At 37.8% G+C, this 473,359-nt stretch overlaps 7 protein-coding genes across 25 annotated transcripts; 4 read left to right on the forward strand and 3 right to left on the reverse strand.

Moving 5' to 3' along the window:
- Positions 1-212: 212 nt before the first annotated feature.
- Rbcn-3B (WD repeat-containing protein Rbcn-3B) lies at positions 213-142,901 on the reverse strand. Of its 11 annotated transcripts, none has more exons than XM_083143021.1 (31): positions 142,731-142,901; positions 139,276-139,462; positions 137,872-137,978; positions 132,750-132,828; positions 131,806-131,974; positions 129,154-129,344; positions 127,932-128,077; positions 127,553-127,576; positions 110,022-110,112; positions 103,915-104,086; positions 98,131-98,213; positions 96,582-96,741; positions 94,732-94,952; positions 93,089-93,284; positions 92,085-92,254; positions 87,398-87,557; positions 79,744-79,881; positions 76,705-76,773; positions 68,049-68,129; positions 58,768-58,878; positions 29,264-29,473; positions 21,005-21,287; positions 17,404-17,623; positions 14,837-15,083; positions 12,497-12,697; positions 10,310-10,496; positions 8,577-8,694; positions 6,308-6,460; positions 5,369-5,551; positions 3,858-3,962; positions 213-2,311 (listed from the first exon to the last, which is right to left on the reverse strand). In XM_083143021.1, the coding sequence occupies exons 2-31, from the start codon at positions 139,438-139,440 to the stop codon at positions 2,129-2,131; spliced, it is 4,623 nt and encodes a 1,540-aa protein (XP_082999147.1). In that variant the 5' UTR covers positions 139,441-139,462; positions 142,731-142,901; the 3' UTR covers positions 213-2,128. The 11 variants fall into 11 exon arrangements, with proteins under 11 accessions (XP_082999147.1, XP_082999145.1, XP_082999144.1 ...); XM_083143019.1 differs by having other exon boundaries at positions 142,621-142,901; XM_083143018.1 differs by having other exon boundaries at positions 142,582-142,901.
- LOC146004299 (uncharacterized) lies at positions 39,659-55,955 on the forward strand. Its single transcript, XM_083143030.1, has 2 exons — positions 39,659-39,781; positions 55,100-55,955. Exons 1-2 carry the CDS (start codon positions 39,770-39,772, stop codon positions 55,862-55,864), a joined length of 777 nt encoding a protein of 258 aa, XP_082999156.1. The 5' UTR covers positions 39,659-39,769; the 3' UTR covers positions 55,865-55,955.
- Positions 142,902-159,052: 16,151 nt separating the features above from the next.
- LOC146004329 (carcinine transporter-like) lies at positions 159,053-214,228 on the forward strand. 2 transcript variants are annotated; one of them, XM_083143097.1, is made up of 11 exons: positions 159,053-159,336; positions 181,817-182,105; positions 182,954-183,058; positions 185,605-185,863; positions 187,539-187,710; positions 188,594-188,720; positions 199,494-199,606; positions 201,203-201,417; positions 209,631-209,812; positions 210,458-210,630; positions 213,384-214,227. In XM_083143097.1, exons 2-11 carry the CDS (start codon positions 181,836-181,838, stop codon positions 213,478-213,480), a joined length of 1,713 nt encoding a protein of 570 aa, XP_082999223.1. In that variant the 5' UTR covers positions 159,053-159,336; positions 181,817-181,835; the 3' UTR covers positions 213,481-214,227. The 2 variants fall into 2 exon arrangements, with proteins under 2 accessions (XP_082999223.1, XP_082999224.1); XM_083143098.1 differs by lacking the exon at positions 159,053-159,336 and adding an exon at positions 169,903-169,969 and having other exon boundaries at positions 213,384-214,228.
- Positions 214,229-215,237: 1,009 nt separating this feature from the next.
- On the reverse strand, positions 215,238-268,272 carry MetRS (methionyl-tRNA synthetase 1). Of its 3 annotated transcripts, none has more exons than XM_083143093.1 (18): positions 267,865-268,272; positions 261,093-261,253; positions 260,060-260,185; positions 259,467-259,610; positions 253,706-253,870; positions 250,224-250,333; positions 249,541-249,657; positions 247,844-248,047; positions 246,270-246,359; positions 242,495-242,681; positions 238,632-238,796; positions 236,845-237,058; positions 235,403-235,616; positions 233,109-233,345; positions 228,711-228,894; positions 227,055-227,252; positions 219,458-219,625; positions 215,238-216,788 (listed from the first exon to the last, which is right to left on the reverse strand). In XM_083143093.1, the coding sequence occupies exons 1-17, from the start codon at positions 267,971-267,973 to the stop codon at positions 219,464-219,466; spliced, it is 2,787 nt and encodes a 928-aa protein (XP_082999219.1). In that variant the 5' UTR covers positions 267,974-268,272; the 3' UTR covers positions 215,238-216,788; positions 219,458-219,463. The 3 variants fall into 3 exon arrangements, with proteins under 3 accessions (XP_082999219.1, XP_082999220.1, XP_082999221.1); XM_083143094.1 differs by having other exon boundaries at positions 215,240-216,598; XM_083143095.1 differs by lacking the exon at positions 215,238-216,788 and adding an exon at positions 217,450-217,780.
- A 269-nt stretch (positions 268,273-268,541) lies between these two features.
- Positions 268,542-291,060, forward strand: Lnpk (zinc-ribbon metal-binding protein lunapark). The gene is made up of 9 exons (XM_083142581.1): positions 268,542-268,639; positions 270,413-270,454; positions 270,660-270,847; positions 272,192-272,378; positions 280,645-280,846; positions 281,433-281,603; positions 283,998-284,150; positions 287,615-287,710; positions 289,217-291,060. The coding sequence occupies exons 1-9, from the start codon at positions 268,613-268,615 to the stop codon at positions 289,345-289,347; spliced, it is 1,197 nt and encodes a 398-aa protein (XP_082998707.1). The 5' UTR covers positions 268,542-268,612; the 3' UTR covers positions 289,348-291,060.
- Positions 291,061-295,503: 4,443 nt separating this feature from the next.
- LOC146004497 (3-hydroxyisobutyrate dehydrogenase, mitochondrial) lies at positions 295,504-317,468 on the reverse strand. Of its 2 annotated transcripts, none has more exons than XM_083143360.1 (7): positions 317,333-317,468; positions 311,720-311,808; positions 309,720-309,898; positions 304,679-304,800; positions 299,986-300,196; positions 298,490-298,616; positions 295,504-297,676 (listed from the first exon to the last, which is right to left on the reverse strand). In XM_083143360.1, exons 1-7 carry the CDS (start codon positions 317,400-317,402, stop codon positions 297,479-297,481), a joined length of 996 nt encoding a protein of 331 aa, XP_082999486.1. In that variant the 5' UTR covers positions 317,403-317,468; the 3' UTR covers positions 295,504-297,478. The 2 variants fall into 2 exon arrangements, with proteins under 2 accessions (XP_082999486.1, XP_082999487.1); XM_083143361.1 differs by lacking the exon at positions 317,333-317,468 and adding an exon at positions 317,118-317,223.
- Positions 317,469-318,838: 1,370 nt separating this feature from the next.
- Positions 318,839-464,430, forward strand: LOC146004407 (uncharacterized). 5 transcript variants are annotated; one of them, XR_014443927.1, is made up of 20 exons: positions 318,839-319,030; positions 327,026-327,258; positions 331,666-331,931; positions 332,975-333,213; positions 340,822-340,983; positions 347,222-347,420; positions 351,737-351,840; positions 354,689-354,933; positions 424,470-424,611; positions 433,031-433,208; positions 435,658-435,756; positions 437,817-437,906; positions 440,347-441,225; positions 444,303-444,521; positions 445,798-445,940; positions 447,988-448,109; positions 449,513-449,731; positions 450,192-450,290; positions 453,270-453,357; positions 455,288-455,368. XR_014443927.1 is itself a non-coding variant. In XM_083143246.1 (20 exons), the coding sequence occupies exons 1-19, from the start codon at positions 318,995-318,997 to the stop codon at positions 453,283-453,285; spliced, it is 3,690 nt and encodes a 1,229-aa protein (XP_082999372.1). In that variant the 5' UTR covers positions 318,839-318,994; the 3' UTR covers positions 453,286-453,324; positions 462,892-464,430. The 5 variants fall into 5 exon arrangements, 4 of the variants coding, with proteins under 4 accessions (XP_082999372.1, XP_082999371.1, XP_082999370.1 ...); XM_083143246.1 differs by lacking the exon at positions 455,288-455,368 and adding an exon at positions 462,892-464,430 and having other exon boundaries at positions 453,270-453,324; XM_083143245.1 differs by lacking the exons at positions 453,270-453,357; positions 455,288-455,368 and adding exons at positions 455,385-455,444; positions 462,892-464,430.
- Positions 464,431-473,359: the final 8,929 nt, after the last annotated feature.

Here is a 473,359-nt window from a genome sequence, read left to right on the forward strand (position 1 = left end):
CAGCAGGCAAGAGCGTATTCTAGTCCTTCAGATGTATACTTCCTTCGGACTCATTGATCAATTAGATGATTTCCCCAGATATTTCCATGAGATTTTAATTTTTCCAAATTCCCTGATATTTCCAGGTTTACCAGATGTGTGGAACTATGTTTTTTCAGGCTACTTCATGGAATTTTGTTTCACATGCTTGAATGAAAGACCACATATGGGTATGTTTATTTATTATTTTTACAAGGAATGTTGTAAAGTGTTTAATATCACATACGCAGATATGTGCACACACTTGCAGATTATAACAATATTCACACACATATTCCAACACAACAATCAAGCAATCTCTACTAATTTCCAATCAAGAGCTAACTGCTGCTCATACACATGCTTCTCAAGTCAAATTTACATGTAAAGCTTTCACAAAACCACCATTGAAAGGAATACACAATTCTTTTTTAGTTATTGTCTTAGGTTCTTGCTGACATCTATAAATACTTCATGTACACAAGACGTGAAAATATACACTGTACATAATGAACTATACAAATACATATACACATTTAGATAAATTAAATAACTGGATAAATTGGTACGGGAAGAAAGTGGACATCAATGCAGATTTATTGCAGCACATGTTTTTCATAATCTAGTAAATATTAACTTTTCTTCCCTTCCTTCACCATTTTAACATTTTTCTCTGACACATTCACATACAAGTTGTCTATGTTCATGGAACTGTACAAAATAAGCAATGAATTGACAATAATCATTCTCTTTATCTTGATGTAAGTAAATTTGTACAGGAACATTTATATTTAAAGCTTGCTTACTTGTATTGTGCAGCAATGATCTGTTACAAAAGTTGTGATTATTTCAATGCGTGTGGATACAAATGTCTGCTATTATGTCACAAGTGGAAAAAATATTAGCTTGTTTCTGTATAATATGTTCTGAGTCCTCTCTGTATCATAAAGTAAATTTCCAAGGTGCTTTACAGTAATCCAGGAGCTTTGAATTCAATTTGTTTCATCATGATTTCTTGATATTGCACAATCATTTATACTTTGATTGCCTGCAAGATTTTCCTTACAATGATTCAACTAAGGTTGGTTCACAAATGATAAAATCATTGATAGTTTCTGTAATACCTCAAGTCAAGGCTACATACAAATAAATAACAACAAAATATTGTATGCAGATTGCCAGAGAAATGAAATAATTTTTTTTTCTCTCCTTATGCTAGAACTGAATTTCTCAATGCTGTGGATTTTACATGGACATGGTCATCAACACAAGTTAGATTTCTAACAAAACCTGGATCATTGGAATTAGTTGTGAAATCCATAACTGAGGTAAATATTTTGACACGATTTGTCTTAATTTTTCAGATATCACATACAGTGTAAATAAATACCATCATGCTGCTCATTGTAACAAAATTAAAATTTAACTTGTGTTTATTTTGAGCAACCTTCCCCCATTATTATAATTAACAAAATATTATTACACTGTATGGTTGCTATGTAATTTTGCCATGGAAATCTGCAACTCATATGAAATTATGATGGATACCAAAAGGACCAATATGAATATATACATGTATTGATAACACATAATGAACTGACTTTATATGTAAATAATAATATGTATGTTGACAAAGGAGAGTCTAGTAGAGTTTGCAGTAGAAAGGACACTGTGTATTTCAATAATTGTTATGATTGAAGTGAAAATTAAATTTGCTTTTATTTTTGTAAGAGGCATAACAAAATGACAAATTTCAGACTATGTATATGTATAAAAAATTTCCAATGGAAAAAATTATGAAGTTATCAGCACCAACTAATTAGTTTGCCCCCCCAAAAAAGACAATGATTTTCTTGAAATGAATACAGAAATATTTACATAGGAACTATTACTACACTGGACTAACTCCCATGCAAACAGAAAATAAAATATATATGCTCTGGATATATACTGAGATCATTACTAAACAATACTGAGCTAGATAGAAGAGGGGCATTTTTCCCATTTAGAACTTAACAAATAACAATAGAATATTTACATAAAATACATAAATTTGGTAACTTCACATAAACATGGTAGTTCCTTATTTTTGGACTTGCAAACAGAATATTTACACATTAAACCGAGTCTCTGTGCCATCTGCAAGCATTAGCGTGACCGTCTTGTTGTTGATCCAGATGAGTCTGGCCAGTCGCATGGGGTTCAGGCGAACAATGTCCACTATGGGGGCGGTGCTGTATGTCTTCACACAGCGAGTCTGGGCATTACCTAAGCCAAACATACCGGTGGAAGTCTAGGGAGGTAAAAATATAATCTGAATTGTTATCAAAATACTAATTCTATTTCTGTTTGCATTCTTGCACATTATGTTTTCAAAATTTCCTTGTACTGAATTTCAGTATTGGATACTATGACAACATTGTCCCAATGCCAATCAAGCACTAATTTGAACTATTTTGAGTATAACATAAAGATATTTAACTTCCTTAATAAATAAAAGTGGGCCAAAATGTTACTTGCACTTTCATTATTTAATGTCTATTTTTGTACCTTTGAAGATGACTGACAATTAGACGAAAGAGCAAACGCAATAAAATACAGTGTCCTGTCCAGGACTTGATCCCACAACCTTCAGTCAAGACTGTGTATTTGTTGATTTGGTGATTCTGGATTCTTGTATTGCCAACTTTTAAGATCTCGCTATCCTATATACAGGGTGTCCACGATAGAGGGATCGAGAAATAAGTGATAATTTCTAGTGAACAGAATGTATTGGTAACATAAACTTTTACTTTTACTTGATACAAAACTCACCGCGTTTCAGATGATGTTCAATGCAACTCGATATGTGCACCTTTCGTGGCTCTGCACACATCTAAATGGTATTCAACTTCCCACCAAGTGTTCTCTAGCATTTGGGGAGTCACAAGCGCTACTGCATTTGTGATGCGGCCCCTCAGTTCCACATTCCACGTACGACGAACACGGCGTTGAACCCGAGTAACAGATTTCTCTTCTACTAGCCATAACACGCACTGAACTTTCTGTTGCGGTGTCCACATGTTTTCCACTGCGCGATCGACTAGTGAATGGCACCTGGTTTCCTTTCGAGACAAAAGCTATTGACGCGCATGTGCGACCGTGTAGCTGTCTGAAAACAGTGTTGCACAATCTCGGAGAGTTTCCCTTTCCTGTCATATGAAAAATACAGCAATATCATTATCTGGTTTTAAATGGCGAGCATTTATTTCTCGATCCCTCTAGCATGGACACGCAATACACCCTGTATCCTTTTATTAACTAAGTCCCTTCTGTTATTAAGGTAAAATAAATGCACAAAATTATTGTCGATTTATGATTTGTAAAGGATTTGGAATCATTCTTTACGGTTCAAAGTGCACTAGTTATTTATATTATAACTGCTTTCAGCAGCAACATTGCGTCTGTTCATGACATACTCATCAGAAGGAATTTAAATATTCTTCAGAGACATTATATTACTCAAATTTGAAAGAAAGGGCATTTCTTGCCAATCTAACATGTCTGGTCTCTAAATAAAAGGTCGAGCGAGTGATCTGATAGCTGAAACCTTATTTTATATCACAATTGCATGATTACTTCATTTACTGGAAAATTGATTATTTGATTTGCCTTACTTTACTTTTGTTTTCTGCTACTTTTGGCTAATCGCAACTATGAGAATGAGTGACGATATGATGAATTGATGAAGAGACACTCACAAAGAACACTAAGCCAGGAATTCGAACGTGGGACCCCTGGCATAGTAGCATGTTGTGCTAACCACTCCACCACCATTGTATAAAGGCTGCAGAACCTACCTGCCAGAAGGACAGCCTGTTTTCTCCACAAGCATAAGATGCAAGGAACTTCCCATCAGGAGAGAAAGCACATGCAGTTATGGCAATTCCATGGGCAGGAATCATCTGTTAAATCAGAAAACATTATTACTATCTTCATATCTTACATAAAGATAAAATAAATATTTGCATCAGCAATGACAGTACATTTAAAAGAAATTGTTTGATTGGAAACAACTTTTTTAAAGTGGGTTTTCACTTCAGTTGTTTAAAACTTCTCACTTCAATCAGTCAATAATTGTTACTTTCAATGCATATTAGTTTTACTGATTGTGTATAACCACTAGTGTATGCAGGATTTTCTTTTTTTTTTTTATGGAGGTGGCTGGAATTGTAAAAGGTGGCTACTACATAGCTGTGTTATAGACTATAAATATTTTGTAATTACCATCTTTAACCTTCATTTCAAAATATCTCCACAGGCAAAAATGGTAATCAGAGGTCATTTTAAGAGTGGTTTGCATTTACCATTGGATCCTCCCCCTTCCCCAAGTTATATACTGCTTTCACTTGAAAATTTTGAGAGGGAGTGTAGCCCCAATCAGCTCCCCCCACCCAATGCCAGTGTGTTTAACCACCTATCTTTAAAAAGATAGGTTCAAGTAGGCCCTGGGGTACCACCTATCTTTTAAAAGATACCTTGTCATGTTCATACTTTTTACGTCATAATGTTGTTATTTTTCACTGAAATTGCGATTTTCTTCTTTTATATTATTGTTAACACATATTCTGCACCGTAAAGACTCTTGCACGTCTTGTTCTTCCATAAAAAGGGTGGGAAATGGCTGGAAAATGGCAGCTTCCTTTTAAACTGAGTCAGTGGCGCATAGACATGTCGTTTGGGGAGTACAAGCCGTGTTCTATTGCTTGTATGATAATAGTGCAATTATTTTCTTGTTCCAGACATGCCAGCAGCAATCATTTCCATGTGTATTTTGACTATGTCCTGTCCTAGCCTTCCTATACAGGGTGTCCATATGGGGTTCACATTGTAACAAGAAAATACCCCATCTTTACAGGAATTATATATTCGAGGCTTGTCAAAAAAGTTAAATTTCTGGATTTACAAAAGTTTAGTTACCATTTTCATTTTTCTTTTATCTAAATATTGTTTAAGTTTAATTGTACGGATTTTACATATCAATTTCCTCATCTGTGGTACTCCAATCATAGCTACTAACACTGTAGACAAGATGCACAAAGGGTACTTTTGCATAATAAGTAATTTTTGATTGCGCAGGAAGGAGTTTGTAAAAAGAGTTTGGGGGTCTTTTGTGACGCCAGTAGTGTGATGTCTCAACAATAATACATATCTATATCTTACCCTCCCCAAACTGCAAATTTATGAATGGAGACAAATGTGTCACTGAAATCGATACCAGCATAACATATTTTCACAATTAACTTCAAATGAATGTATTGTCCTTAAATTTCCTAGCATAAAAAAAAAGTCACTGGACAACTGAACTTACCTGGCACTTGTTTGATCGGAGTTCATAGAGGGCAAAGTGGCCGTTCTTAGCTCCAACTGCTATGCGGCGGGTGTTGGGGCAATGGCTCACTTGGTTGAATCTGCACACAGCAGGGAAAACTTCCCTCAATGGACGAACTTTTAGATGACCAGGATCCAGGCAATGCAAGATTATATCCATCACCTATTAGAACCAGAGAATTATAAGTCATGGAATGTGTACACTGATTAAAAATTTGTAGGTCTACAGATGAACAACAGTTCTGTTAAAGCTCAAATGCACACACACACTCATTCACTCTCTTTCTCTCACACTCACTTCATGTGCCTTGAAAATCTCAAAATTTACATACTATGAAATGTATGGATTACATGACTTAGTGTTTCTCATTGTGATGTTTTGATTGTATGAACAGTTATCAACAGGTGATCGGAATAACATATGATTCAAAATACCTGACGACTAAAGTCTGACAGTGAAAATATTGTGATGGAAAACAATATACTATACACTAGACATATTTTTTTAGGATGTCAGCATTTTGATTTTCTATATTTTTGTTGCACTGGAACATTACCAATTGCAAAAGTCCCATGGAGGAAATGTTGACAGAGAACAATAAACATCACAGACAGGCACATACAAACTTTTATCTGTACAAAAAATAAATAAATTAGGAAGTATACTTGTAGACAAACTTGCTCTTTATCACAATCTAGTCCAAAGACAATGAGGAACATGCAAACACTTATGAGTTTACTATTAACAAATTTCATATGAAATCACCTCCGGATATCTGCAAAATCCAATGTAGTTTAAGATTTACACTCTTACTCCTTAAAATCACAACGGCAGATTACTTATTACACACATATGTATCTTAATGTATGTGTAATATTGTTATGCTTTTGTATACATAAGACAAGAAAAACTACAAACCTCCACCAACAAATCTGACATTTCATTCTGCATCTTATCAATAAGAAGCTCCACCCCTCGCAAGATCTCTGCCTTGGCTCGGTGGAGAACAGAGTTGCTGAGATTCACGTTGAGCGTCTGTGCATTCTGCTGCAATGTGTTGTATCTTGCCACCTGCACAAAGAAAGGCAAGAGTTATATCAATCATGATGAACTCGCTGCATCTCTAGCATACTAGCTTTGGATCCCACTTGATCATGCTAATAATTTACGTGAACAAAAAAAAAAAAAATCATTTCCTAAACATATACGAGGGTGAATCAAATATGAATGAGCCCTGATTGGCTAAGCGTCGGAATGGGTAGCAGGTGTGATTGGGCATGTGCGGCCGGTAGGTGGGGCTGTCGTGAGTCAGGAACCAGAACAGCCGGCGTGTCGCATGCTTCATTTAGTAGCTTTCACGATGAGTGAGCAGAGTGTGCCAGTGTCTGTTGCGCAACGCATAATCATCAAGTTCCTCACCCAGAAAAACGTCAAACTGGCCGAAATTTACTGGAGACTGCAGGCTCAGTTTGGGAATGGTACTCTCTCATGGGCCTACTACGGCGGCCTCCTGGATCAAGTTACGGTGCAGTATCGATGCAAACGACAAGGCTGTCGCATCCGCCAGGTCTTGTTCCTCCACGACAACGCCAGACCCCATACAGCAGGTGTTACGTGGCAGAAACTGGTGGAAATGCACTGGGAACCGCTTCCGCATCCACCATACAGCCCAGACCTTTCACCATGTGATTTTCACCTGTTCGGACCCCTTAAAGAAGCACTTGGGGGCGAGCGATTTGCGACCAACGATAAGGTGGAAACCTTTGTGCGCAACTGGTTGGCTACGCGCCCAGCTTCATTCTATGAGAACGGCATGAAGAACCTACCACAACAAAAATGTATCACTAAGGCGGAGACTATGTAGAAAAATAGGATGTGGCAATGTCTCTGTTTCCTTCAATAAATTTTGTTTTTCCGCACAAGGCTCGTTCATATTGATTCACCCTCATAGTACGACACGTAAATATTGATGGGGAACAGAGCAAATGTAATATTGTAGAAATAGCCAATAAGATTCACAGGAAGGTACACTCCTGGTGTCATATTTGTTGATAAGTATTGGCTGGTTGTGTTGTTCTGAATGCCTTTTATGCTGTAAGTGTGATGCAGGACCAATATTTGGAATCTAGGATTAAAGTGTTGTTAAAAGGGTTTGCTGTAGAAACAACTTGCAGAGATAAATAAGAACAAATGTGTTATAGAAAAAAGTGGTTATAATGAAAAGTCAGTGGCTGTGGGAAATGGATCTGGCATCTCTCATTGTAAGAGATAGAAGTCTGCTGTTACTGATAAATGTTGTACACATTTCTTGAGCTGAAGAACATGTCTGCCTTAATTTGAGAATAAATGAGATAACAAGTATTGAAGAACTTGGATGATATACATAGTTATATTGGTAACGGTGTAATGTAAAATACTGAAAGGAAGTCTGAAAGTGAGGCTGAAGCCCAGAAGAAAAAACGGAATGAGTAGATTTTAAATAATAATAATAATACTAATAATAAAACAGCAGTTTGATCATGTTCTCGACATGAGAACTTCATATTCCATGCTGGTGCAAAAACCTCCGATCTCGTCGCATTATCCACATCTTAGGTTTCCTTTAAGATCTAATCATTATGCAACCTCTCTGAGTACAAGGCATTACTATTCTTAGTGTCACACAGCATGGGATAGTCACAACATACATACACCTATCCTCTAGGACAGTAGGACAGTGGTTCCCAAAGTGTGCGCCTGGCACCCTGAGGCACAGTGTCTGGCTTACAGGGGTGCCACGAAATGTTCCAATATTTTCAGTGAAATGATATGATTTTTCCAAATATGTGCTTATTTAGTACTTTTTACACACAAAATGTTTCTGAATTTGAAATATGTGTTTATTTTTTAACTTCAAGCAAGCAACCTAACATCACTAACTGAGGGTTTCAAGAATTAGACAGGCATACATTCTGACTTGGGCACCATGGAAATGTCTTGAAACACTAAGGGCACCGTGAAACGAAAAAGTTTGGGAACTCCAGCTCTAGGAGACAGAAATTGTAGTCAAGTCTAGTTTTTAATGCTGATGCGCTGAAAACTATCTTTTAATTCCAAAAGCTTGAACACACATGTGCAAATTTGCCTGAAGCAAAATAAAACTCAAAATCTTTTATGCCACTAACTACATATCTTGAAATCTACTTACCTCCCTGGCCATTGTTGTGATGAAGGCTGCTGGTCTAGCTGTGGCAATTAATGTCAGAGCATGGCGAGCTGTTCTACATGAGTCTGCTGCAGGGGTTAGAGGAAGGCCGTACGTCATGCTGGAACATAAAAGAACAGACATGAGCACACATGGCACACAATAACTCAATCCAGATCACCTACATGCCAAAATAACAAATCCAAAATTCTTAACTTTTTGATGACTTTCTCTTGACCTTCTTTACTTTTTTAACATTTATTTAATCGCCCATACTTAGATATATAGTTGGAAATAAAGAACTTCATGCATACAAGAATATAATTCTTAAGAAACAAACTGAAAAATCCTAACCACAATTCAATACAATCTTAGATTTCCAAATATTCAATTATATCAAATCCCTGTCTACATAAATAACAATGTAAATTCACTATACTGTAAAAATAACAAACATTCTTGAGCACAACCATAATTTCTTGACTTTCTTGACCTACCTATTAATTTCTTGACTTTTTTTTACTATCTTTCTTGACCTACCTGTTAATTTCTTTACCTGTTTTTTTTTCTATCTTTCTATTCTTGACTGTTGGACACCCTGATTTATGACTTGATGTGCTAAATATTTGTAGGTAAACACTAGTGCTAAATATATATCTTTAACGAGACGTATAAGTGGGACAGCAGCCTGAAGTTTATTATTAATATTAGTGTTTCTAATGAAACTATAAAGTACATACTATTTCTTGGTTACACCCTGTGTTAGACTTGAAGAGGGAAAGGCTAGGGAATTTACACCTACTGTATTTCTGTAGTCATTTCCAATTTTGAAAAGAAAATTATCTACCCTGGACCCCTCTGACAATATACAGGTGGTGGACATATTAATATGAACACCCATATGAAAAGGGGTCGTAATTCATCCTTGCAGTACAGACATGCCAGCTGGTACAGAACTCTGTCATCTAGTGGCCGTGAAGGCGAAGATATCAATTTATAAGCAGCAGCTGTGCTGGGTTGTATGTGAACATTCTGCTACTAGTCAAATGCCGTTATGTCAGTCTTCCAAAATGACATGATAATTGGAGCATGCCTAGTTAAAACCTCAGTGACAAAAACAAATTTGTGATTGATTGATTTTTATGCCAGTTTTGGCTAATTTTCGAAGATGGGGATGACTGATATGATGAAATTGATGAATGGACACTCACAAACATCTATGCCCAGGCTGAAATTTGAACCCGGAACCCCTGGCATTGTAGCATGATGCGTTAACTACTCCACCACGGAGGTCAGCGAAAACAAATTTCTGAGAAGATGACTTCTATTAGGTAGGTCACAGCAGTTAAAATAAATATCTAAATATAGAAGAAAGAAATTTTGAAAGCCCTTCCCCCTTCCTACATTTTGTTCAATTCAAACACTTGTAGCAGACCATCTAAGCATAGTAATTTTTTATAGTATTTTCAAAATAATTAGAGAAATAAACTTCCATGAGGGGAGGCGAATAGGTCACTAAAGGAATAAGAATAAATAAAGAACAAATATTACCCTGACGAAAGTATTGTGAGTGAAGCCAAAAAGCTGCAGTTCATAAACAGTATTTGTTTGTTTCACTTGCAACTAGACTGAAATGTATCACAATTATAGTATTTCACTTCACTGTCCCTTGCTGTTATATTAGTCCTGGAAATTGAAGGAAGTGCAAACTCAACACAAGCACGACGTAACCTTACCTTGGAACGAGCTTATCGGCCTCGCAGCACAGTTCAAGAAGACCCAGAAGTACTTTGGAAACATCCAGGTAAGGCTCCCACACTGTGAAGCCTCGGCCAATCAAATCGATGGCAGCACGGCGGAGTGGTGTGTGCAGGGGCAGTTTGGGGGAAGAAGGAGCCAGAAGCAAGTACGTGAGGGCCATGCCTAAAAATATACAAACTCCACTGTCACAAATATTGGTATAAATATAAATATTGTAAAGGGGGGAGGAGTTACTAATCACGTGTTTGTGGAGGAGGTTGGCAAATAACAACGTCAAATGTTCTTTCAGATTCCTAGTAATTTCAATATGTTGCCTTATAGGTATTTAAACTGTTCAGAAAAGTTACGAATGTGTATCCTATTACAAATACGTCATATCCATCTGCCAGAGCTTCGTTTAAAAAAAAAATCAAAAATAAACGATTGGACAAATAAATTGGTACATTCTCAGTGTACCAAGAAAATGCAGATAATTTTTACTGATTCAATATGTAATAAATATACATTGTGATTTAGTACAAAATTCTGCCACTTTAATGAATACAGGGTGGCACAAAGTCGCTTTCCCCAATAAATGCCAGCCCTGTATTATGGGGGCATTCCATGTCAAAGTGACCCTGAACCTCAATTCTTTAAATTAAATGCTGTAACTTTATTCTATCTTGCGAGCCAACAATCTAGACTTGTCATTTGGTTTGCTTTTGTTTTGTATTGTATCCCACCCATGACACAAAAAAAAAATCTCCTTTAACTGTTACATTCCCCCCCTGAACTCCACTAGAATATTAAAAGGTCAATTACCTTTTCTCCTTGTTTTAAATAATTTATTTTCCATAATTTGAAAAGTCACAGATATTAAAATGAATTTCTTATTAATCTCTTGAATCCCAGCCTGTAGATAGAGAGCAGAATCCCACGACCAATAAACTGTCAATATCGGATGATCCGATTTAGCGTACTCCATGTCGGCTCTCTTGTTAGTCCATGCACACAAATATTTTACAACATGCGAAAAAAATGCTTCACAATACTTGCCAGGTGTTGACAGTTCTTCAGCCACGACGGCAGGATGAAAATCATAGTCATTTTCAAACTTACAACACGGATTCTTACGTGCATCACTGAAAGGATTGTTCACGTATGCCCAATCTCAGACAGACTTTGCCTCGTCTTCCACATCGGATATATCTGAATATGCAGACTCATTACAGTCACTCTCCTCTTCTTCCGGAACATAATCCGACAAACTATTATCCTCGTCCTCCATATTTTTCTGCTTTTGTTTTACAAAATATGCAACAAAACAAAAATTCACAGGTCTCCTCAATGGCACGGTTACGTACTTTCAGCAACAGATGGCGTAACGAGCGTGCTTTGCTCATTGCTTGCGATAGTCACGTGCTCAAATGACGTCACAGCAACAAGTAGACTTTGGTCCTTCCCAACCAGAGGTATTCGTACGTTTTCTTACCCATTAACATGCAAGAATATTTCCTTTTCAGCCAATAGTGCCAGCTACGTACGGGCCATACGTAGTGGTAGTCAAAAGGTTAAGTGAAGAGTCAGTGTTTTATCTGTCCCACCCATGACACAAAATTGTTCACTTATAGCTATAAATCTGGGAAAGTATTTTAAGAGTAATTATGTTCAATGAACAGTGTTTCACAGAAGCTGTAAGAAATATGTTGCTTAACTACGGTATAAGAAGAATCGTTACTTTAATGTTAAAAATGCAGTCTGGGTGTCCCCCTGTGACAATGGTATGCCCCTATGGTATAATTCATATTTATATCCTTAAATACACAGTTGCAGTCACCTGTGTGTATGTATACACATTAATTAAGGAGGTAAATGAATTGTTCTGTTTCTTCATTGAATGTTTTCTGCTTGATATTATATAAGCAGAATATCAGTTATTAGTCCATCCCTAATAAATTCACTTATCAGATAATGAGAAAATTAAAATAGGCCTCATTCAATTGCTAAATCTACTTTTGCCACACACTATTTAATGTGTAATTAATCAAAATTCTTCAGTTTGCATATTTTTGGGTTAATTTTAAAGAATGTTTACTCTCCTGGGTACTAAAATCCAAACTCACTACCTATGCACGTCTACACCACTCAAAAATCTAATGTGATTGATAATTAGCATTGCTTACTGGTAAGGCGAGCCAAGTTATTGTTTCCAATTCCGAAGCCTTCGACAACGGAGCCTCTCTTCCTCTGGTCCTCGGCTGCCTTTCTCTTGTTGGCCTCAATGTCCTGGCCGAACTCGGCTCCAATCACCCCCAGCAATACGATGGCTGTCGTCTGCTTCCTCTTTGCCTCAGCTGCACTTGAAGGCTTTCTGGGAAACATTTCTGCAAAGTAACAATAAAAAGCAACATTAAAGGTTCGCAGAGAGAAAATGAAAATCAAATTGTGTTCTGTTTATACTACACTTATACCAATAAATCTAACAACAAATGTGTACTTTAACTCTTAAAACTCCAAATCTTTTCACGTACAGAAATGACCAAGGTGCAATCACTGGTGCCGAGCTTAGGCTTGGGATTTATATATATATGGAAGCCTGGAGCTAACAACACTGACAGTCCCCTCCACACAGTAGATATATACAGCTTTTGTTGTCAGTTGTCAGATGTTTGATTGAGTTTGAGTTGGTGTTTTAAGTCCACTTTATGCACAGTAAGGCTAATCGGGACTGGGCCTACAGTTTAAAGTGGGATCCGAACCACTATGTGCCTCCACCGTGTATTCTGGGACCCCTTGATTACAAAGCAACAACACTACCACTGTGCCATCAGGGAGGCCTCAGTTGTCAATTGTGTTTCTAATATTTGTTCCATTTTTAAATACATTTGGAATATCTCAATTTTTCTCCACTTTGTGGCCCTTTTCAAACCAATTATTTGGCCACTGAAGGCCAAAGGCTGTAACAACTCCCCCCCAAGTCCAGATCTGAGTAGACCCCTTCTTCTTTCATATTGGGTTTTAATGCCAATCATTTCCTATCACTTTTACTCCTGACAAATAGTCATAAGTAAAATGTTAAGAATCAAGCCAAAGAAGGCCAAATTACATGAATATTGTCACACAGAACCAACAAAGCAGCTCCTGGCCTCAATGGTTAGCACAGCATGTTACAATGCCAGGGATCCCAGGTTCAAATCCCAGCCTGGGCAAGGGTGTTCTTTGTGAGTGTCCCTTTATAAATTTCATCACATCACCATGCATCGTCATCTTCTCTATTAGCCAAAAAGTGGCAGAAATGTGAAGTAACATAAACCAAATAAATCCATCAACCAACCAACATAGCAGCCCAGAACTTGTAGTCACAATAAAGAGTACTGAGAAAAGACATGCAATTTCCCTCACAGCTTTCATAGACTTGGCAATTCTTGGAGATAATTTTTCTCCAGCTTAAGTAGTTCTATTTGAGAAATTGATAGTTTACATGGATAAATTGATATGATATTTAACTTTTTCCAGATCTGTAGAGCAGTAACCTAAAAATCAGGGTATGAGCAGTACATATCCCAAACAAATCAACAATTCCTTCCCACACAGAGAAGGGTACTAAGCAATCCTAGTTGGTGGGGGTTGTATTGTGATCTAAAGGTCATCCTTCACATTTTTTCAATTTCTTCATCTTTCTCTGTTTCCACTATGACTATGTTCCTTATCTCCCTCCACTATGCAACTGTACATCACACTGAATATATAGTTCATAGGGTACACAAAGGATGAGAAGAGTTTTATCCAATTTAAAAATTGAATTTCAAGTCCTCAAGGACTAGAACTGGATTTACATAATATTATACAGCATGTTTCAAAATGATTTGAAAGATAAGAAATTGTTCCATGAGCGTTAAAACACTATCAATGATTAAAATTGTATTGAAATACTTTCGATCACATCCTCGAGTTTTGTTTGGCACGGTCGTAGTAGTTCGAAGTTATTTCGCCAGGTGACAGAGTGACAAGTTGCAAGATGGCTGCCTGTGGTGCAGAAAAAGCATTTTGCATCCTACAATTTCACGTTAGTCAGTCTGTTGTGAGTGTTCAACGTGAGCTTCGTACCAAATTTCGTAAAGAACCACCATCAAAGAACTCCATTTGCATACATTGGAAGAATTTAAAAGGGCACAAATTAACTTCTTACGGTATTATTTCACTTCAAATAACCTGATACAAACTCATTAACACATTTTTAAACCAAATTTCCTACAAAACAAAAAAATAATCAAAATCAAGAGCTTTAAAAATATTGACATTGAAGCAGCATTCTTAATCTCAATGACTCCCTGCTAATTTATAAGCATATACCCAATAGAAAGAAAGTGAATACTTGTTATTTTTGAGTGTAAAAGACAGTCACAACTACTTGCTTTTTCCACCTATACTTTGGGCTTTTTTCATATTCCTTGTGCAAAGAACCTGATCCCAACAGAAAATAAATAAGCATAGAGCAATAATAAATTAACAACAATCCTTACCTTCCACCCCCTCCTCCTCCTCTTCTTCTTCATCCTCATGTGGTTGATGTAAAACATCTCCCCGGGAAATGGGTGAGCCCCAGTCTGCAGGCTGTGCTGGTTGAGCTGTCTGGGGACCAGTTGAGCCAGGATAGGGATCGGAGTATGAGGGAAGGAACGTTGCCCAGCTGTCAACCAACGCTTTCCGACCTTTTGTTCCAAGGCGGCCGAGCTCTGCTAACAACAGGGCTTGAGCTGCTTCCCGTACCTGTTGAGTATGTAACAACTATTAGCAGAAATATGCATTTTCCTAGTCTTATATTGAATTTTATTAACATATTTTCCTCCGTTGACAGAACCCGATGAAAAATTTAAATCTGCTAAGTTTCAAAGAATCTGGGTGTTCTATTATTGTTCACTGGGGTTATATTTTTATTAGGGATGGGACAGATTAATCACTACTCTATCGGTATCAGCCGATATAGGCATATCGATGTACCAGTTTGTCGGTAAAATTACAGATTATTTTACCGATCCAATATATCTATAAATATCTTACAATTTAGAGCCATTTTGTTATAATTTTTATGGATAATCTCTATGCCGTACTTTATAAGAAAGAAAATGTCTAAATATGCAACTTCTCTTGCACTGCAGTCACCTCAAAACATGCATTTATTAAAGAGGTCAATGTTCCATTCAGGTTCTTCAAGGACCATTTGGAATTCTATATCAGATAGGTAGAATATCGGTTATCGGTAAATTTTATATTGAAACTTTATCGGTTTCAGCCAAAATTTCATGTCGGCCCATCCCTAATTTCTATCATAACATTTTGTGTAACTAATTACATCAAGATGATTATGTAAATGCTGGTGAAAATAAGAACAATAAGGGCCTCCCTGATGGCACAGTGGTAATGTCATTGCCTTGTAATCAAGAGATCCCAGGTTCAATACATGGTAGAGGCAGTTAGTGGTTCAGATCCTACAGTACTTTAAACTGTAGGTCCAATTCTGATTAGCTTATCGGTGCATAAAGTGGACTTAAAACGAAAACTCAAACAAAGAAAAATACAGACGTGGAACTTGGACAAGTCATCCTTGGTCTGCAACGAAGATTTGGGGAATTGGGAAATGGGAATATATATTAACAGATGTTATCCACGGATATTTTTCGAAGTTGAATCGACTTATGGTAGCAATGTGCAGTATGATGTTCCCTCAAAAGATGTCATTGATCCGTGAATGTTAGATTCACCATGCAACCAACAAGACAGTACAGCAAAATGGCAGAAGCGTGGTTGTTCAAGGAGCACAATAACATTTTGAAGTTGAGAATGTGTGAAAAGTACGACTATGGAGGTGTGAGTTTGCAGCAGAAGGATGTGGTGTATCATAAATTGGCAAGAAATTGAAATGTTGTTCAGTGGACACTTGGGCAATGTTGTTTGAGCAGCAGGTTGCTGAAATCAGAAATGTCTGGACTTCTTTGAGCAACTATTGTAATTGTAGAAGTCAAACTTGACTTCTAGTCATCTCTTAACCCCTTCCCTGTGTTCCGCGTAATATTACGCCTTTGGTTACTATAGCTTATTCTGTGTTGGGCGTAATATTACACCCGCGAACATCTGTGACTGAAGTAACCTGTGTTGAACGGAATAATATGTTTTTGTTGGTGAAACATATGTTTTGCTATTGAAGAAACAATGACCTTATATTTGGTCACGATTTTCAGTGCGGCGGCGGCAGCTGCTGCTGCTGCTGATGATGATGATGCTGATGATGATGATGATGATGAAGAAGAAGTAGTAGTAGTAGTAGTAGTTCAGAGAGGAAAGTAAACTAATTTTGTGTTATGCTGACACTGTGCAAACGTGAGTTCGTTTGTGTGCCACATTTAGTCAGTTGCTTTATGTACATTTTTTTGGTGTTGCGTTATTTGGACTGTTGATTTATTTTTGGTTTTTGGGTTTGTGAGTTTCTAAGAGTATCTAATAGTATTGTCAAACAGGATTGCAAAATATTTTTTCCCCTCATACCTATTGAAGATATTGCAACGAAACTTGGTGGACTAATTACGTATATACCATAGTATTTTTCAAGGTAGATTATAATCGGGTACCTATATCCAGGGCCGGTCCAGAGGGCCCCAAAGTTACCAAAAGGGATTTTTCGGAGGGAAATTTCCTGAATTATCCCCAATTTCCCTTTCCTCATACATGATGTACACATGTGCGTGGTACCATTTGAAAGCCTGTTCTATTCTGAAGAGAAAGACATATAAACCATGATACTCGGATGAATTGTGCTGAAGCAGTAGCTACTTAAAAATATTACTATGCAAACTCAGAAAAAAAATACACAGAACGGGAAACCTTTTTGTCAGAAAATTTCACAGGGAAGAGGTTATTGTCTGTGTAAATTTAGTTTTAAAGCCTCTATACAGTTTTTGTTGTTTGTTGAAATGCCTACGCATTCTTTGCCACCCTCATTCTGTATTCATTATTCTTATGTAGAGGTGTAAATTGCATAGAAAAGTACACATTTAGCATTTATGTCTCCTTGTCACAAAAGACCGAATACTACCTCTAAGCAACGATCCTGCCAGCGACGAGCCATCATTTCCACTTGGGGCCGCTTGAAAGCTCTTGAGCCAGCCTGAGCTACCTTGTCAGGGAGTAGAACGCAGTGGAGGGTTGCCAGGAGGCTCCAGCCTTGCTTGATCTGTGCTTGCTGGGCTGTGAAGGCATCTTCATTCTCCTCCTCTGTGCGGTTGGGCCAGTTGATTGCAGTCTTTGTGCTCTGCCTAGGAAAGTAAACCAGCAATCATGCATCCATCTTAAAAATTTAATACCTCACACCATTATTGCCACTAAAGAAAAGCACTAACAAAACACAGAAAAAAATCCAGAATAAATATTTCATGTTGAGGAATAATACCTAGTGTCACCATCAGTAGGTGGAACCTAACTATAAAACAAGTTAATACAGCAACTAAAGAATTCCTGATGGAAGTGAAGGGATGCAGTGAGAGGCAGGGTGGGGGAATGCACCCTGTGTCAAAAATACATGCAGGTCTCACCGCTAACAGGTTCAGTGTGTTTCTTTAAAATATTTTGAATACAGGCTACCACATTTCACCGCATAATGGTTGCACTCTGTTCTTTCAGTCCAAAAATTAGTTTGTAACCTTTCATCGCGTAGTCATAGCATCGGTGTGTCAGATAATAAAGCCAATGATAGTGGTGCAGGATCTTCGGACACAGAAGATTCAATTTCTAAGTTTGTACTTCTCAACACTAATAAATTTTCTCAAGTGTAATATTTCGACTATAATGCAGAAATCAATAACAACTAACATGTTAACTCATTTCTTCACAAAATGGTTGCACCCCTACTTTTTAAAGAAAAAAGGCATAAAATCTGTGATGATTATGCTGTGAAATACAGTAATTAATGCACAGGATAAGCAACACAAAAATATTCTGTACATTGGAAAGGATGAAATAAATTCATAATTCCAAATTTAATACACAAGAGAAAAAAATGGCTTAACATCCTGCATTTATGATAGAAAATGATAGATCATCATTCTCTTCACTGCAGCGTGTTGTGCTTTTAGATGAACTGTTGCTGTCCTCGGCTCCTAATTTTTCCATCAACCCATCCCTTTTCCAGTTTTCCTACATATGTGCAATACTTTTTCCAGTCCTCTTGGTTGCAAAAAAAAAGCCTTGTACAGTAAGTTTATGGAGTTGGAATACTGATAGTGATCTCAATATGTTACGATCCTGTACATACTTTTCAACTTTGGACCATGCCAGCTTGATGGCATTAAGATCACATGCATACAATGGTCAACAGAGTACTATGTGGCCATACTGCTGCAATGTCTTTTCACTTGGAAGGTTTCTTTTTCGTGACTTATTAGTTTGTATTAATTCGTGCAGTTCTACTCTCCTCATATTTTTCGTTAAACGAGACGTCATGATTTGTCAGCTGCATAGCGTATTTATATTCAGGCTATCGCTTGAGGGGACCTTTTTCCCCTATACAGTGCTGTGAAGAGTACAGTGCTGACAACAGACGGATGAGGTACACTTGGCACCTGCCTCACTTTCAGTCACTTTTCAGAGTTTGAACTGTTCATTTGCTCATGGTAATCTCTTGTGAAGCACCCTGCTTTATCAATCAGGCTTGCATTGGGAATGAACCCTTTACTGCATCCTGTGTGAACCACAATGAACTGATGTCATTCTGATACTTCGGTATCACACCCAAAATATCACAGGATTGTCAAAATTTCTTCGAAATAATATTGCTGTCTACAGATTTTTCGTCAATATACAAATGTGTGATTCTCTTCACAAAATTGTTTTGTGGTTGGTAAATATTTAGTCCACCATGCCATACTGTTGGGTCTTTCCATTTCTGCAGATCTTTCATTCAAAACCAGCCCTTCTCATTAACCAACAGACAGTTCTTCTTCAATGGAAAATGAATTGCTGTATGGTTGACAAAAGTTTACGACATGTTGACAGAGTGATGCCGAGCCAACTGACACATTTCCAATTTGAATATCACACCTGCGGGATACCTTGTCGTGGTTGGCGGGAAGGGGAACGGTAGAAGAGAGGATGCCATTTCGTATAGTCAGTTGCAATGGAGCCTTGGAAAATGCAACAATGTGCTACCTGTGTAATTACGAAACGAAGTTTGTGACAGGAGTGCAGCGTGTCTTAAGATAACAGTTCGACGTTGGTCGACATGGACACGTACAGTCTTGAAATACCATATTGGCTTGAGTGAAGTAATTTGAAAAACGTCATGACTATTAAAAACTAAAACAATCGACTGTTGATGAAGGCTATTGATGAAGACCTACGGAGACGCATGTATGGAAACTTCCAGGCACGCTTACAAAAGCATTGATTTAAACGGAAGCGATCTGCTGATGCAATATTAAAAAAAATAAGGTTTTATGGACGGTTTCGCTGCACCTGCATTGTTGTTTTATTTATATTATATCTAATTAATATATAATAAATAAGAATTGTTGCGGTAAACCAGATCAAGCTTTCAGAATATGCCACTGGCAAGACTATAAATAGATCCTGAATTCTACCCTAAATTCCTGCTTTTGTTCCCATGAACAGATATGTAGACTTTCAGCACAGATTTTTCCTTTTTTATGGTATTATGACTATGTGTAAATTCTAATGCACCTACAATGTTTTAAACCAGGAACAGGAATAATTCAATAAGTTCTTTTTAGGATTTCCTAAGGGCGGCTTGACAAGCTTTCAGATCAAAGCAACATTTCATACTGGAGTGATAGGACAAGCTGCACATGTCACTTGTCACTTGTTGTCACTTGACCTGGGCCATTTTTCTCAATAGCATGCATCATGTCACTTCCGCCTGTTGGTCCTGCATGCATAGTGAATGCTTCCCTACAGATTGGAGGGGAAAGTGACTACCGTGCATGTAGTTTGTGGCCACGTTGTTTGTTGCTTCTCACTTAAGTCTTTAAGTACCATAAGGGGTAGGAGAAGGCAAACATTTTGAAGTTTCAGTAAGTTTCAGAATAGCTTAGATTTTTAGCAAGTAGTGAACCAACTTTAGAGTTCTGTATAAATTGATATATCGCCTATTAATATTTAGTAGATTGAGTTGAGTTGTTGTCTTAAGTTCACTGTATGCAGAGATAGACTAATCAGGACTGGACCTACAGTTTACAATGGGATCTGAACAACTATGTGCCTCCACCGGGGATCGAACCCGGGACACCTTGACTGCAAGGCAATGATGCCATTGGGTAGGCATTTAGAAGTATGGAGTGTGTATTATATACAATACAGCTAAACAACAACAACTGCTGTACAAAAATGATTTTAGAAAACCAATAAATAATGTAGGAATATACAATAGTAATTGTTTATTAATGTAAAACATTGTAAAACCTTTTGTCTTCTTACAAAATTACAACTGTTACTGTCATTACATTTTGAATGGAAGATTTTGAATCTTAAGCTCTTCATTATGCCTATGCCTATGTTTTTAAAAGTCTTTATTACCTATTATCATGGCTATTTACCAAACAGTGTATTTTTGTCTGCACATCTGGGCAGTTTTAAGTGCCTGGAAATTCAGCCTCCAACTACAATGATACAGAAATCATTCTTACCGATGCAGCTTCCTCTTCCTCTCTTGCTCAGGAACGAAGGTAGCATTATTCATGGACATCAGAGTGTTTGACAAGGCAATGATGGAGAGCAAGTGGTTGGTGGTCATTGTGGTAGACAGCTCCCAGTGCTCCCTTGACGTGAACAGCCGCGTCTTCTGCTCCAACTGGACCAGCTCCGGAGGAAGATCATCCTCCAGCGCAGACTTCCTGTCAAAGGGGCGCTCGGGTGCTGGGAGGTTGGCTGTCTTTGGCTGCCACGTTGGTAGCAGAAGACTCAAGTAGCCTGTCGACGGAAAAGAAAATGGAAGAATCAGTGTTTTCAATCGCAATGCAGAAGCAAACTTCTTTACTTAATCCTTGTTAAGTCCAAACTACACTCTGTTTTGGGAATCTGTGAAGCAAGGCCATGCATAACGGTAGCAAAGAGGAGAAAGCGAGTGGGCAGAGCAAAGTGGTGCATGCTGCTGCAAACGGCTGGTAGCTGTAGCCACATTTTCCCCTCCATGTACTCACTTTCCTTCTAATACGTTCATTGGTCACTACTTGCACAGACTTGTTTTTGTTAAATTTCTCCAAAGATTCCTGGGACAGGTTTACAACTCTCTGCACCAAGCGAAAATTCCAGAACTTTTCTAAGTCCTTTGCAATAACTTTCCAGGCAACTCTATAATGATTTAACATACTAATGAATATGTATGTCTTTAACTTTGCATATTAATTAAACAAATGAACTTTATTCAACAATTTTAGCCATAAATGACAAAAAAAAAAAAAAATTACATGAAATCTTCCCACAAAGAAACCAACTGGGAGGGAAAAGTGAAATTGTCACTGTTTCTAATCCTGGTCACTAAAGAACATTTGATTTCCACGAATTTTCCAAGTTTTGAAAGTTTTTAGAAAATTCTCTGACTCTTCCATGAACTTTTCTCCTTAGTTCATTTCCCGGTCTTTTCGAAGATTTTCAGGCCAATGGGAAACTTTTATTGTATAACAGGACAATATTAGTATATTTCCACAGTGCAAAACAAATTACCCATAGTATGATTTGTGGTAAGTCAATAGAGCAAGATACCCATGCAATAGGGCAATTAGTACAGTTATGAGAGGCTATACTTTAGGGTTAAAACAATACCAATATCGGTGAGAATGTAATATCACTGTACCCAGCAGATACTTTCTTGGAGTCCCAGTACCCTAAAAGATAACACTATTAAGCCTTGTTTCCATTATTATGAAAAAATATAAATATGCTGACCAAGGCAATAATTTATTTTATTAAAAACATAAACTAAACGTAACGTTTCAACCTTCTAGCAAGGTCTTCATCAGACTCTGTATCAAGTACAAAAGTAACAAGATACCAAAAACAGGGCATTATATATACACACAAAACATTACTCCCTCCAGACTATTAGAAAGTTGTTTTGGAACTTTCTAGCAGGTGGCTTTCACTATTGAACTGTACTTTCACCTAAAAGGCGAAAAATATATACTTTCATATAGAATGTGGATTGGGCTTTATATCTCACGCTCTTTTTCCTTCATTTTCTTCCTTCTCCTCTCCTCTTTCTCTCTTGTCCTTTCCACTCTTTCTAACACTTTCTTCCATTCTTTGTTTAACTTCAGTCCCCCATTCCAGTTCATTGTGTCTTCTTCACCTTTCTTCTCTATTTCCTTGGCTTCCTTCCATTTCCTCACTAGCATTCTCTTCTCCCTTCCCATCTGCTTAGCCTCATCCCACTCTATGTCATGTCCTGTTTCTCTCGTGTGTTTAAATATCGCATTTCTCTCTCTCTTAAGTCGTACATCATCCCTATGTTGTTTCAACCTATCTTTCAGTCTCTTTTTTGTTTCTCCTATGTACACACTCTGACATTCTTTACATTTTACTTCGTAGATAATCCCTTCCTCTTCCTCTTCTCTGTTTTCCTTTTTCTTGTTTGCATTCTTCGCTATTCCTAAGATGCTTCTCCCTCCCTTCCAGTAAGTTTTAATGAGCGCTTTCCTAAGCACTTTGCATATCTTTTCTGTGGTCTCCCCCATACTCCTTATTCCAAACCACCTCTCTTTTTCTTTCTCTTCATCTTTTTCTTTCTCTTCCAATTCTCCCCTTCCTCTTTTCTTCCTTCTTCTGTTTATGTCTAGTCTATCCTGCTTCTCATAGCCATTCTTTTCCAGCTGTTTCCATAGGCTATTTATTTTGCCTTCTTTTTCACATTCCTTCGTGCATACTTTCGTTATTCTGTCCTCCATATTCTTTATGAAATTTCTTTTTGTCACCTCACTTACATCACTTCTTTTGTGGCAGAATACCCCTGCTGCACACTTCTTCTGATGCCAAGCGGTTTCAATTTCTTCTCCTCTCTTCTTTTTCATCAATATATCAAGGTAGCTTAACTTGCCTTCTTCTTCTATTTCAAGTTCCAATAAAATCCCTCTTTCTTCATCAGGTATTTCTTTGGCAAAAATGTCAAGCTGCCTCTTTGTTCCCTTCCATATGCCAAAACAATCGTCCACATATCTGCAAAACAAAATTATTTTGTCACCTCCTTTTTCTATCACTTTCTTTTCCCATTCATTCATAACCAATTCAGCCAATGCTGGGCTTAGGCTAGAACCTATATTCAGTCCTTCACTCATTAACATTATTTTATCTCCCATTATACTGTAACCATTATTCCAAATGGTTTCCAGCACCTTCACTACCCTTTCACTATCCCATTCTCCTATAATTTCTTTTCCCATTCTCTTTTTAATAATGTCCAAAACGTGTCTCCTCTTGATGCTTGGGAACATGCTTTTTACATCTAAGCTAAACATTGTCGTCTTCATCTCATTTAACTTAAGTCCTTTTATGAGGTCTACTACTTGCTCACTGTTCTTAACCGCTCTGCTTTCTTGCTGTGTTACTAACACTTCAATAACTTTCTTTAATTTCTTTTCCAAGGGTTCCAAAATATTGTTTCTGCAATTCATTACTGGTCTTAACTTTATCTCCTCTTTGTGTATCTTTGGAAAGCCCTTCAAACTTGGTAGTCTTCCTGTCTCCTTTATGCATTTCTTGAATCCACTCCTCCTACAGTCTTGTATGACCCTTTCTTTTATAGTTTGTTCTTCTTCTGTTCCACAAATCTCCTCATATCCATTTTCTTTTAGGTCTTCAAACTTCCTCTCGTACCATTCTCTTTCCATCACCACAATTGCTCCTCCTTTATCTGCCTGCTCTATCACCACATCATTTCTTTTCTTGATTTTCTTCATCCCTTCCCTTTCTTTCTGACTCAAATTATCTACTTTTCTTTGTTTTCCCATTTCTTTCTTTAGTATGGCTGCTGTTCTTCTTCTAATCTTGTCTCTAGCTGGTTCTTCTTTTATATGGAGTACTGCTTCTTCAATGTCATATATAACTTCCTCATAATCTACATTTCTTTCTTTAACTTTGAAACCTCTTCCTAGTTTTAAAAAAGCTTCCTCTTCTTTTGATAGGTCTACATTTCCTATTACCACAACTCTTCTTCTGGTATCCTCTTCTTCTTCCTCTTCTCCCCTTTCTTCTTTCCATCCTAGTATCTCTCCTTTCTTCTTCAACTTTATTTTTATTTTCTCTCTAAATTTCTCCTGCCAGCTTTTCATTTCGTAAAAGGTATATTCTCTCGTAAAAATGGTGAGACCATCTTCAATAGCTTTTTCAATTCTTTTAAGGTTCTCCTTTATTATTTTTATCTCCTTTCTTCTTGCCCTTATTTCATTCCATATCAGTTCTTTTTCCATTTTCCGAACCAATATCTTCCATCTCCTGGTATTGCAAACCACTCCCTTCTTACTTATTTTTAATCCTTTAGGCGCTGTGCCTCTCTCCAAACATTTTCTCAGAAACTTCTCTTGTTCGTCTTTGTGTATTTATTTCCTCTTCAAGTCCTTCCAGTTGTTAATTTTCCTCATCAGAGAGGCACAGCGCCTAAAGGATTAAAAATAAGTATATATTGCAAACCACTCCCTTCTTACTTAAGAGAGAGAGAAATGCGATATTTAAACACACGAGAGAAACAGGACATGACATAGAGTGGGATGAGGCTAAGCAGATGGGAAGGGAGAAGAGAATGCTAGTGAGGAAATGGAAGGAAGCCAAGGAAATAGAGAAGAAAGGTGAAGAAGACACAATGAACTGGAATGGGGGACTGAAGTTAAACAAAGAATGGAAGAAAGTGTTAGAAAGAGTGGAAAGGACAAGAGAGAAAGAGGAGAGGAGAAGGAAGAAAATGAAGGAAAAAGAGCGTGAGATATAAAGCCCAATCCACATTCTATATGAAAGTATATATTTTTCGCCTTTTAGGTGAAAGTACAGTTCAATAGTGAAAGCCACCTGCTAGAAAGTTCCAAAACAACTTTCTAATAGTCTGGAGGGAGTAATGTTTTGTGTATATATAATGCCCTGTTTTTGGTATCTTGTTACTTTTGTACTTGATACAGAGTCTGATGAAGACCTTGCTAGAAGGTTGAAACATTACGTTTAGTTTATGTTTTTAATAAAATAAATTACTGCCTTGGTCAGCATATTTATATTTTTTCCTAAATGATAGGTAAAATGATAACCAATAGTTTTGCAGAGTTTAAAAGTACTGGAAGTCATGTAAAATTGACATTATTTCTTTATTTTTCACCAAAGTAGAAAATTGTATAATTAAACCTATTTTAACTCTTTATCGACTGATGGGACTTTAAACCCACATCCTACAAACGCTTGCCACATAACACATTTGGTTTCTGTCTTGGCGTGATTTGTGTCTCCCTCTTATGTGTAGTGTTTACTACTCACAACAAAAAGCAGGCGCTGCTGGAAGTATATGCAAGGGAGCAGTAAGCAATTTCTTAGGCCTAAGTGTCAGTAACGGAGCCATACTGACCTCATAAAAAAGCAGTAGTCTTAGATTTATGAAAATTAGATATTACAATAACTGTAAGTACCCCAGAAATTTTCATAACATATTCTTAGCTTACATAAATATAATAATAAAACAATTTTGATCAAATATGATCAGAAAGTTGTTTTATGAACAAAACATCACTTCGAACTGTGCAGTCCCGACAGGCTTCTGATGTCTACTTTGCTCGAAACAATATTAATATATTTTCCGTACTTCTAAACTAGAGGTATGCCCCAGAATTTCAAAACTGGTGGTATATATACAGTTTTTCTTAGCAGTCAGCGGTCATTTTGCCATTTTTCCTAATTTTGAGATTATTTTTTCAAGAATACTAGGCCAAATGGGAATATGATCCCCTCCAACTCCCCTTGCACACCCCAATGTCCTAGACAGCTCTTTTTGGTGCTGTAGGGCTATGGCACAAATATCGATATTGATGAGGATATTGATGGGCGACTTGCAGAAAAATCTCTGATGTAGAGACACCATTTGAACATAATAGCAATGAATATAAGGTAGTGAGTGGCATGCCCAAGGGGGTGTAGGCGGGGGTAAAAACACCCATCCCCCTGCCCCTTGGCCTAGTGTTTTTTTAAAAAGACCGTCAAAAAGGGCGGAAAGACAGAAAATAAGGGCTGGCTAATAAAAAAGTATATATAACTTACCCCTTTGCCAAAATCCAGGCAACGCCACTGTTGGGAGGTCAAGAGTGATGACTTTTTTTTATTATTTACTCTTTCTTGCTCGTTTGTCTTTTAATTTATATATTTGTTTTCAGAGGAGTTTATTCTAAAATGTGTACAGGTAGGGTGTAGATATTTTGCATGTAAATGTTGAAGGGAGTATATATTTCATAACTAAGCACCATATGATATACATAATTTCTCTGTTTATACACAAAACGTTAGTGGCCTGTTGGGACTTTCAGGTCCCATTAATTGTAATTAGTATTATTACAATGTCAGAAAAAGATTTGTTGTCAATCCTGCCAAAGGAAGTCTCACCCATACAAATAAATGTTTCAAACTTCTATTTTGTTCCATAACAAAAATTCAGGTTATAAAGGGTTAACATTCTGATTGTTTCATAAGCAAATCAATGAATATTTTAAATAAAATTTTGACCTGGCATCTGAATTTTCAAATTCAGTTCTAAAAAATATTATTTAAATATTTCAAGTTCACTTATGGAAATTTCCATTCGAGTCCAGCACAGATATTTCTGCCGTGCAATGCGCGACAGAACTAAAGAAGCAGTGTTGCTAATGGAGCAGACAGAAAAATCGCTGCAGTGCGCCGATGCACAGCTGTTACGTACAAGAAGGAAATTAGAGAATTCAGGTCTATCTAACGTTGAGTTTTAAACGTCATGCATTATACCAGGACTAGGATTAATATGTACTAACAAGTGGCTTTGTATGTAGCTACATACATATGGACTAAAAATTCGCAAAATATGAACTAACACATACGATGCCGGCTTCCACAACAATAACAAGTACATATACAGCCACTAGACGATAAGCTGCGCTGCTTTTTCTTTTGCTATGAACCAGGGCTGGCGCTAGTCATTTTGCCTCCCTGGGCGGTGGCGGTAGATGCCGCTCCATTTCGACCCCCTCCCCCCCCCCCGCCATTACGCAGCAAAGGGAAATTGAAAATTAATATATTCCTAAGTAAAACATCAAAATATAAAATAAATAATGAGACTTCTTATGCTATTTCAATACTATTAAGCGCAAAAGAATATCTCGCTCGACCACAGTTTTCAATACGCTTATTTTTTTCTTCTCTTCAAATTTTGCCACCCTGGCAGGTGGCACGGTTCGCCCTCCCCTTCTGCCGGCCCTGCTATGAACTTGGTCACCCATCAAAGCATGGCAATTTTAACACAGAAAACAATATGCATCGCATTAAGCAGCAAAAATGACAGCCTCCTCTTCCTCCACCTAAATCCCATCTTTCTCAGCAAACGTCGCAAACTCTCTTGACTTCCCGCAAAATGTATGTCCGCCTGTAATTTGACATGCAATTTTTTCAATGTCGGCACTTCATTTTCACGCAGAGCGTAGTCGTATATGCACCTACGGATAGGATAACGTTTTCATCGAAAGCGTCCACTGACGATTTGGTCGCTGGTCTTTGTCGTTCTTTCCCGGGAGTGTGGAATGATGTGGAGGGGCCTTCTGACATCTCAAGCGATTGTCTTTCGTTCATGATAGCTCTGATTGTTCGTTCAGGAACTCCAGTCGCAGCCGCTGCTCTCTTGCCAAAATGCTGTATTGGGATGCTAACACCTTCACTGGCTTCCTCCTTCATGAACTCGTGCACGTTGCTTAGAATTTCCCGAGCTTGGCTATGCAAGGTTTTTTGATTTCAACTTTGACAGAACTGGAGGCATTATGGAATTTAACGTTCATTAACAAACACACACTTTCACATACACACACGCAATACACGTACACAACGTCAAACCGGTAAAATACTTAGTATAAAATAAAAATATGGTGCTTCCAATCCAACAAAACTCACCGTCATTTTACCTGCCTTTCCCCTTCCGTGACAGAAATAGTGCTTCATTATTACAGTTGGCAACACTAGTTACTATCTAGCCAATGAACATGCACTGCATAAAAGAAGCAACCACTATGCCGTGCTATATTGCCACATTACCGTCCCTGCCGAACGGTGTGAACCGCGAGCTGGAGCGCTATTCAATTGTTTTCAATGATGTTTGCGCAACTGTGTCCAAGAATGGAATGACAATATGGCAACAATAGCGAAGGTTTTCGAGCAGGGTAGAACACGTGATACTAAGAGAGAGGGAGACGAAACGAAAATTGGTATCTACGCAACGGCAAATTTATGTGTGTTGTACTTTACCTTTTTTAAAAATTAACGAGCATGTGTTTTTAAATGTGTTTGTATTTTCGTTTCACGTGCATAATTAAATCAGACTAATAAGCATGTTTTTAAATTTTTTGCAATGTTGATAGCCGAATATTAAAATCTGTGTTGATATGGTAAGGAAGGCCACTCCGGTGCAAGAATTAATTACATTTAATTCAATCTTGTAATTAATTAATGAATTAAATGTTTTAAGATTATATTTCATAATGTGTAGGTCTTTCTTATTGGATTCATGGCTTTCTTCCATTGAATTTAAAAAAAAAAAAAAAACCTTCAGGCTGGCACCTGAATTATTTTAAGTTTTTCCTACCCCTGGTCTCGAATATAAGCAGCACCTCATTTTTTCATCCAATTCTGGGTAAAAAAAATAAATAACATCCTATATGTGCATAAATACAGTGCATAACAGCACAGAACCTCACCTCCTTTTGAAAGCACCCCAAACGAAACAGGGACCATAGGTCTGAGCAGCCCAAGCTTCCCCTCGCACACCCTGTCGAGATCAGGGTCCATTCCCCAGGCATGGAGGAGGGACAGAAGCAGCTGGGCAATCTCCATGGTGATATTCGTTTCCAGCATCAGAGCTCTTGGCTTCTTCGGGATCTTCTCTGAATCTGATCCTGATTCAGAGCCTGCAAATCAAATAAATTATGTTAATTCTTTATGATTGATAATAACAAATGTGAATTGTGAAAAAATTATTTTAATCAACTACAGATTTCGGCGATTCATTGCCACCATCCACAAATTGTTGTTCATTTTCGGACCTAGGGTGCAGATATAGAACTGTGGCCCAGCTAACATTAAAGTCTAATATCAGGTTTTCACAGCAAAAGGTAAGTGCCACAATAATTCAAACACCGTTTTCCATGTTAAGCTGTGAAATGTGCCATGCTTTATAATGTGGTAAACGTGAAATGTGGCTGGTAGCCCTCTAAGTAGTTCAAAGGGCATGTAAAGAGGTCACTAGTGTGCACGTTCTCACGGGCAGTGTGCAGAACGAAGCGATTACCCAACGCTTTCGCTTTTGGCACTTACAACATTTACCACTTTTAGTCCTCAATTGTTGTAACAAAAACAATGTATATTATCATTTTACACTAAACCTTTAGCACAAGTTCCTAATAGGTAGGTAAATAATTTATGGTCCTTCTCTTTCCTCGTGACGTCAAAAATTAACAAATAGCACAAGAGTACATATGACTCTCCCCTTTCAGTTGTAGAAAGGTCATATTTTTCCTTATTTCGTTGACATAACAAATTATGTAATTACCTCACACGGAGTTGTCTAAAACTAACAAAAAAGAGTCAATTAATGTAAGTGTCAATGCCAATAAAGTTTAAAAAGGCAATCTCTTTCCCTTTTGAAATCTAGAATTAACCAAGTAATAATAAATCATTCATTAAAGGAAGAGTAAATAGCGATTACCCATTCTTTTCTCTGTTGTCATCAGAAATAAAGTGATCCCACCGACACTATCTCTGAAGTATATGAAGTCATATTTTAAGCTTCAATGAAACTCATAGGTAACAACTAAAGAAAAACAGGGTGGTCACTCTAGGGCTACGATAAAATTCAGGTATAATTCCCAGTTTTCAAGGTGAACTTTTCAAAAATTCAGGGATACAAGCAGATATTTTCTCTCTTTCACCTTTTGTATTCCGGGAACTTTTCTAACATTGGAAGCAGCCCCGCCGCCCACCCAGCATCGAATGACATAGGTACCTGGGGGAAACCTGGGGGGTAAAGGTGGTCAGGGGAGTGATGCTGATCACATCACCCCCACTCACGACCGGATCAAGAAAGTGTGGGGTGTTACCCCCACACCCCCTATACACCTTCATGGCATGGTGCTAAGCACAGGGGAACACTGTACTTTAATTTACTTCACCTTATGTATTACCACCTTTCACCACACACACACAAATAAATAACAATATAAAGGTTCTGTGTGATTCCAATGTATCCAAAATTCTATGTATTAAAAATACAGTAAAAACTGCATATCCCGGAACCTCTATAAGAAGGAAACCTGTAAATACGGAAAAAAAAGTCCCCAGAACGGACCGATTTTATACCTGAGAATGACCTGCTTAAGGTGGAAACCTCCTTAACGTGGAAACGGAACACCATTTAAAGACCAACGAGATGTTTTTATTCTCAGTTAGATGGAAATTTCTTCCTTTATTTTTTTCGCTCGCAAGAAAACAATGCAATACTGTAAGTGGAACATGCCTCTCTTGCCACTCGGTTATTGGTAACATTCTCAATACGAAAGAATGCGCTACAATTCTCATAGCTGTTATGATACCGTTTCTTTCTTTCATCACTTAACCTCTTTCTCCACCTTCCTTTGTCTATTTTTCCTCTGTTCTTTCGTCATCTTTCTATTTTTCTTGTTATCTCTCTTTGATTCTTTCTTTTTTTCTTCACTTTTATCTCAATCTTTCTTCACCTCCCTTATTCCATCTTTCAATGCACATCGCGCTACGACGACAGGGGTCCCGGGTTCGAAAAGATACATAAGTACGTTCTGTACGTTCTTACAATATTGTAAAAAAGTGTACCAACATGTTGTGTAGTTACATAATTGTAATCTCTGCTATGCTTATTGCGACTGTTAGGCATTTTTATTCATGTACGTACATGCATTAGTACTCTACATTGTAAGTAATGTGAAATGTAAATCTGTCTTTCCATTATTTCCTGCAGCGCTCTATACTGTATTTAAAGTCAACCCTGTATAAGAAGGAAAACTGTTAAGACGGAAAATTCTGCTCGGAACCATCATGTTACGGAATAAACAGGTTTTACTGTATAATTTTAGGTGTGAAGTTTACATTTGCCATTTCACATATTCAGACTCGAAATACATCTACAAACACAAGTCACAAATGTTTCAGGATATACTAATCTATGAAAAATTGATATCTGTATGAGAATTTGAAACTCAAATTTAACTAATCAACTTCAAGATATCTTATCTTGTAATAGTCTTCTGTCTGCAAAGCACACTAACAATGTAAATGGAGCAGGCCCCCATGGCAGAGTGGTTAGCACATCGTGGTACGATGCCAGGGGTCCCGGGTTCAAATCCTGGCCTGGGCATGGATGTTTGTGAGTGTTCATTTATCAATTTCATCATATCATCACTCATCCCCATCTTCACAAATTAGCCAAAAGTGGCACAAGAAGTGAAGTAAAGTAAAGCTAATCAATTAATCAATGTAAATGGATTGAGAGAATTGTTTTATTTTCCATGCAGCGTTGTTTTCCTTCCTCGATAAAAATAAAACCTAAACTGTGAAAAACATGCCTCATGGGCATTTATAAATATGTAAAAATTAAATGGGTTTTGGATTAATAAAAGTTTCAAATTTTTAATGTCTATGGAAAAAAATTTCACGTAGATTTCACAGATAATTCCTGGAGCCAATAATTCACACATAATTCTTGGAATTCAAGGAATTCCATGTTGATAAACACCCTGAGATAAACTTGCGTATGGTGGAAGTTAGCAGAGATGGGAAAGTTACTCAATAAAAACAAAGCATTACAAATTTACTTTATGTTCCTTGTAACATGTTACCATTGCATTATCCCAAAAGTTATTAATTCACTTTCCATTGAAAGTAATGTTAGTAAAACATGAGTTTTCATACAGCAATGGCAGATAAGAAATTTTAATTGAGAGAAAGGGAGGGGAGGGGAGGAGAAAGAGAGGAAGAGGAAGAGAAATGGTCGCACCATATTGGTTTCTGAGAAAACTATAACTGACATTCTTGAACCGTGACACAATCACCAGAATATCTAGCAACAGGCTTTGAAATGATAAATTTAGTGTCAATGGTTTCTCCACTTAGTATGGATATTTGCCAAGGCAAAACATAGCCTACATCAATCCACCATTCAGGTGATATTGTGTCAATGTTAAAAATATATTGGCTCTAGCAGACTGCAAGTATCAACTGGTTGGTGATTCCAAGGTATTCCTAATGAGAGGAGAGACGAGGAAGAGCACCTACTGACCTTGTAAAGCAAGAAGCTGAACTGATACACAAACGGAACACGCCCTGATACAACACAGTTTGCATTCCTGAAGTTGACATAATGTATGGGAGGCACAGCTCAAGTCCAGACGATTGTCAGAGCACTTGAACTGAAAACTAATCTATTAGTTCTTTGACCTGTGCGACGACCGACGGCTCCTCCTAGCCTAACTCTGCCACGCCCTTGTAAAACTCCTTTTCTACATTACATCCAGCACGGATGGATATATTTGTATGCATACTTACTTATTTTTTAATGGTAGTTGTCCCGATTAACAGGGTAGACGATCTCAGTTAAACATATTGTCATGGTTATTGTCTGCTCTGGGACTCACCTATTCTCTCATCTGGATACGAGTGGGAGTGTGTGGCGGAGAATGATGCTGGCCACACCACCGAAAAAATGACCGATATTAAAAATGTGTGGAGCAGAACCTGTTCGCAGTGATTTATCCACAAACCCCTAACATCCTCTCGAAAATTTCCCAAATACCCAATATATGGTCATATTGGCTTCAAATTTCCCTTTACAGCCCTCTAAAAAAAAAGTCACACCCCCATGTGGAAAATTTTGGATAAACCTCTGCCTCCTACCTTCCCAAGCAATGCACAAGGGATAACTTTACTTTTTAAGTGGTTTCTTTAACTGTGAAATATGAAAAAAATAAACATTAGTGCAAAAAAATAGCTTCTTATGCGTTAATAAGGGAAGATGTGTGATTACTTTCTTATATTTTAACGCACACATCTTTTTTGTTTCATGAACGCCAGGCAATGGCCCATCCACATCCCCCCCCCCCCCAGAGCACGTCACGGGCTAAAGCAACTGCGGTGCCTGTTACTATGGCAACGTGAATCCACACCCAATCTTCCTTTCTTCTTTAGGAGTACGATTGACCTTGAGGCCCTCTTTAATTTATTCATGTCGTTCTTCTACCGCCCCATTTATCCCCCTCCCTGGCACAGGAAAGCGAGAACATGTACTACGGTGCGATTCATAACTTTCAATTGATAAGAACTATTGTTAAGGTTTCTGCTCTCCTATAGTTTAAAAGTCTTCGATATACTTTTCTCTGTTTATTGCGTACATTCATATCACTGGTTTTATCTGGCTTTGCGCATCAGAATTGCGTAATTCTCCACGTCGAGGTCGGGATTAGCGTATGGCAATATTTTTTTTCTTCTTTAACTTTCACCCTTTGAGTACAGAGCATAACAGGGACTAGATTTACAATTTAAGATGGGGCCCGATTTGTAAACTTAGAAACAAAAATATTGTTATGAAGACGCATTCTTGTTTTAATTATACACAGAGTGATCCACAATTGCACAACCTTAAATTTGGTTGCTTTTATTTTACGTCCCTTTCCTTATACTTCTGGCTAACTGCGGCGATGAGGATGAGTGGTGACGTAGATGAAATTGGTGAAGGGGCATTCACAAAGAACACTCATTCATGCCCTAACGACCAGAGAGAGTATGAATTTCTCTCCATGTTGCAAGTGAAAGCGGTTTTCCAATGTTTTAAAGATATGATGAATAAATATTCTAGAATCCCACACATTCCTTATGGGAATAAAAACGCAATAACTTTAACTTTAAGTTACGGCTAATCAAATGGGAGTTCTCGACTTTTCCGACGACATATAAAATCTTCAACGTGTCCTTTTCCATTCATGATATTCCAACGAGAACGAGTAAAATAATGCTCCCAGAAGTGTAATGCTAAGTTTTCTCCCCCTCCTACAACTATCCAGCGAACAGACCTCTCCTCCAGCTCGCCGATGTTTAGAAACTCGCATCTGGCTGGACACAAACTGTTCCGCGTGGTTTAACCCGTACCACAGACCATAGGCGTGTGCAGACCCTCTGATTAGAGGGCGGTTCAAAAGCTTTGATGAAAGTTCAGTCGGGAAAGAAAAATCTCATTTTATCTCTCTTTTAGTTTTATTACGTAATCACTTCATCCGCCCCATAGCAAACCAAATGCAAAAATGATATAAATTGTCTTTGAAATGTGCGCGCTCCTTTCCCTCCAAACCAAACTGTTATAGTAGCAACTGTCTGAAGTACTTAGTTGTTCTTACTTGTCCCTCTGGTCATTCGCCCCCCCCCCAAAAAGCGAACGAAGCGAGCAAGGACATTTTTCGATCGATCCAAATTTATATAAATTGAAAACAGTATTGATTTAATAGCGCGCAAAATAATTCATGGGATGCCGCATTCTCGTTTACAATTTTTCTCATTCAATCATTCGGCGTAGTCAACCTAAAAGTATATATTTTACACGTATAATTTGATTTCAGTCATAGTAATTCACATTGCTAAAATTTCAAATTCAAGTGGTGTTTTTTGAGATGGCAACACTATTACGGAAAAATACATTGTTTGTCACGTCGTGGAAAAAAAATATGCGAACGTCCGTCATTAGGGGGGGCAACTGCCCCCTTACGCCCCCCCTCCCGTGCGCACGCCTATGCCACAGACGCCTTATCAGGCTTAACCATGACGTAATCGCTTGGAAACGGCCTGCAGATCTGGTGCGGTGAGGCTTATGCATGGAAATGGTGTCGTCGTCTGCTTTGACATTTTGTTCTAATGTCGATTTTGTTGCACCGAGGGCGAATAAACTGAACGTAAACATATACTATCGACATTTTAAATAGTAAAATGAGATATCGCTATGTGAGAAGACATGATATTCTTGAAATAACGTTTTAAGATTTCGTCACTGGATTTTCCTAATTAACGCTTTTAATTTGCTTCAGGAAGAAGCTTTCCAGTGCGAGTTTTGGAAACGCGGTAAAAGTTATAATTTTATTGTTTATTACCCATCCCCCCAAGACTGCGGCAATTCGAAATCGAGAATAATTTGAATTTTGTTATTTATCGTCGTTTTTTGCCACTTTTCGCTAATCGCGACGATGATGATGAGTGATGATATTATGGCATGCATGAAGCAACGAGGAACCATGCCCAGGCCGGAATTCGAACCCGGGAACCCGATGTGATAACCACTCCGCCACGGAGGTTGGCGAGATCGAAAAAAAGACAAGATATACGACAACCAGATCTTTATGCAAGCGGACACAAGCTAACAACCAATAGCAGAATCCCACGATATCGAATGGATTAATGACACACCAGCAGCGGAAAAGGTGCTTCGGATCAGAGGAACAAAAACCGAGGAAGCGGCGGCCTTGAGAAGCTTCTCTCGGGAAGTTCAAGGACGGCGAAAGGCGTGGTCGCCGGCCGGTGCCCCTGGCAAGGCCGATCTCTGTCATCCACGCTTCTGTCCGAACGGGAATTACCGTTACAAGATCCAAGGAAACAAACGGGCAACTGAAGAGAAGCACAAGAAATCACGTGTCAGGTTTCCCAAAGGGAGGGTTGGTGGGTGTCATGTCATACCCCCATTTGGCCTAGGATGTACTTGGGTTTGGTTTGAGTTGGTGTTTTAAGTCCACTTTATGCACAGTAAGGCTAATCGGGACTGGACCTACAGTTTAAAGTGGGATCCGAACCACTTGAGCCTCCACCGGGTATCGAACCCGGAAACTCTCGATTACAAGGCAATGACGCTACCACTGCGCCATCGGGGAGGCCCAGGATGTACTTGGGGAGTAACGAGTTACTTCATGTCTGATGAAGGGAGCGTGTGTTCTCCTGAAACGTCACAACGAAAAACTGTTGTCTTACGCTTGTAATAACCGTAAACTACAGGAAAATAACCACTATTAAAATTGTATTTTTCGTCTGTCCGGTGGGCATATTATCTTCTTAATAAAATAACTTCATATTTGCTTCTGTCACTGCTGTTCATTCTCCACTTTCTTTTACAAAACAAGGAGATACGACTTCCTTCGTCGTCCTCGCCGGAGCTCAACAACTACTCGTTTTGAGAGAGAGAAACGATACCAAATTCATTTAAATTCCATCATGAAATTTGCTATTACATTTTGACAGGGTGGGCAAAGACCCACTTCGGGCCACCCTTGACGCCACTCCGGTTCAATACTTTACTTGCGTTATATTGATAAATTAAGAACCGTAGGACTTATTTGGCAGGACGAAACATGTTGCTTCACACTACAGCGCCTTGAATAACGTAGTGTGGAAAACGACCCAAGAAACTGGTTCCCCGAGATGATGACAAGTAGATGGCAGTGCGATCGACCCAGGTGCTAATTTTGTTATGAAAGTAATGCGGCTTAGTTAGTTTTTGAAATATATTGTGTAGATTTGTTTCTCTAGAAAGGCTGTAAGTGAATTGATGGAAACAGTTACATTTGTGGAGTGATTTTCAGTCACGAAATGGCATTAATTTACACAGAAAAGTAACATAAATACGTTTTATGTGCAACGCAACACGAGCATCAACATATCGCACGTGAGGCTGGACGTCAAACGTTGGATTGTGCACACAAGTTTATTTTTGTACACTAATAAAATTGAAATAGTGTCATGAAGGAGGAAAAATGCAATAATATCAGCACAATTTTCAAATACATGCAATCCCAAAATTCTGTGGGTACCGTGAGGTTTTCTTTAAGCGAGGGAATGGACAAACTTTCATTAAATGTCAAACTGTTCTTTGGCTTTTTTTCACTTGATCCACACATTTCTCTGCATTTTCTCTTTCTAGGAACAGTTTTTGTGAAATAATTTGGCAGATTTGGAAACTTCGTAGGCACTGTATCCTTTGTTAATAATACCCTCCCCCTTGGCAACCTTACCATTTATTACGTGAGTATCCCCGCGTTGCCGCATGTGTAACTTCCCTCCCTTACTTCGTTATCAAAGATAGTAATGGCCACAAAATGCGAATAATGGATATCCTGATTTCAAATTATCTGATATCAGTTTCGGATATCCGAATATCTGGTTAATTCGGATAGAACATATATGATTAACGATTTCTAGAAAATCCGTACAGTGAAATATGAACACGACGAATAAAATAATACGTGGAGAGCCCGTAAAATAGATAAACGACAAATTTGTCCGGATAATGTACACATCCGTTATCCAGATAATACGGATATAGGACAATTTGGATAATCCGAATATCCGGATAATTCGTAGTCACCTCTAGTTAAAACAAACCTACAACAACGTTAAATATTATGCCTCTACTTTCGCTGTGTAGTTTTCCACTTCATGATAAAACACTAAATGTGACGACCATGTGTTCAAGAATGGCGCACATTTTGGCAACGCAAGGGCAGGATTACACGACAAGCATCTGATTGCATTCCCCACGCCCCCTCTCCTCCCCTGTGGTTAAAAATATGGCGGCAGTCATGGACGTCCGCAGGATTCTTTCCAGGAGGGGCAAGGAAGGTATTTTTTTAGGGGGGCAAACAAGGCACATTTTCTCCAAAAATAGTGCTGTTCCCTAAAAAAACATTGCTTAAATTTGAATTTATGGTGATCATGCAATAATTAACACATATTAATGTGGCTAAAATGTTTTGGTTGACTTTCATTTTCCAGGGGGCCATGGACCCCCTTGCCCCCCCCCCCCTTCCGGACGCTAATGGCGGCAGTGCTACAAGGGTTTTCTCATCTTGGTCAATCTGTAAAAAGTTAAATGTCAATATTGTATGACAAAGTAGCGGTAGCATTTTAGTTTGGAAGTAACTTAACGGCAACTATAACGCAGGAAATTTAGAATAGTCGCGTATAAGTTTTCTCGGCTAGAAGTCTTGTAAACAGTAGCATTTACTCCAGAAATGCGAGAACAACCCACTTCAACGAGGTACAGTGTGTAGAATTCGAGATTTTGTCAGTTCCGTAAAATGTTGAACATTTCTGGATTTTTAACTTTTTCGATATCGACCAAAATATTTCCATTCCGCACAACCCTAGTGACTCCCCTCCCCCCTTTTAAGGGCATAACACTGCTTACGATTAAACCTCTTTCTAGAATTCACGAGAACGACACTGGTCCCAAAGAAATACTGATAAATTTACGTGATCTTTCGAAAAACAATAGAAAGAAAAAAAAGATAATCTCGTTGTTCTGTAAAAAGTAGGCAGGTATAAACGACCATTATTTGAAGAGTAATGGCATCATGTTATTTTCTTTGAAAAAAAGAAGGGGTTTGGGCAAGTGGCACTACGCACGTAATTTCTATAGCCAAGATGCATTCCAGAAGTACTGCCTATGCATGATAATCGGAACTGCGATTTGTTTGTATTTGGTTACTATAGGTGGGGTTTTCATGTGACGTCACGATGCGCACAACTGCCATATTTGCGGCCAATTTTATTTGCAGTTTTCCCACCACATAGCGTTCATTACATCTGCACCAACTGCACGTTTGTTTTAAATCACAAACGTCTGTGTTAGGATCTCCCACCCGCCCACAAGAACTTGCCTCAATCATGGCTGCTCGAAGCCACAATGCAACAGTTTGTGACGTAGGTCAAACACACTTATACGTAACTTTTCTTCCACTTTTGACTGATCGCGGCGATGAGGGTGAATGGTGATTATATTTCTAGCAGTAAGTCCTATGAATGAGAATCTTCCAAAAGAATGGTACCATTTGTAAAAGCTATTGCCAGTAATGGATTGGAATCAACTAAAGTTTGGCAAATCAAATTATTTTCGTATCCCTGCAGTTGCAGCATGCGAGATGTCTTGACTGACTGTCTTCTTTTGTGTCTTCCGAAAACTGCCACCGTCAAACAGAAAGGGAAAAAAGAGATGAAGGGAGGCAGTGGATAGACGCATAAACTATTCTCGCAACCTTGAGAACTGGGCGTGGGTCTCTGGAAGAGAAGATTCCCCCTGGTCCTCTCTGCCGTCAAAATATCCACTATAAAAGACTCCCGGCGTCCCCAAACGTCACTTTTGCACAGAAATCAACATGAAGGTCCTGGTGAGTACGGTTCTTATAGTTCCACAGAGCGAAAGAACAAACTGATCGAAGGGTTTTTTGTTTTGTGCGTATTTTGGTTAGCCAACCCCTGTGTGGAGAGGGATACCTAGGTTTTACTAGGTAAATTGTCCATCACCATGTTAATTCTCTTTGTTTTCTGCAATACGAGGTTCAAGAATGCCATGAAACAGGAGACAAATCTCTATACTTTATCGATAAAATGTCATTTCTCAGAAACAGAAGAATAATGATGGACAGTTTTACTGGTAATTTTTATGCATCTCACTGTACAATCACTCGCGTATACAGGTTCGGGCTCATCTCGAAATTTTGCGAAATTACGCTGCCCCATGATGAAATTCTTGTAGATCTTGGAGTACTGAATTCCAAAATGACATTAATTATTGTTGATTAGGCTCACGTTTTTATATTATGCATGAAAATGTAAGAAAACCACCACACTCAAATGTATCGCGTAGAGGCAATCAATCGAGTAGAAATGTTTAATTTATACAGCGTAATTTTGATGCAGCCATTTTAAGATATTGTGAAAGGTAGTGTCTGCTGCCATATTCTTTTTCTGCTGGAACCTCAAAAAAGAAGCGCATGGCAGCAGACTCGGTCTTTGTTTTATCGTGATTTCATCATGCTATGTATGCAATTACGTCTGTAAGTTTTAGCGATTACTTACACACAAATATTTTAAGATTAGGTCCCTTAGCATACTTCTAATAATAAACCTAAATGCTCTCGTAGTTAGGTTAGGTTCTGTTAGCATTAAAATAATATCGCTAAATGCTTTCTAAAGAAAAAGGTTCTAAATTACCTGTACATTCATTCCCACTAATAATAAACTTGCATTTATCTCGTCTTAATCTCTTCTTAAGATTTGTAACATCCTCTTAGCAGACGAATTACGTGACAGAAGCAAATTTGACGATTATTCTTACTGCTGACACGCGCGTGGCAGCAGACTCGGCCATTGTGAAAATAATTGCCGTTAACACTTAAAAAAACGAACTTTGCCCAAAATTGCTTATAGATGGATACAATGTCATGCTAAATATATTTTATGCACACTCGTATATGACGAAATAATGGAAACGAAGTAGTTTACGTGATTTTTATGGGTTATTAGCAAATGTCATCATCATCACATTTGGTACGTATTTTGTAAAGAACACCACAAAAATAGCAAATTTTCTGCAATGCAAGAGTTGATTCACTGGTTTTATTTTACTTCCCCTTTCTGCCACTCTTGGCTAATCCCGAAGGTGAAGATGAATAGTGGTAATGAAAGGACAATCACACACAGAACTCGAAGTGATCCGCCGTTCGAATCCCGGCTTGGGCATGGGTGTTCTTTGTGAGTGTTCCTTCATCAATTTCATATCACCACTCATCCTCATCGTCGCGATTAGCCAACAGTGTCAGAAAAAGCAAAGTAAAATAACCAAATCAATCAATATGACCAGAATATAACATAAGCCGCACAGAGAATATATTGATTGGGAGTACAAACGCCAGTCTCTCGCTAGTGAGCAAAATGCAGTCCAAGGTGTACCACGTGGAAATTTGTGAGGGTGTAATGTTTCAGATGACATTCTGGAAACGGTATTAATATTGTAAGAACACGATAGTCATATTTGCTATACAAAGTAGCCAGGCACGTATCCAGAGGGGGGGCTTAGGGGGCTCTAGCCCCCCCCGAAAGTTTTAGGTTTACATTAGATAAAAAGAGGTTTTTGGTTTCTTGTGGTGTGAAATAAAATAATGTGACAATAATTTAAGGAGAGAAATAATTATCGAGGCAAGACAGAGAATGTTCCGTAACCCTGTTATTGATAATAACACGTATCCAAGATGGGGCACAGGGGGCTAGACCCTCTACCCAGGAAATTTTTCAGTTTACGTTAGATAAAATTAGGTTTGGCTTCTTAAATAATGTGAAAATAATGTAAGGAGAGAAATAATTATCGAGGCAAGACAGAGCATGTTTTATACCCCTGTTATAGTTAAAGACTCGAGCCCCCCACCTCCCTCAGAAAATTTTTTCAATTTACACTAGAAAAAATTAGATTTTTGGCGTCTTGAATAATGTGAAGATAATAAATTTATAAATCTGAGAGAAATAATTATCCAGACAAAACGGAGAGTGTTCTATAACCCTATTATTGTCAATAGCACGTATCCAAGGTGGGAATCAGGAGGCTCGAGCCCCCCTTCAGGATTTTTTTCTGTTTAAGCTAGATAAAACTAGGATTTTTTCTTCTTGAATAATGTGATGATAATTTGGGAGAAATAATTATCGAGACAAGATGGAGAATGTTCTATAACCCTGTTATTGTTAATAGCACGTATCCAAGCTGGGGCTGAGGTGGCTCGAGCCCCCCCCCCAGGAATTTTTTTATTTTAAACTAGATAAAATCAATTTTTTGGCTTTTTGAATAATGTGACGATGATTTAAGGAGATAGACAATTATCGAGGCAAGACGGAGAATGTTCTATAACCCTGTTGTTGATAATATTGCACGTACACTTTTCTTGTGCTTTCGGTGTTCTCGCAGCGTACTTGAGCACAATGTAGATACTTGTCAGCATTTGGAAGCTGCACAACAAAGGTAGCGCCACACTTAGGGCGATTCGTTGTAATTTCTAATCTCTGGGAGGCGGGAGGGGGTACGTTCTTGAATGAGAGAAGGAGTCAACTACTGGCGATATTAACGAATCGTTTTATCTGCAGAACGTTCTAGAATATAATGAGGATATAAATACGCAGATTCAATTTTTCGGTTGATCTGTACAAAGCACCGGTTAATGAGATGTCAGAGGTAAGTGTGACAATTCATACAGTCGTTGGTGATCAGATCAGTCAGCACCCTCTGATTGCTTTATAAGATATAGTGATTCGAAAATGAAGACATTGACGACAGCAGAATTTCCGGGGCCTCAGTGTAGTGCAAGTTCGGTTCGAGGGCCGAAGAGGTCCAAGGTCTCTCTCTAAAGTGAATATTTCAGCAGTTCCGGATATTGGAGTGGTTTATTAAAACAGAAATAAACTGCATAGATCAACTGAAAAGCAAAGTTTTGAGTGATGATTTAGTTTTGCCAGAACTTAATTTCGTATATGCAGTCCGAGAATTTCATGGTATAAAAAATACTTTTGTTTAAGCCTACTGGGTTCGAAACACATTCAAGCACTTAACTACCATAAAGAGACAGCCGAAAATTTTATGAATGTCGAGAAGAGAAAGCAAGAAGATGTTGCATATGTAGACATTTTAGGCGGAAATTGCAGGCTCTACCAACTGAGCCATCCTTGACTTCAACCGATTTTTCGTTAAAATGTCTACATAGTACATGTCCTGTGTATATCAAATCGTAAGGTGTTGCCTGTATAGTGAACAAGCACAGAAAATATAGGAGAGAGAAGAAAACTGAGGAGCATTATCACCGGTTGAGGATAATTTTTTCTGTGGTCAACAAGAGCTACTACTTCGAGGTGACAATGACAGTGGCCTAATAAGGGAGATTTCACACCTTGTCGCTTGAGGATTTCACAAATCGAAATTAGGTTTGTGCGGCCTTTTGTGTCGCTACGGTGTGAAACGTTGCTGTTGATTGGCCCATTCCAATCGACATATATCGCGTGTCCCTTCGGTCTGAAACCTTCCTAAGTCTTGAAAATCCAAGTCACAAGGATGGAAAATTAGGGTCTTGTTAAGGTTAGGTGTGAAGGCAGGCAGACGACAGCACCCTAAAGGATCATATCCAAACCTGCAGGAAGAACGCATCTTACTTCAATCTCCAATACGGAATGATAAAAACTTCTGGTGAGTTGATTTTAAAAATGTCCGAGATAAAGAGAGGCATGCCCAGGATTTTCGGAAGGGAGAGGGGGAATACTGGGTCAAATGGGGTTATTACCTCACCAAACCTCCCTTGGGCACGTCACTGGAGATAAATGAGTAAGCATTTCATCATACTGGGAGACGAAACGTTAGATGTGTTGGGAACGGAAGGGTTTTCACTGTGCATTAATTGTTTCGTGATCCACCTGTATTCGAGAAGACTTCCTTTGTTTCGTGCCGATATATGACAAGACAGCGGAAGCTGTAACAGGCATTTTTGAACACTTGTGAGTGCTAAGGCCTGAATCTGAACAATTTGGTGGGTTTCGGCTTTTATAAGAGCTGAAAAATGGGAGGACAAGACACGTTAGTGGTGTTCAGGCTCAAATCAGAGAGAATTTGAGAGCTGTCTGCGTCCAGTTCGCAGCCCACAATTTGAATCTCGCGTTGTCGAGTGGATTGTCCATCCCGTGCATGTGTAACAGCTTCGTAAAAACACTCAAAGACACCATAGATGTTTTTATGTCTGATGAGATGAAATGGACAAAAACACATACTGAGATGGTTCCGGCACACAATATTAATGCATGGAAACAGAGGAGTCGAGTAGTAAAAAATGTTCCGATTTCACGTTCTGATTAAAATCACAGCCTTATAGTGGCAACGATTTAAGAGATAGATGTTCCCCATTTTTTCATTTTTTTGCCTCAACATTATGACCTCTTAATGTTGAGCCTAGGCTACCAAGAGAAAGTAAACTTTCCTTGCAACGTCCTCCGCACCCCCCCCCCCCCCCACCCGTTCTGGAACCCAATTGCCACCTCTGGTCTTAAACACACAATTGTGAGGTTCTTACTATACCCCTTAAAAAATTGGTGTTGAGCCCCCCCCGAAAGGAATTCCTGGATACGTGCCTGAAAGTAGCAGTTACTGTATATTACAAGTTGTTATTTCTCTAGCAAGTTTCCCCACGCAGTTTTCATTTATCGAAGGCTGACCCTAGAAAAATCCTTGCTACGCCCCTGTATATGGACGTAGGTTAGAACCTATGGAGAAGGAATGGATGTTTCCTTGATCCATTCATCCCCATCGTCGCGATTCACATAAATTGATGCGATTAGCATGGCGAAGCCATTGTGCCTGGGTTCGAATCCACAGGGCATGACTTTTTGTTTTTCTACGAACCCACTTCATATCAACACTTGTCATGAAAATCGACACAGGAAAGTGACGTATATTGTATATTTACGCCCCTTCCTTGCCTCTTTACGTTTAATCGCGACGAGGAACAACAACAACACAGACAAACTTTCAAACGCTGTATAGGAGGTCAATAGGAACAGCTTTCCTTGACAAGGCAATGCTCGTTTCGACGCTACGAATCCTCGAAAATGGCACTTCCTATCCCGTGTGCATGCAGCCATGCAGCACAGATCAGGGTTGCCACTGTCATTTACAGTTTTGTCGGAAAACAAACATATTGCAAGTTAAGTTTGAGTTGTTTTTACGTCCACTTTATTCACAAATAGGCTAATCGGGACTGGACCTACAGTTTAAAGTGGGGCCCGAACCTTTATGTGCCTCTATATTATTGCAAGTCGATAATGAGGTATGGATAGGGTGACCAGACACATACATTCAAAAAAGAGGACAGAGCACGGCGAAAAAGGAGGACAAAGTCATAAAAAAGAGGACACTGTAAAATATTACAACACATTTGCTATTACTCATAATTTAAGCAATATAAAAAAATCTTACCAACATTTTGCTCTCAGATAATTTTCAGGTGATCTCTTTCAATAACTTCCTCTTACCTTTAAGCAACGAAAGCAATCTCCTAATCAGTTATTTAACAAATGACAAATAATATGTAACAATTAAGATTTTCATTAACTCATTTCCTAAAACCGAATCAAAATTTAAGGTAGTTTAGATTGGGTAGTGAAATGTGATTTTAATGCCACGAACATTTCTAGCACTCTTTCAACGGCAGGGAACAGTGACAGCCACTTTACACTTTACCTCATATTCATTTCTGGATATTTTCTTCCAAGATCATTGTTGATTTTACACTTTCGCTTCGTTATTTCATGAAAGTAAATATTACATAATAATCAAAATTCTCGCTACCAGTTTCTGTATCGCCTATGTATAACTCGAAAAGGAACTGACCAACCTCCGTGGTGGAGTGGTTAGCACACCGCGTCACAACACCAGCGGTCCCGGATTCGAATCCCGGCTTGGGCATGGGTGTTCTTTGTGAGTGTCCCTTCATCAAAAGCATCATATCATCGCTCATACCCATCTTCGCGATTAGCCAAAAGTGGCAGAAAAGCGAAGTAAACTAAACCAAATCAATCAATCGAAAAGGAACTGCACAGACAACATGCGTTCCAGCAGTCTCAGAGGGTGCAGCAACGAGTTAGAACTTAGAATAATACTAATGATTAGGGTGTGGAAGTTTGCCTATTTGCCTTTTTAATTCCTTTGTAGTAAAACTTAGGCTTTAATGTTTAAAGTTTGTTTCATGGTATTTCTAGTCCAAAAATGCATTTTTATAGTGCCTATAAATGCCTATTTTGCTTAATCATGCCAAAAAATGGTTATTCTGCAATTTTTGCATACTTCAGCTTTTCTTACGTGCCTTTGGCTTTCCCTACATTGAAGAAGGCTTTGTTGATGTTGTATTGACTGGTATCTGGTATTCGCCAAATTTGAGGGTCTCAATTGGAATATTGATTTTTTTTTTTTTTTTTTTTGTTACAATGGTGCAAATTGTTTTCATGATTTGATCAAATTCGCACAGTCGTTAGCACAAGCTCTTTTTGTGAGAATTAATTAACTGACGATTCCCAGCAAATATGAATTTTGATCAAAAGAGTATTGATAGTTTATTAATCATTAGCGCACTTTTATGTATAAACTGAAGTGGTACTATGGTATAACTGTGCATTGTAAGAAGAAAATTCAAATAAGTTCACATTCAGTGCCTATTTTAATGCCTTTTTCAAAATTTCAGGGTGCCTTTTTAAGTGTCTATTTTCATCATTTTGGTGCCTATTTCAGAGGTTTTTAGTGCCTATAAATCCGCACCCTACAAATGACTCAGTCGGGAAAGTGATCGTGTTCAGCTCTCAGATGCTAGGTGACCATTGCTCGAATACTAACGTGCCCCAAGTGATATGCCTTAAATAATGATCGTTTTATGTGGAAGCATTCTCTATGCAGCACATTTGGTATGGTCGATGCTATACTCCTTCCAAACAAGGAGGACATTTACCGATTTCTAAAAAATCCGCACGGACACCGGACAGACACCTAAAAAGGAGGACATGTCCGGATAAAAGAGGACATCTGGTCACCCTAGGTATGGAACATTACCATATCATCAGACAGGGGTGCCCACAAGGAGGGGGGCAGAAGAGGCAGTTGCTCCCTATGATATATGTGGGGGAAAGTTCATGTAATCTGAATAGTGAAATTGTAGCGATATTTTATAACAATAAATGTTGCTTTCTGTTATTAAAGGCTGTAAGTTACAGCAATTAACTACCATATCCAACAAAATGACGAGATAACTTTTTTATCAGACATTATAATCATGTTGACATCAGTAACTATTGATGTGTGAGACGGGATTGGGAAGGGACATTTTATAATTCCGACTTGCGGGACTGAAATAATTTGTCTGGAATTAGGTTGGGAAAAATGTCGAGACCAGAAATTTCCTAAATTTGCAGACGTGGTGAAAATCTCGAATTCTACACACTGTTTCCGCACTCAAGTTATTATTTTTGCACTTCTGGAATAAAAACTGTTACTTTCAAGACATTTCAGACATTTATAGTGCAGACACATCCGCTTTTAAATTTGACTGACCCTTTGGAATTTCTCAATTGTTTGATCCCTAGAAGTCGGGAAATCAATTCGGAATCTGACCATGACAATTCACGCACCATGATTTTTAAATTACTTTTTCTCTTTTTGCAGTACCTTTCGGCCCGACTTGTAAAGAAGAGCACATTAAGTGGTGTCTGATATCTGTGCATTGTGAAAAAGTACAGAGAGACACATAACTATCATAAACAATTTATAGATGTTTATAGGAAGGAACCAGTTTCTATTTAAATAGTGGACTCAAAAGTTTTTTAAAATTCAATTTCAATTTTATGATTTGTAAAATAATAATAAGACATATGTGTAATATAAGTTTCTATGACTGAAGGGCAAGATTTTATTTATTGAAATTTCCAGTACAGCAGAAGCCATTTTAAACCAGAAAGAAAAAACAGTAAAACAATAGACTAAGATTAAAAACACAAAAGAATAATAACATACAATAAATAAAAATAAACAAGCCAAAACAGTACCAAGGTAAACAGACAGATCAGTTTCACAAAAGCATTAATTATGTATAATTTTTTCTATGTTGTTGATAAAAATGAATATGAAGTGAATATATCTATTTGGTTTGAGATGATATTGAAATGATTCGGTAGCCTATGGAATAGTGATCGTTGTATGAGTGAGAGCCGCCTGGGAGTTGTAGTGTGGAAAGTTTCCTTGCTACGTGTTTTATATCTAGGCACTCTGAGTGTGAGTTCGTGGAGTGGGATGCTGCATCTTAAGTTTCCATTTATGATCTTGTATAGCAACTTCATATCTGCAACGTATCTACGAGTTTCTGGAGTATTAATGTGCAGATTTATAAGCAGATAGATATCTCTATTAGGCAGGTGTCTCAGGGCAGGCACTCTATATCGAACGATGGAGGTATGAGAATGGGCAGCCATATTCCAGATTGGTGAACAATATTCTAGAATGGGGGACACAAATGTTTTGAAGTAAATGGAAATTGCTTTCGGGTTATTGATTTCGGTGAATCTGTAAAGTAGGCCTAGCATACCCATTGGCTTTTTTGTGATGGTTGATATGTGATTATCGAAATTTAGTTTTGAATCTATGAGGATACCTAGATCTCGGTGTTGTGCTTCTTTTGCTAGAGGTAGGTAGGTGAGTGTATAATACCTTCAAGAATGTTTTGTTTCAATGAAATTGTTATTGAAGAGCATTTAGAAGGGTTTGTGGACAGTTTCCATCACTTACACCATTCACAGAATCTAATCTGTTAATGTCATTTTGGAGAATTTGCATGCCTGATGGCTGTTTTATTTCTCTCATAATCTTGCAATCATCCGCAAACATCAGAATTGTGCTTGAGATGGGGGAATTAAAGAGGTCTGTGATATCATCCAGATATAATACAAATAACAGAGAGCCAAGAACGCTTCCTTGCGACACACCAGATATAACAGGAAGCCAGTTAGAATGAGTTGCAGGAAGTATAACGAGTTGTTGTCTATTTCTTAGATAGCCTTTCACTAATTTTAACGTGTTACCAGTGATGTTGAATCTGTTGGATAATTCATGCAGGAAATAATGGTGATCCACTGAATAAACGCTTTGGACAGATCAAAGTAAAGAACATCTAACTGATTACGATTAGTAATTGCGTTTATAACATAGGATTGCATAGAAGACAGATTGGCAAGGCAAAAAAGAATTTGGAAGAAAGCCGTGTTGTGCTGGGTTAATGTAAGGGGATGTGAATTTCAGAAGTCTATTTTTCAGAATTTTTTCACAGACAATAGCAAGTGTGGAAAGAAGAGAAATGGGCCTATAACATGTAGCAATGTTAGCATTTCCAGATTTAAAAAGAGGAATGATATTTGCTTTCTTCCATTGAGTGGGAAAGCAGCCTTCAGAGAAGCACCTATTGTATGACATTGCAAGAGGAGTAGCTAGTGAGCGAGCTGTTTTTTGAAGGAAAATAGTAGGAATATTGTCTGGTCCAGATGCTCGGTGAGAAGAAAAGGAGGTAAGGAAGTGCGATACTCCACCTGGTTCTGTAAAGACGGTAGAAAGAGAGTGAGAGCAAATAGATTTGATAGGCGGGTGATCTAAAACATCATTTGAAACACAATTCTTTTGAAATGTTAGATTGAATAGTTCAACTCTATCATTACCAACAGCTGAAATGTCATTGTGTGTTACTTCTAAAGGGATGCGTTTGGCTTGTCTCCATGAATTTATTAATGTCCAGAATTTCTTTGAATTAGTATTCTGTTTCATAAGGTCTTTACTATGCTTTCGAAGTGCTTTGAAAGTGTTGTGTGTGTGGGGATGGGGAAACTTTTCCACAGTTGCCATGCTCTCTTTTTGTTGTGTAACAGATGTTGCAACTCTTTATCAAACCAGGGAGGGGGGGGGGGGCTTTTACTTTTCATTGTTTTATGTGGCATATAGTCCTGAGTTAGGGCATGAATCACATCCATAAACAGTTCAACAGCATCGGTCATGGTCCCTTCGGAGAGCAGGTTCCAATTAAAAAGGTCAATTACTCGACCGACAGTGTCCCATGGCGTTTTCTTCCACAACGGAGTCTTATGCCTGGGGGGTGCAGAAGGGGAGCTTCACCCTTTGACTGGAATTTCGAAAATAGCACAATGCGACTCGTGGTCTGACTGAACGAGATTTAACGAGGGTGTGACCTCACAGTTTTCAAAAGAGGAGAGAATGTAATCAAGGCTTTTGTCCTTCCTTGTGTTGTGCATATTGTGTTGAAGAAGACCTAGTTCATGAATAAAATTGTCTATGAAACAGTCTTCGTCTCCAGTGGTTGGTATGCCATTTACAGGATTATTCCACTCTATATGCATATTAACATCCCCACACAAAATAACTTCATGGCTGGATAGAGATGCCAGAGTAGATTCTAGATTCATAGCAACACTCATAAGAGTTCTTTAGGACTCCGCCTATGAGGGCGATAGAAACAACCTATAAGTATTTTTCTACGGTGGTGTGTACTTACTTCTACCCAGAGTAATTTGCAGTCTCATTGTAAATCCAGTCGTATCTTGCTGGGCCACTTCTTGTTCACACACACCATAACACCACCACCCACACGCATTTCACGATCTTTGCGATAAACATTGAACTGCTCATATAGTGGAATTTCAGCACATGAGATATTGGAATTGAGCCATGACTCACTAAAGACCACACAGTCGTATGTGATATATGACTCTGCCCTCCCCCCTCCGAGAAAAAATCCTGCGGGTGCTCTTGCCATCAGAGACGCAGGTAGGAAGATGTCGCAGGGTTTAAACCCTTCCCCTTAAACCGTTAAAACAGATGTTGCACATCCTATTTTATGCTTTGCATTAAAGTAGGGCTTCCTAATTTTTGTCTTCAGGTATTCACACGCGTGAGGGTAGCCCTAGTTTTTATTGGTTTTGACTGGGTTGGTGTTTTTTAAGTCCACTTTATGCACAATAAGGCAAACTGGGACTGGGCCTACAGTTTAAAGTGGTATCCGAACCACTATGTGCCTCCACCAGAAATCAAACCCGGGACCCCTTGATTACAAGGTGATGAAGCTACCACTGCACCATCGAGGAGGCATCTAGCTTTTATTAGTTACACACTCTAGTGTACTTTTTTTTTCTCTCATTTTTTCTCTTTGAAAATATAACTGGCAGTGGGAACTGTGAAGCTGTGCTGCATAACTGCATACCTACAGGATAGAAAGTCTTGTAGTACCAAGCAAAAAGTTGCTAAGAAGAGTTGCTTGTCTTGACGTTCTCTACAACTATGAACGTTTGCTCGTGTTGGACGACCACACCTTGTATACATAAAAGTCTATATTCTGTTTATAGAGACTACAAAGTCAATTTCCCAGTTCGGGGGCTGACCATGTTAAACTCTCAACGTTCGATCTTCACACCAAAGTTCGTGGTTTTGAATCCTCGCTAGGGCACAGGTGTTCTTCACGAGTGTACCTTCATCTATTTCATCTAATTATCCTCATCGTCGTGAGTAGCGAGTGGCAGCAGTGACGTACAGTAAAATAATACAATGTAAATACACAGCCAATCCATCAGTTGCAGTCATGAGCCTGTGTTGCATGGTTGTATATACATACAGGATTAACCTTTTGCCGCCCAAGCGTCTCGAACGAGATACTCAAATGTAACCCTCACTGTCCCAAGCATCTCGATCGAGACGCTGTGTCAAGGTCGTAGTTTTTATGTTATAACTTTTCTATTTTTGGCTAGAATTTCGATTTTATTGTTTTATATTGTTCCTAACACATGTATTTAACAGAAATGGTTTTTTGCATTTTTTTTTTGTCTTCATGAAAATGGAGGGGAAAAGGCAGGAACAGGTACTTCTCTTTTGCGGCTCTTTTCAACTTCACATTTTTGCCGACAAAGGAAGACCGGCTTTGTTGTTCTAAAGCAATGCTTTTCACTCCCTCCTGCTAAGTGCATTCAAAGGAAGCTTGTTTATTAGTATCCGATGTCAAAATGAAAGTTTTCCGTGAGGGCGCAAGCAGGGGGTGGGGGATGGGGAGGGGGAAGACTGGTTGTTGAATCTGTGTTGTGAGAATGGAATTTCGAAGCACACTGAAGGAAACCTTTGTTCTTTTTTAGCACAAGTGTCCACAAGTGGCAACAGGGGTTACCCAGCATTGTCTAAAAATAGAATTTCAAGCAGCTGCAAGAATTGGCGCTCATTTTTCACTACGTTGTAGCTTTTCGTCCGTGAATGTTGTGCGTAGGTGTCGTTTTGTGCCCAAGTGCAAGGACATTTTTTGGGTGAAGTGACAATTTTTTAAAATAATTTTTGGGGGTTTTCTCCCTTCCCCCTCCATATATACGCCAAATTTGCATAAATTTTGCATTTTGACATTTTTTTCGGGGGGGGGAGGGAAGCACCATTTTTTTTAAAGAAAAGTATTTTTGAGGGGATTTCCCCCCTTTCCCCCTCCATATGTACTCCGAATGTGCATAAATTATATATCGTCTGAATCTGTGATTCATTCTGCGTACAACGGTATATCGTTCATATCTCCAGGGCAAATAGTCTCTGAGCTAAAGTCATTTCAAGGTACCGCTGCATTTTGAAGCTTGAATCAGTGGCGTGCCGACAATTCCTTTTGGGGGTATAACGCAAGTTACATTGGTCATATGATGATAATGCAAATATTTTTGTGTTCCTTACATGTTAGCGATCATTTCCATGTGCATGTCGACACTGTCATGTACTTTTTGCTTGAGGAAAGGGTGGGGGAACAAAATTTTTTTTCCCGAAATTTTGGAATTTTGAGAGTTAGCCCCCCCCCCACCACATATACGCCGAATTTGCAAAAATTTCATATAGTCTGAATCTCTGGTTCATTCCGCGTACAACGGTATATCACTCATCTCTCTAGGGCAATTAGCCTCCGATCTACACTCATTTAATTGAAACTCTGCATTTTGCTCAAAATCGGCTCGGGACAGAGGCGCTTACATGTGAAAAAGGCCTTGGGCGGCAAAAGGTTAAAATGTTTTTTTTCGAGGGTCCGAATAGTCTAAACTAGGCATCAAACAGAAAACAAACGTTATGAAGGAAAGTAGTCTCCCTTAATTACCTCTATATGCTGTGAAAGTCTGTGCACTGACAAGTTGTATGTATGTTGATTACAATATATATACGAGGGTTGGAAAGCAAGTAGTGGCAACACTGTCATCACATCGCGTATGATCAAGAGATCATGTAGATGTTCCCAGTTCGTCTAGAGGGAAGGCATTGCTGTTCAAAGTACTCATTGCCTCTAGTGCAGTGTGTGCAGATGGAAGAATACAGAGCTGTGAAGTGGTGGTGTGAAATTAGACCACTCGAGATCGGGACTGGAACCACTTCAGGGGAAGTGACAAATTTTATTTTGATTATTTAACGACACTATCTGCAAAGGTTTATTTTTCAGGACCATTTCCCATGGAGGGCGGCTACACTTTCTCTCCCTCTGGTTCTTTTAGAAAGTCAGGGAAATTTAATCTCTGTTTTAGATCTCGTTGCTAGTCACTGAGAGTTTAGTGTTAGTTTAGACATCATCTCCAGAGTAATCGCTAAATTTAGATGCCAAACACGGAATCAAGTCTATGTTAAATGACTGTCCAATACTAGTTTTTCTCCCACCTTAGTGGGACAATCATTTAATTTTAGATGTCAATGGAAGGCAATTGACTTTCTTCTAGACATCAATGAGACAATCGTAATTTACTCTTGTTAACTTGACAACTTAAGCTACTGTTAATTCTTCATGTCTTAGGATGATCGCTTTACTATTTGCACAACTAGAGGTGATTATTTAACTTTGGATGTCAAGGTATTAGTCTTTTCTCATTTAGCATTGCTTATCTACCACCTTTGGGTGATCGTAACGATGAGGATAAAATTTGATTAGATGAAGAGACACTCGCAAAGAAACGCCTGGGCTCGAACCTGAGACTGCTAGTTCCATGATGATGACATAATCTTATTATTTGGCACACACAAGAGATGTACTATATAGAAATTTAAGCTAACAAAGCAGGCTCTACCAGGACTTGAACCCAGATCTCTAGCATATTGTGCTACTGCTCTAGCAACTGAACCAGCCCTGGTTTCACTTGATTTTACACTTTCACTGTTTTACTTGTGTGAAATTTTTCGTTTAAGTTTTTCACTCTGTAAGTGTAGCCTGAACTTGTTTACAAAAAACTTAATTTTTGTATCATTTTTTCTGCTATGTTTGTCCTTACACCAGTTTCATCAATTCACCATTTATCTTCATCATCATTACGACAAATGTGGACAAACAGAGGGATGAAAATATATTTTGTTTCGTAACTACAGTAGACTCTCGCTAATCCAGTTTCAGCAAGCAGGGTTACTGATACTGGCATTGATCTTGTTTCAAAATTAACAAACTGAGATGAGTAAATGAGATAGTATGATACTGTGTGTTTTTTTAATGAAAATTTTAATTTGTCTTGTACTTTACGGATGTTACAAGCTTATAATCACAATTTGTGTTGTAACGTTTCAGGAGAACACACACTCCCTTCATCAAACTAAAAATAAATATCTAAGGGATGTTTGCGAGTTCACCATAAAAATTGTGATTATATGATTGTAACTTGATTGATTGATTGATTTAGTTTATTTTACTTCGCGTTTTGTGCCTCTTGGCTAATTTGCAAAGATGGGGATGAGTGATGAAATGATGAAATTGATGAATGGACATTCACAAACAACCAAGCCCGACCGGGATTCGAACCAGGGACCCTTGGCGTCACAGCGCGATGTGCTAACCATTCGGCCACAGGGTCGGGCTATATGATTGTAACAACCATAAACTACAAGAGAAATAATTATACAATGCAAGCAATACATTCAAATACAAGAAAATGTTCATGTTTGTCTTATTTATGTTTTAATACACTACATAGTACACTAAATTTGTAACGTTAATAAAGAATTACACTAAAGTCTTTTGTGCACTCTCAGTACTTCAGCATCCTTCTGGATAAGGAATGGCTAAATTAATGAGTCTACCATGACCCTTTCTAAAAGAATATCCTCTTTATTTCAGGTTGTCTTGGCTGCCGTCGTAGCATGCACCCTGGCTGAGCCAGGTCTCCTTTCATATGGCCTGTTCAACCAACTAGCTCTCACCACTCCATACACAGTCTCTTCTCCAGTGGCCATTTCTGCACCTGCCATCACCTCCACTCAGTACCACGCACAGAACGAGCTTGGAGAGGCCAAGTACGGCTATGCTCAGCCAGGACAAGCGCACAATGCTGCAAGGGATGCCTTCGGCAACGTTGCCGGCAGCTACTCTTACGTTGCTCCCAACGGCCAGCTCTTTACCACCAACTATATCGCCGACACTTTGGGTTACAGAGTTGCCTCCAATGCCCTGCCCGTGGGACCATCCAACATCGCTGCTGCATCCGTGGTCCAGGATACCCCTGAAGTGCAGGCTGCACGTGCTGCTCACCTTGCTGCTGTAGCTCAGGTCAGGTCCCGTTCCAAGAGACAGGTTCTTGCCTACCCTGGAACTTCCACAGTCGCCTACTCCAACCCAGCTGCTGTTGCCTACTCCAGTCCTGCTGCAGTGGCCTACTCCAACCCAGCTGCTGTTGCCTACTCTAGCCCTGCTGCAGTGGCCTACTCCAACCCAGCTGCTGTTGCCTACTCCAGCCCTGCTGCCTACTCCACCTACGCTGCTCCAGCTGTGAGCTACTCTGCACTCCCCTACTCGGCTGTGACACCAGTGTCATCTGGAATCCCAGCCACTCTCACCACCTTGGTCAACAACCCAGGACACGCTGTCTCCTACAGAGTCGACTAAGCTCTTTGCTTCTATGTACATAACCGAGTGGACCACATTGCACAACCTTTTGCAATTCCCACTTGGATCTTCTAATAAATCATCAATCAGCTATATGATGTTATTTTTCATACCTACTCTATTTTGGTAATTCGACAAGATGTCTTAAATGCTGTGCTGGAAATACATCTATTATTTAAAAATAGGGACAGGGCAGATTAATTGATCTGACCTTATACTCCAGGCTGATATAGAAGTATCGATGTATTGGTTTACTGGTAGAGTCAATGTGTTAGTTGTGACCATTGATGCAAGTGTGAATGCAATAACTGGATGACTGTCATGGAAACTGAGGTGAAACAGTACATGTGGATCAAATGTGAAAACCATATTTTTCAGAGAGAACATTCAAATTTCAAATACAGTAATGTTGTGGTAGTAAAAACAGAGCTCTATATATAATAAAAAAAGCGAACCCTTATGTATGTTTTTGCCTATGTTCCCAGTTGCATTTAGATTCATCCAGTCAAGCTAGGCATGTTTTCCACCATTGAACAGTAATTTTATCAATCCAAGGTTTCTATAAATAGTCTGTAATTTAGTGAAAAACTCTATATTTCTTGTTATATATTTACGATAAAGGTATAATAACCTGATACTCTAGTTTCGTCAGGCGAATTTTGTTTTCTGAGGCAAAACCCAATAAGATCACCATTAAGGAGGCGAATGAATCGTCCAAGTTCTTTGCCTCCAACATTTGCAATCTTATTACTTTGGTAGAATATTGATTACAGTTATTGATAATTTTTTTGTAATTTTTCCAGCACAAATTTCATGTTGGTCCATCTCTATTTGAAAGTATAAGGATCAAATTCTACAAATCACAAATGGTGACATTAGACCCAACAGTGTCATAAGAAGTAGCCAATAAGTCTAACTCCATCTTGTAATGAGTTACATATTTGTAAAGGAGGGAGGGGGAATTCCCCACTTTGGATTCTGCATCCCCCTATCTGGTTGCATATTTTTAGCCTATGTGAGTATTAGGATACTGTACACAATATCCTCATTTTTTTACAAAAATTGCTGGATTGTCCCCTCCCCAACTGTAAAATTTTCAAATACCACACTGCACATAAAGATAAAAGCATGTCATGTCTTAGATGTTAGATCTTGTTACCTTGGATTATTATTGGTTACTTGGTTACTTCTGTAAATGTTTCTGCAATGTCACAATTTCTGATTTGTAAACTAGGCTCCTTGATTATGTCACATTTCAAAATAGTGAATGTTCACGAGAGAGTAATGTGTCTGTACTTTGATACTCCAAAACAAAGTTCACTTTTACAATGCCACATCACAAGATGAATGATGATTAGATGAAACTGATGAAGAGGCAATCAAACGTTCCCAGCAATACTTGAATGAAGGGATATAGTTTGTTAAGTTCATTTGGATGGATTTTTTATACTGCAAATTGCTTTCCAAGAATTTCCATGCTTAAGGACTTTCAGTCAGTACAAACACTACACAATACTTGTATAAATGCAATATTGAAAACTACAAAACATACCAATTTGACCACAGCCACCACCAACAATAATAATAATAAACATGCATGCCAATATCATGAACTTACAAGATCAGGCAAATCCAATCTGAAAATGTTTTACCATGTCACTTTGGTTTGTCTGAGATTACTCACAATATTTTTGGAATTCAAATCCCTCGATAGTGTTTCAAAATCATATATAATTTAGTGTTTTCTTTTTCTGGAATGCCACAATGTTATCAGTATATAAAAAAAGATGAAAAGCGTAGGTTAATTGCTCGACTAATTTTTCATATTTCCTTAGTCATGAATGTATGAATAAAAAAATATCATACCATGTTTCATATTTTCTGCTTATGTCTCAATTTTGCAACACCATCTAGCATAATTTGCCCAATCTTGTGTATGAAGATTGATTGATTTAGTTTATTTTACTCCCTGTTTTGTGCCTCTTGGCTAATTTGCGAAGATGGGGATGAGTAAGGAAATGATGAAATTGATGAATGGACATTCACAAACAACTAAGCCCGAGCGGGATTCGAACCCGGGACCCTTGGCATCGCAGCACGATGTGCTAACCACTCGGCCACAGGGTCCGGCTTGTGTATGAAGAGTATCCATAGCTTGCAGAACACATTTCAAACTGTTACCTAATGGTAAACACAAAAAGAAACGATGAGGAGTATATTGCTGTCAGAAAGCTGATCGAAAACAAGTTTCTTTCATAGCTGGAAGAATGCATTAGTGTTTCTTTGCAAATTTTCTTCTTTTTGGGGAATGTGTGGGTGGGTAGGGGGCAAAGCTTGTCCACTTTCTGCTCAGATAGGTTAATGGGTAGAGCACTTACAGTTTAAAGTGGGATCAAACTACTGTGCAATGTGCCTACACCAGGGATCAAACACAGTCTCTAATGATTGCAAGGCGACAGTGTTGTATTTGTATTTCATTTGTTGCTATTTAGCACTTTTCTGCCACTAATCACAGTGATAAGGATGAATGATGTTTGGATGAAATTGACGAAAGGATTTGCACTCAGGAACTTCATTGGTGAGATCGAAAGTCATCACTTAACACTCTCAGCCATAAAGCTTGAAGGCTACAGTGTTAGCCACTACGCTATTCAGGAGATATTTGGAGATCAGGAATTGAACACTAACCCACGATGGCATTCTCATTAAATTTCTCCATTCTTGCCCAATCAGTTGCAAGTACTTTTTCTACCAGTACTTTCCAGTACATTCCAAACCTATGTAGTCTCTCCTTCTAAGAAAAAAACAAGATAAGCTGTTTGCCAGTATCTACCATCATGTACCAATGCGTAATGTGGTCATTAAATTCTGGACACAGTTTTTTAAAAAATGCAGGTACTTACTCTTTCGTTCTCTTCCATCTGGATGGATTGGCTTAAACCCGACACTTTCCGCCTTGGCTTGTAGTTTTGTCTGTACGTTTTCTGCCCCCTCCTTCATCTTTGCAATGAGACCTGTGAAAAATTATCCATTAATAAAGAGAAGGGTCAAAATATATATTTTTTAAGCATGCAAACAAATAGCATTCCTTTTCATTCCGTTCCATGCTACTGCATTCTCCTTTATAATACTATTATCATAGCAATGCCTATATTATTATTATATTGTATAGTTGTGATATTTATATACATGTATGTGTGTATGCTCGTCACAACAAAAAGGATTCGTAACAAACTTATGACACTGATGACAAAAAATACAAGGAAATATCCGCATCTTTTGCATCTGGGATCCCTGATTTAGCAGCATGCAACACTAATCGATAGACAATTTCATATTTTGGATCGGTCTTCTGCCATTTAGTCCTGCACCGTGCCTGTGTGATCTAAGGCAACATGCTTTGGGCTCCAGCTATGGGATGTGTACAGGCTCGAGTCTCCTGCAAGAAGCAAAACTTTTCTCCTGAGATTTTGGCTTGTGTTTGGGACCGGTGGTCACCCACCATCATGAGGACATTGGGAAACTATGAATGAGTAGCATAAACCAGTCACAGAAACCGACGACGACGACTGGGGGGTTCGTCATGCTGACCACACATCACCCTGTAACTTGTTGGATGATCTCGCATCTCAGCAGGTGGAAGTCAGGCCGGTAGGCAGGCCCTAGCCCTCATGGGCTGTGGCACCATGGTTTATTTCTATTTATTATTTTTCTGCCGCTTATGGCTAATCACAATGATGAGAATGAATGATAGATTAAATGTATTACGCTACATACACAGAAATGCATATGTAGGCCAGGACTAGAACCTTCTATGGTGAGATTGAGAGTCAACCATTATAATGCCTTGTCCTTTCATATCCTCTCAACAGACAGCTGATTACACCATAAAGAATGGTGCAATGAACACATACTTGCACCTTTTGTTTCAATGCAAAATCTATTGTTGTAAGTCAAGTCACATTCTATATCTTAATTCGTTTTCAATTCTTTAATTTTTCTGTTTGTAAATACAATGTATGCAATCTGTTTCCAATTGTGAAGTATTTCTGCATTACGATGCCTTATTCTTTATATATTACAGAATTTCAGTTGCCATGCAGGGAACTCTAGAAATTAATTATGGGGGTAATTATGAAAATATGTTCAAGAATGACACAATGATAGATTGTAGTTTGTTACTAAAAGGGAGTTACAGGTGCTGTTATAAAGATTATGGATCTTGTCATTTTAGGGGCATATTGTCTCAGCAATGCTGTGTGCATCCTCTGGCAGCATACACTGCTAACACATCTGCATGAAGTTGAGCTTCCGAGATAAACAGCATTTGTAACTGGTAATACCGAACAGGCTATACAGTCAGAGTTGCACTATCTTTAACATTAGGCTCCACAGTTATGTGAAAGAACAAAACTTACCTTAGAGGCAAAATTAGTTGATACTGATGCTGATGTATCTGTATTGACCAATACTAGTGCTATCAGTATGGGAAAGTATAAGTTGAATTTTATTTACCGATAACCCTTAATATTTTTCTGGCATCTGCAAAAATGCTATGCAACATTCATCTAAACTCCATACCAGCTAACTGTAGACCAGGCGAACGAGAACAAGTCTCTGCGGAAGTAATGACGCGAGACAGCTCCACCAATGAACAGTCAGAGAAACAGGATTGTGCAATGGGCGAGGAAATCTGTAAGTGTTGCAAACTTTTGAAAAGGACAATACCGAATGCACATGACAAACAGACCGTATTTTTGTCTCCAGGTCCATACAATTTGTTTACGAATTTCTTAGGGAAATATTAGGGATAAACTGCAAAAGCAAATTTTGACAAGCCATGCATTTAGCTTACAGACTAAGGTCTGGACCGTACAGTTTGCAACGCTGAACTTTCACCACTCGATTTTCCTCCTCCTCCTCTACCGATATGCATGGCCCTGCTCTACAGTTAGCTGGGAGAGGGTATAATATCCTGGAAGTTATGCAAACTTTCAGTTTTCATCCATTTTGCCAAAAATTGCGTGAAAAACTGTATTTCGTGGTTCTTAACAAGTATTTTACTATTCTGATGTAATTCTTGAATATTTTGAATGAAAACCCTAGTAAATTGATGCTTGCAATTAGAGTGGAACACTCACCTACTAATATTAATAAATATTTTAAATGACTTCTGTTTTGGTATGTGGGAATCAGTAAGAATATCATCAATGGCATGGGTATCGGTTCAGCCCTAAAAATTATGATTTGCAATTACGCAAAATTTCCATAATTTTCACCAATCTCTGAAAATGACTTCACAAAATATCACTACAAAGAGTTGCAAAAACTATTTGCGAGTATGAACTCTCTATCATCTTGTGATAATTTGACAATGGTTGTGTAGAATTTATATATAAAAAAAATGACCCTAATACAGTAAAACCTCATTAATCCAGACCCCAATAAGCCGGACTTAGCTTAATCCGGACAGGCAAAAGGCTGCCCCCCCAAAAGCAGAATGCAAGGTTTAAAATGTGGTTAGAAGTCAACAATAGCATTCATCATAATGCTCCCTAACAGACTCCCCTTGCTTTAAGCCAACACACAAATTTTTGAAGGCCTATGCCCTTTAAATACACCATAATAAATGTGTTTTGCTGCTATAAACGGAGTTTTAATGCACTTTCTACTGTTATTTTAGGTTATTTCAGTTAATCTGGACTTTCGTTAAACCGGTCAACTTATCCTCCCCAAAAGTCCAGATTAACGAGGTTTTACTGTATTCCCAAATCTTGCCTATAATCCATCCCAACTTCTCTTGGGATGGTGTAGTGGTAACGTCATCCCCTTGTAATCAAGGGGTACCGGGTTCAATACCTGATGGAGGCACATTGCACAGTGGTTTCGATCCCACTTTAAACTGTAAGTCCAGTACCGATTAGCCTGTCTGTGCATAAAGTGGACTTAAAACAACAACAATTCTAATCAAACAGTTCAGTCAATAATCTTAACCATGATTCTTATTAAAAGAATGAAGAATACAGCAGGCAGAAGTATTGCTTGTTAGATGGGAAATGTTTTTCTGTGCACACTATTTGGGCAAATAAAAAAATAAAATTTTCTCCTTATTGGTCTTCTACCTGCAAAGAAATATATAGAAACAGTGTGTCTTCATACAACAAAAAGGATTTCAAGATGAAGAACTTTTCTTAATATGCTTTGCTCACCAAAGCCCACTTTGAGTCTATGAGCCCTTGAAGACGTGCATGTTATTCTGTACGTATGCAATGATGCAACACAAATTCACACTGGCATTCATTTTTGTCAGAAAATGTACTGAGCATGAAAATAGAATCATGCCATCAGACACATTCAGGGTTGTCACAAGCACACATATATCACTATACTCACATATGTTGCTTACCTAATTAAAAAAATGATCTAATATTAAAGATAGAATCCATACCTTTTGTCGAGAGCTATACACATATCCTAGGGTGGACCTTATCTTGCTTGGTTGCGAAATTTGCCTGTACCAAACTACACCTCCTAGTAAATGGTTCAACAAAAAAGTGTATGCCAGTGGCAAACATGAGTGTGTTATGTGGTTGGATACACACAGGATAAATTGTTTCATGAAGGCTTGTAGTAAGTAATTGGGCCTGAAGGAGCAAGAAAAGTTGTTTGCCTTGAAGTTCTCTACCCACTGTGAACATCTGTTGGTATTTTATGGCAACACCCTGTGTATATATGCTCTAGTACCAATCAGCATACTAAGTAAGAAAGAACTAAAAACTGATAGTATACTAGTTAAATTATTTGATTATTTAAATTATGTTATTAGAAGAAAGCAGTAAATGCCATCAATTGTTTAAATGCTAACAGCTACATGCTACTAAGCAATTGCACTACACCATGCAAGAATTTCATAATAATATTCTTATGTGAATATATTTTTCTACGTATGCACTATTGAAAATAAGTATCGCATCAATATTTTAAAAAAGATGACAGAGTTTCTGAAAGAGAAAAAACTCAAATGCCATGACTGAGGTCTGTTCTTGCTAACATATTTAGGAAAGAAATTTAGTTTATTTCATGTAAAAAAAAATCCCTTTGTAGATTTTTGAACTAATTATTCCATAGCAAGAATGGTCAGGAACAGTATGAATTGTTGCATATATTTATCGAACTACATCAAAACAATAAATTCTCCTAATATATTTTTAATGTACTTCAACATGTTTTGTATTTTTTATGTTGCTTTTCTATTAGAATTATGCATCTTGCATTTTTAATTTCCTTATACTAAAGTGCACTTTATCACAACTAAATAAATGGGGATTATGCACTATATGTGGTACCCTTTTTTCTAAGGACAATTTATACATTTCCAACCCATATACCATGGGATCTTATGGTTTTTTAGTTCACTACACAAGAAAGTAAAGATATTAACATTTGAATTGGTTTGTGGTTAGTATATGGAATTCATTATTATGATTTTCAATACATTTACAACGTATTAATTTGTTATATTTCTGATGATTTGTGGAGGGGTTAAAGATTGTTTGATTGATTGAGTTGGTGTTTGAAGTCCACTTTATGGACAGTAAATCTAATTGGGACTGGACCTACAGTTTAAAGTGGGATCCAAACCACTACGTCTCTCCACCAGGTATCGAACCCCTTAACCCCTTCATTACAAGGCAACCACACTACCAGTATGCCATCGGGGAGGCCTGGAGGGGTTAAAGATCTAACAGTTCTCTGGCTGTTGGGAAGAAGAAAAGACATATGACATACCTCATCAAAAATTCCAACATTAGTTGCTGCGAATGTTAACCATCTCACTGCATGTACCCATTATTTTTCTGATGTATATATTGGTGTGTATCACAGCAGAAGATTAATGGTGAGTGGTGGTGATTTCTTCGAATCAGTAAAGTATGACAATGCTGTCAGCATAAGTTCCACAGTGTATTCTTAAGTTCAGATAGACTTTAGTTTGTAACTTTTAGTGCAAATTGCTCTGGGTTGGATTACTGGTAGTATCCATATGTTCCATGTTGGACAATTCAGGAACTAAGAAAATGCCAAGTCCCATAACCAATTTCTTTTTCAGTCTCAGAGTTCACACAACTTTTTCTTTTCAAATTATTTTTTCTTATAAAACTGGGTGAAGACTGAAAATCTGAGTATGGACAGGTCAATTAACCTTGAATTGCTCACAACTAGGGTGAGGATTTATAGGCCTAAAAGCTCGTAAAATAGGCAGTTCAAAACATACCAAAAATTAAGAAAATAGGAACTCAAAAAAGGACTATAATATAAAAAAAGGAACCCAAATAGGCATTGAACATGAACTTGTTATTAACTTTTGTGTTCAGTTGCAAGATTATTGGCTTGAATTTTATAAATTCTATTTTTCTTACTTTTATGTTACTTTTGGCTAATGATGATGAATGGTGGTTGGATGAAATTGCTGAAGAGATACTCCCAAAACAAGAAATTACCTTATACGGTGGACTGTGAAAAGATGTAAAGTAGCAAAAGAAAGCAAAAGCCATTTTTAGGCAAGATTAGGCAAAATAGGCACTAAACTTCAAACCAGGCATTTCTAGTCACTATTAAATGTATTATCAGGATTGAAACATGATGGAAAAAATTTAAAACATTACAGCATATGTTTTAACAAAGGAATAAAAGAACGCAAGAAAATAGATAAAAATCGAAACATTTAGCAATTCAAAGACCAAGGGCATATGAACCAATAATGCACCTGGTGGTCACAAAGATTGAATTATTTTATAAAATTTCTACACAGAAATCAGGCAAAATGGCTCAGAGTTCGATTTTTCTCTTTCTTGCGATATCATTTTGATTCACTGAAAGCTCACACTATTCCTTCTAACATGTCACTAAAAGGCAGGAGCTCACTACATGAAGGCAGGTGCCTACAACTCACTTAAACCACACTTACCAGAATAGACTTGCATTAATACAATCTTATAGCATAGTTGAATTTCTGCAAAAGACACTTGACAGGTATTTATTTTAGCTTTTAGGAATGGCAGACCCAGGTATGTATCTCTAAAAGTTCGGAATCTTTTCACACATTCTTCGAAAGATGAAAATGAGCTACAGTTAAGGAAAAGGCATCAGAATGCCTGGTTACAAATCAGTTGCTTACACTAGAGGAGATGTATTAAATGGAGTTTAGATTTCATGAAGACCAGATACATTTTATAGAAACAAAAAAATATTACTTTCTTTTAAAAAAAGAAAGGATAGGAGCAAAAAAAGTGGGATAAATAAGTGCTTTGTCCAATATATTTTCGTTCTGTGATACAACCATATTTTATAGTCATTTTTGAGAAAGGGAAAAATGACTTCGGTAACATGTGATGCAAGGTACTACTGCTTACAAGAAAAGAACTGTGCATGTCTGAAAAACCGTGATGGTGTAGCTTTTGTTGAAGATCTTTCTATTGTGTTTTCATTGCTTTTAGCACTGTGTACTTCGAGAAAAATAATTAAAATTTTCTTTACAGCATAGTGCATCTCAAAATAATGCAGCATACTTTGATTGCAATTTTGTACATTGTAATTTAAATGCAATTTACCTTAGAAGGGAGTGCTGAAATATCTATATCTATCTATTTCATTTATTTTATACTGCTTTGGGTTATTTGTGATGAAAAGTAAAATTAGCAAAACACATGCACAATGAAGAAAACTTCACAGGAATAATAGGCATTTTTAGATTTTAAGTACAAACTTATAGAAAACTGTATGCACAGTCAGGATAAATTTGGCGTTGTTTGGAACTGTTTTACAACATATACTGTAATTTCTATTATTTATACCCTATACTGAACCACAACTTTGCATGGCTGTTTACACATTGTATTTCATCATGATTTATTTTGTTTTCCAGCATAGGATATAAACAATAACAATATCAGTGTATTTTTCAGCAATGCCTTATAAACATTAATTTTTTCCTGACTTTACCTTGCTGCAATAGTCATTCTGTGTCAGCATTTGAACCCACTATACATGGACGTCTGCAGGATTTTTTCCAGGGAGGGGCAAGGAAGGTATTTTTTTCCAGGGGGGGGGCCAAACACAGCACATTTTCTCCAAAAAGTGTTGTTCTCTAAAAAAAACATTGCTTAAATTTGAATTTATGATGTTCATGCAATAATTAACACATATTATTGTGGCTAAAATGAAATTATATGTGTGAAATACATCATTTTTGGTTGACTTTCATTTTCCAGGGGGGGGGGCCACGGCCCCCCCCCTGCCCCCCCTTCCGGACGCCCATGCCACTATATATGCTCAACTATACTGTGAATTAAATAGAGTCCTGTATAGCTGAATGGTTAGCACTCTTATATTTGGTGCGAGAGGTCCCAGGATACTTTCCCTGGTGACCTAGCATAATGAGGACAGGTAGGAAAGAAATAGCAGGTCCTGGCAAGAGCAGCAATGAAATTTCATGCACTGAAAAGTTGCTTGGCAGGCTCTGATCATCAATGACAATTATGCCACGCTTTTGTTTTAGTTATGTTTGAATCTGTCCTTTTCAACTTTTTAATCCAAATTATGTACACACTTGAACATGAAGAAAATTATTAAATATATCAAAGGGATTTTTTTTGCAACAGATGTTACAGTATCTGGCATCTGGGTTCAATCTCCAGTTGGGATCGTAATTTTTTGGATTGGCCCAATATTAAGTACCATTGCAGAGCTACTGGGTACATGATACAAGTATCTATGCCTTAACTGTGGATGAAGCAACCTTTCTCAATAAATTCACACACATTTGATATCTACAAAAGACATGAACAGTGTTCGAAGGGGAGGCAAATTTATACATAGCATAACCCCCAACCTGTCCCTCCCTGTCTAAATGCTCAAGCAAAACTCTCCCCAGGTAACAATTTCCACTTTCAGCATTGGACATGAATGTGAAAATAATCATGAAACAGATGACGAAAGTACTTGGGTTCAAAAGAAAGTAATTGCAACACTGTTGTCTATCAGGAGAAGGCATTGCTGTTCCCAGTACATCTAGAAGGAAGGCATAGCTGTTTAACGCACCTATTGTCACTGGTGTAGTGCATGCAGACAGAGCTGAGAAGCTGTTGTGTGAAATTGGACACAATCCTGCAAGCAATATGGTGCTTCTTCATGGACATGAATACAAACAGAACTGCTACTGGTGTTCAGTGCCTTCCAACAGTGTGGCAGAGGCCAAGGATTACATTGAGGGAAATGTAAAATTCTGCAGGTTCTGCAATAAATGTTTGTCATGTATGGATGTGTCCACTACTTTCTTTCCAACCTTCATGGTTCCAAAATTCTACTCCGATACATTATAATCATTCTTTGAACAATCTTCTTGGTTGCCATTTACTACATGCTCTGTTCTATGAAGCACGATAAAAGTAACAATGTGAATTTTGCATTTTCCTAGCAGGTTTGGTCTTTGAAGGACATAAAGGTAAAAGGTAAAGTGTTCCCCTGTGCTTGGCACCACACCATGAAGGGATAGGGGGTGTGGGGGTAACGCCTTACAATTTCATGATCCGGTTGTGAGTGGGGAAGATGTGATCAGCACCACGCCCCCGACTGCCTTTACCCCCCAGGGTTTCCCCCAAGTACCCATATTATTCGACACTGGGTGGGTACCGGGGCTGCTTCCAACGTTAGAAAAGTTCCCGGATTTGAACCGGCCGGGGATCGAACCAGGGACCTTTGGCATGGTAGTCAGACACGTTACCAAATGAGCCACAGCAGCCACCCCTTTGACGGACATTAGTGTACGATTACTTCCATGGATTTACTTCATGTGACAACAGCAGTATCGATACCCGGTGGAGGCACATAGTGGTTCGGATCACACTTTAAACTGTAGGTCCAGTCCCGATTAGCCTTACTGTGCATAAAGTGGACTTAAAACACCAACTCAATCAATAAAACTGCAGTATCGAGTCAAAACGTTGCCAGGAAAAAAGAACCATCACAGTGAAATATGTGCAACGTATCATTTACCACCGTCATTGAATGGTGAGAATACATACACATAGGTCTACCATATTGAAACAGTTAATATTTTGCTGCAAAAAGCAATGTGTTTTGTGAGCTGCAGGCACCTAGGGAGGATGCAAGAAATATAATGCGATACCACTCTTATCAGCCTTTTCCCTCAGCTGAAGTTTCAAGGTCTCGCTTTGATCCTTGAGCTCCTTCATCCTTTGCACGTAACCTAGTGAATACAAAAGGCACGTTCACTCACACACAAGGCCCTCCTACCCTTCACAACAAAACAGATTTATTACAGACAGTCCCACCAAATCCATTAGCAAATATTTGAAGCGAAATGGAAAAAGCCCTATATTCACAACAAAGAAAAGTCAAACAGCATTACATTCACCTGTGAAAAGGATCATCGAGGGCAGCATTATCCAATCGCATCCACGTGGAAATTTACTAACTGAAGATGGCAGTTGTGTCTCACTGTTAGCACAAGTTGTTGTATCATCTGCTTTCTGAAGGATAAAGCTGCTCTCATGTGAAAAGTTGCTTTAGAACAGACACCAATGTACACAATTTTGCCAAGTATATGCATGTGGAAGAAATCAAATGAATTAAAGAAGTACCCATTACGTAAGTATAGTTTTATGTTGGTGCTTAATAAAAAGTTTCCTTCGTAGATACAAATGAGCTTGCAGTCATGTATGTAATGGAAATTGTGTTTAGTACCTTAAGGGCAAAATTTTACATTTTTCAGGGGAGTAGTCTGAAAAACTTCCAATGCAGGGAAATGTAAAATTGAAGAAAATTTTATAACATTTTGCTACGTCGGAACCAGTGTTGTCCGCATTGGAACCACATTTTACCTCAAAAAAAGTTCCGAAAGATCAGTTTTCCCTCTAACAACCATATGTCAAGTCCACGTGGAATCCAGAATATCCTCCCTTTTCCCCCCAATAACATCCGTTTTAGGAACTGACAGCTCTTGTCATGTCCACGTGGAGTCAATTAGATGTTGCAAATTCTGTTTCTTTAGAGATTTCTTAATGCAAGGTTGCGTTATCTTTGCTAGGTTGTGTTATTGTGTTGTGCTATTTTTTTATACAATATAAGAACCTTGGGAGTATAACGTCGCAGTGAATGAATGGATGTCTAAACACTGCACAGAAAAGTGACTACGGGGCTGTTCCAAAAAACAAGTGCCGGCTTGAAACCAGATACATGTCCCGTCGGCTTCCTCTGGGGTTGTGTCAAAGATACAGAACTGCAGTTCTGTTTAAGACTTAAGCTATAAGATTGAATGTAAAATGCGGGGAAGTGAAAAATGTGGGAATGTAAAATTGGGGTTGCACTGCATATTATTGATGTCTATGAAAAATGTTCTCATCCACGACTGAGATCTGACCTAGCACTATTCAGTCTAGATAGAGAAGGGAATGAAAGGAATTTGAGCTTAGGGACCTCATCCTCTTCAAGGAAGACCTATTCTGAACTCCAGTGCATGTTCCGACAGTCCTTCTATTAAGAAAAGCAATTTTTGAACTCCCTGTTTGAGACTATTAACAGGGGCTTTGTGTTATGATTCTGAACCCCTCTTTCACCTCTTCAGATCACAAACCCTTTACTAGCTTGAACAGATGATTGGCCATTAAGCTGCTGATGGGAGAAATACATAGAGAATGGTACAAAAAATTATGCTGCAGTTCAACAATGCAGACACAGTTCACAATTACCAATTTTATGCTCCACACGATGTATACTTGCAGTGTAATTAGGGTAACCAACTTTCGGCCATGAATTTAAGGGAGATTTCCAACCTTCGGCATTGAATCTACAGGAGATTTAGTCACGACAAAATTTGCACATTTTTAGTGGCACAACATCACTCCAGCAAATGTTTATGGAATGAATAATATTAAACAAAATAATTAATTTACATCTTATGTAATATACAGATCAAAATAGAGTATGTCAGGGGTCCCAGGTTCAATTCCCAGCCTTTGTATGGATGTTTGTGAGTGTCCGTTCATCAATTTCATCATATTATCACTCATCCCAATCTCCGCAAATTAGCCAAAAGTGGTGCAAAAAGCAAAGTAAAATAAAGCAAATCAATAACCAATCAATCAGGAATGCTTCTTAGTTCTAACCCATATGTATTTGTCCACTGCTGTTGCAGAAGTAAGCATCAATGAACTACTACAAGATAAGACGTCGCTCCCGCCCACCAAAAGTTAAAAATGCAAGATTTTGCAGTCCACTTGAAGTTTAGTACAGCTCGTCGAACTAGGAATGAGTTGAAATTTCACGATCTTGGTTGTTAATGAAATATACGGGGGGGGGGGGGGGGGGGTCAATATGGGAGCCGGGAGGATAAAAAAAAAATAGCTGTGATATGGGAGATCTCGGGAAATACGGGAGAGTTGGTCACCCTAACTGTAATTATGGTTGTCTGTTAATAGGAGTGATGAGACTGAGGAAGTTATTTCTCTTTTGATGAAGTATGGAGAAGAGAAATGAATTTAGGATAGCGTTTGGATCTCCATCTACTAGCGTTGCATACTGGTGGGATTGTATGCTGTTATATGCTCATGATACTTTTCTTGGTCATATAAAATCCTGCAAGACTTTTCTTTGTTGAATGTGCCTATTACCTTTCACCTGTATGACAACACATATTTCATACTACATGCATAATGCACATTACATGTTCCATGATATGGTAAAAACCAGTGTGCTAATTTATGTTTTCTATGGTAAATAATTTCCAAACTCTTCTCTTTCAGATGTTAAAATGTTTCACATTAGAGGAGTTTATATTTTCTATTAAATTATATAGAATTTGCATGAAAGATAGAACTTAAAGCTGGTATCATGGCTACCAAAATAAAAAAAAACATTAATTTTTAGTTCTTCAAATACAAGGGTTGATCAAATGAAAAGGTACGAAACGTCATAACAACGGAATCGTTTATATAATACCGATGCCGCGATGGGAGAACGTAGCGTGATATGTAGGGGTGCGATTGGAGTCACCATGCGGCATCGGAGCATGCATCGAATGCGCATGCGCAGGAGAGAGCAGAGGCTCCGATACAGAGCGCCATCCAAGTGACGCGGCAGTGCATGTTCAGACAGGATGGCGTTAACATTGGCAAATTCAACTGTTGAGGAGCAGCGAGGCGTTATCCGTTTTCTGACAGCGGAAGGTGTTAAACCGACCGATATTCATCGCCGGATGGTGAACGTTTACGGGGAAGGCGAACGACCGGGGCTGCTCACGGAGGGTGTGGTTCTGCTCCATGATAACGCACATCCACACGTCTCCAGGGTCACACACGCGGAACTGGCCAGTTTCAAGTGGGAGCAGCTAGACCATCCACCCTACAGTCCGGACTTATCCCCCTGTGACTTCCATGTGTTTGGTCCCCTGAAAAAGCATCTCAAAGGAAGGCGCTTCACCTCGGACGATGAACTCAAGGACGCTGTGAAGGACTGGGTCACGTCACGGCCAAAGGAATTCTGGGAAAAAGGAATCATTCGGCTCGTTCATTTTGTTTCGTTTCATTTGATCAACCCTTGTAACAAACACCACTAAAAACATTATAAAGGTTGTTTGATTTTCACAGGATTTTCACTCCCATCCCTAGTGATTCAAATGTAACGTTAGTGAAACACTAGACAAGTTTCCTATAATGTTTCTCGCCACTGAATATTACATGAAGGAATAAAAAAAAAATATTATTTCCAGTACATAGTATCTTAAAATGGGTCAAATTAATTTCTCCTTTAAAATATCGTAAATTCATCTGAAAAACATAAATTCAAAATTAAACAATTCAGATGCACAAGCTTTTATGAATTGTTCCCATTTTTAAAAAGTTGTAAACACACAAAGCATTCTGTCGTTTACCATATCATCATAAATTATAACAATACAACTACATAATTACCTTCCCTTTTCAACATTTGCTACATCACTGTTTTACCTACTTTCAGAAACCATCCAAATAGCACGGTATTATAAGAATAATCACATTCATACCTATACACAAGAGAATTAAAATATCAGTAAAAAAAACACAATTGAGTACAACAATAAATAACACTGGTATAAAAATGTTGGTGTCAACTTGCCAAAATTATTATTACCAAATTTATCCACGATCTTCTATTATCAATTAATATGAATATGATTATTCTTGAATACAGCATAGCATATAAACCACTACCGATGTAACAAATGGACTTGCTACCAAATTTGTATGTTAATATGCATGCAGTCATCTCAATAATAGCAGCAACACTAATATCTACTCTGGTACAAATTCACAAAACTACTTTTCCTCTGCAATAATGTTTAGTATCTTTTCCACACATATTGCTTACTGAACACTACCTGTTCACAAACAAAAAAAAAAACAACTTGTCACTCTAAGGCTCCTATAAAAGACAAATGTATATACAAATTCACTGCTATCAAGTAGTTCTTGCATAAGAAGTAATTTATAAGCAAGGCACGAACTGACCTTGCATCCATGTTTGTTAAATATGGCATGCACACTGCTACATCTCTGGTCTACACACCAAACATGCAGCTGACGCAGTTCAACATAATCTTGTATCGCTCATTTCCATCACTACTAGATGCATAGCAGCCCTTCTAGCTCCGTTTTCCATTTTGGAGTGGCCCAATTCAAAATAGTTAATGATTACATTTTACAAAAAAGAATGAATCATGAATGACCAGTGGTGTATCTTGAAAATTTTACATGGTTTACTGTAACAATTCTTATTTATTATACACCTCTCCAATCTAGATTAATTAGATATAACAGAAGTAAAGCACCAATGCAGGCGTGCAAGTGAAAGAAAAACAGAAGTCCAATAACTTCAATTTTTCCAGCAATTTCAGATATTTTTCATAAATTTTCCTGGATTTTCCATGCACCAAGGGAAAATTTCCCTTCATGTAGCACCAACATTGCCTCTGCTGAGCATGGTGCAGAAAGCAGCAAGGAATTCTCCCACCAACGTTGTTTGCTAGCGGTGGAACTGATCATGCATGTTGCATTTCTTTAAATGGCCACTCGCCCATTTGTCCTTCGGCTACCTTACACTCACCGCATACAAACCAGGTAACAGTTTGCATTTGAAAACAATCAGTGGTGGACATAGTTTGCATAATATATAATGAGCGATTTCCCATATATTAAAGCTCAATTTATAAAAAATATGTGAGAAAAGTTGGTTTACCGCCGGTAGATGCGGTAACATGGAGAATATGCTATTGCATATGACTATGAAACCCAATGGGCCAAGTTGATAGCAGCACATCCCTTCTCACATATGACTGATCCCAGTAAGTGTTCACAGAGTAGATGTGCCTTTGTTGAAATTCTTTAAGAGGAAAGAGAGTCGAGTGATGCTTTGTATAGATCTCAATTTCATGACTTCTACACAAACATATTTTTTAACGTGGACCACCCTGAAAATTGTTAACAGGAAAGATGATCAAAGACACCTTCGACACATCAACCAACCAGTGGCGGCTGGCCAAGTGCAACAAGTGCAGATGTTTTCACCTAATTTTCAAATTAATATTGACATTTTTCATTTGCTTGTTAAATTAAACTATTTCCCAGCAGAACGCACACGATAACACTCAAATAACACGCCGCTCGGCGCTACGCACGTATTGAGTTCGTCCCAACCCAAGAGCAAACACCGCTAGGTTGCGGAAAACTTAGCCGGTTGTCATGGCAACGGTGACGTCACCTAGCGTTGGCCTTGAACGGGTGTCGCCTTCTAGATGAAGCAGTTCTCTCGTCGGATAAAACATCGCATCCAGTGCTTGTGGCAAAATCTTCGCGTTCTCACGAGATCTTGTTCCGCGTGTGTGTTTCGTGTTTCCTATCGTGTGTTGTGTTCATGTGTTGAGCTGTGGTTTCTACAATGAACCCAGTAAATGACTTAGTGTGTAATTTGTTGCAGACACCATTTTCCAGATGGACGGATGAAGACAAAAAAGACGTTTTAAATTGGGGGGCACTGGCACTTACTATTTGTTTTCATTGCCTATAAATATACTTCTTCACCTGTTATTTTAGGCACGAGCCGCTACTGCAACCAACATGTGTACATGTACACAGTACTTTTGATATGGACCAACATTTTCGACTGTCTACCAAAAATATTCTTTTAAGCCCAACCCTCTTCCCCCATATCCTGCTTATAATGACCAACGGCTGATCTGCAAGTTTACTAAGGATCATAATAGAAATCACCCTTTTCCACAACTTCTAACCATACACAATTTCCATGGTCAGGATATCATCCTCCTATCAATTTGACAGATAATATATGCTTTCAGCAAAAAAGTAAAGGTAAAGTGTTCCCTTGTGCTTAGCACCACGCCATAAAGGCGTATAGGGGTGCGGGGGTAACGCCCCACACTTTCTTGATCCGGTCGTGAGTGGGAGCAAGACAAGTATTTAAGAATATCACCATTAAGAAATAAACATAGAGTCAATGACACAAATTTAAGTTATGCTACAAGATTCAATATAAAAAAGTGAGTGATAAGGGATAATGCAAGTCTTCACAACTCTATTAATCAACTCAAAGTAAAGACATGAAAAATATTGTCAATGTCTAATGTGTACATACACACACACCACATTGAATTTATCTAAATTACACAATGAAGAGCACTAACCTCTTAATAGAGATGTCAGGAAAGAATTCTGCTTAACAAACTCATGTTTCTAATTGATTTTTCCCTTATTATTTTCTGTTTACAATAGTTGTTCTGTGTATAGAATAGAAATGTTGGTGAGAGAGAGGCCATTCATGTTGTCGACAGAATCAAAACAAATCCCTACCTATGGGTTGGTCCAAGGTGAAAATGATTGGTAACTAATAAATGAACGAAGGCACACGGATAAGATCCACATGACCTTCATTGACCAGAAAATTTCGCAAGAAATCAAAAACATTGAATATAATATCAATTCTACCAAAAAATTGTATTTTGGTTATTTTGCCTTGGTTTTCTACATCATAATATTCAAACTTGCTATTCTGAAGAAAATCTTCACAAGCAAATGTAGGACACCAAAATTTCCACCCTTTCGTTGCTTACCGGTCATATAATCTGCCTGCCTCGAGACTATTACCCGTGTCCTAAGTTCCTAGAAACTAGAGATTAGAACCCTTTGTTGCAAATGACTCTTCCCTTACAAATATAATCAAAGTCTCTGCCCAAGGGGTCCTGGGTTCGATACCCGGTCAAGGCACATGAGGTTCGGATCCCACTTTAAACTGTAGGTCCAGTCCCGATTAGCCTTACTGTGCATAAAATGGACTTAAAACAACAAATGAAATGAAATCAAAGTCTCTGGCAAGCGGTCATCGATAGAGGGTCGAGATACATGGAGTTCTCCAATAATTTATAATGTTCTGAGATTTAAAATTTCTCCTTTCTGCCTGCTTCAACTTCAGAGCTTTGTGTTCTTGCAAGTATCTTGTATCGAGTTGTTGCAGTCATTGTGTATTTGTTCGTGTGTGGGAAGAGTTCTAAAGGGTTGTAGTGCATTTCCATTTGAAATGGATAAATTCCTATTTTTGTGATAATTATTACATAAGAATTAATTAACTTGGACCTGGCAAAAATAAATCATACTAACACCTATGATTTTGTATATTAATATAGCATAATTATATCTTTATGTATACATATATATATAATACATATAATGAAACATATATACAGTATATACAGTGTTTCTGGTAATCGTGTCATAGGAACAAATTTCACATTTGGCCCCGTCCATGCTTTCCTGCCACCTATGGCTACTTGCAACAATAAGGATGATGATGATTAGATGAAATTGATGAAGAGATATACTAACAAAGAAGCACCTATGCCCAGACCAGGACTCGACCATAGAGCATTTTTTGGCAAGATCATGAGTTCATGATTCAACATGCTCAGCCACCAAGATGGCAAACTCATTATATTCATCACAACGATTAGGATAAAATAAATGAAAGGACAATTGTAATGAAGCAACCAATGCCCTGGTCTGGTTTCCAACCCAGAATGATGAATAGATTGTGAGTTAACAACTCAATGCAATCAGTCACTGAGATTGCTTGGATAGCGATACAAAATAGTGTCACTCTAACCATACAGCCTGGATGTCATGGTCAGATTACAGTAATTTAGGCCTGGAAGGGAATTAAGAATAAAACCAATCTCTGCAGCCTTTAAACCAAAAAGTTAAGTGCCAATCTGAAAAATTCAAACCTTAGACGGGTTACTGGAAAACTGTTGTATAAATTTATGTATATGATCTCATTAATAAGACATACATCAATATCTAATAACTAGTAACAACATTCATTAAGTACTACAAAATATATATGTATACACAACTAAACTAAATTAATTCAACGTACACAGATTGAATATTCAGAAATTACCACTCAAAAAACACATCAAAATCTCATTACACTTGTGTAAGTGAATCTTTCCACACAGCAAAGTTTAACTTCAACCGTGTATACAGCTAGCAACATGACCACACATAAAAAAATTACATCTGAAAGCAAAAATGATTTAATGTACACAAAAACTACACACAACCAACCACACACCAACAAATACTTTGGGAAAAAAAAAGGTTATATTTATCTGTACCCCAAAAACAAAAAGTTACAAGGCAGTGTCAATGTGTGTAGTTCATGCATGTAAGTGTTCTTCTCATGCACTAGTGTGGGACAATCAACGTGTAAGTGTATACCGTGTTTATCCTTCTCCTTGAGTTTCCGTTCCATGTCCCCGGCTTTGTCCTTCACACGGCCAAAGAAGTCTACAATGTTGAGTGAGGAAAGGACAAAGTGTTAGTAAAGCCACGACCATGCGGACATTATTAGTACTGTTAAAGTTACTGTTCCACTAATTCTTAATCGTGTGCAATGCTTGTAAACTTTATTAGACTTAAAGATTAATGCCACAGTACTGAGAGAAGAACAAGCAAAACTTTTACATCTCGCCACGACTACTGAAAAGCCACAGTGTCACCAGTTAACATATAAAAGTTCTACTTATTCTGTGGATACCTGTGGATTAATTTTGGAACCTAATGTTGTTGCACTATTTACAAACAAAAATATAGACAAAAATATTTTTTTTCTACTTCACAAAAATAGCTGCAATATACCACAAAGATCTACATGTAATAATGTCTAAAAAATGAACATGCATCCAAGTGGTATTTTGTGTAAAAACATTGAATAATTAATTCCCCCTCGACAAAACTATTTGTCATTAACTAAAAATAAGTAAAGTTTTGGTCAAGCACAAATTTATAATGCAATTATTGCATTTTATATTTTTTTCACAAAATATTTTGCTGTAGTAAAACTGTATTCTTTGTATCCACCGCAAAATTATGGTTGTCAGTAAAAAGATCTTTATGGTATACCCATCAATCTATAAATATATATATATATATATATTGAATCAGATGTTATTACACAAATAGTTAAGTATTTTGTCAATGTCAAGAGGTTATTAATAGTGCATTTTTGCAAAAAATAGAAAAGTGACAAAAATATTCCATTAAAAATGTATGCTTTATTAAAAAAAAATGTGTGCATAGTTTATGGATTAAGCTTGGCAACAAAAGCTGTTTAGTAAGGGAAAGCATCAAAGAGGAATGGCAATCTGTAACTTAAACTGCTACCCCAAGCAGTGGGTTCCTGGTTCAATCCCTAGTTGGGATCTCACAGCATAGGGTTCAATTGGAATCTACTTGAATAATGTCTAGTAGGCAGTGAAAGATGCAATCACATCTCTCAGTGGTAAACTTCCTTCCAGGTCTTGGAGCTCAATGAAATTGTTGTGCCACGGGCAGTTCATTTTCTTTCTCACACTGAAAACGCAGTGTTGCCAGTCCATTGTTTATCTACCAACAATCTGGTAGAATTTTGTCAATTGAGCAGTTGTTTGCAGATATGACACTGAGAAAAATTCAAAATGCTCTCAACCGAATCCACTTGGTAAAATGATCTTGCTGTGCAGAAATATTTATATTGCTTTATCTTTCATGACCTAAACGTGTGGTTGTTCACTTAAATTCTGAGAGACTACGGCTATTATTCGGGATGTATAGGATAAAAGGAAAGGAATACATGAACTTAACCAATAATTTAAAAAAAATAGAGTTTGTCCATATGATGGTCACACAAAATTCTATACCAACATTTTTTATTAATATAATTATGTATTGCATATTCCAGTGTAATATAAAGTTGGTTATTTGATTCTATATAAATACAATTTAGGCAGGAAATGGACAAAAGGATCTAGTGAAAATCACTAATATGCTACTGGCAACACTTCAGTCAGGTCACTGTGCTCAGAGGGGGGTAGAAAGAAGGGAACCAGAGTAAGGGATAGACACTTGTCCTTGATGTCCCTCTACTTGCATTACAGACTCTACTTGGGCTTGATAACTAAAGGAAATTATGTATTTGATGTTGAATCTTGCATATACTTACTTTATATACACAAAAATAATCATGCCTCACCTGCAGGGTTGCCACATGTTTGAAATTCCCTGACATTTCCAGGTTTTCCAGTTCAAAAATGAAATTTCTCCAGACATGTTTATCATCATGATTTTTGCTTTTGAACCTTGTGTTTTTCAATTAAATATAAAATCCGTTAATTATTAGGAATATTCACTTTCACAACTTTTCTTTAGCAAATTTCATTCTACACAGACAAGAACACTTGCAAATTTAAAGAATAAAATTTTAAATACACTGGGATCAAATGTATTGGGTTCTACAATCACGTGCATCTAGCCTTCAGTCTAAGGTAACCGAGGTACATTATTTCACCGTAACAGATCTCCACAATATAGAAACAACAGAAAAAGTTCATAAATCATACACACTTTTCCATTCTCTGGCGGATTTATAGTGTTGTAGAAAATGCTGCTTTTTTGCTTACATTTATAAGTACACAGCATCTGGAGAAATTTTTGTTGCATATAGGAATTCTATAGGAAATGCCAACAAGACTAAGATCTATAAAATAATAGACGATAACCTCATCTTCACCAACCTTTCCGATAATTATGATCATATTGTCAATGTACTTTAGTTATCAATCAGATATCTGGACTGCAAGTTTTACTTTGATATTCTTTCTAATATCTAGTATTATACAAGTGAAAATTTATTACAGAAATTCGAAGGAACCATAATTTTGCACAAGACTAAGAATCATAAGAATGAAAGAAACAAGTTTCTAAACTGAATCTATTTTGGGAGTGGAATCACAAGAACCGAATTCGGAAGTGGAAGTGAACTGCTTGTTCATTTTGCAACTTTTTCTCTTGCAGACTCCAAAATGCATGTAAATTCCAGACGATCTGCAAAATTCCCTGACATATCCCTGTTTTCCAGGTTTTCCAGATGCGTAGGAACCCTGACCTGTGATTTAAACCCAGCACCCCTGGCTTTGTAGTACATTGCTATTAGCAGACTTCTAGAGGGTGGCTTGAAACTTATAAAGCATCCATTGTAATGTATTATAACAGTTCCCTATCCATGCTTACGGTAGTCGTTAAATCACAAATTGCCTTTACTATTTCACTCTCCCTTCTATTGTAAAGTGAAAAATTGTTACAGCAAAAAACTGCTACTTTTTAAACAAAAACTGAGCTGTGTTTGAACATTCGATTAGCACATTTAGACTCCTCGACCTGAAATGAATCTCACATCGACCATTCACCTCCAAATGAGCCGAAAGCGACACTGACACGTACCTGCAATCTTCTTGTGGGCATCGGGAGATGCTGACTGGGTGAGGGCTGCCACCTTCTGGTACTCGGACTGGTTGATGAGGCCCTGGGCCTCCAGGGTCCTAGGAGACATGGTGCTGTACTCCTCTGTCAAAAGCTGCACTGCAGGCCAGACAACAACAGTGCACAACATCACACATCAACATGTGCAGGGTTACTCACACATGAATAATGAAAGCATTACGTACACCAGGCATGCTACAACAGGTAACAATGAATTATATGCACAGATCTCATTGTTAGTTGTTGTTTTTATGGTTTGGGACTGTTACGAAATGCAGGTTTTGTACAAGGAAGGAGTTTGCATGTATCTATTCCATGTATTATGCACGGACAATGGCACACACAGACCACAAGAATATGTAGAATGCAAACATATTCTGGGGACAGTATCGAACAGTCAGTTGAAAATGGGCAGAAAGACAGTTAATAAGTGTCCCATGGTACTGATAAAGCAGAAAGAAATGCTTACACTTAACAGGCAATAGTTCCATTGTTCAAAGGAGATTTATTAACTAATTATTTTCAATTTTCTAAAGGTAAAACCGGAGGTGTCTTACCACGATATTCTCTACATCAGCCTGAAACCAAAGTACATGTGTCAAAGCTAATATTCAAAACCAGTTTTAGGAATGGACAAAAATTAAATTTTTCATGATACCAAATAAAATATCAATACAAAATTTACTGATATCAATAACCAATATTCTAATATTGGTTTTGCCTTAGAAAAATAAACTATTCATGAAAATTTTAAAAAATGGCAGAATTTTGTACTAAGTTCCAGGTTAATCTTACAAATATGGGATAAGTTAAAAAGTATCAACACCAATGAGATACACCAATATGCCTACATTCACTGATACCAATAGGGTACCCATTAATCCGTCTCATTCTTAATGTGATTGGTAAATCATTAGGTTTGCTGGTACACCTATTTTTAAAAGCTTGAGATCCAATGCTCTACAATTCCTGTAGTCCACATGTGCCAATTTCACAAAGCCCTGTTTTGTATGCCGATATTTGTCACATATAGAGAAACTACAGTGTTATTCGAACCCTGGTCTCCAACTTCCTAGTACAGCTTAACCAAGATAAAAATGTCCACAGCAAACTTACAAACAAAAGTCAACAGTCATTTGTTTTCTCTTCTCACTGCCCCTTCTCTTGTACCTTTGAGTCCTAAAACTACAGCACCAGAAGGGCATTCTTATCTTGGTCAAGCTGGACAGTATCCTAACTATTAGATCACTGGGAAAAATCACCGTGGGATACGATTTTTAACATGGCCACCACTACTTGAAATTATATTTCTTTCAACATGTCTGAATTTCATTTTGTGTTGCAGTACAAGTTTTAAAAGAAAAAATGTTATCGAATGTTTATGTTGTCCATGGTAACAATGGCAGAAATAATAATGTGTTTATGTATTGAAGGCAATGAATTAGAAGTTAATGCAAGGGACATTTAAAAAGTTCAGTGCAACAGAATTCAGGATGATGCAGTCGCTCAGATTGTTGTGTGGGTTGTAAGCCAGAGTTAGTTTAGAACAATGAGTGCATATTTACTGGAAAACCTAGCCTTGTTGTCAAAAACTCTTAGAATGGAAGAAGAAAATAAAATGAATGGGGTTAGTATGTCCTCATTTTGCAAAGTACCTCGAATCCACATGTTTCCCGCACAGTACGAGACATTGTGGAAAAGTGTGAATGGAAACTGCTTCTTCACCCACCATACAGTCCTGACATAGCCCATCAGATTTTGACTACAGCCAAAGAAATCGCTCTGTGGGGAAATAAATCAGTATTTTGGTTGGTTTTCAATTAGATGAAGCAAGTAATCAAATGTGTGGACAAAAGAACTTTGCCTGTTTGGTTGGTTTATTTTACTTTGCTTTTCTGCCGCTTTTGGCTAATCGAGAAGATGAACATGAGTAATGATATGATGAAATTGATGAAGGGACAGTTACAAAGAACACCCATGCCCAGATCAGGATTTGAACCAAGGACCCCTGGAATCCTAGCATGCTGTGATAACCACTCTGGAAGCTTGCCTGATGAGAACATAAGACTTGATCAAATGTTGGGTTTGTGTGATAAACTAAAGACGAGAATTCTTGGACAGTTTGCAAAACTTTTGAAATGAGCCTTGTAGTAGCTTCCCAGATGTCCCACAAAAACTAGTGGTTTGGACAATCACGCAGTCAGTGATAGACTTGTGTTCAAATCTAAACATGATATTGCACTATAACAACCATAACCATAAATTTTACTTCACAGAAGTTTAGTTGAAACATAAATTGATTCGGTACTAGCCAATCTGGCACAAGTCCTGTTTGCAAATGCACCTTAATTCTCTGAAACATTCCCCAGTGGAAACTTACTTTTCCACCCAAGTAATCTTTGAAGTTCCAAATCAATATGTAACAAAATAAGTCAATTATTCTCTCTTTTGTAGTGTGACAGTGAATTAATTTGCTATTTAAAAGGCAGTAGAGATACAGTCAAACCCCGATTTTACGTTCTTCAGGGGCCCGTTAATAAAAAACGTAAAATGCGGGAAGCGTAAAAAGCGAGAAAGCATAAGGGAGGGGTGAAACTCAAGTGTCAGTAAGAAATGACTACACAATCGACTTTTTAGGGGGTATATTGTATCAAAAATTATTTAACAACAGGAAAGAAGTATGACAATGAATTTCTAAGGACAAAAGAAAGATGTGCTGTTAAAGTCAATGACGGATTAGCGGGACTCACTTTCGAGGGTAGGGACGGTGGATGACTGCTTCTAACTGCCGCCTATGAGGTGCAGTTTATGCATCTGATCGTGTAAGATCTCCCTTCACTCTGTACTCTGCTATTTTTAGAAGTCCTTGGTAATTGGAGGGGAAAGGGTGATCATTTATAGCTGGATGCCAAGCATCTTTATATACTGTAATCAAAGTGTCCTGAAGACGTGCAGAATGGTTCACATTCCACTTTGAGCTGCATATGTATCCAGTCCCGATCAGCCCAACAGCATGAAGTGCACAAAACAAGCTTTGTCAAACTTACGCATTTTTAGACGTCATAATAAATTATCCTGACGCACACAGGATTTTCGAAAGGGGGAATGGGGTTACTTATACTTTTTATAGTAGTCAGCTCTCACTTTGTCATCTTTTCCTGCCTTTGACGTTCTTTTTCCTTTTTTTTTAAGAAATACTGACTAGAGGGAGAGGGCTTATGACCCCCATCACCTCCCTTTGGGTACGCCACTGATTGTTATTTACATCCATGTTAATTAACGATTTATAATTGGATTTAGAAGTCTTGCGGAGGGCAAACACCCCTTCCACCAATAGTGTCCCTGTAAATAACGTGTTTCCTATATTTTTCTTCCTGTCAACGTTTAATATTCCGCGATTTATTTTCAGCACTTGAATCGTTCCGAAGAAAAGTGGCGATTATATTATTCTTAGGTTCGTGTGCATTTCCTTCCTGCACTGCTGTGTGTGTTCAAGCTATTTATCAGAAGGCAGAACAAGAAAAAACAAATAGCTTTTCTTTTTCTAACTCCTCGCTTTGTGTCTGATACTGGTGTTTCCTAATCGTCAAAACAAAACAACCTTCGGAGAGGAGATTCAAAACAATGCTTTTTTTCTTCCCTTTGGATGAGTCATAGCTCTGGAGCCACGAGACGAAACATTTGGTGCTGGTTGCCAGGTGACTATTGCTCGCTGACACCCCTCCCACCAGTTTGTAATGGAAGGGAGGGGAAGGGGGAGACGAACAGGTGGTTGAGCGGCGCTGAACAAGTCTTATCAGAAGTGTGCTTATTCTCGGCCAAGTTGCAGGAAGAAAGAAGGAGGAGGGGAGGAGAGAAGGATCACTGCTTGAAGCTCTCCAATGTTGTCATGTCAATACTTCAGACATACGAGCAAGATTTCAATGTGGGGCATTAAAAAATGAGAAAGGGGCCGAATCCTTCAATTACTGCATAGCTCTGCACAGTGCCAGAGTAATGGGCTCATGTTGGGGAAGATGGGCATCTTTCTTTTCACTTGCAGTATGCTATGTTCGTTGAATGCGCGTATTCAGGTTGAAGAGCAACTGCGTAATTTTAGATGCCAGAGGAAAGTCTTTTCGCCTTTATGTTAATTGGTTAAGTTGTCTCGGGTAAGATGCTCACTTCCACAGAAGCAAGAAAATCGGGGCAGAAATTCTTGGCACTTTTCAGTAATTACAAGGCTGGTGATTAGGGATGGACAATATCGGAAATTTGATATTGCGATATATCATCAAGAAAATATCGTCACAGATGATACGATACTATATTTTTTCCATATCGTGATATATTGTCTCCATGATATATATATATTGCTGACATGATATATATCACTAAAATATCATGACAATATATTGCTAAATATGACAATATATTGCTGACACGATATATATTGCCAAAATATCATTACGATATATTGCCAACATGATATATAACGCTAAAATTTTGTGACAATACATTGCCGACACGATATATATTGCTGAAATATTGTGATAATGTATCACCAACACGATATATATCGCCAAAATATCCTGACGATATATTGTCCAGTTGATATAGCCTGGATGATATTTTTTTCAATATAGCGATATATCATCTGGATGATATATCGCCCAAGACTACTAGTGATGATACCATAGGGAGCATAACAAAGCAAATGCCCCCCCCCCCCCCTTGCAAATGAGAAAAAGGTGAAGGTAAAGTTTCCCATGCACTTTGAACCATGCCGTGACGCATATTTGGGGGGATGTGGGAGATGGTGTAATCAGCACCATACTCTGGCTGTCTTTACCCCACATATTCTTCGATTTTTTGCCAATTTGAAGGTGATGTGATAATCACCATGCTTGGGCAGCCCCCTTGCTCTTTTGGCTCAAATACCCATTTTAATGACATTTAGATGTGCACTAAATTTGGCTGCTCTCAGAAAATATTGCCGCACATCTCGTTTATTCACTCATTTCTCCTGGCCCCATCCCATTACAACATACGAGTCATGCAATATGCAAAGAGAAAACATTCTCTGCCTCACGTAGGAGAATCATTTATCCCAACCTCACCCCACACAATTGATTTGACACGAATATTTTTCCGTCAGTGAGTAAAATATCGCACTATCTGCCCTTGAAAAAAATATCACTTTAGCTTGTGCGTTTTCAGCTTCATTGTGATAACCAAATGATATAGCGTTTGTTCGTGAAAAAACTTCAGATTAAAAATAATCGAACTACATCCAATCATATTTCCTTAGGAATCTAAACGAATTTCCATTGAAGAAAAAGTGCAGTTGTTATCCGGTATGGCAAATCTTTAATTTTTTCCATTTTCAACATTACAAACAAGAAGAAAGGAAAAGTTTTTACAAACAAGTCCTCCCTCTTTTTTTTTCGTTCCCGTCAACTAGGAAGGATTCAGTAAATGTGTGGTCAAAGAAGCGAATGGTGATCGAGTCTCATTGTCAATTTTCCATGTGCGTTTTTGTGGAGGGGAAGGGCGAACAAAGACACCTCAGTCACACACATTGTGTCCAAACTCTAGGGAAGGCAGCATTTAGAGAGAATCAGTTTGGCAACAGTGCGCTTGTTGTCTGAACCTGCGGCAGAAGGATTGGCCCATTTCGTCTTCACGGGGAATGCAAGAAGTGCCATTTTCCCTTCCTGTCCTTCAAGGGAGGTATGACAAATGCAAGTTGTCCCCTGCCTCCCCCCCTCCCACCTTCCACTGACCATGCCTCTTCGCTCCCTCCTCTCTCACACGAAAACCTAACAAGGTCGCGTGGTGAATGAAACAGCTGCAAAAGCAAGAAAAAGGAGGGAGAAGTCGTGTAGTCAACAGAACAGGTTTCTGCCAAATTTTAAGACATCGTCATGGCTCGGAAAACATATAAAGTGGGAAACTGGAGTTAGAGTGAACGCAAAATCGAGGTGAACGTCCTATTATTTAACATGGCCTTTTGCCGGGGCCTGACTGGATGAACATATTAAGCGGGAAAACATATAATGTGGGAACGTAAAATCGGGGTTTCATTGTATTACACTTGTGGTGAACCTCATTTAGCTTAATTCCTTGTCAGAATAAATGGTTGCATCATTCAGTAAATAGAAAAGAAGTCATGGACGGTAGAGGATAAATTAATTCTGAGAACATTACCAATGTCCTCAAAAGTATTTCATGTGCTGAGATGGCAACATGAGGCTATTATTTCTAATCCTTAAAAACCACAGATACAGTCCAGTCCCTTGACTATCACACATGGCTAGGCTAAGCCCATAACAAGATATCTGGGGCTGTTCTGGTCGTTTTCCATTTACTGAATCTAGCATCTTATGTTTCACACTTCACGTGCTTTTCCAACAAAATGTTAAATGTAAAATAATGTAGATGATAGAGCAAGAATGACTTAAACCACAATCCTTGCTCAGCGATGATAGATGTCAGTAGGGGTGTGCGGGACAGAATTTTTTTTGGTCGAGACGGGATCGGGATGGGAAATATTTTAAATCCTGACATTCGGGATGGGAAAAATTTGCTATTTCCCGACAAAGTTGGGAAATTTTCAGGATGGGAAATGTTCGAAATTTTCCGAAGCTCTGAAAATCTCGAATTCTACACGTCATTTTCAACTTAAGTGATTGTTTTTGCATTGCTGGATTAAAAACAAACAATTTCTGATAAGTTCCAGACATTTGCAATGCAGAAAATGTTGAGAATTAAAAACTTTTTAAAATGACCAAGTCATTTTCCAAAGTCGGGATCAGGACGGGAAATTTTTTCCTGATCCCGGTCCTGACTTTTCGGGATCTAGAACACCCCTAGATGTCAGCTCCACTTCAGCAGGACAGTGTATCAACTCATGGGTCTTTCATCGGCAATGGACATACCAGGGAACTACAAAGTGAAGCTTGGGGGTTGCTCTACATATCAATATAGTTCACTGGAATGTCCACTGCTGATGAATAAGCATTAAAAAGGATAAATGAGACATTGCACCTTTGGCATGTATACCTGGTGGTGTGTGACCATAGGTCGACGCATTGTCCTGCCAAGGTGGATCTGATGTATATTGGGCCTGAGCAAGGATTGCGATTTACTCCACTCCTGCCTTTCCATCTACAATAAGGTATACAGAAGTGGGTAATCATTGGTATTTTACAACTACGAATAATAAAATTCTTTTGTCAACAACTCCACTAAAACAACAATATCAGCGCATCCTTATTGCTGAGATATTTTGTCAGGAAGCTCTCCTAACTGTACTGAAATAATTGTATTATTGCATATTTACATGTTAGTCAAGAAAATCAGGCCAAGAATTTCAATGCAGCAAAGATTTGACATGCAACCCAAAAAAAGTATATAATGTAGTTAGAGGTAATGCTTTGTTAGACCAAGTACTCATTTCCAGTTAAAAATCTTGTACCAAATTGTCACTATCACCCCTCCAGCCAACCAAACTGCATGCTTTTCACCATCCCTCATGCAGGCATTGAAAACTGCACAGGAATTATTTTAATTGCAATTAAAATGTATGATGTCATTGTACACAGCATCAAGACCCAGTGTGACTCTTACTTACCTATGAGGGCTTCTATATCGAAGAACAAAATGTGACCTTCTGGGTCTTTGGGGTTTGTGCGCAGGCCCTGGATCATTAGAGGGAACGCCCTGTTCTTCTGTTGGTCATTCTCATCCTGATTGGCTTGATGGTGCATGTGCTGGAGCTGGTGCAGTCCCCTCTGCAACAAAGAATTCATGCTCCCCTTGAAATATATTTATCCAGTGACCTCAAGGATAAAACATGTGAAGGGTACAGGGAAAAATCAAAGTCCACTTTTTAACTTTTTACAGGAACCTCAAGTTTGAAAATGCCAGTGAATGAAGAGGAAAAACATGTAGGTGTGATTTTGTGTGGTTACATCTGCAGTATTTCTGTAACAGAATATTTGTGTCACATTAAGAATATACATTGCTAAATTCTACAAAGTAAAGATAAAGTGCACTGTTTGACTGAAATACAATCTTTATCCACTTCCTGCACACTTTGTAGAAAAGACATGTTATAATGAGAGACATTAGTTCTACAAATTAACGGTCAACTCACAAAATGCATAATTTTACGGTTTGAGTTGTTCTTTTAAGTCCACTTTATGCACAGTAAGGCCCAACAGTTTAAAGTGGGATCCGAACCACTATGTGCCTCCACCGGGTATCAAACCCAGGACCCCATGATTACAAAGTGATGTTACCACTATGCCATTGGTGAAACCCCACAATTTTAAGGAAAAGGAGTATTTTTCCACTGTTCATCCACATGATAAAAGTCAAGTTGCAATTTCTCTTTGATCTACTTCGACGAAGTGTAACTTTTTGTCACTGAAACAATTAGAATCACTCATTTTTTCGCACTAAAACCCACAATCCTCTTTCCAGATTCCTTGTCTCAATAGCACTGGAGTTGCTGCTACAAAAAAGAAAGGAAGATGCATCCACAATTATAAATATAACAAGTAGGCTTACCAACATTTTCCTACTCAACTGATTTGATTTCTTTCTTAAAGAACATTCAGACATTGATTGTTTTTTTCATTTCTAGGAGGGCTTTGATTGTTTCTTCCCAAGAATTAATATGTTGGAATACAGTGCAACACCTCCATAAGGGCATAGTATCAAAATCCTGATTTTCACCAAAAGTGGACTTTGTCTTTCCCATGCACCCTTCATTTGCAACTACAGTGGCTGTAATACAGTCTAATTACAGATGGATTGAACAAAAATTACTTTAAAAAGGGACTTTTCAATTTTACTCATGAAGTTTGTCACATTACATAATTTTACAATTTTTTATTTCACAAAAGGACACATACATAATGAATGCAATGATAAACTACTGTAGAAATAAAGTATCTGTCATTGTCAATTGCACAGAGATAGCATAAGTTGTTCCATGTCCAAAAGTAGCCAGAGTGGAATGGACAGAGAGGGCTAACTAGTGAAATTTGGACTGAAATCAGATTGGTTTGGTAGCCTAATTATGACCAATCAAGGATTGGCCATACATTCCCAAATACAAACAAAGCACCACACTATTCCATTCAAGAGCAAGGCTCAAGGCTACCATGCCAAAATGACATGGGAAGCCATTTTCTGTAGGATCGATATTAGCAGAAATTAAGAGTAATGCCCAAAAACCCTAATATACAGCTTAAAATCATGTTAAAGCCACAATCCAGAACAAAATAAGTTGTTACCAACATGCCCAAGCCATTTTGCATACAAAGCACCATGTGCCATAACTTGTTTATCATATTTGGTCTAGGAATTAATTCGTGCGCCTGGACAAGAGATCCACAGTTCCGTGTAGCCACACATGCGTTGAAAACTCCTGTCAGGGTGCATCGTTCGTAGTATAGGGCAGTTGATTGACGCGTCAACAACAGCATTTTGTAGTCAACTGAACATGGCGCAGTTCGTGCTAGATAAAGTGTTTTTGAGGGGTGTTCTGCTTCATTACTTTAACATGCAGAAAAGTTCTACCGAAAGTCATCATATTTTGGTGGAAGTGTATGGTGACCATGCGCTAGCTGAGCAAACGTGTCAGAAGTGGTTTACACGGTTTAGAAGTGGTGATTTCGGCCTGGAAGACCAAGAGCGACCTGGACAGCCAAAAAAATTTGAAGACGAAGAATTGAGAGCATTGCTCGATCAGGATTCGTGTCAAACGCAGGAAGAACTTGCAGAAGCATTAGGCGTTGATCAAACAACAGTTTCCAAACGCCTGAAAGCCATGGGAATGATTCAAAAGATGTCACATTGGGTTCCACATGAATTGAAAGACAGAGACGTTGAAAGACAAAAAACCATTTGCGAATTGCTGCTTCAAAGACAGAAAAGAAAGGGTTTTTTGCATCGCATTGTTACTGGCGATGAGAAGTGGATCCATTACGAGAACCCAAAACGAAAAAAGGCCTGGGTGAAGCCAGGTGAACCAGGTCCATCACAACCGAAACGAGATATTCACTGTGCAAAGGTTATGCTGTGCATATGGTGGGATATGAAAGGTGTGGTGTACTATGAGCTGCTGCAACCGGGTGAAACTATTAATGGAGAACGTTATCAACGACAATTAATGCGTTTGAAGCAAGCTCTGGCCAGGAAACGACCAGAATGGGAGAACAGACATGATAAACTTATTTTTTAACATGATAACACTCACCCACATGTCGCAAAACTGGTCAAAACCTATTTAGAAAATGTCGGATGGGAAGTTTTACCCCACCTGCCCTATTCACCAGACGTTGCTCCTTCGGACTACTACTTGTTCGATTGCATGAATAACGATTTGATTGGACAGCGGTTCACTTCTTTAGAAGATATCGAAAAATGGGTCTCTGACTGGATCGCTTCAAAGGATGAGGACTTCTTTCGCCACGGAATCCGTAACTTGCCTCACAGATGGGTGAAAGTGGTGGCTAACGATGGACAATATTTTTCTTAAGGTATTTATGTATTTTGTGTTTGAACTACAGCTTCAATGTGTGCGTAACAACCGCACAAATTAATTCCTAGACCAAATACAAAACTTTTATTTACTCACGTATTTTCAAGCTAACATTTGTGTAGGTTCAGAATAAACCCCTTTCCTTGAAAATACCATTCATTTACCCCACTTATAATAACTGTGCTTAAGAAACCCCAAAAATCGATGTTTTTTTGGAGTAAAACAATCAAACAGTTGAAGAATTCCTTCCTAGTCTGACACCTGGTGGTCAGACTTGGAACTGCTTGAACCAAGCTACCACCTGGCCTGGATGGAAAACTCCTTTATTATGAGTGTAGGAAGCCATCTTAGCTTCTATTCTGTAATAGCTTTCAAGGAGTATGTAGAAGCATAGTGAGTGAACACAATGGCCCTGAAATCACAGGGAACTGCCGATATAGTGATTCAGAGTCCCTCAAAAGCCTAGTATGGGCTCAAATGGCAGATAGCCAGAAAAGTTATCCATGCCAATAGACGGGATTCGGGCATGCTAAAAAGTTATAAAAACGGAAAATGCTGATTTTCCTTGTCACGAACATTTCGCGCGTGGCCACGTGGCTGCATAAGATGAACAATCAGATACATGGAGACAGGAATCCATCTCAATCGAAGAGTGGGATACCCATCCATCATCACCAGTACCCTCAATAGCTTGGAGAGGCTACAGGAAGCATGGGATTGTGTGTTTTTGAGCCAAAAATTAGGTTTCCACCCAAGAAATAGAGCAATTATAGTTCAAAAGTGTGTATGTGTAACAAAGGGCTCCAAGTCTACTAAAATGTGCTTGTGTCCAAGCCAAAGATGAGTTCCAGAGATTGTAAGTAGAATGTTATCTTATCTAAGTGCTGTGAGTGTAAACATGTACATAAATGTTTGTTTTTGCCTGTGATAATTCAAGATGCTTGTTCTAAGGCCAAATTAACAATAAATTTGTCATTACAACGAGTTGTATCTAATTTCATCCCTGGGTGTGAAATACTGTGAGTGCTCCTCTAGTAACCGTTTAATTTTAGGCTGAAAGTTACTATAGATACCAACGAGTCTTCTTCCGAACACTCAATGCTAACTAGGAACACCACACATCGCACATGGGAGATATGTGGCTGCGTAGAGTAGCTTAGGGAGATATATTTCTAGGTTCAGTTGTACCCTTCTGGATATTGAAGATGAGTAGATAACCAAATTTCAAAACCTAGAAGTATAGCTCCCGAACCCATTGTATAATGGTACTAGCAAGGAATGCCAAAGACCCAGGTTTGATCTCTGATTGAGCCACAAATATTCACTTTTAAAAATGATATATTTATTTGATGTCTTTCAATTCACCAGATATATCAACCCTGTAACTGGATTAATATTTTTCAAATACTGGTACTTTGCTCAGCAGCTACTTAACTTTGGTAGTGGTATCTTCAATTGCTGGGATCGATTGTATTTTTTTTTTTTTTTTCATGTCACATTTCTGCCACCTTTTCCTAATCGTAAGGGTGTGGATGAATAATTATTAAAATAAATTGATAAAGAAATACAAAGAAACACACATGGCCAGGTCAGGACTCGAACCCAGAACCTTTGATGGTGAGACTTTTGAGTTGAGCCCTCAATGCACACAGCCACCATGGTGCTATTATTCCTTGCTGTAGCATAATCATTTATATTGTGGTCATTAAATTAGATAACCTGAACAACAAAATAATAATAACAGTAAAGCTTGTCAGGCATTTACCTGAGCTGCATGACGAATGGCTGAAAGGTTCCTGTGCCTTAGACCTCGGAAGAAATGCACAGCGGGATTTGCCATCCCCATTTCCCCTGCGCTTGCAGCAACAACATGCTCATCACAGGCGCAGAGAACCTCCTCTGCACTCATCCCATGCAGAACTCTGTCAAGGTGACCTGTAAACAGGAGGGGAACACTTTGTAGTCAGTAGGAAATTTCCCAATTAATAAGTACAACAGCAACAGAAAATAAGATGCACCATACATGATTCCCGGTAATATGAACATATTTCCTAATGAGTCTTTGCTAAAAAGGTGGAATAGTACTGAAGTTAAAGTAGTAGTGGATGCATCAGCACAGTGGTAATTTGAGTTTGTATAAAGCATGCACAGATAGACTAATTGGGACTGGCCCTACAGTTTAAAGAGGAATCAAAAGTACTATATGCCTCAAATGGACACTGAACTTAGGAACTCTTGATTACAAGGCAATTGCTTTACCATTATGCGATCTGAGAGAGGTGCCAATTTAAACCATGCTAAAACAGGGGGTATTTTAATCAAAACCTGTGATTCAAAAATGTCATACAAGGTCTCCTGAAGGGAAATTGACAGAAAAAGGTACTTTACGGGCCTGCATATGGTAGACACACACATAGATTAAGGTAAAAACACATCGTCAGATATGTGTGCAATATTTCTGTCCCCATAATTTATTTATTTATTTATTTTTAGGGAAAACATTGCACACCTAAGAAAAAACGTGTCTGCTGTAGCAACAACATATTGAAGTCTTCCTGCACTTACAACAAGCACTTCACCACTTAAATGAATTAATGCTTTGCATTGAATATCATCTGACCTAATACTATGTATTACCAATTCCAATTCTGATGTTGATAGTGATAACCTTACCAATTCCTGCCAATATAGATTTTGGTACATATTAATTTCATCAATTTTGAGTGATTGCACTCTCATGCAGTTCATAATTTACACAATAAAGCATACCTGTTTCCATCTGCCATACGTAGACAGTTCCATCAGAGCATCCCACTATCATAAAATCATCCAGGGGGCGCCACTTGATAGTGACAACAGGGAAGAGATGGCGTGAGGCCAGTACTACGCACTTCCTTTCCTTCAACCCCAAAAGTGTTACTGAATGATCACTGGCAACACTGCAGACACACTGTTGGATTCGAGGCTGAAAGACACATGTGGAAAATACTTCTATAGTATATTCACAATTTTTAAGAAAGAGAAAACAATAAAATGTGCTAAATAATAATCCGTGGTGCGACAGCCCTTGGCCTATCTCCCGACTGCCAGTCTCCCTCCCACTATCCTACCTAGAGGTGTGGAGTTCTTCAACCGGTAATGGGGGTGACGTGGGGTCAGCACGTCAAACCCCCAGCCGTTATAGGAGATTTTCGAGAAAGAATTTCGCTACTCACTCGTAGCTCCCCAATTTCCTCATGATGGTGGGTTGCCACCGGCCCTATACAAAGGCCGAAAATTCCCCGAGACTGAACCTGGGATCGAACCCATGCCGTCCCGCAGCCGCCGTCCAAAGCAAGGTGCCTTAGACTGCACGGCCACGGAGGACAAAATGTGCCAAAAGTGTAATTAAATACATGTTCAAGTGCATATTAAATTTTTGTGTTTCGGTAGTTCAGATTAAACTTTAAACTGCAGGTTCAATATTATTATTATTATTTATTTATTTATATTATATTATTATATGTGAATAAAATGAAGTTATAACAAACTCGAGACACACAACAAAGTTGAAATGTACCTAGTCTGCATAACTTAAAGAAAGTTCCACTTATCAATTATTAAAGGTGAATATGATATTGAGTTTTGACGATGGATACATATCATTGTGCCAAGCTGAATGAAATTTTCATATTTATTTAGTTGAAATAATGTGAAAAAATAAGTGTAAAAATGTGATTCAGGAGGTATTAAATATGGATACAAGAAAATAACAATTTAACCCTTAAATGACAAGGAAGAAAGGAAGTTGGCAGAAGATCATGAAAGATGGTGAGCTCTCTGTAAAACCTTGACACAAATTGGCAAAAGAGGATCAGAAGTAAGCAAGCAAGCAACTTTCTGACCATAAAATGGGAAGAGAGGGGTGGAAAGTAGGGAAAACTTTATTTTTCTGGAAAAGAAAAGGTTTTCTTTAATTTTCTCCTCCTACTAACACATACATAATTTTTGTTAGGATGACATTATAGTCCAAACTGAACAAAATGAGTAATTTCAAATTTCTGGCTGAAAACGGTCTGTGTGTTCAGACTAATATCGCAGAAAACAAGCTGGAATCTAAGAGTTAATTAGCAACATTCAGAAGACAATAATATTAGTATTACAGGTGATGCATGAGTGTACAGATTTTGAGTGACAAATGCAGCTGAACTAGGATTTAAACTTGCAATGTTAGCAATCCAGGCAAGTGCTGTATCAACTGAGCTACCTAGAAAATAATGAATGAAGTCACTGGATCCAGAGCGAAAAAATCAACTGATGGAGAAATTACTTTGAATGCCAAGGTTCCAGGTTTGAGTTGCAATCAAATTAAAAATTTCTGTCCGAATTCTATTACACAACCCTATATTTTATTGTGCAACATTGGTACTTACGCTACAGTTGTTGGGTGGGACCAACAGTTGCGTGATTTCACCAGCATGCACGCAGAAACGATGCAGCAGTGTTCCTGAGTAAAAGTCCCACAGGCAGACAGCAAAGTCTATCCCACCGGACACAAGATGAGACACTTCGTAGCGAGAATGGATATGGTGGGGGTAGAGCAAGCAGTTCACACGGCCTGCATGACCCAGCAGCAACTGATGAGGAGGCCAGTCTATAAAAAGAGAGCATCATGACTTTAGCGAAGCAAGGGGTGACAATGTAAAGCTACAAATATAGAAACAACAGACCACTTCAAAATTTGTTATTGTTAAGTATGGGATCACCCAACTCTCAGTGCCAATGAGTTACTACCTAAATCTGGAAAATGATTGCTTCTCGAAATTTTGACCAGGCTCTCCACCTCCTATGGTGAGGTGTAATCAAATATGTGAGATTCCAAAAGTTTTCCTTCAAGATCGTGCCATGACCTGTATTGTGTGACCAAGCATTTATGAGTTACTGAATATACCTCTGTGAGTTACCGGAAGTTCACGAGCCGGAAGTTCACGATCCACGGTTTGGCAATCAACAAGGAGGCTATGAAGGATTGCTGTAGTTAGTTATACATACTGTGGTGACCAGTGGCGACATGTGGCTTTTTCTGAGTGTAGGAAGAAGTTATGGTAAACCGAGGAAGGTTTGAAAAATGTGTTCAACTACATTCAAATGTATTGCTTGTACCATCATTTGCATTTAGAATGTTAGCTGCGGGACCATGCACAAGGTAGGGCAAGGGGCCCTTGTTCCTCACTTTGAACTAAAAAATATTAAAATGTGAACCTATAAAAACCGACGAAAATAACACTGACGATACTTAAGATTTTGCAAGAATTTCTCTGTCATTGTATGGATTGACAATAATATAAAGCGCTGCTTAAATTCTGAAATTATGCTAAATGCTTCTAAATTGTGCTAGGATTCATTATTAATTATTTTTTCGGATAACTGTAATTCTGCATCTACTTTTCTAGAGTTTTGAACTTGCGTTACTTATTATTAACAGTTATGTAATAGTGTAAATTTTCCCACAAAATTGTTTAAAATGGTGCAAAAAATGAAATGGGTTCAACATAGAACATAAAAATGTTTGAGAAAATTGTTTACCCCCAACTTTCTAACAATTTCCTACTATAAAATCTCCTGACAAACTAAATCGGGCAGGATGAACAAAATATAGAGGATCGATCGTAGTATGGTTGTAAAAAAGCTTGCTGCTTGTGCTTCAACTTGCAGAACCATTATCAATGCAAATAAAATTGCGTAATTAACGATAACCATTATATTTAAAATAAATACAACACAGGCGCAGAAAATCTCACTACTTCCCTCACCATTTTTAGAAATTATTATTTCTCGTTGCTTGGTTACAGCAATTTGATTTCTTGTATTTTATACAGCGTGATAAGATGATTATAACAATATATATATAGAACAAACATGCATAAGTTAAAAACAACATCAATAACATAAATGATATTAGCTTTGAACATGACAGTTTGAGAATAGGACAGTCTCACACTGCCCCTTCCACTCCTCACCCATCTGTCCATAGTATGAAGGCCAATGTTCCTCAGTGATCGACAGAAAAGTCCGAACCATCGTCCTTGGGCTGCTGTTGAAGGGAGCGACAGCAGTTAACTCTTGAACTAGGCAATTGTACACACATTGTGCTCATAATTTTATAACACACATTAAAATCCTAACAAGCAGAGAACTGGAAAGAAGTACAAATGAACTGTAGGGAGTTCCTCACTTCCTACATTGAGGAATTGTCCCTGGTGGTGACATGGAAAACACTTACCATCATACTGCTGGTGCCTTCCATGCAGTAGCTGGAGCATGACTGTCTGTGTGGCTGGCACAATCACAATGGAGCCATCCTCCCTCCCGCACACAAGGCGACCTTGTTGGGGCAGGTAAATGCTGGCTGTCAGGCGGACACCAGGCATGTCTGCTGTATCCTGCACACAAAACATACAAAATAATTAATAATAGACCCTTGGCAGGGACATACAATTGTCAATAGAGGTTGTTAAGTGTACATGCAAGAAACTAGAAATGGGGCACATTATATTGACAAAATATTACTGATTTGATGTGTCTAAAAATCGACTGTGACTGAGTGCACAATTCTACTATTTTGTTATTGATTTTTATGTATGTAAAAGTACAAATCATGTACTGTTGATTTGTACAGCACTTAGATCAGTGAATCTCTTGCGTATTTCAAGCTGTTTCATGCTGTCACTTGGCTTATTTCGCACAAATATGTGAGTATTCTGACTTATTATTTTTACTGCTTCTCTAAAATATATAAAATGCAATATTCTTATTATTTTGCTTGGTCATCGGCGCAACTCCCGATGACCGGATGCCTCGCCTCGCCTCTGATCTGGCCTTCAGGCTAAGGTAATAGACACATTATTTCACCATAACAGTTCTCCAGAATATAAAAACAACAGAAAAAGTTCATAAATCATACACAATTTTCCATTCTCTGGCGGATTTATAGTGTTGTAGAAAATGCTGCTTTTTTGCTTACATTTATAAGTACACAGCATCTGGAGAAATTTTTGTTGCATATAGGAATTCTATAGGAAATGCCAACAAGACTAAGATCTATAAAATAATAGACGATAACCTCATCTTCACCAACCTTTCCGATAATTATGATCATATTGTCAATGTACTTTAGTTATCAATCAGATATCTGGACTGCAAGTTTCACTTTGATATTCTTTCTGATATCTAGCATTTCTGATATCTAGCATTATAAAAGTGAAAATTTATTACAGAAATTCGAAGGAACCATAATTTTGTTGCACAAGACTGAGAATCATAAGAATTAAAGAAACAAGTTTCTAAACTGAATCTTTTTTGGGAGTGGAATCACAAGAACCAAATGTGGAAGTGAACTGCTTGTTCATTTTGCAACTTTTTCTCTTGCAAACTCCAAAATGCACGTAAATTCCAGACGATCTGCTAAATTCCCAGACATTTCCCTGTTTTCCAGATGCGTAGCAACCCTGCTGACTGCCATGCAGGAGACCTGGGTTTGATTCCCAGGGTGGCTGATCTAAGGTCGGAATTTTCCAACCTTGTCCCTGCATAAAGTGGCTCCAGAGCTCACCCAGCCTCAACTGAAGGGTACCTGGAGGCAACCCTGGAGAGTAAAGGCAGTCAGAGGGTGGTGCTGACAAATCATCTCCAACATGGCTGAGACTGATAGAATGTGTGGGGCCCTACCATCCCCCACTCCCCTATATATGCCTCATAGCATGGTGAAAAGTGCAAGGGGAACTTTACCTTTTTACCAAGACAAGCAATAGAAGAAAAGGTTACATATTTACCAACTGGTCTAATATCCCAACAGGCGATGGTTTCATTTCGGCCCAAGCTTCCACAAGACTTGTCTTAACTGTTGGAGGCATTCCTGTATTGTGTTAGATAAGGCACATAAGAAGATCTGATACTGCTATAAGTACATAGAATTACTAGCAAACACATAACGGGAGGTACAATCATATTTATCATAACATAGCTGGTATAGTGTTAACAAATTATTGCAATTCATTCTACCTAGGTACACTTATATGAGGCACATGTCAAAAAAAGGGCCGATAATTTTTTACACATGGTTGGCAACACTGATGAAGTTGAGCATGCGCAGGAGCATTCCCTAGTATTCGTGCTTGCAACAGATATAGAATCGTCAGAGTCGGGTTGCGTACATGTGAGTAGCAGTAAGGTGAAATGCCTGCCGTAATACAAAATCCCGCCAAATGTGAAGTGAGATCTTTCATAAGATTTCTGAACGCCAAAGGACAGAATGCAGCTGACATCCATCAGAAATTGTGTGCCATTTATGGACAGACAGTGATGAGTGAAGAGAAGGTCAGGCAATGGTGCAGAGAGTTTCAGGAAGGGCGTTCAAATGTCCATGACGATGAGGGTAGCGGAAGGCCTAGTGTTCAGACGGACGATCTGGTGGAACATGTTAACGAGAAAGTGTGTTCCAATCGCGGGTTCACAATATCTAACTCGCCAAAGAGTTTCCAGAAGTGTCTGTAAAAACAGTGCATCGAATTGTGACTGACAACCTGGGGTATCACAAACTGTGTGCGAGGTGGGTACCAAAAATGCTGACAGACACTCACAAAGAGCAAAGAAGGACAGCTGCATGTGATATTTTGGCCCGCTGGGGGAAGGATGGGGATGACCTCTTTTCGCACATAGTGACGGGGGATGAAACATGGATATTGTACGCCACTGGGGAGTCAAAGCAGCAATCAATGCAATGGCAGCACTCTGGTTCTCCTAAAGCGAAGAAATTCAAACACCATCAGTTCACAAAATTATGGCAACCGTGTTTTGGGACCAAAAGGGTGTGATTTTTGTGGAATTCTTGGGACCAGGACGAACAATTACAGCAGAGGTGTATTGCAAAACACTTAATAATCTGCGACATGCCATCCAAAATCGGCAGAGAGGAATGCTACGCTCTGGAATTTTTCTGACCCATGACAATGCCTGCCCACACACAGCTGCTCGTACTGTTGAGACAATTGAAAGATTTTGATGGGAACTATTCAATCATCCCTCTTACAGCCCCGACCTTGCCCCCAGTGATTTCTTTCTTTTTCTTCACCTGAAAAAGTGGCTTGCATCTAAGCGTTTCAACGACAGTGACGTGCTCAAGACATCAGTTCTGGACTTGCTGCAATCTCAGGCGGCAGTTTTTTATGCAGAGGGTATACGGAAGCTTGTGCCATGCTATCAGAAATGTCTGGAGGTTAATGGTGACTACGTCGAAAAATAGCCAAGGTATGTACTTGTTTATCAATCACAATAAATTTCTTCTCCTATCATTTTCTTGTTTTTTAAAAAAATATCGGCCCTTTTTTTTTTTTTACATATTTATATAAAATTGCAAAGCACTTGGTTTATTTCCATTTTAAAGACTAAAAAAAAGAATTAATTACACTTGGGGCCATGACATTAGGCACATAGTATAATTTACATTGAAGACAACTGACAATGTATGTTCTCATTACACAATTTGTCTTTGTAATGTGATGCAAAAATTACATGACAACATTCTTAGGTGAGGAAACCAGCATTTCTTGGCCTTTACTTGGTTTGCCTTTTCCATGTGTGACACCAGCACACTTCTCCTGTCACCTAACATCATGGTGTTTACAGGGTGTTTCATCATTCCCTCTGGGATTTCGGAAGTTGGTTGCTAAGGCCAACTCGACCACAGGGACGAGAGAATGTCAGTGAAGAGTAAGTATCCAAGTTTTTAGCCCACCTTACAAATGTTTGATATGTCCTCCCTTGGTGACTCGACAGCATCAATTCTGTAATCTTTGCTCATATTCGGTCCACAGTCTCAGGCAAAGATCCCAGCCTACCTGTCCATTTTAAGTCTGTCGAGTCACCAAGGGAGGACAGTCAAAAACTTGGATATTTACTCTCTTCACTCACATGCTCTCATCCCTGTGAGTGAATTTGCCTCAGAGCAACTGGCTTCTGAAATCCCAGAAAGAATTATGAAACTGTATTAAACTGTTGGTTTGATGGGGTATATGCTTAAGATATACATGGAAGTCTGAGAAAAGAGAGAGACCGAGGCATAAAAACAAAACAAGGCAACACTGCATGTGTGTATTTTTGATTTGGTGCTAATCACCCAAGGCTTGTTAGAGTGAAACCTTTACAGAAGAGAATAGGATGATAATAGCATATTGCTTTACTGATCAATTTCCAGAATCCAATAATTCTGTAGATAAGCATAATTTCCTCTGAATGATTTGGACGAATATGATATATAATATTCTATCTCCATATACACAATACTTTGTTTTTCCCTTGGATTTTTAAGGTGGGGGTGCATCTCCCTATCCACCTGCTAATGATGCGAGATTCTATAAATAACACTGACTTCATTACTATGTTTTAGTAACTATTGTCTTGTTGTATTGCATTGTAGTTACTTAACATAGTATTTTTACCTCTTTATATTAATTTGAGCAATGAAAAAAGATGATTAGATAAAATAGATGACAGAATAAAGACAATGGAAAGTTTGACACAATCAGTCACCAAGGGATTATCATTACAGAGTTACTTTTCTAAAGAAAGTAAAAGTAAAATTAGCGGTCATTGTTTTTAAATTTGTAGTTTCCTTATCTAAGACAAAGCTCTTGAGGACTGTCCGGTTACTGAGGAGGTGATTGTGAATGTACCTTTCAGATTCTGAACCAAATGTTATTTTATATCAGAGTAGTGTTATAGCCCTTTCGTTCTTGCTCTAGTTCGGATTTAATATATAACAATTTGTTTTAATTGGGATTAAAGATACCATTCCATTTAACCGATGAAAGATAACTACGAACCTGCATACTGGACCCCCATAGCTACGTGGTACACCTTACATCAAGTATTTTAATTAATTACTAGAATATAAAATTCACTGGATAGGAATGGATGACAGTTTATTTAATAAAATTTAAATTTGGTATTAGAACAATAATATATACCACGTGAGGCACCTAAAAGTACCACCTGAAATAGCGAAGAAACCAGAAACAGTAGCGATGTGAGGTTTGCGGGAATGGGGCTCGTAAATCAGAGGTATGGGGTGGGTCGAAAAATATCGACAAATGGGGCACCTGGAGCAAAGTCATATTTTTTTAAATGGAACGATATACAATAACATGCATAATATAAAAGAGCACACGCAGAGAAACACAACGCCACTGGTCTCATACATCTACTGCACATAGGAACGAAGATATGGCCATGTGAAAATATGTAAACAAACTAACAAGTGGCCCACTTGACCGTCAGTACCACAGCATGTAAGACTTCTCAGGTGCCTGACAGAACTGCCTTTACACAGAGCAAGTTTTGATAGCAGGTCCACAAGATCGTGTTAGTTCATAACAAGCAGTCGTAGTGGTAAGAGCGAAGATTATGGTGTTCACAAACATAGAAAAAGCGGACATGATCCTGATTTATGGGAATGCCGAAAGAATGCCTCAGAAGCCTACCGTGTGTACGCAGAGAGATATCCGGACAGACGACAGCCATCTCGACGTCTGTTTGGTAAGTTATTTATTAAATTAAGAGACACCGAAAGTGTAACACCACGAGCACGTGTGCGGAACAAGCCAACTACAGGTGAGGCAGGTGCAACAAATGTTCTCGCCGCTGTTGCTGTGAATCCGCACGTTAGCTCCCGTGAAATTGCCAGGGATGCTGGGATGAGTCAGCGAAGTGTATTGCGCATTCTGCACGCACACAAGTTTCACCCATATCATATCTCCCTCCATCAGGAACTTCACGGGAATGATTTTGGTGACCGTGTTCGGTTTTGCACATGGTTGTTACGACACGATACACCTGATTTGTCACGTACCCTCTTCACTGACGAGGCAACTTTTACCAATCATGGAAATGTCAACCTAAGGAACATGCACTATTGGTCGGTGACAAATCCACATTGGCTTCGCCAAGTGGAACGCCAACGCCCATGGAGTGTGAACGTGTGGTGTGGTATAGTGGGTGAACATCTCATTGGCCCTTTTTTATACAAGGGACACTGAATGCTGACCAATACATACAGTTTTTACAACATGAACTGCCTTGGATTGGACGTGGAGGGCCTGTCAAATGGCCAGCTCGTTCCCCAGATTTGACACCGTTAGACTTTTTCCTGTGGGGAAAGCTGAAGGACATTGTCTACCGGGATGTGCCAACAACTCCAGAGGATATGCAACACCGCATTACTGCGGCCTGTAGGGACATTCCCTACGAGATGCTACATTCTGTGCAACGATCTTTGCATGGGTGCCTCGTTGCCTGTATCGCAGCTGACGGCCACCACTTTGAACACACACTTTGACAGGTTTTCGTTTCTTACGCAGTGGTTCTTCGACATACTGTCATGGTCATTTTCATTATGCTGTAACACTGTCAAATACATGGTGCTGATGATGTCTACTGTATTTTTCTTCCTTTAACACGTTCTGTCTTCATCTTGTCCAATGGCTTCCGACATCTCATACTTGTACATGCCGTGGTACTGACGGTCAAGTGGGCCACTTGTTAGTTTGTTTACATATTTTCACATGGCCATATCTTCGTTCCTATGTGCAGTAGATGCATGAGACCAACGGCGTTGAGTTTCTCTGCGTGTGCTCTTTTATATTATGCATGTTATTGTATATCGTTCCATTTAAAAAAATATGACTTTGCTCCAGATGCCTCATTCGTCGATATTTTTCGACCCACCCCATACCTCTGATTTACGAGCCCCATTTGATATTATTGTTTCCCGCAAACTTTACATCGCTACTGTTTCTGGTTTCTTCGCTATTTCAGGTGGTACTTTTAGGTGCCTCACGCGGTATATATATATATAAACTGTCGTTAACAATTATGACCAACTACAACATTAATATATATAACAAGATAATTTTAATAGTTGTCTTTAACTAATAATTGAATTTCTCTCCTTTTGCTGATTATTTAATTAATATCATTATTCATCCATGCTGTATCTGATTGCCCAAAATAATATTTCTATGTTAAATCCCCCCATCCTTTTCTACTTGTCTGTAATGACAATCACTTGGTAAAGATCAACAAGCAAATTAATATAATACTACAAACTCTACAAATAAAATAAAATAATATTAAACTAATTATCTACAAAATAAAATAAATTAAACCATCATTACTATGTGCGTCTAAGTCCTCTGTTGACCTCTCCCGTCACATCGAGTGCCCTGTTGGATTAAATTTTGAACGTATGCCAGCTGGAAGGGGAGTGTCTCGGTTCAGGATTCTTACATCCCACCAGCAAACTGAATGACGTAATATGTAATCAGTGCCATCTATTGGCTTTTACCTTAACCATACCTTTCTTTCCTTCAGAGGGAGAGAAACCAAAATCTTACACAGGCTATAGTGTATTATCAGTTATCACCAAAATTTTAACAGAAACTTTTCAGTGTTGAGGAGCACTCAGCATGGAAGATGTTGACACTTACGTGCTTGTAAAACAAACACATGTTTGCATAATATTCATTAAGAATATGAAACAGCAGTACACAATCTTCACTCACCAGGAGGTTTCGCAAATTCCTCTTGCTTGATTTGTGCCACCTGGCTATTTGTAACCTCAGGGATATTCCAGATAACCACATTTCCTTCTGAATCTCCGCGTAACAGAAACTTTTCCAATTTCCCTTGCCTAGACACCACATGGTACCTCATTGCAGGTGGACAAGACAATGGCTGAAAAAAAATAAATGCATATATATATATATAAATACGGAGAAACTAGTACTCACTTTTATCCGCGAAGCTGTTTTTTCTTCTTTTTCGATTAATTTCAGTGGCCACTGCCACCATCCTCATTGGAACTTGCTGCGCTGTTGCTTGGCGTGCATCTTTTGTTCGTAGTTCTCTGGCTGCCGTTAGGTGCGCTGTGCATCTTGGTGCGTCGTCTGCTATTTCCGGGCGATAACTGCTGCAGTAGTGGAATCCAAGTGTGGTGCGCTTCCCCAGTATCGATGTTTAGTTCGTGCCGGAAATGCATTATGGCGTGCATTTCCTTGATTTTGGTGTCTATGAGCGTGTGGGCAGTGTGTTTGACTCGAACCTTTTGAATTTTATGGCTATTGTATTTGATATGTCTAGCAAGACCAGTAGTGGGTTGGGCTTTTTTTGCATCTGCTAGGTGCTGTTGGATTCTTTCATTGACAGATCTGATGGACCTGCCGATGTAATGAGCCTTGCATTCACACTCTGCATCATATACACCTGGGTTGTCAAGGGGGGAGAGGAAGTACCGTTTGTGCTTGTTCAGTTTATCAGTTATTTTGGAGTTGGGTTTGTGCGCTACTTTGATGCCAAATGGGAGAAGGGCTTTGGCTATGCGGTTGGAAGTGGTGGGATGGTAGGGGAAGGCAAACCATTTATATTGGTCGCTGGGGGTTGGTTGTGGCTGGGCTGCTTGTGGATGGGTTGATTGTGGTAGGTTAGGGTGTCTGACCTGTATTTCCGCCTTACTGCACCAAGTGGAAAGTTGTGATTCCGTGTAGCCATGTTTCAGGGCTATTTCTGTGATGGTGGCGATCTCCTCTCGTAGATCCTCTTCTTTGCCACAGTAGGAGAAGGCTCTTCGATAAAAGTTTAGCCACACATTGGCTTTTTGCTTAGGGGGATGGCTAGAGAGAGCATGTATGTACTGGTTGCCTGCATCCGGTTTTCTGTAGACGGTGGTTGTGAATTTGTTAAGTGCACGGCTGATGGTGATGTCCAGGAAGTTGATTTTACCAAGTTTTTCATGCTCTACGGTGAAGTTGAGCCTGGGGTGGATGCTATGTAGTTTGTTCACTAGGAGGTTGAGTTCTTCTGCCTTTTTGTATACAACTATTGTGTCGTCCGCGAACCTTCCATATCGGATGTGTTGTAGTTCTGGAGTGCGGAGTTTCTCTTTTTCAGCCAGGTGCATGACGATGTTTGCTAAAGGAGCTGGTAGCGGGATGCAGAGTGTGAATGCAAGGCTCATTACATCGGCAGGTCCATCAGATCTGTCAATGAAAGAATCCAACAGCACCTAGCAGATGTAAAAAAAGCCCAACCCACTACTGGTCTTGCTAGACATATCAAATACAATAGCCATAAAATTCAAAAGGTTCGAGTCAAACACACTGCCCACACGCTCATAGACACCAAAATCAAGGAAACGCACGCCATAATGCATTTCCCGCACGAACTAAACATCGATAGCGGGCAAGCGCACCACACTTGGATTCCACTACTGCAGCAGTTATCGCCCGGAAATAGCAGACGACGCACCAAGATGCACAGCGCACCTAGCAGCGCACCTAACGGCAGCCAGAGAACTACGAACAAAAGACGCACGCCAAGCAACAGCGCAGCAAGTTCCAACGAGGATGGTGGCAGTGGCCACTGAAATTAATCGAAAAAGAAGAAAAAACAGCTTCGTGGATAAAAGTGAGTACTAGTTTCTCCGTATTTATATACTACCGCGTCTCTCTTTTCCCAATCATGAATATATATATATATTTAAAATTTCCAGTGTTAAGGTCAATTTATACTCAGAATGCCAATCGCAGATGGATCTAGAATTTAAAATGAGTTTTGATCACTGTGTATGTGATTACAAGGCAAGTGTTGGTCGCTACACTACCAGGAAGGCCCATTTAAACTTTCACTTAAACAACGCAAGTTACATAACAGGACTATTACTTATAGTGGTTATGGTAATGCAGAAAAGACATTGTGATTCTTGCATGTTTTTTTGTACTTTAGTACATATTTCAGGAATTAAAAAACATAATGATGAAGGAATTGGGAGCAGCACAAAATTCAAGATCTTCATTTATTGAATAATCCTCCAAAGCTCAGCAGCTGAAAGCTCGTTCACCTTCCACTGCATGCAGACCTACTGGACAACAAATTTCTACTCGGTTCTGCAGAGTCAGCTAGACAATGGCCCTTGCCAGCAGTGAATGCACCTCCACCAAGGGATATCCCAGGTGAACAGCTGGAGGTGCAAAGGCCACCACATCAGGAGAAAAACCGGAACCCCTGGAAATGTGAAATCAACACGCATCACCTTTGAGGAGGCTTGCAGAGAACATTGTTGCAGTTTGCAGACGTGCCGAGAGATCATGATATTACAAGGAATCATCTGGTTCTTGACACTTCCACAGCAGTTCCAATCCGACACAACCAAAGACCCAACCCAAGATCCGGAGAATCAGTCCAACGCAACTGTCTGCCGCCTCCATTACCAGTTGCCACCTGACATCAAGGTCTCCGGTGTCTCCTGCCACCTCCAGGGTGCCAGTTTCCTTCATAACCACCACCAACAACCACAGCAGCCAGAGCCAAGGGCAACAAGCAAGGGGTGAATTCGAAGTCCCTATTTTCATATCACTAAGCTATGTCCTGGCATGACTCGAACCCTGTGCCTAAACCCATAATCATGCTACAATAAATGTTTTTTTTCTCTTACTGATTAAATTATGTCTACCAGGGTGACAGGCATCCAAAGAGACATTAAAATGTGGAGAACAATGCAACAGATACTGTTCATAATCACGCCATGTATCTATCGTATCAGACAGGTATCCACATTCTGTGGCAAACAAGCATGTGGGCTTATCAGTAGATAAAAATGTTTGAGAAGAAAATTGTTGCTTGTGTGCTCCTATGACATTACCAGCAAAAGGGACCCAGTGCGACAGCTGCAGCAAAGAAAGTCTGTAGCACAGGAGTAGAAGAGACCACATCCTGTACAAGAGAAGTGTTCCAATCCTTCTGGTGTGGAGACAGTGCCGGATCTGCAAATCTTGCCCCCCCCCCCCCCCCCCGCAAGATATTAGCAAAGCCCCTCCACCTCTACCTACCTACCTTTACACACACACACACATGTATGTGTATATATTATATGTTTATTTATTTATAAATATATGTATACAAATACACATATATAATTTATGTGTGTGTGTGTGTGTGTGTGTGTAATTCTGGATCTCATGTTGACCAAGTCCAAGTCACATATAAAGGGAATAGAGGGTGATTCGAAAGTCCCTTAACACCCTCTATAACAAGTAAAGGAGTTAGGCTGGGTACAATTAATCATGATAGAAAGAGGTTAGGCTTAGGGGGAACCACATTGGTGTGTTCCAAGCGGACGCCCGCGATATTGGTGACCACCATATTTAATTAAACTCAGTTTTTTTTAAATGGGGCATTTGGAAAATGATATATTTGTTACAATCATGCAGTCGTTACTTTTACCTGATTAAAGATAGGTTGAAGAAACCTTTACCAGTGCATTTCTCGTGAAACTGATTTGATTCTAGTCTGACTAGCATGCGGGAAAGCTGGGGTGGATGGTCTAAGGTTGGAATTTTTCCGACTCTGTCCCCGCATAAAGCGGCTGTAGGGCCCATCCAGATTCGAATCAAATAGTACCCAAGAGGTGGGGGTAAAGGCAGCCGTAGCATGGCGCTTATCACATCACCTCCAAGATGGCTGATATCGAAAAAATGTGGGGCCCACATACCCTAAATGCTAAATGTGCCTTCATAGCATGGTGCTATATGCACAGGGAACTTTATCTTTACCTGTATATATTGTATTCCTTTCTGTACCCCTGTGTAACTATGCTTATTTTTTACATACGCATATACGAACCCTCTACTATGTCAATGGCTGAGGGTCCCCTAAATGCTTACTTGCCTCCGGGCCCCCCGCACTGCAGGGTTTTGCGGCTTGTAGATCTGGCACTGCGTGTGTGTAATTCTTGATCTCATGTTGACAAGTCACATATGTGTAAGAGCCTAGATGTTGATTCAAAAGTCCCTTACTTCCCTCTATGGAGTTAGGCTGGGTACAATTGGTCATGATAGAAACAGGATAGGCTTAGGGGGAACTGCATTGGTATGTTCCAAGCAGACGTCCGCCATATTGAATTCAACTCAAAATTTTTAAATGATTGATTGATTTGGTGTTTAAGTCCACTTTATGCACAGTAAGGCTAGTCGGGACTGGACCTACAGTTTAGAGTGGGATCCGAACCACTATGTGCCTCCACCGGGGATCGAACCCGGGATCCCTTGATTACAAGGCGACAACGCAACCACTCAATTTTTTTTTAAAATGAGAAGGAGGTGATGTGTATACATGACACTGTTTTCTCACACCTGGAAAATGATACATTTGTTACAATCATGCAGTCGTAACGTTTACCTGATTAATGATAGGTTGAAGAAACCTTCACCACACTGCATTTCTTGTGAAATTCTAGCCTGATTTGATTCTAGTCTCACTGTCATGCAGGAAACCTGGGGTGGGTAATCTAAGGGTGGAATTTTCTGGCCTTTTTCCTCGCATAAAGCGGCTCTTGGGCCCACCCAGCCTCAAATCAATGGTACCCGGGGGAGGAGGTAGAGGCGACCGCAGCTTAGTGCTGATGACATCAGCACCAAGATGGCCGACATCGGAAATAGATAGGGCCCACATACCCTAAATGTGCCTTCATGGCACGGTGCTATATGCACACGGAGAGCGAACTTTACCTTTACCTGAGTAACTACATTTATTTTTTACATACACATATACGAACCCTCTACTATGCCAATGGCTGAGGGCCCCCCCAAAGGGTTACTTGCTTCCGGGCCCCCCGCACTGCGGGGTTTTGCAGCTTGTAGATCCGGCACTGTCTGGAGACACCAATCTTGCTGAACTTGCTATGCAGGCAACTAAAGGATTCCTCATGGGTTGACCCCAGAGCAAATGCATTAGTGAATCTCTGTTGAAAACTGCTGTCAAATCCACATGACACCAGAACAATTACAGAAGTTACAGCTATGTAAAAGTGAAGGACTAACATTACAGATGACACACTATGAAGCTGGATAAAGAACTCACCTGCTCAAAATATACAGTAGAAAGTACATCATGGTAAATATTTTAAGTGTTACTTTTTAATAATGATATAAGTATGGTATTCTGAACATATCATGTACAGGGAGTAGAAAAAAGTACTCATAGAAAACAAACTAGTATCATTTTCCATGACATTAGAGGGACTGGTTCCGAACTTCATGGAAACAGCACCACACTGTGGAATATAGTTTGCATATTCATCAGCTCTCACAGAGCAGTATTGTGTGTCATGCAAAAGGATCTTCCTGGGGAAAGAATAGTACAGAAACAACAGCAGCCCGGAAAAGATCCAAAGTGGGATGAACACAGCAACAAATTGCCAATTTGATAGCAAAGTTTTAATGAACTGAAAGTGTAGCTTCTGTTGTAGCTAATTTTGTATGAAGACTAAATAATGTGATTACCTCACAGGACACTTCATTTCATAAATTCCACAAGTTCTTATCTAATTTCCATTTTGAATTAACTGAATATCTGCTTTAGGTGGAGAATTCTGATTATTTCTTTTCGTTAAGTCCATTTTTTGGTTGACTGGCTGATTTGGTGTTTTAAGTCCACTTTATGCACAGTAAGGCTAATCGGGACTGGACCTAGAGTTTAAACTAGGATCCGAACCACTTGTGCCTCCACCGGGTATCGAATCTGGAAGTACTATTTCTTAACACCCTGTATGTATACTCTATAAAAGAGAGAGTTGTTAGGTTATTTAACAGATGATTGTTTTCATTCAATGGTTTACCTTGTCCCCTGGTACAGCCAAAAGACAGTAGAGAAAAGGAATATCCCCATCCACAGCTTTGTTATGGAAGTCCTTGCTATCTGCAATACAGCTGAAAAACAGATATTAAACTTCTGAACATTCATTTCATAACAATTTAGAAATTAAATTTCCATAAATCTTCAATAATATTTACACTTTTATTGAATACAGCTCACTAACTATAATGATATATTATAAAATAAACAAAGCCATCCTTATATCATACTGAAAAGTTGTGAATCAATCAGGGATCAACCCTGGTTAATTTTCATAGAACTCTTCAGTTCAATTTCATACAGCTAGGTAACTGGGAAAGTAGTGTTGTTTAATCATATGATAGGCTTTCTTTGATATCGCTGGAAAATTGTGATTTTTCTTAATGGGAAATCAACAGAACAATTCCTAATAGCCCAGTCAATAAAGGTTTCATGTTGAGATTAATTCCGTAAAAGCTGAATTTTGGTCAGTTGTTAGAACACTATTACTAGTGGAAAATTCCATAAGTTCCCGACCCTCCTCGTGGTGCTTCCTCCCCCCCCCCCCCCCGCAACATCAATTTTGCAGACTCTCAGTTATTGGCTTATATCTCCGTAACCAATGGTCGTAGATAGGTCATCTTTTTTTCTAATTCTCATTAGATGGGCTTCAAAAAAGTTTCTGTTCACTTTTTCAATAATGTTGGTGGTTTTGCCATAATTTAAAAAATAACCTTTAAAAAGTAAATTTCTTCTAGTACTTTCTAAAGTTTTTGCCTTGTAACTTTTGAACAAATTAAATTACAAGAAATTGTTTCCAATAAAAGTTGTAGCCTAATTTATAAGCTTTAAAACGATATAAGTTTTTGTGTATTTTAATGAAAGATACACCATAAAATGTGTCTCCAAATGGAGAACAGTACCAAACAAATGTGTCATCACAGCCCGGCGGTTAACTCTGGAATAACTGACTGCTTCATAAATGCAAAAGACTTGGAGGAATTAATTATTAGCTATACCACTTAAGACACGTTCAGTGGATTAGCCAATCGCCATCTTCGTGCTGACGGCCACCATTTTGAAAGGAGTCCACCATATTGGATATTTTTGATTTGATATATCTCAGAAACGGTGGCACCTGTCAACTTACATTTTTTTTTCAGAAATGCTCTAAGTAGTGTAAGCTTTCAAAAAATATCAACAAATTTATTTCTGAAGAACAAAAATAGTAATTTTGTAGAAAACTCACTATTTACATATAATATTTTATGTGAATAACTGCTAGTTGAAAGTTGTGACTGACCCAAAGATGTTAATTTATTTCATTCATTATTTATTGTTTAATTTTGTGTTTAATATGCATTATGATATTTTATGTTGTTATCAATTACTATTTTGTTATGTTCCAAAACGTTGTTGAATTAATAAGATGTATAATTAATTATTGATAATGTGAAATTGTGATGTATAAATTTCTATACACATGTTGAGCATAGCAACGAAAAAAAAGAAAGAAAAAAAAGACGATCAATAAATGAAAAAAATATATTGAAAATTTATATAGTGATCTCAGAGTTTTCTTTGAATTTAGCAAACAGTAAGTAGATTTGGATAAAGGTAAATATTAGGATGTTTCGTTGAAGTGTGTGCAAAAGACTTGCTTCAATAATTTGGTGCCTACAGCCAGGATTGAACAAAGAAAGGACAATCTTCTGATGCATGGTGTGAAGTTTGCGCAATGGTAGTTATAGACTTTTAAATTTTATTTTGTCTTGGATTTGCAATTTGTTGAACATGTTGCGAAGATAAAATTGGCGACCCTAAATATTGTACTTAAGATTATTATTATTTATCATGGCAGATAAAACTAAAGAAACGAAGCCTAGACATTCACATAGGCTAAAATCTAATGTTGCATATGAAAGAACCTACTTAAATAGTACGAGGCGCATCCAGAAAGTAAGTTTCCCTATTTTTTTTCCCGTGAAAGTAAACATAATGAGCCGTGTAAATTGCACATGCGCAACAGAGCTAAGACGTATCAATCATATGCCAGGCGGACAGATCCCGCCCGGCGCCAGTAGCGAGGCAGCAGTGGTCCGAAGTGGAAGCTCGTATTCCTTCTCCCGCCGCATGCCAGTAGCGAGGCAGCAGTGGTCCGAAATGGAAGCTCGTATTCCTTCTCCCGCCGCATGCGAGGTTCGTTCGGTGATAAAAGTTCCTGAATGCACAAAGCATTGCGCCAATTGACATTCATCGTCAGCTCTGTGAGGTCTATGGGCCGAACATTATGAGTAAGCAGATGGTGCGTCGCTGGTGTCGGCAGTTTTCGGAATGTCGTCAAAGTGTCCATGATGAAGAGCGCAGTGGGCGTCCGTCCCTCGATCTGGTTGAGCTGGTGTGGCAGCGCATCGTAGAGAACCGTCGCTTCACGATTACGGAGTTGAGTAGCCTTTTTCCGCAGATATCGCGATCCGTGTTGCATGAGATTGTCACGCAGCACCTGCTGTTCAAAAAATTGTGTGCCAGGTGGGTGCCGAAAAACCTGACACCCGAACACAAAATGAAACGTTCAGGAGCAGCACTGACATTCCTGAAAGGTACCATGATGACGACGATGATTTCCTCGACAGGATCGTCACGGGCGATGAGACGTGGATTTCGCACTTCACCCCGGAAACCAAGCAGCAGTCAATGCATTGGCGGCATAGTGGATCTCCGGTCAAGAAGAAATTCAAACAGACGATGTCGGTACAGAAAGTGATGTGCACAGTGTTTTGGGACAGGAAGGGCATTTTGCTCATTGACTTCCTCCCCAGAGGTGAAACGGTGAACGCTGACCATTACTGTGAAACACTAAGGAAATTGTGACGTGCCATTCAAAACAAGAGGCGTGGCATGCTTACTGCAGGTGTTGTGCTCCTCCATGACAATGCTCGTCCACATACGGCTCGGTGCACAGCAGCTGTTTTGATGGAATTTGGCTGGGAGTTGTTTGATCATCCACCTTACAGTCCTGATCTGGCTCCCAGCGATTTTCACGTTTTCTTGCACCTCAAGAAATTCCTGTCCTCCGGTGAGCATTTTGGCAACAACGAAGAGCTGAAGACGTCTGTCACACGCTGGTTCCATTCACAGGCAGCAGAGTTCTACGACAGTGGGATCCAAAAGTTGATACCACAATACGACAAGTGTCTCAATTCTGGTGGTTGCTATGTTGAAAAATAGCTGAACCTTTGCTGTACCTGTTGCCAATAAATGGTTTCCTGAAACTGTGTTGGTTTTTTTTTTTAAAAAAATAGGGAAACTTACTTTCTGGAAGCGCCTCGTAGTAATTCTCAAGATGGTGACATTTGTGATGTACAGTCAGGTAAGACTGAAGGAGTGGCTTGTTGTGATAAACTCGATAATGACCTGAGGCATGAGCAATGTTTTGATTATCATTTGTGGTATCATGTATCATGTTTGAAGCTTTCCCTTACACATTGGACAATTTATTCTACCTTGAAGGAAATATACTGTTGTAACAAATGTGATCCCAGTTATGATCCTTATCTATTGCCGGCTTATTTGGTAAGCATAAATCCTAATTTAAATGACATACAAAACAGGATTAGAAGCATACAATTAGCTGTTGTAAGTTCTAACCGAGAACTTAAGCAGTCTAATCAAGAACTTAGGACTCAGTTTGAACAGTCTAACCAAGAACTTAAGTCTCAGTTTGAACAGTCTAATCAGGAACTTAGATCAGAATTAAATATGTCTAATGAAAATATTCAGGTTAAACTTGACGTTATATCTTTAAAACAAGCTGAATTATCTAGTGCACATACACAGTTATCTTCACAGCTTGATGTTAAATTTGAAGCTGTTAGGGAGAATTCACACCGAAGAAACACGCAACATGCGACACGAGTGTATCACACCGAAGAGACAAGATGCGTGCGGCAAGCGACACTTGGTTTCTTTGCTCAGTTTGCATGATGGTACCGATATAATTGCATTAATCAGTTTATTAGTCACCCGAAAATAACGTAACAAGAGACATTGTTACATGTAAACTGCGTTGTAAAATTTGTGCAAGTTATTGAAACTTGGGAGAGGCATGTTGTGCACGAGAAAACTGAGAAATAATATGCACTGAAATCAAACTGTATACGTTAGACTTTTCAGCCTGAATAAAGCGAATACCTAAACACTAGAGAAATGGTTCTCAACCTTCTTGAAACCATGTCACGGTATTCTTTTTAAGTCAATGCCCTTAGCCGAAGAATTTTCGTCATAAATCTTTACAGTATTGAAGATTTCATGCATGAATTAACATGTACCTATGAAATTAAATATTGATAAATAAATTCTAGCATAATCATAAGAGTAATAATAGTTTGATTATGTGTGCATATTTGTTGACGAATATAAAAATATGGAAGACTAAGTGGTAACGTCGTCTCCTTCTAATTAAGTGATCCCGGGTTCGATAACCGGGGAGGCACTGGGCAGATCCAGTTCTGGTTAGTCTTTTTTGTGCATAAAATGGACTTAAAAAACGAAAACTCACAACTCAAATATGATATTGGGATTATGATAGTTGTCAACCAGTTTCAGCAGAACATTTCACAGCTCAGTATAGTTGATACGAGGGCACGGTATCGGGTCGCGGCCCGATGGTTGAAAAACAATGCACTAGAGTACTTTACCATGTTAACTAATATAGTTTGGACTAAAGTGCCTCCATAAGCTGACTTTTTCAAATAAAAGCAGTCAGGTAAATGGCCAAAGCACGGCCTCTTTTCACGATGCTGAAGGCAAATTACAGCCAATAGATAACTGCATCAAAAAACTTGATAAAGCAAAATGAACGTTGTGTTTAAATCTTAAAACATTGTTAAAACATTGTACATATCGATACTTTATTATATCAACAAATTAGAGGATCAAACATAATGCCGGTTGGGCTCTCTTCTAGAGTCTAAATACAGCTCGTTGGAATGAAGCATTCGCTGCGCATGTGCGAACAAGAAACTGAAGCAACACGATGCACAGTATTGAGAAAACGGCTCAGTCCGAGAGGCACGTAAGCGACATGCGACACGTGCATCTTGCCGTGTTTCTTCGGTTCGAAAGGTTGCATTGATTACTGAGTGTTGGCTTCCAAGCGACACGTGTTTTGTGTTGCATGTTGCGTGTTGCGTGTTGCGTGTTTCTTCGGTGTGAATTCTCCCTTAATCATGATATTACTCATGTTAACAATCGGCTCAATATTTTAATGTCTGAATTTAAGGGCAAAATAGATGCGGTTAGTACAGCGTGTTTACAATCAAATACATGTCTTGAATCTGTATTTGATAATAAATGTCGTAATGTTGATGACAAACTATCTTAATTTGAAAATGTACAAGGATTATGAAAGAACATGTTCTTGATTGTGATGAACGTCTAAAGGATGTTAGTAACAAGTTTAATGATTATGATCAAAGATTAGATAATATCAAATCAAATTATAATGACTGCTCTTCTAACATTGTTGATCTTATGTCTAGAGTCACTATTTTAGAAAATGAAAGCAATGTTAATGCTGATGTACATAAGCATATTTCTGATTAAACAGTTTAATTCCCGAATTGAAGGTATGGAACAAGGTAGCCAAAACCTTCAATCTGATGGCAAATATTTAACAGCCAAAGTTAATTCTAATGCTCGTAATTCTGTTGTTACAAAGCTTACACTACTTGGAGCATTTATAAAAAAAATGGAAGTTGACAGTTGCCACCGTTCCCAGAGATATATCAAATCAAAAAAATATGGCAGACTCTTTTCAAGATGGCGGCCGTCAACACGGAGATGGTGATTGGCTAATCCACTGAACGTGTTTTAAATGGTATAACAATTAATTCTTCCAAGTCTTTTGCATTTATCAAGCAGTCAATGATTCCAGACTTAACCGCCAGGCTGTGATAATGACACACTTGTTTGGTACTGTTTTCCATTTGGAGATGCATTTTATGGTGTATCTTTCATTAAAATACATAAAAACTTATATCGTTTTAAAGTTTATAAATTAGGCTACAACTTTTATTGGAAACAATTTCTTGTCATTTAATTTGTTCAAAAGTTACAAGGCAAAAGCTTTTAGAAAGTATTAGAAAAAATTTGCTTATTTAAAGATTATTTTTTAAATTACGGCAAAACTACCAACATCGTTGAAAAATTGAACAGAATTGTTTTTGAAGCCCATCTAATGAGAATTATGACTAAAAATGAATGACCTGTCTGTGGCCATTGGTTATGGAGATATAAGCCAATAACTGAGTCTGCGAAATTGATGTTTGGGGGGAGCTGGGGGGGGGGGAGCACCATGAGGAGGGTCGGGGACTTTTGGGATTTTCCACTACTAGTAGTGTTCTAACAACTGACCAAAATTCAGCTTTTACGGAATTATTACCAACATTAGCCCTTTTTTGTCCTTCATTGACTGGGCTATAATTTACACATACTAATTATAGAAGTTTTTCATAGTTCTGAAAAAAAAAAAGATTGAAGTTGTTCAATACGAAGTCATTCCCTCTTAACAAGAGTATATTCCCTGCACAGGTTATCACACTGTAGACAGGAGCATCAAAACAGAACGCGACAGTGATTTGATAAAAGAAGATAACCAATGATTTGATAAAAGAGCCTGTTCTGGCTGGGACTTGATTCTAGAACCTTCAGAGGAGAAATTTTGGTTATCACTTCTTGGTGGTAGAACCAAAATGAAAGAACGATAACATTCCTTACCTTAGAACACAACACAATCTTGCTACTTTGACAAGGAATGCAAAAACAAATGATAATAAGTAACAAGTAAGTATTTAATTTTGTAGCTTTTAGATTTAGTATCATGATAATTTTCAAATTATAACCAAAATTCACTAAAAAATTTCTGTTATTGATAAATCTCACAAAATTCTAATGTGGTAGAAACTGACAAAATATATTAAGGCACTAGCAATGATCATTAGTATTCATTAGCAACTTGAAATGTCTGCCCACATAATATATATTTGCTTCATATATAATAAACATTACAAAATGGCATAATTGTTTATTTTCTATACTTCATACCTTTCACAGAAGACTGAACCATTTACAAAGTTCCCACATGAATTCTACATGTATTCATGTACTTTCTCTGTTTTCTAGAATCTTGGCGTTTTTTTTTTTCCAGAGTACAATTCTGTTTTAAATGTATTTTACAATGGTATCATTCATTTCCCCTGATGACCATATCATCCTCACTACTATTACAGATGGGACAGATTAATCGGTACTCGGTAATAGATTATATATGCAGTAATAACAACAGTAATATTATCGAGCTGGTTCGGTAAATTTTGGTAGATTGTATGGTATGTATGGTTGACTGGTGTAAAGAGATATTTTAATGATTATGTGGGTGCAAGTTCTAAGCTATTTATATGTTTACAAGATGGTAAAAGTTGAGAAAATTTCTCTGTAAATCTATTAGGCATTATTAACTGACAAATTTATCCAATGAAATATATACACTTTCAAACTTAATAAAACTATCAATACAGATATGTAACTATGGTGTAATGTGATATATACTGTTTTATGCCTTGAGCTGTAAAATTGTTTTTGTTCATTATTTAACATCTTAAATATCATATTCTTTCTTATCACAAGAAACAATCACAACGATATGTACTTCATTGTACTGTTTTTCTTTCAAGGTCACTGGGTATAATGATGCAAACAAAAGGCTAATGAAATACCATTACTTGTAACAAGATAGAAGAATGTGCTGTTTAACATATTGCACAGTGAATAAAATATATGATGTAATGATTCAAATAAAAAAAAATATAATTTCCATGAATTTTACAATTGTTAAAAGTAGGGCTTAGCTGATACCACTTTCAATCAATACTTCGAAACTCTTTATCAATATTGATAGTTTAAAATTGTAAGAATAAAATGTTGTTAAAAATATTAATATTTTTAAAATTCAATGTTATATTAATATTTTTAACAGTATTCCACTGTAAATATATGTACCCTAAAGTTTAAATTTAAAATAATAAAAATTACATTGAAATACTAAAACAGCTATCATTTAATCACAAAATCCACTTTTTCCCACACTACTGGTGAAAAATAAATTAAAATTTTGAATTTTGCACAATTTTCAGGATAATTAGACTGCGAAAGTGTTGTATGGCATTTTTGCAAACCTGGCAAAATATCCAAATTGCAGAAAAGTATCGGTTGGTTTTGGTGAATAAATTTCAAACAATATTTCCTGATACATTAACACTGGTATCTGCTCAGCCCTAGTTAAAAGTAAAAATTAGCAAATATATTTTATTTACATAAAATTAAAACTAAAAAAAAAACTATGAAAAAAACAAGCTTCAGTGAACTACTGAAAATTTACAAGCCTCAAAAAAGCTGCTGTCAAACTATGCATAGGGTGTTGCAGGATGGACATGTCCAGGATATGAATGAATGACAATTGTAGATTTATTTGAAACTGTAACCTTTCCATTTTGTGTCACTCTAGCCAAGTGAGCAACTGAGCCAACTTTTGGGTTCATCATAGTTGGATACACTGTGTTGAATTTTATATATATATATATATATATATATATATATATATATATATATATATATATATATAAGACGGAACCGGAAGTTGGGGTCCTGCAGAGTTGCCAGGTCCCCATTGAAGAAGAAGCGGTGCGTAGAACGAAAAAACACTGTTTCGTCACCAGGCTCGTCGTAAACTGTGAGTGTGTAGGATGAGTTGGGAGGGAGGGCGGGAGGGTGGGTGAGGGTTGGGCATTACTGGGTGGCCTTGTTCAGGCCAGGTGGAGTGGTTGCACTCATGGCCGATATATAGGCCCTCTCCCATCTTTTGCGAACAGAGGTGTTGGCTGGTTGGGGTAGGAGGTGGATGATCGCTACCCGGAAGCAGTCGTTGAAACTGATGTTGTGGTAGTTGGTGTGGACGGCGACAGTGAAGTCCAGGTTGTGGGTGGAGGAGCGGTGGTTATTGATGCGGAGGTTGAGGGCCGTTGATGTTTCCCCCAGGTAAAAATCACCACAGATGTTGCAGGTGAGGATGTAGATAAGGTTTGAGGCATGGCAGGTCCCTTTGGGATGGAGGGTAAATTTGCCAGTGGCCGTGTGCACCTGGAGGGTGTGAGAAGTGATGAGGATGGGACAGGTCTTGCACCTGGGTCGGTTGCATTTATGGGCAGGGGGGTGTTGGATGTGTGGTGAAGGAGTGTTGTGGACCAGGATGTTTTGGAGGTTAGGGGGGTGTTTGAAAACCACCCTGGGTTTGTCGGGAAATATGTTTTTGGTTTCGGGATCACTGTGGAGGATTGGGAGAAGAGAGTGCAGTGTGTGCCTGATTTTGTTGAGGTGGGGATGATATTGGGTGATGAGTGCAGGTGGGTTGGTGGCAGCAGGTTTCTTGGTGGTAGTGGTATGTGAGGCAGCTCGTGATATTTGCTTGGTGACCAGGATGGAGGGATATCCACGGTTAACCAGGGCCTGGTGTAGGCGGAGGTTATAATTCTGGCGGGAGGTGGGTGAAGTGTTCAGGTGCTGTCCCCTGAGGGCCAGAGAGAATGAAATTGCTTTTTTGGTGTGGAACGGGTGGGAGCTGGAGAAGTGTAGGTATTGCATGTGGTTGGTGGGTTTTATGTGGATGGAGGTAGTCAGGTGTCCTCCCTCGATGTGCACGTCCACATCCAGGAAGGTGATCTGGTTGGGGGAGTGTGTCCAGGTGAATTTTAGGGAACGGAAGTGGTTAAGTTGGTCCAGGAAGGCTGACAAGGATGGTTCTCCATGTGTCCAGAGCATGAAGATGTCGTCGATGAAGCGGAGCCAGAGGAGGGGTTGGAGGGGTTGGGTAGCCAAAAACTCTTGCTCAAGTTGGCCCATGAAGAGGTTTGCATAGGATGGGGCCATTCTGGTACCCATGGCTGTACCTCGGATCTGTAGGAAATTTTGGTTTTCAAAGGTGAAGTTGTTACAAGTGAGGACAAGGTGGGCTAGGTGGGTCAGGAAGTTGGTGCTGGGGTTGTGAGGTTTGGGTCTGCTATTGAGATAGAATTCTATGGAGCGGAGGCCATGGGAGTGAGGTATGTTGGTGTAGAGGGAAGTGACATCAATGGTGGCAAGGATGGTATTTGGGGGCAATGGTGGGAGGGTGCTGATTTTCTGGAGGAAGTGGTTGGTGTCACGGAGGTAGGAGGGCAGAGCTTTCACAAGAGGCTGGAGATGGGAGTCAACAAAGGCTGAGATTCGTTCTGTAGGTGAGTTATAGCTGGACACAATGGGTCTGCCAGGGTTGCCAGGTTTGTGGATTTTGGGCAATAGATAGAAGGTGGGGGTGTGGGGATTGTCGGGTATTAACATGGCGGTGGTACGAGCTGTTAGGCCTTCAGGTGGGCCGCGGGTGTGGATGATATATATATAAACACACAGCTATTTTGATAGTGAATCTGTATTTTTCCTATTTTATGTTGCTTTTCTGCCTCTTTAGGCTAATTGCAACAATGATGATAGATGATGAGTCAATGAAATCAATGCAGGGACGCACACCAATTCCCACACCAGGACTTGATTATGTGAATACACACACACCTAACTTGCAGATATAACTTGTGCATTATCACTCCTGAAATTATCCATCACAATATTTGAAACACCCTGTGCATATCACGCTCCACTTTTTCCTTGCAGTCTACTGCCTAACCCAATTATTCCTTTCTACTTATATAAAGCAATGCAGAAGCAACATTTCTAATGATATACATACAATCACTACAACCTGTAACAAAACCAAAAGTTAGTCAAGGTTAAATTACTACTGCCAGTTAGATGTAAATTGGATTAAAAATTAAATGCACTATAATGTAGGGTTCAGACTCATTTTTTTAATATGAAATATTCCTGAAAAAAAAAAGAGACCAGTTGGTAAAAAAGTTAAAAGTGATTCAGTTTCCAATACTGGCAAGTAAAAAAATAAAGCATTTAATTGCCCTGGCATTTCCATTCTTGGAACATTTTTTACAAAATTACTTGGCTTTTCCAGGACTCCTTTCCACTCCTAAACAAATTTCTCTGGCATTTCCAAGCTGTCTTAAGTCAGTGGGAACCTTAGATGTGGCATTAGAAATTTTCATTAGCACAAAAAAAGTATTGGTGATGATAAATTCACACTGATTCTTTCCAATATCATTACATAGCCCAGGATCAGGGCTGTAATTGAGGGTATACAATGGTGTACGCCATATAGCCTCTGGTTAACCTTACTCATTAGAGTACACCTTCTGCTACAATGCATATATCTCTCTCAAGCAGGGTGTCTACTAAAATAACAAATGCAAAATTCTTTACTTTTTCATGACTTATTCTTAATCTTTCATTCCATTTCTTGACCATTTCTCTCCTTTTTCTTAATATTTATTTAATCGCCCCCTACATAGGTATAGTTCCAAAATTAAGAAAATATATATTTTTATCCCATGAAAAACTTACCCCACAAGGCTGGTTAAGATGAAAACTGAAGCTGTATTTTAACATGATATTTAGACTTGCTTTAATTATTAAAGCATGTAAAAATTAATGCTTCAGACTTCATCCTGGATGAGGAATGGCCACATTACTTCATTTAATATTTTTACAAAACTTCATGCATACAAGAATGTAATTCACGAAACGAAGTGCATAAATCTTAACCACAAATCAATGCAATGTTAGATTTCCAAATATTCAATTTTAGCAACTACCAGTAAAGGTATATAGCAATGTAAATTCACTGCACTGTCAAAAATAGCAAAAACGCTTGACCTTTTCTTGTCTTTCTTGAACTACAGACACCCTGTCAAGACATTCAATCCTGGACTGCATTGTTGCAGACTAATGAGACTCTGGCCTCTGGATCCCATGGTCAGTATAATCCTATATGGGACTTGTGTACTGTCCATATGTGTTTGCAATTGTCTCTTCATCTATTCCATCTTATCATTATTCATCCTCATCTTTCCAATTAGCCTAAAGTGGCACAGACACAAAATAAAATAAAATAAATAAATCAATCATATCATATATTATTAGCACTAGCAAAAACAGAATTTCTTCCCCATCTTTTTCTAACATATCGGAAATGTTCTGAAACTCACTCTTATCCAGAATGCTTGGTTTGTCCAATGTTTTTAAGTTTGCAACATTATATATCCCATATGTACACATGCACACATACAAACAAATATACATAGTAAAACTTATACAACTGCTGCTTATTATAACTCCATTGGGTGTGAATATATGAATCAAAAGCTTATGATGTAGGGTGTGTCGTTAATCTGAGGAATAAAATGGATTTTCTTGTGTCCAGATATCGGATTTCTTGGTCATCCCCAGCAAAAGCATATGCATTCACCACAAGTACTGCTTCACAAATACCAACATTACTGTGCATACAGAATATACATTGGTGCACAAAATATGCCTGTACAATTCTGTTATGCATTACCAACATACAATTTGATACAGGCACCACATGCAGATTATTTAAATGTTAATTTAAGTTGTGCTCAAGTACATTGATTATGGTTGCATTACACCAATGACTCCAGTAACTCATCTTCAATATTAGCAATGCCATTACAGTACACAATGAAACACATTTTGAAGAACCATTTTTGCCATGAACTTACATTGGGTTTCCTGAAATGGAATGGGCTGCAAAGAATATTTTGGAAATAAATGGGTTTTTTGAAGCCCACAAGTGTCCATGACTCTACCTTCAATCTAGATCTGAATTTACAAACTGACCTGGGTTCTTCATGAAGGGCACGAAAGGCATAGGGACACATATTTATGGTGACTAAAAGATAAACATTTCAGTACAAAAACTGGATACATGTTAGGATCAAAAGTGGTACATAAAAGAGCATTTCAGTGTTAAAATGGCAAATATAATCCTAAATTTCACATAAAACTATACTTATTGATAGAGCCACATATTTATGGTCAATAAAATATCAAGATTTCGGTACAAAAATAGCATATTTCGGGATCAAATGTGGTATCATTAAAATGGTAAATCAGAGTGCTAAGTTTATTCCTGTGTAAAGGAGTTCATTTTTGCTTCTCAAATATTTACAGCAGAATTAATATATTTTCTGTGATTTGCATAACTCACAGGATAGTGCAAGCCTCAGATGGGGCCATGTTGGTAAAAAAACAACTAAATTTTGCGTTTAAGTTTATTTCGCATTTTGCAGTTCATTTCGCATCATTTCGTGACAAAACATGGTAGGAAAATGAACCTCACATGTTTCAGAAACATGAAAATTAACTTTACAATGTGTTATTTCACATTTCAAGTTTATGTCAAAAACGAAATATGCAAGCATCTTACTGAACCAAAAAAAGACACAAAAAAACATTTCCTTTTCAGTGGCGTATTTATGTAGTTATCACAATATTAAGTTCATTCCTGTGTAAAAAAAAGTCAATCCTTGCTTCTCAAGTTTTTACAGCAGATTGAGTCAATTTTTGGTGGTTTTTCCTAACTCAAAGTTCGTGTTTAAGTCACATTTCAGTTCATTTTGTATCATTTTGTGACAAACGTGGTAGGAAAATACTCGTCACACCTTTCAAAAAGATAAAAAATGAACATTACAATGTGTTATTTCCCATTTCGTGTTTCCATAAAAAAGAAAATAAGCATGTCTTGAGGCATAAGCATTATATATGGGTTAAAATTGGTGTGCGGTTAAAAAGTTGGTTACAACATTAAAAACCCTATGGTATCAGGAGGTCATAGCTGTTTTCCCCTACATGTCACTTATATGTAACACTTATTCCTTTCTTACTCCTAACGAAAAACCCAAGTAGGTTTGAAAATTCAGGTCTAACTTGAAAGTATATGTCTGGACATTAGTTTTTTTTACTATTTATAATGTCAATAACACTTGGCATGAGGTTCAGCCTTTTTATTTGTCAAAATAACAGTCATTGATCATGTAGGATACTTTTGTTACACAATGCTGGTGCAATATTAATGAAAAATGCATAAATTCCAGAGTAGTCAGATTTCATACAAGCACTGCCTGCCAAAAATCAGGCAAAAAGGGTACATTTGAGGAAAATAAAAATAAAATTCTGAGTAGGATCACCTCACACCAAGTGCCTCTGACAGTTGCATTCTTGGCTCATCTGTGCCAAGTTTCAAGAGTATACACTAGATTTTATAGTATGATACACTGCATGACACTGGATGGTGGCTCTACTAAGTGGCATGTTTGTGGAGCATTCGTCAAGCCACTCACACTCCATGGGTAGTCAATGAATGATGCATAAATGTGGCACCTTGAATGAACTAACTCCAGGTGTGAAGACCATTATAATAATTCTAAATCTAGTGTACTCTCATGAAATGTGTCACCAAGTGAACCCACTTGAAGGGATCTTTAGTGGAACACAAACTTAGTTGTTGTTTTTTTTTTATGGAAACCCCATTTTGTTTTTAGCTCATTCTCACGTGTGTCATAACAAACATATCCCCCATTTGACGCCATTCGTGTATTGTAACAAACATGTTACTCTTCTGCATACTATGTGTTGTGCTTAGGAAAGTTGTTAGATTCCAACAACTGCAGGTTACAATAAAATGTGTAGTTTGTACATAAGTAAGATTTGGCAAATTATCTAAAAGGTTCTGATACATCTTTCTGAGTTAAGAAATATTTGATAATTAAAAAGTATAAATTTTAAACATTCTGCCATCAGTTACATACATAAATGTTAGTACATTAACATCTTTCTAATTTTTAATTGGCATTCATCTACGTCATAATTTTTAGTATATCAGAACAATCAACTCTTCTCATTTGGTCATGACAAATCTTTTAGTTTTCAACTATTAAACTTTGCACCTTATACATTTTTTCTTTCCTTTTTGATTTACCAAATTTATCAAATAAAACAAGGGTGTAACAATGTACACTGATTAACCAGACATTTGTGATAATGTACTGACGTCACAACTGTTGCTGTGATAATAGTATTTTGAAAATCTGAAAAAGGCCGAGATGATACTTATCTATGGCGAGTGTAGGGAAAATGCAGCACAAGCGGGTGGGCTGTATGAACGACGGCATTTACGCTCAGCTCTGCCGACAGGCATAATGGGGATATGCCTTCACGCTCAACTTCACGTTACGATTACTTGAGAACTACTTGACGTATTACAATGTAACAAATGCCATTCTTAATGAATTTTTTGTGTACTTTTAAATGAGTTAAAAATAAAATGGGGTTTCCATTAAAAAAAACAAGTTTGTGTTGAAAATCGTACTTCCTTACTTCGTTGAACGTATTGTGTCCACCAATTTCATGAGCCCCTCTCATACCTACATATCTACGAAAACAGTTTTTCAATATTTCTTTTTGTTCACAAAATATTTCCGGTGGTAATTTTAGGTGACTCACCCCGTATATTAAAGTAGAAGTGAGATGAGGTGTAAATTTTACCCTAAGTTCTATTTTTGCTTCTCTACCAAAGTTTCCATGCATCTTTAGCTAATTGCAAAATTATTCGTCTCACACTTAATAAAAACACAGTAACAACATAACAAAATGGAAAATAACATTAGATACAAGGTTCCAACACTTTCTCAAGACACCTAAAGTCAACCTCATTTCCACGCAGAACACACTGAACTGCATTTTGCATACTAACGAGGCTCTGGCATCTGGACCCATAAAAAAAGGTAAAGGTAAAGTGCTCCCCTGTGCATAGCACCATGCCATGAAGGCATATAGGGGGTGTGGGGGTAACGCCCCACACTTTCTTGATCCGGTACCATGGCCACTAAAATCCTCTATGGGACTTGTGTGTGTTCGATTGTACCTTCATCAATTAACATTGTCAAAAATTCATCCTCATCTTTGCAATTAGCCAAAAGTGACAAAGTAAAATAAATCAATGCAATCAATCAAGAGGAATTAGAAGAAGCACTTTTCTGAGCTTCATTTGAGATTGGGTTGTCCATGCCAGTCTTTACTAATTACAAAGTTTACCTGTTAGCTGAACCTCATTATCATAATTGCTTGTGTATATTAAACAGTAACTTTATTGTATTGTTCCATGGTAAGTATCCTCATTTAAGCTATAATTACATTTAATAATACATGGACTTTCTTAATGTATCATTTGATTTTCTTTAACTGAGTTGAGTTTGTTTTAAGTTCACCGTTTTGAACAGATAGGCTAATTGGGACTAGACCTACAGTTTAAAGTGGAATCCGAGCTACCATGAGCCTCCTCCGGGTATCAAACTCGGGACCCTTTGATTACAAGGCAATGACGTTACCACTACGCCATCAGGGAGTAATGATTTCCTTTAGCATGTTTAAAAAAAGGAAGCATGCATTGAGAGGACAATATTTAACACCACACTCGAATAATTTAAGAGCACACGGCAAAAATGGTCCTTCTGTGTTTGTTTAGAGAATGTCACAAAAATGACCCTTCACACTAAAACACATAATGCATAGAGAAAGGGAACATGATCACTTTTGCTTTGAAATCTCTCCACTGAAATTTCCATCAAGAAGGTACAGCATTCTTAAGAAGGCAAACAATTATTACACAAATGGCAAACAATTATATGGTGCACTGTTACTGGCATAAAAACTACACAAAAACTACTTTTCCACACCACTAAAAAAAACTGAGAGGGAGGCAGTTGAAAAACCATGCAAACATAGATTTTAAGACCAAATCTTCAAATCTACAATAGGATATTAGAAGGAAGATAAGAACTTGAAAATACAATTCCCACGTACCATTTACATAGAAAAGGCAGAAAGTTTCCTTTTATAGGGATGGACCGATATAAAAATTTAAAATATAAAGTGAAGATAAAAATATATGGATACTGATGCACACATATTTGGTGCAAAACTTGAATAACACTTTCCCTTTATCCATGCATGTGCTGGCTGCCTACAAGAAGAATCTGCATATGGAATAGAAAAGTCTGTTTTGTTATTAATTCATGAATAAATATTTTGCAAATTTTAAAAAATAAAACTCTGTTTATTCACTTTCAAAATAGATAAAATATTGTGTTTGATAAATTGTCTTGATAATAAGCTGTCATAAACGATTCTTAACAGTTTTTTTGATATAAGAGCATTTCCAACATGACAGAATTGTGCAATTCCTATCAACAGTGGCAGGTTATGGCCGACGTTTGAAATTACTAGACTTCACAAATAAATGCAATCGGTCCCATCCCTACATTTTTTATGAAAAAATAAGTGAGAATTAAAATGTTAATCTACTTGAAATCTCAACTGTTACATCACACAACATACAAATTTGCAATTTGCAACAATGTCCATTCTTATTGCAGAGCTGATAATGCATAAGGGCTCCGGAGAGGAGCTAAGCATCAGCAATTACAACAAGCTCAAAATTGGAAAATTTGTCCTACCAACCTAATGGCCTTCCCTTTCAGCTTACTATCATTTCACAGAGGGGGAAAAAGAAAAAAAGGCAAAAAGAAATTAGTCAATCATATCTGAACAATCACAGAAATCAATACACAAAAAAATGTTTACTTTCAAAGAAAAATCTACTTGTATAAACTTTGCTATTTTGTGAATATAAAGTGACCAATAATTCTAGGTGATGTGCACTACTCAAAAAAGTTTCCTCTAAACATTACTATTGCTGTGTTTAAAATAAAACTCAACTCAAGCATCTAAGACTGGTTTCAACTTGTAATAATTAAACCAAATGGATAAAACGTGAAAATAAAAGTGCACACCTAGCATTACAAGAGATGAAGCAGGTGGATGAATACTCCGCACTTACTTGGCTGGCAGTTTATACACGTAGCCTTTTCCTTCGTCACTCCAGATGACGACCCTATCTGCTGTGAGGAAGTCTCCACCCAGCCACCGTTCGCCTCTTGGAGAAATCACAGAACTCAACACTGAGAAGTCGCCTGCATCGTAAATCTACAACAGTTTGGAAAACAATTGGAATCTCTGAAACATTATTTTTTCAAACTAGAAAGAAGAATTAAATGATAACGAACAAACAAAAATGTTAAAGGTATGGGTTAAGGGTGTCAACTTAGGATGTTCTGCATACTTGATAACCACAAAGAAACACAGACACTAAACTAAAAATCTAAAAATGGTACTTACTTTCCATGGTTATGTACACTACAGATGAACTGTTTTAAATTTTCCCGATACTAACAAGTACAGATATAATTCTACTTGTATGTACATTTTGCTTGCATTGTAGAGTTCATCTTGTACTTCATGGTTGTTCCTAGCATTTAAACATTCTTTTGAAACATCAACATGTTCATCAGACATTTATGAGCAAATGTTCTCCAAAAATATTACATCAAAAAATGTGTTCATATACTTCTATCAACCGTAAACTAGAAGATAACACAGATATAGAATTTACTGATGCCAATAATGTTGCCTAAATAATGATGATGGCTTTCAAGTAGCAGAATGGTTACCACTCTCCCCCTTGGTGTGATCACTCCAAGATTCTATCGTCGTTTCGAGCCACAAAATTTTAGTGCTGGCCTAGCACTATGGGGACAGTTGGGGAGTTATTTCAATAGGAATAGCAGCACTCTGATCTGGAAATTAAATTTTATGACACATAATCTTGCATATTTACTAAGTGTATTTCATACATCTCTAGTTCTACAAAGCCTTTACACCACTGTATATGAATTGATAAAATGGGTTAACAGAACAAATTTAAATGTTTATCTTTTGGCCAGGAATTGAACCTAAGACCCTGAAGTCATTAAAATGCACCCTAAATTCATATAATTGATGTTTCTTTTTGGGAGACAGGCTAGGTAGTGGCAATGCTTTCCAGGTGAGGATGCAAGTTGTAGGAATTTCAACACATTTCTTCAATCGAACGATAACTTTCCCCTAACTGTCCCATACACAAATTGACAGACCGCAGTGACCCGCCATTGATTACAACTGCATCAACACTCCCAGGCAACTCTCATTCTTAGTACTATGACATTTTCTTAAGACTTATTTACCTGCCAATATTTAGAACACACAATGAGGACTGTGCGCTGGTTGTACGCACAGCAATTCATGGTGAGAGCATTGAGGCATCTTATCTGCTTGCTCTCATTCTCATAAATGGGCTCCGAAGCCTTAGTCTCTTGGCCTGTCAACGTCCACACCTTCACTGTCCCTGTGGTAGTGAGAGCCAGAACCACATCATCTGCAAGAAGAAGAAATAATAATAATAACAACAACATCAACAACAACACTCACTGTAAATATCATGTCTTATTTGCCACTAAATTTTAGAGATGTGATAGATTAATCAGTAAATTAATATTCGTATATAGTCACACACACACACACATATATACATACTAATTATGCAATTTATTTTCCAAAGGCATAACCTCTGCAGTCATCTGGATACACACATTAATTAAAGAGGTTAATTATTGCTCTTTGACGAACATTTACAACTTTATTTTGGATTGGTAGTGTGTCAATTATTTAGTATCAATATATGCAAAACTTTCATGCAGATCCATCCCTACTCAATTTAGAAGACTAACAGGAATTTTCATAATTGTCTTGTGACGAATGAAAAAGAAAATTCAATTTGTGTTCATTCTACAATATAAATTTTGTTTTTGCATTTTTATGAATTTGTTGTGCCATCTTTCTCTACAAATACAATGAACTTAACAAGATTCAATATGTTCACTGCCAGTGACACACAAGTGCATCATACTTACTTACTTCTTTTGTCACTACAAATTTCCTACATCCATAAAAGAGAATGAGCTTGTGTGTCAAATGGCAAAGTGTAACAAAAATTTATAATCAATGCAGGTGATACACAAACATGCACGTCTTTGTAAAATGTACACAAAAATTGCAAATTTACAATATACTTCATACAGACAAATTCATTTTATGCAACTATTAGGTAGAATCAAGTATTAGGAGCCATTGGTTCCTGACATTAATCTCCAGTATTTGCGTTAAAGGATGAAGAAATCATTATTTCTATATCATTGGTCATGAGATACGCACTGTGGTAAAATGTGGAACAATGCAGTATTTGAATATTTGCAAGTCATTTCAATAAATGAAGAAAAGTTTTTAACCACCACCAATAGCAATCAAATCCAATCTTATATGAACACACAAGAAATAACTTATGCAAATACACTTGATACATTCATAATGAGTTGTTTACTTTTCCAACATTCATCTGTTCTCCTTCACATTCTGAATGAGAATAACAATTCAACATTCAACTCACTGACAAAACCAAATTTCAACATTTGATACATTTTTAAAATACAGGCATGCCTTTTCAACATCACAGTATAAATTGATAAGTTTTGTACTATATATTACACTTTAAAATGCACACAACACTGTTGAAACTTAGCCAAGACATTTAAATTGGTGGAAATGTTACTAGCTGACAAGATGTACTTTGTTTTCCTCCTGATGCTCAGTAGCAATTGCACATTTCACTGTAAATGCTACCATTTCCAATAGTTGCTCATTGCTTGAGAGATAAGACATGGAATTCATTGCAATAGCAACATATCTCAAAGTGATTCTAAGGCCTAGTTGCTCGTCTATTTGCTCCACTTCCTTTGGATCAAATAGAAAAGTTGTTATATAATTGCATTATGGGAAGGAATGTTAAAAAAAAACTAACCTTTGAAAGCTCTGAATAACATGAAATATTTTTGGAATTTTCAAAAAATCTCAGGTAAAACAGGGGAAAGAATCCAGAAAAATTGAGCATATGGCAACCTTAATTTTCTATATATATATAAAAATGTATGTATGTGTGTTTGTTCCGGCATAACTCTTCAATGCCTTGAGGCGATTTTAACCAAACTTGGTACACGTATCACTTGCAATCTTGAAAGAAATACTGTGGGGGTAAGACACCCCCGGCACCTCTAGGGGTGGGGATGGGAAGGGAACATAAAATAGCATTCTGTTGTGTGGCATTTTCGTGTCATATACTGCAAGTTATGCTTCCTGCAACACAGCACGGTGAAGTGGTTGCCTACACAGAAGATGCGTAATTGCTATCCTCGAGCAATTTCAACACATATCACTTACAATCTGGAAAGAAATACTGTGGGGGTAAGACACCTCTAGGGATTGGGGTGGGAATGGGGGGTGACATGTAAAAATAATCTAAAATGACCGATATTAGTGTGGAATCAATAGTTTTTGGGGTCACTAAGATGAATAGTGACACTCCCAATTCAGTTCAACTCCAAGTTAATTTTACACTATAGTTACAATTCATTATTTTCCTGTCTAATAGAAGATTGGGATAAATGAACACAAGGGCAATCAGCTAGTACATAATATATCAACCAGATTTTACTGATATACACTGTTGTCCAGATATCAATAATTTAATAGACTTACATAGCGACAAAATTACTGATAATATCCAATCAAAATCAAACCACATGAAAATTGATGTTAATGCTCTACAAGGAATTCAAAGCATTTGTAATTTTTCAGACTTTGGAATGCATAACAGTTTTTCGAAAGGAGAATAAAATTTGAAAATAGATAGCCTGGCATCGACCAAAGGTCCAGCCGTAAGGTCCAGATGAGTAAGAGCTCATCTTTGGATGCCCCTGCATTAACAGGAAATTTCTAATACTCACCTTTCCTCTTTGCCGGTCTCAGAACATGCAGGGCACTGATCCAGTCAGGGTTAACGCGTGATGCTAAGGTGAAGATAATCTCCAGGCTGAACGGATCCATCACCAGGATCTCTGCATAGTAGCCATTGCAGAACAGACGGACGTCGTCTGTTCCTGCCATGTGATAAGCCTTCGATTGGGGAAAGAAAGAATCGTTAATGATTAATTTGGTTTCAAATAAACTTGCCGATTACATGTGACAAAAAGCAATTCCAAGTCAACCTCACAATACTCTAAACTTTGATAACTTGCATGAATTTCAGCACAATATGCAGGCTCAACCAGGACTCAAACTTAAGTCTCTGACATATTATGCTATTGCTTTATGAACTAAGTTACCAATATCTTGCAAGATATTTTTCTTAGGCGTTCATTTCTTTTACACTCATTCACTCACTCACTCTCTCTCACACACACACACACAATAATAGAAACTTGTGATTAACTGGGATATGAGGATATTTGACTTTATTTTCTAATTGCTCTTTTACATCAGAGATTGTTTTGATCTATACATTTTTCAGAAATTTGATTTTAGAATGTCTGATAATCAACACCACCTCATGTTTTCACACAAAAGTGTATGTTTAAGTAAACAATCTGAACTACCCTATAAAATATGGAAATAGAAATTCCACATGTTATTTCAAAACTGTTTAAATGCATAATTTCTGCAAGGTTTGAATCATTTATCTGCCACAAATAGTAAATTCACACTCAATAAAAACCATTTTCATTAATTTTAACATTGTATTTTTAAAAGGTGCTACCTCCTATGATTTTGAATCATTGTTTGGCTCTGGTGGTTGCAAAATTAGAAGTGAAATGTTCAAAGGAATACAAAGTGGCAGTCTTCCTTTGAATCATAATCATTGGATTACAATAAGTTCTGAATATACACCTACCTGCATGTATGTGTGTACATAGGGTAACTTAACAAGTTCCCTGCATTTTCCATCAACCAGATCCCACGTACACATTTCACTGGGAAATTAAAGAATGAAAAAAAAATTAGTACACAAGATTATATTCTATTCAATGTATCACTTTTTGTGATGTTGCCAAAAGATTTTCTTGATATTCTTGGTGAGATATAAAATCTAATTTTCTTCATTGGGCATGTAAAAGATTGGTTATTGTTGATTCAACTAATTATGTTGCATTTGATTAATATGAGGTGAGAAGGAAATTGAAGAAGTGCCAAAGAAGTGTCCACACACTGCAAGGTACCATTCTAGCATTTGCCTAGAACCTCAATCAGGATGGTCAGCCATGGGATTTGAGTCTGTGACCTCCTGAATGTGTGCATATGAGTCTTATTTTATTAATCATGACATATATTCAGCTAATCATACGTATCTGAATAAAGCTGATAACAACTTTATCAATTCAATACTTTTATTATAATTTATACGTAAAATACAACTCTATCAATTTGAACTTCCTTTAACCCTTAACTACGATGGACCATCTCTCAGAACAGACTGAATTCATCTTTTACTTTATTTGTCGCACCCCTTCAACAACAAGTGGACCCTTCTCCATACCTTTCAGTTGGGGTGCTGGCTACATGTTGTGAAGGTCACAAAGCCTTGCCTTTGCCTTTTAAAATCTTATTGAATTCTATTTTCGACAAGCAGTCTGACATTGTGCTTCAAATGGCTCACAACTCATTTTTCAATTTCAGCAAAATATTATGTATTACTTTGAACTACCTTTCTTCTGATAACACAAAAATGTAGAAATTTTAAGAATTTGGAATTTCAAAAAACTACGTGGGGGAACCCAAAAGAAACCGGAATTTTGCAATAAAAAATTGTGTATTTATTTCTAGGTGTTACAAATTTAATCTCCACCAAAGTACTGTCCATTCGATGCAATACACCTGTCTAAACGTCGTATTTTCCACGTTTCGAAGCAGTCCTGAAACTCTTGCAAGGTGATGCCTTTTAATGCCTCAGTCGTATTTTCTTCACTTCTTCCACGTCCACAATACGTCTTTCTTTGAAGACCTTTTTTTCATTTGGGGGAATAAAAAGAAGTCGCATGGAGCGAGATCGGGTGAATATGGTGGGTGGATAAGCTGGGTCATGCTGTTTTTGGTTAAAAATTGTCACACTCAAGTCTTTGTACGCTGGCACGTTTTCATGGTGAAGCCACCCCTCCTCACTTTGCCACAACTCAGGGTGTTTTCATATCATTGCGTCAAGCAAACATTTCAGAACTTGTAGGTAAAACGCCGTTGACCATTAGGAACGAATTCTGCGTGAACAATGCCGTTTGCATAAAAAAAAAAAGAATCAGCATCGTCTTGACATGTCACCCTGAGCGAGGTTGGTCTGCACGTGACAATTCACCATTCCTGAAGTGGGAAAAACACTCATAAACTTGTCTCTTCCACAGAGCTGCTTCCTTGTAAGCTATTTCAAGCATTACAACCACTGTTGGATTCCGGTCGCCCGCTTCCTCTAAAATGCCTGGTCATTCTCGCCGAATTTCATTGTCCAGAGTATATACGGGTAGGGGCAAATTCTGCCGTTAGAAGGCAGCACAAGACCCCTATGGTTAGGCAGTGGATAGCATTGTAAACAATGGGAAGCAAGTCGCAAGAAAACATTGTAAACAATGAGAAGCAAGTCGCAAGAAGTTTTGTTCTATTAATTTATAGTGCTGAAAATGGTATATTGTTGTGTGCCTTCGGGCGGGGCACAGCATGGAGCACCAGACTACAGTGTATATATAGTTTCACAAACACCATTGAACATTGAAGTTTGTAAAAAAATGGTTGTTGAAAGTCAAATCCAGAGAATGAAGAAAGAGAGGAACAGAATGGATTCCTTTTGATCACTCTGTCATTTTCAGCTTGCATTTCACCAGTGGAGACTTTAGGCAAGATTATAAAATAAAGAAACCCAAGGCTGGTTCTCTGCCAAGTGTTCCCCTCAATATCCATCATACAAGCAACATCCGAGGAAGAAATCCAGAAGAGAATTGGCAAATACATAAATTTAAAATGTATTGGCTATTATTTAAAATACAGGACTCTTCCGTAATTTCTATCTTACTTCTTATACTCACGAAATACGTAGTCTCGATGAAGTATCTGAGGTTAACATGTGGGGGTGACGTGTTGAAATTGTTAATTGACGTTAAGTTGTAAAATAAGCTTTTCAATTACCTTGATAGTTCTCCGTATACAAGAATGTAAACCATGTTTGTTCAATGTAGCGTTCACTTGTTCAGTAATCTGCATGTGTGAGGAAGATGGCATCTTTGAAGGTAGGAAATAAAGTACTTTCTTTCATAAGTTTCTTTTAGTAACTTTTAGTTGGGTACATATTAATAATACAGGGCATTTGTTTATATTTCGCATAGTCAATAATTTAGGACACTTGATCACGATTGTGTAGTTAAAATTTGTCGCTCAAGTGCTACAAAACTGACATTTTTTCAGTGCCCCACAAACCATTCACCCATAGCCCCAAAAACCATTCATTGTAAGGTTAGGTTAGGTTAGGTTAGGTTAGGCAAACAGTAAAACATAAAATATTGAAATAACCATTGTTTTTGTGGAGAAATCCAGGGTTTCTGTTCCGATTGCGGACCACTCAATTTAGTTTATTTTGCAATTTCTACATGTGACCCCCAAATTTTAACTTCAAATTTGTGATTAGGAGGCCTTAATTAGTGAGTATGCGAAATATTACAAAAATCGGGGAGGGGTCCGGTATTGTAAATTTGCTCCAATGTATTTTATACAATTCTAGTGTAAATTAAATTAATATATGATATAATTCACTTATAACTTGTTTCTAAACCATGTTGGATTCCAACCTTACTTATATACATGTTTCATTATTATCTTACATTGTTCTTTCATCTATCTAATAAGTTCGTGGCTTCTATTTCTATTTTAGTTATTTTATGCTGATTTCGGGCTAATCACAACAATGAGGATGGATGATGGAGCAATGAAGTAGATGAAGAGTGAACAGAAATCCGTGCACTAACCAGGATTCGAACTTAGGACCCCTGGCGTTGTAGAACATTACAATCTCCACTCGGACACAGAGGCCGGCGTAATTTGGTCATAATCGATGGAATTAACAAAGTGGAAGATCCCGTATTCATTTCATGGAACACGCATGCATGTTCCTTGTGATTCTTTCATCCATAAGAGTAGTTCATTATGTATTGCAGTCCACAAAATGAAATGAAAAACCCACAGAAAATTTTAAAAAAAATGATTTTGATGATTTCTGTTACCTTATTTCAAGCCACTCTCCTGCAATTTTGTCAAATTGCGACAATGAAGTGAATGATGATTACATGAAATTGTTAAAGGAGCATTAGACGTATTCGGAAACCGGTGAGGAAAGAAACCTTGAAACAGCACAGCTATATCTCTCATTACAATCATAACTACATGATTACATCCACACACGGACTTGCCATTTCAAGTCTGGTTATTGGAAACTTTCATGATCAGGGTACATATCAAGTAATATATATCGAGAGGAATTTGAACCAAGTGTCTCACATATAATAATAATAATAAAGTTTATAACTATAGCTTAAGAAGATTAATATTCTATTAATAATATTATTGTTATCATTAATCAGGCCAATTAATAACAATAATTATTACTGTTATCTGTGTGTTTTTCTACGAAGAAAGGTTCTGATAATCTTGAAGTTTACTACTTATTATTATTGTGTTCATTATATGTGGTATGTTCATAAATGATCGTGCATTCATGTACACACACACATACTTTTCTCGTTAAATTAAAATATTTTTTGTGAAAATTTGTGGGTGCGGCATTCTGTTGTGTGTTGCCAGAAAAAAAGCACTGATTGTTATTATCATCATCACTGCATGAAAAGGTACATTCATTATCTAGCTGATATCTAAGATCGCTAAAGTTTCTATAAAGCTAAACACTACAAAAGAAAATAATATAAAAAAGAATTTGATATTTACTATTATAATTTTATTGAAGTTTAATTCATACCTCTTAAGCTTATTTATTGTGAATAACCAGCATGCAAGTTTTGTAAACAAAGATAAGAATATTCATGAATGGCATACTGTGATGCATAATTGTTTAAAATACTCAAAGCATATGAACTGTGGGCTCCCTACTGCAAAATCTTGAGGTAATTTTATTCTTGAATTGATCATTGTTTGCCTTTCTATTGAAATGAAAGAAGTATTTCATTTCACATATACTATTACTACTTCTGTAAAATCGACATTTTTAGTGTTCAAAGTGCAATTACCCTTCAAATTACTATGTCTCAAACTTTAAGCTGCCGGGTGGGGATATTGGGTACGGCCTGCCATCTAGTGGCAAAACCTTGCAACGCTGCATATGCAATTTCCACCTGAATGGCCAGGCATGAAAGAGAGCGACGAGCGAACGGGATCCAGCAGGCGGTGATTACAACTGTTCCCCTTGCCTGCCGTTTCCCTAACAGAAAACAGAATTTCACAGCTGCACGTTGTTCAAACTTTTCAGCAATCACAAAAATCGACAAACAAGCGAGAGGCGCTTAACAAAAAAAAATTTACTACATGGCACCACGTCTTCACTTGACAACACCAGTCGGCAGACTGATGTAGAAGACATCTAGTGGCGGAAGCATGCTACAGTGGGCCTACCCACCAGAGAAAGATTCCGGTTTTTTTGGGTCAATCCACGTAAAGGAGCCATTGTTGCAATTCTTGAATTATTTTCTTCCTCTTTGCATAATTTACATTATGTTTCTTTAAGTAAGCAATAAAAATTAAAAACTGCTTTACAACATTCTTATATAACCATGTCAAGTCACATACACACATCAGAAATTGAAAATAGCAAAAGAGCTAGTTCACAGTTCAAAATCAAAGCACCAGTCTGACAGATTATCAACATCCACATTTTTTTTGCTTTAGAGTTTTGAATAGCCACCATTTCTAACCTTTGAGAACTTCCTGCATTTTTCTAGTTCTTGATCATAACCAGACTTAGAAGTAATACTTACCCACTTTCAGATGAGCTAACAATGAAGTTATTATCCAGCACAATACTTGCTTTCGATAAACAAAGGATAGGTGCTGTATGCCCAACCAACAAGCAGCGGGGGGTCATCTGTAATAATAATAATAATAACAACAAATATATAAATTATTATGACAGTAGAAAACTTCTTATGTCATGTGCCGGCAACATATTTGTTAAAAACACTAAAAAACACACAAACAGCACGATAAAAAACACTAGGAGTTCTTCCGAGCTTTCGATTCCATCTCGGAATCTCCATCAGGGCTAAAGCAATCAAATAGAAAGCACGGAAGAACTCCGAAAGTGTTTTCTTTTTATCGTGTTGTTTGTGTGTTTTTAACAAATATAAATTATTGCTATACTGAGTTAGAAAACCAAGACAAAATGAAATTATGGATTGAATCAAGTGTTTAATTAATTGAATCAAACTGTTTAGTTCAAGTGACAGGGGCTGACAGTAAGGAACACTGTAGTAGGGTAGAGAAGATCAAGGGTGAAACCCTGGTCTTCCAACTCATTTTTACATTTTTCTTTCTGTTTTCAAATATTATGCTTCACTCTCTCAACACCTGACACAAATACAGTTGAAAAAATGCATAGTCTAGGAGGGCAGGGGGAGGGGAGGCTCAACCTCTGTCAAAAAAATAATGTTAGCCTAAAATTATATATTTCACACATATAATAATTCAATTTCAGACACAGTAATTTGTGTTAATTATCATAAACAACTGATGATTACAAGTAAGTCTGGTACATGTCTTTGCAGAAACATGATAACTTCATGATAACTTTTGAGGGAAAATGCTTTGGCTCCCCCTTGCTTTCCTCCCTTGAAAAATCCTCCACATGGCCGTTGCTCTTATAACCAAAATTTCACAATTCACAAGATATGCGATACATATGTCACAGCAGTCAGGTATGGATTTTGTATTTGCATTTTGGTTGCTGCCACTTTTCTACCTCTCATGGTTAATCATGATGACGGGGATGCACAGATGCATACATATGAACTTGCATATGTGGAGGACAGGTTAAAATTAAATTTGCCTAACTATTATCTCCATGCGACCCCAATACCTATAGGACCCTTTTCATAATAATGGCAATAGTGTTAACTACAATGTTCTTGATGATGCGAGCACATTTCTGTGTAGTTATGAGCATTGTTAAACATAGCAAACCCTATTTTTTAAATTTTATTCGTAAGTATATGTTCCATACAATATACATCCTAGGATTTAAGCTCTATTTACAAAATTATAAAAAATCTAAAAAATGCAACTGGCAACATCTGGCACTCATCAACTCAACAATCAATAATATAACCTACAACATAAGACAAAGAGAGAAATTCTTACTATCAAATAAGAAATTAGTAACCAACCTTCAAAGTATCAGGATCCACTTGCCAAAGACAGATTTGTCCATCGTAGCATCCTGTCACTAGAGTTGTTTGGTCTCTAGATAAGTTGATGCAGGAAATGCAATGTGTTGGAGGGGCCTTCCCCCACAGCACAACAGGCACAACAAGATTTGTTGTCACTGCCATGTTTCAATATTCAATTGCCATCCTGGAAGACAATCATACTTCAGTATATCAACCAACTGCCTCTCATACAGAAACACACAGAATAATATATCCAAGCCTTGATTTAGTGTATGTATAAAGAACAGAGGGAACTTCAAAATGGGAGTGAAAGAAGGAAATTTGAGCAGTATGCGATAAATGAAAAACATGAAGTCATAAAGAGGGGGAAAGGAATTAACAATTATGAAGAAAATTAATAAAAAAAATTACAAGAGCAGTAAGTACTAAAAGTAACAAATATATGCAGGGAACAGATTTATATGCAAATACATGTCTTCACACAATGCTAAAATCAATGTTATTGTGTATTATCTTTGTGAATCTTTGAATGTAAGCTCCAAAAATGCTGTTTTTATTATCCATATTTTTATATGTATTGGCACCTAGCACATATTTTACATATTTATTACTTTTACATATAATGTACATATTTTCAAACATTTTCCAGCATATATTCCATTTTCATGCTAATACTACATTTGTGTTAAATACCAAACATTTACAATTCATCTATATTTTGTTCGCTTTGTACTCTGTTTATCTTAAATCTTGACAATAGGCAATGATTTGTCATTGTAACATTCTCGTCAACAACCAAACCCTTTCCAGATGACCTATCACAGACATGAAGCATGCAAGCTCAAGCATTCAAGTGAAAGTCATTGGATATTTTTAATACACTCACATTGCATCATGTCATATTGAACGCATTTTCAGACAATATAAATCTGTCGGGTGTTCAAGGACAATAGGAGATTTACGATTCAGCACTTAAAAGAAAGTTTGGTAATCTATTTCTTGTGTTAGAATCTTGCATTACAGTTTATGTCATGTAAGGCTAATATATTTCATTCATCTAGGTGTGCAATCTATTTAATGAAAATTACCATTTTTGACAATTGTAAGTTAATATTTAATTCCATATTTTGATTACAATAACTAAATATATATTTACACATCTTACATGTTTTAAACACACATAAATCCGTTCCCTGAATATATGTAACAACATATAAAATGGGAATAAACCATCATGGAGAATGTAAAACTGGTGTTTCTGGTATACGTGATGCTGAACTGTAAGCAAAAGATAAGGCTAAGGTCACAGGGACACATTATTTCACCATAACAGATCTCCACAATATCAAAACAACAGCAAATGTTCATAAAAAACATAATCTTCATTTTCTAGAAGATTTATAATGTTGTAGAAAATGCTGGTTTTCTGCACGTATAAGTATACAGCATCTGGAGAAATTTCTGTTGCATATAGGAATTCTATAGGAAAAACCAACAAGACTAAGATCTATAAAATAATAGACAATAATCCCATCTTCACCTACCTTTCCGATAATTATGATCATATTGTCAACTACTTTAGTTATCAATCAGATATCTGGACTGCAAGTTTTACTTTGATATTCTTTCTAAAATCTAGTATTATAAAAGTGAAAAATTATTACAGAAATTCGAAGGAACCATAAATTTCCAGAAGACTGAGAATCATAAGAATGAAAGAAACAAATTTCTGAACTGAATCTTTATTGGGAGTGGAATCACAACAATCAAATCCAGAAGTGGAAGTGAACTGCTTGTTCATTTTGCAACTTTTTCTCTTGCAGACTTCCAAAATGCACATACATTTCAGACGATCTGCACAATTCTGACATTTCTCTGTTTTCCGTAGAAACCCTGCAAAAGGCACCTAGCATTATCACAAGCAAGTTCGTCATGTTTTCATAATTGTTTCAGAATTTGTGACCATAAAAATTATAAATGTGTTACAGGAGATGACTGCTCAACCAATGATACATATCTACCTCCAATAGAAGCAACACCAAAGCAATACCATGGCTTTCCCTCGCCAGTGTTCAAATGTGAGCAATGTGGTGGAGGCACATAGTTGTTTGGATTCCACTTTAAAATTAAGGTAATGCTAAATTACCTTAGGCACTTCTCATGGACAAGATATTCTCCGTCGACAAGCGACAGTAAATATCGTAGAAGTAAATCAGAACCTTAGTAGAATGCATTTAGGGACTTTATTTTAATGCTAAGGGTACCAAACCTAACCTGCCTAACCTATCCACGAAAGCATATTTTGAACAAAACCTTAAGTAATCACTAAAACTCGCAGTATGTGTTAACAGATGTACATCGAAATCAAACCATGTAAAAATTGCATTCGTAGCATGATGAAATCGCAATAAAACAAAAGGAACTTGGGCCGTAGGTAAAGTCCCGATTAACCTTACTGTGCATAAAGTGATGCTTTTTTCAGTGAAAAACATAATCCCAAGTTGAAAAATGTTCCGCTATGCATATAAGGTAAGTACAAATGTAAATAATGCAGAAATAAACGAGTTAAATGTGTTTTCACTATATCTAACTGGTACCATGGAATTGAAACACAAACTCAAATATGAGCAATGCAAAACAAGTAACAATATTTTTTGTTCATTTTGCAACTTTTTCTCTTGCAGACTCCCAAAGTGCACATACATTTCAGACTATCTGCACAATTCTCTTCTCTCACATTTTCTTGTTTTCCAGATGTGTACAAACCCTGCAAAAGGCACCTAACATTATCACAAGCAAGTTCGTCATGTTTCCATAATTGTTTCAGAATTTGTGATCATAAAAATTATAAATGTGTTACAGGTGTGCTCAACCAATGATACATATCTACCTCCAATAGAAGCAATACCATGGCTTTCTTTTGCCAATTTTCAAATGTGCGATCAATGTGGTGGAGGCACATAGTGGTTTGGATTACACTTTAAACTGTAGGTCCAGTCCCGATTAACCTTACTGTGGATAAAGTGGACTTAAAACACAAACTCAAATGTGAACAATGCAAAAGTCAGTAATAATATTACTTTTAAATAATCCTAAAATGTACGGACAAAATCCGAATCAAGTATCAATCATGAAAACACACACATTATTGGAACTTTCCATTCTGTCAAGAGTAATTATGTTCAATACGAGATACTTAGGAGTAAAAAATGTTAAAATTAGGAACACAAATGTTTGACGTTATTGACAATAATGACATGCAGACGACCTACTGTTCTAATAAGCTACGGCGAGGCGACATACCATTATCTAATGAAAAGGAATATAAACGAACACAATAACATCAGATTTCTACAAATAACTAGATGTGAGCAGCCAACAACTACAAACAAAAAAAAATACACTTCTCAAAAACTCGCAATTCGTTCCTCAATCCTTCGTCGTTACATCACCTGCCGTCTGCTGACAATCATAAGATGTTACTCTTCAAGTAAGATCCTGGATTGAAATCACATGTATCTTTGTGTACAGCACTTCAATTTAGCAAATAAAAGTTGGAAACCTTTAGTTTTGTTTTGTTAAGGCAAGTAGTTTAATTTAATGACTGTCTATAAACCAAAACAAAAATTTACAAGTACAATTATGTTGTATAAACTAGATTTTGTAAATTCCCTAACACTCTCAAATCGATATGAAAACAAACGACACACTAAAACCGAACTTTGCCAAAGACGTTTGAGGCCGTGTCCGAAAGGTGCAAGACCATACTTGAAGCGAGCATCTTCCGAGTATGGTCTTGGAGTGCGGTCTTCAAGTCGTGGACTAAGTGTTGTCTTTCGAATTGCACTTAGACTGCATCGCCAAATACGATCATTAGATAAAACTGAGTACTCGTTGTTTTCTTCGCCATTTAAACACATTGTTTTTCCAAAGCAGATGAGGTTCAGGATGTTCAAGAGGAATGTACACAGATTTTGGAGGATATGTTGATAACATGTAAAAATGAGCGCATTATGAGGTAAGTGCTGATCAGTCTAATGAGGCAAGTGCTGATCAGTCTAATGAGGCAAGTGCTGATCAGTATAATGATGCAAGTGCTGATCAGTGTAATGAGGCAAGTGCTGACCAGTCAAATGAAACTGGTGCTGATCAGTCACAAATGAAACCAGTGCTGACCAGTCAAATGAAGCCAGTGCGGATCAGTCAAATGAAGCCAGTGCAGATCAGTCTAATGAGGCAAGTGCTGATCAGTCAGATGGGACAACAATTGGGCAACAGTCAATCACGACAGCTTCACATTCATCAGAAACTTGTTCTTTTTGCATTGGGGAAGCTAGAGCTGGTACAAGTGATGGTTTAAGTGCCAGTGCAACTGGGCCTCCAGCTGCATGGAATGCTTGGTCAAGTCCAGATGTAGCAAGCGATGATGTCAAGCTCAGCAGAAGAACCCTTTACCAAAGACAACTTGTAAGCAGTATGACCCAAACTGATGATGATATGGAGGAGGAAGATGAGCAAGCAGAAATAGCAAATATGCAAGATGAGCATCAAGAAAAAATTGAAAAATTATTATCACTTCAAGACACTTACGCTACTATGCTGGGTGAAGTTTTAATTGAATCTAGTAAATCTAGAAGCAGCAAAAACACTATACTAGGGCATCATTCACTCTGTATTACGATACGGCATCATTTTCTTGGGGAACATGAACAAAAGCATTACATTATTCAGACTACAAAAAAGAGCTGTTAGAATTCTGGCAAATGCTCCAACAGATGCACCATGCAAACCATTATTTCAAGAATTACAGATATTGCCAGTATCATACCTATATACGTATTGCCAGTACCTATACAAGGGGTAACATATAATGCTATACGCTTATTTAACATGCTACCAAATGCATTCAAGAACATAAAGTCATTGCCAGTATACAAGTTACATCTAAAAAGATTCCTAAAGGTACATTGTTTTTACACAGTGCAAGAGTACATTGACGCCCTAAGTGGAAGGAATAACAACAATAATTTAACAAAGTAGAACTGCCCTATCATTAGTTTTTTTTATTTTTCCTTTGCTGTTTGATTCCATTTATCTAGATGTAAGTATAGGTGACTATGTAATGCTCAATATATGTTTGTGTGTGTATATATATGTGTGTGTGTGTGTGTGTGTGTGTGCATAATGTCATAGCAGATGAAGCGAACATTGAATATAGTTAACAAATTTTTAGCCAATTTGTCTCAAGAAAATAACATACATTTATTTTATTTTATTTATATGATATCTTGTATCTCATACTATGTATTGTATTTTATATTATGACTATAATTTTATAGATGTATTCTAAATGTACATGTACAATGTGACAATTCCAAACTTTTGTAAAGTTGAATGGATGCTAATAAATCAATCAATCAATCATAGAAATCACATAGCATTTTCAAATGCTCGTACAGTGGGATCCATGAGTATTACCTTGCAAATTGTCCATCACCATGTTCGTGCACTTTATTTGACCCAATAACAGCTTCAAGAATTAAAAGAAAACTCAAAACAAGCTGTTGATAACTTCTTCACCAGCATACATAAAAATCCATCACTTAAAATCGCATAGGATGTAAGAGAAAAATTAATGAAAATAGTCATGGACAATTTGCACGGTAATACTCATGGATCCCACTGTACACATACATTTCCACACATTAGAAGAACTATAATCAAATACTTGCTGGCCCATAACGTATATCTATCTACCTGTTAGTGTTGCCCACGGGACGAGACGGGGCTGGCTTTTAAAAATTCGAGACGAGACGAGATTGACCATGTGTCATAAGACAAACTAATATTTTCGAGACGAGACAGCATTTCCACGAGACGAGACAGGCCAAAGTCTCGTCTCGTGGGCAACACTACTACCTGTGCTGCTCGCTTTCTACCTCCGTGATTTTAAACAAATGAACAACGAGAGCGGAAACCAAGTGACCTAGTCACCAACCATCTGTACTGCGAGCTGTGTACTTGCGTACTTCTGTTCTTGGGGCTTTCGAACTGTACTGGGTGACGTCACTTCCGCCTAGACCATACTTCAAGTATGTACTTTGTAGCTTTCGGACAGAGCCTATGGCTGTGTCCGAAAGCTGCAAGACCATACTTGAAGCGAGCATACTTCGAGAGCATACTCGCAGTGCGGTCGTGAAGCCTGGAAGCGGAAAGCTTTCGAACTGCACTTCGACTGCAGCGCCAGCACAAGTGAGGAATGCAACAAAAGTTGCTTCGAAACTAAAATTATCAAACATCGACTGTATGTGCCACTCTTGTTTTCCGTGAACAACACACACGACTCGGCGTGCAGTTTATATAACACAGCACATTATTAATTATAGAAATATGAAATAAATTTGCTCTTTGAAATTAATTTTCACACATTCTGCAACATGGTTTACGATCGCGGAAAAAGAAATTGTTTTCTCACTTTTAAACACTTCTCACTAAAGAAGAAAGAAACCACGCACATATGAATAAAACCAATAAATAAAATTACATAGTATTTTAAAAACTTGTTTACTTACATTTCCAAACAATGGAAGAACCACAACTACCAGCTGATTGACTTCCGACGTCCATTTTTTTAACAAATGAAAAGCAAGCACAGATCGCAAGTGTGCACCGCTCGTGTGCTGCGTGCTCTGGTCTTGTACACTCGTTTGCTTGGCGCTTTCGAACTGCACTAGGTGACGTCACTTCCGTCAAGACTGTACTTCAAGTATGTACTTTGTACCTTTTGGACACAGCCTTAGTTTCTAGTTTTTTCACGTTGTAAAAAAAAGGACCAGCCGCACGCCCCACCCACTCCCCAGCAAACAATGAATACTATACCCTGTCCCAGGCACGTATCCAGAAATTCTTTTCGGGGGTGGCTAAACATCTTCTTTTTTTTTTTTAGAACATCGCAAGGTTTAAGGTCGATGGCGGCGATTCAGTTCCAAAAACGGTGCGGGGGACGAGCAAGAAAAGTTTACTTTCTCTTGGTAGACAAGGTTAGCATTAAAAAGCCATAGTGCAGGGCCAAATATGGAGAGCAACTGTCTCCTAAATCTGCCACTCTTTAAGCTGCTGTTTTTTTCTTCTTTCAGAACGTGATATCGGGACATTTTTTATCACTCGACTCCTCTGTTGCAATGTACGAACGTTGTGTTTGTGCTGAAAAGATCTGAGTATGCGTATGTGTGTCCGTTTAACGAAGCTGTTATGCAATGGACAATCCATTCGCATCTGTTCTTCCAGGTTTGGATATGATCCTTTATGGTGTTGTCGCCTGCCTTCGAAACGTTACCTTAACAAAAATCTTAATTTTCCATCCTTGTGACTTGGAGCTTCAAGATTTAGGAAGAATTCAGACCGAAGGCACACACACGTCGTTTGCAATGAGTGACCCAATCAACAGAAACTTTTCACACCGTAGCGGCACGAAAGGCTGCAGAAGCCTGTGTTCGATTTGTGAAATCCTCAAGCGACACGTAAAGCTTGTAGCTTCGGTGTGAAACCTGGTGCGTCAATCTCATTGTCACCTTGAAACGGCAGCTTGTGTTGACCACAGAAGAAAAATATCTTGTTAACCAGTGGGAATGTCCCTTAGTTTTATATGGCTTCATTCTATCTCCTTTTTCTGTGCTTGTTAATTAAACAGGCCACATCTTACGGTTGGGTATACACAAGAGATGTGCTATGCAGAAATTTTAGCGGAAAATGCTGACTCCACCAGGCATACCGTGCCATTGCTCTACAGCGACAGCAAAAGATCAAGCGAAGCCAAGGGTGACTCGGTAGCTCACTTGGTAGAACAAAGAATGGCACGGTATATGCCATAGACCCTGGTTTTCGATTCATGGTCGAGCTTGCTTTTTCCGCTAAAATTTCCACATATGCAACATCATCTTGCTTTCTCTTCTCGACATTAATGACATTTTCGGCCTTCATGGCTGCCCCTTTGTGGTAGATAGTGTTTGAGTGTTTTTCCAAAACAGTTGACTTAAAAGTCCTTTTTTAACCCACGAAACTCTCGGTCTGCATACACGAAACTTGGTCCGGTCACTAATAAATCGTCACTCAAAACTTAGATTTTCAGTCGATCTGTGCAGCTTATTTCCTTTTTTTAAAAAAATGATGCTCCAATGCCCATTACTGCTGAAATATTTACTTTAGAGACCTTCGATCTCTTCGGCTCATGGCTCGAAACTAGCCAAGGAATATAGAGATTACTAGCACTACACTGTCGGCAATGTTTTCAGCTTTGGACCCGAACTTCATGGCCGTATTTAGAGGGGGGGGTTTCTAGGGTTCAAACCCCTCCCGAAACTTCCGACATGTTGGATTAATGGAAGTTCAGAAACCAAAATGTGTAACAAATTTTCAATATTTTTTTTCGTAACATCACAAAAATACAAGGAGACAATATTGAAACGATCGAGCTAGAATTTTGATACATTTGGAATTCTGAAAGTTGAGTGAAACAGGATTTATTCTCAGAATCGTAGCCCACCCGCGATTCCTCCATTTTCACTTCTGCTGTTATCTTTCCAGTGTTGCTCCTGCGTCACAAGGAATATAGACTGAAGATTCCCTTATGATTGTCCCAAAATTCCCTTTCCAGCTTTTAAATTCCCTATCCGAAAAAGTCGAAAATCCCCCTTGATAGGAGTTCAAACCTAGGATCTCCAGTTTCTTAGCGCATTACGTTCGCGATTGAGGTTACAATCCATGCACCAGGCTGTTTTTAAAAAGAATAACTGGTTCCACACTTTTCAAAATTCCAAAAATTTAATTTTAAAGTCAAACAACAAAAACTTTATCATTAAAATTTCCATCTAACATTTAAAGCTTTTTCTTGAAGGTATCTAAAGTTTAATGACGAAGTATAATAATTGTGCATTTCAGTACACACTATATGAAACGTAAAAAAAAAAAAAAAAAAAAAAAAGGAAACTTGTGCTGGATATTCACTCATCTGCTGGATTGAGTAAGCCCCCTCAAAGATATGACAATAATATAATAATAATTATTATTAGTATTATTATTATGAAATTTTAATAATTATTGTACAATTATTATTATTATTTCTATTATTCAAATTTCTGGCGACGCCCATGGGAACAATTATGATTGAACCCCCTCGAAAATTTTTCCTGCCCACGGCCATGCCGAACTTGTACTAATAGTGGTAGACTTCAGCACTTTCCAGGAAAATGCGTCACTAGTCCTCTTCCACCCCCCCCCCCACCCGAATCTCTACATCTTATAAAACTGTCAATGGACACTGACTGATCACTAATCGACTGTCACACTTATTCGTGAAGTCTTATTGAATTATTCTGTTGTACAGACCAACTGTGAAATTGAATCCGTGTATTTATATCCATATTATATTCTGGAATGTTCCGCACTTTTTTTGTAGTAATGCAACGAATCGCCCGACTCATGGCGCTACCCAGCGGCGGCTCGTGACTTTTCAAAGATGCGTGCTACAACTGATGCTGTTTTTCATGTACTTATAATGCCCCTGCCCCCCCCCCCCCGCCCCTACCCACACCCGCTCTGTGGTCGACTTTCGGTCTCGCCATCGAAGTTCCGGTTTGAAGTCTCGGCCCGGATATGGGTATTCTTTGTGAATGCCCCTTCATTAATTTCATTATTACAAAGTATTACAAAGAATACCCATAGCCGGGCCAAGACTCCAACCCGGAACTTGGATGGCGAGATCGAGTACCTTTAAATACAGTGCTGTTGTCAAGATGTTCTTTAACAGCATTGTCTAAACTGCTGACAAAATCAAGGAGCCCTAAAAATACCCCAGGGTTTGCGGATGAATCTGTTTCATCGTGGCCGGCCACGCAGGGCCAACGCAAAAGCTCCACAGAACTTGATGCAGTCTATGATTTTTGACAAGACGTGGCGATTTTTTTCAACTTGCTCATTATAAGATTCTAGATAAGCGTGGCTTAACTGCGTTGCTATGTTGACAGTTCCGAGAGAGAGAAAATTTAACTCATTAGTCATGTGCTTTTTGCTTTCACTATACTTTTCATATATTCACATAAATGTCCTAGATCTTTTACCCCTCCTTTAGACCACGAATCATTACTTCCAAAAAGTATGCAAGGAAAACAGAATAATGCATTTCGAATTTGACACCCACAAAGCCATGGTTCAGTATCGTACAGTTTTCTATTAAATCGCCTTTTATGCGTAGCGTTCTTACCTCCCTTTGCATTTTGCGATAGATCCAAATCTGGCAACGGCCGTCCTAACGCTTTTATTTCCAACTTTTCTTCAAGTATTCTTGAAGAGAAAGGTCGCTGCAACAAAGAATCCACCGAATTCATCGTACACTAACATACAATCACTTTCACTTCTAACAACAACAACAAAAAGCTAATCCTTCACAACAATGACCACCACTTCACGCGCCGCGCGATTTTAACACAATGAACAGCGCGGAAAATTTTCGGGTCTGGAAGCCGGGGGAAAATAACGGTACTCTGTAAGTTTGTTTTTTGACTATTGAAGTGCTACATAAACACAAGGAAATATATTTGTAGCATTTAAAAACAGGCAATTTAGATAAAATATACAATTAAAATTTCCTAGACATAAATTACAAAACAGAATCCACTTTCGGAAGCAAAAAATGCACGGACAATAGTTTCAGAGTTGCAATCTTTACAACTTACCTCCGAAATAGATAAAAGGCTAAGGGGTAGTGTCAATTCGCGTTCCAACTTTTTGCAGCTGCTGATGTATACAACTTGTTACAAACATTACGCTGATAACGTACAGAACGTTTGAAAATGACATTAAAAAACGTTGTTCTGACAGAGACAATAGGTTGTCGTAGACTTTCTTCTTATCCTGAGATGGCACACTTACCGTGCTGAGTCTTCCTGTAGCACGCTAGCAGACGATTTTTCTCGAGCCGAGACCCTATCACCCGTACAAATCGAGGAGTGGGGGTGTACAGTATTCATGAGCGGAGTGATGAAAAAGGGGCGAAAACGTGCAATTGAGATTTTAGCACGGTACGCTATTCCTTATACCCCCAATAGCGTGAGGAAAATACCTGGCGCCGCTGGTAAATGTTGAAGTTCTTAACATGAGAAGTTTCATTTCACTTTGCGGCCTCATTAAACTTCTTGCATCTGTGAGATTTGCTTTTTTCTTCATTTTAACAAATTTAGCAACGTGCTATAGCACGGTAGCACGTATTAAGCAGCCGCCACTGGCACTACCTTCAACAGAGCTTTGTTGTGCATCTTCCAGTGACGTGCACTGAGGAGTAGCTAGTCTAGCAGAGATAGAGTAATCAATCTCACGTCTCTAATTATTTTCAAATCACAATATTTATTGTCTTGTTAAAGCCACAGTTCATAGGCAACACTTTCTTTTTCACGCGCTTCTCGTCCCTCGGTGTGATCCGCGGACAAAACTGGCCTACTCTTCTTCCGCCTTAGCAGTTCCAGGTAGAAACGGCCGCCCGAAGGAAAAGGGAAGATTTCTGTCTCTACCTCCCTTGCCCCTCGCCCCCCGCTGCAATGGTTGAAAGCTGAAAGTCCGTGCTTTCAGGTCCCCCAGTATATCTCCTATAGGACAGATAGTGGAATGGTTTCCATTCGATTCCTTTGTAAATCTTCTAAAGAACTCAAGAGAAAATTTTCTACCGTACTTATGTTCTCTGTATTTACACAACCTTTTACACGTTGTACAATATGTATTTATAATATGGGATGTAGTTTTATTATTTATGAAATGGGAACGTGTTATGTGCAGACAATAATGTTATGCTTTCTTTATTATTATTATTATTATTTTTAATTTTTTTTTCAAATATGGAATATATAATGATTGAATTACAAATATTTGCTCAGGCTCTCTCTCTCGCTCTCGTTTTAGTAGTGTTTCTTTTTAAATATACTAATCTCTTGGCCTCCAACGGATGTATTTATTTGGGCAAGAGATCGTACATTCATATTGTTGTTGGTTTGGTTTATTTTACTTCGCTTTTCTGCCACATTTGGTTATCGCGAAAATGAGGATGATGTGATGAAATTAATGAAGGAACCTCGAACAATCCAGTTGGCCTCCCCGATGGCGCAGTGGTAGCGTCGTTGCCTTGTAATCAAGGGGTCCCGGGTTCGATACCCGGTGGAGGCATATAGTGGTTCAGATCCCACTTTAAACTGTAGGTACAGTCCCGATTAGCCTTACGGTGCATAAAGTGGACTTAAAACACCAAACCAAACCAAACCAATCGAACAATCCAGGCCGGGATTCGAACCCGTGATGAGCGTGCATTCTTGTTCCTGTGTTGTACTTTGCAGTGAATAATGAAATAATTTGAAATGAAAAATGTATCTTAGAACTCTAGAAGCTGAATGAATATTATTGAAGAAACTACCAAAAAATGTGTTTTGTTAGCTACCTGTTTTGTTCTGTGCATAAAGTTGACTTTAAAACACCAAATCAACCAACAGTGGTTATCACAGCGCGCTACGACGTCAGGAGTTCCGGGTTCGAACCCCGACCTTGGCATGGGTGTTCTTTGTGTTTGTCCCTTCATTAATTTATCGTATCATCTTCGCAATTAACCAAATGTGAGAAAAAAGCGAAGCTAAGTAACAAAAATTATTGATTGATTGCTTGATTTGGTTTATTTTACTTCGCTTTTACGCCACTTTTGGCTAATCGCGAAGATGATACAATATATAATTAATGAAGGGACACACTCAAAGAATACCCATGGCTAAACGAGATTCGAACCCAGGATCTCTGGCTTAGTAGTCAAATCAAATATTTTTTTTATTTTCAAATGGGGGTGAGGGTAACGTGTACTTTTTTTAGTACTCATTCATCATTTTGCAATTTTTTCCTGTTATTGACTTTCTATTTTTAGGAATACTGGCCCCTCTCCCTCTCATCTCTAAGGGTGTGCGGGATCCCGAAAAGTTGGGACCCAGGCCCCAGGAAACTGTTCTTTCTTTGCTGAAAATTTTACTTTGATGACAAATATTGCAAAATAATTATTCAGTTTGAAACACTTCTTCAATTTTCAGTAGCACGAACCCAAGCAAGGCATTTCTTTCTTATTTCCCTATTTCTTGCTTGTTGAACACAAACAGATGTATTGGGGATGCAGTTAATGGTTTTGTGGTCCACCCCGGTCAGGAAAGTCTGAGACCTATTGAAAATATACTTTTCCTCCCTGCTGCACACCAGATCCAGGATCCCCCCAAAACCCGCACTTTCTCTTCATCTGGCCCTACACTGGCACCATGGGCGCCGAAAGGACGACACAAACAGGAAGATTTAGCTACGGGTGGCTAGAACTTTCTGGGTTAATTATTTTATGGTTCAGAAAAAATATCCCCATGCGTTTCAAATTCCAAGAACAGAATTCTATTGCTTGTCGCTTTTTCGGCGCGGGAATGAATGACATAGCGGTTCTTTTCACATGCACTCAACCCTCCTGCTAATGACCTGCCCTGCAAGGAGGGAGAGGCCACTTTCTGAAAATTCGGAGAAACATCGAAGCGGTCGGTTCACCTGTTGATTTGGTGGACAGTTGATATCTGTCATTTTGAAGTAGGATTTGTTGTCCGTGCGGTGGTAAACTTCTGTTAACGCGAGAAGATAGCATCACGAAGTGTTTGTGATCTCGTTTTCCTACATTGCGAGTAAAATGTCGAATGAGAAGCTGCCAGATTGTCTTCCTCTGGAAACAATGGATCAGGATTGACTGATCGACCAAATATCCAACATATTGGCATTCTAAAAGAGAGTGTGACTATCACACAAGATCCTTGGTTCGACTCCCAGGGTGGTTGATCTCATGTATAATGAAGAATAAACCACGTTTCAATTAAGGAAGGAAACTAAGCATGTAGCAATTGTTTTTACAGCCGTCTGCATGCTCTATAAGCATTATATCACAAAATTTGTATATATTTCTGACTTTCTGTGATTTTCTTCATTTAGCCTTCACCTGCAAATGCGGAACCTGCTGCTACTGCTTAGGTGGCAAGGTTGGCTAGACATAATTAATCCCTAGTCATACAGCGAATAATAGGCTACTTATAATATAATCATAAGTTATGGAGAAGCAAATAACTTATCAAGCATTTTCTGTTTCTATTTGTTGTGCAGTGGTTAACAAGGTGCATTACGATGCCAGAGATCCTGGGTTCGAATCCCGGCTTAGGCGTGTGTGTTCTTTATGATGGTCCTCTCATCAATTTCACATCATTCACTGTCATCTTCATCTTCACGATTAGCCAAAAAGTGTCAGAAAAGCGAAGTAAAATAAACCAAATCAATCATTTAAATATTTCTATATTACGCCGCTTTTCTACCTCTCGGGTTAAATGCGACGATGAGGATGAATGATGAGCCGCAGGAATGGCGATGGGACAGACATGATACAACCATACCTGTCTAATGTCCGAAACTTGGACCTCTGGTTTCGTAGCGTGTTATACTCAGTGGAATTCTTAGGAAGAAAAACTGTAAAAGTAGGGTGAAAAGAAGCAAAGTTGAACGATGCATAAAAGCCATGTTTATTTTTTCTAAAACCTTCCAATTATCGAGTTCGTGTTTTAAGTCCAATGCATGCACAGTAAGGCTAATCGGAGATCCGAACCACTATGTGCCTCCACCGGGTATCGAACCCGGGACCCCTTGATTGCAAGGCGGCGACGCTACCACTGTGTCATCGAGGAGGCCAAGAAAAGCTTACAATTAGTCAGTAGAATTAATATTGAGGGACAAGGCCTGCGATGAGTTCTTTCATTCGGTTGCGCGTGGTCATCATATCGAGTCCCATAGTTTCGAGAGCAGAATTTGCTTCCATATCGTTTTCAAGTACTTCCCAAATTGTCCTCACGATGTTGAAACAGCATAGAAATTTTGGAACTAATACAAGCAGGCACATACCCAGGGAAGGGGCTCGGGGTCTGCAGTTCTTTCCCGAAATCCTACAAATATCTGATTTTAATAATGTGTAGTAATAATTAAATTTACTTCATTAACAGGATTAAACATCTTGTATATGGTAAGTTGCAATATACCAAGAAATTCAACTTCAGCGCATTTGCTTCTCCCCCCCAACCTTTTCGTCTTTAGATGGCGGCTGCCGATAAGGGATAAGCCACTTCCGAAATCAAATTCTGGCTACCGCCCTGACCACCAGGGATCAAACCTTGAACCTTTCGATTGGTTGATTAATTGAACTGGTATTTTAAGTCCACTTTATGCACAGTAAGGCTAATCGGGACTGGACCTAAAGTTTAAAGTGAGATCCGAACAACTATGTGCCTCCATCGGGAATCGAACCCGGGCAGGTTGTTGAACCTGCCGAACCAAAGACGAGAGCGTAATTATTTGAGCGTGTGGGAACTTTGTTTTATCCAGTGCCATCATATATTCAGTTTTCCACACACAAATAAGATTAATTTTAAGAAATTAGACGTGTGCATATAATTTCTTATCGTCATCATTTCCCAAGTGAACAATCAGATGCCATAGAAGACTCGGGCCCGCCCTTTAGAATAGTTCTTAAGGCGGTCGCCTTGAACTAAGTGATACCGGATTTGATTCCGGTATGAACTGTATACATGAGATGCCTAGCTTGAACTCATTACGCACACATTTCATTTTTGCACTGTTGCCAATACTTGTAAACCTGGTTCCAGGACTTTATATCTATAAAACCAGGGAAAAGGATTTTATCTACTTCTCAATTTTCTTCCGGAGCAAGGGAAGAATCTATACTGACGGCCCTCCCCGTCTTATTTTGGTTGAGGGGGGCTGGAAAGACGCTTGGCAACTCGGAATTAGCATCTCTGTATCGGTGTGTAATACACCCCTAGATTTATGACTGTGGTCTTCTCTCCAATTGGGGAAACGGAAGACGTTTAAGAAGATCGAATACAGTAAATAGACCATTTTGCAAACTATTGCGTGCATTGTTATAATTGTATTATATATTTTATTGGTCAGAATCATTATTATTCGACACTTGACAAACAAATAGGAACCCTTCCCCGCCCATCATGAGGTTTTTCTACAACATATACCAATTCTGCCAGTCACAGAATGGCTTAGGATTAATGAATATATATAGGAGAATCAATGTCTGGTCTCCAGTTGCCATCTTGAAGTCCGCCAACTTGAATTCAACTTCAGAATTTTAAATGGGAAGGGGGTGATATGATATATCAAATCAGGCTAGAATTTCACGAGAAATGCAACGGTGAAGGTTTTTTCGACATATCATCAACCAGTAAAGAGTTATGACTGAATTCTTGTACCAATTTGCTCCATTTCGAGGTGTCAGAAATTAACATTAAAATATCTTTAGCGCGTTCGTAATTCGCAGCTCTTCAAGGATGTATCTGATTAAAATCGTGTGCAATAGCATGCGAACTTCTCTCCCTAGACGTCACTTTGATCTCGATTCGTTACTGGCGCGCTAAATTCTGACACCTCGAAAACGAGAAAATTGGTACAAGAATTCAGTCATAACTTTTTACTGGTTGAATATACATAAAAAAACCTTCACCATTGCATTTCTCGTGAAATTCTAGCCTGATTTGATATATCATATTACCCCCTTTCCATTTAAAATTCTGAAGTTGAATTCAAGATGGCGGACATCAAGATGGCCGCTGACCACGCGAGTGGCGTCAATGTGGTTCCCCCTTGGCCTGGCAACGATTGGTCATCACCATTTCCACGTTGCGCGTTGCAGTGGTCTTGTACTGGGGGTGTTAAGCGACTTATTGAGCCATAACTTTGTGGTATTGTTAACTCTGCAACAATTAAAGTTAGGTGAAAAAAATTTCACAGTTGTTTTCCTGGTGAAATTCTAGTCCATTTTGATATGTCGCACAACCCCCTTCCCATTTAAATATCTGAAGTTGATTTCAAGATGGGCCTACATCAAGATGGCTGCCGACCATGCGGGTGACGTCAATGTAGTTCCCCCATGGCCAGGCAACGATTGGTCATCGCCATTTTCACGTTCCATGCCGCAGTGGCCTTGAACTGGGGGTGTTAAGTGACTTATTGAGCCACCCTATATATATATATGCGCATCGTAATGTGGGCGTAAGAAAATAAGCAGAATATAATTTAAAATATTTTTGACAATCGGAACTCATTTTTCTGCGACTTTACGCTACTTGTTTTCTGCTTGAACATAATTACACAGGGTGTTGCTATGCGCCACTAACAACTTTCACATCATAGCGAACAACGTTTCTTCGAGCTATAATTCCAATTCTATGAACAGTCAAATTATAGCATTTTCTATCCAGAATGTATGCAATACCGTGGATAGCATCGTGGTTGCCATTGGTATTAATGTCTACTGTCGGACAAGATTCTAAAGTGGATAGTCTGCCATGGGAACCATGTGATGCCAGCAGAGACGCTCTAGGGGAGAAGTTACTGATCTTACTCTTTTGTTTCAGATAATACATTTATCATTGCATACATTTATTCCTTATCGTATTTGATACGTTTGCACAAAGAAAATAATTCTTAACATTTGTGAGATATATTTACACTTCATAGGATGCCTTGTCTATCTCGTATCGTACTACAAATTTGACAGGACGGCACATAGTCAAAGGCGAGGCGTCCGGTCATCGGGAGATGTGGCGATGACCAAGCAAAATATTAACAATATTGCATTTTAAATATTTTATAGAAGAAGTAAAAAATAAGTCAGGATATTCGCATATTTGTGCGTAATAAGCCAAGTGACAGCATGAAACAGCTCGAAATACGCAAGAGTTTAGCGCATCGAAATAAGTGCCCGATACTACCCCTCACACCGAACCCTCCCGCCAAGTTTCCTATTGAAGGCAATGGTGTTGGACGGCTCAGCTCATAGCAGAATGGTGCGAATCCCTCTGGTTTCTGCTGGTGCCGAGAACAGCCGAACGCTTCCGAACAGGCAGACCCTACGACAAGGCCCAACAAATACTTTCCCCCACTCTTGAAGATCTGGGTCATAACAGGCCTCTTTTCAGCCCCCATCCCCGTGTTTATTGCCACGGCAGGGTTTCTCTGGAGTCATCAAGATTCTTCCGAGTGTCCAGTGGCGTACTCAAGAGGGGTTCGTGAGGGTCATAATCCCTGCTTAGGCTCAATATTATTTGAAAAAAGAAGAAAAGAACGTCAAAGGCAGAAAAGGATGGCAAAATGAGGAATGATTACTAAAAAAGTACACGTAACCCCCCCTTTTAAAATCCTGGGCGCGCCACTGCGAATGCCCGCTCTTTACACTTGTTAAGAGGAAAAACACATAATGAACGATATAGTAATCATATTTAATAATTCTCATCGTATTGGATAGAATTGTGTGTCTTTTGTAGTTGTAAGGTCTGTGGTATGAGCTGTTACATTGAATTGGCAAATGACCTTGGTGTTTATCCCAGAGAAATATTGTGCCGCCTCCCCCCTTCACCCCTTCCCCTTCGTTGAAAGATCGACCCTGACGTTTGGCAAATCTTGCGATGACTACATACGTGAAGATGTCACGCTTCGCCACTGCACATAGTGGTTCGGATCCCACTTTAAACTGTAGGCCCAGTCCCGGTTAGCCTTTCTGCGCATAAAGTGGAATTAAAAACGAAACTCAAGAATCAAAACACAGATCGGCATTGGCCTCATTAGAGTATATTTGAAGTCAGAACACAGAACTAATCCCTTATCATTTGTTAAATTTTGAACTCTCCTCCCCGGAAAAGAATTTACTTTAGGGATTTTTTTTAGGAGAATATCGTTGGTGGGGGAAAGGCCATCCCGGAATTTCGCACCCTGGATCTAGCACTGTTATGCTTGCATAGGCGTAACTTGGCGGGGGCAAAGGGGTGCACTTTTGCGATGGGTAGATACTTTTGTCAACCTTCTTGGACCTGAGGGAGCAAAGTAATAAAGAACAATTTTTGTTATTTCGCAAATGTAACAGTTGTTTAGTAAATAATCCTTTACTTTAAGCTATTTTTGTGGAATGGTAACCTTTTCGATTCTCCATAATCCCCAAGTTAAACTTCAAGTTACGCCCCTGCTCATGAGACTGTGTGAAAACTTGTTGATTAATTGATTGAAAATTAACTGATATGGTTTATTTTACTTCGCATTTCTGTCACTTTTGGCTAATTGCGAAGATGAGTATGAGTGATGATATGATGAAAGGACACTCAGAAAGAACACCCATGTCCAGGCCGGGATTCGAACTCGGAGCCATTGGAGTTGTAGCGCGCTGTGCTAACCATTCCGCCACGAAGGTCGGCGTGTGAATATTTGCCCTTTCTAACGGATGGATCAAGGTTCAGCTACTATTTTAAAATTATCATGGGAACTTATGGTTTTAAATTTTGAAAATTTTTATTTTAGCAATTAATTAATACAATTGAAGCTTCGCTACTACTTCTGCCTAAACTTTACTTGCAGGTCTACTTTCGAAAAAAAATAAATAAAGTGAGAACTTATTGTCTTTTCACCTTGAAGTCTACAAAGCAATAAAATAGAACCTGTCGGCGATGAAGTACATTTTCGCAATCAGTTCTTCGATATCTGTTTGTCACAGCAAACAAGACCTGCTGGCTACTCTCAAAGTCATAAAACAGCTGCTGGCGCAATTTTGTCGCTTGCACAAACAGTGCAGAACAAACTTCTGGGTAACCCTGTATCTGCGAATACCTGTTGGCAGGCGTGGTGTTTATATTAGGACCACCAATTTGCAATTTCTTCTTCGTTGACCTAAGCTGCCTACACACTGTGGAACAAGATTGGAGCAGGATCCGCTGACGTCACTGTTTGCACCACGTGGGAAAGTAAAGAAATCGATCGCTTTGCAGTGCAAGCCAGCTGACTGTGGAACCAAGACGGCCTCGTTTTATGTGAGAGCAGGGGAAAAAGGGTGCCAAACACGTGATCACGAATATGGCAAGGACCAGGTGTTGTTGTTGTTCCAACGTCTGAAAGAAGTGAATAATCGTAAGTATAATTTTTATGAACGAACATGTACTAGAGTCGCAGAAACTTTAAATATTTCTGTAGCAGTGTTTGTATATTGTCTGACACGGGATTTCTTTTTTTACGCTTCGACTCGAGCAGCTTTGTATTTGCTTTACGTGCCGGAACATCGTCTTGCTTTAATTTATTCAATAGATTCTGACAAGCAAGAATGACAGGTTTTTCTACAGCTAATTCTATTCCATATAGTTATAATTTTAATAAAACATGTTTGTTGACGCCAACATTTGTCCAAAATCGATCTAAATTGTTGTCGCATTCGATCCAACATACTTTATTCCAATTGTTCATCGTATTGACAAATTACACGCAAGAATAGGCAGCGACAGGGCACCAGTATCCCCGGTCAATACGCAGAAATTGTTTTTGTTGGCATTTGGATTTCCAAGTAGTGTTGGAAATAAATGCATATATGCCACGAATTTCACGACGGGATATGAAAATATAGTAGATTATTATTATTACTATTATTAAAGATTTTCATTTCTATAGTTTTCCACTTTCCAACTATCTTTTCAGAAGCAATAACGGGGATATAGCCCCATCATTTCCCAGAGTACGCAACGTATTGCACATTGATACGCATTTTCATGTAATGTCCACAAGATATTGACAATTGTGCAGTGTAGCGAAGGTGGGCTTTGATTGGCCACTCAAAGTTCGTCACATTATAGTTTTTGCCGTGGTACCTCTCTCAGTGTTTCAATCTGCAAATAAATTTCACCTTCAGTCGTTATTCGTTGCAGACCACGAGAGTAGTGCGTTATAATTAGTCTAAAGATGAATATTTTCATTTCTTTGGATTTCATATTTATTTGTTCAGTATTATAACTCTATATTCAGAAGAGAAATGTATTAGTCTGTTATTGGCATGTCAATGTTTGCTGACAAAGAATAGTCATGGAATTGTAAACTGTTTGTCGAACCTGGACAAGTGTGTGTGTGTGGGGGGGGGGGGGTCCTATAAACAAATCCGATAAATTGAAGGGATCTGGAGAAATTAGAAATTTTAGTATTTTTGACTTGTAGTATTAGTGTAGGCAACTTCATACTCAGAAAAATTGTTGTTTTAAGCCCACTTTATGCACAGATACAGTTTAAAGTGGGACCCGAACCACTATGCAATAGTCCCTCCACCGGATATCGAACCCGGGACCAGGCTCGTAGCTAGAATTGATCTCCAGGGGGGGGCACACGGGTTATCAGGGGGCTTTGTAAACCAAGTCCAATTTTCAAAAGTTTAACACTATTAAATGAAGGTAAATTATGTGTGTGGGGGTCATTAAGTTATATGAATTTTAGAAATATCATACAAATACATTTTTTTCTATATCTTTTAAAACATCATATTTTTTTTTTTTTTTTTTGAAGTGTTGACTGCTACTGACATGATCCCTCACTACACACCCCATACTACTTTTGATGATACAGATATTTATATCACACAAGAAAAAATGCACAATATTCAATCATAGTGCCTACCGTACATTCCACCCCCGGCGGAAGCAATGAAACTCCTCTTCGTTTCCAAAACGTGCGAGCTGTTGACCTTGGACGCAGATGTGGAGGGAATTTGCATGATGAGATCAAAGTCACAGATTTCTGTCTAAACGGGAGTTCGCAACAGGGGGCAGCGAACATACAGATAAAGAAGCTGCCCTATGAAAGAACCTTCTAGAGTCTAGAGAAGAGAATCTTCTAAATACTTGCCGCCACCTATACTTCTTCTTATAAATAAGATGGACAAATATATTAGCTGTTGTTCATGTTCTGTGAATTTATCCTTCACGAAAGTTGTGAGCAAAATAATATCTGCTGTATATATTTTTACTCTTCACTGCAAACAAATTACAGAAAATAGTTTTGCCTAATATCAAGGGGGGCGGAAGGCTGTGAGCCCCCCCCCCCTCCCCGGCTTCTGCCTGGTTACGGGCCTGCCCGGGAGTGCGATGATCAATAAAATAATAAGTACATCTTGTTTCGAAAACCGAAAAACAATGCGGAGATGGAAGTCTTAGCGCTGATCGCACGTCACGGAATGAAAAGCCAATGGAAAGGGCTGTTGCACCACGAAATTTGGTTTTGTTGTTTGAACCTTATTTATTATTGCGCACTGAAATAAACAGAAAATGCTGATGTTACCAAAGCATTTTTATTTTCGAGTGCCTCCCCGATAGCGTAGTGGTAACGTCGCCGCCTTGTAAGCAAGGAGTCCCGGGTTCGATACCCGGTGGAGGCACATAGTGGTTCGAATCGCAGTCGAAAATGTAGGCCCAGTCCCGGTTAGCCTATCTGTGCATATAGTGAACTTAAGAACAAACAAACACATTTTCTGATCGTCGTGCAATTCTGTAAATCAAAATGATTAGTGCATAAGAACTAATTCCTTACTTCAGTATGAAACACGTGGTTGTAGCGTTTATCATCCATGTTTGGAGATGACAGTGTTTTAAGAAATGTTTTTAGCTTTTTTAGGAACACGGGCCTTTTACGCTGTCTCGGAGGAAGTTTTTAGCATCTTCTTATACCTTTTTTTAATGTGTTGCCCAGTGTAGCTAATCTTTACAACCTTGCACTTTTAAGCATTCTCAAGGGGCTTTTTACACCCCCTTCTTTTTTAACTCTCTGGTAAGGTAAGGGTTTTAGATAAGGGGATTTCCCCCGTATTCTTTGAAGTGTGCAAAGTGCCATATGTGCCGACAACCCCCCCCCCCAATTTAAACTCATTAATAATTTATTTGTAGCGTTTGCGTATAATGTGATTTCAGTAATTCTCGTTCATAAAAGTATGTCAGACCAGGGGCGCCGACTTGTCAAAATTATTGGGGGGGCTCTAATCACTGAAATAGATTAATGAATGACTCACTCCCTCCGTTTTTTAAGTTTTGGCCTCAGTGTTCGGAATCCCGTAAAATCCCATGAATTCCTCAAAATATTAATTTTTTTATTCACAGTTCGAATGCAAAATGTCAATTCTTCACGGATGGATATGTCACAAGTTTCGTTAACCATAACAGCAAAATATTCCCGACTTTTAATATCTGCTACCACGGAGCGCAAAACAGATCTCTATAATATATCAATTATCTCGTTCTGAATGTCATGTGAGAGCCATTTGTAGTCCGAACGTCCCATCCACTCTCCTAGTTCATGCACATCTTCTTTTGAAACTCTTTTTAGTAAAAATATTAACAAAACTCATAAATATATACTTAGTATAAGTCATGTGTTTTGCTGTCTCTGGTCATAGCTCCCCCCCCCCCAAGTTGATGGTTTAGCGGTCTCAGCCCCCGAAAGTTGATGGTCTATAACATTTCAAATGTGTATTTAAAGTTAAGTTCATGGGGCACAATTCAGAGTAAACTTTACAAGAGAAGCAAAATAATACATTAGATCCTCTTAAGCTAAATTATTTGGGGGGCTCTGCCCCCACATCCCCAAGCCCCATGGAGTCGGCGCCTATGTGTCAGACAATCTTGTCATGTAACTTTGAACATAAGGCGCTAAATATAAATATTATAGTGGAACCACAGGCAAAAGAGTCTTCGCAGACCCGCAATGTCTGCCCCTCCCCCTTTTTTTGTAAACAGTTCCCTTCGCGACAAGAGAGTCTAGACCTTTATGCAAGTTGGCTTACAACACAAGCAGATAGATGACAATTGATTTCTATTACCCAACCTCACAGGAAGAAGCGAACTTTGGACTCTTTCAGTTCCTGCTCAATTCATATCATTATTGGAGGGAATGTTCATGACGCAAGTGCGATACGCTTCCCCAACATGTTCCATAATGAGACACGATAGGGTTCAAGGATAAAACAAAAAAAGGCGCAATGTTACATTCTGCGTTTGAGATACCATTTTCCAGTTAAATAAGCATTGTCGCGTGCCTCTTCGGGACATTTTAAGATAACTCTTTGGAGCTAGCACTGCAGTTAGGTAGTTGACTCATGCGAACAGATTGCAGCGTTTTTCATTGACGTTCTTAGGATATTTTATACCTTATACACTTCTTTAATAACAACAGCAATAAATAAATATTAGTGTTGCTCACGGGACGAGACTTTGGCCTGTCTCGTCTCGTGGAAATGCTGTGAAATACTGTCTCGTCTCGAAAATATTCGTTTGTCAAAGGGACACATGATCAATCTCGTCTCGTCTCGAATTTTTAAAAGCCTGTCCCGTCTCGTCCCGTGGGCAACACTAATAAATATATGGTATATAAGTAACATATACCGGCGTGTCACCGCAAAAATTTTCACAGCGTATAGAGGTCATTAAGGCAAAAAAAAAATCGTAATATTTTGTTGTTGTTTGGTACCTCATTTCGAGGCTACAAGCACTCGAAAAATGAATTTTATCCTGAATATATGCAACCACGCAGTGCAGGTGTACAATTTCCACTAATTGACTGACACTTCAATTACTATAAACAAAATAGGTATATGCCTTGCCTATTCTTAAACAGGTAGCTGTCCGTTAAGTATGTCTGAAGAAGCCGCATAGTAAATCAAATTTGCTTTAGGTAAAATTTTCAATATCGTACCGAAGTCTCGGTCCCATCTCGATTTTACAGAGATCTCTCTCGTTCTCTTCATGTTTTGCACACGCCCGCCTCAGTCTCGGCAGTTGGTACGATTCCTGATCACTCAGCTTCCGGCTTCGAATCCTGGCCTAGCCAGTAGCCATGTTCGTTCCTCTGTGACTGATAATCATCATTCATTCTCATCGTCACGATTAGCCGGCAGAATAGCAACATGCAATAAGAAAAAATATAATAATAAAAGAGAAGATGACGGAGAGTCGGAATTTCGCAAAGAAGGGGCAAAATGGCAATTTACAACTAACACAGGCTTTTACAGCAATTTACTACTAGGCTTTAAACGATCAGAAAGTAGGCATCGGTACAAATTCAATCACAATATCGACCGATACTCTCCCACCCCATACCCGAGTTTAAATATGCTGCAAATTATGCAAAATGCACGATTCTTAATTAACTTTTAGTAACATTGTGTGATTATGTCAAATACGAAATTGATTGATTGATTTAGTTTATTTTACTTCGCGTTTTGTGCCTCTTGGCTAATTTGCGAAGATGGGGATGAGTGATGAAATTGATGAATGGACATTCACAAACAACCAAGCCCGAGCGGGATTCGAACCCGGGACCCTTGACGTCGCAGCGCGATGTGTTAACCACTCGCCCACAGGGCCCGGCTGTATTTTAAATCAAAACTCTGGTGTACTGAAAAAGCATAGTTCCAAAATTGTGAACATCTATAAATTGTAACAGTGTTCAAGCATCGATATCGGTGGAAATCTTTTACAGCTGATTCATTTGAACAACGAAGAACTAGCGACAGCCTTAGCAACTTGAAAATACGTACATGCTAACAGCAACAAACCTGATCTGCCTGCCTAACCTACTCATGTATGCACATAATTGCTTAAATAAACAAAACTTAACCTGCCTAACATGTTTACGAGGGCCACTATTTATATTTTGAGCCTTGGCAACACTGATTGAAGTTAAACACGATTTGACGTTTGCACGGAATCGTCTGGCATTATTGACCATAACGTACTTCAAATGTTTTGTCAATAGCTTGATTTGTGTTGTTTATGTTGCCTTGGAGATTGCGCGACAACAATAAAATGGAATTAACTCGTGAACATTTTCGTGCGATGATTTTTTACGATTTTCGACGTGGATTATCAAGACAAGAGTGCATCGATCAACTTACTTCCACATTTGGCGATGAAGCCCCATCCTTGGGCACTGTGAAACGTTGGTATAACGAATTTAATCGTGGCCGCCATTCGCTCACCGACGAGATTCGCGAAGGTCGTCCAAAATCAGTTGTTGTTCAAGAAAACATTGATGCTGTGCAAAACCTAATACTGCAAGATCGTCATGTGACATACTGTGAGATTGAGGCAACCATAGGCATTAGTTCCACCAGCATATATAAAATATTACATGATCATTTAGCTGTGAGAAATGTATGTTCTCGTTGGATCCCACACAATTTGACAAAAACTCAAAAAGACGCTCGCGTCAATTGGTGCAAACAAATGCTCAATAAATACAATCGTGGTGCTTCAAAAGACGTATATAAGATGTAACAGGTGACGAATCATGGATATATGCATGTGAGCCGGAACGTAAACAGCAGTCGACTGTATGGGTGTTTCAAGATGAACCCAATCCAACAAAAGTTGTTCGCGCTCGAAGCACATCGAAACAAATGGTCGCCTGTTTTTTTTTTTTTTTTTTTAGGAAAACTGGTCATGTGGCAACTGTGCCTTTAGAGGAACGTAGAACGGTCAACTCTGAATGGTACACAATAATTTGTTTGCCAGAGGTCTTCGGTCAAATACGGAAAACAAACAAACGCCGTCGGATCATTCTTCATCAAGACAATGCCAGCTGTCACACATCTCGTCTAACAACCGACTTTATGACCAGTCAAAAAATCGAATTGATGGGTCATCCGCCGTACAGTCCTGATTTGGCACCCAACGACTTCTTCTTGTTCCCGAATGTCAAGAATAAATTGCGTGGACAACGATTTTCGTCGGCGAAAGACGCCGTTGATGCGTTCAAAAACCATATTATGGAGGTGTCTCAAGAAGATTGGAAAAACTGCTTTCACAAATGGTTCGAACGAATGCAAAAGTGTATTGACCATAAAGGAGAATACTTCGAAAAACAATAAAGCAGTTTTCAATGCCAAATTCCTGTTTTTTCATTGTTAGGCTCATAATATAAATAGTGACCCTCGTACATGCTTATTTCTGCTATTATATGCCTACGTCGATAGGTTAGGCAGGTCAGGTTTCGTGCTGTTAGCATACCCAAGTTGCTAAGGCTGTCGCTAGCCGCTCATATTTGAACGTTGCGAATTTTCCAGCAGTGGCAGTAGATGGCAGCACTACAGATGCACTGCACAAGTGTAGTGTAGTCCAACCATTCATTTCGAAAATATTCAGGGTGTGACAAACTCCTCGAATATTTATACTTCTCGCCAAAAGTTGTAAGATCAACCAAGTAGTATGTCAGAAGAAGAGTTTGCGAATAGATTATTATGGATAGGTTTGTGTACCACGTTCGCTTCCAAAGTGTAAAAAACAAACTCCAAATATAGACTCACCCCAAATATCAAAACCTGTCCCACAGACCAAGCCTTCTTTTGCTGACTCCTCCATCAGACTAGACCTAATGTATCATACATCTGAATCACGAAGTAACTCCCGATCTACTTCACTGTCTTGCATTAGTGTTATTTTTCGACTCATTGTACATACAACAATTACATCGAAGAGAACATGTAAACACAGCTCTACAAACATTTCATGTTAAGCAACAAGACAACTACTGAATGTCTTAGCTAAATCGACAATGTTGCTAAAATTAGCCTGGAAAAAGCAGTGTGGCAACTGCAAATATTTTTTTGATTCCAGGACCAAGCGTCGCATATATGTGACGGACATTCCCACAGCCCACAATATTTATTTCAAACCCCTGAAATAGAGTACGGTCTTCTGAGAAGCAATTGCATGTTGTTCTACCACCGTCTCAAATATGCGATGCCAGACGACCATGAGAAACCAGGTGTCTCATATGTGAGACGTCGAGTCTATTTTGAAAGTCCAAGCGTCTCATATGTGAGACGCTTGGTAGCGAACGTGGTACTATTATTGTGAAACGTATATATCCATTAGCTTTTCCCTGTGAATTCTGGTTGGTTGATTGATTGAGTTGCGGTTTTAAGTCCACTTTATGTACAGTAAGGCTAATTGGGACTGGACTTACAGTTTAAAGTGGGATCCGAACCAGTATGTGCCTCCACCGGGTATCGAACCCGGGGCCCCTTGATTCTGTGAATTATGGATTTGACTGTCATGGTCCTATGGGACATTTTGGACAATGATGAAAGCTCCCCATACGTTCATCATAAGAATAATAACTAAAGAATTTCACACGATTTTAATTGGCGAAACTAATCATTATGTAATTCTTGTATTCTGGCGAAAGGACTGTTTGAAAGTATGCAAATAAGCGGAACAAGCCTGCAATATCTGACGCAACTCTCAATGAAGCAATAACAAATGTAAATGAAGGGAAACAGGCCCGTACCAGGATTTTTTTCAGGGGGGCAAGCCCGAAACCGTGGTGATGATTATATATTATTGTCATATGACAATTATTAAATAATTAATTAATAGCATTGATTAATCAATTTATTTATATATATTTATATTTATAAACAAATAAATTTGCTACATTTATAAACTAGCAAATTAATTCCTTTAAAATCTGGTTCAAAATGTCAAGAAATTAAAATATAAGTGAAATGTTTTTAATAAGTGTTAGATTTTATTTAATTATTGCTCTTTATTAATAATAATTCATTTTTCATACTTTTATTGTGTTATGTTTCTATAATGGTGTAAATCTATTAATGGTCTCTAGAAAGGAAACATTTCCTTGTCAGAGTTGAAGCTAGAGATTTCAGCACCCAGGACGAGAATAGATTATCGCACCCCCTACACCGAATTTGCATCCCCCCCCCTCTATAGGTAACTGGCATACTTAGACATTGAATAAATTTTATATACCTACTCTTTTCCGTTGAATCCGACAATAAGAAAACTTAGGATTCAAGAAATGTGGCTAATAAAAGGGTAGTCGGTTCGTTGTACATCCCATATCATCTTCATTCAAGCAGTGTGTGTTATTGTTCAAATCTTGAAACTCGATTGCAAATTAAAGATTACAAAAATGGGGGAACCAAAAATGAGATACTTTAGTTTCCTATTAAATTAGCATGTAAGTGCTATGTTTTATTCTCGACGAAAGTAGGCGAGAAACGGAGGAGAAATAATAGGGTCGGTCTAATTTCTGTGTTTCAAGGGCCTAGGGTGACAATGGCAACCATCTTCGGAGCTACGGCTCCATTTCTTACTAGTCCAATTTGATATAATTTTAAAATCTTATCTATGAATGTAGAAGTAACGTTTTTACCCCATGCTGTTACCAGCCTTAAAGAGAGAGATGAGAGTGAGAGAGAGAGAGAGAGAACAGAGTTGTATTCAACATTCACACACAGGCAGATATCATTCTTTATTATTCCTTCTTTGTATGTGTTTATGATATTATTCTTAGTATAGAATGTTCGAAGTCAAAACTAATTGCTTATCTTTGTTGTCATAACACAAACTCTTACCCTCGAAAAATGTTGATGGGGGAGGGATTTCAATAGAACAGGATCTTTGGGGGAAAGGTGGGAGATCCCCCTTCCGCCATGCGAATTCGTACCTTCTATGTGACCACCAACGTTATGGAATGATCCTTATAATGAAGAACATGTCTGAACGTGAATTAACGAAAAAAAGGATATATCCTCATCAGGACTGCAGTTCCAAAAAAAAGTCAGAACAGGGAGTAAAAATGGTGAACTGTCCCGACCAAATTGGGACGTTTGGTACCTTCGCATAAATGGTTATAAAACTAAAATTAATAAATATAGTAGCCTGCAGACTTCTGGAGTCTGCCTCTCTCCAGAAACAACACATCCATTTATGAAAGAAGAAAATAGAAACTCTTGGAAAATCTTAAAAATCGTCCGTGTTATTTTTGTAGGTTTTTATAGGTTCGCATTAAAATATTTCCTGGCTCGAGGTTGTACATTTAAGGTTACATTTAGGTATATTAATTAGATCTACTTAAATGAGGCGAAAATTATTCACATAATAAACCAGATGAAAATAAATGCTAATAAAGTTTTTGAAAGAAATATAAGTCAAATACAAATCTTTTCTAAAAATCTGAAAGTTTATTGAAAATGCCAAAAAAAAGGACATTAAAATTAGAAATAGGCAGTAGGATACAAAATAGGCATAATAGGCAAAATGAAAAAGTTTCTAAAACATTAGCAACAACATAGAAAATGTATATCTGGAAATAAATCATTAAATGCGTCAAGAAAGAAAGGTAATTTGCCAAACGACCGGGCTCTAATTATTATTATGTTTCATAGAAAACGTATGGCTTTTGCGAATTACCTAAATTTTGTTTATATAAATCATAATGTAAAATGTCACAATCCAATACCAACATATTAAATTGTAATGCAAATAAAGACCGCATCCAATAAAATCTTCCCTGTCTATTTGAACACATTAATTTCCGTACACGTACCTTGTGCTATTTCCAATGACATACGAAGCCAGATTCTGTTTTACAGTCTACTTTATGCTCAAATAGGCTAATCGGGGCAGGGTACGTAGTTTAAAATCGCTGTGCAATGTGCTTCCGTCGAATATCGAACCCGGGACCCCTGGATATCAAGGCGACAACGTCCAATGACGTCCAACGGTCCATGATGTAAGTGAAGTGCAATAGCTTCCCAACCGGGGCGAGACAATGACCTTGATATTCAAATACGTGTCTTATCTCTTTTGACTATCGTGTTATACATGTGCAGCTGCTGTCAGCATGCAAGATTAGGATCATCAAAGTTGAGTTGACCGTATAACAGGTAGGAGAATTCTTCGCCTTCACCAACCTTGGAAATTTTCTATTAAAGGTTAGTAATAAAAACTAAATCACTAGTCCATCTACAGTATTTACTTCTCTTGTCATTCTCATTATTTGTTTATTCACAATTATTATTAAATATAACTTAATTCGCACCGTGACTTATCATAAAATAACGTTACTATTTGTATTACTTTGTGTTTGTATTATTGTCCCTTCATTACTCCTATATTTTATTATCGATTTGATGTATTTTATTTCGCTCTTCTGTCACTTATGGCTAAAAGGATGCGTGGCGATATGTTGAAATTGGTGAAGGGACACTCAGAATGAACACCCATGCCCAAGCTGGAATTCGAACCCGGGACCCGTAGCGCTATACTAACCACCCCGCCACGGAGGTCGGTATTTTATTATTGTATTTACTATTTATTATTATTCCTGGTGTACTTTTTCGCTCTCGCTTACTAATTGCAAAGGCTTGGTTGCAAGAGCGGCACAAGAGGCTGAAACAAACCTGCTTTAATAAAGACGGGTTCAGTTCTCAGGTGAATACTATTCAGACAACGCCCCTGCATAGAGCGTCTCTGGGGCTCATCCAGCCTCTAATCTATGAGCGTTGGGGAGGGAAGGGGATAGACGCCCAACTGTGGCCGAGATCGAGAATGTGTGGAGCCTCTACACACCCCTATGTGCCATCATTGCACGATATAATGCACAGGGGATAGCTTTTATTATTTTTAATAATAATAAATGTTATTATTTTTATTTTGGCTGTCTCACGTCGCTTTCCAACATCTCAAGGTTATTCACGATGATGAAAATGAACATACACGATTAAATTATGCTTGTTACCACCTCGATGGCCAAGATCGGTGAACGATCAATTCGCGATCTCGAAGTACCCAGGTTCAAATCCTGGCCTGGGCATGACTGTCCATTTATGATTGCCCCTTTATCATCTTCATCTACGTAGTGGCCTAGTCGCCTTGTAATTAGGGGATCTCACTTTAAACACAGCAAATGCTACCCATAGAAACAACTATTGACCATCCAGAGGTGACAAGAATAGAGATTACGTCTCTGGAAGTAACAGAAGTATTTCCCAGAGGTAACAAGGGAGCAGGCAGGGGCTTCAGGGGCAGGGTATAGACGCGTGTAGAGCGACCGCAACAAAAGATCCTTCGACCAGAAGCCTTCCATCTTCCCCTCCACGCGCTACTCTGCCCCTCCCTCCACGCGCGAGTACCATGAACAAGACACGCGGTTCTGCGCAGGTTCTTTTGATTTTGGTCCACTATAACTTTTTGCCACCTCAGGTTATATTTCCGCGCTGAAGCCCTCGAAAAACATATTTTATGCTGTGTGTATATAGCCATGCACAACAGTTTCATCGTTGCCTCCATTGTTCTCTGTGAGGAATTAAATACTTCACTACTCTACAGAAACGGGATCACATGCTAGCAGTATAAAACCCCTGAGATTATCCTTTTCGCTCAATCCATGCATTGTGTGCAAGGATACAAATGATTTTTTTATAATTCTCTTAAACCCGAAATAAGACCTCAACGACTAAAGCATTATTAAAAAAAAGTAATTCAATTGATGTCCTCTACATGTGTGTGTGTACGATGCTTCAAATTTTTACACCGTGATAACATAAGGTACGTATGAACATATAAGGTATGTATGGTATGGTAGAAGCAAATTACTTTAGAGAACGCACGAATACAGTAAAGTGAAAACCAGCTTACATGCCATGCATTGTGTAGCAAAGCAATCAATCAAGTCATCAAAGTCGAATTTTTGACGCCACATCACTTTCTATGGATAATGTGGCGAGTGAGGCGAGTATTTTCTTTTTAAAGACAAGTGCTCAAATACGTCATGATTATTTTCAGACGAGAGAAGCTTCTTGCAACACTCATGACTGTTATCGGCGTTGTTAGCGAAATTCTTACATAAACTGCGAATATATTAGATGGATGGAAGCCTCACACACTACTGCTTCAAACAACAATGGCTTGAGCGAGCTGGGTTACAGTAACGTTGTAAGAAAGGCAGTAAGGGACAAAGAGGACAAGTTTGCACAAGAAATGAAAGTGCATAAAAAAAATGTAATAACATTAGATAAATATTTCAAAAGAGCGAAGCCCTGTGCGGTAGTACGCGACGCACACACCTAACGCCAGCCCTGAATTGTCCAAACATTATTTGTTCAATTGTCCCATCTAAAATCTTTCATCTGGCTTCTTCCAGCGATCAATCGATCAAGACAATCAGCGCCATATCTTGATCTAGCGTTTACAAGATCTTTGGTTCTGGCCTGACCTTAAATCTCGCAATGCTCCGTTAGGAATATAAGGGGAAGGGAGGGGAAATATTTGGCTTGCGAACCACATGTGACACGTGCGTGATGTCTCCACTTCGGCAACTTGATTATTAAAGAGTCTCCGTCCCACTGCTTAAAATGGCTCTCTACTTGACACTGCAATTTTAATCAAAACCAATTTAGTCAACACCAGGATCCTCCTCATTCTACAGTTTCTGCAGTATTTTTATCAGTGATATAATTCCAGAACACGAAGTTCACTGAAAGGAGATGTCTTTAGATTCTGTAAGGTTTAGTCAGGGGACTAAAATATATATTTCAAGAAGAGTTCTCACACAGCTTATCTGATTATGGAGTACAACAATATGTTAATGATAATGCTAATAATACAAGGAAATTGTTAGACGCCCACGCCTACCAGTATCTTGTGGAAACTAGCAATATCCATCTAGAAAAAAAGAAGAAGAAGAAGAAGAAATGTTTTCTCTTGTACGTCGTTGTCACGTTCATCGCACATGATAACTGAAGAGCCGTCCTCCGTTGCGGAACTGTTAGCACATCGCGCTACGATGTCAGGGTGTCCTAGGTTCGAATCTCGGCCTGGATATGGGTGTTCTTTGTCAGTGTCGCTTTATCAACTTCATCATATCATCGTTCATCCTTATCTTCGCGATTAACCAAAAGTAGCAGTAATGCGAGTAAAATAAATCAATCAATCAACCAATCAAGATAACTTAACCTGAGAACTGTGGAACAAACTACACCTGGTTTAGCCAATCAGGTAGCCAATAGTACAACCTGACCAAGATAAGAATACCCCTGTGACGATGTAGTCGCAGGTCTCACAGGCATCAGAGAGGGGGAAAAGAGGGGAGAAAACAAATGATTGTGCACTTTAGTTCACGAGTTTCATGGGGGATTCTTATCTTGGTTAAGCTGTATGTCCACTCGAGGATGATTCACTCTGTTAGAACCGTCTCGACCTCCCCCCCGCACCCGAGGGCGTAGTGTGAATCATCCTTTCCTTTCCAAATCGGTCTACGTAACCTTTCCGCATCCACATCCAGAAGAAACAATTATGAGGAAGCAGAGGTGGTGGAAATATTTTCTGAGGGCACTCACAGTTGATATATTCCTAAATACTGCACAAATAATGCCTATTTGGGCTTTATAAATATTTATTTATGTAGTTTTCCTGGTTTGCTGGAGGGGGTGGTAGGATTGACTGAGGGTTTCCTCCTTGCTCTCAATGCTTTGCATGTGGGTTGTAAAATGTTTCACTATTTTTTGCCTTTATTTTATTGCAACTGTGTTAATTATTTATCATTATCTGAAACAAATTTCGTCCTTGGCAGTCGCCTTTGCAACAAGTTATTAGCGTTGGTCTCCACATAAAGTTCTTTCCTCCTTCTTTCAGCGCCCCCAATCTTGTCCCCCCCCCCCTTTTCAGCGCCCATTTCAGTTGTTTCCTGCCCCGCTAACTCCTATCTTGTCATGTGTCAAAAATATGTGTAAGTACAATATGACATTGGCTTGAGCAAAAAATAATGAATGTTAAGTATCTAACAAATTTTATTTCGCCCAGTATTCCACTTTAGGAACACGCTAGTAACCCATATTACGGTGTAGATTATAAGGTTATATCTTTTAATGAATCCCTTCTCCGTACGATTTTGAAACTTTTTACGCAACACGCACAATAATAAAAAAAGAAAATCATAAAAAATTATCAAAATACGAAAACTATACAAAGTTCATACAAGGCATATCCATCGCCTGAAGTGGAAAATGTTAGCTGCGAGGGGAGGGGATGTTCGGTCGAACCTTTGGGTTATCTGGGGGATTCCCCTATGGCTTAACTTGGTGACAATGAGACAACATGGGGGATGCTTTGGGAAAATTTTGCTATCTTGGGGGGGGGGGATACCATCCCGCGCAAACCCCTATCACTTTGAACACTGCTCGTATCACATTTACATTACATTGACATCTCTTTGGTCATAAAATACTTATCAGGTTTACTGCGAAAGTTTCCAAGGGAGGACAAAATCGAAAAGCCCTTCAGTTAGATACGTATATTGACATCATGTTTACATGTCATCATAAGAAAGAAGTGTTTTTGAGGGAGACAAAAAATATATAGATGAAGGAAGCGGCAGAGAATGAGAAAAAGGGAGAGAATTAAAAAAGAAGCCACATAGAGAAGAGGTTAATAGGGAAGCGAGATACAAAGATAGAAAGAGGGAAGAAAAAGAGAGACAGAAAAAATATATAGAGGAGAGAGAGAGAGAGACGAGAGCGAAAGAGAGAGAGAGAAAAAATAGAGAAGAGAGAGAGCGAGAGAGAAAATATAGAGAAGAGAGAGAGAGATAAAGTGAAAAGAAACATGGAAGAAAATCAGGCAGAAGAAGAGAAAGAGAGAAGGAAGAGAATTAGCAGAGAGATAGATAGAGAGAAAGAATAAACGGACATGAAATGGCATAGAAAACAGAAAAATAAATGATCAAGAAGAGAGGAGGTAAACAAGAACGAATGAAATAAATAGACTAAATAGAAGAGAGGGAGGGAGGAGAAATAAGCCATTTTTCCTGATTTAAAAAAGGACGGGGTGTCTTCTTGCTGACGTCCATGCGTTCTTATGATCAACACAATAATAAACCAAGTCGAAGAGTAGCGAAACCTTTCTTCTCAGAAAAAAAAACCGCACCGGTAATAATAATAATAATGACAAGAACAACGATGATAATAATATCTCGAGGTTTCCCTAACCCGTTCATTGGGTACTGGAACGGGTCTAACAGGACCGCGAGGATTCTAATCAGAAGCCATGTGCAGTATTTACTCGTTTGTGCTCGATGGTCTCTATTAATTATGTACAACTAAAAACTGGTCCACGATATGGCTTAAACGTAGACCCTTTAACACACATTGGATATCGCCTTGCTGATGCACTGCTGCTGTGCTGCTTCAACTTTAGGTGAGTAGGGACAATTTCGCACCAGGCATGCATTTATTTAAATATCGTCGGAATGGGCTCTGCTACTAAAGAAAATCCACGCATAATTTGAGAGTATGAATTTCTCCCCATGTTGCAAGTGGAAGCGGTTTTTAAAGTTGATTATTAAGCTAGATACCATGTTTGAAAAATGTGATGAATACGTACTTACAGAATCCCATGTATTCCTTATGGAGAGACAACTTCAAATTGAAGTTACGGCTAAACAAATGGGAGTTTCGACTATTTCTAGCACAAATATCATCTTCAATGGATCTTTTACCCGATCATATATTTTTTTCCGCCATCGGAAGTTTGATATCTCCAAGAAAACGAGTAAAATAATTCTCCTATAAGCGTAATGTATTTCTCCTTGCCTCCTACAGCCATCCTGGCAGTGTTGCCAAACCTGATGTGCATAAAAGAGCTACATTTCACCAAGAGCTAAAGATGACTTTCAAGGATCTAAATTAACGAAGGCTGCATAAAGTGTCTCCTAGGGTAATTTAGGTGTCAGAGGGATGGGGGCGCTTCTGTTATCAGTATCTTTAAAGTGATGGAAATGTATTCTTAGTTTTCACCGCCTAGATTTGGCGGCATTACCCATCTCAATAATTTTATGATGTTCATATGAAATCGAAAATAAAGGATTCCCGGATAATAATATTGACATCTTCACCTTAAGCCACAGCTCTATATATAAAAATACCTGGGGAGGAAAGAGGGGTGTGGGTGACGCAGCATATATATGAATATCACGTCACGTGCAAACTGTACACTCATGGCAAAGGTTGGTCTTTATGGGCCGGAGCCAGTGGTGGCATCATGGTGGGGTAGAGGGCGGGTGAGCACGAAAGAGCCAGATCTGGCTCCAAAAGAGCGAAGTTGGAAACAGTGATCGACAGCTGTCCCAGCGAGAAAGACCTAGGGGAAATTGTCCCCCCTCGCCTCGAGTGGCACAATCATTCGGCGAATGTCTTCAGTAACACGGTGTACGGAGCAAATCTGCAAATAAAGAAACTGAAGCAGTGCCCAGGGTTGGCAAGGTAATTTACTCGTTACGTCTTTTACGTAAATTTCGCGGAACTTACTAGTAATTTACTGCGCGTAGAAAACAAGTTTTTTTTACGCAGATGCACAAAAAATAATTTTCTTTTGTAAATTAGTAATATTAAAAAAAACTTCCATTATATTACTTTTTTTACATATTTCAGCACAAAATCATTATTTTCTGAAGATTGTTTATACAGCCACCTCACGCCCTCACCCTCACTTACAATTTTTTAAAAAATAAATCTGTTATTTCACATATTTTTAAAAATTGAGAAACTTGTTGATATGTAGGTCTTGCATATAACACAACGATTAACGACAATTTATTTGGAATGCACTTTAAAGTTTTAGTAACAGCTTCAAATTTCCTTTTCATGCGTATTGTATGTACACTTGCATAGGTTAATTATGATGGGAACGTGAATATGGTAGTTTGTAAAATTCCAATGCGAGACCACATACAAATTCGGAAGGAAAGTTTTATAAAGCATTTTTGTTGTTATTTTCAACTACTGCCAACTGACATACATAACATTAACTATCGCTAAAAAAAACATGTTTTCTTTAAATTTTTGTTTTATTCTAGTTTTTGACGTTTTTTACGCGTAATTTACATGTCATGTGGAAAACCTTTTTCAACGCGAAATTGCACAACCCTGGCAGTGACATAACTAAAACGTTAGGGGCTCTGGTGTGTGCCATGCTCTTGCCCCCCCCCCCCCCATCCCATGGCATTACCCTAACCACCGTAGTATTTTTAGCGCTATGAGAACGATAATACCATTATGCATTCGATACAAGCAGACTAAAACTTTGGAAAATCCACATTGTGTAGCAGATGTTTATTGCGAAAAGTATGTATTTTACACAAAATAAACAACTAATGAATATACATTCAACGCATATTGAACAATCATGTCACATTTTCTTCAATTGTTGCACTCGTTTTTATTCGATTTCGAGTCTAATTCCTTCGTTACTCAGTTAAAACCTGAGCATTTCTGCAAAGATTTTTTCTCGTTTTGCAAGAACCGAGAAAGTAACGAGAATAAATTCAGCACAAAACAATTATTTTCAAATGATAAAATTTTCGCTTGTGTCGAGATGTTCCGTTTGCCCATGCTCATCGTGCAAAACGGGCATATTGTTAATCTTTGCTGAGAAGTACTCTTCCGCAGATAATTTTTTATTAACTCAAGTTTCGAAAATACGCATTCTGCAGACTCCAGTCAGGAAGATCAAACAGGCAGTTATTAATTTCGAAAAAGAAACGCAAATGCCGTTTTCCGGAATAAAAATAGCGACGTCGCGATTATTTTAGAGAATGACATGTAAGCCTGGATGGATCTGCCTTCCTCTCATCACTGGTTTAAGAGACTGTTACTTACTTTTCAGTCATATGATGATTCTTGAATATTTTTTTTATTAATCAATTCTTATTTAGTTCTAAGAACATGAGAAGTGACGGTGTGGTTAGAACAACGTCAGAGGTATCGGGTTCAAATCACTTCATCAATTTCATCATATCATCATCACTCATTCTCATCTTAGCGATTACGCAAAAGTGGCAGAAAAGCTAAGTAAAATAAACCAAACTAATCAATGAAAGGTGGTGAAAAGCTTTAATACTTCATAAACCAGAACAGTAATAATAAATGAAGTTTCCTTACGCTCATGCAACCCAAATGAACTATTGTGCTTAACGGGTTGCAGTACACGTAGGATATCAAAGTCATAACAAGATAAAAGAAAAAAACTTAGCAAAACCGCTTTATTTCTAGTAAGTACTAACTCAGAATAGTTTACTCTTGAAAATTATAGCCTAAGAATATAGATCATATTAAATCATTTTAAATGATTGATTGAGTTGGTGTTTTAAGTCCACTTTATGCACAGAAAGGCTAATTGGGACTGGACCTATAGTTTTTTAAGTGGGATCCGAACTACTATGTGCCTCCACCGGTTATCGAACCCGGGACCCCTTGGTTAAAGGCGACGGCGCTACCACTGCGGCATCGGGGAGGCCCTTAAATCATTTTAACACTGAGCAGTTCGCGTTAGAAAAATACTAAAAAAGAATGTCTTCTCCCAACATAAGTAGTGCCTATGTTATTGATTCAAAAAATAATAGTATTAATATTGTTTCACTATAGAAAAAATATTACTGCCCCGCATGGGAAAACCAACCAACCCCGTATCGCCTACTTCCTTAGTGGAGTGGTTAGCACAGCGCGGTACGACGCCAGGAGTCCCGGGTTCAAATCCCGGTCGGCACTAGTGTTCTTTGTGAGAATCACTTCATCGATCTCATCATATTATCACTCAGCGTCGCGATTAGCCACAAGTTACAGAAAAGCGACGTTAAATAACAAAAGTCAAATAAATTAACTACCCCTATATGCAGCGTTTATGGGTTTAGCTGCCGCGGTTTATTTTCACTTTGCTGCTAAACTGGACGTGGTAGACAGTATACCCGTCGCTAATGAGACTGTAACTCCCATCAGTGAGGTTTCAGCGAAGCGTGCATAACTGACGTAAAAATCTATTGGCATTCATATGTTGACAGGCGTGTATAGAACACATTTCGCTGGTAATGCTGCTTTCTCATGAATAATTCAAATGCAAATTGAAAACGTTGTTATCGTTGCAACGTGACCTATTCAAGCGACCGAAGGCCAGACTTTAGTTGTTGTTTTTTCACTTCCCGCTTTAGTGTTGCGGCAACATTGCAGACTTTGTTGATTTCCATTTTCCACATCATTTAAGCTAATCGCCTTTTGAGAAAATATGACCTTGCATAAACAGCAAAACAAAACCATTGTGTCAGTTTTGAATGACAAAGAGCAACATTGTGTCAAGAATTTTGAAAGGGGGGATATGATCATAAACATCTGACGCTTTATTATTTTTTTAAAAATAAAAAGCTGAGTCAAAGTAGTGAAGTAACATACCCCCAAATATCGTAGAAGATGGTGTATTTGGACTACAGAGTATTTATTACCCATTTTCTTGTTTGATAGGGGGAGTAGTTGACCTGAGCTCCCCCCTTTTTTGTCGCCGTTACTTTTTTTGACTCATATTCCGTCACGAGTGTCTCCAAAATATTGAATTTTTCCTTGGAAGATATATTAAAATGCGAAGATGGGACACGAAAAATATAAATTTACCCCATTTAAAATGCGAAACAAATCATACATTTGCAGCTATAATTTATCGAATAAACACGGCCATTCCAGTTTCTCTTCAGTGTTGCTATTTAGTTTACTAATAACTAGGTACCAAAAGCCAAAACAAAATATTATTCTGTTATATGTGAGCAGTTATCATCTTATTATGATTCTCTTCGTAAGCACTTCGTCACTGAAACATAACCTGTCGTTGATAAAGCATTTCTCATGACCTAACTCGCGCATAGAAGAGATACTTTCATTCTCATTGTAACACGACACCGCGAGAGGATAATGTTTCAGGATATCTCTTGCCAGAGTTCTTGATCGGAAGATAAATTTGCTCCTTACGTCATGTAGGAAAAAATGCGCATTGTACGTGCATGTTTGGCAAAATGCTTAAGGCAGTTCTCTGTGTTGTGCTATTGGACAAGCTTGTTAAGCACCTCTTCCAAAGTTTGTAGACGTAGACGGCAACCTGCAAAGCTGTCGGCAGAACTGGGTAAGTCACTAAAAGAAAAGAAGGTAACACGTTTCACTTACCGCTTTTTTGTTTGCAAAAATAACGCGTTACCGTCACAAGCGTACGCAGGATTTTTTCAGAGGGTGCTGGAATTGTAAAGATAAATATTACATAGCTGCGTTCTATGGGATGGAGGGATACACAATAAAATATTTCGTAATTACTATTTTTAACCTTCCTTTTGAATGTTGTTCAAAGACAATAATAGAGAATGGGGGTCATTTTAACCAATTTGGGTTTTCCCAGACTTCTTTACTGGTTTCATTTTTAAAATAATCAATTTTCTCAACATTTCGGGTGGGGCTCTAACTCCATTAGTTAGCTCCCTTCTTCGTACGCCAGTGATTACCAGTGTTGGACAAAAATGAAAAAGGCTATTACCTCCATCTGTTCTTCTTCTTGGTACCCAATTGCTAACAAGTATTTAGCCTATTAGGGTCTTAAGCTTGCCAACAAAGAATAAAATTTCGGGGGATTTCTTTACAGCCTTGAACCCTGTCTAGGATTCCCAACCGGGATCTCGCGATATCGACCTAGGGGTGCCGTGAGATATTTTATGGATGAAGAAAAAAAACGAAAAAAAATATTATTAGGCAGTAGGCCAAAAAAAATGTCGAATCTGTCGAACTTTTCATCTCTTCTTAATCTGGCAAGGGAGGAGATAAAGATCTGGGATAGCTGAAAGACCTCATTGTTGATCACTTATGATGATTGCAAGAAGTAATAGATATGTACTTTCCAACTCTTCCCACCGAGAATCTTGTCTGGATTGTGCCACCTTTTGATTTTGCAGACAATGTGGAGGAAATAGATTTCACAGCTTGCGAACGAGATGAATTAATTGATCTCTGAGCTGATTCCACGCTCAAAGTTAAGTTCACCAAGAGTGAGGCATCGGTGGCTGTGTTTTTGGCTTGGACTGGCAGAGGAATATACTAACCTAGTGAAGAAAACAATGGACGTACTTTTGCCATTTTCAACTTCATATTTGTGCGAGCAAGCCTTCTTTACTGTGGTGATAATAAAATCTAATGCAAGACTGCATAACCTTGAGGACGATATGTGTGTTTTATTGTCAATTATAAGGCCTGATATCAAACATTTGTGCTCAAGTCTCACGTTAATAAAACAAAAATCTTTTGAGTGATTTTCATTGTAGTAAACTGTATATTCTATTTTGATGTTTGTTCCTTATATTATCTTTCAATAATTGAATAACATTAGTACTGGAGTAGGTATTTATTTGACAATGAATTTAACTTGCTCCTGATAACATAGTCCACTTCGATTTAAGATTAAAAATTGAAAAGAAAAATTCTAACAAGGGTGCCCCAAGTTTTTAATCTCATTCCCTAGGGTGCCGCGAAAAGGTATGGGAATTTCTGCTTTATGTTCTGGAAGACTAATGCCCTGAAAATCAACTGTTATCTGTTTGTGGTCTATTACTTTTAATACAAAATATAATCAACTTGATCAAAACAACCTAGCAAACACAGTTTGCCAGTAAACAAATAAATAAGTAATGAAAGTAGTATTTTCTGTTTGTTTTCTCTCGCACGACTCTGAACTGACCACTGAAACGTGTTTAGTCCCACTGTAACTCCCTGTCAACTAAATCTACATAATAAACCAAAATTGGGTGGTGGAAAGAAATAAGTCTAAGAGACTTTGTTTCACTTTTCTTCAACTCAGTAGATGCTTTGATACAACATTGTGTTAAAACTTTCCATTTTCCCTCCTCCCTCCTCACAACTAAAGTTATTCTATGTTAATATTTAATTCAATTTTGCATTTGCTTACGAACTGTAATCATGGTTTCTTTTCAGAAATGTGTGATCCGTCACCATGGCTGTGAAAGATTTTGATGACATTTTGGAGTACGTAGGTGGCTTTGGACGCTACCAGAAGTTGCTCGTCACAGCCTCCCTGCCTTTCTTCATTGTTCTCACCTCTGTGTATTTTGGACAGATTTTCTTTGCTCTCACCCCCGACCACTGGTGTAATGTCCCAGAACTGTCCAATCTCTCCCTTGCACAACGACGCAATCTCAGTATTCCTAAAGATGACAGCCATGACTATGCAAAATGCAGGATGTATAATGTCAATTATTCTCAGGTAACGTACATTGATACTAATAACAAATATTACTTTTTTTCTGTTCACAGAATAGTATCATGCAGAGTTCTTCATAAAAGCTGCAATTTTAGTTTAGAAACACTGTATTAAGCAATGCTCACATGATTCAAGAGATAGTAGACTGCTCAGGACACAGTTCGACATGCGAGAACCTGAGGAACATAACTTAAAAAATGCGGTTTTCAGTTTCGTTTAAATAATCTCGTCTGAAGATCTCTATTTGGAGTCAGATCAACATATCTCCACTTCTAATCCTTAGTAGTAAGGTGGAGTCATGTATCTCCAATTTACTGATTCTTTTTAAGAGTCACAAATATTCGTAAGAATACATTATTTCCTCTCTCCTGTAAATTTGATAAATTGGAGTTATGTCCCTCTGGTTCTCACACGAAGAATTGTAAAAACTTCACTCTTGTGGCATGCTTTAATGAGGTAATCAAAGTTGTTCAGATATGTAGCAACAACCATCTGGTTTGACAGTAAGAAACTTCTTACGTCACGTGCCGGCAACATACTTGTTAAAAACAACAAAAACACACAATCAGCACAATAAAAAATGCTTTAGGAGTTCTTCCACTGCATCCCCTTTCTCATCTCTCGACCAGCCCTGATGATGATTCCGAGATGGAATCGAAAGCTCGGAAGAACTGCTGAAGTGTTTTTTTTATTGTGCTGTTTGTGTGTTGTTTTAACAAACCATCTGATTGTTGAAAGTTGTTTTTACTGTTCCTGTGTGTTTTATACTGGCTATTTGTAGTATTTATTGTTATGAATAATTATATTCATATAATATTGTATGAATGAATAAATGCAATTTCTTTTTCAAGGTGCTAGAACAAGGATTACTTCCAAATTCATCTTGGCCTACAACATCCTGTCATTGGGGATGGGAATATGATCTCACCAGTGATTATGCCACCATAGTTTCAGAGGTATGTGCTATTTGACAATAACATATCTGGAGTTTAAAACATCGAACACACAATCTTACCACTTTCAATTATAGTTTATAATTAAAATTCTTAAATTTTGCTATTAAAAGTTTTGGATTTTGGAATACAGAGGGTCACTGCACATAGTTTTTAACAGACCTGCGCTGATACCGCTTTGAACCAATACTAATTCGCAGGGTTTATATCTAATTTCCAATTCATGGTTTTAGAGTGAAGTGTAAAGATAAATTTAGCACCACAATTACCTTAAATTAGGTCTCTTAGTTTAGCCAAATGTTTAATGCTCCCACTTTAGTGAAAAATTAAGGTGACATGAAGGAGAGGGGAAAAGAGGATGAATCACATCTAATACTTACGTAGATATTGTTACTAGAGCTGTGCCGATATCACTTTGACCTGATATCAATACCAGTGCCGAATTCTACCAATACCAATACTTAAGTATGAAACAATTTAAAGTACTTCAAAATGTTTATAAATTTTAAAAAGCTCTTTTTAAGTGGAACTATACCATATCAATCTACTAGAGTTTTGTTTTAAAATATTAATTTCACGCGAGATAATAATTTAATCAAAAAATCCATTTCTCCCCACAAGGCTGTTGCCAAAACTCCATGAAAGGTTACATGGTTGATTGATTGATTTGTTTTATTTTACTTCACCTTTTGTGCTACTTTTGGCTAATTTGCAAAGATGGGGATGAGTGATGATATGATGAGATTGATGAATGGAAATTCACAAGCAACCATGCCCAGGCCAGGATTCGAACCCGTAACCCCTAGCGTTGTAGCACGATGTGCTAACCACTCCCCAATGGAGGCCGGCAAAAGGGTACATGGCATAGACCCCACAAGATTACCAGACTCAAGAAAAGTATTGGCAAGTACCGATGCTGGTATTGGCTGATACTGATGCAACAAAATTGATATCAGCTGTTGAAATTATTGCTAATTCCTGTCCATGCTAACCCAAACATTATACTGATAAAAAATATTCAAAATAGTTTAAAATATTGGAGTTAAGTAGTAAATTGCAACTTGGCCGTTTACACTGGTCAGAATTTTGCTTGAATTATTCACAGTTTTTGTGATAACCAAGAATATTAATGAAGAGGTTTTCTCGGGCAATCAGCCAAGTGATTTCTGGATATGCTTCCGAGCTTTCGAGAGCTAACAACGTCACTCTCATCTTCAGGGATTGATGATCAAAAGTTTGGAAGCCTATCTGGAAATCACCTGGCTGATTGCCCAAGAAAACCTCTTCAGTATTCGCCGCCAGGAAAGCTTCAAGAATTATTTCAAGTATATTAAAATCAACAATTTTTGGCATAGAGCTCCTGTGTAGCGAAATTAGTTAGTGTTCTGCCATTTGGTGCAAGCTGACTTGGATTCGATGATTTTGGTGTTGATCTAGCATTGTGAGCACAATTGGGCTGCTACTTGTAGTAGTGGTCATGGAAGAAAGATAAAAGTGGTGATGCCGGACCCTGTGGCCTAGTGGTTAGCACATCGCGCTGCGATGCCAAGGGTCCCGGGTTCGAATCCCGCTCGGGCTTGGTTGTTTGTGAATGTTCATTCTTCAATTTCATCATTTCATCACTCATCCCCATCTTCGCAAATTAGCCAAGAGGCACAAAACGCGAAGTAAAATAAACTATATCAATCAATCAATCAATAAAAGTGGTGATGGATTTCGATGGGCTGACCTTGTATAACCCAGTGATAATCGGCTTGCCAGGCTGTTGATTCATGGAGTTCTGTTTAATTTTGTTACTTTTGCTATCCAGTTTTGGTGCATACGTAGTCAAATTACTGAAAAATATATATGTACTAAAGATGAAAGCAACAAACATTAGATACAGATGTTCAATAATGTACATGTAAACTTTTCTCATTATATATATATATATATATATATTGTTTTATATTCAATCTTTATATCTATGAAGCTTATTTGTAATCCTTTCCACATTTTTAACTGTACACTCCCTATTCCATCTTTGTATGGTATTAATCTCTCAGACAAGGGCTTGTTGTAAGAACAGCCCTTGAGGCTGAAACACTCCCACACTAATAAAGATGATTTCATTATTATTATTATTATTATCCCGTTTGGTGCATACATATGACAAGTATGCATTTTAATAATTTGCAGGATATTCAGGCACAAGAATTGTGTTGATCACATTGTACATAGAATAGTTAGTCCTCAGAAAAGTATCGGCCAGCTTTGAAGATCAAATTCACACTGATATTTTCCAATACTATGTTTAATGAAATCATCTGATACCACCAGTATCAATTCAATCTCAAACTTGAGCTTAAAATGAATAAAAAATAATATCTATTTGCTGCATGCATGTAATAAGTATACAATATTTCAGTGTACTAAAACAAAAATAGTTGTGTTTGTACATGTTTCAAAGTTTCAAAAGTATGTTCTCAAGCTTTGAATGTGCTCTACAATAAATGTTAAAAGTGTAATAGATGTTGTGCAGTTGAAGCATTGCCTCTAACTTTTTGCAGCTTGACTGGGTGTGTGATGATGCTTGGCGACCTAGTTTTGGTCAATCCATGTTCTTTGTTGGATGTGTTGTAGGAAGCATCATTCTAGGATACCTTGGTGACCAGTTCGGCAGGATACCAGCACTTGTCACAGCCAACCTAGTAGCATGCATCGCTGGTATTGCAACAGCTTTCACCCAAGATTTTTTCACCTTCGTTTCACTTCGATTCATCATGGGTCTCACCTATGATAACTGTTTCATGATGATGTATATTATTAGTAAGTAGAGTCTCCTGTCCTGTATGATAATCAGATACAATGAAACCTTGATGCTTGATGGAGAAAAATCCATGTCTGTGTAAAAATGAATAAATAGTGGTCACATTTACCTATGTACATGCATGTATATGTATTGCATTTTGTATTTTTGTTATTTAGCGTTGCTTTTCTGCCACTTTTGGGTAATTGGGATGAGTGATGATTAGGGCTCGGAAGTTAAGGAAAAATCCCTTTTTTTTCCCTAGTGTCCGAAGACAAGGCCCAATGTAATATATGTTCATTTTGGGTCATTGTAGGCTAGAAAAAGGTGGGTTTTATTTGTCCTTTTTTGAAGGTCTTAACGGCTTTTTGCAACTTCACCTTCTTTTGACTACGTTTTTACTGCCCATTCTCAATTCGAATCATAATCAGTTCATCACCTCTTAAACATCCTTTCTGTAATAAAAAAAAAAAAGAAAAAGTAAATAAATAAATATATTTGAACCATCCCTGAAACGAAACAAAAACAGTTTTGGACTGAAAGAAGATGCATTTCATTCATATAGTTTTTTCGCACTGTGTGTTCCTTACCACCAGAATCTTGTATTTTTTTATTCATTAAATATGTAATTAAAACTGAAGTTATTAATTTGGATCACATTTATGGGTCCTTTTTTTTCGTTTTTAGGTCCTTTTTTTATATTTTTATTTCTTTTTATAGATCTTTTTTTGGCAATTTATAGGTCTTTAACTTCCGAGCCCTAGTGATGACAGATGAAATTAATGAATGGGCAAAAACAAAGAAAACCCTGGCCATGCCAGGACTCGAATCTGTTAAACAACTGCGAAAATTGACCACTTAATGAGCTTAGCCACAAAGCCAGCTGTAAATATGTTCGTTTGAATTGTGTTTTAAGTCTACATTATGCACATATAGGCCAATCGAGACTGGACTTCAGTTTAAACTGGAATGCAAACCACTATGTACCTCCACCAGGTATTGAACCCGGGACCCTTGTATATATGTATCAAAACAATTGCACCAATGTTGATGTTATTTCCACTGTCAAGTAATTGTGTGGTAATCAATGGGGGATTAATGATCTTTTCTCATGGAGTTGGATGAACTTTTTATAGCGGTTGCCTCATATCTTCATTGAAGATTCACTGTTAGTTATAGACATCTGATCTGAGAAGTTAGATGATGTGCATATTGATTAAAAATGTATTATTACTTTGACACTAATGGGAGAGGGGGCAATCTCTAACTGTATTAATTGATGATTATAATTAGTTTTACACATCTCCTAGTCTAGAAAGCCAAAATAGTGGCAATGGGAATCAATGTGCTTACCACATAACACCAATGAAAAAGTCACTTGGCAGACCTTGGCCCTTAAAAGGCTATTGCACCATACTGTTTAAGTTTTTATCCATATATCTGTGGTGATAGTTTCATACTACATGACAAAGTGTAGTGGGCAATTCATCCTTCCACTCACCCTCTTACTGCCCATGGTAGTAATTATGATTTAACATGCGTGCTGCTAAACCAAAAGCCTGCAGTTCTATTTCTGTGCATAACATGCATGTTTCATTCTGTCATGTCACTCGTTTCATTATGAGCACAGGGGCTAAATTAGAGATAGGAATTTACGAAATCAGTACTTCCCTAAATGTTTTTGTTTCCTTCCAGTGCTCGAATATATAAGATCTGACAAACGATCCTTAGCAGCAAATCTTCCAGTTGCTCTATTTCTGACAGTTGGCCTTGTCACGTTGCCATGGGCAGCCTACGCCATCTGGAACTGGAGAATCCTCACCATTGTGCTTTCGATTCCCATGGGACTTGCCATCTTCTCTCCTTTGTAAGTAAATCTTCTGCCAAAACCTGCTCATACGCAAGTAATCTGTGAAAACTACTGCACACAGAATTGGTTTAATAACATTGAAAAATAATTCCGTAATATGTAGAAATGTAAGTGAAAAATTCAGGCTTGTCCAGGTCTGGAACTCATGTTTCTGGTATAACGTGTGCGTTATTGCTCTACCAACTGAGCCCCCAAGTCAGCTCTGGCTTCATTTGACTTTTGCTTCTACTGTTTTACTGATTTTGTTGCTGTACTGCCATTGAAGAACTGGTGACATTGATTCAAACATAAATTCTGTTATGGCATCATTGGTTGACACTGTAACCAGGTTAAATCAGTTGAAGCAAACAATCATATGATACCGGAGTTTGATTGGTAGCTCAGTTGGCAGAGCAATGACACAGCCCCAGTTTGAGGTCTTAATTTTATTAAATTTATACACAGTACATCTCTTCTGTGTGCCAAAAGGTAAGAAAATAGTAAAATATTATTTCTTCCATTGTTTCAATAACCTGCAAAGTAAATGTGCATGGTAACTAAGCATAATTTGTATTATCAGAATAGAGGTATGTTGGTAAGTTTTTATCCTTTACCATAGAAAGTATTTTCATTTAAACACTTTGATGTTGTGACATCCCTGAAGAAAGTTACACTGAAAGATCAGAGTAACTTGCTAGCAAGAATTTAATTTGCTTTGAACAAGTTAGTGAACAGAAGTTATGTACAGATTTTAAAATTTATATGGTGGTACTAAGTTGCATTAAGTGTATTTCCAGATATCTAGTGTATGAAACTGCAGCAATGGAACCAAAAATGTTCAAAATTTAACCATTCATTATTATATATTGGAACTCATTTTGATGCTTTATTTCTTCAACAGGTTTATCCCAGAGTCTGGTCGATGGCTAATATCAAAAGGAAAAGTGCCTCAGGCTGTCAAAATTTTGAAGAGAGTTGCAAAAGTGAATAGACGAGTGGTGGATGATAGCATATTTGAAGAATTTTATGTAAGTTTCACCATGAGGATACCATTTGGATTGTTGTCAGTTATTTTTAAGTCCCTGCTTTGAAACTGAACATGAGATCACTATGCATATTATAACTAACTAACTAACTCTCTAGCCTTCTTAAACCCAAAGGTTCATGGCTGCAGCAACACAGGCCTTCCATCTGTCCCTATCTTGAGCAAGATCTATATACTCTTTTCCATCCCTACCGATTTCCTTTAGGTCCAGCTCAACGTTGTCGCTCCATCTTCGTCTTGGCCTTCCTATAGGTCTCTTACCATCAGGTTTCCCAACAAGAATCCTGTGAACTCCTCTTTCCTCTCCCATTCGTGCCACATGGCCTGCCCACCTAAGTCTTCTTGCTAAATTATGTAACCTTCTCCACTCACCTGTCTCCTCATCCCTTTTAGGTCCAAATACTTTCCTAAGGATCTTATTTTCAAATACTCTCAATTTGTGTTCCTCTTTCAATGTAAGGGACCAAGATTCACACCCATATAATACTACAGGCAAAATTACTGTTTCGTATATTTTAACTTTTAGTTTCTTAGATATTAAACGAGAAGACAAACGTTTATGAAGAGAGAAGTAACATGCATTTCCTGAATTAAGCCTACTTTTTATTTCCTCTTTAATATAATTTTCATTTGTTAATATTACTCCTAAGTATTTGAATTTGGAAACTGGTTCAAACGAGGTGTTATCAATAATTAGATTTTGATTATTACCTAACACTTGATTTCAGCCTGTAAGCATATATTTAGTTTTCTCTTTGTTAATTTCCAAACCTATCTCTTTAGAAGTTTTGAAAAATATTTTAGCATTATTCTTAATTGTATTTATATCATCCCCTAATATGTCTACATCATCTGCATATGCTAACAACTGAGTCATACAATTAAATTTAAGTCCTTCGTTAGTTTCTTTTAGCTTCCTAACAGCATATTCTAAGGCAAAATTAAAGAGCAATGGAGATAATGCATCTCCTTGTTTTAACCCATCATGAATTGTAAATTTGTCAGACACATTAATACCCACACGAATTTTACATTCTGTTTCACTGGTGCATACTTTTATCATACTAACAAGCTTCTTAGGTATTCCAAACTCGACTAATATATTATATAATTTATCTCTTTTGACCAAATCATATGCTTTTTTGAAATCAATGAATAGCTGATGGACATTTTGATTATATTCCCACTTTTTTTCAAGTGTCTGTGTGATGTGAAAAATTTGATCTGTAGTTGATCTGTTACGTTTAAATCCACATTGATATAATTTCATTAGCATATGGGGTTAGTCTTGTTAAAAGAATGTTAGATAATATTTTATATGTTGTTGAGAGTAGAGAAATTCCGCGGTAATTATTGCAGTTCATTTTATCCAGGGGTTTATCCAGGATTTTTCCCTTGGGGGGGTGCTGGAAAATTTTGGGGGGGTGTAAGTTTGGGGAAGTTAAGTGCATATTTTGGACCGTTTTAAAAATGTTCGCCCTAATTCAATTTCTTCAAGGATGTTTCTAGAGATTAACCCACCCACCCCCACCCCCCGCCTACCTTCCCTTCACGTAACATTTCAGAAGAAAAAAAGATGTCAAATACAGGAAAAAATGGAAAATAGATTAATGTTAACATTTCAGTTTAACGTTTCGAGTATTGCTTTCCTTCCGATAATGTTCAGTACTTGATTTAATCAATCGTTAGACAAAACACAAGGGATGACGTTAAAAAACACAAAATTTTAACATATTATTACCAGGAATCATTTCATGCAATTCTTAAGCTAGTTATAAAGAAATTAGGAACACTTGCGCAATATTTTAACTGTATTTGTATCGTTCTTGCCGTAGGTGTAACTCGGGAGTTCAACTTGGGGGTGCCCAATTGAAATATCAGTAACAATGCATTGCATGGGTGTGCTCGCACTTGCCTGTCTGAAGTAGTAGTAATAAATACAGATATAATATGACTTAAATAAATTATGGCACTGCCAGCGAAGCGAGCAAGAAAATTTTTAGAACTATTTCTTTGCAAACTGATTATGCATATTATTAGTTAAACATAGCGACAGTATCCCATGATGTTTACTCTTTACAATCTTGCTTTGCTCGTTCGTTGAAGACTTCAATATGAAATTCCTTGACCGATTTCATTCAAAAGCAATATCAGGTATCTATCAAACGTGCATCCCAACTTCCCACTATATTTTAACGTCTTCATGGCCGTGCTCTAAATATATCGAGTTTCATTACTTTATTTCAGTTTGTGAATCATCGTTTAAACAGAGATTTGAAAACACCAGCAGAATTTGGAACTCACTCGCTACATAGAACTATTAAAATTATACATGCATATTTTCTGTTAGAACAGTAGGGGGCAGGGGGGATGTGGTGAGGTAAAGAGGATGCCGAACGAGCAAAGCAAGATTGTAAAGAGTAAACATCATGGGATACTGTCGCTATGTTTAATTAATAATATGCATTATACCCTTACAAAACTTTGGAAAATACGCTTGGCGCTTTTGAGAGTTTATCTTTCAAATACTGAATGAGAGACTCTAGGGAATTGTGTCTCTTTGCCTTAAAAGAAAACGAAATAACATGTGCAAATAAACGCATGGCATGTTAACTGCAAAAGGAAGAAAATGAATTTTCACTTCAAAATTGAGGCAATGCTTAATTTTATTTTCAATTATTTAAAAATTGAATAGCATTTATTTCACTATCCAACACAAAGAGCACAATGAACCAAACAAATTTTCTCTCTCCACGTTTTCCAGCAGGCAGTGGCAACTGGCAAGTGCCGTCGTGCCCTCGCTGGTGTGCCTATGGTCAGATATAAATTTGGGACTTAATGTAAATTAAATTTCTTTTATGTTTAATTCCTTACACTCAGGCCCGTAGCCAGGAATTCTTTGTGGGGGTGGGGGGCAAATTTTTAATATATTGTGTCGGTCGCATTGACAGATATAGCAGGGTACACAGAGGCACTTGACACCTCCCCCCAAAAGAGATAAGTAACAGAAAAGGGATGATATCTTGAAACTGCAACGGACAAATAAACTTCGAGCAACATCAAATGGCATTTTTTCGATAATGACCTTTCCAGATTGCCAAAGAGTATAAAGTTTAACATAAATAGGCTAATAGGGACTGTATCTACTTGATATTTACAGGTTGATAATGTTAATAGACGATTAATGGGCCTCTCTGAAGAACTGATTAAGGGAGCTCTTTATAAATCATGCTTCATAATGATTCCCTCTAGTTTCCAGTATGCAAGATTTTTCTACACAAAAGAATCAATGGAATCTAACGAGAATCCAACAACACCATTGTGTTCTGTTATGCAAGAAAAATCGAATTAATTAAATAATAATGGTTACATATTATCTACACTTTGATGAACTATGTAAAAATTTGTAATACATTTTTTTTTGTACTTGCTAAAATATGGGTGTCCAACACTGACTCTATTTCCTTCAAAGAGAAGACTCTTGCATCACTACAGACAATGTTTGGTTACTGGTTACGTTAACCATTTTGCAAAATATTGTGTAAATTGTATTATATTATAGTTGAAATACATGTTTTGACACCTGACAAACAAATAGGAATCCCTTGATTGATCAATGACTTCTTGGATTACAGTGTCATCATTAATATTTCATATTAAGTTTCATAGAAAGAAATTGTTTTAATAGGGCGCTAATAATTTTACGGGGCACCATGGCATTCTCTTTAACATTTTTTTTTCATATAGATCGTTTGGTTCCCAGGGCTGACTCCCACCGCCCCATAGCTATGGCTCTGAACTTGGACTATAAGAACAGAAGGCCTTGCGAGCGAAGCAAGAACATTTTACGAAATGTACTTTTGTTTGTATAAAATTTGAAATCGAGAGGGGGCTAATTGCACCTTGCAAGTGTCCTTGGCCTTCTCGAAGAAAAATGCAAGAATCTCGTAAAAACTAATTCCATAATGAGTATCCAATTGTCCTGCTATTCTTAGATTCTCCTAGCCTTGTTTTTTTTTTACTTCAATGTTGCTTCCCCTAGAATAGACTTCCTTCCAAGGTCAGGAGGGTGGGGGGACAATGCCCCCTGCCACCCTGTGGTTGCGGCACTGTTTCTGAGTGTCTCTTCATCAATTTCACATCATCATTCATTGTTGCGATTAGTTAGAAGTGGCAGAAAAGCAATGCTAAGTAACAAAAATCAAATATCCACTCCCTCTCTCTACCACATGAATCACTATTACCAAAAAGGAATTTTTTCCCTCACAATCCTGATAACGACATTATACTGAATCCCCCACACGTTTATAAATCACAAAATCAATAAGTGTCTTTGTTATGTTGCTAGAGTAATTTTAAAGATTAGTGAGAATTCTAGGCGTTCTGTATTTTTCACAGGGGTGGCAAAGCAGGCTCTCAGGAGGGCAGTTGTCCCCTGCCCCCTCTAGCTACGGGCCTGCTTACACTTCCTTTGCTTCCTCTGAAAAGTTGAATAAACTTAAACATGTCATTATGTCAGGGAACCGACTAGATACAAAGAGAAAGACAATCTTTACTAAAGCTATATCTTTGCAAACTGACAATAACTTTAATTTAATAGGGTACCAGTAATTTCACAGGGCACCACGACGTTAACGTTTTTCTATTTTTATCTGTTTTGCTTGTTTGACACCCCATTTGTACTTAGCGCCCAGGCAAGCACCACACGTGGACCCTCCCCCTTTTACAACTCTCTTTCTAATAGTATATAATTTCTTTTACAAAGGTAAGAACTCTTGGAGCCACAAAAATGGTCATCAACTATAGACGTGAACGAATCACTTAGGTTCTTCATGAAATACTTGCCATTTTATATCGAATACTCGGCCAGAAAATTTTATATTGGTACTTTATGAATATCGGTTGGAAGAAATTATACCTACATATAGTGTCACTGATTTTCTACTCACCACTTTCGGTTTCTTTCTGTCTGGTTTTTCATTTTCTCTATCTTCTTCGACAGTTTTGCAGTCAAGTTTCAGGCATTGTTATACACTAAACAGAACGACAACACACGAACGGAGATGCTACACTGAGACTGACCTAAGGCCAAAGGCATTTGACCGTTCTTTTCTCTACCGCTCCAAAATCATTTTTCTCGCCAAGTTACAGAAAATAGTGTTGCTAACCATAGTAACAGAATTCACTACAAGGAGTCAAACCTGTATCTTTTAATTTCTTCCCTTACTTTTATCGTACATTTTTCACATGAAAGAATCGAAAGGAAAATGTAACAAAATGTAAATTTCATTGACTCAGGGGTTGAATAATTGAATTTACGAATCTGTAACGTATTTAAGAAATATATAAGGTATTCAAACGCTGAACTGTCAACACTGTGCGCGGAATGTGCTCCCTGTCAGGAAGGCGAGAAGTGAGAGTTTGACATTTTCCAGATGGCAGTGTCCCTTCCCCAGAGCTGACCGAAGCCTTGTCAAGGGAGCTAGTGTTTCCATGCTGCACATTCCACCCTCCTTCCTTGACACTTTGGTTTCAGTTGACCGAAAAGTCCATTGGACTACGCTCCTTTCTGTTAATGTTGAAGTATTGTCATTCTATTGTTGATATAAACATCCATATTTACACCCCCCCTACAGGGGGGTGTTCCACTTTTCTGCTTGGGGGGTGTTCACCAAAATTTGGGAGGGTGTTGGGGGGGTGTTAGGGGGGTGTGGATAAATCACTGATTTTATCACCTTTTTTAAACACAGGAACAATTATGGATTTTTTCCGCTGTTGAGGGATTTCTTCTTTATTCCATATTAAACAAATTAATTTATGAATTTGTCATATTAATGAATTTACACCATATTTAATTAACTCAGCTGGTATTAAATCAATGCCAGGTGCTTTGTTATTCTTTAGCCTTTTAATAGCATCTTTAACTTCAGTCAAGTTAGGTTCTGGAACTAAAGGTTCTGCTGTGTGCACTTCATTTACTTCTGATTTATCTCCTACATGGACATTTAAAAGGTCATTAAAGTAGTTCTTCCATCTATTTAGAATATCGCTTGGGTCAGCTAGAAAATCACCGTCTTTATCTTTTATCAAGTTTACTTTAGGTTGCCACCACTTTCTAAATTCATTTACACCTTCATATAAATCTCTGATATTCTTGTTTTTGCTGTTTGTTTCAATTTCGTTAATTTTGCTTTTCAAGTAATCTCTTTTTCTACTTCTAAACGTGCGGTTAACTTCTCGCTTTATTCTATTATAATTGCTTAGTTTTGTATCATCGGAGTTATTTAACCACCTAAGTCTAGCCTCATTTCTTATTTCTATTAGATTATGACATTCATTATCAAACCATGGCTTACTTTTTCTTGGTTTATGGTATCCTATACTTTCTTTAGCTGCTGATTCTATTGCATTACGTATGTGATCCCAATTCTTATTTACGTCTGTCTCATTTATATTTTCATCATCATTTAAATCCTGCAAAACATCAAATCTATTTGACAGTTTAATTTGGTAATCTTTCTTAATTCTTTCATCAGCAAATTTTCCTGTATTAAATTTTAGAACTTTTAGATTTTGTTGCTTATGATTTATCACTGAGAGTCTTTCTCTTAATTTAGCAATTACTAAATAATGGTCACTGGCACAGTCAGCACCTCTATTTGTATGAACATCAATTATACTAGTATGCCTTCTCTTATCAATGAGAATATGATCTATGTGATTATGCATTTTACCATCTGGAGAAGACCAGGTATATTTATGGATATCTTTATGTTTTAAAGTGGTACTTTTCACAATTAAATTCTTTGAGGTTGCAAAAGTAATCAATCTTATACCATTATCATTACTTAATTCATGAAGACTTTCTTTACCAATCGTGGGTTTAAATGTCTCTTCTTTGCCAATCAGTGCATTACAGTCACCTAACAGAATTTTCATATCATACTGAGAAAATTTATCAAAGACCTGTTCTAACTCTGTATAAAAATCATCTTTAGTATTATCATCTTTATCTTCCGTTGGAGCATGTATGTTTATTAAAATAATTTTACACCACCTACCCTGTAAAACTGCATATGATATCCTATCATTAATAAATTATACTGTTTTAAGAGCCAAGATAATTCTATTATTTATGAAAGAGCCTGTTCCAAAATTATGATTTTCAGTACCACCATAGAAAAAAGTATAATTTTTAGTTTTACAATTCCCTTCTCCTGGCCACCTAACTTCCTGGACAGCTACTACATCTAATTTATACTTAACTATCTCATTAACTGTACACTGAAATGCCCCAGGCCGGTAAAGGCTCAGAACATTCCAGGTGCCTAATTTAATATCCTTATTCCTAATGTAGATCTTATCTTATGCATATTATAGAATAATAATATAGGCTTATCTGGATTCTTTCTTCCATTGTTGCTGTTGACTTAGTATTGTGAGCAGGGTGCAAAATCATTGAGACTGGTGGGAGGTAGGAAGATTTTAATCTACACACACATGATATACATCTTTATAACGTTATTAAATATTTAAAAATACATTATTATTAAATATATATGATTAAATTAATTTGTTACTTTATTATGTATCAGATATTTATAAAATAGCAAAATAGTTTCTTTACTGGCTGGTTAGAGTCAATAAATTACCAAACTATAGTGGAACCACAAGCAAGAAAAACCTGCACAGTCCCACGACTCCTGTGCACCCCACTCCCATGTGGAGGGGAGGGGCAGAGTGGAACATGCTTTCTTATGGCCCAAGTTGAACGGAGGAAGGGAAAGGTGCACGAGACTTTTCGTTGAAGGTTGTTTTCTTTCGTGGTCACTCTATAGGTGAAATAGTTTTATTATGCACCTACGTAGGTATAAGTTTGTTTATTAGTTTTTGCTTTCTATTAATATAAATCAATTAGAAGTCTTAATTATATTCGTTTTACATTATTGTTTTACTTCTACTGTGCAGGTATTGTTGTTGGTGTAAATTTGTTCATGATCTCTTAAAAGAGAGAGCATTCAACACTCGATATTATCCTCATAAAGTATATTTGGAATCAAAACTAATTGCTTATCTTCCCCCACCCAGAAAATGGGTGGAGGGATTTTTGAGGCCAAGATTGTTGGTGCTGGGGGGAAATCCCCCTCCCCCCAGGATTTTGCACCCTGATTGTGAAGATAATTTGAGTTAATTGAATGCAAAAAGTATCAGATCTTCTAGAATCTACGAAAAGTAGATGTTGGTTAATGTATCAATTTGAATTACCTAAAGACCCTTAAATGATGGCCCAGACACTTGTATGTTGTAACCAAGTATTTGCACCAAAGCAATCACTTTTGTAAAGATGACTGGGAACATTTCTGTAAGACTCGGATAATGTTCTGGAGATCTATGTTAGTATTATAGATGAATTTTAAAGTGCATCATTAATAATTTGATTGTTGTCACGATTACATGATGAAATTGGAAAGGGAGGAGGGGGAGATCTCACTGTCTCTCACAAGGTTTATTCTGAAACCGTTCCCTCCACTAAGTGTTTATCGTCTTGTGGAACACCTTGGCAGCCATCATGTGAGTGCTGGAGTGGAGGTAGCACAATTTGTTCTCTGCGATTTGTTCTCTGCCAGCCAGAGCTTGTTGTTTGCGAGGGAAATTTGAAGTCTTAGTTGCTACATTTACAGCATAGGGAAGGAAACTGACATATAAGGAGTAGGCATTTCAGGTGGTGAATGGAAAAATCCGTACTAAGAGCTTGAATAGCCTTGCCCTCACGATTGGCACTGTGGTGTGAAAAGGAAATCCAAAAAGACCTTTCAGTGCACTTTCCCTTGGTAAAAGTATGTTTCTAAACACCAGAATTAATCCCTTAAGTGGGTGTTTCGATTTTATGAATTGATTTACAAATGGGTAACCTGAGCTGTGTTCGGGGTTGCAATGTGTAATTTTAAGCGGGTTGGCAGAGCTAGGGTCGGGCAGGAAAGTTTATTCAAACTTGAGAGAGAGAGAGAGAGAGTGAGAGTGAGAGTGAGAGTGAGAGTGAGTGAGTGAGTGAGTGAGTGAGTGAGTGAGTGAGTGAGTGAGTGAGTGTGTGTGTGTGTGTGTGTGTGTGTGTGTGTGTGTGTGTGTGTGTGTGTGTGTGTGTGTGTGTGTGTGTGTGTGTAACTTAAACCTAAAAGGGAATTGAAACTGCTGCACACATAATTTAAAGTAAACTGCAGTGGCGGCTGGCCAAGTGCAACAAGTGCAGATGTTTTCACCTAATTTTCAAATTAATATGGACATTTTTCATTTGCTTGTTGAATTAAACTATTTCCCAGCAGAACGCACACGATAATACTCAAATAATACGCCGCTCGGCGCTACGCACGTGAAGAGTTCGTCGTAGCATAAAGAAGCCAAGAGCAAATGCTGCCAGGTTGCGGAAAACTTAGCCGGTTGTCATGGCAACGGTGACGTCACCTAGCGTTGGCCTTGAACGGGTTTCGCCTTCTAGGTGCAGCAGTTCTCTCGTCGGAGAAAACATTGCATCCAGTGGTTGTGGCAAAATCTTTGCGTTCTCTCGAGATCTTGTTCCGCGTGTGTGTTTCGCGTTTCCTATCGTGTGTTGTGTTCATGTGTTGAGCTGTGGTTTCTACAATGAACCCAGTAAATGACTTAGTGTGTAATTTGTTGCAGACACCATTTTCCAGATGGATGGATGAAGACAAAAAAGACGTTTTAAATTGGGGGGGGGGGGGGGCACTGGCACTTACTATTTGTTTTTCATTGCCTATAAATATACTTCTTCACCTGTTATTTTAGGCACGAGCCGCTACTGGTAAACTGTCTCACTACATTGTGAAGGGGAGGGAGGGAGGGAGAGAGAGAGAGAGTGTGTGTGTGTAACTTAAACCTAAAAGGGAATTGAAACTACTGCACACATAATTTAAAGTAAATCGTATGTTGAATCTTAGACTCCAGTTCAGTGAGCCCCCAGTCCGCCCCTGTTACAGAGGGCACATGACTCTGGACAACATTATAACATTACACGTCTTGTAAATGAGAGAAAGGTGAATGAACACACAAACATTCAATCAAACTGTACAAGACTGTACAAAACGAAATGTATCTAAGTATGTACTACTGTATATCCATTTAAAGAAAATAATTCCCCACTACAGGAACATTGACTGGATCTGAAATGCACAAAAAGCCGCCAAATTCAAATGCCCGAGCACAACTCGGGCTCCCCGCTTAAGGAGTTAAGAAAAGAGTGATGTCAAAATCAATCGATGAATGAAAGAATTAAAATAATATCAGGACATCGCCCCCCCCCCCATCCCTTCAAATATAGCAAGGAGGAAATTAAACTTTACTAATTGCTAATTACATACCTCAAGACTCATGCAGAACTCAAAACATGTAACTCCAACCATTATCCGAGTCTCAGTATGTCCTCAAAGTCACATACTACGAGGAAAAGCTCCTTGTTCCACCATGGAACAACCCGTAGTTAACAGAAATACCTGTGGTTATATTATGGAACAAACCGTAGTTTAAGGGTTAATGAGCATGACCTTGTAGCCTGATATGTGATGAAGAAAACTGAGCATAAATTGTAACTTTACAATTCTTAGTTTTGGAGATACTCAATTTTATTTGTGAGCCATATATACACTTTCAAACTTTGCTCTGGAAAAGAACAGATGGTTCAAGGGTTAATTTAAAATAAGTATTTCCGAAAGATTTTTATTTATTTCCTTGTTATTATTTCCAGAGTACTTCTGTGAAGTTGCATGCAAGCGAGGCCTGTAAGAAGAAGCGCACTGCTATTGAACTGTTTAAAACACCAAATATGAGGCGGAGAATGATTCTGCTGACAATCATATGGTATGCATGCAAGTTGTTTTGTACATAAGTTGAAACAGCATGAACTGTTAACATAACTGTTAATTCTATTTAATTCAAGTGATCTTCCTCTTTGCTTTCGATGTTTTAACTTTGATTACTATAGCCATGTAAAATTGCTGTTGGCCAAAAAGTTTACATTAGCAAAGAAAGTGAAATACAAAGGTTCAGGGAAATTGAGATACATAAGATTCTCTGTTGTCTTTTACAGTACTTCTAAATAATTTCCCTCACTAACACCCTTATTTCAACATAAATGCACAAGCATAACATTTTTTGTGACAACGTTTCAGCTTTACTTTGCACTAAATAGTTTGACAATAATGTGTATATATGTTACAAACATATTGAATGCAACACAAGTAGAAATTCCAACGGAATGTTTTAAAGTGTTCAGGAACACATATAAATTTGTAATAGAAGCAAAAGAAACCAATTTAATAGATGCAATTTGGAGGGAAGAATTTTAGCAAATAAAAAGAAAGAAAAGACTAACATATACAGAAACAAGAAAAGATACTAAAGCTCTACAAGAATGGGCAAATAGAAAAAAAAATACATGCATTTGATGAAGGTACAAGGAAAACACAATTCTAGTGATATGCAAGTATATGCAAAAAAGTTGGTGGACTGTTTTGAAAGTGAGGCTTTTGAAGAGGTTATGAAAGGTCCAATAAAAATAGTAATAAATATTGAAGAAAAGTTTGAAAGTGGAAAGTGCAACCTTGCCTATGGCATTTGAAATAGCTATGACATATAGAGAAAACACATAATTGAAAATAACTTAGCCTCATGAAAGCTTTGTAAAACTGAAATGTTGCTACACAAAACTTTTACTCATTTTAATTGTATTGAAATAAGTATGTTAGTGACAGAATAACACTAAAGTGGAATGACAATATTAATGTGGACTTGAAGGATATTGGTAAGGATGGTCAGGAGTGAATTGATCTTGCCCAGGATAAGAAAAGGTGGAAGACATATGTTGTTGTGGTAATGAAACTTCAGCTTTAGGAATTCCAGATAATTGGTTAGATAGAATAACAAGCAATAGGCACTATCAGGAAGCATTCAAATAATTTCCATGTAATTTAATCAAGCTCTGTTTAAACGTTAACAGTAACCAAATTCTGTTTTAATGTAAACTGCAAAAACAGTAATAGATAATTTATACAGTATAGCATTACTGCTTTATTAATTGACTAGAGTTCCTTAAAAAAAAAAAAAGAATTAAGAATAAGACCAGCTGTACAAAATACTGTAAATAAAGTGAATATGCAAAAATCTATGAATGTGGGTAAATACCAGTATTCTTACAAATAAAACTTTCTTTTTGCTTTTGTATTTTTCTTATTTTACAATTCTTTTGGCACTAATCATGTCAACGAGGATGATTTCATGAAATTAGTGAAGGGGCATCACAAAAAAAATGCTCAGGTCAGGAAACAAGCCTGGAATCCTTGGTAGCGAGATCGTGAATCAATAACTCCATGTGCTCTGCCATCAAGGATGTCATAGGCTTAGCAGTATTCTTCTGGACGTAGGTGATGTGAAATATAATCCTTCCTATAATTTCAGGATGATCATAACTGTGGTTTACGATGGCCACGTGAGAAATCTGAGCAACCTCAACTACAGCCTTTACGTCACTTTCTCCCTCACTGGACTCCTGGAGCTTCCAGCAGACCTTTTCACCATCGTCCTTCTGGAGTGGATCGGTCGGCGATGGACAAGTTGCCTTGCCCTCATTCTCAGTGGGCTGTTCTACTTGTTTGCGCTCAGTGTGGGTGCTGGTAAGACATTATTAGTAATGGCAGATATTTTAGAGAGTGAACGGATATATGGATTTTTTTTTTGGAGGTTCTGCTTGTCAATGAAGTTGATGACAGAACAACTAAACTAGCTACATGAAATAGCTTACTGCACAAAGAGAATATATTATAACTTATGAAAAAGTTAGGAGAATGTTGTGGCTCAACCAGGAATCGAAAAATAAAAATAAAAAAAGCATTGTGTGACATCATGTAGCACAATGACCCCTTTGTTTTATAACAAGATAATAATTATTTTATTCGGAAACATTTGAGACAAAACTATGCTACCATGTTGCCTTCTGCTTGTCAATACAGAGAAGAAAATAATAAAGAAATGCTGTGCCAGGAAGAGAAAAGAGTACACTCAAAATCGAATGAAACGTCCCCCCTTACGGTTATGCAACCTGGAATTTAATATCATCTAGTTTCGCCAGGAATAGCAGCTCGCGAGAAGCGTAGTGTTTCCAACTCTTAAATCTAGCCACAGATTCACGCAACCGGGTGGAGATCTTGCTTTCCTCTTGATTTGATTTTAACGGACAAGAAGTTTATTTTGAGAATGTCTCTGGTAATAATAACAAGTGTTATTAACATTTATGCTTGAGTCTTTTATTATTCTTTTACCACTTCCGAACGAATATGTGAAGATTTTTTTTTTTCATTTTGCAATAACGCTTTCGGCATTTTTCCTTCAGTTATTCTTTTTGTTTTTAAATTTTTGGCGACATCTGATTTGGAAAAAGTTCCACGAAGTTTGTTTTAAGTGTAAATGCATCTGGACGTGCAGTGTAGAGTGGGATTCGAACAACAAATATCAGCTTCCGTCGTGAATCGAACCAGCGCTCCTTTCATTATGTTTTCTTTCCACGTTTATTAAAATTTGCTTCCTTCAGCCTACTTCCGATTGTCGTATATTTCAATTCGTATTCCCGGTTTTTTTCATTTGCATTGTTCGAGCCGTGATAACTTTCTCTCTTTATCTGGTTATTCGAATACTTTTATACTTATTTTTTTTTTTTTCCTTTTCTCGATTTTCCCTTCGCACTCATTACAGATTTCGGTATCGCGCTTTTCCATATTTTCAGTAATTTAATTCTTTGACTATTTTTAATTTGCCCTTAGTCCGAATCAAGAAAATATGTTAGGAAATGTTTCCCGTGTAAATCTTATTGTATGGTGGTGTAAAATTGATGCCAGATTTTTCTTGCGATAAGGGTTTTGAAAGTGCAAGGGTCTCATTTATTAACCATGGTGGGAAGTGGGGGGGCGGAGGGGTGCCAGAAACCTTCCAGTCGGAATATGCCTGAAACGAAAAGTATAGATCGACCACAACGAAAAAAATCCTTGGGACGAAAAGTACCCGCGCAGATCTTCCTTCTTCCCTTCAGCTCGGGCCATAAGGAAGCATGGTCCACTCTCCCCCGCCCCTCCTCGCGGGAGTACGGTGCACAGGAGTCGTGGGTCTGCGCAGGTTGTTTTGCTTGTGGTTCCACTCTTCCATCAGCAGGTGGGTGCTGAGAAGGCTATGCTATCTGCGAGTGAGGGGGAGGGGGTGACGAGCAACACTGCCACAGCGAGTCGCTGTAAATGATTTCATTGTCTGTGCTGGGTGAAACCGGTTCTTGGTGCTCCTACACTTTTCCGATACATTTCTGCCAGCCTTTCTAGCGAAGCGAGGTCATATGTTCCAGATTCGAACTCTGGTCAGGCATGAATGTATCACTGAGTTTGTCCCGTCACAATTTTATAAATTGATAATTCATCCGTATTATCGCGATTAACTCAAGAGGCAGAAGAGTGATGTAAAATAACCGAAATAGAAATTGATGCATTTGTGTCTGGTGCTAGTGTAACGACGAAGTTAACTCTTTATAAATGATGAAATAGGTAGCCCTTGCGATAAAAAAAAACACACACAAAAAAAAATCCGACTTATCGCTGATCTCTTACTACATTTGGAATACAGCCAAGAGCGATGTAAAGCAATGCAATTACATTGTGAATGTTTCACATCCTATAGTCTTTCTTTTTCTCGTAGCGGGGACGGGGGTTCATTCATTACAAATATCTAGGAATGGATTAAGCAGCAATCCGTGATATACTTAAATATCATAACATGCTGCGTAGCCAGGGTTCTTGGGTCCTAGCCTCTGATAATGAGTTTTTCTTTTTCGTTGTTTCTTCAATCTTCATCAATTTCCCTGAAGCATCATTCATCCTCTGCCGCCATTGGCTATATGTAAAAGTTGACATAAAATTAGTAAATTTTGAAAAGAAAACACAAGGATCTGCTTTATTCATAGCTCGCCAAACATGCACATTTCTGTATTTTATGCTTTCAGCGCTATCATTATTCTTGGCAGGCAATGGAATTGAATCAACTCTCACAACTAACGTAAACTACATATCACTCAGGCATGACAATTCTCGCGGGCAAAGTGGATTTTTTTGGCACATGGTAGCGCAATAACTATCTTCTGGCCTAGATTTAAATCCGTACTTTTTATTCCAGTTGAGTGATTGACTCACAATTTTGCCATTGAAGGTTTGGGTTGCATTTGGGTTATACGTATTGTGTTTTTGGTGCGCTAGGAAAAAGCAATCCAAAAGGTTCGCACTGAACAGAAAATTGTGTGCTTTTCCTCTCTCTCTCTCTCTCTCTTCCAACTCCGTCCCTCTCTCTCACCCCAAGTCCCCACTATTTAGGTAAACTGTTGTTAGAAACATATTTTCCGAAGAATATCCACATTGAAAATAATATTCCCCAATTGTTTTGATAGGGCATTTCTATTGCTCCGAACGAATTATCTCCGTAAGAGGACTAGGGCCTCCCCTATGGCGCAATCGTAGAGTCGTCACATTTCAATCAAGGGGTCCCGGGTTCGATACCCGGTGGAGGAACATAGTGGTTCGGAACCCACTATAAACTGTAGGTCCAGTCCCAATTAGCCTTTCTGTGCACTAGTGGACTTAAAAAACAACAATTCAATTCAATTCAATTGAATCATCTTATCAATATTTTTAAATCTGCATGCACCTGCTTAATTTAATAGATTACACATTTATATTCATTGCGGGCAGAAATGTGCGAGAAAACAATGCATTTTTTAATGGAATGCATGAGTCAATAATAATGTATATTTTACGGTATATACTCTTTTATATTGCATTGATTCAATAGTATCCTTATTTCCTAAAGCAAGCGTGAGTTTCTTTGCACACACCACGCAGGCCCTGCTTGACGTAAATCTCAGATGCAGTAACTTCACGGTTGCCTTTGCCACCACGCTTTGGCTTTAATTCGAGCCCCGGTAGGTGCTTCGTTCGAGATCCTGCAGCAGTTTTACTCGTATCTATGCCTTGAGCATGTCACTTGCAACGGAACCAATAAAATGAAACTTTCTGCACCGGAATAGGCGTGAAACTCTACATGCACCAATGATAAGCTGTTTTCAAGAGGCATGTGCCACGTGCAGCATGTCCCTTCGGTCCGAATGTTCCTTTACGATATCATTTCATCATGCCTTACACTTCGGAATTTCCAAGAGAGGAGATAGTCCCCATGTTGTTGTGCGGGGGATCTGCTTTCAAGAGTAGATTGGCCAGCGAAGTCTTCCAATCGAAAACATTTGGGCGTTGATGGTGAGAGAGTGGGAACCTAGACAACTGAGAACAACGGAAGCTCTACTGACTCACGTGTTTGATGTTTCGGAGAGTTTAAGGAGAAGACCAAACATCTGCTCGTGGAATCCTTGCCTCGTCGACTAGATGATGTGCTTGAATCCATCGGCGGGTGAACACAGTATTGAAACTCCGCACTGTTTAACCGATGTTCTTTGCTACATCCCAGAACAAAACTAATAATTACACACATCTCCATATGCAACTTATCTTTCCAATTCTTTCTTATTGATACCTTGGTGCTCTTGCTTACTTTTTCGCACACCTGAACCATTATATTATATTCTATAATATTAATATTCACATTATTGACAGATTTGATTCACATGAAATTCAAATGCGCAGCACACATGCACCCATTCCTAACACTTAACTGTTAGTTACATTACACCTATCACGTTGCCACAGTTCTAAATCAGGGGTGTCCAGGGGGAGGGGCATTATGGCGCAGACTGTGATGGAAATTTGACTGAGTAAACAGGGCACAAGTTGAATTACGTCATCAATTAGCCATTGCTGTTATACAAATAGTCATTTGTAGATTGTCAGGGGAATTGTTACGGGTAATAAGTAATATTGGGGGGGGGGGGGCGATATCCAACTCTTACATATTAGGCCTTAGATTGATAGGGAAATTATGGTGGGCGATTAATGAAGTTAGTGAGATTTTAAGGTAGCGGGATTGATAATTATTTGGGGGGCAGGGAATCCCAAGTCTTGTGTATTACTATTACGTCTTAGATTGCTTTTTTGGAGGGAGCAATATATGCAGGAAGTCTAAAATTGGCATGGAAATTTTGTTGGGAAGATTGAGTATTAAATTTGAGGTGGAGGGGAGGGGAATGAAGTTTTGATAAAATGGCATGTCTTAGATTGTGAAGGGATTTCTGACGATTAAGAAATTGACAAAGATCCGGGCGGGACTCGAACCCGGAACATTTGGTGTCTGGATCGTTAGTCCACCACTAACCGCGCTTGGCCGCAGAGCCGGTTCTCTTTGGTGGCCAAGCGCGTTAAGTAGTCCACTTCCGATACCACGAAATTTCCGGGTTTGAGCCACAGCTTCAGTATTGGTATCATGGCATCAATTTAATCTAATCGTCACTCATCCTCATTAGCCGAAAGTGGCAGAAGAGCGACTTAAAATAACAAAAGGTACAAAAACAACTTTAACACTCTAGTAATTTCTGATCTATAGATGCGTATTAGCTTTGATTGTTGACTCCTTAATGATAAGCTTACGATTATTATTGTTAATATAAATTGCCATCCATCAACAGAAGGACGGACCAATCGATCATTTAATTCATGTCGTTTTTTTGGTATTTGTTGTCCCTTCGGATCGGCTTCGAAACCTAAGGAAATTATTAGATGTTTGTCTGAAGTTAGTGACAATGGTTCTTTAAATTCCTGTAGGTCTTTCAGCCGACGCGGGAACCACCTTTATGGCAGTGATCCTCTGTTGCCGCGTTTACCTACGAAGGAACTCGTGGTCAATCAACCAATTAGGCCTACCGCTTGGGCAAGAAACGATAACTTCACAAAGCCCTCTTCTCGGAAGTAGCCAGCAGGGAAACAGGATTTTGTCACAATAACCCTTTTGCTATGTGAATGAACACCGGTTCTAACAACGTTTCTACTTAATTGGATATTATCCATTGTTTTTCCTTTTGATTGAACATATATTCTATCTATATATTTCGAGACATTTCAAGAGATCACCTCTTCTCTCATCTTCAGGCGAACAATTTTTGCTATGTCTGTAGTGTGATTGGAACTGTGACAGTCCATGATTTTGCTCCAAATCCGGTCCGCTAAGCAACCAGTCTTAGATGCCCATTCAAAATCGACAACTATAGAGCAAAATATGTTTGAAGTTAAGATCTTATTGAATGAAACATAGCTCGACTCACCCTCACATTTGCATTTTTTTAGATAACTTGCATGCACTTCGTATAGAAGACTGAAAATTCACACTATTTGGCATGGCTAATAGACCTTATTCCAGCTTCGCTGAAAGTTCGATGTATGTAATAATTGTCAGTCATGACGTTCAACGCCCTCTGCGCGTGTGTTGTGATGGGTTACCGTGTTTTAATTCCATTTCATGCTCAGAAAGGCTACCCGAAGTGGGACCTACAGTTGAAAGTGAGATCCGAACCACTAGGCAGTTGTGTCTCCACCAGGAATCGAACCTGGGACTCCGTGATTATAGGGGTTTAACGAGTTCATGGCTTTACAGTTTCGTGAATTGAAGGAAGCCAAGGTGAGAAAAATGTGAAGAAATGTCTTCTACACGGAACTAACTATGTGTGTGTATGTATGTATGTAAAACTTTCTAGCACATCCATTTTCCTACCTTCATTTTATCATCATTACGTTGAATTTTGCACCAGTGATTTTTCACTACGTTCTAGGTCACGTCACTTTGAGTCGTAAAGTATTGTCTGTAATTTTAGCCTCTCACCCAAGAATTTTTAAGGTGGGAGAAGGGAGGTGGGACTCAACTTCTGGAAAAAATAGTGCGAGTTCAATTGAGAATACGAAAATGGAGCGGAATGATTATATTGCTAAAATATCTTCAGGAAAGTAAAGCGTAAAATTGAATTCTGCCTCTGAGTGAGTCCATGATATTGTTTATGTTTGAAGGTAATATATTAAACATGACTATCAGCATAACCGAACGCATATAATGAGATGATTTATTAGTGTTACCAGGCTAAAGGTGTGGAGTGCGGCCTGTTGCCTCCTTCATTACGGAATTCCACATGTAAAAATTGATCAGCTCTTATTGCGAGTAACCATTATAGGCTTAGACCAAATTCTGGCGTTTATATTTCAATTCACTTCCTCAAAAAATCCTTTCTCGATTGACTAGATTTTAAGCGGAGCGTCATTCAGTTGTCTGTCAGTGTTCTTTTTTGCAGAAGCAACAGCAGCTCGCTCGCACCCACAGTGCCCCGCCCACTCGACGAGACGCGTTGTCTGTGCAGTGCAGAATAGTGACAGTGTTGCCTCTCTATTCGATCTTTGTATTCTCCTTTGCCTGCCACTACACACACATTTCAGACAATTCTTCCCATACAACAAATGGAAAAGCAATCAGGCAACTGTTAAATGGCTCTTTTCTAGATTTTGTATTAACACTTTCCACGGTCAAGATATGTTAACTTGGTTCTGTTTCGTATTCCCACAATTTGGCTTCGTGCAGCAGGGGTTTATATTGCAAGCTTTAAAAAAAAAACGTAGGCAGGTATTTTAACATTTTAATTTTCATCAGTTGCATGATTGTATGAAAGAATATGGTGGAAAAATACACTACTTAAGACAATATCACTAATAATAATTGGCCGCGTCTGTGCCCGAGCCTGGTAAGCCGTCGGCTTTTGATCTCGCTGCCGAAATTCCCGGGTTGGAGTCCCGGCCTGGGTATGATTGTTTATGAGTGTTCCTTCATGCATTTTATCATACACTAATCCTCATCGTTGCGATTAGCCAAAAGTAAAGTAAAAAAAGAAAGATAATACTAGTAATAATAATAATATGAATCTAGCCCCCATGGTTTCTTTATGACTGTCCTCTTATCAATTTCATCGAGTCATAATTCATCCTCATTGTTGCGATTAGCCAATAAATGGTAGAGAAGCTGCGAAAAATAAGATGTAAAATAATAACAGAATTTTCTCCGCAGAAGGAAAAATAAATGCTCCAGAACACATGCAATGCAGGAAAAGAGTGTCCTGTAATGTGAGTCTGTAAACCAAATGTAACTCACGAATGAAGAAGTTTACATTAAGGTTTCGTCTTCTACGAAGCAATACAGGCTTGGATGGCGCAATGGTATCGTCGTCGCCTTGTAATCAAGGAGTCCCGGTGGAGGCACAAAGGGGTTCGGATCTCACTTTAAACTGTAGGTCCAGTCCCGATTAGTCATACTGTGTATTGTGGACTTAAAACAGCAAATCAACAACCAACCTACCAATACAGGGTTGGAAACACTACAGTTATAGGTTTGGAAACACTGCTCTTCTCGGGAACTACTCTACCAGGCGAAACTAGATGATATAAAATTACGGGTTGCATAACCGTAAGGGAGGGCGTTTCTTTCGAATTTGTGTGTACCAATACTCACTCTCACACACACACACATATAATGTTAACGTTAACAAATATGACACCATATTGCGCAGCTTACCCGATTTATGACTAGTATTTTGTCATTGTGATGCAGTTTCTAAAGTGCTCGAGTACTTATTTATTTATTTTAGGACCACACCCATGTGCCTTCATGGCCTGGTGCAATACACAGCACATAGCTTTATCTTTTATTTTATGGGATGAGCTAAATCAGACTGGACTTTCATCGTGTCACAAATGGAGCTCGCATTAAGAATCTTTGGAGCATGTAACACTTTCACAGCTTGTCTTCAAATGTCACAAGTTGTAATTCTTAATTCGGTATAAGAAAAAAAGTTTAACTATCATTTACATAAATATCATTGTTCTTGTAGATTACCAAGGTGCTCTGATTGGTCTAGCAGCAGCAGGTCGCTTCTTCATCACGATTGTTGTCAACACAGGGTGGCAATATTGTGTGGAGCTGATCCCCACAGAAGTCAGGGGCCAGGGAAGCAATTTAATCCACATCTCAGGACACGCAGCTACTTTCTTTGGGCCAATGATTGTGTTACTTGTAAGTACATGCCTTCCTTCATTACTATGTACAAAACATATACAGGTCAATAAAAATCTACAAAAACAATTTTTCATGGCCTTAGTGCATTAAGGAAAGTGTGGATTTATTTAGTTACTAAATAAACACCTGCACTAGAATGTTTATCGCACTTGGTTTCATTGCTTACAGAATGTGCTACAGACTTTATTACATGTACATGTTATTATTACATAGATCCACGTCAAGGCATTTCTACAGCAATATTTTCATATTGAAATATGCCTAATTTTTGTCTGCATACAAAAAATTAAGCATAATCATTGTGTGAGAACCAGAGGAACGTTAACTTCAAAAATGCAGTTTTCAGTTTTGTTAGACATATCGCCTCTGCAGAGCTCTGTTTAGAGTCAGATTGACATATTCCATCTCTTCTCATTAGTGGTAAAGTAGTGTCATGTATCTCCAATTTACTGATTATTTTGATCAGATACATTTATAAGAATACATTATTTTCTCTCTCCTGTAAATCTGATAAATTGGAGTTACATTCGTCTGGTTCTCACGTGACGAATTAATGGTACTGGCAGGTTTTCAACTTTATTTGTTGTTTTGTTAAGAGAGGCAACAATGGGCTTTCACAATTAATTTTCTTGTGTTTTGCAGGCGAGCTACAACCTGATGTTGCCATTTCTGATTCTTGGTCTGCTGGCTGTGTTTGGCGGACTTCTGTGTCTCCTCCTACCAGAGACCCTCCACCATGCTCTTCCCCAAACCATTCTGGAAGCAGAGAACTTTGGAAGGGACCAAAAATTTTGGGCAATGCCTTGCATTTCAAGGTAAGATTCAACATTAGACAATGGCTATTTAACACAGAAGGGAAAATAATAATGTTTATGCTACAGTTTCAGGGCAATAACGAGCAAAGCAGGAAACTGCTTGTATGTTCAAAATGTTGCATGTTAATGGCAGCACGATGTCCACCCAAAACATTATTCCCAGAAAACTGCTGTCATCTATTGATTGCCAACTTATTGCCATGTACAGGGAAACCAAAAACTAATTTGCTTATTGATATTTCCAAATCTATTGACTTTGAGTGGTAGTGGTGTATGTTGAAAAATCTTTCTGGAGGACAAGAAAATTTCTTTTAATACAACTGTCAGGGGTTTAAAAGAGCTTTAATAATAAAGAATCTGGCTGGGAAATCTGATGATTTATAAACATCATATGGACAATTGTTGCAGATTTATATATTTTATTTGGTTTATCCACAGAACAATGTGTGCTATTTGTTAACATGCAAAGAACTTTTCATTTAGTCTTGAAAATAATGTCATCCCAGTATTCAATTCTTGTGGTGTGTGTGGTTTATTGACAAATACTTTTACCTTGACATATCCCCAAATTAAATATTCACAAACAGAAAGGCCTGGCAAAGGTGGAAGTCACCATGCTGAGAAATGACATGACTTCTAAATATTTCTTTGCTTGATTTGTTGTTTTAAGTCAACTTTATGCACAGAAAGGCTAATCGGGACTGGACCTAGTTTAAAGTGGGATCCGAACCCCTGTGCCACCCCGGACCCCTTGATTACAAGGTGACGACACTACCACTGCACCATCGGGGAGGCATCACATGCATTTAATCTTTGCACAAGCTTCGTCTTATAGGGATGAAAATTCAGTTCCAAGAGAAATATCCTTTGCACACTGATCTGAAATGCCTAGAACAATGCCATGTTTCTAGTTCTTCAGTGTTCGGACATTATATTTCTCACATCTCCTGACAGCTTCTTCAATGTCAAACTAGTTGATTTGAATTTTTGCATTCGCAATAATATTGTATTCCTAATAGGCACTTTTCCATGAGAGCTCACATTACAATATGAACAAAACTGTCTTTCTATTCACAAGTCACCACTCTCAAAGAAGCAGCTCAAATGCAAAAGCACATTCCACTACTCCACAGCAACTGAAATGGCACATCACTAAAATGTCATATGTGCTGTGGAACACCACCAAGTACATTATCCTCCTACCACTGTTGCCAAAATTACAACCATTTTAAAACCGTTAGGTTTTTCTGCTGGACCCTGTTCCTTACTCATTGTTATTGTTTCTTGCTGAAGAAGCGATAAAATGATCATGGAGAGAAACAGGTATGCAGAACAATACATTCTGGGTGCCCTAAACTGCATTCTTGTCATAGGGAACTGGGAATGTGTAAAAATTTTTGTCTCCTTTAGGTAACTCACTGTGAAGGGTTATTTTAACAGAGATGATTTTAAGTAAAGAACCATCTTTCCACAATGAAACAAGACAGGGTTGAACTGAGGGATGAAGGCATATAATCATATATTAGATGGATAGAATCATCTGTTCAATGGTAAAATATTGCATTGATCAGACTTACATTGTATCTAAAGATACAATAATACAAAAAATAATGGTAGTTATGTGGAGAGAGAAAATTTACAGGTACAGTAAAACCTGTCTATCCCGGAACATGATGGTTCCATCTTAACAGTTTTCCTTCTTATACAGGGTTGACTTTAAATACAGTATAGAGCGCTGCAGGAAATAATGGAAAGACAGATTTACATTTTGCATTACTTATAATGTAGAGTACTAATGCATGTACGTACATGAATAAAAATGCGATACATTCATCAATTTTATCATATCATCACTCATCCCCATCTTCGCAAATTAGCCAAAAGTGGCACAAAAAGCAAAGTAAAATGGACACTCACAAACATCCATGCCAGGATTCGAACCTGGGACCCCTGGCGTCGTAGCGCGATGTGCATAGAGGGAAAGAGAAAGATTGAAAGATGGAATAAGAGAGGTTAAGAAAGAGTGACATAAAAGTGAAGAAAAAAAGAAAAATAGAAAGATGACGAAAGAACAGAGGAGAAATAGACAAAGAAAGGTGGAGAAAGAGGGTAAGAGATGAAAGAAAGAAACGGAATCATAACAGCTATGAGTATTGTAGCGTATTCTTTCATATCGACAATGTTACCGATAAGCGAGTGGCAACAGAGGCATGTTCCACTTACAGTATTGCATTGTTTTCTTGCGAGCGAAAAAAATAAAGGAAGAAATTTCAGTCTTACTGAGAATAAAAACATCTCGTTGGTCTTTAAATGGTGTTCCGTTTCCGCGTTAAGGAGGTTTCCACCTTAAGCAGGTCATTTTCACGTATAAAATCGGTCGGTTCTGGGGACTTTTTTTTCCCATATTTACAGGTTTCCTTCTTATAGAGGTTCTGGGATATGCAGTTTTTACTGCAATAGTTTGTGGTTCATTTTTCCACATGGATTTTGTTTGTGATCGATTTCACCACCTGTCTGGTAGCTTTGTCAGGCATGTACATGTGCGTAAAAATAAACTGTGAACTTATTCGAGTGTATTGATCAGACTTGTTTCACAATAGAGAAAATTGTAGATTTATTTCAGACATTCTCTACAATGTGACTACATACAGTCACTCAAATAGTCTTTTTTTATTTTCGGCACACTGTTTCAATTTGTGATAATCCAAATTGATTGTCAGTCAATCCATTAATTACCAACTTTTCCCCCCCAGCTGTAGTGAAACTGCCCACGAGGTTGTTGCAACAGAGGTTCCAGATGGAAAGCCTTCAGAACAGCTGGAACCTTTCGTGAAGCCCAGTAGATTGTAGAAGGAAAATTGAGATTGGAAATAGTGAGTGGGAGCAGTATTACACAAGAAGCCTTCAGGAGAGTGGTCTTCGAGTCTCTTGGAACAAAAGATTTTTATTATTTATTGTGTAAATATTATTAACATAGCTTGCTGCACAGCAATTAAGAGAGCAAGATGATAGTTTTCTGAACTTGAAAATTGTTACATATTGGATGTCTCCAAATGGTTCTTGCACCTTACTTCATGTAACATGCTATCAGACATTCCTCAAGTTTCTAAAGCATAATTTCTGTGACTAGTGACATTAGATGCTAGTTTTGTAGATGTAACTAGAATTTCTAGTTGGCATGAGGCAATGAGCCATGCATTTATGTGTTACAATTTTAGTTTTTATTTAGGATTGGAACGTTTAGACACTTATATCAATGGACATGATCAAAATGTATTTAGTCTTAAAATACATGACTATACAGGCCAACATTAGCATAAAAAGTGTAAAAAAATAGCAAAAACGATAAGAGCAAATAATTGTTGTTAATATAGAAACAGAAAATAGTCAAACAATGCTGCAAGAACAATTTGGAAAAAAACATCTTGCACAAAATGTGTTTATTAAAATATTTTTATATTTACGGTGCTTGTTAGTAGTACAGTCAGCGTAAGTACTTTTTCCGTTGACTGTATGTACAATATAATGCCTTAAAATAAACTGTTTTGTTGACATATTTAAAGATCTCAAATGTATTCTTATTTATATAATGTAAATTTTTTGAAGAAAATGTAACATTACAATATAGTTTCCAATATTATAAAGTGTATTTTTTATAAATAATGCAAAGATATTTGTCACCTTATTCTCTCATTCAACTCTCATTTTTTTGATTCTATAGGTTATTTAATGTATTCTTTTTACTCTTTAGGTTAATGAGTATGAAGGGTAGAAAGGATAGATGAATCAACTCATAGAAGCAACTACACTCATATACAAATATCTATATTGAGATTTTGAGTATGTGATATTCATCATTGCTCTTCTAACCATCAGAGACAATATTTCACTTACAAAATATACTACTTACATACTATAAACTTTAATATTATTTTCTTATAATTCAGTTTTATAGCAAGTTAACACATTTCTTGTTAAAATGCTTATATGTCTGATGAAAGGAGTGTGCGTTCTCCTATAATGTTTCACCAAGAAACATTATGAATTGTTTAGATATCCCTTGTCATGTGCCATATGTACAGACACACAATTGAACAAATTCCCTACATTCTTCTAAATATAGAACTTACTCAAGTTTTGTAGTAATCAAGTATTAAATTTTATGATACAATGGAAAACTGTCTGTTCACAAGAATATGATAGAAATGATCCTTAGTTTTTAATTCTATATTATTTTGTACAAGTTTGGTGAGGTTACACTGATTGCAAGGTTCTTGTACACATGTGAAGTTGACCAAATCTTTCAAGAACACTTGCTCAGTACAAGGAACTCTAACATGCACAATATGAAGTTTGTTTTGAAGCAAGTTTGTGCACCCAAAGAGGTTAACATTGACTGGGCATACAATTTAAAGTTGGACTTGACTCTAAGGAATGCAACCCACTGAGAACAATGTTGGACCACTTGAGTACAAGGCAGATAAATATGGTAGTCTAATATTGTATGTATATTTTCATCCTAAAGCGAACATATACCACACATTTTTTTTTATAACAATTTAGGAAAAATCTTCAAATGTTTACTTAAAGTCAGATTCATCAAATAAGAAAGTGTACAAAAACATTTGATTTTGTACATTTCTACAAGAGTATATGAACTTCTACTGTTGAAGGGACAAACACAGAGGAACACCGATGCCCAGGCGGAGACGTAAAAGAGAACATGTGTGAAATGTTTGTATGAATAAAAACCATCACATTAGCTCTTCCTTAACCAAATATGAGATAAGAGTTAAATTATAAGAAAATAAATAAAAGTTATAAACGATTTCCAAATCTTTTTTTTTATTTTTCAACAAGACAGTTCAAGCACAATCCACACACCCATTATAGAAACATCAGTTCTGTTGGTGGACAAATGTACAAAGCCAAAATCTTACATAAAAATGTATTTGCATGAGACACAAACATGACACTCTACAACTTAAAAATTATTTACACCATTCACACAACAGTGCTCTCTATAAATAATTGATAAATTATATTCTTATAAATAATTCCTCTCCTTGTACATTTATCTTTTTCAATTAAGTAGATCGTAATCCTTAACAACAGTAATTTGGCGATTACTATTTCGACATCTTAATACTTAGAGAAAGTGTTTCAACCACTGTCATCTCCTTATAATAAATCACAAAATACAGTAATCAAGAAACAAAAATATTATTTGCAGCATGGAAAGAAACACACACATTGGAGGCACAATCGAAATTTGGTACTATTTCTTCACATCTGACTTGTATCTTGCTCAGTGTCATTGACGCAGAATTTCACAATGCATCAAAATCTTCCATGACAATTTGCAATTCCATTGTCATAGTGAACTTCTAAAACATACTTATTTCAAACAAGAACTGAATGAATTATGTTTTTTGTAGGTGATTAGTGGTTGACTACTCATACTTACTGACTTGGACTTTTAAGCACTGTTTTGCTTTTACCAATGTTTCACACTCTTATTTCTTAATACAGAATCCCTGAAGACAGAGACAGAACAAGTCTATGAAAGATCTGAGTAAAAAAGTGGCTCAAAGTCCAAGTCAATTCACATGAATGAATGAAGTATGCTTTGTGGCTGTGGTGAAATATGTTCGTGGTGTACACTTCAACCTATCACACTAGCCAGGAGCTCTTTCCTTTAAAGCTCAGGTTAAAGAATAAAATTAAATATAGATGTCCTTGAATTCCTTTTGAAAACATGTCACAAGCACTTGTGGTCACTTAGTAAGATAACTTGTCACTTCCAGACCTATTTTTGAGAGTATCTGTCACTTTTAGCACCTGCTCATAGTCATATGTTCCCTTAGCCATGCCATTCATAGAATGACAACAGAATGTAAATACTCTGCATACGCTCTTCATCAGCAATCAAGTTTGTCCAATTCCACTCACATGCACACACACATATCTATGACGATTAAAGAAGGAAAATAAAAAAATAATCACTACATATGAATATCAAATTGATATACATTCAATGTAGTTATTAGAAAGAAAGGAAGACCTATATGCAAGAAGGTTTGTCCTGGTACAGCTCCCATCATGAAATTATACATTGTCTGTGAGCCAGCATGGATGTTAAGATTCGTAGAATAGATCTGGAAAAAGATCATACGTTTGATTTTTTAGCAGAAAAATCCAAGCAGTTAGCCAAAAAATACAGATACAAAGTGCAGATGGAGTTGCAGGCAGCCCCTCCATCGATGTGATTGAATCCAATTTCGATAGTGACCAAAAATGTTTTGTGCAAACATGGCAACTACTGTTGGCCAAGTCCTTATAAAGGGCAAGCAAATAATATTAGTTAAAAACAACAGAAAACACAAACAGCACGATTAAAAACACTAAGAGCTTGTCCAAGCTTCTCACTGTGTCTGCCGGAAGATGTTGTTGTGGTCTTTCCATGGGGAAATCTTTATTTATCATGGTATAACACAGTGAAACTTAAAAACCCATCTCCCTCAGCCATCAATCTCAACAAACAAGAACTTACCAAGACTGCAACAACATCTTCCAGCAGACACAGCGAGTAGCGTCAGCGGAACCTTAACTGTGACCCTATCACAGTCTCTTGACCAGACCTGATGAAGATTCCGAGATGGAATCGAAAGCTTGGACAAACTCTTAGTGTTTCTTTTATCGTGCTGTTTGTGTTGTTTTCAACAAGTATGTTGCCAGCATGTCAAATAATATTAATCAGTTATTCAAGCCCTTACTGCGCAAATTCTTTTCCTCTTGCCATCTGAAATACCTTTTGCCTTCCTTTCCTCTTTGATGTGAATGTGGCAAACAAGTGTTCAAATTCCCTTCATAAGGAAACAGTGAGCTCAGGCTTGCAGAGAACAAAGCACATGCTGTCTTCAGCACTCCTCTTAGTGGATGGAAGCACTCACATGCAGAGGGTTTGCAGCAGATCGACCTCAGATTGGCAGAAGCGGTACCAGAAGAAACCTTCTGTGGTATAGGCTACGGCAGATGGAGGATGGCACTGAAGATGGAGGATTTGAGGATCATGGAAATTTGAAACTGGAAAGGCTGAGGTTCATCAAGGGCTGAAGTGCCACAGGCAGAGAGAATTAACATTACGGTACTACAAGAAAACAACAAAACAGCAGTTCAGAAATAAAAATGTATACCACACAAAAGTATGGAGCAGGAAAGAAAGCAGTTGAAACTGTATGTATCACACTGCAACTTGAATTACCTGAGCAGCCCATATGTTGCTGATACTGCTGAATGAACTTTGTTTGCTATTGCACAGCAACCACATTGAGTTTTCACTCAATTCTGAACCATGTGTGGGCTATCAGGTTTTACTTCAAGCTGCTCAGGTAATGACAATGCAAACTGTACTTGCAGTTTTTAACAATTAAATTAACTAGGATTAACTTTTCTGCCACTTATCCCTAATCACAACCATGAGGATGAGTGATGATTAGATGCAACTGTTGAAGGGACACAGACATGTCCAGGAACTTTGGTTGCAAGATCAAAAGTTGAGCACCTGTTAGAGCTGGCTAGATCTACACTTAATCATTAGATGGAGACTGTTAAATACAGTTGATATATTGTCAGCATGAAAAAAAGTGCCAGAAGTATAAATTAGCACAAGGTGTATACTTTGCACTATTAAAATGTTAATTTTAGAAGTCCTTATTTGATGTATGCAATTTATGGGAAGGACTGATTAATTGGTACTCTACTGATATGGGCTGATGATAACCTTCAGTTTATCAATGAGTTTGCTAATAACTTTACTGACCCAATAATCATTAAATAGCTTGAAACTCACGTAAGTTTACCATGTTATTTATTACCTTCCACAAACAAAATATAAATAGGTATACCGCTTTTTTATGTTTCAAATCACAGGAATTTAGTAAAGGTAAAACCCACGAAAATCATCTAGTCACATATATTAATTAATGAGGTGAATATACATCGTGCCCAAAATGATTATCAGGATTTGAAGTAGTTGTTATATTGGAAAGACGATTGTGAATGTTTATACTGTGCATGTACAATAAGGATGGCTGTGGAAGTTGTACAATAAGATCGGCTGTGGAAGTTTGCTACCCTGAGCACTTATCATTTGTTTCCCACCAGTCACAGCAGCATAGGTGTATTACAAGATGGCAACTCCCATGCAGAAGTCCTTTTGTGTCATTGAATTTGCAAAGTGTGATTCTGCTGTTTGTTCGGCGACGATTTGGAAGTGATCCTCAGTCCCGAGGATATTTTGAGAAACAGGATTGTTGCAGGTGTTCAATGTATCGCTCCAGATATGCTGACCTGTGTTTGAGAAGAATTGGACTACAGGATGGATGTGTTCCATGTCACGAAAGGTGCTCACATTGAACATTTATAAGGTACACTATGTAAACTTGTTGAGTTGTTGCTTACTCCCATGTAAGCTTTGTCCGTGTACCCCTCATATAAGGGAAATTAAATGACTATGAAACCTAATAATCATTTTGGAACATGCTGTATTTCAGCTGTGAACATTTTACCTTTTCTTACTGAATGTTCACCATCATATATGGCATCCTTCTACTAATTTTCACAATGGTATAGCTCCAATATAAATTACATTTTCGTTTTTAAAGAAAAAAATATTTCTGGAGCTCAGAAGATCCACAACCCTCTCCCCCTCCATCATCTCACAGGCAGACAGCTACACTTGCACAAATATACTCATCCTGTTTCTGACATTATTATGTGTAGTCCATAAAAAGGGGGAAAAACAATTATTCAAAACAGAACTCACCTGTCCTTATTTCTTCCCCTTCTTCTTCCCACTGGACTTCTTGAGTTCCATTGGGTCTTTCCCTTCAGCCAGAGACAACTGGGTTTTCAGCTCCAGCAACTTCCCCACCTCATGTTGGATCTTACTTTTCTCAGCCCCTGATGATTTCAAATCTCGAACAACATTGCCCTGCAAAACAAACGCAAAAGCAGAGTTAGTAACTTAACAAAAAAGCATAATTAAATTAGTAACTTTATATAGGGTGCATCGAGTATGAGAGATGATCATTGAGCAACATTTTTGCTTCTTGAGCAGACGGATCATTTACTTGATGCTGTGTGCTCATTGATTAAGATATCACTGCCTTTGATTGATTGATTTGGTGTTTTGAGTCCACTTTATGCACAGTAAGGCTAATCGGGACTGGACCTACAGTTTAAAGTGGGATCCGAACCACTATGTGCCTCCACCGGGTATCGAAACCGGGACTCCTTGATTACAAGGCAACGACGCTACCACTGCGCCATCAGAAAGTCACTCACTGCCTTTCAATAATCATTTCTCTTGTAGTCTACTGTTATTACAAGCATAAAAACACAGTTTTTTCTTGTGACGTTTCAGGAGAACACATGCTCCCTTCATCAGACATTTATTTTTAGTTTGACCAAAGACACAGTTATAACAATGATTAAGAATTTTTTAAATAAAAAAGATAATCCATTATACAATGGATGTTATAATGTTACATTGTTGTAATATAGTAGGGATGGGCCGATACCGTGTAAAGGTATAGTTTGTGCTTTTAAGCCGATTCTCAGCAACATACACAATATACACAACCATACATTTTTGAATCCTTGTTCCTAGGTTCAAAACTTGCAGTACCTGAAGTTCTGTGGATGCTAGTATAGGCAATAGACACGTACTTCTTCAAATTAAAACTTAACGCCCATTTCCTTTTAGATATATATAGGTTTATTCATATTATATTTACATAAGTTAATTCTTGGCCGTTATTCGCATAATCTACATTTCGGTGTACCCTGTCCCCCCTTCCTGAAGAGAGTGTGTAGACTCGCGTAGCCACTGGCTCCACGAGTAAAAAAAAAAAAAAAATAACCCTCAGTACCAAAAAAATGTGGCTGAAGGTATGTGTACATATGTACCCGGTTTCCCACATGAGATGTACTATTGAATTAAATGTGAAAAAAGATCAAGTATGTGTATTTAAGAAAGAAAGTTAAAGTCGATTCATAGTATCAAGAAAAATTCTTCATTTCGCCCCACAGAGAAAAGACACCTCTTTACCTCGCCGTATTGCACCAAAACATCTGAGGCCGACTGCTCCCTTCCCTTCCTTTTATAGGCCCCGCTAATCACCTAACCATTACTGGGAACTTTCCGCTTGTCGGCTGGCCAGAGACACACCTACCTACCCAACGGCCAAGAATACGCATGTACATGAATATATAGACATCCACAACATTACCAAAATACATGACATTAAAACCCGATCGATCCAATTAAATTAATTAATTAAACATATAAAATAAAAGAGGATCAAATAATGATTCGCCTCATTACAACCGATAAAGTACCGATATAAAATTTACCGATACAGATAACCGATATTCTACCGATCCGATATAAAATTAGAAATGGTCATTGAAGAACCTGAAAGGTTCATTGACCTCCTTAATAATTGTGTTTTTCAAGGTGACTGCAGTGAAAAAGAAGGTGAACATTTAGGCATTTACTTTTTTCGAAAGTAGGACATGGAGATTATCCATAGAAATCGCAACAAAATTGCAAAATTTTGCACTAAATTATCAGATATTTATCGGATCGGTAAGATAATTGGTAATTTTACCGATAAACCGATACACTGATATGCCTATATCAGCCGATACCATAGAGTACCGATTAATCGGTCCCATCCCTATAATATAGCAACATAACTGTGAACAAACAAGCAGTGTTTTATTTTTATTTCAGATAAAAATTTTGATCACATTATTTTTATTAAAAAAATATGAATCCCAAATATCATCAGGCAATTCAAAAACATCATTGCTTTTAGAGAGTTTCTTGATGTTTTCTGTTAAATTTTAAAGATGGTGGCTTACTCCACGTATGAAAAAGAAAACTCCATAGTGGGTCTATGTTACCATTTTCATTATTTTATTCCAGTCTTCTTCTGCAATGAACGAAGCTTCCCAGACATTCATATCTATGTTTCCAGTTACTCTTTCATAACCCTCCCCCCTTTAATGAAATGTTTCTCATCGATGATGTAAGCTGACAAAGCTGTTCTTGGGTTAAGATTTATAATGTCAAAATCGTGGTCGTGCCATCTTATTGCCATTTTCCTTGCTGTTTGTCCTACATAATCCTTTGAACATGAACAACTTCTATTATATATTCCTGTGGTTTCCACATCTCGTAGAGATTTTCTCATTTTGTATTCATTAAATGCACATTCCAAACTATAAAAGGTTTTTGATTTTGTACTTTACGTTAAAGATGAATAATATGTATATTGCTATTAAGATTATGTAAAAACTAACAACACCACTTAAGCAAAAATAAGAGAGAAGAGCAACGCTTTACGCTGCCACATGCAGACCCTATGCTGTGTGTGGTGTCCCGTGGATCATAACATGTGTCCCATGGGAGACCTGTTAACCAACAGACGGACTTTAGCCTAAATACTAATACGGTAGGGAGAGGAGGCTTTGGTAGTCTTACTGTCACATCAATGACATCAAGTCGATCTCATTTAAACGGCACATTTATTCACAAAGAGCATGTCCTGTGGCATGGCCACCACCAAACATGGACATTTCACTGACACAAAGAACACACATAATAAATATACATAAGATTCTGTACTTACATATTAGCCGAACTCGAAAGATACACTTTTCTTTTTTTTACCTAGGGACCACACAACACATTCCAATACCTGGCACTTAAGGGGGGCACAACACAAACGAGTGGGTATTTTCATGGGAGTTTTTGATATAATAGAGACTTTGGGGACTGATTGAAGCACTTTCCAGGTTATTCTTTGAAGGATACAAACAAGGATACTCTTGGATGCCTCATGGATGTTCATACAGCTCTTTGTCCCAACCATGTGGTCTGGGTTTCCACTTTAGACACAGATTTCTGCACATGGGCAAAAAACACAGTATGGGCTTTAAAAAAAGGTCTTGGGGTACTATTCCCAGTTTAGTAGCCCTCCCTTGGCTCCACATTTAACTGATCACACTACATTTGGCCAGCAAAACAACACATGACCTGTTCTCAGGCCAAGTGAGCTTGAACGGCAAGCACAAAACATAATAGGTCATCTGACAGTCTCCTATGTGACGTCACAGCAGCCTTGAAGGCCTCTCATTGGCCAGCTGGAGTCATCCGAGACTTTTCCTTGTCTGTGGAGGTTCCAGAGCTATCAATTGATTGAAAAATGTAAACAAAGGCGTTTTTTCACCTTTTCTGACTTATTTATGCCAGATAACTAAAAATTAGTTTACTTTTCATAAATTAGGCATTATTTTACCTATGCACAAATGTTATCTTTTATTTTTAATAAAAGATAAGGGATTTAGCAAATATATGATCTGGAGCACATGCTATTTTGTATTCAAGATGGCTACTAAATGCCTAAAAATTGTTATTTCTTAATAAATAAAGCATTTCTTTTCCTTCCATGGGTGTAGCAAATGGTATGTAAACATTACCCATGACACTTTTGGGAAATAGCTCTCACAAGCCTTTTCTGATATTAACCTAATGGCCCTTGCACTTAGGTTGGGTCTGTGGATATTTGTGTGTGGACATGTATGCCCAATCCTTGATTGGTCATAAAACTTCTTGGTGACCTAAAAACAATTTTGAAATTAAATCTTCTACAAAATTTTTGCAATTTTATGTGAGAATCCCTTGTGGAATGGAATGCAATATTTTTAACAGATTTCTCATCTTTGTCCCTATTTCTCTTTTCCTTTAGTTTTCTTGTGACCTTTTTCTTTGGCTATATTAAAAAACCTTTCTTCTTCATTTTTGATATCCTTATTATTAGAACATATTCCTTGTGCTCTCGGGAAAATATTTAAAAATATATTATCCATTGCTATACGAGAATGTTCTGAATTGGTATGGATGTATTTTTCCCCTGCTAGTTTTTTCCTATGGCCCGATGTTTTAATTGTTGTCAGTTGTCTTAATTTTCAGATAGAGAAAAGAAATTACATTGTTATTCAGGAGTTCACAAGTGAATTTTATGCGAGGATGAGAATCATTTAACAATTTAAATACATCCATGATGTTGTTCTTATTTTTAGCAATAAATAGCACATCATCTACATATCTGATGTAGAGTATGATATCCGCACCTATCTGATTAACAATTGGAGATTCTATGTAATGAAGGAAAATGCTCGAGATGATTCCGGATACTGGGTTTCCCATTGATAGACCATTACTTTGCTGATAAATTTTGCCATCAAATATGAAGTAAATGTAATTTGCACATACAGTAAACTATCGAACCATTTCCCATGCTTCTAGCGGGTTAACCTTCATCTCAATAAGCCATCTGTGTAATGGATCTGTGGCACCTTCTATTGGGACACAAGGATATAAATTTTCAACATCAAAACTTGCAATACAATACTCATTATTCCAAACTATATTTTTTAGTTTCTCTTTCACTTCAAATGCATTTTTAACACTGAATGGTGTCTGTTTAATTATAGCAAGCCTTTCAACTAAATATTTGGATAGTTCGTACGCAGGATGTGTGAAAGTTGCAATGATGGGTCATATTGGAGTTCCCTGTTTGAGAGATTTTGGTAGTCCAAAGGCGATTGGCAGGGTTGAAATTTTGACAGTGAGTTTTTTCTTCACTTCTCTTGGTATCGTGATACTGCTTTCAATTACTTTCTTTACCTCATTCATTATTTTAGTTAAAGGGTTTTGAGAGATTTCTTGGAAATTGTTTACTTTGAAACATTCTTCCATTTTTTCTTCATAGTCCTTACTTCTGTTACTTCAAATTCCTCTGTGTTTTTATGCTTGTAATAACTGTAGACTACACGAGAAATAATTCTAGAATACAAGCAATACGTACATACAAGAAAACTTTGAATAATCTGTGATGAATGTGGCTGCGTCAAGTGGACGATTTCAGTGATTTTGAAAAGCTGTTAATTATGGAAATGGTTGATGTGGACGAAACTGTCGAAATTTTCTTTTTCACACACATGTACAACTTTCCAAAATTAGGACTAAAAACACTTTCATTTTAATACAATTACAAAAAGTGGAAAATTATATTACCTTCTGTTACTTCAACTTCCTCTGCAATTATGTTACATTGCAATCACTGGCCACCATCCTCATACAGTTTTTATCTTCTTACTCTTTGGCTCAAACCTGTGGTGAGCAAGGTTCAAATTCGCTCAGCGAGCAAGTGAGCAGTAGCTCTTATTTGGCAGTGAAATAGCTGAGCGATTACATTGCTCACTGAGCGTTCACATACTTGAGGCGCCCCTGATGTTACACATATATTCAGGCATAAAGGGTTCAAAAGTATTGTACAAATTTTGGCACCCACAGTTTCATCTTGTACTATATTAATGCTCTTAGGTGAAATGTGATAGTAGAGGTGGGTGGATAACAAAGAGCAATCACATTTTCAGTCACAGGCACACTATACTCTTATATCAGGTTATGATAGCAAGTTAGGCACTGGGATAAATTACAGTTTAGATATGTACTTTTACATATACCTGTGAATACTAAGAAGACATTGATTAAAATAAAAATTTTGGCATTGGCACATCATTACAGATAAAATTTGAATATGCCAAATTACTTTGTACATCTACTCAAGTAGGACCTCGACTTTACCTTTTTCCAAGGGAAACAAAACTTAAAATGCAAGAAAATTTTTAATCTGGGAATGTAAAATCAGGGTTCCACAGAATATACTTTACATAAAATATTCTTTGTCATAATATTGAAGGACGTCTGTTAATGAGACGAGATATTCTACCGATCCGATATAAAATTCCAAATGGTCTTTGAAGAACCTGGACGGTTCATTGACCTTCTTAATAAATGTGTTTCACGGTGACTGCAGTGCAAAAGAGGTTGCATATTTAGACATTTACTTTTTTAAAAAATAGAGCATGTACATAGATTATCCATAAAAATTATAACACAATGGCATAATTTTGCACTAAATTATAAGATATTTATAGATACTGTATTTACGCGTGTATAATGTGCACTCTGGTTTTGGATGGGCAAAAGTGACAAAAAATTATATCTCATATATTATGCGCAGTACAATCAAATTTCAAGAAATGGCTTTCTTAGTTGTAAGTTGTAAATCTGTTGCTATGCTGATCAAGAGTGAATGGTGTCATACCTATTCAATTCCTCATTCCTTCTTTTTCAAAATATATACTTTTTCTTTTCGTGACTAATGTAACATTTATACAAGGCAAATTCAGGACCTTCCAAATAGCAGTTAGCAGCACAAGATTTCTTCCAGTAAGGAATTACACATTCCATGTATGTCATATTATTTTGCCAGTAATACATTTTAAATTTTATTATCTTTTTCCTTATGTTTTCTTTCATCCAAAGTATCATAAAAATCAGAACGTTTCTTTATTTTTTGATAAACTTATTTCAACCGCATTTCACATTAGTGTTGATATCTTGAATGGAATACTGTTTCCATATTCAAAAACTGCAGGATTCAAGCTTTACAACAATATATGATAGGGTTCCATAAACATGAAAAATCAATGCAAGTGTCCCAAAATCATGGAATGACCCTGTACGGTTTCATGTTGGCTGTCTGAATTATTCCGTGCATAATACGCACCACAGTTTTGGGGGCAAAAATTTTGGAAACAAGTGTGCATTATACATGAGTAAATAGGGTATATTGGATCAGTAAAATAATTGGTAATTTTACCACTACACCAATATCTGCAGATACTGATAGACTACCGATCAATCTGTCCCATCCCTACTAAAAACAATGTACTCCCTCTGTCCCATAATTATTATCCAGTACACTTTTGTTTGTTGTCCCATAATAATTGTCTGATATTCAAACTGTGACATTGGTGTAAACAGAAGAAGAAAATGAAATACGGGAATAAGTCATACAACGTTATTACTCAAGGATCAGTACAAATTGGCCGATCAAGTATCCAAAAGAACATAAATAAAAAGTTACCATTTTGGCATACCGGACAATAATTATGGGACAGAGGGAGTACTTATTATCAGAGAAACTTCTTTTTTTGTTCTATTATTATGGTGTGAGTGGTCCTGGGTTCAATTTCAGTGGGAGCTTCAATATCTTGGACAATTGGAGATATATTTTGAAACAGTAGTAGCAGACTCTGGTCTTGAGAAGACAGCGGTGATGGGACATGAGGCAGTGACTACTCATCACCCAATGAATAGCAGCTTGGCAGGGTTTGGGCCTCAACATCTGTTTGCACAATGGGGTTTGAGCTTTATAGACTGGTTGAAAGTAAGGATATTAATTAAAAAACAAGTAAGAAATGACCACAGTTTTCACCTGTTGCGTGACAGCAGCTTGTAACCTCTGGACTTCTGCCTCATCAATGGCACCATTCATGATAACCTTTGGGGCTTCAGGCTTCTTTGCTTCTTTTGCAGGGGCAGCTTCTGGGGAGCTGGATTTCTGCCTCCCAGAGAACTGCTTCTTCAATTTCTCAATTTGGCTCGCTTCTATCTTTTGGAATAGAGGACTTGGCTGCAACACAATATCACAAAGGATTATATTTACTGTATTCACAAAATACAGTAATGAAAAACAAATTCCTACATTTGTAATAAATTTTAAAGATACACTTGCTATATTTTATTTGTAGTTTTGGCACAAAAAATATTTATTTAAAGCACAGCTTATGACTTGTACCAATATGTTTATGAATAAATATTTCAAGTGATTTTTACACTTACGTTATAGTTTTTCTCTTAGTTTTCTCACAATATATCCAGTGTTATCAACAGACATCATCTTTGTCAAATAACCTGATAAAGACTGAAGCAGTTGAAATAGTATGCTAAAACTGAAAATGTGCAAGAAAAATCTATAAAGTAAATTAACAAATCACTTGTATTATTTATACATAATATCAAAAGAGTCTTCACAAGATGAAGCAATGAAGATGAACAATTAAGTGTTAACCTATGATATTTTGCTTTTTATATGTTTGTTCTATTCCTTTCTATTTCTCATTAGTGTATTTCATAATTAAGTGAGGCAGAAAATTGACATTTTAATATAAGCTATTAGTAGAGCCATGCATATTTCACTTTTGACGAAAACACGAAATGTTAAATAACACATTCTAATGTTAATTTATAATGTTTCTGAAAGATCTGAGGTGCATTTTCCTACCATGTTCTGTCACGAAATGATATGAAATGAATTGCAAAATGCGAAATAGACTCTTAAACACGAAATTTACCGCTTATATACAGACATGACACTTTCTGAAGTTTGAAGTATCCTGTGAGTTATGCAATTCATGGAAAATTGTTTAATTCTGCTTCAAACATTTGAGAAGCAAAAATGGACCCCATTATACAGGAATAAACTTAATATTCTGGTAATGATTTAATGTGCTATTAGAAGGGATACATATGTTTATTTTGTATAATAGTGCAATTTTTAAATCAAAGTTGGGATTATATTCACATTTTTAAAACCAAAATGTCATTTTATATGCTGCTTTTTCACCACTATAACAGTGAAATTTCATTTTATTTACCGCTTTTGAACCCGAATTTTTTTTTTTTGTACCGAAATTTTGCTTTTTTATTTACCAGAAATATGTGCCCCTAGCTATTAGTTAACAGAAATATAATGCCATTTTCAGCATGGAAATGAATCTTAAAAGGATCTTTCAATATTTTATTAACCGAATTGAACTTCCACAAGATTTTTAAAAAAATGATTGTAAACTATAGAATACACCTGACACAATTTTTAACACTGTGTTATTTTCAGCATACACCAACAGAAAATTTTATTACAAGGCCAATGCTATATCTACTAGCTATCCTGAAGGCTTACTCAATCAGTAGTAAATGTCAATTAGTGTGAACAATTAGCTACTTCAGCTTGCATTTCTAATTGAGAATTTTACTTCTTTCCCTGGCATTATATGCCAGAGATCAAGTAATAAAAAAAAAACAGACCTACCTTTCCAATTGTGTGGCCAGGTGGAAGGAGACATGCAAATTCACTGGAGATCACATTGACATCAGCCGGGGCTTGTAGCTGTTCCTGGATTGTTTTGGAAGTCTCAGGCATGTATGGGTGCAGAAGAATTGACAGCAGGCACGCAATATTTGCACTCAGACCCACTATAGTGCCTGCCCGTTTCCTACAAGTAGACAATTAGGTACTGCTTTGTAGTGCTCTTACTTTGTGCTACTTTTCTCTCATGATGATTAAATTGACTTGAGTTAGCTGAATTATTGTTTTAAGTTCACTTTATGCACAGATAGGCTAATAGGAACTGGACCTACAGTTTAACGTGGAATCCAAACCACTGTGCAATGATGATTAAATGAATGTGCCATGCACAAGCCAGAACCAGAGCCCAGGACCTTTAGTGGCAAGATTGCGAGCCTATTACTCAATGTGCTTGCCCACTGAGAATGAAGCAAAAGTAGCAAAGATTATAATTATCAACAAATGGATGGGTTAAAGTTATTTTTCAATTTTTGAAAGGTGTGAGGTGCATTTTGCTACCATGTTTTGACACAAAATAATGTGAAGTGAACTGCAAAATATGAAATAAACTTTTAAATTCAAAATTTAGAGTTTATTTACGGACATAACACCTTCTGAGGTCTGAATTATCCTGTGAATTACACAAATCACGGAAAATTGTTTCATTCTGCTGTAAATATTTGAGAAGCAAAAATGGACTCTCTATACAGGAATAAACTTAATACTCTGGTAATTACATAAATTAGCTATTAGAAGTGTGTTTATTTTGTTTAATAAGTGCAGTTTTTAAATCAAATTTAGGATTATGTTCACAATTTTAAAACCAAAATGTCATTTTATATTCCACTTCCACTTTTGATTCGATTTTTCACTGCTATAACACTGAAATTTTATTTTATTACTGCTCTTGAACACAAAATTGACCGTTTTTTTTTACCAAAATTTAGCTTTTTTATTTACCAAAAATATGTGCCTCTACCGATATGCCTATATCCGCTGATACCGATAGAGTACCAATTAATCTGTCCCATCACTAATGTAAATACTGGGGATGAGCCGATACAAATGCCAATGTATCAGCTCAGTGGTATCAGTATCAGAAAGTATTGGTTGAATTTAATTACAAATACTGGTCAATACTTTTTCAGCATTTGGTTTATTGTGAGGTCCACAAATAATGTTGCATGCAGTTTCATCTACAGGGCAAGCGAAAAGTCGCCGGACTCAACAGAATTTTTGGTTCATAGCTATTTATTTATAAATTCAACAGATTGAAATATGCACAATAGGGTGTATCGAAAAAAACTTTTTTCGAAATGTTAAGGTGGCTAGTGCGGAAAAGTAGCCATTTGTGACCAAAAACACGTCTGATTTTTTTCAGATTTTTTGGAGGTCGTTTAGGTGGCGCGCATCGACCTTGAAGTTTTGATAGTGATTTGGTTATGCAACACGCACAACAACAAATGTCATTATTAGGCTATTTCATGTCTTATTTTCTGCATAATGGTCTGCATTATGCATTACGGTGCATACACCTTCATTATGTAGTATATGTGGTTTGGGATCAAGAAGGAACCATCGATAACTGACGGAGCCCGACACCTCTTGAATTTGATCTACTTGTCCTGATTTCTCCCACACCACTTGAGAGATCTGATTCATAGGGTCATTCAACAAAATGCATTCTTCGCCCATCCTGAAAATATCCTGCTGGCTTTAATAACCGACCAAAACCCAGAAATAAGAAGTCTTGGTTGGCAAAGAATTAAGAAAGCAAGAGGATTGAAAAAAGGCAAAAGAATTCACACTTTTGTTTTACCAACCATCAATTTTAATGCCGACCAATACTATGACATGGTTGATTGGGCTTCGTGCTCCCTCCACGAGCCTCCGTTGACCAATAATATTACAAATGAAGAAGCAGATGACTACATTAAAAACAAAAAATAGCGGAAATTCAAGACTTCTCCTGCCACACACAAGGAGTGGAGCGACTTGTGAAAATTATCACAGAGGCTGCTTCTTACATTTTCGGCGCCAGCGCACGTGATGGCTGCATCAAAGCGAAATTGGAATCTAGAGAACATATGCCGACATTTCGAACAAAAAGTGACTATAAAGTTCAAGGAGAAAACTAGAAGAAAATCTTGGCCTGCCCCTTAGTAAAATTATGTTTGCCAACATGGGTGGAGCTCGCAGTCCAGCCACCTCCTCGTGGTGTGCTCTGGGTTATTTTCAAAGCATAATAAGCTATGAAAATAAGCGAAGCGCTGGACAGTAATTGAAGAACTGTTAGCAATTAGAAAGTCAAAATATTTTATTTAGTCTTTTATATCAGAAAACTTTAGAATAAAACACAGTCGAAACCAATTCGAAACCATCAATAGAAAAAATGGAGTTTTTAGCCTCAAATTGACAATTTTTGAGCAAAAGCATACGTAAACAGCATAGGAAACCACCCCTAAGGCACGAATGTAACATATTTGCCATAAACAAAACAATAAATGACCATAATGCAGAAAATAAGACATGAAATAGCCTAATAATGACATTTTTGTGAAATTGTTGTGCATGTTGCATAACCAAATCACTATCAAAACTTCAAGGTCGATGCGTGCCACCTAAACGACCTCCAAAAAATCTGAAAAAATCAGACGTGTTTTTGGTCACAAATGGCCACTTTTCCGCACTAGCCACCTTAACATTTCGAAAAAAAGTTTTTTCGATACACCCTAATGCACAATGTAAGATGTATCTTCTGGTATTCAATAATATGTCTTGTTCCTGAAATTTGCTATTTATTCTTATTGTTATTATTAGTATCATTAACATAGATCTTAGTGCGATATTAACAAAAATAAGATAATAAAGAAAACAAACACACAAAATAAAATCCTGTACAGGATCATCGGGATACAGTCTTCTCCAACACACAAAGTATAGGTCTTCAGGTCAAAGTAAGCCTCCAACAAAGCAACACACTTTTTGCAATTAAAAACCATCTTGCACTGCACGGTCAACAAACAGCCACTGCTGCAGATACGCCAGCCTCGCCATCAACATAGGCTCCTCCCCTTCCCAAGCCATTCTACGGAACGGAACCAAACTTTGAAAATGATACTTTAAACTTTCAGTCTGGCGAATTTTCGCTCACCCTGTAGTATAATTATCCTGGAAATTATGAAAATTTCGAATTTGCTTTTTATTTTGCACCAGTTTTGTGTGAAAAACTTGATTTTGTAATTACATATACTTTAATATTCTAATGTTATTCTTGATTATTTAAAGCTATCTCGGTAAACTGATGAGATTTTGAACAACTTTTAATTTATTAAGATTCTTGATCAACGGTATGGATATCAGTTTAAAGTGGTATCGGCTCAGCTCTAGTAAAGAGAATTTTAAATATTACATTAGAGTAATTACATAAATTTTCTCACCTTGTTGTGACATCGCAACAGTGGATTGCTACTGCACTCTTTCGCCTTTAATATGTCTCACCAAAAGACAGTCTATATCGTATCACGCCGCAGACGTGAATCGAACCTAGGACCCGGGCATCATAAATAAATAAGCTAATCACGTTATAAAAAGGGTCCCGCTGAAGAATTGAAAAAGAGCTTCTTAAAAGCTCACAGCGACAGCGTCCTTCAGCGGAGTTGGAAAAACTCCGCTGACATTGCATTAGAAAATGAAATCAGGAATCAGCGTTCTTCCTCAGGATTGCCGTTGCGAGAGGACGCGATCGAAGCAACCGTCGTAACGGCCGATAGTTCGAATTTCACATAAATAGGTCGCGTGAGAAAATATCAGTCTTAGTTGTCTTCCGTCAGATGAAGTAGTTATTACAAAAGAAATCCGTGTCTAGTTGTTTGCAGTTTACGCGAGAGAGCTCCACAGGGATCGTAAGTTCAGAAAAAGGAGCAAACGAACGATCGGGAAGTTAAAGTTATCGTTAGAATATCGGTCGGCGAAAGTACAGAGTTTGGAGCCCGGAGTTGCTCCCTCGTCCGTTTTCTTTCAGAATAGGACCACGTCGATCCAAGGACCAGCGGAGAAGAGATCGCCGTAGAACTCCAGGTAACGAACATTCCTTGTCTTTCCTTCCCCTGCCTGTTCAGTCAAAGGTAGTGTTTAAATATATGTCCGTGTGTTCTTATTTACGGGGCTAGTCCCCTTGTAGTTTAGTGTCGACGTGCTCTCCAGAGCTACCCCCTTCCTTTTACAACGTTCCTCTCGCCTAACAAGCAAGTGGCTAAAGGCTGTCATACCCTATCTACGATCCCCGCTCTTAGACTTTATACGATATCCAGCTTTTGCTGCTCAAAAGCGTACTCTATATTCATTGGGTAAGATACTTACCTCTCCTCGTCGGAGCCCTTCACGAGAACCCACGGCTGCTGGAACTGCATGTACTGGTTCCCATGGCGAGAGATGTTGAGGATGTAACGGATCCCTTCTCGCAATCTTGCCTTCTCCAGCATCTCAATGTAGCTTTTCAGCTCCCTCTGGACATATGCTAGAAGGGTTTTGTCGTCTTTGTTCAATTCAATCTCTGGAATCTGCCTCTTGAAGTTCTTTTCCACAAACATCAGGGCCCTATTAAAAGTAATATGTAATCACTAATCACCAATAAACAAAAAATGCACAACCATGATTACAATTCAAAATGATAAAAAGTAATAATAAAAATAGAAGGGAAAAACATGGATTATAACACTATCACCAGTTGCAAGTGATAAAAAAGAAGATATAATTTGATCAATATACAAATATACAGTTGACACTGCTTTATATGTAACTCAGTTCTGCGTCATTCTGCTTTATATGTAAATTACTGAAGGTCCCAGCAAAATATAATTTAAAAATGTGTTAATTAAACCTTATTTGTACGTAATGCATAGAGGCATGCAAATTTAGTTTTTGACGAAAACATGAAATAACATCCTGTAATGTTCATTTTTCATGTTTCTGAAAGGTGTGAGGTGCATTTTCCTGCCCTGTCTTGTCACGAAATAATGCGAAATGAACTGCACAATGGGAAATATACTCTTAAACATGAAATTTACCGTTTATATACCGATGCGACACTTTCTGAAGTCTGAAGTATCCTGTGAGTTATGCAATTCACGGAACATTGATTAATTCTGCTGTAAATATTTGAGAAGCAAAAATAAACCCCTTTACACAGGAATAAACTTAATACTTAAACTTCAACTTAACTACATAAATGTGCTATTAGAAGGGATAAGTTCATTTTGTGTAAGAAGTGCAGTTTTTAAATCAAATGTAGGATTATACTCACAATTTTAAAACAAAAATGTCATTTTATATAGCCCTTTTGATGTGATTATTCACCGCTATAACACTGAAATTTTATTTTATTTACCGCTTTTGAACCCGAAATATACTGTTTTATGTACTGAAATTTTGCTTTTTTATTTACCAAAAATATGTCATAGTTACATTGTACATAAGTGCAGATGTTAAAAAGATGCCGAGAGCTGATGTTTGCAGTCTTGCATAAAAACAGAACAGCGGTTCCTTCAGTGAATATTTTAAGTTGCTACTGGTTACTGGTCAGCCATGGAGAACAGAAAGAGGTAAAGTTAGATGCTTGACTATAAAATAAAATTTATATGGGAAGTGGGTGCTAATCCACATAATACTAAAACTGAAATAGTGCAGATTTAGGCATCACATATACCACACTCCGCACAGTCATCAGTAAAAGAAATGCTATTTTAGACGAAAAATTGACAAAATGCAACTGTCAACGAGAGGGAAGATATGCAGATTTGGAAAAAGTGCTACTTACCTCTATTTAAGAATCAATCTTTGATTCGTTAATTTACCACTTGATGACAGTAATAACCTGCATTATGTATATATTGTTTCTCAAAATACACATGTACAATTACAGTATTTTAATAATGATATGACATGGTATCTAAATCTGGTTTGTAAGTAATTCTCAGTTAAACGTATAATAATGATATGACTTGGTATCTAAATCTGGTTTGTAAGTAATTCTCAGTTAAACGTATTATTTTCTCTTCACCTTGACATATGCATAACTCAGGTTCAACTGTATTTAATCCATCGCTCAACAGCCCATGAAGGGCCTAGGCATACCTACCGACTGCCAGTCTCCCTCCCACACTTTCCTTCGTCACCTCTAAGCGTGGAGATCTTCAACCAGTATTGGAATAGTCGAGGGGTCAGACCGACGTATCCCCAGCCGTTATAGTAGGTCTCCGTGACCAGATTACGCTTACTCATTCGAAGCTTCCCAATTTCCTCACGATGGTGGGTTGCCACCGGCCCTATACGTGGCCGAGTAAGTTCCGACCAGAGCAGGATTCGAACCTACGCCGTCCCGCAGCGAACGATCTCAAGACGAGTGAACGCCTTAACCCGCTCGTCTACAGAGGAGGACTCAACTGTATTACTGTTGCATTTTAATAATCATCAAAATTCTATTATTTTGGGCTGATAAAATCCTTGTGTGTATGTTGCAATGAAGAAACAGAGAGCAAACAAAAAAATCTTGCTTCTTTCATGTGATTTGGTAGAATATAATTTAGCTAAATTTGTTACAATATTAAAAATAAGACCACAATTCAACAAGTTCATATTGGCGCACTCAAACTCACCTGTTGATGAAATTTCCAAGATTGTTGAGAAGCTCTGAATTATTTTTGGTCATAAGATCAGCCCAGCTGAATGTAGAATCCTGACTCTCTGGCCGAACAAACAGCAAATAGAATCTCCATACGTCAGATGGAATTCCAGTCCCTTGGGCATCATTGCCGAAAACACCAATGCCTCTGCTTTTGGAGAACTTCCCATCTTCATAATTCAAATACTCTGGAAAAATGCAGTCAATGCTAATTAAGAAACGAGCTGGTATTGCAATTCTAAAATTATAAGAAATCTTAAAGTAGGAATAGACTGATATGAATGTTTTTCCTGATATCGATCAATTACTAATACACATAACACTACTCGGAATGCTAGTGACAATACTGTCCAATTAACATTGTATGATACTAATAAGTGATACTGTATAGCAATCCATAACAAAATAGATTCCAGGAAGAACTACAACAAATCATTCATGTGCTTAATTGATGCATAACTCGAATAGGCTGTGTCTTAGAGCAAGAAGTAACATTAGAGATGTATCATACAAAATCAGGGTACAGAAATTACACATTAGGGCATCTGACTACCATGCGAGAGACCTGGGTTCGATCTCGCAGTGGGACAGAACCGGGAATTTTTCCACCTGTTCAAGCAGCTCCGGCACCCACCCAGTGTCGTATAAAGTGGGCACCTGGAGAAAACTCTGGTGGGTAAAAACAGCCAGGGGCATGGTACTGATCACATCACCCCACCTTCGGCCGTGATCAAGAAAGTGTGGCACCCTAACTCCACACCCCCTATACACCCTCATGACGTGGTGCAAAGCACAGGGAAGCCTTTACTTTTTTTTTGTACAAATTACATTTTTTGAACAATAACCGAATATAAAAATGGCACTCTATTACAAGCTATGAGAACCCATATTTTAAATTTCTGGTTTTAAGTTTTTTACCACTTTCTCCTGATAATCGAAGTTTCACAGTATTTATAGAAATACAGGATTCAGGATTGGTAACATTATCGGTAATTTTAATGACAAACCAACATGTTTTCATATGATACCAATACAGCAACGATCAATGTGTACCATGCCCAGCATATCCTGTTTGCGAGTGTCGCAAACACCAAGCTGATCATTACCTAATGTTGGAAGTATTTTCACTTTTATGCTCAGACTGGCTTATCAAGATTGGACCTGGCACTTACACCAAGATCCAAATCACTAAAATATTTTAAAAAACTGTTGGTTACAGGGTACTAGCACATTAGAAATTAGAAAAAAAAAAACACCTGAAGAAAAATAGACACTAAAAATTCTTTGATGCTTCACCACAATCATAAATAAAGTAAACATAGGTAAACTTTTACTCTCAAGGTAAAACAGGGACAGCATGTGCTAGAAATGAGCATACATTAATCAAGAGGAAATGGACTAAACCATGTTACCTACCTGTTGCCATTAGATGATTCACCATGGTGTACTTATCCCGAGTGCCAAGCTGGGAGGAAGGAAACACAACAGAATGGAACGGAACATTGTCCTTAGCCATAAACTCATAGTATGTCACCTCATCAGGATTCTTCCACCACTTTTCCCATTGGTCAGTGTATGCCATGGTTATGCTGATGTAGCCAATAGGAGCATCAAACCACACGTAGAAAACCTAGGAGAAAACTAAAATAAGTATCTATGGTGCATTTCTGTATCATCTTACAAAAAAGTTCTTGGTAATAATAAATTTACGTGTTACCTTTATTGGTAACAGAAGTTCCACGCTTCAAAATGGCATCACAATAAAAGAAACAACAAAAAGCCTTTGGAAGTTTCGCTTCTTTCCAGCCTGCACTGTCAGGAGAAAGTAAAAGAGGGAAGAATGACTTTTCAGCGAAGATTAAAGATACAATCAGCCTCTAACCTCTGCTTTACACAATGAGCCATATTAATAAAAACAAGAGATGCTCAATGCTCATATGAATGAAGTTCTACCTTACACGGTACTCAACTTATTAACGTTGACATCACAGATATGTATAGTGCGTGTGTGTAGCAATCAATTTCCAAGGATGTGTGCATTCTTTCATCCATATCAAAGTGCGAGTGTATGCTCATCACTGGATCAAGTACTGAGGGAGTAGATGCTCAATCTTTTTCTTCACACAAAATGTCTAGAAATGAGCGTGTACTCAGTTTTATTAAACTGGCCCATTGCTTTGGACATCTCTATCTTACTGATGATGCAGACTGGAAAACAGCAAAACATTACAAAACTTTTAGTTGTTTTCTTCTTACACAAATATGTAATAATTTTGCATGTTTGTGAAAAATTACTTTACTCTCTTGACATTTGATCACGTCACTGACAATTAACTTCTTCATGAGATTTGCATAGCTTTTACTGATTCCCAATGAGTTTACGTCACCTATCGAATTTCATGACTAACTTTCACCATCCACATGTACCATGTACATCTATGCTATGAATTTAAATATTGGTCGTTCTTTTGTGTGGTTTGTGAGAGATCACACAACACAAACCTTATGACTAAGTTTTCACTAAACTTTTGTTTGTAAAAGTTAGTAACAAAATGGAATCAAGAGTGTGAAGTGTGGGACTTTAGTTAACAATGCAGATAAGCTGATAACTTTTCTCAACCAAACTTTAGCTAATCAGTAGAACAATATGCTGGATTTACATTTAGTGGGCACAATCATTATGTATGTTACACATTACGATTAGGAAAATTGAGATTCTTAATGAAAAGTGTAGGGAGAACTAGAAGGGAATAAGAAATGATGAGAATGAACAGGATAGATCCAGTAAAGCTGAAGGACAGAATAGACCAAGCTAAGTGGGAAAAGGTCAAAGGGGAAAAACAAAAGATAAAGTCATGGACAGTGTCAAAAGAATATTGGAACATGGTAGATAGAGAGGACTGATAGAGATGTATGAGTGCTATGCCAAACCAGCCGGTGGCTGGGAACAGTCCGTTGTTGCCTTGTAATCAAGGGGAACCAGGTTTGATACCCGTTGGAGACACACTTTAAACTGTAGGTCCAGTCCCAATTAGCCTTTTTGTGCATAAAGTGCACTTAAAACAACAATTCAATCAATCAAGACTGGAAACAGTTGTTGATGACAAGCATGCTTTGAGGACAATATAACAATTACACAAATCTGACCATAGGCTTCTAAATGTGTATTGGATAGAACTGCTTTTTCAGAGACAGCAGTTTACCTTATCCCTGTAGCCATCTATTGGAACAGGAATACCCCACTTAAGGTCTCTTGATATGCACCGTGATTTGAGTCCATCCTTCACCCATGACCTTGCAATCACTCTGGCATTGTTGGTCCAGCCCTTGGAGGCCTCCTCCATCCACTCCTTCAGCATTGGTTCTATCTGTTGAAGCAATACAAAAACAATGCATCATATAGTATGGTCTATGTGTACAAGTTCTCCAAAATAACACATTATACAGGAATCTTGATTTACATTTTCCAAGGCTGAAAAAAAAACTTAAAATGTGGAAAAATGTCAAATCGAGGAAAAATTTCTAACATTTTGCTATGTCAGGACTGCAGTATATAATGAGTACAGTAACGGGTTTATAGTGAACTAGATGATTACCCGGGTATTTATTTATTCCAATCTTGTATTAGACAGGAAAACAATGAATTCTAACTATAGTGTAAAATGTAACTAATTTTAAATGTGATCGTGAATGTCACTAAATAGCTTAGAGACTTCGAAAACTATGGATTCGACACTAATCTAGGTCATTTGTGACATTTTATTTTTCACCCCCTCTCACCCCCCATTCCGATAGGTGATGAACTTGGAGTTGAACCGCACTGGGAGTGTCACGAAAACTATGGATTCCATTAGCAACACAGCCTGAATGTTAGACAACCCGAGAATCACTATCGCTGTGCAGATTGCATAGTCACGGATGTCTGTTTGTGCGGAATTTAATATCTGTGGTTCTCAATTATTTTTACATGTCACCCCTTCCCACCCCACCCCTAGGGGTGACAGGGGTATCTTACCCCCACAGTATTTATTTCCAGATTGCAAGTGATACATGTACCAAGTTTGGTTGAAATTGCTCCAGGTGTTCGAGAGTTATGCCAGAACAAACAAATACACACACCCACACACACACACACATCCATTTTTATATATATATAGATAGATAAAAGATCAAGCAGGATACAAAATGGCACTTTGGTGTTAATACGGTGAATAAAATCCCAAACTTGATTTGAAAATTCTAGGGTGTTAAGTCAAAAACTTTATTTTCTGTTTTCATGTAAGTCACACTGAACCAATTAAGAAAATATTTTAAGCATAATTTTATATTGAGCATGTGTAAAGATTCTAAACAGTGACGATCCAACATGTATATCATGTCTGTAATGTTTGCTAATAACCGTAGAACGGATGGGGTAGGTCTGCAAGACCCACGTGGTAATATTTCTCTGAATCCCCGATAAAGTTTTGAACATACTGTACTGTCAATCTCAGTACCTTCCGTCTACCTTCTGTAGGTGTCACTACAGCCGGGAAGTAATAACCTGGCAGTAACGTCACTCCCTGCTAAGTCAGCGTTGCCAACTACTATGAAAGGAACCATGGAACGAGTAAGAGTACGATCAGTAAGGATCGCTGTGCAAGCTACGAATTTTCAATTTAATGTTAGCACTGGTAGATGTTTATTTTATGTTTGTTTATTTTAATTATTTCATATAATTCGGCTTTCAGCAAACCTTCTGAGGAATATTGTGAGATGATAGCCACGTCTTCATTTCATCCTTCTGCTGTTTGATGTTGGGATTTTTTTCAGTAACTTGTTGTGGTACAGAGGATTGCCACACACAATAACAGGTTTGGGGGCAGATTGGGAAGAAGCTGTTCTTCGAACCACAACATAAAATTGTTAGTGATCATCTCCCTATGATACTCACCAGAAGTTGTTTCTGAAAGGAACACTAACTTCGCCCTCTCCACAAATCCACTTTCACCACCGGCATGCACAATAATAAACCTGGGACTATTTCCTGTTGGCACTTTTACCCCCCCCCCCCCCCCCCGAATCTTTGGAATCCAGCCAAACTTTGGGGACAGTGTGGTGTGTGTTCACGAAACTTTCATCCATGTAAATGAAAGACCGGCGGTTTGCTCTCTGCGCAGTTCTTTAACTTCACGCAAAAATGATCGCCGCAAAGCAACGATGCTGTTTCGTTCAAGGAGTAGCTTAATGCTGTTCACGCTGTGCTTTTTAAATCTGAATCCTAATTTTCTTATGATCATATGCAACGAACAACGCGAAACCTTAAAATGAACACTTTCTTGCAGTTCCTTCATCAGTTTATGTACGGTGACAACAATGCCTTTCGTGTATAAATCATGGATTGTTCGGCGCACGACTGCTTCATCAAAAGAATCCAGATTTGTGACACGTTGTTGGGCGTTCGGTCGGTTTTTGCCCGCCGTTGAAAAAGGTTTCCCGCTCGCAATCGCAACACTTTTGTCTTTCTCCTTCAAAATTGTCCACACAGATCTTTCACTGACACCTGTCGCCACGGACGTTCTGTGAACAGCTGTGGTTTTGTTTTCATAACAATCAAAGTACTTATACATATTGAAAACTATTTCTCTTGTATCGCTGTGCAAGGGCATACCTTTCTTTACTCCACTGCTCATTGTACAACAATGACAAAACCAGCCAAAAAAATCCCTAACAAAGAAACAAAATAGCCTGTAATCCCTCGCTCGTAGCTGCAGTTTGTTAGACTAATGTAGCAGTGTGGGGTTTGCACGCCTGCATTACCCCTCTCGGAATGATTTCGATTGGTTTGCACGTCACCTTGTCGTCCGCTCTAGCGAATGAGCCTTCGCTTCTGGAAGGAGAGGTGAAGGTGGGAGATGACGTCACTGCCAAGCTATTTCTTCTGCGCTGTAGCTGTATCATTGAGACTTATATTGCATCAGCCATTCTGCTACGTGTGTTGAAACTTGGTCCGGGTCTAGGGCACCCAGCCCGTCCACTCACGTAAGTTTTTTCTTTTTCAGTTGTGCGAAATGGACATTGTTCTCAGCCCAGTTTACGAGACCAGTATTCTCCACAATGGCACGTTGCTTGACAGAAGAAGAAATTGATGAACTTTTGGAGAGTGACTTCGATGATTCTGATGCCGATCCCGATTTTGGGCTTGCAAGTGATCATGGTACTGAAAGTGAAATGAGCAGAGATGACCCTGAACAACAAGTCACGAAACTTCCAAAACAGGTGTAACAGCTTCTACTAGCAAACAACGTGATGTTGTAGTTACAGGTAATCATAGCAGTTGCATGTCCAGAAGTGCGAGGTGTACCTATTTAGTTTCTAAAGACAAAACCACTAAATTGCAGATATTTCACTTTAATGTTTCAATTGTAGTACTACATGCGTATAATATAGTGCATAATATTGTTATAAAATATATGTTTGAATAAAATAAAGTTTTTAGTACCTCTGAACAGATCCCCTGTAAAAATTGAATTTTCTGACTTTTGTTTATTTCCCAAACATCCTACAATTGTACTTGGTACATAAAATAAACATTCCCTTTCTAATAGCACATTTATGGAGTTATCAGGGTTAAGTTGGTTCCTGTAAAGGAGTACATTTTTTGTTCCCAACGTTTTACAGCAAAATTATTCAGTTTTCAATGATTTTGCCAAATTTACAGGTTAATTCAGACACTGGGAACCGTTATCGGTAAATAAACTGTTTCAGTTTATTTCGTATTTTGCAGTTCATTTCCCATCATTTTGTGGCAAAACATGGTAGGAAAATGTACTTTATACCTCTCAAAACCATGAAGAAATAATATTACAGCATGCTATTGGACATTTTGTGTTTCAGTCGAAAATATCGCATGCATGTCTTTAATAATGGAGAAAAATGGAAATTCAGGGTTCCACAAGGTCTAAATATCCTTAAAATTATCATATTGTCATTATGATAATAATTTACTTTTTCAGCTTGAACACCACATGCAGCATGTCCAACTTGAACCAAATACAAATTCATATCCATTAGACAAAATTCTTACCTTTGGAAGCTCCAAGAAGAACTGTTTTGACTCCCTCACAACAGGAGTAGCCTGGCACACTTTACACCGAGGGCTCTTCAACTCTGTTGCATTGATCAGATGGCCGCACTGATCGCACTGGTCTCCCCTGGCATCCTCATATGCACAGAAAGGGCAAATTCCTTCTACGAATCTGTCCGCCAAATATCTATGATAAAAAAAATAATTAAAAAATAATAAAAACAGACTGAGAATGAAATTTTTTAGAGAATTTCACTGTCATCTACTTTGTTTTCCAACTCAGTGTCAATGATGAGTTTACTGCTTAAGCTTGCTGCCTCCTATATTCCCATTATTTTGAGCATAATATTTATTTCATACAGTGAATTGTCATTTAGTTTTCTGCATGTTGAAGGTTTTACTCTATTAGAAAAGAGCTAATACCAATATAATGTACAACAGAGACATGAATTTACATTTTCCCGTATTATACAGTCATTCTTCATGGCCACAATTTCCCCGGATTTTACATTTTCTTTCATTTTAAGTTTTATTCACCTTGGACCCCTGAAAAAAAAATAAAACCGAGGTTCCACTGTAGTAGTATTTGTGTTGTGGTTACTTTATGTCACTTTTCCACTTCTCTAGGTAAGTTGTGATAATGAGGATAAATTGTGAATTGATGGAATAAATAAAGGAATAGCAGCAGCAGGCAAAAAATTGTGCCACTTGCAAAACATGTAAACAATTAACACAGTTTTAATTTTTAATCTTGCAATTGTAAATGTAAAGGTTTAAATGTAGGTGGACACAAGACTGGTTCTAGTATATTGCAAAAATATTATGATTGTATGTTATTATTTCATACTGTTAGTATTCCAGAATTTCACATTACAGAAACTACTAATTCTACATAATAAATTCTATAATAATGCAGATCAGGTCCTTCAGTTATATTGTAATGATTGATACCTGTTTCATAAAAATGATGACACATTTCTTATATTTTATTTGTGTGCTGTACTTACATTCTTCTGTATGTGTGTGTGTGTGTGTATGTGTATCATATAGTGTATTAACATATTAGTGATTATTTAAAATGCAATAAAAAATTAGTATTACATGCCTCGTATCTTGAGGAAGGATCAAAATTGATCGGAAAATTTGAATAATCAAAATATATAAGTTGCAACTGTTGTCTTGGTTAGTTTTAAAATGTACCGTAATTTCATAATTTTAAGTTTTCTCTTTTAAGTAAAAGTAAAAAAAAAAGGTAAAGTGTTCCCCTGTGCATAGCACCATGCCATGAAGGCGTATAGGGGGTGTGGGGGTAACGCCCCACACTTTCTTGATCCGGTCGTGAGTGGAGGTGATGTGATCAGCATCACGCCCCTGACCACCTTTACCCCCCAGGGTTTTCCCCAGGTACCCATGTTATTCGACGCTGGGTGGGCGCCGGGGCCGCTTCCACCGTTAGAAAAGTTCCCGGATTTGAACCGGCCGGGGATCGAACCCGGGACCTTGAGCATGGTAGTCAGACGCGTTACCGACTGAGCCACCGCGGCCACCCCTTTTAAGTAAAAGTGCAGTTAGTATAGTGTTGTATTATTTTAAATACATGCCTGCTTTTAGCCTTTAAAATACTCATTAATTTATATTTTCGCTTCTTAAAAACACTGACTGGGATAGAGCCTAGGTCATTTTGCAACAAAGAATACTACATGCCTTACCTAGGATTTGAACCTAAGACCCCTGGGTTTGTACACAACTATGTTAACCAGCGGAAGACATGAAGGCTGACTTCCAATGCACTGATATTGGCTGATACAATGGTAATGTATCAGAAAGTGTTACTTCAGTTTAAATAATTTAACAATTTAACTAATTAATGCACAGTTCTAACTAATTCTGCACAAATATTATGTAATAAATGTCATTTTTAATATTCTGAGCACCTCACATGAATTTGCAAATATTTCTTAGCAAAAACTCTTGTAGACTAATAGACTAATGTTTAACCCATTAACTGCGGTGGATCTATATATACACACTCTAAAAATGGTCTTCGTTTGCGGAGCGTCTATACATAGACGGTATTTGGAAATTAATGGTGGTTGTATTGCGGCAAGTCATTTTTATAGACATCACATTATCGTGCTTTTATTAGTCTTTTTGAGCAAATAATCCATTCTTAATGCTTTGTTGGTTTTTGAAAATTATTTTTTAGTAATGAGTGTTTTCCTGCATTTTACAAATATAGTTATTTTTTACATAATTTATATAATTTATGATGAAACAATTTTGCAGTTGCATCTATAGAGAGGATTTGTAAGGGGTTAAATTAGTGCATTCTGATAGATAATGCATAAAATAACACAAAAGAAAATTACATTTTCAAATTCCTTGCCCCTTTTACACATGCCCAACTTTGAAATCACTTAAGACAAGTACAGGGTGTCTATAAAAACAACAAATCCAAAATACTTGATTTTTCTTGTCATTTATTGACTTTTTAAAGTTTTTCTTAACTTTTATTTACACGACCCCTACTTAAATAAAGCTGGAAATTATCAATTAAGAAAAAAATATTTATTTACTGAAACACCCCTACAAAAAGGCGTTAAGATGAAAACTGAAGCTACCTTTAACAAGAGAATTAGACTTGCTTTATCTATGAATGCATCCTGGACTGCATTTGGCAGACTAGCAAGGCTCATGTTGTTGTCCATATATATATTTTTGATTGTCCCTTCATCCATCTTATTTTACCACCATTCATCCTCATCTTTGCACTTAGCCAATGGGACAGAAAAGTGAAGTAAAATAAGCTAAATCAATTGTGACAGCAAAAATTATTGACCACAACGTCGCCTTGTAATCAAGGGGTCCCGGGTTCGGTTCCTGGTGGAGGAACATAGTGGTTCGGATCTCACTTTAAACTGTAGGTCCAGTCCCAATTTGTCTTACTGTGCATGAAGTCGACTTAAAACACTAACTCAATCAATTATTGACCACAAGAATAATTTCTTGACTTTTTGTAGACTTTTTGACCTACTTGTTGATTTCTTTACATTTCTTGACTGGTAGACACCTTGTAGTATTGTTAGTTAATAACACCTTATCAGTGTAGCCATTTATTGATAAATTTACAAATAAATTTTTGAAAAAAAAAAATATTCAACAACATTACCACCTCATATTTCAAACACCCTACTTCTTTATTTTTCAGATACACATGCATAAATATGAATGAAAGGAAGGAAGGTCACAAGGGCTGCATAATAAACGAGAAAAAATATGAAACACTCATCTCATCAGACAATGGAAATTTTTTAAATGTTAGCAGTTGCAGGTGTCTTAGTCTTCCTTCAGTTATAGATAAAAGTGGGCCTACAATATCAGCCACGAGTTCAATCACAACCACTCAGTAACTTTCCCAACGAAACCACACCTCCACCCTTCATCTCCAATCGCCATGCTTCTCACATTGCCTCCCCCACCCCCTACACACACACACACCTCATCCTACCACTCACAATGTTTGACAAACCTGGTGACAGAACCATGTTTTTCCATGCCACCTGTATCTTTACTCTGGACCTGATAACTTTGCAGGTCGAAGAATCACTTACATTTCTGCCATCTTTATCTGCAGCTGAGGATGCAGTCCGCGCCTGCGAAAATTTGAAACTCTTCCAATGTCTGCTGAGTGTGTCTTATTTCCTTTTCATTAGTTTTACATAGACAGACAGACTGACAAACACACACACACAGACAAGGGGGAAGGGGTTAATACCTGTCACATTGTTGACATAACAACTGCTCCATGCTGTCTGAAGAAATGAATCCATTCTGATTCAGTTGTAGGAATATGTGTTGACATATTCTGAAATATATAAAGGAGAAATATTAAAATATAATTAGAAGTAAGTTAGTTACTTACAAGAAGGCTAATTGATAAGATCTAATGTTGCATTTTGGCAGCAGTTTCGAAAGATGTGTACTCATGATCTATCTCAATGTTCGAACCAATTAATACAAGCTTGATGGAATCCTAATTTTACATTTTCCTATCTTATCAATTTAACTTTCCTGTTCCCACATGGACAATGTGGACCAAATACCCCCCCCCCCATTTTAAATACTCTGTGCTTTAGTTCTTTAGTCACAGGCCAATGGAAAGCATATAACAGGGTGTCTACCAAAATAACAAATAGAAAATTCTTGACTTTTTCTTGACCATTTTTTTTCTTTTTTCTTTACTGAGGATTAGTTGGAAATTAAGAAAATATATATTTTTTTACTTAATGAAAAACCCCTACTACAGGATTGGTTAACATAAAAACTGAAGCTCTACTTTAACAAGAGATTTACACTTGATTTAATTTTATTAATGCATGTAAAAATTGATGCTTCAGACTTCATTCTGGATGGGAAATGGCCACATTATTTTTATTTAATATTTTTACACAACTTGCATGCAACCAAAATCAAGGAAACGCACGCCATAATGCACTTCCCGCACGAGCTAAACATCGATAGCGGGGCAAGCGCACCACACTTGGATTCCCCTACTACAACAGTTATCGCACAGAAATAGCAGATGACAGAGACCGAGATGCACAGTTAACAACAGCGCACCTAGCGGCAGCCAGAGAACTACAAACAAAAGACGCACGCCAAGCAACAGTACAGCAAGTTCCAACGAGGATGGTGGTAGTGGCCACTGAAAATAATCGAAAAAGAAAAAACAGCTTCGTGGATAAAAGTGAGTACTGGTTTCTCCGTATTTGCATGCAAGAATGAAATTCAAAGTACACAAATCATAGCCACAACTCAATGCAATTTTAGATTTTCAAATATTCAAGTTAACAAATCCTAGTACAGGTATATAACAATGTAAATTCACTATACTGTAAAAAAAAAATGCAAAAATTTCTTGACCACAAGCATAATTTCTTGACTTTCTTGACCTACCTGTTGATTTCTTGGCTGGTAGACACCCTGATATAAGCAAGATTCCCTGAACCTATACTCAGGAAAAATAAAAAAATGATACCAGACATTTTTAGTCATAAATCATCACTACAATTTCAACATTTCCCTAAAAGTCAAAACAGATTATTCTTTATGATACTACACAGTTGCAAGTTTTAAGTACAAATTCTTGCCACTGCACTGTGACAAACAAATTTATATGTTCATGGGAATGTTTGAAAAGTATATATACTGTGCTATGATGCAGCTGTGAAACCCATATACTTTCCATTCCTGAAATAAATAATACATGTGAAAAAGCAAATACATTCAAAATGATATCAACATACTTGCTATATTTAGGTCAAGACACAACATTAAAATAAAACTCACTTGGTTTGTTGAGGAGTCGTGGTACGCCCAAAGTGGTCAAAGCTGATGTTGAACCACTTGTAAATGGATTCGTGAATCTTATAATACTTGTCACAAATTTGTCGTGGTGTCAACTTCTCTTCCAATGCTTTTGTCTCAGTTGCAGTCCCATACTCATCTGTCCCACAGATGTAGAGGGTGTTGTAATTCATCAACCTACAAAACCTGCAAAAAGGTACAATATAAGGCAACGGTCCTACAGCTTCAATATAACTCACAAATACGCTTTTGTATGGCTATTACATAAATTAAGCTTTACCATTCTGTCCCCATAAAAACATTTCTAGCAACATTTCAAAAGGTGCATCACTAAATGATCTAATGATTTACCTTAGATCTAATAGTATACTGAAAATACATTTCCAGAAAATGTTTAGTACTCTTACAATTAATTTAAAAAATAAGTAGGGCTTGGTGAGCTTTTGCTGAGTGACTTATACTTTCTATGCAGTACTGCAGGACATGAAAATGTGAGGTTTACAATTAACACAAACTCTTAATAAATGAATACGACATTTCAAATACTGAGCACAATATTGTGATCTGTAAAGATGTTCATTTTTTACAACATGCATTTTACGAGGGAAGGAAACTCTGTGCACAAGCGTCCATGATTGGACTTCCTAGATCTAAACCCCACACTGCAGAATCCGTAACATTTTTTTTTTTTTTGAACCCCTAAAGTTTATTTTTTCTGCTAAATAAAGCCTCACCTTTACAGGATTTGGATATTCTGTACGATCATAAAAACAAACACACACCTATGTTAATATTCTTCTATCTTTTGTAGTGTTCCCATGGGATATAGAAGTGGGCTTCATATCCATCCACATTATCTGTGACTCTTTTAATCCTTTGACCAGTCACAGTTTGGAACTTGTTTGAAATTAATAGTATTTGCAATTTCTGGGTTATCAATCAACCAACGTTTGACAAGAGCTGTACAAAATTAATTAACTCTTTAGCCTTCTTAAACCTGAAGGTTTATGGCTGCAGCAACACAAGCCTTCAATCTGTCCCTATCCTAGGCAAGATCAATCCAATCTTTTCCATCCTTACAGATTTCCTTTAGGTCCATCTCAACGTTATGCCTCCATCTTCGTCTTGGCCTTCCTACAGGTCTCCCAACAAGTATCTTGTACGCAAGAACTGAACACATGTGCAATAATATTCTTACTTTGTTTATTGAGGTCATGCCTGCAGAATCATTTCCCTAGTTGCTGTGGCATACAAAGGATATTTTCATTGTCATCAGCACTATAACATCACTCATGGTAATAGTAACAACCCACTTTACCGAATCAATGACATCAAAGAACTACAACACCAGAGGGGATCAAGATGGTTGACCTTGAAGCTCGCATTTTTGTGTCCCTCAGTTTAGATTGATTGATTGAGTTGGTGTTTTAAGTCCACTTTATGCACAGTAAGGCTAATCGAGACTGGACCTACAGTTTAAAGTGGAATCCGAACCACTATGTGCCTCCACCGGGTATCGAACCTGGGACCCCTTGATTACAAGGCAACGACACTACCACTGTGCCATCTTGGAAGCCCTGTCCCCCAGTTTAGTACTAATCTACAAGATATTACAGACAATTTGAAATTGAAGGAAATTTAATTTGGGAACGTGAAATGAAGCCTGAAACAATGCTTACCTGGCAAATACATCTGCCGACAGAACACAACCAATAATGTTTCCCAAATGAGGAACATTGTTTACATAAGGTAATGCTGAGGTTACTAGAATGTTTCGCTCTCCTTTAAGAGGTAATCTGTAATGAAAGATAACAAATTTTAATGAGAATAGTTACTATTTTTTCCAACACTAAAACACAACTTTAATTGTATTTAAATTTTTGAATAGAGAAATAACACTGTCTAGCTGAATTCGAATTACTGGTAATTTCATCTTTATTTCTGTTATAATGTTTTAAGATTAGTGCTAAATTACCAATTCAATTTTAATTTCACACACAATGTCACATCACATATCGCAGTTCAGTCTGGAATTTTTGGATCCACCTTGATCCTCTTTGATCTGATTGTTTGATTTGTTGTTTTAAGTCCACTTTATGCACATTAAGGCTAATCGGGACTGGACCTACAGTTTAAAGTGGAATCCAAACCACCATGAGCCTCCACCGGGTATCCAACCCAGGACCCCTTGATCACAAGACAACGACACTACTGCTGCGCCATCGGGGAGGCCCTCTATTCTCTTTGAAAACATAATATGTGTGTATGTGTGAATTTTATTACTTTGAAGTAAAAACTTAATTATTATCACTCTTACTACTCCTTAACAATTTACCAGAAATGACATTTAAAAAATACTCACACTGGACAAGAACGACTCTTAGGTTTCAGTTTCCTACTAGATCCATTTAGCCAAGACTCCTCTGCAGCAAGTATTTCCTCTTCGGATAATGGAACCTCCTTCGTTGTTACCTGGAATTAAGAATCTTTCCTTTAGTGCAATTTTGTCACCCTTGAAGTTCATCGAATTTAAAAAGCAAGGGATATTTGTCAGCATATGGCAATACAATTTTTCTAGAGAAATTTTAATTTTATGCTTAAGAATTGTACATGACAGAACAAATAATGAGATAAAACCTGGAATCAAAGCATTTTATTGAGCTCTGCCTTCCCATCATTTCTTTCATCTCAATATGCAGAAGCCTGGAGATTGGGACCACATACCTATCTCCCCAGATCTCCCATTTCGTATAGGAATGGATGGATGAACTTGTATGCTTGCTTGTTTTCAGAGTGTTGTTATCACTTGCCCTGTCAAGCTTTCTCAGCCAGACCTGATCATTTGCCTTGTTTGAGTTTTGTCCACTTTATGCACAGATAAGCTAATTGGGACTGGTCATGCCATTTAAAGTGGGATCCGAACCATTATGTGCCTCCACCTCCAACGACGTTACCACTATGACATTGGGGAGGCCATTTGCCTTGTTGCCAGCTGCATTTTTGCTTGCAAGTCAAGGTCACCGACACCCTGGTCCTCAAATACTGGAATGCCTTCACACTCCTACTAAACATTGCTTTAGTTTACCAACTCACACATTTTCTATCCACATAAAGTATTACAAGTGGCACACTACACATTTACAAAAACTGCAATGAAAAAATTTAATTTTCGTGTAAAATATTTACACAAGAAATGGTATTTGCAACAATAACACTAAGTATCGTATCATGCCGAAGGCATGACTCGAATCCGGGACCCCGGGCGCCATAGTCCGATAGCCTAATCATTTCATAAAAAGGGCCCGAGTATGAAAGAAGCTGGAAAGAGCTTCTTTTAGCAAACGCCACCTGCGATCTTCAGCGGATGTAAAAATCCGCTGATACGAATTCTTCCGGAATCGCAGGAAAGATACTGCAAACACAGCTTTACGCTGAAAGCACCGTTATTGAGAGACGCGGTCTCTCAACGGCCGAAGTTCGAATTTCGTTTAAATAGCTCGGGAGAATATTTCTTCCCCCAGTCGGTATCTGAAATCTATCGCGTGCACAGTTAGTGCCTCGGAATTATACAAGTTGTTGAACTACGAAAGTTATGGCGTGAATAGTTGTTACCGTACGTTACAAAAGGAGTTACAGCGAGGAGTAGTACGCTATCGGAAAGGAGTTTTATTTCAGGAGAGTTCATCAGAGTTTCATCAACGAACCAGCGAGTCGATCGTCACTTCGAGATCTACAGGTAACGAACATTCCTCTATCCTTGTCTTTCATTCTCTCACACCCTTGCCAGACCAGTCAATTGTAGTGTTTAAAGTTAATCGTGAGTGTTCTTCCCGGCCTCCTATGGGAGGGGCGAGCCTCAGCAACCGGGCAGGTCGCAGGTGGCGGATAGCGAACGGCCATCAGATATGGTGGTTAGCTGCGAATAAGGCAATGCCAAATAAGCAGTCCTGGACCGAGGCGGCAGTGCTAACAGGATCTGGGGGTTTGGTTTGTGGCAGGACCATCCTCATTAAACCCCAGAAAAGCCCATTGACAGCACTGTGACATGGCAAGGAAGTGCTGCCATTAAATAAGCACTGCCCCTGCTGCCTTGCAGGGAGGGGAGGGATCCCCAAAGGCTAAGGGAAGGATACCCTGACAGAAAACCAAGGGTGGGGCAGACTCAAAAGGCATGGTAAAGCCAACTGCCCTAGGGGAGTAAACCCTAAATAAATCCACCCTGCGTTGGGCCAATCCCCCACGCAAGGGTATTAACGGATTCAGAGAAAAAACAGGAGCCTCGGAATGGACAGATCAACACAGCAACGACCGGACTGGAAAAGGAAAACGAGAATGGAATCATGGAACATTAAAACTATATTAGGAAAAGAAGTTGAATTAGTACAGGAAATGAAGATACGTAAGATAGACAAAATGAGAAGAATGAGTCGAGACCGGACGGAGTGGATGAGATGGACAGAACGAGGTACCCGACGCTTAACGGCATAAGGGAATGGAAGAGAAGAAGAAGAAGTGAGTGTTCTTATTTCACGGGGCTAGCCCCCTTGCTTGGTTAAGTGTAGACGTAGCTTTTCAGAATTATACCCCCCTCTTACGATACACCTCTCGCAGCCAAATAACCTCGAAATATCAGGCTTCACATAGCCTATCTACGATCCCTTAATTTAAAAACGATCGGGACTTTGTACGGTATGTTGTGAACACTTTTCTTTCAATTTTCGTTATTATTACATGGAAGCTTAAAACATATCAGCCAGAAAACTAGGGTTGAAAAGGAATATCCCATTCATATATTATGTATGAAATGACATTGTATAATTTATCTTGAAAAAAATTGATACGTATTTTCAAATTACATTTGTTAAACAAATTAATAAATGTATTGTTTTGTCATTCTAGTATAGTACACTACATATAAATAGTATAGTCCATTTGTCTAGCATATGCGTATTAATGAACAAAAAAAAACAGAACTGAAATTTAACATGTAATTTATGATTAATTACATGTGAAGTGTTGTCATGCTGTACTGTTTCATTTGAAACCAGCCACCTAATAAAGTTTTTCTTGTATGTAGGCATTGCTTGCATTGTAGAATTATTTTCTTGTAGTTTACGGTTATTACAAGCATTTCTTAATTACAACTTATTATGTGGAGTTAAATTCCTTATATAGACGAAAAAAAAAATAACCGACAACTAAAATGTTCATACATATGCGAAAAGCTTAGGCTGTAAAGGGGCACTCAGCACAGAAATGAGCACAACACAGGACAATACGGATCCCCATAGATGATTAACCTGGCCAGCAAGACTGCATTTGATAGTTTTGTTGTGTAATGTTCTTACTAGAGCCACATATTTATGGTGAATAAAACGAAGATTTTGGTATAAAAGCTGGGCACATTTCGGTACCAAAAGTGGTATAAAAAATGGCATGTCGGTGTTAAAATGGTGAATAAAACCCTAAATGTGATTTACAAAGTACATGTATTACACAAAATAAACATTTCCCTTCAAAGAGAACATTTATGTAGTTATCAGAGTAACAAGTTTATTTCTGTGTAAAGGAGTTCATTTTTGCTTCTCAAATATTTACAGCAGAATTAATAAATTTTCAGTCATTGCATAACTCTCAGGATAAATCAATTTCAGAAAATGTGCATCATTTCGTAACAAAACAAGGTAGGAAAATGCACCTCAGCCCATTCAAAAACATGAAAAATTAACATTACAGTGTGTTATTTCACATTTTGTGTTTTCATAAAAAAAGAAATATGCATGCCTCCAGTTATTACTGTTGCAATATCCCACAACTTTCTTTCTGGACTAGGCAAGTACTTACATCTGAATTTGGGCTGATGGTTTGGGATTCTCGTGAAATAGATCCTCTTGCTGAAGGCTCCACAGTGGTAGACCGTGCGACAGACGAAGGCACCCACATGGCCATAATAGAAGCTCTGCAAACTTCAGCACCTCCACCTTTCGGGAACAATCTCTCCACAGCCAACTGCAATTACAATACCAATTACTTGTGGAAACTTAAAATCATAATAGTATGTTCAAACATATGAAGGACAACTGTTTATGTGAATCGTATATGTGTACTAATGAGCAGAGGTTTTTCTTCTTACTGTGCATGTAGTTGTTTCTATTGCTTCGTAGTTTATTAAATGTTAGAATATGAATACTTAAAAACCGAACAGTTTGGGAGTAAAACATTTAACGTACAAAATTATGAAACCCAGAGAAACACAAAGAGAAAAGTTGGTACATTTTATTGATTTTTTATTTTTTTTTTTATTTATTTTTTTTGGCCAATTACTGCATGGACTTTGTTCATGTGTGAGCAACAGGATTCAATGCTATTGCAATCTTAAATGGAGTTTGGATTATCAAGTTTTATTCCCAAGCTGCTCAACTAACAATTCAAAGTAGTTTAGAATATGTATGAATTTTAAGATAAAAGTTTTCCACTGGAAATGTATCATTCTACGCAAGTATTGCTTCCAAATACTTATTTCACATGACGTAATCATTAAATCCCAAAATCCAATTCCCCCTACAATCTTGTTGCAAAAATAATGAAAATTATGCCTCTTTGCATAATTTCCAGGATATATAGAATCTACATGAATGTCAAATGGCATTTTTTTTTTCAGCAACACACCCAGACCCCAATGATACTTTCAGATACAGATAACAGTGGTATTGGCCAATAATGATACATATTGGTATGTGCATCAGGTCAGCCCCAGTGAGAATATAAAGTTGCACAGTACCATAAAGAAAAAAATGGAGAGTGGTGATAGGTCTCAACACATTCTTGATCATTGCTATAGTTGGAGTCTAGACAACTTCATCCTCCAGATATAGGTTGAGAAGTTGATACAGTACTCAAAAATAGTTTTGCATATTGTAAAAACATTGTGTGGCACCACCATGCCATCACCCAGTTCCATTGCATGCCATGGTATCGAAAGTGCATGGACATTCCTGAAGAGAGCTATTGTTGCAACCCACCACAGACCCTCATGTAGCTCAATGGGGCCACCATAAGGGAATGTTCCACAGGATACACTTGACAACCTGATGCGAAGCATGCCACACCGTGTATAGAGGTTCATATGTGCTCGGGGATACCAATTGGTTCCTGACGACCAGGAACCAGTGCAACCATGATGGCCGTTGGGACTTTTGATTGAATTGCTTTATTTTACTTCACTTTTGTACCACTTTTGGCTAATTTGCGAAGATGGGGATGAGTGATGATATGATGAATGGACACTCAGAAACATCCATGCCCAGGCCAGGATTCAAACCCGGGACCCCTGGCATCGTAGCACACTGTGTTAACCACTCCGCCTCGGGGGCCGACTGACCGTTGGGACTGCTGACGCTCATATACACATCTGTCGTTATAGTAAATTTTGCAACAGTGCTACTGTACACTTTTTCCCTCTTGCTTCATGTAAAATACTTAGACTTTACTGTCAAATGAAAAAAAAATGCTTTCTGTGTCATTTCCTGGCAAATACACGGCCTTCTGTAAATATCGCATTATGTAGCAATTTTTTGAACACTGTAACATGCTTAGAAATAAATATGGATGGATGGTAATATTTCAGTCCAAGATCATTCAATCCCAGAACTTCACATGCACTACCAACTGTACTACGATGGCTGCCCTTGAGATTTAAAGATATGAAACGCCGGCCCAACTGAATAAGGTAAATTTCTTTCATCAATACAATTATAATATATATATTTGCAAGAAAGACTAACTCAATGCTGTTAAGAAATAGCAATGTATATGTACACCTTTTCATTCTCTCACCTGAATATGTGCACAACAATAAGTAATGATTTGGGTTTACCTGGCACGAGCAGCTTATTTGTCAAACAACCATCATTGTTCTATTCAGTCTGACCTTACATAACATAATTATCCATTATAATCTTTCTACTCTGTGATTTCTTAGTATTTGTAAAGAGTGAAACATGTACAAAAGATCACAATCTTACATTCTTTTTCTGGATGTCAAGTTATGTATATATTAACACATTTCATATCTATGTCATTATGATAGTAATTTAACAGAATTTTTCTAAAAGCACTGCTAGGGGATGTGGAGGTAGGGTTTCATATATTCACAATCTCGGCCATTTGTAGTTATGATATCAGCACCAGGTCCTGGCTGAATTTAACTCCACTAGTCACCAATTTATTTGAAGTTGGGTGAACCCCAGAGCTGCTTCATACAGGGCCATTTGCGAGAATAATTCCCACCCGCTCTGGAAATTCAATCCAGGTCTCGTGTGGCAGTCAGATGTCCTACCAACCGAGCTAATGCAGTTATCTAATAAATTAACAGTTCATTTTATTTCTCTGTAACATTTTATTTCAAAATCATGACATTTAGTCAAATCAATAACACGAACTGCTTCAATAGATGGCAAGTAGAAACCATTTCTTTACATATGACATTGATTGGTAGATTTAAGAGTACTTTTGCTAATTGCAAAGTTGATGATACAATGAAAATGATGAAGGGAAGTGCCTACTAGTCCACCATGGAGGTCAGTACTGTTTGACCAGCGATCCGAGAGCTCTCGAGTTTTCTGCGCATGCCCGAAGTAGAAGAGTCCAGTCGTAAATTGGGGAAGTTTGCGGAACCGCTTCCCTGAAATGCGAGCAGCGCAAGTGTCACGTGGGGGAAGAGAGCAATGTTGCCAACCGGAGAATATTGACACAAGGTATTGGAAGTGCTCTGGCCGTGGAGAGGCGTCTTTGCAAAAGCTGAAGTCTTCAACGTAGCGTCAGTTCGGCATCTTTGACCCAACCGCAGAGGAAGCCGACTGGACTCGTATCTGGTTTCGAGCCATCACTATGGGCGTCCGGAATGGGGGGGGGCAAGGGGGGACGCCCCCCCCTGAAAAATGAAAGTCATCCAAAAATTATGTATTTCGCACATATAATTTCATTTTAGCCACAATAATATGTGTTAATTATTGCATGATCACCATAAATTCAAATTTAAGCAATGTGTTTTTAGGAAACAGCACTATTTTTGGAGAAAATGTGCCTTGTTTGCTTCCCCCTGGAAAAAAAAAACCTTCCTTGCCCCTCCCTGGAAAAAATCCTGCGGACGTCCATGGCCACCACCTGTTTTTCCGTAAAGCGATGTTGTCACTTTTGCCTGCAGTGTTTAGACATCCATTCATTCAGTGCGACGTTTTACTCTCAAGGTCTTTATATTATATATAAAAAAATAGCACAGCACAATAACACTAATCGAGATTCAACTCTTCAATACCAACAGTGAACCTAAAATTGACAAACGGCATGGTTGTGCATGTCCCTCGGTTTTCGTTACTTATGTTCTGGTGGATAAGCATCCTCGCATATTGGTAACACTGTTCAACGTGCAACCCCGAGCGGCGTTCTCGCGCCTGGCTTCCTATCGCCAACTTCCCCTTTTTCTTGGCACTTTGCCAACTGGAGCTCTCGGATCGCTGGTCAAACAGTAAATGTGGAATGATGAATTTTTACATGCTGTTGTATTCTACGAATGTTGAAATAGTAATTTGGGGGAAGAAAAAAATATATTTAATCCAGAAATATTTGTAATCACAAACTAAATGTTTTTGAGATAAAATTCAACCTGGCAGATGATTTGTGTTAATTGTAGCTGACGAGAAGACAGCACATGGTTTTGTTATGAATTTATAAGCATGCTGGTTGAATTTAAATGAGTTTTAATATATAGAAATGTATGTCTGTTAGAAATCATGTTCATATCTGTTACAAGAAACGATATTTTATTATTGGAAGAAAGTAGATAGTGCATGGAGAGAGAGACAGTGGGAGGAAAAAAAGTGGAATCTTTAATAAAACAATTGATTTATGAAGCTTTGCTTGGATCAGTGACAAATTCTGGAAGTTTGGTTGCTTCTAAAATGGAATGTTCACAAAATGTATGTTCTTCTTTCCATTAAATAAATTTTTGTCAGAATTACTTTCATAAAAGAGGCAAGAGAGTAACTTCTTCTTAAACTGGCATGCAAGAGAAAACCGGGACAAATGTTGAATGTCAAAAGAAATGTACATTGTTATGCGGTTGTTCTTTCGATTAACAATTAACAAAGCAACGACTCTCAGTGCATGAACATTCTTCACCTGTGACTGGTTCAAAGCATTTATATTTCAACACAGATTTCATTCAGACTAAGTGAAAAGTCACTGTGTTTGACATATGAAAATGTGCTTCATTGTCAGAAAGGTTCATTATAAATATTAAAGAGCATAATATGTTGATTGCTAATTATGTGTGACATCACTGATGGTCTGGCATTAATTCTAACTATTAGCATCCCTGAATTTATCATGTGAAAATATTAAGTAAGACTATTGTGAGGTTGATTTGGAATACATAAACAGTTTGACTACATATAACTTATGTCAGAATAGGCATAATAAACACTGGTCATTGTCATGATTTGTCAACACAACTGAATAAATTGTACTGATTGATGAGAATGTAAAGCATTCCTTTGAATGGCAGATGAATGTGACACAATACTTGACAGTGAAATAAAAGGTTGTATAATGTCTAATAGTTCTGCCTGTATATATGCATGTCCTTCAAATGGCAAAATTGTAATATTTGGGAAGAGCTATTCATGAATTTAAATGCCAATTGTTCTCACCATCATAAATTTTCAGGTGGAAATATTTTTACCACATTGGTAAATTTATTAACATCTTACGTTTGGTTTATAGTTGTGGGTCTGAGAAAGGATATGCCCATTAACATGTTGGAAAAATGGGAACTTTGAGATCTTTTAAGAACCAGTCCAGTTAATGTTGTTGCTGATGTAACTGATAAATGTCAGAATTTCTGGGGTGCTAACTTTTTAGCAATAGGCAAATTTGAATAACAGGTGACCCTGAGCTATGTGACTGACTGTAATCTCGCAAATCTAAGTAGGTTGTTTATGGTTTGAAACTGATAAAAGTTAGAGGGAGTGGCGGTTTCGTTTACTCTTTAGCTTAAGATCGTAAAGGCTTTAGAGGTGTTTGGAGTAATGAGGTGGCCAAGTTACATAGTTCGTTATAATCTCATGAAATGTAAATCAAATAAATTTCTTGCCGCCAAGCAGCTTTTTGTTGAGTGACACTGGGCCAGTACATCGAATCCCATAACCAATGTTATCTGGTTTCTGACACCAGAACCCTCTACTTCTTATTTTAACAGTTCCCCAATTGTCCTCATGGTGCTGGGCAAACACCGAATATTTATTTAAAATAACTTTCAAAGTGTTTATTATTTTTTACATGATATTCAAAAGAATCTGTTTAATTCAATTCCATTGAAAAAATGAAGTCATAAAAATTATCTCTTCAAGAAGCAGGCTGGAGCTAAACCTGTCTCAAATTTCTAAACCTGAAATAAAGGACGGGTTGATTTTTCGGTGTTCATAAATTCCCCAACTAATAAATTGTTTCCTCGACTTTTCCAGCTCAGTCCAAGCTCTGAGAATGCTTGTTGAATATAAACTGCTGATTGTCTGAAATGCTACCACAACAATAAGTAAGTACATACTTTTACAGGTTCCTGTTTGTAAAGATAGGCGAACCACCCTTGAATTCCGGAATACTTTGAAGTTGTCTCCTTGCTGAGCACATCATCTGTTGCCAATGGAAACAGTGCAGACCATAAAACAACATCTGCGATGGACAGGGATGACTGGAAATAAATCAAATGGACAAGTACGAATGTACAAATAATATATTGGTTTCTGTATCACATTTATTCATCTGCATATCTTTAGTCTAAGAAAACAAACAAAAGAAAATGCATTGAAAGTGTCTGAATAGCTTTATGCTAAATCTCCAAAGCAGTGGGTGGCATATGGGGAAAAAATTATTGTTTCACAAACCTCCTGAAATAAATGCAGAATTCTGTTAATAAATTTTAATTAGTGCTCTCATGAATATAAAACAATTTGTGTTATCTTCTAATTGTAAAAGAAACTTCTCAATCTACAATTTATTTTTAACAACAACAATAACCCGTGGCACAACAGCCCTTGCGGCCCAGGGCCTACCTACTGAAAATCCCCTTAGTGTATATTATATAGGCATATTATAGTTCAATTACGCATGAAATAATGAACATCTAAATTATAAACTTACCCCTGTTAGGAAAACATTTCCCTTCAACGCATCATTTAGTTCAGTCAGGTGGTCTAGTAGAGATTGTTGAAGTGACACATCAGACTTTTTGGCATATTTACTTGACAAAAAACTGACAAGAACAGGCTGAAAAAAGAAAATAAAGATTTGGAATTGCATTAAAGCCATAACACGATCCACATTTCATCAACAGAAAAATAGTTCTCAGAAAATATTGGACCAAAACATTCATAAAAATGAAACATATTTGTCCAGAGTTGTTAAAGGTCCAGGATACAAAATTCCTAATGGGTTCTGCAACAGGACCGGAATCATTTTTCTCGTACAATTTTAATTTGGTCCAAGTTACGTAATGTTTCATTTCAACTTGGACTAGATTAGAATTGATCCGGAATAAAAGTTTCTGGACGGTATTTAAATTGATAAGGAAAACAAACTCCTGGACAGTATTTAAATTCATCCTGGAAAAAGGTTCCTCGACTGAATTGAACTATGTACTTTAAACATAAAAAGGTTCTTTATGGTCTAGAAACCATTTACACTTGCTGATTTTCTCTCCTGGACAGGAATTAAATTGGGTTCCATAACAGGACTGGAACCTTTTTTTCTAGCACAATTTATTGATTGATTGATTTAGTTTATTTTACTTCGCGTTTTGTGCCTCTTGGCTAATTTGCGAAGATGGGGATGAGTGATGAAATTGATGAATGGACATTCACAAACAACCAAGCCCGACCGGGATTCGAACCCGGGACCCTTAGCGTCGCAGCGCGATGTGCTAACCACTCGGCCACAGGGTCGGGCACTAGCACAATTTAAATTCAATCCAAGTGGCACATTGTTTTATTTCAATACGGAACTTAGACCCTATCTAAACTGATCCGGAGAAAAGATTCCTGAAAATACTTTACAAATAAGGTTCTTTACAGTCCAGTACCCATTTCTGCTTGATGATTTTCTCTCCTGAACCGTAATTGAATTATTTAAAATTCCTGGACTTTTAACAACCCTGTATTTGGCACACAATTTATACCTGAAGCTGTGAGGATTCCCATTCAAGCCATTCTTCCTCCTCTATTGTGGATCGACGGTCACTCCCAATCTGAATCAGATATTCAGCAGCTGCATTTGTGGAGAACAGCTTGGAACCAGATTCCAGCTCCAATATTGGAAGACGCCCCAGTACTTGGTTATCTGTAATACATAACAAAAAAAGGAACTAAAACAATTCCATGGTGTTGCACTGCAATTCTATCCAATCAATACAAAGCATTACATAAAAGATTTGGTCAAGGTTCCAAATATATAATGATTTTTCGCAAGCTTCACAAGAGTATAAGGAACTGTTCCTTATACTCTTGTGAAGCTTGCGAAAAATCATTATATATTTGGAACCTTGACCAATACTTGTTAATACTGGAAATGATTGCAAGAGAAAGTTCGAAGCTTGGAGAAACTAATTAACACATTTAAAAAGCTTAGTGTTAGTTACCTGAGAAATTATGATTTGAAATGTAGTGTGAGCGAGCATGTGTTCTTGGGGCCCAAGATCAGATTGTTTACTTCAGATTTCACCAAGGTACACAGGCATTTTTTACATGGTTCGATTTTTATGTCCTAACACACACTTTGATGTTCTAGCAGTTACTTACTGTATGTTTGATTAGAATATTTTTTAACTTCCATATACTCCTACATGATACTTTTCTTGCCACCAGCCTATCGTGCACTGTTTGTTGTCTTGGTTATGGACTACTGCTGCTATCTAGTTTACATGTGTGTGGTGCGAAGGACATTCATAGTTAGGTTAGGCAGGTCAGATTTAGGGTTCTTAGCATTTCAGTAATTTCCCAAAATGCTTTCAACATCTCATGTTGAAGGTGGTCTCAAGCTCAACACCCCTTGAAGCCTTGTGCTGGCTGTAGTGAGTGGAATGCCTTCTCGGTGGGATGCGACGATGTTTGTGTAAGGTACAGTTTACATCTTTTCACCAATAGATAGCATTTTTCGGAAATTCAAACAGCACAAATTACTTTCACAAAGTTTCAAATTTACTCTCATAATCATTTCCACTATTCTTTGTTTCCATTTCACTTGGATACGAGATTTTCATGCGAGAATTGAAGGAGGCTTTTGCTTGTGACCAGATATTAAGTGGTGTAAAGCATTCAGGGGTGTTAATTTAAATCTGAGCCCTAAACCTGAATTTGAATTAAATTTTTTTGGGTGTGTCAGCACTGAGCTATTTTGCACCCGTCACACTATACGGGGTCCAGCCCCTTATCATAACAAAAATAAAAGTGTGTCTGAAAACTAAAATTTTCCTTACCTTGGTTAAAAGCTGAGGCTAAAAAGGGGAACTCAGCACAAATAAAGACAAAACACAGGACGACACAGAATTACTCATTAGTCTGCAGTCCAGGGTGTACTACGTGGAATTGAGGTTGACTATTGGGTGCACTACGAGGAAGGAGCACCCCTTACACCCCCCTAAACCTGACGCACTTAGGTAAGAATGAAGAATACAGAGAATATCTCCAATTTCGTTAATATTTGGTATACTAACTAATTTTGGCCTTCTAATCTCGATCTGTTGTTAAAATGCAGGGGTCACGTGTAGACATTTTACATTATGCACGGGTAGCCCCACAAACCATTTCCAGTAAGGTTAGGTTAGGCAAGCTTAGTTAAAATTTTGATCGTAAACCACTGCCATACAGCTCTAAAAAAATCCACTTATATTGGCCTTTTTCCCATTTCCACACGTGACCCCCACATTTTAACAACAGATTTGTGATTAGAAGGCCAAATTTAGTTAGTATACCAAATATTAACGAAATTGGAGACATTCTCTATATTGTACATTCGCTCCCTACTTAACCTAACAATTTAGAGACATTTTAGTAATACTAAGAGTCCTAAATCTGATTTGCCTAACCTAACATTTGTAATGATGAGATCATTACTGGATCCTTTTCATGTTATAAATTGTATGTACATAGGTATGTGTATTTCTGTACTGGCTTTTTCCTTAAATGTTGGCCATTGGGATAGGCAGGTGTGTCGCTGGACAGCCGACCAGCGAAGTTTCCAGTAACGAGTTAAGTCATTAGCAGGACCTATAAATAAGAAGGGAAGGGAGCTTTGGGTCTCAGATGTTTGGCGTAGTTACAGCACCTTGAATAACGTAGTGTGGAAAACGATCCAAGAAACTGGTTCCCCAGATGGATGAGAAACATAGATGGCAGTGCAATCAATGTCGGTGCTAATTTTCTTTTGAAAGTAATGCGTCTTTGTTAGTTTTTGGAATATATTATGTAGATTTGTTTGTCTTGAAAGGCGGTACGTGAATTGATGGAAACAGTTATATTTGTGGAGTGATTTGCAGTCACGAAATGACATTAATTTGGAAAGAAAAGTAAAATAAAATTTATAAATAAATAGCATGCGTAACACGAGAAGAAACAAAGCAAAGTGATTCCGGACATCAGGTGTTGGATTGTGTACTAGAGTTCTATTTTTCTATGTTATTAGAATATAAATAGTATCCTGAGAGATATTTCATACCGAGGCGACAAACCACAAGTGTCGCTTGGAAGCGAGCAATCCGTAATCAATGCAGCCTTTCGAACCATAGGGACACAAGCTCTGACTGCACCGTTTCCTCAAGATTTTACACCAAAGCGACACGCGACAAACGATACGAGGATTTCACACCAAAGCGACACGGGTCCTTAGGTCCAAGGAACTTTCACACCAAAGCGACACATGTTGCTTGGAAACGAGCCAATCAAGAGCAACATTTCACATCGTAGCGGTATGACGGGAAGCACAGGCCAGCGTTCGGTTGGTGAAATCCTCAAGCGACAAGTGTCGCGTGCCCCTTGTCGCTTTGGTGCGCAATCTCCCTAAAGCAAGACACTCATTGCATCGCGCATGCGCGAACAACAAACCACGGCAACATGTTGCAAGCTATTGAGGAAATGGCCCAGTTTGAGCGACGCACAAGCGACACGTGTGACTTATCGTGTCCCGTAGATCTGTTGTTGTAATGTGCGGTTTTTCGTGTTGTCTATCTGTTGTTCGCACAATTAGCAGCGAACGCTTGCCAATAGACTGAAGGCACCATGTCGCTTGTCACTTAGTTGGGAACTCCTCCTGTAGCACGTCGCTTCGGTCTGAGCACCCTTTCTTTAAGGAGCTTTCCGACCGAAATAACAAGTAGCACGCAAATACGCCATATGAACGTGTTATTTGCTGTTTGGACCCTCATGTGCAACGAATGCTATTTTACAGTCTGGAAGTTTGTGTCACTAGTGTGAACATCTCATGTGGCTTGTCAAATTGGTTTCAAAGTTTCCTTACACTCATGTCAATGGCATTAAGAAAGTTTTGTGGGGTTCCCACTGTCGTTTCATGGAATCATCATTATCATCATCGCCGCGATTAGTTTAAAGCGGAAGAAAAGAGACAGTAAATATCAAAAATACAAATGCTTCAGTGTGTATATCTTTAAAAGAAATGATGATAATATAATGAACCTAATTCATACACAAAAATTTAGTTGCCAAGAGCATTCCACGCGTATTTTTTTCTCCCGTATTATTAACGAAAGTATGACGATAACAGGACGTGGTCGACTGTTTAGAATGTTCGTTAATATCTTCGCGACCACTGTACCAAATATCATAGCAATTATCACATTCATAGAAATGCTTCATGTAAAAGAATCAGACGTTGCAGCGAAAACTCCATTTACTTCCATTATAAGCAGACGAATACCAAGCACCGGGTTCAACACCAGCGCCTGTAGCGGATCATTTTCGAGTGGAACCAGCCAGAGCATGCAGAACTGTGCCGTTTTCCACACTACATTATTCAAGGTGCTGTAGCATAGTACAGCAATGTAAGGGGTATCTTCTTTCTCTAAGAGGAGCAGCTGGGTGAGCTTTCTTATAATACATGAACCGATGTGAATCTTTTGTATCTTTCTTCTATTACACGTGCTCTACTCACATTATATCAATAGTTTTATTTCATGTTGGAAACCGGGTACACGCACACATACGTACCTTCGGCCACCCTTTTTGGTACTGAAGGGTTTTCTTTTTCTCATTGAAGTCAGTGGCTACATGAGTCTACACTTTCTCTTCGGGTCAGGGGGACAGGATACACGGAGATTGGGATTTTTGTGGATAACGGCCAAGTTTTAACTTCTTCTGTATATAATTTATAACAAATAAACCTCAATATATCAAAAGGGAAATGGGCGTTATGATGATTTGAATAAATACCTGTCTATTGTCAATAGTTACTGCTATATTTCCATAGAACTTCAGATACTATATATTTGTTGAACCTAGGGATAGGGACAAAGTTATAAAATGTATGGTAGTGTATGTTGAAGGTGCAAGGTGTAAATAGCATACAAAAACAAATGGCATAATTTAACAATACAGGGAATTTCTCCAATTTGTTTGAAATTTCGGATACTTACTAATATGGGTCCCCTAATTACGAATCTGCACTTAAAATTTGGCGCTCACGTATAGAAATTCCTGAATTATGCCTAGCCCCACGGACCATTGGCGCTAGCCACACTAACCATTGGAGCGTGGTTAGGTTAGGAAACAGTAAATTTTAGGGTCGTAGTAATATCAGGAATATATATATATTGTTCTTTAAGTATTCGAAACGGAAAATCTTGCGATAAATAATGAGCAATTGTGCGTTATCGGTTGCGATGACAGACCCTCTTATTTTGCAAGTTTGACACGTGAGCGGCCCATTTTAACTTGAGATTCGTGATTAGGAGCCCTAATTTAGTGAGTATGCCGAATTTCAAACAAAATGGAGAAATTCCCGGTATTGTAAAATCGCTCCAAACAAATCTAGATCTTTACACATTGAAAGCACATGAAATAGATGCCATCAGCAGTCTGTGGTCCAAGACCACAACAAATGATGGCTTCTCGCAAACAAATAATCATGCAGGAGTATGCAGAAGGGAAAATCTATCTCCAGAAAACACACAGTAAGTAATCAATAAGACTTGGAAGTAGCTATATGTTAACAGATGGGTAACAGTATGGTATAGTGAAAACACATTTCTTCAAATTTACAGGAGAAACTACTAAAGAAACTGAGTTTCTGTAGACTTTTGGAAGCTCGTGGAAGTGTTTTCTCCCTTCGTTCAACTTATTCAGCCGGTAAATCATGTATTTTTCGACATTAATGTATCTCCGACGCACGATAGCTCTTGCCACCATTACCATTAACTACGTGAATCAAATGTTCAGTGTGTTCGATTATGTAACCACCTGTTAGTGTAGCAACCACGCGGTAGTTTTACAAGATGACGTGTGAGCAGGTTTTTTTCTTTCCAATTTAATTCTCTATGTTTGCCTAACCTAACCATCCGTGAATGGTTTGTGGATCAATTTTTGCTTAAAAACCTTCTGTGAATAGTTTGTGCGACATTTTTTGGTTAATAAGTTTGGAAACACTGCATATCAGCTGACGATAGACAACGTGAGTCAATATTTGCCCGCCATATTGTGTGTAACGAAAGTGAATTAGCAACGAACAACAAATACTTGTAATGTGAAAAATTACTCAAAAATGTTCTGCTATGCATAACAGGCAGGTACAAATGTAAATAATTAGGAAATAAAAAAGTGAAATGTGTTTTCACTATACCATAATGTTACCGTATGGTGAAAACACATTTCACTCGTTATTTCCTTGTCTGCAAGCACGGTTTTGAACGATGTACTAAATTATTACTGAGGATAAACGTATTTTACACTATCTACAAGTTTTTGGAACCTGTTCTTCTTCATGCACCATACACACGCACAACGCACCGTGAACGCAAAGAAGCAATCACCACGCAGAATGCAAATGAGCAAAGCACACACATTCACAATGCGGACACAAAGACGAGCCTGCAGTGTTGTTAACTCCCATCGGTTACCACCAAAAGGCAATAAGGACGTAAAGTAGAGAGTAGCCAGGTTAGGCAAACAGAAAATTATATTGGAAAGAAAAAAACCCGCTCACACGTCATCTTGTAAAACTATAAAAATGTAAAACTTGTAAAAATACTGCACAAACTATTCACAGAAGGTTTTTAAGTGAACATTGATCCACAAACCATTAACGGAAAGTTAGGTTAGGCAAACAGAAAATTAAATTTGAAAAACAAAAAGCGCTCACACCGGCATCTTGTAAAACTACCGCGTGGTTGCTACACTAACAGAGGGTTACATAATCGAACGCACGTAACATTTGATGCAAGTAGTCGACGGTAATGGTCCCAAGAGATATCGTGCATCGGAGATACATTAATGTTGAACAATACATGATTTAACGGCCAAATAAGTTCAACGAAGGGAGAAAACACTTCAACCAGCTTCCAAAAGTCTACAGAAACTAAATTCCGTTAAGTAGTTTCTCCTGTAAATTTGAAGACATGAGTTTTCACTATACCATACTGTTACCAACAGATGTAATCAGAAATTGAACCTTGTAAAAAATGTCTGTCCATCATGATAAATTCGGAATTAAACAATCAGAACTTCGGCCGTACAAGCTCTTCACATACAACATGAAAATTTGTGCACAACAGTTCACGTCAACAGTTCGTAGAACTCAGAATTTCACTACCAGAGCTAGATTCTAAATTAAATATACCAGCACTCAAATTTCGTATTCAGTTACAATTTTTGCATTTGTCAAATCCTTCATGATCCTGTGAAAGTAAAATCAAAGATCCACCTGAAAAAAAAAAAAAAAAAACTTACCTCCGCCGGTATTTTGCACCAAATTGAGGTCAACAGTCCTATGAACCAGATTTGCAGCAATCTGTAACTTCAGGGTGGCTGGATTGTTTTCGTTCGAAATTATTTTCATTTTCTAAACTGTATACCTCAAACGAAAACAAAAAAAAAAAACTTCTTCGCCAACTCAAATCGGCGAACATACGCTTCAACACACACGGAAACACTACAACGTGTCATTGCATCATTCGGTCAAAGGGATGACATAAAGTCATAATCTGCACAATTATTTTCGACAGTTATATACTTAATTACTTGTACTGATATTTAATATAAATAAAGCACGTCAGAATTCGCACTGGCTAGTATCTTCATTTAACTAAATGCTATTACAAATTCCAGACGCAGAAACACATTTTCACCATTCGCACCAGCCTCAAAATTGATGAAGACCCATGTTATATACATCATGAATGTTGCAATTGAAAAACATGATGTATAATATACAAATTACAACAATTTAAAAGTAACATTTAACACAGTTATTCTTCAAACACAAACTATTCAATTATTTATAAATGTGGGCACATCCACTAAATTGCAAATAAACTTATCCGCTTATTTCTGATTGTATTCATTCAGTTAAGGCTTCATGAAATATTTTATTTTTTCTACTTTGCTCTTGGCAACACTGAAACAGAGTATTTTTGAGGGGGAGGAATATGCATGTGGTAGCAGATTAGAGCAAAATTGTTTTACTACCGCCAAAACAATGGGGATGATATTAGGGAGATTTAGGGTAAGCTCCGATGTGTTAGTTTCATTTCTATATGAAAGAAGAAATTATGTGCTGCCTGGTGCAGAGTTGTGTTTTACAATGGTTTGAAAACATCTTTAAGGTTTTCCTTGTCACGGTAGCTAGGGAGAGGAACCCCGGCTCTAGCGTAATCACCAGCCTAGGACTGATGTGTTAACGATACATCAATTTCTCTATTTACATGCGTTGCAATTTATGTTATTTACATTTTCTTATGCATAAAAATATCATCTCGGATAATAAATGCCACTAAAATATTTTGGACCATGATTAAACATTTCCCTGATTCATCTTCTTGAATTGTCTTTATGCAAATGTATTACCGTTGACAGTGAATGTAAAGAAGTAAGTTCTTGATCTAAAGATAAATCTTCGCACTGTACATAGAACACATCCCGTGTGGAAGTAATAAGTTCGAACTCTGTATTAACGAGTTGACGCAAGCTTGACGAACCTGTAAACACACTCGTCTCCTGGACGAAGTTGTCTGTAAAAGTATACTTTACACCGTTTAGGGAGTACATTAGTTTACAATAAATATAGAATATAGGTTGCAACTGTGGATGTGCATGCTGTCAGTATTGAATACAAATTTCAGAAAGAAACTATCAGTCCACTAGTGTACATAACCTTTTTGTCAGAGGTTGCCTGCAAAAGTGTATATCATATAGATGCTTTATACGTAAATACTGGATAAACTACAAAATATTTTACAATTAATATTGTAACCTTCTTTTTAGAAGTTGTTCAAAAGGCAAGGAATGGTAATCATAGGTCATTATAAGGGAAGTTTGGATCTCTGTCTCTCTCTTCCTTTTCGGTATGATTTTACAATACCGGACACTTCCCCAATTTCTTTCATATTTTGCATACTCAATAATGTAGGCCTCGTAATCACGAATCTGCAGTTAAAATTTGGCGCTCACATGTAGAACTTGCAAAATAAGCGGGTCTGTGATCGCAACCGACACCCTCGATTTCTCAAGAAAACCAATGTTTATTGCAAAGATTGTCGCTCAAGTGCTACAAAACTGACATTTTTTTTGATGGTCCGTGGTTGCAATTAGCCTTACACCCCTCGAACGATGCACGGTTAGGTTAGGCTAACATAGTTATAATTTCGGGTTCATTGTAATATCAGGAATACATATTTCGTTCTTTTAAGTATTCGAAATGCAAAATCTTGCGATAAATATTTTCTGGGGGTGGGGAAATCGAGGGTGTCTTTTGCGATCACGGACCTGCTTATTTTGCAAGTTCTACATATGAAGCGCCAAATTTTAACTGCGGATTCATGATTACGAGGCCTAAATTATTGAGTATGCGAAATACGAAAGAAATTGGGGAAGTGTCCTGTATTGTAAAATCGCTCCTCCTTTTCTTCTCTCTCGGTGATTTTTCCCAGTTCTTTCCTGCTTTCATTTAAATTTTGATTTCTCAAAATTTCATGTATTGATTGTGATATAATATCATAGATAATGCTGCCATATGTTATTCTCAGGTGCACACATTTATATTTATGTTTGTTGTGTTTAACATCATTCACACTGACATGTGTAAGGTGTAGTGGGGAAGGGGTTGAAGTAACTGTTTTTACTTTTGTTTTGTAATTTTTACCATCATCTTACTCAATTAATGTATAGAATGTGTTTAAAGTGCTTTATTTGGCACACTGTTATTTGATCAAATTATGTTATATACCTGTTACATACAGGAATACAATGTTCAATTTTAATTGTTTCTTTTTATTTGCAGAAAAAAAAGTCAACGAAAGAAGTTTTGGAAAAATTAGAAGGTGTAAGTAATTTTGTCTTTTCTTACAAATAAAAGGTTCAATAGACATTGACAATTAGGGATAATATGTAAGTTGTTATAACTTGGGGTGTGTAGACCTACATTTTATGCTTTAAACATAGTTTGAAAATTACAAGTTTTATTAACATTAATGCGATAACATGGTCAGTTTGCCAAGAATTTTAAAAATTGTTTTTTTTTCTTCTAGGACATAAGATCAATAGAACAATACAGGAGACACACGCAGCAACAGCAAAAGAAGATCGTTGGCTTACTTGTAATTTACTCGGTGGGACTGTATGTGATAGCAGCATTAGTTTTTTATTTCTACTATTTCCCCAATACGGTAGGGGAACAACTAATCTGCATTGCTCCCTTACTAGTCTTCCCTCTCATGTAAGTATCCTGATAATAATATAATAGTTGCTTGATACTAGTCTTGTCATGATGGCACCAGATGAACTCCCTATCCATATACATGAACATGCTAAGTTCATGATAAAGGCCTCCATGGCATTTTGCAGCAACCCATTTGAAACTTGAATTATATGATCTACATTTCACGAAGAGCAGAGAAGATTTCAGCAGCTACAAGTATTAAGTAATTAAATTACCATTTCCATTAATATTGAATCTGAAATCTTCTTTGAGGGTTATTCAAGTGCTTTTCACATGGAAAAAACTAGAAATGTGGCTAAATTGGTCATGTTTATGTTATTTGATGGGAAAATAAGTAAGATGTAGCTGTTTTCCTCTGTAAGATTAGTAGAGGCATGCAAATTTTGTTTTTGACGAAATACGAAATAGCATGCTATAATGTTCATTTTTTTATGTTTCTGAAAGGTGTGAGGTGCATTTTCCTATCCTGTTTTGTCACAAAATAATGCGAAATATACTCTTAAACACAAAATTTACCGTTTATATACAGACATGACACTTTCTGAAATCTGAAGTATCCTGTGAGTTATGCAATTCATGGAAAATTGATTAATTCTGCTGTAAATATTTGAGAAGCAAAAATGGACCCCTTTACACAGGAATAAACTTAATACTCTGATAACTACATCAATGTGCTATTAAAAGGGATAAGTTTACTTTGTGTAATAAGTGCAGTTTTTAAATCAAATTTAGATTATATTCACAAATTTAAAACCAAAATGTCATTTTATATAGCACTTTTGATGTGATTATTCACCACTATAACACCAATATTTTATTTACCAAAAACATGAGCCTCTAAAGATTACTGATCTTGTAAATATAAAGAAGTCAACTGAATTATGCAAGGAAGTTGATTTTGAAGGCGAAAATAAAAGCTAAAACCTCGTTATATTATTTATTAAAATGATAATATCTAAAACAAGTTTGTAATATTTTTGCCATGGTAGTAATCTCACTCATGTGAATATACAAACAAATGAATGCTGCTTAGCATGTATTGTGAATTGGACATTATCCGTTGTCTGGTGCTCTAACCAGTATGGGAGATTGTGGAGTAGGTGGATAGACCACTAGATTTGTAGTAAAGTCACAGGTCTGTCATTGGTTCAATCCCCACCACCGGCAAAAGGAAATTCTTTCACCTGAGAACATAGTGTTCGATTGGTATAGTTTACAGCACTAGACAATAGACAATGTCCAATTTAGATTGCGTGGTAATGTAGAACCATTGTCACTAACATTTAGAGAATTATTGAATATCCTGTAGAAAAACTAATATTATTCTTTCTTATGCAACAGAGTCATTTTGGTTAAGCGGGTTATAACATGGTATTATCGGAGGAATATTCTGAAGAAAGAGCAGAAGCTTACTGCATTGAAAACAGAGAAGAAGAAGCTGTTAGAAATTGTAATGGAGAAAGAAACATTCAAAGTTGCAAAAGAAATACTGGAGAAGTACGCTCCTGATCAGCTTCACAGGACTCCGGTACGTTTAATGTTGTGATTATGAACATAGCTATTGCATGGGATAATTTTGTTTCAGCAAGTTTTCATGATTTGTTTAGTAATTTGCTTGCTGTAGCATGAAGTACAGTTTGTGCACTAGGTGTACATTTACTTGGGTCTCTCAGAAAAAAAATGAGACTCACCTGATTTGGACATGAAAATCCTGTAGCAGAAACTAGAGATTCATAGGCATGCTTGGACATATTTTCTCCCCTGCCTCAATACATCCGTATACATTTCTTCCTTCATACCTTATTTTCAATAGGTAAAATAATTTTCCAACAGTCCATGTATTAGTATATTACATAAAGGTTGGTAGATATAGATCAGTTGAACATCACTAACCAGTTACATGACAATTTCCATTACAAGAAAATGTCAAAACGTACACGTAGCATCTTTGATTTTGTGGAAATGTGCAAAAGCATTAGATAACTTTGATTCAAATGATGCTCCCCAGTGGTGCAGCAGTTGCGTTGTCACCTTGTAATCAAGGGGTCCCGGGTTCGATACTTGGTGGAGGGACACAGTGGTTTGGATCTCACTCTAAACTGTAGGTCCAGTCCAAATTAGCCTTACTGTGCATAAAGTGGACTTAAAACACCAGCTCAATCAATCAAATAATGCTAAGTTGAAACTAGATGGAGGGCTCATATTTGAGCCATTATTGTGGTAACAAATAGAAATTACTGATGTGTGTAAAGCACAACATATTCTGTTTGTTAACTGGAGAAACTTTAGATGTCAAAGCAACTCCCTTCTAGCCTCACCAAACAGGTCTTTACGTAATCAACGAATCCCAAGTTTGGTGCCATGAGCTCAGTGGTCGACTGCACTGAGTCCTGCATTCACAAACTCCCCACTGATGCTCTCAGAGGTTCAAGAGCATGAGTGTTTTTTCTTTGTGAGCATCCCTTCGACACTTACATTTAATTCATCACTCATCCTTATTGTAATTGGCTTAAGGAGGAAAAATGAGTTATGCAAGAAACAAAAGAAAAAAGAAACAACTTTGTTGCCCTGCCAAGGGTCCATTTTAGCTACATATATCTCTTGTCAGTAGATTAAGTCTCAGCTACTATGTGCATAAAGTAGTTAACAAATTCTTCCTTTTGCTGGTCTGCTTTGAAATAAAGGCCTAAGAGTATAGCCTTCAATCTTTTCAGCCATTGGCCTCAAAGTAGCAACTTTTGTCAGATAGCAAAGGAAATACATTGTTGCGATTTTGTATACCTACACTTATAATTCAAATCACTGTACAATGATGTATTGTTTATTGGTCGTCAGCAGTGTGCTGGTTAAAAATGTAGCCAGCTGGCTGTTGACAATCCCTGCATCCATGTCATTGTATGTGCATCACACAAGAATTTCTCAACATGTACAGTCTTTTCCCATACTGTCAACTTAAATCCCAAAGTGTACTTGTAACTCTGACAAAGCTGATATGTTTTTAAAGGTTCATCATTGTTCAATGAAATTGTGCAAAGTTAACTAATGTGCGAAATATTGCACAGAGGAACAATAGTTTTCTCCCAGTACTAGATTTTCTGAGGCCAGAACATTTGTATAAGTATGCAAAAATACTAGGGGGATAGACCAATTTGAAATTTAATCCTTATCATGCTACTGAAAGTTCTAATTTGCGCATCATATTTTTTATCATTCATGGCTCTACCTTACACTACAGACTACATTATTGATGATGCTTATGGTGGTGGATTTTATGATGAATATGAAAATATTTTTATATCTTTGATAATAGTTTCTTCTTCATTATGATGGAATTAGAGATTTTTTAATTGTAGGATCAACTGTTTATAGAGAGTGAGAGTCCAGATGGAAATGCCAGTAGTGACCATTGGAAACAGTATTAGTGAATAAGTTACAAACTGTATTGAACTATATTGTAGAAATGAAGTAGAAAATCGATCGTACTATATTTTGCAGTGGAAGTATTGTCATCATGGACAAACACTGCTTTACCATTGTAACAGTGATTTTTTTTTTACTTTGTAATAAAGTATGTGTGATTATAGTACTTGTTTGTTACTTGGTAAATTTTCTTATAAGAAGGTTGACTATTATGAAGCTATGCATTATTTATTGTTATTAGTTAAGGACAGAATGGCACTTTGTGAGTATTCATAGACAGGGGAAGTCCCAATTATATTCCTAAATTTTATATTTGATATGTAATCCCATGTAAAACTTTAATTGTTCTACTGTATTATTTAAGCAAGCGAAGTTTGTTATATGCGGACAAAATCATGGATGTTTATTTCCTATTGTTCCATAATCTGAGAATTGTTGGATCCTCTCCAATGTAATTAGTATCTGGATTGTGGCACATTTCAGTATCTCAGAATCCACTTTTGCACCATGGGGTTCACCCATCTTTGTGTACGAGCACAGTAGGTAGTTGGCTCATGATATTTCATGTTATGGTATGTTAGTCATCGTGATTAGCCAAAAGGGCCAGAAATACGATGCTTACTAAATCAGTCATTGTAATTGGTTAGAGTCCCAGTCAACACATGGTTGTTTAATTTGCATTTGTTCTTTTACCTATTCCATCTAATTATTGTCCCCTCATCACAATTTGCATAAGTGGATAGAAACGTAACATCAACCTTTTGAGTCCCAAGGCCATTTTCACATGTAACCCCCTTGGTCCCGAGCCGATTTTGAGCAAAATGCAGTGTTTCAATTAAATGAGTGTAGATCGGAGGCTAATTGCCCTAGAGGTATGAGTAATATACCGTTGTACGTGGAATGAACCAGAGATTCAGACTATATGAAATTTATGCAAATTCGGCATATATGTGGCGGTGGGGAGGGGGCTAACTTCCAAAATTCCAACATTTCGAGAAATATAATGGGGTCCGCCCCCCCCCCCAGAAATAATACATGACAGGATCGACATGCACATGGAAATGATCGCTGACATGTAAGGAACACATAAATATTTGATTATTATCATATGACCAATGTAATGTGAGTTGTACCCCCAGAAGAAATGGTCGGCACGCCACTGATTCAAGCTTCAAAATGCAGCGGTACCTTGAAATGACTTTAGCTCCGAGACTATTTGCCCTGGAGATATGAACGATATACCGTTGTACGCAGAATGAATCACAGATTCAGACGATATATAATTTATGCACATTCGGGATGCATATGGAGGGGGATAAGGGGGAAATCCCCTGAAAATTATAAATTTTTAAAAGAAAATAAGGGGTCTCCCCCCCCCCCGAAAAAAAGGATGTGAAAAGTTCAAAATGCACATAGGAATTATCGCTGGCATGTAAGAAACAGAAAAATATTTTCATCATTGTCATATGACCAATATTACGCGAGTTGTACCCCTGAAAGGAAAGGCTTGTATGCCACTGTCTCAAGCTTCGGAATTGAGCGAAATGCAAAGTTACATTGAAATGACTATAGCTCAGAAACTAAATGCCCTAGAGATATGAAAGATATAACGTTGTATGTAGAATGAATCACAGATTCAGACGATATATAATTTATGCACATAGGGAGGGGGAAAGGGGGGAAATCCCCTCAAAATTATTTTTTTTAAAAAAATTGTGTTTCTCCCCCCCCCCCGAAAAAAATAATATCAAAATGTCAAAATTTATTCAAATTCGGCATATATATGGAGGGGGAAGGGAGGAAACCCCTCAAAAATAATTTTAAAAAAATTATGTCACTTCACTCGAAAAATGTCCTTGCACTTGGGCACAAAACGACACACCTACGCACAACTTTCACGGACGAAAAGCTAGAACGCAGTGAAAAATGAGCTCCGATTCTTGCAGCTGCTTGAAATTCTATTTTTAGACAATGCAGGGTAACATGTGTTGCAACTTGTGGACACTTGTGCTAAAAAACAAAGGTTTCCTTCAGTGTACTTCGAATTTCCATTCTCACAACGCAGATTGAACAACCAGTCTTCCCCCACCCCCACCCCCTGCTTTCGCCCTCGCGGAAAACTTTCATTTTGACATCGGATACTGATAAACAAGCTTCCTTCGAATGCAGTTAACAGGCTGGAGTGAAAAGCATTGCTTTAGAACAACAAAGCCTGTCTTCCTTTGTCGGCAAGAATTTTCCCTTGAAAAGAGACGCAAAAGAGAAGTCCCTTTTCCTGCCTTTTCCCCTCCATTTTCATGAAGAAAAGAAAAAAAAAGGTGCAAGAAACATTTCTGTTAAATACATGTGTTAAGAACAATATATATATAAAAAAATTGAAATTCTAGCCAAAAATGGAAAAGTTATAACGTAAAAACTACGACCTTGACACAGCGTCTCGTTTGAGATGCTTGGGACCCAAAAGGTTAAATGTAAACTATAACGATGCTAGCTGGTATAATTCACTGTGAGACTTCTGTTGCATCTGTAATGGTAACGTCATCGCCTTGTAATCAAGGGGTCCCAGGTTCGGATTCCACTTTGAACTGTAGGTCCAGTCCTGATTAGCCTATCTGTGCATAAAATGGACTTAAAACAACAATGTGATTAGCCTATCTGTACATAAAATAGACTTAAAACAACAATTCAAACATTGTGTTGTGTCATCCATTTTTGTTTGTAGTTGTCCCTGTGTTGCTGCAGCCATGAACCTTCGGGTTTAAGAAGGCTAGAGAGTTAGTTGTCCCTTCATCCATTTTATCTTTTCACCATTCATCCTCATCATTACAATTAACCGAAAGTGACAGAATGTAACAAATTAACTAAAATAATCTATAAACTAGAGTGAGCCACCGTAGTGGAGTAATTTGTGTAGCATGCTATGAAGGCCGTGGGTAAGTCATGGATGTGTGGTTGCTGCAATTTCTGTCTCATCAGTTTACTGGTCATGCTCATTCGTGTAGAAGCCTCCTTGATGGTGCAGTGGTAGCGTCATCGTCTTGTAATCGAGGGGTCCTGTTCGGTGCAGTGCTAACGTCATCATCTTGTAATCAAGGAGTCCTGGGTTCGATACCCGGTGGAGGCACATAGTGGTTCGGACTCCACTTAAAACTAGGTCCAGTCCCGATTAGCCGTACTGTGCATAAAGTGGACTTAAAACACAAACTCAATCATTCATTTAGAGATTCTTGGGCCTCCCTGATGGCATAGTGTAATGAAGGGTCCCCGGTTCGATATCTGGCAGAGGCACACTTAAAACTGTGTACATAGTGGGTTTGGTCCCACTTAAAACTGTAGGTCCATTCCCGATTAGCCTATCTGTCCATAAAGTGGACTTCAAACAAAACACTACTCAGTGTAGAGATTCTCCTTCGATACTCATCAGGTGAATTCCAAATAGATTACTGAAAATTACGCTAATCTTCAGGACTCAAGGCTGGCTGATACCATGTCAGAATTTTTCATCATTCATCACCAAGAAAAGTTCATCCTTTTTGCATGATTATTCCAGATCAATAGAAAAGCGATAAAATAGAAATGGAAAGGATTTCAAACTACCTTTGCCAAAAGGTTTTTATTAAATTTTTTTGTAGTATTAACATGCGGCTAATGTGTGTTCCTAAAACTCACTTCATACTTAACATTTTCCTGAATAGGGTGTGACCACTGTTTGCTATATTTATCTTATCCTTGTTTGATTAGATGTTGAAATGTAAAATGAAGTGCATGTTTGTTTTTTGAGATAATATGAGCCACAAGGAAATTGAAGTGTATTACGGAATTGTATGTTTATTTACGGAGATAATGTTGGTGACAAACCTTCCCGATGCCATAGTGGTACCGTCGTAACCTTGTATTCAAATGGTCATGGGTTTGATACATGGTGGAGGCAAAAAATTGTCCAGATCCCACATTAAACTATTGGTCCAGTCCAGATTAGCCTTTCTGTGCATAAAGTTGACTTGAAAACAAACTCAGGAATATTGGTCACAAGGAACATCTATGATATGAAACTTTTACACTATATTCAAATAAGCTATGAGGATTCTATTGTGAATTTGAGATTTATATTTGTGTCTTCAACTGTCTGCTTTTAACAGGAATTTTGTATTTATTTATTTTTATTTGAAATGCATTGTAAATGCTACAAGATGATATGTGATGATCATTCAAAAGATTTGTAAAATTTACTTTTCACATACTCCTTTGTTTTTAGTTAAGCAGTTAAATTGTTTTTATATTTTTCTATATTCAACTTTTTCATTGGAAATAAATAGTTGGAAGACAATGCATATTTAACATTTTTTTCAAATTTAAGAAACATATCTGAGGATTGCAACACTGATATGGTTTGTCTAAAAACCCGTTTCAACTGAAATAACATTGCAACATGTTTACACAATAATGCTCTTTGACTAGCTTGGCCATTCGACTGTTGATGCATAAAGCGCAGACACCCATACAGCAACCAGTGACATCATTCCCTCTGTAAATTACTGTCACAACTGCTCAAAGGTGCTGCCACACTTGAAAGGTGTGGCTAGTTTGGAAACTACACTGTTAAGACTATATGATGTAACTAATGTTTAGTTTATTGTTAGTCTAGTCGAAGCCGAGCAATGTATTGTTTATTTAGTATGATAAAACTGCACTCAAATTCATGAAACATTACACCATACACTAGCTATATTTAATTTGCCTAGTAGTATCTATGTTCTGAATATAATGTGAGAGCATTTTTAATTTGTACCTTCTTTATTTCGGTTGCAACATTTTGATTTTGCATTGTACCTAAATTTTGTTCTATCAGTGTTCCACCTCTGTAATCAATTGTAGGCAATTTCCCAGCAAGTTCTTCTTAGCATTTACTAAGTCTTTCTTGTATGTACGCATTGCTTGCATTATAGAATTATTTTCCTGTAGTTTACAGTTATTACAAGCATTAGAAATCAGTCTTTCTTTGTGACGCTTCAGGAGAACACACACTCCCTTCATCAGACATTTATTTTTATTTTGACTAAAGATACAGTTATAACAATGGTTTGAAGTATTGATAACTGGTGTACAAAACACAGTTGGTTCATGGGGAAACTAATAAAAAAATGCAAGATTGAGCAGAACTTGATTATGAGTCGTTGCCCTACCAGCCCTGATTTCCCTGAATTGGGTAGCATTTGTCCCTGGCCAAAATGAAAATAAATGTCTGATGAAGGGAGCGTGTGTTCTCCTGAAGCGTCACAAAGAAAGACTGTTTTCTTATGCTTGTAATAACTGTAAACTACAGGAAAATAATTTACTAAGTCTTAAAATGCAAATGACAAAGTTTCTTAGCCCCACACTGTCTATGATAACTGGTGTACATAACACAGTTGGTTCATGGGGAAACTAATAAAAAAAATGCAAGATTGAGCAGAACTTGATCATGAGCCGTTGCCCTACCAGCCCTCATTTCCCTGAATTGGGTAGTATTTGTCCCTGGCCTGATTACACAAACTGTGTTTGAATACTTTTTCCGTAGATGTGATCCATCTATTAATCAGTGTGCTATTACTACTATTGGCTGATGCAGGCATATTGGTGTGTCAGTTTATTGGTGAAATTGCTAGTAATTTTTCCTGATCTGCTATTCCTGTAAATAGCATGTAACCTAGTGCAAATTTAGAAATGTTGTTATTTTTTTATGAATATAAAGGAGTAATTAATTTACTCTGGTCTTGGAAAATATATGTCTAAATGAGTAGTTGCAAAATAATATATTATTATTTTAGTGGTTTTTATTTTTTCTGCAATACAAAAAGTGGAACATAGATAAATATGGAGTGTTTTTCAAAGTTAAACTTCTTTCAGTACTTTGTAATTGTTTAGATATTTAGGTTCTTGTAACATTTATTTTATATTGGGTCAGTATTGGTAAATTTTGTGTCAGTACTTTATCAGATTTCTTAGTAATTTTACGTCACCCATTACTATTAAGAATAAAGTAAGATTTCTTGAAAACTTAATTTTATAACCGTGAACAGTTATTTATGAACATGCTTGTAGAATGTGAGGCTAGCCTCTGTGGCTGAATGGTTAGTGTAGTGTGCTATGCAGCCAGGGGTCCCAGGGTTGAATCCTGGGGATTATTTTGAAGTTTCGTTGCATTTTCTTTTCATCTTTTGTCATCGTCGTTACAATTTATATAGAAGAGGGATGGAAAATAAGAAAAATACAAATACAAATTTCTCGAAAGTAAAATGTCGTATGTTTTCAACAAGGAGGGTTTGCCCAACTTTTCTTCATTAGTTTTATTATTTCTCATTTCCCATTAATTGATTTTATTATGGATTTTCTAGGGATCTCTTCTTCCTGTTGATCTTCCAAAGGCTGGACCAGGTACGCCCGCTCCTAGCTTAACTCCCGATGCACAAGTTAGGAGGCGAATCATGGCTCCAACCCCTCTTTCTTCCCAAGTGCCACGTACTGGCCAAACAGCTTTAACACCAGCGGTCGGAAGGAGCCCAGTGCATCATAGGAATGGTCAAGGAATTGCGCCACGTGAGTGTTGGTGTGTGTATATCCATGTATACCATGATGTAACATGAGGGTTTTAGTTCTGCTTTAGAATGGGCAATTTGAATGATTGAATCTGTTTTAGAGTTGAAATTGTGGTGAGAGAGATGATTCTAAATTGATCTCTGGTTTGGCATATGTCAGGTGTGTGTAAGTCCTTTATTACACAACAATACAACTCTTTGATTTATTTTCACCCAAAATAATAAAAGAAGTGACTGAAGACTAAAATAAAATATTATTACATATTTGAATGGATACATATTTTTTACATGCTTCACTGATTTATTCTATACTTAGGTATATGTATTTATGTTCATATATTGAATCTTTTCTGCATAAAAAAAATTAAGTTATGAGTTGAAAAAGCAGTAGTAGACATTGAAGTTCCAGTCCATGCTAAAACCTTTTTAATTACAAGATCATTTTATAATTGTACATTATAAGTACATACAACTTGCTTGTGAAATAAATTACTGTGTTAGGTCTTAGTTATCAATTCTTATTATATTAAAAATAACCATTTTCAGAAACATGCATATTGTGATCGTATTTGCATTAATTTCTTTAGGTCCTATGGGTCCACCTATGCCCCGCCCAATATTACCACGTGAAAGGAGCATGCTGGACAAGATGGTTGAGTATTTAACTGCCGATGGACCCAGTAACCGCTATGCTCTTGTCTGTCGACAGTGTGAGTCTCACAACGGAATGGCCTTAAAGGAGGAGTTTGAATATTTATGTAAGTTACCTAAATAGCTACAGCCTTAGTTTGGTGGCAAGTTTTTGATTGTCATGTAGTTCTCTGAGTTACAAGTCCTATGGGCAGGGGTAGACAAAACTGAAAATAATCAGGCACCAGCAACCCTTTTTATTAATTAATACAAGCTTGGATTAGAAATTATTCATTCTTGTTCTGGAGTGGCATTTCTAAAGAAGGGTCTACTGGTAACAGCATAAATGACTATACTATACTGCAATGCATTCTAATGCAAGTAAAAAAGTAAAGTGCTTTCCTGTACTTGCATCACATCTGGATGTTTTTCTTTCCTTCTTTCCGTCCGACCCCTTTACGACAAAGAAGAAGGACAATAGGATCGCCATGTCTACTTTTTCTCCTTTCTTGACCTGCCTCCCACTTTTCGCCACTATTGCCCCCGCAATGCACCACACTATGGAGGCGTATAGGGGGTGTGGAGTTAGGGCCCCACACGTTAAACGTTTCTTTTCCCTCTTTCTCCTTTTCAGAAAGAAGAAGAATAAAATGAAGCTCTTCCCCTTCTTTCTTTTCTTAGGCATGATGTAGTGGGAGGAAGGGATTCTGCAGAGAGAGAGAGAGAGAGAGAGAGAGAACTAACATTCTCCACTCACCTGTCTCCTCATCCCTTTTAGAAACCCATTGATTTCCACCCCGGAGGAAGAGAAGAGTAGAAGATCTCTCTATCTCTCTCTGGTTTTTTTTTTTTTTTAAGATGTAGTTTTTAATCCTTGATCACGGCCGAAGGATCTGCTTGCATGCCCCTGGCTGCTCGGTGGGCACTGGAGCCGCTTGCACAGGTGGAATAATCTCAGTTCTCCCCCGCCGGAGAGAAGACATAATAGAAGAGAGAGACAAATGAAAATTGTATGATAGACGATTCATAGTTCAAATTTATGCAACGTATCATCTATAATTTACAGAACAACCTCAAGGTTGCAACACTGATCAGGTGAACTTCAAAATGCCATTTTTGTCATTTTAAAAATGGTGCCTCCATCACACAGTTGCACCCGTGAAGAGCAGTGGTTTCTTGCCCTCTGGAATCCTAGAGCAAATAGAAATTCTACAGAAAATGAAAATTCAATATATCTATGCTCTATGCATGCTTACCGCACCATCAAGTTTAGGGATGGAGGGAAGAAATTTGACAGTGGCTCATGTGTAACTGCACGTCCATCTTCATGAGGTATGCGAACACTAACTCGGACTTGAAATTATATGTAGATCATCAATTGGTCTATGTTAAAATGCAGCAAACTTGTACAACCATGCATGAAGAAGTATAATAGATAAAAAAGTAAAGACAAATTAAGGTTTTTATTTGACTCCCTCGTATATGGGTATTTCTACCATATTGTTGCAGATTTCAAAATTTTGCTAACAACAGTGCAAAAGTTTTTAATGGCATGTTTATTTTTCTGATTTAATGGTACAGAAATCACACAAACATGAAAAAAACACACACTGCATATTTTTTTCCAGTGGATTTTTCCTGAACTGAACTTTAATTATTAGGAAAAAGTTTTAGAACTAGATTTGAAAATTCATACTGGCTGATATCCTCACCCTATAATAAAAAATAAAGTAGGAACTAATGATCCCTCAAAGAATAAATAAACAATAAAAATATTCTTATAACAGTCAATATTAATGATAATAATAAAATTATTAATAAAAATATAAATCTACAAGGGTAAAAATAATTAAATATAATGCTATCTCTGATGGGTGAAAATTTTCAAGCACCATGGTGACTGGGCATTATTCTACCACTGCCTAGGTATACACAAAATTACATGTATAGGTGAGGGTGAACATGTTTCTTTTTAATCAGCCTTTCGTGCATTGTATACGTGAAGAATTATCAGATCCTTATAAGGTAAAGATAAGTCAGGTTGTACCAAAATGTAGGACACTATCATTCACAGTAAACAGTATACCTAATAAGAAATCTTAGCAGATAATGTGAAGGGTCAGAGAAGTAAGTCAATGCTCGTTGAACTCCAGAAAAATTAACTTTTAATGCAAAACTTGACCGAACGTGCAAATGAAAAGGTACAAAAACATATGCTTTGATGAATGTAAGTGTCAAACGTATGAAACAAAAGAAAGCATGTTGTAAAGTCCAGTGCATCATCCACGTGGCAGGAAATTACACCACTTCTTTGCTTACGACAGAGAATTGACTTACCAAATTTTTACCTTGGCCCTTCAATTGATACATTTACATTCTGTTTGGCAAAAACAACAGTTTTTAGTATCCTGTCCTTAAAATAGCAACGATTCACCCACACATGTATGCATACAAATCATCTGTTAAATGTAATCTCTATAGATATGTATTTAAGTAATTTCTTGTATTATACTTATTTATAGCATTTCGCTGCTGCTATTGTTATTATTGGAATCCAGCAAGAAAGCAGCGACCACTGGCTCCACGTCTTCCTACAGCCACAGGAGATTTTCAACGCCAGACACTGGAGGAGCTCTCAGGGGAATCATCTGAGTCTGAAGGCCAAGGGTCTGAAGGTGAGTTGCAAGCATCTTCCTCCAGAGAGTATTGTTTAAGTGCCTCCATTTTCGGACAGTTTGGTGCGAATTATATCTAGGAACACCTAATCCCTCTTCGTTATGTGTGAATGCCTAGTTTGGGATAAGATATATGCTAATATGGCTGTCACGTAGGCACACAGTCAGGGCAAACACTGTGTGATTGTGTTGTTCTAGTTTGAAGAATCTGACTCAGTGTTTTTTACCCGATAAAGAAGTTTTTATTTAAATATTGCCATTTATGGCCAACCTTTTTCAATTGCAACTGTAGATGCCATATTTGATAAAGTGATAGCAATATCACTTAGTAAAATAACTGCGATAAGATCCCTTTAAACTAATCCCACTTTTTTTAAAACTTGGGAATACCTTCAGTAACAAAAGTCCCACATTGGAGGTATTGAGAATTCATTTTGTCCGTAGGATGGCAGCACTGTACTCAGTGACCATGCAGAGGGGTAGAGTAATCTACCCATCAATTTGTGCACAGCAGCTGTTTACGTTAGTTGTGTTGACGAGTGTCCTGCGATTTGCAGAATGGAGACAAATATCGAGCAAAGAATTTGTTTGAAATTTTGTGTTGCCAACAGTCTGTCGTGTGCTGAATCGTTGAAAATGATACAAGGCTTTCAGAGAAGTTGTTGCTGATTTGCCCCGTTCTGGTCGACCTTCCACGTCAGAAAAATCAGGACAATAGTGCTTGAACACCGGCGTGGGAGTGTGAGAGAGGTGGCTCGTGAGCATGGCATATCACACATGTCCGTTCACAACATTTTGACTGATGTGTTAGGCATGAAACGCATCGTGGCACGACTTGTTCCAAAGGAGCTGAATTTCCTGCAAAAAGCACATCGCAGGGATGTTGCTGAAGACATGATTTCTCAAGCCTCTAGTGACTCAACCTTCATGAAACGCATCATAACTTGTGATGAGACATGGGTGTATGAGTATGACATGCAAACAGGTCAACAATCTTCAAAAAGGCACTTTGAAAATTAACCAAAACCCAAAAAAACCATGCTCAAAAATTAGTCATGCTCATTGTTTTCTTTGATTATCATGGTGGTGTGAACTCAGAATTCCTTCCAGCAGGACAAACTGTGAATAAAGAGTTTTGTGTGACCGTTACGTCTGGGTGAGGATCTTTGCCGGAAAAGACCAGAGTTATGGAAAAGCAATTCTTGGATTTTGCACCACAATAATGCATCGTTGCACACGCCGACTCTTGTTCGTGAGTTTTTGGCCAAAAACTCAACACATGTCCTCACCCAAGCCCCATATTCTCCAGATATGGCTCCGTGTGATTTTTTTCTCTTTCCATGACAAGTTCGGGGAAGGCATTTTGAATCAATTGAATCCATTAAAGGAAATTCGCAGAAGGAACTCAGGACAATACCATCTTCTGCATTTGAAAAGTGTTTTGAAGACTGGGTTAAGCATTGTCATACGTGTGTTGCATCTGATGGGACCTATTTTGAATACGACAAAATAAATGTTGATGATTAACTATGTATTATGTGTTTTATTCACAAATTCCGGGTACTTTTTGTACATAGTAGTATTAGGTGAAAGTTGATGATTAACCTCTAGCTTACAGAACAAATGGGACTTTTTCCAAGTACATGCTTTCAACCTCCTTGGCTAAAAAGAAGAAAAGAAACATTGCTCAAGAACTCATTGTCATAGAGATAGAATATTTTAATGAGAGGGTTTTTAGCAGAGGTGAAATTTATACATTGTGCCTCCCAGTAATGAGTGTTAAAGGGAGAAGAAGAAAATTGATTTTTTTCAAAAAAAAAAATGTATTCTGCATGCCTCTGTGGCCACCACAATAAACCAAAATGAATTAAAAACTGTAGTATGTGGCAGTAGTACATTCCTGCAACTATGTGAAGTTTCATTGAAAAATACTTCTGAATTAAAAAATAATAACCATGTACAAGAGTGATAATTTTACCATCTTATGGAAAAAGTCCAGAATTAGTTTCTGGCGTCAGCCTTATGGATGCTGTATGGACCAAATTTGGAGGGAGCACGATAAAAGACCACTCTTTAAGAATGCCCATCCCCCAATTTTGATAAAAATTACACAATTACAAATAAATTACACATCATCTCTGAATTTTGGCACATTTCGAAAATTGGGCCTTTTCCCCCTGGGTTCCCTAATTGTTACACGTTAAAGTGGTGTTCTTTTGTTCTCATTATTACATCTAAAAGTGAAGTGTATCAGAAAAAAGTGGTGTTTAAGGTGTTACAGCCCTTTATATAATCTATTCCATTATAGCCCTTTATATAATCTATTCCATGATACTTAGAAGTAAGCAAAGGACTTTTTTCAGACCCCACTTATTATTAACATTAACAGTTGATGTATTGTTTTGTAATTTGAGTTATGTCATACCTTCATATGTATACTGGTGAACAAAAGACAGAACTGAAATATCATGTGTAGTTTTCAAGAAGTGGCACCTTAATTGCTGTCGTGTAGTGCTGGGATATGTATATATCCCATCCATCGTCAACGGATTTTCCTTGGGGTATATATATCCATCTGTCCACTAAAGGTTAAAATCCAACTGATACTTCCTGATCTGGTGCAACTTTTATTGCCAGATACCAATACATTGGCATCAGCTTAACCCTAATTTTTGGTGGTTATAAATTCATTTTCACGAGAAGTTCTCTCTAGTTCACAATCCTTGCCCTTTCTTTTTTATTATCTATTTACTTAAAATAAGGGTACCTGTTCCTCTGTGATAAATACAAAATAGTAGGCATGGGCCGATATGAAATTTTGGCCGATACCAATAAAGTACCGATATAAAATTTACCGATACCGATAGCTGATATTCTACCGATCCGATTTAAAGTTAGAAATGGTCTTTGAAGAACCAGAAATGTTCATTGATCTCCTTAATAAAAGTGTGTTTCGAGGTGACTACAGTGCAAAAGAAGTTGAATACGAGTATTTAGACAATTACTTTTTAGAAAATATGGCATCGAGATTATCGATAAAAATTACAAGAAAATGGCAGGATTTTGCACTAAATTATAAGATATTTATCAATATATCGGATCGGTAAAATAATCTGTAATTTTACCGATAAACCAATATGCCTATATCGGCCAATACCGATAGAGTACCGATTAATCGGTCTCATCCCTACAAAATAGTATAAATACTGATGCACCCATGATTTTAATTTCAATCAGTCTGGAATTGCCAATTTCTCCTCTTTTGGTTCATTTTTCCTGCCGATTTGGAAAAAACTATTTGCATGGTTTTCGTATTTATTTTGCTCAACTAGACTTAACCTGGCTGGTAACCCGAGAACACTTGTTCGAATCACGTCGCCAGGAAAGCTACAATTCCTATTTTCAACTCATCTGTGTATTTACTTGTCACAGCAAATTAAGAAATGCTTTCGTTTCAATTCTAGATTCGGCAAGTGATGGTGAGGAATCAGCATCAGAACCAGCAACAGAGAACAAAGAACTGAGTAGTCCTAGTCGAGAAGAAAGCCATACTGGAGAAGGTGAGATTGTTCTCGTACTTAAGCTACTTTTTAGTACCTTGATTGCTTATAGTTCTCAATAGCATTCGGGCAGGATAGATGAATGTGCTGTGAATGTCAATTTGTTTGAATTTAGATACAGGTTGGGCACGAGACATGAACCCTGACTGAACATGCTCTGTTGTGCACCCACGTACCATGAAATGAGAGTGGATATGTCCATTGTCTCTGCTCCCTCCCAAAGGTCTTCCCAAGTCTGCTTTTCTCTTTATTAAATTATATTGCAGTTTGTAAGAGCTTCGATGGTCCAGCCACTAGGGTGGGAAACCTGGGGTGCATAGTTTCGGGTGGGAATTTTACATGAAGCAGCTATGAGGTTCATCTAGCCTGTAAGGTAAAACGTAAAGTTCCTCGTGCATATTGCACCATGCCGTGAAGGCCTATTTAGGGGATGTGGCCCCACACATTCTCGATCTCCAGCCACTTTGGAAGTGGTGTGATCAGCACGTGACAGTCAAGACAACCTACTGATTAGACCATCACAGCTCTTCGCCCAGCCTGTAATAAATGGATTCCTGGAACATGCTGTTGATTACATCACCTCCACAAATGGACGAGATTGTGAATATATGGGACCATTTTGCCTCGCATCCCCCATAGGTTTTCATGGCAATGTGTGTAGGGGGCAGCTTTACATTTCTTTGTTGTTTTTCATATTGCAATTTGTAAAGAGTAAATGTAAAGGCCATATAATATGAAGGTGCACCAATCTGATATAAATGGTCAGTAGATGTCATGAAGGACCTGAATGATGAATTTTTAGTTCTCTATTATCCACCTGTCTTCAAACTGGCATTATGTGATTATGAAATTGACACAAGGGACACTCACGGCCAGGTCAGGGCTTAAAATGGAACACTTGGTAGTGAAATTGAGACAACTGTTAAACATGCTCAGCCACTGGGGTGGCTCTTTGTTAGTTTCATCCTATCATCATCCATACTCATAGAGTTGGAAAAAATGAAGTATATGGGTCAGGCAATATTGATTGAGACTTGGGTCATCATTTTATATCCAAGTGAGTTATGATTGTGGAAGTTGATATGAAGACTTCACCTTCGTTCCATGAATTCAAAGCATCTGCACAGTAGGACATGTGCAATCTTCGTGGTCCGCTGTTCTGCTGGATATTTGCTTAATCTGGATCTTTTCAACTATGCTCTGTGTTGGTGAAAAATTTCAACATTTGGCAAACTTCTCACTGCTGTCTGCAAGTGTGGTCCAGCTTTCCCTAAACTATGGTTTAAAACTGTCATTCGCAAACTTCAAGATCACTTGCAAATGTGTGTGGACGTAGGTTGGGAGTGTGTTGAACAGCTTGTGATGGAATTTCTGTTAGCTTGATCACATATGTAACTCTTAATTGATATTGACTGACAATCATAAAATAGGCTAAAGAGTAAATTAAACCTCATTAATTGATATATGCAGATGTGACACTTCTGGATGATATTTTTCTTGTTTCAGAGTCGCTGCCAGTAAGCAAAAGCGAGTCAGCAGTTGGCACAACCAGCGAGAGCCAGGGAGTGGATGAAGGGAGCGAAGCAGAGGATATCTCACAGGACGGAGAGCCAAAGACTGAAAACTCCGAGCATTGATGATGGAAGTTCGTAATCTCAACCATTTAGCACGAAAAGCATCAAGCAATTTTTGGGATAAATCCTGCCAATAAAAGACTTGATCTGCATAGTTTACAAAAGCACAGTGGGGGAAAAATTTCTGTCAGTATTTTAGTATGGTGTGGGATTTTTTTCTTTTCCAATAAAAGTTTATATGGTGGGAAATTTTTCAGTGTGTTGTACTTAAAGAATTGATAGCTTCAGTGATCAGAATGGAGTTGTGTTACTGCATTTGTCTAAAACAATATTTCATTCTCAGAGTAGCAACTTTGTTGAGTACAATTTAATGGTAAAAACTGGATAATAATGAAGGAGAAGCCTGGATTATTGTGCCAATATGAGGAAGTTGCATTTCAGATACGTGACCATGTTTTCGATGCAGAATCTCCTGCATTCCAAAGATGTTTGCGTATCTGAAATAGAATTTTCTTTAATACATACTCCAAGCTTTTCCATCAATGCTATCCATTTTCTTACAATACTCCTCTTCCTGTAATAATGTATGTAACAGATTTACATGTTTATATAGAACTTTTACACCCTTATATTTATTTAAGAATGTAGTTGGTTGTATGATATATTTTGTATTTTCGTGAGTTTGAGCATAGTTTAGTTACTATAGACATCTTTTGTAAACATAACATTATGGCCTTTCTATTTGACATGTGTTTGTAACAGAATAGATTTAACCTTGTGTAAATGGACTAAATCGTTAGACAAGCAATTCATGTTCTGATTGTAGAATTCTATAATTTCTTGCATGTGTACAACATATTTATTTTTCGGAGTGGGTGATTGGGTTGTACCAACACTGAACTGTAATTTCCTTTTTTTGGTACACTTTCTGTGCAATAGTAAGTGAAAAATGGGATACATTTTATTTGTGTGGGTAATATCTTTGTATTCAGTGGTCACAAGTGCCTAAATGCTATTAGCATTACTAAGCAGCGCAAAGTTCGGATATACTAAACTCTGGTTCTCTTAATGAATTGTTAAGAGATTCTAGAGTCCCAGCTGTGAAGTTCTTTCAAGTGCCTTCTGACTGATCTTCCTGAATCAAATCTTTATGATGAAAGAGTGGGAGAACTGTTGAATATATAGTGTGTGACTTCATTGTTTAGTGCTTTCCTACATGTGCGCTACGAATAGCAAAAATCTGTGCATTTATTAATAAATGTAGTCTTAAATTGGTTACACATTTACTATTATAAAAATTCTGTACTTTCTTTATAATTTTTTTATGCTGGTAATACACGAAGTTCAGCAACAGGAGGCAGATGAAGATGTTACAAGTTGAAGAACTTTTCAACAGATGTCACTACTACATTTTCAGAATTTATATATTTTCCTTTCTTTTTTATGTTTTATAAGGATTTTATTTCCTTTTCCTTCCAAGTAGTTGACCTAAAGTTAGTACAGTTATGAGCAAAAATTTATTACGATGCCAATTTTTGCCTAGAAATGCATAATAAATGCACACATTTTGTCAAATTGGAAACCCAAATATGTATTAACTACTACAAAAGTACCGCTTAATGTTAGTACTACTCACATTTGCTTCGTAACTGTACAACTGGAATTAATTTGTCAAGAAATGTTGCATAATATGTCTCTCTATTTATTACCAGTGCTTTTTTTATTGTTTCTTTCATTGTATCTTTTGTATAGAATTAAATACATTGTACAAGATAATTGGATGACTGCTAGTAGTATGTTTATTTGAAGACTATGAAGTGTACTTTAAAATGTTGGTATTCTTGAATCACCTCAATTCTCCACAAATAGATGGCAGCACTATGCCAATGTGATCAAAAGCATCCGGACACACCGTGAAACGTGTGTTTTTCACAGGGCAACACAGTATTGCCATCTACCTTGTGGAACACATGGTCAACGATCTCAGTAGTCTGCAGACAGCATGAGACAGCAGTATGGGATGGTCTGAGGAACTCACGGACTTTCAACGTGGTGGTTGGGTGCCAATTGCGTAAGAAGTCTGTGGGTGAGATTTCCAACTTCCTAAACATCCCTAGGTTCACTGTTTCCAATGTTATAGTGAAGTGGAAAATTGAAGGGATGGGTACAACCCAAAAGCATGCAGGCCGATTTCCCATGTTGAAATCCAGAGATCGAGTGTTGAAGAGGGTCATACAGTGTAATTGTCAATCATCCAGTTCAGCGTGAGAACTTGGTTTCCATGGCCGAGCAGCTGCCCATAAGCCAAACATCACACAGGCAAATGCCAAATGCCGCCTCACGTGGAGCAAGGAACATCGTTGTGTGGAGTGATGAATCATGGTACACAATGTGGCAATCTGATCGTAGGGTATGGGTGTGGTGAACGACATCTCCCAGCCTGTATAGTGCCTACAGTGAAATTTGGGGGTGATGTGTTACAGTGTGGTCATATTTCTCCTGAAGGGGCTTGGCCTCCTTGTTGCTTTATGTGGCAATGTCATGGCACAAGCTTACGTTGACATTTTAACTGCTTGCATGCTGCCTACTGTCGAAGACCATTTCCAACACGACCGAGCACCCGTCCATACTTCAAAGTTGTGGGGAAGTGGTTTGACGACAACAGCGTCCCACTAATTGACTGGCCTGTGCAGAGTCCTGATTTGAATCCCATAGAACATCTCTGGGATGTTTTGGAACATCAACTTTGTGCTAGACCACACAGACACCTCTTCTCATTTTGGCACTCTGCGAGGAATGGGCTTCCATTCCCCAGGAAACTTTCTGCCACCTGATTGAAAGTATGCCTGCGAGAATGAAGGCTGTCATCAAGTCTAAGGGTGGGTCAACACCTTATTGACTGCCAGTGTTCCCGATGGAGGGCAGCCCAAACTTGTACTTCATTTTCAGGCAAGTGTCCAGATACTTCTGATCACACAGAGTATGCGTATATACATATGATAGATAATACACAGTAGTATAAATCAAAGTCTTCTTGTTTTATCATAAGGTACCAAATTCAATAACAGTAAAATAAAACACTGGACTTCCAAGACTTTATAGCTATTGGCCAGTATTGGTGAATAACAGTTGGGCTGAAAAGTTCGTAGGCTAACATAGTAAAAAATATTTTTTTGACAAAATTCGATTTTATTATTCAATATAGTTGCCTTTGCGGGCGATACAACGATTATAGCGGTCATACAATTTTTTGGTATGATTTCTCTTTAGCCTCAAAATAGGCCTCAGTTTCGGCGATTACCTCTTCATCAGTGCTAAATTTCTTTCCAGCGAGCATTCTTTTAAGGTCTGCAAACAGGAAAAAGTCACTGGGGGCCAGATCTGGAGAATATGGTGGATGGGGAAGCAATTCGTAGTCTAATTCATATAATTTTGCCATCGTTTTCATTGATTTGTGACACGGTGCATTGTCTTGAAACAGCACTTTTTTCTTCTTCAAATGGGGCCGTTTTTTCGTGATTTCATCCTTTAAACGCTCCAACAATGCTATGTAATAATCGCTGTTGATGGTCTGGCCCTTTTTGAGGTAATCGATGAATATACCATGCGCATCCCAGAATACTGATGCCATAACCTTGCCAGCTGACTGTTGCGTCTTTCCACGCTTTGGATTCGGTTCATCACGTGCACTCCACTCGGCTGACTGTCGATTGGACTCTGGCGTGTAGTTATGGAGCCATGTTTCATCCATTGTAATATATCGACGGAAAAATTCGTGTTTATTATGGTTGAATATCGCTAAACATTGCTCCGAATCATCAAAACTTTGTTGCTTTTGATCGATTGTGATCACCCGCGGCACCCATTTTGCACACAGCTTTCGCATGTTCAAATATTCATGCACAATATGTCCAACATGTTCCTTTGATATTTTTAAAGTCTCAGCTATCTCGATCAACTTCACTTTACGATCATTTAAAATTATTTTGTGGACTTTTTTGATCTTTTCGTCGGTAACAGCCTCTTTGGGGCGTCCACTGCGTGCATCGTCTTCGATGCTCATTTCGCCTCGTTTAAATTTAGCAAACCACTTCTCAACGGTTGATTTTCCTGGTGCAGAGTCCGAATAATGTTTATCAAGCCAAGCCTTGGCTTCAACAGTATTTTTTTTCGCCAAAAAGCAATGCTTTATTAACACACGAAATTCTTTTTTATCCATTTTTTCACAATAACAAAAGCTGCTTCACTCACAATGCTATATCTCACGAACTAATTATCTGGCAGCTGTGAAATTTATACACGTATCTTTTGAAGGTTAGTACTAAGTAAAAATCACATGGATTTAATTCTAGTAACGCCATCTATGAGTCAGCCTATGAACTTTTCAGCCCAACTGTTACATTTGAACAGATTATTTCCAATGCAGCCTCTCGATCCATATTTGCATAGTGTGAAATGGAGTATTTTCCACCTATGTATTTTCACTAAGGAATGTTAATAGGTAAAGAGATTAGATGCTAGTGGATAAAATAAAAAATATATATTTCCACATCATTATGCTTACCCTTTATTACAAGTATATTTCATTTGCAAAACAAAAGCATATAAAAATAGTTTGCTTTATGTAAAAAAAAAAAAAAAAAGTCATTCAGAAAGCAACAAATTTGGGTGTAATATATTGCAGAAGGCAATATCAGTGATGAGGCGAGGTTAAAAAGTACCTAGCCTGGAGGTCAAAACATCCATGTTTCTTTCAGGTCATTTCTAGCAATTGTGTGTGGTTTTGCTAGGGGGGGAAAAAATATCTGAAAATTTCATCACATCCTCACTGAAAGTTGTTTTAGAAGTTAGGTATCCATGGAGATAGGTACCTGTGATAAGATTGAAGAATTTGTACATCTCTTTTCTTCTATTAGTTGGAGCAGGGGGGGGACAGAAAAAAATGTAAAAAAATTTATCAAACCTTTGTGCGATCACCTAGTACTATCTCTCTTGACAAATGACTGGTATTTTTATTCTTTTTAGTAGCATCAGTGCTCAATTGATTTAATGTTCTGGTTAGATGTATAAAGTATGATTAATAGGGTTGAGCTGATACTGATGTATTGTCATCTGACAGTATTGGCTGAATTTTATTGGTGCTTTGGTCTTTCACAGAGTCTACAAAAATGCCATCCAACACTTTTGCAGTCTATCCTGGAAGTGATGCAAAATACGAAATTTCGCTTAATTTTGCACCAATATTGTATGAAATATGCAATTGAGTTTACCATGATTCATCAAATGAGCAAGTAACTGTTGACAATTGGTCCACAGCTGCTACACGTAAAACTGTACATTTAAATCCATGCACTGCAAAACATCACCAATTGACTCCATTAGACTAAGTACTTTTGAACCTCACCTTACCTTGTGTCTGCATAAATATTCACACAAATGAGATTCCGTCAGTTGTAAGTTGTCAGTATCAGTTGCTTAAGTAACCAACTTTATTCACAAAATATTGCATTGAACTGAACTGTTACATACAATAACTTATGGCACACCAACGCATATAAGTAAAAAAGTTATGTGAACTCTTAAGTCAAGTATATGATGTTAAATGTTACCTGTAAAAAGCAAATGGCAGGTCCATTGGAAAAGTTAATTCAAGTCTTTATTTCTTTATAGGTAGTGCATGGAAGTAAAGTTTATTGCTATGCACAAACAGCTGCACAATTTTTAACAGTTTTGCCCTTTGAAACTACAAAATATTTTTATAAAAAAGGCATGGAATGAATATGAAATCCACTAATAAAATATTAGTACATCATTTTACAAAATATAATGTCAGATGTATAACAACTTTATTCTTAACGCATGTGAATGTGGAAGACTCAATTCATTTCATGATATACAGTGTATCCGGCTTAAAAGTATAATAAAAGCAAAATTAATAACTTTTAAGTTTATTGAGATATAACCATACAGTTTTCTTGTATGTGTAGAATAAATCAAAAAGTTTTTTTTACATGCCTAATACACCTCGATATGTGCACCATTAGTAGCACGACAGATGTCCAACCTATACTCAAACTCTGCAGCATTACTGGGGTCACATTTCAGATGTGACATCCTAGATACGGAAGATTACGAACTCTTGTTTGGTACACTGGAGATTACTACGAACATTACTCCACTTATCTTTTTTTTTTTTGGTGGAGTTTTGTAAACTCTAAGCATGAGATTGTGACCTAAGTGATCTACGACGTTGCATTTGTGGTGCAATCTGAAATGTAACCACAGTAATGCTGTACAACACATGTGCAGAGCTTGAATATAGGTTGGACATCTGTCGTGCTACTAATGGTGAACATATCGAGGTGTATTAGGCATGTAAAAAAACTTTTTGAGTTATTCTATACATACAAGATAACTGTACGGAAATATCTTAATAAACTTAAAAGTTATTATTTTTTCTTTTATTATACTTTTAAGCTGGACATACTATATTACCAAATGCATCCTTAAATCTGCAGTTTCCTTACTTTTTTTCATGTTATTATGGGGGGAGGAAAAGTAACAACTGGTATTTATATTTAACTCCTACCAAAAAATAACAAAAGTCAGTTGTTAACATGAGGAGAATCTAGATTTAAATTATATTAGCATATGGTGCTTAAGTTCATTTCCCTCATACGCAACCAACATTTGCATTCATTTACCAGCTTGTAATTTGCAGAAATTAATTTGAATAACATAAGTAACAACAGTACAAATATTGGAACAACCCTTCAACAGTAAAAACAGTAAATTCTTCACTCCCATGTATGAATGAACTATAATCTATTACATTATAGCACTACAAGGTGAGAGAATAGACTAATGTTTGTAGCATTTTGTACACAGGAACAAAGAGTTATCAAAGGCAGATTATTGATAATTTGTTTTCAGCTGTTGCCTGCTGGGTTTTGTTTAAGATTTGTGTGTTAGTTTTGGATGTTGCCAGGGGTGATCACATAATTTCAGATGTCATGTGCAGTGGAGAATCCTTAACCCATCTGCTTACCTAGTCGTCGAATCGACAGCCTGTATGTTTGTGCTGCTAAGTTTTTCATACCATTTCAAGCGTGTTTTGTTCAGTAATTTCTCATGTAAACAAACCTTCATTTGTTACGTCTTGCAAACATGTTACATAAGAATGTTGTAGATGATTCTGCGATTGAAAAGTTGCTTTTCGATAGCGATGAAAAGGAAAATGTGGATTTTGGAAGGGGGAGATGAACACGGGGGTTCATTTTATGTTAGTGAAATTGAAGAATGTAGTGAAAGTGAGGAAGAGGTGGCTGTGGCAGGAAAAATATAAAAGGTTGGGGAATGGAAATGGAATGCAACGATGTGTGTGATCAAATTTATTAGGTGAGTTTCTAATTATCTTTCAAGTAAACTGCATATGTGCATACTTATTACTATACTTCCACTTCAATATATAAAATTTTCACGTAAATTGCTTGGATAGTTTAAACACTATTTGACATCTTATCTTGCTGTGCAACCTTCACGGGAGATAGCCAAATTTAAATGGTATTTCATGGCAAAAAAATTGGCATTTAAATGGTAAGCGGATGGGTTAAGGGAGATTTCACACTCAAGCGACATGGGCCCCTTCAGTCTAGAAGCAAGGATCCACTGTGATGTGTGAACAACATACCGAGGCAACATGATGACTGTCATTGGCCCGGTCCAAGTGACATCGTGTTGCTTCAGTTCGAAAGGTTGCATGGATTACTGAGGGTTCACTCCCAAGTGACATGTGTAACTTGTCACTTCGGTCTGAAAGCTCCCTTACTCTTATGTTATCTCATGTTCTGCCAGATTTAGATAACTTGGATAGGTGATTACTGAATTTTGCACATCAAAATTCACATCAAGGAAAGAGTGATACTTTTTTAGACATGAAAGGCAAGGTGGCTGCAACTTACTATGTTAATATGGAATTTATTTTTAGCTTTAGACATCATGAGGAGGAGAATGTATATTATCACATGTAAAAGGAATGCATTTTCGTGTGTAAATACTCCCGCGTAAATGGTGTAACTTTACTAACCACTCAAGATTAACATGATGCTATTCTCAAGAACACTCCCTACAAGATCCCCAAGCATTTGATTTCCTTGTCATTTCAAGAATTGGCATTATCACAACATGACTTATTTTATTCTGGATCTCTGTTCGTGTCCTCCCGAATGAACTGAAACACAGAAGAGAAATCTTTGGATGCAAAGCCTTTGGTGACCATCAGTCTGTAGATCTGGTGAGCCAGAGATCCCAGAGGAATGGAAGACGCTGACCTTGTGGCTGAATCCTGTGCAATGCCAAGGTCTTTGGTCATCAGCTTTGTGCCAAAACCTCCCTGTAAGAAAGTGATACAAGACTTCTGTAATGAAACTGTTCCATTTAAACACTAGTTAATAGTAAACAATTTTAAAACACAGAAGGCTCTTCCTTTTTTAAAATTTTACATTAGATGGGAAGTGATTACGGGCCAATAATAGCTAATTCATTTTCAATAAATAAAAATGGCAAAAAGATAGTACACTAACATTGGTTATGCTTCGTGAACATCTCACATGTATTGATTTACACTTAATCTTTTGCTACAGATAGAGAACTTCCAGGTCAGTAGATAGACCCACCTTCTTGATACACACTGAAAAACTCGTTTATCTATAACATATTTATCTGAAAATTTGATTCATCCAAATTATTTTCAGTAAACTTTAAAAATATACAAAAGCATTTCTTCCGTTATTATAATCAATATTTAATACCATACATAAGTGATTCTATATGCTATTATACTCTTTAACTATTGAAAAGGGCTAAAAAATTGTTATTGTGCCATAACATTCAGATAAAGGAGGTTTTAGAGTAATCATCCCTGTAGCTGGATGCAGTAAAGCCACTGGTATGGTAGGCTTGTCAGGCCTTCCTGGAACCATTTTTCTTAGGTGTGTTGCACCTGTGTGCCAATAAAGCATGATGTAACAGTAACATCATCAAACAATATACCAGATGTTTGATGTGAAAAAAATATTTTGGTTTGAATTGGTGTTTTAAGTCCACTTTATGCACAGTAAGGCTAATCGGGACTGGGCCTACAGTTTAAAGTGGGATCCGAACCACTTGTGCCTCCACCGGGTATCGAAGATGTGAAAAAATATACCTCATAATTATTAGAAGCTGGAACATTCTCCATTACACCAGGAACTGGATTGTACTCAGCACTTGACCAGCAACGGCCTGTACTTGCATTCATGATTTTCGCCAATGTCTTCGGATCCAAACCAAGCCTACATAGAATGATATATACATATATTATAAGATATTACCACAAAAAAAATATTGATGGATATATCATAATTCATCATATTCTGATAAGTAATATTACTTCTATCAATTATATATTTCTGAAATTTGTTTTAACACAGAAAATGTCTTATACAATCGCATTCGCTTCTTTAATCATGAGAGATGTTATGTGATTATCTTTCTGACTATGGAATTAATTGATAGGCAGTTAGAGGCATTATCACGGAAAGCAGTTGAACTTTTTGCCTTAGTGATGGAAATTGTGGGGAGCCCAGAGATTGACTTGATACTCAGTGATAGAACATTGATATAGAATGCCAACGGCTTCTAGTTCAATCCTGGTTAAGGCTCAAATTTTCAATAATGCTTTGATAAGTTGAAAAAAAAAATCCAGAATAATTTTAACGTGATACCACAATAATGGAAACAAAGAAAACATACACTCATGTCAAATTGTATGCTTGATTAATTATTATTTATTGTAGAAAGACAATGTGTGAATTAGAAGGTAATCAGTAACAATGATTTTGGTGAGAGATCATGTTCGCTGAGAATAATACAAATTTAAAATTCTTCACAATTGACTGTGATAGAACATATTCAATTACCACTGGGAAACAAGAGTATAATGCATATCATGTATAATAAAAAATACATTCCTGTCCTGTAGTGGTTAAAAATATTTCTTGAAAAATGTCATTATTGGTGATCAAGTCATCCAAGATGAAAAATATTCATGAGTCAAGAGTGATTGCGACAAATGAAGGGCATACAATTTATTCTAATATCAGGGATATCAATGGGATGTGATATCCTTCCAAGTGGCTTAAAATGGCATCTTGCCTGGCTCAAGAAAAGTCGCTGGTTCCTGTGCACTGTTTGGCAACATCAACCGGGCTGTGTTGTCAAGTTCGAGCATCAGACAGGGGCATAGAATCATTGTCCCTAACCTTTCGAGTAAATACTGTCAGTTTGTATCACATGGATTACAAAGATCAACTCTACAACCACATCTTTATCTTAAACCTTCGAACACACAGGGTTGTGCTCTGGCATGGTAACAGCGCAAACTTCTGCCTTTGATGCTTCAAGTCAAAATATTGAATTTACATTTTTAAATCACTACAGGCAATGCTGTATTTTTTATTATATTATTATGAAGCAGGTGGTAATATGGCTGATTCGAAGGAACATACCCTGTGTGTTAAACATTCTATTCCAACCATAAACAGATGTACACAAATATGGCTTATAACACAAACAGCACAAACGAACAGAAAAACTTTTTTGGACAATGACAGGAACAACAATGTACTAAGCCCACAACAAAGGAAACAAAGATTGCACTACCTGATTCCTAAATTCATAGCTTCTGCCGTGCCTATCATGGAGATGGCCAAAAGCATGTTGTTGCATATCTTTGATGCCTGTCCACACCCCACACCACCACAATGTATCACGTTCTTCCCCATTGCGTACAACAGCTTCTGTGCAGCCTCAAACTCCTGCTTGTTCCCTCCTACCATGAATGTCAAGGAACCTGCCTTTGCTGCATTTATACCTACAACAATGTAACTGGTGTCCTCAGGTATGTAATGTAATGTAACAAGAAACCAATGTATACAGAAAGGAAGAAGTTTTCACATTCATACAATAATGATGTTAAACATATGTATGCGAAAGTAACACAAGAAAATGTTTCATCTACTTGAAACCACTCAAAGCATACAAAACTCTGAGTGAGACATGATTTTCAGAACTTTTCAAGAGTATGAAGGACTCAAGGTCGTGTATGTGTAATCAGAATAAATGTTAAAAGGTATGGTTAGTTACCATACATGCAGAGCTTGCTGTTGCACATCCAAACTGAAATTGTCAAGTATAATATCTTTAGATGCAAAGGTTATAATACACCAATATATATGTGTGTATCTTATGTTAAAATTACCAAACTTTACTATCATGTACTTCTATTTGCCATATTCTATACTACTATGTGTGAGCAGAATAAACGTTAAAAGGTATGGTTAGTTACCACACATGCAGAGCTTGCTGTTGCATATCCAAACTGAAATTGTCAAGTATAATATCTTTATATGCAAAGGTTATAATACACCAATATATATGCATGTGTATCTTATGTTAAAATTACCAAACTTTATTATCATGTACTTCTATTTGACATGTCCTATACTACAGATGTATCTACTTGTACAAAATTGTAGTCCTTGGATGCAAATAAATCATATCATATCAATAAGTGATAAAAATAACATTGAAAAATTTGCAAAATAACAACAAAGAACAAGAACCTAAGTATGTGTGGAGCAGTGAACTTTTAGTTTAAGATGGCAAATTAGGTTAGGAGAAAAAAATGACATGATGTTTAAGAGCTATAAAAAGCATGACCAGAATGATAAGATGAAATCCAAGGAAAGGAAAGGCAAACAAGGAAGATTGATTGATTGAGTTGGTGATTAAGTCTACTTTAGTAAACAGTTGACTTAATGTGTAATGCTTATTTCAACCATTATGTTAATCACACTGTTGTAATGAAAGGAACCTGTGGCCTTCACAACAAAAAGATAGTTTGGAAGTAGTTTTATGATAATGTATACAGTAGAACCCCAATTTTACAATCCCCAGTTTGACATTTTCCCTCATTATAAACTGCTCGCCATTAAAAATGCAACACCCAGAAGGAGTAATCGGAATTGGACGAAATGTGCACAGTGTGTAGAGGAGAGGTGCACAAGGAAATGATTAGGTGTTCAAGGCCGTCATGTGCGCCTGCCACACCATCTGATAAGTGGTACCTGTAGCAGGTCAGATAGGTGCAGAAGAGCAGTGAAAGTGCATGGTCGTGAGTGTAGTGTGTTAAAATCGGTCAGCAATGCCACGTCGTCGAATACGGCAGCGATTCCAGCAGGTTTCCCAGTTCGATCGCGGCCGAATTGTTGCATACAGTGAATGCAGATTATCCTACCGTGAGATCGGTGCCCGTGTAGTATGGAATGCATCCACTGATCCGTGTATGGAACCAGTGGGTCCAGGAAGGCACTGTAGAGCGACGTAGAGGTTCACAACGTCCGCGTCGGACGACGAAACGAGAGGACAGACGTCTGATACGCATGGCCCTTACAGACAGAATGGCCACGTCAACGAGGATTGTGCATGAAGTACGGGATGTTTTACAACGTCCAGTGTCCCCACGAACCATGCTTCGTCGTTTGGCGAACCGGGGAATTTTTTCCCGGCGCCCACTGTTGCGGATTCCTCTGGCGCTAGAGCATAGGAGTTTGCATCTGCGATGGTGCCAAGACCGTCGTGCATGGATGGCGGAGTGGAATGCTGTAGTGTTCTCTGATGAATCCCGCTTCTGTATACAACATCATAATGGACGTACACGCGTGTGGCGGCACCATGGCACTAGGCTTCATGACGCCTGCATCATGTATCATCACACAGGGCCTTCATTGGGTATCATGGTATGGGGTGCCATCGCCATAGCTGTTCGTTCGCATCTCGTACGCATTCAAGGGACATTGAACAGCCAACGGTACATCACACAGGTTCTCACCCCTGTTGCTGTCCCATTAATCCATGCACTGCATAATGCCACTTTTCAACAGGATAACGTGCGCCCCCATGTTGCAAGGAATGTCCTCGCATTTATGGAAGCTAACCACGTGCCCCTGCTTCCTTGGCCAGCACGTTCGCCGGATATGTCGCCAATTGAACATGTCTGGTCCATGGTGGGTCGCCGGCTGGCCCAACTCAGGTTTCCGGCACGTAATGTTGAAGACCTCTGGCACCGTGTGGAAGCCGCTTGGGATGCCTTACCGCAAGCAGACATCGATAGACTCATTCTGTCCATGCCTCGCCGTGTTGCAGCAGTTATTGCCGCCCGTGGAGGCTGTACATGCTACTAGCTCCTTGGGGTTATGCAACCATGTTCTACGTGTCACATGTCACACCACCAAGCTCTAACTGTAATCATTTTCTTATCTTATTATGAACTACATATTTGCCAAGTTTCGTGTTTCTATCTCATTTCCTTCTGGGTGTTGCAATTTTAATGGCGAGCAGTGTACAATCTTGATGGTCTCAATAGAGAAAAAAAAAAACCATATTTTAAGTGTTTTCATCTCGGTCTCCAAAAAACGTAACATCGATGTTCCACTGTATTAAATAACAAAGTTGAAACACTCATATCTAGTAAAGTATCACAGCCACAAGATTCATGTGCTGACTCAAGAGGTTTAGTATCCATCAATATTTCAACACACATTTCCACAAGGATAATTGTTCTCATCTTATTTTACCTTTCTGTATACTAAAAGTTTCAATTGGATACACAATTGCTGTGTGATCATATTTATGGAATTAATATTATACTTGTTATTCTGTTAAATGACAAAAATTTCATGAATAAATTAATAACATTTCCCATCATTGTTAAATGTACATACCAGATGATAAATTATGTCTTAGAAACTGAAACCGAACATTACCCTAATTATGTAAAAATAAAACATTAATATGTGAATTTTGGTGTTACAGTTAAAAGGATAGTAAGTAACGCTTGTTCGGCGAAAGAACGAACTTGAAAATTCTATTTTTGTCTTTTCTGTCGAGAGCCAGGGAGGGTCAGACGAACTGCTGAACCAATCAGCTTTGTCCAGTTGCCATGGTGAGGAGAAATATTTTGTTTCGAGTCGTTTTCGAAACAGGTGGCACCTTCAACAAGGCGAAGCCTAGTGGTTGCCACCGTGTAGCAAGCTAATGGTTCTCCTATTTCCTGCCTCTCCCTGGAATGCAAGTGAAGGGTGTACGTTGACAGTACAAAGTGTTGTGTATGACTGGACAAAAATCAGGTACGTAGCAACACTGCTTTTGCCCCCTTGAAACTAGCATAAGTTGAGGCGAAAAGTCTGGGTTTCGTGAAGTTCATTCTTTGGCCGGTCAGGCTTTAGGGAGTGGATTGTTTTCTTCTTCTTCTTCTTACTCTGCTGAAGGTTTTAAGTGCATATAAATGCATCTCCGAGCTTCGCGTGCTATACTGGAAGTAATTTTAATTCAATCTTTCGCTTCAAGTTTGGCTCTTATGCTTTTTGTTCTTTGTGTCAGAAGTAGCCTATATTGCCTGACTGTGGGCACTAGTATGAATCCACAACATCCAAATGTGTAAATTATTCTTGTTTCATTAGCAACGTCTAAAGAAAATGAGCCATGTAGCCAAGTGCAAGCAACAGCAGCATTGGTGGCTTTATTGGTTAACTAGCTGACGATACCACATTTTCTTTGAAAATCTGTGTGTATATGTGTCTGGGTGGTACTTGAAGGGGGTAGATTAGAGGGCATTCTCCCTTTTGACTGCAAATGTTTAGTTCTTGAGAATGCTGCATATAGACCTACACTTGAAAGGAATTTACTTTAACCTCCATTTTCTCCTTTGTAAACAGCCTGTATTCTCAAAATACAATAATTGAAATGCAAAAATTTCTCATTATCCATGTTCATAAATTATATAAGCCAACCAACTGCAGATGGAAATTCCTTCAGGTCTTGAAATTGTGTGGGAATTGACATGCCACAGGGTATCAGGTGGAGTCATAAAGCATACTTCAGACCATAATATACAATTTTAGGATAGGTTTGAGAGATTTCTAAAGCATATTTTGGACTTTTTAGTGCATATAAATCCACCCCTAATAATATTAAAATAACAGAATTGTGAAAGCACTACATAACAGGCACATCATTGTTTATCTGACATAGAGGCATAAACACAAGTGAGAAAATTCTGAGGTTCTTCTACCTGCAGATTCTAGAAACTTTCAGTTATGATATGACAAAGTTTCATATCTCTATTTGTAATGCTTAATGCATGGCATATATTTTTTAAAAAAGCCAACAAAAAACAATAGCACTTATGGCCCTCTGACATATAGCCAATCTTTAAGTAAAACTACCACTAATTTTATCTACGTCAATGAAATGTTCACATTCTTATTGTCTATGTATGCATTTCTAGACATACCTCCCGACACAGGGGCATCTAGAAACACAGCCCCTTTCTCTTCTATCTTGGAAGCCACCTGCCTTGAAATTGCTGGATCAACAGTGCTGCTATCTATTAGAAGTGTTCCAGGATTTACAGATCTGTATGGAAAAGAAAAAGCTCTTTTTAAATGTTACATTGACTGTTGGGTTACATTTATGCTGCTGCAATGTTGCTATGCTGAGACAAGTTACTGCAAAGGTTTTTTTTTATTATTATTTGGAAACAATTCCTGGTTGGTTGATTTAACCAAGGCACTTATTCATACCAATTGGATAATCGCACCAAGGGATGGGTCATCTGATGATACTGATAACAAATCATTTTCTATGAGAATGTGGTTTCAGACAAGCAAAAAGAAGAGAAGGTATCGTTTCGATACACGGTGGAGGCACATAGTGGTTCGGATCCCACTTTAAACTGTAGGTCCAATCCTGATTAGCCTTACGGTGCATAAAGTGGACTTTAAATAAAATCAACCAACAAACAAGAGAAGGTATGGAGTGCATATTCTGATTGATTTGATTTATTTTACTTCTCTTTTCAGCCACTTTTGGCTAATCATGAAGATGAGTGCATGTTTTAAATGAGCAACGGACAATTGTTCTCAAGATGTTAAGAATTTTCCACCAATTTTGTAACAATCCTAGTAATGCTAATTTTTAATGGTCATTTTAAAACAGAAACATTGAATTAGCTTGTTGTATCACTTTTTCCACGCATTTCAAGTAGCATCGTTCTCCTCTGTTTTCAGTGTAAAGGCAGAGTGGATCATCTCTGATAGCAAGTGATGACAGATCTGTCATCTTGTAATCAAGGTCACTGGGTTAGTTTCCTGGTGGAGGTGCATCCTACTGTGGTTCGGATCCCACTTCACACCATGGGTTCAGTCCTGATTAGCCAGAGCATAAAGAAGACAAACTTTGCCACTTGATCTGGTAATTTCACAGATCATCTACACAACAGATATACGAGGTGTGGCAATAAAGTTTCCGGATTGATTTTCTTATTCATTTCAGGTCAGGTCGATAACAAAGAGCTGGGTAGGATACTGACCTGTGGACTATCCTCTGCCTGCGCACAAACTTTTACGCACATGCGTGGAACAGTCTGGCTGTAGCATTTGTTAGAAGCGGACTGTGCATCTGAGCTCTGTCGGAATCATGTTAAGTTCGAAAGTGGAACAATGTGTTAATGTCACAAAAATTGGGAAATCTGCCACGGAAACTTACAATTAGTTGAAAGAAATTTGTGGGGATCAGTGTTTATTTCGCACACGAGTTTTCGAGTGGTTTTAGAAGTTTAAAGAGGGTAGAGAAGACATCGGGGACGATCCTCGATCATGCCGCCCTAGCTCTTCGAAAACTCAAGTCATTATCGAGTAGGTTGCTAAAATTTGTCGTTGATTGGGTGCCTGAAGGTCAGACTGTCCATCAGTAGTATCATAAGAATGTTTTGGGGATCCTTCGTGAATGGGTGAGAAAAAGGAGACCAGACATGTGGAAGAATGGCTCATGCATTCTTCATCAGGACAACGTGCCAATTCTCAACGTGCTATCTGTGAAGAAGTTTTTGGTAAAACCCAACATTCCAGTGTTGGAATATCCACTGTACTAGCTGGACCTAGCCTCGTGTGACTTTTTCCTCTTCCCAAAAGTAAAATCTGCACTAAAAGGATCCCGGTTCGAGTCTGTGGACGCGGTGAAAGCCAAAGCGACGCGACTCCTTAACAGCATATTAGAAAATGACCTGCAACACTGCTTCTAACAGTGGGAGATCCTCGTGGAGCGGGGTAGGGATCGGGAAAGGGACTACATTGAAGGGTACAATATTTCGATTGTCTGTTTCTTTTCAATAAAAAAGTTACAGCAAGAGTCCGGAAACTTTATTGCCACACCTCGTACAACCATTTTCTTGAATCAACAAAAAAATTATCCCTATATGAAGATGCATAATAATAAAACTTATAGCTAACTAACTAACTCTCTAGCCTTCATAAACCTGAAGGTTCATAATGCATCTCCTTGTTTTAACCCATCATGAATTGTAAATTTGTCAGACACATTAATACCCACACGAATTTCACTTTCTGTTTCACTTGTGCATACTTTTATCATATTAACAAGCTTCTTATGTATTCCAAACTTGACTAATATATTATATAATTTATCACTGGCGTGCGGTGACATTTAAACTAGGGTACGCAACATGGGCCAACCGAAATGGATTATGGGGGCCAGAAACCCCCCCGGTCATCATGTTATTCAGAAAATAACTTCTTTCTACAATTTTATAATGGGAAATTTCTCATCCTTGTATCAATATCCAAATGTAACGAGGTAAAATATATGTATCATATTTTATATTCGCAAATATATTCTGATATATTCTGATAGCTACGTAGAGTCCAACAATTCAACTTCGATTATTTCCTTCATGCAGTGCGATGAACATTGAATGGTAAGGAAATGGCACAATCATTTTCAGTCGTTTCAAATTTCATGGAATAAATTTGATAAATTTCATTATCCTCTACTATTTCACAACACCTTTCGCAGAGGAAACCAACGATTAAGGCCAACAATAAAGTTTCACTGTTTTTATACTCAGTCAATCACTCTGTAGAGATATTTTTTCTTCTTCTCAAAAAAGGTAAAGTGCTCCCCTGTGCTTAGCACCACGCCATGAAGGCGTATAGGGGGTGTGGGGGTAACGACCCACACTTTCTTGATCCGGTCGTGAGTGGGGGTGATGTGATCAGCATCACGCCCCTGACCGCCTTTACCCCCCAGGGTTTCCGCAGGTACCCATGTTATCCGACGCTGGGTGGGCGCCGGGGCCGCTTCCATCGTTAGAAAAGTTCCCGGATTTGAACCGGCCGTTTTTTTCTCAAAAATCAAAATGCCTAATACACTGATTACCATCCTTCAAAACTCCTGCCTGAAACAATTCTTCCAACTCAGGAACAGACCTTCCATTTCGGATTGTTTACACTTTTTTCGTAAATTCCGAAAATCCCTTCTCCAGAATGTCATCAATAACTCCCGGTCCCCCTATTTTATCACTTCACATCACCGACAAACAATAGAGATTCTGTAATGTAAATAATATGAACGAAACACTCGCTGCAAATTTCACACGACAGAAGAAAGCAAAAGTCAACCTCCCACGGTACGTTGTGTCCGGTCCCGCTATGCCCGAAAACCACGCATTCTTGTGGACGAATGAATCGGAGTTGCCAGTCGACAAAGTATTTTGTAGAAGGGAGATAATTAAGGACAAGTAGAAAATACGTCAGCATACATCCCAGAACACTTCAAAAGCTAAACTACCGTACATCACTTTGCAATGTCTGGCGGGAGGGAGAGGGGCTCATTCAAATCCCATTGTAAGCATTGTGTTTTATTATGTTTTTCTTTTACCATTCATTCATATCACCAGGTCAACAATCAACACCCATGCTATGGAACTCAAAGGAAATGTTGATCCCGAAAGGAGATAAACAGATACTCTCATACTCTGAGAACTGTGCTAAACTTGCAAAATGTTCACATATTTTCCCCTCGACACAGTGACAGTCAATTCTGGTCCTCATCTCCCTATACGAAAAAAAAAAAACTTGCTAGTGTAACTTTAACCTCACATAAATATTTTATATGTGATAGTTTACGCGTATATTAAATATGATCTTCCACTACTACATATTCTTGCCCTCCTCTCTGATTCCTGCATCAACAATCATTTTTTATAATGTATTTTTATTGCAACCCAACAGTGATCTATCTACGTGTGGCTTCTAAATGCTAGTAAGCTAAGCATTCCAGAAAAATGCTGGGGCTGATATGAGGCAATGGGGTTACCTTCCGAATTTCTAGGGTACCAAGCAGAAGAAACAGTGTCTTTCTGCGGAAATCGGCAGGAACGCAATCGGGTGGGTGCCGAAGTAAACAATCGGGATCATTCGGGACTGCCTTCAGGAAGGCAGCAGCGTGTTCATGCGGAAATCGGAATTTCTTGCAGTGGAACTGCTTTCGAAGCGATAATTGTTGAATTTTCATGTTCGGGGAAGACGAAAAAATGTTTATTTTTTCTTACTGTGTTGTGGGTACGCAGTGCGTACCTTGCGTATCCCGAATGCACGCCGCTGTAATTTATCTCTTTTGACTGAATCATATGCTTTTTTGAAATCAATGAATAGCTGATGGACATTTTGATTATATTCCCACTTTTTTTCAAGTGTCTGTCTGATGTGAAAAATTTGATCTGTAGTTGATCTGTTACGTTTAAATCCACATTAATAATCACCTATAATTTCATTAGCATATGGGGTTAGTCTTGTTAAAAGAATGTTAGATAATATTTTATACGTTGTTGAGAATAGAGAAATTCCATGGTAATTATAGAAGTTCATTTTATCACCTTTTTTAAACACAGGAACAATTATGGATTCTTTCCACTGTTGAGGGATTTCTTCTTTATTCCTTATTAAACCAATTAATTTATGAATTTGACATATTACCGAATTTTCACCATATTTAATTAATTAATAAAAATTATAGAAGTGAGCTAATTAAGACAGAACGCTGCATTTGCCATTTTTCATTTGATCTACATGTAATTACTATTTTTAAAATGTTTTGTCATCTATTCTTATTTGACTACAATATAATAAATACCATATAATTGCTTTTAGCATTTTGGATATTTTGATTTTAACAAAAATTATTGCAACATATTTTACAAAGTACTACCATTTATCTCCTGTTTTAATTAATGCCCAAAATTAAACCTGACAACAGAAGAAAACCTGTTAACAGTTAACTAGGATGTTACAGTGTAAAGAAAATATCAACTTCCACATGCATTCTACCTCTCTTTCAAAACACACACTTTGTAACAATAAAAAAAAAAGTTGTTGCTCCATTATGTGAGAATACTGTATTCAAAAACAACATATACATTAAAAGATTAAATGTAGTAAAAAAAAAATATTAGGTAACTGATGATGTTAGTGACTTACTGGAATATTCCATTTCCACCCAAATATACTTCTAGGACAGTTTTGTTATCTGGCAACATTGTAATGATGCGATCAGCCTTCTGAGCTATATCAGCTGGATTCTGTCCGAGCTGTGCTCCCACCTCTTGTACTGCAGCCATTGACTCAGGGAAGACATCATATGCTATTATGGCATGCCCCTACAGCAAAGAATATTAACGTAATAATAATAATCATGATGATGAAAAATGTATAGAGAGGAAAATAAAACAGTCTAGCACTGTGTTGGGACTGAACCATTCACAGCCACAAGAAAATGAATAACAGTTGATGAAGTAGACTGACCAATAAACATATGAAGTATGTATACCTAATACAGTATATTTCCCAAAGTAAAAACTTGGTCATCCTTTGACACCTTTTATGTTGTGTATGACCATTTTTGGCCTTCCCATTGGGTTCGAATCTCTATTTATGCACACTACTTATGGATGAAAACAACTTAGGTGGCTAAGATATTTTAACTTGAGGATGTTATACAAACACTTTGCAATGGATGCCAGCTACAATACTTTGGTAATTATGCGATATTGCCCGAACACCTCTCACTCGTTTATTTCGTTAATTTTAGCATTGATACTTACCTATTCTGCATTGCGGAAGATTCTTTAAGGTAAAGTTATGCCTTTTTCCATAAAATAGTGTCAACTTTTCATATTACGAGTCATTATTTGTCTTCCTTGTTCCACTTGGGTAACAGACAATATGGCGTGCACTCGTCATGGATCATCGTGTGTCATGCTTGTGTTTTGTCGATTTGGAGTGGGCATGCAGTGTTTCAACCTTCTTAACCGAAAAATACCTACTTTCGTGTTCATTATGTCATCACAAACCATTGACGAATAGCCCCAAAAAACCATTCACGATAGCCCCAAAAACCAGACGGATTGACGGATAGCCCCACGAACCATTGACTGATAGCCCCACGAACCATTTCCGGCAAGGTTAGGTTAGGTTGGGTTAGGTTAGCATAGTTAAAAAAAAATCGTAGGAAAAAGGCACGTTTGGAAACACTGGCGAGACCACGTGACTTTCGACACTCACTCAATCTGCAGGTACATAATGGAAACAACGGCATAATGTTGTCAATTTACAGAAAATGAAAGTTCCTTACATAAAAAGTGATTATTTCTTGTTCTGCAGCATTCTACGGTGAAGTTTTCAGTAAGTAATTTTTCCTGTAAATTTGAAGAAATCTGTTCAGGCGATATCGCATATTTACCAATACTTTTAACATATTAAAATAAGAAAGTTTCTATCGTGTTTACAATATTTTCTTCTTACTGTGCAATAATAACACACACAACCAAAAAAACAAAAGGGAAGTGAAAATGCAATCCAAACTTCACAAAAACATGAAAAGAAGTTCATGGAAGAGAGTCAACATTTCTCAGCTATGTTACACTAAACAACAATTTCACATAAAGGTGAAAGCTGTATGGAAAGAAAAGAAGAGTGAAAGTTTGGAAATTAATAAAATAATATTTTAAATTTGCACAACATAAATATGTTGGTTCTATATAATGGGAAGCAGTAATAAAAATTTCTTTCCAAATAATATCACTCTTGTACATTCTGACTGCTTGCAGTGTTTCAGTTTAAAAATTATATATATATGTGTTAGATAAAAACAGAAGGAACTGCAGAAATACTATATCAACTTAAAGTTAAATTCCGTAAAGCATAAAAGAACAAGTATAGTCTGTTTCCTAGGGAACAGCCAATAAATGACCATTCGCTATAAAACATTTATGTGGAAATATACGGGACAGTAAAGTCCCAAGACAAATGTAGTAAAAGTTTATGTCTTATTAGTATGTGCATTTTAATCATTTAGTCGATTTATATGATTTAGAACAGGCATCTGCATATTGAAGAGATTAGCATCCAGCAATCAGAAGTTGAGCCAAATACTAAAATATATATAAATACATAGCAATTATGATTTCTCTTCAACCAACCTTACTTAGTAGATTATGTGCCATTGGAGAACCCATGTTGCCAAGCCCAACAAATCCAATTAATGAACGAGAATCGTGCCTTCCTGAACCTGGAAGAAATTTTATTTACTTTAAAAATAAAACTTGCAACATGACATGCAAAAACTGGCCTCTAACTCATGGGGTGTGGTTTCTTAGAACAAACTTTACTTAGCAGAGCTACCCTTTCCCTTCTACCTTCAGCTACCAACTAGTATCGATTTAAAGAACCGGATCTCGTGAGATGTATAAACGTTGTCTTTGATACACTATGAGTTCTCGAGTACATGTTAATGTGAATGAACCCAGTTGTGAAGTTGTTATTACTGGTTGGTTGAAGGAAGATCTAAATGAAGTAGAGGCAGAGGTAGTTGAAGATCTTCCATCACTAAAGACCATGACTCCACAAGTGAACAAGACTGAATCAGCTGACAAGCAACAGAACACTACCATACCTACTTCTTCAGATTAAAGCGGGCCATCCATTTACAAAGAAAATGGCAGAGGTATGTCCCCAGCCCACTGCAGTTGCCAAAAGCTGGAGTAAATAGTTGCACACTTACATCAAGAAAATCAATGCCGCTCATTTTCTGTTGCGTTTTCTTGGCTTCGCAAACAAACTTACCTTGGAATAACATTAGATACCTCCACTTCATGCTCAGATATGCTAACAGGAAATGAAATTGCAGTTTAACGTGGACCCAAATCACTGTGCAATGTGTCTCCACCAGGGGCTGAACTGGGACCCTTTACAACTCAAACTGAAGGCAGGCTAGCAGTGGTCTTCTCTCCTTGATGAACAGCCACTATGCTAGGGCACTTGTAGTTTCTGGTATGAACCCTAAGGGGTCCCAGGTTCAATAACTGGTGGAGGCACAAGTGGTTCGGATCCCACTTTAAAATGTAGGTCCAGTCCTAATAACTCTTTTACTGTGCATGAGGTAGACTTAAAATACAAACTGAATCAATCACAGACGACTGGAAGAAATTCACCATGGAGAACACTAAAAAATATATGGTGGTGCAGTACTTCAAAATATGATAAAGATTTTGTATTGGACCGATTGTATCTTGAAGAATGATGAAGAGGTTTTCTCTGGATATCAACCAGGTGATTGTAACTTTTATATAATCAAATAATAGAATTCATTGCACTGAAAATAGTGCCTTGTATACAAAAATGCATCTAAAACTAGTTATTTCATAAAATTATTATTAATTAATAATTCTTCTTTTAGCACCTAAGAATCCGTTTCCTAGTCATAAATAAAGCTGAAACATCACCAGTGAAAATCTCCTTTGCTTGTTTTATTTGTATTAAAATAACAGTATTAGTGATAATAACAATCAATGTGCACAATCAAGAATTACCGTGGGAAGTGCTTTGAATAACCATATTCATAAAACCTTGGGCTTGAATCCTGCATAAGATTTATTTGTAACATGGATATGTTTGCTTCATTACGATTATGATCATTCATAGAGAAATTTACTAAAGGAGGTCAACTGTCAAACAAAAATTACATTGAATTTAACTGTAAATACAAAAATGGAGCAAAATAATTATTACAAGCAGCTGATTAATTTACAGATTAAATTTAATCAGAAAAAAAGCTTGCGGTTTATTGCACCACATTTCACTTTAGATATACTAGCTAACGACGATAGCCCAATTATCCGCACCACTATTGATAAAACCTTGCAAACTATTTTCGAAAAACAGATACGGTTATATATTAATGATCAGAAAAAATATTTTTTGTAATGGTTCCAAATGTTTAATGATTTTTAACCTTATCTTTGGTAATGGTTCCAAATGTTTATTGATTTTTCGTAAGTTTTAAAGGAGAATTAGGAAGCACTTAAGAATGCTGAAGTCAGTTTGAAACTTGGAGAAACTAATTAGCACAGTTAAAATCTCAACTAAGCAGTATTTACAGGAGAAATTATGATTTGAACAGTAGCTTATGCGAGCATCCACACTTTGAAGCGAGCAGCCATTCTTGGTTTCCGGTTGTCTCAGACATGGGAGTTTTACAGGATATTCATGCGAGGCTAGAAGGCAGTCTTGTGCTTGAAACCACATTTTATGTGATCAAATGTTGGAAGCATTCAGGGATGATATTTTAATGCTAAGAGCCCTAAACCTGACCCACCCAACCTAACAATGAAAGCATTTTGTGACGTAATGCCATTTCGCACCCCAGACACATAAAATAGATAACAGTGGTAACCCAAATCCGAGATGACAGCAATAGAATGGCTGGTAACAGTTCGTTATATCGAAGATACATTTCTTCATTTTTACAGAAGAAACTACTTACGGAAATGAGTTTCTCTAAGGTTTCCAACGTTCGTCGAGGTAATTTCTTTCATCGTGGAATCTATTTGACCGGGAAATCATGTATTTTTCAAAGAGAAATATCTCACCGACACACACACACGACATTGCTTTCGCTACGTGAACCGGATGCTGCATACGTTTGATGATGTAACCCCCTGTCAGTGTTTCAAACTTTTTTTTTTTAACTATGCTTGCCTAACCTAACCAAACCTAACCTTATCGGAAATGTTCGTGGGGCTATCCGTCAGCTACCCGTGCATAATGTACAATTTGCACACGTGACGAACACGTAGTAGGTATTTTTTGGTGAAGAAGGTTGGAAACACTGTATATCTACAGCGGTAGTCAACCTCTGCCCACCATATTGTGTGTTACGGAAGTGAAAAAAGGAATAACAAATACTACTCTCTATGTGAAAAATTGTGTTTGTTTTCGTGTAAAAGCATAATGGTACCCTGAACTATGTTCCGCAATACACAATTGGTAAGTACGAACCATGCAAAACACAAAATATCAGATTTGGTAACACTTTCGGTTAGTCAAAACGGATTTCTTCATTTTTACAGAAGAAACTACTTACGCGAATCACTTTCTGTAGCATTGATGATGTTCCCGAATGTATTTTCTGTCATCGTTTCATCTTTTTAGCGGTAATTCATGTTTTATGTATAAAAATATGGCAATTGCTGTTGCTTCCATGTACTTCCTGTATATGAAGCGGATGTTCCATGCGTTTCATGATGTAACCCCCTGTCAGTGTTTCCAAACATGCCGTTGTTTTGCAAGAAGATGAAAAAACCAAATATGACCCCAAATTTTAACTGTTTGCCTAACCTAACTGAACCTAACCTTCCGTGAATGGTTTCTGGGGCTATGCGTGAATGGTTTTTGGGGCTATGTGGGGCATTTTTCTGTTAAGACCCCAAATTCTAACTATGTCTGCCTAACCTAACGTAATCTAACCTTACCGTAAATGGTTTGCGGGGCCTATTCGTGAATGGTTATACGACCCCAAATTTTAAGTATTAGTAGGTATTTTTTTTGTTTCGAAGGTTGGAAACACTACTGCATAACCACTCCAAATCGACAAAACACAAGCATGACGCTCGATGATCCAGAACACTCGCGCCATATTGTGTGTCACGCAAGTGAAGAAAACAAACAACAATAATTACTCGTAACATAAAAAATTGAAATTATTTTCGTGAGAAATTCATAATTACACCTTATAGAATGTTCCGCAATGCAGAATCAGTAAGTAGCAATGTTAAAAAGGACGAAATAAGTGAGTTATAAGTATTTTGACTCAACGGAAGTAGTACCTCCGATTTTAATGTGTCTCCGATATAACAAACTGTTACCGAATGGCTGCTTGCAAACAAACAAACAAAACAAAACAAAAATCATATAAAAGTGTATGTAAGGGAAAAATCCTCCGAACAAGATGCAGTAACAGCTAAAGCTTTGAAGCATGTGTTAAACAGACATAAATAGAAACCGAACCACGTAAAAAAATCCTGTGTACTGTGATTCATTCGAAATTAAACAATCGGAACTTGGGCCTTAGTTTCCTTTGGAAAATGAGGAAGGTTCTCACATTAATAACTCCACTTCGTGTGCCTATGTTTTTAGCGTATGTTACAACATCTGTCTGTCTGTAATTTCTAAATCACAACCAATTCACCCTTGTACTAGTTTACTATCCTTCGGACAGATTTCTTCATTTCTACAGAAGAAACTACTTACCGTAATAAGTTCCTGTAGTATTGTCTAACATCGAGAAGGTGTTTTGTGTGAAATTCAGGTAAGTTTTCCGTATCCTGGAAATGGATTTCTTCAAATTTAAAAGTTTGGGGCTCATTTGGGGGCAGGCGACTCCGGCCAATTTCTAACATGCCTCTAACAGGGAGTCTATAGAAAAAGCCGGGGAGCTGGAGTGGAGAGGAGGCGGGGCCACGTTAGCGGTTGGGGGCGGTAGGTCAATTACCCCAGGGGCAGAGCCCGGAATCGGTGGGAAATTTGAGTCAAAAATTTCAAACGAAAATAATTTTTTGGTTTAAATTTCGCACCGATTCCGGGATGGATAGCCCCAAAAACCATTCACGGAATGTTCTGCGGAGCAGTAGGGGTAAATATGCGATATCGTCCGGACGGATTTCTTCAAATTTACAGGAGAAAGTACTTAGTGAAATGAGTTTCTTTAGCATTATGGACATTCTTGGAGGTATTTTCTTTCACGGAAAGTAAAAACTTCGTAGTTTAATGCTGCCGAACATGAATTTATCACTTTTTACGTAAGAAATTGGCATTGCCTGCCACATTACGCCGTTGTTTCCATTGTGTGCGTGCAGATGGTGAGAGCGTTGAAAGTCACGCGATCTCTGCAGTGTTTCCAAATGTGCCTTCTTTTTACGAAAATTTCTATTTTTAACTATGTTCGCCGCACTTTCTTTTTTCGATGAATTTAGGTGTGAAATGGGTGATAATGAAACCTAACCTAATCTTGTGTGAATTGTTTGTGGGGCTATCCGTGAATGGTTTTTGGGGCTAACATCAATGGTTTGTGGGGCTACCCATGGATGGATTTTGGGGCTACCCGTGGATGTTTTTTGGGGCTAACGTGCATGGTTTGTGGAGGTAAACATGAAAAATCGAAATAGTACGTAATTTTCCGTCATGAAAGTTCTAACACTGCTTGCGCGCTGCAAATCGATAAAAACACAAGCTGGGGCGTTATGACGTGCGATGATCCATTACGAGTGCACGCCATATTGTCTATTACAGAAGCGGAACAAGTAAGACAAATAATCAATCGTAATATGAAAAGTTGACAGTATTTTATCCAAAAAGGCATAACTTCACCTTAAAGAATGTTCCGCAAGGCAAAATAGGTAAGTACCAGTGGAAAAATTCAGGAAATAAATGAGTGAAAGGTGTCCGGGCGTTATCGCATATTAACCCTGATAGGTAAGTACGAATGTCAAAAATTTACGAAACTCAGAAGTTATAGGTGTCCGAAGGATTGTAAACATTTACCGGATTTTCATGACCAAAATATGATTCCTTCTCAGTATACTTGCTTTCCTTCACATCTTGTCCGACAACGGATGCAGACCCTTATCCCCATCGTAAACAACACGAGAAAAACGTAAATATATACATCGTATTTTGTACACCATGAGCACGCAGTTCTTACAAAAGATTTCTAAATTTCTTGAAAAGCAATGATAGCAAATAAAAACATTACTAACATGAAAATAATCTCCCATGTTGTACTTTGTGAAAGACATTTCTTGCTCGACATACAAATGATGCTTTCATTTTCTGCTAATAAGACTACGACGAACACGAAATAACCTCCAACTTAGCAGATGACGTGAATATCCTCTATGATAAAAGGGTTTGTTTTTGTGTACTGTGGTATTTTCATGCTCAGTTTTAGATGTTCGTTGTGCTGATGATAAAGACTGACGGTGCAAATTGGTGGCAGAGCTTTTTATTCAATATTATACAATTGTATTGTATGTTAAAAGTTCTATTCTTTTTATTATTTACATAAATGATTTGCCATATAACATTTCAACACCCTTGGTCAGTAGTTACCTATTTGCTGATGATATCAATATCTGTTTGAACTCTGATTCCAATAATCTTTTAAGGTCCTCATTAAAATCTACTTCCGATATTGTACAGGACTGGTGTACTGCTAACTTGCTTTGTATAAACACTGATAAGATCCAAAACTTGGAACTTACATATTATAGTAATAATCATAATACAGGGCATGAAAAGAATTCTGTCACCTTTTTGGGATTCTTAATAGATCATCATTTGGAATGGGAGGATCATATCAGTAGAGTTGAATCCAGGGTTAGCAAAGGGGTTTATTTAATCCGTAGGTTAAGATTGTGTGTAAGCTTGAAGGTTCTAAAAACTGTTTATTATGCACAGATACACAGTCACTTAAGCTATGGTACCTTACTTTGGGGTCATCAGCCTTCAATAAAAAGGTTATTAAAAATGCAAAAAATATGTGTAAGATTAATGTGTGGTCTTCCAAGCCGTGGCCACTGTAAGTTAAGTTTTGTTAGACTAGGTATTATGACAGCTCCTGCTATCTTTGTATTCCAATGCCTACTCTATATAAAAGAGAACATTCACATTTATGAGGAGTTAGGGTGTTCACATGCCTATCAAACCAGAAATAGGGATTGTTTAGGATTGTTTAGATGTAATTACAAGAAGACACAAAAAACCTTCTACTACATGTCAGTTAAGTTTCACAATGCTCTCCCTCTGTCTTTAAGGCAACTGCCCTTTTTAGAATTCAAAAGAAAAGTACAAAAAATATTAACCGATAACTGTATATATAGGGTAGAAGAATTCTTTGAAATTAATTGTATTAGGTAAAATAGTTATGATTGTAAAACAATAATGTTAACAACTAAATTTATGTAAGTGGTGTTACGTTTCTAAAATGCTTTTTGGATGTTTTTTTTTTTTTTTTTTTGTTTTTTTTTGTAAGATCTATAGATACTTTATTTGTACATTTCTGACGATTGTAATACATGTGATGTTCTCACATGTTTCTACAATAAAAATTATTATTATTATTATTATTATTATTATTTTTTCTATGAAAAAGAGTAAAGCAATTTGGCTATGAACAAGGAAATAGTGATATCTGTGATATCACTGTAACTAAAGAGCTTGGTGTAACGTTTTGGCAACAGTGACTTACTTGTCGTCTGTTATGTTCCAAGATGGTAGGCAGAGGGGAATGGATGGATTTTGTTGATTTTATTATAAACGTTCTGGTATGCAATATAATTTAAAGGGACATCCGCAGATTTTCTCTGAAATGTGAAGAAATATGTAAATACACTTTCGAAAGTATATTTAAAAGGTTAAATATGGACAAGTTTTTACACGGTGCAAGAAAGCATTTGGTAAGTACAGATTTCAGACTAAGATGTTGAGAATATGACTTAAACTCCAGATTAATTATCAATGTTACAGTATTTGTCGCATTGTGAACGTATTTGCTATATAAATAAATATTACTTCATAGCATAATCAACATTAGTTGACTTACAATGGACAAGTCTGGCCCAACACCCACCCTGTCAAGCATTACAAAATATTTCGTTTTCTTTTCAACCGTATGAGATTCCAGAAAGAAACAATTTTTTCGCTTCTTTTTCTTTATAAAATTACTGTCTGCATCAGGTTACGATATTTTTATCGTGTAGGCAGTTATAATTTGTAAAATTGAGTTAAAGGGTGTGGTTATGACTGAAATTAGAATGTCTTTTTATTGTGAAATTTTTCCCGGGAAATGATACGAAATATATATGTGTGTAGCACGTTACTCATATATTGCAGTCTTCTGAGACTCTTAGAACGAATGCTCGAAAAGTGTGTGTGAGTGTGTGAGGGGGAAGAGCGGTGGTATCTCCCAAGATATCTCATCAGTGGCGGCGCCAGGATCTAGGGGTGCAGAATGAAATTGTGATTGTGCGATGTTGAAAACACGAAAAATGCATGTATGCTTTAGCCACTACATCGAATATCAATGTGAAAGTATGTCAGGAAAACTGAAGGCCACTAATAACTTGCTTCATTTTTTTTCTACAACCACACATTTGGAAATTTGAAACAAAGAAAGCTTGTTCAAGGCAAGCTAATGACATACTGTGTCTTACACCCCAAGAAACTGATCATACAACGTAAACATACAAACACAAATTACAGATGTATTGCACTATTTGGTGAAATGAAAAAAATCATCCTTGCTTTTAATTAATTTGTTTTATTTATTTCGCTTTTCAAGCACTGCAGACTATTTACGAGGCCCAAGTTCCTTTTGTTTTATTGCGATCTCATCATGCTACAAATGCAATTTTTACATGGTTCGGTTTTGATTTACGTCGGTTAACTCATAGTGCGGAGTTTTAGCGATTACTTAAGATTTTGTTCAATATATGGTTTTGTGGTTAGGTTAGGCAGGTCAGGTTTGGTTCTGTTAGCATTAAAATAAAGGGTACTAGTTTTCTATCCTTCGGACACATTTATTTATTTTTATAGAAGTAACTACTTACTGTAATAAGTTCCTGTAGCATTGTCGAACATCGGGAAGGTGTTTTGTGTGATGTGGGAATGTTTCATAGCTGAAATTCATGTTGTTTGTTGAAAATTAATTCTCCGACGGAGAATAGCTAGACCCACGAACCATTGGTGCGTGGATAGGTTAGTTCTGTTAGGTTAGGAAACATAGTTAAAATTTGGTGTCGTGTTAGTATCAGGATCTAGAAATTGGAAATAATTGCGAACCATTGGCGCTAGCCCCACGAACCATTGGTGCGTGGTTAGGTTAGTTCTGTTAGGTTAGGAAACATAGTTAAAATTTCATCAAAACAACGTTGATACACCTTCAGGAATGTTCCGCGAAGCAGATACGTAAGTACAAATGTCAAAAATTGACGAAACGAGAAAATTAGAGGTGTCTGAAGGATAGTAAATTTTTACCGTCACTTTTTTGGGTTGCTTAACTTTTCTTAATATGTTCCATTGGTTTGTTCCCCTTCTATAACATGCCTTCATTTACATAATCTATGTTCCATCTTCAATGTCAGGATGAAATGTAAAGTTGAAGTGATACATTTAGAATACATGGGTAAAACTTCGATCTAGTAAAAACTGATTTCTTCATTTTTACGCAAGAAACTACTTACCGAAATCAGTTTCTATAGCATTATCGAAGTTCGTCAATGTATTTTCTTTCATCGTGTAATCTCTTTTAGCATGAATTCATTTTTTTTTCTAGAAAAATGTATTTTTAACTATGTTTGCCTAACCTAACCTTGCCGTGAAAGGTTTTTTAGGGCTATGCGTGAATGATTTGTGAGGCTATCCGCTATTATTTTTGTGAGAAAAGCATAATTCCACCCTAAACAATGTTCCGCAATGCAGAATACGTAAGTAGGAATGTTAAAAAGGATATTATTTAAATGAGTTATAGTTGTTTTCACGGTTATGCAGAAGTGTGTGCTATCAAAAGAAGAACTACTCATCACATTCCAACTTGTGTTAAATAATTTCTGAAGCATGACCTGATGACACTTAAAAGCAACTGAAATTTTTGTTGCAGTGAAACCTGAAGAAAAGGGGAAGAACAAGTAGACAGAAAATAAAACTTGTTTCTATGCTATGCTAACAATGCTAAAAAAAAAAAATAATAATAAATAACTGGTAACAGTTTCATATCGGCACAATGTATTTTTTTCATTTTTACAGAAGAAACTACTTACGGAAATGAGTTTCTGTAGCATTTTCAAATTTCGTGCAGGTATTTTCTTTCATCTTGGAATCTATTTCACCGGGAATTCATGTATTTGTCAAGAGAAATATCTCTCCAACGCACAATTGCTGTTGCTTTCATTTCCTTCGTCTACATGAACCAGATGTTGAGTACGTTTGATGACATAACACCCTGTCAGGTTTCCAAACATGCCGTTGTTTTGCAAGAAGATGAAAAAACGTAATATTCATTCCTGATATTACTACGACCCCAAATTTTAACTGTTTGCCTAAACTAACCTAACCTTACCATGAATGGTTTGTGGGGCATTTTTCGGTTAAGAAGGTTGGAAACACTGATGATCCACAATGCTAGTCAAGCTGTTATATTGTGTGTTACGGAAGCAAAAAAAGGAAGAACAATAATTACTCGTAATGTGAAAAATTGAAATTATTTTCATGAAAAAAGCATAATTCCACCTTGAAGAATCTTTCGCAATGCAGAATATGTAAGTACAAATGTTAAAAATAACGAAATAAACGAGTGAGAGGTGTTGTGCCCATACAAAACTGTTACGAATCATCTAATTGTTCAATGAATCCTATTGAAATACATCTGAAGGACTAGAATATGCTTCTGCCTGTTTATAATAATTACAATAGCCATCAATAGTTACAACTTCATTAATTTGCTTCACACAAACTGTTTTGAATATATAGGCTTTAGTTGTACGTTTATTTTGCATTACAGTGCAATTACTATTGTATCTGTTTTTAAACTTCTGTTTCTCAAAAGTGTGACAAATTTGTGCCCAAGTTCAGATTGTTTAATTCGTAATTAATCATGGTACACTGGCACTTTTTGCATGGTTTGGTTTCTATTTATGTCTGTTAATTCATACTTCAGAGTTTTAGTGATTACTTACTGCATCTTATCTTGACAATGAATTCTCCCTTCCATACACCTGTATATGATTTTTTGTTCATGAGCAGCTGTTCGTTCAATCTCATCTTGGGTACACTCTGCTGCTGTTATCTACTTCATGTGCGTGGGGTGCGAAGAAGTATTACATTGCTAAATGGTTTCACTGTTAGGTTAGGCATGTTAGATTTAGGTAGTTTGGCATTAATAAAACATTCCTAAATACTTCCAACACCTGATCATGTAACAAATCTTGTCACAAGCACAAAACCACCTTTGAGTCTCGCATGAAATCCCCTAAAATTCTGTGTCTGAACAACTGGACACCAAGAGCAGCTGCTCGATGAGAAGCACGGATGCTCGCGTAAGCTACTTTTCAAACATAATTTCTCTGGTAAGTACTACATAGTGAAACGTTTAACTGTGTTAATTAGTTTGTCCAACCTTGAAACTTACTCCTGCAACCATTTCCAGTATTCTGAAGTACTTGCAAATACTCCTTTAAGACTTGCAAAATGAATCATTAAACATTCAGAACCGTTACCCCCACAAATATCTGAAACCTTAGTTCTTAATTATATACACACAGGGATGCCATTTTATTATTGAATCAGTTTTGTTCTTAGTATCAGAAAGTGAACTGATATAACATTTTTTCAGATAACAAAAAAAATCAACTTATACTTTCATCTCGTCAATTTGTACTTGTGACGAAGGGATTCAATTGGTTTTGTCTTTAATAGAGAACTGTGTATTTAGACATTTACTTTACAAAACCATGACATTCGAATTTTGTCATAAGTATAATAACAAAATGGCAGAATATTACACTAAATTACGGACTACTTATAAATATATCAGAGTGGCAAAATTATCACTACTAAGAATGTGAGGCTGGTATAGCTACAAGGGGAAATGTAGGATACTGTAAAATAAATTAAAATAGTATTGCACTGTGTATTGACTACTCTGGAGAAAAAATGATTGTGGAAAACTCTGGGAAAATACATGTGAATCTTGTAAATGCAGCTTCCCTTTCAGATTATAATCAAGTGATTACCAGTTGTATACAGTTAGACTCTCGCTTCAATACCTAACATTCTGCATTCAATATGATGACATGCCATAATATCACAATGAAAGAGTTAATTGTGTTTTTAGTTGAAAATAGATTTGGAAAGCAGGGCATAAAAGGAAATGGAGTTCACATTGTCTCATTGTATCCATGGTACTAGGGTAAATCAAAAAGTAAGTTACACCCCCTTTGTATAAAACAAACAGAACACATTAGAAAGAAAATAATTATTGTACAAAAATGTATGAACATTTTAACTTTTTTTCGACATACTCACCAAAGTATTCCAAGCACTTTTTGAATCGTGTGACCAGGTTTTTTTTATTTCTTGTGTGTAAAAATTCCGTCCAATTTCAATTGAGTTGACTTTTGTGCTCATCGGTTAACTATCGCGGCACCCAGTGAGAGCACAGTTCACGATACACCCAACTGGTGATGAATCAGCATAGACACACTATCGTAGGATATGTTCAGTTCACTTGCAATCTCTTTTAATTTTCACGTGGCGGGTGGCAAGGATGATTGCATTCACATGCTCTGTTTTGTCGATAGTGTTCACAGTTGCAGGCTGCCCAACACACTGTTCGTCTTTCACGTTTGTTCTTTCCTCTTCGAACATCTGGCACCATTTCCTGATCATGGGATGTGACATTGCATTCTCACCAGACACCTCAACAATTTGGTGATGGATTTCACTCTGATTTTGAATGCCACCTCAATACGATGCACCATACTCATACGGTGACGACTCTCATATTAAAGCAGCTGCAGCATGGCTGCTTTGGGTACGGGGGAGAATACATTCCGGACAGTATTGCCACCAAACGTGATTATTTTATCTCTTTTAGTACAGGAACACGGCTCGGGTGTAACTTACTTTTTGATTCACCCACATAGGAAAATTTCTCCCAAGGGAAATAGGGGAGGTCATTGTAAAATTTATTTAAAATAGTGATGTTCCAGAATTCTGGAAAACTCATTTGTGAACCCTGATGTATTTAAGTTCTTGGTTATGGTTCAAATTATTTTTTCTCTTCCCTGGACATTGAAAAGTGAGAGCAGGTGTCTTCACTGTCATCATTATACTTTGCCATTTCCTGCCTCTGGATGGGTCAACATAGAAGTGAAGTCAAGCATCTCCAGTTTTTTTTGGTCTTCCACCACTCCTCTCTTTTCACAGTGTTCCAATCTTGTCCTCTTCTCCTACAACTCTCCACTGTCTGCTCTTTCCACCGACATCTTGGTCTCCCCGTTGACCTTATTCCCACTTCTTGTGCATCATAAGCTCTTACTGGCAGTCTTTCTGCACCCATCCTCTTCATGTTTCCGAATCATCTCATCTGTTCCTGATCTATCCTGTCCTGAAGCTTCACCACTCCCACTGTCTGTCGGATCTCCTCATTCCGTATTCTATCCCTTCTAGTCTTCCCCAGTATACTCCTTAAAACTTCATATCCACTGTTGCATCTATATTTTGTCTCTCTCTGTCATTGTCCAAGTCTCTGCTCCGTACGTAATTATTGGCACATAGTATGTGTTATATGTTATCTTCTTGCATTTCGTAGGTACATCCCTGTTGCATATTAATCTTCAAACGCTTTGATATAGTCTACTACCCATTTGTACTCTTCTGTTTACCTCCTCATCTATTCTTCCACTTCTCTCAATTATGCTTCCTAGATATTTGAAACTCTCCACTACCCTCAACTTCCATGTCCATCTTCATTCTTGGTACATTTCTGGCTCTGTTTCTTGTTGTTATTAGTACTCATTCGTTTCTGCACTGAATTTCATTCCTGCTCTTCTAATTTTCTCATTCCAACTATCAAGCCGTATCTGTATTACTTCTTCCCTGTTTCCCCATATTACTAAGTCATCAGCAAACAGCAGGGCCTTCATCTCTTCCTCTCCTATCTTCTTCCCTAGTTAATTGCATCCATTGTAATTATGAAGAGCAGTGGGGTCTTCACTGTAGGAAAGTAAAATGTAAGAGGCAAACTCTCATCATTTACGCCATTGCCAAGGGGAGCTTTGCTGATTGCACTTAGTCACAAAATGTTTTTTTGTGGTATTGATGAAAAACAGACATTGACTGTGGTAGTAGTATGTTTTATGAATGCCTGATGTAACATCGAAGAAGTTGTCATAGGTAGCCTAATGTCTAAAAATCTAGCTTTCTCACAAATTTTCAAAACCTTAAGTAGATATCTTAAAAGCATCTGTCTTCACTTTTAAATACCTTTGTGAACAATTCCATTACTCCATTTTCCTTGAAAATGAGTCATATTATTTGTCATGTAGCTCTGGCTACAGAACATGCGCGGGGACAACAAACCGGGGCAAAACAATACATTGAGAGAACAGCTCAGTCCGAATGGCACACAGGTTCAAGTCTCTGCTAAGAACTTTTCTCCTAAGATTTCGGTCTGTGTATCTAACCGGTGTCCACCACAACAATGCCTGGGGTTCGTCGTGCTGACCACGCATCATCCCGTAACTGGTTGAATGATCGTCCACCTCTGGTGGTAGGTAGGCACTGACCCTCGCAGGCTGTTATGCCATGGGTTATTATGAATTTACATATGTGTAGCATTCATGAATACTTTAAAAGAATAAAAGAAATTGAATAGTAGGTTTAGTAGTTTTGAATGGACCTACTGTCTTTCATAATTTACTATTAAGATAAATATGCAGGTGTGGAGTATAAAATAGGAGCTGTGTGTGTAACCCCCCTCCCCCCTCTTTTCCCTGGCACCACATGTGTGCAGTTGCCGTAGCAGGCAGCTGTAATTAATGATGATACCGTCTCTCTTCTAGAGTGGTTATAGTAGTGCACTAGGAAGCCATAGAACCTTAAAAATGCTAGGTAACAGACATTTCATTGTGTTTCTCCCTTCGCATATTTCATCAATTCACTAGTCATCTTGATTCTTTCCTAGATAAGCAACGTAAATCACCAAAATACACATAATTTGTTGTCACACATTGCAAATGTTTCCTTTGATCCTTGCACTGTAAATAACTATTGTATATTTACACCCAGTGTCTGTGAATGGTCCGTTATATCAACAGCAAAGCAAAATGAGCCAGGTGTGCGCACATGGTTATCCACAGACATTTCGAGAAGTGCCACCTAGCATGGAGTACACGTGGCTGTCAGGGTAAACTTGCTGTGGGCAGTCAAACATAGTCAGTGTAAGAGGGAGTGTCACAGTGCAATGGAGCAACGAGTGAACATCAAGTTCATCCTCAGTCATTCACTTCTTATTGCGAAAGCATTTGGACAAGTCGTAAACACATTTTCTGCTCGTTGCTTCGATCCTGTACACTTGTACCAACAATTCATGCACCTGAATTCTGTTTCCCCACCCGAAGAGTGCCATGAAAGATGATGGCGGTAATCCAAGAACATATGACAGTCGTTCTGCGATCAATTCCTAAAGAGCCTTTTGCTGACAGTTTCCAGGAGCTTTATGAGCATTACCAATAGTGTGTTGTGGCGGATGGCGAGTAATTTGAAGGCCAATAGAGGTAATATGTTTGTATCTTCTGTTTTGTTTGTTTTCTGATGACATTCACTGAACTTTTTAGACACAGGGTGTGTGTTCAGTTGGAAGATTTTAATTCTCGGTAATGATCACATTTCAGGGTGAACTGGACAAAGCATCCAAGGTCATTGTTGTGCTGGGTAATGAAGCGTGTGACTTGGACTCTGCTGTCTCTTCACTGGTACTTGCCCTGCAGTTGGACAACTCCGTGAAGAAAGATGGAGAAGTCGTTCTTCCTGTTCTTAATATTCCTCAGTGTGATTTACCTCTGAAGACAGAGGTGATGTTCTATTTCGAAGAAAATGATGTTCCAACAGACTTGCTTATATTCAGGTATGGAGCGTATATTAATAGGCTTGCCAACTTTAAAGAATAAAATTATGGGAGATTTCTTTACAGCCGTCAAACCCTATATTGGTCATTCCATGTCATCGACCAGGGCCTCCAGGTCATGGTTATTTGATTTGGATTAAATTTGGCATGAAGGTTCAATCATGTCCGAAAGGCTTGTATTCCAAATAATATGTTCCTCCGAGAAATAGTTATAGAGTTATAGCCTGAAATTAAATTAAATTTCTGAAATTAATTGGTGTCCTATGATTTTCAATTCACTCTGTTGTTGTATGTCTAAAGAACTGTAAATAATCTTCTAGTGATGTTTTGCAAGGTTAAATCCCAATTTTGTGGTTGTTACAGAAAAGTGGTCATCCAAATACGTCAGATTTGGTTTCTTCGACCTTTGGAGCATACTGCGATTCAGGCAATGTTAAGAGATACATGTCTTGAGTGCTACACAAAGAGCCTTAAGCATACTATTAGCATTTAGTAAAGTTCAATTTGATTCTGAATATATTTGGGGAGTGGGGGTGGAGTGGGTGCAATTTGCCCCAAGAAAAATTTACTGCGCTTACATTAAAAATTATATTCTTTCTCCGAAAGTATCAGATGCAAGTCTGCAAGTCTTGGCACGAGAATGAAACACACATCCGGCAATATTCAGGTTCCATTTTAAATCATCACGTTCCGGTGTTGCCTACGTGGGGGTCTGATGAAATTCAAATTTAGTAAAAATATAGTTATTTAACTTTCTTCTTCTACTACTTGATAAATGAAAATTAAGTTTATTCGACTATGGGCGTATTGTTCAGTGTGTATGAAAGAAAACTAGATATAAGTTTTAACTCTAGGATTCATAGTTTCCGAGATAACAATTTTTGGAATTTTGAATTTCCTGTTAAAAAGCATGACTTTTATATTAGAAAATATTTTTCTACGAAAGTGTCATCAGTAAGTGCACAATTCTTGCTATGAGAATAAAATACATGTTAGGCAATACACAGGAACTGTTCTGAACCCTCACGTCCTGGCGTTGCCTACATGGGAGCCCGACAAAATTGAAATATTGTATAGAAAAAATAAGATTATTAACTTTCGTCTTCTTCTATTTGGTTAGTGCAAATAGGATATTTTCAACAATAGGCATATAGCTGAGACTGTACTGAAAGGAACAAGCTATAATTTGGTACTATAGCATTTGTAGTTACGGAGATATAAATTTTCATTTAAAACTTGCACAATTTTACTTCCCACTGAAAACGCGCTGGACGTTTAAGAGTCTACCTTTACTGTGCACTAGGGGCTTGCAATAACAAGTTGAAATCTTGACACACATTAGAGGAAGGTCCAATTATGTAGTGTATGCAACTTGGCTTGGATATCTCTTGTCTCTGTGCTACACCATTTCAAAAATCCACCATTTTCTGGTGATTTTTCAATTTCTTGCATATTCAACCACATATAATATGAATTGGGTGATATATATGGAGGCGACATAATGTGCGCATACTGAGCTCACATCAGGGTTACTAGAAAAATTAATGCCACCTTCTTGGTTGGATTACAGTTTTAACAGCAGGCACACAAAATGTGCATTTTTTGACACATATGGATTTTTAAGGCATATTTTGGTGTATTTTATTTGCAAACATAAACAATCTGAGGGTATTTTGATGCAATACACGTATTCCTTGGTGGAAGGTTTGTTTGGTGTGTTAATATTACTAGGCTGTGAATGATAGTTCCAAAGTTATTGAGTCCTGAAGTTAACCCTGAGGCTCATTTCTCATATTTGGATCCCATTGTCTGTTGTGCACCACCTTCTTCCACAGGCTATAACTCTATAACTATTTCTCGGAGGAACCTAATATTTGGAATACAAGCCTTCCAGACATGATTGAACCTTTATGCCAAATTTCATCCAAATCAAAGAACCATGACCTGGAAATTTTTCTGAAATTGGTCGATTTGACATGGAATGACCCATATATTAAAAATGTTCTGCAAGAGTAATCCCCTGATTATCAGCTGTTGTCTGGTCTTGTTACTGTGAATACTAAATTGAATCAGCTTAATGAAGAGAACCTAACAACCACAATTTGTAAATAGTATTTCCTTTCCTTTTCTCGTGACTCCAAACTGGCCATCACAGCAACACTTAATTCCACTGTAACGTAATGCAAAATTGTGTGGTTGGAAATATATGGTTGATGTCTCAAGACATTGATGCAACAGTGCCTTTGTTTTTGTTTTATGTAGGTGCTTTGACACAACAATGTGTTGAAACTTTCTATTTCTCTCTTTCTCCCACTAACTTCAACCATGACTTATTTTTCCTAATCATGAGTCATCAAAATATTGTTGTGAGGTTTAATTGTTTGATTTGCAGTAACAAATTTCTTCAATCTGCAAATACATACCTAAAGATAATAATAATAAAAAAATATATAATAATTCTAAAAGTCTAAATCTTTTAATTCCAGGAGGCAACAAAGGTTGTCCGGGAGACCATGAGTGTGAGTTTTGTTCTGGGAGGGTTGGCAGGCCTACGTGTTAACTGTGTTGCGAGACTTTTCTTCTTTCTGTTCATTTTTCTTTATGTACTCGGTGTATGAAGAGTGACCAATTTCTTCGCTGCATCTGAAAGTGTGGCCTCAAATTTAATAGCTCAACGAACAAAATAAGGTAATATAATATGCAGATAACTCATCTGGAACTCATCATTATTGCGAGGGAGTTAATAGAGACTGGGCTAGTACTTAGATTAATGTCAGTCCAATGTCAACTATTGGATAGTTCTCTTACAAAGAAATTGGGCCCCGTGAGAAAATCAGACTTCATATTGTTACGAAGAATAATGTCTCGCGGAGTTCTCTTGTATGTACAGTTTATTTACATATACCTCCCCTACTCCGTATATACATTTTTCCATTACAGATCCAATAACACATGCTTTAAGTTGCCTTTTGCCCCATCACACAGAGAAATGCACTTATCAAGACTTCACTCTACGAGCTCACTATTTAGCATAGCGGTAACCCGCCCTCACAGTTTATCATGCAGAGGTCACTACGCATACGGCGCTTACTCTCTGTGTGTCTCGATGCATCCATAAAACTGTCTTAATCCATTGACGGAATGCCACTTTCTGAGATCTGAAAGCCTGAGAATCTGTGTCTGAGGATATGAGAGACTGAGACCTGTCGGAACCTGGTATTTATACATCCGACAAACGACCCACCCCCAACCACCTGGGCAAGGCCCTATTGTTACCTTTCAAACCGGGAAGCTGTTTAGGGAAACCAAACGTTGGCTTTACGGCTACTTTGCAAAAGGCAACCTAGGCACGAGCATTTACAAATATCCAAACTTTTACACATATACTTTCTATTTTGCAGCTGTGTGCGTAATAACCACACAGCAATATTCGGAATTCACAAAAACATAAGAATACCCCAAAATTGTTTAACAAAATGATTGTTTGCCAGTGTAAGAGATAATTGAGTTAATTGATTTTGTATAGTGCCTTCGTTTATTTATTGTGCTGCTGGAAGCACACCACTTGCCAAGAAAATCAGTTATACGTATCCCCTCAATTAATATATATAATTTATTTTTATTAAAGTAAAAGTACATTAAAATACAAAATTACAAGTAATCGTATATGTTTCTCACAATGAGTTTTGCCCTGCCCCCCACATCCCCTTAAATGGGAAATTTTAACTTTTTTTTTTACACCGATGTGTAAAATGTTGTTCTTGTACTGCCACATATTTTTCACATCTTTTGAGAAACTTTCCGCAAAAGTCACCTCCTCACACTTCTGCAAGAGTTTGTTTTCACAGAAGAATCGTACATAAAAATTCTTACTTAATGCTGCTGCATTATAACACTTATTGTTTTACCACTTATCACTTTAGCAAACTATACAGAAGTGAATATAAATATTTCTTCAACGCGACACATATACCTGTATGCAAGGAAATGCTGACATTCACAGCAGACAGGTGCCACTTAGTTGAGGGGTTACATGCATCCAGCCAGCAGCATGCTTCCAACAACTACGCAGGCCATGTTCTAGTTCCACAGTAAGCCGACCTCCGTGGCAGAGTGGTTAGCACAGTGTGCTACTATGCCAGGAGTCCCAGGTTCGAATATCGGCCTTGGTGTTCTTTGTGAGTGTTTCATCATCATTTTCATCATGTTGTCACTCTTCATCTTCACAATTAGCGAAAAGTGGCAGAAAAGCGAAGTAAAATAATCCCGATCAATCAAGCTGCACAATAACCAAATGGAGGTACTGTACAATGCTTCCCCTAGAATTATGATCGAATAAACAAAGTGCTGATATAACTTAATATTGTAAATAACGTAGCAATCTTATATAATTTAACTTTTTCACAGAGATGAAGTAGATTTACATTCACTGCACAAAGCAAGAAAGCTGAAGTTGGTGTTAGTAGACCATCATGTTCTCCCCGCACAAGATCAAATATTGAAATCGTCCGTCGTGCAGGTGTTCGATCACCGCCCTCGGGAACCAGGGACCAGATGGGACGGTTGCGATGTGAGAATCCAGGAGGTTGGATCATGCTGCACCCTCGTGGCAGAGAGGATGTTGGGAACAAAGCCTGAACTGCTCACAGAACAAGTTGCCACACTCTTATATGGTAAGATATATCAAGCTTTTGACATATTTTCAATTTGTTACAGTTCCCTGATTTTCTTGCCAATTACTAAACATTTTTGCTTTATCATATTCAGGTTCTTTTACAGCCAACACTTGCAGAAATGTTATCAAGAAAAAGTGAATGGCCTGTTGGACGGAGAAGTTATTTGCAAGGGTGAGGTAATTACATTTATTATGGGTAAATGATTTGAAACAGTTTTTTTTTTTTTTTGAGGAGGGTAAAAAAAATCTTGACTTTATTTCCCTGCCTCTGAGAATATGTGCACTATCATAATTGTTTTGTATTATTCATAAATAATTGTAGTGCTATAAATTAATTTAAATTGGGAAAGTGGTAATTATGTGTGCTACTGGTATGTCCATCTTTGTGGAAAGAATGTAAATCTTGGAACTGCACATTTAAAAACATTTAAAAGTACTTACAGTTAGGTGCTCGTCTTTATCAGTTACCAATGTTGTGATGATCTCAAGGCTCACTAGATGTTACAGACTTACGTGAAATAAAATGTCTTGAAGGAGAAGACACGATATCTTTAAAATGTTGCTGACTGTTAAAGAAGAACTCCCAACTGTCATCACTTGTAATCATTTTTAAGTTTATCAACATTGAGAGCAATGTCCACATTTAGAAAATTTTACTCCTGGAACTGTGTATGCAATGCACATTCAAAATTGTAATTTTTAAAAATGGGCTGTTTGTTTTAATGAATATAATTAAATAGTATATTTTATTTAATTGTTATTGTAATGATAGAATGTGAAGTGAGATTTTGTAAAACTTAAAAATTGATAAAAACATTTCTGAACTCCCCCTTTACATTTTGTTTTATTCAAAACACTGGCAGTATACATATGCTTGAAGCTGTAAAATCTAGATGTATTCTGCTGTGCATAAAGTGTTCAACTGTCCATATGATTGATCTCGTGACTAATATATTTTGTGCTTGGAGTACACAAGCATAACCAGTAAAAATATAAAAGTTATGTAAAAGCCAGTGTAACATTTATTATTATATCATTCAGGACCAATCTTGCTCGACACGGCTTGTCTTTCGGAGAAAGCAGGCAGAGCCACTCAACTGGACCACAAGATTGCCAAAGAACTTGAGAAGCATATGAGTTCTCCTTCTCCTCAAGAGGTGTTTCGACTTTTGAAAGCTGCTCGCTCGAACATGAGTGGTCTTACTCCTCAGCAACTGCTCACCAAAGATCTGAAAGTAGTGGCGGGAATTCCAATGGCATCCATGCCGATGCTTGTGAAGGTATGCGTTTCAAATTTATTGATAACATTGTTTCTATGATGCTAGGGATCTAGAGTTTTTGGTATTATTTTAATTACACTAATATGCAAGGTTTTGTTGTTTTGAAATAAAGAGGTGTATCAGAATGGATTTTTTCCGCAGATTCCGAAAATCACTTTCAAAATTTCATAGCACATCAGGTTTTTCACAAATCACAAAAATGTAAAAAAAAATGTAATTTTTTAATGACATTGATATATGACAACATTTGTAACTTGTGAAAATGTGCTCTGAAGGAACGGAATGAATGTGTAAGGAATAAACATATATACATGGCTGATTACGAAAATGAAACTTACTCATACCACACCCCACCATCACATGACGGTCATACATGTGGCGCCATTCCGGCCAGAATTCCCACTAGTCAGTGCAAAGCAGGGACTGCTCCCAGGTGCATTGTATTGAGTACTATAGCCCTTTCTTTCTTGCTCTGTTTCGGATTTAAGATTATTTGTTTTAATTGGGATTAAACATACCCTTCCGATTGACAGATGAAAGATAGCTATGAACCTGCATACTGGACCCCCATAAGTACGTGGTACACCATGCATCAAGTAATTTTAATTATTAGAATACTAGAATATAAAGTTCACTGGATAGGATTGAATGACAGTTTATTTAACAAAACTTAACTTTGTATTGAACAATGATATTAGATACATACATCAACTGTCATTAATAATTATGACCTTAACGAGAACAATATATATATCACGATAATTTTCACTAGTTATTCTTAACTAATAATTGGCTTTCTCTCCTTGTGCTGACTATTTAATTGGTCTCATTATTCATCCATGTTCAAATGATTGCCTAAAAGAATATTTCTATGTTAAATTTCCCCCTTTTCCTACTTGTCTGTAATGACGATCACTCGGTAAAGATCAACAAGCAAATTAATATCATACTACGAACTACTCTACAAAATTAAATAAAATACTATTAAACTATTTCTCTACTAAAGAAATGAAATTAAACCATCACCACTACGTTCGTCTAAGTCCCCTGTTGACCTCTCCCGTCACGTCGAGTGCCCTGTTGGATTGTGATGTTGAACGTGTGCTAGCTGGAAGTGAAGTGTGTAGGTTTAGGATTCTTACATCCAACCGGCAAACTGAATTACGTAACCTGCGATCAGTGCCATCTATTGGCTTTTACCTTCTTTCATTCAGAGAGAGAGAAACCAAAATCTTACACAGGCTATAAACTGCCCTCCCCCAATACTTGAACATTACCTGTGGAGGATTTTAACATATATATATACAATATTGATCGCTTACAATAAACAAAATAACACAATTAGGTACTATTGTTGTTTCTCACAAATATCCTTCAATGTCCTTAGGATTCCTTTTTCATTAGATGTTGATTGTCGACATATCTGTACCATTGAGGAATACCTGTCAATACAAAACAATCAACAGTATCTCAACTCACATTTGACAACACATTCAAGAATATATATATGATGATTATGAACATGAAAAAACACCATTGTTTGACTGACTCACTTCCTGGATACTCTATACAGTTTTATTTGATCAATATGACAACGTTTTTCAACAGATGGATTTTCCACCTTCTCTAACAATACAGAAACTGGGGTTAAAAACTTCTTGATTATATATGGACCCTCATACAGCATACTTAATGACCTTGTAATACCATCCAGCAATGATGCTTTAGGATGAGTCCTTACAACTACTTTATCATTGATTTGATACGTCACATTACTGTATTTTTTCTTGTAACTTTTTTCACGTTTATGCCACTCACTTTTCATTTTTTCTAATGCACGAGACCATTTTATTTGATTACCTTGGGTAAAATCTAACATTTCATTATCAGTCAATTGCCAATTTTGCAACAATGGATCAAAAGTTTCCTTCCTAAGAAGAGTTCTGCAGGGGTACAATCTATTGATTGATGATTAGTGTTATTGAAACAATATTGTAAATGATACAAATATTTTGACCACGTCGATTGGTTGGTGGAACAAAAACATCTTAGAGCTTGTTTCAGATTTCTAATCATTCTTTCACACAAGTTTGCTTTTGGATTCCATGGACTAATTGTAATATGTTTGCAACCAATACCATACAGAAATTCACTGAATAACTCAGAAGTATAATAACTAGCGTTATCTGAACAAAATTGAGAAAAATATCCAAAATTTGAACAATATCTTTGCAAATGTTGAATTATTATTTTCGACGAAACTTGTCGTAATGCTTGATACCAAACATATCTACTAGCATTATCTACTACTACAAATACATACTTAAAACCATTTGAATTTGGCAAAGGTCCCAAAATATCACAACTCACTCTCTGTAAGGGATGCTTAATGATTTCTGATGACAAAACACCCATTGGAGTTTTATTTCTTTCCTTAGCTAATTGACACAATTCACAGCTTGTTACTCTATCCTTTACAACATCGACCATATTTTCCCAAGTAAAATTTCTTTGAAGTTTTCTCAAAGTTTTGGACCAATTTGAATGTCCTCCACCTATGACATTGGTGTGATAATATTGAATTAACGGTTCAATTAAGTGTTTGGGGACTAGTACCTTGAATGGCTGTCCTTTATTTCTAGTTTTCTTGTATACAATTCCATTACGCACACAATAATTAGGAACTTGTTCATTGGCCTTGATTTTGTTCTTTATGACCTTTATCTCATCATCTTTATCTTGCTCAGACAAAATGGAATTTAACAATGTAGGAAAACCCCATAAATTCAAACAAACAGAATCAATTTCAGATTTATCTAAATCATCGGTATCGTACTGAGAATGATCATACATTCTTGAAAGAAAATCTGCGATTACATTACTGGATGATGGAATATGATGTAAATCGAAACTAAATGAAGAAATAAATTCAACCCACCTTGCAAATTTACTATATTTCTTCGCTCTCTTCAACATGTGAAATAAGGCCATATTATCTACTCTAATGGTAAATCTTTTACATTGCAAAAAATATTTGAATTTCTCTAATGCTTGAACTAGACTGGTTAATTCTAGTTCATATATTGTTTTATTACGTTCTGTCTCCTTTAATCTCCTTGAAAAGAAATATACTGGCTTTAGTTTACCTGAATCATCTTCTTGCATTAGACAAGCACCATAGGCTTTCAATGAACTGTCACATTCAAGAACGAATTTTTTTGAAAAATCAGGGAGAGCTAAGAATACATGCTCAAGAAATTTACCTTTTATTTGATACCTTTTGCAAAGCATTTCCTTCAAATACACATGGCATATTTCCTAATACATTACTTTCCCGATTTTCATTCAAAGGTGTACTACTCACATTGTCCTGCCCAAGATCAATTAAATCAGTTACGGTTTTTACTTGAGTTTCCTTATTGTAACATTCCATTTGTTCGATTCTACCACTATCTAGACAAGTGAAATCTAATGGATCTTCCCCTATTGCAAATGGTCTTTGAAATGTGGACGACATTTGAGGTCGTATCCCGGGTTGCCAATCCGGAGCCCCTATCTGACTTACCGTAACAAATGGATTACTTCTCTGAAAGTTTGACATTATCTCTTTTCCATTTCTACCAATTATGATAATGAATATTACTTGTCATAGTTCCATCGAACCATGCTCTGCTTTTTATAGCCCTTTCTTTCTTGCTCTGTTTCGGATTTAAGATTATTTGTTTTAATTGGGATTAAACATACCCTTCCGATTGACAGATGAAAGATAGCTATGAACCTGCATACTGGACCCCCATAAGTACGTGGTACACCATGCATCAAGTAATTTTAATTATTAGAATACTAGAATATAAAGTTCACTGGATAGGATTGAATGACAGTTTATTTAACAAAACTTAACTTTGTATTGAACAATGATATTAGATACATACATCAACTGTCATTAATAATTATGACCTTAACGAGAACAATATATATATCACGATAATTTTCACTAGTTATTCTTAACTAATAATTGGCTTTCTCTCCTTGTGCTGACTATTTAATTGGTCTCATTATTCATCCATGTTCAAATGATTGCCTAAAAGAATATTTCTATGTTAAATTTCCCCCTTTTCCTACTTGTCTGTAATGACGATCACTCGGTAAAGATGAACAAGCAAATTAATATCATACTACGAACTACTCTACAAAATTAAATAAAATACTATTAAACTATTTCTCTACTAAAGAAATGAAATTAAACCATCACCACTACGTTCGTCTAAGTCCCCTGTTGACCTCTCCCGTCACGTCGAGTGCCCTGTTGGATTGTGATGTTGAACGTGTGCTAGCTGGAAGTGAAGTGTGTAGGTTTAGGATTCTTACATCCAACCGGCAAACTGAATTACGTAACCTGTGATCAGTGCCATCTATTGGCTTTTACCTTCTTTCATTCAGAGAGAGAGAAACCAAAATCTTACACAGGCTATAGTACGTGACTGTTAGGTTGTTTCTTTGTGGCGTGTGCAATGGCTTCACGTGGTTGTGTCAATCATCCAGACATATTTTGCTATATATGTGGCTGTCATACGGCAGGAAAACAGAGGCAAAATATTACGCCTTTCATGAAAAATGCTTATTTTCAATACTTTGGTATGCACCTAGGAGATCAGGACAAAGTGTGCCATGCATGTGTGGAGAGGTTGAGAAACTGAAAAAGTAGAAAAAGGGAATCACTGCCGTTCAATGTACCCATGGTGTGCGTGAGCCAAGAAATCACAGTGACAACTGCTACTTACGCACAGTGAAGATCGTGGGCCATAACAGTACCAGTGAGCATAACATTGTGTATCCCAATATTTCATCTGCCATGAGACCAGTGCCCCATGGTGAGTCCATCCCTGTGCCATCACCATCCAATGTCAGGCCCCCACCAGACACCGGTTCAGACAGTGATACAAGTGATGCGATGTACCAACCGGACAGGAGGATGAAACCTAAGTGCCATTTTCCCAGCATGAACTGAATGATTTGGTTCTCGATCTGAATTTACCTAAAGACGCAGCAGAGTTGTTAGGATCACGATTTCATGCAAAGTATTTACTGTGTCCTAATACGAGATTCTAATGGTGCAGACACCGAGAAGCAGAATTGGTTCCATTTTTTGCAGAGGAAGGCGGTTTGGTATATGTCTAGACATTCCGGCAGTCATGCAATTCTTCAACATTAATTGCAATTCAGGAGAGTGGAGGTTGTTCATAGATGCCAGCAAATCCAGTTTAAAAGGTGTTTTATTGCACAATACTAACATCCATCCATCCATTCCAGTAGCACATTCAGTTACTTTGAAAGAGACATACGAAAACCTTAAATTGCTGATGGAAAAGGTGCAGTACAAGCATTATGAATGGTCTGTGTGCGGGGATTTCAAGGTGATTGCTCGACCAACTAGCAGGGTACACCAAATTACCTTGCTTTTTGTGTGAATGGGACTCCAGAGCAAGGACGGAACATTGGGTTCGGAAGCAGTGGCCAGTCAGAAATACCTTCACACCTGGAGAAAAAAACATTGTTTCAGTTCCACTGGTTGATCCCTTGAAAATACTGTTGCCACCGTTACATATAAAATTAGGTATAAAGAAGCAATTCGTGCCAGCTTTAAGCATGGACTGTAAATGCTTTCAATACCTTGGTGTTAAGTTTTCATCAGTCACGTCTGAAAAAATCAAAGCTGGCATTTTTACAGGCCCACAAATACGAAAATTAATGGCGGACAACATATTCGAGAAAACTATGAGTGAGTGTGAATTGTAAGCATGGACTGCATTTAGAAATGTCATACAAAACTTTTTAGGGAAAACAAAGTCTGCAAATTACACCATTTTAGTCGACGAGATGTTGGAATCCTATAAACTGCTTGGTTGCAACATAGCGTCAAAGTTCACTTTCTTCATGCTCATCTGAATTACTTTTCTAACAATCTTGGTGACTTTATGGAAGAACTTGGCGAGCGCTTCCATCAGGATATTAAAGTGATGGAAAAGACATACCAAGGAAAGTGGACTGTACATATAATGCCCGACTACTGTTGGATGTTGAAAAGAGGCTGTAGGGAAGAACACTGAAGAAAATCCAAAAAGAGAAAGTTTCAAGGGGAGCCCAGTGGTGAATGTTAGGTATGTTTGCTTGAAATATGTATTTACGTTTATTCCTTACACATTAAGTCTGTCCCTCCAGAGCACATTTTCACACGTTACAAACGTTGTCATATATCAATGTCATTAAAAAATTACGTGTTTTACATTTTCACATTTTTGTGATTTGTGAAAAACCTGATGTGCTATGGAATTTTGAAGGTCATTTTCGGAATCTGTGAAAAAAAATCCATTCCGATACACCTCTCCATTTCAAAACAACGGAAAAAAGTTGAAAAAATGCAGATCAGTGTTATTTTTCCCAACTTTTTCGGTTCAACAAGGATCTTAGTTTTGTAAAAGTGCCTAAATTCAAACTTGTCCAACTTTTTGATTTTCATGGTATTTTTTTTTTTTTTTTGCTTTTTATGCACGAAAGATGTTGGAAATTTAAAAAGAAAAACAGACATTGCATTAAATGCCAAAATCATGCACTTTCATGAAACACTTCAGTGTTATCGTATTTGCAAAAATGAAGCTCCCTAACTATGGCTGGTCCCAGATGCCTGTGGTATTGGATCCAGTTGGGGTAACTTGTACTCAGTGTGTTGAAAAGCAGCACATTCTACCAGTGCTCATTACTTCTCTGAATATCATCGCTAAGGGCATTTATATTTCATTTTTCATGAAAACATTAACATTTCAGTGTTAATTTTTCATGTTTTTGAAAGGTGTGAGATGCATTTTGGTACCATATTTTGTCACGAGATGATGCAAAATAAACTTAAACATGAAATTTAGGGTGCATTTACCAACGCGACACCTTCTGAAGTCTGAATTATCCTGTGAGTTGTGCAAATCATGGAGAATTGATTAATTCTGCTGTAAATATTTGAGAAGCAAAAATGGAGTCCTTTACACAGGAATAAACTTAATACTCTCATAACTATATAAATGTGCTATTAGAAGTGAAATGTTAATATAATATTGTGTAATAAGTAAAGTTTTTAAATCAAATTTAGGTTTTTATTCACCATTTTAACACCAAAATGCCATTTCATTTTACCGCTTTTGATCCCGAAATATGCTAAGTTTTTGTACCGAAATCTTGCTCTTTTATTCACCATAAATATGTTGCTCTAATCATCGTGTGATCAGTATGCATGATGCATATGACAATATACCAGAAAGGTTGATAGCTACCTCGGTGATCACAGCTGTCGACTCACAATCTTTCTGAACGATTTGGATTGTAATGCAAGAGCCGTTGTGAATTGCCCCATCAACAATTTCATGTAATCATCCATCATGCTGATTGCTACAAGTGGCAGATAAGACAAACAAAAGGTACAGAATGACGGTTCATCTGCTTGTAATTCTTGTCATTGTATAAACTAAGTTGTATAATTTCCATTGTTTTATGTGTACATATGTATATAGTTAGCATGTTGCATCTTTATGCACTTAATTTATGGTGTACATTTATCTTCAGGAATTCCTAGCACTATCAGATGCCCTTGGTGCAGTAAAGCGGTTTTGTAGTGACAATAGCTATTCAGCCATTATTCTAATGGGATTGAGGATGGACGAAGTATCAGATGACATCAGGAGGGAATTGGCTGTATACGCTTCAAATGAAACCATCAGAGAAAAGGTTCTTATATGCATTTTAAAATAATAGTGGCTTTACGTGTGTTTGTTTATTTTTCTCTTTATATATATGTACAAACAGATGAATAATGTTAATAACTATGACCAAACTGATACAGTTGTATGCTTACAAATTTTGTAAGATGAGGAATAAGACCTTTCTTTGTAGCTCATTTTTTCATTTATCCAATTTCCTTAAAGGAAAATGTGGTGAAAAATTAAACCCCAGTCAACCTCCCCTTGCTTGCTCTACTGGATATTACTTACTTCTGTAGAAGATAATCAGGCATGTCAGGAATCATGTTCCCTGGAATATGAAGTCATTGCATTGCTGTCCTATTAAATCTCTACAGTACAGTGGTCGAGCATAGGATGCTACTGTTACATAACGGATGGCAATACTCTACAATGATTTTGCTGTTTTGAAACTGGAACTTTTTCTTAATGAATTTGATATGGGAAATCTGAAAATGAAGTTAATTAGTTTTTCTGTATCATGTACAGTTTCCTCAAAAAAGGGATTGGGAAACATTCTATATACAGTCAACTCTCGATTCTACAACCCTGGATATAACGACCCTCTCGAAGTAACGACCCTTTTCCCGGGAACCGTGAAAAATTTGGAAAACAATTGAAAAATTGAAGGAAATCTGCCAAAAAAAAAGTTTTTTGCACTCGTTTTATTCGCACTAATTCCCTTCACGAGCGCTCTACTGCTCGCAAGTGGGTTTGATCTAAAAATAGATACCACCACACCAAGCTTGAGTGATATCCAATAGCACTTGACCTCTACCTGTCCTCCTCCGTAGCCGAGCAGGTTAAGGCATTCACTCGTCTTGAGATCGTTCGCTGCGGGACGGCGTAGGTTCAAATCCGGCTCTGGTCGGAATTTATTCGGCCTACGTATAGGGCCGGTGGCAACCCACCATCATGAGGAAATTGGGGAGCTCCGAATGAGTGAGCGGTAACCCGGTCGAGAAGACCTACAATGGCTGGGGGTTCGTCGGGCTGACCACCCGTCACCCCAATACTGGTCTAAGATCTCCACGCTATAACAGGTGAAGGAGGAACAGTGTGGGAGGGAGACCAGCAGTCGGTAGGTAAGCCAAGGCTCTCAAGGGCTGTCGCGCTATGGGTTACTTGACCTCTGCCCTCCCCTCCCCCAAGCATGCCAATGTTACCCTGCTCCTGACGGCCGCTACCCAACATACTAGGCTTGTTTTGCCATTGTGATTTCGCTTGCTCTTGGATACGCGAGAAGAGAAGATTGAATGTGCTTGGATGTTATTTTAAATCGACCTTGACTTGTTTCCTTGTCCTAAGGGTTGCTGACAACTGGATGAGGGGGAGGGGGGAGCAGACCGAAATGATTGTGCTGGACTTGCAGTCTATGTCTATGTTTATGGCAGGTCAAGCTCTTTCATCAATAAATACACCAGCTTGAGAAATTAGAGATAAGATCGCAGTAATGTTCCAAAATACAGATGCGTAGTGCCTGGAAGTCTGGACTATCTGTCCAGCTCTGACCTAGAGTTCAGCAGGTTCCCGTGAGTGAGCAACTCGTGGCCTTGTATCTGACAACTTTCGGTAACCGCTTTCATTCAAAACGTGTTCTTTGTTCCCTGTAACACTTCATAAAAAAACAAAACTGTTAGAGATAATCAAAGCCACATAGGCCAACTAAAGATCGTCAACCTGCTTAATGATTTGTCATCCAAGCTTCTGCAAAAGTTTACTTCGATCTTACATGCATCATAACTCCCGTTTCCCACTTCATACGTTTTTCTAACTTGCCGATGTCGTAATATATGCCAAAAAAGTGTTCCGTTGGCTGAGGGACTTCTCTCTTTTCCTCTCAGCAAACGTGTAGGGGGGTGGGGGGCGATGCCGATTGTTTCAGTCGCGATTTTCTTGCTCGTGTGTGCACACGGGGTGGTTACAGGCGAGGCTTGAAGTGAACCCCTCTTCCTTTCCTTTGACGTCTAAAATGGGACAACCAGTTCTGGATACATTCTTGAAAACGAACAAAATCCATAGGACAAGTAAAAGAGAAAAAAGGAACCTCCCTCCCCCTTCCCAGCTCATTCTCTGCCACTGGTGTGCACGGCAATGTCAGAGAGGCAATGTTATAATTGCAGTATTTTTTTTTTTTTTTAGTGCTGTTTACTGTATAGAAAATATTGCCCGTATTATTGTCTGTTGCATAGTAAATCGTAAAGCAAGGGTCATTTCTTTCTTCTTCACACTGCTGATAAGAGTTCCATCTTCGACAGTTGCATTATCTTAAAATGCTGAGGATTTGCTCTTCGACCACCTGTTGCTCGAACTTCCAGCCAGTCTCTTTGTTTTTACGCTGCAGCAGGTGCCTGTGTTTTGCCTAGCATCTGCAAAACTGTCGCTTGCTGATAACATCAATGACTCATCCAGCACCAAGCAAAAATGTCATTGTTTTGAATCTTGCAAAGCTGCTTTGATGTGAAGATAACGAAATACGATCTCCAGAAAGAAAAACATGAGTTAAAACAATTTCATGTTCTGCACCTTCTGATAAGCAAAACAGTAAATTTTATTTTTCATCTGACACAAGAATAAACTTCCTCAACATTCGGAGCGTGTTGGAAGGAAATGCACACAATGTAATCGCCGCTTTTCTTCAGAACCATTCATGGGGGGGAGTGCTCAATGTAAGAATGGACGCTGAGACGGATTTAAAGAAACATTATTCAAGGGGAAAAAGTTTGGAGGAGCAGATGTTTGACATCGAGAATTCAACATTAAATCGTCGATTAACATGAGAGTAAATAACAATCTCCCATTTTGATATCTGAAAATGCGCAGGTTTCATAAAGCTTGTTTTGAGTTCATTTTATGCTGATGGGCTAATTAGGACTAAATATACAGTTTAAAGTGAAATCCAATTCCAAACCCGAATGATTATCGAGTGTGACGCTGTTTAATGTGTCCTAGAATACGCATTGGGTGAAAACAGATCGCAAGTTGTGTGTTCCCTTTTTCAGGCTGGATTACAATGCAAGTCGAGGAAGGAGTTTGGACTGCTCCCTTGAATGGGGGAGGGGGGTGACTCTGAAGTTGGTTGAAGCAAAGAAAATGTGACTTGTCTTACGAACTGAACCAGAACAAAATGTACACCTTTTTTTTTTGTCTGGTGCCTAGAAAGGTTGTGTTGTTTCTCCAGAGAGATCTTATCTTACCAGTTAAACTTGTAACAGACAATGCTCCAGTAGACCCGTATAAAATCCAACATTCATTCTGCCCGATTATCTCCAGACTTTTGCTGGCGCCAGTGTGACTGGTGTCAAGATTCTTCGAGTTTCACTTGCAATAAGCGAGAGATTGTTTTCCTTTCCATAGGTCTCAGTGCCAATGGGTTTCTCATGAACTAGAATTGTAAGAATTTCCTGGAAGAGCAATGACTGTGCACAATTGAAAGAAAGTATCATTATTTTAAATCCTTCTTTTGTGAAAACATTTTCATGATCTATTTTTCCTTCTCACAACATGCATCCTGTGAATAACAGGTTGTATAACTTCCAGGATATATGGTGTTACCATCTCCTAGGAATCTTTGTGTCCGTTTGAGCTCCGTTTAAGCTGAAAATGGGTGCAAATTCCAATAACAATCCCTTCGAAATAATGACCCTTTTCCCGGGAACTGTGAAAGGTCGTTGTATCAAGAGTTGACTGTGTACATGTATATTTCTGAAGAAGTGCCAACTCTAAAAGGGACTTCTGGATGTCAATGGCTTGGCTGTTTGGAACTGTGAACGTTTTCTTAATGAATTTGACATGGGAAATCTGAAAATGAAGTTCTACCACAAGGACTGCTGTGTACAGAACCTTCATAATGTAGCAGGGAAAGCAATGACATGGAGTACGGAATAGAAGAGGAAACTCAACCCAAGATCCATTTCTTGCATTCACTTTTGGACAGTTGTCCTGCTGATGTGGGTGAACTAAGTGAAGAACACGGTAAAAGGTTTTGCCAGGAAATTAGTGACATGGAATGCTTGTTTCATGGACATTGGAATACAACAGTGATGGTGGATTACTGTTGGGCATTGGTACGTGAGGATTCACGAGATGCACACAAGAGGAAATCTGAAAATAGAAATTGTAGCTTTCCTGGCGACTTGATTCGAACAGGTGTTCTTGTGTAACAGCTAGGTTAAATCGGCGTTGCTTCCAACGATTCAAGCACATACATTGAGAAATTTTCCCCATTAACTCATGTGCGTTTCTGCCTTTTTGCCGGGAAGCTCCAAAAATATATTTCCTCTTCGAACAGGTGCCCTCAGGTTACCAGACAGGTTAAATCGGCTTTAGCTTCATACATTGAGCAATGTATTCGCTTGAAACGTTGGAAGCTAAAGTCAATTTTACCTGTCTGGTAACCTGAGGGCACCTGTTCGAAGAGGAAATCTGTTTTTTTGGAGCTTCCAGGCAAAAAGGCAGAAATGGACATGAGTTAAGCATGTTTTACCAATGACATTTTGAACTTATTATGAAAATTCATGTTCTTTTGGAAGATAAACCTAGCTGTTAGCATACGTGAATAGTGTATGTAAATATCGATGTTTGGAATTTATTTTTATAATTTGTGAAAAAATCTGACATGCCTTGGGAAAATGGATTGCATCAGCATCCTCGAATTATGTTCAATCACCTCTCATTTCCAAAACAGCTCTTCACAGGTTTCATTTTATAAAGCAGTGTAATTAATGTTTAAAAATGGCAATAATGCATTAAAATAGATGTCACTACACAGATAGTTCCTGATATTGATACTCGAACTATAGCAATATACCATATCAGCTATGAGGATTTTACTTTGAAATATTCTCCGGTTCACAATAAGAGATTACGCGAATATTAAGGGTCAGGTGGCCCTTTGGCCACTGCCAGGGCAGCCATTTTCAAAAATTCATCTCCTTTCAAAAAAACACTTTGATATTCCAAAATCTGAAAAAAATTACGTATGCTTAGAATTCCTTCTAGAGCATTCACGTGAATCTTCATGTAGTTTGCTTTTGCTGTTGACTAGATATTTGCAATAGTTTCATGGCTCATAACTCTATTAAACTGAAGATTCGCGTGAGTGTTCTAGAAGGAATTCTAAGAATATATAATTTTTCAAGATTTTGGAATATCATAATGGCTTTTCGAAAGAGGATTAATTTTCGAAAGCAATGGCCAAAGCTTCAAGCCAAGCCATAAAATTGATATCAACCCCAAAATCCATCTTTACCACATCTTTACCACACATTAGTGGGGAGAACATGTCTATTCCAGTAATCTAGAAAAATGTATTATGTGTATGTAAGAAATTGGTGTGTTATGGTAATGATGCTTTAACATTATCAGCCAATTAGGCATATATCCATAAACATGCTTATAATTTTACTGATCCCATATTTCTATTAGTACCCTAAAATTCAGTACAAAATCATTTCATTCTGTCATATTGTTTTGTAAAGTAAATGCCTAAATATATGGTTCCTTCTCTAAGGCAGCTTGGTGGCTGAGCATGCAAATAGATTGACTTTCGATCTCGTCAATAGTGTAAGTGTCCATCCATCAGCTTTATCCAATCACGATTAGTCAAAAGTGGCAGAAATGTGATGTAAAATGACAAAATGCAAAGAAGAAGAAGAAGAAACAAGAGAAGCATGTCAAGTAAAAGTGCAGTGGCTACCGAAATAAAGAAAAGTTGTTACGCTTCTCCCAAGAGAGTCGAACCTTTTGCTCGTTCGGTAGCCAGAGCCCAAATCATGATGCCTCAGAATGTACGGCCACGGTGTTGGGCAGAACAGTAATTGGTAATGGTAAATTTTATTGCTGTACTTTATCAGAATCATCAAGAATTTCATAATCACTCTATCCCTACTACATAATATTAGCAAAATTTTAGGGAATGTTTCACATGTTCATCAGTACCAGGATATTCGGAATTCATGAAAGTCAGCATTTGCATACCATGTGGTATGTGTGGACTCGGAGAATGTGTTTACCAGTGTTAGTGATTACTTTTGAACTGAAACTATTGGCTTGGTCCTTGCTTTAGCATGTCAAATTTGTTTAAGTAAGTCTTTTTGTTCAAAAGCATTTAATGTTTCGTCCCTAAAAAATTAATTGCATTTCATTGTTGCAAGCTGCATGGAAGTTCTGTGTGCTTTAGTTTTAGACTGAAGCTTCATCTCTTACCCGTGTGTATTGTGTTGCAGCTGGTGGCTCAGCTTCAAGAATGTGAGGACCCTAAACTGTTGCTGAAAAGAATAGATGCCGAGAATGTTTTTGGCCCAGAGTTGATGCTCTTTCAGCAGGAGAACATGAAAGCGTCGCGGAAGCAAGTGTTGCCAATAGTAAAAGCTTTTGCTTCTAGTAACCCTCTGCTTCAGAAGGCTGCAACAAAGGACACCTCTGGTAATCTTCTCTCCTCTGTATCTGGCTGTTGAGCTTTTGTACATTTGTTGCTGTTGCACTGTAGAAAGCTTGCATGTTTGTAATTTATATGAACAAATAAACAATATAAACTATTTATGAACATTGAATCATTTTATGTTACATTTTAACATAGGCTATATTTAAAGGGCTAATGCTTAGTTCTCATCAGCTATCAAACTTCGATATCTTCAGTATTCAGAAACACCTATAGAATTAAAGAGTTCTACTAATTTAGAACCTCGTAAGTTATGGAAGACATCAGAGTTGTGCAAGTTATGCATATTCACTACATTTGCTCATGCTATCATTATTTTCTGTGTTCATTTTGGTTGAATATTTGCAAAATGTTTGGTGTATAATATCAGATGAAGGATACATCTCTAATTTACCGTAACTACATGAAATGAAGATATTGGTACAGCTAATTACAGGAAGTAGAATAGTGTAAAAATGTAATCTTTTAATCTAAATTGCAGATCACTTTGAAACTATTCGAGTTTCGATGAGAACAAAATTAATTAGAAATGAATCTGTGAACTAAGGAAGTATGCAGTATATGAGGAAATTTGCTAATGAGATTCACCAGGGTTGGATACCAATAAATATTGATATAATATTAACTTTGATGCATCGCAAAGATTGGCAGATATTATTTTTTTGTAGTTTTGTTGAGTTACTCTGATGAATGCAATTTGAGACTGATTAGGTTTTTTTAATTTGTTCATGTATCATACAGGGACGTGTCCTTTATCATTGATATACAGGACAAAAAATGCTTTGGTTGCAGTTCATATTATGGAGATGAAATTCTTATCAAGTCTAAAACTATGCTATCGTTTGAGATCTAAAGCTTCTATACCTAAGAAAAACTTGAACTACCATAGAAGATTATACTGGCTGTGCGTCCAGGCACCAGAACCTCATTAACTTTGAAGAGTGCAGTTTTCAAAGTTGTACTAAGATGAAGGGAAGTAGATGTTTCAGTACTTTATGAAAAAGTCACCTCTTATACTCCCAGGCGATTTGTCTTGTATGTTTCAAGTTAGGCCCACTTTAGAAGAAAACATCTTCAATTGTATTTTTCTTAACATTTCTGCCATGGTCAAAGTGAAGAAATATTATAGCATTTTGGTGCCATGGCATATTTCACAGATAGAATCGGTTCTAATTTCCTTAGCATTTCGTACAGCAAGACCAATCAGAAGTGAGTTCCAGGCCACGAGTGCAGATGTAATGGCGACCGAGTGAGATATACACAATGTATCACTTCACATTTCAAAAGCCGTTCACTATTCAACCGGGGGGGAATAGTCTTTTATATGAAAATCTGTTAGGTACAAATTAGTGGTGGTGCTTAAATACATATTTCACAGTATATACAGTACAGTACACACATGGAAGAATAAATTAGTTGTTTCAATTATAAACACTGTGCACCGGCTCATAGACAGAATTATATCAATATATAGATGAGATTAACGTTTACTTAACGTTACAAAAAATGTGTCAAGTTCAACTTTACACAATATCTCATCAATTAAATAACCATTTCATCTTTTAAATTAAATCTCTTTTTTCATGTTGAGGGGAATAAACAACGCAGTTGATAATATAAGACGTAAGCGAGTTACTAAATATATATCCACGAAACTTACTTATAAGTGTTCTATTAATTTCGGTGGCCTCTGCCACCATTCACTTGGGAACTTGATGCTTTACTGTTAGGTTGACTTCCGGTTCCTTTTATTGTTTCCTCGACTACCGCTAGGGGTGCTGGTGTAGCCATTTTGTCTGCTGAACAAGATGGGTTTGAGCTGCTGTAATAGCGGGAGCCAAACATGATGAGCCTGACAACAGGAACCGGAAGTCAACCTAACGGTAAAGCATCAAGTTCCCAAGTGGATGGTGGCAGAGGCCACCGAAATTAATAGAACACTTATAAGTAAGTTTCGCGGATATATATTTAGTAACTCGCTTACGTCTATATAAATCTCTTTCATTTTAAATTTGTTAGTAAATGAAAACCACGTAACCCTATTCCTTTTGTGGTGTATATATTACCTAATGTTCTCTGCATGTTTTGCATCGCAATTGCAAGTGCTAAATGGAATATTACATTAAATGCCTCTGTGTAAAGTATTGTCTGCTATTAAAATTTTCAATTTTTCAATGCAATTATACCAGCAAAAATGTTAGCAGGAAATGCTTCCGCCTAAAGCAGGCCTTAGGCAGGTTGATCTGATCCATCATCCTCAAGAACTGACTGTGAAATCTGTTCTTAACTGCTAATTTATGTCAATAGTTTACTATTTAGAATGCAATATCATCTGCAGGATATGATGTATGTCTATGGTAGGATGGTCTTTATTCTGTTGAAATCAACCATCAGTCTACCATTAACAATTATACTTGCAACTATACCTTAAAATCTACCAGATTTTGCTTTAATATATTTATATATTCACATATGAGGTAATCAAAATATTAAATTATCTGCCATTGAATCACAATATCCACTTTTGTTTCACGTTGTTTGCATAACATTAATGAGAATTTTGATTTTTGCATACTTTCTAAGATATCCTTTACTCTGTGACAATATTTACACTCCAGAAAAGTATCGGTCATTAACAGATGTAAAATTTGAGCCGGTGTTCTCTGATGCCAATGCATTGGTATCAACTTCTCCATAATTTATACACATACAGGGTAATTCATAATTCCTTCTGGGATTTCTCGAATCAATAAAAAAACAACCAAGAAAAACAGAGCGGAATGAAACATATCATTAGATGCAGCACGGTGCATTCTCCACTAGCAGCAGCAGAGTTTGCAATTATGGTGTGTATAGGTGAACGGAAATTGTTTTATGTGTTGGAATTTGCCAAAATCGAGTCAAGTGAAGTTTCTATGCAATGTACCACAAAGTTGAACCTACAAACTAGAGTACTTCATTGGACTACTTTGCTTGCTTGTACTCATTTGTGTCTCCACCCTCGAACGTATACAATAAAATATATTAATGTGGCAATAATTGTTGATATATATTCATATTTGCACTTGTGTGAATTACTCACTTTTGGAAACGGTAAGTATTTTTAAAAAATAAAAATAGTTTACTTACATAATATGAGTATACTCCGGCAGAGTATATAAATGTAAAATAGCTGCCTTGGTAGTTTCAGCCCACAATCATCAATTTCATTTTCATATATCTATTGTTAAAATGGACTAAACTAAATTTTAACATGGAGATAATGACTATGTGATTTCTCTGCATCTTTTACTTCACGATCCATATTTGAGGGCTCACTACCATAGAAAAATTACGGTCATACGTGTACTACTGCTTGTTTTGCCTGTTCGAGCATTATTTGCTAATCTAGATTATCTGTGTGAACTATTTGACACTCGAGTGAAATCCTCTCCCTACACACACTATTACAGACATAATTTGTGAGCTGTACAGGAAATTCTCATGGACTGTTTGCTTGTGTGCTGCTAGGCTGGCTGGGTCCCTCACAAGAGACTGTTGGGTTGAGCACTCTTCTGAAAAGGACTGTTCTTTCATGGCAATGAAGCATGCCTGACCTCACCCCATGTGATTTCGTCCTCTGGTGTTACATCAAGGATCTTGTGCCCCCTGTGCCATGTGACATACTAGAAGTTTAACAAAGGATTGTGGCTGCAGTTGCTATCATTGACCAACAGCTGTTACAAAACTTAAGATTAAGGCATTGACATCTACCTTATATGCAAGTGAGGACATACCAAGCATCTGTAATGTTCAACAAAAACTTCATGAGTTTCCACATCTAATGCTTCTTTCTGCTTTTTCCAATTTGGTTAATTTATTATCGACTCCAGAAACCATGGAGGTAATTATAAATTACACTGCATATAAAAAAATCTTTAATAACATCGTCAGTTTTGTTCTCTTTGCAGGGGTGTAAGGGGTGCTCTTTCCACGCAGTGCACCCAATAGTCAACCTCACTTCCACATAGTACACCCTGGACTGTAGACTAACGAGGCTCTGGCGACTGGCACTCTGGCCAGTCTAATTTTGTGTGTGTTTTCCTGTTTTTGTTCTTGTGTGTGCTGAGTGCCCGTTTGGAGCCTCGGCTTTTAACAGAAGTCAGAAGATTTTAAAATTTTTAGCTATACAACATTAGAGTTGTCATTTGTAATGATAAGGGGCTGGTCCCTGTATAATGTGATGGGTGCAAAATAGCTTAAGTGCTGACGCACCCAAAATTTTAAATTCAAATTCAAAAATTCAAAATTCTCTTTGCAGTAATGAAATCTGAGTATGGTTATGAGGGAAAAGGAACTACTCGCAAGGTCATTAATGGAATGAAGCAGCCATTCTCATCTTACATGAGCAATCCATATCTACAGGTAATGAATTTTGACAAAGTAAAATTTTACGAATAAATCAATATGATTTTTTTCCAAAAACGTTATGATACACTGATACCGGAATTCTACTGACCTGAAATAAAGTTGAGGAATATGAATGGTTCATTTACCTCTTTAATTAAAATATGTAACCAAGTCACCGCAATAGGTTTCGCCTTAGAAAATGAAACTGCATAATTAAATGTCTCTTTTACAAAACTTTTTGCCTTTATATTCACAAAATTTTAACAAAAATGGCAGATTTTGGCACTAACTTGCAGTCTATCTATGGATGTATTGAGATTGGGAAAATTATTGTCATTTTAACAAATTTGATGTACCGATGTGCCTACATAAACAAATACTGGTAGAGTAGCAATTTCGTCTGCTATATCCCTATAAAATACTCTAATGTGTTGTAATGTTCCTTCATATTGAACTCTGAAATATTTTTTTTTAAACACAAAGAATAAGTGCAAGAGCCTGCATCTAAATCAACGTGTATTAAATATTCAATACTTCTGAATTCATTAATAAAATATTTCCAGTAACTATCATATAATATACAAAGCAGTATTGTTGGAATATACTTATTTTTAAAATATAATTAGTAATTTTTTCTTGTTACAATCAGTATATTTAAATTCTGTTTTTTGTTTAATAATATTTCTGACATAAACTGGATGGATATCAGTTTGATTAAAAGAGCAAGCTTCTAAGAGGAGAGATTGTAATAAATTCACCACAAGGAATGCAAAGGAACTTTGTTATTGAGATCAGATTACATGTATGGCCCGGTATATTGGGTGGTGATCTCCAACATTACCTCTAAAAGTCCTGGGTTTTGAGTGCAGGGGAGAGCATTGTATGTGTTCATTGGCATGGTCATCACCAGAAATTTTTGTTTTTTGGGACTAGTCAGGCTATTGACACAAAACTCTGTAGGAGAAGTAATAATAAATATTATTTTATTTGCCTATTTATTATTATTATTATTATATGGTGAGACTTTTCTACTCGATCCATCATAAGAGATTATCCAGAACATCCAATTAATTTCTTTACTTTTTTACATTTCATGCAGTTACAATTCTGAAATGCATAACTGTTCTATGTTGTTATTTACTTTTACATAACTCATTATAGAAAAAAAATTGTAAGTTATAGGAAAATTTTAGTCATAAAGTTTATATTATGTAACCTCTCATATAAATATCTCACCTTTTGGAATTTTGAAAACTTATGGAACATTTTTTTTAAATAACTGGTAGAATATGAAAACACTAAATTATGACCTGATTTCTGTATTTTATACTTAATTTTTTCATCTAAAGCAAATTTTTCTTTGGTTATTTTGTGTTGGAATTCTAATTAACTAAGGCTACCCCCGTGGCAGAGTGGTTGACACATCAGACTACGATGGCAGGGGTCCTGGGTTCAAATCCTGGCCTTGACACAGATGTTTGTGAGCGTCCATTCATCAATTTCATCATATCATCACTCATCCCCATCTTCACAAATTAGACAAAAGTGGCACAAAAAGTGAAGTAAAATAAAGCAAATCAATCTAATTAAGTAAATTTTGTTTCTCTCATCGAGTATGAAAATAGCATTTAACAGCTTTAAGCATGCAAATACAATACTCGTTAACTACTGAACATTAAATGAACAGCTCGAGAGTAAAACTTGATAACCCACACTCCATTCAAAATTGAGTTAACATTGGATGCAGTTGCTGCGCAGTCTCCAGTTTCTGTACAATAGTGAATGAAATTCCTTCAGTAGGCAGTGACACACGGGAACATCTGGGTAACCTATAAGCCACAATATAATGGACAAACTTTCACCTGCGTTTTTCTGTTTCATGCTTTTATCACATTTTACTCCATAGCTGCTAAAATAAGTGAAGGACAATTGACTTTCATCAAATTTATTACCAAATATTGGACCAAATCTCAAAACTGGTCACATTATTGAAAATATAATTTCCAAAATTTTAAAGTTGTGTCAATTTATGCTTTTTATCCACATTTTGTAAGTAAAAAGTGTATATTTTTGTTAAACTTGTAACTGTGTGCAATGCATACAATGTACAGTAACATAAACCACATAGAGTGGAAGAACTTTATTTGCTGTTTAATTTATATACAGGGTCCACCAGTGAATTGGGCGATTTTTAAATGTTAAAGCAAAATGAAATGTATTGGATGTCATGACACAGTTACATTTATTAGGAAGTACATACCTTAGCATCCTCAAGATGCCCTCCATTATTCCGCACACGATCGGCTGCACACACAAGTGAACACTACTCATGGTGAACACATCTGTGGGGTGAGAACAGTTTTAACACTACCACCTTTCATATGAGTTGAGCCGGACTCTTCAAAGTTGTTTACCCACATTTTTATGGTGTGAATTGGCAGCACTTTACTGTTTCATTGATGAATCCTGAATTTTTTGCGAAATTCATGTTGGGCAACATAGCTATCATTATTTGTATAAAATGCTTTCATGGGTTATGTATGCTGTGCACCAGTCCATGACACCATTTCAAACTGAATGCTATTCGAGGCCACACCACCTGGCAGTATCACCTCCTTCTCTCATGCTAAAAATTGAAAACACTTGCCAAATTGCCCAATTCACTTGCGGACTCTGTACAAGTGTGGATACCATACACCACTTGAAGGTCCTTACTTAGTAGCATTAGCAAATCTTAACATCTTCGCCACCATATTTTCCTTCTATATAACCTCGGAAATAGATTTGCTCATGTCAATAGTGCAATAAAATTCATGTTAGGTGTGGCATCTGTCGTGATGGTTAATTTCTCTTCCATTTCCAGGCAGACGAGGCAGCTGTAGATTCTAGTGGTAGTGACTGCGAGGAAAACCAGGTAATCCGCACTGTGCCAGTTGAACATTTGCTCAAGGAGCTAGCTCCAAATGCAGAGTCTGAGCTTCTTATCCGACAACTTCTACAGAAACACTCTAATCGTAAATACTACGAAGACGAAAATGACTATGACAACAGTGAAAAAGAGTATAACCGCAAACAAGTTTCTTCCAACCAGGGTAACCGGCACAATGGGTAAGTAGTATGTATTGTTTGTTATCTGTGTGAATGCATAGGTTCCAAAATGGAATACATATGCTGCATTGTCAAGAAGCATCCTGTCCCGCAAAAATAGGTTTGATGCAACCTACAACATAAGATACCACACAAACCTTATGTTTTTTTTTATTTCCAATTAAAGTTCGGTTTCCCTCCTCAATTTTGGCATTATCACATGAAGGTGGTAACATTTTAAAATTTAGAGACTCCAAAGTAGTATAATAGTGTTTTCTGCAACACCAACATCTATATGCTCTGCTTTGAAACTTGGAAGGAATTAGTTCAAATTTGATTTGGATATCATGAACTTTTACAAAGTTTATATAATTCTGCAGGCACAATATTGTGACAGAACTGGATGTTTTTCTCTTTTAAATGCCAAGCATTTCATAATGCACATTTCTTCCATAAATGAATCTCTCCCCAGAGATGGTACATTGTACAGTATTTTGGGTTCCACTGTAAATTGTACATCCAGTTCTGATCAGCCTATCTGATCATAAAGTGGACTTAGAAACAAACTTGAGTAAATAAATCTACAAGCACTGTAGACTAATATCGTAAATTTACATAAACGTTGTAATTTAATATTTAAGATTTTTTTTTGTCTGATGCACAAGAAAATTTGATAATTTTTTAAAAAAAAATTGAAAGTTCATTATTACTAATGCACTACGATTATACTGTGATTATCTTTATATGAGACCACAATGATATGTGAACTGGTTGCACTAGACAACAACCAAACGGAAATAAATATAATAAAAAATAAATTGAATTTAATCGTAAGTGATAAACTGTATACAAGTACTGTCTGTATGAAGCAGGCAGGGGGATAGCTGAAAAATTCCTCTCAAAGTAAGTGGAAAAGATGTGGAAAGTGATCGACAAGCACCAAGCCCTTTGTCAATTCTTCTTCACCATCATTACAAAGGCCGAGGGAAAAATGGTGAAGAATGTTGGCTATGTTCTTTACTTGTACTCGAAGCCTTGTGAATGCAGAACTTTTTAGATGACGGAATGTCAAAGCTCGCATATTGCCCAACATAAAGTAGGAAATTAAAATACTTTCTCCCTGATGGAGGATATTAGAATCGTGATAAGTTTATCAGAATGTAAAAGTATTGGTATCATTATTGACAACCAGAATAAGTAAGATTATCAGTTAGAGCTGAGCCAATACCAATATATCAATATTGACTGTTACTGATTATATCGGTATCAGTTAGAATTTTATCATTGATACTTTTACTTTTCTGTAGTCTGAGTGTCTCACAGAGTTAACAAAAATATTACCATGCGTCATTTTTATGGAATCAAAATATCCTGAAATTATGCAAACTGCATAACTTTCATTAATCTTGCAACAATACTTTGGGGAGAAATTAATTTTGTATTTAAGATTATGAATATTTTGAGTCAAAACTCAGGTATGATATACAGGGGTTGGCATAAGTCAGTTTACCGAAAATGCAAACTATGTTACTGTTTGTATTTACATAGAAATATAAGTTACCTGTTAAAACAACTGCTCAAAATGGCCACCATTTTTTTCGATGCACTTATTAAACCTTTTTAATACTGATTTACAGAGCTATTACTCAATTGTGGTGTGATTATTTGTGTAAAATTAAGTTCTGTGAGTTCTTTAAGTGTTCCAAAACTCGCGACTTCATGGCCAAAAGGCCAAAACTTTGTCTTTCAGAATTCCCCACATGAAGATAAGTCCAGAGATTTTGCAGGCTACTCCATGGTACCTCTTCTCCCTATCCACTCCCTGAAGCGCTCATTTAAAAATTCCCGTACAATAAGGCTAGTGCGAGAGGTGTTGTTTAAGATAAGGGTTAATCACCAACACCTAACTCAGCAAGAAACAGGACGAGATAGGTCATTGCTAGTGGAGGGGCTTCATAGAATGGAGGGGTTCGTGAAGGTGCATTGAACTCCGTCCATCACGTCGTAGGGTGCAGCAATAAACTGACTTAAGCCGACCCCTGTAGTTCCATTGGAAAGCATACATTAAAATTTATAGTTATTCTGAACTAGTACTTATATAATTGTTACAATTTTTCAAGTATCGATATCGGAGGTTATAGCAGCATTGGTATCAGTATCCTTTGAAAGTGGTATCCGCTCATCCCTACCATCAGAATTTGCTTTGAATCCTTTTGCCAAAGAAGGTACAGGACTTAGCAAATTTAGCGAACTTAATACATTTTCTTACCAAATACATCAGAATTCCTAGGGTTGCCAGACGTCCTCTCTTTCCAGGACATGTCCTACATTTTAGCCTTATGTCCAGCGTCTGGGAGGAATTTGGAAAAAATCATAAATGTCCTACATTTTGAGCGTCACATAATTTGAATTAAGAAAATATGTGTTTCAGTCGAACACAGAGAAATTACAAGTTTATAAACTGCAGTCCCAACTCAGTAGTGAAATTTATTTTGACTAGACATTGCAAAAAGAAAGAAAAGTGTGTGTTGTGTTAAAATTTCTGGGACCATTACAAAAGTTGTTTTAAGGATATTATTTTTCATGTTATTTCAAGTTATCTTAATTGCTGAATATATGTTTGCCATTCCAGGCATAATGCAATTGTTGAGAGAGTATTTTCATTAATGCCAGCACACTGGACTGATAATAGAAATATATTTCTCACAAAGTCTGTAAAAGGTTTGGTACTGGTTGATTATAATTTCAAAAAGTTTGAATGTTCAGAGTCTCATAGGTATATTTTGACTAAACCTGAAATTTCAAAAGAAATTGGCTCTTCTGAGAAGTAAGACTGAAAACACATGCAGTAAGAAGTGTATTGTTTAGTATTGATTACAAGTTGGGGAATTTTGTATTTAAGAAATCATTTCTTTTAATTATAAATGTGTCAGTTTTACGTTATTTGCTAACACGTTCTAGTAATGTGTATTATTTACTGTGAATGATTTGTCCTACATTTTGGTACAGCATGTCCTACTATTCCCTTAAAGTGATCTGGTAACCCTAAGAATTTCTTACCCAGTAATTTCTGTGTCACAAAGAAATAATCATTACAATCCTGGTGCTCTTTAGTTGTGCTTTTATAAACAATTTTGTTAATCTTTTGTTGTTGATTTATTTTTACACACTTTTTTGTTATTGAATATTTTTTTTTATGAACCTGTTGTAAGATGGATTTATTTTGTACTCATGCCTTTTTTTACATAATAAATATGCTTTTACCTGCATCTATATTGTCTTGTGATTCATTAATATTAATTTAGTCAGTCCAATCAAGTTTTTACATATCACTTTTTATTTTGTGTGAAATCATAAACCCTATATTAATTTATTGAACCTGTCTTTTATTTTTATTATTACCCATGTCTTAGTAATATGTGGGGAGGGAGGGGGATGGGAGAGTGAGTGAGTGAGTGTGTTTGTTTTCTGCTACCATCGTTTGCACCGTTAGACCTCCATACCATTGACTTCGACTGCATCTAGCTACACTGTCACACCTTTAATTTATGGAGGAAGTGTGCAATGTGACTGATCCTTAGAGAGTTTGTTTTTTCTACATGCCACAGAAGAATGGCAGGTCAGACTAGCATATCCCTGACCCTACTGTGTGCTATTGGGGCCAGAAATAATACTGGTTCTACTATACCGGGTGAGTTTTTTAGCTTGACACAACGAAATATCTCGAAAAGTACGCATCTGATCAAAATAAAGTTCTGAATAAAATTTGTTCGTCACGAAGGGGCTCATCGAATGATGCCAAACTCCACCTCCCCACCCCACCTCCTGGGGGTGGGGCGAGGGGCAACTTTAAAATCTCAAATGGGAACCCCCATTTTGTATTGCAGATTCGGATTCTCCAGACAAAAATACGTAGGTTTTGTCTTAAACTTGTTTGTGGATTTGTGATAGATGGTGCTGTAATCGCAAAAATGAAAGATTGCGGAAATGGTAAAAAATGCACTTTTAATCGCAAAATGACTTGAGGCATGTTGAATTTTTATAAGAAACTGCATTTAGCATAACCCAGGAACAACGACGTGGACGTAGCAGTATTTTGTTCCCATCGGGGTGCTTTTTTAAGGTGAGTCCCCTCACCTCTCACCATCGGGGTGCTTGTTTTATCTTACAAACCATTACACCTTGTTTCCTGGTCAAACAGACACGGCATAATCTGCCACGAAGCCTGACGAAGAGGACAGTGTATTTCTCGAGAATTGCGCCAAATCTTATTTTTTGCGATTACAGCGCCAGCTATCACAAATCCAAAAAAACAGTTTCAGACAAAACCTACGTATTTTTGTCTGGAGAATCCGAATCTGCAATACAAAATGGGGGTTCCATTTTGATTTTATATTTTAAAGTTGCCCCTCGCCCCACCCCCAGGAGTTGGGGTGGGGGGTGGAGTTTGGCATCATTGGATAAGCCCCTTCGTGACAAACAAATTTCATTCAGAACTTTTTTTTGATCAGATGCGTACTTTTCGAGATATTTCGTTGTGTCAAGATAAAAAACTCACCCGGTATATTTGACTGCATTATTTATTTTATTATTTTTTTAAAGTTCAAAACACATAGGGGATAGGAGTTGCATCTTGGTCCTTAGATTTTACAGTAAAAATTACAGAATTTCAATTTGTCACCTAACCTTATCAGCATTAACTAACTCTCTAACCTTCTGCATGGCTGCAGCAACACAAGCCTTCCATCTGTCCCTATCCCAGGCATGATCAATCCAATCTTTTCCATCCTTACCGATTTCCTCTAGATCCATCTGAATATTATCCCTCCAACAGGTCTCTTACCATCAGGTTTCCCCACAAGAATGTTGTAAACTCTTCTTTCCTCTCCCATTTGTACAGTGGGTTCCATGAGTATTACCGTGCAAATTGCCATGACTATTTTCATTATTTTTTTCTCTTGCATCCTATGTGTTTTTAAGCGATGGATTTTTATGTATGCTGGTACAGAAGTTGCCTGCAGCTTGTTTTAAGTTTTCTTTTAATTCTTGAAGCTCTTATTGGGTCAAATAAAGTGCACGAACACAGTGATGGACAATTTGCACAGTAATACTCATGGATCCCACTGTACCACATAGCCTGCCCACCTAAGTCTTCTTGATTTAATTATCCTAATAATATCTGGATATGAATACAAATTATGCAGTTCTAAATTATGTAACCTTCTCCACTCACCCGTCTCCTCATCCCTTTTAGGTCCAAATATTTTTCAAAATTTGCTCTTGTTTGTATTAAAATTTATAAACTCAACTAAATTCGTGAACAATGTCCAGAAATCAGATTCTCTACAAAAAAAGAAAGTCATGCTGAATATGTTGAGGAAAGTAGTGGAAAGAATTGAATGGATTGTAATTGTTGTAACTCTTTGACCATCATGCAGGAAAAGTATTGTAGGGAACTTTAGAAGGTAAGACTGTAAAGTGGAAAGTGTTTCAAAGCACTGCTTACAGATTTTGTAAGGTGTTAGTTTTAAAGCAACATCAAATACTTGCAAAGAATATTTTTTGTTGGACGGGTGGGGGGATGGGGGTCACTTTGTCCTGGCCATCCTTTTTATTATTATTGCTCGAAAACTGGTTCATTTTGTGTTATTGCTCATGTTTATGGCATGGTATTCAAAATTTTGAGGACTGGTTCTACCATCTGATCAGAAAATCACCATGAGCCAATTTGCCACCATCATGCTCGAAGAAGTCCCCTTCTGCACATACACACCAGTCTCAGGGATTCTGCCAATATGAAAATATATCCTGGAAATTGTGTTCTATAAGGGTGTATTTGCATTTCTGCTTTGGTCATCTTGATATTCAGTCAGAGGACAAGAAGAAAGTCACAGACAGGGAGGAGGAGGAGCAAGTCCAGCATGTGGGATGACAGTCATGTTACTTTTGATCAAGAAGTCCCTAGTGAACAAGGAAGTGTGAGATGGTGTATTGTGATGCAAAAGCCAGATTTTTTGTTGCCAGAGTTTGAGGTGACATCTTTGAACATTTTCACAATTCTGTTGCAAAAGTCACAGTTGTAGGTGAAATTGACTGTTTGGCCTCCTGGGACAAAATCTTTGTGCACAGTTCTTTTGGTGTCACAGAAAATCATATGCATGCTCTTGACTTTGCTTTTCACTTGCCTCGCTTTTTTTCTCTTTCGTCTTGGTGATTTTGAACTTTTCCATTGGGAGAAATGCTGTTTTGTCTCAGGGTCATAATCATGAAACCCAGCTCTCACCACAAGCAATGACCCTGGACAAAAAGGTTCCATCGTTGGAGGCAACCTGACAGCTCCTTGCACACTTGCTGTTTCTTTCCCAATCCATCGCAAATTGCCACACACCACATACACAACTCCAAACAAATGGACATAAATGGTCAGGATGTTTACCCATCTGTGTGAAATTTTGTACACTGACTCTCAAGATATGCTAGTACTACCATCTACTGTTGCATCATGCTGCTACTACTGGAAGGGAATGCAATTGGAGAAATGCCCTTTCCTTCTCTGCTGTCCATGGTGTTCTTATAGGAAGTTTTCAGACCAAAGCAACACACAACAGGAAACCGGTGACAAGCAATTCTGGGTTTTTGCACAGAAATGACAAGGGACATGAGCTCCTTCAGTATATAAGCAAGCATTCACCGCACATGGGCAAATAATAGACCTACGCAACATGAAGCACATGGCTCAGTCTGAATGACACACAAGTGACATGTAACATGTGCAACTTGTCGTGCGTCTTCAGGTTGATACGTTGCATTGATTACTGAGGATTTACCTCCAACTGACACATGTAGATTGTTGCAAAGCTTTGGTTTGAAAGCACCCTAAAGGGAACAATGAGGAGTGAATGCAAGAGCACACATCTAAGCTTGTGTTACATTTCTTGAGTGTAAAGCGAATGACGATGCATACATAATCAAGTGCATTAGAAAGTAATGTAGTTCTTTTTCCACAATTAATGCATGTGCCTGGATGACCTCTGTCCTTTGTGTATTTGACTAGTGGAAACCCGATTTTACATTTTTCCTGCATTATACATTTGAATCTTGATGGTCCCAATATAGCAAAATGTTATAAAATTTTCCTTAATTTTACATTTTCCTGCATCTTAAGATTTTTCGTCTTGGTCCCCTGAAAAACGTACATTCGATGTTCCACTGTATACAGAGAGAGTGTAAGATTTTGACCATTGTTGTCATGTAATAATTGAAGGACATCGGAAACGGGGATGGTAGATGAATATCCCGCCCTAATAATCCAGAAAAATGTATATTGAATAATATTGATGACTCAAGTCCCCCAATACTTGAAAGGTAGGGTTCATATTAAGGATGTAGCTAGGGTGATGTGTTTGGATGGGGGAGAGAGGGGGGACAATTTCAATATCAAGTTGCCATATCAAGTTCTCTTACAGTATTAGATTTTAATATATGAGCGAGCAGCTTGGGAGTAAAACTCGAAAAGTATGAGACCTAGAAAAATGCAGGTGAAAATTCGTCAATTACATTGTGGCTTGTTGCCCACATGTTCCTGTGAGTTTCTTGTTATCAGCAGCTACTGAAGGAACTTCATTCGCTATTGTACTGCAACTGGATCTAATGTTAACTCAATTTTGAATGGAGTGTGGGCTATCAAGTTTTATTCCTGAACCACTGATCCATTGATTTTAACAAGTATAAAACGAACCGAAGTGTAGTCACAGGATAGGATATGCATTCCACTTTTTTTAATACTTGCAAGCTACACATTATTACATTTGTAATTAACCCATTCTAGTGGTGTATTCTCCCATCTTACCTTATATACCGCACATAAACCAACTTTTTTTCATATAAATAGAAATTGATGGAAAATTAAGAAGTTGTCGCCTTCTGTTTTTGTTTTACTTGCATGCCTGCATTGGTGTTTTATTCAATAAACAGGAATTGTTGCAGTAAACCTGGTCAAATTTTCAGAATATGCTACAGCAGGGGTTCCCAAGGTTTTTCGTTTCATGGTGTCCTAAGTGTTTCAATAATTTTCTGCAGTGCCCAAATCAGAATGTAGCCTATTTAACGCTTCCAACACTGTTAGTGTGGTTAGGTTGCTTGCCTTAAATTAAGAAATAAACATATTTCAAGTCCAAACACATTTTATATGTAAAAAGTATTAAATAAGTGCACATTTGGAACAAACATATTGATATTCATAACAATCACTGTAATTTCAGTGAAAATATTGGAACATTTTGCAGCGCCCCTGTAAGCCAGGGTGCCACGGCACACACTTTGGGAACAACTGCGCTACTGACCCATTTTATATTCCAGACTACAGATTACAGATTACTTTTAAAAAAAAATATTTGTTTTAAACTTGTACAGTAAAATTACCTCTAACATAACATAACCCCTGGCTAGCCCTGGAAGGGCCTTGGCCTATCTCCCTACTGCTAGTCTCCCTCCCACAATACTACCTAGAGGTGTGGAGCTCTTCAACCGGTAATGGTGTGACATGGGGTCAGCATGTCGAACCCTCAGCCCTTATAGGAGATTTCACAAATCAGGTTACGCTACTCAATGTAGCTCCCCAATTTCCTCACGATTGTGGGTTGCCACCAGTCCATAGGCGTGGGAAGGGGTGGGGGGGCAAATGCCCCCCTAATCATGGACATCTGCAGATTTTTATTTTTTCCACGGAGGGACAAGCAAGATATTTTTCCATGGGGCATATTACCCAAATAATAGTGTTGCCCCCTCACAAAACCACTTGAATTTGAAATTTTCGCATTCCTGCATCTCCATTATAATAATTAATGTAAATTACTATGACTGAAATCAAATTATAAGTGTGAAATATATACTTTTAGGGTTGACATTTGTTTTCTAAAGGGGAGGTGTGGCTATCTTTGCCCCCTTCCAGGTGTTCATGCCCCTATATTATTATACTTTCATCTAGAAGTTTAGAGTAGAGGAATCTTATAGCCATTATTAAACGATATTATCCTCTTAAAGAAAATGAAGTATTTTCATGCCGATGAAAGTTCAAAGTAACTACGGGAGAAGGTGCAGTGGCGCAACCACAGAGAGCAATCTTGGACGGAAATCAATGGAGTCCATTAGTAGTGATGTCACAAGCAGACGACGAGCTGGAACTGTTTCTACACAATGAGAAGACGTGTTTTCTTCCTATCCAATTAAATGCTATTTTCCTTCGGAAGGGGTAGCTTTAATTATTTCAACAGCAGTTACGAAACAAAATTGTGATGCGCATCGTACATCAATGTAAAGATGAGATTTCGGAGAATACGACTAAGAGAATAAGGTAAAGAATAACCAGAGTAAGAAAATCATGCATTTTCATAACATTCCAGTTCCGAGCACAGCCGAAGCCGACCCGAAGTTCATCTGATCTCAAGTCTGCCACGCTGCCGCTATGGATGATGGCAGTGATGGCTGGCAGCTAGTATGATGGGTAGTGCCAACGTGATCAAGAAATCGAAAAATTTTTGCTAGCATATGTCATAGAAATCTAATGAAAGAGGTAATTTTAATGGAGCTTTGTTTACTAAAATTGCAGACAAAAATTCATAGTTCCTAAGATTGGTTTATTTTACTTCACATTTGTACTGCTTTTGGCTAATCGCGAAGATAAGGATGAGTGAACACTCACAAAGAACACCGATGCCCAGGCCGAGATTCGAACCCGCAATCCCTGGCGTCGAAGCATGCTGTGCGGAGGTCGGCCAGAGTTTCTAAGAAATAAATGCGACTATTAAAATTTCGATGCCTGTCACCTTTACCATTTTTTGATATTTTTAAATAGAATTGATGTTTAAATCTGGCGTGGGACAGCCAAGTTGTTTAACTTTTAATTTAATATCGCATAGTACCTTGGAAAACGGTGTACGTAATAATGCTCTAATCTGACTCATCTTTACTAACTACCCTCCATGGGGTTTGGGGGGGATGTTAACGATGTGAGGGCAGAGCCCCCCAAATGTTAACGATATGGGGGCAGAGCCCCCCAAATAATTTGCTTAAGAGGATCTAATGTATTACTTTGCTTCTCTTGTAAAGTTTACTCTGAATTGTGCCACATGGATTTAACTTTAAATAAACATTTGAAATGTTCTAGATCATCAACGCTAGGGGGGCTGAGACCGCTAAACCATCAACTTTGGGGGGGGGGGGGGTTTAACCACAGGCAGCAAAACACACGACTTATTACTATATACTAACGTAAGTATATGATTAATATGATTATGAGTATTGTTAACATGTTTACTAAAGAGTTTCAAAAGATGATGTGCATGAACTAGGGAAGTAGATGGGACGTTCGGGCTACAAATGGCTCTCACATAACATTCAGAACGAGATCGTTGATATATTAGGGAGATCTGTTTTGCGCTCCATGGTAGCTGATATTAAAAGTCGGGAATGTGAACAATTGACATTCTGCATTCGAACTGTGAATGAAAATTTTGATATTTTTGAGGAATTCATGGGCTTTTACGAGATTCCGAACACTGAGGCCAAAACTTAACAAAAGGGAGGGAGTGAGTCATTCATTAATTTATTTCAGTGATCAGAGCCCCCCCAATAATTTTGACAAGTCGGCACCCCTGCCTTCCTTTACTAACTACTCTTCCTTTCACATACCATCGGACACTTTCACTTCACTAAAAAGAAAAACACTGAACAATTAGACACACCGAGTCGATCACGGTATTCTCGCCTTGCTTTGTTTATAATTTGCAACCCCAGCACAGCAGACAGTACATCAACAATCGGTGTTCCTAACAACTGAAATATGATTATCTGCTAAATGAACTTTAGATTTACAGTTTTTAGAATTCAGTGCAAGAAATTGAATTATATTTCCAAGTGAAATTCTTATACTGATAGATTTTCCGTGTGATTTTTTACAAATATTAAAGTAAAAAATCCCCTGGTGATGCGAATTCCCTTTGATATTTAGGCAATTCTTTTGTACAGAAAATGTCTTCAATATTGTCAACGTCAGTTGCAACACGTGAGAGCAAGGGATATATCTTTTCTTAAGGAAGAAATCGATAACAAAAAAGTCTGGATTGCTCTTTAGATGCATCTATCTAAATGGTTATATAAATATGGGGAAGATATTACGTTCATTCTTGCCAAGTATGCAGGAAAGTATATTTCTCACGAATTACTTCTTCAACGAGTGTTACAAATCGGTCAGGATTAGTCACTTCATTTGCAACTAAGTCAACACAATGCGAAAGCTCTCGCGTCGTGCCAGTGGAAAAGGGGCATGCCAGCCGAAAAGGGGCACGGCTGGTTGTCTTATGGATACCACTGGGCTACCAACTCCTCACTTGTTAACTGCGGAGACTTTTTCATGCCTCTGCGCACAGGCCAGACTACGCTGGCCCAGAGCAAGTGAGAGAACAGCTGGGGATGCAGCGCAGGAATTAAGGCAGCCGTAAGCTCGAACGCTTATGAGATTCGAATCTCCTCGTTCGTAAATGTATTAATTTAACTATATTTTGGCAAAGCAAGTGCTTTTTCTTTTTCTGAGGGTAGAGCCATGGCACGGCGGCTCTCCCCTTAGAGGCGCCCCTGGATGATGGGAAACCATTGGAAACCAGCAACCTCAGGTGATTGAACCAACGGCACCCATTGGCTAAGATTTATTTTGGAACATTCGCTTTACACGATTTCCTACTCTATTTATTCTTTACATTATCATCTGTGAGGTATATGTTAGACTATACATATATAGACGTATTCTCCGAAATCTCATATTTACATTGATGTACGATGCACATCACAATTTTGTTTCTTAATTGCTGTCACAATAATTAAATATACCCCTTCCGAATGAAAATAGCATTGAAGTGGATACGAAGAAAACACGGTCTCTCATTGTGAAGACTCAGTCCCAGCACATCGTCTGCTGTAACGTCACACATTGGACTCTATCCAAAGGGACAAGGGGGGCAAACACTGAACTAAAGAAAGAAAGGCTAGCAGATTCTAAGAGTAGCATCACAAAAGGATACTCAAGATGGATTTAGTTTTCACGTCTTTCTTGCATTATTTCTTGCAGACAGCAAAGAGCACCTGCAGGAGGGCACAGAGTGGCAATTGCCCCCTCGATTTCAAATTTTATACAAATAAAAAATAGATTTCGTAAAATTTTCTTGGTTGCTTTATTTGCAATTTCTTTTCTGTAATGCATTGTAAATTACCAGAGAGAGAATAACAACAACTAAGTATGTCAGACTATTGAAAACAGTTTTACATAAATGCATGAACAGTTGTTTGAGGGAGAAGAAGCGCACACATTTCAGAGACAATTTGTATTATTTTTGTTGTTGGTTTGTTATGAGGCGGATGAATTGATTATGTAATGTATTTAAATAATATATATATAAAAGTTGTGTAAGTATAAAATAATACCATTATTATTAATATTAGTACGTTTATCCAAGTACTTGCCCTCCCCAGACAAAAATATGTGGTTATGCCTCTGAGAGGGTGCTTCATTCTCTGGCAAATTTCTTATTATTAACATTCTCACATGCTTTATTCGTCAGTTTTATATATATGCAGGGTGTTTCTGTGACCGTGTTACAGACTTGCAGGGATGATGGAAGGGAAGAAACGCAACAAAATTAGATAGGGAACCCTGGTCCGGAAATGTCTGTCAAAAGTTACAAGCCAAAACTTTTGAAGGGCAAGCAACCACGCACAACACAGTAGGGAACCATAAAAGAAAGGGGAAATAATCCACCGTGCATGCCCTGGAGAAGACGTAACCTCAAACTCGACGTGTGTAGTCTAGAAGCACGAGTATTGTGGCTGCAATCAGTGCAATGGAGTATACACTAGAGGAACTGGCTGATATGGTGTTTGTTTATGGAGGACCAAATGGGAACTGTAGGGAAGCTGAAAGGTTGTATCAGACCACGTATCCACGGTGCAGACAACCAGAGCACACCATGTTTCCTAGACTTTTCCAACGATTACAGGACATGGGGCAAGTGCGACCTCAATTCCACGAGCAAGGAAGACAGAAAACTGAAAGAACACCTGACCTTGAAGAAGTGGTGCTGGATCAGGTGGAAGGACAACCATCCATTAGTACACGGGCTGTGGCACGTGAAATTGGTGTGGCCTATAGTACTGTTTGGAAAGTTCTGAGGAAGCAGCAGCTGAGCCCTTACCATCCTCAGAGTGTCGTGTTTAGTGAATGGTTACTGCAGTGCTGTGTGGTCGAGCCCCAGTTCCATGCCTGTGTGCTCTTCACTGATGAGGTCTGTTTCACGAGAGACAGGATGCTGAATAGTCACAATAGCCATGTATTGGCCGATGAAAATCTCCGTGCCACAATCGTGAAAGACCATCAAGACAGATTTGCTGTAAACATGTGGGTGGGCATTGTCGACGAACATTTAATAGGTCCGTATCTTTTACTGCCACAATTAACTGGACCAGTGTACACTGCGTTTCTGAGAGACATCTTCCCTGAGTTATTAGAACATGTCCCACTTCTCATTCGTAAATGGTTTCGGCATGATGGGGCACCATCCCACTTCGTAGCTGGTGCTCGTGATATTCTGACGCAGACCTTCCCACAGAGGTGGATAGTAAGAGGCACAGGCACGTATCCAGGAATTCCTTTCGGGGGGGGGCTCAACACAATTTTTTTAAGGGGTTTAGTAAGAACCTCACAATTGTATGTTTAAGACCAGTGGTGGCAACTGGGTTCAAATACAGGGGGGGGGGGGGGGGGGAGGGCGGTGCAAGAAAAGTTTACTTTCTCTTGGTAGACAAGGCTTAACTTTAAGAGGTCATAATGTTGAAGCAAAAAAATGGGAAGCAACTATCCCTTAAATCGTCGCCACTGTAAGGCTGTCATTTTAATCAGAACGTGAAATCGTAACATTTTTTACCACTAGACTCCTCTGTTTCCATGCATTATCATTGTGTGCCGGAACCATCTCAGTATGTGTTTGTCCATTTCTTCTCATCAGGCATAAAAACATCTATGGTGTCTTTGAGTGTTTTTACGAAGCTGTTACACATGCACGGGATGGACAATCCACGCGACAACGCGAGATTCAAATTGTGGGCTGCCAACTGGACGCAGACAGCTCTCGAATATGTATCTCTGATTTGAGCCTGAACACCACTAACGTGTCTTGTCGTCCCATGTTTGCAGCTCTTATAAAAGCCGAAACCCACCAAATTGTTCAGATTCAGGCCTTAGCACTCACAAATGTTCAAAAATGCCTGTCACAACTTCCGCTTACTTGTCATATATCGGCACGAAACAAAGGAAGTCTTCTCGAATACAGCTGGATCACGAAAAATTAATGCACAGTGAAAACCCTTCCGTTCCCAACACATCTAATGTTTCGTCTCCCAGTATGATCAAATGCTTATTCATTTATCTCCAGTGACGTGCCCAAGGGAGGGTTGGTGAGGTCATAACCCCATTTGATCCAGTATCCCTTTTCTTTTAAAAAAGAAGAACGTCAAAGACAGGAAAAAAATGGCAAAATCAGGACTGACCACCAAAAATAGTATGCGTAACCCCTCTCCCTTCCGAAAATCCTGGGCATGCCACTCTTTATCTCGGACACATTTTTAAAAATCAACTCACCAGAAGTTTTTATCATTCTGTATTGGAGATTGAAGTAAGATGTGTTTGTTCTTCCTGCAGTTTTGGATATGATCCTTTAGGGTGCTGTCTGCCTGCCTTCACACCTAACCTTAACAAGGCCCTAATTTTCCATCCTTGTGACTTGGATTTTCAAGACTTAGGAAGGTTTCAGACTGAAGAGACAGGCGATACATGTCGATTGGAATGGGCCGATCAACAGCAACGTTTCACACCGTAGCGACACAACCTAATTTCGAATTGTGAAATCCTCAGGCGACATGGTGTGAAATCTCCCGTATTAGGACACTGTCATTGTCACCTAGAAGTAGTAGCTCTTGTTGACCACAGAAGAAAAAAATTCTCCTCAACCGGTGGGAATGCTCCTCAGTTTTCTTCTCTCTTCTATATTTTCTGTGCTGGTTCACTATACAGGCAACACCTTACAATTTGATATACGCAGTACATGTACTATGTAGACATTTTAACGAAAAATCGGTTGAAGTCAAGGATGACTAGGTGGCTCAGTTGGTAGAGTCCTGATTCGGGTCCTGGTAGAGCCTGCAATTTCCGCCTAAAATGTCTACATATGCAACATCTTCTTGCTTTCTCTTCTCGACATTCATAAAATTTTCGGCTGTCTCTTTATGGTAGTTAAGTGTCTGAATGTGTTTCGAACCCAGTAGGCTTAAACAAGAGTATTTTTTATACCATGAAATTCTCGGACTGCATATACGAAATTTAGTTCTGGCAAAACTAAATCATCACTCAAAACTTTGATTTTCAGTTGATCTATGCAGCTTATATCTGTTTTAAAAAAACACTCCAATATAAGGTACTGCTGAAATATTCACTTGAGAGAGAGAGAGAAAGAGAGAGGCAGACAGAGGCGCGCCTTGATCTCTTCGGCCCTCGACCCGAACTAGCACTACACTGAGGCCCCGGAAGTTCTGCTGTCTTCAATGTCTTCATTTTCGAATCACTATATCTTATAAAGCAACCAGAGGACGCTGACTGATCACTAATCGACTGTATGAATTGTCACACTTACCTCTGAAATCACAGTAACCGATTCTTTGTAAGATCAACCGAAAAATTGAATCCGCGTATCTATATCCTCATTATATTCTAGAACGTTCCGCAGATAAAACGATTCGTTAATATTGCCAGTAGTTGACTCCTCGTCTCATTCAAGAACGTACCCTCTCCCGCCTTCCAGAGATTAGAAATTACAACAAATCGCCCTACGTGCGGCGTTACCTTTGTTGTGCAGCTTCCAAATGCTGACAAGTCTCTACATAGTGCTCAAGTGCGCTGCGACAACACTGAAAGCGCAAGAAAAGTTTACGTGCAATATTATCAACAGCAGGGTTATAGAACATTCTCAGTCTTGCCTCGATATAATTGTCTATCTCCTTAAATCATAGTCACATTATTCAAAAAGCCAAAAACCTAATTTTATCTAGTAAGAAATAAAAAAAATCCTGGGGGGGGGGCTCGAGTCACCTCAACCCCACCTTGGATACGTGCTATTAACAATAACAGGGTTATAGAACATTCTCCGTCATGTCTCGATAATTATTTCTCCCAAATTATCATCACATTGTTCAAGAAGCCAAAATCCTAATTTTATCTAGTGTAAACAGAAAAATTTCCTGAAGGGGGGCTCGAGCCTCCTGATTACCACCTTGGATACGTGCTATTAACAATGATAGGATTATAGAACAGTCTCTGTCTTGTCTCGATAATTATTTCTCTCAGATTTATAAATCACATTATTCAAGACGCCAAAAATCTAATTTTATCTAGTGTAAATTGAAATATTTCCTGAGGGGGGCTCGAGCCACCTCATCCCCACCTTGGATACGTGCTATTAACAATAACAGGGGTATAAAACATTCTCCGTCTTGCCTCGATAATTATTTCTCTCTTTAAATATTTTCACATTATTCAAGAGGCCAAAAACCTAATTTTATCTAACGTAAACTGAAAAATTTCCTGGGGAGAGGGTCAAGCCCCCTGTGCCCCATCTTGGATACGTGCTATTATCAATAACAGGGTTACGGAACATTCTCAGTCTTGCCTCGATAATTATTTATCTCCTTAAATTATTGTCACATTATTTTATTTCAAACTACAAGAAACCAAAAACCTCATTTTATCTAGTGTAAACCTAAAACTTTCGGGGGGGCTCGAGCCCCCTAAGCCCCCCTCTGGATACGTGCCTGAAGAGGCGGACCCGTTGCTTGGCTGCCCGTTCACCTGATCTAACCCAAATTGATTTGGGGCGGGGGGGCATGTCAAAAGTGTTGTCTACAAGACACCTGTGAGTAATGTAGAGAACTCTTGGCAAGAATCCTTGCAGCCTGTGATCTCTGAACGACTCCTGGGATATTAGAACAGATGTGACAGAGCTTATTGCGACGCTTTCATGCCTGTATCAAGGCAGGGGGGCGTCACTTTGATCAACTGCTGTAATGATGGCTGCAGTTACTACTCATTAAAGCCACTACAGTGATTCTTCTGTGTTTGTTTTCCACTTCCCCAGACATCTTTTATGGTTGCCCTCCATGTTGTGCATGGTTGCCTGCCCTTCGAAGGTTTTGGCTTGTAACTTTTGACTGGAACATTTCCGGACCAGAATTTTCTTTGTTGCACTTGTTCCCTTCCATCATCCTTGCAAATCATAACACGGTCACAGAAACACCCTGTGTATGTATGTATGTATATACAGGGTGTTCCGGGAGGAAGCGGCAATACTTTGGGAACTGATAGTATGGGTGATTCTAAGCAAAAAAGTTCATATGAACATGAATGATAATGGCATGGGCGGAGTTTGAGCTTTTACTTTTGGGTAGGTAGACTCTGGGAGAAGCATATTATGTACCTGAGGGTTATTGAATATCCCCTAGTTTATATGGGGTTCGGAGGCCTTCCCCCGGAAATTAAAAAACAACTACTTAAAAACACTTAGATTTGAAAATGTTAAATTTCCTCGCTTAAGTAAACAAATATTAATTAGTATATTGGTTGTCAGTTTTAAAAGAAGCAAAACAGTACGATTATTGCATTTTGCATTTCATTAAATTTTTATTGATACAATACTCGTACTACTTTAAAAAAGTTACGGTACAATAGTAAGCTTCAGAAATTTTAGAAAAAATCAATTGAAAAGTTCTTTTGATGAACCAGCAGTAACTGTACACATCCAGTGACGGATTAAGGTTTGTGCTATTGATGCTGCAGCATTAGGCCCATTCCTCAAATAGGCCCAGATGAAAACAGACGAGAATTTTCCGAAAGCTGAACAGTTTTCTTTTGCTATATTAACCTGAAAATAAATCTTAGAATGAAATTTGGAGCCAAAATTTCGGACACCTAGACACAGCGTTACTTATTATACAGCATCAGGCCAAATTTAATCTTAATCCGGCCCTGTTCAATGAAATCGTCGAAGACCCGCTATTGCGGCGCAATTACCGCACATGCCAAACGTCACGATTTGCGATATGGCTTCATAACAAAAATGTAGTAACTGAACATAATCATGTGTTATTTTTTGTCTTTTTTAAGTTGGGGGCAGCTCCCTGGCCCCTCCAGAACTCCGCCTATGAATAACGGAGATATGAACAGAAATAAAAACGATGTAGGAAAACGTAAACAAAAACAGTAACAAGTAAAACATGGCAATGTAATGGTAATTGCATGCGCGCCGACTACGTGTGTGCTCCGGGGCTCGAGCACCCACATAAATAATCTTGTGGGTGCACCGCACCCACAAAATTTTTAGTTTGATAAAAACAAAATAAAATAAATATTTCTTACTTGCCATTATCAAAAAATAATAAGCAATTAAAACATTGAGATGGATGTTAAAATTTCTAACCTCTAAAACATAATTGTTTCAAATGTGTTTGTGCAAAGGCAACCAAGCAACACATTCCCCCCTTCCTTGCCTGTCTCTGACCAAGTCAAAGGCAGTCCCCACAATAACAATGGAAGTATATTGTATTGTGAATAGAATCCAGTCTTTCGGCTTGCTTTGATGTTTCCTTACAAGTGACACACTACAATACGCCCACTCCATTCGTCAACAATTGTTTTAAAATAACTACTTGCCGATATTGAGCACTAATAAAGAATAAACCGAAACACAAGGAAGCCGATTGTGACAGACTACCTCAATAGTTGATTTTTTCTTCTTTTGTTTGTTTCAATCAGATAAGTGCGGCGTGGTTTACGATTTCAGTGAAGTTGTTTTCATGTAATCTGCATTGTTATCGTTTTGTTTGTTCTCCGAGAGACGCGGGAGCTTAGATTGTAGACTGGGAAGTTCTCATTTTCAGAAAAAAGGGGTGTTACCGTGTTAATAATTAGTACAAAGAAGAAGGTCTACTGACCGGATGCGTGGAGCAAAAGCTCTTCGCCGGGCAAAAATTTTCACAATTTTCAAACGTGGCACGGGACCCGTGTGGAAAGCTGAAACACAATATTGAGTATTGCTTCTTTACATATTTTCGAATACGTTTGTCGTCGTCATCACAGGTGGATATTACTGACACTGAACGTAGTGAAAAGTATGTTCATCTCATCTCAACACATAAATTAGGAGATATGAAAAATGCACGCAAGGCGATTTTAAAGATAATAACGTCTCTCAAATTTTTAAGTCAGCAAGGAATAGCAATTCGGGGTCACACCGATGAAGCATCAAATATTCATCAGTTGCTGCTGCTTAGAGCAGAAGATGCTCCCGAGTTGAAATCTTGGCTGCAGCGAACTACATATAAGTGGGTTTCTCACGATATATTGAATGAAATTATATCTTTATTATCCAGCGATGTACAGCAAAATATTGTGAAATCTACAACCTTAGTGACAATGAAGTTCGACCAGTCACAAATATAGCAATGCGTTGTGATAGAAGGAGAACACATGCATATGCTGAACATATTTTATTCAGCAGGCTACATGGAACAAAGGAAAACATAAATTTCCGCTGCAACGCAGCAATGTATGGTGTCCACACAAAATAAAACATTTTCGTCCATCTACACGTGACATTGAAGTTCGACCACTGTTAGAGGGGATTATGTTTACCATGGTGTGACGCCGCCCCGTCGGCGAATAACTGTGGCAATGCGTCGGGGCATGCTGCGAACGAGTCGTTCAAGGTATTCCACATCGATGCGGTGCCATTCCTCCTGCAGGCAGGCGATAAGAGCAGCCACTGTCGTGGGTCCCCTCTGTTGCACACGTCGCTTAAGAACACGCCACACATTCTCAATGGGCGAGAGGTCGGGACTCGATGGTGGCCATGGCAGAGTTCGCACGTGATGGCGAGTCAACCATTCTCTTGTCAGCCGCGCTGTATGAGGCCTGTCATTGTCGTGTTGAAAGATGAGACGCCGCCTGTGGAACAGGTGCCTTCGCACTGTGGGAAGATGCCGCTCCAGTATGCGTGTATAGGCGTGTGCATTCACAATGCCCTCACAGACGTGTAGTGGGCCAACCCCAGATGCCGTCATGCATCCCCATAGCATCACTGACGCAGGTTTCTGTACCCGACGTGCATAACATTTTGCTTCATTCTGTTCCTCCTTCCGACAAATGACTGTTTTCCGTATTTTCCCGTACACAACATTGAAAATGGATTCGTCCGTCCACAAAACCCTGTTCCACTGCCGAAATGTCCATCCCCGGTACATACGTGCCCACCGTAGCTGATTGCCTTTGTTCAACATGGAAAGGAAGGGTTTACGTTTCGCCTTGTACACTCGGTAACCGCATCGCTGTAGGTAACGGCGAATGGTTCTGGTCGACACTTCAATGTGAAAGTGTTCTCGAGTCCACAGTCGTAATTCGACCACAGAAACATGATTGTTGGTCTGGATATAGCGCCTAAATATTCGTAGGTCACGCACACTCAGCAGGCGTTTTCGACCGGGGGCCTTACCTGGCTCTGTAGTACCCGTATTTTGGTGGTGTTTGATGATGCAGTGGACGGTTGACTTGGGTAAGTTCAGTTGGCGCCCTATTTCCCGTTCACTGAGTCCATCCCGTTGCAACTCCACCACTCTTCTCCTCACGGTGTTGTCAATAGGTTTGCCCCTGGCCATGGTGATGATGCACTGCGGTTCCTGGGTGCACAGCACGCGCTTATATACGGCGGACTCCCTTATCGTGTCCGTGACGTCATGCTTCCGTCGAATGCGCCACTATCTGGAATTTTCCATATGGGTCTGGTGCCTGGTCGAAGTTCTATGTCACGCGTATAGTTTCCCGTTTTCGTTCTTTACGTGACCTTGGGTGCAACATGCTGGGATCACGATTCTTGCCTGCTCACACGCCTCCTTTTACACACATGCATCACTTCTGCGGGTCACCCATTCCACCGCCTATGCCTCTGTGCATTTAATCACGTATTCCTTTCTGGTCGAACTTCATTGTCACCAAGGTTGTATTAAGGCGGCACAATATTTTTCTCTTATTGTAGATGAGACTTCCGACATATCAGTGAAGGAACAAATATCCATATGCTTCAGATTTGTCGATGAAAATCTGCAAGTTGAAGAAGTGTTTATGGGCTTCTATGAAGTAGCTTCAACAAGTTCTAGGACATTGTTTGAAGTCGTCCAAGATGTCATAAGACGTTTATCTCTCGACATAAAATACTGGCGTGGTCAATGTTATGATGGCGCGAGTAATGTCAGTGGACTTTTAACAGGATTACGAAGTAGGATTACTCAGTTGGAGCCGAGAGTTATATTTGTTCATTGTTCGACGCATAATTTGAATTTGGTAGTGCAAGATGCGATGCAAGGTATCAGTTATGTGCGAGACTTTCTGGTGATTCTTAATTACAGATCTAACTGCCATTGATATGCACCCACAGAAATTTTGGAAAGGTGGCGCCCTTGGGTAATTGTGTAAGTAAATACTCGTTTTATTCGACGCTGGATAGGTACGCCGGAGCCTCTTCCACCGTCAGAACAATCCCGGGTATCCCCAGTCGGGAGTCGAACCCGTGACCCTTGGATTGGTATTGGAACGCCGTACCGACCGAGCTACCACGACCCCTTAGTAAACCATAACGTTCTCTGACAATTTCGCAAGATTGCCAACAGGTGGCAGCACACGTGATACAGTTACTTATCGAAGCGTCTTACTTCAGTGCTGTGCGTGCTGTGCTGTGAGAGTGTGTGCTTGGAACACGTGCACATTTGTGAGATGCTGTTATCTGGGTTGTTTCCGTAGCAGTTCATAGACAGTTACCGTCAAATGGCACCTACATACGCGAATGAGGAGTGTGCGGACATGGTGTTTGTGTACGGGTTTTGTAATGGAAGTGCGCACGCGGCTGTTGAAGAATACAGGAGGCGTTTTCCATTACGAAGAACACCAAATAAGGTAGTGTTTACTATAAAAAAAATAAAAAAAACTGCCGCGAAATTAATAATAACCCACAGCGCGACAGCCCTTGAGAGCCTTGGCTTACCTACCGACTGCTGGTATTTACGCTTGTGAAGCACGTGGAGAAACTGGGTCTACGTCACTGCGGGAGGGTGGATTGCTGGCTTGCGAGCCAATCAAAATCTTCCCAGTGCTTCATCCAAGCTCTGGTTACCTAGCAACAGAAAACGTATATCATGGTGTTGCCGCTTATCGGGCGATTGTTCTTGCGATCAGTTTTCATGTTGTTGGGAGAGGACGTGTTTGTTTGTTTGTGTTGCTGTGATGTTTTAACCGATCCGTTTGTTTAGTGTTTACTGAATTTAGCGTATTCTTTGTTGTATCTAGCGTGTTGTTTTAGTGTATTATTTTTTTGTACATAATTTTCTGTGTTCTGCTTGTGTGTGTCTGTGTGCTTGTGAGAAGAATGTCAAACACAGGAGAGAATACTCGAGATGACAATGTAACAAAGATACCATTCACTTAAATAAAGAAAGCATTCGGTAAAGGAATTCCTCTCAAAGGCTAAGCGCGGGAGATGGTTTATTCTGCGCGCAAGTATTTTGAGCAAGAGAAAAACAATCATTTCTGTAAATATAGTTCTGGACAGGACTGCTGCTGCTGTCGGCGTGTCTTAAGAACACTATTGTTAACATAGGGCAGGCGCGGCTCGTGCATTATTTTCCTGGGTGCATGCTGTGGGTTCACCGAAGTCATATGACACATATTCAGTTTCCGCAAATACTTTCTTCGCGAAACAAAGGGATCAGGGGTGGGGCTTAAAAGATTGGTACATATTTTTTTTTTCATAGAATGAGGTTTCATAGCAGAGTTTCATAACAATTATCATAAATTACTGTGACTGAAATGAAATTATATGTGGATAATAAATAGTTTTTCCTGCAATTATAAAACGAATAATCACAATGGTCCTGCAATTATTAAAGGGAAATGGCAACCAATGGCATGTGTGTACCAGAAACGTGAGACCCTATCATTGAAACGCTACAGCTTTTTTTTTTTTTTTTTTTTCAAATTTGGAGTTGGTCGACCAGCACACGCATTATCTCTTATTTTCTTTCAACATACGATAAAGTTTGTTTCCGTTAATTGTATGCATTTTAGCGGCCATTTCTTACCTGCGCAGACAGCAACACCTACACTGCATCAAATGGTGTGACATAGTCCATCCTTTGGAAAATCAATACTTTGCAACAACTATCCAAGCACTTCGAAAACTTACTACCTTGAAACATTGACACCGACAGGGTTTGTCACGTCTTTCTTTCTTGTCTAAGATCGCGCCATTCTTTTACTTTCACATATCCGAAGTGTTTCCATCTTTAAGGAAAACGTATGAATGCATGCACGAGTTATTTTAGTAATGTATTTCTTTTATTTTAATTCATCGTGTATAATTCCAGCTTTAATTCATTTCTACTCATCCTTCTCTCCCACAATTTTGCATTTATGCCAAGAAGTTTGGCACAAAGTTATTCAACAGAGAAGATTAAATATGTAACGAATGCGCTCCAAACTTAAACCTCACAGGGCAACACTGGAAGGGAGGAACCAGCTGGGTCTCACTGGCAGGGAGGACGGTGCCCTCTGCCTTCTGCTGTGGCTTCTGAGAGAGCACGAACTGCGCATGACCGTTGGTTGGAGATCGAGGTTCCTCAGTATCCTTTTCCATGTATTTTCCCCATATAGCTACCCCGAGCTTCTGCCTGCACCCCGAACCTTCACCATGGCAGGAGCTCTCCTGTGGGGTTGAGCTGAGGGTCTGCACGGGTTATACGTCAAAACATCGACGCAAAAACATCGACAACAAAAACATCGCCTACATTTCATCGACTTTACAAAACATCGACAGCACAAAACATCGACAGTGCAAAACATCGACAGTACAAAACATCGACAGCACAAAACATCGACGACAAAATCATCGACACCAAAAACATCGACGACAAAAACATCGACGGCAAAAACATCGACGGCAAAAACATCGACACCAAAAACATCGACGGCAAAAACATCGACGGCAAAATCATCGACGGCAAAAACATCGACGGCAAAAACATCGACACCAAAAACATCGACGGCAAAAACATCGACGGCAAAAACATCGACGGCAAAAACATCGACGCCAAAAACATCGACGCCAAAAACATCGACGCCAAAAACATCGACGGCAAAAACATCGACGGCAAAAACATCGACACCAAAAACATCAACGGCAAAAACATCAACGGCAAAAACATCGACGGCAAAAACATCGACGGCAAAAACATCGACGGCAAAAACATCGACACCAAAAACATCGACGGCAAAAACATCGACACCAAAAACATCGACGGCAAAAACATCGCGGCAAAAACATCGACGGCAAAAACATCGACGGCAAAAACATCGACGCCAAAAACATCGACGCCAAAAACATCGACGGCAAAAACATCGACGCCAAAAACATCGACGGCAAAAACATCGACGCCAAAAACATCGACGCCAAAAACATCGACGGCAAAAACATCGACGCCAAAAACATCGACGGCAAAAACATCGACGGGAAAAATATCGACGGCAAAAACATCGACGGCAAAAACATCGACGCCAAAAACATCGACGCCAAAAAAACATTGACGCCAAAAACATCGACGGCAAAAACATCGACGCCAAAAACATCGACGACAAAAACATCGACACCAAAAACATCGCTATTTTTTTGTCATTAAAACCGTTAATTTATAATGCAGTCATGTTTTATTATTATTGAAGGATGGCGGAAAGTAGGAGGAGCAGGGTAGCAGTAGCGTACGCAGGATTTCATCAAGGGGGGTGTTATTTCGAAAACATTCTACAAATTCACATTACCATTCTTTTATTATACTTTAATTAATGAATTAATAATTCTTATAATTAATTAATTAATTAGTTTAATTACTACTAATGAAGCTGCTATTTATGAAAGAAATAGAACAAAATTACATTTCTTTTGTTTCTTTGTTACAAAATAATTGTCTAGTCAACGGTTATTTGTCCATAAAAAGAAGCAAATATATTGGATTTATTGAAATAATCGAAATATGAAACTCATTCAAGAGCCGCGCTGGTCTAGTCTGACAACTTCGTGGGATATCCGGGTTCGATTCCCGGAATTGGTTGGAATTTATCCAGCCTTGTCTCCGCACCCAGCTTCATAGCAATGGGTACCTGAGAGCAACCCTGGGGGATGAAGGCTGCCGGAGCATGGTGCTGATCACATCATCTGCAAAATAGTTCGAGATCGAGAATCTTTGGGGCCCACCACACCACTAGGTGTGCCTTCATGGCACGGTGCTATATGCACGGGGAAATTTACATTTATGGAACTCCCCCAGGATGATGATGAAGCGCGAGAATACGTGTTGCTAAATTCCACTGAGTCTATGTTTTCGTTGAAAAGTAAGTTTATAGACATTCCAACACATTTATCACTTCTAGGTAATTCACATAGCACTTCTTCAACATTATTTAATGATGTGGATGTAGACTCAGCATAACTTGAGAGTTCACAAGGGGATGTGAAATCAGTACCGGGAAGAACGTTTGCAATAAGGTCGGCACACTGCGACGATCCAAGGAATTTTTACAATTCTCGCGAGAGTCACTGCGCGACTTTGCAAAAAAAATGCAAAATTGAACTTTGCGTCCGCTTAGACTGTGTTTGGAATGTTGTGTTTCTCTTCATGCTGCATGGGAATAATAATTCAAATTATTATTATTATTATTACTGTGCAGATCTTTGACTGTGATAAATTAGCCATTTTTAATTTTTTTCTACAACATTTTCCATAATATTTCAAAAGCTCAAGGGGGGGGGGTTAAACCCGGTAACCCCACCCTTGCGTACGCCACTGCAGGGTAGAAAGACTGGGGTGAGTAACAGAGTGGAAAGTAGAGGGGCGCTAGAACTCCAACTCGCCCAGATGAAATTTATATCTTGATTCGTTCCATGAATTGAATTTAGTGTTGTGATAATAGCATCATGAAGCTACAGCTCTTCTTTCTTTCGACCAAACTTCCCTACATTGGTCGATTTGTTTTTAGATTTCTTATCAGCCACGGTTGTTGCGCAAGAGCGGTATTTTCATTGATTCGATAATTTCGTGCTGCACGCGCACTTTCTGACATCAAAACAATATTATTATTAGCACCTGATTCTTGCCCCAAAGCTCAAACAATGGAATCGTAAACAATGCGAAGTGTCATGTTTTCTTCTGCTTTCTAGCAAGCTGCTTTTAACTTCATAGACGGGATCGTTGTATGCTCGTTATATTGTGGATGTGGAAGAAATGTTCCTTTATGACTATGGTACGAACCGACTGAGGGCCCCTTTGCTTTACCTCCCCCGCTCACCTTCACGCAGCAGACACCTCGTGACAGCCACTGGACAGAAGCCTTCAAAACATCGTCTCTCACAAACATCAGGGTTTGTTAATCTGCAACTGATATCAATTCTGCCAGTCACACCAGAAGGGTTGCTAGAATTTTTTGTCCCAAATGTAGATTGTGCATGAAGTTAACAAACTATGAATTAGAAATATTAAAATTGAGTTCCAGACCCAGGTAGTCTGGCAATAAGACTGCTGCCTTGTAACCAAGTGATCCCGAGTTCGATCCCTGGTGGGGGTACATTTCATTAAGTGACTCAAATTCCACTATAAAATACTGCAATTTGTGCAAAAGTCAGCACGCTTGGGCAAGTTAATGCTCTTCGGAGTCTTAGGAGTATGCCTACATTCCCCAAGCGTGATGATTTTTGCACCGTATTGCAGTATTTAGTTGGTTGGATGTATATTAACCTCATTTCTGAGGTTAGAAATAATTTGTGCACTGTCATGGTAGCCCATTTCGATTCCAGCATGTGAAAGTAGAAGAGCTACATGTGAAGAGAATATTAAAATTATGATTTATTAATTTCTAAATTAAAGGAAAGCTTTACTAAGGACAGTAAGTGATGTGTTAATTGGATTTGGCCGTTTCAATTCAGAAAGTTCCGAATTTATGAACTATGGAAAGCTACAATCTTCCGCCGCTCACTACTGTTGTGATATGGAAGGGAATTAGAAATAAGAACCCTTTAGCAACTGCCTGCAATGGTTGAAACGTTCGAAATTGCCTTTAACGAACTTTATAAGCTTTGTGTTATTCATCAACAGTTAAATGCAGTGGAGGCGATTGGGTTCCAAAACTTGGGGGGGGGGGGGCAAGAACAATTTACTTTCTACTCGTACATACGGTTTAGCATAATGCGGGGGCAAAAGCGGCAAAAAGTGTGGGGGGGCATCTGCACCCCATGCCAACATAATCGCCGCCACTGCACTAATCGATAATCAAAAAGTTGTTCCATCCCATAAAAATAATATCCAGGACTATTTTGTTAAATAACTGTTACGTTTGAGTGGATAAATACAGCACTCAACCTCCAGTTATCAATCCCATTACGAAGGTAACCCATGATTTGCTGCAAAGTAGAAAAATGTTCTTTCACATTTAACTAGTGGCGGAGATTATGGGGGCGTGGGGGGGCAGTTCCACCCCCCATACATTTTGCCACATTATCTTTCGCACTATGCTAAACCTTATGTACCAAGGGAAAGTAAACTGTCCTTGTCCCCCCCCAGTTTTGGAAACCAATCGCCTCCACTTTTAGACATCATTTTGCCACGTATTATCTTTTTTTTTTGTTTCACGAGGAATTTCTCTATCCAAGTTCATGGGCGTAACTTGCAATCTAACTGTAGGGGGTCACAATCGAACTTGCCGCTTAACTTTTTTGGGGAGGATTAAAAAGTTTTCTAGGCCATAAAAATAGCGTCCAAGATTATTTTTTTTTGTGAAACAACTGTCACATTTGTGAAATCATAAAAATTGCTCCTCTGGTCCGAAGAGGTCAATAAAAGTACCATTGACTTGTAAATTTTAATAAACCTGAAAATTTTAGACGGCCAATGGCCCCTTTGCTTCCACCATTCTCATTTGCGAAAGCAGTCCTCTTCTTATGCCTTCACTTCAGTTACTTTTGTATTTGAGACTATTTCCTGATGTCAAATATTTACGGAGAGAATTTATGACTGTCGTAGCATTCGCACAGCAAGCCCATCTTGTTACAGATAGGATCTTTAAAGGAATTAGTTTCTATCCTGCATCTCTTAAGATGCTTTCGAAGATAATATGTCTTGTTGGACTACTTGGAATTAAGCTATATATGTATTGCATTATTAAAAAGAAGATCACACTGTTTAAATTATATGTGACTTTAAATTAATCTCTCAGGTTCAGATTCAAAACAACTACACATAATTTATTAATTTCCAAGTATGAGCCATTTATTCGCCAGCCACATTAAGCAACACAGATCACAACTCACAGCTAACGAATAAAGTATGAGTGAGTGTTAATAACAAGAAATTTCCTACAAAAAGGAGTGGAATAGTTCAATTATATACAAAGTAATACAAGCAACTCCCTCTCCCGTAGTTGCTTGGACATGCTTGCTTAAAAATAGGTAACATTCTTTTAGAGTATAATATTATAACTGCAATAAGATTATATTGCATTTCTAAGTAAAGGATTAGGGGTGGGACAGTCGGCCACCCTTGCCTCCCTGTGCGCACGTCTATGAAAATGAAGCTTAAAGGTTCGTTAGGTGTTGAACGTCCTCTTACTTATAAAAAAATATTTTCACACCTTATAGACCTATTCCTAAAAATAGTGATTCAATTTTTGTAGCAAGTTTGGTGAATTATGATTGGCCAAATGGAAGTTTTTTAATGGAAAATATTGAGTGAGAAATTTTCTAGTTTTTCCAATTTTTGGTCGAAATGCGTCTAACCTACTATAATAATAGGGTGACCAGACATACTCTTTTTAAGAGTATTATACTCTTTTAGAGGTTCATATACTCTATACTCTTTTCAATTTGCAAAAATCCCCAAATATACTCTTTTCCATAAAAACAAAGGTAAATATGATATTGAACAACATATAAAATCGAAGTCACACACAGAATGTTCATCGGTTTCTGAGACACGTAAGTTGGATAGTTTCTTCAAGTGTATTGATGGATACAGTAAGTCAATATGGTTTGGAAACTAAGGTTGTTGGATTTGTAGCACATAATGCACCATTAAATTTTGGTAGCATAAACAAGACAACATCAGGAAATAAAAATGTGCACAGTTAGAGTGCAGATTAGAAAAAAAATATTTTGCCTTTTGGTTGTGGAGCTCATATTCTACATAATGCAATTTCTGTACCTTGTGCGAAAATAATACCCATAGATGTTGAGAACTTGGTTTTCAAAATATACAATCATTTTAGTATTTTTACTGTGAGAACAGAAAATTTGAAAAGATTCTGTGAATTTATTGGGTGCCATTATGAGGGGTCTTTTTATACCACTCAAAGATAAGATTCCTCTATTTACTTTAATTATACGTCAGTATGAAGCGATAAAGGCCTATTTTTTGAGAGGAAAATACCCCAATTGCTATAGTCATTTTTTTTCAAGATGATACAAATGAACTATGGCTATATTTTCTGCATGCACAGCTACTCCTGTTTAATGATACTATTTTAAAATTTGAAAGGTGTGATATAACAGTAATTGAAGTTGCTGTTCAATATTTCAACTCCTACAGAATAGAACAGAACTTTTCCCCATTCTCAGCAAAAAATTTACTAATGAAACTTGTAAAAGAAGGGAGTATGAAGGAGGAATATGCATACTCTGTTTCAAATAGGTTTTACCGTATCGTATTGTGAAGTGGTAAAATACTTGGAAACATGGTCACTTCGTTTTTTTCAAAATGTCAAGAAACTGAGGTATTTACTCCTTGACTCAAGAATTTCCTATGAACAATTTCAAGAGTGATTTTCATATATCCATCAACAAGCAAAACATATTTCAAATTCATTGGAATTTAATGAGAATGATATTTTTGACACTTACTGTGCAGTTTCAAAAGCCGTTGAAAAACATCTTGAAGATTGGGGGGGGGGGGAGAAAAGAAGCAATGATGGGTAAGTGGAGGTCACTGTACAAAGATTTAGTACAGGCTGGGTCAAATTTAAAAGTGATTGTGCCTCATAAAATTCTTGTTTACTCTACTCTGCCTGGTACGAATGTTGATTGTGAAAACTCTTCAGTGTTATTAAAACTTATTTTCGAGAGGAAAAACGTACACTCCTGGTGTCAACACTCAAACAAGTAATGAAACTGAAATTTAATGTGGACATGACCACAATTGAGGACGATTTATACATACTCAAGAAAGCAAAATCATCCCAGAAGTATGAATGACGGTGCCCATTGGTGAGAAAGTATATGTAAGTAGCTAATTACATTACACCAATAAGTAATTTGAATCTGTAGAGTGTAGGCCTATTTTATAGGGGCTATAATAGAAGCAATAACAAATAGCCACCCTTATTTTCGTTTTCTTTTTATGTTTTGTGCATGCGCACCTACAAGCTATAGACTATACTCTTTTTGGTCAACAAATATCTGGTCACCCTAATAATAATCTTGGGGAGAAGGGAGCCAGAGATGTTTTGTGGGGCTTCAGTCCCGTGGCCCGCCTGGAACGCCGTTCCTGATAAAGTGGACATAAGGGAATAAGAGCAAATATTCTGAGGGAAAGTGACTCACTAGATGGACAGTTTGATTCAGATGGTCATTGATACCCATCACTGTAACATTTGTAAGAGTGCAGTGAAAAATTTAAAAATACATACTTTCAATCACCAGTTACTTTATTTGCAAAAGAAACTAATTTTTCCAATTGTCTCTGCAATAAACACAGTGTTACCTTGTAACCAATGGGTCCCGGGTTCGATACACAGTGAAAGCACATGGTGGTTCAGATCCTATTTTAAACTGTGGGTCCAGTCCCGATTAACTTCTCTGTGCATAAAGAGGACTTAAACGATTATTATTATTATTATTTTATGGGTGCACATGTAACATTGAAATTTTCGGTATATGGAATAGCCTATTATTTATTTTGTGCTGTATATTTATTTTTTAAAACTGAAACATGCAATTTGTAGTTTTATACAATCTCAATTGTTTGCAAATATATTTATAACAAAAAAACAAATTATATTTAATCGTATTAATTGAGGATTTGGCGTTTTAGACCTTTAATTTAACATATATTAAGAGCCCGGTCTCTGGCACCATGAGCGATCAACAAGGTAATTTTTTCTCGTGTGACCCACGAAGGGTTAATCGGAACTGAACCTATAGTTTAAAGAATCCATACCACTGTGCAACTATCCTCAACCGGGGAACGAACTTCGGACCCCTTGATTCAAATACAACAGCGGTACCGATACACAGTGACGGCGCTTCGTGGTGCGGCACCCAGGGAAAATGTCTGGAGGGGAAGGGGGCAAGACAATATTGCAAGGGGGCAGTTATATTACTTGCACACGTTGTATACCAGTGCATGAACCGAAAGAAAGTCACTACGGAAAAGTCAAGTTGTATTTAGTCCTTTCGGTCTCCTGCGTCTAATAAACAAGAAATAACAATAGTCGGTGGTCTTTTCATCTTTCACACGGAGGAGCCATCCTTCCCCTTTCGCCCGACCACAAACGCTGCCGGCGAGAAGTGATAAATGGTTACCAGAAAACTAAACAATCACGTTCACTGCGCAATCTCATTGTTTGTAATTTTATCAATAATAATAATAATAATAATAACTAGAGCCCGGAAGTTTGGCAAAATGCCTCTTTTTATTTACTGCATATATTGATAAAATTTTTCCGGATATACGTTTTTTATGTTGTTTCGAATGTTTTAGAAGCCTTTTCATTTTGCCTATTTTGCCTATTTGGGACCCCACTGCCTATTTTTATTTATAATGCCTTTTTCTGCCTTTTTCAATGAAATTTGACCATTTTTTTTAAAAAAAATGTTGGCATTTATTTTTCTTCCGTTTATTACGTGAATAATTTTCGCCTTATTTAAGTAATATTGAACTCACGCATGTTTCAACATTGCTGAAGGAGAAAAGTGTGAGAGAAAAGTATTTCATGCTGAGTTAGGATATTGCCTTTCGGTTAACATTTCCTTGTGCATGATTGACTGCTGAAGTGGAGAGGTTGATTTCGAACAAAAAAAAAGATATTTCTGAAATCTCCCTCTCGAACCCGAAAATTTCAGAAAGTTACGCCTGAGCTTAGTTTTCCTCCGCAACCAGTCTTGACAAGATGGGGAACCTGGATATCAGCAGCTATATATTATGCTAACAACCTTGAAAAAATCAGTGAGGTGATCGATGCTCATCCAGAAAATGAAGCGGCTTCAATTCGTGAAGTGAAAATCTTCTGTGCTATTCAGAACTGAAGAATGAACTGTCGTTTATTTTTGCACATTATGGTGCATTGCCAGAGACAATTACAAAGCTAGAAAAAAGAGGTGAGACTCTTGTAGCATCCATGAAAATCTTCGACGAATCTATGCAGCAGATGATGGAAGTGCCAGGAGAAAAGAGGTCAGCTGTTGCGGAAAAGTGCAAACGGGTAGTGAGTGCAAATAAGGACTTGAAACAATTGAAAACAATTTGTGATATTCTAAAAGATATAAATGCTGTTACCAAAATGAGTCCAGCTACATTAGCTTGTTCTATGTATGCTCCAATAACTTCTGTCGAAGTAGAAAGATCATTTTCTATTATGAAAAACATTCTCTCTGACAGACGACTATCAATGAATGTTGAGAACTTAAAAAAACACCTTGTAGTTTTGTGCAATCAAGACGGAGAAAATTGAAATGCTCTTCCCAATGTAGATTTTAACATGTTGCCAGAAATTATATATAAAAGTAAGCGACTTCCAAATGTGCCATTTTTTCGGTTTATTTTGCCTTTTTTTCATTTTTAGTGCCTATTTTCCACATTATAAATGCCTTTTTGCCTGCCTATTTTAACGAAAATAAATGCTTGAACTTCCGGGCTCTAATAATAACGTCTTTATTGAGAGGGCGTGTTTCGACCTCGCGGGCCGTTCTTACAACAATGACCATTGTACATTGGTAACACTGTAAGTTGGCAACTTGAGTTCGCTCATTACGCATTGTTCGTTTCACTTTATAATTTAGGGCAGCCATCTCAAAATATTCGGGATTAGATTTGAATTCCTTAGTGTGGAAAACTTTGTCAAAAAATGATTTTCCCTTCGATGTTTTTGCCGTCGATGTTTTTGCCGTCGATGTTCTTACCGTCGATGTTTTGTACTGTCGAAGTTTTGTACTGTCGATGTTTATCCCGTCGATGATTTTACCGTCGATGTTTTTGCCGTCGATGTTTTCGGTGTCGATGTTTTTGCCGTCGATGTTTTTACCGTCGATGTTTTTGCCGTCGATGTTTTTACCGTCGATGTTTTTGGTGTCGATGTTTTTGGTGTCGATGTTTTTGGCGTCGATGTTTTTGCCGTCGATGTTTTTGCCGTCGATGTTTTTGGTGTCGATGTTTTTGCCGTCGATGTTTTTGCCGTCGATGTTTTTGCCGTCGATGTTTTTGGCGTCGATGTTTTTGCCGTCGATGATTTTGCCGTCGATGTTTTTGCCGTCGATGTTTTTGGTGTCGATGTTTTTGGCGTCGATGTCTTTGCCGTCGATGATTTTGCCGTCGATGTTTTTGGTGTCGATGTTTTTGATATCGATGTTTTTACCGTCGATGTTTTTGGTGTCGATGTTTTTGGTGTCGATGTTTTTGCCGTCGATGTTTTTGCCGTCGATGTTTTTGCCGTCGATGTTTTTACCGTCGATGTTTTTACCGTCGATGTTTTTGCCGTCGATGTTTTTGATGTCGATGTTTTGCCGTCGATGTTTTTGCCGTCGATGTTTTTGGCGTCGATGTTTTTGCCGTCGATGTTTTTGGTGTCGATGTTTTTGGCGTCGATGTTTTTGCCGTCGATGTTTTTGGTGTCGATGTTTTTGGCGTCGATGTTTTTGCCGTCGATGTTTTTGCCGTCGATGTTTTGTACTGTCGATGTTTTGTACCGTCGATGTTTTGTACCGTCGATGTTTTGTACCGTCGATGTTTTGTACAGTCGATGTTTTGTTGGCGATGTTTTGTCGGCGATGATTTGACGCTACACCGTCTGCACGAGGGCGGCCGACTCGCGGTTTCTCTTTCTCAGCAAAAGAATTTGCTGTGTTAGGGACACAAATACATGACTTCTTGTGCAGAAATTTAGCGAAAAATTGTCAAAAGGTAAAGACATTGGGCCCGTTCCGAAAGTCGCACGAGTTTAACGCGTTAAACGAGTTATGGTAACTGGCCGTTCCATAAGTCCTTCCGTGCGTTTCGTGAGTTTCATTATGCTGTCCCAAAAGTCGCATTCCGTGCGTTTCGTGCAAGAACGAGATTCACCAAACGCACGGACCAGGATGCTGGTTTGTTCCGTGAAAATCGTCTGCTCCTTGCAGACAAAACGCGTGCTGATGGATTCAAACTGCACTAGTTCTGAAAATGTATTATAATTTTAACACATAGCGATATGAAGCAACATGCACAAGATAAGTATGCCTTGACCGTTCTTAGAATGTGATTAAAATGAGTAACAGTGGCCATAATAGAGTATATTTTTGCCATAAGGTCATTCCTTCCGCTGACGCCATGCGGAAACTTTCTCTAAACAAAACTCTGCGCCTGCGCTTTCGCCTAGCGTGTCCCATAAGTCTGTAAAATAACTGGTTTCACCAGATTCACGAGCCCAGTTATTTTCGTTGAATGCGTTCGTTTCGTTAAGACTTTCGGAACGCACCCATTGTTTATTGTCCATTCTCGAGGTAAATGCCGTATATTATAAGTGGGGGTTCACTGATCCTGTGCGCTATAGGGCCAACCGCGCCTGACATAGGGAAAAAAATATAATGTGGTGGAGATAAATCAATGCGAGGCTTCAAAATGGGAAACCCCAGGAAAGAAGAGGAATATCAGTAAATGTGTGACAAATTTAAATACCTTTCAGCAAGACGCTACTCGTTGCCATATTTACTCTTATTATATGAGGAAAGATCATCCCACTGTTGGAAAACTGCGCGTTGTTTTTAAGGACAATCATAAAATCTATGAACGCAAAATACTGATGGAGGAACCTTACATTTCTGCATGGCGATGTACATTCCTCAGAGAAATTACGAAGCACAATTTTATCTTATGTTATATATCTGATGTAACTGACTTGTCTTATCTTTCTTTTAGCCATATATTAAACAAATGCATATAATGTAAAGTATGGAGGCTTATGGGGCTGTGGAGGTAGGGCTCCACACATTCTCGACCTAGGCCATATTATGGAGGTCATGTGGTTCACCGACCGCCTTTACCCCAGGTTTGCTCCAGGTACTCACTTGGGCTGAGTCGACCCCGGAGCCGCTCGGGATATTTGAAAAAGTTCCACAAACCACCGTGGGTCTCCGCGTGAAAGTCAGACGCCCCACCAACTGGACTTTTGTGCACTTCAGTTGCGGTATAATTGAAAGACAGGCGGACTTTAACGGCGACTTCGGAAAGAAATGGTTATTCCAAGTGTATATATTCAATATATTCAGATTGGATTGAAAAGGTAACCTGTAAACAATGCTCGTTTCGTTAATTCGTTCATGTTGTAAGGGAGATGGAAGTGAAGAGAGAAAACAATAACACATTCATCATTGTTATTCCGTTTTCCTCGAAAAACAATAACACATTTCATCATTGTTCGGCAGGTATAATACGTTTCGTGCATTGAGAGAGCGTGGAACACTTCCCAGTGCTAAAGTGACTTCCGAACGTGAAACCAGATAATCTGTTGACGAACAGAAGGAAATACTTACCATGATGCAACAAAGTCCTACCACTGGGTATTCCACATACTCGTGTGTGGTGGACATTACATGGGGAACATTTGTATCCATTTCACCACCAATCAGTGCAGGACTTACGTCCTGGTGATTACGCTTCCCGCCGTCGATTTTGTCATTGGTTATTACAGCATGCAGTACAAGTGCCATACATTTATTCACTGATGAGGCGACCTTCACTCGTACTGGTGTGAATATTACCTGTAATTGACACACTTGGGCTCGGGACAACCCTCACGAAACCCTTGTCACAGGGTTCCAAGACAGATTTTCCATAAACGTGTGGTGTGGCATGGTTGGCGACATTCTTCTTGGCCCAATTATCCTTCATGAACGCATGAATGCACAGCGGTACCTTCGTCTGTTACAAAATGATTTGATGAACCAGTTAGACGATGTTCCTTTGCACACAAGGCGGAATCTCATCTTGCAGCATGACGGAGCACCTGCTCATTCCAGTCGGTTGATCATTCAACATCTGAATTCCACCTACCCAAATCGATGGATTGGTCATCGTCGTGGTCTGGTTCCGTGGCCACCTCGTTCTCCCGACCTAACCCCTCTTGATTTCTGTTTATGGGGGTGGATGAAGCAGTAGGTTTAACGGGAAAGGGTGAATACAAGGGATGAACTGCACATTCGCATTATGCATGCTGCTGCGTTAATCCGGGAACATCATCGGGAACTTTGTAGTGCAACACAAGATGTCCTCCTACGCGCTCAGATGTGCATTGATGTTGGTGGTGGTATTTTTGAGAATCTGCTCTGACCTGCCATCATTTATGTGGCCTTTTCCCTCCTTACATTCGTTCATGTGAGTACTGACCAGCAGGTGTTAACATTTCATTTTTCTACATTTCTTGCTTATTTATCGTGTACTAATTACTGCTACACTACAAATTCATGCGATAAAGATTAGTACCAGCATGTCCCTTCTCGTATTTACTTACACAATTACCGTTACATTGCCATGTTTTACTTGTTACTGTTTTTGTTTACGTTTTCCTACATCATTTTTATTTCTGTTCATATCTCCGTTATCGTTCAAAATCGGACCCATGTTCATATGAACTTTTTTGCTTAGAATCATCCATACTACCAGTTCCCAAAGTATTGCCGCTTCCTCCCGGAACACCCTGTATGTGTGTGTGTATGTGTGCGTAAGTGTGTGTGTAAATATATATGTATGAATACACACACATCAATGCAATCTTTCCCGACTGAACTTTCATCAAGGCTTTTGCCCCCCCCCCCATAATCACCTAATCAGAAGGTCTGCGCATGCCTATGCACGATCCTATACACAGGCCGAAAACCAAGAGACTGAACCCAGGCGTACTCGAACCCATGGCGTCCTCAGTCGGAGTCCAAAGCACAGCACCCTTAGAGTTCACTTCTGTTTCAGGAACCAGTATCCCTCTGACCTTGTTTCATACGTAATTAAGGCAAATGAATGATTGAATTTATTTGTTGAATTGGTGTTTTAAGTCCACTTTATGCACAGTAAGGCTAATCGGGACTGGACCTCCAGTTTAAAGTAGGATCCGAACCATTATGTGCCTCCACCAGCAAATGAATGAATAGTACGCTCTTTTTGTTCTATCGGAAGCATGGGATGGTAATTGCAAATCACGAAGAAAGAAACTAGCATAATTTTAACAATGGTATCAGAGAAGTCGCTCCGTCATTATTCCTTCGTAGCCTAATCGTAATCAGATCTGTTCTGCTCTCTCTGGTTGGCAACACTTCTGAACCGAGAATGTAGTTCTTCTCTTTCCTCATAGATGGCAGTAAGATGCTTGGAAGACGTGAATAGTAATCTGAACAGATGGCGTTAGCGTAGTGTTACGTACGAAGGGAGTAGAAGTCGAAGGTGTGTTGTTTGTTTGTCAAATGTTACTGTGATGGTGCCGACTATGTGTTGTTTCCTAATGTGTACGCGATTCGTAGTGAATTATTGGTTTTGAAAAGGCAGAGGAATTGGGACACTTGGAATTAAACCTCTTCCAACAAACTGCCACGCGGTGGGGATATGTGGTAAGTACGAGAGTAGCAAATTTTAATCCAGGTGACATATATGTTTAAATGATCTGTGTGCGTGTGGGAAGAACGAACGTGCGTATGATTCGTGTACAATACCTGCCGACGTTACGGCTTCCTTAGGCTTGCGGTGACCTTCGTTTGATTCTTGGGAATTTTCATTTCGACGGAATAAGTTAGGTCATAAGAGGCCATGATGCTTTTCGGGCAATTTTTGTGTGCAGTTAGGAGGGCAGGTAATGTAGGTTACGGAAAAGTGCCGTTACTAGGTTCAAAAATGCGGCAAGAGATAATCGCATGGCATGGGTGGGATTTTTCTCTCGTGATTGAAATTCCCGATTGGTACTTGCTACTCTCCTTTGTCGTTTTTGCTCCGATTTCTTTGCACAACTTCGTGAGTGGCGCAGCGGATGAAGGAATCGATATAGAGACAGACCGCAGTCAGCTGATTCAGACGTCTGTTTTTTTTAAATCCGGTTTTCAATCAAACTCCATCTATCTGCAGTAAAGAATTGGAATGAAATTGTCTCTATCTTGTAACGTTTCAACTACAATAGTTTTCACTGTAATCTCGGCAGAGTCGAACAATAGTTGATGAATCAGTGACAAATGGTTTTATTAATTCTGAAAAAGAAACCATATACGTCATTTAAAAGATAAACTGCAAACGTCATTATGGGTAAAGCACGCCGACTCTGTAGCCTTGCAGTCAAAGAGACCCAGTTTCGATCCCAGGTGAGCCGACATATTTCTGATCTCGCTTTGAACTAGCTCCAGCTCTGATTGACAGTACGGCGAAATTGATTCTTCTAAGTCATAGTTTCTCAACCTATGGGGCGCGACCCACGGCTGGGTCCCAAGGGGGTATTTGGTGGGTCGCGAAGTCGGACTAAAATCTATTTACTGTGTCTTAAAAACTTAATACATTTAAATTACTAAGATATATTGTTTTAACTATTTAAATTCAACCCATGTTGTACAATGGGATCCATGAGTATTACCGTGAAAATTATCCATCACCAAGTTCGTGCACTTAATTTGACCCAATAAGAGCTTCAAGAATGAAGATAAAATTCAAAACAAGTTGTTGACAATTTCTGCAAGGGGAATAGTAATGAAAATGGCCGTGGACAATTCGCACGGTAATACTCTTGGATCCCACTGTACGAAGTCTAAACTCGACATTTCTGTTATTCATCGGAACGCATTGGCTACTAGAACTATGCCGAGTGTAATATGTTTCAAGGGATCTCGGACTGAAACAAGTTGAGAACCACTGCTCTAATTGTTTCGGATCATCAGCGTCGCTAGAAATTTTTGGTCGGGGGGGGGGGGGGGGGGTCAGGACTTCACTAAAACGTGAATAGTATATTCAACTCGATCCGTCAGGTTAGTGAAGATCCAACACAACAGTTTTTTTTTATTATTTTTTTTACATTTCGTACAGTTAGTGTATGTAAGTCCAGTTATTCTATGGTATTTTGTTATTAAATTTTACACACCTCGTTTATGAAAGAGCTTTATAAGTTATAATGAAAATGTAGTCATAAGTTTGGTTTGATTTGAGTTGGTGTTTTAAGTCCACTTTATGCACAGTAAGGCTAATCGGGACTGGACCTACAATTTAAAGTGGGATCCGAACCACTTGTGCCTCCACCGGGTATCGAACCCGGAACCCCTTGATTACAAGGCAATGACGCTACCATTGCGCCATGGGAGAGGCCCTGTAGTCATAAGTGTTTGTTTTGTGACCTCTCTCAAAACCATGGACGTCCAGAAGGGGGAGGGAGCAAGGTGACCATGCCCCCCTGGAAGATGACTGTTACCAAAAAATTATATATTACTGTGCATATAATTTCATTTGTCACAGTATTTTATGTAATTATTGGAAGGATGTTGCAGAAACATAACTTCAATCTGAAGGAGTGTTTTCTGAGGAGGCAACACTATTATGGTGTAAACTATGCCTCCTTTGCCCCTCCCTGGAAAACATCCTGCGGACGTCAATGCATAAAACTCTTTAATTTTTGAAATTTTGAAAACCGTGAAACCTTTATTCTTCGGTTAAATGATAGCATATGAAGGTATAAAGTGGTTTCTGGATTTTACGCACAATTTTTTCGATGTAACGTATTTTTTACTTCGTTATTCTATTCAGATACTAACTAACTGAACTTTATTTATGCAAATGCAACGTCTTTGATTTTTTGTAACTTGAAGTGAACGATGCCAATTTCCAAGGGGGCAGGACGACGAACGGACGCCCATGCTTCCGACTTGTTTGCCCCACTGCCGCTGGGACGTCTAACGACCTTCATTTGAGAAACTATTGTTTGTTGGAAGAATTTTGATGAAGTTTCACCAATTTAGACTATTTATAGGTGAGGCGAAACAAAGCATTTGGCTACCAATAATTATAATCGGCAATTACATGTTGAAAGCTCTCCGCCCTTCCGTCACTACCTCAACAAATTTTACATATTGAAATCGATATTATTTCGTAATTCAAGTAGTTTTTATTTTTATAAATTTCATTCTCCCGCCCAACCTATCTTCACGGCAAAAAAATAAAAAGGATATAAACCAGTGGCGGATTAACAACCTCCCCTGAGTGATATCTCAATTTTTAGGTTGAAAGGGAGCTGCGAGCGTAATCTATGATTTTAATTGACACTTTATTTCTAGTTTTAAATGTTTCCTTGGCGAACGTCCTTCCTGCCCTGGTCGTGAAGTACAAATCACCATTCATTTATCACTAGAGTGAGGATTTAAAGGCACTAAAAACTTTGAAAATACACTTAAAAGGTACTTTAAAATAACAAATGTGTCGAAATAGGCAGATACTTGTTAATTTTCCTAGTCTGTTTTGTATACTTGTATTTTATTTTCGCTTTGCTTTTCGTTAATCGCGGCGATGATGGTGGATGGCATGAACGTCTGCATGATTTTTTTCCAGTGAAGCGCCAGTAAGGTATTTTTCCAAACGAGCAAAACGAGTCATATTTTCCACATAATTAGTGCTGCCTTTCAGTTTGAAGTCATATTTTTGCAATGCCCTCATAATGATTAACAAATTACTGTGACAAATGAATTATATCTGTGAAATATATACTTTTAGACACATTCATATTCCAGTACCATGTACAGGGTGTCCCGTAAGACCCATGTATAATTTTCTGTGTGCTGTTGCACATAATATTATGGGATGCCATGTTCTGTGACAACAATGGTTTATACCGAAACTCGATGAACTTTGAATCAGAGATGAGGTTTGGTTTCAACAATATGGGGCTCCGGCTCATTATGCCCTCTGTGTGTGTGTGCATATCTCAATGACACTTTTCCTAACAAATGGATAGGTCGTGGTTCTGAAATATCCCCGGCGCCTATGAAATGGCTCGCAAGAAGTCCGGACTTACGAACGTGTGATAACTCTTTGGGATACATAAAGGACATTGTGTCGAAACAACGTTATAATTCCAATGATGAGTTGAGGGCAGTTGTTACAACGGCATTTGGAACAATAACCCCTGCTATGTTGCGAAAAATGTCTCGCAGAACATGGCGTCGCTTAATATGCAGCGAGAATGAAGGACAGCACACAGATACACTGGACACATAAAATATGTGAATGGGCAGGAACTTACGGGCCACCCTGTACAATGTGCTGTGGAGAGCTCCAAAAGGGCGACCTAAAAGGATAAAAAGAGTGAAAGAGGCAAGAATCTGCATCCTGTTTGTCACTGCATGTATTACATCGGCCACCTCCATAAATTTTGTTAGATTTTAAGAGATATTGAAGGATATACACACGTACGGCATTACAAAAGCCAATTAACTTTTTTCATCCTGTTTTGCATTGAATATTTCGAATATGGTTGCACTTGTTTTATCCGACTAAAGGTTATTTTTGGTATTGTTAATAAATAATAATAGTGCTTGTTTACAATCTCGCCGATGGCGACTGACAATGACCCAAGTATATATTAGAGAATTCACTACCACTCCCATATTCGAGATTTGAACTCAGCCTACACCAGGGGTTAATGAAAGACGCGGACACCAAAGGGATGATATTAAAACCGCTTTCGAGTAGCTTCCTGTCGGATATCACCTAATGTCGGCTTGGCGCTTTAAAACAGACATCCTGTGGTAAACAATTACGACTTCCCGCTTATTACTTCTCGTGCACGTCCACGACATAGCGAAAGTTATCACCAATGGCAGTCTCGGAAGGAGAATGGCTGGAACCACTGATTTATTCAGACACCCCAACACTTCCTAAAATGTTTCACAAGGGTCAAATAACGAATTTGTTCCTTGTGGATAAATCCATGACTGCGACTGTCAGGAAAATAAATTTTCGTTCTAACTCTTGCGATGTTAGTCGCATGAGAAAGAGTGAAACAGTCTAAAAACATGTCTGTATTTGGTTATGATCCCTCAGTATATAGTAGAACCAAAGGCAAAAGAGCCTGCGCAGACCCGCGACTCCTGTGCATCGTCCTCCCGCTTGTGGGGGGGGGGGGGGCGTGGATCAACCTTCGTAGTGGCCTGAGTTGAACCGATGTAGGAGAAGGTGCGAAGAGACTTTGGCCGAAGATTCTTTTCTTTGTGGTCTCTTTATGGTGACTGCGCCTCCTCCTCAAAAAAAACATTTTTTAAGGAGCGGTCGCATTTAGTATACACACAAATAACATACAAAGATGCCATAAAACTGTATTTGTCTAGTTTTTATTTTTGGCTGAGGGGGAGATGTACTGGTCGACTGGCTACTTCCCCTGAGACTCCCTTAATCGATTCCCATTGGCTGGCATCTGCTCCAATCAAAATGAAGTTCAATATTCTGTACCTTGAACTACGATTGCACTTCATATTCGAAGCGCAGAAACAGTAATGGCGTACTGAAAGTTAAAAGATGAGAAATTCAGGTGAAACCGTGTTTTGGCCAGAACTCGAACCCAGGACCTTTGGCGGCGAGAATACTAAATGCATCGGACTACCCAGGTGCAAATACTTCACACACTTATTGCTTCTAAATAGTGGCACAACTTTTTTGAACTGTTGAAGGTGGTTTATCTGCATGCATTGATTGCACCATATCAAGTTATTAACTTATGCTTGCTTCACTTATTAATTTATGCTTGCTTGAAAGAGCTTTGTAGAGTATTAAGCATAAATATTACCACGCAAATTGTCCATTGCCGTTTTCATGTACGTTTCACAAAATACAAGTTTTAAGATTTTTTTTAAATGCAGTGAAGGAACTGTCTCTTCTTGCCCGCATAAGTACAATTCTATCCCCTAAAAACAATTTGCTTGGTAATATTTATGCTTTCCACTGTACAATCACGACCATTGTTGTTACATCTCAAACGCGCTCTAAAATGTACAGTGGGATCTATGAGTATTACCGTGCAAATTGTCCATCACCATGTTCGTGCACTTTATTTGACCCAATAAGAGCTTCAAGAATTAAAAAAAGACTCAAAACAAACTGTTGACAACTTCTGCACCAGCATACATAAAAATCCATCGCTTAAGAACACACAGGATGTAAGAAAAAAATTAATGAAAATAGTCATGGACAAATTGTACGATAATACTCATGGATCCCACTGTACATACTCATATCTGCACCAGGGAAACTAAAGTTCACATTGCACAGTAAATTATTTACTAAGAATAAACATTAACTTTCTTGAGGGAGTTGGACCCCCTGTACCCCATCGGGAAAGTGAAATATTTTGCATGATTTATGAAGATTGTTGTTTATAAGCGTTTTCAGTTGTTTTTAGCTCGTCAAAATTGTTACCTTAGCGTGAAGCAGAACAGCCAGAAGGCTTCGCGCAAGTGAATGTAGCACCCAACACGATATTCCACAACAGCAGCAGACAGGACGTTATGTACCGTTTCATAAATGTATTATAAAATGAAGTTAATCACACTGACTGAAAACTTAAAACCAAAATAGAAGTGAAATTCCCATCACAACCCCCCCCCCAATATATAAGTTGGGCAAAATGCGTCCACAAACCCTTCTGCGAGCACCCCTGCCTCAAGATACTTCCTTTTCTTCATCTAGTGGATTAAATATGGTGCACCTAAATTGTAAAGGTTTTTACATTTACTTTGAAAAAATGTGTAATTGTTATTTTAAGGGGAACCCCCCCCCCATGTGGGCACCCCTGTTTGCGAAGATGAGAATGAGTTTTATGAAATTGATGAAGGAACACTCCTAATAATACCTATGCCCAGGACGGGATTCGAACCCGGGATAACCAATAGAGTATTGATTAAGTTGATACAATTATGTTACTAGCAAATTTCATTCGTAGTGGGTCTCGATGGCGTGATAGCCGGACCCTGTGGCCGAGTGGTTAGCACATCGCGTTGCGACGCCAAGGGTCCCGGGTTCGAATCCCGCTCGGGCTTGGTTGTTTGTGAATGTCCATTCATAAATTTCATCCCCATCTTCGCAGATTAGCCAAGAGGCACAAAACGCGAAGTAAAATAAACTAAATCAATCAATCGATGGCGTGATAGTCACGCTGTCGCCTTGCGATTGAAGGGTCCCGGGCGCGATTCCCATTAGTCTGAGCGAAAAGGGACAAAGTTTGATTTTAACGTTCGTACGTAGCAAAACCTTAGCAAAATGGTTGCCCTTTTCCCCTTGCAGTATTCAGACCGGGAACATTTGTAACTCGACCCCCTGTTCCTCCAGAGGAACTCGTGCCCCCTCCTGCCCATCGAAGCGTTAAATGAACACTGAGTCTGTGAAACAATTTCACTCGCGTGACAACGTTGCGTTTTTGCGTTCTTAAAGCATGAAGTTGAGGCGCAATCAATGCATCGAGTACTTCCGTGTGTATTATGCTTCTAAGTGCGGGGAAACTTGAAAGTGTGTGCGTAATAATGTTTACCCAATGTGGCATTTGAAAATTTCCAGTGAGGAGAAATTCTAGTTACTTCTTACAAGGTTTCGGTCTATTATATAAATTCTGTATGTACTATCCCCTCTCCCCCAAGATCATGAAATATGCAACCAGAGATTGATGATTTCTCCTATCCTGTGGAAGTTGGAAATGCAATGTTGTCCTCGTGTTGTGCGATAAGGGAGATCCGACAATTTACACCCCGTGACTGTACTAACTCCATCCAGCCTTTTCAGATAGGCTTTCGGCGGGAGATTTCACACCGAAGCGACAAACGACACTTATCCTTTCCGTCTAAAGCAAAATATTCACGGCGCCTGCACGATCAACCGATGAAGAGACAATGCACGGTGCTGAGAGAGAACTGCGCAGTCCTAGAGGGAACTTTCACACCGAAGCAACAAGTGGCAAAAGCCCCTTTAGGCAAAGCAAGCATTCACTGCACATGAACTACCAAGAGACCGAGGCGGACACGATGCGCGAAGCTTGTGTTGCTTCGGTTTAAAAGGTTCCATTTGTTACTGAGGGTTAGTTTCCAAGCAACACCTGTCGCTTTAGTCTGAAAGCTCCCTTAGGTTGTTAATGCGGGCTATATAACCAGTTCTCGTCGTCCTTTGGCTGCAATGTCCCTCAAAGAAGGGTGAATGTATAGAAACTCGTACTAAATAAAGTCGCAACCCTCTCATTATAGTGGTCCCTCCCTTTTAAAAGTCTTAGACGTGACACTGAGCATTGATCTTCGGTCTGGTGGAGATTCAGGTGAACGCCTCAATGAGAACAGTTCGTTCGCAACGATTCTCTGCTGAATGAGCAGTTTCTCGACCCGAAAAATGAAACAAAAACGAGACGCTTGTCTTGCAGTGCGCTTTCGACGTAGAAAGGCGACTGCATTATTCAGCTAAACAACGTGACTGCCATGGTGTTGATGTTTTTAGGTGTCACTGGGTCGGGAGTTATACCGTACTTTTATTTGCTTTGCCGCAAGAGGCTCGTCACGCAGGTTCTGTGAGCGATGCTTTTATCGCGTCTGCTTTGCATATGTAGGACTTCCGCAGAATGGAATTCTTCCCGTGCAGTGACCATTGGGTAATGATGACTATGCAAACCTTTCTTGAATGGACTAAAGTCAGCTGTTGGTGTGCATGGAAGGGAATATTTCCTTGAGAAACTGATGATGCGCTTGCCAACTGGTGCTTGCTTCCCTTTGAGGCGTTTAGGGTGTCACGTACGTGACGCTTGCATCGTTTTTGCTTTCAAGGTGTCTACTTGTTTCTTAATCGAATACGTCACCACCGACACTCATATCTGAAAGGCAAGGGCACCCGCAGGATTTTTTCTCGGGAGCAGAGCAAGATTTCAAATATTGCCCTTCAGTCATAGAAACATATTTTACTGTTTGTTATTATTTTACTAATCATAAATTTGAAATTGAATTGAAAATACTTTGGCGTTGTTCAGACTTGAGAAGCTGGATTCGCCTTGCTTCCTTTCCATAAGTGTCTATAAATTGTTCATGAATAGTTGTTTGTCTTTTTGTGCTTTTTCATGAAGTACAGATATTAAACGAAGGCCATTTAATCTGTTCTCCTAAACGTGTCAAGGAGTACTGTGAAGAACAAAAGTAATTCAAAATGGCGGCTGACTGCACGTGAATTGTCATGTCAGATTCCGACTTCGGGAAATGATTTCCTTAATTTTTTGGATCCCGAGCAGTCGAGAAATTCCAAAGGATCGTGTTTAATTCTTGGTATTTTCTCCATTAGTGTCTGACATTTTTTTAAATTAATAATTTTTATTCCAGAAGTGCAAAAAACAAACACTTGTGGGGTGAAATAGTGTGTAGAATTCGAGATTTTCACAGCGTCGGGAGAATTCATGAATTTTCAGTCCCAAAAATTTCCCGATCTGGTCGGGAAATGGCATTTTTTTTTTCAGTACCTAACGACGGGATTTTAAATTTCCCATTCCTCACACCCTTAGTTGCGGCAGCAAACTTGTTTCTAAGGTCTGGTGAAAACGTTCTCTCGTTATTTTGTTGTACGTGGCAGTTACTTGCTGTTATACTTATAGCCTGTCAATCACAGAAAACAAAATTATTGTTAATAAATATCGCAACAATTTCACCATTTCCAGATATGTCAGAGGGGGAGGGGGGCAAGTGCTCCTTCTTGCGGGCGCCCTTGCTGGCAGGGCTCACTATCCATAGGGCAACGGGGCATTTGCCCTCTGACATGGGCGGCATTATCCTAAACATGATAATCATGTTTGTAATAATTATTATACAAAAATGCTGCATTTTAATACAATAAACCAATTTTATTCCAAATTTATTGGAATATTAAATATTATTGTATCCTCGAATTTTTTTTTACTCGCTCCACCAGCAACACTGTTTTTCACTTTGTTTTTCTTTGTATACTGAAATGAATAGTTATTCTATGTTGTTATTAACCAGGGACGGCGACGGGGGTGGGCACGGGTGGGCAAGCGCCCACCCAAAAATTCCTGTGCCCACCCGATTGCCCACCCAATCAAATTCACTAAGTACATATACTTAGAGATATGTGAATGTTGCAATAAATAAGTGTATTCTGGTGTTCATTACATGTACTAATGAATATTTTCTATACTAGAAATTTTCGCATATCATTATCCCATAAAAAGCTGATTTAACTTTGTCATAGAAAGCAAAAGGAATTACCACAGATCTTGAAACAAGATGACTGTGACCAATTGAATTCTTCTATGATTAGAAGCAGCTAGTAGGCTTATGAGGCGCAAAATTATGCAGGGTATGGTCAAAATAAGATCAGGATTTAGGGTGAGCTTGAGAGCTGCAGCTCCGGGCCTTCACTGGGGAAAAACTGCTTTGAAAAGTAGCACAAAAAAAATTACATACTTCGAATGTGATGAAAAAATGAAGAAATACGTCCCACCTCATGTTGCTTGGCGAAAAGTTATAACTGACACTGAGGGGATTGGGGTGGGATCGTGGTGTTGTAAACACCGGGTTTTCACATATATAAATACCGGCCTGCGCATGATTAAAATAATATCTAAATAAACAAATAAAAACTTCAGTGTTGCTTCCTCCAGCAACACAATAAATTATTTCGACTTTTTAATTAGGTCTACATTGAAATTCCAGAAGCGTACCTTTCCTTGTTTCATTACACTTTTTATAAATATTTTCGTTTTTAAAACTAAGTAACTAATTCTCTAGCCTTCTTAAACCCGAAGGTTCATGGCTGCAGCAACACAGGCCTTCCATCTGTCCCTATCCTTAGCAAGATCTATATACTCCTTTCCATCCTACCTATTTCCTTTAGGTGTATCTCAACAGTATCCCTCCATCTTCGTCTTGGCCTTGCTACAGGTCTCCTACCATCAGGTTTCCCAATAACAAACCTGTAAACTCTTCTTTCCTCTCCCATTTGTGCCACATAGCCTGCTCACCTAAGTCTGCTTGATTTAATCATTCTAATAATATCTGGACATGAATACAAATTATGTAGTTCTAAATTATGTAACCTTCTCCACTAACCTGTCTCCTCATCCCTTTTAGGTGCAAAGATTTTCGTAAGGATCTTATTTTCAAATACTCTCAATTTATGTTCCTCTTTCAGTGTAAGGAACCAAGTTTCGCATCCATATAATAATACAGGCAAAATTACTGTTTTGTATATTTTAACGTTTAGTTTCTTAGATATTATACGAGAAGACAAAAGTTTATGAAGAGAAAAGTAACATGCATTTCCTGAATTAAGCCTGCTTTTTATTTCCTCTTTAATATCATTTTCATTTGTAAGTAATACTCCTAAGTACTTGAATTTGGAAACTGGTACAAACGAGTTGTTATCAATAATTGGATTTTGATTATTACCTAACAATTGTTTTCGACCTGTAAGCATATATTTAATTTTCTCTTTGCTAACTTCCAAACCTATCTCTTTAGCTGCTTTGAAAACTATTTTAGCATTATTCTTAATTGTATTTATATCATACCCTAATATAACTACATCATCTGCATGTGCTAACAGTTGAGTCACACTGTTTAATTTTAGTCCTCTTAGTTACTTTTAGATTCCTAACAGCGTATTGTAAGGCAAAATTAAAGAGCAATGGAGATAATGAATCTCCTTGTTTTAACCCATCATGAATTGTAAATTTGTCAGTCATATTAATATCCACACGAATTTTACTTTCTGTTTCACTGGTGTATACTTTTATCATATTAACAAGCTTCTTAGGTATTCCAAACTCTACTAATATATTATATAATTTATCTCTTTTGACTGAATCATATGCTTTTTAAAATCAGTGAATAGCTGATGGATATTTTGATTACATTCCCACTTTTTCTCAAAGTGTCTGATGTGAAAAATTTGATCTGTTACGTTTAAATCCACATTGATAATCACCTATAATTTCATTAGAATATGGGGTTATTCTTCGTTTTTAAAACTATTAAAATAAATACTTAATTTTTTTGTATCAAGATAAATTTATTACCAAAAGAAAGCTTAAACATTAAATTTTTATTTGTGGAAAAGAGTATTGGGTAAATGGCGACCGTTCGTGTTTTCATATTCAATTATTCTTGAACTAAAGTTTTCGCCGAAGTATTGCACGAGGAATAGCATTAATTTAATGTGTAATGCATTGCTTCAATTCTCTCAAATTTTGTGGCATTGGGGTCTGTACCTTACTCGTAAGGTACCACCATAAGAAAAAATTCTGCTGGTATCAAATAGGGACTTCTCGGTGACAAGCTAATGTCCCCTCTGCGACTGAAGACACTTTAATGGAATAACTAATGAAGAGCATTCAGTGAATCATTGGTGACTTGAGAAGTGGCTCCATCTTGCTGGAAGAACGTGTTTCTGTTGTAGCCATCATGGTTCTGAATTGCAGGAGTAAAAAAGTCCTAATCATTTGGCAGTGGCGCTCAGAAGTTACAGTTTGAGCATTACCATGATCATCTTCAACAAAATAAGGGCCAACGGCGCACACGGTCAACATTCCTGTTCGATCTTGATGACCTTGGATGTTTTCAAACTTTCTCACCCAATATTATTAATTAAATTTGCGCTTGGGACGTCTCTTATTCCTGCCAGGTTATAATGATGCCGGTACAAACGACGCACAACAACATAAGAATCATTATTTTTATAAAACGCACGAACACAAAAAGCATGTTGCTGCCCCGTAAAGCTCTCCATGGCAACTAAATATTAACAATGTTGCCAAGCGTTTGCGATCTATCTCAATTCTCCGTAATGTGCGAATTGCCCCAGAGGGCGGATTCAAAAACGAAAATATTTCTGAGACACCCTATATTTATATTTTACATACCTGTCATTTTCAAATATCTGCATGGTATACAAAATAACAATTTTGTATTTGTTCTACTAATAAATTTCGATGACATCCTTGTGTCCAAAATCACATTCTACAAAATGTCTAACCATACGCGCGTTACTTCTCCCGCTTGCGTAACGAAGACTTACTTCAGAAAACGAATAACAACTTAGCAAACAGATTTTTCAATGTTACTTGATTATTACTTTTGGGCAATATTTTGTCAAAATAGCCTTTCATAAGCTTGGGGATACTATATCCAGAATAAACAAACAACTGGTTTATCTGTGTGTGTGTGTGTTTACATTCCAATAAGGCATTAATTTTAATACAAATATCCAGTGGCGGCGATTAGGAGGAGCGAGGGGGAGTTCCCCCTCCCATCGCCACATTTTGCCACTTGTTGCACCCACAATATGGCCTCTTAATGCTAAGATTTTCTACCAAAAATGTAAACTGTCCTTTCCCCCAAGTTTTGGCATCCGATCGCCGTTACTGCAAACATTCAGATATGATGAAAATAATATGATCAGGATCATGAATTTAAATTACGAAAAAGTAATTTAATCCTTCACCATTAGCTACCATCACAATTTCTATCACTGTCGCCTAATATATAAAGTGGAGTAGGTATTTACCTTATATTTTTGCATTTTAAGGACAAAATGTGACGCAACCAATTCACATTTATTTCACTACATTGACATGAAGGAAAGAATGTGATTAGAATGTATGGGCGCACACACACAAACACCTTGAAATAAGTGGAACAAGATCCGAGAATAGATAAGAAAAAGAAGAGGAAAGACACCAAACAGACACACAAATACATGTGATGTGTGTGTGTGCATGGCAGTTAAGAGAAACATTTGAAGAATGGAACGAGAGAAAGTGAAAGGGAGAAAGAGGTAACAAGTTGAGAAAGAAAGATATAAGAAGCCAGGGAGTAAAACAGAAAAGATGAAAAGGAAAGGGAAAAGAAGTGAAGGGAAATCGGGAGTGTAAGAGAAAAGGGGATACATATGCATGTATGTGTCTTACATGCATATACATTCATGTATCTATCTATCTATCTATATATATTTATACCTGCCCACCCTAATCTTTCAATATACAGCTTCTGCCCACCCGGTCGAAAATTTCTGGCGCCGCCCCTGTTATTAACTTTTACACACCACGTTCAAGAAAAGACCTTAAAAGTTCAGGGTAAAGTTTAGTCGCAAAGTTGACTTGTATTAAATGGTAGAATATGAAAACATAACCTAGTTCCTCTATTTTACACATTTTTTTTTTAATCTACGCAGTTTTCACTTTAGGAAATGAACGACTCCAATTTCCAGGGGGATGGGAATGGACGAACCGATTTTACGCCCCTCCTGACACTCATGTTCCCTTGAAAACCAGTAACGATTCTGCAATAAGAACTACATAACCAACTAATTATTTATTAAAATATTGTCCGTTGAAATTTACCTACTTTGCATTTCACAGCAAACGCAACAATGTGATACGTGTAATCAATATTCCCAGCACGATTCAGACTACCGGAGAGTAAGACTTCACGATCTGCGAGCCACGTGACTCCCATGTTCCTTACATGAACATTTATTAACTTCTGCAAAAATGTCAGTCATGGTAGAATATTGATGATTATATGCCCATAAGAGACATATACAATAAGGAAGGCATTTTTACAATAAAAAGTATGAAACTCGTATCATGTTATTGTAGTATATTTTCTTGTTAATATTGCTTTTGTGAATTATCAGTTTGTATACTGTAATAACTTTAATAATACTGCTAATTGCACTAAAAATGAAACTCTTGGAAGGTTACTTAAATAGAAGAAACGAGGAAATTAACAGAAACAACATTTCTCTCGTGTTTAAAACTGTATACAGTAGACCTTAATTGAATCATTTATTTCAGAAACCCCCTATCGACTACTGGCGGAAACGATATTTGTAGAGTTTCATATGGATTTTGTCAAGACGCACGTGGTTTCATGATAACATCAAAGGATGTTTCTTGGTAAAGCCCATATGAAACTACATAGTACAAATATCGTTTTCGCCAGAAGTAGCCGATAGAGGGTTTCTGCAATAAACTATTCAATTGTCGCGTTAAATGATTAGAGCTTTTATAGTTTATCACCAATTATTGTGGAAAAGAGAAACAGAAAATTGTTGAGACTTTCGCATCCGATTTACTCGATAATTGGAAATCTCATGTAATGACAACCTTCTACGTTGGATTTGATAACAAAAGAAGGCATACTATAGTTCTCAATAAGCTTACAGGAGTTATGCCCAAAGTACATAAATGAATATAAACGAAACGAAAGTTATAGGGGTATATAAATTACCCCAATATATTCATATATGTATTAATATATAGGGGTATAGGCATTAAGCAGAAGGTATAGCCTAATTTTAGTACACCGCCGTATACCCTCGACTGCACCCTGCTCCCAATCCCCTAGATTTGGCATTTTGCTGTTCTGAAAGTTGAGTTCCACGGCCATGTTTACGACCTTACTCCCTTATTCAAGGAAGTTCACCTCGGAGAATTTTAGTCGGATATCTCACCTCACAGAGAATCAATTCTGAATTACACTTGCACTGTTTTATATAAACATATATGTATTATTTTACAAAAGTAGTTAGGTTCCAGTGCTGGAATAGATTGTATTTATTGTATGTCGTTTTCATAATTGGTCCCGTTCCCACGGTAAACTGAACGATCAGATATGAGGAGTAAAGTGAATTAACAAAGATAACAAAAATCTATTCTCTCAGGGAGTCTCTGATTATATCCCCTTTGGAAGCATATTGCACAGTGGCTCGGGCTCAAATTTAAACTGTAGGTCCAGTTCCGATTGACCTACCGTGAGCATAAAGTGGGCTTAAATCGAACTTTAAAAAATATTCTGGACCCTGTTAAACTTGGTTATCAGACAGGACATTTGAGTCTTCAAAAACATTAAGTATTAATAATTTATTGATAAAAATAGCAGTTGGGAGGGGCGATTGCCCCTATCGACCTTCACGTGGATCCGCGCTTGCAAAAGAGGATCAAAATTGCCAAAAGTGAGTTTTTGCGACCCTTTTTGTTTGAGTGTCTCGTAGGCGGATTCAAAGAGCACGGGAAGCAGCTTGCCCTCATTTTGACGGCTAGAACCTAAAAGTAAATATTCAATAAACATAAGAATAACGAGCTATCGTCCCATTGGGACACAAATAAAGTTCATCCTACCGCACCTCGAAGAATCCCGCTCCCCACTGTTTTTTGCCTTATAGCTGCCACTGTAAGCACGCTGAACGGTCGACACAGAATCTTCCAGGTTCGAATCCCGGCCTGGGCATGTTTATCACCATTCATCCTCATCTTCGCGATTAGCCAAAAGAGGCAGAAAAGCGAAGCAAAATAAACCAAATCAATCAACCATGTGAGTGACTCATTATGAAATCATACACGGTAATGGTATGGAAGTAGTAAATTCCGGATGAAGAAAGAATTTGAATTTGAAGCCTTTGATTATTCACAATATTGAAAGTGGATGCCTATTGTGTGGCTTTTTAGATTTTAGTGCATATTGTCGTGCCCATTTAATGATTTTTGCCCTGCCTATCTGGGTAGTTTTTAGTACCTGGAAATCCTGTTCTACTAATAAGGCAATTGCTTGTTTATGCTATTATTTGTCCAAAACTTACCAATAGATTTCGTCGACGTAAATAGTGTGAGGGCGAAGCGTTTGCGAGAAGACGAGAACGAAGGGCTTGTTTCCACCCGGCTTCCCTCATTTTCTACGGTTGACGTCAATCTCTTCAGATGAGAGTTACATAATGTATTGCTTTGGTCGCTTGGGCGAGGCTGCATGAAGGCGAGAAGAGAAGTTGACGCCTGTTCGGTCCGACAGGCGCTTGTCAGCGAGATCTTCATGGCGAGCCACGGTTTTCAAAAATCTGTATCAGCTTACTATGTATGTACGGTTCTTCTTTAATAATGACATTTGTGTTTCAATGGGTTTAATGGCCATGGGCGTCGGGAGCAACGTATATAAATTGTTCATGAATATACCTTTGTCTTTCTGTACTTTTTTCTTGATGTACGCACATATCAGACAGAGACCATTTAATCTGATCTCCTTTACGCATGAAGGATACTGGAAAAAGAATCAAATAACTGCACGTGAATTTTCACGGTCAGATCTCGACTTCGTGGGATGATTTCCAGATTTTCTGAATCTCGGAAAGTCGAGAAATTCCAAAGGATCGTATTTAACACTTTAACTGCCAGGCCGAATTTTGCATTTTCTTGTGTGAGGCCGGAACTACACGGCCTCTGTAATACACCTTTTTAAAAAAATTCTGCTACCCTAGGCCGTGTGTATAATAATTATACACACTGTGTAGTAACAGAGAAGTTTCGTGCATTTGTCTTCAAAGGAGCTGTGTACTAGAACTATACACGTTGCCTTCAAGTTGTGTACATATCAATCTGATACACATGGCGTGTGTATCCCTTCAATTTGATGCACATGGCAGTTAAAGTTTTAAAAGTAGATAATTCTTTGTATTTTCTGCAGTACAAGTGTCTTGAAAATAACAGTTTTAAATACAGAAGTGTAAAACAATTACTTGTAGGGGAAATATAGTGTCTTGAATTCCCTAAAATTTTCCGTCCTAGTAGGGAAATGGCGATCTTTTTTATTCCGGAACCTGAGGATTATAAAATTCCCCTTCCCAATCCCATCCCACACATCTCTATGCAGTCAACATGATTCTGATGTGGGGGGGGGGGGAGTTCCTTTCTTTTGTTGGACATGGCAGTTAATCGCTGAAACTTATAGCTTGTAAATAACAGGAAAAAATGTAATAAAATGCCGCTACAATTTCACCATTTGCATTACATGGCCTTTTTCAAGATATCTCAGGTGCAAGTGCCCCCTCTACCCCCCACCCCCCTTGCAAGCACCCTTGATGATGATGTAACAGCTTTGAGGATGGACTTCTTTTCGATGCGACACAACTATTTCTTTATTTTGTCAAGATCATGCAGGCAGAGAAACACTGCCGACAGGTCGGTGACTGAACCCGTTAAATAGATCAGCCTCCCAAGTTGTCGGGTTCGATCCCTGCCTAGGCATGGGTGTACTTTATAGGTGCTCCTTCATCCATGTGCGTAATTGGGGGGCAAGGGGTAACTGGCCCCCCATTTTTCAGCTTTTTTAAAAAAAATACAAAGTAAGGGCATTTTTGTTAACCTCCTGGGACGCGAATTTCATCTTCTGCCCCTCCCCGCCTTCATCAATTTCACCTATTTGTCTTCATCGTCGCGATTAACCGATGTGACAAACGAGCGACACCAAATGACAAAAATGCGAATACATAAACACGGCGAGGGACAGGCCAAAGACGTTGCCAGAATTCCTAGTTGCCATACCGTTGCTGGAAGGTGCTTCAATGCAAGGGACGCGGATTGGCCGTCACGTAACTCCACTGTGTACCGCGTATACGGGTTCATATGGCAGGTTGTATATTATATTGAAAATATTGAAACTAAGGGAAATCGGTAGGGATGGAAAAGAGTATATAGATCTTGCTCAAGATAGGGAAAGATGGAAGGCCTGTGTTGTTGCAGCCATGAACCTTCGGGTTTAAGAAGGCTAGAGAGTTAGTTAGTTAGTATATTGAAACTCATAATTTGTATTCACTTATACACACACCAGTACCACTGAATATTTGGAAAGTTTGGGGAAATTCTTGCCTCGAACCTTACGTTGTGTATCCCCCCACATAAAAACCTTGTTTAAAAAAAAATTGTAAGCTCGTGGAACCTTATTTTAAAGAAAATAAGTTTAGGAATATGAAAACGCGAATCTCGGAGATCTGTTATAACATTTTACCCTCAATTTTTCGATCCAACACATTACTTTGTTTTCTATTGGAATATTTTTAAACTACACTTCTATTTCTGTTATCGACTATATATAAAAACTATTTTTTTCCGTAATTTGCTTCCTGCCCTGGGTGTAGGGAATCTGTTATACCACGACATTCGCGATTCCCTTGGCAATGACCGAAGCACAATCCCCAGCAGCGTTGGCCAGACGGTAGTAAATCTGCGGATCTTCTCACGAGAGCTTAATGTTCGATTGTTTGCTGGAGTTCTGTGCCGAGCAGGAAGGAGGTGTCTTCTGTGAAGAGTAACGTGGGAATCGTGCAGGCATTCCTCTGTTTGCGATTATGGGGAAACAGCGGGTGGGTGCGAGTGGGCCTCTTCCCCAGGTGTTCATTTGTCAAGGGGGCCTCTTTTAATCAGGAAGTTGATTAGGTCAGCGTTCTTTTGTGATTAAGGTTATTTCCGGCACCCTTAACTTTTATTATTATTATTGTTCGGTGTTTGAAAGTAACGAGTTACTTGTAACGCAGTTACAACGACGCCAGGGGCATCACAAGTTCGATTCCCGACCTGGACGTGGGTGTTCTTTGTGAGTATATCTCTTCATCAATGTCATCATCACTCATACTCATCTTCGCGATTAGTCAAAAGTGGCAAAATAAACCAAGTAGATGATTTATTTTTTACAGAATATCCTCCAATCCGAGAACATTAATTACGTTACTCGTTATGTGACAAATGGGAGAGGAAAGAGGAGTTTTACAGGATTCTTGTTGGTTGGGAAACCTGATGGTAAGAGACCTGTAGGAAGGCCAAGACGAAGATGGAGGGACAACGTTGAGATGGACCTAAGGGAAATCGGTAGGGATGGAAAAGAGTATATAGAACTTGCTCAAGATAGGGAAAGATGGAAGGCCTGTGTTGCTGCAGCCATGAACCTTCGGGTTTAAGTAGGCTAGAGAGTTAGTAGTTAGTTAGTTATGTGACAAAAGTAACTGCGTTTAGAACAATTAGCTGACTATTTCACTAACAAGGCTATAAAATTCATAAAATGTGCAGTAACAAGGTTCACATCCGCATATGCTATCGTCTCCTGTATTATCTAGTGGGACGGCTCAGAACAGTGCAGCTTATTACGAAAGCCATTACGCCAGGGTCTGGAGATATGCGGTTGCTTTTATACCTTTCTTGCGTGTTTAAAACTTTCCCAAGATAACTGACCAGTAGAATGTCACAAAGACCTTGCTCCAAATCCAATACCTCAGTAAACAACAGTATAACGGATGATTGTACCTAATGGCAATCTAATTTCGAGACTAGAACGAGACAAGCCTGTGTAGAATCGAAACGAGATCGAAACTTTGGTATGATATTGAAAAATTTACGTAAACCAAATTTGTAATACAGGGTTGGGCACGAAAAACCGGGCCGTCTCATCTTGCCAGACATTCTCAAACTGTTACTTCTACATTCACCTATTCCACTATTCTCTCCATCTGGCGACGTCACGTAACCCCGCCCACCGTATCTGAGCCTGTTCTTGTTTTAGTCCAAATGATATGAAGCGGGCCAGTTTTTCATGCCCAATCCTGTACTTTATTATGTGACTTCTTCAGACATCAGCGGATATCTACCTGATTATTTACAGAGAAGTCATGTATTTGGTGTATAGTAATTACAAAGTAAGTACTTTAATAACGATTGTAAGACTATGCTGCCTGGTTGCATATCCAGGATAAAATTCAGATTTTTCGACGGCTCGTGCTGTGCAGACGAGACGTCAAACAGAAAATAAACTTTATTAAGAAAAATTATTTCGCTTGATGGCGCTGTGGCAGTTGATACGGTGACACTCTAGATATGGTGTTTATATTATATATTTCGAGACCAAAGGACGGGACACTGTTAAAACTGAAGACCGAGACACTTCTAAATCTCGTCCTGGCACCACTACTAATGGAGCCCCCACGATTTTTTCAAGTACCTACCACACTGTAAAACCTTACATATTCCGTGCAGTCAATCCCAATAACTTCCTTGAATATGCCGAATTCACAGTCTCTGTAACTAAGACCATAACCAGACTCGGTGATATCACCACTGAAGTTCCCAGGTCCGAGACCCTACCTGGACATCAATGTTCTTTGCGAGTATCCCTTCATCAATTTCATATAGGCCTCCCCGATGGCGCAGTGGTAGCGTCGTCGCGTGTAATCAAAGGATACCGGGTTCGATACCTGGTGGAGGCACATAGTGGTTCAGATCCCACTTCAAGCTGTAGGTCCAGTCCCGATTAGCCTTACTGTGCATAATGTGGACTTAAAACACCAAATCAACCAACGAATCAATTTCATGTAAACATCACCCATCCTTTTTGTCGCAATTATGAAAAGTATCAGAAAAGCGACGTTAACTAAAATAATACAATAACAAAATTGAATATATTCAATTCCAGAAATAAGATCTCTGTAAACCTGCATTATAAAATGAAAAACAAAGTTTCTGGGAACTAAATATTGTTTCACCCTCTTTCTTTTCAAAGTTACGTAACTAAAATATCGCCCTTCCAAATAAAGACGTTTGTCCACGCCTTCTGTAGCAAAACTAATCACAGAGGTAACTAATGTTGCTGCCTTCCTTATGACCGAACTACATATGCATAAAATTATTCTTTCCTCATAATGCTTTCCGCTTGAGAAGCCAACTTTGACGATTACTCAATTAGCAAGGCTCGCATTGTCGAGAATTCACTACCATGATCTTTCGGATGCAGTTCAATATTGCCAGTAATCATCAGGGGGAAAACCCTGTTTGAAACTTTACATACCTTCTGAAGAATGTCGCTTCAGCTATTGTTACTTGTGTGTGCAATTAACACACAGTATAAAAGGAAGATATTTTAAAGTTCATATTACATTTTCATTCATTAGTTGTTGTATGAGTTAGATTTGGGTGTGTCTGGTGGCCTAGGAGTAACGTCGTTGCCTTGTAATCAAGGGGTCCCGGGTTCGATACCCGGTATAGGCATATAGTGGTTCGGATCCAACTGGAAACTGTAGGTCTAGTCCCGATTAGCCTTCCTGTGCATAAAGTGGACTTCAAAACCAACTTCATAGAAATGAGATTTAAATGTGGCAGGCACCAGGGGTGTACAAAATAATGGCTGAGCTGAACTTATGAAATTTTCTCAGAACAAGGTCACTAGGTTCTGTATACTTCAACCGGCTATATATATTTGACAAGAATAAATTAACATTTTTGAGACACTTAAATTATTTCATATATTACATCTTTACACGGTGTCGAGAAAGTTGATTCTACTGCATAAGCACCTGAATGAGGTCGCCTTAATTCCCGGTGTGGGTGTCGAAATTTTTCGGTCTTGTCCCCGCATAAAGCGGCTCCGTGGCTCAACCAGCCTGAAATCAATGGGTACCTGGGGGAGCTAAATAAGGCGGCCGGAGCATGTTGCTGATCACTTTACCACTAAAATTGTAAGATCGATAATGTGCGGGACCCTACTCCCACATCCCCTAAACGGGCCTTCATGGCACGGTGCTACGTGCACGGAAAACTTTACCTTACCTTAATTCCATAAAAAGATAATCCGGAAATTTTTTACCTTTACTGGGCTGCTTGAATTTCTCAACCTAAGACACACGCCACTTTTGTTCTTGCAGAAAATTATCAGGAGTCGTGGTTTTTGTGTTGGTTATCTAAAAAACTTATCTTTCTCTCAGAAAAAGATACTTTCCCCGTGTACACAGTGAAAGTAAGAAGGGAAATATCGGGGGATTTTTCAAAGTATCATTTCCTGATGTGCACATAAGGCTAAACATGTTAATCACCTTTCGTGCAATATAGTTTCCAGGGTAGAAACTTCGCTAGAGACCTGTATCAACTATCCCACGAACTTTTCTCACATTTCACGGAACATAAAATGGAATTCAAGTGCGGTGGACAATGAGGGTTCTCGTAAATAATACTTTGAATGCTCAAACCTTAGCACATACGCTCAAAGTTTATTCTAAGGGAAAGTTCTCGCACGTGCTGTTACGTAACCTGTTTGACTTGCTCTATGTCACATTCAAGTCTACCTACGCACCACGAGCCTTACATCATATCCAATTTGCATTATCTCAAGTCACACATGACCTGCACGCTGCATATAGTTTAAACATTGACGCCGTGTTATAACAGGTTCACTGCCGTTGCTAACTCCATACACATATGTCAATAATAGGGACACTTCCTGCCCGTTCATCATCTAGTACTCTTAATGTTTGAGCAAATTGTCACTTTATTTTGTCTGAGTGCACATTTAGAAGAATTATTTGTTACAAAATCACTGGAATGCTCTGATGTCCGTATAATTTATGCTGTTTACAGAATAACCCATTGGTTTCTACTGTTATTTGGATTTATGGTAAATGGAAAGGTGCTACTGTAATCTGTAGAACTATTACTTGAATCTGCAAAACGTTTAAGTTTGCTTTACACACCGATAGGCTTGTCAGGATTAGACTACAGGTTAGTGCCCCTATCGAATCCTTTTGTTGAAAGTACAGCGTTGCCCGAAGAACTGAGAAAGGGACTAATCTTATATTTTTCAGTGAGACTAAGTTGGATACACTTAGTGCTAAAATGACTGAATCTTGGGAGGATCTCGTAGAAGCTCATTCTAATCACCATTGCCTTTCCTTTTTACTTCAACATTTCGAAATAAATTGATGGACTCATTAGAACTTCCGTAGTTTTATGTGTTGCATTTATTATTATTATTATTAATAACCCGTGGCGCAACAGGGCCTACTTTACCGACTGACGGTCTCACCCCACATGCCTCAGTGGAGAAGGGCCATCATCCAACCAGTTACGGCGTGACGTGTGGTCAGCACGACGAAGCTCCAGTCGTTGTAAGTTTTCGATGACCAGACTACGCTTCTCATTCGTAACTCCCAAATTTCCTCACGATTGTGGGTGGGTGGCCACCGGTCCCATGCACTGGCCGAAGTCTCTGGAGAAAAGTTTTTACTTCCCCCAGGAGACTCGAACCAGCGCGCGTCCCGTGGCCCGAGTAAAAAGCCAGACGCACTGCCAAGGCGCGGACATGTTGCATTTATTAGAAAATATTAAATTTGAACACAGAACTAAAACTTGTAGTTCATAAAAACAGCATGTGTAATCTGAAAAGAAAACTAATAAGCCATGGATATGAGTTATTATTGAAAGAAGAATAGGATTATTTTTTTAAAAAAATCGAGATAGAAGGGGTAGAGACAAACATAGAAGGAATTATCCAGAAAAATATTTGTTTTGGTCTCGTCTGAAGTCTCGAAGTAATATATACAGCGTGTCACCGCATAAACTTCTACAGCATATGGAGGTCATAAAGGCAAGCATTTTTCTTAACAATTTTTTGTTGTTCTTAATTATTTTTTGTTGGTGGTGACACTTGGTTTCTATGCTCGAGCTCTCTGGAAGTGACATTTTATCCAGAATATACGATACGTATATGTAACCAAACCAACAATTTATGACCTATTTATGAATCTTTTAGATATATAAGGTGGGCACAAAGTCGCTCTCCCCAAAACAAGTATTTCTTCACTTATTTGGGAAAGCGACTTTGTGCCCACCCGTATGTCTGAATAAGTCGCATAGTACATTTATTTTCGTTTTCAAATATCATACATTGCACATAGTTTACCAAAGTCTCGGCCTCCTCTCGATTTTATAAAGGGCTGTCTTGTTCTTGTTGTGCATCGACAAGTATCTATGGGTCTGATCTCTTTCTCATCTAGGCTTTTAAAGTGGTGTCTCGGAACTATCCCTAAAGTCAACTGAACCAAACTTTGTAACAATAATAAATACTTTGTGTTTAGCATTTCGTTGTGTTTAACTTCGTAAAACAAAAAAAACTAGTTTGTGTGCTTATACTTTATCAAATATACCTTAAAAGTTTGACAGGTGAGTTTCATCTTCGATCTGTTCATTCTTGCTAGTATAAAATAAATATAAACGTAACATCTGAGTTTTGTCTTCGTGAGGGATGTTAAAATAATGTATTTATATGAGCCTTTGTTAAGTTACTTTTTAAAAGTAACTAATTATTTCTCTAAAAACATAACGTAACTACAGTTAGCAGTAAGTTTCTTGTTCATTTACTTTACTCTAGATAAATTATAATTTTTGTTTCATGGTGAACTGCAAGCGGGTGTTATTTTTTTCACTGATGACTGTCCAAAACTAATATTTTCATTATATTACAGTGAACTTAATATATGTTTAAATTCGAAAAATAGACGAAAATGCATTGTAGATTGCAAGTAATTAAACATATCATCATCTTACTCATTATTTCAGGATAACATGTAAGCGAGAGAACAGACACAAGGACATTTCCTTATGTGTCAAAATTAACAGTTGATATCGTTCATGAGGGCACCGAAAATGGAAAGCTTAGGAAGGTTAGATTCACTCTCCTTAGACTTAATTTTTGTGAAGGCAAGTTGCTAATATAATAATTCCGCTTCATTTTCCTACTAGGTATACAAAATACTTTATCAGAACCTGAACCATCTATGATTTGGTTACTCTTTACTTCCAAACATTGGTTTATAATTTTATTAAATTTTAACGCTTCTCAGCATCCACACAAATTGACGTGTTTTTTTTTTCATTTATCTTTTTCTTGGATAATGGCTTTCCTTCAAAAACTGTAGGAACATTGCTTGTCACTCAGGTCGTTACACTTTGTTGTATACTTGGACAGCTGTCTTTGGAAGAGCTTTCATTTTTTCCCTTCTCATTGTTCGCGGGAAACCCAGTGTTCCGTGTCCGCAAGACCAGTGCTGTTAAAAGTTATGCACCGTGTTGGACTCATCCTGCCTTGTCTGTCTTCACCTTTGCGGTACTTGGGCTAATAAGGGCTTTTTCGTAATTTATTTCACAGTTAACTGTTGGAGGCGGGGTGACGAACTCTCGTTCCTAAAGCTAGGAATTTTTCCAGAGCAAAATGTAGAAACGAGAACTAGAAAACGTCTGTGAAATCGAAATTTGGCCGAGACGTGCCCCTTGACGGTGTACAAAATTCGAGAGGTTTGTAAATTTGAATATAAGTTGTCACCAAATTCAAACTTGCTTTATTATGGTGCGACTGTCTGGTTAGATAATTTATGCGTTTATGTCAGAATGTGTAAAAATTGTGCACTCTACATGACCGAGAACGAGACTTGCTTTTCTCGACCCGAGGACGAGACTTGCCTTTCTCGACCCGAGGCCGAGGACGAGACTTGCTTTCTCGACCCTAGTCCGAGGACGAGACTTGCTTTCTCGACCCGAGGCCGAGGACGAGACTTGCTTTCTCGACCCGAGGCCGAGGACGAGACTTGCTTTCTCGACCCTAGTCCGAGGACGAGACTTGCTTTCTCGACCCGAGGCCGAGGACGAGACTTGCTTTTCTCGACCCGAGGACGAGACGTGCTTTCTCAAGGCGAGACTAGACCGAGAGCCAGACAAGTACAGGCATCGCTATCCGACCACTTGGCTTGGAACTATCGACGGAAGCCATTATGCAAATTCTGTGCCATCATGGACACACACCGGTGTATTTTTCCCCCCACATACGATGTTCAAGCGCAGCACTAGGTGTCGCCACTATGCAGCCCTGTGGGAAGGAACTGTTGCAAAGACTGGAAGAATATCTGGGAAGAATTAAAGTTGTAAAATTTCCCTTGGGAACTATATTTACCACGTTGGAAATATCAAGTGCACATAAATTACACAGGAATCAAAACGCCGGATGTTGAGCGAACTTAATCTGGCGGGAAGTCATAAGTCAACGTAAATTGGCATTTAACAAGAGAAAAGTAATTGCTTAGTGGAGATCTTGATTATTAATTATTAATGTTCAGTATTGTTGACAACAATATATATTTTATTGATGAAGGAATATGTTGCAATAAATATTGTTATTGAAACCAACACCAATTTTTAAATAGCCTTGATTGCAACTGCGTTGCGGATTTGTCATGAAGGTAGAAGATAGATGTGACGAGAAGACATTTTCCTTCGTAAAATATTCGTACCAATGGTCCTGGAGATAATTATTAATTTAATAAATTTCACATTTGTTTCCTTTAAAATAACATAATAGTTTTCTCTTAGTCTACCGTCTCAGAAACTTATATATACTGTATACTAGCTTGTCAGATCAACAAGAAAATACGTTACTGATCTATGAATGCCGAACACATTATCGACTTTTGATGGAGAATAAATGCGAAAGAAGAAGGAAACTGATATTTTTTTTTAAACTTGTAAATACAGATAAAGTTGGTAATATTATCAAATGAGCAGACTTGCTGTCTTAGCGAGATCCAAACCTTAACAATTTCACTCCATCTAATTTGAAACTGTTATCAACAAAAAATATGTTACGCTAATATATTAACGAATGTTATCGTGTGTGTAGAGAAAATATGCATCCAATCTGCAATGATGTAATTTAATGTTAGGTAAAACAAGGTGGAACTGTGTTTACGATGTGAATTGCTTCATTTACATAAATCATGGCCTCTTCATAGGTGGTGGAAACGCTCGGCACAAACTTTTCTGCACCCCTAATATCGTATGAGCAACACACGACGATATATATATATCTTTTGTTGAACAGAGAGACTGAACAGGAACAGCAACTGGTCATGTGATAATTCTTTGTCACACATTGTAATTTTAATTAAAAGTTCGGCAAAGTTTGTGTTATGCACTCAGTGGGCTAATCAGGTTGGAAACGGCAGAACAAAATGTATTGTAATGTCTAATTGAATGATAAGTTTTCTCATGCCATTAATTATGTTTCAAACACATGTATTTTCATTTTTTAGATACACAATAATAATAATATGGAACTAATGTTGATACTATAAGATAGTATATTTGCCACCATTATAGTTTTCCAAAGTTGATTGTGTTCATCAAAATATTAATGGTTGTGACATAGCTGATACGATCAATATATATGTGAAATTATCGTGATAAATGTTGATACAATTGACGATACATTGTAAGTATCACGATTTTAATGCAAAAAAGAATCCTGATTTTTTTTTTAAAAAAAAAACTAATTACATTCTCCAAGGGATTGTTTCGTTCGAAGATTATTTTAATGTTAAATCAATCAAGGAGAAGAAATGCCGATGGCGGCATATTTTGAAGGCAATAAATTAAGAACTCGATAGAAATTAAAGGTTTCGTTATTGAAAGCGCCACTGCACTGGAGGGATTTCCTTGCATGTCTAATCAGAAATTGAAGAGGAAGCTATTTTTACGTTTTAACTGTTCCTGTGTGTTTTCGTCAAGGCTACCATTTTCCAGCGGAAGTTATTTCGTAATAAGTGCAGGAGTTGGTGAATGCGTATTACACAAACTCGGGGACGTATTGTAAAGCAAAAAGTTTAAGTTCACTTTATTCTCAGGCTATTCGCGACTAGATCTACAATTCAATTGAATCCGAGTCACTGTGCAATGTGCCTCCACCTTAGATTTCTTGATTACAAGGTGACAATCCAGTATGTCATCGGGGAGGCCCGTACTATAAAATGACACGCCTCGTCCCACTTTCCGCTGGGATTACACACACTTGCTGCATCCATTTTAATTTATATTTGCCCTGTTTTTTTGTGCCGTTAACACATGTTCTGGGAACGCCATTGTATTGGCCATAAATCTTTTTAAAAGTTTGCATCAACAGTCTTTACCTGTTAATCCAAGAGTACGGTGTCGTTGTTTGATGAAAAATCATATGTTGTGTCATGCTGATTCATTGACAGTCATTCACTGTCTTCTTACATCATGGACTCTCAATACAATTAGATGCTACTAATTAGCAGACCTTAGGTTTTCCATTGGCCCCAGGTCGCCGTGGCGCAAACTTTAGAAACCCCTGCCGTAGGGGATAATTTGTTGGTAGAGGAAAGGTGCCAGGTACAGTTTTTCAAATGAATATGTAAGGGATAAAATATACAAATGTATTTTTTCAATGTCGACACTGTACATCATCCTTACACTTTACAATGGATTCATTATTTGTAGATTACCCTTTGTAATTTTGAAGAAAATAAAGGTCATTTTTATGAAAGTAGAAAAGGGTGTCCTAATATGAGACAGTTCAAAAACTTTCTAATACTGGCTAATACTGTGTGATACTTGAATGCATTTTTTAAAGTGAAGCCTTTTTGTGCTTTTTACACTTAATTTTGCAGTACACTCAGGGCACAAAATTATCTTCTTCTACACCAGTCTTCATGAGCCCAGCGAGGTCCACTCAGGGCAAACGCCACAGAAAACTTGAAACCGACGTATTTTAAAACCACTCTCTACATTGGCGTACGCAGGGGGTGCTGAAAGGGCTACATCCGTCTCCGAAATTTTGAGAAAATCAACATTGTCAAATAAAAGCTGTGGAGAGCTCGGGAATGACCAGAGTGGTAAAAGCAAACTAGACTTAAAATGACCCACGACTACCATTTTTGGAAGTGGAAAGTTGTTAATATACGAAATATCTTATTGTGTATGCCGCCCCCTAGAAAGTAGCATGCATTATCCACGTTTACAATTCCAGCCCCTCCCCAAAAAAATCCTGCGTACGCCAGAGACTCGAGTCTCTTCCCACCCACTCCGGACTGCTGCAAACTGACTTCTTTGTTTTCACCGTAGCTGCACAACGGCTGAGGACGTGATTCACATAGTCTCCGGCAGAGTCCAGGTGTCTCATATTAGGGAATTATCGCATATTACGCACCTTTCCTCTACATTTTTGTAAATTCTTAGTCTACATAATTTTATCTTTTCACCGGAGTCCTCTTGTGCACAGCCCGTGCGAATGACTACTAGTAAATAAGAATTATTTTTAAATGCCCGAGTACAATTCCTTTGTTTTCATATGTATTTATTAAATTAATACAACCTGCCTTACCAAATACATAATAAGTATACAACAATAATAAAATTCGTTGAGACTTTATTTACAAACAAGCATTTACTGCATGTTTATCGACCTGTCAGTCAGTTATGTCAGGTAACCTGACTCAGGTTTCAATTCTTGGAGCATTAATAGAAACTCTTGCAGTAATCTACAAAGCGGCCGATTGTAAACAAGAATGAGTTAATCAGAAAACATACCGTGGTGTGCTGTATCGGAAGGACGTGAAGCACAAAACGTTATTTGAGAATGCGTTGTGACAGCCGTGCCTATAGGAAGAGAGCGGCGGTGTGGTTGCACTGGGCACCGATCCAAAGTAAAGGGGAAAGAATATTGTTATGACTAGGGAACGGAACTTTATGTGCTAAAAAACTCAGAAATATTTATTTTTTATGTGTCATAAATGTTGAAAATATGTGATAAAAACAGGAAAATATGTGACAAAAATAAAAACATTTGGTAACAAAAACAAACTATAACGCATTTTAAACACCTGAAATTAGTTTCTAAATGATTACCTCTTAGCGAGCTATTTTTTGGAAGAGTTGCAGTGGATCACCATAGTTTTTTCCAAATTCTCCATTGTAAATCTGTGACGATTATCTCTAAAAAGCATCTTATATTGTGAGAAAGATCGCTCCACGTCACAAGAAACAATTCTTGCATATTTGAAGCACGAAATGTCACTAACGCTGAAGTTTTCCAAAGCTTCCTCTTCCTCTACTTCACCTCCTTCCAAAACACATGCAATTTGGCACAATGTTTGAAAACCTTGGTTTTTCCCCCAAAATTCTGTACATTTAGACATTTAGATCCAGTGAGTTCTTTCAGTTTCGTTTCTACTATACGGACTTCACCAATGGAAGCTGCCAAAGTGTTCGCGGACGATTCAAGCTTTCATATGGAATTAGAGAGAATGGACAGGTTTGTTGAGATGTATGCCAATTCGACTTTTAAGGAGGGCTCCATCAACAGTTCTTGCAGAATTCTTCTTTGTCGAGATCATTTACAACAGATACAATTTTTTTCAAAGTTCTGGGCATAACATCTGCATCGCGTAACTACAGGTGTAGGGGGAAGGGGAACCTCAGGACATTTTTGTTTAAAAATGTATATTCTTCTAGGCGACTTGATAAAAACTTTCTTCCCATTTGAAACCAGTTTATCGACATTGGGATAAAGAGCTCTTATCTTTTCACATATTCTATGCAACGCATGCGCCACACATGTAACGTGCACCATTTTGGGATAGCTAACGGCAAGACCACTGCATGTAAGCTGCAGCATCTGTCAAGAGAAGAACATTGTCAAATTTTATGCCTTCTGGCCACAATAGCTGCATTGCTTCATTAAAAAGCCTTGCTATCGTTACGTGTAGCCAGCCCCAGCTACTTACAGCTATTTTCTCCCAATAGGATCGTAGGCGAGGTGCCAGAAGTCTGCCAGCGAGCGTTTTCAAAGACAAAACAAACCTAGCACTCTCGATATGAAAGAGGTGCGGAGAATAAACATTTTTCCTTGGAGGATTTCGAGGTAGATGAAGTCAATGAGCGATTTTATGTATTTAAAATGAAAATTCGCAAAATATGTATTTACATACGGAAAACTGGAAAATATGTGTTTTTATGTAAAATAAAATTTGCTGTGTTGACATATAAGGCTATGATCAGAATTTTGGCAAAAATGAAATCGCAGAAAAAAACATTTATTTACCTAAAGTTCCTTTCCCTAGTTATGACAATAGGAGTACTTATTCGAATATTGCATACGATTGGATCATAATGTTACGAATAAAAGGCCTTTAGAAAATTGAATCGGTTACAATTAGGAAATGCGTGTTAGGCATTTGGTGAATTCTGCTTTAAAGGCATAAAAATATACTCACGTCAGTACAATTTGTCGTGCTTGTTTTATAAGCAAGCGTGTAATATATATTGAGAGGTATACATAAAATATATATTTTTACAATGGTTTTCTTTTACAAATATTATTGTATTAACGATTCTCTACATGTTGTGATAATTGTAGTCAATATTCTGCATAATAATGCATTGTAAATTATCCACGGAGCAGAGAAATAATGTCCAATGCGCCTTTCGAATCTTTTGGCTTAGTATTGCTGCAGTTAAGAAAAATCTTTGTTGTAGAGGAGCCTGTACACTTGAGGAAATAATGTTTTTTTCTGTTGATTCTATACTTGGTTGGGAAGTTGTGGATAACATTTGTTTCTGAGAAAGGGCTATTCATTTTATGTACGTATTATCGTCGATCCAAACACTGACGATATTGCATTTTTTTCAGCGAGAACGGGGAGGGGGCTTCCGGACAGAATGACCCCCCGTCCGAGGAGAAGATGGACATCAGTGAAACTTCGGACAGGCTGAGCCCGGACACGGAATTCGATACGCCAGGCGAAACAAGCCCAGTCCCTGACAGCGACCAGGTGAGTTCTCATATTCATTCTTTAGTTATGGGATTGTTTTCTGCTTCGATCTTATTTGATATGACGCTGTACAAGTGTACAGAATCACAAAGGATCTTGGTTCTCCGGAGGAAGTAGAAAATGTTTCGTAATTGAATGTGCGGGAATTTCGTTTGTGCTTTGCTTGCATGATTGTGAGGTGCCGGAAGATAGGGAGGTGAGTGGCCATCATGAGAACGTCTGCACAGTGTTGCAAACTGCAAATTTATTTTACCACTTTCGATAGCAGTAAGAAAGTACAAAAGGATTACGGGTATTATTTAACCAAACTTGACCTGTAATTTAACATTTACCTTAAAAATATACTAATTAAAGAATAATAATAAAAGGTTAACCGTCTGGCATATTAACGACCTTATCAGGGAAAGGGTGGACGACCTTTATATTATAGTTAACCTCCCAATATAATTCACACAAGATTAATAAAGCCACCAAAAGGCCAAATTTGAGACAGAAAAATTAATGGAAGCATGGTACACTTCTGTTCACAGAAAGTGGCACACTTGTTTGAGTTGAAGTCCAGCTTCGGGTTAGGCAGTACAGCCGAAGTAAGTGTTTGGAAACCAGCAGTGTTGCTTACCATCAAACATTTTAACCACATGTAGGGAATTTTGTCTCTCTCAGACTCAAAGAAAAGGGCTAACGGAAAGATTGCAGCGTAAATATTAATTAACTGGACTGTTCACGTCTACATTCAAAGTAATGTAAATGCGAAAAATTGTGAAAAATATTTTTTTTAAAAAAAAACAGCATTTTTGACGTTCGTGAAGAAGTGGTTATCACAATGCGTTAGAATGCCAGGGCCCCGGATTCGAATTTGGCCTGAACATGGGTGTTATTATTGAGTCTCTCTTCATCCTTTGTGAGTAGCCGAAAATGGAAGAAAAGCAACACTAAATAACAAAAAAAAAAAAAAAAAATGCAATTTGAATAAGCGATGTGGAAATAGTGCTGTTTTAATTCCTGAAAATGATGCAAAAAAAAAAAAAAACGAACTTATTTTTGCTTTTGGAAAAAGTGTTATCCTAGCCCGGGAGAGGCTTGAAGAATATAGAAACTCCTTCACCATCCACTTTGTCAAACATTATTTCAAAGTCGGCACTGAATATGCGATGGGAAAAATAATTATAGATATCCGAAGCAAGAAAAGTTTGTCTCAGCCAGGGAGGGACATGAGAGGAGGTATCCCTCCCCCACAAACACACACACATCAGTCATCCAGGCTATTAATAATAAGTCAATGGTTGTCCTCTCATTTAACTTTAACAGTAAATGAAATTTTTGTAAAATTAAAATTGTCGGCTTTCCTTTCTTACACGTGCACGTTGATTTCGTAATGCAGCAAAAAAGGAAAAAGTATTGTGACTTGTAAAATCATTACCAGCTGAATGAATTTCTCCGTAGATTCCAGAATAATGATTCTTCTTTTTTTAAATAAATAGTTTAAAAACAATATAATATATGTGCCGTTGGTTAATAAGATTCCTCGTCACACAGCAGAATCCGCTATGTTGATGGAAGCTAGAACACGATTATCATTTTGGGTTGGGAACACTCACCTTCCACAAAAGCAAGACTTCGCAACGTTTTCTTTAATTTTCATGCACAAGCTTGACTTGTATTCTGTCAGCAATGTGCACAGCACACAAACACTATCTGATGAAGCGTATTGCTTTCAAATTAATGTAATTAGCAAGAAGCGACAACAAAAGTTTCGAGCTGGACAGGAAAAGATGCAATCTTATGGATAAATTACTCGAATAGCTTGGTTTCTTCACCGTGGCTTGTGGCCATGTCGGTTAAAGGCCTGCTGTGTAAGCTGAAATCCTAGGGTCGAATCCCCGTGTCTCCAAAATATTTTTTTCTTACCAAATGTGTGTTACATAATGTATTTTATTCTCGTCACACCAATTGCATACTGAAACTTTGTTAATTTTTGCGTGCCAATAAGAAAATATGTATTGGAACTATTACTCGTTCAGAGGACGTGACTGTTACTCAAGACTACTTGAAACTGAGATTTTTTAGTTGCTGCTAAGCCTCGATATTTACAACAAGTGCTAAAATTGAAAATTGTTGTGTGATAAAACACACCGTTAATATTCTCAAGAAGAAAACCACTGCGATGAATGCTCGCACCTTAAGAGTAATTTTTAGATGGGAAATAAAAAAGCCTGGTGCAAATTGTAAAGTCCCACCATCGTGAGGAAATTGGGGAGCTCCGAGTGAGTGAGCATAATCCGGTCACAAAGTCCTACAATGGCTGGGGGTTGGTCGGGCCAACCACCCGTCCCCCTAGTCTGGCTGCAGATCTCCACACCCCCCCTGGTGGCCCACGTAGGAGGGAGGCCAGCAGTCAGTAGGTAAGCCAAGGCCCAATATTGGGCTACAGTGCCTCGAATAACATAGTGCGGAAACGACCCAAGAAACTGGTTCCTGAGACCGATGACAACATAGATGGCAGTGCGATCAGCACAGCTGCTAATTTTATTATGAAAGTAATGCGGCTTAGTTAGTTTTTGGAATATATTGTGTAGATTTGTTTGTCTTGAAAGGCGGTACGTGAATTGATGGAAACAGTTATATATGTTGCGATGTTACAATTTAACATCCTTAGATGCAATGGTCTCTTCCATTGCATCAGCAGACAGTGGTCACTGCTGATGGTGCACGGATATTAGGGTGCCGCTACCTTCAGGATTAAGAAACAATCACCACAGTCCGCCTCCAGCTAGCTATTTGGTAGGGGTGGGACACCACTGAAGGTATTCATTGCAAAATAAAGAGAAATACTTAAAAAAAGAAGATTGGAAACAATTTAACTTTAGTTTAATGCAGATTAAAAGAAAAGTAAAGAAGAAAGTTTGTAGGTACACATGTTTGTTCTTTCCTATTGAAATTTTTGAAAGGGGGATGATTATTAAATCACCTAGGCTTGTGCACTGTTGTTTATTTTTGTTATCTTACCCCCTTCATGGGTTCCTGGGTGACACTGCCGTGGTGCAGCTCCTATTCTTGCATCCTATGGTCCTTGGTCGGAACACCGGTTCTTCATTGCTCAAACAGATCCATTTGTACATTTAGTTCCCTGTTCACACTCTTATGTATATCATAACACTGTCCACAACAATATTTCGTACATTCGGTACTGAAAACAAGCACAACAACTTGGACGTCAACTTGTCCATGTCACTTCACACACTTACGTATATCATAGCACTGTCCACAACAGTATTTTGTACATTCGGTACTGTTCTTTGGTGAGTCCGAACCAGCACTGCTCAGTGGTCACCGACGGATCTTGATGATGCTTGACACCTCCGTCCTTATCCGTACTAGAGTCAAAACTGTTTTTCCAGACTTTAGAAGGTTATGGTTATGCCGAAATTGAGTTGACTTTTTTGAATTCTAATGGTGGAAATTTGGAGGGAAAAGTTACAAGCCGCAAAGGACAGTTTGCAGTGATGTCAAACCTCCTATGACTTAAGGCAATATATTCCTGTTACACCAAAGCAAAGTATCCAACCATATTATTATATTACTATAATTCTAGTGTCACATCTTTGGAGGTTGCAACCAGTACAGGAGGATGCAGACCAGATGATCGGGACATATAAAAGGGGTTATTGTGAGGAAATTAGTTTTATGACTTGTCGCCAGAATGGCTGGAGAAGGGCACACAGTTGACAATAGCAGTGGCTGCCTCTGGGCCATTAGTGGAAAGATGAATAGAAGAGAGAGCTAGGGTTAGCCTATAGTTGCCAGATTTAAGATATTTGCAAGAACGTTTAGTGTAAAGACATAGGGATTTCAGAAGTAAAGATGGCTGCAATGCGAGGCTAGACTCGGGGCGAATCCGTTATGGGCCATGTGTGGCGAATTAGGGTTTGCGAGGGGGAATCTTACAGCAATACTGGCAAGAAGTTGCTGCGAAATCGGAGAAATGCTGGAAAATGTAGAAATATGAAAAACTTCTTGAATGATATTAGAAAATAATTAGAAATGAAGTATAGATATGAACAGTGGTAGAAAAGAACTGTTCCATTGTGGAGTGATTTGCAGTCACGAAATGGCATTCATTTGGAAAGAAAAGTAAAATAAAATGAATAAATAAATAGCATGCGTAACACAAGAAGAAACATCGCAATGTGATTCCGGACGTCATGTGTTTGATTGTGTACTAGAGTTTATTTTTCTATGTTATTAGAATATAAATAGTATCCTGAGAGATATTTCATACCAAGGCGACAAACTACAAGTGTCGCTTGGAAGCGAGCAGTTGGTAATCAATGCAGCCTTTCAAACCGTAGGGACACAAGCTCTGACTGCACAGTTTTCCTCAAGGAGATTTTAGACCAAAGCGACACGCGACAAACGATACGGAGATTTCACAACAAAGCGACACAGGTCCTTCGGTCCAAGGCAACTATCATATCGAAGTGACACGTTACACATGTCGCTTGGAAACGAGCTAATCAAGACCAACATTTCACTTCGTAGGTGCATGACTGGCAGCACAGGCCAGCGTTCGGTTGGTGAAATCCTTAAGCGATAAGTGTCGCTTTGGTGCGCGATCTCCCTAAAGCAAGACACACATTGCATCGTGCATGTGCGAACAACAAACCACAGCAACACGTTGTAAGCTATTGAGGAAAAGGGCCCAGTACCGTATGAGCAACACGTGTGGCTTATAGTGTTGCCTAGATCTGTTGTAATATGCGGTTTATCATGTCGCTTATATCTGCTGTTCGCATAATTAGCAGCAAACGCTTGCTAATAGACTGAAGGCACCATGTCGCTTGTCACTTACGTTAGTTGGAAACTCCCCCTGTGTTGCGTTGCTTCAGTCTGAGCACCCTTCCTTTAAGGAGCTTTCAGACCGAAGTAAACAGTAGCATGCGAATACAGCATACAAACATGTCGTTTGCTGTTTGAACTCTCATGCGCAATGAATGCCATTTTATAGTCTGGATAGTCACATCAGTGTGAACATCCCGTATCGCTTGTCCCATTGGCCTGAAAGTTTCCTTACACCCATGTTGATGGCACTAAGCAAGTTTTGTGGATTTCTCCTTGTCGTTTCATGCAATCATCATCATCATCATCGCTGTGATTAGTTTGAAGCGGAAGAAAAGAGACCAAAAATACAAATGCTTCAGTGTGTATATCTTTAAAACAAATTATGATGATGATAATAATAATGGACCTAATTCATACACAAAAATTTAGTTACCAAGAAGAGCATTTCACACATATATTTTGTCCCGTATTATTAATGAAAGTAACGATAACAGGACGTGGTCGACTGTCTAGAATGTTCGTTAATATATTCACAACCACTGTACCAAATAACATAGCAACTATCACATTCGTGGAAATACTTCATGTAAAAGAACCTGACGTTGCAGCGAAAACTCCATTTACTTCAATTATAAGCAGACTAATACCATGCAGCTGTACCGACACCAGCGCCTCTAGTGGTATCATATTCGAGTGGAACCTGCCAGAGTGCCCAGAACAGTGCCGTTTTCCACACTACGTTATTCAAGATGCTGTAATTGGGCTGTAGCGCTATAGGATTAAAAATAATTGTAAAGTCAAGACTTACGCATATTGTAGATGTTACTATTATAAACAAACAAAATTAATCAGTAACTACAATTATTTACATAAACATCACTCATATGGCACTTAGAATAGAGCAGTAAAATATGTATTTTAGGATGATTAGCTGTTTGAGTTATTTCATAGTGCACGAGTAAGTGTTTGGATCAACCCTCTCTTCAAAATCTGTAATTTTGTAAACGTCAAGGAATATCATTTGATCCGGTCGCAGGAGTTATACTAAGAATTAAAAAAAAAAACTACTTTAAACTAAAATTATTGGCGAAAATTGCTTCCTAGTAGTGTTTGTATAAAAAGAAAGCACTATATTCGGCGACTATATAATTCATAAACATGATGGAAAGTTTGCCTGTCTCTTTTTTATCTAGGAATGTGGATTATTTGATTCTTATGTTGTTGGAAAATTATTAATTTAATTTATTCTTGTTGCTTCATTGTGAGCTAAATTAGAAATTGATAAATTTTGTGACATAAGAGAGAGACTTTCGTATGTTGTGTTGTAATAGTCCCCTTGTACTTTTCATCATGTAACTGTGGCAGAGAATAATACTTAAGAAATTATGAAAGAGTCGCTCAAAAATATCCATGCTTTTCCTCTTTTTTTAACAGTGTAGAAACGCTTAGCAAGGTCAAAATATTTTTTTTCATTTGTTTGCTTGTGGATTATTTTTATCATATCATATGCACTGACTACAGCATCCTGGGTCTCTTGGTTAATATTGCACTGCTTGTATTACAGTTCTGTCATATGTTCCAGGTGCACTGAAAACCTTTGGTTCCTGAGAATAAAATTAAGGAAGTTGAAAGGAAAGACAAAACTAATTAAATTGTCAAGTTTAAAACACCAGGACATTTGCTACGATTTCCGTAACCTTTTTTGGTAAACTATTCTTACTGTCGAGGGACGAGGACGTTAACTTGAATTTGTGATCATTTATAGAATCAACAACATTCGCAAGAAAAATATTCATGAAATCAAACCAGGATATACATATTTATTGAAACTTTTTTTTTCCTAAAACACATATGATGGGGACATGAAGTTTTTGTTTAAATGATAGCACTGTAAAGTTGAGGAAAGCAAAGTGAAGTGTTAAAAATGTATTTGGGTAGGTTAAGGAGGCAAGTTTTTGTTGTTTCGGAATCACGAAATAACTCAAATTATGTCATTTTTGTTTAGAATAATATCAAATTTTACACTTTAACATGAAAAACTCTGCAAAACGTGCATTATAAACTACAGATAACACTACTTCTATTAAAAAAGAACTACTTGAAGCACTATTAGACATGGGCGTCCAGAAGGGGGGCAAGGGGTGCCATGCCCCCCCCCCCTGGAAAAAGAAAGTCAACCAAAAAATATGTATTTCACACACAATTTAATTTTAGCCACTATAATATGTGTTAATTAAACACCATAAATTCAAATTTAGCAATGTTTTTTAGGGAACAACACTATTTTTGGGAAAAAATTGTCTTCGTTTGCCCCCCCTGGAAAAAAAATACCTTCCTTGCCCCTCCCTGGGAAAAATCCTGCGGACGTCCATGCTATTAGATCTACCATTTGTAGTCTAGCTGATGAGGGTTTGATTCAAAAGAGATTGTCACACATAATTTATTGCAGTCTGGCACAGACATGATGGACAGTGTTTCATAGAAATATAATTCGCTCGGGTGGGGGGGGGGGATATTCCAAGTTAGGAAATTTTGTAGGAACGGGAAAATTTTCAGGGAGAAGCACCTGTTGTTTCGGAGGGAGGGCATGTGTGTGTGCACAAACACAAAATGGTATTTTGAGGTCGCAGAGGAATTTTTTGGCATTATTAGGGAAATATGATATGTGTGATTGTGTTCAAAGATTTGACTGTTAAAAATTTCAGTAAATATTTCACGTTTAGTGTCGGATGACATGAAATAGTTTTCCAAATGGAAGAAACTTGGTCATTTCTCACAAAGGTAGGCCATTTTTTTTATTAAAACTAAAATTTGTCTACATTTTTGAGAACTAAAACAATCCTAAGTATAGAAGGAATAGTAAAAATGCATGTTAAAAATAACCAATTTTAAATTAATAACATTGAATTTTGCCCTAAACCGCAAAAAATAACACCAAATTGCAGTAAAAAAATTACATCGAAATTTAGGGGGAAAAAGAACTAAATCTTCACGTCCCAACATATAAGTTTTTCATGAATTTGTTTGGGTGGTCAATCAGGTGAACTTCAGAACTACTCGCACTGTCCCTGTTGATATAACCATTTGTATATGTGATTAATTTTTTGTTTTTGTTACTCTTGTGTGAGACTCATGAACATATTTTTGGAATTATTTTAATGGGTTATTTTTCAGCAAATGACATAAACTATGCCAATACTTTAAAATCAACCAAAATCTCAAATACTGAGTGTACATTTTAAGTGAATACAATGGAAGATATGTCAAGTTCCAGATCATTTTATATTAAAAATAAAATCTAAATAAGAGGTCATTATAAGTATTATTTCCTTCAAGTTTATAGTTTTCACTTTTCAGTTATGTATAACTTATAAACTTTGCTATATTTTTTTTTACACTTCAAAGTTCCATTCCTCATGGATATGCAATGTAAAATATATATCACTGTCATGTGTTAGCGTATGAGTGCCAGTTTTATATTCCCATTCGGTGTGTGTCCTCTATTAGCAAAGGAGTTTTTCAGTTCATTATGAAAATTTTAGCAGATTAATTTATGACAAGTAACTGAAATGCATTTCAGGAAGTGCCATTATCTTGCCACTCAACATTGGACAACCTACATGCTGTTGAAGTTGTGGACAACCGACCCGCTGTTGACAATGCACAGTCTGCCAGCCGACCACGGTGCGACTCCCGGCTTAGCCTGGGAGGACTGGACCTCGACCTTCCACTTTCCGACTCCTACCAAGTAGAACCAGGTAGGTACTCAAAATGTAGGATATACAGAAAGTTTATTGGGTTATAATCAAACAATTATGAAACGGTACACATCTTAATACACTATCTACCAAAAAGTAATTGGGCAGCTATGATGGTGGTTAATTTAGTATCTAATTTGAATCATTTAGTATCTAATTTGATTCGTGTGGTCTTCATGTTGTTCTGTGAGCAAGAGAACCACTTGTGAAAGAGATGGCACGTAGTGCAGAGCTATCAGAGTTCGATAAGGGCATAATTGTGGGCTGCCACCTCAGTGGGCTGTCTAGCAGGGACATAGCCGCAAAGTTAAACAGGCCCAAATCAACAATAGAATTTGTGCTTCGTAAGTGGAAGGTGCATGGACATTGTGACAATGGTGAACGTTCTGGGCAACCGAAAAAACTGGCTTACAGAGATCGGAGAACCCTAAAACGTGAAACTGTCAAAAACAGGATACAGCCGATGGCTGCCACCAGACAGGAGCTTACGGCAGCAACAGGGGCGTCAGTTTCCATTGGAACATTGCGAACAGAGGCCCACCAACTCGGATATTCCGGAAGAGCAGCAGCACATAAGCCGCATATCACCAAGGTGAATAAAGCTCAGCGTCTCAATTGGTGTTTGGACCGTCGCAACTGGACACTGGAGCAGTGGAAAGCGGTTCTTTGGAGTGATGAGTCGAGATTCACATTGTTTAGGTCTGATGGACGTGTATGGATGTGGCAGCTACCCGGGGAACAGCTTCTACCAGAGTGTATAGTGCCTACCAGGAAATTTGGTGGTGGTGGAGTAATAGTGTGGGGTTATTTCTCGTACTACGGTGTGGGACCACTGCTGGTTGTTCCAGGCACAATGAACTTACAGGCATACTGTACAATACTAGACAATAAAATGCTCCCAACCTTGTGGCGTTTTTACGGAATGGACCCCTGTTACTTCCAGGATTACAATGCTAGGTGCCATGTTTCGGAGACTACTATGCAGTGGTATGCCGACAACAATGTTCACCGATTGGTCTGGCCTGCAAAGTGTCCTGATCTCAATCCCATAGAACACCTTTGGGATGCACTGGGCCGGCGGGTGAGGTCTCAGGACATGCGGCCAAATTCCATTGTACAACTGAGTGAGATCTTGCAAGAGGAATGGCGACGCATTCCAATGGACGTCCTCCACAAACTAGTCGAGAGTATGCCTGACAGGGTGGCTGCTGTTATAGCAGCAAGAGGTGGCTCCACGAGGTTCTAACAGGGTTCGCACCACCAGACAACCATTTTGTACAGGTGCCCAATTACTTTTTCGTAGATAGTGTATAAGCCTGTCCTACACCATTGGTTGTGTTCGATGAAACCACAAGCATTGTGGACAATATCTCTACACCAAGATTATTCTGGTCCGCTCTTTTGTACAGGCTTTCTAAAGACCGGCCATAGTTCAGTCGCACACCTTGTTGTTTGATGGGTCTAGGTGTTCAAATATCCATTGGAGTGGCATGAGGGCTCCTCACTGGTAGGTTTGTGAAGGGTATAACATGAATTAAGTGTTTTCTGCACCATTCACTGGTAATACTTGATTACCTGATGGAAGTATCTCACTGTATGACTTGTTGCATTATCCATGCGAATACAAATTGATTGTGAACCCTATTTATACAAATGGGTAATGTAATCATGAAAAATGGCATCATAATGCAAGTATGTGGCATTCACCTTTGCACTGTGGATAACCATAGGAATCAAGTCTTGAAGCTTTCCTGATGACGAATGATGAATAAAATCTCTTGGGTTATTGACCAGGTCAATTCTGGAACGGTTTCCAAGCTTTCAAGAGTACACCTCATGAGAGTGACGTTAGCTCTTGAAAGCTCTGAAACTGTTCCAGAATTTACCTATCGTAAACTTCCCAACATAACAGAATTCGGCAATGGTCATTGCATTGCAGAATCCAGCAATGATCATTGTAAGATTTCTTATTGAGTAAACATTTTCAGACATTAAAAAATATATATATTGCATTGTCTACTGTATTTATCATTCACTTAAAATACAGTAGATTGTTCTTCTGGACCTTCAGAAGAGGGTAAGACTCACTTTTTTGCCTGGTGAAGTTGTATTGACATATTTTGAGTTACCCAAAATTATTTTTGTTATGAAATCTAATGTAAAGAGTAGAGGGAATTAACCCTCGATAGGGAATGCAATTTTTAAGCCTGTACTGTCCATTACTCTAATGTCTAAAAGTTTTGAAGAAATTTAGGACCATTACACTTCACTGTAAGCTGTGTGTTAAGCTTGAGACATTCCTTTTTTAATAAATCTGATAAATCAATATGAACACACAATTTGTATTATTCTAAGTCTGTATTCACAATACTCAGTTATTACTAGATAGTAACCACCTTAAGTGGTTTTTGGTTTAACTCTCTGCAAGCTGTGATTTTCCTACTTGCAGTAGACTTTCCAAGTAGTCCCAAGCAAATGAAACTACTCACACAGCAGTCCTGTGAAGCCCATGGAATTACAATGCCCCAGGAAGAACCAGAGAACACAGGTAAGTTTGTGTACTTGCTTTCAATACTGGTCGATGGTACAGCTGTATATGCAATTTGCTTGATATTGAATTATGGACTCGATGAAAATAAGCATGCATGATGAAGATGTAGTCTGGCTGAATTTTTCAGATGTTTGGGTATGTTAGTGTCATGAGCATTGAGCATCACAAAAGGTTGGGGGTGGGGTTAAACATGTTGGTTCCCAACCTAGAAATTGACTTTGTTCATTTGATTACTGGCAAATTCTGTTAATTAAACCAAAAATATAGAAAAGGGTGGCTACTCACAGATAATTCCTTGCATTCCGGGAATTATGTGTGAATTCTACATGAATATTTCTTCGTAGACGTGAAAAATTGCAACTTCTATTAATCCAAATCCCATTGAATTTATACATATTTATTAAAGCCTTGAGGCAAGTTTTTCACAGTTTAGCTGTCATTTTTATCGAGGAAGAAAAAGATAGCTGCGTGGAAAATAAAACAGTATTCTCTCAATCCGTTTGCTTTGTTAGTGTCCTTTGCAGAACAATCTATCTGATGGAAGATTATTGCAAGATATCTTGAAGTTGGTTAGGTAAATTTGAGTTTGAAATTCTTATACAATTAACAATTTTTTGGAGATTAATATATCCCGTAATATTTGTGACTTGTGTTTGTAGATGTATTTAGAGTCTGAGTATGTGAAATGGCAAATGTAAACCCCACACTTTAAATTACATGTATATATATACACACACGTATATACATATACAGGGAGACAATTAATGAACTATATGAAATAAAACGGAAATTAGTGACAAACCACGTAGTACACAAACTGTATTGCACATGTAAACGGCACTACAGACATTCGGATTTAGGTTATGACATGTTCGATATGTCTGCCATCTCTGGCGATGATGTGGGGCAGACGAACAGCAAAATTCTGTATGACCCGCTGAAGTGTTGAAACATTGATGACCTCCTGAACGGCAGTTTTCAGCTCGGCAATGGTTTTGGGGTTATTTCTGTACACCTTGTCCTTAACATAGCCCCCTTCCAGTGGCCTCTCGGTACCCCAGAGCAGAATGCGGTCCCCAAAATACTCCTCCAGGACATCTTCACTTGCAAATGGCTGACATCAACACGTTGCGTGCGCATACGCATACGAATTCCCATCATACCCTGTGGCTAGTCACGCAGTTTGGACGTCATCACGCGAACCGTTCAGAAATTATGACTGTTTTATTTCATATAGTTCATTAATTGTCACCCTGTGTATGTTTAATTGAATTAAAACTTTTTTTTTGGATAATTTGGAATCTCAGACCCTTTATATTTTTAATATATTTTTGTATGTACGTGGGTTGTGAGAGGCAGGTAATAAGTAAAACTGAAATGGAGAAGACCTCTACTTGTACCCTTGAATTTTTTGGACAGTTCGCCTTGAAATCCGGGAATTATATGTGAAATTTATCATGGTCCTAGAGTGGCTACCCTGTAGGAACCACGGTGGTTTAGTCAGTAGGGCATCTGACTGCCACATGTGAAACCTCTGTTCAATTCCCGAAGTACATGATCTAAGGTTGGATTTTTTCCAGCCTTGTCCCCATATAAAAAGGCTCTGGGGTTCACGCAGCCTCAAATCAATGGGTACCTGGGGTCAACCCTGGGAGGTAAAGGTTGCCAGAGCATGGTGCTGATCAAGTCACCTTCGAAATGGCGTAGATCGAGAATATGTGGGGCCTTACCCTCACATCCCCTAAATGTGCCTTCATGGCAAGGTGCTGTATGGATGGGGATCTGTACCCTTTTTACCTTAATAACCAAAATATGGTCAAACTTAAATATGCTTCCATTTCCTTGCTTTTTTTTTTTTTGTCAAAAAGGATTAAAGATCTTTTGAAATATGTTTTCAGTAAGAAAATTCATTTGCCTAAAGATTTCAATCTTTAAATTGGGTGTACCTTGCACAAAGTTATGGGCTGCAGTTGAAAAGTGAGCTGAAAATATCACAGTTGAGTAACTCCTACAATAGCAATTTGTACTGTTTCTGACACATAGTTTTACATTTACAGGTAATCAAGAGCCTATAGATGAAGAAGAAGATACGTCAATCTACCAGGCCATTCTTTCTCCAGGTTGTGAAGATGTTAGATTAAAGAAAGGTAGAATTATATTTTTCTTAAACGTGGGCTTTCATTTACATGTGGTCATTGTTATGGGATTTTGTTTATTTTTTGGATTTGTTTGTATAATTTGTATCTCATGGTGAGAGTAATAGTTTTTGTTTTATGTGTGAATTCTGTCTGTCAAGGCAAATTTGATTTGTAGATGTCTTAGTTGCAAATTATTATTTGTTAATTACATTATACCCCATGTTAATTGAAAACTATTTCATTACTTCTGTCAGGTACTCCAACTTGAAGTTAGTTCAAATTTTGGGAGAAATGAGATGTGGTAGAGACCATGGTCATGGCAGTGGCCACTGAAAATAATAGAACTACTAAAAATAGCTTCACAGAAAACTTGAGTACTAAGTTTATTTGCATTATTGAAGTTATTAATGAAACTTGTTCACAAAGAGATCTGATTCCAGTTGCAAAACGCAAGCAGTATGGTTTTGTGCAGTTATAACATTGCTTGAAAATTCAGAATTTTTAAATTTCTTTTGTGGGCAATATAGGCTATTCTTGTTACTAATAATATGATTACATATATTCTTAAATTAATGTACTTCTGTATTGTTTACTGTGATCCACTTCATGGAGCATTTTACTTGCTCAGGATAATATATAAATAGGGCAAAAAAAGTGATGTTTTTCGAGGCCTCCTGTGTTCATCAGAGATAGAAAAAAAATAAGAATTATATGTGGTTTAAAATAGCTAAATTATTAAAAACTTAAAACAATGCAAAATAGGAACCAGTCAGACATGACTTCCTGATGTTGACAAGGTTTTGAGTTTTTAACCATTTTTCTATTTTAACCCACATGCAACTTTTATTCCTTTCCTAATCTCTGATTATGAACCCAGTTGGGTTGAAAATTTCAGATTCTTATTTAAGATATGAGTTTGGCCATTATTCTTTTACAATATTTATAATACTGATGACACCTACCATCAGTGGTGGCCGATGAAGGAATGCAGCCCCCCCCCCCCCCCCCAAACAAATTATATTTTGTTGCCATTAGTGCAAAAATTAAATATTATACTTCCGCTATCTTACTGCATCCCGTTGCGCTGTGTGGAGCTTTTAAATTCACTTGGCACGCGACAAGAGGCAAACTGGTATATGAAGCCACTTCCCCCTGGGTGACTGCCAGTACATCTTCATGTTAACTCTATAACGTAAGCACTGCTTCCACTTCCCTCCCTGCTAGACCCTTGTAATGCTAAAAAGCAGGCTGCATCTATCGCAGTCCAATGGTTGGTGGCACTGCCAAGTGGTAGAATCGAAACCTCTCACACTATGACGGCGGACACCGTGCATAAACATGTGATTACCGAGAGAAACAGATCATGTAACTGAGTCTGTTTCGCTTGTCACTAAGTGCGTGATTGTTTAAGTTTTTGAATCGATTCAAAGAGTTATTTGTTTTCTGGCAGTAAGTTATATAAACTGGTGCTCTGAATGGTGGATCGTACAAGTAAAAATGAATAATTCAATGAAAGACCACCGCATGGAGTTCATCTTCAAATAGTTAAAGTTAGTTCTTTTTTTTTTTTTTCTTTTTTTTTCAAACAAATATGAAGTGAGAAGATAGCTTGTCTTAATTTTCTCAGGATAGTGTTAAGAGTACCTGAATCCTGCCAGAGTTAAGAGAAGCAGTTAAGCTGCTTTACATACAATGGAAACTTTGTGGAATTTACATCCTCTTCATGCTTTTGATTCATTTAATCATCATACTAGCATTTGAATTACTTGTGAAGCCATTGAATTAGTGAATGCTTTAGTCTTACACCAAGTGTTTGGGCTTTGTGCCTCAGACATAGCATGAGACTTTCACCGTGCTTGTCCTTTCATTTTATCATCACTTATCTCTTCATAATGATCAATGTAATACAGTTTGATCTTGGAGGACTGAAGCTACACAAGTGACTTTGACTGAGTAATATCTACTCAGGACATCAAGTATTGTAGTTGTTCTTTTCAAGTAGCCACTCGTGATATTGAAAGTCATGGCTCCCCCATGATAAAGTAGGATGGTTTATACAAGTGCTTGAAAAGCTGTCGGAGAAAGGAATATTGACAAATTACATGGTGGAAATAGATGCCAGTTGAATTGCATGATTTGCAGACATCACATGTAAAGAAAACTCCCAAAGTTCTAACTTATCCAACTGTACCCTCAGCATTGATTCTGCTAATTATACAGTGTTCAGTTCAATGGAATATTTTTGACAATTATACATTAACAAGGGGTATATTGCTGTATTTGTTTTGTCTCATGTTGCGACATTGAAGTAGCTTACATAAACATTTAATTTTGTTTAGTTCGTTCATCTTTATTGTTTTTCCATTATTTTATTACATTTTAAAGGAATTCTTAGTTTGTTAGTTTGTGTTGTGCGTGTATGTGCTGTATGGGCATTCTGTATTTGTAGCTCCAGAGGAGGAAGGTGGGAATGCCTCTGAGAGTGACTTGGAGGAGTACTACGAGGATTACCACCTTCCCAATACGCACGAGAATGTTATGTCTCGACAGAAGAGCTTCCGTCAGAAGGTGCGTGACGTAGCCGTGGAAGATCCCGAAGCAGCACGCATCGAGGAGGTTGTGAAAGCTGGGGAGTTGAAGAGACACCACAGCATCAGGCGAAAACTGTTGCCAGATCTTGTTCGAAATCACAAGGGGAAGGTGATGACATCAACTCCAGAAAATGGAGAAAATTATCAAAACTTAAATTTTAGCATCGGAAGTTCTGCAAGTTACACAGAAGATGCGTATGAATCAATAATCGGTGAAGAAACTCTTCATAAAATCCATGAATGTTTTGATAAAGAGAGATTCAAGGACTTGTTTACATTGGCTGGAAGGCTACAGGATCTCTTGACGTCTTCAGAGATTGAGGAAATCATTAATAATAGTGAACTGTACAGTAATATCCTGGGTGAAGAGATTGTAGAGGCACTCTCATTTTCCCTACACCCAGAACAAGACTCTAAATCTATGAACGGAGATCCAAGTAATGCTAATTCATCGTCCCTAGCGATCGATTCCTTGGAGCTTGGTAGTGCCGAAGGGTTCACGTTTGTTAGAAGGAACTCAAAGCGTTTGAATAAGAATGAAGGTGATCGTGTGGTTGAAGGGTTGTTTGTCGAGAGTCGTGGCCAGTCTGCCAACCCAAGTTTAAAACGTCTTGAGGTGCCGGATTCGTTATTGGACGAGGAACCCGCAGGAAGTGGTACAATGATGATTAACGGAGAAGATGTCGGCAAGAAAATGTCTAGCATAAGACTAGATGAGCCTGTGAAGTCACCACCAGGTTTGTTACAGAATTATACTCTGGGTTCTGCTGGTGAAGGGTCGCAATAGTAAATTTTCTTGCTTTGTTTTGGTTAAAAGTTGGGTGTCTTTTTTCTTTTACTGGAAGACTTTTCGTGCATGATCTGTTTAACATATAGCATAGTTGGTTACTAATAGTTAAAAATCAAGTGTAATGTGTGGTGTTTGTGAATAACATGGTGACAATTCTGTGCTTCAGAATTTAAAGAAGAAAAAAAACATTTCCAGTATTCTTGAGTTATTATATACACTTTCTTGAATGTTTGCATAAATCGGCTTCAGTGGTAAGAAAATAAAAAAAAAAGGGTACTTACATATAGTTCTTGCCCAGTATGTTGTTTCTGTCCCGATTTTCTCAATGGGCCTCCCCGGTGGTGCAGTGGCAGTGTCGTAGCCTTGTAATCAAGGGGTCCAGGGTTTGATACCTGGTGGAGGCACATAGTGGTTCAAATCCCACTTTAAACTTTAGGTCCAGTCCCGATTAGCCTTACTGTGCATAAAGTGGACTTAAAACACCAACTCAATCAAAACCAGTTTTCTCGAGAGTTCGAAACATTAAAATTGGCTCAACAAATGGATTTAAAATAAGAACGGTAAAATATTTGAATGGACATGGGTAAGTCTTCTGCTAGTGCAAATTGGACCAAAATGCCAACATTTTGAGACAAGAATCACGTGTGAGTGCCCTTTACTTTCTTCTAAAATTATGTCGTCCTGTGCTGGTTACTGTGTCATGCCCCAATCGTATGAACAGTTTGTCTAGCATACAGTCTGTTGACAGGTCTTCTGTCCCTTTCCGAAAGAAAAAAATTACTGGTGTTGGAGCAATATTGCTTTTTCTCCTCTTTCTTAAGTTCAGTGCCGAAAAGAAAGTTCTAACCATCCTCTTTTTATATATACAGGGTGTCATTTTAATGGTGCCCACGGACCACTGAAACATATAGAGGACATCAAAACAAACAACTTTTCTCAGTAACATTTTTCTCGTTGGCGCATCGTTTCGGCGCTACAGTCGTTCAAAAAAGCTCGTTTTGCCGCCTGAATGCTGGCAACCACACACACATTTGATTGTATTTGTGACGTCATATCCCGTCGTGAAGCGATGCGTTCCAGGGTTGCCATGAACACACACATTCTGTGAAAAATGACATAGCTACAATCAGCCACATTATGTACCGTAAAACAAAACGAGAAAACACGTTCTGTAACCTAACAGGAAGTAAACAAACTATATGAAATATGGTATAAAGAAAATAGATTTCAAGTGGAAGTAGTCATATCGAATTTTGTCTTAGCTTACATATCAAATATTTGCAAATCTAGTTACCAAGTTGGTATCTACAATTTAGTCTATCCACTTCGTCCTTCTGATACTAGTTGTCTGTGACACACAGAACAGATGACAAAATAGAAATGAAAGAACTCAAAATTCCAAAGGTAAGCAACACATAATATAATGCATATTCAGGGTATTATGAGGCAAGTGACAAAAATGGTTGAGAATACAGGGATATAAATAGTAGTAAAACAAACTCTCCGACGACTGTGTTTATCTACGCACCGGATACACATGTAATAGTTTGCAACTCTGAACAGGGCAGTATATTTGCTACTGATTTATCATTAGATTGTTACTGTGGTTGTATGTGTTTTAGCCGTAATATAACAACGTGAACCTCAGATACTTCCGTTATCAGCACAAAAGTACCACAAGGCATCTGGACACAAACCTGTAGATATCAACCTTGCAACGAGATTTGCAAATATAATTGACATGTAGCTGGGTGTAAACAGCCACATGTAAGTTGTAAGTACAATAACATTTATTGTTGTTGATATGTGACATGTAGGCTGAGACAAAATCCGATAATGACACTTCATTTTGAATACTTTTTTACCATTTCTCATATCGTTGGTTCACTTCCCCCCTCCCCTGAGATGACTGCTGATCTTCTGTTCCTTGTAACACTGCCGTGTGCTGTTTCGCCGCAGGAAATGACGTCACAGATACAATCAAATGTTGTGTTGGGTTGCCAGTATCCAGGCAGCAAAATGGTATTTTTTGAACGGCTGTAGCGTCGAATTGACGCACCAACGAGAAAAATGTTACTGAGAAAAGTTGTTTGTTTTGATGTCCTCTACACGAATCTGTGGTCCGTGGGTGCCATTAGAATGACACCCTGTATAATAGACTCCTTTGTGCAATATCATGGAGGTATTTGTAGTTTCACTTGTGATTTCTTTACAGTTTCAAGTGAAAATTCCCGCTTTAAAACTAATCTCAAGGCTCTCACAAACTAAAAACACTTCTCCTTCCAACTGGTTTTGAATTTGTGAATATTTTATATAACAATATTTTTCTTCTATTTTTTGTCATTTATTTTCAACAGTGGTAAATAATATTTATTCATTTGATTAACATGCAGAGTTGAAGACACTGCTTATTTATTTGTATGTTCATTCATTGATAAGTATTATGAATGTTACTTAAAAATACCTGACACAATTATTGGAAACTAAATCCTTGGGCATTGAATGCAGTGTCCCCATAACATTTCTCGCAAAATCTTTATTGTTAAAAATTGAAAAAATAGTCTATTGTATTTGATTGCATAGACTCTGAAGTGAAACTGCACTAATGTTTTTATTTGAATTAGTTACTATGCATAGTACAAATAGCATTGTTCCATAATTAATGTTATTAGGAACTTTTGTTTCTCCAATGAATGACATTCTTTAATATCATTGATGTTCTGCAGGTACTCTTCCAAGAATGAATACCCTCTCTCTGTCTCTCTCTCTCAACATTGACTGTTAACAATCTTTCAACCACCTTCAATATCTTTGTCCCTGAAGAAGGAACCAGAAACTGTTCTGAAAGCATTTGAACTCCTATACTTGTAAATACATCAGTTTCAGGTTAAAAGATGCAAAAGTTTTGAAATCATTTATCTCCTCTGCCACAGAGTTTTGATATTAATACTTACCGTATGTACAAAAAATATTAAGGGCAAATTATCGTACTTCCTGACCAATTACATCTCCTTTCTGTAATAGGACGTCCTACCCACTTAGCAACCAGAAACTGCAAGAAAAAAATCCTGGTGAGCGAGGACATCTTGAGCGGACCAGATCCCGAAGAGGACCAAAGATCTTTGAGCAGTCGACTGAGCGATCCAGATGCAGAGATGGCATCACCAGATGAAGACGATCTGAGTGACATCTTGACCCCTGATCTAGACACCCCAGATGAATTGGAAGATTCCATTCTAGAACGTAAGTCCAGAGATGTTATTCTGAATGACTGCAAAGGAGAGCTCTGTAATCTGTTCTACCATGATTTGTTTGGACTGATGTTACTAGGGCTGAGCTGATACCACTTGGAGCCCATACTCTCACATATCCCCTTCAATACCAGTACTTGAAAATAGTAACAATACAAAGTAGTTCAGAGTATTTAAGTAGAAATATTAATCTCTAAGTTTGCCATTCAAACTATACCATTTTAATCTACCAGAGTTTTGCTTTAAAATATTCATAATTCCACATGAAATAATCATTTAACCCGACAGGATGCACTTTCTCCGCTAGGACATAAGAATACAAACTGGGTAAATTATTCACAAGCAGGGTATTATTCACTTTTATTCTAACCATCCTGTATTTTTCTTGGGAGACACAGCAGTGTGATTCCTCTCCAGTTGTTATAATTTGCCATACCCCCTTTTTTAGAATTTTAATTAAGACCACTTTTCCAGTCTTCTGGCATCTTCTCTTTTTGCACTCTGTATCTTAACTCACCTCAACAGATGGGAGTGAGACTGGCAGTCGATAGGTAGGCCCTGGCCTTCATGGGCTGTTGTGCCACGGGCTATTATTATTATCCTAACCCAACTGTCAAATCATGAAGTTTGACGTACTGTAGCTTTGTTGACTGGATGACTCATAAATATGGCTACACGTTTGAAGTAAATGTAGTGTGTTACTGTACAATGTAGAGGTTAAATGGTGAATGGTGTATTAAACTTGAATCTTCCTTTTATCACTTCAGATAAGTCACGTGCCAGAGTTTACATCATTAGCCAAGATGGCACCGAACATACAGCAGCAAGTTACAGTTGTAGCGTGGTCGATTCTATACCAGAATGATCATGAGACTGGCGAGATTGATTTTAACATAATATTGTTTCAGTGTATTGTGGGAAAGTGGAGAAAATTACTGCTTACATCAAACTGTTGTTTAGTTTAAACCCACTGCTGTGCACATGCCCCTCATGATGATTCTGGTATGCAATTGCCCATGCTGCAACTGTAACTTGCTGCTGCATGTTCAGTGCCATCTTGGCTAATGACGTAAGCTCTGGCACGTGACTTTTATCTGAAGTGATAAAAGGAAGTTTCAAGTTTAATACACAATTTCCCTCTACATTGTACAGTAACACACTAAATTTACTTCAAACGTGTAGCCATATTTATGAATCAACCTGTACTTATAGTACACAAGCAGCTTGTGGTGGAGATACTGAACAGTTTTCTTTGGTTTGATTTCCAGGGCTTGGTGCTCCTGTTGCTCCCGAACCCATTCCAGAACTAACTGCAGCCGAAGAACTTGCAGAGGAACGTAGCTGGAGGAAGTGCATAATAGCTGGCTTGGAGAGGCGCATTGATATGAAGGTTATAGACCCATACAAGAGGGTATGTATCACTATTTGGAGATTGATTTTCTAAGTTACTTTAGTTGTCTTTATTTGTATACATTGCTTTTTTTTTCTGTGGGTGTAATTCTTCAGGATGTTGACGATACTTTATATGATATGATTTATTTCCATCCACTTGATCATATAAGTACAAATAGCACTATGATATGGGATAGGTCAATTACATGTATAATTTTGAGTACAAAGGAATTAACACATACTTATGCATATTAAAAAGTATAAAAGAGTATAGAATAACATAAAAAAATAGAAGAAAAATCAAAGGTTATGGCTATTAGTGAACATAAAAATAAAATAACATCAAAATAGAAGAAATGAGGCTGCCTCATTGTTTGAGAAGTAATTGGAGAGCATGGGTGACTCCAGAAAATTGAAAAAAAAAGTTATTCCCTGAACTGTGAGATAAGAGATAAAAGAGGAAGAAAAAGAAGCCATATGTAGAGAAACATGAACAAAAATGAAAGAGCAGAAGAATAAGACACATTCAGAGGCAAAGGAAGAAATGTAAAGGAATCCTGAAAGAGAGAAAATGAGACATAGAGAGAAGAGAAAGTTAAAAACTAAAACAAAGCTCCATGGTGCAACAACCCTCTAAGGACCAGGGCCTGCCAATTGTTTTTCCTTTTGTTGATGTGTGTTCAGCACATCGGGTCTCATTGCCACAGTTATCTGGCTTTTGAGACTGAAGCTTGCTACTTCTTCTTTTCAAGTATCTCCCCAATTGTTCTCACAATGCTGGGTTAATGCTGAAATTTTTGGGGCTCTCACCAGAAAGCAAACCTGGGACCATTTGCACCACAGGTAAGGGTGCTAACAATTTGCCTAAGCTGGAGCCCGAAGAGAAAGTTAGTAAAAGAACTAAATCAATAGGAGAATAAGCAAGAAGAAATATATTCCAAGACTGAAAAAAACAAGGGAAAAAAATACAAGAAAGGAAAAATGGAAAGTCTTAAAAAGGAAAATATATGCATGAAATTTTTCCTTATTCTAGGGAGGTCAAGTATCCCTCCTCCCCTTATCATTTACTCATCTTTAGACATTTGTCATACTTTCCTCTGCTTAGCACTATGTAAGGACTCGGATGCAAATGCAAATACGAACCACCAAAAAGTGGGCATTACAGCAACAATAACTTTATGTATTTATCATGACTTGTTTCTTCTACATTTTGAACAACTGACAAAAGGTAATGATAAAAGAGGTTTGTCTATCTTCATCAATTTCACCTACTCATCATTCATTTTCATTGTTGTGAATAGCCTAGAGGCAGAAAAGTGATGTAAAAAAAGAAAAATACAATACAAATGAACAACAAGTTGTATTTAGATTAATTTTAATTTTTTTTTACCCAAAACCAGTGATATTTTTAGAATTATTAATTCATTGGTGATTTACAAGATTTATTTCTCTTGTAGTCTACAGTTATTACAAGCATTAAAACACAGTTTTTCGTTGTGACGTTTCAGGAGAACATGCTCCCTTCATCTATATTACAACAATATAGTTGTATAATCACAACGAAAAACTGTGTTTTTATGCTTGTAATAACTGTAGACTACAAGAGAAATCATTCTAGAATTCAAGCAATATGTACATACAAGAAAAAACTATGATTTACAAGATCACTGTTTTTTATAAACTATAAAAAAATGAGAGCCCTAAATAAAAATTAAATATCAAGATATAGTATGAAAAAACAACCCAAACAAGCATTGGCGAATCATAATTAATGTTTGATATCTGTAGAATTGTGTGTCATTGCTTTGTGGTTTTGCCAAATTTGAAATAGAGAAGGCACTTAATGTCAAAGCTGTTCCTATGTTAATTATGGAAAACTCTCTTTTTTCTTTTCTTTTTAAGACTTTTAGGATGTTAAAAAATTAAAGTTTAGTATTGGTTTGCATTCTTTTGGTAAAAATATATCAACTGCTGTCTACAGCTATATAAAGAAGATATTGTACTTGTGTTCCCCCAACCCCTCCTTCCCTCCACAAACACATGCAAAGTAATTTTTTCTCTTTCAGGTCCTTTCACACGGTGGCTATTTGGAATTAGGGTCCCACAATGCAATAATAGTATTCAGTGCCTGTTACCTGCCAGATCGAAGCAGAAGGGATTATGACTATGTTATGGATAATTTGTTCTTGTGAGTATTTTCTTTACTTTTTTTTAATCATTTATATCAGTCACTTTTCAGTCTATTCCTCCTTGCTAATTGAAGTGACACCTATTTGGTGAGATTCAAATTGAAATACCTTAAATAGGATTCGAACCCAGCTGGTTTCACAGCTCAGTTATGTTCATCAGTCTGCACATGATGATATTACCAGCTTAGCACTAGTGTGAATCATAAAATGCAGTTGATCTTCAAAAGCACTGAGACTAGAAAGACATGGTGGCCTACCTCCATAATTGAGTGGTCAGCATACAAACCGCAAAGCCACAGGTCCTTGGAAAGAATCCTGGTTAAGGCATGTATGTATGTATGTATGCATGCATGTTTGTCCCATTACTTATTCCATCAGATCATCAGCCATCCTCATTGTTGCATTTGACCCAAGAGGTAGAAAAGTGGGATAGAATAACTGAAATAGAAAGAAAAGGTATAGTAGATTAGTAACCTAGTTACGAGGTGTGTCAGGAAAGTAAAGATACAACGGATATACATGTATATCTTAGGGAAAGCCCGACCCTGTGGCCAAGTGGTTAGCACATCGCGCTGCTACGCCAAGGGTCCCAGGTTCGAATCCCGGTCGGGCTTGGTTGTTTGTGAATGTCCATTCATCAATTTCTTCATTTCATCACTCATCCCCATCTTCGCAAATTAGCCAAGAGGCACAAAACGCGAAGTAAAATAAACTAAATCAATCAATATCTTAGGGAAAATATGTAGGGCATAAGTTGACAACACTGACAGTAACCTTGAACCTTACTCTTTCTAGTAGCGTTCATTCGACAGTGCTGTGCTGAGTCTTGTGAGAGTCACATTTGTTGGAAATTACTGCAGCGATAAAGAATCCGCCAAATGCGAAGTGCCTTGGCGGGAGGTAGAACAAATATGCATGACAAACACAAAAGCGCTAGGCCGTCTTCGATCTCTGATGACCTTCTTAAAGGAATTGAATGCCATTTCCAACATGTGTGACTCACACAAGACTCAGCGCAGCACTGCCGAATGAACGCTACTAGAAAGAATAAGGTTCAAGGTTACTATCAGTGTTGTCAACTCTTGCGTTACATAGTTTGTCTAAGATATATATATCTGTTGTATCTTTACTTTCGTGACACGCCTCGTAGAATAAATTTAAAACAGGCTGGAACTAAAACTGCTGAAGGAATGGTTTGAGTACTTATGAATCATTGTATGTACCTTTTCTAATTACCTACTTACCTGTATTGGTTATTTACAACCACAGGCAAGTTGAAAGTTTTAAGATAAATGCAATGGTAGATGTTAAGTGGTATGTAAATTTCAGATCAAAGATGACAACTTGAATGGTTATTAAGGTTTTGAAATATATATATAATATGCATCCTGTATTTCGATAGGTACGTGTTGACCACACTAGACCAACTAGTAGCGGAGGACTATGTGCTTGTGTATCTACATGGAGCGACCTCCCGAAGCTGCATGCCGACATTCGGGTGGCTGAAGCGCTGTTACCAGATGATCGACCGGAGGCTACGGAAGAATCTCAAAGGCCTGTATCTCGTCCATCCCACCTTTTGGCTGAAGACCATTGTTGTTATGACACGGCCTTTCATTAGGTGAGGGTTTTGCATATTCTTCGTTTTTTTGTATTTATTAGAATCCAAAATCAACGTTCATATTGAACATGTGCATAAGATGTGTCTACAATTAACATTTTGAAGAGATTTCAGTCCAATATCAAGTTAACAACATATCCTTTTGCATTTTCACTACTTAGAACAGTTTTGATAGTATAAACAAAAATTGGACAAAGCCTGGACTGGCACAGTAGCTCGGATGATAGAACAATAGCACAGTATGAAGAACACAACTGGGTCATGGATGTGAAATTAAGAAAATTTTGTGTTTTCAAAAGTCTTAATTTTCTTCAATCTAGTATGTAAATATTGTTGTTCAAATGATTGAATAATGCAAGAAAAGTAATAATTTATTCATTTGTTCCATTTGAACAATTTCAGTTGAAACTTGAAATGTGGTATGTTTTCCAGAAACAATGAATGTATTTTCTTTTTCCAGTACGAAATTCAGCAAGAAGCTGAGATTCGTCAACAACTTGACTGAATTGGCACAGTTGGTTCCTCTTGAGCAACTAAGCATTCCAGACAGGGTGAAGCAGTAAGTATGGGATACAGATGCATTGTAAAATTCAGAAGTTATACAAGATTAAAGTTATATTGTGATAATCTCATTGCAAGGTTGAATCAATATACGAGGGCAAATTGAAAAGTCTTTTTTTTCTAATTTGTTATAAGTGTTATTACAAAAGTGAGATATATGAGCGATGGAGTAGGCTTTTCTTGGAACGGCCCTATTATAACTTCTGATTTCTTCCATGGCAAGGCGCTGTTATTAGTTGGCAAAGATGGCCGGAGTACTCAGGAAGTCCATGCCATATGAGCAGCGAATTGTTATTCATTTTTTAAACAACGTTCATCATCAAGAAGCTTAGGAACCCACTGACACGACACCTTGAGGTATCCCAACGAATCGTGAACAATGTCGTAAACACTACCATCGGAAATGCCAAGTTCAGTGGCAATATCTTTCAGATGAACACGTCGATCAGCTTTCACCATTTCATCACACGGGTAATGTCTGGTGTCAGCGAGGAATGAGGTTGCTCATTGTCCTCCACATTTTCCCATCCATTTTCAAACTCCTTGCACCATCACTGCAGACTTTGCACTGATAAACACTTGTCCCCATACACTGGCTCCATTTCGCTGTGGATATCTGTGGCTGTTTGTCCTTTGCACCGTAAAAAAGGAATAACACTTCGCTGCTCATATGGCGTGGACTTCCTAAGCACTCCGGCCATCTTTGCCAACTGATAACAGTGCCGTGCTATGGAAGAAATCGGAAGTTACAATAGGGCCATTGCAAGAAAAGCGACTGCATCACTCGTATATCTCTTTTGTAATAACACTTATAACAAGCTAGAAAAAAATTAGGTGCAAAGACTTTTCGATTTGCCCTCGTATATAAGGTAATGTGTGATAGTGTGTCAATGAAACTGTGATGAGGTCCCCATGATTATCTAAAAGTTTGACAATATCTGCATTGAACTAAAATTGAATGTCACTGTTGAAAAAGCTATGTTTGTAGGTTGCATTAAAGATGAATATGAAGCTTGAATGTTACAATTAACCCAAGAGGTAGGAATGCAATACAAAATAACCAAAATACATAATAGACATTGCTTCTTCAGTTTTCCAAGGCTGGTCAAATAAAGCATATAAGCAGGGTGGTCAAAAACGAGTGCAGTTCAAATCAAGAGGCCTAGCATTATCATGCAGCAGCGTGTAGTATTTGCTTTTGCATAAGTAACACTACTTGTTTACTTTTTGCCCTTATGGAATATTTCGATGGCATTTATATATTGAGCAATAAAATACATATTTAATTAAATTAGCTTTGTCAAATGACTCATGGCATGGGATATATTATCATGTAGCCTTTCCGAAAGTTATTGTAGCTCTCTCTATGGCATTGAGTTGTTGACTCGTAATCTTGCCACCAAAGATTTCAGGTTAGAATCCTGTCCATCACTGTTCTTCTTATCAATTTAAACATAGTTCATCTTCACCATTGCAGTTAGTCAAAAGTGTCAGAAAGTTGACTTAAAAGTTATGTGAAAATTGTCTCACCCAGGAATTAAACCTTGATCTTTGGAATTCCATGTGAGTTCCATACCACTGGGTTACCAAGTCAACTTCGAATCCCAGCCTGGGCATGGGTGTTCTTTGAGTGTCCCTTCATCATCCTCATCTTCGCAATTAGCCAAAAGTGGCAGAAAAGCGAAGTAAAATAAACCAAATCAATCAATGGGACTAGCTTTATATACAGGGTATACCCAAATGAATGGTGCAGTTGAAAATGCCAATAAAAATTTCATTTTTCAACTTATGTGGTTACAGCAAACACTGTTAGAGGCGGAAACTGTCCCAGTTTTTGATATGGGAGTTAAAATTACAATCTTTCTGATTCACTGATTTCAAATATGGCCTCCATCATGTAAGGATTTTCCACAAAAAAATCACATTCTCCCTTGGCCCCCTTGTTCCCCGGATCTTATGCCATGTGATTTCTTCTATGGGGGTTTATGCACAATCAATGCCAACTTCCATCCAGCAACTTCGTGATCGGATAAAGCATGCAGTGCAGGACATTACAGTGGACATGTTACACCATGTCTGGAACAAGTTTGATTATCACATTGATGTGTGTCGTGTGACCAGGGGAGCCCACATTGAAGGATTGTAATTTTAACTCGCATATCAAAAACTGGGACAGTTTGCGTCTCTTAACAGTGTTTGCTGCAACCACGTAAGTTAAAAAATGAAATGTTGATTGACATTTATAATCGCACCATTCATATGTGTATACCCTGTATATTATTTCTGTGGAAATACAATTGAAATTATAAGCTAATTGGTTGCAGCATATGAAAACATTAAATCATCCTGTAAGAATAAAATTGAATACACAAGGAAATTTCCATTCTCAAGAAGTTTATATGTTAATCAGGATGTAACAATGAATACGTCTAATGTAATGATGACTAAGCAGAAGTATAACAAAACTAGTTGCACATTTGACGTGCACAACAATTTGTTGCAAGTGGAAGCACCTTGTAAGATGTTTTCGATCATTTAAGATAAGCCATTCTTTGGTTCTTAATTTTCGTGCAAATTCAAAAAGTGTCGTTTTGTTCAAAAATTTCGAAATTGAAATGCACCAGAGTCCATTGATAAAGTTCACATTACATACAATATCAATCAAAATGTTATAGTGCACTGAAATTCGAATACTATTATTATGATAGTGTATAGGCAGAAATGGTATCTGTAGTTTTTCTTAAAATTAGCATGTTTGAATGTGTTGTAGTAAATTCATATGATAATGTCGAAACTGTCAGAAGTTCACGTTTTTACTTCGTATTCATTGTATTATGCATTTCAGTTCTACTATTACACTTGTTTGGTGGTTGAATGAAGAAAATATGCAATTAAGTGCATTAGGAGTGTTGTTTTCCTTAATCAAGCTATTGTTTATACTTGTTATTCTAACGTAAATAATCTCTTTTTCCTGCAGAATAAAGCATCTGTAGATTGTTTCTGAATGACACCTTCCAACTCTGCTGCATGAGGTGAAAGAAAGGGTTTTATTGTCAATTTGTAACTAACACTAGACAACAAATTTTAACTTTTTGTTTTTTACAGAGGCCAAAATAGCTGATTTATATGGATTTGAGTGTGCTGAAGTTGAAAATGACAATTAAAAATCTACATTAGCTCAGGTTTTGAAGTTATTGAAACTTTTATGTTCTTCACATATTATAATGGGCCATAGTCTAACAAGCGTAGCACTGCCTAACACACATTTACTTACCAAATAATTGACAGTGGTTTTGGGGTTAATTCGATGCACTGATCACAAATATGGAGTTCGTTTTTCTCGAATGGCTCTAGTTTTTAGGATACAGGGTGTTGAAGTTTCACTGCTTTGACAAATGACTTCATCAATCCTAGCTTCACATGTAGTGGTGGTAACAGGACTTTACTGGGATTTACAAGTGGCTCCCATGAGACATTTTCTTGCCAGGCAATAAAGCTTGTCGTCGTGGCCAGTCCTTCTGTTTGTAATGTAAATCCTTAGCACGACTGTCCAACTCACAAATGTAGCAGCAGTACTTAGTGTACCCACCTTGTAGGCCCATAAGCATACCGATGACTTTTAAATCAGCACGTATGAGCCATTGATGCTTATCATAGTCGATGCTGTTTAAAATACCTCTCATCATGATGTACCTTTCCTTTGCTAGGGCTGCATATGCCACTGGGATGGAAGGAAGCACATTGCCATTATGTAATAGCAAACTAGTTTTCGAACCATCTATAAAAAGTCTCCATTCATCCTGTTTGTATAAGATATTGAGTTCTTGCACCAAACCTTCAACATCCATACAGTATGTCATTTCGTTTGTTGTGTTGAAAAACCTTTCGAGTGGCTTCTGACGTTGGCGAAAAGTACATACTCGAGCTTTATCTTCCAGAAGATTCCACTCCATTAAACGAGAAGCTAATACTTCGGCTTTATGTTTTGGAAGGTCCAAGTCTCTAACAAGATCATTGAGTTCACTTCACTTTCCTAGATGATGTTTGTGAAATGTGGAAGGATGGCATCAATCTGACTGGTCTTCATCTTCACTGTCACTAGAAAAAAGTTTATTGTTGTGGCTATTGGAGGATATGGCACTGGAAGACCCACTCCATGAGGAACTGGTCGCATCGCACTTGGTATATTAGGATACTGTATGATGCTCTACTTTTTCTTGTTCAATCCTTTACTTAGCGGACGCACCAAGCAGAAGTAGCAATTTGTTGCGTGGTTTGTAGGTTCGCGCCAAATGGCCGGCACTGCAAAACGCATGGAAACTTTTTTCCTTTCATCCATGCATTTAGAGTTGATGAACATGTCGTACAACAAAAATGAGGTGCCCATGCTTTTGATTGGTCCCCAACACGGTACCCGAAATACAGGAAATAAGCTTTTTTCACTGCTTCTGACAATGTTCGCTTCCTTTGTCCAAAAATTGCATCTCCACATATATAACAAAAATTGTTGGGGTTATTAACACAACTGCGGGGCATTATAACAGCAGTTTTGATTCCACACAGTAACTCAGAAACTCACGTCACAATACACAATGGACCACTCCGGAAGTCAAGCAATCTCAGACTGTGTTAGCTAGAAACAAAACACTGACGTAATATCACGCGGAGCACGTGTTCACCGATCGATATATCTGGCGATGTGGTCAAGGTTGTCGCCTCACAATACAATGTGCGTGTCTTATAACTGCGTGAAACACAGCATTCATTGGCATTCTTGAAATAACAAGAAAACGAGAGCTAAAAAACAGAAATAAGGACGTGACAGACTTCATATAGCACGAAAACGTACCAAAATCTCTAAGATTGATTTTTTTTACTTTATTTAAAAAACGGGAGCTAAAAAACAAAAACTATTGTCATTTTCGAATTCAGCGTACCAAAATCTATAAAGATTGGGTATTTTCCTTTCTGTAAAAATTTCATTGTTGAACAGTGTAATTTGATAATCTGGTAATGCTGTAAATAATTTTGAGTAACAGTCTCTTTGCTTGCGTCTGTTGCTTGCACTAATAGGTTGTGTTTTCTGTGTAAGGTACGATGAGATCAAGGAGAGCTTGGAGCAAGGGAATTGAATCTCAGGAATGCTATACAGGTAATTTGGTGGTTGTCTGTGTGTTTTTCCCCTGCAGTAATGCATGGTTTCTTAAAGCATTGATGCATGTGAAGTGCATTTTTATGAGACTGCTTGCATGGCTTTTCCACTTAAAGGATGTGGTATGCACCGTAGCGAATGACACATTTGAATGCTTTTTCTCCGTATGCTTTGCCTAGAGTTTGTCTCCGATGACACTACATTAGTCATCCTTAAAAACCCAGATTACACTTTCCAAGCACTGTGTTTCTCTTTTCTCTTTCTGCGAAGCTCTACATTGCTTTATTACGCTGCTGCTATTTTAATGTATTTTTACTAGGTATGAGCCAATGCAACTTTGAATTCATACCTATACCAATATACATACCGACACCTGTTTCAATACTCATCAATGTCATTTTTTAACATTATAACAATTTAAAAGTTCCGATCAGAATACTTGTAAGTATTAAACTATAAGTATCTCATTGCAAGTATACCACATCATTCTAATAGTTTTTACTTTAAAACGTTTTATGAATTACATAAGAAATAATTGGAATATGAAACTAGATGCCATTTAATTATGAAATTTACTTTTTGCCACACAATATTGAAATGAATATGAAGTAAAATTACTGCATATTTAGATGCTGCAAAAATGTCACATGGATCTTGCAGACCCTGCGAGATGCAGAGATTCCAGAAAGTATCAGCTAGTATTGGTGGTTCAATTTGGACCAATACATGCATTTTATATAGGTCAGTGGCTGAACGCTGTTCTTTCATGGGGAGTGAATGCCCATTTTTAGCTCTCATCTGCCAGGTTCATTGAAAGTATGTTAATGTTAAATGGTGCCTTCTGGGGGTGATCCCGTAATCACTTGATTTTAGGCATTGAAGAGGTCGCCATGTATTATTTGTTAATTTACTAGTTGTTGATGCCTTGATGAGGTGTCTGCATAATTTTAGATGTTTGAGGCAATGTTCATTTTTATTTCCAATTGTAGAAGTCTTGGGCGTTCTTGCGTAGAGGTGCAGGTGGTCCCAGGTTCAAGCCCCCTAACTTTTAATTTTGACCCAGTATCATGAGGACACTTGGGCAGCTACTTGAAAAGAAGTAGCAAGCTCTTGATCTCGATAGCCAGATAACAGTGGCTATGGGAGGGACTTGATATGCTACTATGCATCAGCCAACCAAAAGCAGACCCTGGCTCTTAAAGGGCTTAAAGGGCTCTTGGCACCATGGGGTTTAGTTTTTAGTTTTTTTAGAAGAATTAGAAGGGGTGAGGTGTAATCACTTTATTTTAGATGCCAAGGAAAGGATGAGTGCGGTCTTTCGACATCAAAGAGAATGATCACCATTTACTCTCCTGTCAATTAACATTTATTGTTAGTATTGAATGGCTTGGTTAGCCTAATGGTTAACACTATTTCCTTGGGTATAAGCAATCACGGGTTCAATTGCCACTGGAAGCTTCAAAATGTTGGTGTTGATCCAGCATCATGACGAGAATTAGGGAGCTACATGCATCACCCAACAAATGGCATCCTTCAGGCCTTCGCTCTCTCAAAGGACTGTTGCACCATGCAGTTTTAGATGCATTTGGGGGGGTGGGGGGGGACATAACCCCCTTTAATCCACCTAAAGCACTGGGACCAACTGATCAGTACTTAGCTTATTGGCCAATAATTGATTGCTTGGTAAATTTACATATACAATATTTCCATAATAGTTGCCTGTAACGAAATTCCATTATTCTGCAATTTTCCTGCTTTGTTATATAAGCAACAAATCTTGCACCCTCATTTAAGGTCATCTTCCACATACAGTTTCTTTTTTTTAAAAAAAAGTCAAATGTGTTAACACTGGGGAAGTTAAGTATATTATATGAGAGAAACAGTATAGCATTGGTACAGCATTTAATTTTACGAATCATTGTTTTTTCCTGATTACTGAAGACCTAGCTTTAGCTAAACAATTTTTTCTCTAGTGCTTTAAGAAATCATAATTGTTGTGCTTATTTTTGCAAGATATCTAAATCTAGAATACTCATAATTTCTGGCTTACTACACCCTGTAGTGTTTTCAAAGGTAGTGCTATGCAGGTACTCCAATAAAATACAGGGCAAGTCAAAAAGATGTTCCAGATTTCAATTTTTTATGCGTCAGGTAACCACAATTAGTGCTGATGTAAAGGAAGTTTAATATTTATTTTTTCCAAATATTACAGATATATTAGAAATGACTTGGTTGCACGGCTCCAACTAACATGTACGAGGATGGGCTGAAAAGTAATACCTTTTATTTTTTTGTGACTGTGTAAAGACATTTTGGATTTTGAGCAACCATGCATTGTACCCTTCAGACTTTCCCCCTGTGTGACATGTGTGATAAAGAACTTCTCGAGAGTTGAGAGTTCCTCGGCAGGGGTTTTCATTGCGAGCATGAACAGCCCGACATCATACAGTGCTGACGTTACACATTCATTGCCATAAAAAGCCTTCATTCTCTGATGAATGTCAATTGGGGACACATTTTCTGCAGTTAGAAACTTGGTCACCACACGCAGTTTCAGGTGCACCGACATAGTATGGTTACATGCTGCCATTTTCCTTGCTCTAGTTTAGCAACCCCTGGTGATAGAAGTTTGAAACTTGGAATGGAGAAGGGAAAAGTCTGAAGGGTACAATGCATGGTTGCTCAAGGGTACAATGCATGGTTGCTCAAAATTCAAAATGTCTTTACACAGTCAGAAAAAAAAATAGGAGGCATTACTTTTCAGCCTGCCCTCGTATATTAGTGTGTAATGGGAAGCTTTTGGGAAATATACTCTTTTTAAAGCAACTGAGTTATAGTTAGCTTTCTCAAAAGTAACTTAAGTTAATCTGAAACTCATAGACAATGTTCAGTGCAAGACCTGCAAGCTGAATGTTTCTTTTTCTGTTCGTGACCATCTAAAATTATTTTCCATTAAAATATAATATCATGTAATTCTTTACATTTGAAAAAGTATGTGTAGAGCACAACATATTTTATGCATCATGATTAATATTTTATTTCTGTTTTGACAAATTATTGTTTTGTTCATTAGTATTAAAACATGCAGAAAAATAAGTAATAATTTTGTTACTTCTTGCCAGAAAAAAAGTCTCCATTACAGGGATTGATGCCTGATTGGCATGTGCAAAAAATACTCTATTTTCCTTTGTGTCTGTACTAATAGTGTTTACCTGTAATTCGTAGAATTCAGATAAAAAAATATTGAAACTGGGAACAACATCCTTTTAATTTGATCTTTATACATAAATTTGTTGTTATGGATATAAATCTTCTACAAAATTAGGAAGTTTGTAATAAATAAATTGCTATACTTTTTGTTAATTTATTTTCTACTTTTTCTTACTAAATGTCTGCATTTGAAACTTTTGTGAGCAGCTTCAAGGAAATATTGTCCTTATATTTGAGGACATTGTTTCAATGAAGTATTTAGGTAATATAAAAGTTCTTTTCTTCCAACTTCACTATGCCTGATGATGCAAACAAGAAGTTACTTAAAGTATGGTCTAGCAAATTTCCTTCAGCTTGTATGAGGTGGTAATACCAATATTAACCTGAGAGAATGTATGGAGTGCCACAATTAAAAGTGCCTTTGTTTGTCTTTTAACATAGACCGCTGCTTACCTTGTGTTTTTATACCATTTATATCCTATATCGCTTATGTCTATATTGCTAGATACCCATAATATAATTGTTGATCTAAAGTATGTGAAATGCAATGCTGTGTGCTTAGTGATTATAAGAGCAACATTTTGCACTTGTGCACAATTACCATGCAATTTTTTTTATTTATTGTTAGGTTTTAAGATCCAGATGAACAATTTAATGTTTCCCGGTTGCAGAATATTCTTTTGTTTGACTAAACATTTATCACTGAATTCTTTTTATGTTGAATTTTTATAAACTTGTAAAATCGTAATGAAACCTCAAGTTGATATTCCCAGAGTTGACATTTTTCCATATTTTAAGTTCACTGTAAAATGCATTATCAAGGTTCCGCAGCATCTGTATTTCTTCAGTAAATGCATTGTATGTAAGATTGTGCATTTCTTGCATAAGTATACAATAATACTGTGCAACTTGCAAATAAAACTTACGTGACTTACTGCCACCATTTACAGAGGGTATATATAATATTTCTACCCCAAAACAGGATGTCTCAAGGAAGTCACTTTACTCCATCCTGAAGAATTGGCAGTCATAAAACTATTATTATTTTTATTTGCTTAAGTTTGGATCACATTAATGATGCATTATAAACAACAAATAAAATTTGATCTCACATTATGAAAAGGATAATTGTAATCTCAGTATGACTTACATGTTACTCCTCTCTCCTGATCAATCTTTGATATTAGGTCTACTCTGAAGTTGAAGAATGTTCATAACCTCTCCCCAACTCTCGGTAAAGTTTAGTCTTACCAACAAGATAGACTTCATTAATTCTTGAGACATGTAAGCAAGATTTTTCATCTGTCCACATATTGTTCAGGAATGAGCAAACATGCTCAACGGGAGTGGATGTACTAGGCATTCCACCGCTTTCAGAAAGACGTCAGTTTATGTGGTCCACTTCAACTTACCAAAAAATCCGCACCCATTTGTCCGCCAAATAAACATTGTATTCTTTCCAGCTTTTTTGACTGTTACGATTGCTCTTGCAAATTGCCACTGATCGAACAATTTTTTTATTTATTTTGTGAACTAGAAAATATTGGGTTGGTGCGAATGAAATGTCCGCTCTGATGTCTGGTGGGAAACTCACCTCAACAAAACAACGCAGGGATTGACTTAGGTTACGGGTCTAATGTCATAAACTCTGTATATGTCCAGCAAACAGGCTGTAGCACCCAGACAGTCAGGAGGCAGTGTGTTGCTGAACAGGGTCGTCTAAAAGTGCACCATGGAGAACACACAATTGCGAGTGATTTGTCTTTACGAATTCAAACTCGGACATTCTGCTCAGCAAGCCGCCAAAAACACTAACAGTGCATTTGGGCCAGGAATGGTAAATGAAAGCACCATTCGCAGCTGGTTTGTCAAATTTCGTTCCGGTGACACAGCATTGCAAAATGAACCCCGTGGCCATCGACCAACATCATGTTCGGATGAGCTCTTCAGGAACGCCGTGGAAGCGGACCCTCGGAAAAGTGTTCGTGCCATTGCAGACGAGTTAGGCATTCACCATACCACTGTTGTTCGGCTGCTCCGTGCGATCGGTAAAGTGAAAAAGTTGGACTCATGGTTACCACATGATTTGACAACAGTCAACAAGACTCGCCATCTGGAGGTGTGCAGTTCTCTGAGTGTAAGGAATAACCGGGATGAGTTCCTGCATCGGATTGTCACTTCAGATGAAAAATGAATCTGCTATGACAATCGTAAATGATCAGGACAATTGTTGGATTGTGATCAACGTCCAGGGTGGTTTTCGAAACCACCTCTCCACCCACGGAAGGTGTTGTTACTGGTATGGTGGTCTATGGTCGATGTGATCCATCATGTCTTTCTCAGGTGAGGTGAAACCATCAATGCAGATCGTTACAGTTCTGAACTCCATGAAATGCACCGCAAACCTCGTCGCAAGCATCCAGCAATGGTCCACAGACATGGTGTCCTCATGTTGCACGACAATGCTCGCCCACATGTCGCGCAAAGGACGGTGCAAGCTCTCCATGAGTTGCAATATGTAACCCTTCCTCATTCAGCGTATTCTCCCGACCTCCCTCCCACTGACTACCACCCCTTCAGGCATCTCGATCACTTCCTGACAGGGTAGACCTTCGCTGATGATCGGGCGGTGCAACATGCCGTTGAGAAGTTCTTTGCGTCGCAGACTCCAGACTTCTTTCGCCATGGAATCCAATTGTTGGCTGAGCGATGACAAAAGTGTGTCGCTGCAGACGGCGACTATTTTGATTAACCAGGTATTGTAGTTTTGATTTTTTTGGCCTTTGGCAATGACGCACCTGGGCCGGACATTTCATTCGCACCAACCCAATATATTAGCATTCACTAATTTAGTATTAGGAATTGTGTTGTTAGTTTGTCAAGATGCAGTAATTTAAATTTTTTGCCACTGACTCACATTGAAATTAAATGCTTATTTACTGCTCTAGAAATAACTGAATCCACATAAAACAATAAAAATTGTGACGCGGGCTTAAACAGTAAAGTGGACTGCTCAAATCTTCTTGACGAAAATGAAGCATTTTGATTGTTTTGCGCAATTAGCCAGAAATGGTAGAAAAGCTACACTTAATAACAAATTTCTATGAAGTACTTGAAGCAGTGTTGCTATGACACTAGTTTAAAAATCCCATCTATTTTTTTTTTTTTTATTTTTTTATTTTTTTTTTTTTATTATTATTTTTTTTTACCATGAAATGGCTCAAATTAGATTTAGTTTCCAAGCTAACTTCTATACTTTTATAAAATGGGACATATTGAGGATTTTTCAAATATGGACAGGATGACCGGGACAAGTCTCGGGATGTATTGTCACCCTATATAGAGTGTATGTTTCGTAAGTTACACGGGTCTAGGAGCATAAACATATCTGTTAGGGCAGGATTTATTGTGCTAGCACCTTGTTATGGCACATGTTTAGATTGTGTGTGAAATAAGTAATTGAAATGTGCACCGAAATAAATGAAAGAATGGATTTGATGGCAGCGAGTTTTTGTAAAGGACTATTCAGATGTGGATGCACTCACTGATAATGCACTTCTTCACAAAAGCAAGTGATAAGTTCATGTACCACTATTACAGATGTAAATTTGTGCTGAATGTACAAAATAAGAATTAGATAATTTTGCCTTTAAAACATTTTTTCCGCCCGCTTGTCAGACATATTTTATATGGTTCACCAAAGGTTTATTCTGGATAAGCCTTGGATCATAATATGACATACATACAAACATTATGCAACCTTAAACATCATTGCCCAGGTAACATGTGGTTAATGTTAGAGATGGCGCAAGTTAATTATTGTGGTATTACTTTATCTAATAGAATTTGTGCATTTTGATGTCTTAAAACTAGAACTTTTCAGACATTCCTGTTTTTTTTTATATAAAAATTGATGACTTAAAAAAAAAGTGCACACATTTTAGCAGATATCATTTTTTTCCTTGCAAAGATCTTATGTTCAAGAGTTTTATTTCAGGAACATAATGACTCAGCAGCACGAAAGATAGTTTTGTTCCTATTCCATTGTTTAGTATGTTTTAGATTTATTTATTCATGGTTAGATAAATTGATTACAAAGAATATGATTGACCTAACCTCGTATTGCCACATTGGTGGTGTTTGCAAATTTGTACTGGTACTTTATCTGTAAAAATAACTGTTACATACCCGTAGTGATATTGTTGCCCAGGCTGTTTAAACATTTCGTGTATTATAGATTGGAATTTGAACTCATGATAAAAGAAATGAAGAAGAGGAGGAAGACATGACAGTGGGAACAGTGTTTCCAACTTATGGTTGTTTCCACCAGGGATCTGCATTTGTAGCAGAATAAAAACCAGTGCCTGTCATGTTTCGAGGTTCCAGTGACATTCCACACATTCCTCTTATGAATGTGATGCTGCTTTTGTTCAGTATTGTTGGAATTTTTCAAAACCAATTTTATCGTTCTTTGCAGCACCTATATTTGCAATAGCTTTTGTAATAAAGTGTAGCATTCTAGGATACGTCTTTCATGAAACAATATAAATGCGTTGTAAATTTTCTGTCTTATTGTAAATTTGTTATTATGGAGACATGTTTTCTACAAAATGAGGAAATTGGTAAAAAAAAATTGCTATACTATTTTTTGTTTATTTATTTCCAGTGCACATATTTATTTGCCCATTTTTTCTTACTAAATGGCTGTATTTGAAAGTTTGTGAGCAATTTTAAAGAACGATTGTACATGAATATACATAGCCCAGTGATAATTTATTTGAAGTATTTTAAGATACAGTAGCAGCTGTTAGATGATGTAACTTGGATGAATGACTTATAAGCAGGACATGCAAAAAAAAAAAAAAAAAAAAAACCTCAACAAAAATTGCCATAATGACACTAACATCGTGTTTACAGTGCAAAGGGTCAGATCGACTTTAAACTTGTATTGATTCTTTTCAAATTATTTTATACTTAAAATGGCTTGATCTCTTTACGATATTGTTTGTGTTAATATTGTAAAAGTTTATGCAACTGTGGAAATGAGACAGAAAAAAATGAATTAATATGTTTGTGGTTTGTTTGTGCGGAATGTACTTAAATTTTCCCAATCAATGATCAGCACGAGCCATATGTAAATTCCGTTGCTTCAACTTGTTCTAAGGTATCTCTGTTTTATTCATGCAATTGGCAACTCTTCTGATAAGCCTTAGTTATGCTTACAATTCATGAACAAATAATACACTGTAGATATGTAGCTATATACTAAAGTAAGATATCATTTTACCCATGTATAGCAAAAGATATCCATTATTCAAATTTGATTTAATTTCTTCAGATGCTTTAGCATAACAATGAAAAAGCATTACTTTATGAGAATGAGTTGTGATGTTCTTCAATAATACTAAGCAAATATCCATAAAACATAAAAGCTCTTATTTTAAACTGATTCACTGTAGTGTAGTGTTAAAAATTAATACTATACTTTGTAAAAAAATGGCAACTTTCAACTGCCAAGTCTAGATGGATAAGAAAATCTTGCATCTTCACCTTGTGCTGTTTTATTTCTTAGCTGAAGCTGCTACTGTGATTTATTTTGTTATTAATTTAGTGCTTAGTTGCCATTGTTGTAATTTTTCTTAATATACTTTGTTTATATGAAAACACTATTTTTATAGAAGAAAAACAGAATTGTTCAAGCATATGCTGTCAGGCTTTGCTGTGTATGAGTGTATGTATAATATGAAATGCAGTTGGAATAAATTGTGTGCACTAATGTTTCATTTTTAAAATTTTTGTTCTTATTTATCAGCAGTGCAGGGAAGCCAAGATGACCTGGCAAGGTTTATGCTAGTACATTTCAAAAGCAAGAGTTGGGTGCTTGTAACAAATGGTGGGTAACAATTAGAGTTGGAAGTGGTCGGAAAAAAAACTGGCTTTTTTTCACAAGTGTCTCAAATCAATGGAAATACAGGAGTTGACAGTATTTTTCCTGTTCGATGGTTTTCGTTTATCCCCCTACTGTAAAGTGGACACTCATTTCTAAATATAAAATTCGTAGCTAGATATAAAAGATGGATGATGGCAACACGGAAGCAGTTATTGAAGGTGGTGTTATGGCTGTTGGTGTGGATGGCAACAGTGAAATCGGAGTTTTGGGTGGACGAACGGTGATTGTTGATCCTAAGATTCAAGGGGGTGGAAGTTTCGCCTACGTAGAAGTTGCCGCAGATTTGGCAGATGAGGGTGTAAATTAGGTTGGATGAGTGGCAGGTGCCCTTAGGGTGAAGGGTGAACTCGCCTGCCACTGTGGGGATCAGGAAAGTGGGGGAGGTGATGAGTATGGGGCAGGTCTTGCATCTGGGTTTGTTGCACCTGTGGGCTGGGGGGAGTGGTGTGGAAGGGGTGGGAGTGTTTCGGACCAAGATGTTTTGGAGGTTGGGGGGGGGGGGGGGCGACGGAAGACGACCCTAGGTTTATCTCGAAAGATGTCCCTGGTATCAGGATCACTGTGCAGGATGGGGAGGAGGGAGTGGAGGGTATGTCTGATTTTCGTAATATGGGGGTGGTATTGGGTGATCAGGGTTGGAGGGTTGGTTTTGGGTTGTTTGGTGTGGTTGTGGGAGTTGGCTCTAGTGATTTGTTTGTTGATGAGGGTGGAAGGGTAGCCACGGTTGGTTAGGGCTTGGTGCAGGCGTAGGTTGTAGTTTTGGCGGGATGAGGGGGATGAGTTGAGGCGCTGGCCTCTGAGGGCAAGGGAAAATGGGATGGCTTTTTTGGTGTGGTAGGGGTGTGAGCTGGAGTAGTGGAGATACTGGAGGTGGTTGGTCGGTTTAATGTGTATGGAAGTTTCCAAGTGGTCTCCCGCAATGTGGATGTCCACATCTAGGAAGGTCACTTGGTCTATGGAGTGGAACCAGGTGAATTTGAGGGTGGTGAAGTCGTTCAGTTGGTTTAGGAATGTAGTGAGGGAGGGTTCGCCATGTGTCCAGAGGAGAAAAATGTCATCTATGAATCGGAGCCAGAGGAGTGGTTTCAGTTGCTGGGAGTCAAGGAATTCCTGTTCCAGCCTGCCCATGAACAGGTTGGCATAAGGGGTGGCCACGATGCTACGGTCAGTATTCTGTGCCTCTTTTCTAAGTAACTCTGATCTTTCTCCTTCTAACTTGAAAATGCGACTCAGATCGCAAAATATAGAATAATTTCTCTTCGTGTGGTAAGTGTTTACTGTCTCCTTCATCATTAGTATTTATCCGCCCTTCTGGCACCTTTTCTGATCCTATTCCTGTGTTATATATATATATATATATATATGCAGTATAAACATATTTACTTACATAACTAGAGTAGTTTTGTATGTGTTTTTAATGGAACCCAATAGTATGATATGATTTTCAATGTTTGAATTTGTTATACGAACACGTACATGAAGCAAAAAGATAATATGCTATACCTTTTGAAAATCTAATATCAAATCTCTCTACATTAAATTTTGTGTTCAGTAAAATATATTTGTATTCTGGCTTTCCAGTACATCATGTATAATTTGGTTAAATGGCTGCTAAACCTGGGCACGGAGCAACTAGTGATGTATTTTGGCTGTTTGTTGCACTGGTTTTCAACCTTTGTAGAACAAAGCCCAGTAAATTTCATAAATACATCTTTGATCTTTAAACGTTTATATGGAAATGAATATGCACCCTTAATTAATATTAATGTATCAACTATGGTATAACCACAGTTCAATTATGTATGGACTTGCTGTCAAATATAAAATTAGATTTAAATTAGTAGGCAACTCCTGGGTGCAATGGACCTTTTGCAAACCGGCGGTTGAAAAACACTGGCACTAAAACTGAAGCAGACTTAAATAAGATTGGCCGAAAATGGCAAAAAAAAATAAGCAATCTGTACTGGACCTACAGTTTGAAATGAAATCTGAAGTATTCTGCCTCCACTGAGGGTTGAACCTCAGACCCATTCATGATTATGAAAGGAGCCTTCTATCAAAAAGCTGGTCTGTTTCCAATAACAGTACTTGCAATTTGTTCTCTGTGATTTACAGGCTAAATTAAATCTTAATCGCTCATGAAGTAGCAAACAATCTTGTTAAGTATAGAGAACATTCAGACCGAAGCAATAAATGACAGTGGGAGGGGGTGTAACATTGAAGTGACGAGGGCCCCTTTAGTCTAAGCAAGCTTCCACCACGCATGCACAAACAAGACCGAGGTGACATGCACGCCATTGAAGGAACGTTCAGACTGAAGTCAGATGACAAGTGTGACAGTCTCCTTCAGTATAAAGCAAAGCATTCACCGTGCATGCAAGAATAACAGACAGAAGCAGCACGATGCACACCATTGAGAGAACAGTATAGTCTGAGCAACATGCAAGTGACATGTTTAGCTTGTTGTCACACTTCGGTTCAAAAGGTTGAATGGATTACTGAGGGTCTGCTTCCAAGTGACACATGTCACTTGTTGTTTCGATCTGAAAGTTCCCTGAGAAAACTGTACAGACCAAGTGGCAAGAGACACTTGCAGCTTATGTTGCGTTGGTTCGAAAGATTGCATTTACTTGTAAGGGTTGGTTTTCAAGAGCCACGTGTCCTTTCAGTCTGAAAGCTCCGTTAATCAGAATACACACACATTCACGTCATACTCGTGCTTCTGCATATATGTGTGTTGTGAACAATAAAGATTTTTAATTGTCCCGAAACAGAATATTTTGATATTAACATGAGTTTCATATTTTTTGACATCCAACGTTTAAATTGAGACACAAACGTGTAAAAGCTTGTTTTAAGTCCATTTCATGGTCAGATGTGCTCAACAGGACTACACATTCAGTTTTAACCCTAGCTTACCCTACCCGTGCTGTATGAGAAACTTACACTCGCAGGCCCACACTTTTTTTTATCACTAAAATTCAAGAAACCATTTCATTATTGACATACTGCTTTTTTGATGATTACATAAGCAGTTATTTATTAATTATAATAATTACGAAAATTACTATCTATAAAAAATAACCAATTATTACATGTCTCTCTCATAGGCTATATTTTATCATTCACTAAAGTTCACAAAATCCATAATTTTTATTAATGCTTTTTAGTTTGCAGAAGTTTATTTGTTTATTAAATATAATAATTACAATCATTACCAACAAATTATACAATCACTGGCATGAGTGTCTCGAATGAGAATTCAAAGATGGCACCTGATATGCCCACCAAGTGCATTTTGCCTCCTAATTACATTTGTTTATGAACAAAAGTAATAAAGAAATATTGGGAACATCCTAGGAAACAATGTAATTTATTATTTTCAAACAGTTGAATAATCTAAAAAATTGGTGGGTCTGCGAAGGGCCCCTCCTTCCCCCTCCAACTCCCTGGTTCGCTAGGGTTAAAATTGTATCTTAACCAGTATGCAATATGTGTCCACTGGGATTGGCCAGTATCTGTCTTTTGGCTGCTAGATGATGTAATTTTTTTTAGCTAGTTGTGAAATACGAGGTGTATTTTTAAGTACCGTTTTGATATGTACAAAAAACAAGTAAACTTTTTGTAACAAAAGACCACACTTTTATCTACTTTTCCACATAATTGCCACCAATATTAAGGCACTTATCATATCGAACAACAAGCTTTTGTATTCCGTTGTCATAGAAGTTTGACATCTGAGTTGACAGCCACTGCAACACGGCTGTGAGCACAATTTTTGATAGTTTAAGCGTTCGGTAACAATTTCGTAGATAACACTTCAGGGAACTCCTCTGATAACGAAGAAATCGTGAAGCGTCTGTTCTCTTTCACTTTTTTGTCAACTTTCTACACCAAATCGACAGTGATCACTGAGGGTCGCCCACTCCGTTCCTTGTTATGAATATGCGTACCATTCCGTCACTCATAATGTTTTGTCCGTACACTTCACAAATCTGACGGTGAATTTCAACTTCTTTCACGCCTTTAGCACTAAGAAAACAAATAACATGGCATATTTCACAGTCGGCGGGATTCTCAATCGGCAGAGGCATTTTAAATATGAAAAGGTAATGTATACACGATTGATTGTTGCCGCAATGGCGTCTGTGGCTTGCCAACAGATGTAGGTACACAGTGAATATCAAAACTGTACTTACTTTAAAAATACCCCTCATAGGTTAGCTGTAATTGGTAAAAAGCCAAAATTTCCGGGTTTTTTGCAAAAGTTGCATTTACAGAAGTCAATTGTTGCATTAGGCGGCCATGAGTTTGTTGTTCACCTTTGAGATGAATTGATTTATTATGGTTGTGAGCATCCTGTTAATTGTGAATTTTGATCCATAATTTGACTTCTCACAGTAATTTGTGTGAAATGTATGTAGGGCTGAGAAATTTTGAACAATTTAAATTCTAAATTTAAGAATGAGTAAAAAGCAACATTTTAAGTAACATCCTATGCAAAATTTCCAAACACCATAATTTCGGTTTTTTTCCCCCAAGTTTTAGCACGTGCATTGCATATCCTCATAGAGTGGTCTTTGTCGTGCTTCCCTCCAAATCTGATCCATCGAGAATCCATAGGGCCGACGCTAGAAGCAAAATTCCGGACATTGTCCCAAAGCTGGCAACACTGCTCCTTTATATAATATTTTTTTTACTAAAGAAGTATGTCTGATTTCAACGAAACTTTGTGCGGTTGTAGGAATGTACCACCATACATACTTCGGTCTATTGAAGGGGGCATTTTTTTTTTAAATAAGAATACAGGTGAGCGAGGCTCCATCTGCTGAAGGTTAAAACAATGTACAGCACATTGATCTTCATGAAAAACTAAGTATGCTGACCAAGGCAGTAATTTATTTTATTAAAAACTTAAACTAAACGTAACGTTTCAACCTTCTAGCAAGGTCTTCATCAGACTCTGTATCAAGTACAAAAGTAACAAGATACACAAAAAGGGCATTATATATACACAAATATTACTCTCTCCAGACTATTAGAAAGTTGTTGGGAACTTTCTAGCAGGTGGTTTCACTTGCCAACTGTACTTTCACCTAAAAGGCTAAACTTAATTACTTTCATATAGAATGTGGTTGGACTTTTTATCTCACACTCTTTTTCCTTCATTTTCTCCCTTCTCCTCTTTCTCTCTTGTCCTTTCCACTCTTTCTAACACCTTCTTCCATTCTTTGTTTAACTTAAGTCCCCCCCATTCCAGTTCATTGTGTCTTCTTCACCTTTCTTCTCTTGGCTTCCTTCCATTTTCTCACTAGCATTCTCTTCTCCCTTCCTATCTGCTTAGCCTCATCCCACTCTATGTCATGTCCTGTTTCTCTCGTGTTTAAATATTGCATTTCTCTCTCTCTTAAGTCGTACATCATCCCTATGTTGTTTCAACCTGTCTTTCAGTTTGTTTTTTTTGTTTCTGACATTCTTTACATTTCACTTCGTAGATAATCCCTTCCTCTTCTCTGTTTTCCTTTTTCTTGCTTGCATTCTTTGCTATAAGATGTTTCGCCTAAGATGTTTCTCCCTCCCTTCCTGTAAGTTTTAATTCCCGCTTTCCTAAGCACTTTGCATATCTTTTCTGTGGTCTTCCCCATACTCCTTATTCCAAACCTTCTCTCCTCTTTTCCTTTCTCTTCCAATTCTCCCCTGCCCATTTTCTTACTTCTTCTGTTTATGTCCAGTCTATCCTGCTTCTCATAGCCATTCTTTTCCAGCTGTTTCCATAGGCTATTTATTTTGCCTTCTTTTTCACATTCTTTCATGCATATTTTCTTGATTCTGTCCATATTCTTTATAAAATTTCTTTTTGTCACCTCATTTACATCACTTCTTTTGTGGCAGAATACCCCTGCTGCACACTTCTTCTGATGCCAAGCAGTTTCAATTTCTTGTCCTCTCTTCCTTTCCATCAATATATCTAGGTAGCTTAATTTGTCTTCTTCTATTTCAAGTTCCAATAATATCCCTCTTTCTTCAACTTGTATTTCTTTGGCAAAAATGTCAAGCTGCCTCTTCGTTCCCTTCCATATGCCAAAACAATCGTCCACATATCTGCAAAACAGAATTATTTTGTCACCTCCTTTTTCTATCACTTTCTTTTCCCATTCATTCATAACCAATTCAGCCAATGCTGGTCTTAGGCTAGAACCTATATTTAGTCCTTCACTCATTAACATTATTTTATCTCCCATTATACTGTAACCGTTTTTCCAAATGGTTTCCAGCGCCTTCACTACCCTTTCACTATCCCATTCTCCTATAATTTCTTGTCCCATTCTCTTTTTTTTTTTTTTTAATAATGTCCAAAACGTGTCCCCTCTTGATGCTTGGGAACATACTTTTCACGTCTAAGCTAAACATTGTCGTCTTCATCTCATTTAACTTACAAAATAATTCTGTTTTGCATATATGTGGACGATTGTTTTGGCATATGGAAGGGAACGAAGAGGCAGCTTGACATTTTTGCCAAAGAAATACAAGATGAAGAAAGAGGGATATTATTGGAACTTGAAATAGAAGAAGACAAATTAAGCTACCTAGATATATTGATGGAAAGGAAGAGAGGACAAGAAATTGAAACTGCTTGGCATCAGAAGAAGTGTGCAGCAGGGGTATTCTGCCACAAAAGAAGTGATGTAAGTGAGGTGACAAAAAGAAATTTTATAAAGAATATGGAGGACAGAATCAAGAAAGTATGCATGAAAGAATGTGAAAAAGAAGGCAAAATAAATAGCCTATGGAAACAGCTGGAAAAGAATGGCTATGAGAAGCAGGATAGACTGGACATAAACAGAAGAAGTAAGAAAATGGGCAGGGGAGAATTGGAAGAGAAAGAAAAAGAGGAGAGAAGGTTTGGAATATGGAGTATGGGGAAGACCACAGAAAAGATATGCAAAGTGCTTAGGAAAGCGGGAATTAAAACTTACAGGAAGGGAGGGAGAAGCATCTTAGGAATAGCGAAGAATGCAAGCAAGAAAAAGGAGAAGAGGAAGAGGAAGGGATTATCTACGAAGTGAATGTCAGAGTGTGTACATAGGAGAAACGAAAAAAGGCTGAAAGACAGGTTGGAACAACATAGGGATGATGTACGACTTAAGAGAGAGAGAAATGCAATATTTAAAACACGAGAGAAACAGGACATGACATAGAGTGGGATGAGGCTAAGCAGATAGGAAGGGAGAAGATAATGCTAGTGAGAAAATGGAAGGAAGCCAAGAGAAGAAAGGTGAAGAAGACACAATGAACTGGAATGGGGGACTTAAGTTAAACAAAGAATGGAAGAAGGTGTTAGAAAGAGTGGAAAGGACAAGAGAGGAGAGGAGAAGGGAGAAAAATGAAGGAAAAAGAGCGAGATAAAAAGTCCAACCACATTCTATATGAAAGTAATTAAGTTTAGCCTTTTAGGTGAAAGTACAGTTGGCAAGTGAAAGCCACCTGCTAGAAAGTTCCCAACAACTTTCTAATAGTCTGGAGAGAGTAATGTTTGTGTATATATAATGCCCTTTTTGTGTATCTTGTTACTTTTGTACTTGATACAGAGTCTGATGAAGACCTTGCTAGAAGGTTGAAACGTTACGTTTAGTTTAAGTTTTTAATAAAATAAATTACTGCCTTGGTCAGCATACTTAGTTTTTCATAATCATGGAAACAAGGCTTAATGGTGTTATAATTGATCTTCACTGAAATATAATTTTGACCATCATGGTTGACATTTCTCTGGAATTGCTCATGGTGTTTGAACACCCTTCCCTCCCCAGATTTCCAAGCACCTAGCTCCAGAAACTTCAGTGATCAAATAGAACGTATCTTCCCAACATAAAACTTGAATAACAATGCTAGCCTCAGTTTTCTTTGTGGTGCAATCATAGAGATATAATTCCGACACTGAACAAATCTCTTGAACCTTACAAAGTTTGTATGGGAAAGTAAATTATATATTTATATAAATGTAGTTTATTTAACATGAATCTACATGCATACTCCTCGGTGACAAAACTTTCTACAAATGAACACACTACTAGTTCTAAACGTATGAACAGAATGTATGATTTTTATTTTGTTTTAACATATTTCTATGTAATACTTTTATAGTGAAATGAATATTATGTTGATGTATACACACAATGAAAAATTGTACAACAATGATTATTCAGAATATCACGTAATAAACGACATGGTCAAAAAATGGAAAAGCAGCATATTACACACAACCATAGCATTTTTCCATTACTCAGAATTTTTATTTTACAAACAATTAGGTAAGTGAAAAAAATGTTGAATACAGTTTTGTACACTATTCATCAATTGTAATATGGAATAAATCGTAATATGGAATAAATCCATATTATAATGATCATTGTTCTCTCCACTTCATGAAAAGTTGAAATCTGAACATCTGCTGAATACTAGAATACCATATGCATTATCTGATGTTTATGATTTTGAAGAACTGTGGCTAAATAAGAATTATGCATTAATACTTTGTAACTATTATCTCTCTCATTTACTTAAATGCAACAAAACAATTATAAAGGGTGAGTCATAAGTCTCCATACAAATGGTGAAAACGATGACTAAGTTTATTTTACCTTTTCAGGCAGGTGAACCAATGAAAAGAGATGCCACTAACGACGGAAGAACGGATTGACATCATTCTGTTGGCTGGGAGTGGTACCACCCATCATGTAGCACGTACATTCAATGC

This window comes from Lepisma saccharinum, chromosome 21, assembly GCF_977018435.1.
Source record: "Lepisma saccharinum chromosome 21, izLepSacc3.1, whole genome shotgun sequence".
In the NCBI taxonomy this organism is placed as follows: domain Eukaryota; kingdom Metazoa; phylum Arthropoda; class Insecta; order Zygentoma; family Lepismatidae; genus Lepisma; species Lepisma saccharinum.

Coding starts and splice junctions, on each gene's coding strand:
- Lnpk (XM_083142581.1), top strand. CDS start 268,613: ATGGGGATGATATTAGGGAGATTTAGG. Junction 270,455..270,659: donor TTTTGGAAAAATTAGAAGGT/GTAAGTAATTTT, acceptor TTTTTCTTCTAG/GACATAAGATCAATAGAACA. Junction 281,604..283,997: donor GGAGGAGTTTGAATATTTAT/GTAAGTTACCTA, acceptor ACTTATTTATAG/CATTTCGCTGCTGCTATTGT.
- LOC146004497 (XM_083143360.1), bottom strand. CDS start 317,402: ATGAAAGCATCATTTGTATGTCGAGCAAGAAATGTCTTTCACAAAGTA. Junction 298,617..299,985: donor GCTATGAATTTAGGAATCAG/GTAGTGCAATCT, acceptor CATTCTATGTAG/GCTTGGTTTGGATCCGAAGA. Junction 297,677..298,489: donor CAGCTTCTAATAATTATGAG/GTATATTTTTTC, acceptor ACTTTCTTACAG/GGAGGTTTTGGCACAAAGCT.
- LOC146004329 (XM_083143097.1), top strand. CDS start 181,836: ATGGCTGTGAAAGATTTTGATGACATTTTGGAGTACGTAGGTGGCTTT. Junction 185,864..187,538: donor CATGATGATGTATATTATTA/GTAAGTAGAGTC, acceptor GTTTCCTTCCAG/TGCTCGAATATATAAGATCT. Junction 209,813..210,457: donor GGCCAATGATTGTGTTACTT/GTAAGTACATGC, acceptor TGTGTTTTGCAG/GCGAGCTACAACCTGATGTT.
- MetRS (XM_083143093.1), bottom strand. CDS start 267,973: ATGAAAATAATTTCGAACGAAAACAATCCAGCCACCCTGAAGTTACAG. Junction 260,186..261,092: donor GGGAATCCTCACAGCTTCAG/GTATAAATTGTG, acceptor TTCTTTTTTCAG/CCTGTTCTTGTCAGTTTTTT. Junction 246,360..247,843: donor ACGACTCCTCAACAAACCAA/GTGAGTTTTATT, acceptor TATATATTTCAG/AATATGTCAACACATATTCC.
- LOC146004407 (XM_083143244.1), top strand. CDS start 318,995: ATGGACAAGTTTTTACACGGTGCAAGAAAGCATTTG. Junction 331,932..332,974: donor AGTTGCCACACTCTTATATG/GTAAGATATATC, acceptor TATATCATTCAG/GACCAATCTTGCTCGACACG. Junction 347,421..351,736: donor TGCAACAAAGGACACCTCTG/GTAATCTTCTCT, acceptor TTCTCTTTGCAG/TAATGAAATCTGAGTATGGT.
- Rbcn-3B (XM_083143021.1), bottom strand. CDS start 139,440: ATGGCAGTGACAACAAATCTTGTTGTGCCTGTTGTGCTGTGGGGGAAG. Junction 137,979..139,275: donor TGGATCCTGATACTTTGAAG/GTTGGTTACTAA, acceptor TTATTATTACAG/ATGACCCCCCGCTGCTTGTT. Junction 76,774..79,743: donor TGCCCACAAGAAGATTGCAG/GTACGTGTCAGT, acceptor TCAACATTGTAG/ACTTCTTTGGCCGTGTGAAG.